At 51.6% G+C, this 523,047-nt stretch overlaps 14 protein-coding genes, 9 long non-coding RNA genes and 1 other non-coding gene across 68 annotated transcripts; 12 read left to right on the top strand and 12 right to left on the bottom strand.

Annotated features, from left to right (window-relative positions):
* Positions 1-23,729: 23,729 nt before the first annotated feature.
* Positions 23,730-65,981, top strand: DDI2 (DNA damage inducible 1 homolog 2). Of its 8 annotated transcripts, none has more exons than XM_072828219.1 (11): positions 23,730-24,055; positions 31,843-31,972; positions 34,581-34,817; positions 36,600-36,726; positions 40,475-40,602; positions 44,140-44,268; positions 50,299-50,402; positions 50,492-50,557; positions 52,068-52,257; positions 54,743-54,805; positions 57,234-65,981. In XM_072828219.1, exons 1-10 carry the CDS (start codon positions 23,918-23,920, stop codon positions 54,757-54,759), a joined length of 1,266 nt encoding a protein of 421 aa, XP_072684320.1. In that variant the 5' UTR covers positions 23,730-23,917; the 3' UTR covers positions 54,760-54,805; positions 57,234-65,981. The 8 variants fall into 8 exon arrangements, with proteins under 8 accessions (XP_072684320.1, XP_072684321.1, XP_072684313.1 ...); XM_072828215.1 differs by lacking the exon at positions 54,743-54,805 and adding an exon at positions 26,120-26,191 and having other exon boundaries at positions 23,940-24,055; XM_072828220.1 differs by lacking the exon at positions 50,492-50,557 and having other exon boundaries at positions 23,744-24,055.
* A 6,071-nt stretch (positions 65,982-72,052) lies between these two features.
* Positions 72,053-78,766, bottom strand: LOC140634372 (uncharacterized). Of its 3 annotated transcripts, none has more exons than XR_012031881.1 (4): positions 78,611-78,766; positions 75,879-75,920; positions 73,192-75,113; positions 72,053-72,378 (listed from the first exon to the last, which is right to left on the bottom strand). It is a non-coding gene; the product is annotated as an uncharacterized lncRNA (long non-coding RNA). The 3 variants fall into 3 exon arrangements; XR_012031879.1 differs by lacking the exon at positions 78,611-78,766 and adding an exon at positions 76,535-76,648; XR_012031880.1 differs by lacking the exons at positions 73,192-75,113; positions 78,611-78,766 and adding an exon at positions 76,535-76,648.
* Positions 77,964-116,428, top strand: PLEKHM2 (pleckstrin homology and RUN domain containing M2). Of its 2 annotated transcripts, XM_072828204.1 has the most exons (20): positions 77,964-78,111; positions 101,092-101,198; positions 101,537-101,646; positions 102,147-102,246; positions 102,738-102,825; positions 103,466-103,652; positions 104,913-104,972; positions 108,323-108,551; positions 109,589-110,434; positions 110,670-110,739; positions 110,843-110,933; positions 111,246-111,310; positions 111,666-111,754; positions 112,373-112,505; positions 112,751-112,941; positions 113,394-113,459; positions 114,083-114,242; positions 114,588-114,767; positions 114,849-114,965; positions 115,460-116,428. In XM_072828204.1, the coding sequence occupies exons 1-20, from the start codon at positions 78,052-78,054 to the stop codon at positions 115,592-115,594; spliced, it is 3,084 nt and encodes a 1,027-aa protein (XP_072684305.1). In that variant the 5' UTR covers positions 77,964-78,051; the 3' UTR covers positions 115,595-116,428. The 2 variants fall into 2 exon arrangements, with proteins under 2 accessions (XP_072684305.1, XP_072684306.1); XM_072828205.1 differs by lacking the exon at positions 104,913-104,972.
* A 153-nt stretch (positions 116,429-116,581) lies between these two features.
* SLC25A34 (solute carrier family 25 member 34) lies at positions 116,582-122,092 on the top strand. Its single transcript, XM_072828210.1, has 5 exons — positions 116,582-118,440; positions 119,018-119,083; positions 119,173-119,325; positions 119,648-119,782; positions 120,647-122,092. The coding sequence occupies exons 1-5, from the start codon at positions 118,021-118,023 to the stop codon at positions 120,827-120,829; spliced, it is 957 nt and encodes a 318-aa protein (XP_072684311.1). The 5' UTR covers positions 116,582-118,020; the 3' UTR covers positions 120,830-122,092.
* A 202-nt stretch (positions 122,093-122,294) lies between these two features.
* Positions 122,295-136,209, top strand: TMEM82 (transmembrane protein 82). 3 transcript variants are annotated; one of them, XR_012031878.1, is made up of 7 exons: positions 122,295-122,685; positions 122,807-122,879; positions 122,969-123,143; positions 123,813-124,227; positions 125,674-125,861; positions 135,193-135,308; positions 135,697-136,209. XR_012031878.1 is itself a non-coding variant. In XM_072828207.1 (6 exons), exons 1-6 carry the CDS (start codon positions 122,400-122,402, stop codon positions 135,202-135,204), a joined length of 1,149 nt encoding a protein of 382 aa, XP_072684308.1. In that variant the 5' UTR covers positions 122,295-122,399; the 3' UTR covers positions 135,205-136,209. The 3 variants fall into 3 exon arrangements, 2 of the variants coding, with proteins under 2 accessions (XP_072684308.1, XP_072684307.1); XM_072828207.1 differs by having other exon boundaries at positions 135,193-136,209; XM_072828206.1 differs by lacking the exons at positions 135,193-135,308; positions 135,697-136,209 and adding an exon at positions 126,111-126,504 and having other exon boundaries at positions 122,315-122,685.
* Positions 133,344-139,639, bottom strand: LOC140634373 (uncharacterized). Its single transcript, XR_012031882.1, has 2 exons — positions 139,546-139,639; positions 133,344-133,790 (listed from the first exon to the last, which is right to left on the bottom strand). It is a non-coding gene; the product is annotated as an uncharacterized lncRNA (long non-coding RNA).
* On the top strand, positions 136,632-160,722 carry FBLIM1 (filamin binding LIM protein 1). 2 transcript variants are annotated; one of them, XM_072828209.1, is made up of 8 exons: positions 136,632-136,748; positions 143,628-143,897; positions 149,944-150,113; positions 150,605-150,722; positions 152,597-152,766; positions 155,063-155,241; positions 156,088-156,205; positions 159,174-160,722. In XM_072828209.1, the coding sequence occupies exons 2-8, from the start codon at positions 143,648-143,650 to the stop codon at positions 159,285-159,287; spliced, it is 1,119 nt and encodes a 372-aa protein (XP_072684310.1). In that variant the 5' UTR covers positions 136,632-136,748; positions 143,628-143,647; the 3' UTR covers positions 159,288-160,722. The 2 variants fall into 2 exon arrangements, with proteins under 2 accessions (XP_072684310.1, XP_072684309.1); XM_072828208.1 differs by lacking the exon at positions 136,632-136,748 and adding an exon at positions 138,808-138,901.
* A 6,908-nt stretch (positions 160,723-167,630) lies between these two features.
* Positions 167,631-192,993, top strand: LOC140634382 (uncharacterized). Its single transcript, XR_012031885.1, has 3 exons — positions 167,631-167,835; positions 175,663-175,836; positions 192,294-192,993. It is a non-coding gene; the product is annotated as an uncharacterized lncRNA (long non-coding RNA).
* Positions 185,097-205,649, bottom strand: LOC140634383 (uncharacterized). Of its 3 annotated transcripts, none has more exons than XR_012031888.1 (3): positions 205,452-205,648; positions 187,223-187,446; positions 185,097-185,567 (listed from the first exon to the last, which is right to left on the bottom strand). It is a non-coding gene; the product is annotated as an uncharacterized lncRNA (long non-coding RNA). The 3 variants fall into 3 exon arrangements; XR_012031887.1 differs by lacking the exon at positions 205,452-205,648 and adding an exon at positions 195,848-196,607; XR_012031886.1 differs by lacking the exon at positions 187,223-187,446 and having other exon boundaries at positions 205,452-205,649.
* On the bottom strand, positions 186,671-186,810 carry LOC140634537 (small nucleolar RNA SNORA70). Its single transcript, XR_012031977.1, has one exon. It is a non-coding gene; the product is annotated as a small nucleolar RNA SNORA70 (small nucleolar RNA).
* Positions 195,435-203,993, top strand: LOC140634381 (uncharacterized). Its single transcript, XR_012031884.1, has 3 exons — positions 195,435-195,729; positions 202,545-202,592; positions 203,680-203,993. It is a non-coding gene; the product is annotated as an uncharacterized lncRNA (long non-coding RNA).
* Positions 205,156-299,706, top strand: SPEN (spen family transcriptional repressor). 4 transcript variants are annotated; one of them, XM_072828228.1, is made up of 16 exons: positions 205,156-205,494; positions 229,831-230,151; positions 233,270-233,746; positions 268,253-268,413; positions 270,900-271,100; positions 274,687-274,838; positions 278,591-278,716; positions 279,366-279,479; positions 280,373-280,486; positions 281,673-281,773; positions 288,235-296,428; positions 296,814-297,068; positions 297,165-297,323; positions 297,489-297,683; positions 297,973-298,131; positions 298,519-299,706. In XM_072828228.1, the coding sequence occupies exons 1-16, from the start codon at positions 205,412-205,414 to the stop codon at positions 298,648-298,650; spliced, it is 10,944 nt and encodes a 3,647-aa protein (XP_072684329.1). In that variant the 5' UTR covers positions 205,156-205,411; the 3' UTR covers positions 298,651-299,706. The 4 variants fall into 4 exon arrangements, with proteins under 4 accessions (XP_072684329.1, XP_072684328.1, XP_072684330.1 ...); XM_072828227.1 differs by having other exon boundaries at positions 205,157-205,494; positions 296,814-297,323; XM_072828229.1 differs by lacking the exon at positions 233,270-233,746 and having other exon boundaries at positions 205,157-205,494; positions 296,814-297,323.
* On the bottom strand, positions 299,655-331,131 carry ZBTB17 (zinc finger and BTB domain containing 17). 6 transcript variants are annotated; one of them, XM_072828234.1, is made up of 17 exons: positions 330,975-331,129; positions 330,261-330,629; positions 329,221-329,307; positions 307,403-307,609; positions 306,246-306,434; positions 305,556-305,696; positions 305,141-305,266; positions 304,480-304,718; positions 304,252-304,394; positions 303,863-304,163; positions 303,479-303,566; positions 302,600-302,716; positions 302,388-302,508; positions 302,002-302,132; positions 301,503-301,712; positions 301,301-301,390; positions 299,655-301,216 (listed from the first exon to the last, which is right to left on the bottom strand). In XM_072828234.1, exons 4-17 carry the CDS (start codon positions 307,605-307,607, stop codon positions 300,933-300,935), a joined length of 2,385 nt encoding a protein of 794 aa, XP_072684335.1. In that variant the 5' UTR covers positions 307,608-307,609; positions 329,221-329,307; positions 330,261-330,629; positions 330,975-331,129; the 3' UTR covers positions 299,655-300,932. The 6 variants fall into 6 exon arrangements, with proteins under 6 accessions (XP_072684335.1, XP_072684334.1, XP_072684337.1 ...); XM_072828233.1 differs by lacking the exon at positions 330,261-330,629 and having other exon boundaries at positions 330,975-331,131; XM_072828236.1 differs by lacking the exon at positions 329,221-329,307.
* LOC140634385 (uncharacterized) lies at positions 309,789-320,714 on the bottom strand. The gene is made up of 2 exons (XR_012031889.1): positions 313,247-320,714; positions 309,789-313,057 (listed from the first exon to the last, which is right to left on the bottom strand). It is a non-coding gene; the product is annotated as an uncharacterized lncRNA (long non-coding RNA).
* Positions 331,132-343,815: 12,684 nt separating the features above from the next.
* Positions 343,816-345,891, top strand: SRARP (steroid receptor associated and regulated protein). The gene is made up of 2 exons (XM_072825131.1): positions 343,816-343,988; positions 345,038-345,891. The coding sequence occupies exons 1-2, from the start codon at positions 343,955-343,957 to the stop codon at positions 345,463-345,465; spliced, it is 462 nt and encodes a 153-aa protein (XP_072681232.1). The 5' UTR covers positions 343,816-343,954; the 3' UTR covers positions 345,466-345,891.
* Positions 345,892-352,991: 7,100 nt separating this feature from the next.
* On the bottom strand, positions 352,992-357,092 carry HSPB7 (heat shock protein family B (small) member 7). The gene is made up of 3 exons (XM_072828203.1): positions 356,580-357,092; positions 355,967-356,100; positions 352,992-354,709 (listed from the first exon to the last, which is right to left on the bottom strand). Exons 1-3 carry the CDS (start codon positions 356,791-356,793, stop codon positions 354,530-354,532), a joined length of 528 nt encoding a protein of 175 aa, XP_072684304.1. The 5' UTR covers positions 356,794-357,092; the 3' UTR covers positions 352,992-354,529.
* LOC140634364 (chloride channel protein ClC-Ka) lies at positions 356,235-372,569 on the top strand. 3 transcript variants are annotated; one of them, XM_072828195.1, is made up of 22 exons: positions 356,235-356,250; positions 360,221-360,332; positions 360,541-360,615; positions 361,222-361,328; positions 362,002-362,130; positions 362,931-363,059; positions 363,676-363,815; positions 364,140-364,217; positions 364,307-364,385; positions 364,928-365,053; positions 365,291-365,375; positions 365,464-365,565; positions 366,182-366,266; positions 366,540-366,713; positions 367,119-367,188; positions 367,359-367,469; positions 367,742-367,955; positions 368,837-368,970; positions 370,689-370,777; positions 370,921-371,004; positions 371,702-371,788; positions 372,133-372,569. In XM_072828195.1, exons 4-22 carry the CDS (start codon positions 361,229-361,231, stop codon positions 372,178-372,180), a joined length of 2,064 nt encoding a protein of 687 aa, XP_072684296.1. In that variant the 5' UTR covers positions 356,235-356,250; positions 360,221-360,332; positions 360,541-360,615; positions 361,222-361,228; the 3' UTR covers positions 372,181-372,569. The 3 variants fall into 3 exon arrangements, with proteins under 3 accessions (XP_072684296.1, XP_072684294.1, XP_072684295.1); XM_072828193.1 differs by lacking the exon at positions 356,235-356,250 and adding an exon at positions 356,992-357,299; XM_072828194.1 differs by lacking the exon at positions 356,235-356,250 and having other exon boundaries at positions 358,712-360,332.
* A 642-nt stretch (positions 372,570-373,211) lies between these two features.
* Positions 373,212-405,295, bottom strand: FAM131C (family with sequence similarity 131 member C). Of its 6 annotated transcripts, XM_072828197.1 has the most exons (8): positions 388,786-389,499; positions 386,703-386,800; positions 378,578-378,693; positions 377,206-377,241; positions 376,883-376,976; positions 375,266-375,448; positions 374,890-375,000; positions 373,212-374,128 (listed from the first exon to the last, which is right to left on the bottom strand). In XM_072828197.1, exons 1-8 carry the CDS (start codon positions 388,863-388,865, stop codon positions 373,839-373,841), a joined length of 1,008 nt encoding a protein of 335 aa, XP_072684298.1. In that variant the 5' UTR covers positions 388,866-389,499; the 3' UTR covers positions 373,212-373,838. The 6 variants fall into 6 exon arrangements, with proteins under 6 accessions (XP_072684298.1, XP_072684301.1, XP_072684299.1 ...); XM_072828200.1 differs by lacking the exons at positions 386,703-386,800; positions 388,786-389,499 and adding an exon at positions 405,170-405,295; XM_072828198.1 differs by lacking the exons at positions 386,703-386,800; positions 388,786-389,499 and adding an exon at positions 389,754-389,892.
* A 17,520-nt stretch (positions 405,296-422,815) lies between these two features.
* Positions 422,816-450,357, bottom strand: EPHA2 (EPH receptor A2). 2 transcript variants are annotated; one of them, XM_072828190.1, is made up of 17 exons: positions 450,204-450,357; positions 445,510-445,577; positions 442,919-443,588; positions 434,235-434,390; positions 433,797-434,129; positions 433,206-433,321; positions 432,414-432,567; positions 431,865-431,964; positions 431,309-431,364; positions 430,975-431,100; positions 430,693-430,878; positions 430,443-430,504; positions 430,153-430,362; positions 429,774-429,923; positions 428,909-429,102; positions 428,172-428,327; positions 422,816-423,772 (listed from the first exon to the last, which is right to left on the bottom strand). In XM_072828190.1, exons 1-17 carry the CDS (start codon positions 450,286-450,288, stop codon positions 423,667-423,669), a joined length of 2,928 nt encoding a protein of 975 aa, XP_072684291.1. In that variant the 5' UTR covers positions 450,289-450,357; the 3' UTR covers positions 422,816-423,666. The 2 variants fall into 2 exon arrangements, with proteins under 2 accessions (XP_072684291.1, XP_072684292.1); XM_072828191.1 differs by lacking the exon at positions 450,204-450,357 and adding an exon at positions 449,121-449,297.
* Positions 450,358-473,552: 23,195 nt separating this feature from the next.
* On the top strand, positions 473,553-476,093 carry LOC140633073 (uncharacterized). Its single transcript, XR_012030711.1, has 3 exons — positions 473,553-473,648; positions 474,769-475,693; positions 475,800-476,093. It is a non-coding gene; the product is annotated as an uncharacterized lncRNA (long non-coding RNA).
* An 8,249-nt stretch (positions 476,094-484,342) lies between these two features.
* On the bottom strand, positions 484,343-504,036 carry ARHGEF19 (Rho guanine nucleotide exchange factor 19). Of its 11 annotated transcripts, none has more exons than XM_072828150.1 (18): positions 501,207-501,312; positions 498,064-499,601; positions 495,696-495,809; positions 493,662-494,105; positions 492,977-493,258; positions 492,706-492,814; positions 492,539-492,615; positions 491,981-492,243; positions 491,250-491,410; positions 490,980-491,132; positions 490,566-490,695; positions 490,346-490,420; positions 490,122-490,211; positions 489,759-489,919; positions 487,186-487,344; positions 486,798-486,880; positions 485,300-485,404; positions 484,343-484,935 (listed from the first exon to the last, which is right to left on the bottom strand). In XM_072828150.1, the coding sequence occupies exons 4-18, from the start codon at positions 494,074-494,076 to the stop codon at positions 484,766-484,768; spliced, it is 2,433 nt and encodes an 810-aa protein (XP_072684251.1). In that variant the 5' UTR covers positions 494,077-494,105; positions 495,696-495,809; positions 498,064-499,601; positions 501,207-501,312; the 3' UTR covers positions 484,343-484,765. The 11 variants fall into 11 exon arrangements, with proteins under 11 accessions (XP_072684251.1, XP_072684244.1, XP_072684248.1 ...); XM_072828143.1 differs by having other exon boundaries at positions 495,696-495,765; XM_072828147.1 differs by having other exon boundaries at positions 484,343-484,553; positions 495,696-495,765.
* On the top strand, positions 500,526-503,301 carry LOC140634354 (uncharacterized). Its single transcript, XR_012031863.1, has 4 exons — positions 500,526-500,805; positions 501,143-501,261; positions 502,379-502,439; positions 502,946-503,301. It is a non-coding gene; the product is annotated as an uncharacterized lncRNA (long non-coding RNA).
* A 74-nt stretch (positions 504,037-504,110) lies between the features above and the next one.
* LOC140634357 (uncharacterized) lies at positions 504,111-510,291 on the bottom strand. Of its 2 annotated transcripts, none has more exons than XR_012031868.1 (3): positions 507,205-510,291; positions 504,710-504,787; positions 504,111-504,167 (listed from the first exon to the last, which is right to left on the bottom strand). It is a non-coding gene; the product is annotated as an uncharacterized lncRNA (long non-coding RNA). The 2 variants fall into 2 exon arrangements; XR_012031867.1 differs by lacking the exon at positions 507,205-510,291 and adding an exon at positions 505,333-507,195.
* Positions 510,292-510,610: 319 nt separating this feature from the next.
* CPLANE2 (ciliogenesis and planar polarity effector complex subunit 2) lies at positions 510,611-516,523 on the bottom strand. Of its 3 annotated transcripts, none has more exons than XM_072828180.1 (6): positions 516,018-516,523; positions 514,134-514,283; positions 512,765-512,917; positions 512,140-512,264; positions 511,746-511,882; positions 510,611-511,337 (listed from the first exon to the last, which is right to left on the bottom strand). In XM_072828180.1, the coding sequence occupies exons 2-6, from the start codon at positions 514,243-514,245 to the stop codon at positions 511,088-511,090; spliced, it is 777 nt and encodes a 258-aa protein (XP_072684281.1). In that variant the 5' UTR covers positions 514,246-514,283; positions 516,018-516,523; the 3' UTR covers positions 510,611-511,087. The 3 variants fall into 3 exon arrangements, with proteins under 3 accessions (XP_072684281.1, XP_072684280.1, XP_072684282.1); XM_072828179.1 differs by lacking the exon at positions 516,018-516,523 and adding an exon at positions 514,655-514,811; XM_072828181.1 differs by lacking the exon at positions 516,018-516,523 and adding an exon at positions 514,419-514,644.
* Positions 516,524-523,047: the final 6,524 nt, after the last annotated feature.

The following is a 523,047-nucleotide window of genomic DNA, read 5'->3' as shown; positions in this document are numbered from 1 at the left end:
CTCCGGGTGGTCACCTGCTCACACCCAGCAGCCCCGGGTGGTCACCTGCTCACACCCAGCAGCCCCGGGTGGTCACCTGCTCACACCCAGCAGCCCCGGGTGGTCACCTGCCCGCACACAGCAGCCCTGGGTCACCCCCTGTCCGCACCCAGCAGCCCCGGGTCGCCCCCTGTCTGCACCCAGCAGCCCGGGCTCAAAAAGCAGGTGGCCTCGGGAGCCGCCTCCAAGGGGCCGCTCTCTCCCCGCCTCCTGGACTCTGGCCTCGGGCGCTCTCGCCAGGCGCGGTCTCCCCACTATCTCCCCACTACCCCGCACCGCACCTGCCTGGTGCCTGCGTGCCCCAAATCAAGCCCTGGGCCCCTGCTTCTCCCTTTCAGAGTAATATCTTTAAAAGCCAAAAGACTTAAAGGGAAAAAAACTTTCTCTAAGGAAGAGAAATTGGTAATTCCTTTTTTTAAACAGATTTACTTATTTTAGAAAGAGCTCGGAAGGAGGGGGGGTGGGAGGGGCAGAGGGAGGAGGAGAGAGAGAAGCAGACTCTGCACTGAGCCCAGAGCCCATGGAGGGGCTCCATCTCACACCCTGAGATCATGACTTGAGCGGAAATCAAAAGTAGGATGCAACCCACTGAGCCACACAGGCACCCCTATAAATGCATTTTAAAAAAATAATATAGTGGGTTTTTTTTAAGATTTTTTATTTATTTAGTCATGAGAGACACAGAGAGAGAAAGAGAGAGGCAGAGACACAGGAGAGGGAGAAGCAGGCTCCATGCCGGGAGCCCAGCGTGGGACTCAATCCCGGGACCCTGGGGTCACGCCCTGGGCGGAAGGCAGGTGCTAAACCGCTGAGCCCCCCAGGTGTCCCTAAAGTAGGGTCTTTCTAAATAACCTTTTCCAAAAGGGCTCCAAGACCACTCCTAGTGAAGATCCCACTCCAGGGAGTCCCTAATCTGTACTCCTCTTTATGTCTAACCCCCAGGGAAAGGAAAAAAGTAATTTGTGATGAGGTTATGTGAGCCATGAAGTGCTATTATACACTTTTAATCTCTGGAAGTTGAGATTGAATGGAAAGGGTCTGAGTTTGCTTTAAATTGTAACTTTGACATGAAAGTTGCACCTTAAACCCCACACCACCCAGCCCCCGCTGTGCAGGATGGGGGCAAAGTTTCCTAAAGGTCAATAATGCGCTTTCAGTGCTGAAAGAGACTGCAGAGCATTTTCCAGAAAATAAACAACAATCCCTCAACATCCCTACGTGCGGATCGTACCACTATATCTTTCACATGGCTTGTCCCAGATGATGGGGGAAACAAAGGCAGAAGAGAAATTATTAAATTGCCTTCCTACCTACAGCCCAGGGACAAGTCCTTGAAACAGGCAGAGGGACATTCCTCTAGGGACTCAGCTGCCTTGAGATTCATACTTTGCTAAGGGCAAGAGGCAACCTTAACCCAACCCCCAGGACCCTGTGACTCTAACATATAAAGATTCCTTTGGAAACTTCCTTTATCTCTACTCCCCAAGATACTTGTTGGCAATCATCCCCCAGCACATGACCCACAGATACACATCTGAAGGGTCTCATGACTCAAGTTATATTAGCCGGTAATAAGTGACCTTTCCCCAACAATAGCCAACCCCCTCAAGGTCCTCGAAACCTTATTTCCAAAATTCCTTAGAGACTCACACGCTCCCTAACTCTCCCCAACTTGACAGTCTATAATGGGCCCCTCCTCGTCACCCCAATGTAGATCTTTCTGCCCACGGGTCCTGTCCCTGTGCTTTAATAAAATCACCTTTTTGCCCCAAAGATGCCTCAAGAATTCTTTCTTGGCCATCAGCTTTGAACCCTAACGTCTTTTCCTACACCATTGGACGTATCGTTTTCTTACCTCTTGGTTTATTCTTTCATTCTTCTCACAAATATTTGAGTGCCTACTGCATGCCAGACACTACATGACAATAACTCCAACTTCTTCCCATTTTTCCCTACTGCTGCACACACCTTTCCTTTAAACCTTCCATGGGGGGTGGGGGGCACCTGGGTGCCTCAGTCGGTGAAGCAGCTGCCTTTGGCTCGAGGCATGAGCCCAGAGTCCTGGGATTGAGCCCCGCATCCAGCTCCCTGCTCGGTGGGGAGCCTGCTTCTCCCTCTCCCTCTGCTGCTCCTCCTGCTTGTTTTCTCTCTCTTTGTCAAATAAATACATAAAAATATTTTTTAAAAATTCATAAACCTTCCATCAGGCGTGCCCTCCTGCTCTCCTGACAGCTCCTTCTCTGATGGCAATCTTTCAGTATCAAGGTGACGATGTTCACCTGGAGGCAGGTAGTTCACAGACCAGATCCCAGCCACGAGGTTCCAGTTGCTCACTTTCTGACTCCCCACCCGGAGGTCCTGACAGCCCCTCAGTGGCCCGTGGTTCAGCCTTCTCCTTGATCCTGCTGTCTGCCCCATCCTTTGGTAAGTCCTAGTGGTCTCCTGCCTGCAAGCCCCCCACTTGCTCCCTCTGCTGTTCCTGCGGTTCCCTTCCTCCCACCCCAGCTTTCCTTTGGTGTCTCCACTCTCCCAGCAGATAATGCTTCCTCGAAGCCAATCCACTAATTCCCTTTCCCAAAACACACCTTTGTGCACTTGTCCCTCGAGCCATCGTTCACCTTACACAGCCCTCACTTTCTTGCCTCCTGTCCTTTGCTCATGCCATCTCCTCGCCTGGAAGTTTCTCTCCCACGACCCCCATCTCCACGTGTCCCCTGTTCCACGGAAGCCCACCCTCAAACTACTCTCCCTCCCTCTCTCTGGAACTCTTAAAACTCTCAAAATTCTCACAGTTTTCAATTGGAGACAAATACAGGAGCTGGGATCAGAAAAAAAAAAAAAAACTAAATCCTAGCTCCACCATCCATGTAGCTCAATTACAACATACGGCAGCAGAGAAAACCCACTCGCGTTCCCTGTGGGTCTGGGGCAATAGCTCAAAGTAGCTCCCCGTCCAGCACAAGGTCTCTTCGAGGTTTCATGCCTCATCTTGCAAACGTGTGCCATTTCATTCAGTTTCTTTTTTTTTTATTTATGATAGAGAGAGAGAGAGAGAGAGAGAGAGAGGCAGAGACACAGGCGGAGGGAGAAGCAGGCTCCATGCGCCGGGAGCCCGATGTGGGATTCAATCCCGGGTCTCCAGGATCGCCCTGGGCCAAAGGCAGGCGCTAAACCGCTGCGCCACCCAGGGATCCCACATTCAGTTTCATAACACGTGTTTATATTACCAAAGAACATTTGATCTTATTTACCAGTTAAATGCTTCCCCCCGATTTTTAAGAAAAGCTGTCACTCCAATACCTGACATTGTTTAAACTAGCACACCCGTGTGTACACCCCTGAGGCATCCAGTCGGGGGAAGCGTGGACTTAGTACATCAACCTGAGCAATTCACCCTTTTGAACCTATTTCCTATTCTGTCAAATGGAATGATAATCCTTTCTGGTTGTTCTTATGAGGATTGAACAAGGTCCACCGTGAAGAGCACCGTGGAACCAAAAACTGGTAAATACTAGGTAATGTCATCATCTTATGTTTTATTTTGTCTACTGCAGAGTTTCTTAAGCAGTGATCATAGCACAGTGGCGTTTGCAGCTGGGTTACGGGAGGAGGGGGAGACATAACATAAAGACCCCACCCACGGTCCTTGGGGCCACCCACGGCCAGTCACGTCTGGGTACATGCAGGTCACGCCCCTCGGAGTCTGACATCCTGCTCTGTGGTCCCCACAAGGAGGCAGCAGGATTGGCGGCATTTGCTGCTTGCCGTGCATTACCACCCAGACATCGACCTCAGAGGCCAGCAGCAGGTGCACTGCTGCCCGTTGGGGAGGAAGGAGGGCTCGGGGCCCTGCTAGAGGAGTTGGGTTCTAGCGACCCAAGGAGGACGGGCAGGAACCCGAGGTGCAGCCAGTCAGGGGAGGAGGAGCAAGGAGACTGTCTGGGAGGTTTGGGCCAGAGCAGCCCCAGACAGCTGACCTACATCCATCTTCCCTTAGTATCAGATTATCTCTATTTTTGACTGATGTCCAAACAGGGTCCAAGCTAACTTCGGAGTGACTGCTTGAACAATGCTCATGGCAGGGTGGTATTAGAAATATTTCACATCTGAGATGACACAGACATTGGCCAATCAGAGCAGATGCCAGCAGGCCATAAACAGTGCATGCCTGCGCGTACCAAGTGGATATTTTAAGTATTTGTTCTGAAGGTGCATGCTTTAAATCAGAGCTGTCATTATTTTGAAATGCTTGACACAAAAGAGTGTGATGGGATTCAAAACCCATTGGTATCACAAGAAATTTCAGTTGCGTAACTACAAATGAAAGAAAAAGAAGATGATGCTATAAATCTAACTTTTGTAAATTTTTAATATTAAAATTTTACTTTTTTATCACTTGAGTTTCCAATTGTTCGTGGCTATCCAGAACTTGAAGAGATCCTTTAAAAAAAAAAGATTTATTTATTTATTTTTAGAGAGGGAGCACACAAATGGGGGGCGGGGGTTAAAGAGAGGGAGAGAATCTCAAGCAGACTCCCCCGCCAGGCTCAGAGCCCAACACGGGGCTCCACGTGGAGCTCAATACGAGGCTCTAGCTCACAACGTGCCAGCTGAAATCAAGCTGGATGCTCAACCGATTGAGCCACCCAGACGCCCCTTGAAGGGATCCTTCTTGAAAAGTCTTGGTGGTTATTGTATATAGCCAATTCAAACACAAAACCTGATAATAAAAAGTCATATTCACAGAGGAAAGCTAAAATTTTGAAAATACTTTATTTGGAAATTTTATATAAGTCCAACATTTAATGCTGCCTCTAATACTTTTATTTTTCAAATCAAAATTACATAATATATAGAAAAGATTTTTTTTTTTTTTTTTTTTTTTACCAAATCCCATACAGATTCTTAAATCCACTCTTCACCATCCACGCTTACCTCGATGGGACGTACGAATTGTATGATTTTTCTACGTGTGCCATGACAGGAGAAAGATTCCAAAGCACCATTCTAGTAACCTATAAATTCCAATATGTGTTTTGTCCTTCTGGCCAGCCTCTAATTGCAGTGCCTCAAAAACCAAGTAACAGAATAAATGGTGGGTGAGTGAGTGAATGACTGAACGGATCTTCTGGAAGCTGTGGAGGGCAGCTCTAGGCTGATTACTATTTCAGCCAAAAAGCTACGACGGCCAAAGAACATGAGGAAAACGCTGCGTACGTTTCAGCTGTCTGCATGGATTCCCTTTGGCCTCACAAATGATAAAAGGGTTCCACAGAAGGAGTCAACAAACTTGTCTGTGCTTGCAGAGGCTCAGGAATAATCAGGCATCAGCTCCAGCCTGCCTGACACACCTGGCCGGGGGCTTTCTTTACTCACTGTTACCCAGTTACACTTCCTTGTCCCCTGGCCCTGAAGAAAAATAGATATTTTTGAGCATGTTCAGAATATTTTCTTGCAATCTCATCCAACTGCCCACTCTTTATTTTACCTACAAAGTTACACACTCAACAATGCATCAGGGATACTTAACACACTCACATGGAGTTACCTCCAACAGTAGCATCATTTTTGTTTAATAATATCACATTTATTTTTTTCTAGTGCAGTTTTCTTTTTTCTTTATTATTTTATTATTTTAAGATTATTTATGTATTTATTCATGAGAGACACAGAGAGAGAGGCAGAGACACAGACAGAGGGAGAAGCAGGCCCCCCACAGGGAGCCCACAGGGAGCCCAATGAGGGACTCTGATCCTGGGATCTGGGATGATGCCCTGAGCCAAAGGCAGACCCTCAACCTTCAAGCCACCCAGGCGTCCTCCTTTTCTTTTTTTAAATTTAAATTCTATTAACTAACAAATAATGTATTATTGGTTTCAGGGGTAGAGGTCAGTGACTCATCCGTCTCATATAACACCCAGTGCTCATTATATCACGTAACCCTCCTTCATGCCCGTCACCCAGTTACCCCATCCCCCTATCCTGGTCCCTCCAGCAACCCTCCGTTTGTTTCCTATGATTAAGAGTTTCTGGGATGCCTGGGGGGCTCAGCAGTTTAGCGCTGCCTTCAGCCCAGGGCGTGATCGTGGAGACCCGGGATCAAGTCCCACATCAGGCTCCCTGCATGGAGCCTGCCTCTCCCTCTGCCTGTGTCTCTGCCTCTCTCTCTGTCTCTCATGAATAAATATATAAATAAATAGAATCTTTAAAAAAAAAAAAAGAGTTTCTTATGGCTTGTCTCATGAATAAATATATAAATAAATAGAATCTTTAAAAAAAAAAAAAAGAGTTTCTTATGGCTTGTCTCCCTTTCTGATGTCATCTTGTTTATCCTCTCTTCCCCTATGATCCTCTGTTTTGTTTCTTAAATTCTACATATGAGTAGTATCATATGATAATTGTCTTTCGCTGACTGACTTATTTCGCTTAGCATATTACACTGGTTCCATCCACGTTGTTGCAAATGGCAAGATTTAAATTTTTGGTGGCTGAATAGTAAATATATATATATATATATATATATATATATATATATATATACTATAAATATCTATCACATCTTCTTTATCCATTCAACTGTCGATGGACATGTAGTCTCTTTCCATAGTTGGCTGTTGACATTGCTGCTATAAACATTGGGGTGCAGGTGACCCTTCAGATCACTACATTTGTATTTTGGGGGTAAATACCTAGTAGTGCAATTGCTGGGTCATAGGGTAGCTCTATCTTCAACTTTTTGAGGAACCTCCATACTGTTGTCCAGAGTGGCTGCACCCTCGTGCACCAACAGTGTTGGTGGTTCCCCTTTCTCTGCATCCTTGCCAACACTTGTTGTTTCCCGACTTGTTCATTTTAGCCATTCTGACCAGTGTGAGGTGGTATCTCACTGTGGTTTTGATTTGTATTTCTCTGATGCTGAGTGATGTGGAGCATTTTTTTCATGTGTCTGTTGGCCATTTTTCATGTCTCCTTTGGAGAAATGTCTGTTCATGTCTTCTGCCCATTTCTTGATTGGATTATTTGTTCTTTGGGTGTTGAATTTGATGTTATTTATAGATTTTGGATACTAGCCCTTTATCTGATGTTTGTAAATATCTCCTCCCATTCTGTGGGTTGTTTAGTTTTGTTGACTGTATCCTTTGCTGTGCAAAAGCTTTTTATCTTGATGAAGTCCCAATAGTTCATTTTTGCCTTTGTTTCCCTTACTTTTGGAAATGTGTCTAGCAAGAAGTTGCTGTGGCCGAGGTCACAGAAGTGGCTGCCTGTGTTCTCCTCTGGGATTTTGATGGATCCCTGTCTCACATTTAGGTGTTTTATTCATACTGAGTCTATTTTTGTGTATGGTGTAAGGAAATGGTCCAGTTTCATTTTTCTGCATGTGGCAATGGCATCATTTTTCAATCTCAAAAATAATATATACTATTTGAACACGGGATTGGCTGTTTGGTCTATTCAGCTTATCAGATAGACATCTGGAGCCTGATTAATCTGACCACTTTTATCCAAGTAAGTGGCCCACTCAGTCTCTCTCTAGTCCAAAAGAGCTTCCTGGGGCAAGAGAAAGAGAGAGAAGAGCATGAATTTATCTAAGCAAAGACCCACCCAGCGAATGCTTAAAGATCACCGTCATGCAGTTTCAGAGTCAAGCCAGGAGAGGGCATAGAAAACTTCTATTTGATCATCTAGCAAGGAAGAGGAACTTCAGGAAATGGACAGAGGACTTCTTCAATCTTCCATCAGGTGACAGACATAGAGTCCAGGTCATTTAGTCGGTCTGATTTTATCAGGCCACAACGGGATTTTTGTTTTGTTTTGTTTTTTAAAAAGAATTTATTTATTTAAAGCGCAAGCGGCGGGAGGGGCAGAGGCAGAGGGAGAAAAGAAACTCGAGCAGACTCCACGCCAAGTGGTTGGTTGCGGGGCTTGATCTCATAATCCCAAGACCATGACCTGAGCTGCAATCAAGAGTCAGACGCTTACCATTTAATTCTTTCTTGAAGAAAATGTTCAGACTTCTTCAAGCCCCAGCCAGTTTCCTCTGCATTTCTTTTAGCAAAGAAAAGAGGCAGTCCTCCTTGGCTCTCTCAGGAGGTCAGCTGCTTCCGAATAGCTCTCCTTTGCCTGCAAAGTGGAGCCTGTAGGAACTAACCTCTCCTGACTTCCTGGTGATGATGCACAGCTGAAAGCACATCATGAACTTGGTCCTTGGTGGGAACGGCATTAGAAAAATGCAGGGGCTGATTATTAACTGTATATAAACTATATACTCTGGGCAAATCTGACTCAAGTTACTAGTGAGACTGAATACTCAGTAATTGAAGACTAAAGGGACTGTAGCTAAAAACCGAGGTTCCAGGGTGACACGAAGCTTAGGGACGCTTGGGAAAATGGTGTTTAGACAAAGCCATCTGTAAGTCGTCTCATGGAAGGCAATTCATTTTTAAAAATATTTTATTTGAGAGAGAAATAGGGAGAGAGAGAGCATGAATAGGGGGGACAGATAGCAGCAGGCTCCCTGCTAAGCAGGGAGCCTGATGTGGGGCTTGATCACAGGACCCGGGGATCATGACCTGACCTGAAGGCAGATGCTTAACAGACTGAGCCACTCCTTATGCAGGGCAATTCACACCAAGAGAACATCATTATACATGCCTGGAGGATAAGTATCAATGCTTAAGTACAGATAACGATCTCATACAGCAAAGCGCATATGATACAATGTTTCCTGCAGTATCATAAAGTCAACGGGATGATAAAGTATTTGTTCTGTTTCATTATGATTTACTTTCCCTCCCAATTTCTTTCTAAATTCGACACAATGTATTTTTTCATTTGTCTTTCCAATTATCCTATAAATAAAATATTTATATTTGATAAGGAAAACTGAAGTGCTAAACCAGTGATGTCACTCACTATGTATTGTAAGGCCACATCCTCCCCAGGATCCAGGATTAGAGATGGTCTTGCCTGTTCAAGGTGCAGTCAGGGTAGCTGAGAGGGAGTGAGGCTCATCATTTATTGGACAGTTAGGAGGATTTTTAAAAATTCCCCTGGGGATCCCTGGGTGGCTCAGCAGTTTAGCACCTACCTTCAGCCCAGGGCGTGATCCTAGAGTCCCGGGATCGAGTCCCGCATTGGGCTCCTGCAGAGACCTTGCTTCTCCCTCTGCCTGTGTATCTGCCTCTCTCTCTCTCTCTCTCTCTGTGTGTGTCTCATGAATAAATAAAATCTTTAAAAAAAAAATTCCCCCGAATTGACATCCTTCCCATACCTGCTATCAAAATAGTTTCAGAGTTCCACTTTTGATACCTAAGATCCAGTTTCCAAATATTCACTTCACTACTTGAACCTGGTTTCCGAAACAATAGCGACCGGCTAAATAATTTCTTAGTGCAGACTTCAAAGACCAGAGCAAGAACAGAATTCAGGCTTTCTGATTTTTTTTTTAAGATTTTATTTATTCATGAGGGACAGAGAGAGAGGCAGAAGGAGAAGCAGGCTCCATGCAGGGAGCTGGATGTGGGACCCGATCCCAGGACTCCGGGATCACGACCCGAGCCAAAGGCAGACGCTCAACCACTGAGCCACCCAAGAGTCCCTACACTTTCTGATTTCTAACCTAATATCATATTCACTGCCTTCTGGATGGGTCAAATCGACCCTTTTTCTCTTGGTGTCACCCTTGATTTGATTTTCTCTCTAAATTTTAGATCTTCTTATTTTTTTTTTATTGCAAGAGCAATACATGTGTATCATACAAAGTGAGAATCCATCATGGTCCACCCCCACCCAATCAAGGTTGTATTTCAAGGCACAGAAGGCTTTTGAAAAAAAATCAAAACTGGGTTTAGCTTATATAAAGTGGTTGGCAACTTCCTTTTTTCAACTTAAAATGCCTTGAAAATCTTCAAGATGAGCTTTTTAAAAAACAGCTCTATTTAGGGGCATCTGGGTGGTTCCGTCAGTTGAGCATCTGACTCTTGATTTCACCTCAGGTAATGATCTCAGGGTCATGAGATTGAGTGTGGATCTGGATTCAGGGGGATCTGCTTCTCTCCTTCTCCCTCTCCCTTTCCCCCTCCCCCTCCTTGCACACACACATTGTCTCTCTAAAATTAATAATTTTTTTTAAAAATTGCTTTATTTAGGTGTGATTTATATACAAAACTCACCTATTTTTAAGTGTACAGTCCAATGATTTTTTGTAAACTTATGCAGCCATCACCATAACCCAGTTTTAGAATATTTTCCTCATCCCTAAAAGTTTCCTCATGCCTGCAAATAAGTTTTTTTAAAGGGTGCGTTTTTGTGGATAATTACAATCATGAATAACAAGTCCCAGAAATTTCCATTTTGCCGAGCTTTCACTTGCTGCTGGCAGGCAAGAAGAAAATTGCAAAAGCCCATCGACAAATGTTGGAAGAAAACACCATAAGCTGACCGACAGCTGTTTGCTCAAAATAGTTTATTCATCCACTCCAGCTTTTACTCAGTGTCAGCCAAGTAGCAGGCTATTGGTTAAGTCTGTAGGGCTATAAAGACAGATAATAGCTGTCTTCTCCTGGAATAAATTGGGTGTGAATTCAATAGTATGCAACCTAAGAGTTCCAAGATTCAATGGTTTTGAGACATAAAAGTGTTCCAGATGGGTGTGATATTTGGACTTCCAGAAGTCATGATAGAGAAACGATAGATTCCCTTTCCCACCTAAAACAACCAAAAGAGGACAAAAGATAAGAAACAATGGTTTTCAATACACTGGACATAAAGCCACAAAGGATAATAATGCCTGATAAAGGACAACAGACAGGGTGAGCACTAATACTTGCATTGGTTTACTACCTTGAGCTTATGGGCTACAGTGCAGGGAAGGAAAACTGAGGCAGAGCTCAGTGGAGTCCCTGAGTTGTGAATACAGAGCTGAGAGTTCAGGGTGATCAAGGCAGCTAGAGTTTACAGGACAGAGTACCAGAGACGAGACACAGACACGGACACACACACACACACAGGGAGAGAGAGAGAAAACCCCAGAGATCTGTAGAGGGCCCTCTTCTGGTATTCACTGAGTCCTGTGTAGGGCATTGAAGTAAAACTATCCGAGGCTGGGGAAAGAACCACATGAAAAGATTAGAGGAAAACATGCTTCATGCACCCGCCAGGCTGGGAATAGTACCCTGTTCCCAGTAGCCAGATTAGAAAAACTCATAATTTATGGGGCCTCAGGAAGAATAGTCATGCCTCAGAGGGAATAATCAGCCCCGGAGTTGGCACTGCTGTTGTCCTAACAACTCTTTTTTTTTTTTTTTTTTTTTAAGATTTTATTTATTTATTTATTCATTAGAGAGAGAGAGAGAGGGAGAGAGGTAGAGACACAGGCAGAGGGAGAAGCAGGCTCCATGTAGGGAGCCTGATGTGGGACTCGATCCCAGGACTCCAGGATCAAGCCCTGGGCCGAAGGCAGGCGCTAAACCCCTGAGCCACCCAGGGATCCCCTTCTTTTTTTTTTTTTTTTTAAGATTTTATTTAGGTCCTAACAACTCTTAAAAGCAAAATCCCAAAGAATCAAACTATTTCCAAGTAATTTAACTGTACTCCAGAAAAAAGTTCCAGATTTACAGGAATTCAAAAATATCCAGCACTAAACGCGGTAAAATTCACAATATCTGGCATCCAATCATAAATTACCAGGCAAGTAGAGAGACAGGTAAATGGGGCCCATAATGAGGACACAAACCAACCAATGCAAACGACTGGAACGTGACACACGGTAGAATTAGCAAAGACATTAAAACTATTATTATAACTGTAATCTCTCTTCAAAATATTCTTTTTAAAGATTTATTTATTTTTTCATTCATGAGACACAGTGGGAGGCAGAGACACAGGCAGAGGGAGAAGCAGGCTCCACGCAGGGAGCCCCATGCGGGAAGCGATCCCAGGACCCCGGGATCACTACCCGAGCCAAAGGCAGACGCTCCACCACTGAGCCACCCAGATGCCCTTCTATCTTCAAAATATTGACCAAAGTCATGAGAAATATAAAAAAGATTATAACTGAACTTTTAGACCTGAACTACATACAATTCCCAAACCCACTGCAAGTATTTCTGGACCGAAAATGCTGAACAGCAAAAAAAAAAAAAAAAAAAAACTGCCACTGTTACTAGAAATCTCAAATATAGGCCTAAAAAAAAAAAAAAAAAGGCAAACATATAAACTTTTTTTTTCTTTAAGTAATGTCTACACCCAGTAAGGTGCTGGAGCTCAGGACCCGCCCAAGATCTGGAGTTGCATGCTCCACCCACTGAGCCGGTCAGGTGTCACACAAAGATTTTTTAGGGAATTTTTTTTTTTTTTAATGGAAATCTGTTATCAAGGCAGAGTGTTTTCAGTCGAGACGCATTCGTAGTACACGGAGTCCCACTGCCCGTTTCCTTTCTCCGGCCAAAGCGACAAGCCTAAGCCCTGACCCAGGGCGCCAGGAAGCTGCAGGAAGCCACCCCCGCCTGGGACTGCGAGCGGCCCCGGGGCGGCTGAAGCCCGGGCCACCCAGATGCCCGAGGAGCGCGAGCCCGCCCGCCCGCCCGCGGACGCCGGGACACCCGGGCTGGGGCCGCGCAGGGCGCCCGGGACGGGGACCGCCACGCCGCGGCCGCCGCGACACGCCCCCGCAGGCTGCAGCGAGCCCAGGAGCCCGGCCCCGCGCCACGCGCCCCAGGTCACCTCCCGGGATGAGCCCGGCTGGGGTCGCCTAGCAACCAGGGGCAGCGCGGACGCCAGGCATTGGCCCGCGCCGCTCACGTGACCTGGAGACCCCGCCCCCCCCGGGCGAGTTCGGCGCAGGCGCGTTTCCGCCAGAATCGCGGACCGCGGCGGTGATGCTGCGGGAGGAGGGCTGCCCGGGGCTCCGTCCGCGGCCTCCACGGGGTGACCGCGGGGTCACCAAACCGGCAGCGGGGGCCTTTCCGCACCGGCGACGGTGACGCGGTACTAAATGCGCTCGGGAGGCTCGTTTGGTCGTGCAGGAGCATTTCCTGAGGCTGGAGACTGGCTCGGTGCAGAAGTCGGCCTCCTGTGGGCACAGAAAAAGCTGTGCGGAAATTGCAATATTTATTTATTTATTTTTGCAATATTTAATAAGGGGTAGAATTTAGGAATATGAAGGGTGTTGAGTTGGGCCATGCACATGCAGCACTGGCTAGAGGAGAGGCCCTGCATCTGGGGTAAGAGGCGTCTCTCTGGGGGGTGGAGGGTTCTGTCTTGCCGAGGTGGTGGTTGGAAAGGTGCAACCTCCGCTGTGAATTGAGAGACCGACCCAGCTTCTCATGAGCGGGGTCGGGGGGTGGGGGGCAGAGGCTGGTTATGCACAGGTCAGTTCATAAAGTCGAGGTCCCCCGTGCAGGCCAGGGTATGGGGGCCCCCCTGCCGCAGGCCTGCGAGGCCTGGCCCAAAAAATGTCCCATATGGAAGGGATTGGAGGAGACTATTGGGACGGCCTGGCTCTTTTTTTTTTTTAAACTTTCAGGAGGTTGTTGGCGATACTGTTCTTTCCTTTTAGTAAATTCCACGCTGGCGAGCAGGGGAGCTTGAAGCACTATATACACTCTGCTCTACTGACACATACCTTGTGGCCATCCTTGATTCCCCTTTTTTTCACACCTTGTAGTCAGTGTGTCAGCGAGTCCTGCTGGTTCTTCTTTTTTTTTTTTTTAAGATTTTATTCATTCATTCATTCATTCATTCATGAGAGACACACAGAGAAAGAGAGGCAGAGACACAGAGGGAGAAGCAGGCTCCATGCAGGGAGCTCGGTGCAGGACTCGATCCCAGGACCCCAGGGTCACCCCCCCGCCAAGCGGAAGGCAGATGCTCAACCACAGAGCCCCCCAGGCGTCCCTGTCCTGTTGGTTCTATATTCTATCTTCGAAATGAATTCAGACCCTGACAGCTTCTCACTTTGTGCTGGGCCACCACCCTGCTCAGATCCCCCATGGTCTGTCATGTGGGTTATCTCTAGCTCCATTGATGGTTCTAACCAGTCCACTCCTGCCTTCCTCCACAAGTCTGCCAAAGTGATTTTTTTCTCTCTTTTCTAAAGATTTTACTATTTATTTATTTATTTATTTATTTATTTATTTATTTATTTATCTATCTATCTATAAGAGACAGAGAGAGAGGGAGAGAGAGGCAGAGACACAGGCAGAGGAAGAAGCAGGCTCCATCCAGGGAGCCTGACGTGGGACTTGATCCTGGGACCCCAAGACTGGGCCCTGGGCTGAAAGCAGGCGCTAAACCGCTGAGCCACCCAGGGATCCCCCAGATTTTTTTCTTTTAAGTAAGTTCCGCACCCCACCCTAGAGCTCGAACTCACCACCCTGTGAACAACAGTCACACACTCCACCGACTGAGCTAGCCAGGCGCCCCAACCAAAGTGATCTTTTGACGTGCATTACATCATGTCACTTCTCTGCGCAAAGCTCTTTAGTGGCTTCCTATTTCAGTCAATGAAAGCCACGTCCTTACAATCACTTGCCACATAATCTGGTCCCATGGGTTCCATCTCCTCTCCTCCTCATTTATTGATTTCCGGAAGCACTCTTCTTCATTCTGTTTCTTGAACAAGGCAGGTATGCATCCATATTTAGGTCTATGCACCTGCTAATGGAGCACTATCCGCTATGTGCTGAGTATCCTCCCTGGATGTCCACATGGTGTCCACACCTTCAATCTGCTTCATCCTGCTCAGATATCACCTTATAAGACTTTCTCCAACCACCCTCAGGGAAGTACCAACCACTGCATGCCCAAATTCCTCACCCCTCTCCCTAACAGTCCCTGCCATCTGCTTGCTTCCCCCATCCCCATAGCATCACCGCCTGACATATGTTGGATGTTCTCCATGACCCCTTGCTAGAATGTAAGCTCCGTATGGACAGGTTCTTTGTCTTGATCCCCACAATACCTAGAACAATGTCTGGTATTCAGTAGGTGTTAAAAAATGTTGAAGAAATTAATGAGTGGTCTATGTCCAGTATAGTTCTATTGCTGATTATGGCGGGTGGACCAAAGTTGTTCCAAGTGGCTAAAAGACTTTGAACATCTCCCTAATATTGTAATGATTCTCATATTGGCAGTCCTTGCTCAGAATGTTTTGTATCCATCTTATATCTTTTTTTTTTTTTTTTTAATCAAGAGACAGGCGCATGACCAACTGAGCCACCCAGGTGCCCCAGCTGTAGCATTTTAATAATTTTTTTTTAATTTTTATTTATTTATGATAGTCACAGAGAGAGAGAGAGGCAGAGACATAGGCAGAGGGAGAAGCAGGCTCCATGCACCCGGAGCCCGACGTGGGATTTGATCCCGGGTCTCCAGGATCGCGCCCTGGGCCAAAGGCAGGCGCCAAACCGCTGCGCCACCCAGGGATCCCCTCCATCTTATATCTTAAGAGCTGGCTCTATACTCTGAGCCATGACACCTGAGTTTCCTTCACAACTGTGATGCAGTGTTCCAAAAGAAAGATACAAGTTTTTCATAAAAACCAGGAGCTTCTAGAAGGGAAAAAAATAGAAAAGAGCAATATAACTACCAAGGTGGGTGTTTAACCAGGTATATCCAGGATGAATCAACAAAATCCTGATCAGATGTCAACAGAGTAGGTAAAGTAGGCTTGTGTCAATCCAGAGCTTCTTGGGAAATTTTGCCTTCCCCACCAAATTCCCTGAAGCCTAGAAATCTGTAGCTGATGACTGATAACCTTTTTCCCCTATAAAAATGCAACTACCAAAAAAAAAAAAAAATTAAAATTAAAAAAAAATAAAAATAAAAAAATAAAAATGCAACTACCCCAAGAGAGACAATAGTGAGTTTCAACAGTCACTAGTACCTTAGTGTGAATTGGTCCAGCTCCTTTCTTGAGAGCAGGTTTTAAAAAGGCAAGTGAAGAAAGTAGGACCCATGAGAACTAAGAGGAACAGGTGGAGAGAAAGGGAGCCAAGGAAGGAGCATCATGTTGAGCTTGCCAAGGACAAACTTTGGCCTGTTTTGTACTTTTGCCCAGGCTGACTCCGGTAATCAAAGTACATTTTGATCTCTAGCACAAACTTCTGAGTAGGCAAATTATGGTGCTTGAAATTACAACTATAACTACCTGCAATGTTTTGATATCCCAATGAGTACAAAGTACACTGGAAATGAAGAGGAAGAATTGACCTAGAATATAATGGGACTGAAATCCTATCAGATTTTAGGAAAGATAAGCAGGAAAGGGAGGAGGCCTTGCATTATACATCTGCACATGATCCTGGCCTAAGAAATAGGAAACCAAATGAGAAGAGTTTTTGTGTTAAGGTAAAATGAGTAAAATGGAGCACTATCCACTATCAGTTGACATGCCAGGAACAGCAAGGTAAGAAAGACTTCTTTGAGCAACCATGAACTCATGATGAGGGAAAAAATTCAAAGAACAATATATACCTGCTTTAAAAAAAAAAAAGAAAGAGGGATCCCTGGGTGGCGCAGCGGTTTAGTGCCTGCCTTTAGCCCAGGGCGCGATCCTGGAGACCCGGGATCGAATCCCACGTCGGGCTCCCGGTGCATGGAGCCTGCTTCTCCCTCTGCCTATGTCTCTGCCTATCTCTCTCTCTCTCTGTGACTATCATAAATAAATAAAAATTAAAAAAAAAGATTTAATAAAAAAAGAAAGAAAGAAAGCAACAGGTCACAAATATCAAACAAGTACTTACAGCGTTTGGGGGATTTAGTCCCTATTGTAGGAGTTTTAAAAATCAACAAGGATAAATGCCTTTACCAATTTGTTCTTCCTAGTAGAGAAGAATTTGGCAAGAACCTAGAAGCAGACAAACTTTGCTGGTGGTGACCATATGGTGTTGAAAGTCAGGATTTTGGAGCACAGCCAGATGTGTCCACATGCAACACGCAGGCAGAGTGCTGGTGCTCCAAAGGTTGGAAATAGATGTTTTCACTCTTAAAGTCTTTTACAGCGAGGAGAACCTGCTGTTCACTAGATGTGTGAGCCTGTGCAAGTTGGTTAAAGTTCTCACACCTCAACTTCCTTATCCATGAAATGGGAATGAATACAAATACAAGATTCCCCTGCCATCCGAAAGTTTGCTTTATGAAACTTCACTTTTACCAAAGACCTACATTAGTACTTGTTTTCACTAACCAAAAGAAATCTGAAGAGGATTCTCAATTTTATGAAATGGTAATCACTTCTTCATTTTGTGCCATTTCAACTTACAAAGGTTTCATAGGAACCATCTACTTTCAGATGGCGGGAAAACCTGTAGTTCCTATCTCTCAGGGCTTACAGAAGGATGAAATGCGGTCCTCCATGTAGCAGGGTAAAGTAGTGGTTAAGACTGTGGACTCCTGGGGCGCCTGGCTGGCTCAGTCAGAAGAACATGCAACTCTTCATCTCTGGTTTGTGAATTTGAGCCCCAGATTGGATGTACAGATTACTTAAATAAGTAAATAAACTTAAAAAAACAAAAACGTGGACTTAAGCCAGATCACCCGGTTTGAATCCTGGAACTGCCATTTACTACTCGTATGTCCTTGGGCAAGAGACTGACCTCTCTATGGCTCAGTTTCTTCATCTGTAGAATGGAGATAAGACCTCGGGATTTTTGTGAAGATTCAATGACTCAACATACATGAAGTACTTTGAAGACTGTCTGGCACAAGTTAGCATTCAGTGAATGGTAGCAATCATTTGCAAGGTTCTTGATTGGTACATGGGAATCGAGGGTATCCCTCTTGTCTAGGCTTTCTCTCAAGGTCCACCCCAACCCATCCTCACTTAGAATTATGGACCAGGGATGTCTCAAGCCATTTGTGGTCACGAGTAATAGAGATGCAGTCTATCTCATAGAGTGATGAGAAAGAATGGGAGTTCACACTCTGAACCAGATTTCAAGAAGCAATTGAGCAGAGTCCAAAAGGAGTGAGACTCCTACCTCAACATAATAAAGGTTCTGTATGAAAAATCCATAGCCAACATCATACTCAGTGGTGAAAAACTAAGAGCTTTTCCCTAAGGTCAGTAATAAGACAAGGATATCCACTCAGCACTTTCTTTTTTTTTTTAAACAAGATTTACTTATTGGAGAGAGAGTGAGCACACAGAGGGAGAAGAAGAAGCAGGCTCCCTGCTAAGAATGGAGCCTGATATGGGGCTCAATCCCAGGATCCTGAGACCATGATCTGAACTGAAGGCAGACGCTTAACCAACTGAGCCACCCAGGTGCCCCCTCATTACTTAAAAAATTGGGGACACCTGGGTGGCTCAGTGGCTGAGTGTCTGCCTTCAGCTCTGGGTGTGATCCTGGGGTCTGGGATTTAGTCCCACATTGTGCTCCCCACGGTGAGCCTGCTTCTCCCTCTGCCTGTGTCTCTGCCTCTCTCTGTATATCTCTCATGAATAAATAAAATCTTAAAAAAATTTTTTTTTGTTGAAATAAAAGGCGAGGTGCCTGGATGCCTCAGCTGGTTAAGTGTTTGCTTTTAGTTAAGCATCTGCCTTTGGCTCAGGCCATGATCTCGGTCCTGGGATTGAGCCCCCCCATCAGGCTCCCTGCTCAGTGAGGAGGGTGCTTCTCCCTCTCCCTTGCCCCTTCCCCCCTCCACTCGTGTTCTCTCTCTCTCATTCATGCTTTCTCTATCTCTTCCTCGTGCTCTATCTCAAATAAATAAAATCTGAAAAAAAAAAAGTCATCCAAGTTAGTAAGGAAGAAGTAAAACTGCCACTATTTTCAGATGACATGATCTGTATTTATAGAAAACCCTAAAGACTCCACCAAAAAACTATTAAAACTGATAAATGAATTCAGTAAAGTTGCAGGATATAACATAGATGTACAGAAATCTGTTACATTCCTATACACTAATAATGAAGCAGCAGAAAGTGAAATTAAGAAAACAATTACATTTACAATTGCACCAAAAGCAAAATATCTAGAAATAAACTTAACCAAAGAGGCAAAAGACCTGTACTCTGAAAACTATAAGACACTGATGAAAGAATTTCAAGATAATGCAAAGAAATGGAAAGACATTCCATGCTCATGGGTTGAAAAAATAAATGTTTTTAAAATGTCTCTACACCTAAAGTGATCTACAGATTTAATGCAATTCCATTCAAAATATCAACAGCATCTTTTACAAAAGTAGAACAAAAATCCTAAAATTTGTATGGAACCACAAAAGACCTTGAACAGCCAAAGCAGTCTTGAAAAAAAGTGGAAGTATCACAATTCCAGATTTCAAGTTATATCACAAAGCTTTAATAATTAAAACAGTATGGTACTGGCATAAAAAATAGACACATAGATCAATGGAACAGAATAGAAAACCCAGAAATAAACCCACAACTATGTGGTCAATTAACCTTTGACAAAGGACGAATGAATATACAATGGGAAAAGTCTCTTGAACAAAAAGTCTCTTTCCCAAATAGTTGGGAAAATCAGCCACATGCAAGAGAATGAAATTGGACCACTTTCTTTCACCATACACAAAAATAAACTCAAAACGAATTAAAGACCTGGAACTATAAAAATCCTTTAAGAGAGCACAGGCAGTAATTTCTTTGACATTGGCCATAGTAATATTTTTCTAAGTATGTCTCCCGAGGCAAGGGAAATAAAAGCAAGAATAAACTATTGGGATTACAACAAAATAAAAGGTTTCTGCACAGCTAAGGAAACAACAAAACTGAAAGGCAACCTACTGAATGTGAGGAAATATGTGCACATGACATCTGATAAAGAGTTAGTATCCAAAATATATAAGGGATCAATACAACTTAACACCCCAAAAACAAACCAATTGAAAAATGGGCAGGAGACATAAACAGACATGTCTCCAAAGAAGACCTACATGGCCGATAAGACACATGAAAAGATGCTCAACATCACTCATCATGGGGAGATGCAAATCAAAGCTACAATGGGATATCACCTCACATTTGTCAGAATGGCTAAACACACACACACACACACAAGAAACAATAAGTGTTAGCAAAGATTAGAGAAAAAGGATACTTCTTGCACTGTTGATGGGAATGAAAACTGGTGCAGCCACTGTGGAAGATGGTATGGAAGTTCCTCAAAAAACAATTGACCCTGCAATCCAGTAATCACACCACTGGGTACTTACCCCCCCCAAAATACAAAAACACTAACACTAAGGGATACATGCACCTCTGTTTGTTGCAGCATTATTTACAATAGACAAACTATGGATGAGCCTGGGTGGTGCAGTCGGTTAAGTGTCCAACTCTTGGTTTCCACTTAGGTCATGATCTCTGGGTCCTAGGATTGAGCCCATGTTAGGCTCGGTGCTCAGCATGGAGTCTGCTTGAGAGTCTCTCCTTCTTCCCCTGCCCCTCCATTCTCTCTTGCTCTCTCTCTCAAATAAATAAATAAAATCTTTTTTAAAAAATAGCCCCACTATGGAAGCATCCCAAATGTCCATTGATAGATGAATGGATAAGGAAGTTATGGGATAGATATAGATATTTGACTGTGTTTGTATTCAGTGTCCCATTTGTTACTTTGTAACAAACCACCTCAAACTTAGTTAAGTAAAATAACCACTGTATTATGTTCACAGATTTGTGTTTCAGGAATTCAAAAAAAGTACATTAGAGATGGCCCCATGGTGTCAGACCTCAGCTGGAAAGATCCAGATGCTGGTGATGGCTCAATATCTGGGATTGAAACCAACTGCAAGTGTCTTTGGTGGTTTTCCTAGGAACTGGCTTTGATCTCGCCTGGGGTGTTGCCTGGAACATCCACACATGTTCTTTCCATGTGGTTTGGGCTTCTTTGCAGCATGGCTGCTGGGTTCCAAGACCAAGGGCTCCATGAGAGCCAGGCAGAAGCTATATTGTCTTTTATAACCCAGCCTCAGAAGTCACACAATGACACTTATACCAGAGTCAGCCTGCCATGATTCAAATGGAGGGACATATACCCCATCTCTCTTTTTTTTTTAAAGATTTTATTTATTTATTCATGAGAGACACAGAGAGAGAGAGGGAGAAACAGGCAGAGGGAGAAGCAGGCTCCATGCAGGAAGCCCGACGTGGGACTCGATCCCGGGACCCCAGGATCACGCCCCGGGCCGAAGGCTGGCGCCAAACCGCTGAGCCACCCAGGGATCCCCTGACCCCATCTCTTAATAGGAAAAATGTTATGGTCACATTGTTATAAGAACATATAAGATGGGAGATTTTGTCGTGGCCATCTTTGGAAAATAAAATCTGTCACACTCAAGCACCACTAGAAAAAAATGTAATGGAAAAATTAATCTGTTCATGATTCCCCCCCCCAAAAAAAATTCCTGATTCCAACCTCAGTTGAATCCTTGACCCCACCTGGTAATAATTCTACATCATTTCTCTGTTCAACTTGCTTCAATTTGCAATGGTTATTTCAAATATTCTCTGCCATAGTAGGTCTATGTAGGTCTCACCTAGATAGGTCATACTAGTAGATTATGTAGGTCTCACCTAACACCTGTTCCCAAACTCTTTTTCTCCTGTCTGTGTCCTCTAAAGAAATGAGAAAAGTGGGCAGCCCGGGTGGCTCAGCAGTTTAGCACCGCCTTCAGCCCAGGGCCTGATCCTGGAGACCCGGGATCGAGTCCCTCATTGGGCTCCCTGCATGGAGCCTGCTTCTCCCTCTGCCTGTTTCTCTCTCTCTCTCTCTGTGTCTCTCATGAATAGATCAATAAAAAAAAAAAAAAAGAAAGAAAGAAAGAAATGAGAAAATCTAAACATTCACTTTTCTTTTTAAACATTTTTATTTATTTATGATAGTCACAGAGAGATAGAGGCAGAGACATAGGCAGAGGGAGAAGCAGGCTCCATGCACCGAGAGCCCAATGTGGGATTCGATCCCGGGTCTCCAGGATTGCGCCCTGGGGCAAAGGCAGGCGCCAAACCGCTGCGCCACCCAGGGATCCCCACATTCACTTTTCTAACCTTGCTTGCATCTATGTAGCAGAGTCCTGGCCAGTGAGATGTAAGCAGAAACCTGCTGCAGGACTTCTGGCCAAACTCTTGCCTTAAACAAGAAAATGCTGTATGGAGTGGAGGCAGCCAGCCCTATTGTGACCCTCCAGGAAAGGCCAAAAGAGTTAAGAAGGGACACCTGGGTGGCTCAGTGTTTGAGCATCTGCCTTTTTTTATTTTTTTTTATGGTGAAAAAATTTATATTTAGATTTATAGCCGGCTGGACTCAGTTTAGATGATCCCAATTTTGTTGGCAACATCCAAAGTATCATAGTCAGAGCATCTGCCTTTGGCTCGGGGCATGATCCTGGAGTCCCAGGATTGAGTCCCGCATCAGGCTCCCTGCATGGAGCCTGCTTCTCCCTCTGCCTGTGACTCTGCTTCTCTTTCTCTGTCTCTAATGAATAAATAAATAAAATCTTAAAAAAAAAAAAGTCACAAAAATACAGGCCCCAATATCATTGAGTCACTGAACAGATACATCTACCTCCAGGCTTCCTATCCTGTGAAAAAAATAAATCTTTATTTGCTTAATAAGTCACTGATAGGCTTTCCGTAGCTGATACAACCACTCTTCTCCACCCCTGCCCCTCCACGTTTTCTCTTTGTTCTCCACAAATGACCTTCCATTCTTTACGGAGAAGTCTTCAGCGGGTCATTGACTCTCCTGACACCCAACTTACCTGCTTACCTGCATCCACAACCACCCTGTTTTCTTCTTCACTTGTTATAACAGAAGAGGGGGCCCTACTCGACGGATGTGCTAATAGGGAGATGCCACTCTCGCATCAGTTTTGGTTTTCTGACCTCTACCCAGCCATCAGCTATGTGGCCATGAACAGGCCATTCAGGTAGCAACCACTTCATTGAGTGGATTCTAAGCTGTGCCCAGCAAAGGCTCTGCAGTAGGCGCCGGGGAGTGCCAGGTCTAGCTAGGAAGGAGACAGTCCCAAGGAGGAAACTTTACAAGGCAGGGAAATGGAGTCTTGGAGGAACCCCAAGTTCCAATGTGGCTGGTGTGTGTGTGTGTGTGTCTGGGAGGGGGGAGGCTGCAAAGTGCAGGAAGAGCTCAGGAGGCAGGTGTGCAGAAGAAGGCAGAGGGCAGATGCTCTGTACACTAGGGAGGGTCCACAGGGTTTTGGTTTTAACCCTAAACCGCTGGGACAGAGTGTGAATGAAGCTCTCTGAGCCTCAATTTCTCCTTGGTGAAATGCATTTTTTTTTTTTTTTTTTTTGAAATGCATTTTAGAGCTCTCTGCTTAGTGGTCTCCTATACCGGGTTCCTTAAGGGCAAAGAGGAAAGACGCGTGTTTTTACACACTTTTGCATCCACACGGCGCTTAATAAACACACGCCTCTCGGTTGGACGAGTGCGACCGTGGGGTCGGCGGCCGGGTCGCCCGCGGGATTTCCCTCCCCACGCCGCGCTTCCCAGGCCTCGCCTCCTCCCAGCTCCCCGCCGCCCCCGCGCCGCCCCCGCGCCGCCCCGCCCCTTCCCAGCGTCGCGACACGGCAGAGCGGCCCGGGCGCGCTTTACGGCAGCCGCGTTGCGGCGGGGCGGGGCTCCGGCGGCGGGCGCGCTTGGCGGCAGCGGTGGGAGGCAGGCAGGCCGGCAGGCAGGCAGGCAGGCAGACGGAGTCGCAGGCGGGCGGCGGCGGCCGTGCCGGGGAGTGAGGGCGGGAGGGAGTGAGTCACTGAGCGCGTGTGAGGGAGGGAAGCCGCCGGCGGGCGAGCGAGCAGCCCGCGCCGTCCGCGCGCAGCCCCAGCCAGGCCCCGCCGCCGCCCCGCAGCCCAGCGCCGAGGCCGGGCCGAGCCGAGCCGGGTCGGGCCCGGGCCATGCTGCTCACCGTGTACTGTGTGCGGAGGGACCTCTCCGAGGTGACCTTTTCCCTCCAGGTCGACGCCGACTTCGAGCTGCACAACTTCCGCGCGCTGTGCGAGCTCGAGTCCGGCATCCCCGCGGCCGAGAGCCAGGTACGCCGGGCGGGGGGGCGCGGGCGGGGGGCGCGGGGGCGGGGGGCTCCCTCCGGGGCCGACCCTCCCGCCCTCCCGCTGCTGCTGCTGCTGCTGCTGCTGCTGCTGCTGGGACCTGGGGGCGCCTCCGCCGGCCCGCCCCCGCGCCCGGAGGGAGCTGGGACGCGCTGCTGCCCCCACACACACGCACGCCGAGCGCGGACCCTGACCGCAGGCGCACCCGCTGCAGCCCGAGCGGTGCCTGCACGGTGGGGCGGCCCCTCCCTCCCTCCCTCCCTCCGGCTCCTGGGCCCTTTTCTGCCCTAACAATCCCGTGTCGGGGGTGCCGGGGACCCTGCCTGCGTTACGGACCGCCCGCAGAACCGAAGCAGCAGCTTGGGGTTTGCAGGAATCCATGCATCCTGCTTCCCCAACCAGAAATACCAGTTTGGATCACCGTGGTAGGTTGAGGTTTCATCTTCCTTTTTTTTTTGGAGACAGAGCGCGAGCTCCTGCCTAAGCAAACGCAATTTACCTTTAAACGCAGAGGTTTGCACTCGAAGTGAAGGGAAAAGTTTTGAGAGTTGCCTTACCTTGTGTTGAGGCATTTGGAAATGCCCTGTTCTAATTTTCCAACCACATGGCGTTTCTGGTTAAATTCTTTAGAGGAAAATAAGAAAAAGAAAAAGCAATTTCCCCCTCTACCTCCCCCTACCCCACCCCACCCCCACCCCCCGCCCAAAAGAAGGGCAATTATTAGTTCAATTCAAGCTGTTTGTTTCTCCGGTTTCTTCACTGGTGGTAGGCCGGGATCCCTCTTTACTTCAGGCCACAATTCAGAGTTTGGATGGGCTCAAAGTTCAGTGCTTTACGAGGACATTTTTTGTAAAGATGGCCTAGTATCTTCTCCGTGCGATTTGCCTGTTTCATTTCCCTGCCCCGCTGGAAGGAAGTGCAGCTGCTCTTAACATTTTAAATAAGCAAAGTGAATTTATTCTCAGGATGCCCTGAGGCTGTCACCAAACAGAATTGGTGACGATAACTCTGGCCGTCACACTAAAAACGTTCAGATCTCCACTTGATGGTAAGTGGACACTAGAGGACACGGCCTTAAACGTATTAAGAAACTCATAGAAGTCCTCCAAGGCCCCAGAATGTAAATCTTGATTCCCTACCGCAGTTAGGAAATAGTTCCAAAAACTATTGCCCAACTGCAGCGTGTTCTGCCCTGTGTTATGGTAAACAGATGGCGTCAATATTTTTGTTCAGAAGTGAGTATGATTCCTCAACACTATTGTGAGCTTTAGAACCTTGGCATAAGTCTAGCTGAGGATCAAGAAAGAATTTGTTTCAGAGTCTAGAGTGTCATTCAAATAGACTGATGAAAACTATAACGAAATTGGTAAGAAGAGGGTTTTTTGGGGGTTTTTTGCACATTTTTTTTCTATTAACGGCAAATCCACAAAAACTGAGGAACCAGTTCCTGACAGTGAATCCCTCAAGTGGAGAGCTAGCAAAGGACAGTTTAAAGTAGGGAGGCACGCTCTCAAATATTTGGAGGTGGCTTTTGCAGTGGTTTTCTTCCCTCTGGTGGTTGTGTTACCCTGGTTGTAATCACCAGCTGGTGGGGGGAAATAAAAAATTAGGATGTAAGTTGATTCTGCTGTTATTAGGACTTGGGAGAAGATGAAGAGATTGCCTCTGTTCCTGCCCCTTTTGAGAGGGGCTGTAACAAAAAAATTTAAGTGAAGAGAGTGTTAGAGGGAAAAGACAGTTCATTGTATAGTCAAGGCAGGCGCTGTCCTCGACCAGCTCAGGACAGCTCAGGACGTGAGGACTACCTCACTCCTCACTAACTGAACAATTAGGCTAACTCCAGATTTCTTCCTTATTCCTTAGGTCACCTTTTGGGCCTTTACTTCCTTCCCAAGCCAAATTCGCATATACAAACCTGGGCTCCAAATACTGTGAACTTTGTATTATAGAGTGTAAACAGCTCCTGTGTTTCAAGTTTGTTCCCTTAGCTCCATTGTAACCTAACACAGTATCTATTTTAAGATGTCTGGTGGTCGGTTGTCTTTTCAGTTGTTTGCCCATCGGGCAGGAACAGGATCCACCCTAGACACTTGAGTCATTTCCGTTCACCAAATCATAACAGTAAGCATCATTATAGTTATTACCTACAAATATATCACTTACTCGAGGCTCCCCTCCCACCCCTTTACCTCCTAGGTTCTCCCCTATTACTCATCTTTCCTTCTCCCTCTCACAGTTCTGGTCTCTTTACCTCACTCCTCGTATTCACCTCCATTCTCATTCCTTCACCTCCATTTTTAAAGGGATTTCTTTCTTTCTTTCTTTCTTCCTTTCTTTCTTTTCTTTCTTTCTCTCTTTCCTTTCTTTCCTTTCTTTCTTTTCTTTCTTTCTCTCTTTCCTTTCTTTCCTTTCTTTCCTTTCTTTCTTTCGTTTCTGACTATTCTTTCCTGTCACGATGTGTCCAAACCACTGATCTCCAAACTTTTTCGGTTGGTCACGTATCCCTCTGAGTAAGATGCTTTGGAACATACATCTTTGTGATATATATAATTTATGAACGAATGTGATATGTATCTTGTATATACGCACATGTATATATATAACTGAAAGCCTCAGTTATGTAACACACACTAAGTAATATGTATATTACGAACAACCAACTGTAGGATAGAATTTAAGGAAGGATGAACTAAAATAAATGGAAGTGAAAATTCTAGTATTTTTCTGTTCCTTCATCTTTAAAGAATTGTTTTGCATGCCTGCCCCACATTGAGGATCGCTGGTTTAGAATTCAGTCTTTCACATCAGCATTAGTTGTGCTTAAGTATGCACTTGGGAAAGGCGTTAATTTTTAACAGCTCTAGTCTGATTATAGTAGTTATAATGTGATGATAACAAATTTAGACTAGAAACTATCTCTACTCATACATGTGATTAAAGCTGGGCATGTTCCATCTCTTAATACAAGTGTGGGCTTGGAAGCCAGTCATAGCCCTGTTTGATACTTTGATGCAGACTTGGCTGGGCAGACTTCAAAGAATTATCAGAACTTAGCTTCACTTTAAATTAATGTCTTTGTATTTTTGAAACATCATTATAATTTACCCCTGTAGGTGGCATATGGTAAAAACGTGTGCAGAATGTGTAAGGACTCTCAAATGAAAGGCATATTTAAATACCAAATAATAGCAGTAACTGTATGATCCTGGAAAAGCTGCTCTATACACAGCATGGTTTGTGGTTTGTAAATGCTATTTCAAATCAGTGGAAACTGAAATTTACTATTGTAGCTGGTTTTGACCTGTTTGTTTTTGCAGGTAATTTTCATGTAGTTTTTTTCCGATAATTATTGCATATTCATTATAGAGAATTTGTAATTGAAAGGAAAAGAAGGAGAATAAATTACTACCTCATAACCCCCCAATAACTGCAGTTTACTTTTTAGTGTATTTTTTTCTAAGCTTACTTCCTTTTATATATGTATCTTTTAAACACAATGTCCTAAACTGTACTAGCAGTTTCAACTTTCTTTGTTCAGTCAACACTACGTTGTCAGCATTTTCAAATTTATAATTTAATGGCCATATCATATATATAGCATCCTATAGATGTACTACAAAATTTTTTAAAGGTTTATTTATTTATTCATGATAGACATAGAGAGAGAGAGATAGGCAGAGACACAGGCCAAGGGAGAAGCAGGCTCCATGCCAGGAGCCTGATGCGGAACTCGATCCCGGGACTCCAGGATCGCACCTTGGGCCAAAGGCAGGCACCAAACCACTGAGCAACCCAGGGATCCCCAGATGTACTACAATTTATTTAGCAATTTCCCTATTGCTGGGCATTTAAATTGGGGAAAGCTGTAGGCAGTTATGAGTAACATTTCCATAGATATCTATATACTTTACTTAAGGCTTTGTCCCATTTCTGATATGGAATTGCCTGGTCTTTTGAAAGGCTTTTAGAGACCATTATCAAATTGTTTTTCAGAAGGGTTGGAAAAGTCAAGCTCTTGCATGCGATAATATGTGTAGATGACTTGACATATAGTAGGCTTTCAATTAATGTTAGGTAGTATTATGTAGCCGTTTTTTTTTTTTTTTAAAGACTTTATTTATTTATTCATGAGAGACAGAGAGAGAGAGAGAGGCAGAGACACAGGCAGAGAGAGAAGCAGGCTCCACGCAGGGAGCCCGACGTGGGACTCGATCCCAGGTCTCCAGGATCACGCCCTGGGCCGAAGCCTGCGCTAAACTGCTGAGCACCCGGGCTGCCCTTACGTAGCCACTCTAGATGTGAGTCCAAAGATTTTGTGGCTATATGTGGCCCTTAATGCTAAAAATGGATTATGATTTCTGTTGATTGAAGGCACCCATTCAGAGACCAGGAAACATTTGACATCATGCTCAAAGGTCTTGGAGTTGTTTTAATTAGTCTTATTGAATGTTGATTAAGAGTAGAATTCAGTCTCAAGGGTGCCGCCTCTGGAATAAGTACTAGCAGGTGTGCCAGTTTTGCAGCTTAAGACTGTAGCAATATCATTTTTCCTGTTAAATGTTCTCATATCTGGCAAAACTAGAATTTTTAGCCTTGTGGTCTTTGAGTTGGGTGTTATGGTAGAAAGCATCACAAATGCCATTACTGAAACTCACTTTGTTTTGACTGTTTGAAATTTGAAGTCATTGGTCTAATATATTAAGCTGGAAAATCATCTAGATTTATTCTAGGACTTAAGCTATAAAGCAGTTGTCTTAGACTTTTACACCTGTTTTAACAAAAAGAAATCAGTTCTTTGTGGCAGTTTTAATTTCAGCTAAGCTTTTGTTTATCTCACTTGTGTCCTTGGACTAAAATGGAATATGCCTGCTGCTTTGTCAGTGTGAAGAATGTTTGCTCATCACCCACATTCTCCAGTCTAGTATTCTTAGGAAATGGGGCTGATAGCAATATTCCACATTTCATATGTGGTGGTAGTTATTGTCTGAATCTTAAATTTTTGTTGTTAGATGAGGCTGTCTTCCATTTAAAAAAAAAAAAAAAAGATCTTGTCTGCTGAGGAAGGACTGTTAACACCATGAAGTGATGTAGTGCATCTATAAACTGGGGAGTCCAAAGGTTGAGGAGTTGCTAGTGTTCTTTCTCACGTTCAGAGCAGGGGATAGAGACATTGAGCAGTGGACAAAGTTTTCATCCCCCTGGTGGTGAGTATAAGCCCTTAGTGGATGGCTTAGTAGCTCTTGTTCAGGTCACCAGCTAATTTGCCAGGACTTAGGTTTGGGGAAGTTGTATGTGGTCCTTAAGGCAGATTATGTGCTCTATAGTCAGGCAGATGTGGTTCCAATCCTAATTTTTAATAGCTGTGTAGTCTCAGATCACTGACCTCCCTGTATGTTTCCCTGCCCATTAAATGGGACAAATAAGGCCCATCTCTTAAAATGATTGATACTTAAATGAGAGGATGTAGGATAAAGTGGGAGACCGTGAGAACCCATTCTGATAGAAGCGCACACAATGTTAGTGTTTTAACGTGGCTCTCCAGGTTGCATTTCCAGCCTGAAGAGATTCAGGGATCTGGTGGACAGGAGGAGCATTTTGATGCTCTTGAGTGTGATTTCCTGTTGTAGAGAAATGTTCTTTTGTAAGTAGTTAGAATGTGCCAACTGACTATCTCCAAATATACCAATAGTTGGGTTTCTGAACCTGGACAATTAAGGAGTGGGCCATGCACCACTCAGGTACCTTCATTGTGGTGGCTCCGGCGTCGTTGGCACCTTGTTGTAAGAGCTGCCTGTGTGACGTTTCTCTTGGCATGCCTCTTCTTGCTTGTTGCACACCTCAACATGTGAGACTTGTCACCACAGATTTATAGTAGTTTTCCCAACAATCCCACAAGTTATGATATGACCCTCAGGTTGTATTGCAGTCTGTATTGATTCTGTTTTACTTTTACTGTGTGATATGTACTTAAATAAGGGAGAACGAGAGTGAATGGATTGATGGAGTGACAGTTGCAGTCTATTGTAACATGTTTCAACTCTGCAGGTTGAGGCTAAGAACTAACAATACATTTTCTAGTCTATGTAGAACTTATAAAATACAGTCAGCTCTGCAGGCTCCGAAATCACTTTTTTGTGCATCCCCAGAAGTATTTGGTTTTGGAAACTGGGTTTCCTGTTAGTTCTGTTCCTTGTTTCAGTGCAAAACCTGCAAGCTGATATATGACAGGTCATTTTTCCACAGTATATATCTTGTATTTTTCAGGTTCTTTGTTAGGAAGTCTTACTCTGAAAGCTTTAAGGACACATGAGGAAATGCTGTAAAATGGGAGTGGAGCAGAAAGACCTGAAAGGGACAGCTGTAGTGATTCTCGAGCCCCAACTGCGTGCTTGAAAATGGGGAATGGAAAGCCTGGACCAGCTGAGCGACACGGCTCCATCAGAGCCAGGACAGGACACAGGCTCCTCAGTTTGCATGTGGCGTGGTGCAAAGCAAATCGTTAGGAGTAAACCTTTCAAAGCCTGAGTTTATTCTGAATGTCCCTCTGGAGTATGTGATAATGCAGGGTGGGTTTTATGTTTCTTCATGGTAAAATTACCCTATGTCCTTTGTTCCTTTGCTTTCCACAGCATGGTGTTTCATCTGCTTTTATGCTCTCAGGTTTTCTTCTATGTTTGATTGTACATCATAAAAACATTTTTATCAGTACATCCGTGAGCATTTTGCCATCTGTGTTTAGTTCTTTTCTGAGTTTCTTCCACTTTTGTCTTCCACTCATAAGTGGCCAAACCTGGGGAATGGTAGAAGAGAAGGAAGGATGCAGAACAGGTGGTATTTGGAAAACTTGCAGACTTACCAGTGTGGAAGATGATTTAAAAGTGGACACCCTGGGGGGTGCCTAGGTGGCTCAGTCAGTTAAGCGTCTGCCTTCGGCTCAGGTCATGATCTCATGGTCGTGGGATCAAGTACTGTGTCAGGCTCCCCGCTCAGTGGGGAGTCTGATTCTCCCCCTCCCCCAGCTCATTTGCTCGCAAGTGCGCGCACTCGCGTGCTTGCTCTCTCTCTCTCTCTCTCTGTCAAATAATAAATCTTAAAAAAAATTAAAATGGACACACCAGGATGTCATGCACAGCCTGGTGCCTGTAATTAACAGTATTGTATCAACACTTGAAAACTGCTAGGAGAGGGAATGTTAGACGTTCTCATCACAAGAAAAAAAGGCATTTGAGATATGGCAAACAAAACAAAGTCCTGTCCTCAAGTAACTTACATTTTAGTGGGGCAGAAAGATGATAAAGAAATAGATTGTAATATGAAAGGTGAGGGTACATTTTAAATAGAGTGATGAGTGAAGGGCTCTGAAAAGGTAATGTTTGATCAGAGACCTTAAAAAAGAATGATGGGCTGGCTCTGCCGGCAAAGCATGCATCGCTTGATCTCAGGGCATAGTGCCTACTCAAAAGAGATGACTGGGAAAAAAAACATTCCTCAGGTAGAAGAGCAAGTGAAACAGTCTCAGGGGGGAAATTGATCATGTTATTCGGGGAACAGCAATTACAGTACAGAGATGAAGTCAGGGAGACCCAGGGGCCACTTTGTTTGGGCCTGGTAGAGAACGGGAAGGACTTGGGCTTTTATTGCAGGTGTGATGGGAAACCGGCAGAGCGTTTTGAGCTGGGACTGACATCTGATGAAAAGGGACACTATGTAGTCTTCCTCCTTTGTGCCATGCCACCTAGTGCCTTATACCATTCAATCTTTTCTGGTTGTAGATTGTCTATGCTGAAAGACCTCTCACAGACAACCACAGATCGCTGGCTTCCTACGGCTTGAAAGATGGGGATGTTGTGATTTTACGACAGAAGGAGAATGCAGACCCTCGACCTCCGGTGCAATTCCCAAGTAAGACCTCCCCGACACAAGCATCAGGAGAGAGCCTAACAGGGTGGGCCAGAGCTGTGGACTAGCTTTGGGTTTAGAGTGCAGGGTACAGGCTCTGACCGCCCCTTGGTTGCCATGTAACTTTGGATGTGCTAACTTCCCTGAGTCCATTTCCTTACGTGAGAATAGTGCGTGTGTGACCTGCAGCACACAGCATGCCCTCGATAAATGGTCACCTCTGTTGTTATCAATAATAATTTTGCCCTTGGGAAGGACTTAGGAGGCCACCTCTGTCCGCGATTCCTCACGGACTTTTGCTACTTTGTGTCTGGCCCTCAGCCAGCAGACCTGTGTGGAGCAGTCAACCAGGCGCTTGCACCCACGTTGCACAGGTCTCATTACTGTTGTGGGGGAAGAGAGTCCTCTTTATAATTTGTTATCACTAACGGATGATGCTCTGATTTTAAGTAATGTCTTCAGTGTTACATAGCTAGTAAGTGAAGGCATGGGAACTAAAACATAGTACTTTTCCTATTATACTGAGCTTTATGAGCAGTAAGCAGCCGGACCACCAAATTCTGTTCCTTCCCCACCAGCTGTGTTCATCACGTGAAAGGAAGCTGTTGGCTGTCTTGATGTTCCATCCAGAATAGGTGTTTATACCCTGGAATCTGTGCATTGGAATTTAAAATGTTGTTTTGTCCTTGAAATAATATGCAGAATTGCGTGGCTGTGAGCGTTTGATGGGGAGAGGATCTGTGGCTTTCCCAGATACTCAGAGGGGTTCATGACCTGTAGAAAGTTGGTAGGGCTCTGAGGTGAACTGTGTGATGAAATGTAATTGGTTTCCATTTTTGCTATCTTCATATAGATTTCTGTAAACAGTGTTTAGTCTTTAGGTTGGCTGGTTTTATAGTTTGTGGTAACAGCTGATGGGTGTCTGGGTGATGATGACACACTCCAACTCAGAACACAGTGCTTCCATTCAGCCTGAAACCGGGGCTCTAAGAGACCATCAAGCACTGTTCTTCCCAGATCGCGGTTACATTAGTCCCTTGGGGCTACTGTTAAACTTTAGAAAGAATTGTGATTCAAACATGCCAGTCAACAAAAACCAAATCTTCCTTTGGTTAATTTAGTGAAACTGTTAGTTCTGGAGATTCACTGTCTTTTTTTTTTTTTCCCCTGTACCGTCCCATATGGATGAGAGCCAATAGGTGGGGGAGGGGAGGTGATCTCGTCTATCAGGTAAACAAGTTTCTCAAAATGATTCTGAAGTGAATGGCCTCTCAAGATAAGTGTAGCAGGGTTAGAGATAAAATTTCTTGACCCACAGAGAAGGGGCCGCCTGTATGTTTTGCTGGCTGGTATAGATTAACTCCCTCATACGCACACACGTTCACTAGCTGCCGGCTGAGGCCTGTTTGAAGAAAGTGACTAGTTGAACCCATGCTAAGAGGCAGAAACTGACGCTGGAATTTAAAGCTTCCTTTCTATTGATGTCTCATAAGCTTCGGGATGGCCTCAGATGTGGGACAGGGGTGACCATCAGATACATTTTTGGGGATTGAGGAGATGGAGATGCACTCAGTTCTAGCACCCCATTTTGGCTCTGCTCTACTTTTTCTTTGCTAAGGTAAAGCTCCTTTTTAAGTAACAGCTTTATTGAGATATAATTGGTATACCTTACAGTTCACTATTTTAAAGGGTACAGTTCGTTGATTTTTAGTATATTCCAAGTTGTGCAGCCATCACTACAATCAATTGTAGCATATTTTCATCACCTTGAAAAGAAACTGTACCTGTTAGCAGTCATTTCCGCTCTGCCTCCAAGCCTCCTGGCCCTAGGCAACCATCAGTCTACTTTGGCTATTTTCCTAGTCTGGACATTTCATATAAATGGAATCCTACAATATGTGGGTCCTTTGTGTGAGGCTCCCTTTTATTTTCATTTCATTTTAATAAGGTCAGCTCAGCTTGGATTATAGAACCCGGGAGTTGTAGCCTCTAAATCTCTTCTATCTTTTGGTGACCTCAGCACTGAGAACTGAGCATGTTCCTTCTCTTCTGTTTGTCTCTCCTGTAAAACAATTATACCTGCTAGCTCCCTGGGAGTGTAAGAGTTAGCAGTGATGCAGAGATGAAAGTGTAAATTCCAAGAACGAATATGTTTAGTGGAGATGGGTAGAATTTACATCTAAAATGTATGCCGTTCACTTGGTTTGTATACTATTCTTTACCCAAGGTGGGCAGGCTCTTTGAAACATGTCAAAGTGGACTGGGATTTTTCTCAGTTACATCCAGATTTATGTGGTTACATTTAGTGAGACTAGCTTTGATGTTTTAAAAACACAAGTAAAAATGTGTCATCTCTCCTGGGATACTGTCTAAGCCAAAAATCTAGGGTTACTACCATTGTCGGCACCCCTTCTCTGTTCTTGCCTGTGGGTTCACTCAGACCACAGTCTTTTTATTCAGTCAGCGTAGGAGAGAGAGCAGGGGAGAGGTCAGATGTCTGCAGTTACCATGTACTACATGCCAGGTATCAGCAAATGTTCTGCTGTTCCCTTCAAATGCTTGTTTGTATGGAGTCACTGGAAGTAAACTTTGAACCGATTTTCCCCAACAGACTTACCCCGAATAGACTTCCGTAGTATAGCTGTGCCTGGCTCATCAGGCTCCCGGCAGCGCCAGCCACCAGGAGCACAGCAGTCCCACTCATCTCCTGGAGACATAGCTTCATCTCCTCAGGGCTTGGACAATCCAGCCTTGCTCCGAGACATGTTGCTGGCCAACCCCCATGAGCTGTCCTTGCTGAAGGAACGCAATCCACCCCTGGCAGATGCTCTGCTCAGTGGAGACCTTGGTAAGCTTATAAATGTGGAAGACTGTGGAGCTGACCTGAGGGGAAGTAGTTGTGTTGCCGCACATGTGGAGAAACTCAAGCAACTGGTGTGTTCAACCCACTGTGTCATGGGATTTCTTGAACCTACCAGTTGCTCTCTGAGAGGTAAATTAGTGCTGGCATAAAAGGCTGAGTTGCTTGACAGTAGTGATAGGATTTTACAACTGCAAAGAGTTCTGAAATCCAGCTTGACCAGCCTCCTCCATTGACGTTTTTTTTTTCCTCAAATTATTTTCACAGCACGTAATCTAGGTACTGATATATTGTTCAGTTAGACTCTCAGGTTGAGAGAGCACCAGTAAGCCAGTTGAAGCCAAGTGAAATGCTTTTAGTTGCAGAAAGTATGTTCAGTGCTGTCAGCCTGTGTGGTAAAGTGGAACCCCTTATTCTCACCCACCCTAAGCGTAATGGTAGTGGGGTTGTTGCCAACAGTCTGGAGCTGTTTTTGAGTCATTCTTCTATTAAACAGTGTTTACTTTTAATCAACTTTATGAGTAAAGTTTTTTTTCTGTAAACTTCTTCAGTTTTACTCTTGGATTTATGAAACTGTACTGATTAAATTTTAAAATGTAACAGACACTTAATAGCTCATTCTTCAGTTGACCATTTTTTAAACCGTAATAATTACCTAACAGAAATGCAGATTTTAAGTATACAGTTCATTGTGTTTTGACATCTCCTGTAGCCACCACCCCAGTCAAGATACAGAACATTTTTCTCACTCCAGAAGTTCCAGTATATTCTCTGCAACGAGTCAGTTTCTTCCCCTTATGGACTACTGCCATTCTGATACTTGTGGTTTTGATCAGCACGTAAATGGAATCATACGATATGTTCTCTCTCACATCAGGCTTCTTTTGCTCGATTTAATGTGTTCTAGATTCATTCGTTTTGTGTGTATTAATAGTTCATATGACCATTATCTTGGTGTCTTTAATTTCTTATGTAGCTCATATCTAGTCACCAAAGACCTTGATGATGGCATACTTAAGTTTATACGTTGAAATGCATCCTCATTTAAGAAATTTAAGGTGGCTCTTGTAACGTACACTTTGTAGCAAGCAGTATTTTCTGTTTACTCACTTTGCTGCCAATTCATTAGGTCAGGTAGGTAGGCTAGCAGTAGTTTGCATTTAACTTACCTGGTTTAAGGCAGAGGGTGTTGTACAGGGAGGAAAACTCGAAGAGGAAAAAACAGGGTCGTAGTGCTCTGGTTTTTTTTAATTGAAGTGTAGTTGATACACAATGTTACCCTAGTTTCAGGTATACAACACGGTGATTCATCAAGTCTCTGCCTTATGCTGTGCTCACCATAAGCACAGCTACCATTTGTCATTACAGTACCATTGACTACATTCCCTGTTGTCGTGCTCTGTTTTATTTCCAGATAACAGGTTAATAGGGGCAGCTGGGGAGAGCAGTGGAGCCATTTATCTGCTACGCAGATAGTTATCCCCACTGATTTCAATCGAATTATTAGCATCTCTGTGTAGAAACAATATGAGGGATGACTTCTTACAGGAAGAAATGATTTTTGCAAATTATTTCTTTATACTGAATTTAGGTGACATAGTCTTGCCTTAGAAAATAGCAAATGAATGTAATTGCTCATTTACAGTAATTCTGAGGCATCCTTTCTGCATCTCTTTACAGTTGTATCTTGAGAAACTATTTGATCTGGAAAAGTACTAATAAAGAATGGAAATAGAGTGGTACTCAAGACTTTCCCCCTTATTTTTGTAGAGAAATTTTCTAGGGTCCTGGTGGAGCAGCAGCAGGACCGAGCCCGGAGAGAGCAAGAAAGGATTCGTCTCTTTTCTGCTGACCCTTTTGATCTTGAAGCTCAGGCAAAAATAGAAGAAGATATAAGGTAATGACCCTTTACCTAAAGAGCAAGCTTTAGAGAATCCAGAGTTCCCAAATGACAGGTGACCCGCTATCAGGTGGGCATCTGCTCTAACATAATGTCCTTGTTTCATATTTGAGATAGCAGCTGCAGTCCTATAGGTCATTCTCTCTTCTGTTTTCCTCACCCGTTGATTCAACATTACAAAAGTACACAAGTCCCTAACTTAGTAACTTTCTCTTCAAAAACTTTACTGAAGACTCTGAGACTAGCCCATAGTGCATCATTAATGCAACTGCAGGTAGATGACCCCAGGATTGAGCAGAATCCCCAGCTTGGTGAGCTTGTTAGGCTGGCTCTACAGGCTGACTGACTGGAATCTCAATCCTGAGACATAATACGTGAGCCCCAATTTAAACCCAGACTTGAGCATGAGTGGATTAGAGACAGAGCTCAGGACAGATGGAACCCTGCAGTCCTAGGTCTGCTTTCGTCCTACTGTTCTTGCCCTGGCTCAGTGGATAAACTGAGTGCCAGACACTTTTCCAGCTCCAGCTTCTCTGATGCTGTGGTTCTCACCTGGGGCTATGTTAAAATCACATAAGAAGCTTTAAAAATGCAGGTGCTTGTGCTTTACTCCCAAATCTGATGGATCGGAATCTTAAGAGATGGGGCCAGAGCAGGTACAGTGATGCTAATGCCAGCTTTGGTCACATTACTAGTCACAGGCAGGATGATGCCCTTTTATCCCTTAGAATGAAAGAACAACTGCTCCCGACTCCCATTCAGTTCTTGTTGTGAATAGTGAAGGCCTTAGTGCATAGTCCCCCGCCTTATCCAATCTCATGTTCCCGTGGGTAAACGTATTCCAGAAGCAGATAAATCAGAAGATCACTAGTAGCCTAATACCACGTCACAAAACCTATGTCATTCACCTCACTTCATCTTATTATGTAAACATTTTATCATCTCACATCATGAGAAGGATGAATACAGTCCAGTAAGATATTTTGAGAGAGAGTGCATTCATATAATGTTTATTACAGAATATTATAATTGTTCTGTTTTATTATTAGTGATTGTTGCTTCTCTCTTACTGTGCTTTACTGATAAACGTAGCTTAATCATAGGTATTTGTGCACAGGAAAAGACACAGCATTTAGAGGATTCGGTACTCTTTGTGGTTTCAGGCGTCCACTGAGGGTCGTGGAATGTACCTCTTGCTAGTAAGGGTGGGCTGCAGGATAACTAAGAACTCTGTCCTTCTTTGTCATATTCTTTTGTTACTTGAATGAAGCCCAACTGGGTCATTTTTTTTATACTGTCAGCTTGGAAGTCAAGTAATGATTATTTATTTCTTTTCTTCTCTAACTTCATTTGAAATCAGGGAAATTTAAATTATATGTCAGAATCCGTTGACAGCCCCAAGCCATTCATTTGTGTTCCTGTTAAGTGCCCCCATTCATTGCATCAGTGTATTTGTGTATGAATGTCTTTGAAAAAACATCTCACTACTTAAATCTACCAAGAAAAATAGGAAAAAATTTGTGTTCTCTGAACTAGACCTCATTGCAGCTCTGAGGGAACCGGACATAATTCTCATGAATAGATGTGTTCAACCCAGGAAGCAGGAGTAGTGGGAGGGAGGATGCCAACATTGTGCTGTTGGCAGAGTAGCAGTGAGATGAGGCATATTCGTGTAGCTGTGAGGGTCCAAGGGAGGTTAAGGAAATGGGGTAATGAGTACACTCTTTTAAAAAAGACCTCGTAAAATAAAAAAATAAAAAAATAAAAAATAAATAAAAAAGACCTCGTGCCTCTAAAGTGACTACATCTAGGGCCCAGAATAGCCAAAGTGACTGGTATTATCTCAGAATCTGATTTTGCTGAAATTTATCTTGGTTAGAGTCCATGCAAGGTCAGGAGTGTACAACTAATTTTAGTTCATTTCTAAATTTAATAATGTGGCATAAGAGAAAAGCTGTGTAATTCTATCAAATGCCTCTTAAAGTTTTATTTGGTACGCTGCACCAGTGATTACTCAGGGTATATGTACACTGGGGTATAATAGCCTGCATAGCTCCCTGACTAAATAAAATAAGTATGCCTTTGATTTTCTGAAAAGTTTCATATATTATTACAGAATGGCTGATAAAACCATCAGTTCAGTTCAAGGTAGAGTATTACTGCAAAAAAGGATAGGCACTAGAGTTAGAGCAGGGGTCAGCAAACTTTTTCCATAAAGAGTTAGACGATGAATACTTTAGGGTTTGCAGGCCATGCCGTCTCTGTTGCTAGGACTCATGTATGCCACTGCAGTACCAAAGCAGCCTTTCGTGGCATGACAGTATGGAAACGAACGGTGCAGTTGCATTCCCGAGGAAGTTTGTTTACACAGACAGATGGTGGTCAGTAGTTGTAAGTTATCCCCATCCTCGGGCCCTGTTCTGTTTGTGTCTCAGTCTTAGGTACGTTGCCCAGCCCCTGCCCTCGTTTCCATTAATGTCGGTAGTGTTTGGTAATGTTTTTAGAAGGAGGTGGAGAAAAAAAAAAAAAAAAAAAAAGGAGGTGGAGAATGAAGGCATGAGATGTGGGAGTAAGCTAGAACTCCTTTTTAAATCCATCCTTTTCTCGTGTAGGGATTAGAATATGTCTGATGTTTGAAGAAACGGTTTTGACAGACCAAGTTAACTGTCATTTTTGTGTGTGTGGTTTTCTAAGTGATAGCCAGGTAGTTAGAGAGATGCAGCATTTGCTGAGTGTCTCCTCTTCTGTTAACAGTGTGTTCTGGATGCTTTCTGCCTCTTAGCCATGCTATAATAGGCGTTATTACCCTCATTCACAGGTAGAAAACCCAGTCTCGGGGATTAAGCACAGACATGGCACAATCCGTTAACACCCATGTATTATATTTGCCAACTATTTCTGATGCACTGGTCGTAGAAAATGTATCCAGATACCCAGTAAATCCTCCGGTAAAATTGGAGCATTTGTGAAATTCTGACATTCTACAGAATTAAAAGGTTGTGACCCTTACTCTCCAGAGGTTAATTTTCCTGGTTCTGAGCTTGTAAAAGAAGCAGAGCTGTCTTTTGTGAGAAAGCCATGTGTGTGCCTTTAGATTTTCTGCCAGCTGTATCTCACTACCTCACCTGTTGTGGAAAAGAGCACCAATGTTCATTTCCATGACTCAGCTTCTATAATAGGGGCAAAAGATGTGACTGATCTCTGGGTTGTGTCGTTCCCCCCACCCCCCGGTAAGGAAAGGGAATCTTTATTGAAGTACCAAGGCCTTGGGGCTTGGGCAGGAGGCTGCCCGGCAGGCAAAGGAAGACCTAGCGGAGGGGCCTTATTTGACCTTCTTCTTGGAATGCAGGTGGTTGGTGTGGCCCCGCTTCTTAAAGCAGTTGACAGAGCAGGGGTGCAAGCAAGGAAAACACTTGCGGCAGATACCTCGTCGCAGTTGTGTTTCTGGGCCAGCTGGCGGAAGGAAGGTTTGATGGTGCCACTCTGCAGACAGCACCAAGTGCAGGGTGGACTCTTTCTGGCTGTTGTCATCTGAGAGTGCGCCCATCCTTCAGCGGTTTGCCCACAAAAATCAGATACTGCTGGTCTTGCCCGTCAGGGTCTTCACAAAGGTCAATGTCTGCATCTGCCACTTAGACACCTGGTTGAAGAGAAAGCCAAATCTGTTTTTAATATTGTGACTTTGAAACAGATTTCTCTTCCTGCAAATAATGATTTTACTATACTTGGTTTTGGTTTGTTACAGGCAACAGAACATTGAGGAAAACATGACAATAGCTATGGAAGAGGCTCCCGAAAGTTTTGGCCAAGTAGTGATGCTTTATATTAACTGCAAAGTGAATGGACATCCTGTGAAAGCCTTTGTTGACTCAGGTGATGTCTCCGTCTTTGTCTTTCCATCTGTCCCGACATTCTGACCTGATGCAGGGAGAAGGGGAGACTCTGATGCCTGTCAAAGCTGGCAGTAGTCCTCTGCACTGGGGGCTACTTCACTTGCCAATCGGTTTGTTTGTTTGTAGCAGGTTTATTCCTTAAACATTTCTTAACTGGTTTTGAATTTTGCAGTATGTCCTTTATCTTCCTACCTCCCCTTACTTGGCATCCTGACTTTTTAGGATACCTCTGTAAGAAATTTGGGAGTAAATGGGTTTAGAAGGAGCTGTAAGAAGCAGCTGAATACGGTATAGGTCAGACAAATATTTCAGCATGGCCTGTGTGCCAGCACTTTGCCAGGAACTGAGGAGTCAAAGCTTGTATGAATCAGGGTTCTTGCCCTTAATCTAACAGCCAGGTCAGAAGACAGAAGACAGGGAGTTTCCCACTTGAGGATTTAAATAATCCTTATACCAGCTAGCACCTTTTCTCACAGTAATAACTGCTTTTTAATAAGATCACAGCACTGTGTGGGTGTGGCTTGGTGGTCTTGTATGTCTTAATTCTGTGTAGCTCACTCAGGCTGTCAAATAGGTTGAGTTCCTAGAATAGTAAAAGGTCCTGCTCAAGTAATATTTTCTTCCATTTGTTCATCCACAATTATTTGAGAACATGCTAGGTTTCAGCTGTCATTAGGAGTTTGTATTTAAGATGCATACTTTCCTGGGAGGAACACATCTGCTAATTATTCAGTTTAAAAAATGTCTGTTGAATGCTGTAGGCAGGGCACTTGTGCTGAGTGTTTGGGAGTAAGACTCACTAACTGGTGCTGCATGGGGCTCTTATGAGTGAGAGAGACAAATACGTATGTAAGAGACCCTAATATATTTTTTTAATTTTTATTTATTTATGATAGCCAGAGAGAGAGAGAGAGAGAGAGAGGCAGAGACACAGGCAGAGGGAGAAGCAGGCTCTATGCACCAGGAGCCCGACATGGGATTCGATCCTGGGTCTCCAGGATCGCGCCCTGGGCCAAAGGCAGCCGCCAAACCGCTGCGCCACCCAGGGATCCCTAAGAGACCCTAATATTAACACTCAACATTTATTGGGCCCTTACTGTGTGCCAGGCACCATACTAAGTGCTTACTATAAATCATCTTAATTTCATGTAATCCTCAGGTTATCCCTATGTGCCATATTCAACTGTTAAACCTATTTGATAGAAGAGAAAGCTTGGAGAGGTGATCCCACTCTTCAGGTAGACAGAGTTCATAAGTAGTAGACTTTGGATTCAGCCCCTGATCTGTTTGATGCCACGATTCAATGACTGCAAATATCACATGTGTGTTGAATACCCGTCAAGACCACATTCTCCCTCTGACCGGGGTGCTTAGGCCTGGCTTCCCCAGAGCAGGCACCTAAACTGCCCTATCTCCACAGAGTTCAGGGCTTTGAGCCGAGGCTTGAAAGGCAAGAGAGTGGCAAAAGGGGCCCATCTGGTCTTGGGCTTTCTTACTTTAAGTCAATAGGTAGCTTTTGTGGAGTAGAGTGGAGAGAGAGGAAAAAAAAAGAGATTGCCTTCTCCAGTTTTTTTCTTCATTTTTGCTGGGCCCTCTTGAATCTAACCTACCTCAAATGCCAGGAACTTTCAATACCCATTAGGTGTAAGGTGCCTAATGAGTAAAGTGAACAGGAAGTGTTGGAACTGCATGAGAGAGGAGATCGCTGGGCTAGGCCAGTCAGTTGGGGAGGGAGGGGGGGTTTGAGCTGGGCCTAAGGGATAACTGGCATTCAGAGAAGGGGGCATCAAAAGGGGTATCCTGCAGGAAGGTCAGCGGGAGTAAGAGACAGAGGGACAGCTTGGTCCTGTCAGTGGAGGGTTTATAACAGAGTATAAGGCTGGTAGCTGTGTCTGTTTGGGCTGCTGTAAGAGTACCATCATCGACTAGGGGCTTTTAAACAACACAGATTTATTCCTCATAGTTCTGGAGCCTAGGGAATCTAAGGTGAAAGTGCAGGCAGGTTCAGTATCTGCTGAGGACCCACTTCCTAGGTCACAGAAGTTCATCTTCTCACTGCATACTCACATGGCAGAAAGGGTGAGGGGGAGCTCTCTGGGGTCTCTTGTATAAGGACGCCCATCGCATTCCTGAGAGTTTCATCTTTCACCTCCATGACCTGATCACCTCCCAAAGGCCCCACCTCCTAATGCCATCACATTAGGAATGTGATGGTTTCAAAAAAAAAAAGGAATGTGATGGTTTCAACATAGGAATTTTAGAGGGACACATACATCCAGTCTGTAGCAGGAGGCAGTTTGGCCAGATTAAGGTGGACTCTTGATGCTGTGGCAAGGTGGTTTGAAGCTAATCTTAAAAAGAGGAGGAGCCATTGAGGATTTTTGAACAGATGAATAAGTGACCTAAAGAAGGTGATGTTTGAGGAAGACTGCAGACTGTGACAGATCTGGAAAATTCTGTATCCCTCAGGGTCAGAATCGTTCCCTTGTTTTAAATTAAACCTCCACAGGGTGGTTTGGAAAGCAGAGAAATTGTCACTAGTGAGGGGAATAGGATGTGAGCTAGGCTGATTGCTATAGTTAGAAGAAGGAAAGTCAGAAACAGAAACTGCATAAAACTTACAAGGTTGAAGCAGAATTTGAGAGTGGGGAGAAGGCTAAAAGACAAGCAGTCACAAGTGAACAGTGCACAGTTTTATGTTGCAAGAAAGTAATTCCATTGGTAAGGAGAGAAATCCAAAGTGCAAATTACTTAGGGAGAAAGTTTTTTTACCTGTGGGCTTTGAGATGGAAATGTGGAGCCCTCAGGTATGTAGACTAGAGTCTTTGGAAGAGATTAGAACTGTAGGGAAAAAGAGAGAGATGTCTGTCTCCTGCACAGGGCTGCTCTGGCTGTGTGGGTGAGAACACGTGAGAAAAGGTCCTAATAACTGCCCTCTTTCCAAAGGAAACAGTGTGATGGTTGACCAGAGATGGGGAGTTCAGCTCTTACTTATTTAACAGACTGCAGGTTTTACCTGGTAAATTACAGTGTCCCAAAGTTTGAAATAAAAATAGTCTGATAAGATGTTTAGAGATACTCAGTGAAGATGGATCTGAGAGTAAAGAAATAGTTAACTTAGCATTTCCATCTGTAGACGTAGTTTGAGTTTCTGGAAACCCTCTCTAGGTAGTTTTGCTTTCTGTCAGTGAAGTTTTAAAATATCATCTAATTGTTCTATTTAAACAAAATATTCTTTAAAAAAATAAATGCATTTTTTTAAATTAAAAAAAATAAACAATATTCTTTCGCTCCTTGTGAGGTTTCTGCGCTGTGTTTCAGATTCCAGTGTGGAACTAAAAGTTGAATTAAGCATGGCAGGAGCAATTAAGGGTGATTAAGCTAGGTATGAATAATTTTACGCAGACCAAAGCTTGGGTGTGTACTTGCTCTCTGCCCTGGTCTCAGACTGCGTTTTTTAATTATAACACTAACATGGATATTGTTTTTATTATCTGATGTTTCCCTCCACCTCCAGGTGCCCAGATGACTATTATGAGCCAAGCTTGTGCAGAAAGGTGTAATATAATGAGATTGGTGGACCGTCGGTGGGCAGGTATCGCCAAAGGAGTGGGCACTCAGAAGATTATTGGAAGGGTACATCTAGGTGAGCAAAGTCACTGTGGGAGTCTTTTCAGAGTAGTAGACGTTAAACTTTTATTTTGCATGTTTATATCTGATGCAGCCAATGTAATCCCCAGAAATTTTAAATCTTCTGTTATGTCAGAGTTTTAAATGTACATGTTTTAGCTGGTTACAAAAAAAATCAGTCACTGTACTTTTATGTTCCTGATCCTTATAGATCCCTTTCAACTATTGTAGTTTATTTCCTTTTAGCTCATTTCCTTGGTGCTTACCTCCATATTTCAAAATAACATGTGTATTGTGCTATTACTGATACGTAAATTCTGTTGAGAATTGAGCCATCTAATTGAAAATGATTGCTTTTCTTTTCGTGTCTAGTATTGTTTTTCTTGTAATTACTGGTTTGTTTTGGTCGTTTCGTATTCTGTGTGTTACTCAATTTCTAAACACTTAGATAGTCGCGTAAATCTCCTTTATGCATTTCATCCTGTTGAAGATTCTTCTGGAGACAGGACTGGTGCTTCAGAGCTGCTTCACAGCTGTTGTTTTAGAATCTCTTGCTTGGGTTTCCAAAGGCTCCTTTCCTCTTGGTGTGAGATCGGATTACATGCATTCCCTGTCTTATTCTTTGTAATTTTGCTCCTATGAGAGTACACCTTCCAGTAGCTTCCTGAGGAAAAGCATAAGGGAGAAAACTGAGTCCTTACATATCAGAACTTGTCTTTTTTTTCCTATACTCTACCAGTCTGGCTAAGTTGGAAATCATTTTTGTTTTCTGTAGTTTTTGTCAGTGTTGCTGTAGAGAAGCTGGCTGCTGTCCTATTTCTTGATCCTTTATGTGAAAGATTTCTTTTCCATTTCTGAAGCTTGTAGAATCTTCTTTGACCTTAATGGTTTGAAATTTCACAGTGATGTTCTCGGGTGTGGATCTTTCTTCATCCACTGTGCTGGGTGCCTTTCACTTCCTCCCCCGAGCATGTCTGTTGCTCAGGTGGGACAATCTCCTATCCTGGACTTGTCTTCTAGTTTTCTTTCTTTCCTGTTTATCTCTTTCATGTGTCCTGGGTGTGTTGTTTGTTGGCGGGATTTCAACTTTGCCTTCCAACCTTCCTGTTATGTTTTGCCCTTATTTGATATTCGTGTTACGTAGTTTTCTCGAGTGTCTGGCGATCCTCGGCATCTGCTTATATTGAAGATTAGGACACCAAAGAGCTATTTGGAAGATTACTTGGATGGGCAGCCATGTGTGATTGTAGGTACTCTGGGAGTTGGGAGGATAGGGCTAGAGGCTCAGTAAACTCTAACTCAGCCCCCCCTATTTCAATTATGTGCCTGTTGTGTCCCTGTCTTCTTTTGTGTCCACATCTGTTTTACCCTCTTGAGAAAATAAACCTCTCGTCCACTGTGGGGGTGAAGGGAGGAAGTCACCTGGCTGAGCAGAGAGTGAGAGGGAACCCCAGGATCTAACTGCCTCCTGCAGAGACCTTCATCCCTGGTGGCCCAGGTCTCTGTTCATCAGGCTCTGGGGAGCTGTGTGCTGTGAACTGGCTTGCTTCCCGGTTTTCCTTACTGCCCTCTGCTTTCTGTTCTAAAATTGTGTTTCAGTTTTCTTTTCTTTATTTTTGTCGTTAGTGATTTGTACCTTAAAAAAGCCAACTTTTATTGTGAATTTTTTAGGAGTAAATGGAGTAAGTATATGTGCTCAATCCTTCATTTCTAACCAAAATTATTCTTTTTCTTAATACCTTATATCCTTTTTGAGTGAGACTCAACCACCAAGTACCATTTGGACTTAATCTCTTTCTGGCCTTTTTTTCCATGCATTTTATTCTTGCAGAGAAGTGGTCATATAATATACAGAATTTTATGCCCTGTTTTATGAAAAAATAGCATTCATAACATTTTCTCGCTGTTGCTATAAATTTCATAAGCACCATTCAGATGCAGAGCATTCTCTTGTGTGGGTTAAATGGTCAACTTTAAGGATAAAATTTTCCTCAAATATTTTATTATTGTAACATGACAGTGGATTTTTATGTAGTTCTGTGCACATTTTAATTTTTTTTCTTAGTCAATATTCCTGTAAGTGAAACTATTGACTCAAAGGTTATGAATACTTAAAGGCTCTTAATGTATTTCTAATTGTACCAATGCAGCTTTTCCAGCACTGAATTAGTATTCATCTTGATGTCCTTATACAATCAAGGATTATTAGTTTTTACTTCTTAACGTACAGATTAAAAATGTTTTTTTTTTTTATTGTAAGTTGCTTTTCTTTTACTGCAAGTAATAGTTTCTACCCATTTTTCTCTTGTAATATATTTGTCTATTTATTAGACTCTCTGTGTTTTCTTTTGTCGATTTGTGTAGACTAAGGATAGGAAGGTATTTCTTCCTCACATACACTTCCCGACACAAGTAGGCCTGAACTACCACACACAGGTTGCTTCAGAGTCTGAATTCTCAGAATTTCCATGGTTTTAAGTAGGAGGGTGATAGGAAGCTAAGTAAGTATCAGTCCCTTGTGTCCTTCCTTGTACATGGACAAGCTTTAGCATTTGCAGCTTCGGCTATGATAGGCATGAGGAAAACATTACGATTGTAAGGGAAATCTAAATAAAAGGGAGCTGTGTCATGGATAAGAAGACTCAGGATGTCGAAGGTGTTAATTCTCCCACATTCGTCAGCAGCAGAGTCATTGTAATACCATCAAGATCCCAGTAGGGTTTTTTTTTCTTTCTTTCTTTCTTTTTTTTTTTTTTTTTTTTTTTTGTGAGACCTGATGTGCTAACTTAAAATTTTACATGGGCCATTTATTGTAGGAATTGGCAAGACACTCTGAAATAACTTCCCCCTTCTAAATGTCAAGAGCAAAGGACTAGAACAGAAACAGACCCATGCTTACCTGAACCTTGATAAACAAGAGAGGAAATCTTACAGAGCAGAGGAAAGTTTTCAGGAAACAGCACTAGGACAGCTGGGTATCCATGGAAAAAATGGATTCAAAATTGGACTTTGTCTCACATCACACACGATTGTCAGTTCAGGGTTGATGAAAGACCTCAGTGTGAAAGGCAAAGTCAGAGCTTTCAGAAGAAAATGCGGGACTATGCAGGGGTTCCTTAAAAGTTAAGAAGGAAATTATTTGACAGATTGGGCCATATTAAGATTAGAACTTTTAATCAAAAGGCATAAAGCAAGTGAACAAAAAACAAACTAGGAAAGAAGCTTTATAACATATATGACTAATAAAGGATTCAGATTCAGAATATATGCACTCTGTGTGTGTGTGTGTGTGTGTGTGTGTGTGTGTGTGTGTGTCCCCTCCAACTCGGTAAAAAAGACAGTATAGGGGTGCCTGGGTGGCTTAGTCAGTGTCCAGCTCTTGATCTCAGCTCAGGTCTTATCTCAGGGTCATGAGTTCAGGCCTCACATTGGGCTCCACACTGGGCATGGAGCCTGCTTTTTAAAAAAAGAAAGAGGGATCCCTGGGTGGCGCAGCAGTTTGGCGCCTGCCTTTGGCCCAGGGCGTGATCCTGGAGACCTGGGATCGAATCCCACGTCAGGCTCCCGGTGCATGGAGCCTGCTTCTCCCTCTGCCTGTGTCTCTGCCCCTCTCTCTCTGTGTGTGACTATCATAAATAAATAAAAATTAAAAAAAAAAACCTTATTAAAAATAAATAAAAATAAAAAAAGAAAGAATAAAAAACTACAGAAATGACTGAAAGGGCACCAATTTTTTTTTTTTTTCATTAGAGCCAGTGAGCAGGAGCAGAGGGGAAAGGCAGAGGGATGGGCTCAATCCTAGGACTCTGAAATCATAACCTAACCCAAAGTCAGATGCTTATGAGACTGAGCCACACTATTTTCTTTTACTGACACCCTCAAACACTATTGAACAGGAAACTCAAATGATTAAATATATGAAAAGTTGTTTATTATTAATCAGAAATAAATGCAAAATTACTTGCCAGATTAGCAAGATTTTAAATCTAATAATACCGAGTGTTGATGAGAATGTGGAACGGTGGAAGTTTTATACACTGCTAGAAACATTTTAGGAAATAATTCAGTATCCTCCAGCAAAGCTGAGTTAATATCCCCTAGAATTCTGATTCCATTTTCTATGATTTATATATTGTTAAATTAAATACACACCAGGAGACAAGTATAAGAATATTCAGGGTAGCATTGCTTATGACAGCAGAAAACTGGAAGTGACCCAGAAAGTCCCAGAGCAGTAGAATAGATAAATTAGTTGTGGTATATTAGACATGACAGTACTCTAAGGGATGGTTTACAGTGAAAGAAACAGAGCCACACGTACAGAGATAGATCTCAAAATACTTTCTGAGTAAAGAAGCAAGTGGTAATTCAAAAACACAAAGCTAAACAGTAGTATCATTTAGGAATCCTACAGAACTGGTAAGGATTATTTTAAAAGCTGGGAATGATGAACACAAAAACCAAGGCAGTAGTGAGTTTCGGAGAAGACAGTAAGTTGTGATCAGTAGAAGATAAAGGGACTTCTCTTCCAGGTCACCTTCTCTGCAGGGAGTCTGCTGCTCCCTCTGCCCCTCCCCCCTGCTCCTGCTTGCTCACTCTCGCAAAAATAAATAAAATCCTTAAAAAAAAAAAAAAGATATATGGGGCAGCCCTGGTGGCTCAGTGGTTTAGCGCCACCTTCAGCCCAGCGCCTGATCCTGGAGACTCAGGATCGAGTCTCATGTCGGGCTCCCTACATGGAGCCTGCTTCTCCCTCTGCCTGTGTCTCTGCCTCTCTCTCTCTGTGTGTCTCATGAATAAATAAACAAAATCTTTAAATAAAAATAAAAATAAAATGAAAGATATACTGAGCCTAGGTGGCTCAGTGGTTTAGTGCTGCCTTCCGCCCGGGGTGTGATCTTGGAGACCCAGGATTGAGTCCCCCGTCGGGCTCCCTGCATGGAGCCTGCATCTCCCTCTGCCTGTGTCTCTGCCTGTGTCTCTGCCCCTCTCTCTCTCTTTCTCTCTCTCTCTCTGTCTCATGAATAAATAAATAAATCTTAAAAAAAAAAAAAAGGGCAGCCCCGGTGGCTTAGCGGTTTAGCACCGCCTTCCGCCCAGGGTGTGATCTTGGAGACCCAGGATCGAGTCCCACATCAGGCTCCCTGCATGGGGCCTGCTTCTCCCTCTGCCTGTTTCTCTCTCCTCTCTCTCTCTGTGTCTCTAATAAATAAAAATTCTTTTTTTTTTTCAAAGATATACTTAATAGCAAAGTAATTTTTAAAATACAGGTGTAGGGCAAACCCGAGTGGCTCAGTGAGTTAGCACCGCCTTCAGCCTGCCTGGTCCTGGAGACCCAAGATCGAGTCCCACGTCAGGCTCCCTGCATGGAGCCTGCTTCTCCCTCTGCCTGTGATTCTGCCTCTCTGTGTGTGTGTCTCATGAATAAATAAATAAAATCTTTTTTTTTTAAAGGTGCTTTTTCTAAAAATAAATAATAAAACAAAAAAACAGACGTAAAGTACGAGGAGTAATTAAGGAAAGGCAAAGCAGGAGGCTCCAGGCAGACAGAGGCATTGGTTTTTTCCTGGCTTTGGTGATTAGAAACTTGATTATAACAGGCAGTAATAAACAGTTTACTTTTTGGAGGCTAACTTGTGTAGAGATTTTATTTCCGTTTTAGAAAGCCTTTTGTAAGTGTACAGGAAGCAAGTGGTTAATTCCCAGTCCTTAATGCCACTTTTCCTCCAGCTGAACATGTGTCCTGATGGTATCACGTATCAAGCCGGGTCTTCTGGGTGGTATAGTTTTACTGTATCCACTTTATAAACTGGTGCCTTCATTGGCTTTCAAACCGATCACTGGACTTACTGGATTTTCATACTTAACTCACCTGTTTCATGCTTTGCCTTGGGTTTGACTGAACATAGGAAGCAAGGCACAGAATGATAGATATATTTCCAAAGCTTTTTATGAGGCTTTTAAAGCAAAAATCAGTAATGTCTAAATAAATAAATGCAGATTAAAATTTTAAAAATCCATAATCTCTTCTGTTAATGTGCTTTAGCTCAGGTTCAGATTGAAGGAGACTTCCTGGCATGTTCTTTCTCTATACTTGAGGAGCAGCCCATGGACATGCTTCTGGGACTGGACATGCTGAAGCGGCATCAGGTAGTTAAGAGCTTTGCTTTCCTTTTGCGTCAGCATTTTGTATGTTACACGGTTATTAGCACATCGTTTCCCTCTGTTGTGTACACCAGAAAACTGAGAAGTCCTGGCTTCTGCAACCTGGAAGGGTCCCTGAACTGAGGATGTCATCATGCATGGTTTGAAATTATGTATCAGTAGAAATAGAATCTCTTCTTGTGAAATCTTTCTGAATCTTTTAAATCTTGCCATCTGTTTGAGATTATAACAGGCAACTTTGTTCTCTTGTGTTATTTTTAGTTTCTGATGAGAATTCAGGTAATTTTTGTTGGGTTTGTAGGGCTCTGGACAACACATGATGGTAAGGGGCAAAAGGAGAAGGGGGGAGAGAATGAATCTTCAGTAGACTCCATGTCCAGTGCAAAGCCCGACATGGGGCTCGATCTCACAACCCTGATACCATGACCTGAGCCGAAATCAAGAGTCAGACACTTAACTGACTGAGCCGCTCAGCCCCTATGATGGTGATTTTACTGCAAGTATACATTTTAGTAAATCCTTACTAGCTAGGCAGTCAGGAAGAAGAGCTACTACAGGATTAAGGAAAGAATCCAATGAGATGGTGGGAGTGGAAATGTTTATTTAGTACAGGGAGAATGATTTATAAATATATTTGCTTATAATATTTATATTTCTACTCTGAAACCTAATAATTTGTTTAAAGATAAAGTCTTCTGATTGAAGAATCAATTAGTGTCCCCTGGGTAATGAGATTTTTCACAGCAGGATTTCCGATCCAGTCAATATTTTTATGTCACTAATACTCTTTAAAGAGATTTTTATTACTAAATCCCTATAAAACATACTGCGGGCACCTGGGTGGCTCAGTGGTTGAGTGTCTGCCTTTGGCTCAGGTCATGATCTTGGGGTCCTGGGATCAAGTCCCATATCAGGTTCCCCGCAGGGAGCCTGCTTCTCCCTCTGCCTGTGTCTCTGCCTCTCTCTGTCTCATGAATAAATAAATAAAATCTTTTAAAATTTTTGCATTAATATTCTATTTAAAGTACAGGATTTTAAGTAGAAGGGGTGAGTGAATCATTGTGTTAATAAAACCCAATTTATTGTCATCTCTCTGTGTTTGTTAGTCATGATATAGACCAGTATTCTTCAACCTAGTAGATATAAAACATGTATATGTATACTGTCCTATGTCAAGGATTAAGAAAAATACACAGAAAAAGAGGGTAGCATAAGTATGAAATAAAGAATACTTTTATGGAGGTGGCCTTGCCCATATACCGCTTTTGAGACCATTGGTATTGAGTTTAAATATAAGTTATACTTTATGCAATAAGCAAAATGTAAATAGTAATGTAAATGTGAATGTATAAATAGTGTGTCTCAGTTTTTAAGAAAAAGTCACTTACATGTTTCTAAAAAGTGGGACTGCTGATTATGCCTGGCCTTTTTCCAAATTTTGTACAGTGATGTGTATCACATTTAAATTCAGAAATGAACAGGGGTCAGGTTAGACAAGTAAGTGTAAACTGCATCCTATAAAGAGAATTCTGCTAAAACTTTACTTTAAATATTTGCATATTAAATACAATTTAAATACTTAAATTCATGATAATTTTTCTGCATGGCCTTTTATCCACTATTGTCAGCCTTTGGTTTCTTTCTTCTAAGTGTTCCATTGACCTCAAGAAAAATGTACTCGTGATCGGCACCACAGGCTCTCAGACCACCTTCCTTCCTGAGGGAGAGTTACCAGAGTGTGCCCGATTGGCATATGGGGCTGGGCGAGAGGACGTGCGGCCAGAGGAGATTGCAGACCAAGAATTAGCAGAAGCTCTTCAAAAATCCGTAGAGGATGCAGGTATTTGCACTGGCCAAGCTCTCGAATAACTTTGTTGTTATTGGTCGATGAGCAAGGGAGGTTGGAGATTCAGAGGGGATAATTTCTAATCCGTGTCATCGTCCTGTCATGGATGTATTCCTTGTCCTCTCACCACCGCCTCCTATCTCTGAATACAATATAGAAGACCTCGGTCTTTCGACAGATCCATTGCTGTGTTATTAGGTACACTGGGGAGTTATTTGCTTAAGCACATTTTGGTAAGGCTTCCTAAAAAAATCTTGTGGGTTTTGTTTTTTGTTTTTTTTTCCTAACAAAATTTCCTATAGGGGTGCCTGGCTGGCTCAGTCAGTTAAGTGTCTGACTCTCCATCTCAGCTCAGGTCTTGATCTCAGGATTGAGAGTTCAAGCTCCGCTTTGGGCTCCGTGTTGGGTGTGGCACCTACTTTAAAAAAAAAAAAAAAAGATTACAGTAAGCAGACATTTCCTTTTGAGTTCTACAGTTTCCCTGAAATTTTATTTTCCTTTTCTTAGGCCCATTTCCTTTGACGGATAGCATTGTCGTTGTGACTAAGCAGTCCTGACCTTTTTAATATCTCCCTAAAGTGCCGCCACCAAAGACAACCACCAATAAGACGCATAATTGAATACTAATCAGACACAGTGTTTATGCTTTTAATGAGATTGCGTAGTGTGTCCTTGGGCCAAATTAGAACAGTATGTCAACTGTTGACATGGTGATACCTAATCATTTTTCCCTAAGTTTGAATTGTCATGGCTTGTTTAAATCTAAAGACCAAGCCAAGTTTTCTGGGTTAACTGGAAGGACACATTTTTGCTGAAATCCTACCTCCATGGCATCATTTTCCCCCATCTGTTATAAAACAGTGACTCTGGGATACATTTTCTAGAAGCTAAAGAGGATTAACTTTTAAGTTGGGGTTATTTTAAAGTCTTGAGCTATAATTATTCATCAGTGACTAATATCACGCACAGTGTTTTCTGGTAGAGTAAAATGTATTAGAGCTACAAGTCCAGGGAATAGCTTTCTTGTAAAGACAAAAAAGATTGGAGCTTTAAAAATAGCCAGGTTTTGCCAGTGTTTTTAACTTAGAGAACATCCAGAGGTCTAGCCCTGAGCCTCTTTAAAATGGGTGTGGGTAGCAGGCAGTTTTCCAATCTGGCCTTTTTTTGTAATCTAGTCACACCTTTTGGCACCTTTGAGTTTAAATATAAAGTACAGCTTTGGTTATGATTTAACTGTCTTGCAGGAAGGGGAAAATTCTGAACAACCAGTCAGAGACTAAATTAATAGTTTTAATCTTCCCTGCAAGGCAAGCATGACTGAGTTTGACATACCCACTTAGAAGGTTTTACCTGTTTTTAGTAACTTGTCAATCATAATAGTAGGTATTCATAAAATGAAGATGTATTACCATCTTGTGAAATCTCTGTTTTTCCCCCACAATTTCGTGTTTTTATTTGAGAAGCACTAGCTGATGATAGCAATGCTTTCTAACCTACTAACAGTTACCTTCTTTGGGTAATTACCTTCTTATAATAAAAAGTTTAGGAGATTAAAATAGAAACCACAGGTGTTTTCAGGCGCAGTGAAGAGAATATGCCAATTGAAAGGATTAAAAGGAGGAGCACCTGGCTGGCTCAGTCGGTAGACCGTGCTACTCCTGATCTCTCTCGGGGTCATGAGCTTGAGCTCCACACTGGGCAAAGAGATTAAGAACATTAAAAATAAAATTAAATATGTTTTTTGAAGGATTGAAAGGAAATGGTTTTGTTTTGTTCTTTTCCCCATATGACCTTTTGTTACAATATGTGACTTGTACTAATTTTTATAATGTTTAAATAGTGGAATAATTCTACATCAGGTCCTATTTGTTTGGAACACCGACTTCCCAGTATCATCACAAGCAAGACTCTGGACAGAGTAGATGAAAGTATTTTTACTAAAAACTCTTTCTTTGGTGGAGACCTTATACCAGAGAACCTTTATCTTTTCTATCAATGGAAAAATGAACCAGAATAGGAGCTATATCTAATACATCTTCTAAAAACTGGCTAAAAAGTAAGTTAAGCCAGGATAATCCAGTTTGGTTTGTTTTTCTTCTAAAAATAAATCTCCACTGAGAAGGAGATTTGGAAAGTTACTGTTACAAGTGTTCGTTCACCTTTAAGATTTCCATACCGTGTGATTCCATCTATGGGTCTTCTGTTCTCCACCCGTCCCACATGTCTGCCCGTGAATGCCATGTGTGTGGGTGTGTGAAGTTCATTTCTTTCCAAGTTCTATTGAAAAATCTGTTGAAGTTGACACATTGCTTTATGTATTGTGAGAGAATTAAACCAACCAGACTACCGAAACATTCCCTAAGCTTGACTCTACCAGTTCCTGATTGTAAAGGTGGCAGAGGAATGGAGACAAACCCTGCATGCTGTGTGGTTTGCGTTGTTAACCCAAGTTTGCTTGTCTGTTTCCTAATTCAAACAGAGCGTCAGAAGCCATGATGCATGTAGTGTGTGTGTACTGCAGCTGGAGTGGGCCCCAGACCAGGTATTTATAGACACCACGTTAAGCCTTCCATCCAGTTATCGTCTGTGGTCTGAAAGTCTCTGTATCTGCAGCCGTTTTGGAATTTAGCTTCCGCCATCCATTTCACCTTGTTTAATCTGGTTACAACTAGCCTGTATATGCATCTGTGTGTTGGCATACGGACATATCTCAGCACAATTTCCTATGCAAAGTCTTCTCAATCACTGGAACAGTCCAAGGAGGGGAGGGAAATCCCAGTAAAAATGGCCATTGTGAATATATCAAATCAAGAATGTCAGCACCACTGCACATTGTCATTGAGATAACTACACCCTCAGGGGTTTCGGGAGTCTCTCTCTTCTGAAAACGTGAAAGTTCTTTTTCATAGCACTGCACACAAATGCCACAGTTAGCAAAGGGTAGAAATTGTCAATCCACTGAAGAAGTGGAAGCCTAGACCAGGTGACTTGTCTAGGGACACAGGTTCACAGGATTGAGGTTTTATTCCCTCAGAAAGAAGAGCTGACACTTGGCTCTCCCATCTTTCCCTAACCTGACAGATTCTCCCCCAGAGGCATTTTGCTCCCTTTTGCCTGGAGTGTAAATTTGGGAGACGGCAGCCTGAGCTGATTTACCAAGAGAAAGAAAGACAGTCTTTTAATACCAACCTGGGACTTCATAGGGGTTGTTTGCAGGCTGGTTGTAATTAGATACTTAGCATTCAATTTCTTTTTTCCTTTTTCCTTACAAGGTGAGGTAAAAGTGGGCATGGTTTAATTAGTCTTAATATCCATTGTCCTCATCCCTTTCTCCTATCCTGTAGTACTGACCCAGTGCTCCCTACAGTTAGGATTTAGGCCAGTGAGACCCACCATCTCAGCAACAGGAGGACTAAGTGCTGCTTTCATAGTGAGTGCCAAACACATCGAGGCCGTGTTGACCTCATGCAGTTGTCCTAACTGGCATGCCAGTGCCAGAAGGCCATCATCACATACCCCATGCCACTCACGTGGATACTTTACATGTAACACATCTTTTCTGTTGGCATTAAGTCACAATTGAGCCTCTTTCAGAGCCAGTCTTAGAGATTGATAAATAAAACTAATAACTGTGTTTCTAGACACTAATGGATACAGTTTGCCACTGACATAAATTCTGTTTTCCCATTTACCTCTAAGCTATCAGATTGTTTTGCAAGAAGTCAGTAACTTTCTGACATAGTGCCTTATCTTCTCATGCTGTTAACCAGTGTTGCGTTAGAATGATTTAGAGCTGTTTGAATCCTAACTGGATTGCTTCATGACATCTTAAGATCAGGCTGCCCACATTGGATGTTAATCAGCATGAAGCATTTAAGTCACATCTGCCCTAGTAGATTGTACTGTGAAGTAATTGTTACCAGCCTTTGACATTTTATTAAAGATCTTATACTAATTGTGTAGAGGTCAATGTTTAACTGGATCTGTGGCAAAAGGAGGATTGGAGCTGATGATTAATGGTGTCGTGAGGTGGTGTTTGAGCCTGCCGTCCTGTGAGTGCTCAGTCAGTTGCAGTCAATCTAAATGGCAATTGCCTATCAAAAAACTGTTATGAACTATCTCCCTCCATTGCCAGGACTGCCACCTGCTGTGCCCTCAAAGTACCTAAGTGTTCTTACTTAGTTGTACTATGTTAATGTGATAAAGTAATTGATAATCCTTTTAAAACTTGCCCTATTTGGTAAGGTGATGATTGGATTTAATCTGTTTGACCTTTAGCTTTATTTTTGTTTGACTCCACGTTCACATAGTTTTATCCTGATTTTCAGGAAGTTTGGATAGAAATGAATTAAATATTTCTCTGCCTTCTGGAGATTCTTAAGCATATCCTCCTATCTCTTTATAATTCCCACTCTGTTCCAGATAGAATTGTCATTTAGAACCTTTGGGTTCACATTTGAAACACTAAAAGTGCATTGACGTGAGAATCATTCTAGTGCAAAGATCTTTAAAATTTCAAAGCTTAAGAATCACCTGAGGAGCTTATTAAAAATGCAGATTTGTGGGTTTCCTCCCATGTTCATCTTAGCAAACATGCCAGGTGATTTCAGGGCAAGTGATAGAACACACTTGGAGAAACTCTTCCAGAGTTCTGAACTCACGGAGAGTAAAAATACATAAATATCCCTCAGCCTTGAGCACTGACCCAGCCATTATGTGGATGTTTATTAATGGTACTTAAAAATACTGAATTAGAGTGCACATGTTTTATTAAGAACACATTTATTCTGATGCTGTGATGTTAAACTGTCACCCCAGTGAGAATGGTTCTTGTGTAAGTCTATGGATATAAGACAAACCCAAGTTTAAGGACCTGATTTTGTTCTGTCCTGTATAGATTTGTATCATCTGATCATTTGGTGGCCTCTGTAACCTGCTAATTAATCTCTTTTCCTTTTTGTTCCATATAGAGAAAAGCGGTAAAGAAACTACCTCACTGGGAATGTCCTCATTACCAACTTCAGACGGATTTAACCATCCAGCCCATCGTTCAGGACAGAGTCCTGAGATTGGTGATCCTGTGAGTCTTGCTCACTCCGTCCCTGCTTCAGCCTGCCCTGTGAAGCCCAGTGACCCCGACAGCATCGAACCTAAGGCTGTGAAGGCTTCAGCTGAATTCCAGATAACCTCTGAAAAGAAAGAACATCTTCCTCTGCAGGATCTTTCTAATAGTGCTTCTTCAGCAGACAGTGCTCCAGCAGACCAGAGTCCAGCCATGCCTTTGCAGAATTCCTCCGAAGAAGCCATTGTTGCAGATAATACGGAGAAATCTGCTGAAAGAAGCACCCAGGGCCTCAGATCTCCTCTCCACACAAGACAGCAAGCTAGTTTATCTGTCACAACTAGTAGGGTGCAAGAACCACCAGGGTTTCTAGGTGAAAAGGGTTGGTATCCAGAAAATCAGAAACTGAGTCAGGTGAATGGCCTGCAGCAGCACAAAGAACCAGGGAATCAACAGCATGGGGTCGGACAACAGAATGCTCTAAATGATCAAGAACATCTCTGTAGCACAGAGGACTTTGAAATTCTTGGAGAAAGGCAACAGAATCAACAGAAAGGTGTTGATTTGGAAACGACAATGAAAGAAGATGGGCTACAACACAGTGTGGACCTTCTGGGTACAGAGGAAAATATTCTACCTTCAGGATGCTTTGGCTGCTCAAATTCAGAAACACTTATGGAAGTAGATACAGCTGAAGAGTCTCTAGTTGCTATGCTTAACTCAGCGGATGGTCAGCATGCCAGTGTCAAGAACATCGGTGCATCTGCTCTCACCTTAGATAATCCCTTGATGGAAGTAGAAACATCAAAATGTAATCCTCCTTCATCTGAAATTTTGAGTAATTCAGTTTGCACTCAGGATTTACAGCTCCCAGACAGTAATGTTGAAATGTCTGGAATAAATAAAGAGGGTGAGGATTGCTCCCCCTCCTTGAGTCTTGGTGGCAGTTGTCAGCCCTCTGTGGAGTCAGCAGAGGAACCTTGCTCGTCTCTAACAGCAGCTTTGAAGGAACTCCATGAACTTCTGGTCATTAGTAGTAAACCAGCTTCAGAAAATACATCTGGAGAAGTTACCTATCAGTCAGAAATGATAACTGAGGGCCACACAGGTATTCAGGACCTTTCTGAAAGATGGACCCAAAGTGAGCGTCTCACAGTTACCCAGAATGAAGACCATTCACAAGTCTCCTTTCATCAGAGCATATGTGTATCGGTGAGGGCAGAAAAGTTAACAGACACTTCAAATGGTGCTGGAGTAGATGTAGTAGAAAATAGTAACATTGGGGATCTGGGTGATGGCCTAGGAACTGAGAAGGAAAGTGTCCCCAAGCCTAGGGGATCCGTAAAGGAGACCAGCTCTGCCACTCTGGCCTCAGCTAAAACGTCTAAGCAGTCACACTGCACATTAGGTGTAGACATTCCACCCCAACTCTTAGCAGGTGAGGAGGATGCAGTCAGTCACACGTCTGAGCAAATGAAGTCCTTGTCCAGTTTCATATTGGTTAAAGATTTGGGTCAGAGCACACACAAGCCGGTGACAGACAGGCCTGAGACCAGAGAAGATGTCTGTCCTGAAGCTGCAGGGCCACTTCTTGAATTTGAACCACCTCCCAGCCAGTCATCACCAAGTCCCTCCATTCTTTCACCATTAATTTTTCCCGCTGCAGACATTGACCGCATTCTCCGTGCCGGCTTCACTTTGCAGGAAGCTCTCGGGGCTTTGCATCGAGTTGGTGGAAATGCAGACCTTGCACTTCTCGTTTTGCTAGCGAAGAACATTGTAGTTCCTACATAACCATGGAAAAGGGGGCTAGACCATACTCCATTCCCTTAAAAGCTATACACGTGTACACACACACACACACACACACACACACACACACACCACTCATCACATATACAATATATGTAGAAACCTGCAAGCAGAATGTTGAGCCAGATTTTTTTTAAAGATTTTTTTCGGCCAAAGTAACTTATCTCTTGTCTGATGAATTTGTCTATTCTCTTTGTTAAAATTTGGGCCTTTTTAAATGTATTGGCAGTATGTGCATACAAAAGCTTTTTATTACCATTAAGATGATGTATTCTGGAATAAAATTGATGGTTTTGTGTATAGCATACCATTTTAGAATGAGAGTGAATGCTTTAAAAAGCAGAAACCATGAGAAATCCCACCACCCATGCAGCTAAAAGCAGATTAACTTCCCATTTTGGCTGTGTCTGTGCTGTAGGCAAGGTATGGCTTGTTGGCTCAGTTGTCCATTTACAAACTGGATCACATGGTTTGGTGTTTGGAATTATACTTAGTGCTCTGTGTATTGATGATTCATCAGTTACAACAGGAAATTGAAGAATAATTGAATAATATATTCTACAGTGGTATGTTTTTATTTGTATGGTTAGGATTTGACCTTTTTATGGAATGAGGTGGGAGGGTTTCGAACTTGGGCTGCTTTGTGCATCATAGGCTGCTGCATGGATTGCCAAGTATTTGGGGTGGGAAACGGGTTGGGAGTCAACGTCAGAGTGAAACATGGTGCTACCCAGCTAGAAAAGGGAAGAGTCTATAAATTCGTTTGCAAATGTCTTGATGATGTTTCAACAACTATGAGTGAAAAATAATGGCCGAAACACTGGAATTGACTAGATAGTGGGTTTGCTAGCATCTTACAGATCACACCTCAACCTTTAGTGATTAATGATGAACTTAAAGTTCTGCTAATGGGTTGATCGCCAGCAGTTTATTTCCTTTCAAAGCTCATTTACTAGGAAGTTCTTCTAAAGCTCAGGTTGAGCTGCGATCTGAGTGAAATATTGTGAAGTGGGATAACCTTGTCACTGGTTCATCTTGGTGCTTGGAATGGTCAGTCTCTTTGTTGAGTGTCCTTCATGGCACCAGAAATAGTAACTGCAGTTTCTGACTCAAGTGGCCTTGGTAGAGATTTCCATCCCTTTCTTTCCTCAGGAGTTTTCTTTTTAAAATAAGATGCATCATATTTGTGTTTACCATGTCAAGGTAGAGTGGGGCATAGTATATAGATGTATTTATTGTGGCCTTTTTTTTTATATGAGGACTAGCCCTTGGAAACCATTGTCCTGTGGGCCCCACTGTGCAATAATCCTACTGGATAGATTTTAGGTAGTTTTTCCTGGAAAATAAACTCTCTTATGTACCTAGCAGGAATCTGAAATCTTGGTTTTATTGAAAAGAATTTTGAGAATGACTCCCGATTCCAAGTTCTGGTTCGCAGTGTGTTTGAAACAGATGCTTTGAGAGGGTAATTCGTGAACTTAGTGTTAAATGATTTTGTCTAAAGTCTTACTCTCTTTGAAAGCATATTCTTTCCATCAAAATTTGAGTCATTGAGCACAATCAAAATGGAAGCTCATATCTCAGGAGTTTTTGAAATTTTAATTTGGGGGCACTTAGAGACGTTTCTCTTCTACCCTATTCCATCTTTTCTTTTTGCTGTGATGTTTGTATGTGTGTTATGAGACTTTAGTGATGTGATGGAAAGTCACATAGATTCATCATGATCCTGACGTTAGGAGATGGTTGACAGAAGGAATTGTGGTTTACTGTTTTCAAGAGGGCGCTTGAAACAGCGGGTCAGCTAGGTTGTCTTTAAGATGTTCTTTCAGATGATCATGTTGCAGACCCTTTTTGCCTGCCCCACACCAAAGATGTAAGATGCACTAGGAAACTGCATATAGGATTTCTGTCAACCGACTCTTAAGAGCTGTGATTGTAATTAAGTAGTTGGTGCTATGATTGAAGCAAAATCTAATAGCAATGCAATGGCCCCTGTATTTGCTTTATGGGTGATAATTGGGAATTTATTCTAAGCTTATAAATCTTTAGGGTCAGGTTGGAGTGAGGTGGGGGAAGTTATCAATGACAGCAGACTTCTCCAAAAAAGCCTCTGTGTGAAGATGGGCCTCATCGTCTTCGGTGTGGGCAGTGGTGCACTGCTCAGGCTTGGCCGCTCAGTTTTCACAGTGCAGAGATTTGGGGATCAATCCCAGGTGGAATACAGAATATCAACCCGGAAAAGGTTTTATTATAATAGCTTTTTACATATGTATATTTATTTTTAGGAGAAAATTGAATAGGCCTGTAGTTGTACATGCATTCTTGTTAGGAGTACTTTGAATGAATGAGCTGAACCCACTTGCCAATTATCCTTTTCTTTTTTCATCATTTTTTAATGTATAATTGCTTTCAATTTTTAAAACCGTATTTCCTGTCTCATCATTTATATGAAAGTAAAATTGTTGATATCTGTTAGGATTTTGAATCATTTTAAATTTTGCAGTTCTTAAAACACAAAGGGAATTAAGGAACATGACACTAGTGAAACTTCATTGTCAGTTTTATTAAAAGTGCAGAAATTAGGGGCGCCTGGCTGTCTCAGTTGGAAGAACATGCGATCCTTGATCTCAGGGTCGTGAGTTCAAGCCTCACGTTGGGTGTAGAGATTACTAAAAAAAATGTTTTAAAAGTCAAACTTTTTTTTAAAATGAAGAAATTTAAGATTAACTTCTCTAAAAATAGGATAAAATCATTGTGAACTCCTCTGGTGGCCAACAACATAGTTACTGGTCAGCCGTACATAGTAATGGGCCATTTTATTGGACAGCTTCTTTGCCATAACCAGTAATGGATGGTTTTGTGGTCAGCACTCACCTCCAAGGGTGGTCTGTTTATTCACCAAAGAGAGGAGAAATTGTCCTGTATGACTTGCAGTTTACCCTAAGCTGATTGGCATGTGTAGCAGTGTGCTTGGTGACCAGACAGCTATGCCTAGGCTGTAGATTTTGCCCATTGGAGCTGGTAAGAATGATTCCTCTTGTACATGTTTAGGCCTCTAGACATCAGCCAGCCTTCATCCCACAGTTTGGCCCTTAGCCATCAACATACAAAGATAGCCAGTTGCTTGGCAAAGAGAACTGGAGAGATGGTGGGTGTCTGTTAAACTGTTCTTCCTCGGAGCCTATGAAACCTCCCAGAGCTCCATGTCTCCATATGTACTAAAGGAAGACACAACCCATGTGTTTTTTCCCAAAGCATTTCTCCAGCAAGAGAGGGTTGCATAAAAATGGAAAGATCTATGAAACTCTGTGTCACTGAGTTTTATGATAACTAGTTAAAATGGAATCCGCCTGTTCTTCCCCTAGCACAGCTTTCTATCTCTAGTAAAAGCCATAAAAACTTAGTTGGTTTAACCATCAGCTCATGTGTATATATACATGTGTGATTGACAAATACCCTACAGTTAATTTTTTATCTACAGATATATTCTCCATTTAAGGTGGCTTTTATCCCACCATGTATATAAAAATAGCCTTGCAAATAGCTGGCCAGGAATGTTGCAGTGCATTCTGACTTCCTTTTCCTTCCTGTTTGCCACCTGTAATGAGAGCAAGCAGGATAATTGAACTATGTATTTCAAACTTGTTATCACTGGCAACATATCCTAAGAGAAGCTAATTAGATTATGCATTCTTCCATTCTCTAGCACAAACACCAAAAAGCCAAATTTCTCCTTTGAATTTGGTAACTTAGTATAATAGTCTGTGGCTGAGCTAGAAAGAAACTGTTATTAAGAGTTTCCCTTCCCAGAAGATGGAATGTTAACTTTTTGTGTTAGGAGTTCAGTAACATAAAAATAGCTTTTTTTTTTTTTCTGAAAGAGTTAAAAAACACCAATTCCTCTTAAGAAAGTAAATTTGAAGCATGTCCTTGAGAACTAGAAATGTAAAATCATGGCTTGAGTTCTATACCTTAGAGGGCTCTCAGTGAAGTGTTCCTAGGAGTTCATTGAATAAATAAATTAGGGGTAAACCTTTGATGTACTTGATTTTCTCTTGTGCCTTAGTTTCTCCAAATAGCAGAAGCATCACATTTTGGTGGGAAATAAAAGTGGAAGTGTCGGGGGGGGGGGGGGGGGGACGGGGACGGGGGGTGGATTTGAAAATGGCCTTCCTAGAGATAGAGGCGTGCATGGAGTGGTCCTAAGACTCACCTTCATTGTCAATTCAGAATTACCCTGCATCAAATCTTTAGATTTCCCTAGATAGAAGAATTACAGTAGGGCGTTTTTGCATCAGGAGTACCAAAAAGTGGTTTCTAGGTGTTTATTATGTTCTTTGTTGCACTGTCTGTATTGTGGTTGTTAAGACAAAAGTCCAAGAAAATGTATCTGGTACTCTTGAAGGCTCTATACAGGATGAGTCTTTGAATAAGATTTCATTGACTCGTGAGAAGCCTGGCTGGCTCAGTCGGTAGAACATGGAACTCTTGATCTTGGGATTGTGAGCCCCCCGTTGGGGGTAGAGTTTACTTAAAAAAAAAAAAAAAAGAAAGTTTATTGATTCATCAAACATTAAGTGCCTGTGTGCCAGGTACTGGGGAGCACTGGGGTTACAGGAGTGACTAAATCAGATTGGAAGCCTGCCCTCGTGAAGTCCTATCTAGTTAGGAGATAATGAAACAAATTTTGGCATTAAGGGCAAGATCTCTTTTTGCCTATCGGCAGGGTTTTATTTTTTAAGTCATACTAGAATAATTTAGTTCAGATTCAGAGGAGATTGGGAAAATCAGGCTCAGAATGGAAATAGATACTATGAACCTAAAATTGCTCTAAAAGAGTTTTTTAAATTATTTTTCTAAATAGATTCAGAAACAAACAAAAATGTGTTTTTTTAAAGATTTTATTTATTTATTCGTGAGAGAAATAGAGGCAGAGACACAGGCAGAAGCAGGCTCCATATGCAGGAAGCCTGACATGGGACTTGATCCCAGGTCTCCAGGATCACGCCCTCGGCTGAAGGCGGCGCTAAACCGCTGAGCCACCCGGGCTGCCCAACAAAAAATGTTCTAATGTTTGATAGAAATACTTGAAGAGAGCAGTATAAATTATTTGGAAATACTATATGCTGCTAGGGGGCAGGGGGAAGCAGATGGAATAGAAGCACAAGTAAATGGGAGATGATCCCAAATGTGCACCAGTGACAGCTTTTCCGCCCACTGGGACATCCTTGGGGGGCGGGTAGAAATGTGGGGTGTGCTGTGGGATCCCCCCACTCCCCATCTGAGCATGGCCTCTCTGGAATACTGACCATCTGGGCCAACAGGACTTAGCAGAGGACCCTGCGGTATTTGCCGTTTTAAAGCAGCTGAGCCCAAGATGTGGAAATGGGAATCTAGAGCAGAAAACATAGCAAGCGATGGGGCCAGGTGGGGGGCAGAATTATTACAAGAGGATTCAAGGTTCTCCCAAGTCTTGGACAGGATAGCTCCATTAAAAGGACATTCTTCAACCCATTATTTAAAATGTCACCACTTATGTTGTAATCCTGAGGCTTGCAGGTAGAGTTTCTGGGCCTGACTCCCAGTGACTTCTGAGGCTTCCAATCAGGAAAAACCCACAGATTTGTCGTTTATGTATTGGTGACTGGTGATCTAGACCCTCTGGGGGCTGTAAGAGGCGAGAGGACATAGCTGGTAAGCTTCAGGGCACAATCTTAAGGAATGAAATCGGAGAAAAACGGTTCAAGGCTGTAGGAGTTAGAGAATGTTTCTTTTACCTAAAAAAGTTAGGCAGCTGACAGAAGACCTGGGGTGGGGGCGTAGGACACAAAATTAGAATTTTTGCAGAACCGTATTTCTTTACGTAGAAGGTTCTTGTTTAGCTGACTTGGGGAAGGGGCATGCTGGATCTTGTTCCCCGGGAAAATCCATGTCTGATGGGAAAAGACTTTGTTGACCAAGAGTTTGCTTTACACACGACCTTGAATGAAGGCATCTGTGGCTTGAAGGAAGGAGACCTGGGGCCGCCTCCTACCGAGGTCAGCCAGTCGGTTTCCAGATCCCTTGAGCCTGAGATGACCTGACGCTGACCAGCCTTCTTTTTCTTTCCCTGAAGGCCCCATAGCTTTCTGAGTTGATGTGTCCCGACACCTTTCTCTCCGAATGATTATACTCCATTGTCTGTTCTCTCGATCATCCTTTCGAAATAGTGAGGCACTCAGAGCAGTTCAACATATTATATTGCTTTTTTTTTTTCCCACTGTGCACCTACAACGGAAATGGATTTGCGTGTTTTTATTCGAAATCTCGTCTTCATGGCAAGTTGGGCTAATGGCCTTCGCTCTCGAGTAAGGTTTGTTTACCAGTTTTGTAGCCATATTTGGCAAATCTTAGCAAATAGAAACCCTTCTCCCCCCCCCTCCCTCCTTTATTTGTTCTTGCAATTGCTCCTGTGTTGCTTTTCTGACTTTTCTTTAAGCTTTGAGACTACTGCATCTTTTAAGAAACTAGGCAGATTGGCAAAATAGGCTTGCCGATAGCTTAGTCACTCCCATAGTGCTTTGGTTTTGAGAGTTGGGAAAACTCTGAGAACTTAAGAGAACCAAACTCAGGAATCCCACAGTTGGCTGCACTGTGCCCTTGGTTCAGGGGCTGGACATAGGACCTGTCTGCAGCTGAGTGAACTAGATGCATTTGGGTTTGAGTTTTTGTCACATACTGAAATGTTAAGTCAGCCCTAAATAATCGAAACACTTTATTTTTCTTTTTTTAATAGGAACTTTCTGAAGAAAAAGTGATGTGTAAAACATTTGATATTTAAGACAATAAAGTTTTTATCATAAGACTCTTGTTTGATCAATTTCTTTCAAGTTGAGATGATTGATGATTACTTTGTCCTTGTCCCCCCCCCCCCGCCCCCGCCGCCCCTCTAAATGGTACCCAGACGCCGTGATGTGTAGCCATCCACCGGGACCTCCCAAGAAATGGGCATGTCCAAGCCATGACAGTTGGCTTCCAGGTGAGCCCTGAGGGGCATGGCTGCGTGCCCGTGACCGAGACGCGGGTCCGACCACGTGGGCAGCCGTTGCACAGTAACAGACATAAACATTGTGACAGGGTGTTGTGGTTAGACCAGCCTCTGGAGCCAGGTCACTTTGTCACTTACTGGCCATGTGACCTTGGGGGAGTTTCCCACCCTATTTGTGTCTCCATTTCCTCATCTACAAAAACGACCATCTGGATGGTTGTAGGGATTAAACAAGTTAATACAGGTGAAGTGCTTAGCACAGCACCTGGCACCATACTAAGTGCTCATTAGACACAAGCCACAATGTGTCACTGTGTCACATAAAGGATCGGAGAGTGCTGAATGCAGTTTCTAGAAGTTGGCCAATCCCAACAGTCCGATGGGCTCCGCCCACTCAGGGCCTGGGCTGCCAGGGCTCCGCTTCAACACGTGGCTTCCAAGGTAGCCTTGGCCACCAGCATCCCGCTGACCTCCAGGAGGAGGGAACGAGGGCTGTTCACGGAAGCTTTTCTCCCAGGCCTGGAAGCGGTGCCGTCTGTCCCTGGCTGGGTGCGGCGTGCAGGGAGGCTGTGCACCTAAGCTACCCTGGTGCCCAGGTGAGTGGTGCACAGGTGTCCCCTGGCGGCGCTTCAACCTCCCCTTACACGGCCCCCGGCCCCTGCAAGGAGGTGGCCCTGTGTCCCGTCCCGGCGCTCAGCCGACCCCAGCCCAGAGTCCCCCATGATGCCCCGTCTTCCTTCAGGCCTGGATTGTGGCTCCTTATGGTCTAGGAAACTGAACTCGTGCTCCCGCCCCAAACAGTGTTGACTCAGGGACAGAATAACTGCAATAGCAAATCCCATTCAGAAAAGAGAAGAGGGAAATGCAACCACCCGCGAAGGGGTTGGGGAAGTTCCTCTGCTTCTAATGACCTTCTGTGGCAGGGACTCCCTTATCTATTGTCCACGGCCCCACCTGAAGCAGGCTCCGTCGGCCTTCCTAAGGGGCTAGGCAGCTCTCAGCTTGCCGCTGGCCCAGGCCTGGGGACTGGGGTTGTCTAAAGCCTCAGAAAAGTCCCTGGCTTTTGAACTCTGGATCTGTAGTTTCTTTGGCAAAACAATTTACTCAGTAACACTTAAGGGGCTTCTGATTATTTGCTCCAGTCAATCCTGCACTGCCAGGGACCACACTCGGGTTCTCTCATGTACACAATCCCCAAGCATGATTCACTGCTTTGCTTTCTCACTGCCAGTCTGTTCTCTGTGGCATTGAGAGTTAATCTGAAATAGATTTGAATGAGAAAAACTTAATATTCTTTTTTTTTTTTTTTTTTTGCCACAGGGCTGAGTCTTGCTGGGCCTTGGTATTCAAAGCCTATTTCAAACTTAGCTCTTACTATCTGAAGCCCAGAACAAGGAAATTTACTGGAACAACCCTAAATTCAAGACCCCAAATGTCTTGGCACCATTCCTTTTCCATTCTGCTTGCAACAAGCCAGTTCTTTCATAAACTTGGTTCTTTCTCATAATGTAAAAGTCAACACACCCACCAGACCTTTTCCAACCCTCCCTTGGAGACCTGAGCTTCAGGGTCCATATGTAATGGGTCAACCATCCAAGGTGCCACCAAAGAGGTTTACCAGATGTTTCACCCTCTGAACAATAAGCACCTCCATTTTTCTAGCCTCCCTATATCCGTATCCTCCTTGACTATCAAGACAGGGCCTCTTTTAGGGTTTTATGGTGAATAAAAGTAGTACCAATTTTGGTATGGAGAGAGGCTAACTGCTGGAAGGTACCCAACTCAAATACCAGTAGCTTAACACAACAGAACCTCATTTCTCCTTGACAGCCCACACTGAGTTCAAGTCCTTGGAGGTAGGAAGACTCTTGACACTATCATTCAGGAAACTGGCTTTGAGCAGCTCTGCCCTTTTCACCTGGCTTCCAAGTTTGCCCTGGCCTTAAACATTCAACTGGAAAATAATGGAAGAGAGGATCAAGCTCAAGTGGCTTTTATAGGTGGGACCAGGAAATGGAACATATCGCTTCCCACACAAAATCAACGAAAACCACAGTAACTGGCCACACCTAGCTCAAAGAGAGGCTGAGAAATGTAGACCAGCTCTGTGCCCAGTAGGAAGACATCAACTAACCCAGCTTTTGTCTCAAAAAGAATATCCACTTTTTTTTTTTAAGATTTATTTATTTATGATAGACATAGAGAGGCAGAGACATAGGCAGAGAGAGAAGCAGGCTCCACACCGGGAGCCTGACGTGGGACTCGATCCCAGGACTCCAGGATCGCGCCCTGGGCCAAAGGCAGATGCTAAACCACTGAGCCACCCAGGAATCCCCTCTTTTTTTTTTTTTTTTTTTTTTTTAAGATTTTATGTATTCATGAGAGACAGAGAGAGAGAGGCAGAGACACTGGCAGAGAAAAGCAGGCTCCATGCAGGGAGCCCGATGTGGGACTCCATCCGGGGTGGGACTTGATCTGGGTTCTCCAGGATCACGCCCTGGGCTGAAGGCAGTGCTAAACCGCTGAGCCACCTGGGCTGCCCAAATATCCACTTTCTAATGTCTGGTGGGGACACAGGAGCCTTGTCTTGACTCCCAGTTATATAGTCACAGATTGAGACCCCCTCATTCTGAACTACTGAGAATCAATTTCTTGCTGAGGGTATCAGGGCAATCTCTTGTCTATCCTAAAGCTTGGAAATGTTGTGTGTTTAATTTTTTTTTTTTTTTTTTTTTATTTAAGTGACTTGGCCACCTGGGTGGCTCAGTCTGTTAAGTGTCTGACTCTCAACTTCTGCTCAGGTCATGATCTCATGGGTGGTGGGCTTGGAGCCCCATGTTGGGCTCTGTGTTCAGCAGGAAGTCCGCTTCTCTCCTCCCCCTCCCTCTGCCCCTCCGAGCACACTGTCTCTGTCTCTCTCTAAAATAAATACGTCTTGAAAAAAACTGTGACTTACAATCAACCATTTTGAAATTAATGAGTAACTTGGAAACACCTTAGGTGTTGGCCAACGTGGAATCATTGCTATGTGAGCGATTTGTATTGTGGGGCCTTTACCTGAGAAGATTTCAATGTACCTGGAACATACCTGGGAAGCTGGTGTATATAGGGAGTTGCTTAGACATATCCCCCTTGTTCTGTTAGGGTTCCTTGCCTATCTAAAAAGAGTGATGAGAACAGGGGCTCCTGAGTGGCTCAATCAGTTAAGACTCTGGGTTTCAGCTCATGGTCTCTGGGTGGTGGGATCAAGCCCCATGTTGGGCTCCATACCTAGCATCAAGTCTGTTACCCTCTCCCTCCACCCCTCCCTCTGCTTGCATCCTCTCTCTCTCTCTCTCTCTCTCTCTCTCTCAAAAATAAATTTAAAAAATCTTAAAAAAAAAAAAAAAGAAACAAGTGGGGACGCCTGGGTGGCTCAGTTGGAAGAGCCTATGGCTCTTGATCTTGGGGTTGTGGGTTCAAGTCCCATGTTGGGTACAGAGATCACTTAAAAAAAGGTATCAGGGAAGTAAATGCATTGGGGGTTTATGACAGGAATCTATGGCTTGGAGGAGGAAAATATAAGGAAAGAGCAAGATATTCATTTAAAAGTAGAAATACAGGGGTGCCTGGGGGGCTAAGTCTGTTAAGTGCTTTCGGCTCAGGTCATGATCCTGGGGTCCTGGGATCGAGCCCTGCATGGGGTCCCCTGCTCAGCGGGGAGTCTGCTTCTCCCTCTCCCTGTGCTGCTCCCCCGACTCGTGTTCTCTCTCTCTCAAATAAATTAAAAAAAAATATTTTATTTATTCATGAGAGACACAGAGAGAGAAGCAGGCTCCATGCAGGGAGCCCAATGTGGGACTCAATCCCGGGCCAAAGGCAGATGCTCAACTGCTGGGCCACCCAGCCGTCCCAATAAAATCTTTTAAAAAGTAGATTTATTTGTTTATTTGAGGAGGGGAGGGGCAGAGGGAGAGAGGGAATCCTCAAGTAGATTCCCCGCTGAGCGCGAAGCCCATCAGGGGCTCAGTCCCAGGACCCTAAGAGCCGAAATCAAGCGTCAGCCACTCAACCCACAGAGCCACCGGGCGCCCCTGCCCGCATTCTGTTCCTTAGCACAGCAGCCAGCATGATTCTGTTAAAGCGGAGCACACGTCTCCTTAAAACCCTTCAGTGGGTCCCTATCCCACTTGGCGTAAAAGCAGAAGTCCTCTGGAGCGTGCGAGGCCCCTGCTCACCTGGCTGCCTTCCCCTCCTGCTCCTCTTGGGCCCCCCTGCCTCCCCGGCTCACCTGCTCCCTCCCACTCCAGGCCCTTTGAATTGCTTATTTCCTTCCTCAGGAAGCCCCTTCCTCCCACACCTTGTGCCTTTGTCTCCCTTCTTCACGCAGATAGCACCTCCCGCAAAGGCCTTCCCTGGCCTCTTGATCTGAAATTCAAGCTGCCACCCCCTTCTAGTCACTTCCATTCATTCCTCTCCACCATGCTAACCACTGCCCAGCCTACCTGCATTTCACTTCTGCTGTCTTCCCCTCCCTTTAGAATGCAAGCCCCGTGAGGGGGGGCCTGTGCCTGTCCCTCCCACTGCTCTACACCGAGTGCCTAGAACTGTGCTGGTGAGTAGTAGTCGCTGCGCTGAGTCAATAAATCCACGAGCACCATTATGCTGCTTCGGTTTCTCATCTCAAAGGGCCCCACGGCTTGTACTGTAAGTGGAGGGACATAGCAGAACCGTGTCTGAGGCCCAGTGAGGCCACTACGGTCAGCTTGCAGGTTTAGGAATTCTGGCCTAGGATGACTGCTGAGTCTAAGTTTAAAGTAGATTTTTTTGTAGGGACACCTGGGTGGCTCAGCGGTTGAGCATCTGCCTTTGGCCCAGGGTGTGATCCCATGGTCCCAGGATCGAGTCCCATGTCCGGCTCCCTGCATGGAGCCTGCTTCTCCCTCTGCCTATGTCTCTGCCTCTCTCTCTCTCTCTCTCTTTTTCTCTGGGTCTCTCATAAACAAATAAAATCTTTTTTTTTTTTAAGTAGATTTTTTTTCAAAGACTTTATTGATTCATGAGAGACCCAGAGAGAGAGGCAGAGACACAGGCAGAGGGAGAAGTCGGCTCCCTGCGGGGATCCTGATGTAAGACTCAATCCCGGGACCCCGGGATCCCACCCTGAGCTGAAAGCAGACACTCAGCCACTGAGCCACCCAGGTGTCCCGAGGTTAAAGTAGATTTTAAAATACAGATGACATTCTGGGGTTAGTAAGTTTGCGGCTTCCATGCAAAGTAGTACTTTCTATTATACGCACATATGCCACTAATTTGGGATATTGGCAAACAGCATCCCTCAGCTAATGGTTGTATGGGCTTTGACTATACTTCCTCATCCCTTACCTTCTAGAATGGAAAAGCCCAAATCGGATGTAAAGAGAGGCAGCTTCTATTGGGTCCTAGTTCTCTCCCATCCTTTTACTTCTACAGCCAGCTATAAAGATTTTCTGCATCCCTATTGGATTAAAAATTAATCAGAAGATATGGATTCAACAAACATTGAAAAATCATGTGCCAGACACTGAATTGGTGCTGCGAAGACATTCCATGAACTGAGCATATTCCCAGGGAGCCTACCCTATAGCAGTCTCTTTGAAGAGTGACAACAAACAGCATGACAGGTAGTAATAAATTCAAAACAAAAATTTAGTAGATTTGCACGTTGGAAAGGACTAGAGGCTACTTAATGTTGAGCAAGCAAGGAGAAAGTTCTTCTGAGAAGCTAACATTTAAATCAAGACCTAACTGACAAGAAGGGTCCTCCCAGGTGAGGATTCGGGTTATATTATGTTAGGCTAGATGGAGGGAAAAAGAGGCCAAAATTTTCAATAATTTGTTACAAAGGAACTTTTTTTTTTTTTTTTTTTTTTAGATTTTATTTATTTGACAGAGAACACAAGCAGGCAGAGGGAGAAGCAGGCCCTCTGCTGAGCAAGAAGCCCGATGTGGGGCTCCATGCGGGGCTCCATGCGGGGCTCTATTCCCGGGCCCTGGGATCATGACCCGAGCCAAAGGCAGATGCTTAACCACCTGAGCCACCCGGGCGCCGCTACAAAACAAGTTTTTTATCTTGATTATGTTACAGCCCAAGACAAGGGTTCCTGGTCGATGGGCGGTTCTCCTCTCTGCAGTGATGCAGGAAGCCATGCTCTTCACATCTTGTAAGTCAGACATCCCCTTTGCTTCATCAGACCTGGTGGCAGAAGAGACAGCGTGGAGAAGGAGTACCCACTTGCTCAGGAGCCCAGCCCAGAAGTGGGTCACTTTATTTCTATTTGCGTTCCGTTAGAGGGAACTTGCTGATATACCCAGGCCTACCACAAAGGAGGCCGGGAGATGTCATCTAGCGCTGTGCCCGGCTATAATGCTGTCACTGTGAGGAGGGCAGATGTTGGTGAACAGCTGCCGCCACACTAGGGCCTTTGCCACACGAGGGGAGAGTGTCCTAGCAAAGACCCTCAGATGTGACCACGCCAGCGTGTTTGAGAAATGGAAGGTTGGCAGGGCCTGGCACACACCGGGACTAGAAAGGCTGGATCAGATCAGCTAAGGCCTCGGAGGCCAGAGAAGAGTCTGGATGTCATCCAGACGCTGTGACATGTCAGAGGCTTTTAAACTCAGAGGTTGAACAACTTCCCAATTTTCACCAACCCATCTTGCTGACTGGACAGTCATGAGGAAGGAACTGGGTGTTCAACATATTTTTTTACATTTTTAAAATTATTTTTTTAAAGTAATCTCTATACCCAGTGTGGGGCTCGAACTCACAACCATGTGATCAAGAGTCACACACTCTTCTGACTGAGCCAGTCCAGGTGCCCCTGGATGTTCAACATTTTAAAATAAAATCGCTTAGACACAGCTGGCTGGTTTCATCAGTGGAGTGTGAGACTCTTGATCTTGGAGTTGTGAGTTCAAGCTCCACCTTGGATGTGGAGATTACCAAAAAAAGTTTTAATTAATAATAAAAAGGGCACCTGGGTGGCTCAGTCAGTTGAGCATCTACCTTTGACTCAGGTCATGATCCAGGGGTCCTGGGATCGGGCTCCAGCTCAGGCTCCCTGCTCAGTGGGGGAGTCTGCTTCTCCCTCTCCGTCCTCTGCTCGTGTTCTCTTTCTCGCTCACTCTCTCTCTCAGATAAATAAATAAAATCTTTAAAAAATAATAATTAAAAAATTTAAAAATAATAAAATAAAACCACCTCGACTACAGCTGCCTTGTTTGGATTTTCCCAGTCCTAGAGCTGTCTGCTCTTGTGGGTGCCGGCGTTGAACTAGAAGACCTTGAGCACTGCCCTGATGTACAACCAGCTCTTTTTTTTTTTTTTTTTTTTTTGGTTAAGGATTTTATTTATTTATTCATGAGAGACACACAGAAAGGCAGAGACGGCAGAGGGAGAAGGAGGCTCCCTGCGAGGAGCCCAATGCAGGACTCGATCCCAGGACCCTGGGATCACTACCTGGGCCGAAGGCAGCCATCAACTACTGAGCCATCCAGGTGCCCCTGTTTTTTAAATGACCCGGTCCAGGGGCAGCCCGGGTGGCTCAGCGGTTTGGTGCCGCCTTCAGTCCAGGGCGTGATCCTGGGGACCCGGGGTTGAGTCCCACATCGGGCTCCCTGCATGGAGCCTGCTTCTCCCTCTGCCTGTGTCTCTGCCTCTCCCTCTCTTTCTCTCTCTCTCTCTCTGTGTCTCTCATGAATAACTAAATAAAATCTTTTAAAAAAATAAAAATAAATGACCAGGTCCGATGACCTTTTAAGGATATGGCAGGGTGGGTAAAGCTGCCAGACTTTTCCCCTACCCTTTTCCTCTCTGAGGCAGCACACAACTTTGGAAAGAAGAGTAAAGACCCGGTGGCCATGTCTGTGGACTCTCTAGGATGTTCCTTCCTACCCAATTTCATCCCTCGCCCCAATGGGAGCTGGGCAGTGGGAGACGGAGGTCGGGACCATATTTAAAGGAAGAGGGGATCCCTGGGTGGCTCAGCAGTTTGGTGCCTGCCTTTGGCCCAGGGCGTGACCTTGGAGTCCCGGGATCGAGTCCCACACCAGGTTCCCTGCATGGAGCCTGCTTCTCCCTCTGCCTGTGTCTCTGCCTCTCTCTTTCCCTCTCTGTGTGTCTCTCATGAATAAATAAATAAAATCTTAAAAAAAAAAAAAAAAAAGGAGGAAAAAGTCATTTTTCCTGTGGCTCTGATTTGGAAACTAAGACAGTGATTTGCCCGAGGCCTTAGCATGAGTCAACTGAAGCTTTTGACTCCTGATGCCTCAGAGTCTCATGCACTTCCCACATGATCAGCAGTCTTGTGCAATAAATGGATGAGCTTCAGTGGCTCCCTATAACAGGCCCGATAGGCATCCTGGGGCTTTTTAATTTTGTTTCTTTCTGCGTTGCCTTTCTTTTTCTTTTTTCCTTAAGTAATCTCTACACTCAACCTGGGAGTCGAACTCACCACCTCAAAGTCTACAGTCACGTGCTCTCCTGACTGTGCCAGCCAGGTGCTCCCTGGGTTGCCTTGGTTTTGACAGGCAAGGATGAATTCCACATTTGAGCTCTGGGCGTGGGGCAATTATCTGCACGTGAACACACACTCGGCCCCTCCTGTTGCCTGCAAGAAGTCTTACGGGACTAAAATGTGCCTCACTTCCCCCACCCACTTACCCAGGCAAACCTGAGGAATTCGATAGGCAGGAAGACCCTATGTTCCTCCTGAATGTTGTAAAAAGTTGAATGGGACCATCATCCCCCCACATGTGAAGATGAAAACAGTATGGCAGGTGATCCCTGGGTGGCTCAGCCTTTGCCCAGGGCGTGATCCTGGAGTCCCGGGATCGAGTCCCCCGTCGGGCTCCCTGCATGGAGCCTGCTTCTCCCTCTCCTGTGTCTCTGCCTCTCTCTCTGTGTCTCTCATGAATAAATAACTAAATCTTAAAAAAAAAAAAAAAAAAGAAAGAAAACAGTATGGCAGGCATGCCACCACCTTACATCACAGGTATGTAGCCAAGCAATGATACGTCAGTTGAAGCCGTCAGGTGCCCAAGCCATGAGTAGTCATTTATGGGAAGGCGGCACCCAGCAGAAGATGCTGCCCAGAAGATGTCTTACTGTTTAACAGCAAAGAAGAATCACAAGGCTTGTGGGTTCCACTCTGGGCTGAATGGATTCTCATGAGCCAGAGTTGCATGTGACAGGTCAGGGCCTGTAGGCACCCTGGTCCAGGTGCAAGGGGAAGCAGGTGCCGCGGAGCTATCAGACTGGTCGTTCAAGCAGCTTACCTCTGCCTTGCCCCAAACACCTTTGGACACGTGACTATTTCTTTCCTCATTCGAAGTAACCCGTCCTCTGTTCTCAGCCTTCCCCCTACCTGCCCAGCGACTGCAGCCTCTTCCCCACCTGTCACATACCCTAGCCCGGCTCCACGAGGCTGTTCTGTCTTATTTTCCTGAATTCCGTACTAATAAGAAATGCTCTCAGTTTAGAGACTTTGCTTCTTTTCCTAAAGGGTTAGTTAGGTCAAAGCCCCTGGGGAGTCACCTGCTACAATAGTACGAAGAAATGTAAAGGGACCTTTGACTCAGGTTACAAATGGCTTCTATCATCTGTACAGGACCTGTCGTGTGACAATATATGAGACAAATGTATGCAAAGCACTGAGTTCAGCGCATGGCACATAGTCAGTACTCAGCACTTACCACCATCATCATCGGTAGTGTTGAGAGTTCTTGACCTAGATCCTGAAGTGGCGATAGAATGCGGTTACTCAGGTCGTCCTCTTTCCTCTTCTTGACACATAATTTGGTCCCACTTATCCAGCCACATAAAAACAAAACAATAGGTGCCCAGCTGGCTCGGTTGGTGGAGTATGCAACTCTTGATCTTGGGGTTTTAAGTTGGAAACCCATGTTGGGGGGGGGTGCATTTTATTTAAAAATAAAACCGTAAGCAAATAAATAACTACCACCATCTTGGGTCTCTCCTGGGGAAACTGAGGGATGGAGCGGAATCTTTTGGTTGTCTATGGGGTGGGGGCTGTCTAGGATAGGCTGTAGAATCAGCGTTTCATTACGGTGCTGAGATGACCAGGTCTGGGAGGCTGAGGGACGGGTAGGCGAGCAGAGAGGAGGGAATATAGGGAGCTGAAGTTGAGAAGTGGGGTGTCTTAAGAAAAAAAAAAGAGTACTGATCATTTCTCAATATATACAAATATCAGATCATCATGCTGTGCCCCTGAAACTAACGTTATCTGTCAATTGTATCTCCATTTCATAATGTGAAAAAAATGAATCTATACTGACTTTTAAAAAAAAGTGTAGGTGATCCCTGGGTGGCTCAGGGGTTTTGCACCTGCCTTTGGCCCAGGGTGCGATCCTGGAGTCCTGGGATCGAGTCCCACATCGGGCTCCCTGCATGGAGCCTGCTTCTCCCTCTGCCTGTGTCTCTGCCCCTCTCTCTATGTCTATCATAATAAATAAATAAATAAATAAATAAATAAATAAATAAATAAATAAATAAATAAATAAATAAATGTTAAAAAAAAAAAAAAAGAAGAGGGACTAGCAGATGCATTAGGATCTATTTATTTGGGGACCAAATTAGCTAAGTGAGGCAGGCAGGAGACTGAAAACTCTTCCCACACAGGTGGCTCTCGGGGAATTTGGAGAGGGGTGCGCGTGGGGTTCAGGGCTGAGCAAGTTGGGGCCCCGGGGGAGTGGTCCCACCCGCCGAGCAGCTGGGATGTGGGTACCAACCAGAGAGGGTGCTGCGATGGAAGGAAGCGCAGAGGGTGTGTTTGGGGGGGCGGGGAGGAGCCCCAGGGAAATGGCCTGAAAGTTTAGGACTGGGGCGGGGAGGCCGCAGGGCTGGGGTGTCTGGGTAGGTGGGTCGGGGCGCCGGGTCCCTGGGGGTCGCTGGGGGTCCCTGGGGCGGGGGGCGGTGTCGGTGCAGGGCCCCGGGCCCCGCTGGGGTCGGTGCGGGTGCGCGCGGAGGGCTAGGGCTGCGGTGGGGGGCGGGGCTGGGCCGTCCCGGGGGGGGGGGGGGGGAGGGGTCCGGGCCGTCGGGGGGGGAGGGGTCCGGGCCGTCCGGGGGGGGAAGGGGTCCGGGCCGTCCGGGGGGGAGGGGGCCGGGCCGTCCCGGGGTGGGGGGGAGGGGGCCGGGCCGTCCCGGGGGGGGAGGGGTCCGGGCCGTCCCGGGGTGGGGGGGGAGGGGGCCGGGCCGTCCGGGGGGGGGGAGGGGTCCGGGCCGTCCGGGGGGGGGGAGGGGTCCGGGCCGTCCGGGGGGGGGGAGGGGGCCGGGCCGTCCCGGGGTGGGGGGGTGGGGTCCGGGCCGTCCCGGGGGGGGAGGGGGCCGGGCCGTCCCGGGGGGGGAGGGGTCCGGGCCGTCCCGGGGTGGGGGGGGAGGGGGCCGGGCCGTCCGGGGGGGGGGAGGGGTCCGGGCCGTCCGGGGGGGGGGAGGGGGCCGGGCCGTCCCGGGGTGGGGGGGTGGGGTCCGGGCCGTCCCGGGGGGGGAGGGGTCCGGGCCGTCCGGGGGGGGAGGGGTCCGGGCCGTCCCGGGGCGCCCCCGCCCGCCGCCCGCCGCCCGCCCTCCCGCCTCGGCGCCGCCCCGCCTGACATCAGTTCCTGCCGCCGCCGCCGCCGCCGCCGCGCAGCCCGCGGCCTCCTCCCCGCCGCCGCGCTCGGGAGCCTCCGGGCCGCGGCGGAGCGAGGGGCCGGGCGCGGCGAGGGGCCGGGCGAGGCGAGGGCCGGGCGGCGGGCGCCGGGCCCCGCGGCCGGCACGACGGAGCCCCCGCACGGCCGGCGGCAGCGGTTGGCGGCGGCCCCGGGGCCCCGGCGCGGGAAGCGGCGGCGGCGGGGCGGCGGCGGCGGCGCCATGGAGCCGCGGGAGGTGAAGGACCGCATCCTGGAGAACATCTCGCTGTCGGTGAAGAAGGTGAGCGCGGCCGCGGCCCCGAGGCCCGCCCCCAGCCCCCCGGGGTCCCGGGGTCCCGGGGGCCCGGAGCTGGGGGCGCCCCGCCCTGCCCCTCGGCGACCCCGGGGCTCGGGACACCCCGCTTTGCCCCTTGGTGACCCCGGGGCTGGGGGACGCCCCATCCTGCCCCTTGGTGACCCCGGAGCTGGGGGGGCACCCCGTCCTGCCCCTCGGCGACCCCGGGGCTCGGGACACCCCGCCCCGCCCCCCCGGGGGTCCCCGGGGCTCAGAGGACACCCCGCCCCTCCCGGGGGTCCCCAGGGCTGGCGGAGGGGACACCCCGCCCTCCCCCTGGGTGACCCCGGGCCGATGCGGGCAGCGGGGCAGCTCACGTGAGCGCCGTGGCCTCCGAACTGTCAGTGAAGCCCGAGGTCCAGGTGAGCATCCCCGGAGCGCCCTGGGGCGTCACTCCGCGGGGCCCCGACCCTCGCCCCCCCCAACCGCCTCCCGGGGCCGGCACCTTGGGGCGCCTGCAGGTTCGGGGTGACGCCGCCTCTGGCCCCGGAAAGTTCCCGGCATAGTCCTGCTGCTCAGGGATGGCGCTGGGAATGGGTGCGTTTGGGCGCTTTGACCGAGAACCCAGGAGCCCGAGGGCTGTAGCTTGGGTGCTGCTGACCCTCGGGACTTGGCGGCACACAGACGCCCCGCTGCGTGGGGCTCCTTGCAGGAGGCATCACCGCCCCAATTCCAGGTAGAAAAACGACTACCTATTAAGGGTATGTCACTGTCCGTGAGAAAGTCAGCTTTATCTGGAAAAGGGTCCTATTTTCTCTCTCTTTTTTAAATATTTTATTTATTTATTCATGAGAGACAGAGAGGCAGAGACACAGGCAGAGGGAGAAGCAGGCTCCCTGCGGGGAGCCCGAAGGGGACTCCATCCCAGGACCCCGGGATCTGAGCAGAAGGCAGAGGCTCACTGAGCCCCCCAGGCCTCCCGGGTCCTATTCTCTTAAAATCAAACCAGAATTGAAAAATCATCTGAGGAACATGGTTGGATTTTTTTTTTTTCTCCCTAATTTGAGATCCTGGGGGGAAAAAGCGGTCATCAGATTATTTTAATTCAATACACCAAAATGAAGAGAACCCATTCAATCAACTGTTATATTTAAATACCCCCCCCCCCCACACACACACAGAGACACTTAAATTCCTCAAAAGTAGCATAGGCTAGCAATTTTACCTTTCATTGATATCAATGTGGCTTAAAAGAAAAGTAGATCCGTAAAGGATCTTACTGAAATGTCCTCCTAAAAGCACAACTAAAGGTAACATTGCAGACATGGGACAAAAGTTTTGTTTATTTACTTACATTGCAGACATGGGACAAAAGTTTTGTTTATTTACTTTTCCTGAGCTTTGCTAATGCAATTGAGGCATGGTTTTTGCTTACTCAAGGAGTCCAGGATTAAGCAAATACTTTGTCAAAAAGCAATAATAGATCTTTCATAATGGGAGAGAAAGGAAGACAGCTGACCCACCCTTCTCATCTAATCTGGGCCGATGATGGCTTCAGGTAGGCCAAGCGCTTTGTCCCTGCAGTTCCAACAAATAAATGGAAAGTTCCGGTAGAAAGGGGCTAGACATGGATGCTGTCATTCGTGTAAGCATGAATCTTTTGAAGACAGAGATTCATTCTGAGAATCAGGCTGCCGTTTATGAGGGAGTCGGATGTGCTTGTCAAGATTCTTGTAATCGTATGCGTTGGACAAGCACATTTTATTGAGCTGTAATGCTCGCCGGAAGACAGAAGTCCCACACTAGCAACTGGAACCCCATCCCTGGGTGCATCACAGCCAAAGGCATGACGAGCAGCATGGTTAAGAATATGGATTCTGGAGCGTGGCTGCCTGCCCTGCCAATTAGTAACCCTCTAATCTTAGGTAGGTGCCTTAAGCTCCCCATGCCTCATTTTTCTCATCTGTAAAAGCAGGGATAAAATTAGGGTTGTGAAAATTTAACAAGAGCATATATAGAATGTTGAGCAGGGTGCTTGACCCCGTCTTAGGAAGTTGTTCTTCATCTGTCCAGGCTGCTATAACAAACTACCATAAACTGGATGGCTTATAAACAGCAGATATTTACTTGTCACCGTTCTGAATGCTGGAAGTCTGAAAATAGGGTGCCAGCGTGGTTGGGTTCTGATGCGGGCCCTCTTCCGGTGGCAGACTGGGTCCTCACCAGGGGGAAGCAGAAGGGAGCTCTCCTGGATCTCTTTTATTAGGGCATTAATCCCTAGCTGAGAGCTCCACCCTCATGACCTCAGCACCTCCCAAAGGCCCCACCTCCAAATGCCATCACGACGGGTTAAGATTTCAGCCCATAAATTTACGGGGAGGGACACAAATTTAGTCTATCGTGGTCAGCTTTTTGTTTATGGGAGAGCCAGTTCCTCACTTCTACAAGGTTCTGAAGGTGGCTAAGTGCCTCACCACCTAAGGCTTGTTATACAACATCATTTGGACTTGTTACCCGCTTTCTTTGTAGGCTGTATTTCAGGGAGCTGTTTTATATTCCTGAATCATGAAGTGCATTTGGTTTTCTGAATCAGAGTATCTGCTCCTAATCGGAATCAGATCAGCTACAGCCACAGGCGTTGAGGGCTACCAGGCTTGGGGTCACATTTGTCCTTGAACACCAGTCTCACCTGAATTTGTTATTTAGCTCCTTGAGAGTTGCTTTGCCTTTTTTTTCTTTCATTCGTCCTGCTGCTAGTGAAATGGTCTTGCTGATCCCTTTTAAGGATGTTGCCTGAAGAAAATGAGACGTGTATTTCTGCAAAAAAAGATCTGATCCATTGTGTATTACTGTGTTTGCAAAGGGTATTTGAAAGATGTATCTATTTTTAGAGAGAGAGAGAAAGAGAGAGAGGTGCAGGGGGAGGGGCAGAGAGATGAGGGAGAGAATCTCAAGGAGGCCGCAGGCCTTGCGTGGAGCTGCATGTGGGGCTCCATCCCACGGCCCTGAGATCATGACCTGAGCCAAAACCAAGAGTCGGACACTTAACTGACCGGGCCACCCAGGTGCCCCTACAAAGGGTATTTTAGAACTTTTTACTAAAATAGAACATGCCTACAGAAAACAGAATATACCTGTACTCCTAAGTGTACAGCTGAATGAGTTCTCGCAAAGAGAACGTATCCACACATCAAGCACGTGGATGGAGAAACAGAACATAACCGGCCTCCAGGAGCCCCCTGTGTCCCCGCCCCAGAAACTACATCCCCAAGCGCAGCCACTCTCCCCAAGGAGTATTGTCGAGCTGAGCCATTTTCACAGGTTTTGTGATGACGAGCATGTGCTGTAACCCCGGAGAGGTGACATTAGCTGTTATCCCGCCTGGCCCCAGGGACCCCTGTGTTTTGATAGGAAGGCAGGGTTGGGAGGTTTAGGGTGAATTGGGAACTCAATAGCACAGTTAAATGAGAAGCAAGTTCCATATGTTCTAGAAAGGGAGAAAAGGCAGAAACATCCCAGGGGCAGATAATAAAGCCTGCGGTTGGTGATTTGTTCATAGTCAAAGAGAGATGTCCAAGTCAAAGACAGTGTTGGCATTTTGGTTTTGTTTTTTTTTTTTTATGTTTTTTTTTTAATTTTTTATTTATTTATGATAGTCACAGAGAGAGAGAGAGAGGCAGAGACACAGGCAGAGGGAGAAGCAGGCTCCATGCAGGGAGCCCGATGTGGGATTCGATCCCGGGTCTCCGGGATCGCGCTCCGGGCCAAAGGCAGGCGCTAAACCGCTGCACCACCCAGGGGTCCCGTGGCATTTTGAATTGGCATGTGGTTCTACTAAATAGCATCTTCTCCGGGGGGAGGGAAGGCAGTGGTTTTCCCGAGAGTTCTGTTTTGGTTTTGAGGAGCCTGTGTGATGCACACACGCACAGTATGAGGAGGAAGCAGCCTCCGTCCCCCAATGGTTTGTGTGATGGTTGGAGGGAGAATTTAAAAAGTCAGTAGCTGAGGAGAAGCCCCCAGAGAAGGAGGGCTTAGCTGAGTCTTCACAGATTGGTAGAACTCCGAGAAGGAGAAGGAGCTTGTGGGTGGAAGGAACCGCCGAAACATCCCCGAGGACGTGGGGACGCCCAGGCCGTCTTCTGGGAGACGGACCAGACCTCAGCGTGCCCAGGCTTCCGCTAGATGTAGCTAGAAAGGGCTTTGCGTGGAAGCCGTAGAGCGCGGTGGACACAAGTGCAGGTTTCAGGGGCGCGCAGGCCCGAGGCTGGGTTTGCATTCCGGCTTTGTCACTGACCTTTTGGACTCTGGCAAATTCCCGGGCCTCCATCAGCCGCAGCAGCAGCAGCCGACAGAACTTACTGACAGTATTGTCATGAGAATGAAGTCCCAGGACAGGATACACTTCAAGGCACTGAGCACCGTCCGCAGGCCCAGGTGGGACACCCGCCACCATTACCGCTCATGTCAACTCTGCAGCTGCTCTCGTGCGCTCCCGCTCAGAGCCTCAGGCGGCTCTTCTCTGTTTCTTCTAGCTCGTGCTTTGCCAGACTTTTTCTATTTATTTGTTTGTTGGATTGTTTATGTATTTACTTACAAAAGATGTTATTTATTTCAGAGAGAGCATGAGAAGCAGACTCCCCCCTGAGCAGGGAGCCCAATGTGGGGCTCGATCCCAGGTCCCCAGGATCCTGACCTGAGCTGAAGGCAGACATTTAACTGAGCCAACTGGGTGCCCTTGTCAAACTTTTTCATGAAATTCCAGATAGTTTTCAGCCCATATGGTCTCTTTGCAACTACTCAGTGCTGCCCTTGTAGCTGAGAAGGAAGCACAGAGAATCCATCCGTGTAGGACGGCAGCTGTGCTCCAAGAAACCTTTATTTACAAATCAGACTGTTTTATGGGCCCTACTTGGGATATATGCCTGCGTGCACGCCTAAAAAAGTCCTCATCAGGGATCCCTGGGTGGCTCAGGGGTTTAGCACCTGCCTTCAGCCCAGGGTGTGATCCTGGAGTCCCGGGATCGAGTCCCACATCGGGCTCCCTGCATGGAGCCTGCTTCTCCCTCTGCCTGTGTCTCTGCCCTCCCCCCCCATGAATAAATAAATAAAATCTTAAAAAAAAAAAAGTCCTCATCAGGGTAGGGGGTTGCCTTCAGAGAAATTGGTGTGCCCGGTCCTGTAGTTAATCAAGTCTCTATTGCAGCTGTGATTTTGTGTGTTATCTCAGGCTTGTGGAATGAATATGGACATTGGTAAATCCCATCACGTGTCCATGGGCTTAGTGTTTCAAAAATATTTACTGAATGCCTCGTCTTGCCCCTCCCCCCCCCACCGTATGTCCATATGTCCCTGCTGTCCTAGGCCCTAGCAGGGGAGTAGCGAGCAAGGCAGATCAGATCCCTGCCCTCATGGAGCAGATATTTCAGGGAGAGAGACAAGTGATGGATTAGTGACAAGCCAGTACAAAGATGATTTCAGATCACGATTAGTGGTACGGAGGCACGAGACAGGATACTGTGACAGACCTTGGCAGAGGAGTGTGCTGTATAGAGGAGGTGACCAGAGAAGACTGGCCTCAGGAGGCGATGCTGCCTCCAGTAAGGGACACTGGCCAGGCACCGAGCAGCGGTCTCAGTCAGGGTCTCTCGGCGGGGATCTGCTCACCCTGGCGAAGGAGCTGCAGCTGTGAGGTTCACCTAGCTTGTCAGGGTGGCTGAAGAGGTTGGCGAGGGTGGTGGGCTCCCCCTGGCCCTGTGTCCCCATCCCCCCCCAGAAAGGTTAGGTCAGCCAGCTCATTAAAAATTAGCTAGGGCAGCTGATTTCTAGAGAGGTCCTTGTATTTATATATATGTGGGAAATATAATGACCATTGGGTTTCAATCAATAGTGTTGTGCTCTCTGGCTTCATGGAAAAACTCTTAAGAGTCTAAAAGTCTTAAGAGTTCTGAAAATCCCCAATGACCTGAGTCACTGGGGCAGAGCTCTAAATAAAATAATACCTACTCACACATTCTATAAACCGAGGTGCTGACGGTCAGGGTTGTTTCTCCTTGCTTCCTCTCCCCCTGCTCCTTCCCTCTCTCACAGAACAGAGGCTTCCCAGCGAGGGACACTGGGGACCTGAAGGCCCCCAGCTGGGAACCACCGGACCCTATGAGTGATCCCACCAGGCCCAGCATCAGATACTAAGGGAGAAGCGGGAACTGCCTTTTCTGAGCCCTGCCCATTCAGCCTTAGGACATGGCTTTCCTTTTACACAATGCTTCTCTAACATTAGGTTTCTGTTTGAAGCCTTGTGACACTGTGGGTCCCTCTGTCCCATCACAGAGCACCCTGGGCCCTCTCTTTCTCCGTGGCTTGCTTCTAGCATGAAGCTTGTCCAGACCAAAAGCCCCATTTGACGACTGGACGCCGGTAGAAACTCACCCGCACCTGGGGTTGGATGGAGCAGGTGGCACTCTGGTGGCCGCAGGCCCCCGTGCCACCGGGTGGGCCATAGCTGTCTCTCTAGTTGGTCTGGAGTTCCAACGGAGCAGCGGCCATCCCGCGGGTCCCCCTCAGAGCTCATCGAGCCAGAGCCCATTGTGGGCTGCTAGCTGCCAAAACTGGGCTGAAAGCTAACGTGGAGTGGTCAAGCCAGGTTTGAATGTGGAAAGAAAGGAGCGGTATTTGGAGCATGAGTGTTGCAGGAAGAAGCTTGGCGTTTGTAGGTACTGTGGGGCTCTCAGGTGGTCGATTGCTCAACTTGAGTCTTTGGTGCTCACCTCAGGGATGTGGCATCAGGATTCACCACCCTGGCAAGGGTATGATGCCACTGAAGCTGGTGGTGTCCTTAGGTCCAGGGAACACAGTGGGGCTCTTCTCCCAGGTGGCCTTGCTGAGAGACCGTGAAGCAGGTGTCCACTCCGAGGGAGGCTGAATGAGGCAGCAGGGCTGGTTGGTTCAGGTGAACTTTCCTTTCCAGCCATGTCCTTATTGCTGCTTGCTTAAGGTGGGAACATCCTAGAACTTTTCTTTGAGGCAGGAGAGTAAGGCCAGTCTCTGGGAGAGTCCCTTTGGCTGGAGCTGAAAGTTCGGGTTTGGTCTGTTGGTTATTGTGACCATCCGGGGTCCCAAGAGGGCCTCCTGCATCTTGCTAGCAAATCAGCTGTCCCTGCCATGCAACCATTCTCCTGTTTTATGTATTTGTAATTTATCGTTTCCCCCTTTTCTTGAATGCTTTTAAGTGTTATAGAAATATATAAGGAAAGGGCCACCTGGCTGGATCAGTTGGTTAAGCATCTGACTGTTGATTTTGGCTCAGGGCATGATCTCAGGGTCGTGGGATTGAGCCCCGCATTGGGCACTGGGTGTGGAATCTACTTGAGACTCTCCCTCGCCCTCTGCGCTTCCCCCATACTCATGTGCACACATGTGCACGCTATCTCTCTCTCTCTCTCTTAAAAAAAAGGAAATATTAGGGGTAGGGATACCTGGCTGGCTCAGTCACCGGGGCATGCAACTCTTGATCTTGAGGTCATGAGTTTGAGCCCCATGTACGGTGTATAGATTACTTAAATAAAGAAAACCTTAAAAAAGGGAAGGAAGTGTTAGTTTTCCTAGAATCACCTCTCCTCCCTGGATAACTGTGCTTAAGAGTTGAGATCAACAGATTCTAAGAAACTCAGTCATATATGAAAACAAGAAAGGCTACTGGTGTAAACTTTAAGTCCACAAAAATCTCCAAACTTTATTTTAGTAAGTAGCCAACCTCTGTTCACACTTTCTCCCTAGGTTCTCTTTTTTGGGTGTTACAGGCTACCGAGGCATGAGGTGGCCGAGTACACAAGAGGTAGCAGGGTAGTAACACCAGAGGAGTCCCTCCATCGAGTTTCTTTAGCACCTGCTGGTCACACACATTTCCTGCGTCAGGCTCATAACAAATTTGCAGGGCAGGCCGGGACCCGGTCTAATACCTGAGTGGAATGAGGTCTGGAGAAGGAACTTGCCCGGGATTCTGATGCTCATAAGGGGCAGACCTGGACTTGCACCATGATTCTGGCTGTTGCTCTTTCCAATTCTCCGGGCCTTTTCCATCCCCGTGATGTTTGTCTTGAAATCACAATAGATAACCCATCCTCTCAAGTCAGTCTTGTGGGCCAGGCCTCCTTAAAACCACGTGTTCATGGAACAAATATCTGCTGAGGAACGGTGATGAGCTGGACAGTGATGAGCTTTTCTTCCAGTCACCAGGAACCGGCAGTGAGCAGAACCCACCAAGCCCCTAACCCTGGGGCTGGCACTCTGGAAGAGAAGACGGTCACCAGACCACAGTGGATTGGGTGTACACTCAGCTGTCCCCCATGTCCTTTAGCAGCCAGCCTGAGTTCTTGATCCACAGAGTTGCCGTCGTGCCTCTTGACCGTGCATTTACATTTCTAGCCTCTGACTGTATTGCGTGACCAGGGGGTGGAAGCAGGGGACCCCCCAGTGTCCCCCAAAACCTAACATTTTGATGTAGACAGTGACTCGATGACATTTTCTGTAGCTACAAAATGGTCGTCGGGTGAGGGGTGCCTTCACAAGGTCATGTTGCAGGTACAGCCGAGGGGAGGGGAAGTGAAAGCAGAATGCAGAACCAGTGAGGCTCCCAGGCTTTGAAAGACCCTCCTTCTTCCTGCCAGGGCCACACACACCACTGAACACGGGGCACTCCGAAAGCAGGGCCTTTCTCCGTCCCAGGGGTAAAATCGTGGCATAGAGTGGTGTGTGCTACATGTTCTTTCAGGCCATTGTTTGGCTTCTAGGGCCGTCCTCCTGCCCAGTGACCTCCTAGCGGAGACTCTTGTGGTTTGTGCCCTCACTGTGAAAGGAGTCCTCAGTCCCACCAGGAGAGGTCAAGCACTGTGCCGTGTCCGGAGGCAGGACAATCGCAGTACCTTGGGGCCAGGACACTCCTCCTCCAGGAAAGAAGCATGTAACTGCTTCTGAAAACCATATGCCATCAAATTTCCCAAAAGATCTGCGCCCAACGAGGCCTGTCCCCTTCTGCTGTCACTGTTCTAACACTCCAAAGAAAGCACAAAAAAAATGAAATCCGTGGATAATTCAAGTACCTGCTTTTTTTAGCTTTTTCCTCCTGCATGTCTTTCCACAGAGCTGCCAAAAAAGCAGAGCTTGCCAGCTCTCCAGTAAAGGGGCTAATGAGTAGCGATTTGGGCAGTGGGAAAGAAAGCCATATAATTGGGTGTATTTAGTAGCAAATAAATGGTTAAGAAGCATTGATTTCACTCATCTTGCTTAAGAAGCAATGCAGGCTCATGGGAAACAAACAGCACACCCTTCATGGTGACTCTCCGTACTGGGCCAGCCAGACCCGGGCTGCCACCCAGCCTGGGCACAAGCCTTTCCCGGGCAGGGGCATTGAAAGATGGACAGTATTTTTCTTTCTTTTCTCTCTCTCTCTCTCTCTCTCTCTCTCTCTTTTAAGATTTTATTTTTTTTTTAATTTTTATTTATTTATGATAGTCACAGAGAGAGAGAGAGAGAGGCGCAGAGACACAGGCAGAGGGAGAAGCAGGCTCCATGCACTGGGAGCCCGATGTGGGATTCGATCCCGGGTCTCCAGGATCGCGCCCTGGGCCAAAGGCAGGCACCAAACCGCTGCGCCACCCAGGGATCCCTAAGATTTTATTTATCAGAGCACAAGCCAGGGAAGAGGGAGAGGGAGAAGCAGACTTCCCGCTGAGCAGAGAGTCCGATGTGGGACTCAGTCCCAGGACCCTGGGATCATGACCTGAGCCGAAGGCAGGTGCTCAACCAACTGAGCCACCCAGGTGCCCCTGGACAGCGTTTTTCATGCCCACCAAGAAACCAGGCTGATCATTTCTGAGCTACAAGATCTCTGATTCTTATGAAGCGATGATCTCTGGTCCTGTAATCTTCAGTCATTGATTGTCATTGGGAATGAAGTATTTTTCAGGCTAAGGTGAGGTGGGATCTCAGGGATTTTAAAATTAGGTGAATAAGTCATGGGGCGCCTGGGTGGCTCAGTTGGTTGAGCATCCAAGACTCTTTTTTTTTTAATATCTTTTTTATAATTCATTTATTTATTCATGAGAGACACAGGGAAAGAGAGAGAGAGGCAGAGACACAGAGGAGAAGCAGGCTCCATGCATGGAGCCTGACGTGGGACTCGATCCTGGGTCTCCAGGATCACATCCTGGGCTGAAGAGGGCACTAAACCGCTGAGCCACCAGGGCTGCCTGAGCATCCGAGACTCTTGACCTCAGCTCAGGTCTTGATCTCAGGATTGTGAGGTCAAGCCCTGTGGTGGGCTCCACACTGTGTGTAGAACCTACTTAAAAAAGAATAATAATAAAACTAGAAGAGTAAGTCAGAAACACTGCAGTTGCCTAGGGTTGGGGGAGCAGCAGACACCCAGCGGGCCAGAGCCTCTGTTGAGGCTAATGTTGTAGACGAAGGAGGCAACTAGGACACTCCTGACTTTGTCCCAAAGCCCAGCTCCCATTCTGCGAGCCTTGGGAAGGGCCCAAGGCCCTCAGTGAGAGATGGGGATGCGCGCTTCCCAGATGGTTACAGCAGGTACCCCTGACTGTGCTTTAATCATCGGGGTGGATGGAAACAGAAGGTGTCCAGGAGCAGCCACTCCGCGGCGTCTGAGCACACCGGCCAAGACTGTGCAGAAAGGCGCAAGGACCACCGGACGAAGCCAGGAGGGCCAGGAAGGGCCTTCACCTCCCTGGGGCCCCAGTCTCCCTGCCGGAAAGCCAGGATTCCAGCTAAGGGATCTTCGGCGCAGTCAGTAGTCAGACTTTTTTTTTTGTTTTCTTTTTCTTTATTCAAACTTGCTTCACTGACGGCCTCATCCTGACACCCCCCCCACCCCCCAACAATGGAAGAGGCCCCAGGAAACTCCACTTTGTAAGCAGGTGATTTCTAAGGCTCCTTCTGCTCTTAGATTCTGAAATTCTTCAACCTGGCCAGTCCCAGTCTTCTCTTAGATTCCAGTGGAGCTTCTCTACAGAGTTGCTGCTGGCCCGGGTCTTCTGTTCCTCAGACCAGGCATCATTATTCTTTTTATTTTTTTTTTAATGGTGAAAAAAAATTAGATTTATAGCTGGCTGGACTCAGTTTAGATGATCCCAATTTTGTTGGCAACATCCAAAGCATCATAGCCAGGGGCCAGTCGAACATATGCTTTCTCCTCTCCATCAGGCCTGATCAAGGTGTTGACCTTGGCCACATCAGTGTCATAGAGCTTCTTCACAGCCTGTTTGATCTGGTGCTTATTGGCCTTGACATCCGCAACGAACACAAATGTGTTGTTGTCTTCTATTTTCTTCTTCATGAAGAAACTCCGTAGTTAGGGGGAACTTGATGGCATAGTGATCAAGCTTGTTTCTCCTGGGGGCGCCCTTTCGAGGATATTTGGGCTGCCTTCGGAGACGCAGGGTCTTGGGTCTTCGGAGTGTAGGTGACATGCAGATCTTTTTTTTGTGACTGTGCACGCCTTTCAGCACCACTTTCTTAGCTTTCAAAGCCTTTGCTTTGGCTTCGGCTTTGGGAGGGGCAGGGGCTTCCTTCTTGGTGAAAGGGAGGCATCATTATTCTTAAGAAGTTTTGCTAAGACTTAAAAGGCTCCACTTGCCTGCCTTGTTTGTTTGTTTACTTGTTTATTTTGGAGGGGATGAGTGCTGAGCACCGGCCTCTCAAATCTGTGCCTGAAGCCAGTGCAAAATCCTGGTGCGAGATCAGAGTGGGGGCCACTCTTTTGGTGGGATCCCTGAGGGGACATGGGTAGTTCTGAGCACACCAACTCTTCTCCAGTGACCTCTGCTATGGGTGAGCCATGATGGGGTCCCCCCCCCCCAGGAGAGTTCAGGCATCAAGGTTTAGGGACATCCCAGCCCCCAGTGCAGGTGATAAATGGTAGCACATGGCTGGACCTCTGCCTCTCCTCTGAGTCCCTCCCTTGGGGACAAGAGTGAATGTCGTGACGTGAGGACCGCAGGGCCAATGCAACCCCACATAGTCCCACTGTGAATAGAATTCCAAAGGCAGGGCAGGCAGTGCCCCTCCTCGTTTTCCACAAGGCTCATCCCTCCCCCAGAGCACACCTGCAGCAGCATCAGGTGAGAGGCAGCTGGGGACTCGGTGGCCCTGCAGGGTCCTGCAGCTCAGGACGTCTCTGAGTTTGAGTTGAGCTCCTATCTCCAGGGCCGTCATGGCTTTAATTTTTAAAAGAGGTGATCGGAGGTCAGGTGGCGTCCACCCTTTGTCCCGGGGGGGTTTTCCTGCTTTTGGATTTCTACCTCCTGGGCCTGGAGTGCGAGGCTGTTCTAAACATTCTGTGGTCTAAATATACCTGGTCTCCATGGAGCCAGTGGGGCGGCTGCCGCTGCCTGGGAGCAGAGGAGAGCCAGTTCCTCCGCCTGATGGGTCCGCGGCTCCCGTGCTCAGCAGGGAGGGAGCGGGTCCAGCAGGGAGCCCCGCGGGCCAGGCGGCGACAGGCAGTTCTCTGTGCCCGTCCTGCCTTGTGGACCCTCTCGCTATAGTTGGCGCAGGGATGATTTATCCTGCTCCGTAAATACAGGGACGTGTCTTGTGCCCCCCCCCCCCCAGTACAGCCTGTGAGCAGGTGACAGATCCCAGATGTCCCTGCTGTTTGCCGGGCGGCATCACCGCGCCCTTGGTGTTGACACTCCAGGAAGAGAGAAGGAAGGGCCTCTGTGACTGTCTTATTTCCCTTTGGCCCTTTATAATCTTTCATAGCCACCTTTAAGTTAACCTGTTAGGGACCAATTCTGGAAGGATTTCTTGGTACCAACCACAGAACTAGAAACTGTTCCTTGGTTATGTGTCAGTAAGGGGAAGAGAAGACAAAGAGGGCCAGCGGCTCCTTGGAGCCGAGAGTGGGCCCAACCTTAATTAAAATGTCCTGAGTCAGGCTTTTCTTGGCTTGCTGGAGTGTGCCACCCACATTTCCCAGCAGTCACGGGGTCTGACGCGGCCTCGTGATGGCCAGTCTTCCCAGGGTGCTCGGCCTGCCTGCCTGCCTGCCGTCCTCCTGGCTTTGAGAGGGTGGGTGGGCTGGGCCAGCACTCCCTGGCGCTGGGGCCCGAGTGCACCCCAAGAGTCAGGAGCAGCTTAGCCCATCGATCGGGGTGTGGTCTGGGAACATGCCTGACTTAGAGGACTTGAGGGAGACCGTGGCTTTTTAAAAAATGGCTTTAAATCTTAATCCCTCTCTTTATTGTCAGCTGACCTTGCTTATTTTTATTTTTTTTTAATTTAAATTTTAGTTAGCATACACTGCAATATTGGTTTCAGGAATAGAATTCAGTGACTCACCACTTACATACAACACCCAGTGCTCATCACAAGTGCCCTCCCCAGTGCCCTTCAACCATCTTGCCCCTCCTCCACCCACCTGCCTCTGTCAAACCTCAGTTTGTTCTCTATCGTTAAGGACCTTGCTTGTTTTAAAATTTCCTTCTGATGGGAACACTTCATCCTGCCCTGTTAGAGCACACCAGCCCACCTGTGTCCACGCCGCCTGGGGCAATGGGTGCCACCCTGTATTTCCTGTTTAAGGACTTGACTCCTTTACTCCACTCCCATTTTCTTGCCACTCTTGACAAAACTGGTCAAAGGAGTTTTCTGTATTGCTGATTCCTCTCCTCTGTCCCTCTCTCATTTCTCATCCTCTTCCCCTCTCTCTTTCTTCCAACCAAAAGTAGACAGGTGTGCTGAAGTCCCTTGTAAAGTTCTTAGATCGGGGACTGTTTTGTGTCAACTGTACCCCTTTGTTATTTTTGTTTTTTTTTTTTTTTAAAGATTTTATTTATTTAATCATGAGAGAGAGAGAGAGAGGCAGAGAGGCAGAGACACAGGCAGAGGGAGAAGCAGGCTCCATGCAGGGAGCTGGATACAGGACTCAATCCTGGGTCTCTAGGATCACTCCTGGGCCAAAGGCAGATGCTCAACTGCTGAGGCATTTGCTCGGCATCCCCCTTTGTTATTTTTGAAGCAGATCCCAGACATCCGTACATTTTCCCATAAACATTGCTCAAAGATGAGGATTCTTTTCTCATGTAACCTAATACCAACTATCACACCTTAAAATTTAAAAAAAAATTTTTTTACTTTAGAGAGACAGCGAGAGAGCATGCACATGCAAGCAGTGGAAGGAGCCCATGAGGAGGAAGAGGGAAGGGGAAAGAATCCCGAGCAGAATCTGCCCTGAATGCAGGGCTCGATGTCATGACCCCAGCCAAAACCGAGAGTCAGATGCTCAACCTACTGAGCCACCCAGGTGCCCCACTCACATTGCCTTTATTGGGGTTCCCAGCACTTACATTTCTGTAGGAATATAATCCTGATGAAAGGATCATTCCGGGATCCTTGGGTGGCGCAGCGGTTTGGCGCCTGCCTTTGGCCTAGGGCTCTATCCCGGAGACTCGGGATCGAATCCCACATCGGGCTCCCGGTGCATGGAGCCTGCTTCTCCCTCTGCCTGTGTCTCTGCCTCTCTCTCTCTGTAACTATCATAAATAAATAAAAATTAAAAAAAATATTAAAACCACCATTAAAAAAAAAAAAAAAAGAAAGGATCATTCCTGGAATGCCTGGCTGGATCAGTTGGAGTAGCATGCAACTCTTGATCTTGGGGTTGTGAGTTCGAGACTCATGCTGGGTGCGGAGATTACTTAAGACTAAAAACAAACAAACAAAAAACTTAAGACTAAAAAAAAATATCTTTAAATTAAAAAGGAGGGGGGAGTTATTCCCTCCCTTTGGAAACTTTCTTCACTTGGCTTCTGGAGCACATACTGTCCAGATTTTTTTTTTTTAAAGATTTATTTATTTATTCATTCAGAGAGAGCGAAGAGAGAGGCAGAGACACAGGCAGAGGGAGAAGCAGGCTCCATGCAGGAAGCCTGATGTGGGACTCGATCCTGGGTCTCCAGGATCACACCCCGGGCTGCAGGCGGCGCTAAACCACTGCGCCACGGGGGCTGCCCTGTCCAGATTTTCTACCTGCCTCTTTGGCTGTGTCTTCTCAGTCCAAAGCAGTGATCCTCAGCCCAGGCTAGGCATCAGATTTACCTGGTGAGTGCTTTCAAGAATGCTGGTCCCTGGGCTCCACTTCCAGAGTTTCTGCTTTAATCGATCTGGGAAGGTGCCTGGGCATTATTATTTTCCTTCCGTTCCCAGGTGGTTCTGTTGTGCAGATTGAGTGAGGACCCCTGGCCTCACATTGGAGTGCCCTGGCTCAGTACTCAGTGCTTTCTGCACTCACAGGGTGACCTCATCCAATTCCTCAGCTTTAAATACTTCTCCCTGAGCTCCAGACCCATTTATACAACTGTCTGCTTGACATCTCCACTTAGATATCTGGTAGGTATTTTGAATTTACCGTGTGCAGGACAGAATTTCACCTGGCACCCCCATTCGGTTGCTCAGACCAAAAACCTTAGAATCATCCTGGCACCTTCCTTGCTCTCATACCCCACATCTAATCCATAAATAAATCCCCGGGGGCACCACCATCACAGATAGATCTTGAACCTAACCTTTCCCACTTCCACCACTACAGCCAGCTCTAAGCTTCCACTATCCATCCACACCAGTGATATAGCCTCCCAACCAGTCTCCCTGCCTCTACCATGGCTTCCCACAGTCTGTGTATACACAGCACAGAAGCTGTAGCAGCCTCGTAATGTATGTTTTGGGAGTATGATAATTCCCTATTCTCAACTTCCCAATAACTTGCTGTCAAACTGGTAATGAACTACGAAGCCCTTATTATAGCCTATATGACATGTGTGATGTGGCCCTTGGCTGCCTTCTGACCTCATATCACTCACATCATCACTTCCTGAGTTCCAGCCATACTCATCTCCTTACTGTTGCCCCTGCCTCAGGACCTTTGCACCTACTGTCCCTCTAACAAGAATACTCTTCCCTAGATACCTCAACAGTCATTTCCTCAGCAAGATCTTCTCAGATTGATAACAGATTCCCTGTATCCTACATTTTCTTTTTTTATGTAACATTTTTACTCTTGAACATGGTATAATGTATATGCATAGTTATCTCCATTTGCCACCAGAATATAAGTTTTACAAGAGCAAGAACTTCTGTATAAGATTAGTACCTGATATACACACAGTAATTGTTCAGTAAATATTTCTTGAAATAACAAATATTGAACCTCCCCTCCGACCACTGCTGAACTGAGGTTTGGGCAAGAGACACCTCTCAACCCAACCTGTCACAGGTTAGGTATGCACTCCTTGCTGCCTCTACTCAAAGCTTCAAAGCTCTAGACCAAAAGTCAGCAAACTTTTTTTTGTAGAGGGCCAGATAATATTTTAGGTTCCGTGGGCCATACAGTTTCTCTTTCATTTACCCACTGCTGCTATCATAGTATAAAAGGAACTGAAGGGGAGGCCAGGCTGGCTCAGTTGGAAGAGTGTGTGACTCTTGATCTCTCAGATACATGAGTTCAAGCCCTACGTTGGATGTAGAGACTACTTAAAACAAACAAACAAACAAACAAACAAACAAAAAACACACAAAAACAAAAAAGATAGCTGTAGATAATACAAAAACACTTGGACATAGCTGCATTCCAATAAAACTCTATTTACAAAAATAGGAGGCTGACCCCCCCCCCGGCCATGGTTTGCTGGCCTCTGCTCTGAAATTGTCCACCTTTTCCCCAAATCCACATAGAAAGAAATACCCAAAACTACTTGGCAATCTGATCAGCAGGATGAATTTCTTCCCAGAGTGGGAAAATCTGGAGCAACTGCGGCTTGTGTTACCCAAACAGTATACTTCCTCACTACTGGGAAGATGCCAGTGTGGGGCAAAAGGATGGTGAGAGTAAGAGGCAAGCTTTCTTCTTTAAAAAAAAAAGCTGCACTGGCATTTTTCCTTGTCCATCTTCCAAGAAGAGGTGCTGCAGGAGACACTGAGCTCATTTCTACCCCATGATGGAAAAAGTTTAGTTCTGTGGCTTGAAAAAGAGGGACTGCACTTCCCTTTCTTGGGTTCTCCTACAGCACGTTAGATAGAGCATAACATTTCATATACATTATTCATTCAAAGATCTTGAGCCCAGATGGAAAGACCTGGATTAAGAGTTTGGCTCTGCCACTTACTAGCTCTGTGACCTACTTTATGTAGTTGCTGTGGTGATTAAATTAAACAGTGTTTGTAAAATGTGTCCTTGTCACTTAGATAAAGACAGTGTAAATATTATCTGAACCTTATAGCAGCCCGTAGGGAGGATACCATTACTAAACCCATTTCAGAGATGCAGACGCTGAGGTTAGAGAAGTGAAATGGTGAAGTCACTCGTCCAATGGCACACAGTGAGTGAGCAGCAGAGCCCACATTCATTTTTTTTTTTTTTAAAAAAGATGAGCATGAAGCGCATTCTTTATTTTTTTTTTTAAAGATTCTATTTATTTATTCATGAAAGACACACACACAGAGAGAGGCAGAGACACAGGCAGAGGGAGAAGCAGGCTCCATGCAGGGAGCCCGACGTGGGACTCGATCCCGGGTCTCCAGGATCACACCCCGGGCCGAAGGCAGATGCTCAACCGCTGAGCCACCCAGGCGTCCCAGAGCCCACATTCAAATCCAAGTTGTCTGACTCCAGAATGCCTACTCTTATCCACCCTGCGACTTCCTGGTACCTGTAATAAGCACTCAATAAAGGATGGTGCTAAACCTAGCTGGCGCTAGCTCCAGCAGCAGGTGTCGGATGTAACTGAAGAGTCACTGGGAATACAGGTTGATAACTGTGCTTCCAGGCTGAGTGATGTTCATTATCCTCATTCCCTAAATTCTGTTGCCCCAGAGACCTTGTCTATGTGATGTGTGCTTCCCCCCCACTACCCAGGCCTTTCAGAGCCTGCTGACCTCACTGGCATGGTGAGTGGCTACTGGCTGTGGCCTCTCCTCGGTGAAAGGAGAGGCTGTTTACATTGGAGAGTTGCTGACCCAGCTCTCCAAGTATGAGCTCAAGCTGTGGACACGACTCCTAAGGTTCTCCTGTCATTGGTTCATAGGCATTCCCTTTCTTCTTCCTCTTCCTCTCAAGAACCATTCTGGGCTGCAGCCTTGATACCAGAACACCTTGTCCCTTGAGATCATGGAAAATCTTAAGTTGCTGTAAAAAGAGCGGTTAAAGAGTAGGCTTTGGAAACTCCCTGTTAGCAAACCAGTGATCAGTATGGTAGTTCTTGAGAGCAGAGCCCTACGTTGTGTCTTATTTGCACCTACTGTTAGGGTTAACCAAGTGCTGTATTTTGGTTTGACTAAGAACACGGGTTTGGGGAGTCTGGGTGGCTCAGTCAGTTGAGCGTCAGATTCTTGGTTTCAGCTCAGTCATGATCTCAGGGTCGTGAGGTAGAGCCCCATGTCAGACTTCATGGGGAATCTGCTTGAGATTCTTTCTCCTTCTGCCCCTCCCTCCACTCATGCTCACTCTCTATTTAAAATAAATCTTTAAAAAAAAAAGGATATGGGTTTAATATTCTTTTTTTTTAATTTTTATTTATTTATGATAGTCACACAGGGAGAGAGAGAGAGAGGCAGAGACATAAGCAGAGGGAGAAGCAGGCTCCATGCACCGGGAGCCTGATGTGGGATTCGATCCCGGGTCTCCAGGATAGCGCCCTGGGCCAAAGGCAGGCGCCAAACTGCTGCGTCACCCAGGGATCCCTGGGTTTAATATTCTTAAGAAGGTTGGCTAATATTTATTGAGTGCTTGCTGCTTATATGGTAAGCCTTTTGCATGCTTTATATCCTTCCATCCCCCAAACTAGCACCATCTGATAGAACTTCCCCAGGGACAGAAATAGTCTATATCTGCACTGTCCAGTTCAGTAGCCACTCACCACCTGGGGCTATTGAACATTTAAAATGTGGGTAGTGCCACCAAAGAACTGAATTGTTAATTGTGTCTAATTTTAATTAATTTAAATGTAACTAGTCGGGGCACCTGGGTGGCTCAGTGGTTGAGCATCTGCCTTCGGCCCAGGTCGTGATCTTGGGGTCCTGGGATCAAGTCCTGCATCAGGCTTCTCCCTCTGCCCATGTCTCTGCCTCTCTCTGTGTCTCTCATGAATAAATAAATTAAATCTTTTTAAAAAATAAAATAAATGTAATTAGTTCTATGAAGCTAGTGGCTGCTATACTGGACAGCTCAAGTCTCTCCCATTTTACAAATGAGAAAAAAATGAAAGTTGAGACAGTTGAGCAGTTTGGCAAAGGTACTCCACTCCATAGTAGCAGAGCCAAGGTTTGGACCCTTGCTTCCTGCCCACAGCCCCCACTCTTCACCACCATGTTACATACTCTTTCTGTTGTAGTTTCTGCAGAAATGGTTTCCTGGTTGGCAGACTGTTCCCTAAATCATAATATATGTGTGTGTATGCAATCCACCTTGCAGGCAATGTGTGAGACCTACCTAAGAAAGCTGTGAAATTTGCCAAACAATAGAAAAGAAGACCTGCATAAATGTTCCTGTGTGAGAAGACCTAGCCTGGCAATGATACCATTTTTCCTCCCAAATAATCTCTGGACTCAGTATGATTCTTTTCCAAATCCAAAAAGGGACTGTATTGAAATTTGATTCTAAAAGATTGTGCTAGAATAGTCAAAACAATTTTGAAAAAGAATAGTTGTGAGATGGGGTGGACTTGTTCTGCTCGTATCAAAATGAGGAATAAAAGTGAAAATAATAAAAAAATCAGAGACTGGCACAGGAACAGGCAATGGGCTGGTTAAAATAATCTAGACAGGTGGCATGTGAAATCACAAGTCAGTATGGGACCCTTAATAAATGTGGAAATGGATTACCTATCCATAAAGTAATAAGGCTCAATCCTTACCTCATGCCACATATAAAGTAGGGATCTAAATGTAAAAAAAGAAACCAAAAAAGTCCGAAAGCTATAGAAGAATAGAAGTACTTTTATAATATTAGACTGGGGGAAATTGGAAACTGTGAAGGGAAAGGTTGACAGATTTGACTCCATAAAACGTAGAAGTTTCTCAATAGGATAAAAAAAAAAACCCCACCATAAGCAAAATTTAAAGGTCAGTTGACACTGGGTAAAAATAACAATTCAAAGCAACATACAGGGTTGAATCCTCCATCAACAAAGAGCTACAACAGACCATCGAGAAAAAGGCAAGCAGATGGAAGATGGAGCAGATTGAAGAGGGAGTTCACAGGAAAAGAAATAGAAATGGTAGGAATGGCTGATAAGAATGTTCAGCTGCACTAGTGATGAGAGAAATCCAATTTAGATCAGGTCCTGGGGCGCCTGACTGGCTCCATCAGAGGAGCACGCGACTCTTGATCCCGGGGTTGTAAGTTCTCAGCCCCACATTAGGCATAGAGAGTACTTAAAATAAAATCTTAAAAAAAAAAAAAAAAAAAAAAACCCAAACAATTAGGTACTGTTTTCCACCAGTTGGACTGTCAGGAATTCGACTAATTATATCCAGGGTTAGCTGGCACGGTGAGAGTGCAAATCGATCCAGCGTTTTAAAAGGCCTGCAGGTTCTCTCACCGTGCAAAGTACTCACACGGGGATCCACGGATGCTCGCCGATCGTGGGGCATCGAGGAGGGGAGACAGCAGCCATTAGCTAAGGCGTCCTATTTTAGCACGCAGCGCGGCTCTGAAAAAATGTGGTCGCTCTGTCTGTAATGATACGGAAATAGACGCTTCATACACTGTTAAGAAAAAGCACATTTGGGAACAATGAGTATAGCATGACCTGGTTTCACTTTTTAAAAAATTGTTTTTAAGTCTGCCTGTGCAGGAAACGGGTTGGGAGGACACACAAGCCATTGGCCAGGGAGGGGGGCCAGGAGGTCTTTGTACTTTATTTATTTTTTAAAAAAGGTTTTATTTATTTATTCATGAGAGACACAGATTGAGAGAGAGAGAGAGAGAGAGAGAGAGAGAGGCAGAGACACAGGCAGAGGGAGAAGCAGGCTCCATGCAGGGAGCCCGACATGGGACTCGATCCCGGGTCTCCAGGATCAGGCCCTGGACTGAAGGCGGCGCTAAACCGCTGAGCCACCCGGGCTGCCCATCTTTGTACTTTATACACACTTCCAGGTTGCTTGAATTTTTATGGCGAGCAAATGTTGTTTTCGGAATAATTGTTTTAAAGACCTCTTGACCCAAGAAAGGAGTCTGAGTTCCAGCTCTGGCTCCCTCACTGAGCTGACACTCCTAGAAAAGAACTTAACCTCCACCGGTTTTAGCCACCTTCTCTGTTGAAACAAAAACAACATTTTAAAAAAAGCTTTTCCACGTCTCTTGAGTGTTCTAGTAAGCGTGGCTACTTTTATAATCAAGAAAATGAGTAAATGCCCGGTTTGCTCTCTTAATAACGGAGCCCACCAGATCTCAAAAGATCCCACCAGCTCTAAGCCTCCCTGATGTCAGATCTGCTCGGGTTTGGGGGCAAAAAGAAGAAGAAAGAAAGGGTGGACACCGGAATGGTGGTTCTCAGCACTCAAGTGAGCAAGACCGTGTGGGGCCGTGGCTGGGAGGGTGGGATGGTTTGCATAAGCTCATTGCTTTCTTTCCGTTCTGGGAACCTTCCTCCCCAGCCTGCTTCACCCGCCTCTCGGGAGGGAGGGCAACCCCGCGGGACTGGGGCCTGTCCCCGGCCAGCAGGGCTGCTGGGCTTACCCTGGGCCACAGGGAAAAGAGGCTATTTTTGTTGTGGGGCTGAACGGTTGGCCTCTGGCCAGGAGGCGGGCTTGTTGGCCTGGTTGCTGTAGCTTGCTGCTGCCGTCTCTACCACCGCACCCAGACAGCCCTCGAGAACACGATTGTCCCGTGCCAAGAGCTTAAACCTGAGATGCGTGTTCTTCTTGGGTGTCCGTCCCACGTCTGGCCGCTAGAAGGGCAACGGCAGACCAGCATTTGGCTAAAACGAACTTGGAAAGACCTGTGTCCTACGGCTTTACTTGAAAAGGACCCCTGCTTTCTTAGCCCTAACTAACCCCACAGAGCTGCCCTCACCTTCGTCGGCCTTTGCTCAGTGCTGCCGTTCATCTCACCTCCTGTCCTCGACCTTTTATCCAGCCAGCCAGGAAACAAGCATCCTTCTGGGTGTAGACCCTGACATGAGCCTGGCACACACCTCGACCCGTGTCCAGCCTCGTCTGTTTCCACGGGCAAATCCCAGGTCCCGCGTCAGCCTCCGGAGCAGGTGCCCTGGTCTGCCGGCCCTTCGTTTGTGCAGAGGAGCAGCTCCGAGCAGGGCTGTGTGGGGTGCAGCTCCGGGAGCAGGGGGCATTTATACAGACAATACCACATGTGGGCCCCGGGGAGGTGTGGCGCCGCGGCCCTGGCTCGAAGCCTGGGACCACCAGGGACCTACATTCAGACCGAGGATCCTGGATCCCTCCCAGCATCAAGCTGTCATTGCGCAGGGCACTAACTGGGTGCCTCTTGGGGACTGGGCTCTGAGGATACTGCCCTCTGGAGCCTGTAGGGGTCAGTGGCTGGTGCGAGCGGGTCGAGGTGCGCTTCTCTGTTGGTCACCATGGATATCATTTAACTGGTTTTCTTTCTTTTATTTTTGTTTTAATATTTTATTTTTTTAAAGATTATTTATTTATTCATGAGAGACACAGAGAGAGAGGGAGAGAGGCAGAGGGAAGAGCAGGCTCCGTGCAGGGAGCCTGCCATGGGACTCGATCCCAGGACTCCAGGATCACGACCTGGACTGAAGGCGGCGCTGAGCCATGGGGCTGCCCTAATATTTTATTTTTAAGTAATGTCTACACCCAGCGTGGGGCTCGAACCTCCAACCCCGAGATCAAGCGTCGCACGCTCCACCCACTGCTTGTCTTAGCTATGTCTGTCTCAGCCCTCCTCTTCATCTCTCTGTCTCATTTTGGGCGGATTTCTTCTCCTTTCAGTTGCAGAGCTACTTCGCCGCCTGTGAAGACGAGACCCCCGCCATCCGGAACCACGACAAGGTCCTGCAACGTCTGTGCGAGCACTTGGACCACGCCCTGCTGTACGGGTGAGCTGGAGGGAAGTCCCGCGCAGGGTCCGCCTCTCCTCCCGCCTCCCGTGGGCCCAAGGAGATCGCCTCGCTAGGTGGCCGCAGGCGGTCTGTGGTTGCCGGGTCAGCGGGTCAGCGTCTCTGAGCAGGTGGGAGCGGCCGGACAAGCCGTAGCAGCAGATGAGCCACGGCGGGAAGGCGGGAAGGTGGGAAGGCGCAGTGGTTGCCCGTGGGCCCCGCCGGGAGCCCCTCGCTTCAGCCTGGAGCTCGGCACCCACATGAAGGGGGCCGGGCCGGCTGCAGCTTCCCAGGGTGGCCTCCCTCGGGTCACGGCAGCTCCTGTCCTACTTCCTCAGCCTGCAAGACCTCTCCTCTGGCTACTGGGTGCTTGTGGTGCATTTCACCCGGAGAGAGGCCATCAAACAGATCGAGGTGCTGCAGCACGTGGCCACCAACCTGGGGCGCAGTGAGTAGCACCAGCACGATGCTGCGGGCAGCGGGGGCTCCGGGGGCCTGGGGGTCAGCCCCGGCGAGGCTGAGGGCCAGGGGCGGGCAGCTGCTGGTGCCCTGCACGTAACAATTAAGGGGGTGGGTGGAAGGAGAGTGAGGTGCTAAGGAGAACCAGAGCCCGATCCCAGAACGGGGAGCCTGGCCCCTCTCCCTGAGCGAGGATCAGTGTTAGCCGGCAGGATCGGTGCACGCAGGATCGGTGCACAGTCCTTAGGCTTCTCGACCCACCTGGAGTTTGTACCCTGCGCTCCCGGTCAGAGTTCACTGGCCTGCCACCAGCGAGGGTCTGACTAGGGAACACAGATTTCAGGGGTGACGGCACTCCCAACAAGAGAGGAGGCTGTCCGAGTGCTTGAGCCCCTCGGCTACCCTTGCTGCGCTTCCTGCCCTCGCTTGGCCGAAAGAGCCAGCCCCCGACAGAACTTCCCTCTGGTCACTCCTGCCCTTCATTTGCAGGCAGGGCCTGGCTGTACCTGGCGCTCAACGAGAACTCCCTGGAAAGCTACCTGCGGCTGTTTCAGGAGAACCTGGGTCTGCTGCATAAATACTACGTCAAGTGAGTGTCTGGAACAGTTTGTCTCACGCAGCCCCGGAGCTCCCGTTGAACCTCATCCCAAAGCCTCTTGTCACTTGCACACATCACGGTGTGCCATGCCGAGAACCCGTCAGAGATGGCCGAAGAGCCCTCAGCACCTTGCCTCTCATGGCTCTGCCAGGAGTACGGCGTTCCAAACGCTCCGCCCCCGCCCAGCCCTCAGACCTTACTAGAATGCTCAGCCTTTGCTCGGCTGCTGCCAGAACAAAGCATTTATGTCATCTGCTAAGAGCCAGATGAACCCTATGCAGGCCCCGGATCTGAAGACCATGCCGACAGAGCTGTGGGGCTCCAACCCCAGGAGGAGGTGCTCCAACGGAGTGGGTGAAGGCTGCCCCAAGCTGGGTGCCCTCCAGGCAGTGGGGATGTCACATGTCAAATTTCAACACAGCCGGCTCGCCCGCGAGGTTGGGGCCAAGCTGGTAACCATCATCCCTCCTCGTGTCTCACAGGAATGCCCTGGTCTGCAGCCACGATCACCTGACTCTCTTCCTGACCTTGGTGTCTGGGCTGGAGTTCATTCGATTCGACCTGGATCTGGTGAGACTCCCGGGCTCTTGCTGCCTCTAGGGGCAGACGTGCTGTTTTACTTCCCTGGTCCCTCTCAGGGAGCCTGTGGGTGTGACTGAGCCTGAGCAATGCCCCAGCCCCGTTTGTTCAGGGTCAGAACAGTGGAACTGAATGGAAGGGGTTGATTCTCTCTCGGCTTCTCTAAGCCAGAATCCTAGTTCAGGTGACTCCCTCCTGCCTCTCTTCCAGACTTGGAGAAGAGATACACTGCCTGGAAAATTTAGCGTTAATGTACCCTCCTTGTTGTTTAGGATATGAGTGTTGTTTTTGTGGGGTTTTTTTTTTAATGATTTTATTTATTTATTCCTGAGAGACACAGAGAGAGAGGCAGAGACACTTGCAGAGGGGGAAGCAGGGTCCCTACAGGGACCCCATGTGGGACTCGCTCCCAGGACCCCAGGGTCATGCCCTGAGCCAGAGGCAGATGCTCAACCATTGGGCCACCCAGGCATCCCTTGCATTACTCCTTTTAGCGACTTATTTTGGAATGTAGTGCCGTAAGCCCCCTGATTTCCCAGAGGAGAGCAAGCATGGGAGGTAGGACGGCGGCAGGCCTGCCCAGGCACCGAGGCCTCCGCAGCCAAGCCTGCTCCCTGCGCTCTCCTCTCAGGACGCTCCGTACTTAGACTTGGCCCCCTACATGCCCGACTACTACAAACCCCAGTACCTGCTGGACTTCGAAGACCGCCTCCCCAGCTCGGTGCAGGGCTCGGACAGCCTGTCCCTCAACTCCTTCAACTCCGTCACCTCCACCAACCTGGAGTGGGATGACAGCGCCATCGCCCCATCCAGTGAGGGTAAGCGCCTCGGGCAGAAGGCAGCCACGCTCTGCTGTGGCACTGGTGCTGGAGCCACTTACACTTGGCTGGGTGACGGGTCTCTGGGGGAGACTGGAAGTTCAACAGGGCCGAGCATTTCCCAGGCCTTCATTCGTTTCCTCAGCATCTCCGTGGTCGGTGGAACACTGGTTCTGGGGACGAAAGGCCAAGATGAGACCGTGTGAATCCAGGCTAGGGCTGCAGGCCTGGGGCCGGGGAGAGGGCGCAGGGTGGGCCGTGTTCTAAGTGAGGAAGGATTGACTGTGTGCCCGGAAGCTCCCTGCCGTTGCAGGGGTGAGTGCTGCCTGCCTGGGGCGGTTAGACTCTGGTCCTAGGCAGAAAGAGGCTGAGCAGCCCCTGCAGGGAGGAGAGAGCCAGATGGGTCCGGGATGTAGCGGAGATTTGCCCCTGTCTCCTGAGCCCACCTGATTTCTGAGGCCCTCCACCTGCTAGGGTGTTAGCGCCAACGGCATCCACTGCATCAAAGTCGGAAAAAGTTGTCAAGTCTGTAGGTCATCTTGTCGTCTTGATCCAATGACTGATTGGAGCAGCCTGGTTTCTTTCAAACCTTAGGCTTCTGCGTTCATTTGAAAAACTGGCGGTTTCTCCACCTTCACCCCCACGTGGGAAACGAGAGCTCTTCATTTACTGCACCTGCCTCACCTCCAGGGAAGGAGACCCCAAGCACGAGTTCAGCCCTCAGGGCTCCCTGGAAGTGCTTTGGCCTTGCGACCTTGGCCTTCTTTCTTCATGAAAGCTTGTGCAATGGGCCCAAGGCCCATGAGGCCGGTTACTTCCAGCCTTGTTAGCAAGGCTTGCATTGCTCCTTGTACGAGCAGAGGGCAGTGGCTCAGTCTCCTCGGATTGGGCTCATGGGCCGCCTCCCAGAAGGCAGGGGCTGGGCCCTGAAGGGGTAGTCGGGCCGTCCACAGTGGAGGTGTCCCCCTGACCCCACCTCACCCCCGATGCTGGGTTCAGAGGGAAGGAAGGCAGGGGATGGGAGCCCACGCTCTTCTCAGCCAGAACCAGGTCCTGGGGCTGGCAAGGATTGTCCCCAGGGTCTTCCCAACAACCCAGCTGAGAAGCAACGTGAGCTCCCTGAAGCCATTAGAGAAAATGCAGAAAGTTTACCTTTTTCCTCTCTCGTTTTCTCCCCATGCCTCCCGCCCCACCACCCCCACCCTCCCTGTCCCTCCACTACCGGTTTCTAATCTTCAGTTTTGTCCCTCGTTTTTATAGATTATGATTTTGGAGATGTGTTTCCAGCAGTGCCGTCTGTACCCAGCACAGACTGGGAAGGTGGGCCAGAGTCCGCTGTTACCCTCTTTTCCTGTTTTGCTGCGTTTCCGTGCCAAGCTTGCTGCATGATTCGAAATCAGCTCGTTGTTTATAATAATGTCAATGATCCTAATAAAGCCAAGTTTGGTGTTCACATAGATGGAATTCTGCAGTAGGAGAACTTGACCCCAATTCTAGGCAAACCCTTCTGGTGCAGGGCTCCTGCCTTTACGCGGTGGCCTCGTGGTGTCACCAGGGGATTGCGTTGCACGGCCCCAGAGATCACCCTCCCCCTTTCTGATGCCCGTGGAAGCACCGGGTACGTGTAGGGAATTGCCAGCTCCTGGGGCGCCAGTGGCCTGACCGGCAGTGAGCAGAGACTTGTTCTGGAAAGCGTGGGTTGAACCTGCGGATCATAAGCTCCTTTAGGTCAGATGTGCTTCTGGGTCAGAAGCCTCAAGAAGTGGAGGCAGAGGGCTCGACCCCCCGCCCCACTCCGGTGTGGGTGGCTTCCTCCCCGGTGGTGTTGAGAGACTGAGGATCCCGATGGGCGAGATTGCCCAGGCACAGCCGAAACTTCCTACAGGGAGATTCTCTTAGAGGTTTTAAGGCAGATTAAAATCCAGGCTGTGGGCCTCCCACCTGTCCACTAGGCGGCAGCAGTGCTCGGGCGACCGCCTGCCCAGGGCTCCCCGGCTGGGCTTCTGGAAACCAGGCGGCTCTACCGCACGTTCCCATGATTACTGAAGGCACAGGGCTCGTTTCTGAGGGGTTAATGCTTCCTCCTTAGATCTGAGGCCAGAACCCCCACCCCCCGGGAGGCAGAGCCTGCTGCCCTGTGGGCTGCTGCTGCCCAGGGCCAGCCCCGGGGGGGAGCGGATGCTGGCTGCTGACTGCTCCCGGGGCAGGAGGGGCAGGAGGCGTAGGTGCCTCTTTCCACTGCTCCAGAGCTGGCCCCTTGTTACCAGCGCCGTGATCTCAGAGTAACGGATGACAGATGATCTTTTTCCGAGGAATGTATGAAATAGCTTAGTTTGTAGGGAAATAAGATATGGCCTTGGGGAAAATTAATTATATCATCTGGCCAAGAGAGTAGCACTGGAGAGTGCCACGGGTTAGTTAAGATGAAATCCAGAATTCCATCGTAACATCGTTTATCGTCTCAACCTCTCTTCTTGCAGTGCACATGCTGGGCATTGGTTTCTCCCCCTCTGATTCTAACCACTAACCCCCTCCTGACCCAGCTCCTTGCCGCCCTTTGCAGTCACCTGACAAGCAGGGCCCGACCTTCCTCCGCAGCCCTCCAGAGCTCCCGGTGGCCTGAGAACTAACAATCTGGGTTGCACTGCTTGCTCAGGCTGGGCCGGGTGGGGCTCCAGGGCGGGGTGAGCTTTGTCCCCACCATGGTCTCCTGCTTTCCTGAGTCCCCAGGTCTGCTCCGGCAGCTCACCTGGGGGGGCTTTGTCTTCTCCTTCCACCTGGAGGAAAGCAGGATTTGGGGGCAGCTCCAAACTCTGGGCCCAGGGGCAGGGGTGGGGGCGGCCTTCTGTGGTCCTTGGCTTGTTTACAGAGCTGGTGGGTAACCCAGCCCTGACACCCACCGTCCTGTGGCCTGCTCACTCACTGGGTGGGACTCCTCCCACAAGCAACTGCAGACCCCTAGGGGCTGGGACGACAATGTAGGGCCTCACGGGAACCGGGACAACAATGTAGGGCCTCACAGGACCCAGGACGACAATGTAGGGCCTCACTGGACTCGGGACAACAATGTAGGGCGTCACGGGACCCGGGATGACAATGTAGGGCCTCACGGGACCCGGGACGACAATGTAGGGCCTCACGGGACCCGGGACAGCAATGTAGGGCCTCACGGGACCCAGGGCAACAATGTAGGGCCTCACGGGACCCGGGACAGCAATGTAGGACCTCATAGGACCTCACAGGACCCGGGACAACAATGTAGGGCCTCACAGGACCTGGGACAACAATGTAGGGCCTCACAGGACCCTTTTTTGAGACCTAAGGGCAAGGTTTTCCCCATGTGAGCACTGAGGCTGGGGAGGCCCAGGGTATCTGCAGGAAGTCTCGTATGTCACTCGTGATTTTCTGGCTGGGCTGGCAATGGCTTCTGGCCCCCACCTTTGTCCTTATATTAAAAGACAATGTACTTTTAAAAAAATGGATGATGTGCTGCGTCAGCAGACAGCTGCCCAGTGGTTTCCAAGACCCACTAGGAAGTGGACAGCAGGTTGGGCGGTTCCAGATGAGGCTGAGGATGGGAAGCATGTTTGCCACGTCTCCTGTGGGCAGATCATGGCCAACAAGATGTGTGTGAGCTGGCCAGTGAGGCGTGACCATCCCGTGTCCCGTGCCATTAGCTCTCAGCCGACCTCTCTGACAGCTGGGCCTCCGTTCCCTGCCGCGGCGGCTCCATCTGCCACCAGATAATGCCCCGTGTGCTCTCCGTGCTCCTGTTTCTGGGCTGGCTGGGTGGGGGCGTGGGGGTAGGGGGGCAGTTAAACCTGCCCCTCTGGAGAGGAAGCATCCCCCGCCCCCCTTCTCCCCTGGGTGGAGCCAAGGGTGAGGGGGACTCAGAAAGGACCGGCAGGAAGGCAGAGACTTGAGCGAGATGGAGTTCCCAGCTCTCGCCCTAACGGGGTGCCTGGTCCTGCCCCCCGCTGCGGGGGTGTGACCATGTCAGGGAGAGAAGCAGCCTTGGGGGGCACCCGCTCGCCACACCTCCCTTCCCTTTGCATCTCCTTGGCGCCCCGGTCTCATCCTCCCTACTGTGCTCTGGGCCCTTCCGCCTTCCGCCTTGCTCCTCGCCCCCTGGACTCCCTCTCCTGTCTCAGCCCCTCCCCTCAGCTTCTCGGATCCCCACTGTCTCCCTCTATTTTCTCTCCCTTTTTTGCTTTTTATCTGCCTCTGGTGGGCAGAGCGGGGACCCTCCAGGGGACGTTGGGTGTGTCAGCCCCGCCGTGGCCGGTGGCACTGAAGGGGCCGCCGGGGACCCCTCTGGCTCCCTCTGACGGAGGGCTCTAAGGTTAACCTCTTGAGGCATCAAGGTCACCGTCCCTGAGGGGCTTCAGCCTGGAGCTGCTTAACCTCGGGGCTCGGAACTCGGACTCGGCCAAGTCGCTGGGAGCTCTCGCGGGTTCTCGGTGGCGGGGCGATGGTGTCGCTCCAGGTCACTCTTAAAGCACAGATCCCGTGTCCTGTTGGTCTGGGCCTCTACTCCTCAGTCAGGGCCACCCCGACCAGATTTCCCCGGGAGGAGCTCAGCTGCCTCCCTCGTGAGATAAGGCATGCTCGGGGGCCTGGGGGCCCCAGGCGGCGTCTGACGGGCTGCCTCCTGTTTCCCGTCCTCCCAGATGGAGACCTCACGGACACGGTCAGCGGCCCCCGCTCCACTGCTTCCGACCTGACCAGCAGCAAGGCTTCCACCAAGAGTCCCACCCAGCGCCACAACCCCTTCAGTGAGGACCCAGCAGAGACGGTGTCCTCCTCCGACACCACCCCTGTGCACACCACCTCTCAGGAGAAGGGGGAACCCCACACTCTCGACCTGCCGGACGCCTGCACAGAGCTCGAAGTCATTAGGTCAGCGGGGAGGGGCCCCGGGAGAAGTGGGGTGAGCATCCCCGAGTCCGGCCTGTCCACCCCTTGCATCACGTTTCAGTCCACGCACGCCGGGACCCTGCCCCCCGGGGGCAGATAGGCATCTTCCTGGAGATGAAGTGGTTCTCCAGGAGTTCTTCAGGCAAGAAGAAACAGGGCCCGAGCCCAGGAGACGCTGTGGCCCAGGTCTCCAGGGCCGGAAGGTCGCCTTCTCCCCGGGGGGCTTCTTGGAATGTCGATGTACCGTTTCTGCGATCTGTACTCATTCCAGTTCCGTGTGGCTCCCTGAAGGAGAAGTGTCTCCATCACGTAGACAGGGACCTACAGGGAAGGGAAGGAGGAGGCGCAGGGCAGATCGGGACGCTCTGGGCCCAGAGCCTCCCGGGCTCCCTGACCTCCCCCTGCTCCTGCCCCTGAGACTCTCCACGCTGAGTAAGATGCTGTGCGTGTCGTACCCTCCGAGGCTTGCTGGCCCGAGGGGGGGGTCAGGGGTCCCGCTCTGTGGGTCAGTTCAAGGCCTGAGCAGCTTAAGTGGCTCCGACCTGGGGTCGCCTTGCCAGACCCATTCCAGCCACCCTGCAACCAAAGAAGTGTGAGCCCAGAAGACTTCGAGTGCACTTCTGGTTGAGCCATCCCCGGTGATAACCTGCTGGGAAGTGAGGTCAGCTCAGGGTCCCTTGGCCACATCCCAAGGGGAGGGCCAAGTGGAGGTGCCATCGTTCTGACCGACCAGGGCCTGTGTTTGCTCCCGAGAGCACAGCTGGCATAGCTGCGTCCTCAGCTAGAACTCGTGGGACGTGCTCAGGGGTTCCTCGGGTCCCCGCCTCCAGCAACGGGGGCGTACCTCAGGGCCTGAGCTGCTCCGGCCCCCTGGCCTGGGGCCTCCCACCCAGGACCTCTGAAGCCCTGGCTATGCCCTCAGAGGTCACATGCCCAGATCCCCCCTTTCGACCCAGCCCACCTAATTGCCCGGTACTGCGGCGCTCAGGTGGTAAGCCTGCCCCATCACTCCTGTCCAGGGTCACGAAGAAGAAGAAGACCGGCAAGAAGAAGAAGGCGAGGTCGGATGAGGAGGCTAGCCCCCTCCACCCCTCCTCCACCCAGGACGGCTGTGCCCGCCGCGGGGGGGATGGTGACAGCCTTGTCAGCAGCCCAGGCCTGGGGCGGGCGTCCCCGGACGCCACCTTTACGCCCCCCCAGGAGGAGGGAGAGGGGCCCAGCAGCACAGCCGAGAGCAGCGAGCTCTCGGAGCCCGGCCCGGTGGGCCTGCTTATCCCCGAGATGAAGGACACGTCCATGGAGCGCTTGGGGCAGCCCCTGAGCAAGGTGATCGACCAGCTCAACGGGCAGCTGGACCCCAGCACCTGGCGCTCCCACGCCCAGTCCCCAGACCAGTCCTTTCGGGCCGGCTCTCCCGGGGACGCCCCGGAGAAGCCACCATGTTGCGACTTTAGTGAGGGGCTTCCAGCCCCCATGGACTTCTACCGCTTTACCGTCGAGAGTCCAAGCACTCTTACATCAGGTGGCAGCAACCATGACCCTGCAGGGCCTGGCCAACCGCTGCATGTTCCTGGTAGCCCTGAGACTGCTGGCCAAGAAGAGGGAGGAGGAGGAAGAGAGGGACAGACGCCTGGGCCCCTAGAGCGCGCCCCGAGGGAGGCCGGGGGGCCAGAGCCCCGGGAACTGGACCCTGAGTCGCCCCTGGTCCGGGAGGGGCCTGTGCCTGAACCGGAGCCGGGGGCCCGCGAGGCTCTTTGCCAGCTCAAGCGAGACCGGCCCAGCCCGTGCGTGAGCAGCGCTGAGGACTCTGGGGTGGATGAGGGGCAGGGGAGCCCGTCGGACACGACCCACTCGGCAGAGTTCAGGTGAGGGGGCCCCCCGGGCGGCCGGCCTGACACTCGCCCCCGGCGCCCCGCGGCCCGCGACGGTGGGCATCTGCCCTCCAGATACCCTGAGCGCAGCCGTGGACGCCCCGGCCTGGGCCGGGAGGCGGGGTGGGCTGGGAGTGTCCCCGCCACCGCCACTGCGGCTCCGGTCAGGGGCAGAGCCGCCCGCCCCTGGCCTAGCCTGACACCCTCCCCACGCGTGTCCCTCTCTCAGAGTGGACAACAATCACCTACTCCTGCTGATGATCCACGTGTTCCGAGAAAACGAAGAGCAGCTCTTCAAAGTGAGTCCCGGGAGCTCACGGACGGCCGAGGCGGGAGGCGTGCTGGCCGGGCCGGGGCGGCGGGGGCCAGGGCGCCTGACCCCGCTCCGTGTCGGCCCCGCAGATGATCCGGATGAGTACCGGGCACATGGAGGGCAACCTGCAGCTGCTCTACGTGCTGCTCACAGACTGCTACGTCTACCTGCTTCGGAAAGGTGCCTGCCGCCCCGGGCCCGGCCAGAGGCAGAGGATGAGACTGACTCCCTCCCTTTCTCTGCGCCCCCCACCCCGGCTCTCGGCCGCCTGGTGGTGACCGAAACACCCCAGCGGGTGCCACCGGCCATCCCGGCAGCCCCGTGGGAGCCGGGGCCTGCCTGCCACGAGCCCCGCGCCCTCCGCCTCCTCCACCGTGTCAGATCGCAGGGCAGGGACGGGTCCTCTCTCAGAGAGGCCAGGTCTTAGACATGGGGCAGGGGGAGGGAAAAGAGGCCACTGCGAGTTATAGGCATCGGGGTCTCCTCTCTCAGGGGCCGCGGAGAAGCCATACCTGGTGGAAGAGGCTGTTTCTTACAATGAACTTGACTATGTGTCGGTGAGTGCAGGCTCTGCAGTTGCCATATGCTGTAGGACAGGGCCCCTCGGGCGCCCACCCGGCCACCCACCGCAGCTGCAGAGGAGGCGTGTCCTGCCTTGGCCCCAGCGCCCCCGGGGTCGGGCGTCAGCTTATCTCTCGAGCAGCTTCTACAGGTGATGCGGGGGATAAGAACCGAGTCTGAGATGCCTCTTCATCCACCATATTTCTGACCATCCCTCCCCAGCTCTCGGGGGCTCTCCCTGCGGCCACTCCAGGGCGTGCTTCCTCCCTCCCCAGCAGCCCTCACCTGGCCGGGCTGCCTCTTCCGCAGCAGCCGAGCCCCGTGCGCATGTGAAGCTGTTGTTTCCGGCAGGTGGGCCTCGACCAGCAGACGGTGAAGCTGGTGTGCACCAACCGCAGGAAGCAGTTTCTGCTGGACACGGCCGACGTGGCCCTGGCCGAGTGAGTGACATGCCCCTGCCCCCCCCACCTCCCCTGGCCTGGAGCCCCCGCCCCTAGGGATGGAGGGTGCAAGGTAGGAAACAGAGAAGTGGAGATCAGGTGTGTTCCCTCTGGCACCTGCTGGAAGCGTGCAAGCACACTGACGGACTCACGTCATCAGCTCAGGTGACCTCAGACCCTGTGTGGCCTCCAGAGAGGACTGGCCTGAGGGCTGACGTGAGTTATCAGCAAGAACACGAGTCCGGCTGCTGGGCCACGGGGGCCATGGGTGCCCCCCCGCCCCGATGCCTTCATACAAAAATTACTGGTAATGAGATCGTGTCGTTGTACTGACTTGGGTCCCACCCACTCTGGTTCCGCTGCACCACCGGGGCTGGTCCTCCCTCGCCAGCAGCGCCCGGGCCCCTGGCCACTGGGAATGGCCTTTTCCAGGTCATCGTTTGAGGCCAGTGATCGCTGGGCATCACTGCCCCAGCTGCTGCCCTGAGCTCTGGCTCCAGCCAGCAACCTCCCTGAAGTTTCTGTGCCCCCAGGCCAGAATCCTGTCCAGTTGAGAGGCAGGCCTCCCCGCTGCCACCCCCCCGGGGCCTCTGACAGCAAACCCCACTCCCTGTGTAGGTTCTTCTTGGCTTCTTTGAAGTCCGCAATGATCAAAGGCTGCCGGGAACCACCTTACCCCAGCATCCTGACTGATGCCACCATGGAGAAGCTGGCACTGGCCAAATTTGTGGCCCAGGAGTCCAAGTGTGAGGTAAGTGCCAGGAGTGGAGGGAAACTGTCGTCCCTGAGAGGCCACCTCTGGTGTGAGGTCAGGCCGTGCAAGTAGAGGTCTTTAGCTTCTCCGTCACCCACCGGGGAGGGGCTCTCCTGCCCCTGGGTCCTGTCCCCCGCCCCACCTGGGGCGTGTCCTTGCTTCCTCCATGGCCATTCCTGGGGCTGGGCCGCTGGTGAGCCTGGCCCATACCTCACCGCTCTGTCTGCTGCCCACCCCCCCAGGCCACTGCTGTCACCGTGCGCTTCTATGGGCTTGTACACTGGGAGGACCCCATGGATGAGTCCCTGGGTCCCGTCCTCTGCCACTGCTCACCCCCCGAGGGCACCATCACCAAAGAAGGCATGCTGCATTACAAGGCAGGCACCTCCTACTTGGGCAAAGAGCACTGGAAGACTTGCTTCGTGGTACTCAGGTGGGAGCCCCCGCAGCTCTGGCCTCGGGCATGTCCTGGAGCTCGTTGGGCAGTCAGGCCCTCAGCTGGGATCTCTGTGGGCAGGCCACAGAGGAGAGCAGCCCAAGGGGGCCTCCTTCCAGCCCCGCAAGGGTTTTAGGGTAGGCATACCTCGGGATATTAGAGCTCCTGGGTAAAGCCAGCCATCTTCGGGGCCCAGGGCATCCGGGGGCACGTCAGGTGTAGATGTGGGCTCGGCTGCTCCAAGCCGTTCTCTGCCCCAGGTCGGCCTGAGGGGGTAGCGTGCCCTCCTGTGCCTCTGGTTCCTTCTTCACCCTCCCTTCCATAGAAGACAGGCCTCTTGGCCCCTGGGGCTTAAGGCCCCAGCTTGCAGGGGGCCCCCCGGATGTGGGCTCCACCTGGCCCTTGGTTCTTGGGACAGGCCTCACCCCTGCTGTGTTGTGCTCCTGCAGCAACGGGATCCTCTACCAGTATCCTGACCGCACCGATGTCACCCCTCTGCTCTCGGTGAACATGGGGTGAGTGTCCTGGTGAAGGGGGCTGGGCGGTGTGGGGACTCCGGCTGAGCCTGGGGCCCAGGGCTCCTGTCCCCCTGGCTTGAGCTGCCAAGGGCCTCTTGTCATCCTGCCCCACTCAGCTGCACCCCATCCAGCAGCCCTGACTGGTACCCAGGGGTCTGCGGAGCTCTCAGGGCCACAGGACCCCAGGCCAGGGGAGCAGGGGCAGCTTCCTGTGAGGGAAGCAAGAGGAACTCCTTGCCGGGAAAGGATCTGGCCCGGCAGGGGCGGCAGTTGCTGCCCTGGCAGCTCCTGACCTGCTGGAAGATTCACGTGTTTGGAGGAAACCCCAGGCCCAGAGAGGGAACGTGGATGAACGCACCCTGATTCTGAGAGGGCCGGAGCTAAGAGCCCACCTCAGCCCTCTCCTGGCCATGCTGGGATAGCTAGAAGGATCTGGCAGTTCTGTAGACAGATGTTGTTACGCAGCAAGGGCGGGTCTGGCCGGCAGCTCCAAGCCTCTCCCGAGAGCCCGAGGGGTCTGTGTCCCCCCATCCCCCGGGGCCGCGGGTGCAGGACGCTCGTGTCGCATGCCTCAAGCCACCCCCCCTTGCTTCCCTTTCACCCCTCGTCCTCTGGCCCAGGGGGGAGCAGTGCGGTGGCTGTCGGAGGGCCAACACCACGGATCGGCCCCACGCCTTCCAGGTCATCCTCGCCGACCGGCCGTGCCTGGAGCTGAGCGCCGAGAGCGAGGCTGACATGGCCGACTGGATGCAGCACCTGTGCCAGGCTGTGTCCAAAGGGGTGAGCGCCTCCGGCCTGCACCGTTCATCCGGCCTCCCGACCCGATCAGGATCCCTGGGGTCCCTTCCCTAAACCCACAAGCTCAGGGGCAGCCTGCGAGGACCAAGACGCGGACGTCCAAGGGACAGCCCAGGAGTGGACCCGAGAGCTCAGGACCACCTGTGGCCTGGATGCTCGGGCACCCCCCCAGCCCCACCTCCACTTCTGAGGTGGACGGAGCCCAGCTGACCTCTGGAGGGAGGGGCCGAGGGGCAGGCTGGGCCCCCGGAGTGGGGAGTTCTGGTTCCGGCCAGCCCGGGAGTGCTCCAGCTCGCCTCTCCCCTACCCTCTGCCAATGCCCTCCAGGTCATCCCCCAGGGGGTAACTCCCAGCCCCTGCATCCCCTGCTGCCTAGTGATCACCGATGACCGCCTCTTCACGTGCCACGAGGACTGCCAGACTAGCTTCTTCCGCTCCTTGGGCACAGCCAAGCTGGCCGACATCAGCGCCGTCTCCACCGGCCCTGGCAAGGAGTACTGTGTCTTGGTGAGCTGGGCGGGGGGCGATGGAAGCAGGCCCTGCAGGAGGAGGGCGGCACCTGCTCACCTGGGGACCCGCTCTCCCCAGGACTTTTCCCAGGACAGCCAGCAGCCTCTCCTGCCCTGGGTCATCTACTTGAGCTGCACGTCTGAACTGGACCGGTTCCTGTCTGCGCTGGGCTCTGGGTGGAAAACCATCTACCAGGTACCTAGCTGCCCAGCGCCCCGAGGAGTGAGTGGGGCCACTCCCCGGGAAAGGAGCCCTGCTGGGACAGAGGAGGACTTGGGGCCTAGGGACAGCACTGTACCAACAGCTCCAGGACAGACTCCAACGTGTAGGACAGAAAGGGCAAGACTCGGGGCGCCTGGGGGGCTCAGTCATTGAGCATCTGCCTTCAGCTCAGGTCATGACCCCAGGGTCCTGGGATCGAGCCCTGCATGGGGCTCTGTGCTCAGCGGGGAGCCTGCTTCTCCCTCTGCCCTTCCCCCTGCGTGTGCTCTCCTGCTTTCTCTCCCTCACATAAATAAAATCTTGAAAAAAACAAAAAAAAGCAAGACTCCCCCTCCCCCCACCAGGGCATCTGAGGCCACAGCTGATAGTAGAACCTAGGAAACGCCGGTCCTGCCCTTGGTTCCTGGTGCGGAGGGCCTCCGGGGTCCCCACGGCAGCCCTCACGGACCCCTTCTGTGCCCCCCCAGGTGGACCTGCCCCACAAGCCCATCCAGGAAACCTCCAACAAGAAGTTCGAGGACGCCCTGAGCCTCATCCACAGCGCCTGGCAGCGGAGCGACAGCCTCTGCCGCGGCAGGGCCTCCCGGGACCCCTGGTGCTGAGGCGGCGCTGGCTGGCGTCCGTGGCCAAGAAACGCAGGCCGAGCAGCACCCGCCGTCATGCTCTGTCATCGTGCCGCTCGGGGCCAGGCTTCCACCCCTGTTCCATAGCCTGCTCCCGCCCTGGGGGACAGAACCACCAACCGGGGCTTGAGACAGGGTCCCTCTCCTTCCAGGGATGCAGGATGGGTGCTCCACACTCTTGGGCGTCCCGCCCGGCCAGTGGTGACTGGAGAGCGCTGGGGCAGAGGGTCTGAGCCCTATGGGCTCTGCATACGCACGGCATATACAGATGCATGTGCATCTCTTCGGGATGGCAGCGAGAGTAACATCCACTCTGAGGGGAGCAGAAGGACCGGGGGGCAGGAGTCCCTCTTCCTCTCCTGGGTCAGCGGTCTGGGCCGAGGCCCGGCCACCTTGTTCACGCTGGAACACTCAGCTGGCTGCGCAGGGAAGCCGGACACTAGGCTGTCAGTGCATGTCCCCTCCTCACTAACTATCCCCAGGCACACTGCCGCCTGCCCGGCCAGGGCCTACAGCTGGGGGGGGTTCAGGGCCAGGCGGCCCCTCCCTGGCTGCCCAGAGGCCCTGCATGTCCACGGCTCCTGCCTCTCCCCAAACCGCAGTGCCAGGAGGACCCAGGAGGACCCAGGAGTCAGGCCGCTCCTGCTGGGAGAGAAGGGAGGGCTTGGAGAGGAGCAGAGCCCAGCGGCCCGGGGTCCCCGTGTGTGCCTCCTGACCACCCCCTTGCTTGGCTGGAGCCGGGCCCTCTGGGGGAAGGGGTCAGATGGTCTGGGTTTTGTTTTTTAAAATAAAATAGACATGTTATATTGCCAAGACTTGTCACTGGCCCTTTGTGACCAGCACGGAGGTGGGGGATGCCTGGCCCCCCTCTAAAGCCCCTCGGCCATTCATGCCATGATTTTCTTCCAGCCGCTGCTCTGCCGCCATGGGAGGCCCAGTCATCCACTGCCCCCGTGCCGCTCTCTGGAGCTCAGGCCATGAGGCTTCCTTGGCCTGACCTGACCTTTGCTCTCCTTCCTACCTCCTGCCATGGCCAGTGAGGGGAAGCTACCCCTCTAGTCCCAGGGCAAGTGTCCGCGGCCAGCCTCGCCAGCTCTCGGGGTGGGTGCCGGGCATTTGGGAGAAACCCAAGAGAGTCCACGCTGTCCCCAGACCTCTTGTTGAACTGCTGCCCTGGGGGCCCGCCGGAGGGTGCAGAGCTTACCAGGCCCAGGTTGGGGAGGGGGTCGCTGGGAGGCCCTCTGGCACTCCGCACTGCCACCGCCAGGCCCTCACACCTGGGAGGGTGGGTGTGGAAGCTGTAGAGTTGGGGTTCCCGGCAGGGTGGTTCTGCCGGGTTCTCACTGGAGCGGGAATGACCCAGGGTGTGCATGGCAGGGGAGAGATGCCCTGGGGACAGAGGCCAAGGTGGGCAGGGTGGTGCTGGCCCCCAGCCTGAGCAGCCTGGACCCTTCTGGCAAAGGGCCACTCCCATATCCCGGCCTCTCCTCCAGGAACAGCCCAGAAGGGGCCCCCACCAGGAGGAGGGGCAGGTCCTCATGGGGCGAGTGACCAAAGCCACAGGCCACTCCTTGAGACACATGGCCCAGGGGCCCTGAAGACTTGGGAGGCAGGTCTGGGAGAAAGGAGCCAGACGTGGGGGTGGGGGGCAGGGGCCGTGGGCCACCTTTTAGGGGGTGAAGCCTTGTGCTAGGCACGCTCTGCCCACATCCCTAATCCTCCAAAACACCTCGAAGTAGGTATTAAAATCCTTATGTTACAAATAGACTGAAGCTAAGAGAGAGGAAGTGACTCGCCCAGGGTCACATTCAGAATCAGCTCCACAGGGTCGAGAAGCCCTTTGCCACCTCTGCTCTTCCTGACAGCGGGACCATAGGCGTGGGAGCCAGACTGGAAGACGGAGGCCGGCCACGGGGAGCCACGGGGACGGTGCGGGGTGGTTGTGGGCAGTTCCTGCGTGGCCTGGGCGCTGAGCTGCAGCAGGACCCGCCCAAACAGAGGTGGGGCAGGGCCACCAGCCCTTTGCCCCAGGGCCAGAGGGAGGTCTGGAAGGCACCACAGCAGGAGGTGTCTCAGCTGATTGGCACCTTCTCCCTGCCCCCAATCTCCCTCCTGCTCCAGGTGACCTTTTCCCCAGATCCCAGGATCCAGGCACAGCCCTGCTGGGAGGTGTGGACAACCCGGACAGCTGGGGTTGGTCTGAGCCAGCAGGGGCGTGTCCCAGGCTCCGCCAGCCCTAGTGGCTCAGCAGAGCTGGGGGACTCCCGAGACAGACCCGGGGCCACCGGACGATCCGCCTGGGACCTCCGCCCTCCAGACATGGCCCCAGGCCCCCTAGATCCCCAGCCCCTGTGACTGTGCAGGGGTGCAGGCAGCCTGAGCGCCACCACCCCAGGACTGTGCCCATGTCCCTGACCCAGGCACAGCCGGCCTCGGGAAGAGAGGCCAGGGAGACGGTCACCCCAGCTGTGGACCTGGTGCTGGGCGCCTCGGCCTGTTGCCTGGCCTGCATCTTCACCAACCCCCTAGAGGTGGTGAAGACGAGGCTGCAGCTGCAGGGGGAGCTGCAGGCCCACGGCACGTACCCACGGCCCTACAGGGGCTTTGTGACCTCGGTGGTGGCTGTGGTCCGCGCCGATGGGCTGTGTGGCCTGCAGAAGGGGCTGGCCGCCGGCCTCCTCTACCAGGGCCTCATGAACGGCGTCCGCTTCTACTGCTACAGCCTGGCATGCCAGGCTGGCCTCACCCAGTGGCCTGGTGGCACCGTGGTCGCGGGCGCCGTGGCTGGGGCACTGGGAGCCTTCGTGGGGAGCCCTGCTTACTTGGTGAGTGCCTTGTCTCCATCCTCCACCGCCCCATGACCCAGCTCCTTCAGCCGGCGGCTCTGGAGCCTTCCAGACCAGCCCTGGTACCGGGTGGAGTGGGCCAGGCTGGACGGGGCCGCTCCCGGGACAGCCCTGCTCTGGAGTTGGAATCTGCCCCTTGGCCCAAAGCACCAGAATCTTGCCTGGATGCTCGTTCTCCTGGGTCCCTGCCCCGCTCGGGCCTGAGCCACGGGAGGGCGCAGAGGGTGGCGGGACTCGTGCTGGCTCAAACCCAGCGTGGTCACTTGTCTCCCCGTGTGGCCGAGCAGGTTAAGAATAAGCGAGGCCCCCGCGTCCGAGGCTGCATGCTGGATGCTGAATAGTCCTTATCCCACTTAGTCCAGAGAACAGCTTGTCGAGCGGAGCAGACGGGCTGGGAGAAGGTTTGGTGACTTGACCCAGGTTACACGGAGACGCAGACCCCGAGCCTCACCACAGCCCTATTCCACACGCTCCCTAAGCTGTGGGTGTGGGCTCGTGGGGGTCTGGATGTCGAGGCACAGCTCATCCAGTCCCCCTGTCACATCTGGTCTCACAGATCAAAACGCAGCTGCAGGCCCAGACCGTGGCCGCGATGGCCGTGGGCCACCAACATCATCACCAGGTAGGAACCGGGGCCCACAGAGCTCCGTGGGCTGGATGGGCCCCAAGGGGGCAGGGGCTGCCTGGTGACCCAGTGCCTTCTCCCCACAGAGTGTTCTGGGTGCCTTGGAGACCATCTGGCGGCAGCAGGGCCTGGCAGGGCTGTGGCGGGGCGTGGGGGGAGCTGTGCCCAGAGTCATGGTCGGCTCAGCCGCCCAGCTGGCCACCTTTGCCTCTGCCAAGGCCTGGGTGCAGGAGCAACAGGTGAGGAGGACCATCTGCCTGCTTTCTCCCTGTCTGGGCCCTTGTCACACCCCGGCATCTCCCCAGCTGGACCCCCACCTAGGGAAGCCCAGGGGGAGGTGACAGCCAGGGCCCCTGAAGAAAGCCGAAGACCCTGGCTCTGCCCTCGTGCCCAGCGGGTGTGTGGGGCCAGCAGTGAGCCCTAACACTGCGAAGGAGCTGGGGTGGGCGAATGGCCGGAGGCGCCTGGCCTGCTCCCTTTCCCCAGCTCTCCGGGGCCCCAAGTGCTGGGAGGGTGCAGGGAGGACGGCTGCAGGGGTCAGAGCCTGCACCATCCCCACAGTGGCTCCCGGAAGACAGCTGGCTGGTAGCCTTGGCTGGAGGCATGATCAGCAGCGTCGCTGTGGCTGCAGTCATGACCCCCTTCGACGTGGTCAGCACACGGCTCTACAATCAGCCCGTGGACGGAACCGGCAGGGTGAGCAGGGGGGGTGCAGTGGGAGGTGGGGGCATGGGGAGCTGGAGGGCACCCCCGGGCAGAGGCAGAGCGAGCAGGGGGGGTGCAGTGGGAGGGGTGGGAGTGTGGGGAGCTGGAGGGCACCTCAGGGCAGGGGCAGAGTGAGCAGGGGTGGTACAGTGGGGGATGTGGGGACGTGGGGAGCTGGAGGGCACCCCCAGGGCAGGGGCAGAGCGAGCAGAGGAAGGTACGGCGGGGGTGGGGGGTGGCATGGGGAGCTGGAGGGCACCTCCCTGCATGCATGTGCACACACACGCACACACACACAGCCAGAGACACACGGACATGTGACACACGTGCAAACACACTGACCTGGCTTGTTTGCTGGGCACCTGTGTCCCACACATGGGCTAATAAGCATTTTCCCAGCTGGATTTCTTTCTCTCCTCACAACCACCTTCATTTTCCTGATGAGGAAACTGAAGTGACGTCAGAGAGACCCGGTGCCGTGCCTGAGGTCACCTGGCTGATAAGCGCAGGAGCCTGAATGGGAGTCCAGGCCTGACCCCACGGCCTCGCAGACACACAGGCCATCGTGTACACCAGGGCAGGTTGGGCTCAACACAAAGGCGCCCTCCAAAGGCTGAGTCAGGGATGAAACCCACCCGTGTGCCACTAGCCAAGCTCGGTGCCCCACCCCGGGCATGGGGCCGCGCGGCCTGGAGGAGGAAGTCCCTTCTTAAATTTCACAGCCTAAAGGGCCACCTTTCTGTAATTTGCTCAGCTTGGGGAGAGTGTCTCTGCTGATGTGCCACAGAAGCCCCTGCACACAGACACCCCCAGCTGTGACCCCTGTGGTGACCTCCACCCTGTGTCTGTCCCCAGGGCCAGCTGTACAGTGGCCTTGCCGACTGCCTGGTGAAGATCTGGCGGCAGGAGGGCCCCCTGGCGCTCTACAAGGGTCTGGGCCCGGCCTACTTGCGCCTGGGCCCCCACACCATCCTCAGCATGCTCTTCTGGGACGAGCTCCGGAAACTGGCTGCGCGGGGCCAGCACCAGGGCACCTAGGCCGCATCCCTCATGTCCCTGTCCTGACACAGCCCGGAGCCTGGCAGGAAGCCACGGCCCACGCCAGCTGGGAATGGCCGTCTCAGAGCAGGCCACGGGTCCAAGGCCAGTGTGGACAGCTCTGGTCAACCCAGACCCATGGCCCACCCAGGGCCGGGGCATCTGCTCTGGCTCACCAGCCACTCTGTTCTCCAGCAAGTTCTCTTCCTTGTCTGTACTGGGCTAGCTTATCCCAGAGCCTTACCCATTATCATAATAACTGCTCCAGGGCATGGCCACCACCACGAGTGGGTCACCCACATGCATCAGCTTGCTTAGTCCTCTGAGACCGTGAAATCCTCTTCTACCCGAGGCTCAGCAAAGTGAAGCGCTTTGACCAAAGCCACACTGCTTGGAAGTGGCAGAACCAGGACTGGAACTTAGCTCTGCCCAGGCCGGACTGGTGCCCCTGGCAAGAGCCAGGACCGTGGGGGCCAGAGCGCCCCCGAGGGTCACCGAACAGGTGGGGAGGCCCTAGGATGCACCGGGAGGCCATCGTGTCACATCTGTGCTAGCGAGCTCGGGCTGCCATGAGAAGCGCCCCAGACCAGGAGGCTCACACAACAGCCGCTGTCTCACAGCCTAGAGGCCGCAAGTCCAAGGTCGAGGGGTCAGCGGGGTTGGCTTCTCCTGTCCTCTTCTCCCTGGGTCCTCACGGGGTCTTCCTGCTGTGCCCGTCCATGTCCTAATAGGACAGCAGTCACGTTGGGTTAGCACCCACCCTAATATCCTCATCTTAACCTAATCACCTCTTCTGAGACCTCACCTCCAAGTACAGTCACACCCTGGGGGTTAGAACATCCGAATGCGGGCGGGGTGGGGGGGTAGGTGGGGGGACATCATTCGGCCTGTAACATCAGCTGCTCCTGCGGGCCCCCTAGACGCCCGGCGCTGCGGGCACTTGCACAGATCCTCAGGCCAGTTCTGAAAGGAGCCCTTGCTGTGCCCATTCTTCAGATGAGGAGGCTGAGGCCCGGGGCCGGGAAGCGACCCGCCTACGGTCAGTGGCAGAGCCCGGTGTCCTCAACCCGGGTCCTTTCCCCCAGCTGCAGCCACACTCCCCCCAGGGAGCATGTTGTGAGGCCCAGGCCGCCGACCTTGGGCTTCGGGACACCGAGTCCCTGGAGGGGATGGGGCGGGCCCGGGGTCAGCAGCCCGCCCACCGCTGTTCCAAGGGGCGCCCCTGCACACACTCCAAACCAATAAAGTTTTCTATTTTGTTCACTTCGTGACTCCCTTCTGTGGGCAGCGTCAGGCTCCCTCACCCCGGAACCGCTGCGCTGGGCCGCTGGGCGCTCTCTCCTCGGTCCCTGGGGGGGGTGAGGACCGCAGGGACCTGGGCCGGTGCCACACCCGGCAGCTGCCACCTGGCGGACAGAGGAGGACGGTAAGGCCGCAGCTGGGGGAGGGGGAGGAGGCCCAGCTGGGTCCCACCGCAGGCGGGCGGCGGAGAGGGGCCGCCTCCAGACCTCAGGCTGCGGGCCAGAGCCCAGCTGCAGGGCTGCGGCGGGGGCTTCCGGAGGGCACCCCTATGAGCAGGGACAGAGGCCCCCCTCATGCTGCCCAAATGTGGAGCCCCCAGAACACTGAGGCCCGGAAGGCCCGGCCCCCGCCTCCCCTCCCCGCTGGACTTCTGACCCGCCTCGCCCCTCCCCTCCCACGCGGACACCTTTGCCCCCAGCGGCCTCCGGGCGGGCGCCGCAGGCTGGGGCTGATCCGCGCCATGGCCATGTTCTCCCTGCCCTCCCTCCCCTCCTGGCTCCCCGGCCTCTCCTCCCTGCAGTGGGGCTCCGGCCTCCTCGACCCCGTCCTGCAGGGTGAGCGCCGCCTCCCGCCCCTCCCGCCCCACCCGCCACGCAGCTCCGGGCAGGGCCCCCCTCGGCCGTGGGCCCCCCGGCACCCCTAACCCGGCCCCCTCGCCGCCCCCCTGCCCCTCAGGCCTCATCGGGGCCTGCGGAGTCTCGGTCCTCAACAGCCTCCTGAGGGTCTACTTCTTCGTGAGCTGTGCCAGGTGAGCGTCTGCCCACCCCGCCCTCGGGCCCCACAGAGCTTCCCGGCCGCGGGTGGGCCTGCCCCCGCCCACGCCCCTGTGCCCCACAGCAACCCCCGGCGGCGGCTGGAGAGGCAGCGGCTGCGGGCCCGGTGGGCTTTGCTGGACGCGGTGCACCTGGCCGGCCTGGCCCTGATCCTGACGGTCCTGGGGGCCCGGGTGGCCGCCCTCGTGGTGCTCGAGTTCTCCCTCCGGGCTGTGTCCACGCTGCTCTCCCTGCACAAGGTAAGAGGCCCCGAGCGGGCGGGTGAGCCGCTGCGCGGCCGGGGCCCTAGTTTGCACCCCGGAGCACAGGAAGCGGGGCCCAGCTGGAGCACCCCGTCTCCTGGCCACCCCCCGTGTAAGCCAGAGCCTGCAGAGTGCACGCTGCCTCCTGGGGTTGGGGGGCCCGCAGCCCCCGGCCGAGAAGACAGCGGTGGCGGCTCCTGGCTATCCGGCCTCCCACGGGCCGCGCTGTGCCAGACACTGTGGGGGAGTCACCTTGAGCATCCTCACAGCCCTAGGGGGTGAAGCTCTGCTGTGATCTCCACAGATGGGGAGACTAAAGCTCAGGGACGGTGGGCGGCTTGTCCCGGGACAACGGGCAAGAAGTAGAGTCAGGCTTTGAACCCAGGGCGGGAAGGCTCTGAGCCACCAACTCTCAGCAAGGGCTCGGGGCCCAAGTAACCATCGGGGTGGAAAGTAAGCAGGAGGATGGTCCCAGCAGGCCTTGACCCGAAGGCGGCAGTCCTTAGAGCATGACTGCAAGCTTCCGGCCGCCTCCAGCCCCCACAGAGGGGTCTGCGTACCTTCCCGGCTCCCTCGTGTCCCCCCACCCCGCCCCGTCCCCACGGTGGGCGAGAGGCAGCCTGAGCGCCCACCACCGAGACCCCCCTCGGGCTCCCTCCCGCCCAGGGCTCCGAGAGGGAGAGGCTGCAGCTGTACCTGCTGTGCCAGTACTCACTGGGCTGTGCGCTGAGCTGCGGCCTGAGCTTCCTGCAGGAGGGCGCCCCCCACCGCACCCTAAACCTGCTGCTGGGCCTCTGGCTGGCCGCACTGCTTAGCTCGGGCGCCCGGCGCCTCTGCCGCCACGTGGACCAGCTCTACGAGCTGCACAGCAGCCAGAACTACTGCGGGGTCTGCCTGGGTCTGCTGGCGGGCGCCCACCGCCTCCCTCCGCTGCTGACCCGCGCCCTGGCCGTGGCCTTCGCTGTGGGTGACCTGGCGGCCGTGGCCCTCATCAACCAGGACTTCCCCACCACCTCGGACGCCGTGCGCTTCTGGACGCCGCTGGTCATCTGCTATGCCCTGCTGGTCATCTACATGCAGGGTAAGGGCCGCGGGGGCGCCGGGCAGCAGCTGGCCCACCTGGCGCTGGCATCCCACCATCTGACTCGGGCTTGGCGCGGTGCTAGGTTCCAGGGAGGCCAACAAGCGAAGGCCCAGTCTAGTGACGGAAGCCACACGGGGCAGCTCAGAGGGGCTGTAGCGTGCAGTGGGAGCCCTGAGGAGATAGAGCTTGAACTGGGTTTTTGTTTTTTAAGATTTATTTATTTATTTATTTATTTATTCATGAGAATACACAGAGAGGAGAGAGAGAGAGAGAGAGAGAGAGGCAGACACACAGGCAGAGGGAGAAGCAGGCTCCATGCAGGGAGCCCGACGTGGGACTCGATCCCAGGTCTCCAGGATCACGCCCTGAGCTGATGGCGGCGCTAAACCGCTGAGCCACCTGGGCTGCCCCTTGAACTGGGTTTTGAAGGATAAGTAGGACCCCCCCCTGGGAGAGGTGTGTGTCTCTGTGGGGAAAAGAGATCCTGGCAGAGGGAACCCTACATGCCGGAGCCCAGAGGTGAGAGAAGGCATGGCGCCGTCAAACAACTGAAAAAAAGTTGAGTGTGGGATGAGGCTGGCCAGCTTCACGGGGCCTGATGGAGAGCCCTCATCAGCCAGTCTGGCCGTCGGATGAGAAGCCACAGCAGGGTTTTCAGCAGGGTAGGGTGACCTGGTCATATGTGGGGTGTAGGAAGAGCCACCTGGCTGCAGGGAGCAGATGGCGTAGAAGTGGCAGGAAAGGGAAGGGCGGTCAGGCAGAGAGCAGCAGGTGCCAAGGCCCTGAGGTGGAAGTGAGCTCGGCGTGCTTGATGAACAACAAGAAAACCTGGGTGGCTGGGGGTTAATAAGGAACGGGAGCAAGTCAGAGGTGGGGTGAGGTTGGAGAGCGGGCATGGTTCACATCAGGCAGGACCTCACAGGCGAGGTGAGGAGTTTATGGAGTTTACTCCGAATGCAGTGGAAAGTCCTGGGAAGAATGTAAGCAAAGGAACGATTTCATCTCGTTGATGTGTTTAAAAGGTCACCAGCTGCTGAGTAGACATGGAATAGACTCGTGACCCACAAGGTCAAGAACAGAAGCCAGGAGCTGGGACTGGGCAGGGAGTGGGGACATGGGCTCAGGTGGGGATCTACTTGGTGGAGAGAGTCTCCAAGGTTTCCTGATGGATCGGATGTGGGAGCACAGTCGGGAGACTCCTGCCACTTGGAGCTGGTGTGCTCCCCCCGCCCCCACTGCAGGCAGAGCACAGGCAGCCTGGGAGTGAGGATGCCGCCAGGGAGGCAGGTGCTCAGAGAGTGGAGATGGAGGGGGCGGTGCAAGGGGAGGGGAGGGGCGGGGGGGCTGGGCGGCCCAGGCCCCGAGGCCCTGACCCAGCTGGACCTCAGGCCGGGGCCCCAGGCATGATGGCAGGCAGGTGGTGACAAGCACCCCACCCCCCAGAGGAGCAGAGGCAGCAGCCTGGCCTGCAGGGCCAGGTCCAGACTTTGCTGGTGCGCATGGGTGGCCTCTTCGTGCTGCTGCTGACCGTGGGCAGCTGGCTGGACCTCCTGGGAATCCTCCTGTCCCTGCTGGGCGAGCTCTGGTGCCTGGCCAGCATCCACACTCTGCTGGACCTCTGCCAGATACAGGTGGGCGCTCCACCCCGCGCGTCCCCCAAACACTGAGCCCTGGCTCCAGGCCACCCGAGGAGCCTCGACAGGCCCGAGTTTAAGAAGAGCAGGGGTGGGGGCAGAAGGAGCTGAAATCCCCTCTCCCTCCTGGCATTAACCTTGGACCCTCAGAGGTCCTGCATGGGAGGAGGGGTCTGGGTAACCGGAGGCCTGAAGTCCCCAGCAGAGGATGAGGGGACTGAGAGGTGTCCTCCATCCTTCCCTCAGGATTCTCCATCCCAGAGGCCTTCTGTGTCAGCTCCAAGGCAGCCCCAGTCCCGGCCCTCAGCACGTGCCCAGCCCCGGGGGACAGCCCCCTCCTGACCTGCCGTAGCAAAGACTCAGAGTCTGTCTCAGGCCCACCCGGGCTCATCCAGAGGCCTGGACCCCAGGACACTGCCCCGAAGCAGGGGGGCAGGCTGGCCCCCACCTGGGGGCTCTGTGGAGGGAGGGAAGGGTTTGGGGCTGGCCCTCTAAAGGGGGGGCATTTGGAGGCCGCTGGGTGAAGCCCTATGTTTCTCAGCTCCCTCAGACCCACCTTCCCTGGGAGACTATTGCGTCCTCCGAATGGCCCCCCTTCACCGCCCCCTCCACAAACAGTAATAAAGATGATTTTTTTCAACCTGCACTTAGAATCATGAACACACAGAGGGAAAGAGGCCGTCCTGGGGCCACACAGCCCTTCTGGCTGGGGCAGGGTCCCCTGGGGTGTAGGTCCGTATTGAGGTGGCTGAGGAAGCGACAGGGATGCGGCGGCGTGGACTTGTGGTCTATAGAGCAGCCACTCAGTTGTGGGTGGACGGTGTCTGTGTCCTGTCCCATCCTAGGCTAAGACCATGGGGGTCCTTGCCACCTCAGCCTTGCTCCTCCGGGAGGCCACAGGGCATCTGGGAAGAGGCTGGGTACCAGCTCTGCCTACTCGCTGTGTGCCCTTAGGTGGGTCGCTGCCACTCTCTGAGCCAGTCCAAAGGAATATTGCCACGTGTAGGGTGCTGACCACGTACCAAGCACTTTTATGAGCTCATTTTGTTCTGACATCAGCCCAAGACACAGATACTGTTATCCCTTTTTACAAATTCAGAAACAAGCTCAGGGGCCCTGGGGGGCTCAGTGGGTGAACGTCTGCCTTCAGCTCAGGGCATGACCCCGGGGTCCTGGGATCGAGTCCCACATCGAGCTCCCCACAGGGAAACTGTTTCTCCCTCTCTCTGTGTCTCTGCCTCCCTCCCTGGGTTTCTCATGAATAAATAAATTAGAAATCTTTAAAAAAAGAAGAAAAGGAAAGGAAAGGAAAGGAAAGGAAAGGAAAGGAAAGGAAAGGAAAGGAAAGGAAAGGAAAGGAAAGGAAAGGAAAGGAAAGGAAAGGAAAGGAAAGGAAAGGGGGAGAGAAAGAAAGAAGGAAGGAAGGAAGAAAAAGAAAAAGAAAGAAAGAAGAAGAAGAAGAAGAAGAAGAAGAAGAAGAAGAAGAAGAAGAAGAAGAAGAAGAAAAAGAAAGAAAGAAGAAAGAAAGAAAGAAAGAAAGAAAGAAAGAAAGAAAGAAAGAAAGAAAGAAAGAAAGAAAGAAAGAAAGAAAGAAAAGCCCAGAGAGGTTATAGAACTTGCTCAAGGTCACAGAGCTAGTTAGTGGCAAAGTCAAGATTTGAATCCAGGTGGCCTGAACCCCAGAGCTCAAGTGCTTTGCATGCTTCCTGCTACCCTCTTCTTGTTAAGCACTGGGGCCAGGGAAGCCAGCAGAGGTGCACATAAAACAAGATGAGTCCATTCCTGGAAGGTTCTGGAATGTGGTTCCAGCCACCTTATGAGAGGCTCCATCACAGCCATGTTTTCCTGGCCCGGGCACCCAGCCCATAGGGATTGAGAGCCCTTTCCGAGGAGGGGCCCCACAGGCAAAGAAGACTCCCGGCTAGGGGCTTCCAGGGGGTTGCCAGGGTCAGGTTGTTCGGCAGTGGCAGAGGATGCACCAGGGGGAAGGGAGGCAAGAAGGCCCTTGGAGGATTCCAGGTTCCAGTGAGCCTTGCTTCTTAGCAAAGGCCACCGTGGTCACCCAAAAGCTACTGCTTCCAGACAGTCTGGTGTGGGATTCTCTGCTCCCCACCCTGGGGCACACCTGGCACACAGGGACAGGCTGGTTCCAGCTCATTCCTCCACAAAGGGCCACCTAACTGACAGCTGGAGCCCAGCCTCTCCGGGCTTGCTCTCCGGGCTCTACCCCCAGGAGGGCCCCTCAGCTCCAAAGTAGCTGAGGTGGGGGAAATGCCTGTGGCTGCCCCCTCCCCCAATCCAGCCCCCCTCCGCCTGGGAATGCGCTCAGCTCCCTCTGGGCAGGAAACTTGCCCGAGTCTGGGAGGAAATGGCTCAGTGATTGGGCACACAGCCAGCCCTTACCAGACCCAGACTGGGCACCGGGTTCTGACTCGGGCCTGATGTTTTTGCTGGAAGGTTCCCGGGCCCCCTGGCCCCCAGCACAGCCTGGGACCCGGTGGGGACAGGGCTGGGAGGGGGTTGGATTTGGCGGTCCTTTCCTTTTTACGGACAGAAGGACTGTTTCCAAACAAAAATTGGGGCCATGTGAGTTGGAATAGGATTCTCTTCTTATCTATTAAGTTATTTTTGTGAGAAGTCTGACAAGGGTCTGAAAATTAGATCACTCTAAGTGAGGCGTTTAGCAAACCTCCACACCAAACAAAGAAAAACAGGCCTGAAGTCCAAAGAGCAGAGGAAATCCAGGAGGTATGGTCTGGAAGGGGGTATGAAGTCAGGACTTGTTGTTCCGCAGAGACCGTGAGAACCCGAATCCTGGGCCTGGACCAGCATCCTTGTGAAGAGGCGGGACACCAGGGCCCCTAGTCTCGGCTAAGAGGGGATGGTAACCTCCAGGGCAGCCTCCTCCCTCCTGAGCCCCCTACTTCCGGCTCTTCTGAGCTATGGGATGGTCCCTTCGGGCATCTGCATACCTTCCCCTATCCGCTCGTTCACACGTACCTACTGATCATCTGCGTGGGGCTGGGCTCTGGGCTGGAAAAGATGCACAAGCAGCAAGTGTCCTGCAAAGAAACATAGAGCTGGGTGAGAGGCCAGAGTGGCAGGAGGTTGGGGCGAGTGGGCTGGGGAGAGTGTGTGTGTCAGCCACAGCCACGTAACAGGTGGCCCCCAAAGCTCGCAGCTTAAACGACAGACCTTCATCGTCTCAAGCGCATCTTAAGTGGGGGTGGGGGAAAGGTTGGGGGCAGGGAGGGTGGCAGAGAGGGAGAATTTTTTTTTAAGATTTTATTTATCCATGAGAGAGGGGAGAGAGAGAGAGAGGCAGAGACATAGGCAGAGGGAGAAGCGGGCTCCACGCAGGGAGCTCGACGTGGGACTCGATCCCAGGACTCCGGGGTCGCGCCCTGAGCCGAAGGCCGACGCTCAATCCCTGAGCCACCTGGGCGTCCCAGGAGAGAGAGAATCTCGAGCAGACTCCACATCCAGCTGGAGCCCAACACGGGCTTGATCTCATGACCCTGAGATCATTCACCTGAACCGAAATCAAGAGTCAGATGCTCAACCGACTGAACGTCGCAGGCGTCCCCACTGTCTTTTTCCGTGGGTCGGGTCCCACAGCCTGGAAGGGTCCTCTGGCTCGGGTTCTCCTCACAGACACAGACAAGGCGCCGGCCACGGCTCTGGTGTCATCCTAAGGCTTGGCTGGGGTAGGATCCGCCTCCGAGCTCACTCACATGGTGGTCGGCGGGATTCAGTGCCTTGTGGGCTACTGGGACCCAGAGCCTCGGGTCGTCTCTGCCTGTTGGCAGTGGGGTCTCCTCGCCACGTGCGCCTCTCCACGGACAGCTGACGTGGCAGCCGGCCTCCCTCAGAGCCAGCCAGTGAGGGAGAGAGGAAGAGAGAGGACAGCAGGACGGAAGCCACAGGCCTCTTGTAGCCGCGTGTCAAACGCAGCACCCGTTGCTCTTGCTGCGTTCTATGGGTTAGAAGCAGGTCTCCGAGCCTCGGCCCACCCTTGAGAGGAGGGCCTTACACAAGACACGGCGGAAGGTGAGGAGCCTTGGAGGCCACCTTTGAAGCTGCCTTCCACGGAGGCCTTCTCTGAATGGACTGAGGGAACAAGCCAAGCACGAAGCTGAGGGAAGAATACCCCGGCTGAGGGAACAGCACGGGCAAAGGCCCTGAGGAGGCCACAAGCTGAGAATATTGTAGAAACAGCAGGAAATGCAGCGTGGCCGGAGCATCAGAGAGGATGGAGTGGCAGGAATGAGGTTTGCAGGACGCCTGGGGGGCTCAGCAGTTGAGCGTCTGCCTTCAGCCCAGGGTGTGATCCCGGGGTCCTGGGATCGAGTCCCGCATCAGGGTCCCCGCAGGGAGCCTGCTTCTCCCTCTGCCTGTGTCTCTGTCTCTCTCTGTGTCTCTCATGAATAAATAAATAAAATCTTAAAAAAAAAAAAAAAGGAATGAGGTTGTGGAGGTGGGCAGGGACCAGATCGCCCAGGGCCCCGGTGAGGGTCAGGACGGCAGCCAGCGGAGTGTGCACAAGGGAGCGGCACAATGTGACTTCTGCTTTCAAAGGATTCTTCTTGCTGCTTGTGGAACAGACAGTGCAGAAACAGAAAACCAGCTTGGAAGCGTTTGGAATTAGCCCCATGAGATGATGAGGACTTGGGAATAATAACCCAGGGCTTGGACCAAGATGGTAGCCAAGGAAGTAGCCCCAAGTGGCTGGACTGGATTGGACGCGTGGATATGGATGCATCGTGAAGAGTTCCTAGGGCTTCCTGACCAATTAGATGTGGGTTTGAGAGAACGAGAAGAATCCGGGACTCTGGATTAGCTTTTTGGCTGGAAGAACCGGGTGAACGAGGTGGGAAGCACGTGGGGCAGAGCAGGGCCGCCTCCCGCAGGGCCGGTCAGCGACGGGAAGGCAAGGCCGGGGGTTACGAGGCGTGTGATGCGGTCTGGGGCCAGGAGGGGCTCCGTGGGGGCCCTGCTCTCGCCAGACGGTCTGGCCATCAGAGTGGAGATGCGTGGTCAAGGAGTAAGAGCAGGGCCGGTCCAATCTTAGGGGCCCCTTTAGAGGAGAAACAATACACGATTTGTACCAAAGTGAGCAGTAGTGGGGCGGCTGGGGGCTCAGTCGCTCAGCGTCTGCCTTTGGCTCAGGTCATGATCCCGGGGTCCTGGGATGGAGCCCCGCGTCAGGCTCCCCGCTGAGCCTGCGTCGCCCTCTCCCTCTGCCTGCCGCTCCCCCTGCTTGTGCTCTCTCTCTCTGTCAAACAAATAAATAAGATCTTAAAAAAAAAAAATAAAGTGAATAGTGATCCAGCGATACAGAAAAGCATAATAAATTGCTGGAGGCCTCGAGACTTGGGTTCCTTCTTCTGACGTCTCCTTGGGCAGGGTGCCAGGAGCATTTAATGGAGAATGCTTCCCGGGTGTGACCCGGCTGCCCCCCAGCAACCCTCACGGGTGCCCCTATGAGTAAGAGGCCTACACACTCACAGTAAACCCACCTTGGCTAAGAGAGGAGTGGGGAGGCCAGCTGGGGGGTCAGAAGGGGGTCTCAGGGATGGGGGGTGCTGAGACAGATGAAGCCAAGGGTAGGGGTCCCCTGGCGGAGATGGGGGCTCAAGTGGGAGGAATGGGATCAGTGAGGTGTTTGAACCGGGGCTCAGCCTTGGCAAGTGGCCGAGGGCTTAGGGCAGTCTCAGGGACCTCAGGGACCAGACCAACACCAGGATTTCCCCCTCTCTGCCCAAGAAAGGGCTCTGACCTGCAAGGCCGGGGTCAGGGAGGGGCCTTCCCAGCCCGCTGAGCCTCAAGCCCCCTCCATGCCCACCCCTCACTCCAGAGCCCGTGCTGATTGGCTAAGTGCAGGCAAACCGTGGGAACCAACCAGCCCAGACAGTGTCAGCTCCCTCAGGGGGGCCCCCCCACCCTCCACCCGTACCAGGAGGGGATTAAGACCCAGACAATGTTGTCACAGCCAGGTCTGGGAGGCTAGGCCCTGTGTGGCCCCAGGGACAGAGGCTTGGGGTCTGAGAGGAGGGGAATTTATGTGGCTATAATGTGGTCCAGTCTGCTCCCTGTTGATTTTCATTTTATTTTATTTTATTTTTAAAGATTTTATTTATTCATGAGAGACACAGAGAGAGAGGCAGAGACACAGGCAGAGGGAGAAGCAGGCTCCCTTCGGGGAGCCCGATGTGGGACTCGATCACGGGACTCCAGGATCACGACCAGAGTGGAAGGCAGATGCTCAACTACCGAGCCACCCAGGTGCCCCTTATTCTTTTTTTAAAGATTTTTTAAAAAGAGCCAAAGCTCAGGGAGTGATCCCAGAGTTCTAGGATCCGTCCCACATTTGGCTCCCCACAGGAAGCCTGCTTCTCCCTTCTGCCTATGTCTCTGCCTCTCTCTCTGTCTCTTATGAATAAATAAATAAAACCTTTAAAAAAAAGATTTTATTTATTTATTTTATTATTCTCGTTCACACGAACGAGAGAGCGAGAGGGCGGAGGGAGAGGGAGAAGCAGACTTGCCACTGAGCAGGGGGCTGGATATGGGACTCGATCCTAGGACCCTGGGATCATGACCTGAGCCAGAGGCAGATGCTTCTCCGTGACTGAGCCACCCAGGCACCACATCCCCCTTGTTATTTGTGGATTTTTTTCCCTTTCATTTCTTTTTTTATTTTTTTAAAGATTTTATTGATTTATTCAGAAGAGACACAGAGATAGGCAGAGACCCAGGCAGAGGGAGGAGCAGGCTCCCCATGGGGAGCCCGATGTGGGACTCGATCCCAGGCAGGATCACGCCCTGAGCTGAAGGCAGATGCTCAACCACTGAGCCCCCCGGCGTTCCGCCCCCTTGGTTTTCATTTTGTTTTGTCTTGTTTGCCCCCTTGGTTTTCCACCGTCTCCCTACACACCTGCCCGTCGGTACGTTTGCCTGGATCAGGCCGCCTGAGTTTAAATGGAGCTCATGTGCTAGCCTTGTGACCCCGAGCAAGTCACCCTGTCTGCGGACGGCACAGGGCGGGCGGGAGGACACCCAGAGGCCCACTGAGGCTCAGGCCCCCCACCCCTCCATGCGAACTCGGCCTCAGCCGCGCCCTCTGAGGTGAAGGGTGGGAGCCCACGTCCAAGGCCGAGGCCGGGGATGGGAGGCGGCACCAGTTCAGGCTGATGCTGAACCACCTAGAGGAGGAGGGGAGTGAAGGGCCCCGGCCTCCCCCATCAGGCCCCCTGACTAATCCCGGATAGACAGCTGAGCACAGGGTGGGGGGGGGGGGGCGGCTCAGCGGTTTAGCGCCGCCTTCAGCCCAGGGCGTGATCCTGGGGTCCCAGGATGGAGTCCCACGTCCCACGCCGTTGGGCTCCCTGCATGGAGCCTGCTTCTCCCTCTGCCTGTGTCTCTGCCTCTCTCTCCCTCTCTGTGTCTCTCATGAATAAGTAAAATCTTGAGAAAGAAAGAAAGCTGAGCACATCTGCATTTCACATCCAAATTCGAGCAGGTCTGACTCCAAAGCCCAAGCCCTTTACAGCTCACTGCCCATCACTCCCTCTCACATGATTTGCATATGCAGCTACTTAACCCCCCCCCCTCCAACTGGTGCATTTGGTAGGAATTACTGCGTCCATATGATGCGCTAAGCTGCGTGCTGGAGACCCAGAGAGTGAGGGGACACGGCCTTGCTCCCAGTCTCATGGGGAAAGCGTAGTGGTGCAACTGAGCAGCCTTGGGATGTAACCACGGGATGGACATGACCTCTAAGCCTGCCTGGAGGAATCAGGACAGGCTTCTCAAAAGTGGGGACAGGGATGCCGAGTTTGCCAGGAGGAGGAGATGATCCAGGCCCATGGGGTCTCACCAGTCTCACCATGACTCTGCTTTAAGCAACAGAAACACCATTTTAACCTGTTGAAGACAAGAAAAAAGAGAATGCATTAACTCCAGAGGGAAGACTTCAGGCATGGCTGGATCCAGCAGCTCAAGCGATGAGATCAGTTACCTCTCCTCTTTCTCATCTCTGTTCCCCTGCCCTCTATGTTGGTCCAAGTGCTTGTAAAAATGGTGCCAAGCTTGCATCCTGGCAGCCTGGAAAAACGGTGCCTCTTTCTAAATGGTTCCAGCCAGGCACTGAGACTGGGGAGTGGGGTTCCTCAAACAGAAATTGGATGCTGTTACCAGAATCCGGGAAAGTGATGCTGGCTGACTGGAACCAGGATGTCCCTTGGATTCTCAGGTAGAACCAAGCACTTTAGGGCGGCCCAGGTGGCTCAGCAGTTTAGCGCCACCTTCAGCCCAGGGCCTGATCCTGGGGTCCTGGGATCAAGTCCCACATTGGGCTCCCTGCATGGAGCCTGCTTCTCCCTCTGCCTGTGTCTCTGCCTCTCTCTCTGTGTGTGTGTCTCTCATTTATAAATAAAATCTTAAAAAAAAAAAAAAAGAAGAAGAAGAAAAGAAGAACCAAGCACTCTGTTCCTCTCACTGTGATATCCACGGACCTCTGTCCTCTACCGCCAGGGAAAGGAAAGGAACTCATCTCTGACCACCTGCCAAGCACCGGGCATATTTACCCACATTCATCCATCAAATCCTCACAGTGAAACCATGGTTTTCACCTGGGCTACCCCCAGGTCACAAGAGTAAACCGAGGCCCACAGAGAAGTGATTGGCCCCAGGTAACCGGCTGACAAGTGGCGGAGCTGGAATCACCCACAGATGCTGGTTTCACTCATATCTGCTTGGGCGGGGGTGGGGGGCACTCTCTGGACCCCGACACCCCCTGCCCAGCCCCACACCCAGTAGGTGCTCAGGAAGTAAGTGCTGAACTGATCTGACTCCCAGCAGGCAGAGCAGGGGATGCAGGAAGGAACAGGGGCAGAGCCAGGACCGGGAGGCCCAGGGGGGCTTCTGGGGCTGTTGGCCAAGAAGTGGACCCCCTGCCCCGACCCGGATGTGTGACTTCATGCAGCTGTACATCTGCCCCCCATCCCCCACCCTGGGGCTGACAGTTCTGACCTGGCAGATGCTTCCCTTCCTCAAGGCCTCTGGGCCGGTGGGGGCTGTGGCTCCGGAAACCTTGACCCTGTTCCGGGCTCTCACTGCCCAGCGTGTGGACTGTGAACAGCGAGCTCTGGAGACCAGGCGAGGGTGACGTGAGAACAGCCATCGGTGGGCACTGACGATGGGCCCGGCCCTGGGGTGGCCTTCTAGTGCCTCCGTCCCCACAGCTCTGCACAGGGAACCATTCACGATCCCATTTGAGGGTATCTGGTCCAGCTCCCCTATGGGTTTTTGTTTTGTTTTTTGAAAGGTTTTATTTTGAAGTAATCTCTACCTGCAAAGTGGGGCTCGAACCCATGACCCTGAGATCAACAGTTGCGTGCTCTACTGACTGAACCAGCCCGGCACCCCTCCCCTCTGTTACAGGTGAGGAAACAGAGCCTCAGAGAGGGAAGGAGCTTGTCCGAGGTCACCGCCAGCACCAGAATGCTGGGAATTAAGCCCAAGGCTGACCTCCAAGCCCATGTATTCCCACGGCCTCCCGTCCCTGGACCGTCCTCCCCTGTTCTTCTCAGGGCTGGCTCCTCCTCATCTCAGCTTGAAGGGAACCCGCCCCCCGGAGAGGCCTTCCCTACGCTCACCCACACACTCCTTCCTGGCACATGTCCCCATGTAGTATGGTCACTGGTAGTAACTGTCCTGTTAATCTGTGTTACATGTTGCTTCTCCCCCCCCCTCCTGCCCCGTAAGTTCCTTGAGGACAAGGATGGATTGTGTCTGACTGGATTCCCTTGGGCTCCTTGACTCGTTTCAGCACGTAGGGACGTAGGGACGGGGCAACAGAGGCCAGCTGAGGACAAAGCTCGAGCCCGGGGCCGCACACTGACAAGTCCTTGAAACAGGCAGAGGGACCTTCCTCTAGGGACTCAGCTGCCTTGAGGTTCAGACTTTGCTAAGGGCAAGAGGCAACCTTAGCCCGACCCCCAGGATCCTGTGAGTCTACTTTACCATATAAAAATTCCTTTAGAAATTTCCTTTATCTCTAAGCCCCCCAAGATCCATGTTGGCGGTCATCCCCCAGCACATGACCCAGTGATACACATCTGAAGGGTCTCATGACTCAGGTTTTATTAGCCGGTAATAAGTGACCTCTCCCCAACAACAGCCCCCTCAAGGTCCTGGAAACCTTGCTTCCAAAATTCCTTAGAGAGGATGCTATCCCTAAACCTCTCACAATCAACCACCCCTCAAGGGCCCTAGGGTAGCAGCTCTTCCTGCCCCTGGGGCCTGTCCCTGTACTTTAATAAAACCACCATTTTGCACCAGAGACGTCTCAAGAATTCTTTCTTGGTCATCGGCTCCAGACCTCACCCCACCAAGCCTCACCTATATCCCAAAACTTCATCACAGAGTAGGTGCCCGCCCGACGTCTGCTGCCCCGAAGCCCTCTTCCCGGGCGGTAGGCGCCAGGCTCCCCTCAGACTGGACGGTGGCCAACGTCCACATTGCCCCGGGTCTTTCCCCCAAACTCTCTCCTACCCCTTCCCTGCCAACCCCACCGGGGGTCTCAGCTGCCACAGCCTAATAAAAGGTTGAGCCCCCTTGCTCCGTGCTTGCCAGAGAGCCAGCCCAGGGCTGGCAGGACAGGAGGAGGGGAGCGGGGAGCAGGGGCGCTCTGAGCTCGCAGACAAAGGGCGTGTGATCCCATCCAGTGCACTTCCTGGGCTTCCATTACAGGAAGCTTGGCACCTGCCAAGGTGACACTGACACCACCCGGGCTGGTGCGGGACCGCCTTAGCAGGACGCTCCTCTGCACCCAGGAGCAGCGACGGAGGCGGAACCCGCGGCCGGGGTTCTGGGCAGCAGGTAAGTGGTGGCAGCTGGACCCCCCATCGCCCTTCGGCTTCCCCCTTCCCCAGCCAGGCTTAGCCTAAAGCAGCTGTGGGGAGGCCTGGGCCCTAGAAGGAGGCGGTGTGGCTCCGGACGGAGGAGGGCCCCAGATCAACCCTTGGGTGTCTCATTGTCTCACCTGGGGGTGCAGTGAGGTGGCTCAGGGGAGATCATGGAGGTGAGGAAGGGCAGCTTCATTTTTGTCTATTCTAAATAAGCTTCTGGTTTACAAAGCACTTGCAAGGGGGGTTCTAGGCCCACGGTATCTGCAAACCCCGGGTCACACCTTCATCCTTAAGATCCTTCCCATCCCTGGCAGCCAGCAGCGCCCCCCTCCCAAGGCCCTGGGGAAGCTCCGGGGGCTGCTCCAAGCCCTGAATGAGCTTGACCAAGGGTTCGGGCTGCCTGGAGTCTGTGTCTGCTCTGCCACACGGGGTTCTAGAAACCTCGCTTCCACATCCCTGCCGGTGGCAGACGCAGGGGCCTCGGGACCAGCAGAGCAGCACCCAGGGGCACCGGCTCCTCTGGGTTTGAATCCAGAGCCACCACTTGGCCCTCCTGCAGCCTCACACCTCTCCGGGCCTCAGTTTCCTCAACTGTGAAGCAGGAATGACCAGCCCTGCGGCCCGGGGCTGTCCTGGAGATTCGATGGAGGGGGCTGTAGGTCAGGCGCCTGCACATCGGAAGCCTCTGCCACGGTGGCTACTGTTTTGGTATCGTTATCGTGGAGGCTGAGAGGCTCAAAAGTGGGTGAGGGATTCAGAGAGGCTGGGATGAGGAGGAGGAAGGGAGGGGGGAAGGAGACCGGGTACCCAGGTGCCCCCCTCGGCCCCCCCCAAGTGTGAGCCCCTCAGGAGCTGCCCCAGAGCCATCTGGCCTGGGGGACCCTAGGTCTGGCCACAGGGGCGAGCTAGACCCCGCCTGGCCTCCCCCCAGATGGCACTGGGTCCAGCCTCTGGCCTCAGCCGCTGTGGATTTAATCAAAAGAACAATCTGTTTGCCTCTGAATCAGACCCAGATTCCTTTTCCCAGCAATGTTCCCGAGGCCTCCAGGGACCCAGACGGCCCATCCCCATCCCGGCTCCATCTCCTGTCCTGGGGCCCGGGCTCCGCTTCCTCCTCCCTGCTCTGCTCTGGCTTGGGTCCGGGCACTGCAGGAGGTGGGAGGGAGGTGGACACTGCAACCGGGTGGCAAACCAGGTGACCTGATTGCCTCCTGGGCGCTGCATACCAGGCTTCCTGGAGGGGCCTGGGCCCCCGGGGGACACCGGGACCCCGCTGCAGAGGGTTTGAGGGTGTACACAAGCGGCGATAGCCGCTCAGGACAGCAAATTCAGATGACTTGCTGCAATGAGCCTCTGAGACCCCCACCCAGGGTCACCCCTAAAAAAGCCCCAAGCCCAGAATATATTGACCCATTGGCTGCTGGAGCGGTTCTCACAGTCACTACCACCTTTTATCCTGAGGCTGACCCCGAGAGGTAAGCAGCCACTACCCCCATTTTACAGACAAGAAACTGAGGCTCCAGGAGGTGGTGCGACTGCCTAGGGTCACTGGGTTAGTGAATGGCCATGGAACCCAGGTCCCCCGACTCCTAGGACCCTGAGGGAGCCCAGGTCCCCAGACTCCTAGGATACTGGGGGTGTCCAGGTTCCCCGACTCCTAGGACCCTGGGAGATCTCAGGTGTAGGTACCGACCCCCCAACACACCCCCGACAGGGCAGGTGGGGCCGCCGACCCAGGTGACCTAGGGAAGGAGGGGAAGGGCCACGCAGGGCGCACAAAGGCGGGGGTGGGCGGGGTGGGCGGGGGAGGGGGAGGCGTGTCCCCCCCCCCCCCCCCCCCGGGCCGGGCGCAGGGGCGGGAGGAGCCGTGGAGGGAACAAAGGGCGGCGGCGGGGGCGGCGCGGGCGCGGCCGGGCAGGTGGGGGGGCAGGTGGGGGGGGCAGGTAGGGGCCGCCTCCGCCGGCGGGGCTCCCGGGCCCCCTCCCCCGAGCGTCACCTTTTATGGTCAGGCGGCGGGGCGGCGGGGCGGAGGGAGCGAGGGGCGGGGAGGGCGGCGGCGCGGGCGGCGCGGGGCTCGCGGGCTCGGGCGTCGGAGCGGAGCCGCTGGGGGCGCGGGCGGCGCAGGTAAGCGGGGCGCGGGGGGTCCGGCCCTTGCGCCCCCGCCCCGGCCACACACAGGTGACAGCGCGGGCAGCGCGGGCCGCAGCCCCCCGGCGCCCCGGCCGGGACCCCAGCCCCGGCGCCCCGCGGGGTCAGCGGGGGTCGGCGGGGGGCGGCGGGGCCTGCGGGGCGGCGGGGCCTGCGGGGGGCGGGGTGGCGCCCGGGTGCCGGGGGGCTGCGGGGCGCCGGGGGGAGGCGGGCCGGGCGGAAGCTCCGCACAAAGAGGACGCGTCCCGCACATGGATCGCATTAGAGCCCCGGCGGCGCCCCACGGTGACCCGGCCTGCTCGCGGGGGGCGCCGGCTCCCGAGCTCCGCGGAGCCCCGGGCCCCCCGCCCAGCCGGGGTCAGGGGAGGGGAAGGAGGGGCCCGGGGCCGCCCCTCTCTGGGCCTCCAGCCCCGCCGGGGGCCGGCACGGGGTGTGCGGGGGATCCTCCCCCAGCCCTGCTCCGAGGTCCCGGGAAGAGCCCGGCAGCGCCCGGATTCCTGCCCTGGAGGACGGAAGCCAGGCCGGGTCCTCCCAGCGCCCCCCGCCCCCCAGGCAGCTCGCCCCGGGGGCTCCTCCCCGTCGGGGGCTGGGGGACCTGCTGGCCTGCTCTCTGCACCTACCGAGTCCCCAGATCCCGAGCGCGCTCTCCTCGTGTTCCCCCAGCCAAGCACCTTTCAGGACAGGCTTCTTTATTCTCACTTTAGGAAAAAAGGGAGGCCCAGAGAGGGTCAGTGACCTGCCCGGGTCACCCAGCAGGAAGGAGGTGGTGCTTGGTGTGAATCCAGCTCTGCTTCCTTGGCTTCCCTGAGGTGGGAGAGAGGGAAGGAGAGAGGGAAGGGGAGCCCCTACCTAAAGCTGCAGGGTCCTCTGCTGGGGGTGGGGGCCTGGGGGGCTGGGGGGTGGGGGCAGGCGCAGTCTCATGCCCTCCTCCAGCAGAGTCATTCCAAACCGAGCATAGGTTGTTTTGTCCCAGTATCAAAGAACAAAGCTTACAGGTGGTTCCAGAAGTTTTTGGAGGGGGTTGAAGGAGTAGGAAGGAAGGGAAAGAGGGGGGCACTACCGGCAGGCCCTGCAGCTCAGCCAGCCTGTCCCCTGCCCTGGGCTGCAGCCTGAAGCCGGGCTGGGTGGTTGGCTGGCTGGATCTCAGCCTCCTTCCTTCCTCTTGACAGGAAATGACTTTCTTTCCCTTTGTTCCCACTTTCTCCGCTTACCCAACTGGATCTCAGATCCTCCCTCTGCGGGAGGAAGGATGGGGGGGAGGGTCCCCTGGGTGCGGCTGGCCAGTAGCCACAAAGGGAGCTTTCTCACACATACCCCACTCCGGGGTGACCTGGGGGCAGTGGGACCTGAGCAGGGGCCCGAGGCTCCCTCTCTCTGCAGCCCTGAGTCCAACTGACAGGCTTTGAAAGTCCCCAGTGGGGCCCCTTCCCCTGGGACCTGAAGTCCCTGCAGGAACCGCAGGGAGGGATGGCCTGGGGGGGTGGGGGGTGGAGCTGCCCAGCTGTGAACATCTGGCCTCAGAGCTAGGACGTTTGCCTTGGATGTTTTCCGAGAAATCCACAGATCTGACTTCCCGGAGGGGTGGGCTGGGGTGGAGTGGGGGTCAGAGCGAGGTCGGAGGGAGGTGGAGGGGGCGTCCACACAGCCTCTGGGGATGAGCCCAGAATGCACTGACCACAAGGAAATCTATCCGGATCGGGCCATTCCGGGGTGAGAACAGGCCTGAGGATTTGGAGGCCCTGCACCATCCAGGGAAGGAAGAGTATGCCATCTCAGGTCCAAGGACACCCCCCTCCCCGGGACTCTGGGCAAACCGTGCTCAGTTAGAATTCCCGGTCTGCTAACTCTGCTAAGAGGACCTGGAGAATTCACTTAACCTCTCTCAGCCTCACTTGGAACCACCTGTAGAGTAGGGACTTATCGGGTTGTGTTGCAAATTAGGTGCCTTTTTTTTTTCAGAGATTTTATTTATTTATTCATGAGACACAGAGTGAGAGAGAGGCAGAGACACCGGCAGAGGGAGAAGCAATTTAGGTGCATTGTGAGGCTCAGAAAGCATGTGCCACAGTGCCTGGCACACAGCAAGCGCTTGGTCACTTAGTGCCACCGCTGTAGTTTTTTGGATGTGAATCTCTGAAAACTGCTCACGAAAATAGACTCTTAAACTTTGAACAAAGTGTAAAGCCAAAGTATCAAACCACGTGGTTTTACATGACATACGATCGTGGCAGCCAACAGAAGAAAGCACACATACTTCCGAACATCACTTATGGAACAAGAAACAAAAGGAAAGTCCTTTGAGAGAACTTTTTTTTTCTTTTTTTTTTTTTTTTTTGAGGGAACTTTTAAAGCTCTCTTCGTATGTTGGTTTCTTATTCAGAAGACGTATTTTATATCAGAGTGAGCTATGTGGGGTTTTTTTAAAGATTTTATTTATTTTTTTTAAAGATTTTATTCATTTATTCATGAGAGACACAGAGAGAGGCAGAGACACAGGCAGAGGGAGAAGCAGGCTCCCTGCAGAGTGCCCGGTGCGGGACTCGATTCCGGGACCCCAGGATCATGCCCTGAGCCGAAGGCAAAGGCTCCACCACTGAGCCACCCGGGTGCCCCTGAGCTGTATGTTTTAACCAAACATATAAACCGATGTAAGAGGAATTGAGGCACATTTGTTGTGTTTGTTACTATTATTCCTTCAATCACCAAGAGAGTCCAAGGTGGCCAGTGGACTTTGAGATAGAGGGGCCCTGTGAGTGGCCACGTAGGTTCCAGGCCCACCATGGGGTCCCTCAGAGCCCTCAACCCCGTCCACCCAGCCCCGCTTCTTGAGATTTACATGCCAGGTCCCTGTTTACTCTTCTCCGCACACACCTGTGGGCTGGGCTTTGGCGCCACGTCGGGGTGGCTCAGCTGGAGAGTGACTTAGAGGGATGTCACCCTGGGCATCAGCCCTGGGCGCCCAGCGAGGACCTCTGGCTGGATGTGGTTGACTCGCCGTCCCCCCACCCACATGGCCCCACCTCAGCCTTGGCCTTGGCAGTTTGCCTACTGTTTGCAGACACCACCTGGGAGCCGGTGGTTGGGCTGCTTGATGTCAGGAGTGCTGCCCGGCTCCCAGATCCCGGCTCTGATGCCTACAGGGGACTTGGGTCACAAAGATTGCGGGCACAGCTGAAGTCACATGCAGTCACTTGGGGAGGTAGGGACAGACGTGGTGACAGCAAGCCAACCTGTCCTGTGATGGGCTGTCATCGCCCTGTGGAAGCAGACAGCTGCCCCCGGGAGGGGTCGGGAATCAGGGGACGCTTCATGGAGAGGAGAGTTCGAGCTGGGCCTCCAAGAAAAAGCTGACAATCGCCCTGTGGGGGGCAGGGGAGGAAAACCTGCTGGGGTGGGGTGGGGGTGGGAGGGACTCCAAGGAGGGCAAGAGGAACATCGAGAAAGGGTGAATGGTCCCGGGTGGTCAAAAAAAGAAGTAGAGGGGCGCCTGGCTGGGTCAGTCGGAAGAGCGTGTGACTCTTGATCTCAGGGCTGTGGGTTTGAGCCCCATGTTCGGTGTAGAGATGACTTTAAAATAAAATCTTTTTTCCCGCCTCTTTTTAAAGAGTGAGAGAGAGAGGGTGGGGGAAGCAGAGAGGGACAGGGAGAGAGAGTGGGCTCGATCGCATGACCCGAGATCATGACTTAGCCCCAAGCAAGGGTTGGATGCTTAACCAACTGAGCCACCCAGATGCCCCTAAAAACAAAATCTTAAAAAAAAAAAAAGAAGAAAGAAACAAATTGAAGCCAGAGGAATTCGGACTTCATTTGGAAGGTAGCAGGAAGCCATGGACAGCTTTTCAGCAGGGGAGAGACAGATTGATGCTCTAGAAAGATCACTCAGGGACAGGTCGGGAGCAGGACTGGAGACCACCGGGGCTCCCCCGCCACCCCCCCCCCCCCATGCCTGGTTTTGGAGATGGGACAGGCTGAAAGATTCTAGAATCCAGGCCTGACTCGATGCAGAGGCTGATACAGAAAAAAAAAGGTGCTGGCTGTGGGCTGGGCTGGGGGGGCAGCAGGGCCCCGTGGTCAGGAGCGTGGGGGCCCTGGACTCCAATCCCAGCCGCGCTGCGTGTGACCCTGAGCCAGTGAGTTTCGGTCCCTGAGCCTTGGGCTCCCCACCTGCCGGGAAGGTACTGCCCCCCGCGGCCTGGGCGGACAGGAAGTGCTGGGGGCCTGCGCCCGGGGTGGGCTCTGGTCCCCTGCCCTCTGCCTCCCGGGGCCCAGCCCGGGGCGCTGACAGTCCAGGCCGCGTCCTCCCCCTCAGGGCTGGCCCGGCCCCCAGGGACCCTCGGGGCTTCGACCTCCCCGGAGTGGATCCCTGGGTGCGGCCCAGGGGCGGGCGGGGACCCTCCTCAGCTCTCAGATGAGGAACAGTCATCTGCGGGCGAGCAGGGCAGGGCTGCCCTTTGCTTCCCCGGGTGTGCCGGCCGCGGGAGGGGCCCGTGTGCAGCACCGTTGGCCAGGTGACACCTGCCCTCCCCCACACGACACCCCAGCCCTTCTCCGTCCGGGCCGGGCCGCTCCTGTCTTGTTAGGAGAAGGGAGGCCCCACGCCCCGGGGACGTGTGTCTGTCTGTCTGTCTGTCTGTCTGTCTAGGTGGGACACATCCCTGTGCCTTGAGCCCCCCACCGAGCCTGAGCCCCCCTCTGTCCCCAGCCCCACCAGGAACCGAGACGATGGCCTCCAAGCCTGAGAAGAGGGTCGCCTCGTCTGTCTTTATCACGCTGGCCCCGCCACGTCGAAACGTGGCTGTGGCTGAGGAGGTGAGGCGGGCAGCCTGTGAGGCCCGGCCGGGCCGCCCCTGGGCACCTGCTGCTCCCGTCAAGGCTCCCGGGGCTGGCGCGACAGAGAGGCCCAGCCCTTGGACCCCCCCTGCCAGGGCGGCCGCCGCGGTGCCAGCTGTACCACCCCAGCTCTCCAACGGAGGTAAGAGGGCCAGGGGCCTGGGCAGGAGGCTGGGGCAGGGGCAGGCCACTCAGTCATCGAGCACCTGCTACGTGCCAGCACCCTCAAACCCACCCGCGCGGGTTTGAATCCTGGCTCTTCCACTTGGCTGTGTGATGTTGACAAGCCACCTAACCTCTCTGTTCCTCAGTTTCCTAACCTATGGAATAGGCGTGATGATAGTACCTTCCTCAGAGGATTGGAGGAGTTAATGCATAAGTTTGGGCCAGCGCCTGTCATGTAGAAAGTGTTAACTGTGTTAGTTGTCACTCTTCTGGGTAAGACACTAGGGACCTGGAAAAAAAAGACAGGGCTTTCGGCCTACATGAAACTCAAATCTTAGTGCGGGAGACAGATGACAAAAATATATAATGTTGGAGAGAGAGACACAAATGCTGTACAGGGACAAAACACGGTGAAGAGGTGGGAGGTCCAACTTTTTATGGGACGGTCAGGATGGCTTCTCCAAGGAGCTGACATTTCAGCTCAGCTAAGACCTGAATGACAGGATAGAGATGGCCAGTGGAACAGCAACTGCAAAGGCCCTGAGGCAGGAATGAATCGAACATCTCGAAGGACCTCAAAGGGGGTTTTATTCTCTCTCAAGCTCTGCCATCCACCTGCTGCGTGGTCTTAGGCCAGCTGTTTGTTCGCTTGGTTTTGTCCTCTGGGAAGTGGAAATCTGGTCATGTATGTCATACATCCGTCATAGAATGGGTATACTTCGTACATGGCTGTTCCTTTACCTCGTGCCTGGGCCTGCTGGCGTGGTGACGAAGAGCCTTGGAGACTCTACTCCGTGGAGCCTTAGCTGTTGGCTGGGTAGAAGCAAGGAAGGAAGACAACCCAGGGGCCTGGGGCAGGGAGATGGCTCACCTACTAGGACGCCAGGTGGAATAAGGAGGCACAGAGACATCAAGGATGAGCCCCCTGAGGTCCCCAGGTGCCGAGTCAGATGTCCTGCTGTCCCCGAGCAAAGTTAGGGTGGCCTGTGCGTCCATCCCCACAGAAACCACCTGAAGACCAATAGGAACTGCCCATGCCGGGAGGCCGGAGAAGGGGCCGCGCGTGTACACGTGTGGGAATACGTGAACATTCGAGTAACCTGCCTCTTCGTGTGACACAACCCTGTAGACTGATCTTTCCTTCCCAACCACACACCCCAAGAACACGGCCTCCTCCGGGTACTTCCGTGTCCAACCGGGACCACGATGACCGGAATTCATGCATCACGACGTGTGATCCAGTGGGAAAAAAATGAAGACCCTTCCGGGTAGTAGGAGGAGTCCAGGGTAGATAGTTTAGATGCCCAGATGCCAACATTTCCAGGCCGTTGTCACGGGTTGTTGGAATCACCGTCAGAAGATTCCTGGAGGGAGGGAATGAGAGCAGAGCTCCCCTGGGTGGGGGCGCCCAGCAGCCGTGGGCTGGTCACCCATCCTGTTTGCCATTTTGGCAGCTCAGGGAATCTCGGGGTTGAGCCTCACTTGAGTGGGACGGGTTCTAGGGGGGCCGCTTGGTCGCGGGTCTGACCGCAGAACACAGAGCGCGGCCTGGGGCCCTGCCAGCTGCTCAGAGCCATCTCTGCTGCAGGCCGTCATCTGACACCTCGGCTAGGGCTTGTCCCCTGGGAATCCACACCCATTTCTTCAGCCCTTTCGTCCTGATAGAGGTCCCCACGCCCCCTCGATGCTCACGCGGACTTCCACGGCCTCACCGACTTCAGGAGTCCGTTTTTCTCTTGGCTTCTCTTTCAAAGTCTGCTCCTCCCGCTGCTCCTGGCCGTGTTGAGCCGGGCCCCGCTGCACCCCTGCCTGGGGGCCTCAGGCCTCTCTCTGTCTTGAACCCTGTCCCCTGCCTTCGGTCCCGGGAGAGGCCCGAGCGCTCCCGCTGCCCCTCCGGGGATCCGGTTCCTGACTCACCCCAGCCCATCTGGAGCGAGGCTCTCACAGCCCAGCAGCCTCGGCACCAGGAGGGGGCTTGTTCAAACGCAGCCCTGGGTGTGTGGGCCCCACCCTGGGTGTTCTGACCCAGCAGGTCCCCGTGGGGCCGGAGAATTTGCATTTCTGACGCCTTTCCGGGTAATGCTGATGCTCCAGCCTGGGGAGCGCACTCGGGGACCTGTTGCTCTGGCCCACGGGCGGTACCAAGCAAGTGAAGCTTGGGGAGTAGAGGACTATGGTCTTCAAAGCGTGACGCCAGCAGGGTTTGAACCAGCAGGGGCCGCTCCACCTGGGAACTGATCAAAAATGTGAATTCTCAGGCGCGTCCCCCAAGGCCGCTGAGTCAGAAGCTCTGGGGGTGCGGCCCACCGTCGGCATTTGAGCAAGCCCCCAGATGATTCTGCGGCTTACTCACAGGTCTAGAATAATCCTCCCATCTGTACAGTCCCTCGGGCCTTGGGAGAAACGGGAAGGGGCTCGTCATCTTTGCAGATGGACAGGAAACGTGAGGCCCGGGAGGTGCCCCAGTGAATCCGCAGGGAGCGGGAGCCCAGGCGGGGTCTTCAGGGCGCAGGGCGGGGGCGCTGGCATCTGCTTTCCTGGGGGTTGAGCGGTGTGACCCTGCGTGGCCTGACCTTGCGTGGCCTGACTGAGATGGGAGGTGAGCGGAGGGCAGGCGTGGACACCCTGCCCCATAGGGTTTTCGGGGCAGGTTCGCAGCCGCACTCGGGCTTCTCCCCCGAAGCCCCGCGCCCTCCTCCCGGGGAGCTGGCGGCCTTGCCGGGGCAGCCGGGGCAGCCGGGGTGCGGGCCAACCTCAGTCGCCCTCCGGCCCGGGTCTGGAGCACGGGGGCCCCGGCGACCCCGCTTCCCAGCCGGGGTTAGACTCTCCTGTGCTACCCATGAAGCTGATACCATGCCAGGGTCCTTTCCCCGTGTGTGTACGTGTGTTGGCTTTGGGTGATTCTTTTTTAAATTTTATTTTATTATTTTATTTTGTTTTTTAGAGAGAGAGAGCAGGGGAGGGGCAGGGGCAGAGGGAGAGAATCTTAAGCAGACTCCGCGCCCAGGCTCAGCACAGAGCCCGATGCTGAGATCACCACCTGAGCCTAAATCAAGTTGGACCCTTACCCGGCTGAGCTACCCAGACGCCCCAAGTAGTCCTTTTTAAAATTTTTTTAAAATTTACTTTTATTTTTTTAAGATTTTATTTATTCATGAGAGACACACACAGAGAGAGAGAGAGAGGCAGAGAAACAGCCGAGGGAGAAGCGGGCTCCCTGCAGGGAGCCCGATGTGGGACTTGATCCCAGGACCCCAGGATCACACACTGAGCCAAAGGCAGACTCTCAACTGCTGAGCCTCCCAGATGCTCCTGGTCCTTTTTTTTTTTTTTTTTAATTTTTTTTAAAATTTTTTATTTATTTATGATAGTCACACAGAGAGAGAGAGAGAGGCAGAGACACAGGCAGAGGGAGAAGCAGGCTCCATGCACCGGGAGCCCGACGTGGGATTCGATTCCGGGTCTCCAGGATCGCGCCCTGGGTCAAAGGCAGGCGCCAAACCGCTGAGCTACCCAAGGATCCCCTTGTGAAGTAATTTAAAGGAAATCCCAGTAATCGGGTCATTTCAGCCCCACTTCTTCAGGGTAGACCTCCAGTGATGGCCAGCTTCTTACAGAACCACAGCACCAAACAGCGCCTAACAGAGTTAATGAGATTGCCTTACGATTGTCTAATACTCCCTCCATAATTACTTCTCCCTGACGTACCATAAAAATGCCTTTCGGGTGTTGGATTGTAGCAGAATGAAGGGTTCGCAGTGTCTTTTCTTGTGTATTCGTATTGTATTCCCTGCATATTTCTTGTATACTCAGTGGAATATTTCACTCTTCCTCATCTACAAAATGAGAATCCATGAGATGATCAATCCTTGGAATCAGGATCCAAAAAAAAGCCTATGTCAGCTGGCCCATGAAAATAAAAAATGAGTCACCAACGCAAGTCCTATGGAATGGAATTTAAAATTTTTCTAGGGGAGCCTGAGTGGCTCAGCTGGTTAAGCATCCAACTCTTGATTTTGGTGCAGATCATGATCTCAGGGTACTGGGATCGAGCCTCAAGGCGGGCTCCGTGCTCAGTAAGGAGTCTACTTGAGAGTCTCTCTCTCTTTCTCCCTCTGTCCCTTCCTCTTCAAAGAAATAAATCTTGGGATCCCTGGGTGGCGCAGCGGTTTGGCGCCTGCCTTTGGCCCAGGGCGCGATTCTGGAGACCCGGGATCGAATCCCACGTCGGGCTCCCGGTGCATGGAGCCTGCTTCTCCCTCTGCCTGTGTCTCTGCCTCTCTCTCTCTCTCTGTGTGACTATCATAAATAAATAAAAAATAAAAATTAAAAAAAAAAAGAAATAAATCTTTAAAAAAAATAAAAAAAATTTCTAGTATCCACATGGGAAAAAAAGTAATGAGGAATAAGTAATATTAATTTTTTAAAGATTTTATTTATTTATTTGAAAGGGAAAGAGCATGGGAGTTGGGCAGACTGCCTGCTGAGCAGGGATCCCAACTCGGGGCTCAATCCCAGGACCCCAAGATTGTGACCCAAGCCAAAGGCAAACACTGAACTGACTGAGCCACCCAGCTGCCCCAAGTGATATTAATCTTAATAATGTCTGGAGGGGGATCACTGGATGGCTCAGTGGTTAAGGTGCCTGCCTTTGGCCCAGGGCGTGATCTTGGAGACCCGGGACCGAGTCCCACATCGGGCTCCCTGCATGGAACCTGCTTCTCCCTCTGCCTGTGCCTCTGCCTCTCTCGCTGTGTGTCTCTCATGAATAAATAAATAAAATATTTAAAAAAAATAATGTCTGGATGCCTGGATTGACTGAATAAACAAATGAATAAATAAAATCTTAAAAAATAATAATTTTAATAATGTCTGTTATGCCATATGAGATAGTAAAATGATCATTTCAGCAGTAATGAAAATTATCAATGAGATTTCTTATATATTTTTTTTCAGTCCTGGGTCTTCCAGCACATCTTGATGTGGACCAACCACATTCCAAGTGCTTAATAAATAGCCACACGGGATTGGTGGCTGCTTTATTAGACAGAACAAATATATGAACTCTGTATGGTTGTTTTTCTCTAAAGTCTTTTAATTCCAGTCTTTCAATTCCCCCCCCCCTTTTTTTTGCATGCCATTGCCTTTTTGAAGAAAGTAGGGTCAGTTTCTGATTTTTCCCTTTGCTTCCTTGAGGCCTCATTCAACTCACCTTCTTTTCCAAATTTATCCTAAATGGAGTTAATTCTAGAGACCTGATTAGATTGAGTTTGGCTCTTGTTTGTGTCTTGGGATTTGCTTTGGAAGAACATCTCTTAGGTGTGCCCGTACCTGCCTACAGCGTAACATGAGCCCGAAGACCCCTGGTGCTTGCTGGGGTTAATCAGTGCATTCACGTGGTGACAGCCTGACCCCTCCTCTGGAAAGTTCTACATCAACCTTTAGCTTGATGCTTTCAACACTTGATATCAGGATCGGTTGTTTAACCAGGGTGGTGGTTCCCATGCTTGGGTGACAGTCCCTGGGAGGGCTGCTTATGCTCTATATGGCTGGGCCTCCCCGCTGCAGGTTCCGATTCTCCAGATCTGGGGCAGACCCAGAAGGTGCATCTTTGACCCAGTCCCAGGCACTGCTGGCTGCTGCAGAGCCAGGAGCCACACTCCGAGAGCCACGGCCTTAGGGGTTGAGTTTGTTGGGAGCCTTCTCGCGGGGAATCGGGGCCCTCGAGCACCCAGGAAGGGTGTGCTGTGATGCAGGGCTCTGATGCCTGTTTTCTGAGTCCAGCCCGTCCCATCCTCACAACGGCCTGGAAAGATTGATTCCCACCTTTCAACTGAGCAAACAGACCCAGAGAGATTAAGTCTCTTGCCTAAGGAACCTAACGAGCCTGAGATGGAACCAGGTGTGGGTGACCCTGGACCTGAGCTCCTGGCGCCCCCACCATATGGCCTCCTGGTAAGTGGGCACCTTTTCTGTCCACCTGCAGAGGCTCAGGCCAACCCTCTCTCCCCTTCTGGTTGCAGGATGTTCTCCGCCTCCTCCTACCCTGGATGGCGAGGATGCGCTCCCGGACCTGGACCTCCTCCCGCCTCCACCACCCTCCCCCGATGAGGAGCCTCCTGCCTCGATGGGGGCATCGCTCATTTCAGACTTCGAGCAGCTGCACCTGCCCCCGCCCCCGCCCCCGCCACAGGTACTGCTAGCCCCTTGGTCCCCCCAACGGAGCCCCAGGGCCTGCGGGGATTTAAGCCTGGAGCTTGCTCCTCCTTGGGGGCTGTCCCTCTTGGAGACCCCAAAGCCTGTTAAAGGTGGTCATGGTTTTCAAGGTCCCTGGAGGAAGGCTGCCGTAACTCCTCCCCCTCAGGTGCCCCCTTCAGCTCTGAGAAGAGGTTTCTAATCCTCTGCCCTTAGCAGAGCCCATTGTAAAAACGGGAGGGATTTCCAGCCAAGTGAAGTTTCCAGGAGATTCCCCAGGAGTCCAAGGCAGCAGCTTTGGACCCCAGCCACCGCTGTAACCATCCTGCCGAGTGACATTAGGTCACCTGCTTCTCTGTGCCTTGGTTTCCTCCTCTGTACAGTGGGGCTGACTGTGCCTGGTGCTGTCAGAGGAGGAGCGGAGCTCCAAGGGCTGTGGGGTCCCCACTGGATGACACCTGTCCTGCCCTCCCCCTGTGTCTCCCACAGCCCCTGGCGGAGGGGCCTCCACTCCAGCCTCGGCCCAGTCTTCCCAGGCCCGCGGAGGAGGAGCTGCCGCCTGCCCCAGAAGAGCCTGCTGCTTTCCACGAGAGAGAGGCATCCACAGGTAGGGGCTCGGGGCCGAAGGATTCTGGGTGCTCCCCAGGGGCCCTCACTGGACAAGCATGAGCTTCCAGGTGGGAACTAGGAGAGCAGAGACTCCAGCCTCTGTCCTCACTCACTGTTCCGTGATGGGCCATAGAATCGTACATCAATTTTATGTGTCTTGCCTTCATCTTTTTCTTTTATAGCTGAAATCCATTTTTTGATGCTAGGGGTGTTTTTTTGTTTGTTTGTTTTAAGATTTTTTTTATTTGACAGCGAGGGAGGGTGGGGGAGGGGCAGAGGGAGAGAGAGTCCTAAGCAAACTCCTTGCTGAGTGCGGAGCCTGATGCGAGGCTTGGTCTCATGACCCTGAGGTCACAACCTGAGCCTAAATCAGGAGTCGAGTGCTCAGCTGACGGTACCTCCCGGGCGCCTCTAACTGAAATCCATTTAAATATTGATCAGCAAAATGTGCTATGATAGCAAGATGCCTTGAATCTTTTCACTATTTAATTTTTTGAACGCACAATGTTCTCACGCACACAAGATAAAAAGGATGGAAAGGCATACGGGGAAAAGTCTCCCCTTTGCACCATCCCTGTGTCCCCCGCTTTCCTGCCAGATGGGCAGCCTCTGTTGTTAACGTCTGTGTTGTTAACGTATCCTTCCAGAGATATCTTTTTTTTCTTAAGGTTTTATTTATTTATCCATGAGAGACACAGAGAGGAGAGAGAGAGGCAGAGACACAGGCAGAGGGAGAAACAGGCTCCACGCAGGGAGCCCAATGCAGGACTCGATCCCAGGACCCCAGGATCACGACCTGAGCTGAAGGCAGACTCCCAGCCATTGAGCCCCCCAGGCGCCCCCCTTCCAGAGATATCTGACCCATATGCAAGCAAATGCAAATACGTGCCTCCCCCCCACACCCCTCTCAGCTCACAAACTGTAGCAAACCGTGCTCTTCTGTACTTTACTTTCTTTCCTTCAATCATCTTAGAGCCCGTCCCACATCAGAGCATAAATGGCTCTTTTGTTTTCATGGCTGCATAGTATTCCCTGTCGGGCCCTGCCGTTTGCATTTAGCCAGTCGCCTGTGGACGGGCACGTAGGTGGTTTCTTGCTGTAATAACAAGGCTGAGACGCGTTGCCTTGCACGTAGGTCATTTCGCCTGTGTGCAAATTTCTGAGAGAAATTTCTAGAAGAGGAAATACTGTGGCCAAAGGGTAGGTGCATTTCTAACTCTGATCTTTTTGCCATATTGTCCTTTGTGCTCCTCCGGACCTGCACCCGACCAGCCGTGTCTGAGGGCACCGCTGCCCGCAGCCCCCCCAGCCCCGTGTGTTATCCATTTACTTAGTAGCTAGTAAGTGCTTAGCAGGCACCACAAGCCCTCTCTACTCCAAGGTTATAATCTAATTCTCTGGTGTCTTCTAATCTTATGGTTTCATTTTTCACGCTTGGGTCTTGGATACATTTGGGATTATCTGGGTGTAAAAGTGTCACAATGGAGCCTCCTTTAAATTTTTACAGATGGCAACCCGCTTGTTCCTATGCTTCGTCCTTTGATGCTGTGTCCTTTGATTTAGGCTTTTTTTTTTTTCTTAAGATTTTATTTTTTTAAGTAATCTCTACACCCAACATGGGACTCAAACACGACCCCGAGTCAAGAGTCACAGGCTCCACTGAGCAAGGCAGCCAGGCGGCCCTGATTTAGGCTTTCGGAGGCTGTTCACATTCCTTGTTACTGCTCCTCCAGAAATGAGGCCACACACACAACCCCCCGGGGCTCGAGGCAGAGACCCAGCACTCTGGGCTTCTAGAGTTCTGGGGGGTGCCTGGGTGCAGTACTCCCAGGCCGAGTGGCTTCCAACCCATGTCTCTCTCCTCTCCTACAGACGTCTGTGGCTTCTGCCACAAGACCGTGTCCCCCCGAGAGCTGGCCGTGGAAGCCATGAAGAGGCAGTACCACGCCCAGTGTTTCACGTGCCGCACCTGTCGCCGCCAGCTGGCCGGGCAGAGCTTCTACCAGAAGGATGGGCGGCCCCTCTGCGAAGCCTGCTACCAGGTAACCACCGCCACCGCCACCCCACCGAGGCTGGCCTCCGGGCGCCAGGCACTGGGCTGGGCACTTGGAAGCTGTCCCATTATTTCATTCCCCACAGGAATCCTGGGGGGCAGGCGTTCTTGAGCCATTTCACAGGTGAGAAAGTTGAGGCTCAGAGAGGGGAAGGAGCTCAGCCACGGTGTTTTCGTTTTCTGTGGCTGCTGTAACAAAGTACCACACACAAGGTGGCTTCCGACAGCACACGTTTATTCTCGGAAGTCCAAGGGCAAGTTTGCGCTCCCTCCAGGGGCTCTTGGGGAGAATCTGTTTCCTTAACTTTTCCGGCTCCCGAAGCTGCACCCCTTGCATCCTTTGGTTCCTTCGCAGGGTGGCATCTTGCTGCAGTGTCCTACTTCTGTGTCAAAATTCCCTCTGCCTCCCTCTTGCAGGGACACTTGGGATGGCACTTAGGGCCCCCTCAGGAGCGTCTCCCCATGTCAAGACACTTCACTCGATCATATCTTCAGGCCCCTTTCCAGGGAAGGTTCCAGGGATTAGGCCCTGCATGTCCTGGGGGCGTTTACCGGCCTGTCACACAAGTCACACTCCGGAAGGGAGTGGAGCTGGGATTCCCCCCAGACCCTGCCTGTGCTCTCACCTCTCTCACCTAAAGCCACACGTTCCAATGCAAGGTCTCATGGAATCTGTGTCACCTCTGAGTGCCAAATGCAGTCCAGGAGAGAGAGCCAGATTGGGTGCATTGATGTTAGAATTGCTAACCCTCGGGGTGCCTGGTGGCTCAGGGGTTGAGCACCTGCCTTCAGCTCAGGGTGTGACCCCGGGGTCCCGGGATCGAGTCCCAAGTCAGGCTCCCTGCATGGAGCCTGCTTCTCCCTCTGCCTCTCTCTCTCTCTCTCTCTCTCTGTCTCTCATGAACAAATAAATAAAATCTTAAAAAAAAAGAATTGCTAACCCTCTGACGGCGTGTGGTGTACTGACCACTCACAGACGCATCACCCGGGTGTGTACAGGCCTCACGTCGTCCTCGTAAGTTGGTAGCACCCGGGAATCTGCATTTTTAGCGAGTCTCTCGGGTGATTCTGATCCACACTCCAGTTTCAAAACTACTGATTTGAAGGGTTAGATTTGGAGGACTAATGGGTAGAAGCCAAGCAATCTGATGACAGTCTCAAGACATCACCACAGCCAGTGAGGCACCATGGGAACAGCAAGGAGCCAGGCTGTCCCCACCCCATCCCTCTGACCCCATCAGATGACAGCAGGGGATAGCCTTATCCTCTTCCCTCAGCTTAAAGCCAGGCAGGGGTGAGGCACTGAGGGGAAGTGGGGGCGAGGGAGGGCTGACAGCTGGAAGCATCGGGAAGAAGACTCGGGGTGTTCTAGGGAGGGAAGAGCTGCCCCCGGACAAGGAGAGAGGGAAATGTCCCCGCCAAATGGGAGCAGATATACAGGCAGCGGAGACTAGCATAGCTAGGAAGTCAGGGTAGGTGAACAGGAGCACAGCCAGGAAGGGAAGAGAACTGTCTAGAAGAGAAGGTGGACAGGCTGCAAGGTCTTTACCCTGCCTCTCTCTCTCTCTCTCTATCTATCTTTCTCCCTCTCCCTCTTCTCTACCCCCTCTAATCCTCCTCATTCCAGAAGGGATTTGAGGCAGCTTATAAGAATGTACAAATACCTATAGTAAACAATATTTGTCAAGAGTGTAGATCTCATGCTAACTGTTCTTACCACAATGAAACTTCAAAGATAGATCAAGAAATCAGAAGAGAGGAAAATCAAAGTAGAAAGTGAGATGAGACCAGAGGGCAAGTTCGTACCCCAAAATATATGAATAAAGGACTCCCTACAGTCAGTCCTAAAAGTGGAACCTGGAATTTGGCTCTGGGCTTCCAAGTGGCCAAATGGAAAAGGGAAAGAGTTTCAAGGTGTATTGTCTACAAGATAAAAAGCACACCAGTTCTTCCAGGAATTTCTTTTTCTGACTCTGAGGTTTAAGAGAAATCTCTTAATCTGTCCTGTGGGCCCCTAGTGGCCACTGGCCTTAAGCATGTCCTAGTGACAAAAAATGCAGTAATAGTTTCTTGGCAGGATTGCTAACTGTAGGCCAAGGAAACAATGCCAAGCTTGATTCACTTTAAGCAACAATGGAGTTTTTGGGGGGTGGGGGGGTTACAGGCTGGTTGCATGAATACGAGCCCTTCTCCCATAGCCATGTGGGTAGCCAGCCAGAAACCCCTTTTGGCTTGGAGTGGGCAAAACCATGGGATGGCTCTGAAGCAATGTCCCTCTGTCCCAGGACACCCTGGAGAAGTGTGGCAAATGCGACAAGGTGGTCCAGGAGCACATCATCAGGGCCCTGGGCCGGGCCTTCCACCCCACCTGCTTCACGTGCGTTACCTGTGCCCGGTGCATCGGGGACGAGAGCTTTGCCTTGGACAGTCAGGATGAAGTGTACTGCCTGGACGACTTCTATAGGTGCGAGAGGGGTCCGTGCACTGGGTGGGACTCGGCCACAACCGAGGTGCCCGACCCGAGCTCCCGGGGCTGGAGCAGAGCTTTCCTGCACTCCCCGCGCTCAGAAACCAGTTGACCTATTCCACACACCCTGTATTTGACCGCGCACCTGCTTGTAGCTGAAACTCTGGGTACCTGCGCTGCGCCAGCCACCCCACGTGGGTTGGGCCCTTTGATCCCCAAGACTGGCCTGTCAGGCACGTTCTATTAGGCATTCTGCTTTACCAAATGTGGAAACTGAGGCAGGCAACAGACAAGGGCCTGGCTGATAAGTATGGAAGTTACCATGCAAACCCCCCGACCCCAGGAGCTCCCCGTGGAGCTAGGGCCTTAGGAAGCAGTAGCCCCAAGCTCGGGGTCAGGCTCAGCCCCTGCCCTGGCTTGCCCATTGCCCAAGGGGAGACACATGTCTCTGTTCGAAAGGAAGAGAAGCAGCAGCAGCAGCAGTGACCTACATTTCAAGATAAACGAAACGGGGGTCAGCCCCACGGAACACACAGGAGATTTCCCCACTTTCTCAAATTCAAACGTTGCCCGGTCACTTCCTTGCCTCGAGCTAATTATACCCTGGGAAGCGGGCGCTGATTACACACGTCCCTCCATCCGCTCCTGCCCGGAAGAAGGAGGCGGCTGTGGCTGTGGCTGCAGGTGCAGTCACACGGCAACACGTCTAAAATAGCTCTGGGCGGTGGGGGACGTGGGGGACGTGGGGGGTGGAGGGAGGCGAACCAGCGCCGCCCCGGCTCCCGCAGCTGATTTCTGCGGGCCTGGCCTCAGCGCCTCGAGCGTGGGTTCCCTTCCCTCTAGGAAATTCGCCCCGGTGTGCAGCATCTGTGAGAACCCCATCATCCCCAGAGACGGGAAGGATGCCTTCAAAATCGAGTGCATGGGGCGGAACTTCCATGAGAATTGCTACAGGTGCGAGGTGAGTGGGGCGGTGAGGAGCTAGGATCGCGCTGCGGGGGGGGGTGTCGGGGGGGGGGTGTCGGGGGGGGGGGCTGGTGGGGGCGCCCCGAGCCATGCGGAGAGCCCTGCAGGTGCCAGGCCTATGCTGGATGCCGGGGCCCAGGGACGAGTCAGGGTGGGGGCCCAGCTCCCACATGCTCACCGCCCAGTAGCAGACACGTAAGAATGGAGACAGTTACAGACACGGTCTATTGACCCGAGCTCCGAGTTAATGGTAAAAACCAAGCTCATCCTGCTTTTCTCAAGAAAGGGAATCTCATGGGGAGGCCGTCGGTGAGGTCGGTGAGGTCTCCCTCCATCTCTTGCTTCTCCCTGTTTTACGTGCTGGCTTCATTTTCACTTCCTGGGGGCTAGCATGCTGGGTGAGGAGAGGGATAGGGGCATGGTCACCCTTCCCACTGAGGAACCCCATCTGGGGACCGGTTCAGGCTCAAGAAGGCTTCTGATTGACCCAGCTTGGGTCACATGGCTATTCTGAGCCAGTCACTGCCTGGGAGCTCTGATTGACAACCCCCCGGGGTCAGGGACGCTGAACCCTCAGAGGCGCAGAGGGGGTGTGGGGCAGAGCCACAGCACAGGCGTCCTGTCCAGGTGCTGGGAACGAGTGTGTATAAATCAGCTTTGGGACAAAGGAGGCGGTGAGCAGGGCCTCCTTGGCCTCCTGGCCAAGCAGGGCGGTGCCATCAAAGGCTCTCTGGTGGAGGAGGCAGTGCCTCACCTGGGCCCCGCAGGTGAGCAGGAGCTTACCAGGCATTCGGGGGAAGAAGGGAAGTCCAGACCGAGGCACAGGCCTTTGAAAACCCACCGGGACACAAGCAAGCCTGGAGAATCAGAGGGGAAGTTTTAGGTTTGTCTGTAGTGTCGTGTGCCAAAGGGTGTGGTAGCAGTGAGGCCAGAGAAAAGGAGACGACCTTATGTACCAAGCCAAGGAGTCTGGACCTCAGGCTACCGGGTGGAGGGAGGCTGAGATGGGGAGGCCGCTTAACTGGGTGCAGTAGCCCCAGCCAGAAATGCCCAGCAGGGGGGCCCCCCCGCTCAGCAGGGTCCCATGCTTGCTTCTAAGCTCTGCTGTCACCGCCCTTGAAATCCTCCCTCTTTGAACAAGAAGCTGTACTTTGCACTTTGCCCCGGACTCTGCAATTATAGTCAGTCTTGCTGCGAAGGCTCTGAGTCCTGCCCATCCTCTTCCCCTGTCACACCCCATGTTGCTGATGTGTCTTCTTGGTGATGGTGACAAAGGTAGCAACTTTTAGGGGTGCCACCGAAGTGGGGTGTCCAGAGGAAATCTCTTAGTCAGCCGGTGAGTAATTCCAAGCGTCGATGTTACTTTGCACTTACTTAGACCTGCCTGAAGCCAAGAGGCTGTTTGCACAGTGACCAGGGCGCTCGGTGGAGAAGTTGACGTGGTGCGTTGCTCCGGGTTCGAGGTCCAGCTGATAACACATCTTGAAAGAACAATGATGTCGTTCAAGTGCTGTTATCACCACCTCGACTTCCCCAGGCTGGTGGCGACTAGCTTCTCCCTGAGGCCGGCTGCTGAGCCAACAGCCCCTGCCTGCCTGCCTGCCCCTGGTGGGCTCGGCCAAGGCGGCCGTGAGCGTCACCCGCGCTGCTCCCATAGGTCAGGGCTTTTAGGACCCGAGCTGTTACATTTCAGAGGGTAAGGCTTGAGCCGTGGCCTGGAACTGATTCGGGGTGCTGTTTCCCTGGACAGGGAAATGGGCTTCGAGGTTGCCATCTCAGATGAGGAACAGGGGGAAAAGCCTGAGCCCGAGAAAAGTGGCTCTAAGCCTTGTGGGTCTGACCCCGGGCGAGGCAGCTTTGGGCCCCCCCACAGCTGCCTCCAGACGGCGACTCGACTCGGTCATGGTGGCGGTGTTTTCTCTCTCGATTCTAATTTTGGAGAGGTCACATGTCCCCCTCTGGGATCTCAGGTTTGGCACCTGATACTCTGGGAACGCCTCGCAAGTGGCCTTTAGGATCCGGGCACCCTGCAGGACTTGGGGTGCAGTTGCAGGGAACAGACACACGAGGGCGCCCTTCTCCCCCGCTGTGCCGGGTCCCGACGGTGGCCTGACTCCAAAGTTGTCCCTGTGGGGAGCAGCCCCTCTGGTCTGATCCATGCGGCTTCCAGAGGCTGCCAGCCGTGCCCTGTACCAGGTCCAGACCTGGACATTAATTGTTCCCATCGTTGCTGTCCAGCGTGTGCCCAGGTGAGGACCTGATGGGGTGTGGGCAAAGTTTGGGCCCCGAATCCCCATCCTCCTTGGTCCGAAGTCCTTGGGTGATTGGAAAAATTGGAAACATTAAAGTTTGTGCCAGTGCCGAAGCTGTGCTGATGGGGGAGCTTCAACAGCTGCAGAAAAGACCCCTGGACTCGGGCTGGAGACCTGTCCTGTCCCAGCTCCGGAATCAGCTGTACGGCCTGGGGCAAGCCCGTCTCTCCCCAGACCTCAGTTTCCCCATCGGTGGAATGGAGGGACTGGACCAGATTCAGTTATTCACCAAGCAGATGTTTATCGTTTGCTCGTGGTGGACCAGTCCCTGGTCTAGGTGGGCTCTAGTGGTAAATGGGGTTACCGCCTCACAGAGCTCACGTTCTAAAAGGGCCGCTGAGTGGTTGGTGAGGCCCTTCTAGCTCCTTCCACGATCCTCTGAGCGTCCTCAGCTGTCCCCCTCGGCTGACTCTGCCCTCATCACTCACACCTCCGTGTGGATGAGAGCCCCCTCGTGTCTTGTCTTCCCTGACCGAGACCTGGCCCAGGTGTGTTGGGAGAATGGGAGTGGGGGCCACATTCCCCACCCGTCGGGAGTACATTTATTTGGTGAATTTCATCAGCAAATGCTGGGGTCCCCCCTGCCCCAGTGGGCTCCAAGCTGCCGTGCTCAGGCCTAGGGTCCATCCACTTGTGCCCTGTTTCCCGCAGGACTGCAGGATCCTCCTGTCTGTGGAGCCCACGGACCAAGGCTGCTACCCCCTGAACAACCGTCTCTTCTGCAAGCCGTGCCACGTGAAGCGGAGCGCTGCAGGGTGCTGCTGAGGGTGCCTTCCGGACCCTGGGGCTGTGAGCCGCCCACTAGCCCTGGACTCGAGGGGGGTGGGGGGAACCTTTCCTGACTCAGTTTGCCTTTCTGACCCACTCTTGCACACTTTCCTTCTGAGCCAGGACGGGGACCAGCCTGCAGCTCTGCCCACTATGTCTGGGACGCAGGGGCTGAGCCACCCCAGCCCCCTCCCAGCTCACAGGTGGGTGGCTGGCAGCCGCTCCTCCTGCTGGCCTCTGCGTCTGGAAGGCTTCCATACCATCAGCCTCATGCCCAGGGTTCCCATCTCCAAGGCTCCAGCCCCGCTTGAGCACTGGCCCTGACCCCCATTTCATGGGTGAGTTAGAGTGAGTTCTCTAGATGACACCCTGTGTCCCTAGCAATGACACTTTAGCTGTCCCCTAGGGGACACTAAGACCAGCCCTGGCCTGTGGACCGAGCTGTTTGAGTAAAACTCCAAGGTCCCTTAAAAAGCCTTTTTTAAAAATTTGAGGTTTAAATGATGGGCAATATTCTTTGGATTTGGGGCAAGGTGGGGATCTTAATAGGACGTTTCATAAATGTACAAGAATGTGACCTCGTGGTGGCAGCCGTGGACTTCTCACCCACCCATGTCCAGGAGGACATGTCATGCTGACATGGGGACCAGACCGAGGTATGCACCTGAATGACAGATAGGAGCAGGAGGAGAGGGTGGTACGTGCTGATACCCAGGGACATCAGTGACCACACTCTGCTCTGCCATCTGGCGCTCCTCCCGGTGCGACGGTGACTCAGCATTGATTAAGTGCCAGTTGTATGCTGGGGAACAGGGTACAGGAGCTGTGCATGTTCCTCCTACAGCCTTGACTGGGGCTGTGCACACAAACCCCACACATGCGCACACATCTTCCAGGACAGTGCTGGGGTGTCCCCTCAGCCTCCCTGTTTATCCCCCTGTGTCTCCCTCGACCCTCCAACCCAGGCCACCCTGTGACCACTGCTCCCTCAAGGCCTTACCTAGAAGATTCTTCTTCCCTTTTAAGGAAAATCACTTTTGTTGCTTTGTAACTTCTAAGACATTTTGTAAGGCATAAACAAATTAAACAAAATGTGTGCCTTCCTCCCTAGGGTGGTCTGGACGCACCACGCACCCCTGTGGGGAGGCCCTGGGCTCCGAGCACTGGGAGAGTCTCCCTGTAGAGCCCCGTTTCTGGCCCAGAGCTCGGACAGTGAGTCCCAAGCTCCAGGCATTCACAAAGCACCTCCACAATATTTGTTGTAACTGAGGACCTCCTGTTCACTTATTCCTTCATATTTTCTTTGACTCAACATACTTTTACTTATTTTGAACTTTAGAGTTATGCTGAACGATGTATCCTGCAGCCACGTCTTATGTGCTAGTTATGTTTTTTCCTACTACACATGAAAATAAACGCATACCCACTAGAACTCCATCTGTTCCGACTAAGATCTCACCCAGGCGCGCGCTGGCCTTTGGCGGTAGCTGGGGACATTTCTGTTGGGTGTCCGCTCACTGTGGCATGACGGTCCAGACAGTGCCTCTACCTCCTTCCCCCAAACCGGGGCTCAGCTCAGCAGGTGACGAACTCGGGTCCCTCCTCATGCCCAGCGATGAAGACTTGTCACGGCCAACCCCAGGCGAGCCGGGCACTGGCCTTGGCCACAGGCTGCGGGAGCGAGGCTGGGTGGGCCCCGGGGCCCCGGGGGAAGCCTGTGTGGTGTGAGGCCCTCCGGGCCCACTAGACCCTTTTGGGGAGTCAACACCCGCCCTTGGGACGTGCTGTCTGCACGCGAATAGGACGCCGACACCCGGGCTTGCTTGGCCAGCTCCGGAGAGGAGGGCGGTGGCAGGAAGGAGCGCTGGCCTTGGCGGTGCTAGACCTGCCCCTGCTACATCGTGCGGACAAGCGGTCAGTCCTGAGCCTTGACCTTCCCCTTTGTAAAATGGGAACGATGCTGATATCTGTCACAGAGGCTTGCTGTGGCCGGAAGAAAGAAGTGGGGGCGCTGAGGGTTCTGGCCCAGGGCTGGCCGGCGGCCCTTAGTGTTCCTCGCTGGTCCTGCGATGCACGTCGGAGACCCGGGGGGACATGCCCGCAGCGACGGAGCTGGGGTTCCCGTGCCCGCTGCAGCACTGGAGGCCACAGGGCATGGGAAACGGGCTTCTCAGGACACGGGTGTTAGAGGGACTCCTGGGACTCTGGGACTCCAAGGGATTTGGGGCAGGATTTAGGGAGGTGAGGATTTGCCCCGAGTGCCATCAGGAAGCAGGAGGTCTGATGCATTTATATCCAGGAGGTGGCGCGACAGCAGGGGTTGGTGGGCAGGTGGCAGAGGCTCAGGGCAGGTGCTGGCCGTTTTTGCAGTTGGCCCAGAGCCACTTGGCCCGGCCGGTTCCTGGCTGCCAGGGACCACTTTGTCCTCTTAGTCACCACGTTCGGCTTGTTTTGTTTTTTCCTATCTTTTTTTTTTTTTTGGTTTTGGTTTTTTCCTATCATTGATACGTCACCTTGCACTATGATGCCTCGTGTTCCGGCCTAATCCTGGCTGGTTGTGTTTGGGGGGCCGGTGTTGCATGAAATTCTGGGGATGCTCTTGTCTTCCAGGCAGCACGTTTAGAAATCATTCCATCAGGGGACACTTCTGGGGAGCTTTCTGCAAGGTGAGACGAGCCAGTGACAAAAAGACCATTACCGAATGATTCCATTTCTGAGAGGTCCTCCGTGGAGCCCAGTTTGGAGAGGCAGAAAGTAGAAGGGTGGTTGGTTAGGGGCTAGGGGAAGGCGGGGATCGGGAGTTGCTTGAGGAGTACGTTCAGTCTGCGGGACAAAGTGTTCTGGAAACCATTGGAGGAAGTGGTGCAACCACAGTGTGATGGTGCTTTAAAAAAAGCCACTAAACTGGACACACTTTCAAATGGTTATGATTAATTTTGTGTTATGTACATATAAATATATATTTAACTTATGATAGTCACAGAGAGAGAGAGAGAGAGAGAGGCAAAGACACAGGCAGAGAGAGAAGCAGGGTCCATGCCGGACGTGGGACTGGATCCCGGGACCCCAGGGTCACTCCCTGGGCTGAAGGCGGCGCTAAACCGCTGGGGCCCCCGGGCTGCCCCGTGTCATGTATATTTTACAGTTAAGCATGTGCATAAGCATATTTAATGCTCAGGGACGGGGAGAGGGGCTGCTAAAGCGATGTGGGAGTCCTAGAGGTCACCCCGCACCCGGGAGCCCCGAAGGCGGGTCCCTGGGTGACCGGGACTTCCCGAGGGCAGGTGCGGTGCCCAGCCACTAGGGGGCAGCATGGGCCAGCGAGCTGGGCGCTCAGCCCGGGGCACCGAGGTTCTCACGCCCCCGTGGGGTCCTCAGCTTCTCCCACGCGAGATGGGAAGAATCCCTGCGGCCCCTCGCGGGATGGGGCAGGTGGAGAGGCGCGTGGCGCGCAGCTGGAACACATCGTCTTGGAGGGAGACGGCGCTGGGAGACAGTTCCTCCTGCGCCCCAGCTCCCACCTGCGTGGACGCTCCCACCTGCGTGGAGGCTCCCACCCAGGAGCGCTCACGCTGCACCCCCGAGCCGATGCCGGCAGCCTGGACTCTGTAAGCACATCGCGAGGACAAAGGAGAGCAGGACGCTGCAGTAACACGGAGCCTTCCTGCCGGTCGCCCTTGCCCAAGGCCATAGCGAGGTGCCCAGGGGTGCCCAGCCCCCTCCAGGCAGCCGAATGCTGCCCCTTACTCTGCTAGGGACTCAAATGGTGGAAATAGGGATTAATGGAGAGGAGAAGGGGGTCGGGATGCGGGAGACAGAAGGCTAGGCTGATAGGGAAAGAACCCCAGTGACCACAGGACATTGGCAGAGAAATGGTTTTATCAACTTAAAATACAGTTGTCTGGGTGCCTGGGCAGCTCAGTCGGCCAACCTTCTGACTCTTGGTTTGGCTCAGGGTCATGTGATAAGGGTGTTGGGATCCAGCACCTCTTTGGGCTCCTCACTCAGCAGGGAGTCTGCTTGAAGATTCTCTCATGCCCCTCCCACACTTTCATGCGTGTGCTCTCTCTCTCTCTCTCTGTCTCTCTCTCTCGGATAGATCAGTACATCTTTTTAAAAAATAAAATAAAATACAGTTCTCAGGAATACCTGGCTGGCCCAATCAGTAGAGCATGTGACTCTTGATCTCAGGGTCCTGAGTTCAAGCTCCACTTTGAGCATGGAGTCCACTTTAAAAAAATGATTTAAAATACAGTTCCCAGGGCACCAGTCTCTCTCTGTGTCTCTCATGAATAAAAATATATATATATATATATTTAAAATTAATGATCTATGAAGTAGGTACTGTTAATATCCCAGTTCAGGGCAGCCCAGGTGGCTCAGGGGTTTAGTGCTGCCTTCAGCCCAGGGCATGACCCTGGAGACCTGGGATCGAGTCCTGTGTCGGGCTCCCTGCATGGAGCCTGCTTCTCCCTCTGCCTGTGTCTCTCTCTGTCTCTCTCTCTCTCACGAATAAATATATAAAATCTTTTTTTAAAAATCCCAGTTCAAAGACAAGGAAGCTGCACATCAGAGAGATGGTGTAACTGCCCAGGGCTGCACAGCAGAGTCAGTACCAGACCAGGTCCAGTGTAAATTACAGGCCACAGATCTACATCACAAACACCCACATTCTAGAATGTTCTAGAACCCATTGTGTAACACAGATGCCAAAATCCAGTGGAAATATTGTATATCAATTATACTTTTAAAAGAAAAAAAAAAGAAAAAATCCTGCTGAAAAAATCTGTAAACGTCTTGGGCCACTCATTTTTAGGCTGTAGGCCTCTGGCTTGCAAGTGAGAAGTGATGTCCCCAACTCATTCAGAAAGGACCTTCTAAAAAAAAAAAAAAGATAAAGAAAGGACCTTGTATTCACAGTGCATGAGTCATACTCATCTGGTGAATGATCATCAGATTAGAGACCACGGAGTGCACCCTGTTCATGGCCTTCCTTCTGCGGAAAAAAACCACATAGTTCAGTGGAAAACTATGTCTGCCTCCAGCACACCCTTCCGGGGTATCAGATTCTAGCCTTCCTTTCTTGCTTCTTGCTTGCTTTTATTTTCTTTTTTTAAATTTGAAGTAGGCTCCACGCCCAACCAGGGGGCTTGAACTCACAACCCTGAGAGGAGCTTGCTCTACCAACTGAGCCAGCCAGGCCTTGCATTATTATTTTACAACTGTAAATTGTAGGTAACTGACCAATTTTGTCTTGTCTGGTAAAGGCCCCTTCACCCCCCCCCCCTTGTGGAAAACTGGTTTTCCCTCCATGTGCCCATTTATTTCCATTTTCTGGCCTATAAACGTGAATGGTCTGTTGCCTCTTGGAGCCACTTACCACATCTGACCCATGTTCATTTTATATCTTCATAGGAGTCGTGATTTTACCGTTTTTGGAAAATTATCTGTAGCACTTCCTTCATCGGGTGTTTCCAGATGGCGTGTTAAGTTGGGGGGCTGGGGGGCTCCCTGGCGGGGCATCTCTTTGGCAAGTTCAGATGCAGCAGGCAGCTGGCGGCTGCCCAGGAGCCTCCAAGTGAGTCGGGGAGGAGGGCTGTGCTCAGGTGGATGGGATGAGGTCTTAAAGACCTAGCCTCTCTCCCTGCCTAAGCCTCTCATCGGCTACTTGACCTTGAGACACAACCTCTTTAGGCCCGAGGGTAAGAGGCAGAGTGGAAGCTGATTTCCTGAGTGGTTGCTTGGGGTGAGGCTGGGGAGGTTGGGGATGATTGATTATCCCTGACAAGAAGCTGGGTCTTGGCAGGGTCATGTAGCCCGCCTAGGGTCACACAGGGTAGACCGGAACCAGAACCAGGCTGGCCTGGCTGGCGGCCCCTCACCCTCGGGGGCCAGAGGTCTGCCCGGATGACCAGCTGCCTGGCTACTGTCCCACGGAGTCCTCCCAACGTCGCTGCGGTCCCCATCGTGCAGGCCAGGCCAGGAAACAGAGACCCGGGGGATGCCATGATTTGCCCAAGGACACACAGCCAGTGGCCACGGTGGGACTGCACCCTAGGATTTTGTTCATCTCAAGGGCCGAGTCAAAGCACAGTCTCGGGGGCCCCTGGGTGGCTCAGCGGTTGAGCATCTACCTTTGGCTCAGGTCGTGATCCCGGGGTCCTGGGATCGAGTCCTGCATCGTGCTCCCCACAGGGAGCCTGCTTCTCCCTCTGCCTGTGTCTCTGCCTCTCTCTCTGTGTCTCTCAGGAATTAAAAAAAAAAAGCAAGTTCTGGAAGGCCTATCTTCTTCCCCAGGAAAAGCGCCCAAGTATTGTCAGGGGCTCGTCTAAACAGAATCCTGAAGAAAGAACCTGGAGTCCTGAGGAGGTCTGGGCCCCTCCGTAATGATGGTGCTGACAGTCATAATAACAACAGCTCCCGTTTTGTGGGCAGGAAGACGCCTGCAGACGTGATCTCATTCCGTCCTCGCTCTTGCCTCCAAGTGACTGACTATCCATCCTCCACACCAGGGGCCTGGGTGGGCCGCACTACCGGTGGCTTCTGGCTCTGAGTCCCTGTCTGCCACTGCCCTGGCCTTTGGGCTGTGACTGGGTGGGTCACTCACCTCCCCCAGTCGCTTCCTTTTATTAAACAATACGTTGTTGTATATTTGGGGTTTTTGTTTGCTTTAAGATTTTATTTCAGGGGGGCAGGGTGGGGAGCAGAGGGAAAGGGACAAGCAGACTCCATGCTGAGCGCAGAGCCCCATGCAAGGCTTGATCCCATGACCCTGAGATCATGGCCTGAGCTGAAATCAAGAGTCAGATGATTAACCGACAGAGCCACCCAGGCGCCCCCCAGTCTCTTCTTCCTTCATCTGTTGGATGAAGATAACTCCACTTTCATCATCACATTTAAGGGGATTAAATAGCATGTGACTACATGCAGTGGGGCTCCCTGGATGGGATCCCGAGATGGAAAAAGGACGTTAGTGGAAAAACTGGTGAAATCGAATGAAGTCTGGAGTTGAGTGAGTAGCATCTTACCAGCGCTGGTTTCCTCCCTTTAGCCAATGTGCCGTGGTTGTGTAAGACGTTAACAGAAGGGAAACTGGGAAGGGTGTAAAGGAACTGTGTGATCTTTGAGCATTTCTGTTTATCTGAAACTGTTCCCAGGTTAAAAGTTTCTTCTTAGGGGGCACCTGGGTAGTTCAGATGGTTAGGCGTCTCTCTTTGGCTCAGGTTGTGATCCAGGATCTTAGGATGGAAACCTGCATTGGGCTCCCTGCAGGGAGCCTGCTTCTCCCTCTGCCTGTGTCTCTGCCTCTTTGTGTGTCTCATGAGTAAATAAATAAAATCTTTAAAAAAAAAAAAAAAGAAGAAGAAGAAGAAGAAGAAGAAAAAGAAGGCCGGAGAAGGCTGAGAAAACTCTGGGGCCCGTGAGTCATGGGTCAGACAGCCTGGGGCTGTGGCATGGCCAGAAGCCAGCTGGAACCTCCCTTGAAAATCTGCACCCCCTCCAATCAGCACCCCCTCCTTGGCAGGGAAGAGCTCTGGGGTAGCCTCACATAGGCCCCGTGTGGAGGAAGCAAACCATAGCTCCACTTGCCTGGAGCTTCCACTTCATTCATTAGTTCATTCATTCATTCATAAAATATTCTTTGAGTCCTCTCTATGTGGGTCCTTACCCTCACAGGGAGGTCAATTTAATGGGGAAGAGAGAGAAGAGGACAGCCCCTGCTGGAGGATGCCGCGGCTGGAGGGCCTAGAGAGGAAGGCCGAAGAAAGAGTAGCGTCCGAGGGGGGGGGCCCAAGGGATGAGTTGGTGTCAGCCAACGAAGGTGCTGTGCTGAGGGCATTCCGGGTGCTTGCTCTCTTAGCCAGGCACAGCTGAATGTTGCTGGGGTTATGAGAGGAGGGAGGAGGAGGTCCCTAGAGGCAGGACCAAATCAGCAAGGGCCTCTCGCACTGGGGGAGAAGGTGGGTTTTTTCCCTTGAGGACAGAGGAACCCCAAACCCTGGCAGATTCCAGAGCCCATGGGGCCGGTAGGACATGGAGTCCAGCTTCCCATTCTCATTCTCAAAGAAGTGGAGACGGGAGCCCGGAGAGGCTGTGAGATCTGCCAGGCCCAGGGCAGAGCCCCAGGTGTCCTGACTTCCAGAACAGGGCTTTTCCCACTGCTCCCATGCCCTCTGTTGTCTCTGCTAAGACCTACTTCTAGGCCCGGGCAGGCACCTGCAAGCATCTGAACACACCCACACCCAGGTGGAGGACAGCAGGGTGCAGGTGGACCGGGGGGAGTGTTTCGAATGCGCTGACCCGGGGCGATGATCCCCTGGGTGGGAGGCGAGCGGGCTTCCGGCAGGGCTGAGAGTTGACTTGCCCCAGATGGGCGAAGTGAGTCACTGGGGAGCCGTGTTCACACTTCCTCCTTCCCCTGGGCTTCGATCCAGCTCCCTGGAGGGAGGCACAGCCCGGATTCCTGGGGCAGCCGGCCTCCTCTGTCCAGGATGGGGTGTCGCGGCCTGCACCCCGACTCGCACACGCCCGCTCTGAGGCCCTGGTAAGTTTCCATTTGGGCTCCGTGGTCTGACTCAGGCTTGACGCACCACGTGGGACGTCGTTGGCTGCAGGAAGTTGTGACCTTCCCTCTCCTACGGCCCAGCTCCCTGCCCTGAGCCTCTTCCCTCCCCCCTCGGGAGGATGATCAGTGGCCGCCAAGACCCGGTGGCTGCCCAGAGGCCAGGTCCCCGGGGACCCTCGGACTGCAGACCAGAGACCTTAAGCGAGGGCCGCCCCCAACCGGAGCCCGCTGCCTGGTGCTCAGGGAGCCAACACCAGAGAGGCAGAAATATCGCTGTCCCCGTGTTACAGAGGCCGCGCGACACTCCTGTGGAGTGAATGACGGTGGCACCCGGCAGCACGAAGCGCCACTGGGGCCTCGTGTCGTGAATGTAGGGCGAGCCTGCTGGCAAGGCGGCGGGTCCTTCTCGTGCCATGTGCAGCTGCCCAGGGAGGTGGGGGGTGGAGGTGGCTGTCACCGGGGGGGCAGTGGCTGGCGGGCGCTGGGGTGGCAGAGAGCGAGTGGGGACGGGTTCTGGCATCAGTGGTGGAAACTCTGCAGCCGGTGGGCGCTGGCCCTGGGGCTCCGGATACGGGGGTGACATTGCTCTTAGGACGAGGTTTGCTTCATGTTGAGTCCTCAGCCCGCAGGCTAAGTATTTATGGCAGGAATGAGTTAGCAACTTGGGGCAGGGTGACTTAAAGATTATTTTACCTTCTTCCTCCTACCGTTTTTTTTTTTTAAGAATAGCTTTCTATTTTAATATTTTATTTATTTATTCATGAGAGACAGAGAGGGGCAGAGACACAGGCAGAGGGAGAAGCTCCCCTACAGGGAGCCTGACGTGGGACTCGATCCCAGGACTCCAGGATCACACCCTGGGCCAAAGGCAGGTGCTAAACCACTGAGCCACCCAGGGATCCCCATTTTTTTTAAGATTTTATTTATTCATTCATGAGAAAGAAAGACAGAGACACAGAGACAGAGACACAGGGAGAGGGAGAAGCAGGCTCCATGCAGGGAGCCCGACATGGAACTCGATCCCAAGTCTCCAGGATCAGGCCCTGGGCTGAAGGCAGCACTAAACTGCTGAGCCACGGGGGCTGCCCAAGAATAGCTTTACTGACCAACCATAAAATTCACCCTTTTATTCTCCCCCCCAAAAAAATTCACCCTTTTAAAGGATTTTTTTCACAAGTAGTTTTTGGTGTATTCACAGAGTTGTACAGATATGACCAGTGTCTAATTTCAGAACATCCTTAATCACCCCAAAAGGAAACCCAACACCCCCCCTCAAAAGGAAACCCCACACCCCCGAGTAGTCACTTCCCATTTCCCCCACCCACCAGCCCCTGGCAACCACTAATCTACTTTCTGTTTCATTGGGTTTGCCTTAATCTGGTCATTTCTATAAGTGGAATCATACGTGGTTTTTTAGGACTGGCCTCTTACACTCAGCATGTGTTCAAGGCACACACATGTGGTAGCATATATCAGTGCTTTGTCCTTTTGTATTGTCGAATATTCCATTGTATGAATACAACATTCTGTTTCTTCATTCATCAGCTGGTGGGCGCTTGGGTTATTTCCATTTTTGGCTATTACAAATAGTGCTGCTGCGGACATTCACGTACAGGTATTTCGTGTGACCTGTTTTCCTTTCTCTTGGATAGATACCTTAGAACAGAGTTGTTGGGGAAATTTTTATGTCATTTGAATTCTTTCCAGTAGGCACATACTTCGTTTATAATAAACCAATATTTTAAAAATAATTTTTTCTGGGGATCCCTGGGTGGCGCAGCGGTTTAGTGCCTGCCTTTGGCCCAGGGCGCGATCCTGGAGACCCGGGATCGAATCCCACGTCGGGCTCCCGGTGCATGGAGCCTGCTTCTCCCTCTGCCTGTGTCTCTGCCTCTCTCTCTCTCTCTGTGTGACTATCATTAATAAATAAAAAATAAAAAATAATAATTTTTTCTGAAAAGATGAGCTGAATCTATAGAAAAAAGGTAGTGGACCAAACTTTGAAACAGGGAATGATGGGCTGGGAGTCAGAACCGAGGCCACCAGTATGTGGGCAGGAAACTAAGCAAATTATCACCCTTCTCAGGGCCTCACCGGTGATGTGGGGGAGGGGCAAGGGTGGGCAGGGCAGCAGCTGAGCTGGATTGAAGACATCTCTGGCCTTTCCCAGCCCTGACAGCTCAAGATCCTAAGGCAGCCTAGGTTTCCACACCTGGTTCGAAAAACACACCAGAGAGGAGGATCCCTGGGGTGCTCAGTGGTTTAGCACCCGCCTTCGGCCCAGGGCATGATCCTGGAGTCCCAGGATCATATTCCCAAATCAGGCTCCCTGAATGAAGCCTGCTTTCCCCCTCTGCCTGTGTCTCTGCCTCTCTCTCTCTCTGTGTCTCTCATGAATAAATAAATAAAATCTTAAAAAAAAAGAAAAGAAAAACACATGAGGGAAATGATCTGGTCTAGTGAGTTCTCTCCCTAAAAGGATGAGTATCCTAAAATTGATAGTTTAGAGAACAAGACCAGACTCAACCCAGAAGAATGTTTTAGGTCACACCCTCTCCAATCTCTGAGAGGTGAGCAGAGAGCTAACTCTATCTGCCTCTTAATCTTCCACTTAATTTTTTAAAAAAGATTTTTATTCATTCATTTGACAGAGAGAGAGAGTACAAGCAAGGGGAGCAGCAGGGAGAGGGAAAAGCAGACTCCCCACTGAGCAGGGAGCCCCGTGCAGGGCTCGATCCCAGGACCCTGAGATCATGACCTGAATCAAAGGCAGACACTTTACTGACTGAGCCATCCAGGTGCCCCAATCTTCCACTTCTCAATGTTTCTCAAACTAAAATGTGCCTACAAAATCCTGGAGATCTTGTTAATATGCAAATGTTGAACCAGTGAGTCTGAAGTGGAAGAGTCTGCTTCTCCCTCTGCCTGTGTCTCTGCTTCTCTCTCTGTGACTCTCATGAATAAATAAAATCTTTTAAAAATAAATAAATTTAATTAAGGAACATATTACATATTACTGGTTTCAGAGGTAGAGATCAGTGATTCATCAGTCTTCTGTAATACTCAGTGCTCATGACATCACATGCCCTCCTTAATGTTCATCACCCAAAAGTAAGTGTTTTTTTTTTTTTTTAATTTTTTTATTTATTTATGATAGTCACAGATAGAGAGAGAGAGGCAGAGACACAGGCAGAGGGAGAAGCAGGCTCCATGCACCAGGAGCCCGACGTGGGATTCGATCCCGGGTCTCCAGGATCGTGCCCTGGGCCAAAGGCAGGCGCCAAACCGCTGCGCCACCCAGGGATCCCCAAAAGTAAGTGTTTTTAAAAGAATCATCATCCAGGGGGCACCTGGCTGGCTCAGCCCATGGAGCATGGGACTCTTAATCTTGGAGTTGTGGGTTCAAGGCCGATGTTGGGTATAGAGATTGCATAAAAATAAAAAAGAATCTTGGGGCACCTGGGGGCCTCATTTGATTAAGCATATGTCTTTTGGTTTCTGCTCAGGTCATGATCTCAAGGTCATGGAATTGAGCCCCACTTTGGGCTCTGCTGAACTTGGAGCCTTCTTGGGATTCTCTTGCTCTTCCTCTCCCTCTCCCTCTGCCTTCCCCACATGCCCCTGCACTGGTCCTCTCTCTAAAACAAAACAAACAAAAAATTTAAAAAAACATCATCCAGACTCCTATTATGTATATACAGATGGACAGATATATAAGGACATTTATTCCAGCATTATTTATCATAGCAAAAAATTAGAGATTATAATTTTCCTACTTTAAAATATATATTGTTTTGATTTTTCACAATGAACATTGCAATGGACTGAATGTTCATGACCCCCCTCCACCCCCACCAAATGTATGTGTTGAAATCCCAACCCCAACGTGATGGCGTGTGGACATGGGGCATTTTAGAGGTGATCGGATCACAAAGGCAGAGACCTCATGATGGGATGAGTGCCCGTTTAAGAAGAGGCCCCAGAGAGATTCCTCACCCCTTCTTCCATGTGAGGATATAGCAAAAAAAATCCTTGTCTATGAACTAGGAAGCAGGTCCTCAGCAGACACCAAATCTGCTTGTGCCTTGATCTTAGACTACCCAGTGTCCAGAACCATAGAAAATAAATTTCTGTTGCTTATAAGCGATCCGGTCTATGGTATTTTGTTACAGCAACCTGGACAGATTCAGACAAACATGTATTCGTAGAAACTGAAAATAGAAAACAAATAAGAGGGCGATGTGTGGGCTAGCTGTCTTGTAACAGAGCAGCCAGCCACAGGCCCCCTCTGGCCCACGGGCCAGGTGCCACTGCACCTGGCCAAGCCTATTTCGTATTTTCTTCTCCCACACCCACAGTGGAAACAGTGTCTGACACCAGGGACTAGCGGTGGAAAATAGGTAATCTGCTTCAGAAACCAAATGCCTCCGACTCTATACTGTCTCCTTAGGGACAAGTGAGAAACCCTGCCAATACCAGGGGCTTGTCCCCGCGATCAGCCTGTCACCTCCCAACTTATAGGCTTGTCTCTGGGAAGCTGGGGTCTCTCTCCATGGCCCCGACTTCGTGGGCTCCCACTCTGTCCTGACTGTACACTCAGGACAGAGTAAACAAAACCCCTGCAGGGAGACAGCTGGGTATGTTCTCTGAGCATTCTGGGGAAAGAAGTCCCCAGTCTAGCTGTGTCTGTTGGGTGATGTACCTGCCTCTTTATCCCACACAGGCTACAGGGCACAGTGGTGACCTTCTCTTTGATAATGATCTCCCCCAACAAATATTAATGCAGCTGTGGGCAGAACATTAAGACTTCCTCCTGCCTGCAGGGAGTTGACAATGTACAATTACAAGTCCAGAAAGCACAAGTACCTCTAAGTTAGGGTCCCGTAGAGACTAAGAGGACTCTGGAATGCTTCCATTCAGGGGTAAGGGTGAGGGGTGCTCCCAATACGTTACCAAATGAAGAAATGCTAACGTGGCTTTACCAAAATTACAGTACATTTTAAATGTTTACATTAAACAAATTGACCCTTTTAAGACACACACCAGTCACGATGCGATTATGCTAGTTGGACGGTGATGGGAATTATAAAAATATTCGTGCACAGCAGATCACAGGCTGTGTGGTAAGCAGACACAAATTTAGGGTTGGCTGGTGGGTGTCTTCTCTCACTCCGACCCGGGACTGCGAGCCACAGTGTGCAATGGTTGGTGCCCAATCCTGTCTGCTCGTTCTCTCTTACACCACACACCTATTTTGTTTTCTCCTCCACATTTATCTCTGCCAGAAATCGCCTTGTATCTTTATTGGCCGACTGTCCCCTTTAGAATTTAAGTGCCACAAGATGGGAGCCTCCTCCGTCCATGTCACTGCTTTCTGGCACATGGTAGGTGCTCCATACCTTTTGGTTCAATGAGTAGACACAGGATATCCTCGTGGATGTGACAGCAGGTGCATACGCATATACAATGGGATTTCATGATAAGAAATAGTGCATGATGGTTCCCAGAGAAGCAGCTTGTATGAAGGAAGTGCAGAGCCCTGCTCCAGGGCTCCGGTCCTCGCTCAGCTGCTATCTGCCAAGTAACCTTGGGCCAAATGCAACTCTTTCCCAAGGCTCAGTTTCCCTATTGGTAACATGGGGGGAGGGACAGACTGGCAAATCTCTGGGGTCTCCCTGACCCTGGCATCCTATGGATTCACAGAGGTGATACGTGGGCTGGATTTTCAGAAATGAGTGTGTGGGGAGGAAAGGGGAAGGTGTTCTCCATCTCCAACTGCTCTTCTCTCTGAAGCATGGCATTATGAGGGGAAAATCTATTTAAGAGATCATTGCTAGGTGAAAAAAACAAGGTTCAGAAGGGTTTATCTAGAACAATCTCATTTTAGCAAAAATCCATAATCATACTTCTACCTATAGAAAAGGTTGAAGAGTACACAGCACACTGTTGTGTCCCATCCCAGAGGGACATTTTAGGGAGCTGTCCCTTCTCGTGCTTTGGACTTATATAGCACCCAAATTGTATGTTGAATGCATTTTATTTGTAACCAGTTTTTTAATAAAGTTAAAACGTTAACCTCTTTACATTGAATTGATTTTTTAAAAAGATTTATTTATTTATTTTAGAAAGAGAGAGCGAGCGAGTGCAGAGAGAAAGAGTGAGAGCCGGGATGGGAGGGGCAGATAAATACATATATCCTTAATCAATATATTTGTGAAAATTCATCAAGCTGTATACCTATGATTTTTGTACTTTTCTATACATGTATCTGTATATTTAAAAATCAGTAAAGAAAAAAATAAATAAATAAAATAAAAAAATAAAAACCAGTAAAGAGTTAACAAAAAAGAGTACAGGTGCTCAAGCAGTTCCATCCTAAAACCGAGGTAGGAGGGACCCCTGCCCTAGGTTTTACTTTAAAAGACCCTGCTCAGTAGCAAGTCCACACAGCCAGAGGGATATGCCCCCCACCCACCTGCAAAGCCTATAGTCTCATTCCTTCACCTGGCTCCAGGTACCCAAATTGTTGTTGTTGTTTTTAAGATTTTATTTATTTATTTGAGACAGAGCATGTGAGAGTGTGATCACAAGTGAGGAGAGCAGTGCCAAGGGAGAGGGAGAAGCAGGCCCCTCCCTGAGCAGAGAGCCCGATGTGGGCCTCTATCCCAGGACCCTGAGATCACGACCTGAGCTGAAGGCAGATGCTCAACCAACTGGAACACCCAGGCGCCCCCTCACACACTGGTACTCTTGTTCTAGACCTTGCAAATGTTTGAGGTGAGGCTGTATCTAGGGCCTACTCCCAGAAAGGATGGGATACTAGGATTTTTTAAAAGCTTCTCAGCTGATTCTTATATGCAGCCAGAGTTGAGATGCTCTGTTTTAAGATAGCCTTTGATTAGTTTTAATGGAGCTAATGTATTCTTTCCTTTATGGTCTGTGTCTTGTTGTATGTTTATTTGTTTAATCTTTAGAAACCTATCATTATGAGGCACCTGGGTGGCTCAGTTGGCTAAGCATCTGCCTGCATCTCGGATCATGATCCCGGGATCCTGGGATGGAGCCCCTTATTGGGCTCCCCGCTCAGCAGGAGTCTTTTTCTCCCTCTGTCCCTCCCCCAGCTCGTGCTCACTCTCATAAATAAATAAAATCTTAAAAAAAAAAAAAAAAAAAAAGAGGGATCCCTGGGTGGCGCAGCGGTTTGGCGCCTGCCTTTGGCCCAGGGCGCGATCCTGGAGACCCGGGATCGAACCCCACGTCGGGCTCCCGGTGCATGGAGCCTGCTTCTCCCTCTGCCTATGTCTCTGCCTCTCTCTCTCTCTCTCTGTGTGACTATCATAAATAAATTAAAAAAAAAAAAAAAAGAAACCCTTCTTTTTACCCTGAGCTCATAACAATCATCCTATATTTTTCTGAAAGTTTTAAAAGTTTTGCTTTCGTACTTAATATCTGGATTGATTTTTGTATTCCTGTAGTGAGATAAGCACCATTGTGTTTCTTTCCAAACGGGCTACAGATGATCCCAGTACCATTCCCTCGCCAGTCTGTCTTTGTGCAGGTTGGTTCTGCCACCCATTCAGGTTGTGGGTCTGCCCTGGGACTCTTTCCTGATCTTACTGGTAGGCTTCCTTTTTTGCAATTAATATTTATGACTCGTGTGATTTTTTTAATTTTTCCATGGGGAAAAAAAAAAAAAAACAACAACCTAGTACTCTTAGGAAAGACTCTGAAACTCATTCACCCAGATCCATGATTGCTAATGGTGTTAAAATGACACCACTCCCAACATGTTTCTGAATTTAACAGGGATCACACTTCAAGCAAAAGGAGAGAAGCTCTAGCAGTGACATTTCAGCTGAGCTAGCTGTTGAGTGGGGTGCGATGGGGGAGGCAGCCAGTAGCAGTGTCCAGGAGCCCCTGAAGTCATCCCTCCTGGGAAAGCAGCCCCTGTTGGACACATAGGCCAATCCTAGCACACAGGTAAGCATTTCACAGAAATGGGGCAGGGGGAATTTGAGGAATTTGCTTACTTCTCAAGTAGACAGAGGGGGAGATTGGAGACAGGAAGACTAGAGAAGTATTTGGCTGGCCCCTGCCATTTATCTGGGATTTCTGGTATTGGAGGAATCTGCATCCATACCTAGTCGCTGACCCTGATCCTTTCTCCAGGGCCAAATGCAGCCTTTGTAAGACAGAATGAACTCTATTTATTTTTTTTAATTAATTAATTTATTTATGATAGACATAGAGAGAGAGAGAGAGGCAGAGACACAGGAGGAGGGAGAAGCAGGCTCCATGCCGGGAGCCCGACGCAGAACTCGATCCCGGGACTCCAGGATCACGCCCTGGGCCAAAGGCAGGCGCTAAACCACTGAGCCACCCAGGGATCCCCACTCTATTTAAAGTGTCACTGGGGGGACACCTGGGTGGCTCAGTGGTTTAGCACCTGCCACTGGCCCAGGGCATGGTCCTGGAGTCCTGGGATCGAGTCTTTTTTTTTTTTTTTTTTAAGATTTTATTTATTCATTCATGAGAGACAGAGAGAGGCAGTGACACAGGCAGAGGGAGAAGCAGGCTCCATGCAAGGAGCCCGACGTGGGACTCGATCCCGGGTCCCCAGGATCACGCCCTGGGCCAAAGGCAGGCGCTAAACCGCTGAGCCACCCAGGGATCCCCCTGGGATCGAGTCTTATATCAGGATCCCCACAGGGAGCCTGCTTCTCCCTCTGCCTGTGTCTCTACCTCTCTGTGTGTCCCTCATGAATAAATAAATAAAATATTTAAAATAAATAAAGTGTCAGTGGTTTTTTTTTTTTGTTTTGTTTTTTAGATGACTGTCTACCTTAGTGAAAACAAAGCACTAGATTCTTAGACCTTGAAGACTAGGGTTTGAGCACCGGCTCTGCCATCCTCAGAACTGAATTCAGATCTCAGTTTCCTCCTTTATAAAGTTAGGGTAATGCTGCCCCAATCCAAAAGTTCTACTGAGGGGCACCTGGCTGGCTTCATTAGAAGAGCTATGCGACTCTTGATCTGGGGGGTCGTGAGTTCGAGTCCCACTTTGGTTGTAGAGATAACTTAAATGAATAAAACTTTTAAAACTTAAAAAAATTTTTTTCTAATGAGCTGAAGTCTTGGAAAGGGCTTGGTAAGCTGTACAGCTCCTGACAAGTGCTAGCTGTGTGGATAAGATGCTCATCCAGCCCCTTGTTGAAAGTCATCCGGAACAATTACACTAGAGCCTCTCCTAAGGGAGAAAGAAAGAGGTATTTGAGTTGATGTTTTGTAATTCACTTACCCTAAATAACACTGGGCAAGAGCTGAATCACAGCACATGAATTATAGCCTGGACATAAGATTGTTGGAAACATTCCCCAACATTTTTAGCCAAAACATTGTTCATTCCTCAATGTTCTCTCTCTTCTGCATCCCACACCCAGCCAAGGACTGACTCAGCCTTAAGGGAGAAGTAGCTTGAATTCAACAACACTGTATTTAACATCTCTTTTTTAAAAGTATATTTATTTATTTTAAGTGGGCTCCACACTCAATGTGGGGCTTGAACTCACAACCCTGAGATCAAGAGTTGCAGGCTCTTCTGAAGAACCCTCCAGGTGCTCCGTATTTAACACCTTCCTATATTCCTACACTGAGCCAGACATCTTCAGGTAAGGAGGGCCCCAGCACCAGAGGTCCTCAAGAGACCAAAGCAGAAGTTGTCAGAGATGTCATAAAGTGACACAGGCGTTAGTGAGAGGATGTACTAAGGGATAAACATTACAATTCCTTCCAGCTCTAAAGTTGTACGTGGAGGGATCCCTGGGTGGCGCAGCAGTTTGGCGCCTGCCTTTGGCCCAGGGCGCGATCCTGGAGACCCGGGATCGAATCCCACATCAGGCTCCCGGTGCATGGAGCCTGCTTCTCCCTCTGCCTATGTCTCTGCCTCTATCTCTCTCTCTCTGTGACTATCATAAATAAATAAAAATTAAAAAATAAATAAATAAAGTTGTACGTGGAAAAGCTCCCACCCTCTAGAATCAGACAACCTAATTAGGGAGATAAGGCACGAACCACATGAGTATGTGTAGAAAAAGGCTAAAATGAGTACAATGAAGAAACGGCTCTGAGAGCTCAGAGACCAGTAGGGCCTGGGGAGGGATGCATTCCTGGAGGTGAATCTTGACTCACAGGCATAGGGCTGGGAAGGGAGAAAGGGAGGAGAAAAGACAAGTGTGGGAAGAGGCAGCGGACAATATTAGCGAAGACTGGAATCCAATCCAACAACCACATACAAACCAAGTACATCTCTGAGGCAGATACAAACAAATAGGAATTTTAGTCCCGAAGAAATTCTGAAATACCTCTTGGTGTCAGTCACATGACTTCTTCAAGCTGAAACCTGTTGGTTCTGTGGCAACAGGGTAGGTGGTTCTTTGTTTGGGGCAGCCATCCACTGGAATAAGGTGGAAACCTGACCCAACGATGGCCCATTAGCATCGTGATGAGAGCAGGCTTCTGGACTCATTCTTGCATTTGCTCCTCCATCAACGCTTTTGCAATCCATTACCCACGTGATAGCCACTTCCATTTTGGAGCACCTGGCAGACTCAGTAGAGCATGCAATGCCTGATCTCAGAGTGGAGAGTTCAAGCCCCACCAGAATTGGGGTAGAGTTTACTTAAAAATAATAATAATAAAGGGACACCTGGGTGGCTCAGCAATTGAGTGTCTGCCTTTGGCTCAGGGCATGATCCCACATTGAGCTCCCTGTGGGGAGCCTGCTTCTCCCTTTGTCTGTGTCTCTGCCCCTCTCCCTGTGCCTCTCATGAATGAATTGATAAATAAAATCTTAAAATATAATAATAAAAATTTTTTTTAAAGGTTGCAGGTTGAAATAAGTATAAGGAAGAAAGAGAAAGGAAGAGAAAGGTGTTCTTGATGGTCAAAAAGGCCTAAGGAGGGGCACCTGGGTGGCCCGGTGGTTGGGCCTCTGCCTTTGGCTCGGGGCATGATTCTGGAGTCCTGGGATCAAGTCCCCCATCGGGCTCCCTGCATACAGTCTGCTTCTCCCTCTGCCTGTGTCTCTGCTTCTCTCTCTGTGTCTCTCATGAATAAATAGACAACAACAACAAAAAAGGCCTAAGGAAGTGCTACTTGAGATCTACCTGATGTGGAGAGACTTCCACGTGCAGATCTCAAGAAAAAGCAATAGAGGCAGAGGAAACAGCAGAGATAAAGTCTGGAGCCAGGAAAAAGCATCGCGTATCTGAATGACCATTGCAAGGATTGGTGGCCTTTTTTTTTTTTTTTTTAACTGGATGAAACATGTGAGTTTAACCCAGCAAGGCACTCCTTGGAGCTGGCTATAGGATAGGCATGGCTTAATAAATCAGCCTCCATGACTTGGGACAACCTAAGTTGGAAGGCTTGGGCCAGCTGTCACTAAAGGGTGGGTCCTTGACCTGTAACTGACAATCAGAGTGCACAGATTTTAGGGCAGCAGGATTGCAGCTGAGGGGAGGGAGGAGTACAGCTTGCTAGTCAGTGGGAGGTGGCTAATCCAACCGGGCAAATTCTCCTTATGTGCTGGATGTTGCTGCAGCCTTGTAGAGCTCATGAGCACTCACACACATTCTCAGCTCTGCAAGGCATGCAGGGGCATCTTCATCCTCATATTGGAGACAAGGAAGTGGAAGCAAAATAACCTGCCTGTGACACTGTAAGCTACAAGCTAGGCCGAGACCCAGTCTTCCTGACCACTGATGGAGCGCTCGTTCCTTAAGACTGCCACATGGACCCTGAGAACTCTGAAGGGATGGGACACCTGGGTGGCTCACTGGTTGGGCGTCTGCCTTAGGCTCAGGGCTTGATCCCAGGGTCCTAGGATCAAGTCCCACAGTGGGCTTCCTACAGGGAGCCTGCTTCTCCCTTTGCCTATGTCTCTGCCTCTCACTCTGGGTCTCTCATGACTAAATAAATAAAATCTTCTTAAAAAAAAAAAAAGAACTCTGAAAGGCTGACGAGTGGGGAGATGCCCAATCCTTCCTTTTCTCAGCCCGTCTTTGCATCTTTAATTATAAAAATGCCACTTTCCATTTCCAGACACAATTTCTAGAGCCTCTATTCCTCCAAATCCATGTTCAACTTTCTATCACATCCTCATTAATATTTACTGATAAGGTAAATGTATTATTTCGAATGGAAGAATATTGCATTTGCAAAAGGGATAAATCTTAAATCAATGACACAAGCAATTTTGGGGAGCAGCAGCATCCAATAGAAATATGTGAGCCATACATGTAATTTAAAATCCTCTAGTAGTCATATTCAAAACAAAAAGGGACAGGGTTGGGGCACCTGGTTGGCTCAGTTGTTAAGCATCTGACTCTTGCTTTGGCTCCGGTCATGACCTCATAGTCATGAGATTGAACACAGCATCCAGCTCTGCGCTCAGCACAGAATCTGCTTGAGATTCTCTCCCTCTGCCCCTCGCACACTCGTTCTCTCTCTCAAAATAAATAAATCTTTTTTTTTTTTTAAAGGGGACTGGAGATCTCTGGGTGGCTCACTGGTTTTGCACCTGCCTTTGGCCCAGGGTGTGATCCTGGAGTCCCGGGATCAAGTCCCACATCAGGCTCCCTTCATGGGGCCTGCTTCTCCCTCTGCCTGTGTCTCTGCCTCTCTCTGTCTCTCTATTTGTCTCTCATGAATAAATAAATAAAATCTTAAAAAAAAGGGGGGGACAGGGTTAATTTTATTTTATTTTGTATTAATTTTAATATATTTTAGTATATAAAAATATTGTTTAAAACATAATATAGGGATCCCTGGGTGGCGCAGCGGTTTAGCGCCTGCGTTTGGCCCAGGGCACGATCCTGGAGACCTGGGATCGAATCCCACATCGAGCTCCCAGTGCATGGAGCCTGCTTCTCCCTCTGCCTGTGTCTCTGCCTCTCTCTCTCTCTGTGACTATCATACATAAATAAATAAAAATTAAAAAAAAAACATAATATAGTGGTCATCGGCAGCACATATACTAAAACATAATTAATATAAAATATTAAGGAGATAGCTTAAATTCTTTTTTTCTAGTATTAAGTCTTCAAAACCTGGTGAGCATTTTATACTGGCAGTACATTTTAGCCTGGACTAGCCATATTCCAAATGGGCAATACCACTTGTGGCTAGTGGCTACTGTACCAGACACTGCAGCTCTCAGAGTAGAATTGCTAGTGTTCAGAGGTGCCTGGATGGCTCAGGCAGTGGAGCACGAGACTCTTGATCTTGGGGTTGTAGGTTCAAGCCCCCACATTGGGTGTAGAGATTACTTAAAAAAAAAAAAAAAAACAGAATTGCTAGTGTCTGAAGCTGGCCAGTATGAATTTGGCAGACACCTTTTTTCTTCTCTTTAGAATGAGAGCACTCAGTGTAGGGGAGGGGCAGAGGGAGAGGAGAATCTTAAGCAGGCTCTGTGCTGAGTGAGGATCCTGGTGTGGTGCTCCATCTCACGACCCTGAGATCATGACCTGAGCCAAAATCAAGAGTCCTACACTCAACGGACTGAGCCACCCAGGTGCCCCAGCAGGCATCTTTTTTTTTGGGGTGGGGGGCAATGTGTCTTCTAAGGTCCCTCCTGTCACACTAGAAGAGCATGTATCCCCCAAGAAATAGAAATGAAAAGGAACTATAGTTAACTTGACTTTCAAAGTTGTGGAAGATTAAACTAGAAGGGCTCTCTGAGATTCTTTGGTCCAGAAGTCAGCAAACTTCAGCCCCTGGACCATATCTGGCTCCCTGCTTGTTTTATTCTACGGCCTGGGGCATTCTACAATGGCTTTTACATATTTAATGGTTAAAAAGTAATTGAAGGAAGAATAATGCTTCCAGACACAGGAATACTACATGAAATTCAAAATTCAGTGTCCATAATAAAGTTTAATTGGAACATCTTCACACTCATTTGCTTACATTTTGTCTGTGGCTGTTTTTGAGTACAATGGCAGAGTGGAGTAGCCACCACAGAGACAATATGGCCCATCAAGCCCAACATGGTAACGGTCTGGACTTTTTTAAAAAAGATTTTACTGGGATCCCTGGGTGGCGCAGCGGTTTGGCGCCTGCCTTTGGCCCAGGGCGCGATCCTGGAGACCGGGGATCGAATCCCACGTCGGGCTCCCGGTGCATGGAGCCTGCTTCTCCCTCTGCCTGTGTCTCTGCGCCTCTCTCTCTCTCTCTGTGGCTATCATAAATAAATTAAAAATTAAAAAAAATATTAAAAAAAAAGATTTTATTTATTCATTCATGAGAGATACACAGAGAGAGGAAGAGACACAGGCAGAGAGAGAAGCAGGCTCCATGCAGGGACCCGACGTGGGACTCAATCCCGGGTCTCCAGGATCACACCCTGGGTTGAAGGTGGCGCTAAACCGCTGAGCCACCCGGGCTGCCCACAGTTTGGCCTTTTACAGAAGTTGGCTGAGCCCTGGACTAGATCAGCAGCTCCCATTCTTTTTTATTTTCTTTTTATGATTTTATTTATTTATTTGACAAAGAGAGAACAAGCAGGAGGAGTGGCAGGCTCCCTGGGGAGCCTGATGTGGGATTCGATCCCAGGACCCTGGGATCATGACTTGAGCCAAAGGCAGACACTTAACTGATGGAACCACCCAGGTGCCCCAGCAACTCCCATTCTGTTGTTGAGGAATTGAGGCACGGAGAGAAAATGACTAGCCGGAGATCACAGTCTGCCAAGGCCAAATGAGCAACCTTGGTTCCCTGTTAGGGCTCTTCTCACCACACTACCACATCAGCACATCAGAAGCATCTCGATTTATCATGACAATGACCAATTGGTCCTTGGTCCTTTTGTCTGTTTTCTCTCAGCTCTTTCCCACACTCAGGCATGATCTGGGCGTTAGAATGAGACGGCTGCCTCTGTAACCTCAAGAGGGCAGCCCTAGCTAAGGTGTCTCCAAAGTGCACTGTCTTATCCAAGAGAACCAAAATCAAATCAATATATGGTCCTGTCCCCCCCGCCCCCAAAAAAAAAGAAGAAAGAAAGAGAGAGAGAGAAGAAAGAAAGAAGAAAGAAAGGAAAGAAAGAAAGAAAGAAAGAAAGAAAGAAAGAAAGAAAGAAAGAAAGAAAGAAAGAAAGAAAGAAAAGAGAATGAAGTGGATCAGAAGGGCCTGAATTGGTTTTGTTGATGATATGCATACATATGAGTGTAAATGTAAGACATTCATTTTATTTTAAACCAATTGCTAGGGATCCCTGGGTGGCGCAGCGGTTTAGCGCCTGCCTTTGGCCCAGGGAGCGATCCTGGAGATCCGGGATCGAATCCCATGTTGGGCTCCCGGTGCATGGAGCCTGCTTCTCCCTCTGCCTGTGTCTCTGCCTCTCTCTCTCTCTCTGTGACTACCATAAATAAATAAAAATTAAAAAAAAATTGCCCAAGGTGAATTCAAGTACACACACAAAAAACATCCCCACGTCTAGCTAGAAAAGAAGACACAGAAGCCAAATCAGCAGCAAAAGAGAGGTATTTCAGAAAGAAACACACATTAAACACACACACCCCTTTCTATTGGGGGAACATGGAGAATAAATTAGTTCCCCTTACAGTCCTAGGGACATTTTTAAGTATGTGACTGGAGCTGTGCTCATGACCCAGATTTGTCCTTGTTCTGAGTGGGCTGAAGAAGATGCTCCATCTCTTCATTTGGGGAAGGAATGGGGCTATGGGGCTGGCAGCCTAGTATCACTGAGGTATTTATGAAGTATAATTAATGTTTGCAGCAGGTTTGGGGATCCTCCAGATTAAAAGGTGCCCTGTGCAAGGTGCAAGATGGATGGGTGTTACTTCAAGGGCAGGTACATTCTGTGGGTGTCACCACTGTTGTTGTTTACCAAGGCAGGAGGGGACAAAAGTAGGTTAAGACCATGTGGCACAATCCTTCGACGTGACCCAGAACAGGAAACGTGTATAGGGAAACTATCGCATCAGATGGTATAGAGCAATTTCACAGAGAATGCACAAATCCCCAGAGGCAGAATGGTTGGCTTCATGACACCTAATCATGCCTAGAAGGAATCCATTGGGGCTAATTAGAAAAACACATATGGCACTTCCAGCTTTACAAGGAAGTGGGCTGAGTTGCATTACTCAGCACACATCTTTCCTCAGCTTGAGCTTGACTTCTGAGATCTTCTGAGAACTGACTATTTTTTCTAGGTAATACTAAAAGGCCTGGTGCTGGGTAACAGCAGGAACTAAGCTGGAAGTCTAATTAAGCATCCCCGTATTACAACACTTAAAAACACTTATGGGAATCCCAGTGAGTTCCTAATGTTTAATTTCTAGATTTAATCCTAAATTGCTCCACTGAATCCTCTCGTATGACCTTGGCTAATTATGTAATATCTAATCACCAGTGATAATGAAAAATTGAAAATGATGGCATGAGTTGATTTACTTCTCCTTGCAGATATTCCATCAGAACCAAAGATTAGGGAATAAAACCTTAGCATGGGGCACCTGGCTGGCTCAGTCAATAGAGCATGTGGCCCTTGATCTCAGGGTCAGAGTTTGAGCCCCACGTTGGGGGTAGAGTTTACTTGAGAAAAAAAAAAAAACACCTTAGCATATAGGAAGTTGCTTTCAAACTCCAGCAATTAAGTATATTACTTACTTTAGTCCCTGGAATGGTAAGAAAATGGAAATGCACTGAATGGGAATTTTTTTTCTTATTCTTATCAGTTAGAACTTTGGTCTAGATCAGTACTATAATACATAGGAAAATCATATAGATTTATCATGAAAATAAATAGTCTGTTAAGTGTCTGACTCTCGATTTCAGCTCAGGTCACACATGATCTTAGGGGCATGAGATTGAGCCCTGCATCAGGCCCCATGCTCAGTGCAAGTCTGTGAGATTCTCTCCCTCTCCCTCTGCCCCACCCCCTGCCAGTGCACTCATGCTCTCTCTCTCTCTCTCTCTCAAATAAATAAATAAAATCTTAAAGAAAAGAAATTCTCACAGGGAGCCTGGGTCACTCAGTCAGTTAAGCCTGTTTGCCTTCAGTTCAGGTCATGACCTCAGGGTCCTGGGATTGAGTCCCATATTGAGCTCCCTGCTCAATGGGGAGTCTGCTTCTCACCCTCTTCCCCCCCCCCGCCCCCGCCGCTCATGCTCTGTCTCAAATAAATAAAGGGGATCTTAAAAAAAAAATTCTCAGCAGAAACATCAATATGCTTGAAGCTTTATTGTTACCCAGAAAAGTAAATCCACATCTCCAATACAGTATTTGCTCTGGAAATTACAGTCTACCAAAAAACAAAGCAAAACAAAGAGAGAAAGAAAAGGACATATAATACTTATGTGCTCAGAATTACAAATGTAACTTGAGGGGTGCCTGGCTGGTTCAGTCAGAAGAGCACGCAACTCTTGAACTCCGGGTTGTGAGTTTGAGCCTCATGTGAGATGTAGTGATCCTGGACAACAAACTTAAAAGGATGTAACTTGAAACATTTATTTATGCTATTCACATAAAACTAGCTGACTTAGATGGTTTTGGTATGTTAGCCTTTTTATACTTTGTCAGTTCTGTGATGTTACGCGAGTTAAAAGGCCAAACCCCATTTTGTGTAACGCTGTAGTCCACCTTGAATTTCAAGCCAGTTGATAAACTCTTTAAGTTTTGATAGATCCCTCTGAGGAAAAAAAAAAAAAAAAGTATAAGCAACAATGACCATGTTTTCACATTTATATATTTCTCATTTAAGGAGTCAAAAAATTCAGTGGACTTTATTCTAACTCTTCTAAACACAAACACCTTTGATTTGAATAGCATTTCTTGGATGATAAAGCACTTTTACTCCATTCTCTCGTTTTATTGGATCTTTGAAACAACCCCGTGGAATAGATGTGGCATATGTAGTATAGAGGTTTAATAGATAGTTCCTAAAATTAATTCAGTGAATATTTATTGAACAACTACTGTTTGCCAGGCACTATTTTAGAAAATGATCATTTGGTAGCAAATATACCACACAGAGATCCTGCCAAAAAAGTTTACGAGACATGCCCAAGAACATAGGAAGTAAATCAAAACCTCTTGACTGCTGTATGATGTCATCATTTCTCTTATTAAGTTGGAACAATTTCTATTTATCATCTATTATTATTTTTTAAGATTTTATTTATTCATGAGAGACACAGAGAGAGAGAGAGAGAGAGAGACAGAGACAGAGATGCAGGCAGAGGGAGAAGCAGGCTCCATGCAGGGAACCCAACGTGGGACTCGATCCCTGGTCTCCAGGATTAGGCCCTGGGTCAAAGGCAGGCACTAAACCACTGAGCCACCCGGGCTGCCCCTCCATTTATTATTTTTGGACAGAAAGTAGGATTTATTGATGGGTATGAATAAGGAGAGAGCAGTATCAAAGTTCTCACGAGTGCAGGGCATGACATTTGTTCAGAGGGTCACCATTAGTGATGTATTTGACCCCATGGTCACCGGGCATATGCTTTTCAGCCACCATGTCTTTAATTCTGTTCACATTAAACCCAGTAAAACCCCACTTCTTGAAGATGTGGATCTTCCTGCAACCAGGGATTTTGAACTTGGCCCTGCTTAGAGCCTCAATCACATGTTCCTTGGTAGCTCAATCACATGTTCTGCAGCTTGGTACCGATGGACATAGTGACCTGGCCAATGTGGACTCTGGTCACTATGCCCTGAGGCTTTCTAAAGGCACCTGTATACCTATCTGGAGCCTAGATTGGGGACAGCATGAGGTCAGACATGAACGTCCACTGTCTCCAAGGTCCCTGAAGGCAACCCCTTCAAGCAACAAGCTGCATACACTACCAAGGAGGGTACTGTTTGCAGCCATTGCACGCCAGCCCCCAGGGGTGTGCCCCAAACAGAACATTTGGCTTAATTGGCTGGAGATAGATGAACCATTTTATACTCCTTCCCAAAGCCAATTCCATCCTGTATGCAGTCCTTCTCCCCTACTTAAGAACATGGATCCAGTCAAACTCTCCTGCCCACATCGATTATCTATTATATAAGCAGTGTTACAATAAAGTATTGTAGGGGTGCCTGGGTGGCTCAGTTGGTTAAGTGTCCGACTCTTGGTTTCGGCTCAGGTCATGATCTCAGAGTTGTGAAATCAAGCCCTGTGTGTGCGGCTCTTCACTGAGCACAGTGTCTGTTTGTCCCTGCCCCTCCCTCCACTCTCTTGGTCTCTCTCAAATAAATAAAAAATTAAAAAAAAAAGTATTATAATTTCTTCCACCTCAAAACAAGCCAACTTCTCTAGATATCATATTCTCCAGCTACTCATCTTTTACCAGCTACCTCTCCATTTTTCTGCTTTCCTTGTGCAGCCAACTCTCCATTCTCTATTTAAAAGTCAATTAAGGGATGCCTGGATGGCTCAGTGGTTGAGTGTCTTCCTTTGGCTCAGGGCATGATCCTGGAATCCCATGATCGAGTCCCACGTCGGGCTCCCTGCATGGAGCCTGCATCTCCCTCTGTGTCTCTGCCTCTCTCTCCCCGTGTCTCTCATGAATAAATAAATACTATATTTTAAAAAATAAAAAATAAAAAATAAGTCAATTAAACATTTATTAAACAAATGCAAAATAAATGAACTCAACATGTTTCACATAGAGATAAGTTCAAATATTCAGAGGGTTTGTCAAGAAAAACAAAAAACCTAAATTTTGTTCTGTTTTTTTTCAAAAGGCAAAACGATAACCAATGGCTAGAAACATCCAGCATGATATTTGTACAAATATTTTCAATTTCTCCAATATAATAAATGTTATATATATATTTTTAAAGATTTTATTTATTTATTCATGAGAGACACACAGAGAGAGAGGCAGAGACACAGGCAGAGGGAGAAGCAGGCTCCATGCAGGGAGCCCGACGTGGGACTAGATCTCAGGTCTCCAGGATCAGGCCCCGGGCCGAAGGCAGGCGCGCTAAAACCGCTGAGCCACCCGGGTTGCCCTAAATGTTATATTTTTTTCAAAATAAGAAAGGAGCTATGCGGGTTCTGGCTGGGTCCCTTGGTTGAGCATGTGACTCTTGATCTTGGGCTCTGAAGTTCAAGCCCCACGTGGGTCATAGAGCCTACTAAAAAATAAATAAGAAGAAAGGAGATATGTCTTTTTAAAAATGTAGTACTCTTAGACCTTTCAAGGAAGTCAAATATTCATGATATATCCTGCGTGCCAGCAACTGATGCACTCATATCATTGGAAATAAACCTCAAGTCAACTAACCAGTTTGTGAAGAAAATGGCCTCTGGGTTGCTCAGCTATATTTAAGTTCTACATCAGGGACATGTGGGTGGCTCAGTTGGTTAAGTGTCTGCCTTTGACTCAGGCAGGGTCCTGGGGTCGAGCCTCACATCAGGCTCCCCACTCAGTAGAAATCCTGCTTCTCCCTCTGCCTCTGCTGCTCCCCCTACATGCTCTCTCTCTAATAAATAAATAAAATCCTTAAGTTCTACATCAGTGATTTTCAGGAGGTGTGAGAAAGTCCCACAAAACAGATGTATCAGAATGCCCTAGGATTCTGATATTTCATTGTAGGGAGACAGTCTTCCTCAGCCCTCAAAAGAACCCTGACAAATCAGGGTAACTGATAGAAGCATAGCATGTGCTGGGACAAGGGAAAACCAGTTGAAGACTACATAGGCTAGCCAGTGCAGCATTTCATGAGTATTAGGAAATATAATCTTAACCACATTCTAGGCTGCATCCAAATTGATAAATACTTCCAAATAGAGATGGTTTCAATGACTATTCAGCGTAGATGTTTCAGGATAAAATGCCCATAAATACTTTAAATCCGTATTTAATCACATGCTCCGCTAAGAAATAGTAAGGTAATACAATTGAAAATAAAGATTTTAACTGATCGGGATGCCTGGGTGGCTCAGCAGTTGGGTGCCTGCCTTTGGCCCAGGCCATGATCTTGGGGTCCTGGGATCGAGTCTCACATCAGGCTCCCTGCATGGAACCTGCTTCTCCCTCTGCCTGTGTCTCTGCCTCTCTGTGTGTGTGTCTCTCATGAATCAATAAATAAAATCTTTGTAAAAATTTAAAATTTTTAACTGATCTATATTTATCAGTACAGAGGATTCTAACAGTGGAGCTCAAACCCAGGACGATAAACACGTTTTCAAATAAAGCACACAGCCAATCCAGTTAATTGTCGTTCACTAGGGATTGCTGTTGCCGGAGCAGGCTCCCGTGGGACAGGTGCAGGAAACCTATTGAAAGGAAACGATGGGGCACTTCGATCTTAAGGCATTACTATTCTTGTGACAGAGTCAATTTGCCATCATTGGTCTAGGCTTTTTACAGGAAGTCCAACAAATGCTGCAGAGTCATCAGGGATTATTGAGGTACAGGCTTGAGAAACGAGGGCAAGGTCTGCTTTGTTGCATCTCTAAGCAAGCACTGCACGACTGGCTGAATCACCTCAGACTGCCGGTGAGCACTGACGGTTACATAAATTCCAGGAAAAGCTCTCTGCTAGAGTCTTTGGCCTACTGACCAAATTCTTCCAGGTACCGACCAAATTCCAAGTTCAGAATTTGCAGAGTCTGTAGGAAGGTAGTATTCTTTTCCAAAGAAATTGTGTATTATTCATGTCATTATGGAACAGCTACCGGGCTAGAAGCAGACCATATCCTGAGGGTGTAATCATTCTCCCAGGAGCCTACAGGTTTTGAGTTCCTGAGTCTCTCACTGACCCAGGAACTTTGTGAGATGGAATGTACTTTCTACCATCGCCGTCCCTGGCATCTTCCCCTCCAAGTCTACTGCATTACTTTTCCCAGAGGCACTCCAGATAAACTGATTTTTTAAAAGATTTTATTTATTAATTCATGAGAGACACAGAGAGAGGCAGAGACACAGGCAGAGGGAGAAGCAGGCTCCACGCAGGGAGCCCGACATGGGACTCGATCCCAGGACTCCAGGATCATGCCCTGGGCCGAAGGCAGGCGCTAAACCACTGAGCCACCCAAGGATCCCCAGTGATGTTTTTCTTTAATCTAGTCCAATCGAGCTCTTGCCCCACCGCTCCACCAAAACTTCTCTTGTCAAGGTCACCGATGACCTCCTCGGTGCTCCGACAGCCATCCTCCGGCCTCCCCTTCACCTCTTGGCAGCATTCCACAGGCGATCACATTGATCACTCCCTCCTCCTTCAGTTTCTTCCTCTCACTTCCAGGACACTGCTCTCTCTGGGATTTCCTCCTCCCTAACTGGTTTGTTCCTTCTCAGAGGCTTTGCAAGTTCCTGACTTCTGAGACCTCATAAGTGTCAGAGTGCCCCGGGGCTTTCCTGGTTCCTTTTCCTGATTATTCTCTTGGTGAGGTCATCCAGTTTCAGACTTTAAATTCCATTCATATGCTGATAACTCCCAAACTCTCCTTCCCAGTCTTGTCTCACTGGCTGTCTCTCTGTTTCACACACACATATATACGATGGATCTCATAAATAATACATAAAAATATAGATCTTCAGAACTTCTTTCTGAACTCGAGATTCACATCCAACAGCCTACCTAATGTCTCCATCTGAATACCTAATACCTCAAACTGAACATACGTAAAACTGAGCTCTAAATATTCCTTTATAAAACTGTGCCTAGGGTTTGGCAGGGGTGCCTGGGTGGCTCAGGTCAGGATCCCAGGGGTCCTGGGATTGAGCCCCGAGTCAGGCTCCCTGCTCAGCGGGGAGCCTGCTTCTTCCTCTGCCTGCAGCTCCCCCTGCTTGGTCTCTCTCCACACCTCTGGCAAATATATTAAAAAAACAAGCCTCCCCTCCCCCACAAAAAACAAAACAAAACCCTGTTCTAGCCAGTGTTGATTTCAGTCTATTTCAGTTGATTACAACTCAACCTTTTTAGTTGCTTAGGTCAAAAACCTCAGGTTTATCTTTGATTTCTCTTATCAACTCTATGATCAATACATCAGCAAGGCCTTTTGGATTAACCTTCAAAATAGATCCATGGGCAGCGCCAGCAGCTCAGCCAGTGGAGCCTGCTTCTCCCCCTGCCCGTGTCTCTGCCTCTCTGTTTCTCATGAATACATAAAATCTTAAAAAAAAAATCTAAAAAAAAAAAAATATATATATATCCAGGATCCCTTAGGCAGTGAAGCCATCCCCCATCTTTCTTTTGGGTTACTCAGCCTCCTCTTGGACTCCTGCTTCTATCCTTGTCTCTTCTCTCTCTCCCACCACACCCCTGTACCTCTGTCCCCAAACCAGTTAAGTTTCATGAGAACAGCAATCTGTTTTCTTCAGTGACATATCCTAAATACTTGGCACAAAGTTGATTATTAAATAAAATAATAAAGATCCTGACTTTTTAGAAGACTTCTTGATGTGTTTGTTTATATAAGCCATTTGTGTATTTATTTATTTTAAAGATTTTATTTATTCATGAGAGACAAGAGAGGCAGAGACACAGGGAGAGGGAGAAGCAGGCTCCCTGCAGGGAGCCCCACGTGGGACTGGATCCTGGGTCTCCAGTGTCATACCCTGGGCCGAAGGCGGGGCTAAACCGCTGAGCCACCCGGGCTGCCCTATATAAGCCCTTTAAATGATGCCGATGGATCCCTGGGTGGCCCAGCGGTTTGGCGCCTGCCTTTGGCCCGGGGCGCGATCCTGGAGACCCAGGATCGAATCCCACATCGGGCTCCCGGTGCATGGAGCCTGCTTCTCCCTCTGCCTATGTCTCTGCCTCTCTCTCTCTCTCTGTGACTATCATAAATAAATAAAAAAAAATTAAAATTAAAAAAAAATAAATGATGCCGAAATGAGAAATCAATAGGTTCCTATAATCTGCACAATTATCAGGATAGAATCTAGTTATAGGAATGACTATTTGTACTCTGGCAAGACAAATGTTGGGTTGTTCCAGGAGTCTTATTTTCATAGACGTGTTTCTATTTTTTTAAGAAACATACTATTGGCTGCAAAGATTTGTTCTTTGAACTCCAGTACTTCTGAAGTGCTGAATTTCTGAGTTTTGCCTCAAAAGGGAAGACTATTACAGCATGTGGGAGTGCTTCATTGCTGCCAAAAATATTTTGAAGAACTTCCCATATTACTAAAGTCTCTAAAAGAGCTCATTTATCCTTACCAGGAAAAGGTTATTACGGTTATTGTTTTAAATTCCCTCCTATGCTAGAATTTGGCATGAAAAAGCTGTCCTTTCCTGGAACAATGGCTAGAGATCTTCAGCATTTCTACATTGCTTAGAAAAGCTGCACACGATCTTCACCAAATGCCAAAAAAATAAGCCCAAGAGGCCTAGCACATACCGCTTAGACTCTGCCCTGGCTAAGGATCTTTGTATAATTAAAGGGTCTAGTTAACATCCAATCTCTCTCTAGGAACACAAAGTGGTACAAATGAATTCAGCAGCACAGTTGAAAAAGAAAAACTACGGGAACAATGGATTGGCGATGGTGGAATTCTCTCGTCCTGCAGGATTTGACAAAATGAAACCAGTCCTAGACTACATACAAAGCATATTTATTCCAAGGACAGATCATGAGATTGTTGTAATTCAGGATCTGTTTATTTGAACATGGCTCTCTGCACGTTTAAAGTCCACCTGTTTAATACTGTTCGGGCTTTCTGGCTTAGCAAGCTGGAAAATGTTTTGAGGCTAACATAAAGATGGGAGAGGAGTTTCCTGAATTTCTGTTCAACTGTTTTTGCGAACCCATGCCATTGGTCCTAAGGGAGAGGTGAACAGCACAAAATACCACCCACTCTAAAGAAAATACAAACTGAAAATATTTTGTGCAAAAAAACAAAAACAAAAACAAAGGATGTGCTTTTAGCTTAGTATTTTTTTTTCTTTTAGCTTAGTATTAAGTGTAACAGTTAAAGGTGTGAAATAAGAACATGCTTTGTAAATAAAAAAACAAATTCTAGGAATTAGAATTAGGTGGAACACCTACATCTGTACAAAGTGAATTGTGCAATCATTTTCTAAATTTCAACTGCCTGGTTCGTAAAGGCATAACGTGTTGTCTGTGTTATTAGGATAATCTGTCCTAATTCCCAATAAAATGAATGGCTTCATAGTGCTTAATCTTGGCCGTGAAGGCAAAAAATGTAATAGCATTTCAAAAACAATGATTTTCGTTAAGATCTCAATGTCAAAAAAAATGTACAATATTGTGCTTCATATTGAGATGGGAGCATGAAAATTTAAAATTCCACGCAGTGCTTTTGCTCCTACTGAAACGAAGACAAAATTTGGGATCTAACAGCCACTCCTCGGATGTTTCTTTCATCTGGAAGCCATCAAATCCTGATCTGTTCCCTTGACAATCCCATATATTTTTTTTTAAAAACTTTTCATCCTGTCATTATGAGCTTAACTCCCTATCACTGAAACAAATAACCAACCCCCTGTAATTCCTACACAGTAAGGGGTGTCGGGCGTGAAACCCTACTGTGGCTGCAACACCCAAAGACTAGAGCCAGAGAAGGGTTGGCTCGGTTAGGAACTCCTGCTGCCGCGAAGAAAAACAAAACTTAAAACCACCACCACCACCACCACCACCACCACCATTCAACAAAAATACCTTGCACAAAAAAAAAAAAAAAAAAAAAAAAGGCAAGGCTGGAGGACAAAGACGGCAGCCTCACTCTCGAATTTCCTGGCTTTGTTGACTCAAGCCGCAAAAGTGAACATTAAAATGCCAACACTCGCGTTAAATATTCCCTTGAAATCTCGGAAGACAAAGGCTCTTTCAAGTTTCGAAGAGGACACTGGAAGGCACGTTTTAGGGAGTCAATTTTCTATTTACACACTCAGGGGGAGCTTTAGAAGAGTTAAATGGAAGAGGTTCTGGGCAGACAGAAATAATACATCCCCGTCTATTGTTCCAGTTTATGGCTCGGATGGAAATAATGGGCCGTAAAACCTATCAGAAACCAGTTGCGCAGTGCGTGCCTCGCGGCCAGCCAATGAGCGGCAACGCCTCGGTTCTCCTACTGGTGACAGCACTTCAAAGACACTTTTAAAAAGAAAAAAAAAAAAAAAAAAAATTTTTTTTTGTTCTCTTTTTCCCGAGCCCGACCTCTCGGCTGCGCGGGTGCAGGAGGCACGCCCCGTGGGCCCCTCCCCCCCGCTGCCGAGGCTCGGCTCCCCTCGGCGCGCAGGGCTCCAGGGAGCGCCTTCACCTCCGCGGGGGGTGGGGGTGAGGGGCCCCGGGCAGCCGGGAATCGGGACCGGGCGCCCCCCCACGCCCCTCCCCTGCGGCCGGTCGGGGTCACACGCGGCGCACGCGCGGCTCCGGGGCGGCGGCGCCCGAGCCCAGAGGCCAAGAACAAAGGGGACGCGCTCGCCTTCGCGGCTGGGGCGAGGGGGCGAGGGGGCGGGGCACGGCGGGGGCGGGGCACCGGGCGTGGCCACCCCTGGAGTCGTCGCCGGCCCCGCCCCCCGCCGGCCTCGGCGGCGCGCGCCCCTCCCCCAACGCCCCGCGAAATGGCGGCCGCGTTACAAAATGGCGGCCGCGCCAGGCCACGAGCGGAGCAATAAAAGGCGCCGTGGGCCCTTCCCCCCCCCCGCCGCCACAGCTCCGGCGACCCTCCACGCCGCTTCTCGAGCCCGCAGACGGGGCGGGGCCCCGCGGCCGGAGGCCGACTTCAGGGGGCAAAGGCCGACGGAGCCGAGCGGCGCGGGGAGGGAGCGGCCGCCCCCTGGGGCGTCCAAGCCCGCAGCGTGAAGTGGGACGGGGCGGGGGGGTCAAAGGACACGGGGCCGGGAGCCCCAGGTCGGCGGGCGCTGCAGCCGGAGGAGGCGCGGGCGGCGCCGGGCGGGGTCGGCTCTCCCTCCACGCAGGCCTCCAGTGAGCCGGGCAGGTCTTCCGGGGCCTCGGAGGGCGCGGCGGCTGCGGTCCCCGTGAGGTCCCGGCGCTCCTGGGCTCCGCTCCGGACGTTCCGCTTTCTTTCTCTCAGAAAGCGCTCGCTTCTCTGCGCGCCCCATCCCCCAGCTTCCCTCGGGCTCCGTCTTTCCAGAAACTTCTCAGGGAAACATCTTACCCACCAAAAAAAAAAAAAAAAAAAAAGGGGGTCGCGGGCTCAGCCCCCGCCCCGCCTCCCTCCCGGAGCGTGCGCGCCGGATTGGGCGGCGAGTCCGGCGCGCGCGTGTGCAAGTGTGAGAGGGGGGCGTGCGCGCGCGGCGGGGCGGGGCGGGGCGGGGCGGGGCGCGGCGCTCTCACGAGGAGGGAGCGGGGTTTCCTCCCCTCCCCCACGCCCCGTGGCTGCGCAGGCGCGTTGGGGCCTCGGCGGGGGGAGGGGCAGGGCCTCGGCGGTCGCCCCGTTGCTCCGCGCGCTTGCGCACTAGGGCGTCTCCGCCGGCAAAGTGCGTCTGGGCGTCTCGGGCGCGCCCTCCTTCCTCCCGTTTCCTCAGCTCCCCCTCGGGCGCCGCCGCAGCCCCTGGAGGGGTGTCCTCGACCCCGTTCCCCCCCCCGCCCCGTGCCCAGGGGCTGAGGTCGCGCCGTGCCCGGTCGGCCTCCTTCCAGCCCCGCGTGCGCCATGTTGGGTCGGGCGCCCGCGGCGCGGCGGCGGCGCTTTCTCCGACGGAGGGGGGAGGGGGGCGGGGGAGGGGAGGTGGCGGGGCTGCGCGTCGTGCTCGCCAAGCGAGAATAATAGAGGTGTCCTTTCTTTGGAACGCTGCCCCGGGTCGCCGAGGCGGGCTGCCCTGGGTGCGCGGCCGCGGACAAACAAAGGGCCCCGGCGCGGCAGCTCCTTGTCCCGGGCTGCGCGGAGTGGTCACCATAGCAACGGCCTTTGCTCTTTCTCAAGGTGCCTTTGGTTTTATTTTCCTTTTCCTCTTTCCTTAGGAGCGTGGGGGAGATGACGGCCGGGGTTGTGGGTTCTTAAAAAAAAAAAAAAAAAAGGCCACCGCCTCCCCACCCCCCACCTCTTTTTATCTGGCCGTGGGATCCACTTCCGTGCAAGCCCGTGTCTGAAATCCAGCAGGTTGAGGTTAAGGAGGGTTCCCTCGGCGGGTCGCGGAGGTCGGCCACGTCTCCAGCCCCAGCTTTGTTTCCTTGCCGCCCCCCCCCGCCCCCCTTCCTTTTGAAGGACCTTCGTTTCCCGGGGGGGCGGGGCGGGGCGGGGGGAGGCACTGCCTTCCTGCATTGGTTCAGCGCGTAATGCGGCTTCAGAGCCCTGCAGACGGAAGGTTGAAAAGAGGGAGCAGGTCCGCGAACAAGGCTCCTCGGGGGCCCCCAAAGACGGACGTGGCACTTGCAACTTGACATCTTAGGGTCGCGAGCCGCACTTCTTGGCTCTGAAGTCGTTGGGCGGCGTGTTCCGCTGCCCCGCAGGTGCGGGCGCACCAGTGACCGCGCAGAGGCCGAGGTCAGGGCGGGTCAAGGCTCTGGGCGGAGCCACGCAGTGGGCCCTAAGGAAGGGAGAGCTTTCTTCCCGGTGGGAATTTTGAGGTGGTGCCAGATTCCTAACAGGAACTCGTAGTATATAAAAAGCTGTTGAACAGGCTGTTGAAGCGCTAGCAAGTAATAGAATTCTCCTCCTGCCAGCGAGACGATATTTTGAAGCTTGGAAACGACCAGATCAGCTGTCCCTTGAATGGGCAGGATTTTGGTTAGACGTTCTGTCCTAACAAAGTAGGGTTAATGAGTCTTTAAAGTCAGAAGTCAGAGTCCATAAAGTAAGGATAGCACCACTAAGTAAGGGGAAGAAAATTTTGTTACGTTTTATAATTAAAAAAAATTTTTTTAAGGAAATTCTACATCCAGAGTAGGGCTCGAACTCACAACTCCAAGATCAAGGGTCTCATACAACTTCAACGTGGATGGAACTGGAGGGTATTATGCTGAGTGAAGTAAGTCAATCGGAGAAGGACAAACATTATATGTTCTCATTCATTTGGGGAATATAAATAATAGTGAAAGGGAATATAAGGGAAGGGAGAAGAAATGTGTGGGAAATATCAGAAAGGGAGACAGAACATAAAGACTCCTAACTCTGGGAAACGAACAAGGGGTGGTAGAAGGGGGGGAGGAGGGTGGGGGGTGGGGGTGAATGGGTGACAGGCACTGGGGGTTATTCTGTATGTTGGTAAATTGAACACCAATAAAAAATTAATTTAAAAAAAAGGGTCTCATACACTACCCACTTAGCCAGCCAGGCATGCCACATCTTTTTAAATTATTTATTATTTTTAAAAGATTTTATTTATTCATGAGAGACAGAGAGAGAGAGGCAGAGAGACAACACAGGCAGAGGGAGAAGCAGGTTCCATGCAGGGAGCCCCATGTGGGACCCGACCCCGGGATCACACCCTGGGCCCAAGGCAGGCACTAAACCGCTCAGCCACCCAGGGATCCCCCGCCACATATTTTTTTTTTGAACCTATTCATTTATTTGTATGTTTTATAATTTTAAATAGGCATAAAAACAAAGTTTTTAGATGGAGTCTAATAATTAGAGTCTCTGGAAACTGATCTTGATGGTACAATATATTTAAGCTGAAAATTGTGAAAGACAAGAGTAACCCGATTTGAAGCCACTTTTCCGAGTGTTTTAAGTGAAAGGTTTATGCTTGTGTGTGCTTCAATTATCTGGAAAACACAGATCCCTTTTATTAGTTCATCCCACTATGCCCCTTCACCAGCTAACAGTATACGGTGAGATCATTGGTTATGACTCTTAATGGTTCTGTTTTCTTAGAAAAGTCATTTTAAGTTAATCTACCATCCTCCAAGAGAGTTAGCCTGAGGAATTCTTTTTTTTTTCCCCAGCCAAAGTATCTTCCAAATAAAAGTATAAGCAGTGTTTCTCATGACTTTTGTAGTATATGGCCTGAAAAAGTTCAATGAGCTCCTCTGTCAAAATACTGAAATTTAACTTTTTAAAGCCTTAAAAATAATCCCATCATTTAATTCAGAAAGGAATCATGTCTTATATAGTCTTCAAATAGTATGGTTTTATTTTAGGCCAAAAGGTTTTAGGTGTCTTAATTGTGGAATATTATATAAAATTAGCAATCATTACCATCCTGAAGATTACTGAGGTAGTGATGTGATTTAAAGAGGTATTACTATTAAATAACAATAATTCAATTAAAATGGACGTAGTTTTATTTATTTTTAAATTTTTATTTATTTATGATAGTCAGAGAGAGAGAGGCAGAGACATAGGCAGAGGGAGAAGCAGGCTCCATGCACCGGGAGCCCGATGTGGGATTCCATCCCGGGTCTCCAGGATCGTGCCCTGGGCCAAAGGCAGGCGCTAAGCCGCTGCGCCACCCAGGGATCCCAAAAAGGACATAGTTTTAAAAACATTTCAAAGGAGTACCTTAATAAGTTTTTTTTAAAGATTTTATTTATTAATGAGAGAGAGAGAGAGAAGCAGGCTCCATGCAGGAAGCCCAATGTGGGACTTGATCTGGGACTGCCCGATCACGCCCTCAGCCTAAGGCAGATGCTGAGCCACCCAGTCGTCCCCATAAATAAGTTTTTAAATTTTTTTCTACTTCAAACTAGAGCAGGGAGCTTAAAACCCTAAGTATGCTGAAAATTTCAATACATATGTAACAAGTTACTAAACGCATTTTATTTGGTGGTATTATTTTTGAGATTCCATCAAGTATGCTTTATCTTCTCTGAATTAATCAATAGCCTTATTTATTTCCATTCTGCTTACTTCCTGGTGTTTAAAAGTTCCAATCTCCTATGCATAGAGTGATTTGGTTAATGTATATCACTGCTAGTGAAGAAGGTTAAATTTTTTCTCACATGAGGATCAACAATAGAGGTTTAAAAGGTTGAGTGAAATCTCCAAATTAACATAGTGAATAATAACATTTTGTTCACCTGGGACCCCTTAACATAAATATGTTGATTTAGTATAGTCCAACATCAACATTTCAGAGAACTTAAAGTAACCCAGAGACTGACTTCCAAAAGTGTTTTTATTATCTTTTTCTAATTATAAATGCAACATATGTTAATCAAAGGAAATTATAATTGAAAAGTGTTTTAGGGGGACGCCCCAGGGGGCTCAGTGGTTTAGCACCTGCCTTTGGCCCCCGGGCGTGATCCTGGAGTTCCAGGATCATATTCCCGAATCAGGCTCCCTGCATGGAGCCTGCTTTTTCCCTCTGCCTGTGTCTCTCCCTCTGCCTCTCTCTCTGTGTCTCTCAGGAATAAACAAATAAAATATTTTAAAAAATATAAAGTTTTTATTCATCTAAGATTTTAATTTTAAAAAGTTTTTATTCATCTATATTTCCTAAAAAACTTTTTTTTTTTTTAAAGGATTTTACTTCTTTATTCATGAGAGAGACACAGGCAGAGGGAGAAGCAGGCTCCTTGCAGGGAGCCAGATGTGGGACTGGATCCCGGGACTCCAGGATCACGCCCTGGGCTGAAGGCGACACAAAACCACTGAGCCACCCGGGCTGCCCTGAATAAAAACTTTAAAAAATTTTTAAATCTCAGGTGAGGTAGGTGGGGGCAATAGGTGAAATAGGTGAAGGGGATTAAGAGGACACTTATGATGAGCGCTCAGTAATGTATATAGCATTGCTGAATCACTATATTGTACACTTGAAACTACACGGCACGTTAACTTTATGGAAAGAAAAAAATTAAATTCTACCACATAGTCAAAGCTGTGATTAATGTATTTGCAAATATCCTTCCAGTCCATTTTTCCCAATTCCATAAACATTAATAAATTATATTCATAATTCTGAATATTAGGTGCATTAGCAGTGTTTCCTCATAGAGCAACTTTCCAAGGAAATGGTAAAAACATAAGAATGGATTTTTTTTTTTTTTAAAGAAAATGTCAGCCATTACATTCATTTCTGGAATACTAAAAACAATGTGGGATAAATTATTTAGCTTACTTAGAGTTTGAACAGTAAAGGAGATTATGAGATGTTAGCTTGCTGAAAGTATGATTTAGAGGACTAGCTGGCTAATGTTCAATTGATTGAAGTTCTGATAATTTATGTATATGTAATTCCACCAGACTGGGTCTGCTATATCAAAATAAATCTGTTAATGGACTGGTCTCTCTTTCACCAGTTGACCCTCAAAACTACAATATGTCAAACGCTTTTTGAGGATAATATAGCTGTGTTGTCAGTTTTATTTTCTACTGTTTTGAGAAAAACTGATTCTAATAATAGAAGGAATTTGTATTGTCAAGTTGTCAAGTAGGCTTTGATCATTTTAGAGCTAGTTAATTTATTTTTATTTGATGCCTTTAGGAACAAATGCTTATATTTTAAGTATATGTTTTGTCATGAAATAGCTTAATTTTAATAGCTTAGGACTAAATTTGTAACCAAATTATTGTTAAATTCCTGGTAATGATTCTGTCCTCCTGTTTAAATGTTGATATTAATTTATCTGCTCTATTGGCTAGGTTAGCATTCAAAGCCTGAGTTTGAGGCTCAGATGCTTTCCCCAACTGGGCTTCCATTACGCATGACTGAACTCTTTGAGCACGTCTAGCATGCTAAATACAGGAGCTCCTCACAGTGTGAAAATAAGACCTGATTAAAAACACATCTAGTTTAATTCCTCGTTGCAAATGGCTCTGCTTTTAATGTTATCTTTCTGAATTATCATTAATACTCAAATGAGGAAATTCACTTCACCATCCATTTATCATAGATGAAAGCAGAGATCACACCCTACTTTTGATCTTTTTCAATGAGCATCAATTATTAATTGTTAAAATAAATTTAAAAATCAGAATAACAGAGTGGGTTGCCTTGCTGTTGAAAACATACAAAGATAAATGCTGATGAAGAAATTCTGCCTTTGTAAATATTTGTACCAAAGACAGAAGTAGAGAAAAGCTTTCCCAGTGTTTCCTGATACATTGCCAATAAAAATGAAAGGCACTGAAAAAATCAGACACTTGATTTGGGAGTGTGCAATGGGCATGTACTTACCAGTTTTGTTGTTATTAAGAACTTTGGAATAGAAAAAGCAAAAATGAACAAAGAACTATGTACTTAATATGCGATCACTGCATTTTGATTGGACTATAGGACCTATATAGGCTTTAACCCTGAAAATTGGGACGCCTGGATGGTTTGGTGGTTGAGCGCCTCCCTTCCACCCAGGGCATGATCCTGGAGTCCTGGGATCGAATCCTCCGTCGGGCTCCCTGCATGGAGCCTGCTTCTCCCTCTGCCTGTGTCTCTGCCTCTCTCTGTCTCTCATTATAAATAAATACAATCTTAAAAAAAAAAAAACCCTGAAAATTGATAATGATATGTTCTTAATTTCAACTGATGCTTAGTTTTGACATTAATATGAAATTAGTGGTCAACTTAATAGTATTCATGATATTTTTGTGGTGTGTTACTTCCAAGTCCTTTTACATACATCATCTTTTCTGATCCTTCTAGCAACCTTTTTTGGTAGAGAAAGCAGATTATTTCATTTTGCATATAGGGATATTGAGACTTTCAGGATTTAATTGCTATGGCTCGTTCATTATAGACAGTGACAAAATTGGAATTGGAATTTTTGATTCTTAACCCAGGACTCTTTCTGTTATATATAATGTCTCTCATTATATCATCAGTGTTGTGTTTTTCTAGTATAATATGAAGCTCATGGTCATGTAGCATTTGTTATGCTGAAAGAATCAGTAAGGAACATGGACAGTACTTTTAACCTGCCACTCTTAAGTTTAATAAAGATAAAATTCCTACTTGGATCACTCGTTTGAACCTATCATCTAAATGTGAGCTATTTTTCCTTTAAATGAATCTGTTCAATTGAAATTCGTGTCATATTTTTTTCTTTTGGCATCATAGGAGCACATTAAGAATTTAAGCAGATAAAAATTAAAATGTTGTTTTACTATTGAATTACCCATTTAGGCTGATGTCTGTTGACATTTTAAAAACCCGAGAAACTAAAATGATTGCTTTGGTTGCTAGTTTTGGTGCCAGTTATTTTGACTAACACTTCAAGAGAATCTGAGTATAAGATGCTATCAAATGATGTTTGGTGGGATTTTGCTAGCCTTTATATTGTTGGAGAGACTGTTTCTTGGATGTTTGGTGAATCTCTGGCAAGATGAGAAATGATACCGTTAAGTTGACATTTGCTTCTAATCTTTTTGACATTCTATGATCTCTAAAGGTCTTTGGGAGAACTTTGACTCAACTGCTTAACGATTTGTGTGTTGGTAATTTTCCACCAGGTTTCTCCTCCACTACTTCCCAAAGGTGGGGGGACTTAAAGGTATTTGTAAAGTATTCGTAAATAACTGCCCATTTCAAATTAACTTACAGAAATTAAGTATCTACTCTGCTTTTTACATGGAAAATCAGCACTGTTGTTACAAGACCTTTAGACTAACCTAAGAGAACTAGTTCAAAAAAAATTTTAGGTGGTAAACATGTTGCTTTAACTTTTACTTAATGTCCCCTCATTCTTGTGCCATTGAAGAACGCATTCGAAAAAATATCTTAATTGCTTCTTATTTTGTTCTAGTTTATTCTTTTGTTGTTCTGTGGGAGTCCTAGATGGATGCAAAATACCGTATTCAATAATTAACTAATGTAATGATTTTGCTTCTAAAAGGCTCCTCCCCCCCCCCCTTTTTTTCAGCCCTTTGATTTGTCTTCAACATGATTTTGACTGAAGTCTGCATGGAAGGTGAGATATGCCCTTTCCTTCTGTAATTGCAAGATGCTATTGTGAATCATCCTCTTTGTCAGTTGCCCGTCTTAATGCAACTGAGCTGAATCTCTTCTTCTTCATGATCGCACTTTGGTCTTTCCCAAGAGATTTCAGCTAATTCAGAGCCTATGAAATTTTAAATGAGTAATTTACATCCTATTTTAAAATGTGTTTCAAATTGTGGTTGCTTATATTGAAATGCATGGTTCATGGAAAAATGCATGTCATTTCAACACCAACTGCGGTGGTATAGGCAGAACTATATAGTTCATGAGTTTAGGTTAATAGTGTGCTCTTGACACTCCTTACGTGATAGTTGTGACAAAAAATGGCCAAATGTAAATGGCCAATCCTGCATCTGAATGTGGGATTTTTAATTTAATTAATTATTATTATTATTATTATTATTATTTTTTACTGAGTAGTCAATTCCACAATATTTTTAAGAACACAAATCTCCATTTCACTTAATGACTGACTTGCAATGAAGACAAGATTAACCTCTGGGGTGGCACTAAATACCTTAACTAAATTATCAATGAGTGCCAATATTGTAGTGGGGCTTTTCAGTTTCTAGATTTTCTTGACCACCTCCTTCTGTTTCTCTTACTGAAGTTAAGCCAGTTAAATTACCTGGCTCGGAATCTAGAAGTTTTAGAAGTAATTTGTCAAAATTCCAAAAATCATTTCAAATGGGTGGTAAGGTTAGCACCTCAGCTAGCTGATCTTGTACTGTAATTGTTGCAACTGTGTAAGGCAGGGGCTTGCTTAGCTTCCTCAATGTCCTGAGAGGAGGGAGGAGAGATTATCTCAATTGATCAAGTTTATTTGGTATGGGCGATTAAACCAAATACAAGAAAAGTTGATGTGACTCTCAGCCAGACACCATCATTAAGAAACTCACATTAGGACTATGTGGTGAAAAAACAACAAAAAAACCGACTTGGAGCATTACTGTCTGTGGCACCTAAGAAACTAATTATGCACCGGTGACCCCAGGTACTAGTGCCGTTGATTGTGATGACCAGATTTCCTTTTCTTTATTTTATTTTATTTTTTTAAGATTTTATTCATTCATTCATGAGAGACACAGAGAGAGGGTCCGAGACACAGGCAGAGGGAGAAGCAGGCTCCACGCAGGGAGCCCGACGCGGGACTCAATTCTGGGATTCCAGGATCACGCCCTGAGCCGAAGGCAGGCGCTAAACCGCTGAACCACCCAGGCGCATCCGGATGACCACATTTCCACTTCAAAATAGCATAGTTTGGTGATAAGGAGACAGTGAATGAGACCACATATTTAAAATGTGGTGTGTACATGAAGCACCGCACTTTTGATATTTTATTTCTGTACTTAATAAAGAATGGAAAAGAAAATTGAGTGGCTGACTATTCTAAACGATTCCGTTTTCCTGGACTCAATTGTCTTAATTTTGTGGGTTTTCTCTGGGGTTCTGTTAATGGGTATTTTATTAAGTAATTTATTTATTTGACAGAGAGAGAGGAGCACAGACAAGCGGGGGGGGGATGGCAGAGGGAGAGAGAGAAAGCAGGCCCCCGCAGCGCAGGGAGCCCCCCGCGGGGCCGAATACCCCACCCGGGATCCTGGCCTGAGCGGAAGGCGGATGCTTAGCCAACGAGCCGCCCAGGCGCCCCTAACTGGCCTTTATACACAAGCTCAGGTGTGGTCTTTAAAGGTCCTCAGGCCTGGGAAGGCCAGAGAGGTCTGATCCGTTCCTATGCTTAGATATTAAATCATAGTAAATCTCCGTGTAAATCCCTTTTTTTTTTTTTTACACTATCACACGTGTGGCCGTCGCAGTTCACTCGTATTCCCGGCGTACCATAAGGATCAGCTAGGATATCTTGCAAAAACATTTCGCAAGGTCCTCTATAAAGTACAGTTGCTTAACGTTACAAGCTAATGATCTTGGGAGGGACGGGTTTCTGAGGCCGTCGCTGCTCCGCGGGGCGGCGGAGGGCGGCCTAGTTGACACTTTCCCAAGCGGGCGGGGATCCAAGCGCCCGGAAGCGGGCAGAAGCCGACAGGGGGCAGGAGACGCGGCTGCCCCCCGGACGGGCCCCGGCCGCCGCTCCGACGCGCAGCCCTCTCAGGGCCAGCCGCCTTTCTCCTTTCTTCCCGCGGGCCGGCGGCTCCCGGGACCCGGGCCCGAGCGGCGGGAGGCCGCCCCCGCCCGCCCGCCCGCCCAGCGCCGCAGGTCTGACTGCGCGCCCGCCCCGCGGCCGGCTCCCTGCGCGGCAGCGCGCGTGCGCCTCAGGCTCAGGCGCGCGAGCGTCGCTTCCAGGCCCCGCGTTCCTCCCTCCCCCGCGCGCCTGCGCGCCGGCTGGGAGGAACTCGGCGTCTCGGCCGCGGCGGGCGGGCGGACGCGCGCGTGCCCGCGGCGAGGGAGGCGGGCCGCGCGCGCCGGTGGGAAGCGTCCGGCTGCCACAGCGCCAGCTCCGTCGTAGCCGCGGCCGCCCGGGTCCCGCTCGCCCCTCCTCCCCGCTCCCCCGCCCGCCGCCGCCCGGGCGCATGCGCCGCCGGAGCGCGAGGGTCGGCTTCGGGTGTGTGGTGGCGGCAGAGCGGAGCTGCGAGGCCCGAGAGTCAGAACCTGGGGGAGAGGGATGGTCTCTGCACGGGGGGGAGCCGGAGGAGCCGCCGCCGCTGCCGACGCCACCGCCGCAGCCGCCGCCGCCGCCGCCTCGGCCTCGGCGCCCGCCTCCCGGCGCTGACGGGCTCGTACGAAGCCGGCGAGGGAGAACCCGCACCAGCGGCCGCCGGCGCACCGCCCAGCATGGTCCGGGAAACCAGGCACCTCTGGGTGGGCAACTTACCGGAGAATGTGCGGGAAGAGAAGATCATCGAGCATTTCAAACGGTGAGTGACACGCGGCGCTGGGCCGCGCTCTCTCCGCGGGCGCTGCTGCCCGCCCGGCCCGTTGCCGGCCCCTCCCCGTGCGCGGAACTGCTGAGGGGACCGGGCCGGACCCACGGACGGGTGCAGGCGGCGCGCGGCTGGGTGGCCGCCGCTCGGCCCGCGTCGGCGGCTGGGCCTCGCCTCGGCCTCGGCGGAGCGGCCCGGCGGCCGGCGGGGCGGCGGAGGGGTCGCGCCCTGGCGTCCCGGCGTCCCGGCGTCCCCGCGCCCCGGCGCCCCGGCGCGGCCGACTCCGGGCTCCCGCCGCAGCTCCCGCCCGGAGACGTGTGACCTCGAGGCGGGCGAGTGCGACAGGAGCGGTCCTGCCCGGACGCCAGCCTCGGTGGGCGGTGCGGGAGCAGCTCGGAGCCGGGGGCACGCTGCGAGCTTCTGGGCGCCGCTCTCGAGCGGCTGGTGACCCCGGGACGACGGGGAGACGGCGAGCTCGCGGTTTCTCCTTTTGACGTATCTTAAAAGGAGAATTTAGAGGAATGTGTGCGCGTGTGCGTGTGCGTGTGCGTGTGCGCGCGCGGTGGGCTGGCGGGGACGCCGCCTGAAGAGAAGTTGTGCGCCTGTTTGGGCTCTTTGGCCGTCGCGGCCGCCGTCAAGCCCTGTGGGGCCCGCGGGCTTCGGGGGCAGCCCCGCTGCGGGGAGCGCTGCGCGCGAGGGCCTCGGCCGTGCCCCTCCGCGGCCGCCCGGCGAAGCCCCGGGGCCGCCCCTGGAGGAGCGGGGATTCCCGCCCGCCCGCCCGCCCGCCCGCCCGGAGTTCTTGGATCGGCGGTCGGGAGGATGCGGGTCTCCTACGAGCGGGACATGGAGCTGCTCTTAAACTCCCCAGAGCGTGTGTCGGCGGCGGGGTGTGGAGAGCAGAGCTTTCGATGCGTCTTCCGCAGCGGCACGTCGGCGCTCGCCCTCTTTGTGGAGCGTCCGCCGCCGTAGCGGAGAGTCCTCGGTGCAGAATGCTGGCCCGCCGCGGGGGACGGGGACCGTCGCCGTCGCCCGTCTCTGATCGTCCTCGAAAAACCACGGTTTCTCCCGGTAGTCGAGACCCCGAAAGGTTTTTAAGCTTGGTTTACTCTAAATTCCTCTTACTCTCTAGTGAGTGAAGGAGATTTTGGAGCGCCCTGGTTAGTGAGTCACCATGGGAAAAATAGCCTGCGTCGCCTGCCCCTGAGCAGCTCGGACGGGGGAATGGAAGCGGAGGCAGCAGAGCTCCACCGTGCCGTATAAATGGAGGATCATTGATGCTGTCGGTGGTTGCTGCTACTGGGGTATTAAGTCTTCGCCGCTGGAGCGCGCGTCTGCGCGTGTCCGCGTGTGAAAAGGAGCCGGCGATAGTGAGGCCATTCATAACCTGCTAACGCCGTCCTCGGCGGGGCTGGGGGAGGCGCGCTTCCAGGGACTCTCCCGGTGTTTACTACGTTGTGCTGAGAAACCAGGCGAGGCCGGGCGGGGAGCAGAAACTCGCCTCCCCCCCCCCCCCCCCCGCCCCGCGATAAAGGGGCCGAGTCCCGGGGCTCGGTCGGGAAGCAGATGGGAACTTTCCCTCCCTGGCGCTGCCCCACCCACAGCCCCGGTGCCCTCAGTGCTTTGGTGGGGAAAGCCATTTAGGTGCAGGTTGTTGGAGTGGCGGAGCCCCGTAGGTGTGCTCGCTCGTAACTCCTGGTGGACTTTTCTCTGTAGGTCTCTCTCTGCCTGGGAAATCCGTCGGTATCGACGTGCAAACACGTGCATTGCAGCATTCGCTTTGCTCCTCAGTGTTCTGGCCAGACGTGTCATTTCGCATTATGCACATTCCAGAGACGTTGCATGCCTGCTGCTGCTGGGAGTTTGGCTCCTCACAAGATGAGGGGTTAGGGAAAGCAAAGAGGAAATCGTCCGAGGGAGTTTGGGGGGAGGTTTTGAAGTGGATGGTGCTGCGGTCCGGCTTGTGTGAATGACTTTCTAAAATGGCGGCCAGGACCCACTTTATGTGGGAATCAGCAGAGCAGATCTCAGAATGCACAGAGGGAGGAGGGGGCGGAGGATGCGAGCTGCCTTCGAAAGCGGAGGTCTGGAGGAACGTTACCGTATTAAAGAGGGCTTAGCGGGCACATTGCTCACTGACTGCGTTTAAAGGGGTATCTCATCTATTGCAGAGCACAAGCAGATGCTACTGATAAAAGAAGATTATCTTAAAACTAAGCCACCAAAGTCCTTTATTTTAAAAGAAATTTAAAATTTCGTTTAAACAAATGCCCTTAGCTCTTTGAAAAGGCTGTGCATTCTTAAGGGTTTAAAGAATGTAAAGGGTTTACAAAGAAAAATCTCCCCTTCACCCCTGACATCGGGATTCCTAGTTCCCATCCCCCACTTCCCACCCGATCCCCAAGACAGGTAATCTCTATTTATGGCTGCTTGTTTATTCGTAGATATGTACAAGAAATTTTTTTTTTTTTTTTTTTTTTTTTTTTTTTTTTGCCTTTCCAGCTGTGGAGCTAAATGGACCCTGTTTGGAGGAATTCAAAGCCTTTTATCCCTATTGTCGAAAACGTTTTGTAAAATGTGATTGTTACTGGGAGGAAAATTTGAGTAATTTAAGTGAAAGGGTAAAAAGGTAATTGTACTAGAATGATAGCTCTGGAAGGAAATGTAAGGATACACACTTGTAGTGTTTTCTAGAAATCAGAATGAGATAAACCCTATAATACCTTTTACCAGCTTTTACACTTTTCCCTAGCTAATTACAACATTAACTAATAACTGTTTTACAGGATTAAGTGGTGTATATTGGGAATACATTACTTAAAACGTTTTCAAAATGATTATTCTTGTAACACTGATTAGGCCTTTGTAGTAAGTATTTGGATTTTTTTTTTTTTTAAGATTAAACCAGACAGTTTTGGGAGCAGGGCAGCTTAGAGGTACTTTTGTGTGTGTTGGGGGGGGGGAGGGGTCAAACCCAAACCTTCTTTGTATTATTTACATTTTGATCAGTGTTTTTGGTGGAAAATAGATTGAGGGAAGGATGCTGATTTGGCTTTTTTCTTTCCGTACCAAAGAAAGACCAAATCTATAAAATGTAATCAGAGCATTTTCAAAATTTGACTTTACCTTCTTGAAATAAGAATAACATTTGTTGTGTTACTATTCTTTACAGTTTTTGTATTCCAGTGGAAAAAAAAATAAATGAGCACTATTTCTGAATCAGATTTTAGTTAACAAAGATCTGTTGCAGGGACTGAATTTGCACAATAGAGAAAGTCCTTTCCTTTGTATGTTAGCTGGGTTGAAGGGGGGAAGGGAGGAGTTACACAACAATTGGTTGCTGTCTTTTAGTTGTAAGAGAGAGAGGTGTGTGCAGAGATGATTCTTTGAATTAGAGTGAGCGAACGAATAGAGCCCTTTAAAGAATATAAAATTCTCTATGTCTTATTTGCCCATTTTGAGTAAATCACGTATTCAGGTTCTTCCCATCCATTCCCAGTTTTGTAGAATATGTTAAAAATCATGCAGAGGTAGAGCAAGGTAGCCGCTTATGTAAAAATGTTGTCAAAGAATGAGACCTATTTGAAAATGTATTTTGGCTTTGCTAATTTTAAATGTCTTATTACAATGGTTTTCTGAGTTTCAATAGCTGGAATACATGTTATATGTTCATGTATTTGGATCTCTTTACTTTGGGGACACAGTAAAAATATAGTGGAAGAATTTCCTTGTCTTCAGTATTCTATAACTAGAGGTATTTTTAGACTTAAAACAAATTTGACTCACTCTAGCCTTACATCATTGCTACATCGTTTCTTTTTTAGAGCCCAGCCTGTTTCTATGTAGAAACAGCTCTGGCTTTGAATGTTACAATTTCGTTAATTATTTTCAGATGGGCTTTTGTACATTTTAAAAATAAAAAAAAAATTATCTTGAGAAATAGCACTAAAAAATTAATACAGAAAGCTTGAAATGTTGTATTTTATTTCCTGAGTAGAATGCCTCTGGCAGATTGGAGGAAAACAGGGCTCGGTGCCAGGACGAATGGTGGTGTTTGACTTGTGGGGGACATGTTTTTCAACTACCTTTCTTGTAGATTCTTGATTGCTCAGGCATTGTATTGTTTGGAATGCTTATGAAGAGATTGCGGGCTTGATTTATGAGACACTTCTAATCCTGTAGAGCACTCATGCTTTGGGAAGATTTATACAGAAGTTATAAAGATAGTGGTAATGGGAAAGTTTTTCCAAATGGTCTTAAGTCTCACTTTCTCCTTACTTTGAAATTTTGCTTAAATTTAAAAAAAAAATGTTTGAAACAGCTCGTGAAAACTAATACATGCAATTGGAGATGATATATGTGTGTGTGTGTGTATATATATATATATATATTTTTTTTAAAGATTTTATTTATTTATTCATGAGAGAGAGATGCAGAGACACAGGCAGAGGGAGAAGTAGGCTCCATGCAGGGAGCCCGATGTGAGGCTCGATCCTGGGACCCCAGGATCACACCCTGAGCCAAAGGCAGATGCGCTTAACCGCTGAGCCACCCAGGCGTCCAGATATATTTGTTTTTACTTACAAGAATCTGTGGTGTTGGAGCTGTAGTTAACTAGTCCACAGTATTTAGAGTAAGCATTTTGTGGCCTGCAAATACTTGAGTATGTATATTTATTAAAATTGGGCTCCTGAATTTCCTTATTGGATGCTTTGTAATAAATGTTGTTTACGCTCTTGAAACAGACATATCTTAGCCTGCTGAACAAGGAGACAAAGTAATTTTCTATAGTTAACTTTCTAACCTTGATACTTTATTATTTTTTTTTATTATTTGCCTTAGAGCTACTCAATTTTGAGTGAAGGTAGTATACTCTGTTGTGGAAACCAGTTAGAATGTTTAATCATTTTATTACAAACTGTATAATTTTTGTGTGCTACCTAACTGGTTTTCACTGCATGGAAATCTACTTTGCCATGAAAAGATGTTCTCGGTATAATTTTACAGTATTAGAATATTCAGATTTTTCCCCCTACATGTGTCTGCATCTGCCAACTTGAAAATTGCTTGAACATCTAAAAAGAACCCACAAAAGAATATCTATAAAATCCTCACTTAAGTTTAATGAATTCTTGGCTTTAATTATTTGGGAGTTCATTTTGAATATAGAGATAAATTGAAGTTTAGCATAGAGATTTTTATTGTAGAAGGAGCAGTTCCAGTTCTTAAAGTTAAGGAGTATTTGTGGGAAACTTCAAATGGGAAACACTATTATTTTTCCTATTGCATGTTTTGGTGCTAGGTTTTTAGTCCAGCCTTAACCTCTAGAGTTATGTATATGTCTTTGCGTGTTAAATGCAGAGTTTGGGTAACTTGAGAGTTTTGACAAATGGAATGAAGATTTTCTGATTATAGCTTGTATTGACTTTGTTACACTGTGTGTAAACGTGATAGGAATGTATGTACTTTTTTGTGCAATACATTTATAGTTTTTTGATTCTTAAAATTGGCCGATTTATTTAAACCTTCACTCCATTTTATTCCTTTGATTTGAAAACTAGGACATTTGTACTCTTTTAAAAAACATCTTGTATTTTAGGGGCGCCTGAGTGGCTCAGTCGGTTAGGTGTCAGACTCTTCATTTTGGCTCAGGTCATGATCTCAAGGTCCCGGGATCAAGCCCCTGCGTGCAGCTCCCTGCTCAATGCCGAGTCTGGTTGAGGTACTTTCCCTCTGCTTCTGTCCCTGCTCATGCTTGAGCTATCTAATAAATATCTTTAAAAAATTATATTTTACAAAATGACATTTGGCATACAGTGACTTGTGTCTTTTATAAATCATTAAATTGGTAGGTGGTAATTTTTTTGTCTCAGGCATTTTTAAAAATTATACTAGTACACTGTCTACAGTAAAGGCACTTTTTCCATTTAAGATTCCTTAAAAATCACCTTGTTTTTTTTAAAAATTTCTTTAAGATTTTATTTATTTGAGAGAATGCACGCACATCTGTGTGCATGAGCTGCGGGGGAGGGGCAGAAGAAGAGAGTTGAGGGACGAGGTGAGTGTCCCCGCTGAGCTTGGAGCCCGTGGAATGGCTCATTGCGGGCTGGGTCACAGGATCCCAGGATCCCGGGATCCCAAGATCACAGCAGCAGCCAAAATCAGATGCTTAACACTGAGCCACCCAGGTACCCTGCAGAAGATTCTTTCTGACTTCATTTCCATGTTTGCAAATCATTTATGCTCATCACAACTTGGAAAGTAAAGTAGCTATTAGACATGCTGCTAGATACTTTAGTGTATTAATAAAGATGCATAGATATTACTATTTTATAGTTTAAAAATTCTACTTTGGAGAATTTTGAGTATATACAAAAAAAGAAGAATAGTAGATGAATCCCATGTACTCGGCATTCAGCCCAAACAACCATCAGTTGTGGCCTATCCTGCCTTATGAAGAGAAATGAAGCAAAGGAAGGGATAGAGAGTCATGAGGATGGGGGGAATAAGTACAGCCTCCTTGAAATGATGGTATTTGATACACCAGAATGAAGGCCTGTCCAGACTTAGATCCACTTCTTTCTTAGTGGTGTTATTTTCTTATTTAAAATGTTTTGAAATACAGTTCATGATATGGTACAAAGAATTCCCACATCTCCTTCCTCTAAATTCCTTAGTTGTGGGATGCCTGGGTGGCTCAGTGGTCGAGCATCTACCTTCAGCTCAGGGAATGGTTCCGGGGACTTGGGATCTAGTCCTGCATTGGGCTCTCGACAGGGAGCCTGCCTATGCCTCTCTGCCTCTTTCTGTCTCTCATGAATAAGTAAATAAAATCTCTGGGAAAAAAAAATCCTCAGTTGTTACCAGTTTGCACCATTTGCTCCATTACTGTCTCTTGTCTTTTTGTGGCATGCTATCCTGTTACCCTGAAAGTCTCTCTCTAGTACATACTTTACCCAAACAAGGACACTCTTCCGTTGCATTTCATAGTCTTCCCAGTCAGGAAACCAACATTGGCACAGTTATTACTGCCCAGTCCATAGACCCCATTGAAATGATGCCAGCCATCCCAACAATATTCCTTTTTCTTTTTTGATCCATGTATTGCTGTTTATGGTTGCATCTCATCATTCTGGAACAGTCTTACCCTAATTCTCATGTGCCTGATAGTCTTATAAAACCTAGGCCTGGGGATCCCTGCGTGGCTCAGTGGTTTGGTGTCTGCCTTTGGCCCAGGGCGTGATCCTGGAGTCCCAGGATCAAGTCCCATGTCGGGCTCCCTGCATGGAGCCTGCCTCTCCTTCTGCCTGTGTCTTTGGCTCCCTCTCTCTCTCTCTCTCTCTCTCTCTCTCATGAATAAATAAATAAATAAAATTAAAAAAACAAAAAAAACAAAAACAAAACCTAGGCCTTTCATTCTGCAGGATGGCCTCCACTTGAGCTTGTCTGGTGTTACCTCATGACCAGATGAGGGCATGCATTCTTGGCAAGAATACCACAGAAACGATTCTGTGCCCATCTCAGAGTAATATATAAGGAGGCAAACAGTGTGGATCCATCCTACCACTGGGGATATTAGTTTAACTTTGCTCACTTGGTTAAGTTAATGTCTTTACTATTTACCCTTTGTATTTGATTTTCATATATGCACATTATCTGTACTTCACATGTTCCAATACATGAGGATTCTTTCTAACTTCTCCATTACATATTTGTAAATTTTTTCGTAGACGATGAGAAACCTGACTGCTGTTACTCTTAGTGTTATTTACTCAACCAGTTCTGTTCTCAGTGTAGCTAATAGACCATTCTGTTGCCTTCCTGCTCCATTCCCCCCCCCCCCCCCCCCGCCTCCCCCCCCAACTCTGGGCACATCACCCCTGCTGCCTCTGTTTCACATCCCCCCTCTCTCAACTAATTTCTTTGGAAACCAACATTTGAGGGTGAGGGTGAGGAACAAGGAAAGAAAGGAAGGTAGGACTTGAAATGACTTGCATGTTTTTGCCCCCGATTTTTTCTTTCCTAGGAGACAATTTGTGGATCAATACATTCATCTCTCTCTGGTTTAAAGCAGATCTAAAGCTACCTGACTCTTAAAATTGTAGTTTTGGTTCTAATTCCACCATTGACTTAGTGACATGAACTTAATCACTAGATCAGTCTGAGCTTTATTATGTGCTGAGTCACGTAGAAGAGGGGAGAGTCACACAGAAGAGAAAGGAGTTTGTTTCTTAGAAAATAATATTAGGAATCATCATTGCTTCATTTATTTATTTGGTTGTCAGTCACTCACTTTCTATGGTATCTAAGCAAAATTTTGCCCATGCCCTACCTTCTCATAAACCTCACTGACCTTAACTTTTTTTTAAAAATTGAGTTATAATTGATACTAAAAACTAATGTTATATAACATAATTTGATACTTGTATATATTTCAATGTCTACTAGATAAGTCTAGTTAATACCTGTCACCATACATAGTTAAATTTTTTTTCTTGTTTTTTAAATTTATTTTTTAAAATAAAAAGATTTTTTAAAAAGATTTTATTTATTTATTCGTGAGACACACACACACACACACACACACACACACACACAGAGGCAGAGACACAGGCAGAGGGAGAAGCAGGCTCCATGCAGGGAGCCTGATGCGGGACTTGATCCTGGGACCCCAGGATCACACCCTGGCCCAAAGGCAGGTGCTAAACCATTCAGCCACCCAGGGTCCCCAATAAAAATAGATTTATTTATTTATTTATTTATTTATTTATTTATTTATTTATTATTATTTTTCTTAAATTTTTATTTATTTATTTATGATAGTCACAGAGAGAAAGAGAGAGAGAGAGGCAGAGACACAGGCAGAGGGAGAAGCAGGCTCCATGCACTGGGAGCCCGACGTGGGACTCGATCCCGGGTCTCCAGGATCGCGCCCTGGGCCAAAGGCAGGCGCCAAACCGCTGCGCCACCCAGGGATCCCCCCAAAAATAGATTTTACTTACCTGTTTGTGAGAAGGAGAAAGATAGAGAGAGAGAGAGAGAGAGAGAATGAGCAGGGGGGTGGAGAGTAGAGGGAGAGGGAGAAGCAGACTCCCTGCTGAGCAGGGATCCTGACTCAGGGCTTGATCCCAGGACCCTGGGACCATGACCTGAGCCACAGTCAGACTCTTAACCAACTGAGCCACCTAGGTGCCCCCCCCCTTTTTTTTCCTGTGATGAGGACTTTTTTTTTTTTAATTTTTTATTTATTTATGATAGTCACACAGAGAGAGAGAGAGAGGCAGAGACACAGGCAGAGGGAGAAACAGGCTCCATGCACCAGGAGCCCAATGTGGGATTCCATCCTGGGTCTCCAGGATCACGCCCTGGGCCAAAGGCAGGCGCTAAACCGCTGCGCCACCCAGGGATCCCGACTTTTTTTTTTTGAAGATTTTATTTATTTATTTATGGGGGGGGGGGGTGGGCAGAGACACAGGCAGAGGGAGAAACAGGCTCCATGCCGGGAGCCTGATGTGGGACTTGATCCCGGGTCTCCAGGATCGCGCCCTGGGCCAGAGGCAGGCGCCAAACCGCTGAGCCACCCAGGGATCCCTGTGATGAGGACTTTTAAGATTTACTTTCTTAGCAACTTTCAAATAAGTAATACAATATTGTTTTTTTTTTTTTTTAAATTTTTTATTTTTATTTATGATAGTCACACAGAGAGAGAGAGAGGCAGAGAGACATAGGCAGAGGGAGAAGCAGGCTCCATGCACCGGGAGCCCGACGTGGGATTCGATCCCGGGTCTCCAGGATTGCGTCCTGGGCCAAAGGCAGGCGCTAAACCGCTGCGCCACCCAGGGTTCCCAAGTAATACAATATTGTTAACTGTAGTTACTATGTGGCATATTATATCCCTGTGACTATTTTATTTTATTTTAAGATTTTCTTTATTCATGAGGGACACAGAGAGGGGCAGAGACCTAGTCAGGGAGAAGCAGGCTCTCTGCAGAAAGCCTGATGTGGGACTCGGGACTCGATCCCAGGATAATGCCCTGAGCAGAAGGCAGATGCTCAACCACTGAGCCACCAAGGCATCTCTTCCTGTGACTATTTTATAACTAGAAGGTTGTACCTTTTGACCTCCTTTCTTTTTTAAAGATTTTTAAAAAACCGTTGAGCCACCCAGGGATCTCCTTGACCCCCCTTTCTTTTACTCATTTCACCCTTCTGCCCCCAGTCTGTTCTCTGTATCTGTGAGCTTGTGAGTTTTCTTGTTTTTAACATGCTACGCAGAAATGAGATCATTTGGTATTTGTCTTTCTCTGATTCATTTAGTATAATGCCCTCAAGGTTCATCCACCTTGTCTCAAATAGCAAGACTTCCTTCTTTTTTATGACTGTTTAGTATTCCATTATGTATATACATACTACATTTTCTTTACCCATTCTTCAGTCCATGAACACTTAGATTGTTTCTGTGTCTTAGCTGTTGTAAATTATGCTGCAGTGAATATGGGGATCCACATATTTTTTTTTTCAAGTTAGTGTTTTCATTTTCTCTGGATAAATACCCAGAAGTGAATTGTTGGATCATATGGTAGTTCTATTTTTAATGTTTTGAGGAGCCTCCTATTGTTTTCCAAAGTGGCTGTACTCAACATTTTTTCCCTCTCTTCGGATATACTCTTGGTCCCTTCCAAGGGATTCCTTAATGAGTTAAGACCCTTATTCTTTGGCACAAGCCCTGGAATGTTTGTATTATTTTGAAGTAGATTCTGGACATCTTACTTTTATCCATAAATATTTCAGTATTTATGCCTACAAGGTAAGGATTGTTTAAATAGATATATTCCTATTTCAAATATCCAGCCACTATTAAAGTTTGTAATGGATTGGTTTTTAAAAATTTTTTTTGTGTAGTCAAAAATCTTTTTCTGAACTCAGACTCTATTAAGGGCATACCAATTGTAATTAATTGGTGGTATGTAATTCTTTAAAAATTTGGTTGAAACAACTTAAAGTTGGGGGGCACCTGGGTGGCTCAGTTGGTAGAGCATGAGACTCTTGGCCTTGGGGTTGTGTGTTTAAGCTCCAATAAATTTAAAATTTTTTGAGGTTTAATCTGCATATAGATTACTTAAAGTGTAAAGTTCGTTGAATTTTGAGAGATGTAGGCATCGTCGTAGCTACCACTACGACCCTAGTCAAGATATCACAGTTTTTTGTTTTTATTTAAGATTATTTATTTATTTCATGAGAGAGAGAGAGAGAGAGAGAGAGAGAAAGGCAGGCAGAGACGGTGGTAGAGGGAGAAACAGGCTCCATGCAGGGAGCCCGATGTGGGCCTTGATCATGCCCTGGGCCGAAGGCAGGCGCTAAACTGCCGAGCCACCCAGGGATCCCCAGTTTATTTACTTCTTTTTTTTTTTTTTTTTTTGCAAGATTTTTTTTTTAAAGTATACCACTTTTTTTTTTTTTTTTTAAGATTTTATTTATTCTTTCATGAAAGAGAGACAGAGGCGGAGAAGCAGGCTCCATGCTGGGAGCCTGATGTGGGACTCGATCCCGGGACTCCAGGATCACGCCCTGGGCCAAAAGCAGGCGCCAAACCACTGAGCCACCCAGGGATCCCCCAGTTTATTTACTTCTTGATGAATATTTTGCCTGTTGAAGTCTTTTAATATATAGGTTTTAATCTTACTCTCTCTTTACAACTTAATTTGTTGCAAACCAGGTTGATTATTCTATAGTTTCTGACTGTGTGAATTTTGCTGATTACATTCTTGTCCATGGGGTGCCTGGGTGGCTCAGTCAGTTTGACTTTTGGCTCAGGTTCTGAGCCTTGGGGTTATGGGATCCAGCCCCTAGTTGGGCTCTGCGTGGTGTGGGGCCTGCTTGGGATTCTCTCTCTCCCCCTGCCCCACCCCGCCTCAAAAAGAAAACAAACCAACAAAAACACTTTTTGAGGTATATGTTAATATCTCACCCTTTGTTCTCTGATTTTTTTTTTTAAGATTTTATTTATTTATTCACGAGAGACACAGAGATTGAGAGGCAGAGACAGAGGCAGAAGGAGAAGCAGGTTTCTCGCAGGGAGCCCGATGTGGGACTTGATCCAGGGACTCCAGGATCACGCCCTGAGTGGAAGGCTGGCACTAAACCGCTGAGCCACGCAGGGATCCCGGTATTTGTAAAGTTTTAAATAGTTTTAAGTTATGTTGCAGTTGATTTTTTAAAAAATAGTGTATATGTAAAGTGTATAAGGATATACTCTAGTTTTTCTCATCACTCACATCTATTTTTCTCGTAAAGTAACCCTGTCCACAGTGGTTTTTGACATAGATCATCCTTTCAGCATATATTTGCTTTGTTATTCTAAAAGTAGATGTATAAAAGGAACTTATCATCACAGTTTAGGGTCTCACGGAGTTACGATATTTGATTTTCCTTGTGTTGATCATATTGAAAATTTTGTTGTAACAGTGTCTTTCTGTTTTTTTTTCTGAATGTTTTGTAATTTCTAAAATATTTTTTGTTTGTAGAAGAAACTTTTTATTTCTAGAGATTATAACTAATCAGATTAAAATGTGGACTGGGAAAGTTTGCGTATTTAATAAAATGATTGACATACAGGCTATGACTTTTTTTTTTTTAATTTTATTTATTTATTCATGAGAGACAGAGACATAGGCAGAGGGCTATGCAGGCTCCTTGCAGGGAGCCTGATCTGGGACTCGATCCCAGGACCCCTGGATCAGGACCTGAGCTGAGGGCAGATGCTCAACCACTGAGCCACGCAGGTGTCCCAGCTAATGACTTTTTTTAAGATTCTGTTTATTTTTTTATTTTAAAGAGAGCAAGCATGAACAGGGGGAGGAGCAGAGGGACAATCAGACTCCGTGATAAGCATGGAGCCCCACACAGGACTTGATCCTGTGACCCTGAGATCAGGACCTGAGCTGAAATTAAGAGTCACAGGCTTAATTGACTAAGCCACCCAGGTGCCCTGTGACTCATTTTTTATATGGATTGGGTTAATTCCTTGCCATGGTTCTTTATTGGGAAGCAAAAGTTTAAAAAAAACATTGGAATTAAATAAATCCAAAGACCTTTTAAGATTGAGGAGTGATAAAGAACTTATTTCCCAAATCTAGGAGTAGAAGTAGTCTTCAAAGATTTTACAAAGATACTCATAGTGGAGTAAAGAATATGGGATTTATGTAATTACAAAAAGGTGGGGCCGGGGTGCCTGAGTGGCTCAGTGGTTGAATGTTTACCTTTGGCTCAGGATATGATCCCGGTCCTGGAATCGAGTCCCACATCAGGCTCCCTGCGAGGAGCCTGCTTCACCCTCTGCCTGTGTCTCTGCTTCTCTCTGTGTATCTCTCATGAATAAATAAAATCTTTAGGAAAAAAAAAAGTGGGGTCATGTTTTTGTCTTCTGTTTTATTTTAGCAACTATATTATATGAAATAAGGATAAAAGTCACTGGTCAAGTGAAGTGTTAGAAGTATTCAAAAGTTTCCCAGAATCAATGTTTAACTTATTGTTTTACCAAGAAGCAAATTATAAGGTTATTTTTTTTTTAAAGATTTTATTTATTTATTCATAGACACAGAGAGAGAGAGAGGCAGAGACACAGGCAGAGGGAGAAGCAGGCTCCACGCAGGGAGCCCGATGTGGGACTCGATCCTGGGTCTCCAGGATCACACCCCAGGCTGCAGGCAGTGCCAAACCGCTGCGCCACCGGGGCTGCCCGCAAGTTATAAGGTTAAAAGTGACTTTCTTCTCAGCAATTGTAATAGTCCTGGTTAGCTAAGTAAGAAGCATGTTTTCAAATGTATTCATGCTAGCTACTCTTGATGTGGATTTTTGCTATTTTTTGTTCTCTTGGCTTCTGCTTCTTCAGCTTTGTTCTCTCTAGTCTTCCCTTTTGTTGATCAGCTTGCTTTGCTCCTTTTTTCTTCATCTGCTTAATTTACTGTTATTATGAAATCATTAATTATGATCATTTGCATTCTATTTAGTTATACTTGAACTTTTCCCAGAAAAGTAGTGTGTAAATCAGACACATTTATGAGGTTATTCATGAAGTATTGTGAGCACAAAAGTCCAGATTTTAACTTAGTGGTCATCATGTTCCTGTATTGTGTTTTGGTTCATGTAGGATAGACTCGTCTCTCCTGTGCTCTAGAGAGAAGTACTTCATGAAGTATTTCTAAGATTGGCTAAAAGATCCACTCTTCCTATTTGATCTCACCAGTAGGATCTAAAGATTATAGAATGTTAGGAATTTTTTTCTCCCCCTAATTGAATAATCTGTCAGAGGTTTATGTATCAGTTGAGCAGTTTTATCCTTTTATTAAAAATTGACTTAAAATAATTTTTTAAAGTAAACTCAGTGACCAACGTGGGGCTTGAACTCAGGATCCTGAGATCAAGAGTCATGCTCTACTGACTGAGCCAGCCAGGCATATCCAAAATTAATTTTACTTAGTAAATAGGTTCTCACTAGATTGGTGTAAAATAATGCATATGTGTATATGTGTATTTTTTCACTGAGGTAATGATACCTGTAATAGTTCTGAAGAATTTGTCATTCAAGGCTTTGCTGAAAACATTGCTTTTCTCAAGAGTTAGTCATCAAATTTTCACGTACAGGATTCTAGGCACTCACCATGGATTCAGTAAACAGATGAGTATAGTTTTGTTGGTTGAATTAAGCTTGTCGTTGGTCTTTCAAGTTTTCTTAAATCCTCTGAATTAGAACCAGTAAATAGTTTTTCATATGAAAAAAGTAATCTATTATGTTCATAGCAGCCTTATTCACAATAGCCAAAAGTTAGAAGAAGCCATAATGTTGATGATCCATGAATGGATAAACAGAATAAACAGATATTAAATTTGTGATAAATAGAATACATACAATGGAATATTACTCAGCCTTAGAAGGAAGGAAATTCTGACTCATGATACAACATCGACAAACCTTGAAGAAATTATGCTGAGTGAGGGAATTTTACATTTATGTGGATTCCTCATGTGTACGCCTATTAAATTTGATTTTCTTCTGTTTTATTTATTTTTTATTTTTTATTTTTTTCTTTTTTTTTTCTTTTTAAAAAAAAATATGGTGGGGTACCTGGTGGCTCATTTGGTTAAGTGTCTGAATCTTTTTTTTTTTTAAGGTTTTATTTATTTATTTATGAGAGAGAGAGAGAGAGAGAGAGGCAGAGACACAGGCAGAAGGAGAAGCAGGCTCCATGCAGGGAGCCCGATGTGGGACTCAATCCTGGGTCTCCAGGATCAGGCCCTGGGCTGAAAGCAGGCGCTAAACCGCTAAGCCACCCAGGCTGTCCAAGTGTCTGACTCTTGATTTCAGTTCAGGTCTTGATCTCAGGGTCTTGGGTTCAAGCCCTGCATTGGGCTCCACACTGAGTGAGGAGTCTATTTTATTTTATTTTATTTTATTTTTTTTTAATTTTTATTTATTTATGATAGTCACAGAGAGAGAGAGAGGCAGAGACACAGGCAGAGGGAGAAGCAGGCTCCATGCACCGGGAGCCTGACGTGGGATTCGATCCCGGGTCTCCAGGATCCCGCCCTGGGCCAAAGGCAGGCGCTAAACCACTGCGCCACCCAGGGATCCCAGGAGTCTATTTTATTTTTATTTTATTTTATTTTATTTTATTTTATTTTATTTTATTTTATTTTATTTTATATTTTATTTTATATTTTATTTTATTTTATTTTATTTTATTTTATTTATTTTATTTATTTTATTTATTTTATTTATTTTATTTTATTTTATTTTATTTTATTTTATTTTATTTTATTTTATTTTATTTTATTTTATTTTATTTATTTTTTCCAGGAGTCTATTTTAAAAGCAAAAACTAACTATATAGATAAAATTTTATTAGGTGAAATAAATCCCAAAAGGTCAAGTATTATATTATTCTAGTTACAGGAACTACCTGGAGCAGTCAAATTCATATAGACAGAAAGTGGAATGGTGGTTTTTCTTTACAGTTATAAGCAGTGTTGCAGTAAGCAGTCTTGTATAGTTTGCAGACACCTGCAATTACACATGCATGATCAATCTTTGTGAATGGAATTTCTAGGGATGTGTACTTAGTTCTTAATCAGTACTATGAAATTGTCTTACTAAGAGGTTTTCTGACTTACATTCCTACAGTGTTATGAAAGTGCCTATTATTTAGACTAGTACCTAGGTATTATGAAAATTTAGGGTTTTGTATTATGTTACCTTTTTCAAACTTTTTATTTTCAAAATTTTGAGTGAAATTAAACAGGTTTTTTGAGTGTATTTCTTTTTACTATCTGTATGTACACATTTTATTTATTTTTAATTTTTTTTCAAAAGATTTTATTTATTTGAGAGAGAGCAAGAGAAAGAGCACAAGCGGGGGGGGGGGGGGAGGGGGGAGGGGATGGGGAGACGGAGAGGGAGAAGCAGACTTCCTGCTGAGCAGGGAGGATGTGAGAATCATGTGGGACTTGCTGCCAGGACCCTGGGATTATGATCTGGGCTGAAGTCAGACTTTTAACCAACTGAACCACTCAGGTGCCCCTAAGATTTTATTTTTAAGTAATCTCTGTACCCAAGGTTGGGCCTGACCTACACCCCTGAGATCAAGAGTCACATGCTCCATCAACTGAGCTAACTAGTGCCCCCTGTGTGTACATACATATTTTTTATATTTATTTACTTAAGATTTTTTTTTTTTACTTAAGATTTTTTTTTAAAGATTTTATTTATTCATGAGAAACACACACACGGAGAGAGAGAGAGAGAGGCAGAGACACAGGCAGAGGGAGAAGCAGGCTCCATGCAGGGAGCCTGACGTGGGACTCGATCCTGGGTCTCCAGGATCATGTCCTGGACCGAAGGCGGCACTAAACCGCTGAGCCACCCAGCCTGCCCTAGAAAAGATTTTTAAAAAATATTTTTTATATGTTTATTCATGAGACACACCCAGAGAGAGAGAGAAGGAGAGAGAGAGAGGCGCCGAGACAGTAGGCAGAGGGAGAAGCAGGCTCCCCACGGAGCGCCCAATGTGGGACTCAGTCCCAGGACCCGGGATCACGCCCTAAGCCAAAGGCATATGCTCACCTACTGAGCCACCCAGGAGTCCTGAAAAGATTTTCTTTATTTGAGAGAGCAAGAACACAAGTGGGAGGAGCAGCAGAGGAAGAGGGAGAAGCAGACTCCCCACTGAGCAGGGAGCCTAATGCGGGACTGGATACCAGAACCTTGAGATCCTGATCTGAGCCAAAGTCAGCCACTTAACTGACTGAGCCACCTAGGTGCCTCAGTATATGCATATTTCAAAAGAACTTCATATTCAGGTATTTTGCCTGTTTTTTTTTTTTGGGGGGGGGCTTGTCTTCCCTGATTTGTCAGAACTGTTTTATATTTAGGGAAACATTTATTTGTCATGTATTACAAGTATTTTTGCCCAATTATCTTTTGGCTATATTTTGCTATTCAAGGAACTGTAATATTTATTTGGTTTCTGTGTGTGTTTTGTCTTTTGTTTTTTGTTTTTTGTTTTTTTTCTTTCCTGGAGACCATACAAAGCTGTTCAAATTATAACTATTGAATTTGTGGAAGCATTCTAGAGTAATGCATTTAAAAAGTCACATTGCACTTAGTAGGTACATGTATACATGTACATTCCAGAAGGCAACAAATAGAATTTATGTGGTCTTTTTCTTTATGATATAGAGATTTTATCTCATGTGCTGTCTTTCCTAGACCCAAGATTATATAACAAATTATTACTATTACTATTATTTGGCAGAGAGATAATGCAAATTGCCACACTATTACAAATCATTCTTCCTGTCATCTTTTTCCACTCTTCTCCCTGTCTCTCCAAGTAGAGAAACATCTCTCAGGGTACTAGCTTTTTCTGCAGTGATACTAGGGCTGTGGGGTGACTGTCTTTTGCTGGCTTTAGGGATTCTTTGTCTTTTGCTATCTTTATTATTTGTACTTAGGCAAAAGATAGCAAGATTAAAAGGAGGGGCAGCCTCTTGAGAGGCGTGGCTCAGCGGTTTAGCGCCTCCTTCGGCCTGGGGTGTGATCCTGGAGACTAGGGATTGAGCCCTAGGGATTGGGCTCCCTGCATGGGGCCTACTTCTCCTTCTGCCTGTGTCTCTGCCTCTCTCTCCCCCCCCTCCCCGTGTCTCCATGAATAAATAAATTTTTTTTTAAAGGACTATATTGATTTAAAAATAGAGAGAGTGACAAAATATGAGAGACTCCCAACTCTGGGAAACGAACAAGGGGTAGTGGAAGGGGAGGTGGGTGGGGATAGGATGACTGGGTGACGGGCACTGAGGGAGCACTTGATGGGATGAGCACTGGGTGTTCTATGTTGGCAAATTGAACTCCAATTAAAAAATATATATAAAATAAAAAAGCTCTATTATTTATTTATTTATTTATTTAATTTTATTTTTTTATTTATTTTTTATTTTTTTAATTCATGAGAGACACAGAGAGAGGGAGGCAGAGATATAGGAGGAGGGAGAAGCAGGCCCCATCCTAGGACTCCAGGATCATGCCCTGGGCCAAAGGCAGCTGCTCAACTGCTGAGCCACCCAGGGGCTTCAAAATTTTTTATTTTAAGTAAGCTCCACACCTAGTGTGAGGCTCGAACTTATGACCCTGAGATTAAGAGTCGCGTGCTGTACTGACTGAACCAGCAGCCAGACACCCCTATTTTGGATAATTTTTAAATTGACTCTTAAAAACTTAGAAGAGGGGCACTTGGGTGGCCCAGTGGTTGAGTGTTTGGCTTTGGCTTGGGTCATGATCCCGGGGTCCTGGGATCGAGTTCCGCATTGGGCTCCCTATTGGGAGCCAGTTTCTACCTCTGCCTATGTCTCTGCCTCTGTGTCTCTCATGAATAAATAAAATCTTTACAAACAACAACAACAAAACACAAAAAGCTCAGAAGAATACAGTGTATGTTGAACAATTTAATATTTTTAAATGTTGAACCTTTTTGACCAAACAGAAACTTGTATTGTTTTTTGACCGTTTTTGAAGACAGACCTATTAAATAGTTACGTACTGCAGCTTGTAGCAAACACAGTTTCTTTCTTTTTAACCTAATTTCTTTATGGTCTCATTTATTTTTTTTTTAAAGATTTTTATTTATTTGTGAGCCCAACTGCTGAGCCACCCAGGTGTCCCTATTATTATTATTATTTTAAAAGATTTTATTTATTTATTCATAGAGACACACACAGAGAGTGAGAGAGAGGCAGGCAGAGACACAGGCAGAGGGAGAAGCAGGCTCCATACAAGGAGCCTGACGTGGGACCTGATCCCGGGTCCCCAGGATCACACCCTGGGCTGAAGGCAGTGCTAAACCACTGAGCCACCCAGGCCGCCCTTATTTTATTTTATTTTTTTTTAATTTGGGTTTTTCTAGCCTTCTCAGTATAGGGTTTTTCTAGCCTTCTCAGTATAGCCTTCTCAGTATAGAGTAATGTAGTTAGAATACCTGATTGAGTTCTCCTTTGTTGAACTGGAAGATAAACTTGCATCTTGTTTTCAAAGTGTGCTCCCCTTAAATAAAAATGATAGAGATGGTGAGCCCACGCTTTGGAGGAAGAAGCATGATTTACTTCATTCTCTATTTGTAATCTATACATTGATTGTTTGGTCCCTCTTTCAGTATTGTAATTAACTCTTTGTTTTTCAGTACATGAGCTTAAAAAATTTGCTTCCCTGTATTCTATGGCTAACTTTTTTTTAAAGATTTTATTTATTTATTCATGGGAGACACAGAGAGAGAGGGGCAGAGACACAGGCAGAGGGAGAAGCAGGCTCCTCGCAGGGAGCCTGATGCGGAACTTGATCCCGAATCCCAGGATCACGACCTGAACTGAAGGCAGGCGCCCAACCGCTGAGCCACCCAGGTGTCCCTTTATTATTATTTTTTAAAGATTTTATTTATCTACGAGAGATAGAGAGATGCTGAGACACAGGCAGAGGGTGAAGCAGGCTCCTCGCAGGGAGCCGGCTGTGGAACTCAATCCCAGGACCCTGGGATCATGCCCTGAGCCACAGGCAGAGGCTCAAGCCACCCAGACATCTCTTTTTAATTTATTTGAGATAAAGAGAGCACAAATGGAAACAAGCACGGGAAGGGGCAGAGGGAGAGAATCTCAAGTCTCCTTGCTGATGGGTAGAGCCGAAATCATGATCTGAGACGAAATCAAGAGTCAGATGCTTAACTGACTGAGCCATTCTGGTGGCCCCCCATCCCTTTTTTAATAGAAAAACCTATGTGACTATTTAAGATTTTATTTATTCATAAGAGACACACAGAGAGAGGCAGAGACCCAGGCAGAGGGGGAAGCAGGCTCCAGGCAGGGAGCCCGATGTGGGACTCCATCCTGGACCTCGGGACCATGCCCTGAGTCAAAGGCAGAGGCTCAACTGCTGAGCCACCCAGGCATCCTGCAACCTTCCATTTAGTGATAAACTTTGTGAGTGTGGTAAATATGTGTAATATAACATTTATTTTAACTACTCTTAGGTTTATGATTCAGTGGCATCAAGTACATTCAATGATATATGTAACCATCACTACTATTTCTAGAATTTTTTCATCCCATACAGAAATTCTGTACCCATTAAGCAGTAACCCATTTCCCTCTTCTCCCTGCTCCTCATAACCTCTGTTCTACTTTCTATCACTATGAATTCAGCTGTTCTAGGTAACTCCTATAAGTGGAATCATAGGGGCACCTAGAGGGCTCAGTGTCAGTTAAGTTTCTGCCCTGGGCTCAGGTCATGATCTCAGGGTCCTGGGTTTGAGCCCTGCATTGGGCTCCCTACTCAGCAGGGAGTCTGCTTCTCCCTCTTCCTCTGCTCCTTTTCCCCCTTCACTCCCTACTTGTACTCTCTGTTCTCTCTTAAATAAATAAATACATACATACATACATACATACATACATACTCTTTAAAAATGTAATCATAAAAAAACATAATCATAAGCTAATTGTCCATTTGTGTCTGGCTTATTTCATTTAATATGATGTCTTAGATTTTTATCCATGTTGTAGCATGTATCAGGACTTCCTTTTTTTTTATGTCTTAATATACCATTCCATTGTATGTATATTTCACATTTTGTTTAATCATTCCTTGGGTTTCTATCTTTAGGCTATTGTGAATAATGCTGCGGTGAACATTGGTGTACACGTATCTATTTGAGCCCCAGTTTTCACTTCTTAAGGAGTGATATTGCTGGGTCATATGGTAATTCTATGCTTTAACTTCTTGAGAAAATGCCAAACTTTTCTACAGTGGCTGCATGATTTTACAGTTCCCCAAGCTTGTACTAGATTTCAAATTTTTCTGCATTCTTGTCAACACTAGTTCTTTTCTTCCTTTTTCTTTCCCCCTTAAATAGCCTGGTGGGTATGAAGTGGTATCTCATTGTGGTTTTGATTTGTATTTCCCAAATGACTACTAATTTTGAGCATATGCTTGTTTATCTGCCACCTGTGTATCTTCTTTGTTGAAGTGTTTTGGCTATTAAAAAAATGGGTTGAATTATAAGATTTCTATATTCTAGATACAAGTCCTTTGTCAGATACACTGGATGATATTGTTCAATGTTTGTACGGAAAGAAAAGAACTATTCCAATTTCTAACAAGTGTTTTTCTTTTCTTTTTTTTTCAAAGATTTCATTTATTTATTTATTTATTTATTTATTTATTTGAGAGAGAGTGTGAAAGAGAACGCCCAAGCAAGGCCGAAGGGCAGAGGGAAAAGCAGACTCCTGTTGAGCAGGGAGTCTGTTGCAGGACCTGATCCCAGGATTCTGGGATCCTGACCTAAGCCTGAGGCAGATGCTTAACCAACTGAGCCACCCAGGGTGCCCCTCTAACAAATTTTTTTCCAAATTAAGAAGATCCATTCAGGGCAACCCCGGTGGCCCAACGGTTTGGCGTCACCTTCGGCCCAGGGTGTGATCCTGGAGACCTGGGATCCAGTCCCACGTCAGGCTCCCTGTATGGAGCCTGCTTCTCTCCCTCTCCCTCTGCCTGTGTCTCTGCCTCTCTCTCTCTGTCTGTCATGAATAAATAAATAAAATCTTAAAAAAAAAAAAGATCTATTCATTACTTTAGTAACAAGTAATGTTGTTATTTCTAGTTCAGTTGCCTGATGAAACTAAATTTTAGGATTATGTTTCCCTTGTAAGAGGTAATAACTTAAATCATACTGGAGGATGTAAAGAGAAAAGTTCTGCTTTCTGATAATGTCAGCTTCAGGAGAAGTGTAAAATTATGATTTGGGGTTGTCAGCAAATAAGAATGCTATATTTAAAAGTGCTGTGCCTGCCTTTCTAAAATGCCAGATTACAAGTACATAAAGTATAGTTAACTCCTAATGAAATTTGTAGAATTTTCATGACTTAAAAAATTCCAAATCATTATATTTCTCACATGTATCTTCCAAATACAAAAGGTGCCCTAAAATTTTTCTTTTGCAGACATAGTAAGCATTTTTCTTCGTTTGGAATAAAAGTGGGACCATATGTTCTGTCAAAAGATATGTTCAAATTTATTAATTTATATGAAAAACAATCTTAAATATATCTAAATTATAAATTTTAGTAGTTGTAACCTCCTGAAAAATTTATTTATTTATTTATTTATTTTTTTCTGAAAAATTTAAATAGCAGAAAACTGCATTAAAAAATTAGACTATCACTTCAGGGGCACCTGGGTGCCCAGTTGGTTAAGTGTCTGACTTCTGACTTGGCTCAGGTCGTGATTTCAGGGTCCTGGGATGGAGCCACAGCCCCATGGCAGGCTTGCACTCGAGGGAGTCTCCTCCCTCTGCCCCTCCCCTGGCTCTGCTTTCTCTCTCAAGTAAATAAATAAAATCTTAAAAATAAGATTGTCACTTCAAACGGATACACAAAATAATTGGATTTATTTTACCTTCAAGTCAGGAGTGTGGGATCATCTCATTTTTTCAGTAGGATCATGTTTACTAATGAGTTAAACTCTGTAAACTAGCTTGTTTTAGTTACAATTTTTACTTTAATAGACACTAAATATTTATTTTTATTTATTTTTGACACTAAAGATTTCTTTTTTTTTTTTTTTTTAAATATTTATTTTATTTATTTATGATAGTCACAGAGAGAGAGAGGCACAGAGACACAGGCAGAGGGAGAAGCAGGCTCCATGCACCGGGAGCCCAATGTGGGATTCGATCCCGGATCTCCAGGATCGTGCCCTGGGCCAAAGGCAGGCACCAAACCGCTGCGCCACCCAGGGATCCCGACACTAAAGATTTCTAAGTAACATTGAACAATCTTAGGTTTAGTATCCTGTTTTAGAATGTAATAATTTCGGGACACCTGGATGGCTCAGGGGTTGAGTGTCTGTCTTCGGTCAGGGAGTGGTCCCAGGGTCCCAGGATTGAGTCCCATATCAAGCTCCTTGCATGGAGCCTGCTTCTCCTGTCTATACCTCTCACTCTGCATCTCTCATAAATAAGTAAATAAAATCTTTAAATATATATAATAATTTCTAAGACTTCTGATTCATTTCAGCTAAGTGTTCTTAAAAGGTAATTTAGTAAATATTTAAGAAATGAGAGCAATAAAATGGTTAAAATCTTTGTAAATTTTTGGGGCCCTGACTGACTTAGTCAGTAGAACATGTGACTCTCTCAGGGCTTATGAGGTCAAGCCTCGCATTGGGTGTAGAGTTTATTAAAAAAAAAAAAAAAGAAAAAAGAAAAAAAAGTAAATTTTTGCCCCATGAAAGAAAAATGTGAGGGTAAAAGCCATTTTAAGTGTCATTTTGCCAGGCACCTGGGTGGTTCAGTGGTTGAGCACCTGCCTTTGGCTCAGATCTTGATCCCTGGGTCCTGAGATTGAGTCCTGGATAAGGGAGCCTGCTTCTCCCTCTCCCTATGTCTCTGCCTCTCTTTCTGTATCTCTCATGAATAAATAAAATCTTAAAGAAAAAAAAAAAAAAGTCTGGATGCCTGGGTGACTCAGCGGTTGAGTGCTTGCCTTTGGCCCAGGATGTGATCCTAGAGTCCCAAGATGGAGTCCCACATCGGGCTCCTTGCATGGAGCCTGCTTTTCTCTCTGCCTGTGTCTCTGCCTCTCTCCCTCTCTGTGTCTCTTATGAATAAATAATTTTTTTTTAAAAAGTCACTTTGCAACTCCTCCCACATACATAGATTATGTAAAGTGTCTAAGAAACAAATTTTCAAAAACTGGATAATAATTGTTATGCGATAATAATGTTTGTTTTATTTTTTCCAGATATGGACGTGTGGAAAGTGTCAAAATTCTCCCCAAGCGGGGATCTGAAGGAGGAGTGGCTGCTTTTGTGGATTTTGTGGACATCAAAAGTGCACAGAAAGCTCACAACTCAGTCAACAAAATGGGAGATAGAGACCTACGCACGGATTATAATGAACCAGGCACCATTCCGAGTGCTGCTCGGGGATTGGATGATACAGTTTCCATAGCATCTCGTAGTAGAGAGGTTTCTGGGTTCAGAGGAGGTGGTGGAGGGCCTGCTTATGGCCCCCCCCCATCACTTCATGCACGAGAAGGACGTTATGAGCGGAGACTTGATGGGTAAGTTCCAAGGTTTCTGTAGGCAGGTATTTTGTATTTGATATGGTGAGAAACAGAAACTCATATTTAGGGGCCCCAGATGGATTTAAAGTTTTGGGCATTCTCAATGTTTCCTATTTTGGGTTGGAAACGGAAGTGATTTCTATCCCAGTGGCTGGTATCTTGTGGAATCGTAGAGGATATTTCCTGCAGCTGGTTGGATATCTACTCCTGAGATGTAAAATGGTGGAAGATATTGTATGGCAGTATCATTTTTGGAGTTACCTGTCTTCTAGAATTAATTATTCCTTCTCTTGGATAATGTGAAGGCCTTCCTTGGATATATCTCTGCTATCTGATGGAGCTATTTGGCTACAGATTTTGTGGTTGTACTATATGGAATATTTCTGGAATATAGCCTACAGATTCTTTTAGAAGTGATATCTGCTTCTCAATTTTCACTACATGAAGCATACAAATTGGATTGTCACAAAAAACCTAGCAGACCATAATGATTCAACCGCTTGGATTCTACAAACAATACTTTAATCTGGAAATCTGTTCTTGGATGAAGAAGAGTGAAGGCAATGTTTGATTTTTTCCATTTTGGATCTACACAGTTTCCATGTTGGAATTATACTCCTTGATGGAATGGGGGAAAATTGAGATGATGAATGTTTCTAAATCCTGGAATATAGCCATTCTTTTCTAATTGCTGGAATGTATGGGATGTCATGCAGTCAAGATTCCATTAGCCCAGGGGAAGAGGATTACTATTTTGTTTCTTAAGCAAGTTGCTGTCCAGTTAAAGATACTTTAGCCTTGAACACATGGTGACGATCAGTTGTGGATACAGCAATCAAAACTGACTGTGCTGGATGGCTACAAAGGTGAACTAATGGGGAGCAACTGTTCCTTCCTCATTTGGTGGAATTGTAGAGGATATTTCCTCTTCTGTCAGCTGCCTGATTCCTACTTAGGGCTGGAAATTTTTATGAATGTGGATGAATTTATAATTGTCTACTATTTCAAGAAAGAAGTCTGGGGGTTTGAGAGTTACAGTTTGTCTGGGACTACTTGCTTCCAGTGGAATTATTTTATCTGGTCACTAAGATTTTTTTTTTCCTTGTGGTTCATCTAAATATCATTTGACACCCTTGCCCATTAAGAAGGTGGATTACCCCCGTAAGAGGGGCCAAAATTGGGGAAGTTATGTTCACAATTCTCTCCCTAGATTTAATTGGGATTATAGGTCGTGTTTCCACACTTGGAAAAGGTTGGTATGTCCTGACCTGTGTATATTAGCCCCTCTCCTAACCCAAGTCAAACTCTTTTTTCCCCCCACTAACTCTAGAAGTATTTAGTACTAATAGATGAATCAAAGAATAGCTATTAGATTTCAGCTCTGCTAGCTCTTGTGCCTGCCTTCTGTATCTTCCTAATGGATAAGAACTTTGCATATTTATAAAATATCAGCTATAGCAGTAATTCTCCTAGAACTATTGCCTGTTGCTTGTTATTAATAGCAGCTTTTTACCAATTAACATTTGATAGGGTGCTAATTGAATTATTTGTGAAATTTTCTCTTAAATCTCAAAGGAAACCCTGTTGTTTGTTAGAAATTGAAATATCTATCCAAATACCAGAAATGTAGCAAATTTAGAAAGGAGAAAGTTATTTAATACAATTTAAGTAGGAAAGAGATTACTGACTTTTTTGCCATGCCAGTTGCCTTACATCACAGCAACAAAAAGCAAAAACATCCTAGGAAGGTATGGTTGCTACTAAGTGAAATGGTAGGTAAAAATGAAGATTAGTGGAGAGACTTGGATCTATGTATGTATTGGGGACATACATCTTAGTTGTAAGATTTTTGCCACATATTCTTCACTGGAGAGATTCTAATTCTTCTGTATCTTTGACGATTTCCTAATCTTTTGATAGAAGATTGGATCTAAAGAAAAGATTGAGAAGAAACTCAATCTCAAATTGAGATTCAAGTGATGAAATGATCTTTTAGGAACTCAGGAAATGAGTTCTGGTATCCTATAAGAGTAGAAAATAAGATTTCTTATAGGAATAGAATTGTTTTTTAAATATTAACACATAAATGCATGTCTATAATTGAATATGCAACAATTTTTTTGTAACTGTAGGTTGGCAGTTATTTACATCCTACAGAAATGTGTTTTTAGATTAAGCATTACTAGTAACAGCCTTCGAACATCTTACAGTTCCCAAAGTTGGCTAATTTCATCAGAGGCAATTTGAGTTTAGCTAAAATCTAAGAGAACATATTTTCTGTAAATATTAAGTATAAACATTAATAAGTGGAATCATAAAATAGGCCTTTTAAAAACTATGTGGAATTTGATAGTACCAGGAAATAAAATAATCTTTATTCCTTAATTAAATTTACCATAGAATAGCATGTGTCAACCCAGTATAACCTAAGTGGTTTTCTTTGTTTTTCTTTTAAGATTCCATTTCTATTATTAAATATGATTGTTTGGGCACAGCAGTTTACATAATCTGATAGTTTTTATAATTACCTAAGAAGTCGAAAGTTAATGAGAAAAAGTTACACTTAAAATTTTTTTCTGGCAAAAAAAAAAAAATTTTTTTTCTGGGCTTCTTTGAAAATGCCCTCTTACTGCTGGGACATACATTGCAATAGGGCTTTCATGTCTGTGTTAAAATGTGTCATGGAAATTTTGCCTAAGATAAATGTGTTAAGTAAAAATCTGGTGCATATTTTAATCAGATGTAAGTATAGAAAACTTTGATATTAAAATGACAGTCCCTTCTTGTTTCATAAACTACAAATGAAAAGGAGATGGTATATGTGTGTTTCTGTATATAAGCCAGAAAATCCCTAATAAAAAGATCATCTGACTTCCAGAACACTAGTCATGAAAGCCCAATATACACAATGATTGCTCAGCTATGAAAATAATCTTTGGAGTTAAGTAAAATGTTAAGCTTGGTAGTGTTTGCTTACTAAGTAGGTTAATGCTGTTTAGAAAATGACCAGTTGCAAAGACAGACAATGCTGAAATGAATGTTTGCATGACTTGCTTTTAGTTTTGCTTGCCCTTTTCTGATTGATTAAATATTTTTCCCCCCCTCCTAAATGCAGGGCTTCAGATAACAGGGAGCGTGCTTATGAACATAGTGCCTATGGACACCATGAACGGGGGACGGGAGGATTTGATCGGACAAGACATTACGATCAGGATTACTATAGAGATCCTCGCGAGCGGACTTTACAACATGGGCTCTATTATACTTCTCGGAGTCGAAGTCCAAACCGTTTTGATGCTCATGACCCCCGATACGAACCTAGGGCTCGGGAGCAGTTTACACTGCCCAGTGTGGTACACAGGGATATCTACAGGGATGATATTACCCGGGAGGTACGAGGCAGAAGGCCAGAGCGGAATTACCAGCACAGCAGGAGTCGGTCACCACATTCATCCCAATCTAGAAATCAGTCTCCTCAGAGGCTGGCTAGCCAAGCGTCTAGACCCACAAGGTCCCCTAGCGGCAGCGGCTCTAGGAGTAGATCCTCCAGTAGTGATTCAATCAGCAGCAGCAGTAGTACCAGCAGTGACAGGTAGGTTAACAGCCTTTTGTTATAACAGATGAGCTGTTGAATAAATTGTCACAAATTTTCAGCGATCAGTGATAACGATTTATAGCATAGTAATATTTTTTAAAGTAATCTTGCGTCATGTATATAATGAGTGAAGAAGCTTTGATTAGCTGGTGGCCATGGAATTCACCATTCTGTCAAGTACCTAAAGCTAAGCAATTTGCAAATACTGTTTTGTGCTCCGGATGCTCATTATTAAAATGGCCAAAAGAGGCAGAAAAACAGTAACTTTAGTTGAATGAAGTAAATCCTGTGCCGCTGAAAATGTGGTATTTCTTTAAAGTTTTTAATTTCTTGGGTGTGTAATGCTAATTTATTTCTATTATTTTGGTTGAAAATTCATAAAAGCTATTGGGTTAAAGATGTATTGATGAAATATGTTGAGATTTATTATCAATGACTAAATCAACTTATGGATACATTTTAACTGATTTTAGCATCAAGGTGATAGCCAATTTATAAACTCAAGTAGAAAAGCTTTCTTTAAATGCAAGTTGTAACTTAGCTGTTCACTAAGGCTGAGTGAGCCAATTTCATTAGTTGGGAATTTCTTTTTTACAAAGGATTGTTATTCTAAAGATGAAAATAATAACCTGAAGATAATTTTAAAAGGAAACAGCTTAGAAGTTTATCACAAATCTAGGTAGACCATATAGCTTACTCATTTTATAATCTTGGACAAGTTACTTAAGCTGTCTATGCCTCAGCTTTCTCATCTTTTTTAAAAATCATGCTTTAAAGTTATTGAGAAAATTAAAATGAAAAAATGTATTTAAAGTGCTTAGCTTGATACCTATATAAAATAAATGCTGCCTTTAATAATTCTAGCTGTATTATTACTGCTTCAGTTGTTGATAGTCTTTAACCATTCCTCATTTCCAGTTATTGTTATTCAATCTATTTATCCTAGATATTCTAGTTTTATATTTAGGTGGTATGTATTTTAAATTGACAGGATATAGGGACCCCTGAGTGGCTCAGCAGTTGAGTGTCTGCCTTTGGCTCAGGGAGTGATCCCGGTCCGGGATTGAGTCCCACATCAGGCTTCCTACGAGGAGCCTGCTTCTCCCTCTGCCTATGTCTCTGCCGCTCTCTCTGTCTTTCATGAATAAATAAATTTACAGGATATAAATTTTTGACCTGGTTGAAATACCCAGATTATTTTTCTTTAGTATTTCCTGCTTAGAATTATCATGTAAGAAAAGTAAATGATCATGTAGTTGGGGAAAATTAAGTTCTGGCTCCAGTGTGGCATTTCTGTGACATGGATGAAAACCCTTAACTTCTCGTGATTTTATTTGGTATATTGTTGAGATAAATGATTGACAAGATTTGTTTGAACTCTGTAAGTTAAATATAACATCTTGTCATGTCCTACTTTCTCCTACATAGAATTAAGATACTCAAGTTTTAGTCTTTTCCCTAAACCTATCTCACTAATAATGGGATGCAATAGCATTCCATTGTGAATATTTTATCGAAAAGGCAACCAATTGTGGAAATGTTGGAGTTGGAGAAACATTAGCATTGTAGGCTCAAAAGCTGGAACCCAGAGGCCATCTGATGAATTTGATGGAGCTAATCCCTGTTTATGTAATCTAAAGGAACAGCTGTATGCTTCTGAATATTTACAGTCAGAAAAATAACTGTCACAAAGATAGGATAGCTTTGAAAATGTACATGGGGACTAAATTGCAGTTTTTGAAGATGTTTCCTCTTCTGTCAGCTACCTGATTCATATTTAGGACTGGAAGTTTTTGTGATTTAGGATTATGAAGGCTGTTATGTAGGACTATAACAAGAAGACCTAAGTTTTCAGCTAGGCTGAAGGAACAACCTGAAGACATACATACAAATGGAAGAATGTTTTGTGAACAGCACATAATTTAGAATGACTTCACCATGATAATTTTGAGTTTGGTTCTTTATGCAGAGATGAGTGGTTGAAAGATTTTGAGAAGGGAGATAGTTTGAGATCTTCTACTTCAGAAAGGCAGCTGGTGATTTAGACTAGGAAAGACAAATTGTGGTGAGGAGGCTATTTCAGTAGCTTGGAGAAGGAGGTCTTGGACTCTGAGAAAGCCTAACTTGGGACACGTGGGAGAGACATTATGTTAATAATCAGATTATGTTGATTTGTGTGAAGCAATGAACTTTCTGGAGATGGGACTGAGTGATGGGCCTTTCAATGCTATTCTGTAAGAATAGGACCAGGTCTTCCTTTGTGTACACCATAGAGCCTAGCATATTGTCTTTCTCAAAGTACATGTTCAATAAATAGTTGAAATACTTAGATACTTAGATTCTTAACACAGTGGATAAAGCAAAATTCATGTAAATAGCTAAAAGATTTGGTCATTATATGTGACTGAAGCAAGTACGGGAAATAAAATCTCATGGTGTGCAGAGCATATCTTTATCCCTAGGTGTTCAGCCTTCCTTTTATCAGATGTCCTCTTTTCCTTTACTATTATGTTGACTTCAGAGTGTAATATTTTGAGATGTTATGTAGATTCTGAATGTTTAATTTCCTTTTGGAGCAAATAAGTTTTTTTTTTTTTCCTTTTTTTTGTAATCTTTAAAACTTTATGACTGTGAAACTATGACCTTCCAAGTTCTTTAAAAGTATTTCAAATTAGCATCTTATAGTAGATAAAATACAGCTTGGTTCTAGCTATAGAAACAAGCTTGTATTCTGTCTGCATGACTGACTGGGAAGTTAATCACCCTCCACCCCCCTTAATTGTTGGAGCTTTGCTGAATAGATTCCTAGTAGTACATTTCCAATGAGTAAACATGGGATTGATAGCAGTCTGGTTGTGAACTCTTTATAAATGACACACCTACAGTTTCTGGGTAACTGTTCTCAGTATTTAACTAGTGAGTACTGAGACTTAATGGTATAAACTTTCCTGTGTGCAGCTCTGTGGTGCTATAGGTTGCTCTTTCCTTTCAACAGAAAATTTTTAGGTACATGAATTCCACAAATGTATTTATTTCAAAAGTCCTGATTGAAGTTGAACATACTTTATGCCTGTAGTTTCCTATCATTGGGTTTCTTTTTCCTGTCATGTTAATGAATTTTCTGTAATATAGGTTAAAGAAATTGAGGAATTTATTAAATTTAACATTAACTTTACTCATATCTTAGTTTTTGACTGTGCTTTGTTTCTCTGTTGTTTACTTTGATCACAACCAAAGATGATTGGGCTGTCTGGGTCCCTGATAGGCCCCCTGAAATTGGATGGGGAAAATCACAACTTTTCGCTAGTAACCTGTAACTGAGATTAAGTATTTTCTCCCTTTTTTTTTTTTTTTAAGATTTTATTTATTTATTCATGAGAGACACACAGAGAGAGGCAGAGACACAGGCAGAGGGAGAAGCAGGCTCCATGCAGGGAGCTCGATGTGGAACTCGATCCCAGGACTCCAAGATCATGCCACTGAGCGGCCCAGGCGTCCCTTGCCTCCCATTTTGGCCCAGGCGTCCCTTGCCTCCCATTTTGAAAGGAGGCAACAAAAAACAGTAGTATTAACTGTATGAGTTACTTTGTTAACAATTTAAATCCACAGGTAGGGCAGCCTGGGCGGCTCAGCGGTTTAGCGGTTTAGCGCTGCCTTCAGCCCAGGGCCTGATCCTGGAGACCCAGGATCGATCTCTCTCTCTCTCTCTCTCTCTGTCTGTCTCTCATGAATAAATAAATAAAATCTTAAAAAAAAAATAAATCCACAGGTAATTTATTACAGTTGTAGATATCTCAAACTGGGGCTTCTAGCCCTCATTACTGGGAAGTAGTTATTAAACTCAGTGTTAAGTATTGTATTTTAATATTAATGAAAACACTACTATATCACAAAAATTTAAATATTTTAATAACTGTCAATATCATTGTTTTCCCTTTTATTCCTATTTATTTTACTTTATGCATTTAGAAATCTTATTCTGAAAAGTGGTACATAGACTTCACCAGATTGCTGAAAAGGTATCCTGGCAGTTAGTCCTTATTATATACCCTATAGAGGTTACTGACTGGGGAAAAATGGATGAAAAAGTAAAGAGAGAGAATTGAGATTTGGATAAACCTAAATCTGTCCTTATCCTCTACCCTCCTATTCAATAGGTTATTCCTCTGAATCTCTTTTTAGCCTAAAGTTAACTTTTGAGTTTACATTCAGCCATCTATTTTTTTTTCATTATTTTTTAAAAAGATCTTATCTATTCATGAGAGACACACAGAGAGGTAGAGACATAGGCAGAGGGCAAAGTAGGCTCTCCATGGGGAACCTGATGTGGAACTCAATCCCAGGACCCCGGGATCATGCCCTGAGCCAAAGGCACTTGCTCAACCATTGAGCCACCCAGGTGTCCCCCCAGCCATCCAAGTAGTACTCTTTTTTTGTGTGCACCAAATGTATGGAATAAGATAGGTTGTATGGAACCCAAGAAAAGAACTAGTTTATTTTATTTATTTATTTTTATTATATTTTTTAAGTTTATTATTACTTATTAGTAATCTCTACATCCAGTGTGGGGCTTGAACTCTGACATGGAGATCAAAAGTCATATGTTCCTCTGGCTGAGTCAGCCAGGTGCCCCAAGAATAGAACTAGCTTAAACATTTACAATGGCTAAGTCAAAACAAAACTGCATGTGTCTAATTAAAAGCTAATGCAATTATATTAACCTTGAGTGTCTATGGCTAGTGCATCTTTCTTTTTTTTTTTATTTTTATTTTTATTTTTTTAGTGCATCTTTCCAGCTTTCCAAAAACAGCCCCATCTCCTCCCTTAAAAGTTTTTTGGGCTATGGACAGCCTTTTCCTTTTTGTTTTTCTGAACCCTGTTAGTTTGTCTGTCTTAATATGTCAGGTAACTACAGAGTTTTATTCTTTCTAATCACAAAACTGGTCATTAGGTGGAAGCAAAGTGAATGTAGTAATAAGCGAAGATAACTACATGAAAATAACTGAAGTGAGTGACATTGTATCCTTGTGACTTTTGGTAAGTCATGTGGTATTAAATCAGGCTTAGTTACTTGTTTTGAATAAATTAGATTTTTTTTTTGAGAGAGAGAGCGCACATGCAAGTGGGGAGAGGGGCCGAAGGAGAAGGAGAGAGAATCTCAAGTGGACTCTCCACTAAGCATGGAGCCCAATGCAGGTCTGGATCTCACAACCGTGAGATCATGACCTGATCCTAAATCAAGAGTTGGACTCAACTAACTGAGCCACCCAGGCACCCTGATTAAATCAGAGTTTAGAGCAAGCCTTTTTTTTTTTTTTTTTAGAGCAAGCTTTTTAATAGATTTTTAAAATTAGAATAAAGTGATTTAAAAAACATTTGATGAAATTTTCACATTTTTTTGTTATAGTTATTATATTACTAGGATTTCTCTTATATTGTCATAGTTGGAAGATATTTTTAAAGTAGGCTCTGCCCAATGTGAGACTTGAACTCATGACCCTGAGATCAAGAGTCACATGCTGTACCAACTGAGCCAGACAGGCGCCCTCATAGTTGGAAGATTTAAGGAAGAAGCTTGGGGACAGAGAGACAGTAGACAGGCACTCTTTTTTCTTACTTCCAGGGCAGGAAAACTGACATTTGAAATAGACTTTGTGATATTTATTTAAAGTAACAAGAAATGCATATGGAACTTCAAGCAACACTTCAAGACTTTTCAACACTGATGCTGTATTAAGATATGTGATTTTTTTAATTAAGGATTTTATTTATTTATTTGTTTGTTTATTTACTTATTTGAGAGAGAGCGCATGTACAAGCAGGGGGAGTGGCAGGCAGAGGCAGAAGGGCAGAAAGAAGCAGGCTCCTCCCAGCTCTGCAGGTGGGACTCGGTCCCAGGACCCTAGGATCATAACCTGAGCCAAAGGCAGATGCTCAACTGACCAAGCCACCCAGGTGCCAGATATAGTGTGATTTATGCTAAAGCCCCTCTCTTGTTTAATGTTTTAGCTTTGCAATAGGAATAATTTACTTCTTGAAAGGAAAATGAAAAATACTTTTTTTAAAAAAAGATTTTATTTATTTATTCATGAGAGACAGAGAGAGAGGCAGAAACATAGGCAGAGGGAGAAGCAGGCTCCATGCAGGGAGCCCGATGTGGGACTTGATCCTGGGACTCCAGGATCACGCCCTGAGCCGAAGGCTTAACCGTTAAGCCACCCAGATGTCCTGAAAAATACTACTATTGCTAGTATTATTTGTAGAACTTGTTTCTATATTTCTTTTATTTTTATTTTTTATAAAATTATTTATTTATTTATTATAGTCATACAGAGAGAAAGAGAGAGAGACAGAGACATAGGCAGAGGGAGAAGCAGGCTCCATGCACCAGGAGCCCGACGTGGGATTCGATCCCGGGTCTCCAGGATCGCGCCCTGGGCCAAAGGCAGGCGCCAAACTGCTGCGCCACCCAGGGATCCTATATTTCTTTTATATATTTTGAGTAAATTTACTCAAAGTTGTCTGTAACCCTACTCATTTTTTCCTGATAGACCATTTAATATGATTTTATCTGAATTGTACTTAAAAAAAAAAAAAAATTTGTACCTGCCACCCAGGGATCCCTAGAGGGGGATTTTTATTCACATACCTTTTTTGTCTATGGTTTCATGAGGAGGTTTGCAGTTACTTATTTAAGTAAGGAGACTTTAAGGGGAACTTTCTTTCAGGTTCATGTAGGAATTTCCAAAATTGCTGTCGTCTTGCAGGCTTGTGAAAGATTATGAATGAAGTGGATAAGGTGAGAAGGGAGTACATTGAGATTGGTGGCATTTTATGTATCATAATGACAGTGTACCTTCCATTTCTCTTATTTTACAAGTAATGCTTATTGAGAATGTTGATTTGGGGAAGGAACACTCATTACCTGACTATACAGTTTTCTATGCTTATATATAATGTGCTGGAAGCTATCAGATATGGAAGTAGTTTTAATAAATATTTTAAGTAAAAGTCAGTTGTTTCTTATTTTTTAAAGATTTTAAGTAACCTCTACACCCAACATGGGGCTCAAACTCATGACCCTGAGGATCAAGAGTCACATGCTCCACTGAAGGAGCCAGGTTCTCCAAAAGTCAGTTTTTTTAAGCATAAGGGAATTAATAATTAGTTTGTTGGTGATTATTGTAACGTCTAATCATAACACAATTGTCTGAGTTTTTAATCGTCAAACATGATCTCTTAGCTATAAGAAATAGGCAGATAATTTCTGGATTTAGAGATAAAATTTGGTTTTGTTGCACTGTGATTATTCTTAGATATATTTAGAGGCACAAAAATAGTTTGTATTAATTTTTAAAAAGATTTTATTTATTCATTCATGAGAGACATGGGGCAGGGGGGCAGAGACACAGGCAGAGGGAGAAGCAGGCTCCATACAGGGAGCCTGATGTGGTGGGACTCAATCCCGGGTCTCCAGGATCATGCCCTGGGCCAAAGGCAGGTGCTAAACTGCTGAGCCACTCAAGGATCCCCTGTATTCCTTTTTTTAAACAGAAGAAAGTCACTACCACTAAAAGTAATGCCTTTAAATTTCAGGAAAAAATGATACAACAAATAAAACTGTATTTGGGAAATTGATGTTTAGAAACATTTCTTTTCCCAGCTCTTCTGTTTGTAGCTGCATAGGATTGAAGTGAGAGTAGAAATTAAGTTGGTTTTATTGCATAATACCAACTTTTTCCTCTTTGCTGCTGTTTATATCTGTCAGTTTGAGATGAATCCCTTAAATTTTTTTTTTTTTTTGAATCCCTTAAATTGAAGAGATTTTTTTTTTTTGTTCTTTGAGTGTGTCCTCAAAGGATGTCCACGGCATCCTCAATCGAGAAGATGCCCTTGCACAGAAACGATTGAAACAAACTATGCTAACTAAAATGTGAAAATAAACCATAGATGTTTATTGATTTGGGGATAACGTATATGTTTTGGGAGCATCCAGAGGACTTTCAAGGAGGAACAGTAAAGGTTTATCTAAGCCTTTAAGAAGCTAAAGTCAAGGAAAATAAATATTCTTAGAAGGGATGTTTCTTTATTTTTTGCCCCTTCCATGTAAAATGAAAATATTTGCACGCTTATTTTAAGCTTAAGTAAAATACCATTTTAATGCATTTAAAAATTTTATATATTCTTAAAGATTTTATTTGAGAGGGAGCATGAGTAGTGGGAGGGGCAGAGGAAGAGGGAAAAGCAGACCCCCTGCTAAGCAGGGAGCCTGATGGGGTTTAAACCCAAGACCCTGGGATCATGACCTGAGCCCTGAGCTGAAGGCAGTTGCTTAACTGAGTCACCCAGGCGCCCTTATTTTAATGCATTTTACATAGCTGATTAGCCTCGTTTATTATTTTGCACTTCTGCCTCATTTTTACTTTTTTCATTTTTAAGATTTTATTTATTCATGAGAGACACACAGAGAGAGGCAGAGACACAGGCAGAGGGAGAAAGCAGGCTTCATTCAGGGAGCCAACATGGGACTTGATCCCGGGTCTCCAGGATCACACCCTAGGCCGAAGGTGGCACTAAACCACTGAACCAGCCACCCAGGCTGCCCTCATTTTTACTTTTTTAGGTAGCTGAAATTATCTTAGATTTCAGTAGGAAGACTATCTTGTTGAAAATCAGTATTGTAAATAAAATGTAGTCATTGCTCTATTTCCAATTATTAAAAAAAGTTTTTATCTTGAAATTTGCAACTCTTACTTGTGATGAAATTGAATAGAAGCCATCTAATGGTTTCATTGACTCTATGACTGACTATTCTTGAAATATTGGTATCTTAAGTTCCTTTTTTTTTCATAGAAATTTTTTTTTATTTTTATGGATACAATTGTCAGGTATCAGAGTTCTTTCTTTTTTCTTTTTTTTTTTTTAAGATTTTATTTATTCATGAGAGACACAGAGAAAGAGAGAGAGAGGGGGGCAGAGACACAGGCAGAGGGAGAAGCAGGCTCCATGCAGGGAGCCTGATGTGGCACTTGATCCTGTGACTCCAGGATCACGCCCTGGGCCGAAGGCAGGTGCTAAACCGCTGAGCCACCCAGGGATCCCAGGTATCAGAGTTCTTTAAAAAGTTACCTACTTGGAGGGAGAAGGGTTGAGGGAAAAAAGAGAATACCAAGCATATTAGTATGTCTGCAATCCTGGAGAAAACTTAGATTTAAAGTACACAGAGTCTCCCTGTATTTTGAATAGCTCCCTCAAATACTATTACTTTCTAGAAGAAAAGCATTTGCTCATTCCCCTTTTATTTTTTTTTTATTTTAAAATTTTTATTTATTTATGATAGTCACACACAGAGAGAGAGAGGCAGAGACACAGGCAGAGGGAGAAGCAGGCTCCATGCACCGGGAGCCCGACGTGGGAATCGATCCCGGGTCTCCAGGATCGCGCCCTGGGCCAAAGGCAGGCTCCGAACCGCTGCGCCACCCAGGGATCCCTCATTCCCCTTTTAATGCAGTTTTGGGACTGTTGAGCAGCATGGAATAAATGTTTGGCAGTGTGTGCTTTGGGGAGTACACCCCAATGAATATATATATACACACACACATATGTGTGTGTACACATATATAATCATATATGTATACATGTATGTATCTGTTGGGAGGCTGTATGTATTAGTAGGTATCTTTTTCCATTCCCACCATCAGCTGGAAGACCCTATATTTTTGAAGCACATTCCTTTCTAGATTGCTATATAGTTTATTTTGGGGGCAATAAGCTGCCTACAACCTTCTGTCTTTGGGATCGTATTAGCTAGCTAAGCCTTTTTTTTTTTTTTTTTTTAAGATTTTATTTATTTATTCATGAGAGACACAGAGAGGGGGTGGGGTGCAGAGACCCAGGCAGAGGGAGAAGCAGGCTACATGCAGGGGGCCTGACATGGGACTCAATTCTGGGTTTCCAGGATCAGGCCCTGGGCTGAAGGCGGCACTAAACTGCTGAGCCACCTGGGCTGCCCTAGCCAAGCCTTTTTTTTTTTTTTTTTTTTAATTTTTTATTTATTTATGATAGTCACAGAGAGAGAGAGAGCGCGGCAGAGACACAGGCAGAGGGAGGAACAGGCTCCATGCACCGGGAGCCCGATGTGGGATTCGATCCCGGGTCTCCAGGATCGCGCCCTGGGCCAAAGGCAGGCGCCAAACCGCTGCGCCACCCAGGGATCCCTAGCCAAGCCTTTTTAATGCTAAATATGGAAAATGGAGGTGTTTGCTTTCTGATTGTTTTGATGGACTTAACTTCCATTGTACAGATCTATAAATAGATCGATTTCCTTTCTGGTTTTCCTCTTTTTGTTAGTGTCAAGTACAAGCATTTCAGTAAGGCTTTCCATAGGTAATAGGTGGTGTCAGGGTTCTGTATGGAATAGGCAGTTTTGGAAACGAGTACTAGGCTGATCCATATTTGCTCTGTACTGAGAATCTAGCTTTCACTTAAGATCCCCTGCTGCTAGGGAAATGAGAACAAGGTAGACTTAATGCTGAGAGCAAATGAGGAGAGTTCATTGTGTACTGCCTGGGCAGCCAGTGTGTCTGAATATTGTGGGGAAAGCTAAGAACTGCTTGTTTGTGAGTCAAACCAGCCTAAACTGGAATCATCCAGTTTGAGTTGGCCGCTTGCCACCTCCCAGAGGCTTCCTTATTTTGCCAGAGTTTCTGCCCAGCCCTCAACCAGGGGGTGGGGCAGGGGACCAGGCAGGCGTCTGATCTGGGACTGGGCAGGCATTGGGGAGGAGCAGGCTGTGAAGTGGCTGCCAGTTAACCCGGTTCCTTCCTAGGGGGTGGCATTTCAGATATAGTAAGGAGTTTAAAACTAGAAGCTGGTATGAACTCTGATATTTCCAGTGCATCTTTACTTTATTACTCTCTTGCTTTCCCTATAACTTACTTGTTTTCTGCCCTTTAAAAGCCAAGGCTTGAAAAACTGTCTGCCACTGCTTGGGTACATAATAACATGGTTTGCACTTGGTGATAAAGAGTTTATTACCAAAAATTGGGAGTGCCTGGGTGGCCCAGTCCATTTTGTCTCAGACTCGTGATTTCTCCTCAGGTCCTGATCTTGTCGTGAGATCCAGCCCAGTGTCAGGCTCTGCCCTCAGCTGGAGATTCTCTCTCTCCCTCTCTGTCTGCCCTTCCCCTCTGCTTGTGCTCTCCCTCCCCCCAAACAAACAAACGAACAAATAAAATCTTTAAAAGAAAATTTATTTAACTAATTTCTAAAGTTCCCCAAGTTCCCCAGGAATTTTGCTTTTAGTGAATTTGGTCTGAAGTGATGAACTGTCCCTCCCTTACCCTCATTCTTTCCATTTGGGTTGTGTTTTTTCTTTTTTTTTTTTTTTTTTTGTTGTTGTTTTGTTTTGTTTTGTTTTTTGTTTTTTTGATTTGATTGTTAGGTGGAAGAAGTGAACATAGACTTGGGGATAAACTTGTGACTCCGTATCTTGTGAGTTTTAATTTTGAAGTAAAACTTTTTAAAAGATTTTGCTTATTAGAGGGAGAGGGAGAAGCAGACTCTCTCCCCTGCCCCTTCCCCCAGCCAGGAGCCTGGTGTCATGACCTGAACCAGAGACCAACTGAACCACCCAGGTGCCCTGAAGTAAAACTTTTTAAACTGTTAAATGAAATTTTTAAATGTTGCTTTCAAATTAACAAAAAGTAATTCAAATTCAAATCCTAAACAATAAATTTAGAAATTGAAAGTACTGTGTTGAATTTTGACACTTTAAAAAAATATTGTGCTAAAATAAATAATTAAAAATATGCTTAAATTGCAAATTGTTAGTGTCATGGCTACTTTCTGCATACAAAGAACCTCTTAGCTTTCCTTTTTGAGAAATAAGGGAATTAAGTGATTAAACATGGCCTAATTCTTGATCAGAGAACACCCAGAAGTCACTAAGCCATAAATTAAAGCCTCAAATAAAAGAGTACATTTAAAAAAAAAAAGAGTACATTTATTTTTGTCTTTCTGGATGCCAGGGGTGTATATAGAAAATGGAAATTTCCATAATCTTGCTTATGTTTCAGACTTTTGGAATGAGATTGAAACCCCCATTAGGGGACACCTGGGTGACTTAGCGGTTGAGTGCCTGCCTTCAGCCCAGGGCGTGATCCTGGAGACCCGGGATTGAGTCCCACATGGGGCTCCCTGCGTGGAGCCTGCTTCTCTCTCTGCTTCTCTCTCTCTCACATGAATAAATAAAATCTTTAAAAAAAAAAAAAGAAAGAAACCCCCATTAGTCTCTTTTACTTACAGTAAAAGTTTATTCAGATAGAGCAGTTTTGGTGTTCTCTTTTATATTTTTTTTGAATTGTTTGCATTTGGAGGTCATTCTTAGAAACCCTGGTATAATTTCACCTGGCCCTGAATAAGGGATCATCTATTATAGATATAAAGGAAAATGTAGTAATCTTATTTTAAAGTAAATGAAACAGGGGCAGCCCCAGTGGCGCAGCGGTTTAGTGCCGCCTGCAGCCCAGGGTGTGATCCTGGAGACCCAGGATCGAGTCCCACATCAGGCTCCTTGCATGGAGCCTGCTTCTCCCTCTGCCTGTGTCTCTGCCTCTCTCTTTCTCTCTGTGTCTCTCATGAATGAATAAATAAATAAAATCTTTTTTTTTTTAAAAAGTAAATGAAACATTGCCATTTTCTGAAGCTCGGACTTGGCCAAGATTTTACTACAGGTTCCTTCCCGTAATTTTTTTTTTTTTTTTAGATTTTATTTATTTATTCATGAGAGACACATAGTGAGAGGCAGAGACATAGCCAGAGGGAGAAGCAGGCTCTCTGCAGAGCCCGACGTGAGACTCGATCCCAGGACTCCAGGATCATGACCTGAGCCAAAGGCAGACACTCAACCGCTGAGCTACGTAGGTGTCCCTAATTTTTAAAAAAAATCTATGTCTTAGAGTATAACCTGAGTGATTGCCTTTATTTATAAAGGGTAGTTTTATGACTGCTCTTATGAGAAAATAGAGCGCCCCCTGTTAATTTATTTACTTAAATCATATGGTCATTCATTAAATTATATGCTACTAGAGTTTACAGTTGCTAGAAATTGTTGTATAAAGTGACCTCTATAGAACATCTTCCTAAATCACTTTATTCAATAAATGAATTTCCTCTTTCCAGATAGACAGAATATTAAGTAAAACATATATATATTTTTAAAAGATTTTATTTATTTGAGAGAGCGCACACACACATGTGAGCAGAGGGAGGGGCAGAGGAGGAAAGAGAGACTCCTTTGGACTCGGAGCTGAGCTTGGAGTCAGTCATGAACTTGATGTTATGACCCTGGTACCATGACCTGAGCCAAAACCAAGAGTTGGACACCCAACTAGCTGAGCCATCCAAGCGCCCCTAAATGAAATAAATTTTAAGATTAGCTTGCAAAATAGAGAATTTCTCCTAAGAATCTGAGTCATACTCTAATAATTTTTCATGGTATAGAAGAGATTAGAACTATATCCTACCATGCAAGTAGTAAAATATATACATAGAATCAGGTGGGGAGACATTATATATAGCTCAATAAAACAGGGTTGGACATTTTTAGAATTTGGCTTAGCTAATAACAATTGAGTTTTTCTTAATGGCATTAAATTTAAAACTTTTAAAATAAAACTTGAGTGAATTGTTGGTATAATCCTGATCAAGGGGTGGGTAGGTATTTTTTGTTTGTTTTTTTTTTATTTTTATTTAAAATTTTTTTTTAATGTTTTTTTTTAAGATTTTATTTATTTATTAATAGAGATGCAGAGAGAGAGAGAGAGAGAGGCAGAGACACAGGCAGAGGGAGAAGCAGGCTCCATGCAGAGAGCCTGATGTGGGACTCGATCCCGGGACTCCAGGATCATGCCCTGGGCTGCAGGTGGCGCTAAACCGCTGCGCCATCGGGACTGCCCCTTTTGTTTGTTTTAAATCATCAACAAAGATGGTTTTTTTTTTTTTTTTAAGGTTTATTTATTTATGATAGACATAGAGGCAGAGACACAGGAGGAGGGAGAAGCAGGCTCCATGCCAGGAGCCTGATGTGGGACTCGATTCCGGGACTCCAGGACCCTGCCCTGGGCCAAAGGCAGGTGCTAAAGCACTGAGCCACCCAGGGATCCCCAACAAAGATAGTTTTTGAAGTATAAAGTGGTAGGTACCCTGGAACTAAGATCAACTTTTTCTTTTAATTCTGTACTTCTATTTTTTTTTCCCTGCCCCCCCAATTCTGTACTTCTAAAGTGGAAATTTATGCCTTTAAGAATCATTTTGCTCACCTTTTGGAGCTGTCTTGAATTATAATGAGAAATATTTGTGGCTTTATCAAGATAACACGCTGGCATTAATTTTTCATGTTGGTTTTTATATATACTATAACAGTTATTTTAAAATTAAACCTCGGGGCATCCCTGGGTGGCTCAGGAGTTTAGCACTTGCCTCTGGCCCAAGGTGTGATCCTAGAGTCCCGGGATCGAGTCCCACATCAGGCTGCCTACATGGAGCTTGCTTCTCCCTCTGCCTGTGTCTCTGCCTCTTTCTGTGTCTCATGAATAAATAAATAAATTCTTTAAAAAAAAATAAAATAAAATTAAGCCTCTAGGGGCTCCTGGGTGGCTCAATTGGTTAAGGGTGTGCCTTTAGCTAAGGTCATGATCCCAGGGTCCTGGGATTGAACCCCACACTGGGCTCCCTTCTCAGCAGGGAGTCTGCTTCTCCTTCTGTGTGCTCTTTCTCTCTCTCAAATAAAATAAATACGTCTTAAAAAAAAAAAATAAAGTTAGACCTCTAAAGTGTCAGGAGCCTGTGTGGCTCAGTGGGTTAAGTGTCAATTCTTAGTTTCAGCTCAAGTCATGATCTCAGGGTTCTGAGATGGAGCCCCGTGTAGGGCTCTGCACTCAACGTGGCATCTACTTGAGATTCTCCCTCTCTCTCTGCCCCTCCAGTTCCTTCGTTCTTTCTTAAATAAGTAAATCCTTAAAAACAACAAAAACCCCTACAAAACTTCTAAAGTGTTATTGGTCATAAATGGCATTTCTCTTTAAGGATTCTCATGGCTTTAACATGATCTCTTATTTAACAGGTGACATGTTTGTTTATTGAGGAGCTTTTGGTTCTAGAACTAGGTTGCCCAGTACTGTCCACTGGCCACCTGTGGCTGCGGAGCACTTGATAATTTGGCTAGTCTTTGCACCAATACTGATCTGTGCTATAACATGGATGAACCTCAAAAACATGCTAAGTGAAAGAAGCCAGTACAAAAGGCTATGTGCTATATGATTCTTTTTATGTGAAATATCCAGATAAGGTGAATTCATTTATATAGATACAAAGTAGATTAGTGATTGCCTAGGACTGGGGATGGAAAAGAATGGAGAGTGAGGGCAGCCTGGGTGGCTCAGAGGTTTAGCGCCGCCCAGGGTGTGATCCTGGAGACCCCGGGATCGAGTCCCAGTCCCACGTCGTCGGGCTCCCTGCATGGAGCCTGCTTTTTCCCTCTGCCTGGGTCTCTGCCTGTGTCTCTGCCTGTGTCTCAGCCTCTCTCTCTCTCTCTCTCTCTCTCTCTCTCAAGAATAAATAAATAAAATCTTAAAAAAGAAAAAAAAAACAATGGGGAGTGACTAATAGGTATGAGATTTCTTTTTGGGGTGATGCAAATGTACTAAAGTTGTATTCTCATGATGATTGTGTAATTTAAAATGCTTTATTCCAAGAAGAAGATTAAATCATTTTAACCAGAGCAATTCTTTTAATAATGAAAAAAAAAAACACCTTAAATGGAAAATAAGTTTTAAGTGATGCTTAATACTTTTGAAAGAGGTTGATTTTTTTTTTAATAATTTTTTTTTAAGATTTTATTTATTCATGAGAGGCAGAGGGAGAAAGCAGGCTCCATGCAGGGAGCCCAACATGGGACTGAATCCTGGGTCTCCAGGATCACAACCTAGGCGGAAGGCGACACCAAACCGCTGAGCCACCCTGGTTGCCCTTGAAAGAGGTTTAAAATGTGTCTATTAACATACAGTGGAATTCTGATGTTGGAACTAGGATAAGACTATTTAGTGGATACCATGTTGCTTCTAGACAGGATTTATATTACCAAAACTGGTTGTTGTGTTTGTTTTTTGTTTTGTTTTGTTTGACTTTAAATTTTAGTTAGCTAACATGCAGTGCAATGTTGGTATCTGGAGTAGAATTCAATTCTGAGTTTTGTGATTCTTTGAACCTTATTTTTGGTGATGGAGGGAATAGCAAACTAGCTGACTGAATGTGCTTTGTCATGGTGGTTGGAGCCATTTGGACTGTAGCTTTGAGTTTTGTTTCCACTGGAAGAAACTGCAGGAGTTGGTTAAGCAGAAGGACTTTAGGCTGGAGTTTAGTGAGTAATTTGAAGTCATTTACAAATAAATAAACGGGTATACCAAATAGCAGATGACTTTAGGCTTCCTGCTGGGGAACTAGGTGCCCTTCTAACCTCTTGAGTCTGTAACTGCCTTGAGAGTTCAGAAGTGGGAAATAGCAAACTTCTTTTTTATTCTGGTTAAGAAGGAGACATAATTACCACCAAAGTTCAGTTGGAAAAAGGCAAAAATCAAAGTTAAAATTGACTTGTGGGTTTGGTAAAAGTTACATCAGTTATACATAACCATTTGGAATAAAAAACACTATGGTTTCACTTGATCCGTATGCTTTTTTGGTTCATGTATTTTGAAACATTTTGGTTGTTCAGACAAATACATCCGATTTTATATATTGCATGTGGTTAAGGGAATGAAAAAATCCACCGTGTTATAATTGACGGTTTAGATTTCCTTTTTGTTCCTTGAATAAGATAACTCATGGAGGTTCTAAAGGATTTAGAACTGCCCTACAGGATTTCTTGTTCCTTGGGCAGACGTGTTATATCTGCTTATAACCTTTGGGGATAATGCATGTTTGATGCTTTTTGCTTTGAGTTACTTGAGTAGCAGGTTTTCTGCTTGGCCAAGGGTTGGCCAAGAATATAATGACTCCGTGAGCCCAAGCTCTTTGGAATTTAAGCCAAAAGTAATTCTAAGGCAAGGTGTTTTGGGGACAATGACAATACATAGAAAGATAAGCTTTTTACTTTACCTACTATGAATTTTGTACTTAGCAGAATCTGTTGCAGAATCTAAAACATGGGCTCGACTTCTCCATCCCCTAAAACCTGAGTGTAAAATGGTAATTAGCACTTTGTAAGTAGGTATCTGCTGGTTGGTCATCTTAAAATTCCTTTTTAAATTTATTTTTATTTATTTATTTATTTATTTATTTATTTATTTATTTATTTATTTATTTATTTATTTATTTTTAAAGATTTTATTTATTTATTCATGATAGAGAAAGAGAGAGAGAGGCAGAGACACAGGCAGAGGGAGAAGCAGGCTCCATGCAGGGAGCCTGATGTGGGACTCGATCCTGGGACTCCAGCATCACGCCCTAGGCCAAAGGCAGGTGCTAAACCTCTAAGCCACCCAGGGATCCCAAAATTCCTTTTTTAAAAAAAATATTTATGTATTTCTTTATTTGAGATAGAAAGAGCATGAGTGGTGGGGAGGGGCAGGAGGGACTCCCTGTCAAGGGGCTCAGTTCCAGGACCTCAAGACCATGACCTGAGCCAAAGGCAGATTGAGCTACCCAGGTGCCCCTCAAGTTATATGTATGTGTGTGTGTGTGTATATATATATATATATATATATATACACACACACACAGTTTTTTAAAGATTTTATTTATTTCTTCATGAGAGAGAGAGAGGCAGAGACATAGGCAGAGGGAGAAGCAGGCTCCACGCAGGGAGCCGGAAGCAGGACTCCATCCTGGGTCTCCATCCTGGGACTCCAGGATCACACCCTGAACAGAAGGCAGACTCCCAACCCCTGAGCCACCCAGGCGTCCCTCAAATTATATTTTTTAATTCCAAAACTTGTAAGGCTTCATTTTTTAAAAAATTGGGGCAAAATATACATAGCATAAAAGTTGCCATTCTAACCATTTTAAAGTATACAGTTCAATGGCATTAAATACATTTACATTGTGCAGTCATCACCACCAGCCATCTCTAGAGCTTTTTCTTCTCAGACTGAAACCTGAGTTAAACCATGTTTGTTAAACCATAGGGGCGCGCCTGAGTGGTGAGTTTAAGCCCCGCACTGGGTTTCACGCCCAGTGTGGAGTTTACTTAAAAACAGAACAAAACAAACAAAATTTCCCCCAGTTGCCTGGCAATCACTGCTTTATTGTTTTACCTCTACAGAATCGACTACTCTAGGTACCTCATAAAAATGAAATCATACAATATAGTCCTTTTGCATCTGGCTTATATTTCATTTAACATGTTTCACAGATTCATCCATGTAGCAAATGACAGAATTTTCTTCCTTTTTAAGGCTGAATAATATTCCTTTAGGGTTTTTGGGGGGTAAACTTTAATTATCCAGCCCTCATCCTATAGATTAACTATTTCCATGTTCCTTTACTTAGCCCCACCCAAAGACAGTAAATAATAAACTGAAAAACATTAGCTGCAGCTGTAATTGCATCCCAAAGAGTTTCTTTTACTTAATCTTTTGTGAGGCAGCTAACCACATACAGGATATTTATGCTCAATTTTAAGCAGTATTTTCTGCCAAACTCTCTTTCTTTTTAAATATTTTATTTATTTATGCATGACAGAGAGAGAGAGAGAGAGAGGCAGAGACATAGGGAGAGAGAGAAGCAGGCTCCATGTAGGGAGCCCTATGTGGGGCTCGATCCCGGGACTCCAGGATCATGCCCTAAACTGAAGGTGAACACTTAACCACTGAGCCACCCACGCTTACCTCTGCCAACCTTTTGAAGTAGTCTTTAATGATTTTGTTTTTCCCTCATTTATGTAAACTCTTGGATTTCAGAAGAGGAAGATTAACCAATTATTTCAATTATTGTGGTTGAGTTTGCTACCACTTTAGTGACCATGATCACTATACTTATTTAGTATTAATCTTCCTTACCTGTAAAATGGACCCAGGGGGTACCTTGGTGGCTCAGTTGGTTAACTATCAATTTTCTCTCTCTCTCTCTCTCTCTCTCTCTCTTTTTTTTTTTTTTTTAAGATTTTATTTATTCATTTGACAGACTGCATGTGAGAGAGCACAAGGAGGTTGAGCAGCAGGGAGAGGGAGAAGCAGACTCCTTGCCAAGCTGGGAGCCCAATGTGGGGCTTGATCTGAGGACCCCAGGATCATGACCTGAGCCAAAGGCAGATGTCTAACCAACCAAGCCACCCAGGCACCGCATGTATCAACTCTTGATTTTGACTTGGGTAATGATCTCAGGGTCCTGGGATTGAGCCCTGCATTAGGCTCCACTATCAGCACAGAGTTTACCAGAGAATCTCTCTCTCTCCCTCTCCCTTTGCCCCTCACCCCACTTGCTTGTACATGCACACTTTGTCTTTTTCTAAAATAAATAAAAATTTTTTTAAAGATTTATTTATTTATTTATTCATGAGAGATACACAGAGAGAGGCAGAGACACAGGCAGAAGAAGCAGCCTTTGTGCAGGGAGCCCAATGTGGGACTCCATCCCAGATCTTAGGATCACGCCCTGAGCTGAAGGCAGATGCTCAACCACTGAGCCACCCAAGCGTCTCAATAAATAAATCTTTTTAAAAAAGTGAACCCATCACTTATTTAACCTTTATACATGCTTGATATTTGTAAATGCTCATAAAGACTAGATGAGAACTAGAATTCAAGAAAAGTTAACTTCTGAGGTGTATACTTTCTACTAAACTTATAAGTCCTTAGGGAATAAATTACTAATTTTTTTTATGTCAGCAATAAAAGCTGATTGTAGTAAAAAGAGAAATTACTGCTAGTAGAATATGGTTCTTTTCTTTGTCTAATAAGAAAGGTTTCCTTTTTGTCTTTTTCACTCTTAATCTTTTTTTTTTTTAATCAGATCTTTCCCCACTACAAGTCTTTGTTGTTTCTTTTATTTTCTAAGACTTTGTTTGCGAGAGAGAGAGAGAGAGAGAGAGAGAGAGAGAGAGAGAATGAGTGGAGTGAGGAGCAGAGGATGTAGCAGATTCCCCACTGAGCAGGGAGCCCTATGTGGGACTTAATCCCAGGACTCTGAGATCCTAACCTGAGCCCAGGTCTTTGTTGTTTCTTTTTTTTCTTTTTTTTTGTCTTTGTTGTTTCTAATGAAGGAGAAATCTGTGGACCAAAATAAAATTAGAATTAAAATAATGGTTCCATAATAAAAAATACAATCCCATTCTTTAATATATCCATAGTTACTCTCAATAAGTAGCCCAAATTGAAAGAATTTAGACGACTTTTCCATTACCTTTGCTTTCCCCATATATTTTGGAATAGATAGTTGTAGAATCACCAGTTAGAGCTAACTCCTTTCTCTGAAATAATTTTGAGGAACTTTATCTGGATAAACCAGGTAGTGAGACCCCTTTTATTATTATTATTATTTTTTTTTTTGAGACCCTTTGATGTAGCAGAATCTTATTGACAAAAAGCAGCAGGAATCCTGTTTCATTGACTGTTTTGGAATCTCTCATCTTTTTCTAAGGTGCAAAGAGAATAACAGCTCACTTTGTATTTTACTTTATAGGTCCTGTGTGTGTGTGTGTGTGTCAAAATAACATAAAATTTACCATTTAACCTTTTTTTTTAAAAAAAAGTAATCTCTACACCCAATATGGAGCTTGAACTGGGACCTCCAGATCAAGACTTGTGTGCTCTACTGACTGAGCCAGCCAAGCGCCCCCCATTTTAGCCATTTTTAAATATATATAGCTCAGTAGTTCTAAGTACATTTACATTGAGGCATCTGGGCGGCTCAAGGGTTTGAATGTCTGCCTTTGGCTCAGGTTGTGATCCTGGGAATCAGTCCTGCATCAGGCTCCCCGGCAGGGAGCCTCTTTCTCCTTCTGCCCATGTCTCTGCTTCTTTCTCTGTGTGTCTCATGAATAAAAATAAAAAAAAATTTAAGTACATTTACATTGTTAGGCAACCATTACCACCATCCACTTCCATAACTTTTTTATTTTTCCAAACTGGAATTCTGTATCCATTCAACAATTTCTCATTCTCCCACCCCCAGCCCCTGGCAACCACCATTCTACTTACTATCTCCGTGGATTTGACTATGCTCAATATATTATGTCAGTGGAATCATGAAGTATATGTCCTTTTGTGACTGGCTTATTTCATTTAGCATAATGTCCGCAAGGTTCATTCAGGTTGTAATTTATGTCAGTTTCCATTTATTTATTTGTTTGTTTGTTTAGATTTTATTTATTTATCCATGAGAGACACAGAGAGAAAAAGAGGCAGAGACACAGGCAGAAGTAGAAGCAGGCTCCATGCAGGGAGCCTGACGTGGGACTCGATCCCGGGTCTCCAGGGTCACGCCCTGGGCTGAAGGCAGCGCTAAACTGCTGAGCCACCCAGGCTGCCCAGTTTCCTTCCTTTTAACGGTTGAATAATACTCCATTTTATTTTGATACTATACTTTTTTTTAAATCTAGTTGTCTGTCCATGGACTCTTGGGTTGCTTCCATCTTTTGGCTTTTAAACATGCTGTGAATGTGGATGTACAAATAGCTATTGGAATCCCTGGTTTCTATTCTCTTTTTTTTTTTAAGCCAGTAAATATTTGAGGAATTTTACATGTAATTCCTTCCACTGGTAATCACCTTAGTTCCTCCAAAGTCAGAAAATCATAATCTTCAAGTTAGCCCGCCTCTCCCTCCCTCCCTCCCTTCCTTCCTTCTTTCCTTTTTAGGTAACCTCAGTACCCCCACGTGGAGCTTAAACTCACAACCCCAAGATCACAGTCACATGTTTATTGACTGAGCCAGCCAGGCGCCCCAAAAATAGCCCTTTTAAAAAGAACTTTTGTTCAGTCCACAGTTGTCCCTGTCATTCCATAGTTCTTTCAGTTGGGCTTCTCTGATCTCTACCTGAATATGGACAGGCTTCAGAAATTGCCTGGTGTACTCTTTGGGACCCAATTTCTTTTCTTTCCTTTTTTTTTTTTTTTTTAAAGATTTTATTTATTTATGCATTAGAAAAAGAGAGAAAGACACAGGCAGAGGGAGAAGCAGGTTCCATGCAGGGGGCCTGATGTGGGTGGGACTCGATCCCGGGACCCCAGGACCACACCCTAGGCCGAAGGCAGTGGCCAAACTGCTGAGCCACCCAGGGATCCCCGGGACCCAATTTCTTTACTTCACGGCCTCAGAAGTCAAATTGTAGGAAGCACATTGATTGCTATTTTGGCAAATGATCTAAAATTACTATTCCTTAATTGTTTCTAATATTGAAAAGTCTCGTCACTTCTCCTCTACGAGTCTGGCAGAAAGTGTTAGAGATCCCATTGTCACTGCTGCAGTAAGCTTGCTGCCTGTTTTCAGTTCCTTTGGTTTAATACCCAGAAGTAGAATTGCTGAATTCTCTGGTAATTCCAGTTTTTTGAGGAACTGCTGTACTGTTTTTTATAATGTCTATATCATTTTATTTTCCTATCAGCAGTGCATAAGGGTTCTAGCTTCTTTTCATCCTTGTCAACACTCATTATACTTTGCTTTTTATAATAGCCATCCTGATAAGTGTGAAATAGCATCACATTGTGGTTTTGATTCAAATGAATTTCCCTGTTGATTAGTCATATTGAGCATCATTTCATGTGCTTTTTGGCCATTTGTAAATCTTCCTTGGAGAAATGTCTGTTTAAAATCAAAGGTGACTATTTTTGCATCTGGGCGGGTTGTTTTTTTGTTTTGTTTTTTTGTTTGTTTGTTTTGTTTTGTTTTTTTGCTGTTATATTATTTTTATATTTTTATATTGTCATTTTTAAAGGCAAATTTAAAATGTCTTAGTGTTTGTACAACAAAATACCCCCATCATGCTCTATATGCAAATAGAAGTTTTACTAATTCTTCTGAACATGGTACTTTGGTGATGAAAAATCTAATTGTGATACTAAACTACCGCCCTGAATCCCTAGGTTGAGGATAAAGCTACCGAACTCAGAAACCATTTAAATACGGATGGAATAGTTTCCACTGATGTAAACCTTACTAGAGTATGGGAGGCAGTGTTGTATATTTCATCAATTACTTACTTGAAGAGAACAGTTTTGTATAATATTGTGACTCTGCTATTGATATGGCAAAGCATGTATTGTAAAAAGCTGTTAGGAGTTTCCCTTTTTATCATGTTTTCCAAAATCAAGTGATACTAGCTTCCTCTTGAGTCAGATTTTCAGAAATCTACATTTTTTTCCACATTTTTTTCTGTAAGTTTCAGAGTTGTTCAAATATTTTTATAAAGTAATATATTAGTAATAAGAACAGTCACTTTAAAGGATTCCACATTTCATTTGGAGCTTAAAATTAGCATATTGCTTTTCAAAAGAAGGGAAGACAGATAATGTAAGCAAGGTTTTTTAGCCTTGGCATTATTCACTGTTCACAGATCATCCTTTTCTGTGGGGCTCTCCTGTCCTGTGTGCTGGAGTATGTTTCACAGCATCCCTGGCCTCTGTTCATTAGGTAGAAGTAAGCTTCACCTCCACCCTCAGTTATGACAACCAGAAACGTCCTATGATGGAGGGCACCGATAACAGGATGCATGAAATGCAAGACTTGTTTTTGTTTTTACAGGTATCCATGATTTTTATTTATTTATTTATTTTTAAGGTTTTTTTTTTTTTTAAGATTTCATTTATTTATTCATGAGAGACAGAGAGAGAGAGAGAGAGAGAGAGAGAGAGAGAGAGAGAGGCAGAGACACAGGCAGAGGGAGAAGCAAGCTCCAAGCAAGGAGCCCGATGTGGGACTTGATCTGGGTCTCCAGGATCACACCCCAGGCTGCAGGCGGCGCTAAACTGCTGCGCCACCGGGGCTGCCCGTATCCATTTTTTTTTTAAGATTTTATTTATTTATTCATGATAGACACACAGAGAGAGGCAGAGACACAGGCAGAGGGAGAAGCAGGCATCATACAAAGAGCCCGAGGTGGGACTCGATCCAGGGTCTCCAGGATCACACTCTGGGCTGCAGGCGGCGCCAAACCACTGCGCCACCGGGGCTGCCCCGTATCCATGATTTTTAACTCAGGTTATTAGTGTTAAAGTTCTGGAACATTAGAACAGCCATTAGCATTCTTAACTAATTAATGAAACATCAAAGAAGAAAGAAGGAACCTTGGCAGTTTGCACTAAAGTAATATCAGAAGTTTGCATTTTATTCTTAGAGACCGAGTTATTTAATACCTTCATTTTATTGGAGTTACTTTTCTTTTCTTTTCTTTTCTTTTCTTTTCTTTTCTTTTCTTTTCTTTTCTTTTCTTTTCTTTTTTTTTTGGAGTTACTTTTCAAAGACAGGGCAGGCAGGGAGGGGCAGAAAGGCGTCTTCTATAGAAATGGGTATGGGTAAGAGCTCTTTATGTACTTGCTATATGCTAGGCGAGGTGCTTGAGCATTTTATAATCAATCCTTGTCACATCCCTCACATTTACAAGAAAACTAAGGAGTAGAGAAGAAGTAATTTAACCAAAGAGTTATGTCTAATTAAAAAAAAAAAAGGGGTTTCCTGGGTGGCTCAGTGGTTGGGCATTTGCCTTTGGCTCAGGTGGTGATCCCAGGATCCTGGAATTGAGTCTCATGTCAAGCTCCTGCTTCTCCCTCTGTCTGTCTCTCTGCCTCTCTGTGTGTCTCTCATGAATAAATAAATAAAACCTTAAAAAAAAAAGATGCCTATGACTAGAAATTGATATATTGCTCTTAAAAAAAGTTATTTTTAAGCAATCTCTACACCCAACATGAGGCTCAAATTCACAACTCCAAGATCAAGAGTCACAGTTTTTACTGAATGAGCTAGGCAGGCACTCCGATATATTGCTCTTACTTGGATAGATACTGGTGGGACAAGAGGGTCGAGACAAGGGAATGAGAAGGAGCAAGTAGAAAATTAGTTTGGGGTCAAGTTGTAAAGGGTCCTCTCTTGAAGAATGTGGACTTTACCCAGCAGATATTTGGGAGCTATTAGAGATGAGTGGTCAGAAGTAGGTGGAGAGTCATAGACCCCTACCTAGAGTGAGCAGGACCTTTAAAGGTCATGAGGTCTGGTTAATTCACTAGAGAAATTAAAGTTGAGAGAGACAAAATGAGGTGTCTTACTCTAGACCATAGAGATGAGTATTTCCTTCCTTATAAAAAACAGGTATAATACAGAGGTTAATTCAGGTTAAATCAGAAGTGGAAGTGTTGAAAATAGAAGTGGGATCACTTCAGATTGTCTATTAAAGTAGTGACTTTTTGCTCTTTACTTTCTGGGCTCAGGATCCTTTTTCTTTTCTTTTCTTTTTTTTTTTTTTAAGATTTTATTTATTTATTCATAGACACAGAGAGAGAGGCAGAGACACAGGCAGAGGGAGAGAAGCAGGCTCCATGCAGGGAGCCCGATGTGGGACTCGATCCCAGGTCTCCAGGATCACACCCCAGGCTGCAGGCGGCACCAAACCGCTGCGCCACTGGGGCTGCCCTCAGGATCCTTTTATATCAAATTATGAGCTTTAGTTTGTTATAAGTAATATCTATTGACATTTGCCATATCAGAAATTAAGACTTTTAATTTGAAATTTTTGTTTATTAAGTAATTTGATATGACTCAGTAATTTGAATAAAAATCATTTCATTTTTAAAAAGATTCTTTCTGGGGAATCCCTGGGTGGCTCAGCGGTTTGGCACCTGCCTTTGGCCCAGGGCGCAGTCCTGGAGTCCCGGGATCGAGTCCCGCGTCGGGCTCCCTGCATGGAGTCTGCTTCTCCTTCTGCCTGTGTCTGTCTGTCTGTCTGTCTCTCTCTGTCTATCATGAATAAATAATAAATAAAATCTTTAAAAAAAAAGATTATTTCTGAGAGGGCACATGTGCCAGTGGGGGAGGGGCAGAGGGGAAGGGAGAGAATCTTTTTTTTTTTTTTTTTAAGATTTTATTTATTTATTCATTAAAGACACAGAGAGAGGCAGAGGCAGAGGGAGAAGTAGGCTCCCCACAGGGAGCCTGATGTGGAACTCAATCCCAGACCCCGGGGTCACGACCTGAGCCAAAAGCAGACACACACTCAACCGCTGAACCACCCAGGTGTCCCAAGGCAGAGAATCTTAAAGGGATTCTGCGCTAAGTGCACAGAGCTAGATGTGGGGTTCAATCTCACAGCCCTGAAATGATGAATTTAGTGGAAACCGAGAGTCAGACATTTAATTGAGCCACCTACATGCCCCGAGCAAAAATCAAATTTTTTTTTTTTTTTTTTGCAAAAATCAATTAGAAGGAAATACATTTGGAACACCTGGCTGGCTCAGTCAGGTGTCAGTCAGACTCTTGATCTCAGCTCAGGTCTTAATCTCATGGTTGTGAGTTCAGGCCCAGCGTAGAGCCTACTTTGTTTATTTTTTCAAATCCATTCATTCATTTATTTATGATAGACATAGAGAGAGAGAGAGAGAGAGAGAGAGAGAGAGAGAGAGGCAGAGACACAGGCAGAGGGAGAAGCAGGCTCCATACCAGGAGCCCAACGCAGAACTCGATCCCGGGACTCCCAAGACCACGCCCTGGTCCAAAGGCAGGCGCTAAACCGCTGAGCCACCCAGGGATCCCCAAGCCTACTTAAAAAAAAAAAAAATTGGGATGTCTGGATGGCTCAGCGGTTGAGTGTCTGCCTTTGGCTCAGGGAGTGATCCCGGAGTCCAGGGATCAAGTCCCGCATTGGGCTTCCTGCATGGAGCCTGTTTCTCTCTCTGCCTGTGTCTCTGCCCCTTTCTCTGTGTGTGTGTGTGTGTGTCTTTCATGAATAAATAAAATCTTTTTAAAATTAAATTTTAAAAATTAAAAAAAAATTTTAATTGGGCAGTGCCCAACCAGAAGTAGTTTGGAGTGTTGCACCAATAGGAGCTAGGGGAAAGGCTTTTTATAGAGATAAGGTGGAAGCAAAGCAAGCGAATCATTTGATCAGTTACAGTGTAGGCATTTGCCTCACCTGGAAAAGCATCATTCACTGTGATTGTCCTTAGGTTTGCTTTTTTTATTTATTTATTTTTAGTTTTTAAAGATTTTATTTATTTATTTGAGAGAGCATGAGCTGAGGGGACGGGCAAAGGGAGAGAGAATCCCAAGGTAACTCCATGCCGATTGCAGAACTGAGTATGGGGGCTTGATCCCACAACTGTAAGATCATAAACTGAGCCAAAATCAAGAGTCGAACTCAACTGACTGAGCCACCCAGGCGCCCCTGGGTTTGCTTTCTTAACATGAAGCATCTATAGGGTTAACTTTTGGTTTATTTACATAACCTGCTAAGGTATTGGAACCACCTCAGTCTCATGGCCTCTTTGCTTAATTAACAACTCTCTTCCAACCCCTCCTCCTTTGGTCATCCTCTCACACACAAGAGAGTAACCAAAAATTCAGTATTAGTGCACTATCACAAAAACTCATGGGTTGTAATGTCAGGTCTGAAAGAATTGTTTTTGCTGTTCATTTTGTTTGTTTCTCCAAGTGAGACTGAGGTTCTGCTGATGGCTACAAACACAAATTTAAGACCCCTGAGAATATAGCCCACTAGGGAGACAGCAATGATGACTGTCAGTTGCATAATGCTAAGAGACTGAAGTATTCTCCTTAGGGCCCTGTGAAACCAAACATGTACCTGAAGGGGCATCAGCCTGTTTTAGCCAGGTGGCTTGTTGGCTAATTTCTTGTATGTGCTATAACATCAGAGGTGCGATCTACGTATACAGCAGGAAGTATTTGCTGTGATACACTGTTCAGCCAATAAGCAATCTAAAGCAATTCTGAGGGCACCTGGGTGGCTCAGTCAGTTAAGTGTCTGCCTTCAGCTCAGGTCATGATCCCACACTGGGCTCCATATTCAGTGGGGAGTCTGCTTCTCCCTCCCTCTCTCCCCTTGGCTTGTGCTTGCTCGCTCGCTTGCTATCTCTCTTGCTCTCAAATAAATAAATAAAATCTTTAAAAAGGTGTGCGGGGGGCGGGGTGGGCAATTCTGTTATCTAAAACCACCCTGGGGGAATGCCTGGATGGCTCAGCGGTTGAGCATCTGCCTTTGGCTCAGGGTGTGATCCTGGAGTCCTGGGATCGAGTCTCACATCAGGCTCCATGCATGGAGCCTGCTTCTCCCTCTGCCTGTGTCTCTGCCTCTCTCTGTGTCTTTCATGAATAAATAAATTAAAAAATAAAAATAAAAATAAAACCACCCTAGTAAGAAATTCTAGGAACGTTTGTTGTGTATCTGTGGCCTCAGTGATAGATTTAATGACAATTACCAGGGTTAAGGTACATTGTTTTCCTGTGCCTTAAAAGAGAGAGAAAAAAACAAAACAAGTAGGGGCAAAAGAAAAGCAAACAGCAAGAAAAGGCCAAAAGAAATAAAGATTTCATAGTGGAGATGAAGATCTTCATTCCTGATTTTGGAGGAGCTGTTCACCTCAAGATTGTGTTTGCTTCTGGAGAGAGACCTCCCTAGCTAAGTTTAGATCTTCACCTGGAGTAATATAACTATTTTTTAAAACCAAAAATAGTGAGACAAGTGGCATCGTTTTATTTTTTTGCTAATCTCTTTAAAGTCTGGTCTAATCAGATAGCTAGGTTCTCCTAACTACTCCTGTATTCAAACTGTTATTATAATTTTTGTGTGAGGTAGAAGAAGATCTGGCCTCACACAGATATGTAATTGAAATAAGGAAGACCTCACAGACCTCCTGAAAGGACTTTGGGGATCCCCAGGTCCCTGCAGCCACATTTAGAGAACTCCTGCATGAAAATGATAGGATTATCTTGAAAATTTTGACCTGTAAGAAATTGGATGTAGAATTATTATTACCTGGTATGGTGATACATCCCATTAAAGAAATTACATGATTTTTCCTTCTCATTTGATGGAAGCATGAAGACAGTGTTTTGAATTGCCAAAGCCTGATGGAAAAATCTGCATTTTACATCTTTTTCCCCCTCTTTATTCAAGTTTGTATATTATGTAGAGAGAAAATTATTAGCTGCCTGATAGAAGAGAGGTTGTTGGAAAATTGATATTACATCTGCTTTTAACAAATGGTCCCTCTTAGCTTTTAATTGCAAAGTTTTCTAGTTGCTTTAATTGTTCCTTTTTCCTTTTATGCCAGATTTTTGTTTCTCAACTTAATTTGGTTAAATGCTTTTCAATCTTTCAGCTTTAAAAAACTAACAGATAAATATTTACCATAATCAAATGTTTACAAATACAAGGATCCAGATGTTAATGTCTGTCATTGATGAACAAATTTAGCCTTGAGTCATCTTATAAATAGTATCCCAGTGCGTTGACATTTTCAGTGTGAAGAGTCAAATGCTCATTGTAGTTCTGTATATAAAATGGGTGTAGGAACAGGGATAGTTGATTATATGACACTATAATTTGAGGTAAGAGAATCCTAGCATCCTGATTTCTGCTCTTATTAATAATTATGTAGAGGTTACCACCCATTGCCAGAGGGCCTTGTCCCTTCCCTGGCAGCCTGGGCCCTATAGACTGTGGCAAAGGCAGATCTGCCAGATGGGGATTTTAGAGTTACAAGGGGATTCTAGAGCTGCAGATGCCTCTCCCTGCAGCCAGGGTAATGGCTTACTGATGCAGACACCTGCATTGGAATGGAGCTGGTCCAGCTGTGGTGGGGGCAGCAGAGTTCCAGTAGGGCTCAGGAATGTGGGCTTCTCCCCAAACTGTAGCTGCTGTGTGGAAGACAAGGGAGCCTTTGCCACAGGTTATAACTGGGCACTGACCAGCATCTTCCATATGATTTTGTTGGGAGGCCACCTGGTTTCATGCACTAAATTGCTCATACAACTGCACTGCCAACTCATGTACACTTTAGTACCGCTTATGTTTATTCCTTTTTTTAGAAAATTATTTATTTTAGAGAAAGCATGTGCGTAGGTAGATGAAGAGACTCTTCAAGCAGACTACCCATGGAGCCCCATATAGGGCTCCATCTCATGACCATGAAATCATGACCTGAGCTAAAATCAGTAGTCAGATGCTTAACTGACTGAGCCACCTAGGCACCCTGATGTTTATTCTTTTTTATCTGCTTCCGAATAAATTGCCGTTTGTAATTTCTATATTTTATTTTTCCCTTTTATTGGTAAAATGTTCCTATAAAATAAAGCTATTTGCCATTAAAAAAAAAAGAATTGGGATGCCTGGGTGGCTCAGCGGTTGAGTGCCTGCCTTCAGCCCAGGGCATGATCCTGGAGACCTGGGATCGAGTCCCACATCAGGCTTCCTGCATAGAGCCTGCTTCTCTCTCTCCTTAAGTCTCTGCCTCCTCTCTCTGTGTCCCGCATAAATAAATAAAATCTTTTTAAAAAAATTGTTAAGTAACTAGTTGCTTATTATATTTTTCTATTATGGAAATTTCTATCAGATCTACTTCTTAGTTTTCTTAGTAATCTATCTTTAAAAAAAAAAAAAAAGATTTTATTTATTTGAGAGAGAGAGAGACTATGAGGGGAGCTCAGCTCAGGGCTTTGATCCCAGAACCCTGGGATCATGACCTGAGCCAAAAGTAGCTGTTTAACTGAGCCACCCAGGTGCCCCAGTTTTCTTAGTAATGTTAATTAAAAACTATAAGCATATATAAGAAGTAATTCATTGTAGTTGTCTTACGGGCTTAGGAAAAGTGTTACTAGATTTTTTTTTTTTTTTAAGTAGGTGCTACACCCAGCACAGAACCCAGTGTGGGGCTTGAAATCACAACTGTGAGATCAAAACCTGAGCTGAGATTAGAGTCAGGATGCTCAATTGATTGAGCCACCCAGACACCCCATTGCCTAGATTTCTTTTAAATTGTTTTTATCAAGGTGCCTGGGTAGTTTTATTTGGTTAAACAGCAGACTCTTGATTTCGGCTCAGGTCATGATTTAAGGGTCCTGGGATTGAGTCCCTGGGTCGGGGCTGCCCACCCAGTGGGGAGTCTACTTGTCCCCCCTGCCCCCCACATTCACTCTATCTCAAAATCTTTAAAAAAATTTTTTTAATTGTGTTTTTTGTTTTTTCAAGTTCTTTTCCATTTAGAACTTTAATTGATGTTGAAAATGTAATATGATGTGACCAGGTAAATTTAAAGTTTACTGTCTTAAAACTATTGATATACCATCATAACTACTTGCAGGAGAGAGAGTATGAGCAAGGGGGAGGAACAAAGGGAAAAGGAGGAGCAGACTCCCTGCTGAGCAGGGAGGCTGATGTGGGGCTTTATCCCAGGACCCTGAGATCAGGACCTGAGCCTAAGGCAGATGCTTAAGGACTCAGCCACCCAGGTGTCCCATTAGATTGGAACAGATTTTCATTCATTACTGTTGGCCTTCAAGAAAGAACTATATATAAAAAAGAAAGAAAGAAAGAAAGAAACAACTATATACTATATATATCATTTGCCTCCCGCCCTGAAAGATTTATTTATTTTTTTAGAGAGAGCACACACGAGGGAGCAGAGTTTGAGGACAGAGGGCAAGGAAGAGAGAATAGAATCTTTTTTTTTTTTAAAGATTTTATTCATTTATGCATGAGAGACAGAGAGAGAGAGAGAGAGAGAGGCAGAGACACAGGCAGAGGGAGAAGCAGGCTCCATGCAGGGAGCCCGACGTGGGACTCGATCCCGGGTCCCCAGGATCACACCCTGGGCTGAAGGCGGTGCTAAACTGCTGAGCCACCCAGGCTGCCCGAGAGAATAGAATCTTAAGCAGTCTCCATGCCCAGTGCGGAGCTGGACACAGGGCTTAGTTCCATGGCCCCAAGATTATGACCTGAGCTGAAAATAAATAAGAGTTGGATGTTTAACCTACTGAGCCACCTGGGCACCTTTATATCATATGCTTTGATGAACTGTTGTGATTCTTTAGTTTTAACAAAATTATAAAAACAGGAATTTTTTATTTTTAATTTTATTTATTTTTTTGGAATTTTTTAAAATTAAAAATGGTAGGGCTCTTCTGGGCACTTGGGGTTCCTGTCAGTTTAATAGGACAGGAAAATATTTGGGGGTCTAAATTTGTGCCCCCATTTTGATTTATTTTTTATTTTTTTATTTTTATTTTTTGTTTTTTTTTCCCATTTTGATTTATGATCTTAAAATCTATAGTATGTTTAGTTAAACTACACTGGAAATGCATATTGCAGTTTAGATTAGCATATTGAAATGTGAACCCAGAAGTGAAGTCATTTTATCATTTTGTAATTCATTTTAAAAACTTTCCCTCTTTGGCGCATCTGGGTGGCTAATTTATTTGAGTGTGCACAGGTAAGGTGGGGGTGTGAGGGGAGGAGCAGAGGGAGAAGGCGAAGCAGACTCCCCACTGAGCAGGGACCCCCCCCCACATGTGGAGGCAGATGCTTAACTGATTGAAACACCCAGGCACCCCTCACCTGCATTTTTATGATAGAGGCTTATATAGAACTTGGTGTTTGTTGCCTCACTGATTGTTTCAATAGCAGAAATTCTGCTCTTGCCCATATTTATTTTACCCCCTGTTGCTAAGGAATTTTGGTGTTTATAATAGTGGCATTATTGTAATTAAAGTATTTTTCTTAATTTTTTTTTTTTGTTAATGAGTCATTGGAATTAAGCTGGTAATCCTATATAACATATCCTATACTGTAATCATATGGTGGCTTCCCCAATACTCTTTATTACTTGTAGGACTTAATACATATAACAAGGATTTTTGTGCTAAAAGACAATTTTATTAATCCTTAATTTGAATGAAAATATAGTATCCTGTTTACTTATTGTTAGTAACACTACCTTTACTGAATGATCTTAAAAAAAAAATCTTTTTATGGAGAAAACTGAAGCCTAACCTCACATGACAATCTGCAGTCCTATCTTGAGGCTTCTATCCCAAGTAGTTTGTATTTTGTAACTCAGTTATGTCCTTTTAGATCTTACTAGCATAGGTTTTTTTCTCTGTGTTTCAAACTTCAGGGAGCTCTGATAACCTTGTGATGTTTTCATCTTTTGCCTTAGCATCTGAGAGCTAAACAAAAATGCTGTGTAAATTCTTAGAATACCCTGTTTTCTTATAATATTTGTTTATTTCTTAAAAAGCAATGGCAAATTTGCCTTAGTTCGTTGAGTTGGATTTATTTATCTGGCTGGTTTAGAGATTGTCTTGACAATGAGAGCTGTGGTTTTAGCCCAGATGATAAAAACTATCAGGTCTTTCCTCTAGTGGGTATACTTGAGGTGAATTAACCACCCCTCCCCTGGAGTTATTTGCTTAAAAGATAAGTCTTCCATGATAGGGAGGGAAAAGTGTAGAGCAAAATTTTAGAAGCCTGTAAATAAATAGCAGATCCTGTAAATAGTTTTTTATTAATATATTTGAGAATGCTGTAACAAAAGAAAACCATAGCAGTCTTTTGCACATCCAGTACTGAAAAGAGACTTTCCTATTATTCATGTAGTTCTTAGGTATAATAAACTTGTTTAAATATATCTCTCTCTTAATCTGAGTGTGTAGGTAATATTTTCTCCTTGTCTTTCAACTGTTTGCCCCTTTGAGGATTGTATCAAACTGAAGAATAATAAATTCTCAATTTCATTGACTCATTTCCCACATTACTCAGAGGGAAAGAGCCTAAACCAACAAGACTCAAGTAACTTACATAATATTTCTTCATTAATCCCTCAAATACTTTTAAATTACCTAGGAATTTATTTAGAATACTTTTGTTTTCCTCAAAATTAATACACCCCTAAAATGGTGGTGGTGGTGATGGTGGTGGTGGCAGCAGTAATAATAGTAACAGAGCAGTGCCACTTCATTTATTGATGGTGTCATATTCCAAACCCTATAAACCTGTGGGTTATTTTATTTAATTTGTAACCCTGCAAGATAGGTACTTTCCATTTTATTTTTCCATTTTATTTTTTTTTAATTTCCATTTTATAGATGTAGAAACTGAGGCTTAGCAAGAGGTTTCTTGTCCAAGAATACATGCTTTATATCTGAGATTTGAATTGAGGTCTCTGAATCCAAAACCACATATTCACTATTCTTTTATTATTATTTTATTATATTTATTATTAGTCTTCATTCAGAAAAAGTTGTTCACATTTTGCACAGAATGAAACATTTGTCTTTAGGAGGGCATGTGGTAGTAAAATATCGTTACTTTTGCTTCCATGTTTCAGGCTGGTGTTTGCTCTGTTTTGCCTTCCAAGGTGGGAGTATGAAGTAGATGTGGAGAGGGAAGGGTGGCCAGAATCCCAGACCAGAAATGTATATGGTTGCTTTTAATTATTTCTACCTGTTGATTTTAAGAAGTTTTACATGATACTCATTCTGTTTTTGTTTTTGTTTTTGCCCTTCTCCAGCACTGATTCCAGCAGTAGTTCTAGCGACGACTCTCCCGCCCGATCTGTTCAGTCAGCAGCCGTCCCAGCACCTACTTCCCAGTTGCTTTCATCCCTGGAAAAAGATGAGCCACGTAAAAGTTTTGGGATCAAGGTTCAGAATCTTCCAGTACGCTCTACAGGTAAAAGTTTCTGTTGGTGTACTTTCCTCTGCTGCTATTGGGGGGAATGTGAGACTGAGCAACTTAAATTCTGTGCTTTATGGTGACAACAAGCTTTCTTCTTGTGGTTCATTAATACTTAATTCCATGTAAGAAAAAGCAAGTGATGATTATAACTCTATGTATATGAAGATTGCATGTTACTTGTATTTACTATATATGCATACATATGTATGTATATATTGTGCACATTGTATGTACATACATACACAAAGACTGGTGCGTGTTATATAAAGAAAGCACTTTTATTTTTTTATACTTTAAATATGCTTTCTGGGTTAGGTATTTTGATACAGGGAAATTTGATATGAAATTATAGAAATACTATTATCAGTTGAATTTGTTATATCATCCTGGAGTCCTGTGTTCTGTGAAAAAACTTTGAACATAAAATTATGATAGGAAACCCACTTCAAAATACTAACATTTTAGGGGCCTCGGTGGTTCAGTGGTTGAGTGTCTTGCCCTTTGGCTTGGGTCATGATCAAGGGGTCCTGGGATTGAGTCCCACATCAGGCTCTTCACAGAGAGCTTGCCTCTCCCTCTCCCTCTCCCTCTCCCTCTCCCTCTCCCTCTCCCTATGTCTCTGTGTCTCTCAAGAATAAATAAAATCTTTGAAAACAAAACAAAATAGTAACATTTTAAATGAGGAAAATAATGAATAATGGTAAAGTTTAGCATAAAACTATACTGAAGTCTTTACTCCTGATATTTTTGACAACGGACCATGCTATACTGTTATTTCTACATTAGACATATTGAGCATGTAAATAACTGTTAGTAGATGGTCAAACTAACAAATACCAAACTTAGTATTTCTAAGATAAGCTCATTTCAGTGATTAATTAATTAGTTAATTAATTATAAGATTAAAAAAAATTTTTTTTGTTTATTCATGAGAGACAGCAGAGAAACAGGCAGAGGGAGAAGCAGGCTCCATGCAGGAAGCCTGATGTGGGACTCGATCCTGGGACTCCAGGATCACTGACTCCCTGAGCCAAAGGCAGATGCTCAACTGCTGAGCCACCCAGACGTCCCTATTTATAAGATTTTATTTAATTGTTCATGAGAGATGCAGAGAGAGGCAGAGATGTAGGCAGAGGACTCGATCCCAGGACCCTGAGATCACACTGAGCCAAAGGCAGACGCTCAACCACTGAGCCACCCAAGCATCCCACTTAAATTATTTATTAAAACAGCCACTAAAAACCTACATACCAGGTTTGTGAATGGAGATACTGAGGGACAAATATTGATGAGCTTTTGATTTAGATTATTTAGTTGTTTAGGAGTGGATGAGAGTAAAATTAGCTTGTCTTTCTTTACAATTTTAATTTTTATAATGAAGCAAATTAACACAAGACTCCCTAGATGGGTATGATTCATCTGTAGAAGGCCTTAAAGTTATTAGCATGTTACATGCTGCTTCCCACACAATTTTATCATTGACGTGATGCTTGGAAAGCTAGAAATACAGCTTGCTTTCTCACGTCTTTAAAAATTTTATAGATGTATATATGTATATGTGTATATAAAATTTTTATCATGGAAGTTTTAAACTTAACCAAAAGACCAAAAGTAGTAGTAGCAAAATAAACACCCCTTACTCCATACCCCAGATTTAAAAATTATCAATTTTGTCAGACTTGCTTTCCATTTTCCTTCTTTCCTGTTCTTTTCTTTTTATAAGTGAATCCTTGATGTTCTATCGTTTCATACCGACTTAAAGATACATACTTTTTTAGTTGTCTGTAAAATAGGAGGGCATTTTTTCTTATAGCCACAATATCATTCTTATCAAATACCCAGTGTGATAATTTTCCAATACTCTGTTTATTTTCAGAATTGTACAGGGGTCTCTAACATGCCATTTTAGAGTTATCTTATCTGAAAGAGAAATGTTTTAATGCTAACAAAACTTAAGTCAAAAATCAAGCTAGGGGGCAGCCCGGGTGGCTAAGGTGGCTCAGTGGTTTAGCGCCGCCTTCGGCCCAGGGCATGACCCTGGGGAACCCAGGATCGAGTCCTATGTTGGGCTCTCTGCAGGGAGCCTCTGCTTCTCCCTCTGCCTGTGTCTCTGCCTCTCTCTGTGTCTCTCTCCCTGTGTCTCTCACGAATAAATAAATAAATAAAATCTTTAAAAAAAAAAAAAAGCTAGGGAATCCCTGGGTGGCTCAGCGGTTTAGCGCTGCCTTTGGCCCAGGGCATGATCCTGGAGTCCCCGGATTGAGTCTCACATCAGGCTCCCTGCATGGACCCTGCTTTCTCCCTCTGCTTGTGTCTCTGCCCCCACCCCTTCTCTCTTTCTCCCTCTCCCTCTGTGTCTCTCATGAATAAATAAATAAAATCTTTAAAAAAAAATCAAGCTAAAGATTTTGTAACTTACTTATTAAGTTGTAACTAAATTAAAGAAAAATAAACACCTTGTTTTTTTGGGGGGGATTTAGATACAAGCCTTAAAGATGGCCTTTTCCATGAATTTAAGAAATTTGGAAAGGTGACTTCAGTGCAGATCCATGGAACTTCAGAAGAGAGGTATGGTCTGGTGTTCTTTCGGCAGCAAGAGGACCAAGAAAAAGCATTGACTGCATCAAAAGGAAAACTTTTCTTTGGCATGCAGATTGAAGTAACAGCATGGATAGGACCAGGTAAGAAAAAGGAGGCTAATTTTTAGTATAATTTGTATTTACACTTATGAAAAGGCAGCCTCTTCTGAATCTTGGTGTTCTTCCAGCTTTATTTATTGACATATTTCCGAAGTCTTCTATTTTAAAGACTGAGTACATTTGGTCAAATGAATGAAATTATATTTTGGTTAGGGAGGGTAAAGATCCCTTCCTGTAAGGGAAAAATGCTGACATCGAAGAGTCTGGAAAGTGTAGTTTTTAGCCCTTGTTGAGCCCTGCCTTCCCTAAAGAATGAACTAACTGAGATAAGGATATAGTTCTTTGGAGAATGACATCAGAATTACCTTGAATTAGAAAACAGACTACTTGTTCCGCTTATTTGAGGGGCTAGTTAGACCAGTTTTACTTCTGTTATGCCCAGCACAAATGGGATCTGTTGTTCTAGTTTCTATGACCTTGAAAGATAGTAACAAAGAAAATCAGGATTAAGTCTGAGGAGTGTGACCCACTGAGAATTTCAAGGGGACCGTTTATTAGTTTGAACCTGCCTGTAAGACCTATTGTAAGGCAGAAAGTCTTCTGAAGCATGGCTTGGGTCAGTGTTTCTCCTGTTTCAGAACCACCTATAGTGCTTGTTTAAAATGCAGACTCCTTGACCCTGTCTCAGCATAATTTTCAGAATTCACATACTCAAGTTAGGAAACTCCTGATTTATAACAACTTACAAGTAAATTTGTGGAGGAATAAACAAATGTTTAAATTATGCAGTCACATTATGTAGCTGAGACAGACTTTAAGATTAAGACTTTGAGGGGCACCTGGCAGGCTTAATCTGTGGAGCATATAGCCCTTGATTTCAGGGTTGTGAGTTCAAGCCTCATGTTGGGTGTAGAGCTTACAAACAAAAGACTAAAACCTTGAGTGGAATTTATAGGGTAACCATAGCCCATTCTCTTGGAATATTAGTTTATTTGACAATTAAAGGGAAAAAATTGAATTTCCCTGATGAAAATGTATAAATGATATTTGTATATATTAAAATAGGCACAGAGTTTTTAGAGGGAAGACTGCAAAATGTACATAATTTTATGATAAACACAGGAATTTAGAGGGATTATTGGTTATGCCCTTGCATTCTCTCCTCTGTCAAGTTTGAGACATATTGGCCTAAGTTATACTGAACTGAGTGCAACTCAGGAGTTCTTATTTATCACATTTAGAACAAGTCACAATTGGCCTAAAGAATAATATTTAGAATGTATAATCCATATAGTTTTTAGAGCCATGCATAGTTAGTTATTAAGTAGCTGGGAATCTAATTTGGGGCATTATTAATAGATGGCCCTCAGATCTCCAAGTGATAATGCTAGCTTGACATTTTTACTGTAAAATTTTTTTTACCTAATTAGTTACTAGCACCCAGGATGTAAATTAGGCTTTAACCACACCCACCATTGGAAGATTTTGAGAAGATTGGTTGGTTCAGACATTGGGAAAGCTTGAAGGTATTTTTCCCAGTGGGACAGCATGAGACATTTATTGAATGGGATATTTGAAAGCAATGGAATGTTGAGTATGGAGACATGGTTGGAATTATGTTGTTGGATGGTTAAGTCATAAATGTTTTGTATTGAAATGTATGGAGGTGATTGTTTCCTTAGGTCAAGGACCTCTTGGAATTAAAAAAAAAAAGATCTAAATCTAAGAAGCCCATCTTTGCAGATAGACCCCTGGTGGCTTCTAAGATTATGCTTTCTTAATCCTGTGTGGAGCATTGCAATCCAGTAAACATGAAAATTCGGGATAGTAGAATTTTTTCAGTGATACATAGGCATTAAGACTTAAACTGATCATGAAGATTAAATAGATTACATGTGGAAAATACACTTTATAAAAATCTTTGCTAAACTGAATTTCTGGTTTTGAAATGTTTACTGAGCTATATGGTGTAAATAAAACAGGTATAGATTTGAATGGTTGCATTCTGCCTTTTGGAATAAAAAGCTGAAGATATTTCTGAATTATTTTTTCTTTTATTTTTCTCCCCTTTAAACATTTTTTTTTAATTTTTATTTATTTATGATAGTCACACAGAGAGAGAGAGAGGCAGAGACACAGGCAGAGGGAGAAGCAGGCTCCATGCACCGGGAGCCCAACGTGGGATTCGATCCCAGGTCTCCAGGATCGCGCCCTGGGCCAAAGGCAGGCGCTAAACCGCTGCGCCACCCAGGGATCCCTTTTCTCCCCTTTTAAATGAAGTATTCCTAAATATGTGCCCTCTGTTAGGTAGTTTCAAGAAGACCTAGTTGATCTTGAAATGAGATCTCTCCCCGGAAAATACAATGAAAATACAGGATAGAGTCAAGCACATGAGCCCTGGTGGTTTTCTGGGTCCACCTGACTCCATGAAAGTACATATTCCTTTTTTTTTTTTTTTTTTAAAGTACATATTCCTTGATGAGGCTAGAAAGATTAAGCTGAGCTACCATTAGAGCTATGAAACTGAAATCAGGAGTGAGGTGTGTTCTGTGTGAATTCACTCAGCAGCTCAGAAGTTGAATCTTTTTAATATCTTTGTTGTTGACATCAGTAATATGCAGTGCACGGACTTAAACACTTTGTTTCAGTCAAGTCGATTAAATACTAACTTTTTTTGTATGGCTTTGTTTTACATTAAAAGAGAGAGAACATATAGGCATATAGGCTGTGTTACATAGTTCTTATTGACGAAACATTGAATGATCTGCTGTGGACCAGGTTTAGAAATTGAGTTTCAGAGAAAAGACATGGTTGAATTAGACACTGAACCAGGGCTTTTGATCATAAGAAATAGAAAACATAGGAGTCCTTGAGTCTCCTCTTGTTTGTCATTGGGGACCTTGCAATAGCAAGTTTGTAAGTGCTACTTCAGTCAGTTTTCAAACAGTTATTATTCTTGTATCTAACAGTTGCTACATTCAGACACTTGGGCTGTGTTAATTAGCATGACAAATGTAAAATGCTATTTTCTAAAATGTTATAAAGTAAATTAAGTAATGTAGCTATTTTCAGTTGAGTTTTATATGTGTTTCAGATTGTAGTTTTATACTTCCCATTGAGAGCCTGCTGCATAATTTCTGGAACCTAAGATTAGACTTAAGTAATTACTATTTTTGTTGGGGTTTAAAATCTATTTCTGTGTCAGTGATTATTTTTAAAACAAATCAATTTACAGACTGAAATTCAGTCCACTTTTCTGTTTTAAAGATCAAAGAATGTGTTCCTTCCCCCTAAGTTTTGTTGACAAGTTTGTTTAGCCTTTGGAGTTAGCAAAAGGCAGCTGTTTCTGAAAATGTATATTTAATTTTTTAGATTGTATGATATTCAAGCCCAATATTTTAGAGACTTAGCTTAAGTGTAGATTTTCCCATGATATATAAATACACATTAAAATACACTTTTGTTGGGGCACCTGGCTGGTGTTCAGTTAGTAGAACATGCAACTCTTGATCTTTTGATTATGAATTTGCAGCCCCTCATTGGGTGTGTAGAGATTACTTTAAAAAACAAAACAAAACAAAACAAAAACCTCTTTGCTTTTTTACCCTGCCCCCATCCCACTTAACAGAAACAGAGAGTGAAAATGAATTTCGTCCTTTGGATGAAAGGATAGATGAATTTCACCCCAAAGCAACAAGAACTCTCTTTATTGGCAACCTTGAAAAAACCACTACTTACCATGACCTTCGCAACATCTTCCAGCGCTTTGGAGAAATTGTGGTATGTTGTTTTTTTTTTTAACAGTAAAAACAGTTTTAGATCTTTGTTGTAAAACATAAAGCATAGTACAGATTATATTTGGAAAGGTGTTATTTACATGGTGTAATAAATACTTTGCCCTATGTGTTTTTAACTCCAGCTAAAAAGATGATGCAGGAAAACTCATTGGGGAACTGTTTTATGTGTGTATGTGAAACTATATAATAGGTATTGGTCTCTATTTTGTCTGTCTATATCTATCTATCTATCATCTATCTATCTATCTATCTATCTATCTATCTATCTATATTTTTTTAAGATTTATTTATCCATGAGAGACCCAGAGAGAGAGAGAGAGGCAGAGACACAGGCAGAGGGAGAAGCAGGCTCCATTCAGGGAGCCCGATGTGGGACTCAATCTCAGGTCTCCAGGATCAGGCCCTGGGCCGAAGGCAGTACTAAACTGCCGAACCACCCAGGCTGCGCCAAGATTTTATTTACTTATTCAGGAGAATGAGAGAGAGAGAGAGAGAGAGAGAGACCTGCGGAGAGAGACAGGCAGAGAGAGAAGCAGGCTCTATGCAGGGATCCCAGGATTCCAGGATCACGCATCCCTTTCAATCCATTTTTCTTATTTTTCTTTGTCCATGCTGTCTCTAGTCTTGTGAGTTGGAAGGGAAATAAAGAGAAGAAAATATGTTTGTAAGAAAGAAGCAGCAGCTTTAGTGTATGAATATTGTGTTCTCATAGTGCACTTCAGACTACCTTGGGGATTACTGGAATGTGGATGTCATGCTGGAAGCTCAGTTCTATTTTGAAATTTTAATTAGAATCACTTTTTATATTCAAGTCATTGTTAAATTTAGGAATTTGGAGGGGTTTTTTTTTGTTGTTGTTGTTCTTATGACTCAAAACTGGAGTCCCTTTCTAATGAAAATAGTTTGGTTAAGCTTTGTACCCTTGGGATATATATACTACTTTGTTTTATATTTGAAAAAGTAGGAAAATTATTTCTGTCTCTCTAATAACAGCAAAGAAATTGCTATATAATTTTGAACTTTGGAGAGTAAAAAAAATGTTCTGGGTAGGAGTAATAATTGTTAATCTTTCAGGGGTGTGTATGCACGCTTGTGCACGCATCCAGCTATCCTTATTTACCGTGATGTAAGCAAAAATCCTTATTTTTTTAATGACATAATCTAGAGAATAAAACATTTGGGCTTGGGATCCCTGGGTGGCGCAGCGGTTTGGCGCCTGCCTTTGGCCCAGGGCACGATCCTGGAGACCTGGGATCGAATCCCACGTCGGGCTCCCAGTGCATGGAGCCTGCTTCTCCCTCTGCCTGTGTCTCTGCCTCTCTCTCTCTCTGTGTGACTATCATAAATAAATAAAAAATTATATATATATAAAAAAAAACATTTGGGCTTGTAGCTGATCTAAACCTCATAGGGAGTAGAGGTGAGAGAAGTGGTTGGTAGAAAGTTAAGAAAAAAATAAGATATATATTTAGAGAAACAGCAAAACATACATTTTCTTTTTCAGTTATTTTAATTTAAGTTCTTTTATCATATCCTCTAATTCCAGCTGTGCTGCCTGCTTGGATGAGTGACCTGGAGTTCACTTGCCTATGTGGGCTTCAGCTTTTTTTCTTTTTGCAGTTACCTAATATTTAATTTGCTCATTGGCATTTATGAGTCTATGAATTAATATAACTTTCAGGCATATATTTTTTTAAGATTTTATTTATTTGAGAGAGAGAGAGCACAAGCAGAGGGAAGGGGCAGAGTGAGAGGGTGAAGCAGACTACCTGCTGAGCAGGGAACCCCATGTGGGGCTCGATCCCAAGACCCTGGGATCATGACCTGAACTGAAGGCAGACACTTAACCAACTGAGGTACCCCCAAACATACTTTCATTGGAGGATGGCTGCTACTTTGAATTTTGAGCGAGTATAAGAAGTTACATTTGGACACATAGATACATTTTCATGAACAGAGTTGCTGAAAATGGAGTGATTACTGAGTTTTAAGAGCAATGCTTCTCAGCATTCTGTTTGAAAACCTCACTTCATCACATTTCCAATTGTTATGAGGGTGACTTTTAATGACACACAAACTTTGGGGAAATGGTCTGCTGTTTATTGATAACAAATTATGCTATAGCTAAAAGAACCTATGTAAAAAAAAAAAAAAAAAAAAAAAAAAGAACCTATGTGATGAATCTGAATCTGGAGACCATTTCTCTTAAATGGAGTTATCCTCAGTTGTTACTTTCTACATTATGGTGAAAATCAGCCCCTATTTACCATTACCTAAGTAGAACTATTTTGAATATAAATTACTGCTTTTTTTTTAAAGGTCTCACTAAACAGCTCTTTAAATGCATTTTTCATTTTGCTCTGTTTCAGCTTTTGCTTATTGACTCATGACCCTTAATGAGGCTTAGGTCATCACAATACTTTAGATATTGTGATTCACAGAATTTTTTAGATAATCACAATATGGGTCATTATTGAAGTTTTGGTATTCTGGTGTCTGGTTTCTCCGGACCGGTTTCATATGTAAGTAAGATTTTTACACCACCTTGTCTAAGCAGGCAGGACCAGAGTGTCAGGTGTGAGTACAGATTTCAAGCATTCTGAAGAGATGGGGTTAGGGGTGTCTGACTGGCTCAGTTGGAAAATCATGTGACTCTTGATCTCAGGGTTGAGTTTAAGATCCATGTTGGGTGTAAAGACTACTTAAAAATAAATAAGTAAACTTAACAAAGAAATAAAGAGATAGGGCTGTGACTTTATAGAGCATTTCTTTAATCTAGGGATGGTGTTCTGATACATCTTCACAAAGTAGTTGAGTATTTATATATTTCTTCATTCTGGATATGAGAGATTATTACCATATATACCAGTCACCAGGATTGGTTCCATTAGATATACTGATAGAGTGAGTCTTCTAATTTAGGATCTCATATTTTAAGTCACTTTTTGAAAACTTGATTTCTTTACCATTCATGCTTTTCTCATATATTACATTTTAAATGGCCTGCCCCTAGTAAGGATTTTAAATTTTTGCAGAAGGGAATTACAGTTGACCCTTGAACAGCATGGGTTTTAACAGCATGGATCCACTTATATGTGGACAATTTTCTTTACAATTTTCTTAATAACATTTTCTTTCCTCTGGCTTACCTTAAGAGTATAGTAATAATAATATATACAAAGTATGTATTAATGGACTATTATCTGCAAGGCTTCTGGTCAACAGTAGGCTGTGAATAGTTAAGTTTTGGTGAGTTAGAAGTTATATGTAGATTTTCAACTGCCTTGGGGATTGGTGCCCTAACTCCCTCACTGCCACCACATTGTTGCTCAAGGTCAACTATATTTCATAGGTTTTTGTTAAATAGGCTCCCTTTTCTTTATTAATCTTCTCTGTATTGTTCCAGTTTTAGTATATGCACTACTGAGTCAAGCACAGCCTTTTTTTATTCATAGATTTCTCTTAATACAGGTATTATGGATTTAAAATTTTGAAGTTGTAATTTCTTTCCTGCAAAGAGCTTCACATAGGAAGGTTTGCATGGTTGTGACTCCAGATGCTGTATTGTGTAGTCTTTCAGGCTATTTACAGCATTTCAATAAACAATTTTAACTAAGAAAATGATTTTTGGGAATTATGACTGTTTTGAGAAATATGCACTTCATTTGGGTTTGGTTTATTCTTATTTATTTTCCTGTTGGCATGTCACTAAGTGATACTCATTGGCTTTTTCAGGATATTGATATTAAGAAAGTAAATGGAGTCCCTCAGTATGCATTCTTGCAATACTGTGATATTGCCAGTGTTTGTAAAGCTATTAAGAAGATGGATGGGGAGTACCTTGGAAATAATCGCCTCAAGGTAAAGGACTTTGCATAAGTTATTATGATGTTATAATTTAGAAGTTTTTTTTGTGTGTGTCTGATTGTTTAAAATGGCAGTACAGTTAGATAATCGTATTGGTGATATAATTCCATCCTCATCCTCCTATATTACAAACTGAATTAATACTTGCTGGGGCGCCTGGCTGGCTCAGTCTGTAGAGCATGCAACTCTTGATCTCAGGGTTGTAAGTTTGAGTCCCACGATGAGTTGTAGAGATTATGTAAAAGATTTTGGGAACAATCAAGTGTCCAACTCTTGGTTTTGACTCAGGTTGTGAGATCGAGCCCTGTGTTGGGTTCTGTGCTCGGTGCGGAAGTCTGCTTGAGACTCTTTCTCCCTCTTTCCGTCCCCCACTGAAATAAATAAATCTTTAAAAAAAAAAAGAAAATCTGCCTGGGAAAAAAATGGCTAAGTGCCCAGAGTCCATAAACTAAAATCTGATGAATTAATACTCGCTTACCCTAGCAGAATTAGTTTTGTGTAAATTTCTATTTGATTTTATACCAGATGGTTGCCCCTTGGGATGATGCTTGATAAGATTCCTACAGAAGATAGGTTTTTTTCAGAATTCTATAATTGAATAATTGGTGACTTTACTAATAGAAAGTTTGCTTCTCCTATCTAGCTGGGTTTTGGAAAAAGCATGCCTACAAACTGCGTGTGGTTAGATGGCCTTTCTTCAAACGTGTCAGATCAGTATTTAACACGACATTTCTGCCGATACGGGCCTGTGGTAAAGGTAGGTGGGAGGTTTTGGTGTTGGTGTCCGGTTGCTTCTGACTGTGTTCTTGGTATTCTGTCCTTTCAGCCCCAAGTTTAGTATTGTTTTCTTCTTTAATAACTCCTAAGTTGTCATAGAAAGGCATCAGCATCTGTTAGTTTATGGTATGCAGAAGTATTTTGTAAAACTATTCTGAACTAGCCAAGATGATGAATTTTGAAACTAATTTGCATAATACTGTTAAATAGAATGTTTCTTAGGGGTTTTTATAATTTTATCTCATTAAAATCAGCCTATTTATCTAGTTATTCACATTCACACTAATATGTAATTAGACTTCATTTTAAAAAAATACAATAACAACAACAAAGAAGATGACTTTAAAGGGACGGTCATACAACAGAATACACATCTAACCCATGTTGGCAATGTACCCTACCCACACACAGCAGTAGGAGGTTCTCTGGACCCCGTTCCATTATGTGAAAGTAGAGCTTTGAACTCCTTGAGAGCAGATTCCCACTGTGATGGGTGTGGCACATAATGTCAGCATTTCTTTCAGTGTAGCTTTGATTGTTGGAAGAAACACACGTCATAAAGACTGCTGATGTAAATTAAAAATCCAGGAGCTTTAAGATAATAGTACTTATAACCAAAATTTACTGAAATTTATTGTTGATTCAGTGCTCTACGTTGCTTTCTCTCGTTCAAGGGTGTTGGTGGTTTTTTTGTTGTTGTTTTTGAGCCAAAACTACAAGAATGCTTATTCGAGTATAGTATAGGACTCCGTCAACATGGAAAATAAAGTAAAATACAGAAAAACAAAATAAAGGCATGATCTACTTCAAGTCATGATATCCACGATTGAGGCTCTTATTTGTTTTTTGTTTTGTGTTTTTGCTTTTTTATAGGTGGTGTTTGACCGCTTAAAAGGCATGGCCCTGGTTCTCTACAATGAAATTGAATATGCACAAGCAGCTGTAAAAGAGACCAAAGGGAGGAAAATCGGTGGGAATAAAATTAAGGTGTGCAGAATGACTTTAAACAGAAGTGAAACAAAATCATATTGAGATCCCACCCTCTTAGTAACACATTTTGTAGGTGGCCAGCAAGGGGAGTGGTTTGCAGGATATGCACTATATGTCCTGTTTCTAAGAGGATTGTATACTTTTTGAATACTTGGCTACTTGAGGCCACTGGGTCATTAGCCACAGAGCCTTCCCTAAAAATCATGTCATTCAAGGGAATGTGCTGCTTTACACCCAAGGTACATTATGCTTACAGTGCACACCTAAGTACACTCTGGCCCAGGTTCACCTGTGGGCATCTGCACACCCAGGAGCTCGAAGGGTCAGTCATTCTGGCTTCCTGAATGATCCTCTTTTCCTCTTCTTTCCTCCTCTCCTAGAGAGTGGGTAACCACTGAACAGTCTATCTTTTATCTGCTGTTTTTGTTTAAAAACTTTTGTTTAGGGCAGCCTGGGTGGCTCAGCAGTTTAGCGCCGCCTTAGGCCCAGGGCGTGATCCTGGAGACCCCGGATCAAGTCCCATGTCGGGTCCCCTGCTTCTCCCTCTGCCTTTGTCTCTGCCTCTCTGTCTCTCTCTTTGTGTGTGTGTGTGTGTGTGTGTGTGTGTCTCTCATGAATAAATAAATAAAATCTTAAAAAAAATCTTTTGTTTAAAAACATGATGACTTGAAGGAATTTATGCACTTAGTACCTATGATGATTAGATGGAAACAAGTGTTTTGAAACAAGATCTTGATAGATGATGGGTATCATAGGCTTAAATGACTCTGAGGCCAAGCTGTGAGTGAAGTTTAATTGTTCTTCCATATTTTATGTTCTGCTGTGGTTCCAGCAAATTCACATGCAGCACAAATTGCTGGGTTTAATTGATCTGATTATTTGGCAACTTAGAATCCCGATAGGTATTGTTTCAGTTTTCCATTTTGCCTTTTCCACTCCTCAGTATTGTTCCAGAACCTTAAATTATGGTTCTTCATCAAGATGTGTGTTGAATTTGAGAGAGATTTTAGGTTAACAAAATACAGTTTCAGTTATGAGGACTGTTTGATTTACTTGAGACAGATTGCTCTTACTTGAAATTTATTCAGAGGGCTGTGTTGGGAAGGGTTTTCAAATTTGATAACGCTTTCCATCTTGAACTGCTGAAACGTGAATCAAACACCTGCTATTCTTTCTTTTTAAGGTGGATTTTGCAAATCGGGAAAGTCAGCTGGCATTTTATCACTGTATGGAAAAATCTGGTCAAGATATTAGAGACTTTTATGAAATGTTAGCAGAAAGAAGGTATGTATTTTTTTTCCAAGCAAGAAGGTATGCATTTTAAACTGTCAGCATAGTTTGAATTTTAAAATTTCAAATACATCAAATTTATTTATTTGTTTGTTTGTTTAAATACATCAAATTTAGATGGTATTATATTTTATTTTTCACCCCTTCTTTCTACACTCATCCCAGAAAAACTTCTTTCCTTTTTATCCCCTCATATAGAAACATAGGTTTATTTTTATGAATCCAGTTTTCATGTGGCTTGTGGGATTTAGGTTAAGCTAAATATGTTTCTCACTGAGTGCTTGTATTATAATTTGAAAGAGTTACTGTTTTGTTAGATAATAACTATGTACAAATCATCCTGCCTAACAGTTTTAAATTAAATATGGGGCAGCCCAGGTGGCTCAGCGGTTTAGCGTCGCCTTCAGCCCAGGGCCTGATCCTGGAGACCCGGGATAGAGTCCCACATTGGGCTCCCTGCATGGAGCCTGCTTCTCCCTCTGCCTGTGTCTCTGCCTCTCTCTCTGTGTCTCTCATGAATAAATAAATAAAATCTTTAAAAAAAAAAAAAAAACATGATAACATGTTGAAGGGCATTGGAAACTGTTAAGTGCCTGTATATTTAGTAATTACAACATCCATATTATTAATGTGCATGTGCTCGTACAATTAATTTTTTAAAAATTGAGGGGCCCCTGGGTGGCTTAGTAAGTTGAATGTTTGACTCTTGATCTTAGTCGGGGTCAGCAGTTTGGGCTCTGCACTGGGCTCCACACTGGGTATGGAGTCTACTTTAAAAAAAAAATTTTTTTTTTAATTGAAAAGGTTATCAAGAGCCTTCTTTTTGCTTTGAATTTGAATATTCTAAATAAGTATTTGTGAATCAGTAAGCCAAAGCATTATAAATTGGTAACTTTAGCATGTAAAAAATAAAACTTATTTCCCCTTGTTATTTATTTTTTTTTTTTTGGTCATGGTAATGTATTTGATATTCTTTTCTGCTGCTTGTAGGAAACCTTGCAGTTCCAGAATCATTTTTAAGTCTCATAGTTTGAACCAGGCTATCTCTGTAGCTTAAAATGGTCCCCAAAATGATAATTGACTTTTTTAGACTGAATATACTAAAACATCTACATCGTGTCACCAAGTGCTTCAGTACCCAATCACATTTGAAAGTAGAAACTATCATCCATATGGTCAAGCTGTTTGTCCAGACATGCCTCTATGATTAAGTCTCCTGGAATGTCACCACTGGATCTCCACCCCTGTACATATGTGTTAAACAAAAGGCTGTGTGTGAAAATGCCTTTAGTTACTCTAGTTCAACAAGTATGAGTCAAATCCTGATTGTGCTGCCTGGGAATACATTCCCTTTTTACTGCCTGTTCTTGCCACTTTATTTTTAAGTCATAGAAGGTATGTTTTTTTGTTTGTTTTTGAGTTATTTCTTTGGAACATTGTACAGGAATCATTGAATACTGGGAAAGTTTTTAATTTTTATTTATTTATGTATTTATTTTTAAAGATTTTAAGCAATGTCTACACCCAAATGTAGGCTTGGATTTTTAACCCCCAGATTAAGAGTCACATGCTCTACCAACTGAGCCAGCCATGTGGCTGGTCCTGGGGAGGTTTTTGAAGTAAAAAATGTACCCCACAGCCAAATCCCCAAAAGCTTGAACTTCTAAGGATTTGAGTGTTTTTCACTAATAGATTGGAACCCACAGTCCTCTAGCCAGAAAATCAGTTTCAGTACAAGGCTTTCCTGTGTCAGTTCGTGTATGTGTGAGAAAGCATGGGCATGTGCATATGGAGAATTAATGTGTCTATGGAGAGAGAAAAACGTTCTCCAGCCTGACTCCCCAAGTAGCAGTTTGAAATCATTGTTAACATTTTAAGCGCTTATAGGAATTCTTACCGGTAAGCTGGTGGCAAGTATGTTGATGGCCTAGTGACACCTAAGACATAAAACATCCATTAAAATCCTCTCTGCATACATTAAATATTTTTCAAAGAATACTATCTTGTGAGGGTTGGATAGTATTGTGTGGGTGTTACTTTTTGTATATTACCACTTAAGTTCACTCATTTTACTGATGATCTAGCTCTGGCTTTGTTCTTTGGCTCTTATCCATGGTTATTTATCCCTGTTGAATGGCGTTTATCTCCTGGTGTAGGAAGTGGGATGATGTGGGACTTAACGGTGACTCAGTGTTGCCCCCTTTGGTTTCAGAGGGCAGTGCTTATGGAATGCATTCCTTGCAGCAGAACTGTAGGATATTTGCCCTTTCCATAGAATGGAAGGAATAGTTAATGCATGAATGAAAAAAATGCTTTAATGATAGCTTAGCTCAGAAATGCAAATAGTGACTGATTTGCATAGGGCACTGCACTTTTAAAGTAGCATTTCATTTATTCCCTCAAATACTGTGTCAGAGAGGTAGGGCCATGACTCTTTTGTGTTACTTTTGGTGGGAACTGAAGATCAGATGACTTCGCTATAAGGTCACAGTTTAAGATGTTGGGCAGGAGATAAACCCAGTGCTACCTGCTAGTGCATTGAGGTTTATACTACCAAAATGATATCAAGATGAATTTACAAGATTCCATTATGCTTTAGATGAATTTCCCAACTACTTAGGGGAAGTGGGATTTTTGTTTTTAAAGATTTTATTCATTAATTCATGAGAGACATAGAGAGGGAGAGACATAGGGAGAAGCAGGCTCCCTGTAGGGAGCCTAATGCAGGACTTTTTTTTTTTTTTTTTAAAGATTTTATTTTTCATGAGAGACACACAGAGAGAGGCAGAGACACAGGCAGAGGGAGAAGCAGGCTCCATGCAGGGAGCTTGATGTGGGATTTGATCCTGGGACTCCAGGATCATGCTCTGGGCCAAAGGCACCAAATCACTGAGCTACCTAGGTGCCCCTAATGCAGGACTTGATCCTGGATCCTGGGATCACGCCCTGAGCTGAAGGCTGAAGCTCAACTGCTGAGCCACCCAGGTGTCCCAAGGAGTTGAGGTATTGTGTAGTCATGTGAATAGTTATCTCAAAACTTGTCCTTTCTAGGTTCTTTGGAGACCCTTTTGTCCATGGTACCAGTGTGCAGTTGTACTGTCTATCCTGCTTGAGTTGCATTCTTTGGGAACAGGAACACTCATTTCTTTTGGTAGTCAGAGGGCCCACCAAAATATGTGCAGAATCAGTATTTATTAAACTGAACAGAGCTCTAGCACTAATGTTTATGCATATACCTTTGATTTATGTAACTTTTTCATATTTGGGGGCATAGTTTTAGTTTGATTAATCTAAAACATAACCTTGACTCTTTTTACAGTATGACTTTAAGCTTACTGTTAAATATCTTTTTTTTTTTTTTTAAGATTTTATTTATTTGACAGCACAAGCAGGGAGCAGCAGGCAGAGGGAGAGGGAGAAGCAGGCTCCCCACTGAGCAGGGATTCCCCATGTGGAACTCGATCCCAGGATCCTGGGATTATGACCTGAGCTGAGGGCAGATGTTTAACCAACTGAGCCACCCAGTTGCCCCAAGCCTACTTTCAATGTGGGAAGTGAACCGGTGACCATTCTAGATGTCTTAATTTATATTGGAAAGCATACAGTATGTTTACCTTTATGTATGAAAAGTTGCTTCCTTGGAATTTGTATTTATGGTGGCAATGAATTAGCCAAGTTCCATGCTTTGAAACATTTATTTTAAGGTGGCTGGCCATTATTTAGGCAAAGAATCTGATTCCTGTGGAACTCTAGAAAGATCATCTTGAATCCAATTAAACAAAATAATATAGATATTCTCATAAAATATTCTCTCTAAACTGAGAAATTCCGTATAAATACATATAACAGTGTGTTATTGATGCTTCCAGTGTTTGAATGTTAAACCTTAGATGCTTCATTTGCTGTAGAGAGAGAGTTAGAACATCACCCAGTAGTAGCTTTGACATATTTATTTTTCTTCTTTATTCCTGTCCTTTCCTTTCCTTTCTCCTTTCCTTTCTCCTTTCCTTTCCTTTCCTTTCCTTTCCTTTCTCCTTCCTTCCTTCCTTCCTTCCTTCCTTCCATTTTTCTTTTCCTTATTTATTTATTAAATTTTTTTGGTATATATATATATATTTTTTTTTTTTTAAGATTTTATTTATTTATTCATAAGAAACACAGAGAGAGATTGAGAGAGGCAGAGACACAGGCAGAGGGAGAAGCAGGCTCCATGCAGGGAGCCTGAATGGGACTCAATCCCAGGACTCCAGGATCACTCCCTGAGACGAAGGCAGGCGCTTTAACCGCTGAGCCACCGAGGGTCCCTGGTATATTTTTTTATTGGAGTTTGCTTTGCCAACATATAGCATAACACCCAGTGCTCATCCCATCAAGTGCCCCACTCAGTGCCCGTCACCCAGTCACCCATCCCCCTGCCCACCTCCCCTTCCACCACCCCTTGTTCGTTTCCCAGAGTTAGGAGTCTGTCATCCTCTGACTTTATTTATTTGAGAGAGAGAGAGCATGAGCAGGTGGGAGACAGAGGGAGAAGAAGGAGGAGCTCCCTACTGAGCATGGAGCCCGTTGCGGGGCTCAGTCTCAGGACCCTGAGATCATGACCTAACCTGAATGCAGAGACTTAACTGAGCTACCAGGCACCCCTGACATATTTTCCTAAGATTCATTCTTTCAACAGGTACTTGAGTGCTTCCTCTGAGACCGTTACAAGAAGACCAAAACAAAACAAAACAAAACAAAAAAACCACCTCATTCCTTTAGGGGCTTAAGTTCTAGATTTGTTTATGTTTTAGTAAGCCACTAAAGGTAGTACTGTTTGGCAAATTGAACTCCAATAAAAATAAAATAAAAATAAAAAAGGCAGTACTGTGTAGAATGTATGACCTGCTTGAGGGAACAAAAATGGACAATGAATGAGAGTGAAAGAATTGTCCTTTGTTACAGGTAAATTTCATTTTATCCCTCATACATGTTCTTTTTTTAAAATATTTTTTATTTATTAATGAGAGACACTAGAGAGAGAAAGAGAGGCAGAGACACAGGCAGAGGGAGAAGCAGGTTCCATGCAGGGAGCCTGATGTGGGACTTGATCCTGGGGCTCCAGGATCACGCCCTGGGTCAAAGGCAGGTGCTAAACCACTGAGCCACCCAGGAATCCCCCCTCATACATGTTCTTGTGTGTAAATTAAATCCTATCTTGAATGCCCTGGATAGGTCACTATCAAAGAAAACCATGCTGAATTCCTTTACAATTGAGGAATCTCACACAAAGCCTGTGTTCAGTTGGTGGTTGGGGAAAAGTAACATTACTAAAGGCCAAGTATGTGCCTTGCATTTTGTCAGGAAAGTTCTTAAAACTGTTACCTTATATAATCTTCTTAAGAGCCTTATGAGGAAAGTTTACCACCATTTTATAAGGGAGACTGACTTCCAACATTTTTTTTGAATTGTGATAGAGGTGTTACCAATGTTATATGGGTCATGTAGGTAGGAGGATTTCAGTTAGATTATTCTCTTTCCCAATAATACATTTGTTTCCCAAGTTGTGGTAAAAAATCTTTTGGCAGAAAAGTAATTATGAAAGACTTACGAATGTGGGGATATGATACCGTTTAATACTAGTGCTTATTATAAGTCATGATACTTCAACCTAAAGAATAAAGAAGGGCTGAAGTGCTGTCCAGTAGAAACATAATGCAAACTAAATTTGTGGTTTTAAATATCCTAGGGCAGCCCCGGTAGCATAGTGGTTTAGCGCCGCCTGCAGCCCAGGGTGTGATCCTGGAGACCCAGGATCGAGTCCCATGTCGGGCCCCCTGCATGGAGCCTGCTTCTCCCTCTGCCTGTGTCTCTGTCTCTTTCTCTATCTGAATGAACGAATGAGTAAATTATAAAAAAATGAATAAATAAATAAGTGAATATCCTAGTAGACACAGTAAAAAAGTGAAAAGGTAAAATTAATTTTATTTAACTCAGTATGTCTAAAATGTTATTTCAGCATATAACCAATCTAAATATATTAAAGTATTTCTTTTTTTAAAATTAAATCTACCAAGTCCAGTGTGTATTCTGTATTCACATCTCAAATTTCAAGTTCTCAATAGCCACATGTGGGTTGTGGCTACGGATAGTATTGGACAGTCCACATCTAATGAGTAAACAATGGCAAAGAGTTTTATTTTACTTTTATTTATTTTTAAAGATTTTATTTATTTATTTCATAGGAACACGAGAGCATGAACAGGGGAGGGGTCAGAGGTAGAGGGAAAAGTAGGCTCCCTGCTCGATCCCAGGACCCTGAGATCATGACCTGAGCCCAAGGCAGATGCTTAACCGACTGAGCCACTCAGACACCCAAGATTTTTAGAAGCAGGACTTCGTTAATCTCATGTGTGTGGTTTAATATGTCAGTGACAAGGAAACAAAACAACTAATACATTCTTTTTCATATTTCATAGAGAGGAACGAAGGGGATCTTATGACTATAGCCAAGATCGTACATATTATGAGAATGTTCGTACTCCAGGCACATATCCTGAGGACTCCAGACGGGACTATCCAGCCCGAGGGAGAGAATTTTATTCAGAATGGGAAACTTACCAAGGAGACTACTATGAATCACGATACTATGACGATCCTCGGGAATATAGGGATTACAGAAACGATCCTTATGAACAAGATATTCGGGAGTACAGTTACAGGCAAAGGGAACGAGAGAGAGAACGTGAAAGGTTTGAGTCTGATCGGGACAGAGACCATGAGAGGAGGCCAATTGAGCGCAGTCAGAGCCCAGTGCACTTGCGACGCCCACAGAGTCCTGGAGCATCTCCCTCACAGTCTGAGCGGTTGCCAAGTGATTCTGAAAGGAGGATTTATAGCCGGTCCTCGGACCGGAGTGGGAGCTGTAGCTCACTTTCTCCTCCAAGATATGATAAACTTGACAAATCTCGTTTGGAACGCTATACAAAAAATGAAAAGACAGATAAAGAAAGGACTTTTGATCCTGAGAGAGTGGAAAGAGAAAGACGCTTAATAAGGAAGGAAAAAGTAGAAAAGGATAAAACTGAAAAGCAGAAACGAAAAGGAAAAGTTCATTCCCCTAGTTCTCAGTCTTCAGAGACAGACCAAGAAAATGAGCGAGAACAGAGCCCTGAAAAATCACGGAGTTCTAATAAACTGAGCAGAGAGAAAGCTGACAAAGAAGGAATAGCAAAAAACCGTCTGGAGCTTATGCCCTGTGTGGTTTTGACTCGAGTGAAAGAGAAAGAGGGGAAAGTTATTGACCACACTCCTTTGGAAAAGCTGAAAGCCAAGCTTGATAATGACACTGCCAAGTCTTCTGTCCTAGATCAGAAACTTCAGGTCTGTCAAACGGAACCTGCAAAATCTGACTTGTCTAAACTGGAATCTATTCGAATGAAAGTGCCAAAGGAAAAGGGACTGTCAAGCCACATAGAAGTGGTTGATAAGGAAGGTAGGCCTAAGCCCAGGAAGCACCTAAAACCAGAGCAGACTGCTGACGGGGTCAGTGCAGCAGATCTGGAGAAGCTGGAAGCAAGGAAGAGGCGTTTTGCAGATTCTAATCTGAAAGCAGAAAGGCAAAAATCAGAAGTCAAGAAAAGTAGTCCAGAGATGGAGGAGGCTCGGGTACTTTTAAAAAAGCAGCCTGACCTATCATCTAGAGATGTCATTCTGCTGAGGGAAGGAGAGTCGGAAAGAAAACCTGTGAGGAAAGAAATTCTTAAACGAGAATCTAAAAAAATCAAACTAGACAGACTTAATGCTGTTCCCAGCCCTAAAGACTGTCAGGAGCTTGCCAGTGTTTCTGTTGGGACTGGCTCAAGGCCCAACTCAGACCTGCAAGCAAGGCTGGGAGAACCAGTATGCGAATCTGTGGAAAATCAAGAAATCCAGTCAAAAAAGCCCATTCCCTCAAAATCACAAATCAAACAGCTGCCGTTATTAGATGATCAGGGACCAGAGAGAGAAGATATTAGGAAAAACTATTGCAGTCTTCGTGATGAGACACTTGAATGTAAACCAAGCCAAGAGAAACCACATTCGGTAAATACTGAAGAAAAAATTGGCATTGATATTGATCACACGCAGAGTTACCGAAAACAAATGGAACAGAGTCGTAGAAAACAGCAGATGGAGATGGAAATCGCCAAGTCTGAGAAGTTTGGCAGTCCTAAAAAAGATGTAGATGAATATGAAAGACGGAGTCTGGTTCACGAGGTAGGCAAACCCCCCCAAGACGTTACTGATGACTCTCCTCCAAGCAAAAAGAAAAGAACGGACCATGTTGATTTTGATATCTGCACCAAGAGAGAGAGGAATTACAGAAGTTCACGCCAAATCAGTGAAGACTCCGAAAGGACTGGCGGCTCTCCAAGTATCCGGCACAGTTCCTTCCATGAGGAAGACGACCCTGTAGGCTCCCCTAGGCTCATATCAGTTAAAGGGTCTCCTAAAGTGGATGAAAAAGGTCTCCCCTATTCTAACATAACAGTCAGAGAAGAGTCCTTAAAATTTAATCCGTATGATTCTAGCAGGAGAGAACAGATGGCAGACATGGCCAAAATAAAGCTCTCTGTCTTGAATTCTGAAGAGGAACTAAATCGGTGGGATTCTCAAATGAAACAAGATGCCAGCAGATTTGACGTGAGTTTCCCAAACAGCATAATTAAGAGAGACAGCCTTCGAAAGAGGTCTGTACGTGACTTGGAACCTGGTGAGGTACCTTCTGATTCTGATGAAGATGGTGAACACAAGTCCCACTCACCCAGAGCCTCTGCTTTATATGAGAGTTCTCGGCTGTCTTTTTTATTGAGGGACAGAGAAGACAAATTACGTGAGCGAGATGAAAGGCTCTCCAGTTCTTTAGAAAGGAACAAATTTTATTCTTTTGCATTGGATAAGACAATCACACCAGACACTAAGGCTTTGCTTGAAAGAGCTAAATCGCTGTCTTCATCTCGAGAAGAAAATTGGTCTTTTCTTGATTGGGACTCCCGTTTCGCTAATTTTCGAAACAACAAAGATAAAGAAAAGGTTGATTCTGCTCCAAGACCTATTCCATCCTGGTACATGAAAAAGAAGAAAATTCGGACTGATTCAGAAGGAAAAATGGATGATAAAAAAGATGATCATAAAGAAGAAGAACAGGAAAGACAAGAGTTATTTGCATCTCGTTTTTTACACAGCTCAATTTTTGAACAAGATTCCAAGCGATTGCAGCATCTAGAGAGAAAAGATGAAGAATCCGACTTCATTTCTGGGAGGTTGTATGGGCGGCAGACATCTGATGGAGCAAACAGCACAGCCGATTTGATTCAAGAGCCAGTAGTTCTTTTCCATAGCAGATTTATGGAACTCACACGAATGCAACAGAAAGAAAAGGAAAAAGACCAAAAACCCAAAGAGGTTGAGAAGCAGGAGGATACTGAGGATCATCCTGAGACCCCAGAACCTGCTTCGGAGAGTAAGGAGTCAGACCTGAAGACTCCCCCTCCGACTGGGCCTCCTGCTGTGACAGCTGTGGCTCCAGAGTCAGCATCATCGTCACTGGAGAAGACAACAGCCAGCGAAAAAGCTGGGGAGGTGCCTCTGGTGACAGAAGAAAAGCCCAGGGAGCCAGCCTCTGCCTCAGAAGAAGCAAAACCTGTGTCGGAGCAGGCTGCCACGGCTGTGCAGCAAACCGAACAGGTCGACCTGCCCTCAGGAGTGGACACCAGTAAAGATGCTGCCGGGGCTCCACTGGTTGTGGAAGAGAACTCATCAGCTGATCAGCTGCCTTATATGGACACCAAGCCTCCGACCCCCGGGGCCTCATTTTCCCAGGCAGAGGCCACTGTAGATCCAGAGCCTGATAGTACCCCAGCACTCCCGAAACCGACCCCGAAGCCTGAGGAAGCTGATGAGCCCAAAGTGGAAAAGCCAAACTCAGCTGCTCATGTTGAGCCTACTGCAAATCAGAAAGCTGAAGTCGTCCCTGAGGTTCAGCCTCAAGCTTCTGAAGACACTGAGGTCGATCCCCCCATTGCCACGAAAGATAAAAAGACAAACAAAAGCAAGCGTTCCAAGACCCCTGTTCAGGCCGCCACAGCAAGTACCGTGGAGAAGCCGGTCACGAGGAAGAGCGAGCGCATAGACCGGGAGAAACTCAAGCGGTCCACTTCTCCTCGGGGAGAAGCCCAGAAGCTTTTAGAGTTGAAGCTGGAGGCAGAGAAGATTACACGGACTGGCTCTAAAAATGCAGCAGCAGACCCGGAACACCCTGAACCAAGTCTGCCCCTCAGCCGAACAAGGCGCCGGAACGTGAGGAGTGTCTATGCAACCATGGGTGACCACGAGAGCCGTTCTCCCGTCAAGGAGCCGGTGGAGCAGCCACGAGTGACCAGGAAGAGACTGGAGCGAGAGCTTCAGGAGGCCGCGGCAGTCCCCACGACCCCAAGGAGGGGGAGGCCTCCAAAAACACGCCGTCGGGCCGAAGAAGATGAGGAGACTGAGGCAAAAGAACCAGTTGAGACACTCAAACCAGCTGAGGGATGGAGGTCCCCACGAGCCCAAAAATCAGGAGCAGCTGGTGGCCCACAAGGAAAAAGGGGGAAAAATGAGCCAAAAGTTGATGCCGAACGTCAGGAAGTGGCCACTGAGGTGAGTCCCCAACTAAACGTGAAGGAAAATAACACAAAATCCAAGGCTGATAAAGAAGAAGCAGGAAGTGAACAAAAACGTGACAGAAAAGAAATGAGCACAGACAAAAATGCACCAGAAGCCCCTGCAGTTGAAGTGGTGGAGAAAAAAGCCCCTGAAAAGAACTCCAAGTCAAAGAGAGGAAGATCCCGAAACGCTAGGTCAGCAGTGGACAAATCTGCAAATCTGAAAAATGTGGACACCAGTGTCAGTCCCAGTGTGGCGGCGGGTGCCACGGGACCGCCAGTGGAGAAGGAGGCCGAGGTGGTGGCCGGGCCCGCCGAGAAGAGTGAGAATCCCCCGAAGGAAGGGGGTTTCTCAGCCGAGGTGAGCAGCGATCCGGCCCCTGCCAATAAGGACGCGGAAGAGAAGGAAGACGTGTCTGCCTCGACGCCGTCCCCAGAAGCAAATCAGCTAGCCAAGCAGATGGAGCTGGAGCAGGCCGTGGAGAACATTGCAAAGCTCACTGAGACCGCGGCTGCCGCCTTCAAGGCGGCGGCGGCCACAGATGCGCCCGAGGGCTCCTCCACCGAGGATGGGGACAAGCCGGCGCACCAAGCAAGTGAAACGGAACTGGCTGCAGCCATTGGCTCCATCATCAATGACATTTCTGGGGAGGCAGAAAACTTCCCCGCAGCTGCACCTTACCCCGCTGAAGCCCAGACCGATCTGCAGCCCCGCTCTCAAGCGCCGCAGCCCCCCGGGGAAGGAATGGAGCCCGAGACCGACGAGGCCGTGTCTGGCATCTTGGAGACCACAGCTGCTACAGAATCTTCTGGGCCACCAGCCAGTGCCACTGACCCCTCAGCAGGCCCAGCAGATACTAAGGAAGCTGGGGGGAGCGGCAGCGAAACCTCCCACCCAGTGCCAGAAGCCAAAGCATCAAAAGAAGCAGAAGTCACTCTTACTCGGAAAGAGAAAGGGCGCCAGAAGACAAGTCGATCGCGCCGCAAACGGAATACAAATAAGAAAACGGGGGCCACTGCAGAGACCCACATCCCGGAACCTGACCAAGTTCAAAGCAAGAGTCCTGCTACAGACGAGGGGACAGCAGTGCCACCCCCGGAGACTCCACAGGAAGAGCAGCAGAGGGAAAAGCCCCAGGCCACTCCGCCTGAATCCTGCGCTTTGGACTCAAGCAAGACTCCATCTGTGGAGAATTTGTCCCAAGAAAGCAGCATTGAGGAGAAGACTCCTGCCAGAGCGTCCGCACTCCCAGACCTCCCTGTTCCCTCCCAGCCAGCGCCAGTGGAGGACGAGCCTCAAGCCAGATTCAAGGTGCATTCCATCATCGAGAGTGACCCCGTGACCCCACCCAGTGACTCCAGCACACCCACCCCCACAATCCCCTCTGTGACTGCAGCAAAGCTCCCACCCCCTGTCACCTCGGGGGGCGTCCCACATCAGAGTCCCCCTGCTAAGGTCACAGAGTGGATCACGAGGCAGGAGGAGCCTCGGGCTCAGTCCACCCCGTCTCCAGCTCTTCCCCCAGACACAAAAGCTTCTGACATCGACACCAGCTCCAGTACACTGAGGAAGATCCTCATGGACCCCAAATACGTATCTGCCACTGGCATCACCTCCACGAGTGTGACAACTGCCATTGCAGAGCCTGTCAGTGCTGCCCCTTGCCTGCACGAGGCACCAGCCCCCCCTCCGGTGGAGCCTAAGAAGTCTCTTTTAGAAGAAAAACCAGCAGCTCCGGTACCCAACACCTCTGACACACCGGCCCCAGAGGTTCCAGCAGCCGCTGAAAAGGAAAAGGTGGCTCCCGTCATTGCTCCCAAAATTACTTCTGTGATTAGCCGGATGCCTGTGAGCATTGATTTGGAGAACTCGCAAAAGATAACCCTGGCAAAACCAGCTCCTCAGACCCTGACCGGCCTGGTGAGTGCTCTGACCGGCCTGGTGAACGTCTCGTTGGTCCCAGTGAACGCCCTGACCGGCCCGGTCAACGCCCTGAAGGGCCCCGTGAAGGGCTCAGTGACCACTCTTAAAGGTCTGGTGAACACTCCTGCTGGCCCCGTGAACGTCCTCAAGGGCCCAGTGAATGTCCTGACGGGGCCGGTGAATGTTCTCACCACTCCAGTGAACGCCGCTGTGGGCACAGTGAATGCCGCCGCGGGCGCCGTGAACGCCACCGTGGGCACGGTGAACGCCACCACGGGCGCCATGAATGCGGGTGCAGTGACTGTCACGGCAGGTGCGGTGACTGCTGCATCCGGCAGCGTGACTGCCACTACAACAGGTGCGGTGACTGTCACCGGTGCGGTGATCACGCCATCGGCAAAGTGCAAACCCAGACCGAGCACAAATGAGAACAGCCGGTTCCACCCGGGGTCTATGTCCGTGATCGACGACCGTCCGGCAGACGCGGGCACCGGCGCTGGGCTGCGCGTGAACACCTCCGAAGGGGTGGTGCTCTTGAGCTACTCGGGGCAGAAGACTGAAGGGCCGCAGCGGATCAGCGCCAAAATCAGCCAGATCCCCCCGGCCAGCGCCATGGACATAGAATTCCAGCAGTCGGTGGCCAAGTCCCAGGTCAAGCCCGACTCTGTTGCCCCATCACAGCCTTCGCCCAAAGGCCCCCAGGCTCCTTCGGGCTATGCGAACGTGGCCACCCATTCCACCCTGGTACTGACAGCCCAGACGTATAATGCGTCTCCTGTGATTTCATCTGTGAAGGCTGACCGTCCGTCCCTGGAGAAGCCCGAGCCCATTCACCTCTCTGTGTCCACACCTGTCACCCAGGGTGGCACAGTGAAGGTTCTCACCCAGGGCATAAACACTCCCCCGGTGCTGGTTCACAACCAGCTGGTCCTCACCCCCAGCATAGTCACCACGAATAAAAAGCTTGCTGACCCTGTCACCCTCAAAATAGAGACCAAGGTCCTCCAGCCAGCTAATCTGGGGTCGGCTCTCAACCCCCACCACCCTCCTGCTCTGCCCAGCAAGCTGCCTGCAGAAGTGAACCATGTCGCCTCGGGGCCCAGCACCCCGACAGATCGAACAGTGTCCCATCTGGCAGCCACAAAGCCAGATGCACATTCTCCTCGACCCAGTGGGCCCGCTCCGTCCCCGTTCCCGAGAGCATGCCACCCCAGCAGCACCACGTCCACCGCGCTCTCCACTAATGCCACGGTCATGCTGGCTGCAGGCATTCCTGTGCCTCAGTTCATCTCTAGCATACATCCAGAACAGTCTGTCATCATGCCGCCCCACAGCATCACCCAAACGGTGTCCCTCAGCCACCTGTCGCAGGGCGAAGTGAGAATGAACACTCCCACACTGCCCAGCATCACCTACAGCATCCGGCCAGAGACCCTTCACTCACCAAGGGCCCCTCTGCAGCCCCAGCAAATAGAGGTCAGGGCCCCGCAGCGGGCGGGCACGCCCCAGCCAGCCGCAGCGGGGGTGCCAGCCCTGGCCCCCCAGCATCCCCCAGAGGAGGAAGTGCATTATCACCTGCCTGTTGCTCGAGCTGCCGCCCCTGTGCAGTCAGAGGTGCTGGTCATGCAGTCGGAGTACCGGCTGCACCCGTACACCGTGCCCCGGGACGTGAGGATCATGGTGCATCCGCATGTGACAGCGGTCAGCGAGCAGCCCCGGGCGGCAGACGGGGTGGTGAAGGTGCCACCGGCCAGCAAGGTCCCTCAGCAGCCCGGGAAAGATGCGGCCAAGACTGCGGAAGCCAAGGCCCCCCCGGCCCCCGCCCCCCACGGTGAGGCCCGCATCCTCACCGTCACCCCCAGCAACCAGCTCCAGGGGCTTCCTCTGACCCCGCCCGTGGTGGTGACGCACGGCGTGCAGATCGTGCACTCCAGTGGGGAGCTGTTTCAGGAGTACAGATACGGAGACATCCGCACCTACCACGGCCCTGCTCAGCTCACGCACACTCAGTTTCCTGCTGCCGCCTCCATCGGCCTACCTCCTCGGACCAAGGCTCCCGCTCAGGTGAGGGCCACACGGCAGCTTCCTTCCCTGTGGCGGGTGGCGTGCCGGCACGGACCCTGGGATGGGTCGCCCTTTCCGTGGTTTTAAAGAGGTGCTCCCTAAATTGCAGGAGGAGGGAATCCGATCAGCGTGCAGAGGGCTGAGACTGGAAGGAGCTCTCTGGGAGATCGGGCAGGGGCGGGTGGTGGGAGCGAGCTGGTGACCTTTTCCCGGGACCCTCAGTCCCGCGTGCCCACAGGATCACTGCCCTGGGCCTCACTTCCAGGGGACGCCCGCAGCTGACCCTGCCCCGGAGCCCGTGGCTGGGCGGAGGGGGGCGGGGGACAAGGCGTGAGGGCAGGGTGCTGTGTGTAACTCTCCGTCCCTCTCCTCCGCCGAACTCCAGGGCCCGGCTCCTGAAGGCGAGCCTTTGCAGCCCGCTCAGCCTGCACAGTCTACACAGCCCGCCCAACCCGTGCAGTCCACACAGCCTGCCCAGCCCACGCAGCCCTGCCAGCCCTCCCAGCTCAGCCAGCCAGGCCAGCCACCAAGCGGCAAGCTGCCTCAGGTCTCCCAGGAGGCGAAGGGGACGCAGACAGGAGTAGAGCAGCCGCGCCTCCCCGCCGTGCCCGCAAGCCGGCCAGCCGAGCCTCATGCGCAGGTTCAGAGGGCGCAGGCAGAGACGAGCCAGACCTCCTACCCCTCCCCCGTGTCTGTCTCCCTGAAGCCTGACCTCCCGGCCCCTCTCCCTGCTCAGGCCGCCCCAAAGCAGCCGTTGTTTGTCCCCACAACCTCAAGCCCCAGCACCCCTCCAGGACTGGCTCTGACGCACACAGAAGCCCAGCCCGCTCCCAAACCAGATTCTTCTCCACACCTGACTTCCCAGAGGCCTGTGGATATGGTCCAGCTTCTGAAGGTAAGCCTGGGCAGGGGCCCCCCGCTCCCCTCCAACCTCTGCGCCGGGTTAAATGTCCTAAGGTCCCCACTTAGGCCAGTAAGCTGTTGCCTGGAGCCATGTCCAGCGTGGATGGCTCTGTTCTCCAGCTGCGAGCTCACTTCCTGTCTGTCTCCCTGAGAGCAGAAGTACCCCATCGTGTGGCAGGGCCTGCTGGCCCTCAAGAATGACACGGCTGCCGTGCAGCTCCACTTCGTCTCCGGCAACAATGTCCTGGCGCATCGGTCTCTGCCCCTCTCTGAGGGAGGCCCCCCACTGAGGATCGCCCAGAGGATGCGGCTGGAGGCCTCGCAGCTGGAAGGGGTTGCCCGGAGGATGACGGTAAGTCTCCGGCCCCAGGCGGGCGGCTGCCCTGCCCACGAGGGAGGACCGGGCTTGCCCTTGGGGTGTGGGAGTGGCACGCCTGGCCTGTTCTATCTGCGGTGGGGTGCAAGATTCCTCTAGGCTCGGAAACAGGGTTTTCCTTAATCAACAAGTTGGGTGGACTCTTGAGGTCACCTCAGCATGGGGGGGGGCCTTTGTGAACTTAGGAGCCGAACCCCGGGTTGGACAGGCATGGGGCTGTGGTCTGGCCGAGAGTCCCCTGATTGGACGACGGCTTCTGTCACAGGTGGAGACAGATTACTGTCTGCTGCTGGCTCTGCCCTGTGGCCGCGACCAAGAGGACGTCGTGAGCCAGACCGAGTCCCTCAAGGCGGCCTTCATCACCTACCTGCAGGCCAAGCAGGCGGCAGGAATCATCAACGTTCCCAACCCCGGCTCCAATCAGGTCAGCTCGGTGTCCTCCTTGGGACACGTACGTGGGGGCTGGTCTAGGCGGGCAGGCTGTCCAGTCTGCCGGCAGGGGCTCCCAGGGCCACGTTAGGGTTGTCCAGAGGGGGCTCAGATGTGGGCAAAAGGGTGTTTTGGATAGAGGACACTGACAAGGCCACCATTGCCCACCCTAGAGCTAACCCAGGGTCAGCTGAGACAGCGGGGTTTTTACTTCCTGCTGCGGAGGTGACTCCCAGGATAATTCGGTTGGTTTTCTGACATGTAGGCCCCTCCTGGTGGGCACAGTCCTAGCCCCCAGTTGGAAATGTTACGGGATGGTAGTGGGGTGGGGTGGCTGATGTGGAGACCGGGGATCCCATTTCTCTCTCGTCCCCCTCTCCAGCCCGCCTACGTGCTACAGATCTTCCCGCCCTGCGAGTTCTCAGAGAGCCACCTGTCCCGTCTGGCTCCCGACCTCCTTGCCAGCATCTCCAACATTTCTCCCCACCTCATGATTGTCATTGCCTCCGTGTGAGCCACTGAACGGTCACCACTCGGTGTATGTCCCCGAGGCTCTGCAGCAAAACGTTAACCCAGGACAACCCAGTCAGGTGGAGGAGGCAGCTGCCGGAGGGGATCTGCTCCACTGCCAGACGCCAGCCTCGCCCTCGAGCCCGCCCACCCGGCTCAGGGGGGCCGACCCCTCTGGGCAGTGGTGCTGCTACCTGTGTGTTTACATGATATTTAGCCCGAGGACAGACCACCAACCAATGGACTCTGCACACACCTTAGGGCTGGGTTTCTCTCTCCTCTGGAGAAAAGGAACTGGGCAGTGGAATTAATTTTTTGTTGTTTTTGTTTTTAAGAAACAAAACAGAACTGCCTTTGCACTAAATTAGTGACTTGGACTTTTGCACAGTGAAGACAGGCTGTGACACTCTGGATGTCTTGGTGTACCTGAACACGCATCGAGGACTCTAGCGCAGGACTTCAGGCTTCTGCTGAAACATTGGGGTCAAGGAACATTTCATTGGGTTGTTTGGTCCCCACCCTGCCCTTCCCCTTGCTCATTTGGATGTGTCACCTTTCTTAATTCTCCTGCCACCACCATCTCTGATTTACCCGGATGTACAGTTTACAATCGAAAAAGAGCAAACAGAAGGATTTTCTTTCCTGGTGGGATATGCAGAACTTGGGATGTGTGTATATATAAATATATAATATATATAAATATATATAATACTGACTTAAAAAAATCAAATTCCCCTGACATACATTTTTTTTAATCTGTGCCAAAAATGTGTTTTCAGAGAAAAATCTTATTTTCATACTCAGACTTTGTATTGTCACTCATTTGTATAAGTGCGCTTCGTTACAGCACGGGCCCTGCCCCCGCGATTTGGAAGTGTCACACACACACACACACACACACACACAGACTGTACAAAAAAGACTGGCTTCCCCTCTTCCTGTTACCTTGACCTCTCCCCCCAACTTCCTAACACTTATTAATTTATGAAACTGGTTTTCTCAGCGCAGTTTTGTTTTGTGTGTCCATTGGATTACAAACTTTATTAAAAAATACAAAACACGTCAAGCGTGGATGTGATTGTCACTCGGGTGGGAGGACCCTGGCTTCCCTCGTCCCGCTTCTGCTTCCCTCCCCACATCTGCCTGTGGGACCAGCTGCTTCCCTGCCACTTGACCCTCCCAAGCGTCACCGTCTTGTACAAAAGAGGTTTCTGCCACAGACTGAACTTGTATGTTCCTGGGTAACGCGGAAGGCACTTCAAAGTTGGATACAGAAAAAAACCCCACCCACGGGCCGACTCAGAAACCTCCTAATAAGCAAGCTTTGGCGTCTCGTGTCTCGCCCCCCTTCCTCCTCGGGGTCTGGAGCGGCGGCCCTGCAGCGGCAGCGGCACAGCCTGGCCTGGGGGTGGGGGGCGTCCCTGCAGCTGGACCCACTCCCTACAAGCTAGAGGGGCACAGAGTTGAGGGTTCCTCCCAACCTACACCTGCGGAATGAGGAGGTGGCGCCCTCTGATGAGGGAGGACAGCTGCTGGGAGCAAACCTGGGGAGGGGCAGGGACAGCGACAGGGCTCCCTGCCAAGGGGGGGGGGGCTCCCTGCCGGGGGGGGCTCCGTGGCCCTGCTTGCCGCGTCCCCGTCCCCACCTCCCCCATCGAAGCTCCCGGCCACTCCTCTCTGACCCTTGGCTTGGTCGTAGACTCCATCGGCTCAGGGCAACCAAAGGTTCCCCAGAGCTGGCCCTGGCCCGGCCTAGATCCTGCGAGGGAGGGTGGAGGCCTCGGGCTTCCCCACGCCCGACGGACGGCCCGGGGCCTGGGGGCCTGGCTCTCTGCCTACCTTGCTGCTCGGGCTGAGTGGGCTTCTGAGCTGGGCGCTCTGGGCGGCCTGGATCCGGGGAAGCCAACCCGCCTGGGCAGAGGGGAGCGGGCTCACGGCTGTGCTCCGTGGCGGAGAGGGGAGCTCAGGTCCTGAAGCTGAACAGGTGAGAAGCCCGAGGAGGAGACCGGATGAGGGACGGGCTGCGGGGAGCCCCGGTCTCTGGCCCCGAGCGTGCCGCCCGCACCCCGACTCAGGGCGAGGAAGCCAGCCTTTCCCTAGAGCGGCCTCCCGGGGGGAGCAGCCCTCCCGGGGCACCAGCCACGGCTGTGCCAGCTCCCGCCCCCCCCACAGGGAGCTATAGGCAGCGTTAGAAAATAATCCAATTTATTCTCTCTAGGGAATGGGGCCACCCTCTCCTCTAGGGCGCCGTCCATCCTTAAATAGCAGTCACAGGAGGGCCGCCCGTCACTCAGCGGGCGGTGGACACTCTGGGGCCGCGGGGGGCGTCTCTGCCAGAGCGGGCGGGCCGTCGGCCCCGTCCCGAGGGCGGAAGACCAGCTCCCCAGCCTGCAGCACCTGCCCGGCCGGCCACGCACTGCCTGGCCCGTACTGCTGGTAGAAGTCCGCGTCCGTCTGGAACATGACCAGCGCCTGCGCCGTGTGGATCCGCACGTGCTGGGCAAGGCTGTTGGCGTCCAGGAACTTGTCCCCACAGGAGTCACAGGCATAGAGGATGTGGGTGTTGGGGTCTGTGGGAGGCAGGGCCGTGGTCAGAGCGGGGAGGGCCCGGGCCTCCACCGCCCCCCCACTCCCACCCCCGGGCGCCCCCTCACCTTCCTCCTGTACTTGCTTCACTGCTTTGCTGATCTCAGCCTTGAGTACTTCCGTCTCATCGGCGGTTACCGCGGCGCCCACCGGGACCACTGCGGGTGAAGGGCCAAGTCCGCAGGGCCTGAGGCCAAAGGGCCCTGCGCCTTCGCGGCCACCCCAGAGGCAAGCTGCCCACGACCACCCCCAGCTGCCCGCAGCCCGCACCTGTGAGCTGAGTGACGGCTGTTGCCGCCAGTGCCTCGGTCGCCAGCGTGACCATGTCATCAACAGTGACCACGCTGACCTCGCCACCCTCCTCGGGCTCCAGTATTTTGATGCCCGCCTTGCCCTGGTGCACGGTCTTCACATGGGAACGCAGGTTGTCCACCCGGTTGAAGCCACGGCCACACTTGTCACACAGGTAAGGCTTCTCTCCTGGGGGGGAAGGCAAGGTTCTCGCCTGCCGCTGGGGGGAGGGGGGAGGACCTCAGTGGCCTCCAGCTGCCCCAAAGCCCTGTCTCTTCCAGCAGCAAGCGCCCTGGGGTAGCCTCCAGTGGCCGCTGTGCCTTCTGGATACTAGGAAGAGGGGGTCCTCGTTTGAACTGAGCCTCCTTCAAGGCCACCTGCAGCTAGGGTCAGCACCCCAGGCCACGATCTGGAGGGACCTCCCTGCCCGCCACCCCGCCAAGAACCAGGGACAGGTGAGCGGTGGGCCCAGGCTCACCAGTGTGGATGATGATGTGCTTGGACAGGTCCCCCACATTCACGAAGGCCTTGCTGCACACGCTGCACTTGTGAGGGCGAATGTTGTCATGGTGACGAATGTGATTGGCCAACTGGCTGGACTGGACGAACCTGCAGGGCCACACAGGGATGGGCTGGCACCCAACTGCCCAAGCCTGGTTTGGGGATGCTGAGCTGAGCTGAGCTGGGGCCTCCTGTCGCCGCCTCTAGATCAGAGCCGACCCCGGGGACCTAAGCCTGGACTGGAGCAGTGGTTGGCCCGGTTCCCAACTGAGCCCTAGGTTGGCATCCTGACCCCCTACACCGCGCAGGCTGCCGGGGACCCCCGCAGGGCCCGGGGCAGGGGAGGGACAGGCAGGGCAGGACCTCTTGCCGCAGCGCTCGCAGACGTAGGGCTTCTCCCCTGTGTGCTGGCGCACATGCGCGATGAGGGAGCTGGCCTGGGTAAAGGCCTTGCCGCACATCACACACTGGCACGGCTTCTCGCCTGGGGACGGGGCAGGAGAAAGTGTGGGCGCCTCCACCTCCCAGCCGCCCCCCTCCCCCGCCCCCCGGCAGCGCCGGGCCCACTCGCCTACCTGTGTGGATGCGGACGTGCCGCTGCAGGGCACCGGGGTCTGCAAACTGCCGCTGGCAGTGGATGCACACATAGGGCTTCTCCCCGCTGTGGATCCGAAGGTGCCGCTTGAGGTTCCCTGTGGCGAGACGCAAGGGGCGCCTGCGTGAGGGGAAGTGGGCGGCTGGGGGGTGCAGGGGCGTGAGGGGCAGCGGGCGGCTGGGGGGTGCAGGGGCGTGAGGGGCAGCGGGCGGCTGGGGGGTGCAGGGGCGTGAGGGGCAGCGGGAGGCTGGGGGGTGCAGGGGCGTGAGGGGCAGCGGGCGGCTGGGGGGTGCAGGGGCGTGAGGGGCAGCGGGAGGCTGGGGGGTGCAGGGGCGTGAGGGGCAGCGGGAGGCTGGGGGGTGCAGGGGCGTGAGGGGCAGCGGGCGGCTGGGGGTGCAGGGGCGTGAGGGGCAGCGGGAGGCTGGGGGATGCAGGGGCGTGAGGGGCAGCGGGAGGCTGGGGGGTGCAGGGGCGTGAGGGGCAGCGGGCGGCTGGGGGGTGCAGGGGCGTGAGGGGCAGCGGGAGGCTGGGGGGTGCAGGGGCGTGAGGGGCAGCGGGAGGCTGGGGGGTGCAGGGGCGTGAGGGACAGCGGGAGGCTGGGGGGTGCAGGGGCGTGAGGGACAGCGGGCGGCTGGGGGTGCAGGGGCGTGAGGGGCAGCGGGCGGCTGGGGGTGCAGGGGCGTGAGGGGCAGCGGGCGGCTGGGGGGTGCAGGGGCGTGAGGGGCAGCGGGCGGCTGGGGGGTGCAGGGGCGTGAGGGGCAGCGGGCGGCTGGAGGGTGCAGGGGCGTGAGGGGCAGCGGGCGGCTGGGGGTGCAGGGGCATGAGGGCAGCGGGTGGCTGGGGGCAGCCCCGGCCCTACCTGAGGTGGTGAACTGCTTCCCACACTCTCGGCACTTGAGGGGCCCGTCGGCGATGTGGATCTTCAGATGGGCCTTCAGATTCCCCACCTGCGCCCGGGGAAGGGGTCAGAAGGGCCACCCCAAGGAACACAGTGCGGGAGGCCCCTCCCACCAGGGGACAAGGGATTCTCAGCCCTCCCTGGGGGCCCCTGGAGCGCTCCATCTTTCCTCGAGGCCAGTGGAATGTTCCAGGTCCCGGAGGTGAAAAAGGGAAAACCAGCTCACCCTAGTTCTTCGGGGCCCCAGCCCACCCAGCCTCGAGCCGTCCTCCCAGCTTCCCCGGCAGCGGGGCGGCCCTCCCTCCTCAGCCGCCGCCTCCTCACCCTCGCCTCCCGCGAGCACACCTGGTTGAACTTCTTGTCGCAGTGAGGGCACTTGTGCTCCTTGTCCGTGTCGTGGGTCTCCAGGTGGCGCATCTTGGACGTGGGGTCGGAGAAGGAGCGGCCACAGTAGTCGCACTGGTAGGGCTTCTCGCCGCTGTGCACCAGCTGGTGGCGCTTCAGGTTGCCCGACGTGGTGAAGAGCTTGCCGCAGTCCTCGCAGCGGTAGCGCGCCTCGCCCGAGTGCCGCTTCTTGTGCAGGTTCAGCAGGCTGATGAGCCGGTAGCTCTTGCCGCACTCCTCGCAGCCGTACGGCTTCAGCGGGCTGGTGGTCACAGGGCGACAGAGGGGTGAGGCTCTCGGGGCACCCAGAGGCCGGGGCGGGGGGCGGGGGGCGGCTGCGCGCGGGCTACCTGTGGGTCTTCTCGTGGGCCTTGCATGCGGCCGGGTCCGAGAAGGCCTTGCTGCACTCCCGGCACGAGAAGGGCTTCTCGCCCGTGTGGATGCGGATGTGCCGCTTGAAGTTGCCCGTGTGCGTGAACTCTTTGCCGCAGTCCTGCGGGGTGCAGCGGGGGAGCAGGCGTCAGGGCCGCGGGGTGGGGGGCGGGGGCCGCGGGCGGGGGCCGCAGGGAGGGCCGCACCTCGCACTTGTGGATGACGGAGCCGTAGGCCTTGGACTCCGTGCGGTCGCCGTAGGTGCCCGAGCGCAGGCCCCGGGCCTCAGCGCCCAGCTCCTGGCCCGAGTCGGTGCTGGCCGACTCCTCGCTCTCCTCAGGGGCCTCCCCCTTCTCCAGCGGCGGCCCCTCTTCCTTGACCTCGGCGGCCCCTGCGCCCTCATCCTCTCGCACTTCCCCTTTCCTGGCCGGCTCCACCTCCATCTCTGCGGGCAGAAGGGCAGGCACTGAGATGCCTGGGAGGGCAAGAAGCGGCCTCCAAAGGTCGCGACCTCACAGCCAGCAAAGGAGGCGGCCTCCCCAGACAAGCAGGCAGGGCCACCTGCCGCTGGGAGGGGCGGTGGCCTCGTTCCCCAGGACGCTGGACTTGCTAACACAGCGGGTGCTGGGGGCGGCCGGGCTCCCCGATGGTGCGCAGCACCGGGAAGCAGCAGAAGTGCGGGCGCTGCACCAGCAACACATCTGTGCCAACAGAAGCAAGGCTGGGTGTGCAACCAAAGGTCAGATTTCCAGAATGGAAAGATGACTTGGGCCCAAAGCTAAGGCATGACTCACAGTGGGATCAGCTGGAGGTGGGGCAGGGGGAGGGACCTCGGGGGACCTGGGCGTGCGGGTGGCCCCTGGGTACCTTGCTCTGAGCTCTCCGACAAGGCGCCCTCGGCCTCAGCAGCAGCCATGCTGCTCGTGGGGTCTGGCTTGGGCTCCACGGGGGGCGGCTCCCGAGGGGCATCGGCCTTCTCCGTCTGCTCTGCGCCTGGGTGTGGTGTGCAAACACCAGAGGCTGGATTAGGACCCTCCATCCAGGGGCCTGATGGCTCTCCTAGACCAGGTCCCTGGCAGCGGCGGTGGCCTGGAGCAGGGGCCCAGCACATCCAAACTCAAGCTGCTTGTGCCTCTGCTCTGGCTGGACAGGCGCCCCCAAGCCAACAGCAGGTCATTCTGGGGAACGAGAACTCAAGGGGTACAGTAGCCTGTGCCACCCTACCTCTGGGCCCTGGGGAGGTGATGGGACGGACGGCCGGGTCCTCGGTGCCACGACTCACCGCTGGCCGTGCTCTCGGCCTGGCCACCCCGCTCCTCTTTGGGCTCCCTGCCCGGGCCTGGGGGCGGATTGCTGCCGGCTGGGTCCAGCTCACTCAGCATGGTAGCAGCTGCCTTCTCCTCTTTGGCTCTCTTGTCTCCTCCTAGACATGGAACAGGACAGACCTGCCGTTTCCCATCCCGTGCCCACCACCTGGAGGGGTGAGGTAGCCCAGGACTTTCTAGCAGTCTGTTCCCAGGGCAGCTCCTCCACACCAGGCTGTGCCTGGGCCTGGGATAAGCAGTCCCGGCCGCTGCTTCCGTGGGGCTCCCACACTGGTCGGGGAGCACACCTCACAAGCAAGACAATACCACCAGTCAGAGGTCAGTGCTTGGGAGGGGAACGGGGTTCTCTGCAAAGAGTACCAAGAGCGTCTGTCCCACACCTGGCACCAGGGGCCCGACAGCAGAGAGCTGCAGGAGGAGCGACCCCCAAGTGCAGAGGGCTAAGGGAGCAGGGCACAAAGCAGCTAATGGGGGAAGGGGTAGGCAGATGGGCCCCTGTGAGGCCCTTCCTGAGGCTTTACTCCTTACCAGCACCCCACGGTGCAGGCAAGGCCAGATAAGAAACTGGGGCCCAGAGAGAAGCAGAGAGTCCGAGGCAGCACTGCCTCCAAAGCCACCTACTCAGAACAGCCCGCCAAGTGTCTTACCTTCCACGGCCGAGGCCACCGTATTCTCCCCAGGGCTGGCGGCCGGCTCAGCGAGTGACTTGAGGGCATGGCAGGCCGTGATGATGTCCTGCATCTGCAGGAAGCTGGCTACGGCCAGCACGTCGTCCACGTTCTCAGAGCTCAGGCTCAGCTTGGCCGTGTACATGAACTCCAGCACCTGCCCCAAGCCTGCCAAGGACACAGACAGCCATCACGGACCCGCCTCCAGGCCCGGCACCAGCAGCCTCCTCAGCTGCCCGACTCGGTAGCGGGATGGCAGGCCACCGTCTCCCCGGCCCGTACTTGCGGGCAGGCGGGCAACCCGAGGACCCTCAGCGCAGACCACAGCCTCTGAAATGAAATAGGCCCCCAAAGGGCGGAGGGGGTGACGGCTGCCCTGCATGGAGGACAGGGGTGTGAGCACCTGCTCTGCGCAGTAGAGGGTGTGAACAGAGGACTGAGAGTGTAAACAGCACCCTGCACGAAGGCCAGGTGAACTCCTACCCTGCACAGGGGACAGCAGTGTGAACACGCCCCCACCCGCCCCCGTGTACTCTCCCAGTCACCACACTCCACCACTGGAGGACACGCCACCAAGAGGGTGTCAGCACTGGCCTTCATCAGGGCTCTGCCACAAAGTAGGTGACCTCCAGGCCAGTCACCTGCCCGCTCTGGATCTCAGCTTCCATATCTGTAAACTGGGGGGACACCACTTTGCCCTGACCTTCCCGTGGAAGGTCACGCCATCCTGGGTCAGGAGCCAAATCCAGGACCGGTTCCCTCCTCAATGCCGGGTCTTCCCGACCCCCTCCCAGCCCCAGCTGTGGCCATCCCCATCAGGGCCAGCCCTGTGGTAGGGGTTCGGGACAGACTCAGCCAGGGGAAGGGGTTGGGGGCTCAGAGCCCACCTGTTCTCTGTCCCTCCTGACAAGCCTAGCCTATGTTCCCTATGATGAGCTTATCATGAGCCCTTCCTGTCAGTTCTCTCCCAGTCAAAACAGGCCCCGCAAACGTAGCAGCAACTAGGTGCCCACATGCTCATGGCCTGAGTCCTGCGTGGGAGGCCTGGCCCACCCCAGGGCCTGAAGGGCCGCCCCCAGGAGGGCCTTGCGCGGCACAGGGCCACCACAAGCTCAGCCCTGGACCCAACGGGGTACCTGCCGCGTTACTGATGTCCAGGTGCACCACATCCTTCTGGTCCACGAAGAGCATCTTGAAGTACTCGCTGCAGGCTGCCAGAACTGCTTTATGGGCCTTGAAGTCAACGCCGTCCACCACGAAAGTGCAGTCGCACAGAAGTCCCAGCTGCCGCTGCTGGTTCAGCTGCTCCAGGACCTGCTGGCTGTGCTGGGGAAAATCCATGGCTGGGAAGCCACAGGGCCTTCGCGTGAGCACAGAGGAAGGACGCCAGCCAGCCTGACCAGTCCACCCCAACCCTCCCAGGTGAGAAATGTGGGGCAGAGGAGGGGAACTACATCCACAAAGGGTAAATCGCTCCAGATTCCCTGTGCAAGCCAAGGCTGACCAGTGGCTCCTAGATCCCTGGGTTTACTGGTCAGCAAAGTTCCCAAAACCAAAAGCTTTGAGGGACCAACACAAAACAGCACTTCTGCATCTTGCCAGGTAACGACATTAAAAAGTCAAAAAACAAACACAAAGCACCGATTACTGAGAGCATTAAAAAAAAGACATTGGGCAGCCCCCGTGGCTCAGCGGTTTAGCGCCACCTTCAGCCCAGGGCCTGATCCTGGAGACCCGGGATCGAGTCCCACATTGGGCTCCCTGCAGGGAGCCTGCTTCTCCCTCTCCGTGTCTCTGCCTCTCTCTCTCTGCATCTCTCGTGAATAAATAAAATCTTAAAAAAAAAAAAAAAAAGGATGCAGGACATAATCTTAGAAGAAAGGACAGATCTTTCAACTAGATACATTTGGCTTTATGAAAACCTTTTTATTTCGGTTTTTTCCCCCCATTCTGTCATATACAGGTGAGACGTGCGTCTGGGAAGACAGGTGTTCCATCTGCCAGCATCTCAGGAGTGGACCCTCTCCTGCACAGGGTCTGGCAAAGTCCTGCCCTTGGGGGCAGGGATCTCTCTCTCTCTCTGATTCATAGGCTCAGGGAACCACATAAAGTTGGGGAGTCCTCTGCCTCCAGAAACCTCTCCAGTCGGTCCCTGGTGGAAGAATGAGCCTTGGTCCTGACCCCAAGAGCTGCTGGTCTGGCCGCAGTTTCTCTGTCAAAGACCTCATTAATGCCTGGAAATCCCACAACCGTCTCAAGTGAATATGCTCAGAAAAATTCCATGGCCTGGTGCCGAATAATCACCAACTACCACAAGCCAGGGCTAAATAAGTATCTAAAACAGCTCGGGCCTCCGCAGCAGCGCCACACCAGAGTGCATCTCAGATGAGCATTTTATAGGAAAAATAGCAGGCACCTCGGTCCAAGAAAGATCCAATTTCAAAATGAAAGTCAGCACCCCACTCCTGGGATCACAGGCCGCCAGCCCTGGCACAGGCCCTGGCACGGACCCACCAGGGCCAGGCTGTCATGCCCTGGCCCGGCATCGGACGCCTGGGTCTGCTCGGAGCTGCCCCAGGCTGTTTCTGGGCAGGTGCGAAGGACACTTTGCGGCTCCTAGCCCCCAGGTTCCAGCAGCCCCTCACGGGCTCCCGCGGTTCAGGGACATCAGCCCCCCACCCCCCACCCCCCACCCCCCGTGTGAGTCACCGCAGGAGCCGTGACCATGTATGGTGGTCTGGCCACAACGAGCCGCAAGGAAAGCCACGCCCACCCCACCCCCCAAGAGGGGCTCAGCCCCCCCATCAGCTTTGAACGCTGTGAAGCCCACCCACCCGGTGGCGTCTGGGAGGTTTTCAAAGGCAGGGCTATGTGTCCGGGAGCTGGAGGATGTCACCGAGGCGGGGCTCCATTGGAAAGGACCCATGTCCGGTGCCGGGTTAAAGGCCCAGACCGTGGGCACTCAGGCCTGGGATGTGAAGGCAGCGCACCCCCGACAGGGCAGGCAGAGGGTGAAGGCGGGTGCGGCCGGCAGCCAAGTCCCAGTCCCTAGCCACTGCCTATGTCCTCAGAAGCCGGGTGCAGAAGCCCCCCATCGCCGGGGGGGCCTGGCTCCTTCACCTTCGTCCGGCAGCTGACCCAACAATACCCACAATGGACCAGGGAGGAAGGGAGGAAGTGTCCTAAGTTTGGAAACAACCGGGAGCAGCAGCTGACCCCCGCCCCTGCCCCAGCTGCAAGGCCACCTGACTTGCTGTAAACCTGAGAAGAGACTCTGGGGCCCACCCCCGGGGTGGGGGGGCGGGGTACCACGGGGGCCCCAAGGGCAGCTGCTCAGCGGGGTGGGCCAGGGGCCCACGCCTGCCAGGAGCCCTCAAGAGCCTTCAGGAGCCTTCGTGCTGCGGCCCCGCCACAGCTTCCAGGGAAAGGGCACAGGCCCGGCTCTCATTTCAGAGGCTTCCGGGGAGTAAAGGTCGGGGGAAGGTGGCTGGTGGCCAGGCACCTCCCTGCACCCACCCCTCCAGGAGGAGGTCTTCCACCCAATGCTGACCATGCTCCTCGCCAGATGCGGGTGTGGGGGGCACAACACAGGGTCCCCCAGAGCTGTTCCAACAGAGAAATACTCCCAAAGGGTGCCTGTTTTGACAAATTCAAAGACTAAAAAGGAAGAAAAGGGGAGACGGTGAGAGGAAGCAGCAGAGGAAGCCGTGGGAGACCAGGAAGGGAGGGAGCAGAGCCTGAGGAAGGAAGGAGCAGAAAGGTGGAGAAAGGCGGAGGCCACGTGCTGAAGAGTCGCCTAAACACTGGCTCCCGGGGCTGGTTCTGCCATCAGGGGCTGGTTCTGCCATCAGCCCGGGGGAGAGCCAGCAGGCCGCGGGGGCTCCCCAGTGCTCCCGCCCCCCTCCAGGCAAGTTATAACCCTCACCAGGTGGAGCCCAGAGGCCCCCAGCTGCCTCCAGCACCCACCTCCCCCAGCTGGCAGCCTGCTAGAAAGCTCCACCAGCCCCTTACTCCCTAAGGCAAGGTGGTAAGCAGGTAAGGGCCCAGCTGGCCTGGTCCTCCCCTCGGGGGCTGAGCGAGAACCTCCCGTCCAGAGCTCCGTGAAATGCTCTAGAAGATCACGGCACTCCTCCCACTGTCTTCTGTTTCCTTTCACGCTCCACAGTGACAGGAACCCACCACGATCGGGCCAAGCTTAGAGGGGTCAGGAAAGAGGTGAGCGGGCTGCCTGGGCCACACAGCTGGACGTGTGGGTCCCGCGGGCACGGGGAGCTGCCCACCCCAGCCAGCGCACGCACCGAGGCGTCGCCATCCAAGGAGATCTGAAACAACCGTATGATCAACAGCCCTGCTGCCTCTCATCGCCAAGGCCGGGGATCAAGTGTGGCTCCCCCAGCCTCACCCCTGCTACACAGTGCTTTCACTCAAGGGAAAGTGTGGGGGGTCCCTTCCGCCTTACTTTGTCTTGCTTTAAGGGTGATAAATGTGGGCCTTAAAGCTACTCTAAGACCCTAAAAGTGAGAACTAAAGAAAATGTAAACAGAACAAGACCACAGAGCCCACCAAGCCCAAAGTGCTCACGTCAGATACAGAAAATGAAGCCTCAAACCGGCACATATTTGTCCCCTCAAGAAACTGGCATGACCTTCTAGAAACTCCTCACTGCACTCGGGTACCTTCCCTGTGCCACTGCCAGCTGCTCAGTGGTTGTCCCTGATTAATGGGGCTGACTTATGGTGTCAGAAGTGGGATGCTCTTCAGATGGCCACCCACCCAGCTGGACACTCACCCCTGGCCTGCCTCACAAGGAATTTGTTTGGGAATGAAAACTTGAAGGACCTAGAGGAGACCCGCGGTGGGATTCTAAACAGGCCCAACTAAGCAACATGGACACGGATGGCCGCCACCATCCCCCCATCCCACCACATCTGCTGGGAGATTCCACCCGGACTTGGGTGGCTCTGACCACCAAGATGCAGTAACTCTGTGCCAGTTCCAGGCCTGGCCCTTAAGAGGTCTGCGGATTCCGCGTGGCTCTCCTGGAATCCAGCCACCCCATCGCAGGGATGTCCAGGCTCTCCTGCTGGAGAGGGACGAGGCACAGAGCGGCCCTGGAGTAGACGCTGCATGCACAGCCCACATGAAGAACAGCAGACAGCCGTACGGGAGATGCTTTCCTGGACCCTCCAGCCCAGCTACTAGCTGAATGCTGTCACATGAATGCTGACCCCAACAACTCGTGGAACAAAAGAAACTGCCCAGTCAACCCACAAAATTGGGAGAAGTAATAAACTGCTGATGGTTTAGGTCACTAAGTTTTGAAGTGGTTGCTCACAGCAAGAGAATGGATAGGACGGTAAAACCGTCAAGAAAAGGCAACGGGGACACCTGGGCGGCTCACTGGTTGAGCGTCTGCCTTTGGCTCAGGTCATGCTCCCAGGGTCCTAGGTCCCAGGATCGAGTGCCGCATCGGGCTCCCTGCTCGGGGGATGCTTCTCCCTCTGCCTGTGTCTCTGCCTCTCTGTGTCTCTCATGAATAAATAAAAAATCTTAAAAAAAAAAAAAATAGAAAAGAAAAGAAAGAAAAGGCAACAAGTAACAAAACGTCCAGGATGACAGTTCTGTCTGGATGGGAGGAGGGACAAGCGGGGGTCTTCTGACACACTGGGAGTGCTCCATTTCTTTACTTGGACACACCTAGATTATTTAAGTTAAACATACATTTCATATACTTTTGTATGGCAACATTTTTCAAAAGTCCACAAAAATTTTAGTAAGAAGAACGTGAGGTACAGGTGCCACACTCAATCTAGCAGTGACAGGGTTATTTCCAAGTATGCTTGCGGCCGCTCTCGCAGGGGCTGTGCTAAGACCCAGGTCTCAGGTTTCCCAGGAGCCGAGCAGGGTGCAGGGGGCCTGGCCACAGAAAACACAATGCATCTCATTCACGTTTCAGCTCCAAAACATCCACAGGCAGATGATAACGTAAGGAAGAGTTCCCCGGGGGTGCTGAAACCCTTAAGATTCTGGGGGATCCCAGACTCCATGACCCCCTCCCCCCAGGAACAACGAAATGACATTAATGGAGTCTCTTCAACATGCCAGGAAACACGGTGCACGCGTGGCACCACCTGACCACCTAAAAACTATGAACATGGCTATCCTGGGTGTCGAGTTCCACCCTGAGTACAGAGGCAGCAGAGCCTCTGGGGTCAGGCCAGGTAGGACCCGGATCCCTGTTCGGCCACCTGCCTCACCAGTGGTGCATCTCCAGCAAAGCTCCTCCTTTGGCAAAATGGGGCCAGTGGGACCGCTTCCCACGTGTGTTACAGACTTCAGGTAGATCCTGTAAGCACAGAGCCCGAACAGCGCCCAACACACGGTACACTCGCCAAGCTAATGTTACCAGGAAGCACAGATGCAAATCACAGTTTTATTTTTAGGCCGAAGACCATATCAGATGGTTTCTACATATTCTTTTATGCTGGGTACCTGGGGTAACTATTTAGTGACTTGACCTTGTTAAGACGTTGTAATCATAACCCATTATTCTTTCTAAAAGCAATCTGGAAAAATCCCAGAGTCCAATTAACATGAAGAGAGGGAGAGAGGGAAAGGGGGGGCGCTGGGCAAGAACCATTCAGAGCAATTTTCTCTGTCGGGGAAGCACTTTATATTGAACAACTGTTCTGTTGAAGCCCGAGGGTGCTCCCGGGTGAAGGCTGGAGCGCCTGCCCAGAGCTCTAAGTGGGTCCGCAGAGCCCTGCTCCATCTCCGAGTCAAAGGGGCACCTGTCAAACGTGAAATATTACCCAGGTTATTAGCAAGCACTACACTGCAGGCAGGACTTCCAAACTGCCACACAGAGGGAAGCCATTAAGCCCAACACAACGAGACGCTGACTTTGACAAACGACAAGCCCCGGCTCCCAGAACACGTTGTGCCCGGCTGCGGGTCTGGACATGACACAGCCATCTTACGTCCAGGGGCAGGTGAGAGGGAGCCCCATTCGCCTTCCAGCTGCTCGGCATTCCGGATTTTCTAGCAACACAGGTGGTTCCCGTCTACAGCTTAGCACGCACCAACTCAGGCCAGGGAAGTGACGTTCACGGCAGGCCAGCCTTGCATCCGGGAAACCCACCTGCCCGACCCTCCATCCTCCCCGCGACACTATCCCTTTTCAGGGCAACATGCCAGAGAGGCAAATACCAACAAAACCAGCCCTTCTGGCGCTTTCCTCTTGGCCCAGCAAGTACAGCTCTTATACTAAGCTTGTGCTTCTCAAAATTTTTTAAAGATTTTATTTATTTATTCATGAGACAGAGAGAGACAGAGACAGACAGAGAGAGACAGAGACAAAGCAGAGGGAGAAGCAGGCTCCCTGCAGGGAGCCCGATGCGGGACTCGATCCCAGGACCACTCCCTGAGCCAAAGGCAGATATCTGCTCGACCACTGAGCCACCCGGGCGCCCCTGCTTCTCAAACTTTTAAAATCAATTCTCCCCTTAGGTAAATGAACACACTGACTCAGCCTTTCCCAACAGCCACAGATTCTGATACTTTATCTTCTACTGGGTAACGGCCCCACTCTGAAAATCAGTTACCTTCTACATAATCCTACCAGCCACGGCTCAGTAGTAGTTTCTGTGAAGTTTGTATTACAAAAAAATACTGATTTTTAAACACCTAAAAACCATATCTAAATATAAAATTAAGTTGTAACGCTGCCTTTGCTTCTCAAATTATACAGTTTCCATGATCTCTAATATTCCACACTTCTGAAGAGGGAATGGAGACCCCCACACATACCCCCAATGGACCCCACGCTCCAGGAATATGGCTGAGTGGGAAGGCTGGCCGGCCCTGAGGAAAGTGCTGTCCTGGGTCCCGGGGCACCCACACTAGTCTGGACTCCAGCATGCTAGTACTTGCTCTGGGGACTCTTAAAGCTTGACAAAGGGTAAATTAAGGGCTCTGCTTCCAGAAAGATGAAATCAGAATATGGGGACTTGGTGGCATCCGATCATTCTCCCAACATCCTGCCCTCCACCCCAGTGCTCCCTGGGCAGCAGTACACAGACACAGCCTGAAAGGAGGCCGACGTGTTGCTCCGCCTCCGCTACCAGGTTTAATAAGCTCACTGCCAGGTGGGACTGCTTACTCACAGCTGCTGACAGCACCTACCCCAGGACCTTGCTCCCACATGGTTATAAATCCAGTCAAGGAACAGGCCTGTCCAGAGTGGTGATTCCTGGCTTTTTTGAGTACGACTAACTCAAGGTCAAATATTCAGCAGACCCTCAGGAAATAATAGTTGTACTTTTGGCGCTTTTTAACCGAGAAAATAATGGGCAAAAACCACTATGAAAAAAGAATTTCCATTCCACTAATCACAACAGCACCTATACATATTTGAGAAGCAATAAGAAGAAATGTCCTTCAATATACAGAAAGTCTATGGGGGCGACTAAGCTGAGCAGCGACTCCTAATGATCACCTTCCCCTCTCAGGGTCCACGGCCTCTAAATCAGGGAGCAGACACACAGAAAAGACAAAAGCACTTCACCAGTGCTAGACGAGCGCCTCCCCTGTGCTGGTTGTAGGTCTATTTAGAGTTATGAGCATCATGGGGAGGACAGGTAATAAGTATAACAGATAAGCTCACATACTAGATGCTGTGAAAAAAGCACAAGGTGTGGAGACAAAAGAGGCAGAGGCTATTTAAGAAAACAATCAAGGAAGACCTCTCTGAGGAGGTGACACTAAAGCAAAGACCCGAATGAAGTATAAGAACCAGCCATGCCACCCTAAGCCCAGGAACTGTTACAGGCACACAGAGAGCAAATGCAAAGGCCCTGAGGTAGGTGTGACTCTGACATAGGGGCTGGCATGCCTGGAGAGGAGGAACCTGAGAGAATGAGACAAGCCCACGCCCGCACAGCAGAGGCTGAGATCACCCAGGGTCTTAGAGGCAAGTCTGGCTCTGGAGTTTCTTCTAAGTACGCTGGGGTCCCCCAGAAGACTGGGTGCAAAGGAGTGACCGCAAGGGGGCAAAGAGAGCAGAGGAACACAGGGGAAGAGCAAGAGATGGAGGCCCTGCGTGGAGAAGTGGAAGCAGTCAGACCCAGACTGGGAAGCTGTTCCGGAGAACCAACAGTCAGCTAGCTGATCAGGCAAATGTGCGCAGTAAGAAGAGGAGTCACGGACCACACAAAACTGGTCACCTGAGAAACTGGCCAAGAGCAGGTGCCACTGGCCCAGGTGAGGAGTGACAGCAGGCAGAGGGAGGGCAGGCGCAGCAGAAGTTCTGTTGGGCCAACACAACACAGAGATGTCTATGGGAGGGATGGTAGATAAGCCACAGGATGGACTGGGGTCCCTATGGGAGCAAATACTGGACAAAGAAGAGGAAACAGGGGCTCTCGGTGGCTTGGTTAAGCGTCCAACTCTTGATTTCAGCTCCAGTCATGATCTCAGGGTCAAGAGATGGAGCCTTGAGCTAGATTCTGTGCTGAGCGTGGAGCCTGCTAGGATTCTCTCCCACCCCCCACCCCTGCCCCTCTCCCCTCTCTAAAATAAAAAAGAGGAACACCAACAGACTCAGATCAAAGGACATGCATGTGAATCCTGGCCCCAGTCATACCAGGGTGGCCTCAGGCAAGCTTCTCTGAGTTCTAGACTGTTCACCCATTGAACAGGAAAACCGCCATGTACATGAGAATTGTGAGGACTAAAAAAATAACAGGAAGTACCACACAAATCCTGGCAAAAGTGGAATCAGGTATTCTCTAACAGAAGTCTGTGACTGATACGCAGTTAAACAAAAAGGGAAAAAATGAATCAAGACAAACCAGGTTATCCCAAGTGAGCCCCCTTTACCAGTGAAGGGCACGGCTCCTCTCCACAGCAGGTGGAGAAAAAGGAGGGAGCCGTGGCCTGGTCCAATGTGACAAAAGAGCACTCAGACTTTGTTCCCACCTGGCTTCAAACTTCTACTATGAGGCGTTTGTTACTGTGTCACTCGGGGGCAGAAAGCCTGGGAAGAGGTGCCCGTTCAAGCTAAGTATGGATAGATTTGGGGGGCTAATCTTTGCACTGGGGGGGCTAGGGAACAGGGTAGCAGGCCCATACTTCACATCAACTGCGGAGCACTGCCTGGTGCAGGTGCCTGCTGGGAACAGACAGCTCCACAGGTAGCAAGGCCAGGCCTGTCTAAGGGCCCACCCTCAAGGGCCTTCCACCATGGAGCAAGTCCCAGACTCTGCCACCACCTTCAGAGGAGTTCTGAAGGGGTGCCACCCCTGGGAGGTACGGTACCTTGCCACATCTAACAAGACACGTGAATAAAGGCACGAAGGAGATTCAGATTGAGGACTGCAGAAGCCATGGGGGGAGGGGTGCATGAGAGAAAAGTGCGCAGGCATGCGGGCCAGGACAGCACACCTCAGCATCACAAGAGAAAGGAGTGGAAAACGTGGTGAGACACGCAGCGGGAGGGACAGGCTAGAGTCAGACATGCAGGGCCACGCCCACCACACCAGGCCCTAGTGCTCACCCTGGCTGACAGTTGGGAGCCTGGCCAAGGGTTTAAGAGAGGGCCATGGTTAGGCTTACATTTCAGAAAAGTCACTCTGGCTGCATCAGTATGGAGAACAGTGGGAAAAGGGGAGGGTGAGAAGCAGAAAAATAAGTTAGAAAGTCCCACACTGCTGGGCCCCTGGGATGTGAAAAATGGGACAATGTCACCCCCAGCTGGCACCAGAAGGCTTTAGCTCGTGGCTCCAGATCTAACACATGCTCACAAGGATCTTTCAGAGCACCCTGTGCAAATGGCCTGTCCACTAGATATTATAATATCCTTTGAAAACTTAAGTACCTCTTCTTGGAGTGGCTCTAAGTCCCTTAACACAGAGTACCTGACCCTTACTAGGGGAAGCTGGGCTGTGTGGTTTGTCCAAAACCATAAAACCAGGCTGTGAAATCCTAAGCTCATATATTAAACCAAAAAAAAAGTGCAAATCGCTGGACATATAAGAAATGTATAAGGGAGCTCCTCAGAGGAGCAGGGCAAGGGCAGGAAGGATCTCTATTTTTCACTGCATGTCATTTCTGCATTTTCTTTTGCCACTTATAAATGTTATCTATTTAAAAAGCAGAAAAAGGAAGAAAGAAACTATCCACAAAGTTGCAGTTGCTTCATCTCTATTTATTAGAAAAACTTTACAACATTTTCTACAAGACCTGGTGACTCAAAACTTCTCAACAGGAAGAAATTTCTCAGAAGGGAAACGGAAAATTATGGTAATTTGCACAAAGGATGTGTCACCCGAGAAATCTTTATGAGCAGAAATTCCTTACGGAGACAAAACTGAAAATCCCCAGAAGAGCAGATGGAAGGCTTTGCCAGACCCAGCCTTGCTGCTCTGATACCATAATGAATGAGGCCGAGGCCTTCTCCCTCTTCCTCCCTCTCTCTCTCTCTCTCTCTCTCTCTCTCACACACACACACACACACACACACACACACACACACACACACACACGGTTCTGCGTGCAGCTCCAAGGTTGCTGATGGACTCCTGGGACCCAGTTAGCACTCCTGCCTTGGCATCAAACCAAAGCTAGCCGAGCACCTTGGACAAAAATACTCAGCCCTCTGCACCTCAATTTCCCTCCTGTAAATGGAGACAATGATACAAGTTCCCACTGCATAAAGCAGCCACACTGGCCCCTATCATTCCTGCTGTCACACAGAAACCCACACTAGTGATACTGGTGAACCATATAAAAAGGGGAACCGAGTGTTGGAACCCCTGCCCCATCTTCTAAAAATGGGAGGTGAAATCTCATCAGGCCCCCATGACAAATAAAATGTTAACATGAAGTAAGACTGGGCAAAGGCCCTGCAAATGGCAATGCTAGCTCAACAGTAACCAGAACAGAAGACAGAAGCGCTCATCCTTGAGGGCAAAAGCCACCTGCTTTCTACAAAGAGCACAATGATTGTGGAGAAATAGTGAGGCTTTCATTGAGAGAGCAAACAGAACATGACAATTCCAAGGAAGGACTGCTTTTTCCATGAAACTAGTTAAGATCAAGGATCCAAGCCAAAAGCAAACAGGAGGCTGGGTACCAATTGTTTAGAGGTGGATGTATCTGGACTTCGTACAGCCCATTAGTTTCACGTGGCTGACTTTGTCTAGGTTTGTTTCCTCACTAGGATTGGTGACTGCTGAGGTCCCTTCCAGTGAGGAGATAAAGTAAATGTTGAATAAATGATTTCATTAACGTGACTGCCAGATTACAAACACATGCATTTAAAGTATAACAGGTACCGTGTGCATGATCATTAAAAAATGACACATTCACCTAGCGTTCAGCAGATCCTCTTTTAAAACCTTCCCTATATTGGAAATCTTGAGAGGAACAGGAACTACACAGGCTGTACCTATACGGTCACAGAAGTACAGACAGAAGCCAACATGAAATTGTATACTGGGTATCCCTGGGTGGCTCAGCGGTTTAGCACCTGCCTTTGGCCCAGGTCATGATCCTGGAGTCCCGGGATCGAGTCCCACATTGGGCTCCTGCATGGAGCCTGCTTCTCCCTCTGCCTGTGTCTCTGCGCCTCTCTTGCTCTCTCTGCCTCTCTCTCTCTCGAATAAATAAAATCTTAAAAAAAAAAAAAATTGTATACTTACTACTCCCAATAGGATTAAACTAAAATATTTTGTGAGACTTGACCGAGAAAAATTAAATGAGTGCCAAGATGTTTTGGAAGAGTATTTGGGGGAAGTGCAGAAATTCATGTTAGGCCTGGATAAAAAGCGGTCAAGAACTCAACGTCTCAATCTCCAAGGATTTTTTTAAACCTGCTGGGCTCCTCAACTCCAGCCACTGAACTGCTGCTCTAGAACAGTCTCTGGACTCGAGCCCTGGGAGGATTAAGGAAGCTCAGGGCCCCAGTGCTTGCCCTTGAACAAACAGTGCTGGCTGACCTCCAGCCCCTCAGATCCCCTCCACCTGCAACAGCGGTGAATCAGCAAAGCTGCTGGAAGCCTTTTAACGGATGACTTGCAACCCTGGTGGTTCTTCAGCCAGTCACTTTGAAGTGTGAGCTTCTGAGACAAAGTTGGAAAGTACCCCCAACTGCTGCCTGGTTCCCATTTCCCAGTCCTAACGCAGGTAGCCTGAGAGATAGAGACAGACAAATGGACACAGACACAGACAGATACAGAAAGAGTGTTTGCAATAGCACCAATGCCCTATAAGGCATGCAGACCAGCCCCAAGGGCCCACTTACTGTGGAAGGCATGGCATAAACTTAATGCTTAGGAGTATGAAAGATTGGTCAGAAATTTAAACGTTCTGTTTCTTTGTATTTTTTAAGACTTTTTTTTTTTAAGTTATCTCTATACCCAACATGGGGCTCAAACTCACAACCCCAAGATCAAGAGTCACATGTTCCACTGACTGAGCCAGGCAGGTGCCCCTATATGTTCTGTTTCATTCATATTACCTTACTCTTCCCGCCTTCCTACCCCTAAGTGTAAATTAGGGGTGAATATTTGCAGCCTATATGGTAAATAAGGGTTACAGTCTTGCTATACAAAATGCTCCTCATACAAGCAACAATGAAAACATAGGTCCTCATAAAAGCTGTTCACAGGGGCACCTGGCTGGCTCAGTAGAGCATGCAACCCTTGATCTTGGGGTTGTGAGCTTGAGCCCCAAATTGGGGACTGGGATTACTTAAAAAAAAATAAAACCTTTAAAAACAAAAAAACAAAAAAACAAAAAACCTTGTACACGAATGTTCATGACAGCATTACTCATAACAGTCAAAAAGTGGAAACAACCCAAATGTCCATCAACTGATGAATGAGTAAATAAAATGTGGTCTGTCTGTCCATGCAATAGCATATTGGACAATAGAAAATGTAATGACAAATGGTACAAGAATGAACCTTGAAAACTTTATGCTAAATCAAGCTAGCCAAAAGACCATATGTTACATGATTCCATTTACATGAAATGCCCGGAACAGGCAAATCCATAAGGATACAAAGCAGCACACTGTCTAGGGCTGATGGGGACAGGGAAGTGGGGAGTGACTACTAATGGGTGGTGGGTTTCTTTCTAAGATAATGACAATGTTCTGAAAATAGTGCTGATAGTCACACAACTCTGAGAATACAATGCAGGCCATTTAATTGTACGTTTTAAATGGCTGTATCAGATGCTACATGAATACCTCAATAAAACCATTACAAAAAACTAATCAACAAGAAAAGAAATCTCCTGGGACATCTGGGTGGCTCAGGGCATGATCCTGGGGCCCTGGGATCAAGTCCTACATCAGGCTCCCCATGAGGAGCCTGCTTCTCTTTCTGCCTGTGTGTGTATGTTTCTCTCCAGGAAGAGAAAGGAAAGGAAAAAGGAAAGGAAAGGAAAAAGGAAAGGAAAGGAAAAAGGAAAGGAAAGGAAAAAGGAAAGGAAAGGAAAAAGGAAAGGAAAAAGGAAAGGAAAAAGGAAAGGAAAAAGGAAAGGAAAAAGGAAAGGAAAAAGGAAAGGAAAAAGGAAAGGAAAAAGGAAAGGAAAAAGGAAAGGAAAAAGGAAAGGAAAAAGGAAAGGAAAAAGGAAAGGAAAAAGGAAAGGAAAAAGGAAAGGAAAAAGGAAAGGAAAAAGGAAAGGAAAAAGGAAAGGAAAAAGGAAAGGAAAAAGGAAAGGAAAAAGGAAAGGAAAAAGGAAAGGAAAAAGGAAAGGAAAAAGGAAAGGAAAAAGGAAAGGAAAAAGGAAAGGAAAAAGGAAAGGAAAAAGGAAAGGAAAAAGGAAAGGAAAAAGGAAAGGAAAGGAAAGGAAAGGGAAATGAAGAGGCAATTCACAAAAGAAATATTATACAGAAAAAAAAGATGTTCAGCCTCACTAATAAAAATAAAGAAACATAAGATCCACTTTCAGGAGCAGACTGGCAAAAACCTAAGAGACTGACAATTTCCACTGTGGGCCAAGGTGTGTTCCAGAGAGCAGGATCAGCCTGTTGACATGGATGTAAATGTTTAATGCATTCATTGGTCGGGTAAAAACTAATGCTTGGGGGAGTAACTGATAAGAGAGCCCACGGTGCAGATGCTATGCTTTCCCAATCTGATGGGAGATTTCACCCAGCTGGAACAAAATTGTGAGTCCTGGTAAAGGGCTGTGGGTGGGACTGTGTGGCCCACAGAGAAAACACAGCTTTGCTAATATATAATAAGGACCACCATGTGAAGCAACTGGGAGGTTACAGAAATCATAGGCTCATTGTTTCCAAAGGGCAGCAGCACATGGAGAGAATGCCACCAAAGGGAATAACTGGAAAGGCTGCTGTAGCTGCCCGCTTGCAAGGAACTTCATAATACATGCTATTTCATCGATCTCCGCAGTAATCCTGCAAGAAGGGTGTTAATATGATTGTTCCCATCCTGCAGATAAGCAAATCAAGCCTTAGAGAGGCTGTCAGCTGATCCAGGTCTCACTGACACACCCAGACTCAAGGCCATGTCCATCATACTTTAAAAGAATTGACCTTTCCACCTCAGAAAGAGACAAAACTTCCACAGATGGATAGACATGGAATACTAGGCTCTACAGACCCTCAGTTTGAAAATTCTGTTGTTAATTGGCACTTACCAACTCCCTTTCCTTATACTAATAAGTGTCACAAAACATCTTGTAAAAGTCATAAGTGAACATGACTAAGTCTTCATTGTAATCTTTGGTGTTTGCTGCTGCCAGGTGAAACACAAAATTAAGACTCAGAAACCTCTTGATTTCTGGAAGCCTGGCACACCAGGTATCCAGGCCAACTCTCATAACAAACAGCTGCAAATGAAGAGAAATTGTGAAATCTCTTTTAAAATACATAAAAAAACTGGCAAATTGGTAAGGGACACCTAGAGGTCAAATGAAATTAAGCAAAGGCTAGAATAGAGAGAGCAAGTGGAGCTTTGAGAGTAGGTATTAAAAAGGCATCTGTAGGGCAGCCCGGGTGGCTCAGTGGTTTAGTGCTGCCTTCAGCCCAGGGCCTAATACTGGAGACCCCGGATTGAGTCCCACGTCGGGCTCCCTGCATGGAGCCTGCTTTTCCCTCTGCCTGTGTCTCTGCCTCTCTCCATGTCTCTCATGAATAAATAAATAAAATCTTTAAATAAATAAATAAGTTTTTTGTTGTTGTTTTTTAAAGGCATCTGTGGAACTGAGCAAGCTCGAGTTCCCACTCCCTCCCAAGGATGGAGGTCTCATAGGAGGGCCCTGCCAGAATAAAGCTGGGGCCACACAGAGTTACAAGTCAGTGAAAAAAAAAAGACTATACAGAAAACTGCCTCTATCAAATCTTGGCATCAAATGGAGGGTAAAATCCTCAGAGAACTGGTAACCCCCTTAGAGGGCCCCCAAAAAGACATTAGCCCAAATTCGTACATCATAAAAGATGTACTTCGGTAGATAAAAAGTGATCCCAGAATTAAAGTATTAAATGCAAGAAGGAATGAAGACCAACTAGTTAATAATAAATGAGCAAATCTAAATAATACTGAATGAGGTCTTCTAAAATTTAAAAAAGAACTGAAATACCCCCCTATAGAATAAAAGGAGGGTGTGATGGGAATCAAAGTGTGCTAAGGTCCTTAACTGTTCAAGAGTAGGGTGTGAGACAGTGACTAAAGTTAGACTGTGGTAAGTTATGTAAACTGAGAGATAAACCATGTTCATGGAAGGGTCAATATCATAAAAAAGTCATTTCTATCCAAATTGATAAGTTCAAAGTAATTCTAATAAAAGATCCCAGCAATTTGTATGGAACTCAACAAGCACAATCTAAAATGAAGATGGAAGAGCAAAGGGCCAAGACCTTACCAAGAACTGTTACATAAAAATTTAGTCATTAAATCAGCGTGATATTGGCACAGAGAAAGAGAATAAATAGTAAAGCACTCAGGATCAGATCCACACATTTGTAGACACTTGACATATTATAATGGCCACTGGTGTCATTTACAGATCCATGTAAAAGGAATGTATTTTTTCAATAAATAGTTCTTAGGATAATTTGGTACACTTAAAAAAAAATTAGCTCCTTACCTCACAGTACACAGAAAAATAATTTTAAATGGGCTGAAGACCTTACCATAAAAGGCCTTATCATAAAATGTTTGGAAGACAATATATAGAGGATATATTTATAAACTTTAAGTAGGGAGGAATTCTTAAAAAGGAAAAGTGCTAACTGTAAAAGAAAAAAATGAACATTAAGAATTTGTTTAAAAAAAAAAAAAAACCTACAGTGAAAAGACAAGCCACAAACTGAAGTGGATAGTTACAATACATATATCTGACAAAGGATTAGTATACAAAATAAATAAAAACCAGTAACAAGCAAGAAGTCTATATACAACAAAGAGACAAATAGAAAAATGAGCAAAAGATTAAAGTAGCTGTTTCACAGAAGCTGAAACCTGAATGACCAATAACTATATGAAAAGATGCTTAACTAATAATCATGAAAATGCAAATCAAAACCACATGATAAAAACTCCCATCTGATTACTAAAAATTTTAAAGTCTAGTAAAACCAGAGTTGGGAGGATGTGAAACAAACAGAATTGTCAGTTGAACTGTAAACGGGGGGAAGCATTCTGGAAACAGGTACTACTGGGTCGAGCTGAAGCTCATACACCCTGTGATTCAGCCCCACTCCTGGGGCTCTACCCTGCAGACGTTTGCACGTGTCCAGAAATGTGCACAGCAGCACTGTCTCAGCAAAATACCAAAGACAACCCAAATGTCTGTCAGCAAGACAAAGGATAAATAAATTCTCTTGTAATGGAACATAACCACCTGAGACAGTGAAGTACAACTACAGGCCAACACTGGATTTCTCTCCAGAACACACCTTAAGCCAACAGTTTAAGACACCGAAAAAAAACAACATGATTCTATCAAGTTCAAAAGCAAGCCAAATGAGACAACACAATGTTTAGCATACAACACACGTGGTGAAACTTTATAGAAAAGCAAGAGTGCTAAAAAGCAAAACCGATGAGCTGGGGGTGGGGTGGGCCAGGATCAGGGAGGGGCGCTCCAAACCCACCGGTAACATTCTTCTTTGTGAACTGAGCGATGGGCACATGGTTTCCTTGTATCTCTAGTCTTTATACTGTACGTTCTCCTTTGTATCTACTCAATATTTAACAAAAACAACTTACAAAATTAAACAATGTTCTTTCTGACTTTAAACAATGTTTGGAAGCATGAACTCAGGCAGCTGAGTTACAGTAAACCAGGAAAGTCCCTGACAGGGCCCCCGAGTCCCGAGACTACTGAAATGAGAGGTGCTTCACCCACCAGGCTGGGGAGCCACTGGAGACACAGCTTCCCGCTGGGCGGCAGTGCCTCCCATTCGGGACAGGAAAGTGGCTGCTTAGATGAATAGTTCCAGCATAGGAAGTGGTGTGGGAGGGGTGGGCCCAACAGGTTCTACTGCCAGAGCTCTTAAGAAGCTTGGTATTTTCTTTTTTTTTTTTTTCCAGTTTTACTGAGAAATAACTGACATACATCACTGTGTAAGTTTAAGGTGCAGAGCAGATGGTTTGAATTTCCATGTGTTGTGAAATGATGACCGCAATAGGTTTGGCTAACATTCATCTTCTCACAGAGACACAAGAAAGGAAAGGAAAACAATTTTTTCCTTGTGATGAGGACTCGAAGGATCTACTCTCTCAACCCCCTAGATGTCACAGAACAGTGTCAGCTGTAGTCGGCAAGTTGTCCAGCAGGTTTCTGATGTTACTATTAACCCACCACACCCGCTTTCCAGCCAACCCCGTCCTCAGCTGGAACCGCCTCCTGGTGAGCCTCTGCCTGCCGCTGTGTAGACAGGAGTGAGCAACTCTCAACTCTAACCAGGCCCTCTGCTTCGTCTAATTCCCATCAAACAGGCTGGACTCCCCGAGCCCAAGCCCTGGTTTCCTGCAGAATCTGCAGCGAGGACATAGCGGAGGTCTACTTTAACTGGTCTTTGGGTGGTCAAGCTACTGCTAGCGTGAGGACCTCTGCAAGGGCCAGGTCCCCATGCTGACCCTCGACACACACACACACACACACACACACACACACACACGCGCGCGCACACACACGCACACGTCTGAGGCCAATGCAGAAATCCCTCAGGGCTGAAATGGTTACTCTTTGACCTTTACTACTTCAATCATCTAGAAACTGTGGCCAGCAAAAGGAGGAGATAATGGTCTCCAGGACAACATGCTTTGGGCACACAATGTACTTAGTTCTTCATTTTCTCTCAGGCTGGCTCCCTTCTTTCCGTGGTGCCACCCTGCCGAGACACCGAGTCTGGGTACCTCCTCACCACCCACTCAGCCACCACCCTTCGAAGAATTCCAGGAAAGAAGGAGCCACCTGGTCTTTTACGCGACAAACTAGTAAAACCCTGAAGCTCTGCCCATAGAGGCTGCCCTCCTACTCACAGGGCTCACGTCCCACAACCAAGTCAAATCATTTGACTCTTGAAAAATGGTCTTCCCTAGACACACAGATAGATACACACACACACACACACACACACACACGGAATAGTTCTGCAGATACTATTAACAGTTATCTGAGAGGGGAACTGGGTCAGGCTCGGAAGACTCCATGGTGCCACTTTTTGTTTTTAAGATTTATTTATTTACTTTAAAGAGAGATAGTATGAGTGGGAAGGGCAGGAAGGGCTAGAGGGAGAGTGAATGTCAAGCAGACTCTGTCTACTGAGCCTGGAACCTGACACAAGACTCGATCTGACGACTGAGATCATGATCTGAGCTGAAACCAAGAGTCAGATGCTCAACCAACTGCATCCCTCAGGCACCTCTCCATAGTTTTTTTTTTTTTTTAAGATTTTATTTATTTATTCATGAGAGACACAGAGAGAGAGAGAGAGACAGGCAGAGACATAAGCAGAGGGAGAAGCAGGCTCCCCTCAAGGAACCAGAGGCAGGACTCGATCCCAACACCCTGGGATCACATCCTGAGCCAAAGGCAGGCAGACACTCAACCACTGAGCCACCCAGGCGCCTCTCCACGGTGCATTCTTTAGAACCTTCTGATTTGTGTACCTTGGGCATATTCCTCTACCAAACATTTTTTTTCTTCCTCTGCACACTTTTTCTTGACCCTTTCAAGGGTCCTCTTCTCCTAACATATAATAACACCAGTTACCAATGATGGAATCAGGGACTCGAGAAAGCATTTTACATGCATTACCTCATCAATAATTCTGGCCAATGAAGTTATATGCGAGGTCATCAGTATCCCCACTTTACAAGTGAGAAAACTGAGGCTTGGAGAGGCCAAGTATTTTGCCCAAAGGCACACATCTAGTAAGTATAAGAATAGCATGAGCCCAGGTATGTCTAATTTATAAATTTTTTTTTTTTTTTTAAGATTTTTACTTACTTGAGAAAGAGAGAGAATGACACAGAGAGGGGCAGAGAAAGAGAAGCAGACAAAGGGGCTTGACCCCAGGATCATGACCGGAGCCAAAGGCAGACACTTAACTGACTGAGCCACCCAGGTGCCCCGAAGTTCATGTTTCTAACCAGTACTCTCTACTGCAGGGTTCTAGATGTGGACGATCTGGTCCCAGGAAATGTTTGGCAATGTCTGGAGACATACCCCACTACCACAGCTGGAGGTGGGTGGGTATTACAGTCATCTATGGGTGGAAGCCAGGGATGCCATCACCATCCTAAAGTACACAGCTCAGCCCAAGACAAAGGTTTATGCAGCCCCAAATGTCAAGAACATCCGGGCTGAGAAACCATGCTCTAGTGGAAAAAGACAGAAAGACAGAGAATAGACTGGGTTGTCTTTGGTATTTTGCTGAGACAGTGCTGCTGTGCACATTCTCATAGCTCAGGTCTTGGAGTTCACCATGGTTACATCCATACACCGCACAGATACCAAATAAACCATCAGGTTCTCCTCTCCTCAAACAATAGCACACCAACCCCATGTCACACTGGAGTTCTCACCAGCTTAACTGCCAGTTCCTCTTCAGCTAATCAAGGCTGACCATCTGTCCATCCAACAACAGTTACTGAGCACCGGCTATGTGCCAGGAAATAAGCTATGCAGTGGGACTACCAGGAGAAACGATCCCCTGTCCCTGCCTGCAAGATGCTGGTGGGCTAACAGGGAGACATAGAAACCTACGATTATAATGTGAGATATGAATTGCATCAAGAGATCAGTGCAGGATGCTAAGAAATCAACGGAGGAGGAGCTCCAAACTTAGCTGGGGTGGGTGGCTGGGCAGGACCGGAGAAGGCTTCCCAGAAGCATCTGAGCTTGCAGGAATTAAACAGGCAGAGGCAATCCTTTTCTTCCCAAAGGACCCCTCACCAGACCTTTCAGAGTATGGTCTCTGAGAATCCACAGATGGACACCTTTAAATAGAGAGCTTGGTAGAACTCAAGAGTAGTCGCTGATCCCCTCTGCACAATCTGGATAATTCCTGCCTTGAGGGAGGATGCACACCAGCATCACTATGGATTTGGGTCTGCTTTACTGCAATCCTCACTGGCTCTCTGGCTTCGAAGCACCCCTCACCTCGCAGCAGGAGGTAATTCACCTTTATGTGGCCAATCCTGTGATGTACAGGCTTGATCTCTCGTAGTTCTCTAAACAATTCTGTGAGCTTGATACTATTATCCCTCTTTGACAGATGAGGAAACGGGAGGCGCAGTGGTAAAGTACCTGGCCCTCAAGACACAGAGCCACCAAGCAGGGAAGCAAGGATGCAAAACCAACACCAGGGTCCTTGCTGCCTCTATCTGAGGAGACCTCTACAGATGTAAATCCAAACATGCCGTTCACTCTTAATCTCCCCCACTTCAGCAGAGCCTTCCAAAATCAGTCATCCTTCTCCCGCGCGCCTCCCCCGTGGTGCTTTTTGCATTGTATCGTGATCATCCACATGGCTAAGAGCTCCTCGCTCCCAGGATCCAGTCTTACATCCCCAGCATCTAGCGCAGTGTCACATGTGCTGGGCACAGAAAAAGCTGAATGCATAAATAAGCCTGGACTCTCCGGGCGCAAGCAACATCAACCTACTCAAAGCCAGAGCAGCCTGCCGTGGGGAGACAGAGGCATGGGGAGAATGCCCAGCCCTCCTGCACCAATGCAGTGGGTTCCCCTCAGGCTGAGCCCAAGCCCCAGAGACAGCAATCCAGTCACCCGAGGGACGGAGCAGGCTCTCTCAGCCAGCTTTCCCTCCAGTACTGGAACAGTCATGATTCGTTCTTTGGTTTGTATACCAGATGCTTATGTTTGGGGACATTTTTTACAAAAATATGTATCTTTAAACATCAGAACCTTAAAAGGAATGAACATGTGCTCCCCACTCTGTCTTTCCCCTTCTGCCAGCTGGAGTACATACACAATGGCAGGAGCTGCAGCAGCCAGCTTCGACCGTGAGATGGAAGCCTGGTTTTGAGCAAGGAGAGCCACATGGTCACTAGAACCCTGTTCCCAGATACTTCATGGAACAGAGCAAGATGACCTACCAGTTCTTGGACTGCCTACTTCCAGGTTTTTAAGAGGAGAGGAATATACTTTGAGTTTGTTTCAGCCATTGTACTTTAGGATTGCCTTGCTAGCGCATGTTAGGTTGTGTGTGATTAAAACAAAGTGTGAGCATTTGCCCAGTGACTAACATAGTGTGGTCTTTGTGGGTAAACCAAACATAATGACAGCCACAATTTCCCAATCAAACTCAGATGTAGTCATTACTTTATAACTTGAAAGAAAGAAAAAAAAACTATCTTGAAAGGGTGATCTGAGTCATGCTGAGCCTAGAGAAGGACAAACAAACTGACCTCCTGGTCTGTTTCATCCTTGAGCATTACAGACATACCTCAGATTTCCAAGTAGCCCAGGCTACTCTTTTCTGACAGTTTGTCTGCGTAAACTCCAGCTTGGCTCTCCTCCTCCAGCTCATTACCTGAATCAAAGACACCCAAGTGGAAAATCTGATGAGAACCCGAAAGGCACCAGCTCCCTAAGAGCTGCCCTTTTACGCGTCCAAGAAACACAGGTAAATCCAGAGCCCTGAGCACGGAGCCTGGCACAATGGAGACGCTCGGTACAAGTTTGTTTGGATCATCCTCGGCCGGCTGCACGTCAGACACTGTGCCAGAGCCTGGGACACAAAGATGAGTAACCCCGCTCCCACTGCCTACACTTAGAAATTCCTGCTTACCGAAAAGACATATAACACAATGTTGTAAAGCAAGAGCGACAAGACTGTGCCCGGGTTCCTGCGACGCTACAGCGTTAGCCTTCCCCAGGGATGTCTCAAGTGCTCTTGCTTCTCGTTTCACACCCTTGCCCTCGGTAAGCACACCCCCTCCCACAACCTGAGGGACTTTTTATTTTTTTTTTTTTTATTTTTTTTTTTTCTGAGGGACTTTTTAAGTGGATGACAACTGCTAGCTCACCGCTGGACAGCTCCACTCGAATGTTTTACAGGCACCTGCTTTCAACGTGTTGAAAACTAAATGCACCTTCCCTCCTCACACCTGCTCCCCATCCTGCTCCGATCACACTGATCACACTGAGTGCTATCGCCACCTGCCCATCAAGACTAGGAGGTCAGTTCTGACCTCTCGCTGACCTCCAACTTCCTCATCTAACTCATCACCAGGTTCGGTCAATGCTCCGAAACCTCCCTCTCCACTGTCTCCCTCTAACCGGACTGGAGGCCACGCATCCTTTGTAGATAGGATTACTCTAGCGGCCTGTTAATTGGCCTCCAGGCCTGTACCCTTTAATGCATCCTTCACATCCACGAATCTGGTTCTCCCATGGCTTCCCATTAACCTAAAACTGAAAACTCCTTAACTAGGTTCACACGGCCCCAGAGGACCAGGCCGCAGCCAGCGTCTTTCGTCTTACCTTTCAGCTCCGTCCTCCAGGCACAGACCTTAACTATCACACTAGCTCCTAAGCTTTGTCACAAGCTCCCATCTTCAGCCGAGAATACAACGCTTTTCTCGCCTGCACTCCCCTAAGAGCCCTTTAGGGATCTCCGCGCTCTGCACCTATTGCCTTATTTGCTCTTCCTGGCAACCCCAGGGAGCAGCCTGTAGGATCGTCTCTGCTTTAAGGAGGAGGAAACTGAGGCAGAGAGCGAGAGCCTCCCGAGCTTCGTCCAGGACGCAGCTGGCGAGCACAGGGCCGCCCGGCTCCACGGGTCATACTTTGAACCACTGCACCGCGAGCGCTGGCTCGATCCTCACAACCTATCGGGTGCCGAGCCACCGTCTGCGGAAGGAATGAATGAATGAAGTCACCTTGTAGGGGGCAGCACCTCCCGGTCCCGCGGCCCCCGCCCTGCGGCCGCACAGCCGCCCCCGCCGCGGCGCGGGGTGCAGGGGCGCTGACAGCCGGGCGGCGGGGGCGTCACCCGAGCCGGGGGCCGACTCGCGCTCCCCCGCAGGAACTGCCGGCCCGCTCTCCCCCCGCACCCCCCCAGCTGCCCCGCGGGGTCCCCGCCGTCCCCTCCCCTCCCCCACACAACCGTCCCCGGCCTCCCGCCGCGCCCCATCCCTCGCCGCCTCCGCCCGGCTCCCGGGACTTGCCCAGCCCCGGGCGCTTGCTGACCCTCACCTGCCATGTCCCGGACCCCACCGTAGAGGGAGGTGCATCACGGCCGCGAGAGGGCCGGGGACGGCACTTCAGAGCAGACAAAGGGCGCCGCCATGTCAGAGTCGGGCGGAACCGACCTCGCCGGCTTCCCGGCTGCGACTTCCGGCGCATGCGCAGCGCCCGCGCTGGACGGGAACCGCGGCCCCGCGCATGCGCAGCGCCCGCGCTGCCCCGAGAACCGCGGCCCCGCGCATGCGCCTCCGCATCCCGAAGTTCTCTATTACGGCACTTGGGCGCCTCGACTCGTCCTCGTCGTAACCCTTGCTTGGTTTTCTGTTCCAACCATTACAGTCACAGCTTCCCCGCGTTCAGCGCTTCCTGTGCGCCCGGCGCTGCGCTGAGCACCTCCCGTGCACGAGCTCATTAAATCTCGCTACGCGGAGGAGAGTCTTTTCTCCCCCTTGGAAGAAGGCAAAGGAGGCTCAGGAAGAGCCAATGAACCGCCCATTGTCACGTCTTCCAGGCGGAGGAGCACAGGACCTGGTTGCACCTCCGGGGCTGCAGATCCCCGCGTGTCTTTCTGCCCTTCCGAGCCAACCATTGCCCCATTTGCTATTTAGGGCAGATCCAGGATTAGCCTGGGTGTGAACGAGGATGCTGGAAGCAAAAGTGTCTGCAGACTCGAGCAGTCCCTTGTGGCCTCTGCCAACTTTTCAGCACCTCCGCGCCCCAGACTTCCCTATCCTCACAGGACGCGGGCTTTCTCTTTTCTTCACCTCTGATTCTGTTTATATCCCATGAGATTTTTTTTTTTTTTTTAAGATTTTATTTATCTGGGACACCTGGGTGGCTCTGCGGTTGCTGGGATCGAGTCCCGCATTGGGCTCCCTGTCTGGAGCCTGCTTCTCCCTCTGCCTGTGTCTCTGCCTCTGTGTGTGTGTGTGTGTGTGTGTCTCATGAATGAATAAATAAAATCTTTTTTAAAAAAATTTAAGGGATCCCCGGGTGGCGCAGCGGTTTGGCGCCTGCCTTTGGCCCAGGGCGCGATCCTGGAGACCCGGGATCGAATCCCACGTCGGGCTCCCTGCATGGAGCCTGCTTCTCCCTCTGCCTATGTCTCTGCCTCTCTCTCTCTCTCTCTCTCTCTCTCTCTCTGTGTGTGACTATCATAAATAAATAAAAATTAAAAAAAAAATAAAAAATTTAAGATTTTATTTATCTATTAGAGCAAGCGGCGGGGGGGGGGGGGGGGAGAGGGAGGGGCAAAGAGAGAAGGAAAAGCAGGCTCCCGCTGAGTAGGGAGCTCAATGGATTCCAGCTGGATTCCAGGACCTAGGGATCATGACCTGATCTCCAACCTGGGACCCAAGGATCATGACCTGAGCTCCATCCTGGGACACTGGGATCATGACCTGAGCTCTATCCTGGGGACCTGGGATCAACACCTGAGCCCAAGGCAGATACTTAACTGACTCAGCCACTGAGGCACCCCCGTTTCCCATGAGTTTTAACAATAGTCTTGCCACCACCCTGAACTTCTTTGTTCCCTCGTCCTCTTGTCATATGGATTTGGTGAGCTTTCCAACCCTGGGTAAATCCAACTTTCCTCTTCTTTTTTCTTGTATCCAAGCAACCATGCACAGCTGGACAAAGTACCCCAAAAGATAGACTGTTCCTACAAATTCATGATCACTAGCCAGAAGAGGAACTTCAACAAATGCTGGTCTGGCCAAGTCACTACTCCTCCTTCACAATCACTTGGGAAACTAAAAAGCTTACCAGTAATTGACTTCACTCTTTTTTTTTTTTTTTTAATTTTTTATTTATTCATGATCGTCACAGAGAGAGAGAGAGGCAGAGACACAGGCAGAGGGAGAAGCAGGCTCCATGCACCGGGAGCCCAACGTGGGATTCGATCCCGGGTCTCCAGGATCGCACCCTGGGCCAAAGGCAGGCGCCAAACCGCTGCGCCACCCAGGGATCCCTTCACTCTGTCTTTTACAGGAAAATAAAAGCAAGTCTAATAGGACCTTGTCCTCCCAATACAAAGGACACAAATCTACCTCTGTGTCCATCCGTGTTGGATGTAGTTGGCTGGGACTCATTACCATTCCTTCCAGATTCTAGAAAGTTAAAATTCTATTTCCCAGATTCAGTTGCAGTTAGAATTCTAGACACAGATGGATTCTGCTAGTGGGAAAGATTGGATGGAAGTGAGGCAATAGCCATTGTCCTAGTGATGGTAGGTGATTGCTGCTGGCAAGCCAGGTCATGCAGATATGAGGGTTTGCAGCGGTGCACGGTGGCTAGTCTCCAGCTTCATGAATGTTCTGAAGCATCTGTGAAATGGTGACAGCCAAACTCAGCATTCTAGAGCCTGGGAACCAGCTTCTAGTCCCAAATCTAGACCCATGGGTTCCTGCTGGTGATATGTTGAATGCAATGATCTCAGTGGTGGTGGCTCCTTGATTCCTCATCTTTCTGATTATGTCAGAGTAGCCTCTGGTTGGTGAGTTCTATGGTGTTCTGGGAGCCATTACTAGAGGACCAGTCTGGAGACCCTTCTTTCAGCCCCTCCAATAATGTTATAGATGCTTAATTTTCTGTATTAAACCTCTTTCTGGGGGCGGCCCAGGTGGCTCAGCAGTTTAGCGCCGCCCTCAGCCCTGGGCTTGATCCTGGAGACCCGAGATCGAGCCCCGCGTCAGGCTCCCTGCTTGGAGCCTGCTTCTCCCTCTGCGTGTGTATGTGTGTGTGTGTGTGTGTGTGTGTGTGTCATTAATAAATAAATAAAATCTTAAAAATAAATAAGTAAATAAACAAACCTCTTTCTGCTTAAAAGAAGTTTGGAGACAACATGAGGGATCCTTGTAGGATGGACATGTACCGCACCTTGACCGTATCAATGTATACATCCTGGTTGGGATACGGTGGTACTATAGTTTTGCAAGATGTTAGCATGATGAAAACTGGGTAAAGAAGGATGGCAGTGGAATCGCTCTGTATCATTTCTTACAATTGCATGTGAACTGGGGCGCATAGGTGGTTCAGTCTGGTGAGCATTCGACTCTTGATTTCCACTTGAGTCACGACCTCAGGATCATAGGCTCTGCACTCGGCGCAGAATTGGCTTCAGATTCTCTCCCTCTCCCTCTGCCTCCCACCCCTGCTGGCGCTGACTCTCGTTTCCTCTAAGGAAAAAAAACAACACAAAAACAATTGCATGTGAGCCTACATTTTTTTTTTTAAATAAAAAGTTTAAAGAGAAAGCCCAGCAAGGTTTCTATTTCTGCAAGAAAATGTACCCGAGGGGTCAAGGCATTAGATTCAAAGGTGATACAGATCTAGCCTATTTTGCTCAGAGAAAAAATAGTTACATAAGTTGTCACTTATCACAATAAGTATTGTTGCCTCAGGGAAAGTGCCTAATAAAGACAGGCTTTGATAGATGGAGTAGTTGCCACAACTGACCATTACGGAGGAATGAGGACGATAAGGACTGTCAGGTAGGCTGGCTATTTATAACTGCACTGAACAATTTCAAAAAAGAAATATTTAGGGTTTAAATTTTCAGCTCAAGAAAGGACCAGAGAAGCAAGGTCCATTCCTGACTACTCTAAAAAATTTATCTCAGGACACCTGGGTGGCTCACTGGTTGAGTGCCTGCCTTCAGCTCAGGCTGTGACCCCAGGATCCTGGATCGAGTCCGAGTCCCGGATGGGGCTCCCTGCAGGGAGCCTGCTTCTCCCTCTGCCTAAGTCTCTGCTTCTCTCTCTGTGTCCCTCATGAATAAATAAATAAAATCTAAAAAAAATTTTTTTTTATCTCATCTCATGTAGCTACAGAGCTTATGTAGCCAAAATTCCGACCTGATCCTGTGGGTTGCTGAACTGTAATATAATTGCAACAGAAGCTGTAGTCACAGGCTGACCAGGTGCACGGAATGGGAACAAGTGGCACTTAGAAATCAAGACAGGGGTGTTTGGGCGGATGCAGATGACTAAGTTCCCTGACTCTCCAAATCTAAAATTAACTGAAACTCTTGCCATAGACGCAGCCCCCTCCTCCCACTGAATGAGACTGACTCTGCTTTCCCTGGAAAGCACGTAATGACCTTATCTGAGGAAGTTATTTGCAAAGATATGCTGATTCCCCTCAGAGATCGCCATCCTTTATTTGTCTCCAGATCTGAGTCCCAGTCCAGAGTGCCCCAGGGAACAATCACGTGGTCTGACCTTAGAGGTGATTTACAAAAGAAAGAAAAAGAAAAGGAAAAGGAAAGAAAAAGGAAGCCTTAACTAATAAATGAGCTGAAACCTAGAGAATATACCTGTAAGGTAGACATGTTAAGTCAGGGAGGAAGGAACATAATATTAAGCTTGGCTAAATTTATAAATATAAATGGGCATTGCAGAGACTTTGGGGTTTTATATTTTTGTTATTTATTTATGATAGTCACACAGAGAGAAAGAGAGAGGCAGAGACATAGGCAGAGGGAGAAGCAGGCTCCATGCACAGGGAGCCCGACGTGGGATTCCAGGATCACGCCCTGGGCCAAAGGCAGGTGCTAAACCGCTGCACCACCCAGGGATCCTGACTTTGGGGTTTTAATGTCCCAGCTCAAACAACTGAGAATGGTCCTTTTTTTTTTTTTTTAAGATTTATTTATTCATGAGAGACACAGAGAGAAAGGCAGAGACATAGGCAGAGGGAGAAGCAGGCTCCCTGCGGGGAGCCCGATATGGGACTCGATCCTGGATCCTGGGATCAGGCCCTGAGCCGAAGGCAGATGCTCAACCATCTGCTCAACCGCTGAGCCACCCAGGTGTTGTAACAGCACAGTGGGTTGATTGAAAATTTAGACCCAACAGTGGTCCTCATTAACTGAAGCTGAGATGCCAGAAACTCCTTAGAACAAAACAGAAGGAGAATCTACAAATTCAGCCCAGGTGGCTGAGAGCAGGAGCGAAGTGTACTTCTGCTGCTGGAATGAGTGAAGGATCAAGACTTGCCTGGCTTCTCACTAGGGGGTGTTGCTCCCGTCTATTCCTAATAGACTCCCTCCCCCCAGGCTTGTCCCCTCCAGTGCCCTCACCCCTTAGCTGTCCAAGGGACACACAGCCCCCCCCCACCTCTGAGTCTCCAGCCAAAACCTCATCCACCCTCTACCCTAAAGTCCTCCCGAAGCTCAATTATTAAGTACACGTGAGCCTTCTCCCAGTGAAGAGAATTTCAATGGTTGGCCAGCTTGTGGCTATAAACTTGACAAAGTTTAGCTATAGATAAACTGACAAATGTCTGTTTATACAATTTGGGTTTTTATCAGTTTGATTACACACAGGTTGAAAGTCATGAATAACATAACAGTATATTATAAATGCAGCGATGTTTTCTCTGCTTGTCCGGAAATGGTTTTCTTAACTCTTCACACGCATCCTTGACCTACACTTTTTAAATTCAAGCCCATTTTGAAAATGTTACAAAGTACTAGATAAAATAGGGGCCCCTGCCTGGCTTAGTCAGTGGAGTGACTCTTGATCTCAGGGTCATGAGTTTGAGCCTGGGTGTAAAGTTTACTTTAAAAAAGAAAAGGAGGGCAGCCTGGGTGGCTCAGCGGTTTGGCGCCTGCCTTTGGCCCGGGGTGTGATCCTGGAGTCCCGGGATCGAGTCCCGCATTGGGCTCTCTGCATGGAGCCTGCTTCTCTCTGTCTCTCATGAATAAATAAATAAAATCTTAAAAAACAATAAAAAAGGAAAGGAGCACCTGGGTGGCTCAGTGAGGAGTGTCTGTCTTCCGTTCAGGTCATGATCCTGGGGTTCTGGGATCGAGTCCCACCTTGGGCTCCCCTCAGGGAGCCTGCCTCTGTCTCTCATGAATAAATAAATAAAATCTTTTGGAGAGAAAGAGAGAAAGAAAAGAAAAGAAAAGAAAAGGAAAGGAAAGAAAGAAAAGAAAAGAAAAGAAAAGAGAAAAGAGGAAAGGAAGGAAAGGAAGGAAAGGAAAGGAAAGGAAAGAAAGGAAAGAAAGGAAAGAAAGGAAAGAAAGGAAAGGAAGGAAAGGAAGGAAAGGAAAGGAAAGAAAGGAAAGAAAGAAAGGAAAGAAAGGAAAGAAAGGAAAGAAAGGAAAGGAAAGGAAAGGAAAGGAAAGGAAAGGAAAGGAAAGGAAAGGAAAGGAAAGTCAACTAATATTCGATAAAGGAGGAAAGACTATCCATTGGAAGAAAGACAGTCTCTTCAATAAATGGTGCTGGGAAAATTGGACATCCACATGCAGAAGAATGAAACTAGACCACTCTCTTTCACCATACACAAAGATAAACTCAAAATGGATGAAAGATCTAAATGTGAGACAAGATTCCATCAAAATCCTAGAGAAGAACACAGGCAACACCCTTTTTGAACTCGGCCATAGTAACTTCTTGCAAGATACATCCACGAAGGCAAAAGAAACAAAAGCAAAAATGAACTATTGGGACTTCATCAAGATAAGAAGCTTTTGCACAGCAAAGGATACAGTCAACAAAACTCAAAGACAACCTACAGAATGGGAGAAGATATTTGCAAATGACATATCAGATAAAGGGCTAGTTTCCAAGATCTATAAAGAACTTATTAAACTCAACAGCAAAGAAACAAACAATCCAATCATGAAATGGGCAAAAGACATGAACAGAAATCTCACAGAGGAAGACATAGACATGGCCAACATGCATATGAGAAAATGCTCTGCATCACTTGCCATCAGGGAAATACAAATCAAAACTACAATGAGATACCACCTCACACCAGTGAGAATGGGGAAAATTAACAAGGCAGGAAACAACAAATGTTGGAGAGGATGCGGAGAAAAGGGAACCCTCTTACACTGTTGGTGGGAATGTGAACTGGTGCAGCCACTCTGGAAAACTGTGTGGAGGTTCCTCAAACAGTTAAAAATAGACCTGCCCTACGACCCAGCAATTGCACTGTTGGGGATTTACCCCAAAGATACAAATGCAATGAAACGCCGGGACACCTGCACCCCGATGTTTCTAGCAGCAATGGCCACGATAGCCAAACTGTGGAAGGAGCCTCGGTGTCCAACGAAAGATGAATGGATAAAGAAGATGTGGTTTATGTATACAATGGAATATTACTCAGCTATTAGAAATGACAAATACCCACCATTTGCTTCAACGTGGATGGAACTGGAGGGTATTATGCTGAGTGAAGTAAGCCAGTCGGAGAAGGACAAACATTATATGTTCTCATTCATTTGGGGAATATAAATAATAGTGAAAGGGAAAATAAGGGAAGGGAGAAGAAATGTGTGGGAAATATCAGAAAGGGAGACAGAACGTAAAGACTGCTAACTCTGGGAAACGAACTAGGGGTGGTAGAAGGGGAGGAGGGTGGGGGGTGGGAGTGAATGGGTGACGGGCACTGGGTGTTATTCTGTATGTTAGTAAATTGAACACCAATAAAAAATAAATAAATTAATTAAAAAAAAATAAATAAATAAAAAAATGAAAATTAAAAAAAAAAAAACAAAAAAAAACAAAAAAAAAAAAGAAAGGAAAGGAAAGGAAAGGAAAGGAAAGGAAAGGGAAAGGAAAGGAAAGGAAAGGAAAAAAGAGGGCAGCCCGGGTGGCTCAGCGGTTTAGTGTTGCCTTTGGCCCAGGGCATGATCCTGGAGACCCTGGATCAAGTCCCTATGTGGAGCCTGCTTCTCCCTCTGCCTGTGTCTCTGCATCTCTCTCTTTCTGTGTCTCTCATGAATAAATAAATAAAATCTTTAAAACAAAAAATGAAGATCTTTGCCTGAATTAATGATTTCATTAAAGTTTGTAAATTGATGCATTTCTGATACTATGATTGCTACCACACTTATTAGCTGGACTTCTTTTAAGTTCTTGCTTATTTAAATAACCTCTATCCCCAACATTAGGCTCGAACTCAGGACCCCAAGATCCAGAGTAGCTCGCTCTTCTTTTTTTTTTTTTTTTTTTTTTTAAATTTTTATTTATTTATGATAGTCACAGAGAGAGAGAGAGAGGCAGAGACACAGGCAGAGGGAGAAGCAGGCTCCATGCACCGGGAGCCCGACGTGGGATTCGATCCCGGGTCTCCAGGACCGCGCCCTGGGCCAAAGGCAGGCGCTAAACCGCTGCGCCACCCAGGGATCCCTCGCTCTTCTGACTCAGTCAGCCAGGCACTCCAATTAGGACAATAGTTACCTGGAAATATAGTTCATTCAGAGAAGTAGGACAGAGCTAATTTCCTTTGAAAAAAATAACAGCTTTAATTGAGATATAATTCACAGGCCATACAATTCACCCTTTGCAAGTGTGTATCTACTCTGGTGGGTTTTACTATATTCACACAGTTGTGCAGCCATCACTACTGTCTAATTTCAGAACGTTTCCATGGTGCCAAACAGAAACCCTTAGAGCCATTAGCAGTCACTCCCCACCTCCCTCAGCCCCTTGGTAACAAGGAGTCTACTTTGTGTCTATGGTTTTGCCTACTTGAAACATTTGATAGAAATGGAATCACACAGCCTGAGGTCTTTAACTGACTGGCTTCTTTCACTTTGTTTTCAAGCTTCATCCATGCAATGGCATGTGTCAGTATTTCACTCTTTTGTTGTTGAATAATATTCTACTGTAGGACTATATCACATCTGGTTTATCCATTCATCAGTTGATGCACATTTGAGTTGTTTTCACCTCTGCTATTATAAATCTATATATGTTTACCTTTGCTTTTTTTTTAAGGTTTTAGTTATTCATTCATGAGATACATAGAGAAGCAGAGACACAGGCAGAGGGAGAAGCAGGCTCCCCGCTGAGCAGGGAGCCCAACATGGAACTTGATCCCAGGACTCTGGGATCATAACCTGAATCGAAGGCAGACACTTAACCAACTGTGCTACCCACGCCCCCTCCCCCCGCCTTTTTAAAGATTCTTAAGTAATATCTATCCCCACATGGAGCTTGAACTTAGGACCCTGAGATCAAGCGTCACTGGCTCCTCAAACTGAGCCACTCAGTTGCCCCTAATTTCCTTTTAATCTTCAATTTTCAGAGTAAGAAGAAGATGTTCTGGTTACTTCCACTGATGTCCAATGAGAGTTCTCCTTACTCCCTTTTGTAAATTAATTTTAAAATTCCAGAGTAATTTTAGATGTATTGAAAAGTTGCAAAGATATTATTACAGAGTCCCTGTACATTCCACAGCCAGTCTCCCCCATTGTTAACTTTGTAGGTAAGCATGGAATATTTGTCACAACTAAGAAAACAACATTGGTACAGTACTATTAACCAAACTCCAGGCTTTTTTTTTTTTTAAAGATTTTTATTTTATTTACTCATGAGAGATACAGAGTGAGAGAGAGGCAGAGACACAGGCAGAGGGAGACACAGGCTCCATGCAGGGAGCCTGACGTGGGACTCGATCCCGGGACTCCAGGATCACACCCTGGGCTGCAGGCGGCGCTAAACCACTGTGCCATCGGGGCTGCCCTCCAGGCTTCTTTTGGATATCACAGGTTTTTCTGCTAATATCCTTTCTTGATTCCAGGATCCAATCAAGGATCCCACAATGCACTTCATTGCTGTGTCTTCCTATTCTCCTCCCTTCTGTGATGGTTTCTCTGTCTTCTTTTTCATTATCTTGACTGTTTGAGGAGCACCAGGCAGGTATTTTGCAGAATGTCCGTTAGTTCAGATTTTCCCGGTATTTTTTCTCATGGTTAGACCAGGGTTATGTGTCTTGGGGGAAGGAGACCACAGATGAGACGTGCCCTTCTCATCCCAGGTTCTCAGGAGTGCAGGGTGTTCACATGTGCCCTGTCAAAGAACACAAGCAATGATATCCAGCTAGAATTTAATTTTATTTTCTTTGACTTTTGCACAGTCTATCAGTTTTCTATTGCTGTAACAAAGTACCACAATCTAGGAGCTTAAAGCAACAACACAAGTTTATTATCAGTCAGTCAGACGCCTAACATGGGTTTCCTTGAGCTGAAATTAAGATGTTGGCAAGGAAGTTCCTCATGCAGGTCCTAGAGGGAAAAAAAAAATCCCCTTTCTTGCCTTTTCCAGTTTACAGAAGCCGCCCGGATTCCTCAACCCATGGTCCCCTTACACCATCTTCGAAGCCAGCAATAACAGGTGAGTCTCACATCCTGTCTCTGGCCTTTTTCCATCAACACATCTGCTTCTAACTCCACTGGTAAATGTTCTCCAATTTTAAGGACTAGTGTGATTAAATTGTCCTCACTCGGATAATTTAGGATAATCTCCCCCTCTCAAAGTCCATACCAGTGATGTGATTTATATTAAGAAATATCTATATCTGGTCTCTGTCCAGTTCCTGGCACAGAGCTCCTAACACCCTTTGGAATTGCCCAAGTGTTGAGAGCAAGGAGGGTGTCTTTTGTTATACTAATGAGGTGATTTTAATTTTTTAATTTTTTAAAAGATTTATTCATTTATTTGAGAGAGAGCGAGAAAGCGAGTATGTGGGGTGGGAGATGAGCAGAGAGAGAGGGACAAGTAGACTCCAAGCCGTGCTCGGATCCCCACGCAGGTCCAATCTTAGGACCCAGAGATCCTGACCTGAGCCAAAACCAAGAGCCAGAAGCTCAACCGACTGAGCCGCCCAGGTGCTCTGCGAGGTGACTTTTAGAAAGACCTTAGGTCACCTAAGGTTGGGCCTGGTGGCCAGGGGAACCAAAAAAGTGATTCGATTGGAACTTTCAGCCCCACCCACGGGTGTCCCTTCCCCACGGAGGGAAGAGGGGCTGGGAGATTGCCTTCAGTCACTAATGGTCAATGATTTAATCAATCGTGAAGGTGGTGGAGAAGATTCAGGAAGAGTGGCGAGCTCAGAGAGTAGCAGGAGCTCCTCCCCTTTCTCCATCCCTTGCCCTGTGCATCTCTTCCATCTGGTTGTCCCGAGTCCTATCCTTTTATAATAAACTGGTCATCTTGTAAGTAAAATGTTTCTCTGACTTCTGTGTGCCACTCTAGCAGAACTGAGTTAATTGCTTGCTGGTGTGGGAAATACAGGCACGCGCACACACACCGGAATCGATGTTAGAAGTGGAATATCCTTCATCACAACAGCAAAGTCCTCTTTGCTGTGTCAGGAAACATTTTCACAGGTTCTGGAGACCAGGGCATGGATATCTTTGGGGGACCATTATTCTTTTACCACACAGAGTTACTTGTACAGAAGTGATACTGTTACAGTTCATGAAACAATACCAATTTTCTTTTTAAAATGTATTTCTGGGGCCCCTGGGTGGCTCAGTGATTGAGTCGGCCTTGAGCTCAGGTTGTGATCCTGGGATCGAGTCCCACATTGGGCTCCCTGCGTGGAGCCTGCTTCTCCCTCTGCCTGTGTCTCTGCCTCTGTGTGTCTCTTGTGAATAAATATATAAAATCTTTTTTAAAAATGGAGGTACAAACTTGCAGTTATAAGACGGATAAGTTGGGGCACCTGGGTGGCTCAGTCAATGGAGGGGCTGACTCTTGATTTTGGCTAAGGTTGTGATCTCAGGGTCATGAGATCAAGCCCCAAATCAGGCTCTGCGCTCAGCATGGAATCTCCGTGTCCCCCTCCCTCCGCTCCTCCCCTGCCACTCATGCTTGCTCACTCTCTCAAATAAAATCTACAATAATAATAATAATTTTAAAATAAAATGAGTAAGTCACAAAGATGAAAGATACAGTATGGGTAATTGATATTGTAATAATTTTGTGTGGTGACAGATGGTAACTACACTCGCCATGGTGAGCATTTCCTCACACGGATAAGTGCCAAATCATTATGTCCATGTCATACACCTGAAACTAATATAATATTGTATATCAATTATACTTCCATTTAAAAATGATAATAATAGGGGCACCTGAGGTGGCTCAGTGGTTGAGTGTCTGCCTTTGGCTCAGGTCGTGATCCTGGGGTCTTGGGACCACGTCCCCTATTGGGCTCCCTGCAAGGAGCCTGCTTCTTCCTCTGCCTGGGTCTCTACCTCTCTCTCTCTCTCTGTCTCTCATGAATAAATAAATCTTAAAAAAAAAAATGAGAGATAATAATAGAGTATATACATTTTTTCAATAAAAATAATCGGTTGATTTATTTTTTATTTTTATTTTTTAAATTTTTATTTATTTATGATAGTCACACAGAGAGAGAGACAGAGAGAGGCAGAGACACAGGCAGAGGGAGAAGCAGGCTCCATGCACCGGGAGCCTGACGTGGGACTCGATCCCGGGTCTCCAGGATCGCGCCCTGGGCGAAAGGCAGACGCTAAACCGCTGCGCCACCCAGGGATCCCCCAATCGGTTGATTTAAAGGATGCTGTAGACTGTCCGTGTCCTACACAAATTCATATTTTGAAACCAAATCCCCAGTGAGATGGGGTGTGAAGGTGGAGCCTTTGGGGGTGATTAGATCATGAGGGTGGAGCCCTCATGATGAGATTAGTGCCCTGATATAAGAGACTCCAGAGAGCATCTGTGCTCATTCTGCCCCATGAAGACCCTTCCGGAAAGAGCCATCCATGAACCAGTGAGTCCTCACCAAACTCGGAATCTGTGGACCTCCTGATTTGGACTTCCAGCATCCAGGACCGTGGGAAATACTTGTTTCTTGTCTAAGTCTGGACAGGCTAAGACAAAAGGACATGTAGGAGGCTGCTGGTGTTGAAAGAAATAGTGTCTGGTAGAAGGCCTGCCTCTCGGTGACCCGACAACAATCCTGTTGACATAACCCTGTTGATCAAAGCAATCCGCTAGCTGCCCCAGGCCAGTTCCTGTGGCTCTTGGTGGAATTCACTCAGCAGATCCGGATCCGGTAAATATAAAAGGTCTGGTCCTTGGGTGGGGAGCTACATCCTGGAAGAGGCTGCTGAGAAGTTGTCCTCCTGCCAGAGCTAGAAGTTCTCCAGGGTGGCAGGAGAAGTGAGGCCCTCAGGAGACCCCAGTGACCAAAGAGCTAGCCCCAAAGTCATGGGCCTTGAGACAGACCTGGAGACCAGCTCAGGTAAGAGGGGGCGGGGGGTGCTCTGCACCGCGGAAAGACCAGCCAAGGGGGCGCTGGGCAGGACAGACACCCTCCCCGGAGCTGCAGGGGTTTGCAAGCCACGAATGGGCTTCAGTGGATTCCCTGTGCCCACAAACCTACCAGAACATGAGCTTCCTTCCAAGCCTGTGTTGTGATGAAGGGCACACGGTTAAGAGTGGATTTATTTGTTATTCGGGTAACTCAAAAAAGTTCACTATTGGGCAGCCCGGGTGGCGCAGCGGTTTAGCGCCGCCTTCAACCCAGGGCCTAATTCTGGAGACCCGGGATCGAGTCCCGCGTCGGGCTCCCTGCATGGAGCCTGCTTCTCCCTCTGCCTGTGTCTCTGCCTCTCTCTTTATGGGTCTCTCATGAATAAATAAAATCTTTTTTAAAAAATCGCCATTTAAGAGTACAGGCTTTGGATTCATGGGTAGCTGCACTGGCGCTCACTTCGTTGACAGACAAGTCGACAGCTTGGTGCGCAGCTTGTCCCTGAGCTGGGTCGGGAGGGCACGATAGTAAGAGCAGGGATTCCCGGGACAGACAGACAGCCCGGGCACTACCGTGTGTGGGGACAAGGTTGTGTGGAGGCGGGGTGGGGGGGGCACTATTTGTACAAGCTGAGTCTCAGCTTCCTGGTCTGTAAAAGGTGGCAGGACCTTCCTCTCGCTCCAGGACCCCATTACTTACACAGTGTGGTCCGAGGACCAGCAGCACTGGCATTCCCTGGGAGCTCGTTAAAAATCTGGAACCTCAGCCCCCCACCCCCCCAACCTCCTCCAGGCACCAGAGTCCGCACAAGGCCGTCGTGAAGGTCGTGTGCACAGTACAGAAGCTCGGATGCCTGGGGCAATGCTTTTCGGGGAAAGCAGGATTTCAACTCGGGTCTCCTGGGTGCTGAAACCCCTGCCCTTAGAAAACCCTACTGGGCAGTTAAACTCTCCTCGAGGGAAGGAGGAAGGGAATGAATGAAACCACACTCTCCTGTGCCAACGTAAAGCCTTGGGCTTTTCCTTCCTTCCTTCCAGGTGGGAAGCCGGCCTGCCATCAGAAGGCCATCCCCGCTGCTCACCTGACTTTCATTATCGACTGTGCTCGTGGCAAACCACTCGCCCTAGTAGCACCCCCGGTGCCACCCCGAGCCCCTGGTCCTAATCTAGGACCTGTCACTTCTCCAATGAAGACCTACATCTTGTTCTGTGGAGAAAACCAGCCCCACTTGACTCAGGAGGCCCCTCTGGGTGGGGGACACCTTGCCCACACCAGGGGCACCCTGCCGCCCTGCAGAGGGACTATAACCCCAGCTTCCGCCCCGGTCAGTCCACTGGTCCCTCAGGAGGCTCCTGAGGCCAAGGGAAGCCCCTTGAAGACTGTGCCCTCCAGGTCTTCAGCTTGGGGAACGGTCATAGGCTCGCTCAAAGCCCTCTCCTCCTGTGTCTGTGGGCAGGCAGATTAACTGGGAGAGCCTGGCCATGGAGAAGGGGGTTGGCACAGCAGGTTCCAGAGCTCAGGGGCTGGGGCTGCAGCTCCCAGAGCCCAGCCCCTCTTCTCCAGCCAAGCAGAAAGAAATCTTTGCACCAGGCCCAACAAAGAGCATTAGATCGATCAAGGACATCTGAACCAGCCACCAAGTACACACTCAAGGGTCTCCTGCTTCCTCCTCCCTGTCTCCATTCACCCTCCAGCAGGAGTAGGCTAAGGCACCTGCACATGGAAAGAAGCCAATTCGCTCATACGGCAAATCCTAATGGAGCATCTTCTATCCGCCAGCTCTGCAAAGTACCAGGGGAGACATCACAGCTTTCTTGGAGCTTATTCTCGGGGAGGTGGGTGGGGGTGAGGGAAAGAGTTAAGTAACCAAATAAATAAGGATGATTTTGAACAGTGATGGAATGGGTGCTTTGTTGGAACTGAAATGGGGTGCCGGGATGGGACGTGATGGGCCCAAAGAGCTGGGTGGGAAAGGCTTCTGGGCGGGTAACGAAGTATGGTCTGAAAGGAGAAGAAGGGGCACCTGGGTGGTTCAGTCGGTTAAGCACCTGCCTTCGACTCAGGTCATGATCCCAGGGTCCTGGGATCGAGGCCCCCCGGTGGGCTCCCTGCTCAGTGGGGCATCTGCTTCTCTCCTGCTGTGCCTACTTGTGCTCTCTCTCTGTCAAATGATAAATAAAATCTTAAAAATAAATAAAAGATGAGAAGGAGCCAGCACTGTGGGAATCCAAGGGCCAACCTGAGCCAGGGCCAGGATGCCCCAGTGCGATGGGCAGGAGCAGTGAGCTGTCCGCGGCCATCCCGGCTCCCAGGCAAGTGTGTGGGTCACTGGGAGGCATAGATGCCAAGTGGGAAAATTCAGAGACCCAGGTGGGACCTGCCAATCTAAAATGGGAAATAAGGGACACTCCTTAGAAGGGCACGGGAGGTGCTCAGAAAGGTAATAGAGTATCATGTTTGAACAGAGATAAATGTAAGAGCCCATTTCCTGAGCAGCTACTACATTCGTACCAGGCTGATGTATCCCTAGGGACACAAGGGTGGGTGGCTCCTGTGTCACCGGGCAGTCAGGTTACCCAGCGGGAAGTGGGGTCACCGGTGTGGGTGTGAGGGTGTGTGTGGGCCTAAGATGCAGTGTTGTGTGGAATGCTGCATCAACTCCTCTGAGGGAGTATGTCTCAAGGCTTTCTCGTTAAAATTGCTGATGTTCAGGGGGCACCTGGGTGGCTCAGTGGGTTAAGCATCTGGCTCTTGATTTCTGCTCAGGTCATGATCTCAGGGTCCTGAGATTGAGCCCCCTACCTCCCATGCTCAGCAGGGAGTCTACTTCAGATTCCCTCCTTCTCCCTTTGCCCCTTCCCCCTCCCTCTCTAAAAAAAAAAAAATTGCTGAATGGTCACGTATTTATTCAATGGTTATTTTACTAGTTTCCTACAAACACTAGTAGCTAAGGTGTATTAGCCATTTGCCCTGTGCCAGGGAAGGGACATCCTTGCAGTGCCAGGATGAGGAAGCACAGATCAGGGAACTGAGGGATGCCCTCAGGTCCCACACACTGGTACAGTTCCAATTAGATCCCAGGCATGCCTGGTGCTCAGGTTGCTCCCAGCCCCAGGTGGCCTCTCGTCCCAGCAGAATCTCTCCTAGGCAGAGGAGATCCAGAGAGAACAGCCATAACTCAGTCCTCCAGGAGTCCACAGCCTGATGGGGGAGGCAAGAAAGGAAGATGGCCAAAGCTGGTAAGTGCAAGTTAAGGACACACAGAATAAGGCTGGAGCTGGAGGAGGGTGTCCAGTCCTCTCTGGGGGAGGTGTTCAGGGAGGGCTTCCTGAAAGAAGTGATGTCTAGACCAAGATTTGACCAGTGAGTGAGCCACACAAAGGTGAGGGAACAGTGAGGGGAGGGTTCCAGGAAGTGAGTGAGCCACACAAAGGTGAGGGGCTAGGGCGGGGAGGGTTCCAGGAAGAAGGACCAGAGTCATTCAGTTTGGCTGGAGTATTAATTCACTCTCACCAAGTATTTATTGGGCACCCACTGTGTGCCAGGCTCTGGGCTGGACTCTCAGCTGGAGCAGTGATAAGACAGATAAGCCCTCACCCTGAAGGAGCTTATTCTCTAGTTGGGGGAAGACAACTCATGCATGTGTACACGCAGCAGTGGCCAGAGAAATGGCAGGGACCTCACTGTGAGGCCTTGCAGGCCAAGATGAGATAGAGCATGTGACTTTTTTTTAAACTTTATTTATTTATTAAGTAATCTCTAAACCCATCACAGGGCTTGGACTCAAGACCCCGAGATCAAGAATTGCTTGTTCTTCCCACTGAGCCAGCCAGGCGCCATGAACATGTGACTCTTGATCTTAGGGTCTTGAGTTCAAGCCCCAGGTTGGGCGTAGAGCTTACTTAAAAGCAAAAAACCCAAACTTTCCCTAGCTCTTGTGCTGGGACCAGAAGGCAGGGGTTGGGGAGGCCGGAGCTTAGGAGGCTGAGCCTAATCCAGGCAAAGAGGAGTGTCAACTTGGGCTAGAGAGGCAGTGACAGAGTAATCTGGAGGACATCTGTCCCTCCTCCCTCCTCCCCGGGCTGAGAATCACTGGACTAGAAGAACCCACAAAGACGCAGCTGCACAGGGAGTTAGAAGCTCTCCAGGAAGAGGGTGGGCCTGTGGCTGCACGTCCAGTTTTGTAACAGCAGGTGTCACCCTATCATCAGACTGCAGGGCACGGTGTCCTGGCCTGGCCAGGAAGGTAGACAACGGCTGGGCGTGGGGCCAAGAGTCCTGGGCTGGCCACCCAGTGGGGTCCATGTTTCCAGAAGCCAAACTGCAGTCTAACCAACACCCCTTTTTGTCCCAATAATGACTATGTGTGAGTGTGTCTGTGTGTGTGTGTATATATATATTTTAAGTTTATTTATATTTTAGTACTCTAAACCCAGCATGGGGCTCAAACTCATAATCCTGAGGTCGAGAGTCACCTGCTCTCTGACAGAACCAGCCAGGTGACCCACGGCTCTGTATATTTTTATATGCACCACACACCACCTCTGTTCCTCTCATACCAGACCAGAGAGGTAGGTATGACTTTTATCGCCATTCTACAGGTAAGGAAGGAGACAGAGCTCAAAGCCAAACCCCAGGCAGTGTGACTACACACCCGTAAGCCACAGCATCATGACCCTGAGCTTTGTGGCCGTCATCGTGTTCACGTTTGTTCAATGAGCAAATGGTTTTACGAGGACCCAGCCGAGGGCCTGGCAGTATGTAGAGGGTGTGTGGGGCTCAACAGGTGAGCAGGGCCCTCACTGAGATGGAACACACCAGGGGGCGACGGGGGGCGGAGGGAAGAGCTCGGTTAGTCTCTCCACCCACAATCCTGTGAGGGACTATCCCATTTTACAGAGGTGGAAACTGAGGCTCAGGTAGGGAAAGCAACTGGCCCAGGGTCACATAGCTAGCAAGTGGCAGAGCCAGGGTTGAAATGAAGGTAGTTTGACCTCAGGGCTTTGCCTACCATCCATACTGTATTCTGTTGAGGGAATGAATCCTTAAACAAGTGAAAGACTTTATTGAACCAGTGGGTTAACGTGTGAGTGAGTGAAGGTGTTTCCAGGTTGGCAACCTTGCTTGATCAAGACTGTGTCCCCACGGGCAGCCCCAGTGGCTCAGCGGTTTAGCGCTGCCTTCCGCCCAGGGCCTGATCCTGGAGACCTGGGATCGAGTCCCGCATCGGGCTCCCTGCATGGAGCCTGCTTCTCCCTCTGCCTGTGTCTCTGCCTCTCTCTCTCTCATGAATAAATAAATTCAAAAAAAGATTTATTTATCCATGAGAGACACAGAGAGAGAGACTCGATCCCGGGTCTCCAGGATCACACCCTGGGCTGAAGGGGACGCTAAACCGCTGAGCCACCCGGGCTGCCCATAAATAAAATCTTTAAAAAAACAAAGACTGTGTCTCCGGTACCTTAAAGTGACTCTATGTAATAGGTGGTGGTTGAGAATTGCGCGAGGAGGGGAGATGGGCAACTGGGTGGCGCAGTTGGTTGAGCCCTTGGCTCTTGGCTTCTGCTCAGGTCATGATCTCAGGGTCGTGGGAGGGAGCCCCGGGCTGGACTCTGCACTCAGCCAGGAGTCTGCTTGGGATTCTTTCTCTCCCTCTGCCTCTGCCCCTCCGGGTCTCATTCTCTCTCTCCCCCTCTAAGATATATACATAAACCTATTTTTTCTTTTTAAAAATATTTTATTTATTAATTTGACCGAGGGAGAGATAGAGAGAGAGAGCACAAGCAGGGGGAGAAGCAGGCCGACCACTGAGCAGGGAGCCTGATGTGGGGCTTGATCCCAGGACCCCGGATCATGACCTGAGATGATGGCAGATGTTTAACTGACTGAGTCATGCAGGTGTCCCTAAATAAATCTTTAAAAAAATAATTACATTTAAAAAAAGAAAGAGGAGAGGGAGAGGAGGGCAGATGAAAGGAAGGCGCAGATTTGCCATCCTGCCCTCTCCTCTCAGGTTCTCTAGGGCCAGCCGCCCTGCCTTGTGCCCAGGGGGCCCATACCCAGTCTAGTAGCCCCCAGACTCCCATAAGAGATTGTCCCCAGGTCCGGGCCTTGGAGGGCCTCCGAGTTGGGGACTGGCCCGGCTGGCTGGTCACCATGAGCCCCAGGCCAGGTATGAGGTGGCCCAGCTGTGCTGACTGTAAATAACACTCCCTCCCCTGCCCCGAGGCTCCTGCCCTGGGCACAGTCCCTCAGACTCGTCACCTTGCCCCTCCGGAACCTTGTTCGGAAAACAAGCACGGTTTTAACGAGACTTCGGCATTTACTGAGTTTGTACTAAAACACCATCTCTCTGTGGCTCCTCATAGCAGACCTGGGAGGGTGGGGTCTGATCTTTGTTTATGGGATGAGGTAACTAAAGCTTCCAGAGGTTTCTTTCCACCCCCACCTCCACCTCCAGAGCCTAGACAGGCTCTTCTGAGACAGCGAGGGGACCTTTTAGCTCTGCCCTTACCTGCTTTTCATGGAGAGGAGACTGCAGCTACCAGGGGAGCTCCTCTGCGGCTCTGGCCTGAGTCTTGGTCTCGATGGAGCCACAGCAGCGTGGGTGAGGTGGAGACGTCGGGATCCAAATCTAAGTGAAGTCACAGTAGCTGAGCCCCACTGGGCATTGTCAGGCCATGGCATACCTGAGCTCCAGTCTGCTACTGCGTGCGTTACGTGTAACAACCCTAGCGAGTGGATTCTACTAGCACCGCTTACAGATAGGACAACTGAGGCACAGAGGGATTATGTTACTTATAGGGGATCACACAGCTCAGAAGCAGCAGAGCCAAGATTCAGACCCAGGGAGTGTAGCTCCAGAGTCCATGCTGACCCTCCACTAATTACTGAGGCTTTTTAGCTTTTCAAAAAAATCTTACAAACATGTATTTATAAAAAATAAAACAAAAACAAAAACATGTACTTACAAACATTTATTTATAAAAAATAAAACACAAACAAACAAAAAAAAACCATGTACTTATGTTTGTACTTATGGCATGGCTCCATGCCAGGCTTGGGAGCAAGAGGGCAAAATAAGGCACCTTGTGCCCTTGCAGAACTAGGATCCGATGCAGACTGGGGAGAGGGGTGTGGGGAGGGGGTTACAGGGTGGGAGGTAGGAGTTACCTCCGGGCCAGGGAAAGGTGGCCATGAGCATGAAGGGGTTGGCCTGGAAGAAATGCCCCGGCCTGAGCTTCTAGAGGCCCGGGTCTCCATCTCACCTGTGCCACTGACTTCTGTGTGACCCTGGGTAAGGCCCTAGCCCTCCCTGGGCCTCGGTTTCCCCACCACACCAAGAGGACAGGCTGGCCAACCAAGTGGGTGGCTCACCGTCAGGCAAGCACCCCTTTCATCTGAGTTTCAGTTTCTTTTGAGCACAAAGTTTGGGCCCGGGCTTCTTTGGACTTGTCTGTGCCCCTGAGCTGGCAGGTCTAGAGGGCTTTCTGGAGGAGGTGGTTTTGGGCCTGAATGTGAGGAAACCTTCTAGGTCCCTGGCGCCCTTCCGGGTCTCTGGCAGCACCCGACCTGGACTTTTTCACAGGTCACAGGTCTCCAGCCTTGGAAGGCTGCATCTTTTCAGCCTCTCCTGCCTTCCTACCAGGTCCACTCCCCAAACTAGAGGATGTACAAGTCTGCCTTCCCTGTACAGGATGCCCGGATAGGGCCAGGGGAGCTGACTTAACCCTGGGGTGGTGTCATGTGTGTGTTGGGGGGTGGAGGGGGACTGATTTGGGCTTCCTAGACCCAGCAGAGGACTTCTAGAGCCATAGACAAAGATTCAAATCCCAACCATTGCCACTTCCTTCCGAGCTGGGTGACCTTGGGCCAGTTGCTTGACCTCTCTGAACCTCCTCGGTGCCTACCTCCGGATTGCTGCGGGCTGAGCAGTAGGCCCGGCACACACTAGGCGCTCAATGAACGGGGCTGCTAAAATTATTCCTGGGGTGGGGGCGGGGCGCAGGGCCTGCAGCCAGGCCTATATTTAGCCTGGAAAGGGTGGGGGGCCGGGGAGTGGGGGTGGGGGAGACGAGGCGCGGAGGCCAGGCCAGGCGCCCCGGGGGCGGAGCCGATGACAGAGGGCTGCCGGCCCCCTCCCCCGCCCCCCCTGCCGCAGGGTCACCTTGCTGGGAGGGGAGGGCCCTCCGGGACGGGCTTCTGCTCTGTGCCTGCGGAATCTTCATCTTCCGAAACCTGGGTCTGGGGAGAGGCTGCGGGGGCCTGGGGGGGAGCGGGGTCACTGGCCCCGTGGGGGGAGCCCCCCTCGCGCCCCAGGGGGGGCCTCGCTGCTCGCTGGGGTCGGGAAGCCGCGGGGAGCCTGCCCCTGGGTGGGGGTCGGGGGAGCGGGAGGCGGGCGCGGCTCCACCCCCAACCCCGGCCGCGGAGTTTCGGGGCTGCAAATAGCGCAGTGGAATCAGTGAGTCACGGAGGCTGGAAATACCGCGCCCCCTCTTCTCCTCCCGCCTCCCCCCTGCGGCCCGAGCTGCACCGGGGAGCCAGGCACTCCGGTTTCAGCGGCGCCTGGTGGGGGCGGGTGCGGCGGGGCCTCCAGGGAGCACCCAGACTCCCCCAAGCAGCCCTGCCCTCCGGCCACGGTCCAGCCCTGCCCCGGCCCCGGGTCCCTGCGACCCCGAGCCCGCCGCCCAGCCGGTCTGGTCCCCAGGGGCCACCTGGCACAAGGCGGGCTCCAGGAGGGGAGGCGACGCTGCGGTGCAGGTGGCCCCCTCTTGCTGTCCCCGGCCCCTCCAGTGCAGTAATCATGCAGGGAGATAACTCGGGATCCCGAGGAGGAGGCCAAGGGACAGCCGCCTTTCTGTGAGGTCCTTGAGCTGCCACTCCTCGCCCCAGATCTCAAGGAAGGCAGGTCAGTTTATTCTGGGGTTTCTTCCCCTGGCAGCCTCCAGCCCCATCCCGAGGTTGAGAACTTCAGACAGGTGATCTCCCGAGGTCTGTGATTCCGTGGTTTATTGTGTGTGCAGCGTACAATGGTATGGTCCTCCCGTGTTCCCTTCCACCCCCCAGCCATCCCCTAAGGGCCCCAGAATGGCAGGGCTGAGAGGCTGCCCTATGGAACACCGACCCAAAAGGTGCAGAAGGAAGAAGCAGGCCTGGCCTCTTGCCCCAGGGGGCCTCAACCACTGTGAACCACCCCTACTCCCACCCCTCCTTCTGTAGGTTGGCGATGGAGCCAGTGTCACTGGGGGTATCTGGGGTTTCCCCAGATGAAGGCTGACCTGAGGTCCCTGCCCTGGGCTGGAGACCAGGAGGGAACTGGGTCGGGGGCTCTCCCTATGATCCAGGCACCCTCCAGCAGGAAGGTGTGGGGCAGGGTGCACAGGCCATGAGAGGCAGAATGAGGGGAACTACTCTCCAGTGCTGGGAAGGGTGGAGGCAGTTTGAGAGCAGCTTTCAAGGCCTGGGTTCAAATCCAACCTTTAATGAGTGAGCCTGGCATTCAACAGCTCAGAGACTCAGTTTCCCCAGTAATAAAAAAAATCTAATTTTAGGGTACTCTGAATTCAGCCTCAACTAACAGTAATCCTCAGTACTTGAAGGACATGGCAATGTGCACATCTGTGTACTATACACACACCCAGCCTCTAGATTCATTGATTAAAGAGGGGGAAGGGTGGGAGAGGTGACTGGTGCAGGGGAAGGGTGACGAGAAGCTAGAGTCCAACCTTGAAGGCTCAAGGCCCCATCCGTGCTGTCTCTCCCACCCCAGCTGGATGACCTGTCTGCAGTGGGGGCAGCCCGGGAGCCCAGGTGTCTGGGTGTGAGGAGGCACCGGCCCCACCCCCGGCTGGGCCTAGCCTAAGGGCACAAGCACGTACCAGAGAGCAGGAGTGTTGTATAATTTATCACAAAGCAGCTCTATTGGAAAAACCCCATCTATATACAGACGTTGTGTGGCCCTGCCCTGGCACAGCTGGTGGGGGGGGGCACCAGGTAGGCAGGTGGCCTGGCAGCTGGCCCGGGGCTCGGGGAGTGGCAGAGGGGACGCTTCCCACCGTGGCTGTCCTCTCCGACTTCTCTGTCCCGCTTGGATCAGCGCCTAATATCTGCCTCTGTCTCCCCTGCTCCCCTTGGCCAAGGGAGTCCCAGGTCCCTGTCCCCTCTGCCCCTGCCCTGCAAAGACTCCAGAAATCAGAGGATTTGTTCATCTGTCTGTCCTGCAGATTATTTGCTTGCCCCAGTTCCTTTCCCCAAAGTGGGTTCTCCGGGAACTCCCTTTCCTATCTCAATCCCTTTATTCTGGATTAAGTGAAAGAGGCCACGTCTAGAATCTGGGGGCCACAGGTGAGGCAAAAGGATCCCCAGCCTGCCCTGGAGAGCAGGAGGCCTCAATTTAGGGGGATGACCAACCTCAGGGCCTGGAATTTGAGCTGAGATGTCCTGCAAGCTGTCATGAGGGTGAGGAAACTTCTCTGGCACGCCAGTGGGGGAGTCTAGGGGGAGGGGGGGGGACGGGGAGGGGGAGGCCCTCAGATTTTAATCTCCGTCCTGAAGGTCTGCTGGACGTGCTCCGTGTGCGGGTGGCGCCGGGCCCGGATGGTGAGGCTGCCATCCTCCCTCAGGGCAGAGGTCACCGAAGTGGGGTCCACGTCCTCGGGCAGCTGGCACTTGTGAGCGAAGGTGTTCATGACTGTGCCGTCAGCTGCCAGCTGGGGAAGGGGTGACGGGTCAGGGCAGGATGCTCCCCACCCCTGTCCTGCTCCTGTCAGGCCACCGCCCTTTCTCCCTAATCTTACCCCAGCCAGGCCCCTACATGCCAGGGCCAGGGGGTTCTAGGCGCAGGTACAGAGGGGCTGGCCAGGGTGGCGGTGGCCGGGACAGCTATAGAAGTGCCCGGGGGAGCTCCAGTGCTTCCGAGGGGTAGGCAGGGGGCTGGGTGGGGCTGCTCAGAGAAGGAGGGGCTCCTTGGCAGAATCAGGAGCTCCCGAGCAACAGAGAAGACAGCATGGAGCAGGGCCGTGCCCTCTTGGGTGCCCAGGCACATCCAATGTCCACCGTGTGGGCTGGACGGGCGGCCCCTCCCCTGTGACTTGGGCAGCACACGGTGTCCGGAGGAGCCTGGTGGCTGAGTCACTGGCGGGGGTTGCAGGGCTGGCACGTGCTGCCCACTGGTCCTGGTGCCCACAGTCCTGGGCTTCCCTGGCAGAGGCACCGGGGGTATCCAGCCTCCCATGCTCGGGAGAGAAAGCCAGGCCAGGGAGGGTCTGGAGGGAGCCTTGGACAGACCCTCCCTGACGGGCAACTGTGGCCGTGGCCCTCTGGGGACAGCACCCCTGTTCAGGCCAGGCCACACCCTCCTCCCCAGTAGAGGCCTCCTGGCAGTCGGCACTCAGGGACCCCAGTGACCCAGTGACCCTGAGACCCGTGAGTGGAGGGAGTGTGGGGTCTGGACTGTGTCTGATCTTGGCCCGCAGGGCCCCTGCCTGGCCTCGGGTGGGGTTCAAGGATCCCACGATGGGGGCTGAACCTCTGGGTGGAGGAGGGAAGATGGGCTTGAAGGGTGTAACGTGGGGGGAGCTTTCCCCCCGCTTTCCAGGTGAGCCCCCCATGGACCCGCATGCCTGCCAGGAATGCTATCCCCACTCAGCTTCCATCCCCATCCTCTCAGCTCGCCCCTCACCTCACCTCACCTCCTCAGGTGCTCTCTGCCTGCGTCCCCCCACCCCCTCCCCTTCCCCTGAGGCTCCCACAGCTGCCCCTAGCTCCCAGAGAAAGGATCTCAGTGCCGTGGGGCAGGGAGAGGGGGGCAGTGTCCCTCTGTAACAGGAGCAAGGTCTCCAGATTGCCCTGGGAGGTTGGGGGGGCAAGAGTCAGGGTCTGGGGTCTCAGCATGGGGCATAGGAGTGGGGATGCCGGGCAGAGGGTATGGGGTGGAACCGGGGTCCAGGCAGGGTGGGCAGGCTCACCTTCTCAGCCCGCACCTCGATGTGGTTGTTGGAGGTGGTGACAATGATGTCTTCAGGTGAGAAGTCACTCACGTCCACTGCAAACTCATAGGCGTCCCCAAGGGTCTTGATGTTGCCCTGCCCCCCGGGACGGGCTGTGGGGAAGGCTGAGCTCAGCGCTGGGCAGACCTGCATCTAGAGCCTGGGTTTCAGGCTCCTCTGGGGCCCTGCCCTCATCCTCGCCTCACCTCCTGCAGCCCACCTGTCCCGCGACGGGGACGGGGATGGGGCCTGACCCAGCACAGGTGAGATGAGTGATGCCCGGAGGCGGGGTGGGGTGGGATGGGGTGGGGTGGGGTGGGTGGGGTGCTTCCCTCCCCATCCAGTCCTCCCGGGCTCCAGTGAGGACCTGGCCGCGGCCCCTGTGTGGCCTTTGGCATCACAGCTGGTCCCCTGGGTCACAACCGTTCCCTGGAGGCCAGCCTGTTCTTGTGGCCACATCTGTCTCTGTGGCCGCATCTGTTCTGGTGGCCGCACACGGCTACGGTCGTGCAGCTGGGCAGCCACATGCAGGGGGCCCCGGAGCAGGTGTCCCCTACCTGTGCGTCTCCCCCTGAGAGCCCTGACAACTTGCCTGGGAAGGCCAGGGGCTCCGAGTGGGGCCGCATGAAGCTGCCAAAATCCTCGGAAAACATGCTCAGGGCTTTCTCCATGGGCGGGTCCTGGGCAGGGAGGGCTCGGGAGGCTGAGGAGGACGAGGACGAGGATGAGGACGAGGACGAGGATGAGGACGAGGAGGAGTGGAAGCTTCTCTCCGCTCTGAAGGTGGAGGAGGTCCTGTGGCTCATCCACGGGCGGGCGGCCGGGCCCTGGCCAGGGGGCAGGGGGACAGGAGAGGGTGTGGGCAGCAGGCTCCGGGGAGCGTGCCGGGCCCCGATTGCCGGTGCTTTATAAGGCCCGACGTCCCGGGCTCGGGGCCAGCCCCTTGTCTCCCGGCTAAATTTAGGCCTCGCCTGGGCCGGGAGGGGGCTGGAAATCCTCTCCGGAGAGGCGGCCCTGCTGACAGTCCAGCACACGCGGCCGGCTGAGCTCACAGCCCAGCATTCCAGGCCGATAACTCCAGCGCGGGGCCTCCGCAGCCTGTCCCCCAGCACTCAGACCCCGTGCCTGCCCCAGGACCCCGTGTGTGTGTGTGTGTGTGTGTGTGTGTGTGTGTGTGTGTGTGTGCGCGGTGCCTCTGCCTCCCCCATCAGCCTGGGGCTCTCTAAGGACTCTGCCTCCCCCATCAGACTGCGCGCTTCTTGAGGATAGGGTTTTGTTTCCTGTCCCCTCTCCCCTAAAGTTCCAGTCCTTGGTAAGAGGGGATCTAAGTGGCGGGCAGTCAGGTTGGCGGGGGTCCAAGCCCCTGGCCCCGGGGGACAGCAGGAGACCCAAGGTCAGGAGGTAGGGGAGGGTGGAGGATCCCCACCCCTTGGACCCCTGCGTGAGGTGAGAGACTCCTTCCCTCAGGGCAGATAATGTTTACCCCCATCTCTTAGGAAAGACGGAGACAGCCCTGGGGGGGGGGTAGAATGTGCAGCTGTCCCCCTGCCCGCTCCCACGGGGACCCAGATTCCGTGCTCGCCCTCACCCCACGCTCAGGACATTTGGGGGCCCCAGAGGAGGACGCTGGCGGCCCTTGGCCGGGGTGGGAGTGGGGTCAGGACTCAGGGGAGGACAGCAGACCATTTGATAATTGTCCTTAAAGGTCTAGAAGGTTACGTTGCTGGGGACTGTCTGTGTGACCTCCAGCCCAATGGAGGTGCTCAGAGGCTGTGGTGGCGGGATTCAGCGAGAGGTAAAGGAGATCTCCCCAGGCCACTAGTCCAGCTCCGACCTCCGACCTCCTGGCTGTGAGCTTTCCAGCCCGGCCCATCCCATCCCCACACACCTCTGGGAAAAGAGGTGTTGTTCCCATTTTACAGGCAGGGAAGTGGAGCCTCACCGAGAGGGTGGGGCCTGCACGTGGGTAAGTGGGGGAGCTGGGATTGGGAGCCCGTAGGTCTGATTCAAAGCCCTCCAGGAGGCTGGGTGCCATGGGCGGTGGGGTTTCTGTTCTCTCCAAATCCTTCCTTTCCTGCCCAGACCGGCTGATTCCTCCTCTGCCACGGAGGCCTCCGTGATTGCTGCAGCCACACAGGGGCTCCAGCCCGGATGCCCATCCCAGCACCTGGCACTGTGACATGGTCTTCCTGGGTCTGTGACTTCTCTGCCATGTCCTCACTCCCCTATCAGATTGGGGTGACTCCCCCTGGTGTAGGGGTCCACCCATCCCCCCATTAGATTAGAGGCTTCGGAAGATGGGGACTGTTTTTCTTTTCTCTGCTTCTCACAGAACACCACCCTTGGGGGGTGGGGCTCCATCTAGGGGTAATTACTGGTGCCCGTGGTCTGTGGGGTGGGGGCAGGAGCTGAGTGGTCACCGGAGCAAGAGGGGTCTGTCATTCTGGTGGAGGTTCTTGCTGGGCCCGTGTCACCCATCTTGGCCAAGGGGTTCCAGTAGGGCTGCCAGGAAGTTACCAGCATGAGGCAAGATGGAAAGAGGGTAGGGGCGGGGTGGGGGGCCATGAGGCCTCCCGCCCGCCAGGGAAACAGGAGCCAGTGGCTAAATGCAGACACAGTGTCATGGTGCTGAGGGCCTGAGTCACTGCTCCTGGACGTCAGATCCCGTTACCCACCCCCGCCCACCGTTCCTCCTCCCCTTCCTCCTATCCCTGAGGCATCGCCCATAAATGTACTGGATCTACTGACCTCAGTGGCCAGGAAGGACCTCCAAAGGTCATCAGGGCCATCCCCCTGTCTCTGGGCATGCTCTCCCTCCAGATCACAGGGATGATGCACTGCCTTGAATCTCAAACCTGCCAGGGCATCCCAATCACCTGGGGGATCTTTTAACAAATGCAGACTCATCCCTCTGCATCCCAAGATTCTGATTTGGGGTCTTGGGAAGGGACTAAGTATCTGTTCCCCTCAGCTCCCCACACAGCCGGCCCACAGGCCTGTGTTTGGAAACTGCCCATCATTCAGCAGATATTTACTGAAACTTACTATGTGGGGGGCACCGTTCTAGGCTCTGGGGGAGTCATGATGAATGACCGATGAGGAGCCATGACTCCCTGGTGCTCCCAGGGCTGGGAGGTGAGGGTGTGGACATCCAGCAGCAGCCGGCCAGCTGATGCTGGCTGTGGGACTGTAGCCTACAGCTGCCTGGAGCCAGAGGCTGGGGTTTGGGATGTCAACAGGGCAGCCAGTTATCCTGTTACTGTACACGGTCACCAGGTTGGGGTGGCAAGGCGACAGTGGGCCCCGCCCCGCCTCCTACTGCATACACACATGCGCCTATTTTGGATGGACCTGGCTGGGCATCGAGGGTCAGAGAGTGGCTCGGGGTCCCAGGATTTTAACAAGCCACTGAAGGGCCATCATGATTTTCAGAGAGGAGCTTTGTCTGGGGGGAGGGAGAGAGCAGAGTTATCCCAAATCTCTTGCCCAAATCTTTCCAAAAGTGACATCAGACCCAAATCATCTGCTTTGTGCCCAAACCCTTGTCCTGACTGATTAAAGCCACAGGGCCTGTAGGAGCTCTGGGGAGGGGAAAAGCCAGACAGTCTAGATATGGGTCCAGCCTCTTCTGTGTGACTTTAGGTCAGTCGCTATACCTCTCTGACCCTCTGTCACCTGCCCAATGGTGATCCTACCCTTGACTCACAAGGAGGATGGGATGGGAGGGTGAACCGTGTTGCAGATACAAAGGGCCTGGGGTGTGGCTGGCACATAACCTGTGCGTGCTCCCTCACCCTCATGCCCTCACTCCTACCCTCTGCTGGGGCGGGCTGTCTGTGGCATTTACTCAGAAGCGCCCTGGTTTGAGAGGTAGTTCTCTGAGACTTGGGGGGCTGGCCATGAGGGTTGAGATCAAGTTCCTCCCCAGGCCCCAAATTACTGCCCCTGCTCCAGCTCACCGGTCCTCTCCCCACCTCTGAGCAAGGTGGGCAGTGCAGCAGTGCGCAGGCTCTGGAGTCCGGCAAACCCTTCAGGGACTCTAATTTCTTTAAAATGGGATAATAACGGGACGCCTGGGTGGCTCAGTAGTTGAGCGTCTGCTTTTGGTTCAGGTCATGATCCCGGGGTCCTGGGATGGAGGCCCAATCGGGCTCCCTCCAGGGAGCCTGCTTCTCCCTCTGCCTGTGTCTCTGCCTCTCTCTCTGTGTGTCTCTCCCTTTTCTGCTTTTTCAGACCCCTTCCATGTCCAGCTCTGAGAATCCAGGGCCGTGATACTCAGCCCCCGCGGATGACCCCTGCCGTGTGCAGGAGCCTCTCCCTCCCATGTCCCCACCCTGCGGCGTGGGTGAGTGCCACCCTCTGCGGGGCTCCCCTGGGTTCTGGGGAGCTCCGGCTCCTGGTCCCCCTTGGCTGTTCTGGCCTGCATGGCTCAACCGGCCTGGGCAGTTCTGGTTGGTTTGTCAAGGACATTCTTAATGGCCAGGGTAAACCCCGGCAGGGCGGGGAGGGGGGCCCCCCCGGGATGCTGATTGGTGGAGCACATACCTGTTCAGGTGCACCTGGGCTGCCGGCAGAGGCGTCTGTTAGAGGAGGGCCGGCTGGAGCCACAGCAGGGCCTACGGACAGAGGTGAGGGGCTGCTGGGTGTGGAGCCGGGCCTGGATTTGGGTGGAACCTGCCAGCGCCAGGGGCAGGCAGGGCAGGGGCAGGAGGCTGGGGGAGCTGGGAGCCAGCACCTCGTTATAGCCCTCATGGGCTGTTCTCCTGGGTCTGCTGTACACCTGCCTCTGTGGCCTGAGGAGAGAAGAGGGGGCACAGGGGTGCAAATGGGGAGTCAGAGCAGTTCATGGGGACCCTGCGGTGTGAGGGACTCTGAGGGGCAAGGGGATTGCTCTGAGTAGTGGAAGCAGCCAAGTGTGCAAGGAGGATAGGAAGTGGTGTCCACAGCAGGGGGAAGTGAGTTCTGAGGCTTGGGATCCTGTCCTGATCGATCTGCTATTGGACACAGGAACCCCAGCCCCCACCCTGCACCCTAACACACATATGCGCACCCTCAGTGACACCCCCTTAGTGATGAGGACGCACTGGACTATGTCCACTCCTGATAACTCCACACACACCTGCACTCAGGAAAACACCTCTTTTTATGTGGGAAGTAGCAGCGTGGGGAGGGCCATGTGGCAGAGTAAGGGCATTGGAGCAGCTTACCAAGGGTCTGTCTGTCTGTCCGCTCAGCGACCCCATGGAAGAGCTGGTGGGGCTGCGTGAGGGCTCCTCGGGGAGCCCCGTGAGTCTTCAGGAGCTATGGGGCCCGTGTCCCCGCGTCCGCCGAAGCATTCGAGGTGAGAGCTAGGTCCTCTCCCCATGGAAGACCCCTCAGGATATCACCCCTACCCGGACCCCACCTCCCTCACCCACCTTGAAACCCGAGAGCTGCCCTGCCTCCATGTGCCCACCATCTCCGGGTGGCAGGGAGGGAAGGGACCTGTCTGCCTGTCCATCGGCCTGTGGGTCTAGATGTCTGCTCTCGGCCTTTGGGGAAAGTAGCCCCAAAGCCTGATGGCTGTGCTGGGGGCCTTGCTCGGGGCCCAGTGGGTACAGCCTTGCCTGACCAGCACGGCCTGTAGGATAGGCCCACAGGTCTGGAGACAAGGAGGGGTCCTGCTAGACTCCTGTTCTCTAAGCTGTGCCCTGAGGAGACGCTGGAGGAAGCTGTAGCTCGCAGCACACCCTCCCCCTCCCCAGCCGGCCAGTTCAATCTTCCATGAGCCTCCAGTACGGAGTGGGGTGGGGAGGGTGCACAGGTCAAAGGTCCCCTAGCAGGGCCCATAGGCCTGTCACCTTCACTTGCCACGACTCCTGCTTCGCCCCTCCTGAGCAGAGCCCCTTCTCAGCTGCCCTGGACCTGACCCCGTGGCCATAGGCCCACACTGGGGCCTGAGCAGGCCTCCGGGGAAGGGGCTGTCCGTGCCCCGTCCCCAGCCCTGGGCTGTGACCCAGTGTCCCTGCCCTCAGGTGGCCTGGAGTGGCTGAAGCAGAAGCTGTTCCGAGTTGGGGAGGACTGGTACTTCCTGATGACCCTCGGGGTGCTCATGGCTCTGATCAGCTACACCATGAACTTCGCTATCGGGCGTGTGGTCCGAGGTAACCCCTCCCTGACACGCACACCTGCTCTGGACACAGAGTCTCACACACGCTCTCGGGATGCCACATGGGCCGCCAGGTGCATCGCGGGTGGAGGAGGGCTCGGGGTAGGGAGGAGGCCTGGGGCTAGTCCAGGCTTTGCTCTTGGCTTGCTGTGTCGTCCTGGAGAGGCTCCTGCCCCTCTCTGGGCCTCAGTTTCCTCATCGGCACAATGAACAAGAGAGACCTGAATGTTCCCAAGAGCCCTTCTTCTTCTGAGCTCTGTGCCTACCTCTTCCTGCTGCCCCCGATCCTTCTCCCGCCTCCCTCCTTGCTCTCAGCTCAGTAACTCGGGGGGAGGGCACTTGCTTAGACCCCCAGACATAGAACTGCCTTTTCCCATGCTTCAGCGGGCTCTCTCCACCCTGAGATCTCCCGGGAATGGGGGGCACAGGGCAGGAAGGTTCTAACACTCCCCCGGTAGACTTGCTCAGGTGCCATCAGGAGGACCTGCTGTGCACCATGCCCCGGACATCATTTGAGGGCTTTCTCACAATGACCCTATGAGGAGGTCCCACCACTAGCCTATTGGACAGATGAGGAAACAGGCTCACAGAGGTTACGTCACATGCGCAAAGTCATCCAGTAGGTAGTGGCAGCCGCAGGATCTGGATCCAGGGTCCTATTCCTGCCTCCATCTGGGCATCTGCCACTCGCGGGGTGGCCCTGGGCCTCCCGTCTTTGAGCCTCCATTTCCTGGTCAGTGGACACCTGAGGGCCGCAGAGCCTATGACGGCTCCCTGACTCCTCGGTGTCTCCAGCACACAAGTGGCTATACCGGGAGATTGGGGACAGCCACCTGCTCCGGTATCTCTCCTGGACCGTGTACCCTGTGGCCCTGGTCTCCTTCTCCTCCGGCTTCTCCCAGAGCATCACGCCCTTCTCCGGAGGTGAGCCATTTGTCGCGGTGCCTAACCGCGGTGCCTGGTGCCAGAGCCTTTTCATATCCCTCTGGGCTTCTGGGGGGAGGCAGGAAGCAGTGACCCCATTTCACAGCCAGAGAAGCCAGCCTCAGAAGAGTCACGCTGCTTGCCCCAGAGTCACACCGTGAGAAGGCCAGATTTTGACTTTTGGGTCACTGCTGGCCCTACTTCCTTTGCGAGGGTGCCTCTGGGCCGCGACGGGGAGCACTGGTGGCAGGCTCCCCAGGGAGGGGTTCCCGGGGGCGCTCAGCTCCCCCAGGCCTCTCAGCTCTGCCTCCAGCTCCAGGCCAGCACTGGGGAGCTCCAGGGGTGCATCCAGGGGTGGCCTGAGATCCTACCCCGGGTTCCCCCCATTGTGCCATAGCCCCCCAGCTGTGCCATGGGCTCAGCTGGAATGACACATGCAGCTCCTGTCCCCTCTCTGACCCTCAGCTGCCCCATGTGCAAATGAGTTCATGTACCCTAACTCAGGGTTTGGAGGGCCTGACACGATCATGATGCGAAACATTTTGGGCAAGGTGAAATGTTAAGAGTTTAATCTAGGCACTGTCCCTGCTCTTCCCCCTGTCCATCCCCTGCCAAGGTTCCGGAATCCCGGAGCTGAAGACTATCCTGTCAGGCGTGGTGTTGGAGGACTACCTGGATATCAAGAATTTCGGGGCCAAGGTGGCGGGCCTCACCTGCACCCTGGCCACGGGCAGCACCATCTTCCTGGGCAAAGTGGTATGGGCAGGGGCCAGAGCACCCCCACCCCGCCCTGCCCTCTCTGCCTTCTCCCCCAGCCCCACAGAAGCTGAGTCACTGGGGAGGACTCAGGCCAGTGCCTGCCTTCAGGGGTTCAGACCTGGGGACGAGGCAGGTTGGGTCCCCAGAGTGTGACAAGAGAGCTGGGGAGACGGAGGGCAAGGGAGCCATGAGCAGCCGTGTAGGTCTGGATGAGGCTCCCTCTGCACACCCCCCAGCCCTGGGCCCCAAAGGGGGGAGCACGGGCTCTGACTCCCGACCAGAGGCGAGTCCCGTGCCCTGTGCCCACACCTCCCCTGGCAGGGCCCCTTCGTGCACCTGTCTGTGATGATCGCTGCCTACCTGGGCCGTGTGCACATCAAGACGATTGGGGAGTCTGAGGTAATGGGGACAGAGGGCCCCCCTTGGAGGAACGAGAGGGAGGGAAGGGTGGGGGTTGACTCTGAGCCCCAGCCTCGGGATCCCCCCAGAACAAGAGTAAGCAGAACGAGATGCTGGTGGCAGCGGCAGCGGTGGGCGTGGCCACGGTGTTTGCGGCACCCTTCAGTGGTGAGACCCTCCCTCCCGCCCCTCCCTTGCACCCCGGGGCCCCCCACGCCCCTCCTGCCCCCTGGCCCTGCGGATGGCCCCACTCATTCCTCTGTCCAGCTGAGAGCCCTGGAGGAGGGGTGGGCGCTAATTCAGGTCTCAGTTCTTCCTGCAAGTCCTTTGAGGGCACAGCCACCCCAGGGTGGGGTGGAGGTGGGTGTCAGGACGCCTCCGGGTTACATCAGGCAGACTTGGGGTTGAGGTCCAGCTCCCCCGTGTCACCCTGGCCCAGTGAGTTCAGCTCTCTGAGCCTCGTCTCCTTGTCTGTGAAATGGGGATAATTGGCCCACGCCACGGGGCTGCTGGAGGGATTGAGACAGCCCAGGAGGGCACATCCAGGTGTGCTCTCTGGGCTCCTGCCTGCCCTCCCTCACTCCGCTCAGGCCCAAAGAGGGGGTGGGGGTAGCCCCGTCTGTGCAGGGCTGTAGGGGAACAGGACCGGAGGGGCCAGGGCGCTGGGATGGATGGAGTGGGGCTCTGTCTAAGCTCCGCATCACCTTCAGGCGTCCTGTTCAGCATTGAGGTCATGTCTTCCCACTTCTCCGTCTGGGATTACTGGAGGGGCTTCTTCGCTGCCACCTGCGGGGCCTTCATGTTCCGCCTCCTGGCCGTCTTCAACAGCGAGCAGGGTGCGTCCCCCGCAGACCGCTTGACCCATACTGGGCGTGGAAGGGCAGGGGGCCCCGAGAGTACAGGGGGGCAGAGGGGAACAAGGCGACAAGGGCTGGTTGTTGGGGCCTTGAATGCCAGGTAAGGGTATTTGGGGCAGAACTTAGCACCCCCTCCACACTCCTGCTTGTTAAGTCCGGGACTTGGGTTTGGCTGGGGTTGGGCCTCGGGCCCTGATCATTGCCCTCCTTCCCCAGAGACCATCACCTCCCTCTACAAGACCAATTTCAGGGTGGATGTTCCCTTCGACCTGCCAGAGATCTTCTTTTTTGTGGCACTGGGGTGAGTGAGCGCCTTGGGCCCCTTGGGAGTCCAGCTGGGGGCCGCTCTGGTTCCTGGGACGGGCTCTGGACTCCCCTTCCCTCTGCAGGGCCATCTGTGGTATCCTGAGCTGCGCTTACCTCTTCTGTCAGCGAACATTCCTTGGTTTTGTCAAGACCAACCGGGTCACCTCCAAGCTGCTGGCCACCAGGTGGGCTCTGGGCAGGGACTGGGGACCTCTCAGGGAGGACGACCCCCCCAGCCTCCTGAGCCCACAGCTCCCACTCTCTGTTCTGTCATCCTCCTGCGGAGCCCCCCGAGCCTTCCTAGTCCACACCCCACTTATGAAGCCCTTACACCCCCTAACACTCCACAATCACCGCCCCCCAGCTTGTGGAGCTACCAGCCCCTCCATGTGCTCCCCAGTCCCCCTGAGTCCTCCGTCGCAGGCTTGCAGCCCACACAAATCCCTACTCTCCCACAGAGCCTGCAGCCCTAATTGAGCCCTGCCCCTCCCCAAACTTTGCCTGCCCCCTGCCATTGGCATCCGCCCAGGCTGCCACACATGGCTCCCCATGGCCTGCTGGGGCTCCGTCCCCAACTCTCCAATCAGCTGGGTTGTGGGGGGCAGGCTGACCCCCACAGGCTTCTTTCCCTGGGCGGGGAGTGGGGCTGGCCTGTGTCCCCCCCCCCCCCCCGCTCCGGTTTCTGCCTCAGTGCGGCCCTTGGTGTGTGGGGGCCTGCTCCTGCCCGGTGCCCCCTCCATGGGGTGGGGGAAGAAGAGGGCTGGCCTGGAGCTTACCCCCCACCCCCCCACCGCCCCACAGCAAACCTCTGTATTCCGCCCTGGCGGCCTTGGTTCTGGCCTCCATCACCTACCCCCCTGGCGTGGGCCGCTTCCTGGCCTCTCGGGTAAGGGGCGCTGGGCTGGGGCGGCGGGAGTGGGGAGCTCCCATCGGTTACCCACACTGTGCCCGGCATCTCGCTTCATCTGTAAGGCGAAGCCTGTGGGGCATCCTCACGTTCCAGATGAGGACACTGCAGCCCCGGGCAGGGGGGAGGAGGGAAGGGGGCGGAGGGTCAGAGCCCTTCCCAAGGAGGGAAGTAGCAGAGGAGGCTTTGAGGCGGGCTCGGGGTGCGGGGTGGCAGGAAGGCTGCAGGGTTCCGGCCCGTCCCCCGCACCAGCTGTCCATGAGGGAGCATCTGGACTCACTGTTCGACAACCACTCGTGGGCGCTGATGACCAGGAACTCATCCCCGCCCTGGCCCCAGGAGCTCGACCCCCAGAACCTGTGGTTTGAATGGTACCACCCGCGCTTCACCATCTTTGGGACCCTCGCCTTCTTTCTGGTTATGAAGGTGGGTGCCGGGGCCCCCGGGGTTGTGCAGAGTGAGGCCGGCCTTGGACGGGGTGGGGAGCCGTGCCTCCCATTGCGTGGGCGCCCGGGCCTTCCACCCAGGCTGCCTGACCTGCCTCCGGCCAGCTCTGACCGGGCCAAGTGGCTGGGGTTCTGAGCCTCGGTTTCCTCATCTTTCAAATGGGAGAGTCGCTGTGCCTACCTCAAAGGGAAGGTTGAAAGGCAAGAAAGGAAAGCCCTTGGCGAGGTGCCAGGCACACAGCAGGCTCTTTGTCGGGGTGGGTTTCCTGCCTTGGGTCAGTGCCCGGCCTGGACAGCCTCCTCCCTGGGCAAGTGCCCCGTCCCCTGGCCATCCCCCTCTCGGCCGCTCTCGTCCAGTTGCCTCTAACCTCTGCTGCTCCCGCAGTTCTGGATGCTGATTCTGGCCACCACCATCCCGATGCCCGCTGGGTACTTCATGCCCATATTCATCTTCGGTGAGCCTGGGGTTCCCGGGGTCTGCGATGATCAGGGTTACTGGGCCATGGTTCCTGGCTCTCTCCCTCCCCCCCACCCCGTCAGATGGTACTGACGCTGGTCCCCAGGCACGGAGGGGTGTGGGGGCCACGTCAGCCTGGCTCCCCCACCTCCCCCTTTCTGTGGCCAGGAGCTGCCATCGGGCGCCTCATAGGGGAGGCCCTTGCTCTCGCCTTCCCCGAGGGCATCGTGGCCGGAGGGGTCACCAACCCCATCATGCCTGGGGGGTACGCCCTGGCAGGTGAGTGGGCTGGGTCCACCCCCAGAGGGCAGACTTTGGGGGACTGAGGGGCAGGGCACCAAATGAGCCCCCTCCCCTGAGCCCCCGTTATTCCCTCCAGCTCCTGTCTTGTCCCTGGTTTCCCATCCTCTCCCTCACATGCCCCCCCTCCCCGAGCCCAGGCCCCAGGGCACCTCCAGCAGTGGACAGGTCCCCCCAGCGCGAGGCCCCCTGCCCTCCGCGTGAGGCTGGCCTCTGGCCTAAGCCACCCACCCTGGCTCTGCCCCTGGCAGGGGCTGCGGCCTTCTCGGGGGCCGTGACCCACACCATCTCCACGGCGCTGCTGGCCTTCGAGCTGACGGGCCAGATCGTACACGCACTGCCCGTGTTGATGGCCGTGCTGGCGGCCAACGCCATCGCCCAGAGCTGCCAGCCCTCCTTCTACGACGGCACCATCATCGTCAAGAAGCTGCCATACCTTCCATGGATCCGAGGCCGAAAAATCAGGTGAGAGGAGCCCACGTTGCTCTGGCTGATGAGGGTGAAGGCCTCCTCACCACCCCCGCAGAAAACCTCACTGTGGTGGACCTTGGACATGGGAGGGCCTGGAAGGGGCCAGCACACAGCCACGTCGTCTCCACTCTCTCCAGCTCCCTGCATGCCCCTGGGCAAGTGCTTGGACCCCTGGCCTCAGTGTCTCATTGGTCATCAGTCTGTCTACACAACAGGACAGCTGTTGCCCGTTTGCTGGACACTGGGGCACAGAGAGGTGCCGCGCCTTGCCCCTGTCACACAGAGTCAGCACCAGATCTGGGAGGTCCCCTCCTCTCTCCCACTCCTGCTCTGCTGTCCTTGCTGGGACGTTGGGGGCTGGAATCAGGCTTTGGAATCCCGCTTGGCCAGGCAGGACGAGAGCCGCCTGTTCCCGGAGAAGCAGGACTAAGAGGCTCTGAGAGTCTCAGGTCCCAGGCCCAGCTCCAAGCGTGTGCAAGCCGTCACCTTGGTGCACACCTTAGTTTCTCCATCTGTAAAATGGGAGTGGCGGCTCCAGTGATTTTCAAACTTTAAAACTTTCTTTTCCTCTTTTGCCATAAAATGTTTCTTCAAACAAAACTCTCCAGGGAAGGCTGCTGAGTAAAACAGACCGGAGCGGAGCCGGTCTTGGGGGTGATGGGGGTTCGGGGGCTGGGAATCCAGAGCCAGGCCATGGGTGAGCTGTCCCCAAGTTCCTCCCCACCTTGGGGTTCCAGGAGCTGCTCATCCTAGGACTCTCTCAGCGCCTGCCCACACCCAAGAACCAGCCCCACCAGCCAGGTACCCCTGCCTCATCCTGAGGTCCGGAGATCCCCTCGCTCCAGGACCTGAGGGGAGCACCCGTCTGCCTGCAGCTCCCACCGTGTGATTGTGGAGCACTTCATGAACCGTACCATCGCCACGCTGGCCAAGGACACGCCGCTGGAGGAAGTGGCCAGGATCGTGACCTCCACAGACACGGCCAAGTTCTTCCTGGTGGAGAGCACAGGTGCCCAGCAGGAAGGGGGGAGCACGGGTAGGGAGGGGACATTCCCTCTACTTTTGTCTTTGGCCTTCGAGGGTCAGGTCCAGGAGGGGGGAAGCAGGGCATTGGACCTGCTAGTCACCTGGATCTGAACCTTATCTCTGCAACGGTGCACCTGTGGGCAGGTCATTTCACCTTTCTGAGCCTCAGTTTCCTCGCTGGTAAAATGGAGACAATGACCTCCCTAACTTGGGGTGGTTGACGTGTTTAAAAGAGATGAGAGGAGGCTTGTAAGGCACTCCATGGGTAGCTTTAGGAATTCTAGAAGCCAGGCCTGGTGTGCTTGGGAGTGGGGGTAAAATGATGGGAACATGAGGTGTCGAAAGACTCCTTACCTGGGCCTCTCCTTCAAGCATTCCTCAGCTAACTCATCTCTCCTGAAACCCTGTTGCCATGAGAAAAATGTCTTTTTAAAGAAAAATGAATGGGTGCTTTTGTGGAAAGGACGCACAAGCTGAATCTCGGGGAACTATCTAGTGAGAGCCTCATTTCTCCATTGGGACAAGTACAGTAAGAATAAGAAAGATTTGGGTGGAGGGAGGCAGCCATGTCCACTTAGGGCCGCTGTCAGCCCACATGTGCAAGGTACGCACTTGGAAGGCATAGAACAGCTGGATTTTGAGTCCTACTCATCCTTTGGGCAGTTACCTTGTTCAGTGAGCAACCTGCCCAACCGTATGGGTTACCCCTCATATCTCCTCCCCCTCAAGAGGCCATAAAGCCATTTATGAGCAGCAGAACCATGGGCAAACCCTGTAAGCTCTCTGAAGTGCAGTTTCCCCACCTGGGAAATAGAGACCAGCATGGAGTTGTCAGAGGTTCTCATCCCAAATGCCAGGCCCTCTCCCCACTCAGATTGGGATACAGTTAACATTATCCCACAGAATACACCAAATATGCCATTTTGGAAATATTTGCATATGGATGACTCCTCCAAGAGGCTTGACCTCCTGGAACAAAGACAAAACTGGCCTCTAAGACAAAGTCTGCTTCTACCCTTAGAGCCACAGGAAGCAAAGAGCTCCCCCACCAGCACAGGCCCAGGCTATGGGACCCTGATGCTCACCGAGAAATTGTTGTTGTTTTTTAACGGGAGAGCATCTCTGCGTCTAGCTGTGAGGTTTTGATTTTACCTGACAAGAAGGAAAAATGCCAGGCTGCCCCCTCAGAACCTGCCAACTCCGGTGATAGCCCGGAGTGAGGCTTGCCAAGCCCTCAGCCCACAGTAGGACCTCAGAGCATGATGGCCTTCGGGGTTCACACTTCCACCGGGCTGAGACACATGTGAAATTTTTGGTGGGAAATGAGGGGCAAAGCCCAAGCCTGACGCATGGATGTCTTCATGCAGTGTCCCAAACCCGCTCCTGCCTTGAGACCCTGCCGCATGGGGAATCAGGGTGGGCAGGTGACCTCTCGGCCCCCTGGCAGCCTTACCCAGCCGCCCTCAATTACCCCACCTCCACACCAGAAGCTCAGTGACCTGGGGCAGGATGATTAACCTCTCCGTGTCTCTGAGCCTCAGCTTCCTCTTCTGAAAATGCGCGGCAATAGCTCCCGACCCAGAGGGCTGCTGTAGGTTCCTGAGGGACATGGGAATGCCTGGTACGGTTCTTGGCACATAGTCGCTGCCCAGTAAATGTGTCTTCTTCCTAATGTGGCTCTCTCCCTCTCCGCTTGTGCAGAGTCTCAGATCCTGGTGGGCACAGTGGGAAGGGCCCACTTGGTGCAGGCACTCCAGGCTGAGCCACCTTCCTGGGCTTCAGGACGCCAGGTGAGTACTCGTGTGGGGTGTCAGGATGGGGAGTGGTGAGCAGGGGAGTGAGGGGGACGCCTTGGGGAAGGGTGGTTTGAGAGGGACAGCCTGGAGGAGGCAGAGGCTGGCCCAGGGCCCCATAATCCTTCCCCCACCCCCAGCGGTGCCTCCAGGACATCTTGGCAGGGGGCTGTCCCCTGGAGCCAGTGACCCTGCAGCTGACCCCGGAGACCTCTCTGCACCAGGTAATGGGTTCGGGCAGACAATGACAGTGGGATAAAGGGGAAGAGCCCAAGAGGGGAATTTAGGGTCTAGCTTTCTTGGCACCCTGTGGCTCTCTGGGTCTGTATCCTCATCTGTAGAATGAGCAGAGTGGTCCTTGTCCTCTCTGTCCCTCATTCCTAGGGATCTTGGGATGATGCAAAGACTAGGGGGGAGGGAGAGCTTGGGTGGAGAGAGACAGTAGTTAAAAATATGTTTTTGCATATGAGGGTCCATGTGGGTCTCAATTTCAGGTCTCCTACATTCTCCCTGTGTGATCCATGTGGGCAATTACCTGGTCACTCCGAATGCTGATCCCTCCCTACCCTGCACAACAGGGGCTTTGGCACATGGGGTTGGGAGGGGCACAAGCAGGTTGAGGACCGTGCAGGTGGCCTCAGCTCCTCTGTGGAGCCCGATGATCTCCCTAAATAAACCGGTCCTGTCCATTGGTCCCTCGTGTGGACTCTGGAGACCCCAGGTGGCCGCAGAGGACATTGCGGGCCCAGGTCCATTACTACGCCCCGCCCCTTTCCCAGGCTCTAAGACAGGGGCGTGGGGACAGAGGCCTGGCTGGAGCCTCCACCTCGGCTCACAGCCCTGGGCGTGGGAGATACTGAAGCCAGGGGTGTGGACTGAGCACCACTCGTCCTCTGACGTTTCTGACCACTCCTCCTCCAGGCACACAACCTCTTTGAGCTGTTGAACCTTCAGTCCCTCCCTGTGACGTCTCTGGGCAGAGCTGTGGGCTCCGTGTCTTGGGTGGAGGTACGAGGGCCCCAGGGTCAGAGCCAGGCAGAGGAGCCATCCTTCAGCAGGTGGGGTGGCTGTGTTGGGGGGGACACCAGTATCCTCCCATCCAAATTTAGAGAGGCCTCATTGGATTCTGACGAGCCCCACTTTTTGGCCTAGAGAGCCTGGCCGTGGTTTTGTGGCCCCTGGCCAGCCCCGCCATTCCCTGGGCCTAAATGATCCCATCTGTGCAGTGGGGAGGCCCTGGCTTTAACATCTACCCCTGAATCAACCCTGAGGGCAGCCAGACAATGCTGGAATCCCCACTCTCAGCCTCCCCTACACCCTCCCTCCCCCAAACCCCTCTTTCTCTGTTCTAGTTGAAGAAAGCAATTTCTAACCTGACAAACCCGCCAGCCCCAAAGTGAGCCAGCCCAGCAAGATGAAACAGGGTGGCCCGGCCGCCCTGGTGAAGGAGATGGGGCAGGGACCCTGCGCCTCCTCCCCCATCACCACAGCCCCTCCCCTCCAGCCCGGCTCAGCTCCTCCTCGGGGAAGCAGGCAGCGCTCACCATGCTCCATCCTGGGTGGCACGAAGCGCTCCATCCCGCAAAGGACAAATCCCACCCTGGACCGAGCAGGATGCGAGACCGCAGAAAGCCTGTGGACACTGGGTGCTCATTGAAGAGTCACCAAGTCCACAGTGAAGACATTGGTGTACGGCTGTCACCGAGGGTGGGCACAGATGCCCTGTGAGGGCTGTGGGACTCCCAACCAGAGGCTCCAGAGAAAAATAAAGCTGGTTCCCGGAGCTGTAGATCCTCTCCCAGCTCTGAGGGTGTGGACCGATGTGTGCGGGCCCTGGGCGAGCTCTTGGGGCCCCCTGGTGGCCACGTAGGCATCGCAGGCCTGGGACCCTGGCTTACCACGGCTGGCCTGTGCCCCCTCCGTGGCTGGGAGACAGGGTAGGAGACCAGGCCCCCCACCAGGTCTTATGCTGCTTGTCCTCATGTATAGGAAGGACCTTCTGGGCCCCAGTGGCTCAGCGGTTTAGCGCCACCTTTGGCCCAGGGTCTGATCCTGGAGACCCGGGATCGAGTCCCTTGTTGGGCTCCTTGCATGGAGCCTGCTTCTCCCTCTGCCTGTGTCTCTGCCTCTCTCTCTCTGTCTCTTATGAATGAATAAGTAAAATCTTAAAAAAAAAAAAAAGAAGGACCCTCACCCAAGCAACAGCTCACCTGGCGGCCGAGCCAGGCTGATAAAGCAGCATCCCTGGGTGTCTCCTGGGGGCTCCGCAGAACCTTGGGCATCTTCTGTGGGGACTCTCCCGGCTGGGTGGCAGTAGGTCAACCACCTGTATGTGTGTTGGGGGGTAGGGGTCCTCCCCCAAGTCCCTCTAGAACCGCCTTACCCCAGGGGCCCAAGGACACACCTTTCCCCAGAGACCAGGCCAAGTTCATCCAGGTGAATCCACCACTTTAATGTCTGCAGAGAACCTTCAGGGAGGTGGGAGAGGGGTGCAAGGAAGGGGGCAGGGGCACCAGGGAGCAGGTGCAGAGAGTGAGGGACGGACAGACGCTCCAAAGACAGAGATCCTTGTGAAGGGAGCTGAGGAGCAGACACTTAGCTACCAGAGAGGTGGTCCCACCTCCGATGGGAGACACAAACACGGAGGGAGGGGAGGACAGGGCCCCGGGCTCAAGGCAGGGTCCCCGGGGCCCCACTCCAAGTGGGTCTCCCAGGTCCTTCTGTGACTGGCTGTCCGCTGCGGGCTCCCCCGGGCAGCTTGCCCTGTGCCTGCTGAGGGTCCTGGAGCTCAGGGAGGACAGAAACCCTGCAGGGGAAGGTGCTCGCTGGGGCCAGGTGAACAAAGAAGGGGGATTATGGCTCCCACTGCCGGGGCAGGTCCCCGGAGGCACAGAATGGTCCGCAAGGAGTGCTGGCCCCCGTCCCCACCGCACCCACCCTCTGCCTGCCCTGAGGGGCCAAGAAACACCAAGCCCGGACCCCAATGTCCTGATCTGCCTGGGCTGCCCACCGGGCAGGGTCACAGTATGAAGAGGCTCTGGGGCATACAGCCCCCTCCTCAGTTATAGAACACCTCGTCCTCCTCCTCCTCCGAGAGGGAGATGCTGTCCACCGAGGGGAGGGAGCCCTGCAGACGGGCCCCACCCTCAGGCCCCGGGGCTCGAGGCAGCCGCTGCCCATGCTGCGGTTCGGGGCTGGGGGGCTGGGTGCCCACAGCTGGTGTGATGGGGGGCTCGTCGGGTGAGGGCCAGCCATCGGGGGAGAGGCCAGGGGAAGAGAAGGCCAGAAGACTGTCATCCTGCGATGGGCCGCTCAGAAGACTGTCCTGAAGGTAGACGCTCTCCAGGTCTGGAAAGGCAAAGGGAGGAGTAGAGGGGTGTGAGGCACGGAGCCCCAGGCCCTACTCCTCACCCTCTCCTGGTGAGTGAGAGAAAGTGGGGGGTGGAAGGCCGGCCTCCCAGGCCTGCTGTGTCACTGCCGAGCTGTGTGGCCTCAGAAAAGTCGCTGAACCTCTCTGAGCCTGTTTCTCCCTGGGGGCTACAGGGGTGGTGGAGTGAGGGCCCGGTGAAGCCCTCAGGAGTAACCTGGAGCTCCAGAAAGGTGGTCCGTTGTGCCTGGTATGAAGGTTCAGATCCTGGCTCTGAGGGGCGCCTGGGGGGCTCAGTGGTTGAGCATCTGCCTTTGGCTCAGGTCGTGACCCCGGGGTCCTGGGATCGAGTCCTGCATCGGGGTCCCTGCAGGGCACCTGCTTCTCCCTCTGCCTACGTCTCTGCCTCTTTCTCTGTGTCTCTCATGAATAAATAAGTTTTTGAAAAATGGAGATCATAACAGGGCCTACTTCTTAGAGGTGTGAGGAGGATGAAGTGAAATGGCAACTGTAAAACACGTAACACGGTGAGCACTTAGTTCCTGACCTGTTATCATGCCTACGGCGCCCCGTGGGCAATGGGCAGGGCAAGGCTCCCCAGGCCCATCCCACAGATGCAGAAACCAAGGCTGAAGGGCGGGGGGGGGGGGGGCTTGTCTGAGGTCACAGTGCATCCGGTGGCTGGCACCCCCCCACCTGCTCTGCTCCACCCACCCTGCCCCGGCGCCCACCCAGGCGGTACCCTGGAGCTGGACGATGTCCTGAGGGCTGTTCTCGGGGTGCAGCTCCTCGTCGTCCAGCGAGGACCAGGCGCTCAGCGTGGCTTCTGTGATAGCAAACTGCTCAGCAACCCCTGGGGGTGGGTGGGTGGGGACAGCGAGACACAGCTCAGTGGGGACACAGCAGGGTGCCGGGGGCACCCTCAGCACCTCCACGGGCTGGCCCCGACCACCTCGCGCTCAGCCGGGCAGTCCATCCGGGCCCACCCAGCGCCCCGGCCACCCCACGGCACTGATTTGCTCTACCTCGACAACGCCCGTGTGGCGACCCTCGGTCCCCTAAGAACCAGAGTCCCAGCCAATCCCCGTCCCCAGGCTCCCCTGCCCCCACCCGCGGACCTGCGGCAAAACGGGCCTCGCGCAGCTCATCCGGCAGGCAGCAGTAATGCTCGTCGTCGGCGGGGGACAGCTCCCAGCCGGACCGCTGGGCACGCCAGCCCTTCCACTCGATGAGGTGGGCCACGCGGCCACGCGCCATGGCCGTGGGCTTTGTGATGTGGTCCTTGATGCTCTGCACCACCCCTGCGAGCACGGAGGGCAGCGAGTGACTGCACTGACACCAAACCCAGCCCCGGGCCCCACCTCCCCTGCCCCGGGCCCCCCGGTACCTCAGCCCCATCTCGTGGCCTGTACCCCACAACCATTCAGCGCTCGTACTCACCCAATGCCCTGTGTCCTCACAGCCTCATACCTATGGAGCCCTGACTCTATGCAAGTCCTCCTGCCCAACCGATGCCCGGGCTCACTTTGGGCTTGACCCACCCTGAGCCCCAAGGCCCCACCTCACTTAGGGGCTCCCCACCCCTGTGGAAGCCCCAAGCCCTCCCAACATCCTGCTCTCAGGCAACGGTCCCCTCCACTGGTGACTCTTCCCAGACCTGCCACACCGCTCATTCCCTTCTGTCCCAGAAGTTCCCTTCAAGGATCCACTTGAGATCCCCCCAGCCCTCTCCCTTTATCCATGAATTAACACGTTCTGAGGAAGCACCCCTTGTGCCAAGGCCAGTGCCAGCTCTGCTGAGGGGGAGACCTGTGTGGGATGCAGCAGACCGGGAAGGCTTCCTGGAAGAGGTGGACTGGGGTTAAGCCTTACAGGTAGGTTGGTAGGCTTGTAGGTACACTGGACAGATGGAGGCAAGCCTGGAGGCTATTTCAGAGATGAGACGAGGAGGAAGGCATGGCGGATTCGGGCATGGTTCCAGGACCGCCAGGGCTGAGACGGCGGGGGCGGGGGGGCGCTAAGACTGGGGTGACAGAAGAGGCCGGGGAGCCCCTCGGGGGTGACACTTAGGGCTGAGAGAGCCAAGCTGAGGACTCGAGTTTTCCTTCTAGCAATGGGGAGCCATGGCAGGGTAATGAGCACGAGCATGACAGGTTAGATCTGTTGTCGAGGAAGAGCATCCTATGAGGGGATGGGGCCAAGGATGAAGATGGGGCTCCATCAGGCACCCCTGGGGGGATCCAGCCAGAGAGGAGGCAGAGGCTGGGCAGTGGGGAGGCGGGCCCGAGGGGCTCTCGGGGGTAGGCCGCCTGGATGTGGACGCGGACCCAGAGGGCCGTCAGGCTTCAGTGTCTCTCCCCGGGGAGATGTGAGCCTGAGGTATGTGCAACAGGGTGTGAGCAGAGCCGGCCGGCCGAGAATGGCCTGGAAGGGGTGCTGTGGGTGACCCGGGGCAGAGGCTATGGTGGCCCCCGAGCCCCCTCTGCTGGCCCGCGTGCCCACCTCCCAGCAGGTGCCACTGCCTCCGGCCTGCAGCCCTCTCCGGAGCCTTGCCCTTAGCTGCCGGGAGCGGCCTCACTAGAGAGCCCGGGGGGGGCGGGAGAGCCGATGGCAGGTGACAGCCACACAGCCGCCAGCCTCCACGCCTCCGGCTGCAGTTCAGCTCTGCGCCCCCACAGCGAGGGACGAGGGTGGGCCGTGCTAACGCCAAGGCGGGAGGGGGCAGTGGAGCCTACCCACAAGGGACGAGGTGGCCAGAGCCGCCACGTTGTAGTTGCTGGAGCAGGACCTGGAGTCGGACAGGTAGCCGTTGGTGGTCTGGAAGCACCTCTGCGGGCAGGAGAGGAGGGGTGAGGAGGGTGGAGCAGACCCGCCAGATGCCACCTCCCCGCCACTACCATCCCCAGGAGGCCCCCTCCCCAGGGGGCCTGCCCACTCCACAGGCCCGACCCCCCCACCCCGCTGCTGCCACCAGGGCCGCCCCCCCCATGGCACCGCAGACCGATGGGCGATGGTGTCAGCTGCGGCTGACAGACGGGGGTGGGCAACGTGCACTGACCTGCCAAGGATCCCAACAGAAATCCATCTGTTTGTCCTAAAACAAGAGGAGAAAGAGGGTCAGGCAGGGCCTGGCACCCAGTGCCAGCAGCTGGCACACGTCCCGGAGCCCCGGGGGGGTGGCATGGGCCAGCCCTCTGCTACTCCCTGAGGCCCTGGGTCTGGCTCCTCATGGGTCCTGCCCTGACGTTCCCTTCTCATGCAGACAAAGACGTGCGGCAGGGGATGGGCCATGGCGCCTCTGCCAGGAAGGCAGAGGGGACGGGGGTAGATTAGATCTGGGTTCGAGTTCTGACTCTGCCCTTTCTACCTGGGTATTCTTACACTAGTGCCTTAGCTGCTCTGAGCATCCGTTTCTTCCTCCGTAAAACGATGATAAATGCCATTTATCTCAGGGGTTGTGGTGAAGCAAATGACATAACGTGGGCAAAGCGTCTAGCATAACACCTCGCGTGTGGCATGTGCTCAAAAAAAAAAATAATTATATGAACCAGTAGGTTTAAGCCACAACCTCTGGGGGTGGGGGTGGAAACGACACACCCCAGGAGGATATGAGGCCCCTCACCAGCTCTTCCTGATACATATGGAAAAAGAATGCCACTCTTGGGGAGCCTGGCGGGCTCAGTCGGTAGAGCACGTGGCTCTTGATCTTAGGGTTGTGAGTTTGAGTCCCATGTTGGGTGCAGAAATGACTTAAATAAATAAACTTAAAAAAAAAAAAAAGGACGTCTAGGTGGCTCAGTGGTTGACCGTCTGCCTTTGGCTCAGGGTATGATCCTGGAGTCCCGGGATCGAGTCCTGCATCGGGCTCCCTGCATGGAGCCTGCTTCTCCCTCTGCCTGTGTCTCTACCTCTTTCTGTGTCATAAATAAATAAATAAATAAATAAATAAATAAATAAATAAATAAATAAATAAATAAATAAATAAATAAATAAATAAATAAATAAATAAATAAATAAATAAATAAATAAATAAATAAATAAATAAATAAATAAATAAATAAATAAATAAATATTAAAAAGAGAGAAAGAGAGAGAGAATGCCACTCCTTTACCCTCCAGAGGGCAGGGCAGGCTGCTAAGGGGTGGTGGGCTGGTCAGGGAACTTGTTATCTGCAAAGCTGAGTTAATTTGGGTGAAAAGACCTCGAAGGTAGGATTCTTCTGAACAAGCCTGGTCCAGTCCCTGGATGCCCAGCCCGATTCAGACCTTCATCCACATGCATACCACACATCAGGGACTCTAATCCCACACCAAGTAGCCCACGAGGGAAAACTGGAAGAGTCTGGGCTCCCCGTGGAACAGTGTAGGGGACATCCCAGGAATCAGGGCCCAGGCAGGGGTGAGGGTGAGGAGCAAGAGGGACCAGTTACCTTGCCAGTGACATGGTCTGGAGCAATAGTAGGTTGGTGCCCGGAGGGCAAGTCCGGGTTCAGGGGGTCCGTGCCCTGCGGCATGGGACAGTCCTTGTGGGCACTTGTGAACAGATCTGGAAAAACAACGACAGGAGGAACTCAGAAAAAAACAAACAAACAAAAAAAACCATACTTTCCTCCTTATGAAGCTTGTTCAGGCCAGCCCCGAGGGATGGGCACTACTTTGTTGTCACCTGATGAAACAGGGTGTCGTCGTGTAGGAAAGAGACCCAAGCCCACGGCACGTGAGGCGTCCAGCCAGATCTGCCCCTGCCTGGTGCCCTCAGTGGGAGTCCTTCCCCCGCGGCCTGTTCTCCATTTTCTTTAATTCTAGCACCCCCTGGGCCAGCCACGACCACCTGGTCCAGCCTACAAGCTCTCCTCCACAGATGCCCTCGACTCCCAGCCCCGTCTGGTCTCACCCTCTGCCGGCCCCCAGCCCGGGCTGCATGTCGCTGGCCTCACACGGGACGTGGTCGGGGATCCTTCTACACGGCTCCAGGCCCCGCTGTTTGCTTCCCGTCAGGCTGCCTACCCGTGCGGCTCTCCTTCTCAAACCCCTGGGGGACGGGGAGCAGCACCCTGCCTGCACCTGCTGCTGGCTGCTCTCCCTCCCTCACTGAGATCCAGAAGCTTCCACAGGCCTCGCCCCACTTTCCCACCTCAAATCATCGCCCTGGCCGCATTTTGCCCAGACCATCTGCTTTCCCTCCTGTGACAAAGGAAGAACTGTCCCTACTCCATCCAAGACCAGCTCCCCTCGCCCTGGCGGCCCCCCCGGCCTGGCCTGCCTCCCCCCACCACTGCCCTGCACTCTCTCTCCTCTCCTCTGCCCATCTGCTGTGTCTCCCTCTTGGTCCCCAGCGTGGTGGCCGTAGTGTTTCTCCAGTCGGGGCTCTTGCCAGCATCCCTGCTCCCCCGACGCCCACCATCGAGCCCCCCACCACTGGGTCAGCGCCCGGCACCCAAACAGCCCCAGGATCTCCCATCCCTTAGAGACCTCCCGGCCCCTGCTTCCCCCCCAGCTCCGTCCGTGCCCGCTCCTCTGCCCGCTTCCAGGCCACACTTAGGGAGACTCGTGTCCGACCTCTGCTTTCTCCTCCACCCTCTCCGGGCCTTTCCTGAGACAGCCTTGGCTCACGTGGCCAAGCCCAGGGGTGACTTCTCGGGTCTCCTCACTGGCTTCTCAGCATCCCTGGGACACTGCGCCTCCCCCCCTCCTCCCCCTCCAGCCCTGCCCATCTCAGGGCTCCCCCACCCCTTCTCTGCTCCAGCCTGGCCCCTTCTCATCTCGGGGTCCCTCCCAGGACACCTGACCCAAGTGCAGCCGATGCCCACGTTTATACCCGCAGCCCTCACTGAATTGCCAGAATGCCCGAGAGCCTCTCAAGGAAACCCGGGCCCATCTTCCTCCACTTCTCCGATTTTAGAAAATGATGCAACAGCCCACCCAGCTGCACCAACCAAACATCCAGTTTTCTCTCACTGCTGCCTTTCCCCCCACCAGCAAGTCCTGCTGGCTCTGTCCGCGACCTCCATTCCAGCTTAGCCCTCTCCATCCCCACCACGGCTCCCCACGGCGGGGTGGGGGTACCACCCTCTCGCCTGGCCCACTCTCCACCCTCCCTCCGCACAGGGATGCTACAGGTCTGACTGCATCTTTGCTGAAAACCCGCCACTGGCTTCCTTCCATTGCACTGGAGGCGGGGAGCCGGCCCTCGGCAGGGCCTTCAGGGGCCTGCACGCCAGCCTGCCCGCTGTGCCCGCCACTCTGGCCTCCCTGCTGCTCCTCAAATTGTTCTTTGTCCTTTCCATCCCCAGATCTTCCTGAACCGTGTCATTCAGGTCTCAGCTCCAGGTCCCCTCCTCGGAGAGGCCCTCCCTGCCCCAGTCTCTCCCCATCACCGACAAGCCTCCTTTACAGCAGCCAGCGCTCCCGGACAGTTTTGTACTGACGTGGCCAGTCCCTCCTCACACGGTGCAGGTGAGGCCATGAGAACGGAGACCATGGCAGCCGGGTGGCGCAGCGGTTTAGCGCCGCCTTCAGCCCAGGGTGTGATCCTGGAGACCCGGGATCGAGTCCCATGTCAGGCTCCCTGCGTGGAGGCTGCTTCTCCCTCTGCCTGTGTTTCTGCCTCTCTGTGTCTCTCATAAATAAATGAATAAAATCCTTAAAAAAAAAAAGAGGAAGGAATTCATGGCTCAGCTTTCTAGATGGGAAACTGAGGCCCAGACGGGGATTCACCAGCTGGAGGCATCCAGCTGCACACGGCCAGTAGCTGGAAGTCAGGGTCTGAGCCCAGTTACTCTGGTGCTGAGGCTCACTCTCCTCCAAAGCACAAAAGGAGTTTTGAGGAGTTCTGTGGGGGCTCCGGGGCCGCACAGGAGAGCTAATGGGGGGAAGCTAATGGGAGGGGGGGAAGGAGAGGGATGTTGTGGGCAGGGGAGCTAATGGGGTGGGTGCCAGGAGAGGGGTGTCACAGAACCGTGGAGTCCGGGCTGTGAGGAGCAGGGAGGCGAGGCCTCGGCAAGACCCGGGTCCCAGTCCCAACACCCTTCTTTGGTTTCAACGACCAGGAGGAAGCCGACCAGGAGGAAGCCAAGGCCAGGGAGTCTCTGTAGGCTGAGGCCAGGTGTCAGGAGCCCCCGAGGCAGGGCTGGGCGCTCGTGGGTGGGCCGTGGGTGCTGGGCTGAAGCGCCAGCGAGGGGTCTTGCGGAGGTGTCAGCGGGAGGGGAGGACGGGGCGCCGCTGAGCCCCATGTGCTCGGATCCCTGTCCTGTCCTGTGCACCCACAGCCCCCCCCCAGTCCTTCGCTCCCACCTGGCGGCACCTGGGGCCCTTTCCAGGGGAGCCGGAGCTGAATGAATGCTGCCCTCTGCAGAGACCGGAGGGGGGACCCCAGACCCCTGGCTTGGGGTTGGAACCCAGAGTCCCCCACTCAGGCCGCCTCGTCTGTCCCGCTCTCCGCTCCTCTCCTGGTTCCCTCCAGCAGACCTCCCTCACGTCCCCGTTGTACCCCAACCCTCACTTCGGGCTCTGCTCCCGAGACAAGGGGGGAGGCTCTGGTGCCAGGTCGCCCCGTTCGGATGCCGCTGCCCTTCACTTCCTGCGGGACCTTGGCTGACCGCTCCGAGCCTCCATTTCTTTATCTGTGAAGTGGGCAGTGGCCTATACTTGTTCTCCAGGTCCTGCCTGCCTCCCAGGGCCCCGAACAGAACAACTGCCGAGGGTGGGGGGGAGCAGACTCCCTCCCGGAGACGGCTGCCACAGGCTCTGCTACCCCACCTCCCACCGTCCCTCTGACTCGACCAATGCCCCCCAAGAGCCAAGTGAGGGGCTCTCGGAGACTCCCCTGCAGAGATCTGGGACGTCTGCAAAGGAGGGGCGAGCATCCCCCAGCCCCGGGTGGATGTCACGAACCCCGAGAGCGGCCTGCCCTCCCTCCCCCTGCACGGCAAGGACTATGAGTTTCTCCAGGGTCAACAGGACACTGAGAAAGGTGCTTCCTACGAGGGCCGCCTGCAGGGCAAGGGGACCCCAGCCCCTAGAGGCTGGAGGGTGAGCAACTTTAGGGGGCATGGGAGTTGGGCAGGGGAGAGAAGAGGTTGAAGCAGGTCAGATCTCCCATGACAGGGGTTCGGCCATGGGCAGGCCCCCCAAATGGCCCCTTAGGAGAACTCACACATACTAACCTGGCACCTGTGCCCCCCTGCCTTGCACTCCAGCCACACAAATCACTCAGATGCACCCAGCAGACTCCTGCCTCAGGGCCTTTGCACTGGTTGTTCCTGTCCTCTAGCTCCAACTCTCTCCTCCCACAAAGCCACAGGTTCACTCCCTCACCATATTCAGGTCTTCGCTCAAATGTCAGAACCTTCTTGAGGCCTCCAGCCACCTTGTCTAATGGTACCCATCTTTTCCTACCCCCTGATTTTGTCGCATTCCTTTTGAAAAAAAAAAAAGGATTTTATTTATTTAACAGAGAGAGAGAGAGAGAGGGAGGGAGCGCACAAGTAGGAGGAGTGGAAAAAGGGGAAACAGGCTACCCACTGAGCAGAGAGCACAACAGGAGACTTGATCCCAAGACCCCAGGATCATGACCCGAGCCCAAGGCAGATGCTTAACCAACTCAGCCACCTAGGCGCCACGTCATTCCTTCTTTATGATGCCCGTCAGCACACGTTATGTGTCCGTTTCCTTGTTCACCATCTCTCACTAGACCATGAGCTCTCTGAGGGCTGGTCCTTGTCAGCTTTATTTGCCACCAGAGCCCTAGCACCTGCCACGGGGCCTGGCATGTTGCTCATTAAATTTTCCCTCAACACTGAGCCAGTGGCAGCCAAGAGAGACCACCAGAGCTCCAGATAAATAAACATATCTCGGCTGGGGTCCCTGGGTGGCTCAGGTCAGGATCCCAGGGTCCTGGGATTGAGCCCCACATCGGGCTCCCTGCTCAGCGGGGAGCCCGCTTCTCCCTCTGCCTCTCCCCCTGCTTGTGCTCACGCTCGCCTGCTCGCTGTCTCTAATAAATAAATAAAATCTTAAAAAAAAATCTTGGCCACTTTTTCTCAAGCTCCTCATGCCAGACCCCAACATGTCATAGGGGAGGGAGGCCAGCAGGGGATAAAGCCGACTGTGGCCAGTCCTGGTGGGAGGCCCGAAGGGAACACTCAGCAGGATGTGAGGTGGAAGTCTCCATCCACATCGGACCGGACTCAGGATCCCTAAGGGACTGGAGAGTTCTGAGACTGGCCTGCAGACTTACAGCCCAGCAGGTGCAGGAGGTCTGGATGAGCCTGTCTGAAACCAGAATGTTCCAGGTCCCTCAGAGGAGGTGTTGAGGTCGGGGGCGCCTCCTTCAGTGGCTCATGCAAGCCACTTACGAGCTCATGTGATTGAAAAACACAATAGAAATGAACAGAAAATACCAGAACCTAAAGAGGAGTCAGGTCAAGTGTTGTTTCAGGAAACTTAGGTTTAGACGGCGCAGGCATGCACATGCCGGCAGGGGTGTGCACACACACATCTGCGGTAAGAGTGTCCTAAGTGTGTGCTGGGTCGTGGTGCGAAATAAGTGTATTCCTCAAGGGCTGGAGTCAAAAACGTTTGAAAGTCACCCCTCCTCGGATTCCAGCGGGCGTACGCAGGGGCCGGCCGAGCTGCTGGCGACAGGCTGTCCCCAGGAACCCTGAGAGGTGCTGGAATATTTCTAGGGCCCCTGGGTCCCCGGAGGACCACAGGCCGCGGAGCAGGGGAGCTCAGCGCGGAGGCGGCTGGGAGGCGGTGTCACAGGCCAAGGCCCAGAGCGGACATGACTTGAACAAGGTCACTGGCCAAGGTGGACTTCGGGGGACTCCTGGCACTGAGCCCCCTCTCCGCCTTTCCTGCCCCGCCCCCTGCCTCAGTTGGGGTGCAGGGGCCTCCGCCAAAGCCGCCTGCTCCCCCTGAGGACTTGGGCCCCGTGATGTCACAGGCTGGTTGCCATGGAGACGTCAGGTAATGGAGCAGCCCAGGGTGAAATCACAGGCTGCTCTTCGCCCAGCTGGGACTGGCGGCCACGTCACCAGCAGCAACTGGAAAAACACAGTGTTTCATGTGGGGTGGGGGCTGGGGCCGGCCTGAGGGGACCCCTGGCCACTGCTACTGGGGCGCCTCCTTCCTCCCCAGTCCACACGCTACTCCAGCGACCTCGAGGCCTGAGACCCCTTCTCCGACCTGCCCCCTCCCCCGCCTCCCCTGGCCACAGCAGTGACAGGCCTCTGGTTGCCCTGGCAACTTGGAGGGGCCATCGGGATCCTTCAAGGAGAGGAGCGTCCTCCAGACGTCTCCTCCGTCCCTCTGCCTTCAAGCAGAGCTCTCTTCTGCCTACCAAGGATGCTCCCTGCTTCTCACACCAGCTCCTCAATCTGCTTTCTAGAGTCCAACCACCCAGACAGTTCCTCCTGAGCTCTAACCTCAGCCCTCTCGCTGCAAAGCTCCCACCCTGGTTTCCTCTGCTTGCTCCTAGGATGAGCCTGCAGCTCTAGCTGTTCTTTGGTGCCCAAGTCCCAGCCCGTTAGTTAGTCACTGTGGTTGCCGTCTGCCCCCAGAGTGTCCCCCGGGGCTCTGCACCCCAGGAGGGCAGAGAGGGCCCAGGGTTAACCCTGTCCTTTCCCAGCAGCCCAGAGAGGGTACACTCCCTCTTGAAGGCACAGAGTAACAGAGCAGCAGCCTGGGCCCAAACCCCTCGCCCTGCCCCTCCCTGGACAGCCGCAGGCCTCCCCTCGAAGCTTCTCAGGACCCCTGTGGCCGCCTCCTCCAGCCAGCCAGCCGCTCCCCTGGTGTGTGCTGCCGCCCGCCCGCTGAGCTCCAGGCCCCGGCCCTGCCTCCGGGGAGAACACAGCGGGCCCAGTGCTCCCTCTGCAGCCCCTGCCCCGGGTCTAATCCCGGCTTTTTACCGCCACCCAGGACCCCGGCACGCGCTGTGGCCCGTGCGCTGTCACCCGGGAGATGGGAAGGGCTGCCGGGGCGGAAGCACCTGCCACAGCAGGCACTCTAAACCGCAGCTGCTCCGACCCTCTCCGCCCCCAGACCCGCTCCTCCTTCTAGACCTCGGGGACAGATCGTGGTCACCCCTGCTCTGACCTCTGGTCCCGCCCCTGGGGCTAGAGCTCACCCTGGGGGCTCTGCAGAGGGAGGCCACCAAGAGTGAGCCCTTGGCCTCTCTGCCCGGTGAGTCACTGCCATGACAGCAGGCTGTCCCTCTGAGCTGGGCAGAGGCCCAGCCTCAAGTACCCTCCGGGTCCCCGGGATGTTTGTTTATAGGCCACCAGGGCCACAGCGGTAACTTCATCAGTGAGTTGATGCAGCACAAGGGGGCCCATTTCTATCCCCAACCAAGGTTAGAGGGAGACAATGGGCCCTTCTCCAGGACCTTCCACACACCTCAGCTCCTTTCTATGTCCTCCACCATCCCGTGGCTCTGTCTCTGTGGTGAGCTATCCTCGAGCCCATCCTGCTCCCGCCTCACCTCCTCCAGGCAGCCTGCCCGGATTGGCCTCAGCTGTACTAGGCTACCAGCAGTGTGAATGAGCAAAGTCTGGCCTGCAATGATCTGCTGCTACTATTTATTGAATACCTACTATGTGCCAGGCACCGTCCTCGGCCTTTTCATCCATTATCTCTCGTTTAACCCTCACCAAAACCCTGCAAAGTAGGTCTCATTATGCCCATTTTACAGATGGGGAAACTGAGGCTCAGAGACATCAAACCACTCCTCCAAGGTCACCAGCTAATAAGTGGCAGAGATGGGGTTCAAACCTAAACTAGTCTGAAATCCCAAAGCTTGCGCTCAAACCACTGACCAGCGCTGACCTCCTCAGGCTGTTTTTCTGTGCATGCGTCCACGTCCCTGTCCTGCATCCCCCATTAGACTACTCGGGCAGGATTGTGTCTCTCTCCTCAGACAGTGAGCTCCCAGAGGGCAAGGCCCCATCTGCTCTTTCCTTGGTCTCCCCTAGTGCCCATGTCAGGTCACTCACTCACTGGCTCTGCAGGGGCCAAGGTGAGACAGTGCTGGGGGAGTGGGAGGGGGTCAGGGTCAGAGGCCCTGGTTACCGGGCGGTGGCAGGGGGGCTCTTCCCAGACCCTTCAGAGCTGGAGGCTTCTCCCAGAGCAAAGAGGTGTCTGACCTTGCAGAAGAAAGACCTCGGTCCCCAATTTCTGCCCTCATAAGCCCTGAGGCCCAGTGCACTGAGACTCCCTCGGTGAGGCCAGAAGGCCAGTGGGTTGGCTGGAGGACAAGGCTGGGACAGGCGGGCCCAGGGGGGCCAGAGGAGAGGCTCCAGCGCCAGGGCATGGGGTGGACCCCGGGAGCCCCGGGGGCTGAAGAGACAGGTGTAGATATTAACTTCCCCTGTTCCGTACACCAGCGTCACCAGCGGTGGCGGCAAAGCCCCGACCAGATACCAACCACAGGAGTTATTTCAGAGGGTTGCTTTTTTTAAGCAATGGTCACGCACTCAGCGCCTCTCTCACGCAGGGCACATCAGAAAGCAAAGGACAGGGGCTCCCCACTCAGGCGCTGGGCTAACACGGACTTGCCTGAATTCAAATTCTGCCTCTCTGTGTCCTGGCTGTGTGACCTCAGGTAAGACTCTTGCGTCTCTGGGCCCCACATCCCAGGGTTGAATGAGGACGAACTAGGTCAGAAGAGTAAAGGCTCAGCCTGGCTTAGGATAAGCGCCCCACAAACAGTAGCTTAAAAGTAGATGATGAATGGGGCGCCTGGGTGGCTCAGTCCGGTAAGCGGCTGACTCTTGATGGTGACTCAGGTCATGATCTCAGGGTCCGGAGACTGAGCACGGAGCCTGCTGAGCCCTCTCCCTCCCCCTCTGCTCCTCCTCCTGCTCTCTCTCTCTCTCTCATCTCTCAAATAAATAAAATCTCTTTTTAAAAAAAGTAAATGATGAACAGAAAATAGCTCCTGGAAACAGCACGTGTTGCCTTACTCTGGACCCATCACTTCCCCCAAGCCCTCGGCAGCTTGAGTGCGGGCCATGAGGCACCCATGAGGCAGGATGGGGCTGGAAGCCTCTGGAGCCTCCCCTTTCCCAGCCAAGAAGTCCTCGCTTAGCTGTCTGCACAGAAGGGTGATAACAAAACATTTTAAATGAAAGAAACAGCTAACATTTAAGAGTGCTTACGACGTGCCAGGCACCGGTCTGAGTGCTTTACAGGAATTAAGTCATTCAATCCCTGCCCTCAACCCTAGGGCATTTATACGGGTATTGGTCCCATTTTACAGATGAGAACACTGTAACACATTCAAGGTTAAGCAACTTGCTGAGGTCAGAGTGAGTGAATGGGTGGGAGGGAACCTAGGCTGGCTGGAGCAAGAGTCTGTACCCCTAGCCTCTCAGGCCTGGCACAGAGCAGCAAACTGCTGCCCCATGCTGGCACGGGGAGGCTCTCCCAGGTGTGGCCTGTGGCTGGGGCTTGGGGCCTGGCTAGGGCGGCCCCAGCTACGTGCAGGCTCTGGGCTCGGTATGGGCATCAGCATGAGGCTCGCAATCCCTGGCTTGGCTTCAGGGCTGCGTACCAGGCAAAGGGGGGCGTTTGCAGAAAGGGGTGGTTGTTAGCACTGGGTGCAAGTGTGGAGAGCGGGCCTAGAAGCCTGCAGCTGGAGAGGAGGGGGTCAGGCGCCCGGCTACGGGCTGGGGGCGCCGGGCTGGGGGCGCCGTGCAGAGGCTAGGGGCACAGCCTCAGCTTTTTTCAGGTCACTCAGCTTCCCCTCTGCTTCCCCACTTGTAATTTGAGCACCATGACAGTACCTACCCCAATTTAGCTAGTTGTACCTAAAATGTTCCAACCAGCACCTGGTAAGCGCTCTGGGAGTATTAGTGACCATTAGAGGGGGGGTGTGACCTCCACTTAGTGGCTCAGTCCCTGAGACCATGGTTGTCCTCTGCTCTATGCTCTCGTCCCTTCTTTACCATTACCTAACTTGCCTGCTGCATGTTGAGACTGTAAGTGTCACCCCCTCAGGAGGGGGACAAGGTTAGAATACACAACTAGATCTGGAGGTGCCACTCGGGCAGCCGAGTCACAGAAGGACGGGGGAAGAAAGTCCATCTTTAGTCTGCATGACCTCAACCAGGCACAGCGGAGGGTGCCAGCCCCGTGGAGGGGGGTGTCCGAGGACCCGAGGACCAGTCTGATCTTGGCAGGCCCCTCTTCCTCCCTGGCCCCTGTACTGTTGTTCAGTGGGTCTGCGGCTCACAGGGCTGGGGCCCCTGCACTGGATGGCCAAGTGACGGGGAAGGGACACAGTCACCAAGGAAACACCCCATCCCAGATCCCTGACACCCAGAGCCTGCCCAGAGCCTTTGGGTTTCTTTTTTCTTTTTTAGCCTTTGGGTTTCTGCAGAAACATTGAGAGCCTGTCAGTCCTGAAGAACCCTAAATACTCTTCCTTCTTAAAACTCCTTTCCCCTTTGGCAAGCTGTCGGCCTCACAAGGGCACACGCTATGCTGGACTTGTCCTCACTAGATGCCCAGCATGCACACAGTAGGTGAGGTGTTAACATCAGCTTAATGAATGAATAAGTGAATGAACCTCCCAGGAACTAACTCCCACCCACAATTCCAGCCCTGACACCCTCCTGAGACATCCCAAGCTGCTTACCTGAATGTCCCACATGGACTGATGTGCCCCCTTAGAGGGCAGAGGATGGAGAAAAGGGTGCTATGCTCCTTCCCCAGCATCCCCCAGCACAAGCCCCCACCTCCACCCCAGGGCCCGCGCAGCCCTTCCCCAAGGTCTATTCATTCCTCTACAACTAAGTTTTGGGGGGTGTCAGGTGGGATGACAGCCCCCAGGCCCTGTGGATGGGGTCGGTGGGATTGCAGAGCTGGAGCCAAAGCCTCAGTCACCTGCACCACCCCCTGCTCTGAGTAGGAGCCAGTCTTACTCCAACTCCTGGGGTACCACCTTGGGAAGGGCAGGAAGAGAGCAGAGGTGCCAGGGCAAGGCAGCTTTTAAAGCTCAGAAGCAGAAAGAAAGAAAGGCCCAGGGGTTGCCTAGACATTAGCTTTCTCCATCCCTTCCGGTCCCCTGACCAAGGATGGGGGGTGGGGTGAGGAGTTAGGGATGAGGGTGGGGGAAGGGACACCTTTTTTATAACCTGTTCATCTCCTTTAACCCCCTCCTGTCGATGAGGTTCAGGGGCTCTGCAGACAGGGCATGGGGTAAGGGGGACAGAAGCGGGGGCGCTGAGCTGGTCGGGCCTGGGTCTGGGGGGAGTGCGAAGGGCAGTCGGCTGGCTCTCCCGGTGCTGCCAACCGCCCTCCCGAGGAGCCGAGGCGCGGAGCAACCGGGAGCCTCCCTCCCCCTCCCCCCTTCCTCTCCCGAGCACGCGGCAGGGGGCGTGGGACCGCTCGGGCGGTCGGAAGCGACCCCGCTCCGTGCCACCCGCCTGGGTGTGGCCCCAAGCCGGCCTGGAGACGCGGCGACCTCCCCCACCTCCCCCATGCCCTCCCTCTGCGCGGCCCCCCCGTCCTCCCGGGGGCACCGTGTCCCCTGGGGCTCGGTGGGGGGGTGCGGGCGGGGCAGGCCGGGTCGCCCCCCGCCCCCGCCCCCGCCGGCCCCCTCACCTCGCGACACGCAGGAGCCCATCACGGGGCCGCGGGGCCGGGCCGCTGCGCCTCGGGTGCGTCGGGCCGCGGGGCGCTCATGTCTCCGCGGGGCCGGGGCTCAGGCGCGGCGCCGGCGCGGCGGGCGGGCAGGGGCAGGGGCCGGGGCAGGGGCCGGGGCAGGGGCTGGGGCCGGGGCCGGGGCTCCGCTCGTCGTCCCTGCCGCCGCCGCCTCCCGCGCTGCGCCCGCTCCAGCCAGCCGCGGGCAGCACGGAGGGCGGGGGGGCCCGGGGGAGCGCTCGCCCCGAGCCCCGGAGCCCGAGCCGCGCGCAGCCGCCCCGCCCCTTCCCCGGCCCGGCGCCGCCCGCCGCGCGCACCTGTGGCCGCAGCCCGGGCTCGGGGGCGGGGTCAGCGGGGGGGGACCAGGGAGGGGGTGGGGTCAGCCCGGCTCGGGGGGCAGGAGGGGAGGGGCGGGGTCAGCGGGGCTGGGGGGACCGGGAGGGGGAGGGGCGGGGTCAGCGGGTCTCGGGGGACGGGGGGAGGGGCGGGGTCCGCGGGGCGGGGGCGGGACTTGGGGCGGTGCGCGGAGCGGCGCAGTGAGGACCGCTAGGGGGAGGGAGCTACGGCTGGGGGAGAGGGGAGGGACCCCCCTGACCCCCTCTCCTCGCCACCTGCTGACGGGGTTGAAGGTCGGGAAGGGGACCGAGAGGGGTGCGCGGAGATTCCAGCACTTGCGGCCCCACGTACACAACCTTAGTTTAACAACCAGGACCCAGGGCCACCTGGTGGCTCAGCGGTTGAGCGTCGGCTCAGGGCGTGACCCGAGGATCCGGGATCGAGTCCCGCACCGGGCCCCCTGCACGGAGCCCGCTTCTCCCTCTGCCTGTGTCTCTGCCTCTCTCTCTCTCTCTCTCTCTCTCTCTCTCTGTGCCTCTCATGAATAAATAAATAAAATCTTTAAGGAATAAATAGCAACCGGGGCCCTGGGTCCCCTGTCTCGTGGGGCAACAGGGGCTCACTCTATCACTCAGGCACACACCTGTAAGCACACTCTCCCACGTGTACCACGCACTCGTGCACACTCACATACACTAGCACACTCGCACAGCCATGCGCATTCACCTGTACACATGGTCACTCCCGTGCACGCACATTCAGCTCCTGAGCCGACCTTCCCGTGCACAAGCACAGCAGCCACTTGCACATCATCTCCCTCCATCTTTACACCTGCACCTGCCTGTGCACCTTCTACAGCTGAGGAAGCCAGGTTTCTTGGATCCCCCCAAAAAATCTGGTGAAAATAAAAATAAAAAATAAAAAATAAAAAACTGGTGATGGCCCTGGGCAGGGTTTTGAGGAATGAATAAGGTTTGAGGCAGGAGTAGGAGGCCCCCAGCAGGGCAGCATCTGAGGGGCCGGTGGACTGCCAGGGGGTGGGGGCGGGCACTGACCCAGGCCTCTTCCCCTCTCTGAGGTAGGGTTCAGGTGGGGAGTGGCTCTAGCCACGGCTGCCAGCAGACCTGGTGTGACAGCTGGCTCAGCTCACATATAGCTGTGTGACCTTGGGCAAGTTGCCTCACCTCCCTGAGCCTGTTTTTTCATCTGTTAACCGTGAGGGGGGATGGATAATCTCACCTCACAGTATTGCTGTAAGGATTAGTAAGAAACATATGCAAAATGAGACATAGTAGGTCCTTAGGGCTGAAAATAAATAACAGCGACGGTGGACACGGATAGGATGTATTATTACATCACCAAGCTCCGCTACACCTACTGGAAGCCTAAAGAGCCTCCATTCCATGAATATGTGTGAAGCACCTACTATGTGCGGGTGTGAAGAAGAGAGATGTGCCAGCCCTAGAGTCTGTGCCGTGTTCAGCCACATATGCTCAGAGACCCCCATGCTCTCCCCCGCTCAGAGCAGCCCCACCCCAAGTCTGGCGTAGGGGAGGAGAGCCCTGAAGGGACAGTATGTCCAGATCCCCCGGGACGCCCAGGTGCCTTGCACAGTGCCAGGTGTGTGCCTGTCCTTGTGTGGAACAGGAAAGAACAAAAGGGGTCCTTCCTGTGTGGCCCAGGGTTGCAGGGGGCAAGGTGTCCTTTCTCTTCTTCCTGTGGTGGGGTGACTGGACTTGGCTTGGAAGGATGGCTCTGACTCACCATGACGCAGGACGCTGGTCACAGCTGATGATGTTCCCAGCTGGCAGCCTAGCAGCTGGGGGGGGGGGGCACCGGGAGGGGGACCCCAGCAGAGAACAGGGCAGTTCACAGGGGAGAGGATGCCCACTGTGCCCCTTGCAGCCCAAGACAGGGATAGGTGGATGAGGCTGGGCAGTGGCCCCACCCACGGTCCCCTGCTCACAGTCCCAGAAAAGGGGCCAGGGCGGGGTGAGGTGGCTCTGGCTCTCCTGCCTCTGGCATTCATGCTGGGCAGCAATCTTCTCATTGTACAGACCGGCGCTCAGAGAGGGTCAAGGGCTTGCCCAAGGTCACACAACAAAGGGATACGGATTCAAGCCCAGGTGTCCTGCCTGTCAGCCCAACGGGGCACTAACTAAAGACCGGGCCTTGCAAGGGTGGGCAGCTCCCCCTTGCACGCCCACATTCACCTTCCCAGCCCTTGGAATTCTGCTGAAGCGGATGATTCCCAGATTCCCGGACAGCTCTAAGATGTGTGGTTGCCCTTCCCCAAGGGCAAGCTGTCCTTTCCCAGATGGGCCCACAGTCCATCTGCCCTGTGACCTTCTATTACCTTCCCCAGTGCCCTCCTTGCTCCACGTATCTATGGGGGGGGGGAGAGATAGGAGCCCCCGTGGGGGAGGGGACCAGAGGAGGGAGTGCCCAGGTGGTGCCCTGAATCCAATTCTCCCATCATGACTTTGGGGATCCTGTGGCCTGCCCTGAGTGCCTGGCCCTGCGCTGGGCGCTGGAGCGTGGCAAGCGGATGCTTCAGGGCCTGACAGGGAGAGATCAATCAACCGACTCAGTCTAGGCCCAGGCACTCCCCAGGGGAGGGGGGGAAGGCATGGCTTGGGGGGAGCCAGGTGCATAAATAGCTTGGGTCAGTGTAGACACTGGTGCATCCTCACATCAGCTGAGTTGCTTCTGCCAAAGGTCGTGGGGTTGGCTTCAAGGAGTTCATGACCCTGCAATGGGAATTTGAAGGTTGAGCAGGACACGGGCAGGCAGACAGGGAGGGGCGCTCTGTGTGACAAAGGTACGGAGACAGCTCCGGGAGGCTGGGGGGTGTCCCGGGGACTGGAGGATCTGATGTCTGGGGGGCCAGTGGGAGACGACAGGACTTCTGGCTGGGGTTGCCCATCTCCAGGTCTCAACCATCTCAGTATTGGTTTCTCAGGAAAGAGGAACCAGAGCTGATAAGCAGAAAGAACAGTATTGGAAGCCCAGCAGATCTGGGTTGGACTCCTGTGTTTAGAACAGTAGTACATGGTAGATGCTCAGTAGGTATTTGTTGACTGAATGACAGAAAATGAGACCTGTTCAAGGTCACATATCTAGAAACCGATCATGGCCAGGACTGACTGGATGCAACTCTTCCTTCATCCAGCAAACGTTCATTGAGCACCTGCCGTGTGCCCGGCACTGCATGGCACTGCTTAAGCATAAATGAGACAGCCGAGGTTCCTGTTCACTGGGGGAGAGAGAAGAGCTGGGGGGAGGTAGGGTATGGATCCAGTAATGACCCAGGCGTGGGGCCTTCCCAGGAAGCCTGAGAAAGAAGGCCCCAGGCTGACCTCAAAATGAGCCCACTCTCAGCGCCAGGCTCCCACCTGAGGGCTGCTAGCTGGAGTGGGGTGACAGGCCCACATGCCGGACGAGGTAGGATAGGGAGAGAGAGAAAGAAGGGTGGGCCCCCTGTCTGATAGGGGAGGCAAAGTTCTATGTCTGACAGAGGAGAAAGCCCCCGGGCCAGACGCTGGGGAGGGACACTGGGAAGAGACCAGCCCCTACCCTGGAGAAGCTTCCAGCCTGGTGAGTCAACAGTTCCACTAAATTCAACTCAAAAGTGCCTCTCGAGGGCCTGGTCCACAGTGGCTGCCTCGCGGCGGGATCCCTTTCTCAGGGTTGGGAGGTTGGTCCTCTGAGTCTGGGGTGCTGGATCTCTGCAGGCAGGTAGGAGGCTCCTGTCGTTAGGACCCAGACTCGGAAGATGCCTTTCCGGGCCCTGTGTGTCGTGGGAGATGGCCACCAGGGGGCGGCCCGACACAGCGTCATTCTTGACTACTTTCATTCTTTGCTCCCTCCCTTGGCCGACTGACCCAGAAAGTACCACGCTGGCAACTCAGACCCAGACAATGTGGAAGGTTGTGCATGGCGCGACCTGGACGAAGGTGCCCAGCTGAGGGTGGAGGGCACTGAAATCCTGCCCATGCTCTGGTCAGCAAGCCCTGAGCTCCGGCACGGGCTGTGTCTGCCCCCATGGAGGGTGCCTTTGTCTTAACACAAAGTGCCAAGCTGTGCGCCACAGGGCTGTATCCACCCGGATGGGCACAAAGTCTCCGGATAGGCTAGCGACACTCTGGAGCCCAGACATCACCTGGTCCTAACTCCCACCATGCAGATGTGGCAACTGAGACCCAGGGAAAGAACCCAGGCTAGTTAGGAGCAGAGCAGGGACTGAACCCCACAGCCAGTGGAACTCCCTGCTCCACCTGGAGGGTTGGGGTGCCAGGTGCTCCCTCTGGAGACCAGGCTGTGCCTAAGAAAGAGGACCACAGGCTGACCTCAGAATATGTCCATTCTGGAGTGGGGTGACAGGTCAGAGTCACTCCCCCTACTCCACGTCCCCCTAGACCGCAGCTGGACTAGGTGGACTAGGTGGGATAAGGAGCGAGAAAGGTGAGCCTCCAGTGTGATGGAGGAGACACAGCCACTGTGCTGGGCATGGGAGAGACTAGAGCAAGGCCACATCCTGCCCTGGAGAAGCTTCCAGCCTGTGAGTGAACAGGTGGTAGGGTGTCCTTAGCACTTGGACAGATATCCCTCAGCTCCTCCCTGGGGAGCATTTCTTGTGTCATCACAGGCCCGTCCTCAGTGTGGGAGAGCCCGCTGACCCAGGTGGGGCCTGGGGGCAGTTTCAGATTTTTTTTTTCAGATTTTTATTTATTTATCATGACAGACACAGAGAGGAGACAGAGAGTCAGACACACAGGCAGAGGGAGAAGCAGGCTCCACGCAGGGAGCCCGACATAGGACTCGATCCCGGGTCTCCAGGATCAGGCCCTGGACTGAAGGCGGCGCTAAACCACAAGGTCACCAGGGCTGCCCAGTTTCAGGTATTTGGGTTGATAACAGTAACAACATAATTAGGTGCCAGTGGCTGTGCTTACAGACCTTACAGGTCCTGTTCTGTTAATCCTCCCAGTAACCCCTAGGAGTGGGTCCAAGTCGTGGCCACACTGGGGAAGCCCTTAGACTCCCCGTTTCCTCTCTATCTTGACCTCTGGGGTGACTCCGAGCCTCATAACTCCTGGGGATGGACAGCATCCCCTCCATTCCTGCTTCTTGATGTTTGCACAAGCTCTGTACCCACTTTGATCAGTCCTTGTCACACATGTCCCTCAAGTCTCACCACACACGTCTTTCCTGTTTCTTTTTTTTTTTTAAAGATTTTATTCATTTATTCATGAGAGACACAGAGAGAGAGGCAGAGACACAGGCAGAGGGAGAAGCAGGCTCCACACAGGGAGCCCGACGTGGGACTCGATCCCGGGTCTCCAGGATTATACCCTGGGCTGAAGGCGGCACTAAACCGCTGAGCCACCGGGGCTGCCCCGTCTTTCCTGTTTCAGTCCCTCATTCATCAAATATCAATCGAATTGGTGCCTGCAATGTGCTGTCTGCCCGAACAATGGGATACAGTTGAGAGCAATCAGACAAGTGTCACCTGTCTCGGACATTAGAGTAGTTGTCAGCAAACTATGATCCTTGGGGCAAATCTGGCCCTTGGCCTGTTTTGTAAATAAAGTTTTATTGAAATATATCCATGCTCATTTGTTAACTTATCATCTATGTCTTTTTTTAAAAAGATTTTATTTATTTATTTATTCATGGGAGACACACAGAGAGAGGCAGAGACACAGGCAGAGGGAGAAGCAGGCTCCACGCAGGGAGCCCGACATGGGACTTGATCCCGGGTCTCTGGAATCACACCCTGGACTGAAGGTGGCACTAAACCGCTGAGCCACCTGGGCTGCCTTTATCATCTATGCCTCACCTTTTTCTTTTTTAAAGATTTTATGTATGTATTTGAGAGAGAGAGAGAGAGCACCAACAGTGGACAAGGAGAAAGAAGGCTGCCCATTCTGCAGGGAGCCCAATGCGGGGCTTGATCCCAGGACCCTGAGATCATGACCTGAGCTGAAGACAGACACGTAACTGACTGAGCCACCCAGGAGCCCCTGAAGATTTTTTTAGAAGTAATCTCTACACCCGACGTGGGGCTCGAGCTCAAAACCCCAAGATCAAGAGTTACAGGCTCCACTGACTGAGCCGGCCGGCGCCCCGTGGCTGCTTCACCTTCCGAGAGCAGAGCTGAGTAGTCCAACCGACACGGTATGGCCCCCACAGCTGGAAATAGGGTCTGGCCTCTTGATGCGGGACAAGCTTGCCGACACCTAACTCAGAGTCTGGCAGAGAAGATAAATATTAACAAGTCGCTAAAATAAATGCACATGTTGCCGAATTGTGAGAAGCGCCAAGCAGGGCCCAACGGGCAGGAATTGGGAGGTAGGGTTAGACTGGCCACCACTTCTCACCTTCACCCAGAGCGGGACGTGGGATGGGTGCCGGCCCACCCACCCACCCTCTGGAAGGTTAAGTTTTGGATGGGAGGGGCCTCCGGGTGCTTATGCCCACCGAGGCGAGGGTCCTGCTGATGCCTGCGGCTTGGACCACTGCCCTCGTCATTATCAGGCCTCGCCTGGCCTCAAGGCTTCCATGTCCTTCATCTCCTGGTCTCCAGGGAGGCGGGAAGGGCAGGAAGTACTGTTCCTTTTACAAATGGGACAACAGGCTTCTTATGGTTTTTTTTTTTTTTAATCTTATTTATTTATTCATGAGAGACACAGAGAGAGGCAGAGACACAGGCAGAGGGAGAGGCAGACTCCCTGCGGGGAGTCTGATGCTGGACTCGATCCCAGGACCCCAGGGTCACGCCCTGAGCCGATGCTCAACCTCTGGGCCCCCCAGGCATCCCGAGGCTCCTTATGTTTAATGACTTGGCCAACCCCTGGTGAACTGCAGGCAGAGATCTCGATGTCCTGGGAGAGTCCTGGACCGTATTTAGGACATAGGCTTCTGGCCCAGGACTCATGTGAACAAGTCTGCTCCCCTCTGGGCCTCAGTCCGTTCACCTGCAACCGAGAGGGCTGGAGCAACAAACTTATGAGCTCTTTTCTGGGTCTGCCAGCAGCACGCCGGGGCTCGCCCAGTCCCTCTCCAGGCCTCGGTTTGCTTCTGTAAAGTGGGGAGAGGAATGCTCCAGCTGGTCCCAGGGAGATCACAGATGGGAAAGTGCTTTGAGCTCAGAGGAAGAAAGGCGCTCTATAAAGCCAGGGGGTTATTAGGGTGATGGGATCAGGCCCGGGAGGACAGGGCCAGGCCCCGGGGCAGCCTTTGGTCTGCCCAACAGAGGGCACTGTGGGGAGGCTCAGTGGGATCCCCAGCTGGAATGCCTTTGTTCCTTCCAGAACAGGGACCCAGGCCCTACTGTGTGCCAAGCCTGCAGAGCCGAGTATGGCGACATGGTCGTGAATGAATGGAACCCGCGATGCTCCCAGGCTCGGGGTGGGAGGAGGGGACAGGAACAGACAGGTCTTGTCACAGAGATGGGAGCCACGGTGGTAGGGACCAGGCAGGCACTGTGACCCCCTTTGCTGAGGGCTCAAGGGAACCTGGGAGGGGTCATCCAGCCTGAATCCCAGGTGGGAGGTCTGTGCTAGAGAGTCAGAGGCCTAACACGGAGCGCGGAAACATGGGAGAGGCCTGGGTTCAAACCCCTTTCCGGGCAACTTACTTCACCTCTCTGGGCCTCATGTTTCTCACTTGTAAAATGGGAATAGTGACAGCACCTACGTCACAGAGCTGTCGTGAGGGTCCCACTGGGTAGACACCTCTGGAACACTCTAGAGCAGGGCCTGACCCGTGAGAGTTCCTTAAATGTTGCTGCGGTGACCCCAGGTTCATGGTTTGGCTGTTGGCTACTGAAGCCATGAGGGGCTTGTGCCCACTCCGGGGGAGGATGATGGGGACCGGGCTGAGGACGGGCCACCTGGAGAAGACAGGAGAGGACGCATGGCCTGACAGATTGGGGGGGCGGGGGTGCAGAGTTGAGGGAGGGCACAGTGAGGCCAGGATGGAGTCTGGCAGAGGAAAGAGCAGCCAAGCCCCCGTGGAGCCCCAAACTCCCTCTCCAAGTTGCCTGTCGAGCCCCCTCAACTGCGTGCCTTGGCCACATCCCCGGGCCCCACTGAGCCTCAGTCTCCTTCTGTGTAAAATGGGAGACTAACTCTGGCATCGGGGGGCTTCAAAGATTCTCCAAGCCCTGGCCTGGCTCTGGGAGGAGGGTAAAGCCCCCCCCCATTATCTTCTAGTGTGCCCCCCACCCCATCCCCAGCCCCATGAGTGTCTGCGACCAACCTGCTCTGTCCCCATAGTCACCCAGGCATCCTCTTTAGAAACCAGCAGCAGAGGAAAACCCCTAAAACAAACACAGCACAGCTGGTCTCCCCTGCCCGCCCTGCCCCACCCTGCCCTGCCTTCCTGGCCCTAGACAGGCAGGGGGAAAATCGCACTTCGGGAAAGGGTTTTTCCCAGTGGGTGGGGGCAGCATCCAGCTCATAATGGAGATGACAAGAGGGCCCCGAAGATCCCCCGAGGTGTCAACTGGTGCTGTTCCCGCAGGTAGGACAGTGGGCATCACCATCCCCTGGTAAGCTGGTTAAACAACATGCAGATTCCAGAACCCTGCTGTGGCCTCCCTACCCTGCACCCTCAGGTCCCGATTCCCTGGCCTGCTGAGGAGCTGGCTGGGGGAGGAGGCCTGCTGGGGGGGCCAGAAGCCAACTTGGGGTGGGCTGGGAGGAAGTGGGCTCCTGGGCTCTGTGTGAGGATGGGGGATGCGTCCAGCAGGCTGGGAGGCCCAGAAGGTAGCAAGAGGGAAATGAGAGGGTCAGAAGTTCAGGAGAAAAAAAAAAGAAAGAAAGAAAAGAAAAGAAGCAGGGGCTCCTGACTGGGTTAGTTGGTGGAACGTGTGACTCTTAATCTTGGGGTTGTGAGTTCAAGCCCCATGTTGGGTGTAGAGATTAATTAGCAACACAATCTTTAGGGGAAAAAAAAAGAAGAGGAGGAGAGGACACAGGTCAAAGACACACACAGGGATGGCAAGCAAATCCCCCCCAAAAAAGAAATTCTTAGGATTTTCACCTTACTGGGTGACTGTCCTTATGCAGTGTCCCTTTTTGTCCTCACCACCAGCCTAGGGAGTGGGGATCGCAGGGCCACATGTGCATAGGACGCAGGCTCAGAGAGGCAAAGCTGGGGTTTCGAATCCCCAGGGCCTAAGAGCATGGAGGGGAGGGGCAGCACCCTGAGGTCAGATGAGGATGGGTCAGCAGGGACTTTGTCAAGGGCTACTTCCTTTGGGGACCTTGAGCTTCAGAGCAGAGCTCCTGGGACGCCTCCGTGGCCTGGGGAAGGGAGCAGGGTGGAAGTCACAGCTGAGCAGGAGCAAGGTCAGGCCTTCTGCTCCTGGAGGTGGGCGGTGGGCAGTCATCAGTGTTCGCCAGGCCTTGGAGACTGACCGGGAGGAGCTGGGCGACATGGCTGCAGGGACAGTGGCCACCTCTCCTCCCCTCTAGGGGAGCCATGGTGTCTTGCTGGAAGCATCCAGGCCCTGCCATCTCCCCGGTTCTCACTTAACCCGTATGGTGCCCGGACCCACGGCAGAGTCGGGCAAGGAGGCTCTGGGTGCTTATCTGAGTCCAAGGAAATGCCACTGTGGGGAGTGTAGCCACTTGTCCTGTCCCCGCCACTGAGAGGACTTGGAGCTGAAAAGAGATTACCCAGGCTGAGGGTGGTAGTGTGGTCGAGGCAGATGGGTGGGGAAACCAGAGCAAAACTCTGTAGGACCTCAGGCCCCCAGCACGGAGAAGCAGGCTCCCTGCAGGGAGCCCGATGCGAGACTCGATCCCAGGGCCCTGGGATCACGCCACGAGCCGAAGGCAGACGTTCAACCACTGAGCCACCCAGCTGCCCCGTCAGGTGATTCTTGCTCCCAAACTGGCTGACTCCTTCCCAGGCCAGCCCTGCAGGCCATTTCTGCACCGACCCCCCCCCCCGCACCCCTATCTCTCTCCTTGCTACCTCTTTCTTCCCCCATTATCAGCGCCTCTCCCCACGATGCCCGCAGCCTCCTCCACCGCCAGCTGGGGCAGCAGGCCTGGAACACTCCTCTCTCCCGGCAGCTGGGCCGGGCGCCTCCTGGGGCGGGGGCTGCAGGGGGAGGCGGCGATGGGGAGAGCAGGTCTCTGAGCAGGAGATGGGAGGCTGGACAGACAAGGAAGAGTCCACCTGTAGCCAAGGGGCTTAACGTGCCCCGCACTGCCCCGACCTTGCTTACAGGTGGCCGTGAGGACCAGGGGTGCTGCACCTGGCACGGAGCAAGCGCTCAAGGAAAGTTCGCCCTTATCATTGGAGACGGCCTCTCGTGACCTTGTCTCACCCCCTTATTTCTCACCGGAGAAACCGAGACTCCGAGAGGGTGTGGGTTCTGTCTCGGGCACACAGCGCTCAGAGCCAGCTGGGCTGGCGCCTCCCCGGGGTGGGTCCCTTGGGGCGGGCTCCATTGTGCTCTCCCCAGCAGGAAAGCGCTGTGCTCAGCAGCCTGGGCAGCGGGAGAGGAGGAACTCGTTTGGCTACGTGACTGGCAGGCCCTGGAGGCTGAGCCGGGCCCGGCACCATGAGAACAAGCTGCCGAGGGCCGCCTGGGCAGGGCCCGTGGGGTGGGCACCAGGGTAGAGATCTCCCTGCCCCGAGAGGGCGAAGGAGGGCGGCTGCAGCCTCGCTCGGGGATGGTGCCTGTGCCCCAAACCTACCTGCGAGGGAGCAGCGGGAGGCTTCCCTGCTCCCCTGACACGGGGAGGAGCGGGCATGTGGGCAGCGGGGCCAGTGGGTGTGCAGAGCGCCCGGGGTGATTTGCACAGGCTCACCCCTGCTCATCAGTGCGGCCTACAGGAATCTGGGTGGCCGTCCAGGAGGGCAGGAGGATTCGGCCCTGCCCACGGGCAGCTGGCTCGCAGGGGGCCCGGGTGCCCACGGACGCAAGGCCCAAGGGAGAGGCATTGGGCCTCTGCCAGAAATGCCCGACCTGGAGCAAGGTGGAGTCCCTGTCTGGGCCTCAGCTCCCCTCGGGGACTCATGGAAGGAACCGCGGAGTCCCTCACTGCTAAAGGAGGCCCAGGGCCGACTCAGGGCATGGCCAGTCACCACAAGGAGAGCACTGAATGCCGAGCCAGCGGTCAGGATTCATCGGGAGGCCAAGTGGGGCCACTGCGGGTTTCGGCACAGGGGAGGCGAGTGGTCAGCTGAGGCTGCCGAGAGGGAGCCGACTGGAGGCCGGAAGGCCAGAGAGGAAGCCCCAGCTTGGGCAGCAGTGGGGACCTGAGGGGCCAGGCTTAATGGAAGCCGAGCAGATGAATTAGAGGTGCAGATACCAGTGGGCTGCCTGGGGTCATTCCTGGCTCCTCCTCCTGCCAGATGAAGTACTGACATGAATGGGGGGCTAAACCCCTTGTATCTTCTTTGAACATAAAACAGAGCAAGCCTGGTACAGGGTCAGAGCAGAATGCCTCCCTGCCTCTCTCGGGACACCCCAGCACCGAAGGCCCCCGGCAGGGGGGTGCCCAGAGCCAGGCACTGGGGCACGAAATAGCAGGGAACACCACTCAGTGGGGAGGCGGAGCTGTCACCTGGACCCCAGAAGGGCTGATGGGGAAGCAGGTGACCCCCCAGGGGGCCCAGCAGTAACCCTGTGAGCTGGGGGGTAGCAGGCGGTGGACAGAACCTCAGTGGGGGACGGGGCGAACCTGGACGCCAGTCAGTGTCACTAGGGGAGCCGCTCCTCAGCCCTGAGCTGTTGCTTAAGGGAAGACCCTGCCTGGATGAGAAATCCCCCGTGATTGGCGGTGAGCTGTGCCCTTAAACTTCTCCTGCAAGCTGCCACACACCCAGGCCACAGCACCGCCTCGCTCCATCTCTGAGAGAGGGGACACCCCAGCTCACCGCCAGTCTCCCTCGGACTCTCAGTAAGCCCCAGTTTCCTCATCTGTGAAAGGGGGCTGTGCTGGTGCCTGCCTCAGAGGGCTGATGGGAGGCAAAATTAAGCCATGTGCAAGGAGGCGTGGCGGGTACAAAGTGTGCCACACAGATACAACCTGCCCATTATGCAGAAGAGGAAAACTGAGGTGAAAGGGATGGGCCCATGATCATCCGGCAATTCTAACCATACAACTCCCCAGCTTGGCTTCTCTGCGGGGTGATGGCTGGTGTGCGAGGAAATGGGTGGGGGTGGGGGGCTGCGTGCAGGATCCTTATGCCCTTCACTTGGTATGAAGGAGAGGGGATCCAGCCCCCGCACCCCAGCCCTCTCCCCCATCTGTCCTGGCCTGACTCCCCACCCCTGCCAAAGGAAGGCCGTGAGACAGATCAGGCCAGCAGCCCCAGCCCCATAAGCATCCCTTTCTGACTCCAGCATCCCTCGTTGGGCTGTAACGACTCTCTTGGCTCTAACCCCAATGCTTCCCACTTTACCAACAGCCTGTTTCTTCCCCCACCTGCCTTCTGGGCTGGCAAACGGCAGCCACTCTTACTGAGACACTCTGCAGCCCAGTGATGTGGAAGGGAGGTCACTAACCCCTTCTTCAAGGCCTCATCCCCTCTGGCCCAGGGGTGTCCGAAGCTCTACCCGCCAACCTCCGGCGAGAGGACCTGCTGTCCCTCAGACTCAGAGGAGTTGCTGCTGGCCCAAGAGAGAAATCAGGCAGAGAGGGAAATCAGACATCTGGTTCGAAGCAAGGGGCCAGGATCATCCTCCTCTGGCTCCCCTTCCCGGGCCCAAATCCAACCGGGCTGGAGCATTGAATGCCGACAGGAGCCAGGCAGGAGCTAGCCGATGTCTCCTGGCACACCTGGCCAGGTGAGAAGGCAGTGAAGCCAAGAGCCAGCTCATCGCTTGGGTGTAAACAGCAGCCAGTGGGGAGTTGGCAGCCGCCTCCTCTGCCCTTTCCCCAGCCCCCTCCCCGTGAGCCCTGCCCAGGGGAAAAAGGGTGTCCCAACTTGTTGGAGGAGTTTCCATCCCACACCTGTGCCCATACTGGGTGGGTGTGTGGGGTTGGCTGAAGGGGGCCCACAGAGGGTCTTTGTCCTCCAGACCCGCCCCCTGGCTTCTCTTCCCCCCGGTGCTGGGAAGGCGCCAGGGTTCTTGGAATGCCGCGGCCCCCATCTCATCCAAGCCATCTCAGATGCCTCGGCCGCTCATTCCCAGGGCCCACGCCAGCAGAGCCGAGCAAGGGCAGTCAGGCCCTGAAGGAGGACCCCCTTGGTTCCCGTTCCCACCAGCTGAGAGCTATGTCCCTTGGAAGAAAGGGTGCAGCGCCAAGGTTTCCAGAAGTCTGAAGACAACAAATCTCCCCCTGAGCACTTAGACCCTATGGCCTGGACTTTGCAGACATGATCTGGGAGACGGGTATTGCTGTCTCGGCCTTAAAGATGGGGAAGTAAGGCTGGTTGCATGAGAGCCTGGGCTCTGCCTTGATTGCCCCTGTCTCCCCGGTGCCTGGCACACAGCGAGAGCTCAAGGTGTGCTTGTGGAACAGATGAATGAGGCTCGGCCCACGTAAGTGCCCGGGCCAGGTTCACATGGCCAGAAAGTCGCTCAACTGGGACCCAGGTTAGTTTGAATCCTCAAGTCAGGCTTTTTTCAAGATCCACGCACCAAGGCGGGGGTATCACACATGCACACGTGAATCTGCACACACACCCCCGCTGTCAGATCCGGCCACGCACATATACACAGCTCCCTCAGCTGGGAGCCCCCACCTGCCATACCACTCAGACCCGTGTAAGGGGCCCTCCCCCCCATTATGGGCACACAAACTTCCTTCTGTGCTGGCCTCTCACGCCCTCCTGTCACCACCCCTTCCTCCACGCCTGGAGAAGGCAGGATGGAGCATGCCCTCGTCCACCCCCACAGCCTTGGCACCCTCTCTGCCTCCCCAGGCCCCAAGAACCACATTTGCACCATTGCTCTGGAGGAGGCTGGGAGCTACAGAACACCCCTGTTGGGTGAACACCCCCCACCCCAACAGACCTGCTTGGGACCAGCCAGGGCCTTGGGTCCCTGGGCAACAGGGGCAGGGGACTCACTCTCCAAAACAGGCTGTACATGGACGGGGCTGTCCCCGTCCTGCTTCCCCGCCAATGAAGGCCTCGCAAGGCAGGGGTGGTCGGGGAGGCAGGAACCCCACGAAGTACAGATGGCACATGCCAAACTGTGCTCGAGACTCTCCACACAGTCTATTGAACCTTCCAGCAACCCTGAGGGACAGGCACTCTTTTATCGTAGGTGCCAATATTATTCCCATTTTCTGGAGGGGTAAATTGAACCCCAGAGAGTTAAGGCACTTGCCCAAGGTCCCCAGTCCCTGGCAGACAACAGGTGTTTGTTAGATATTTGTCAAGTGGATGAAGCTACAAGAGGGGAAGTGAGTCGTCCAAGAGCATGAATAAAATCAGGCTTTGAACCGCGGGCCTGACTCCAAAGCCTCTTGGCTTCCCTGCAGAGCTTCCTCTGTAGCCTTGGGACAGACAGACATTTACCCCTCACGGGCACCCTGTGTGACGTGCCAGCTTTCCAGGGCTCCGTGCTGTCTCCTTTCACATGGAGAAAGAGAAAAACAGCCCCTGACAGCCTGGCCCTCCCCGTGAGGCCCTGGTGTGCTCCTGTGAACACAAGCAATTTCACAGATCACCAACATCAGACAAGGCCACCCAATGACCTTGATGGATCAAGACAAAGACAAGACCACTCGGTAATCGTGCCTGAACACAGACAAAAATGAACATGGTCCAAACCACAAAAATGACCAGACGTCCCTCTATCTGGCTAAATGAGTGATAGCTGCTTCTTTGCCAAACACAGCTTTAGCCTCAGTTCGTTCCTCTTCCTTTCCAGATTAGAGTGATTGAGACACCGGGTCACAGAATACCACTGTTCCCTGACTGCGGCCAGCGCAGAGCGAGCCTCCAGGCCCCTGGAGTCCTCCCCAGGAGCACCTGTCACCAGCCCAGACCCCTTACTGGGCCAGCTCCCTCTGCTGGCACCCCACACCTTCCTGAGGGCTGTGACTCCCCCTCACCTGGACGGTGAGCCCAACTTTGTTCAGGTGTGTTTCCGATGGTCTCTGGCTGGAAAGCATCGGCAGAGTCTTAGCACAAATGAGCGAGATGTGTTTGTTCAGCCCATTTTGTTGATGCCTCCGGAGCTGCGGGCCAGGAAAGTGTCAGCCTCCGTTGAAGCATGACGGGGAGCGAGGGGAGCCCACAATCTCCCTCGGTCCCCAGGAGGCCACGTTTCAGGCTCTAGGGGCTGGGGAATGGTTGATTCCCACAGCACCTGCAGCCTCATCCACCACAGCCCAGATGTGAGTCTTGAAGCCACCCCCAACCGCCACCACCGGGGCTGGGCATCAGGCCTCTGTGTGGGATGATCAGAGGGGGCCGTGAGCACTGGGCCAGGAGTCGGAGTCCTGGGTTCAGGTCTTGCCTCTGCTTCTCATTTGCCATGTGGCCTGAGCCTCAGTTTCCCTATCTGGATAATAGGTTGGGGTGGGGCCAAGTGGATTTAATGACGAGGGGACCTCTCCCCAGCTAGAATCACTCACCCAGCTCGGTGCTATAAACCAGGACAGAAGCCTAATCCCGCTCAGCTCCTGGCTCCCTGGGTTAACCAGCTCTTCCCTCCCAGGCTTGATGTTGGAGGGGCCCAGGGAGCAGGTGAGGGACTGGAGTCCTCTTTGTCCCCAGTCGTTAGAATCCTGGCTGGGTAGGGAATGGTATCAGTTGGAACCATTCCTGAGGGTTCAGGGCTCAGTGTCCCCGCACCCTGTCCCTCCTCTCCATCAGGGAGCCCGTCCAAGTCAAATAAGATGGAGCCGGAGGTTCCGCAGGAAGGGCCCCAGGGCCTGCACAGAGGACACTCTGGCAGGGGTCATCGAGGAAGACAGTCTCTGTGGCTTCATTCAGCTCCACATCCTGCTTCTCCTGAGACAAGGGGATGTGGCCTCCCTCCATCCTGCCCCAGGCAGGAGAGGAAAGGAGCCGAAGCTACACTTGAGGAAAGAGCCAGGGACTGGGACCTTTCCTGAAAGGAACTCTTTAGAACAGAAGGTCAAGGAAGTTTGCTTTCCCTCAAGTGTAGCCCCTTCTCTGTCCAGAAAGTGAGACAGGTGCCAACCCCCCCTCCCAGCCTCACCCACTGGCTCTTCCTCCCCACTCCTGATTCACCAGCACCTCTCGGCAAAGACATCTCTTCATCTGTCTGAAGACAGATTTTCATTCTGCCTGGAACGCCCTTCCTTCCCCCACCCCTGTGCTGGGTAATTGCTACACATCCTTCAAGCCTCAGTTTAAGTATTATTTCCTCTTGGAGGCCTCCCCTGGTTGGATCTCCTTGCAAAGTACTCTGCTTCCCTCTCCCAACCTTGATACGGCCCGGCTGCAACCAGCCATCTATCACCCTCCTCCAGGGTAAGGGACAGCCTCTGTGTTGTCCACAGCGCAATCCCCAGGGCCTGGGGTGGGCCTGGCATACAGCGGGTGAAACATAAATGTTTGATGATGGATAAACATACAGCAATGGAGATGTGGATTCGAGGGGACCATGGCTGAGAGCAAGGGACCCTGAGCTGGGAGAGCTTCTAGTGGCAAAGCTCTGTGTGGGGCCTTGAGGTTAAGAGAGCCTGAGATGAATAGAGGAAGGGTGTCTTCTGGGCAGAGCCTGGGCAAAGGCAACAAGATGCCAGTGGGAAGTTGTGGCTTTTCGGGAGCTTCTGACTCCAGTAATGGGGGGATAGATATTTTGAACCAACCCTCTCCTGAAGACAGTCAAAATCTCCAGAGCCAATTCAAAAAGATCATCTGCCTAAAACCATCAAAGAATTAACTAGGTGGCAAAAAAGTTCCCCAGCAAGAATCTAGGAGAAGGCAAGAACCCAGGGAGGAAAGCCCAGGGTAGAAGAACACATTTGTCCCAAATGCATTTGCCAATCTGGAGGACAGGGCTTCGAATCAGAGTTGGGATCTGACAGCCTCAAGGGACGCCAGGAAGGAGGGAGGACGAAAGGTAAGCCCAGCTTTTTGTCCAAGATGGAGAGCCTGATACTCGACATCTTGAAACTGAGATATCCTCAGAATAAGGGTGAACCAGGGTGCCTGGGTGGCTCAGTCACTTAAATGTCTGCCTTTTGCTCAGGTCATGATCTCAGGTCATGATCTTAGGGTCCTGGGATTGAGCCCCGTGTCAGAGCTTCTTCCTCTCCCCCCTGCTCATGCTCTTTCTCACTATCTCTCCTTCTCTCTTAAATAAACAAATAAAATCTTTGGGGCGGGGGGGAAGGAGGGTGAACCAAAAGAAAACCAAGCCTTGAGTTCAGGCACCTGTGTGACTCGGGAAACTCAATTTTGAACTTGAATTAAAGTGGCCTTGGATTAATAGTGTCTCCAGGTGCTTGTTTGGTAGAAGCATCATCTTAGGCCTCATGTTATTTTCACAAATAATTTTTAAATACTGAGCAGAACACAAAGATAGGCAGACATACAAGGAAGTAAGACACCATGAGCAAGAATCAGCACAATTAAAAGACAACAGAAATAAGTAGTATGTAGGGACGCCTGGGTGGCTCAGTGATTGAGCATCTGCCTTTGGCTCAGATCATGCTCCTGGGATCCTGGGATCGAGTCCCGCATCAGGCTCCCCACAGGGAGCCTGCTTCTCCCTCTGCCTGTGTCTCTGCCTCTCTCTATATATATATCTCTCATGAATAAATAAAATCTTTAAAAAAATGGAGAAGGGATTTGAATGGACACTTCTCCAAAGAAGATATGTGAATGATCAATAAGTACATGTAAAGACACTTGACATCATTAGTCATTGGAAAAATGTAAATCAAAACCACAACGAGATACCACTTCACACCCACTAAGATGGTTACAATACAAAAGAAGACATTAGCCACTTTGGCAAGGGTGTGGATAAATTAGAACCTCATACACCGCCAGTGGGAATATAAAATGGTGCAGCAGGGGGGCCTGGCTGGCTCAGTCAGAAGAGCGTGTGACTCTTGATCTCAGGGTTGTGAGTTCGAACCCTACACTGGGTGGAGAGATTACTAAAAATAAATAAATAAACAAACAAAGACATAAGTAAACTTAAAAAATAAATATGTAAAATGGTGCAGCCGCTTTGGAAAATAGTTTGACAGCACCTCACAAAGCTAACTGTGGAGTTACCATATGACCCAGCAATTCCGCTCCAGGGAAGATGCTGAAGAGAATGAAAAACATGTGTACAAAAAACTTTTTTAAAAAAGATTTTATCTGTTTATTCATGAGACACATGGAGAGAGAGGCAGAGACACAGGCAGAGGGAGAAGCAGGCTCCCCTCAGGGAGCCCGATGTGGGACCCAATCCCGGGACCCCAGGATCATGCCCTGAGTTGAAGGCAGACGCTCAACCCCTGAGCCACCCAGGCGTCCCTGTTTACAAAAAACGTGTCGCAGGTGCCTGGCTGGCTCAGCTGGTAGAGCAACTCTTGATCTCAGGGTCATGAATTCAAGTTCCACACTGGCGGTAGAGCTCACTGGAAAACAAAACAAAACAAAACAAAAAAACTCTTATACTTGGATGTTCATAACAGCATGGCTCATAAATTGCCAAAAAGTGGAAACAACCTAGGTGTCCATCAACAAATATGGCCCATCTGTACAGTGGGATATTATTCAGCCAGAAAAAATGGATGAAGTGCTGCCACATTGGGAACAAATCTTGGTAACAGTGCGCTAAGTGGAAGAAGCCAGACACAAGGCTGCATATTGCATTTATATGAAATGTCCAGAATGGGCAAAGCTCCAGAAACAGAAAGTAGATTAGAGGTTGCAGGGGGCGGGGGGGTGTGGGGGGGTGGAGATGGGAAGTGATTCATCTTGGGGTGATGAAAAGATTCTGGAATCAGACAGTGTTGACAGCCATACAATCTTGTGAGCCTACTCAAAACCACTCAAGTGCATGTTTTCAAGAGGTGATCTTATGGTATGTCAATCATATCTCAATTGGAAAAAAAAATTCCTCAGTTAATGTTAGTTAATTTAGTTAATTTTAGTTGATATTAATGACCAATATCTGCTAAGCACTAACCACATACCAGACTTTACATGTATTAATTCACTTATTCCCTAGGTAGGTACGATTATTGTTCCATTCTACAGGGGAAAACTGAGGCAGAGAGGGGGCACTTGCAGGGGGTCACAGTAAGTGGCAGAGTCAGGATTCACACGTGGGTGTCTTTGCAGGACCGACTCTCCTTGATCATCCAAGCCAACTGGTCATTGTTCAGATCGGGAGCTTGAGGCCCAGAGAGGGACGGCAACTTGCTCAGATCACACAGCAACCCGATGACACAGCCAGGATGGGAATCCGGAGCTCCTGTCTGGGTCCCCGCAGGAGGCCCTCGGAATCAGGTGTGGGCTGGGGGTTGCCGTCAGCGGGGGTCTGTGTGTTCTAGGGGCCTCCGGAAATCCTTCGTGAGAATAAAGGTCAACGGGCAGCCCAAGTGGCTCAGTGGTTTAGCTCCACCTTCGGCCCAGGGCATGATCCTGGAGACCAGGGGAGTCCCGCGTCAGGCTCCCTGCATGGGGCCTGCTTCTGCCTCTGCTGTGTCTCTGCCTCTCTCAACCTCTCTCTGTGTCTCTCATGAATAAATAAATAAAGCATTAAAAAAAAAAAGAATAAAGGTCAACAACAGCTCCCATTGTCGAACACTTACCACAAGCTGAGCTCAACCTTGATGCCTCATCCCAGGGAAGCCTCCCAAAGCCCTGTGTACGTCCCCAAGTGGGAAAACCGGGCGCTCGGAGAGACAACGACACTTGCCCGCGATCACACAGCTGCTGAGTGGCGATCGGCCGCGGAGATTGGCGTCTGAGCTGGGACCACCGCACCCTGGGAGGGTGCAAGGCTGGCCGGGGGAGGGGAGTTCAAGCACCTCCTGGCAGGTCCAGGTCCAGGCTGCCCCTCGATGGGAGACGTGGACGATGGGAGAGGGCCCGGGGCGAGGGAAGGCCGTGTAGGGGCGCTGGGCCTGCTGCCGGCTTGACCAGAGAGCCTGGCGGAGGGGCCTGGGCTGTGCCAAGGGGTGGGGGGTGTGGTGGGTAGTGCCAGTGGCCGCCAGGCTGGGACTCGGGCTGGCAAAGGGTTCCAGGCAGCCCCTCTGGGCCCTCTCCCCATCCGCAGCCAGCAGGGGCACCCACAGCTCCCCGCTGTCCCTGCGCAGGCCGCCCTCCTGCTTGTAGCCCCTCGTGGGGGCGCTGCCAGCTGGGCCACGGAGGGATTCACCCCAATGCCAGCCCCCCCCCTCCGACCCTATCAGGGAGGTAGAGGGAGGGGCACGCCTCCTCCGCAGCTCCCAGGGGTGCCTGGGAGGGTCAACGGTGACTCAGGGCAGTGGTTGTGGCCTCAGGGCTTTGGCTGTGGTGGGGGATCCCCTGGCCGAGGAACCCCACATCCCCGAGTCTCCTCACTGTCAGAATCTGCCCACGGCGGCCTTCTCTCCCTGTAGACTTGGGCCTCCTGCTTCTCAGAACCTCGGTTCTGACCCAGCTCCGGGCCGGGGGAGAGGCGAGAGGGCCAGGGTGCAGGGCCAGGCGGAGGGAGAGATGGGGCTCTGGGTTACCAGGCTGTCAAATCTCAGCGCGTGCACTGACTGGCTGGGTCACTTTGGGCCAGTTACTTGACATCTCTGAGCCTCAGCTTCCCCGTCTGTGAAATGGGTATACCGATGGTGCCTACCTCTTAGGACTGAAATAAAGTAATATATGCAAAGAGTTCTAAGCAAAGTCCTTAAAATAGCCCCTGGCTGTTCTGAGCTCTCAGTTTTAACACCCAGTACTCAGGGTCTGGGTACTGCTGAAAGCCAAAGTCCCCAGCCTTTATGGAGCTCACAGCCAAGGGGAGGGCAGACAAATTATAATAAAGATTTGAATAAAAAAACAAAATTGTCACAATTGGGACCTAAGTGCTGGGTGGGAAACAAATAGAGGTTTATGATAGCGAGTGCAGAAGGGGGTGGCAGTGTCAGGAAAAACTGCTCTAAAGAGGGGCTGTTTGAGCGATTCTGGAGGAATGAGAAGACAAACTGCACGATGATCTGGGGAGATCCTCTTCTAATCAGGACTAACAGCAAGTGCAAAGGCCCTGAGGCAGGAACTGACTTGGCTTGCTCAGGGAATAGAGCGGAGGTGAGTATGCTGGACGACCCTGTTGGAGGGGCTGTCCTGAGTGCTATCGGATGTTTAGCTGCACCCGTGGCCTCTACCCACTGGATCCCAGGAGCACACTCCTCCAGGCATTGCCAGATGTCCTGGGGTGGGGGTGGGGGTGAGGGTGGGGGCGGTACAAAATCCCCACAGGCTGAGAGCCACTGAGTTAGGAAGAGCATGGCGGGAGGTGAGGTGGGCCAGATGCAGGGCCTGGATGATGGGTGGGCCCGTCCCGGCCTGGCCCTGCCCAGCCTCCTCCTTAACTGCAGCCTCCTGCTGCTCCCCCAGAGGAAGTCAGCCTCCTGGCCTCCCCCCCCTCCTGGCCCACATGCTCTCAGCGCAGACGTGGGGGGGGGCCACTCTGAGCTTTGCTCCCTCAAGGGAGACCCCCCTCTGGGATGCACGCGCAAGAGGGCCTCAGAAAACTGTCTCAGGGATGCGCGGTCTAGATGTGCAGCCCCTGGGGATCCCTGGGTGCCTCAGTGGTTTGGCGCCTGCCTTGGCCCAGGGTGTGATCCTGGAGACCCTGGATCGAGTCCCACGTCGGGCTCCCTGCATGGAGCCCGCTTCTCCCTCTGCCTGGGTCTCTACCTCTCTCTCTCTGGGTCTCTCATTAATAAATAAATAAAAATCTATTAGATGTGCAGCCCCAGACATCGGGGTTCCTCCCTCTGTCCCCCACTCGGGCCAGCAGAGCAGGGAGCCTCAGCCGAGCCCCCTCCCCTCCAGGGCTGCTCCACCCTGTGCTCTGCTCACTGGCTCCCCCTTTGTCACACCCCCATCCTCTGTCTGGGCATCTCTTGGGGCTCTCCCCGCCTCCCCACGGGGCCCACGTCCTCCATCAGCCTGTCTGTCTGTCTGTCTGTCTGCCTCCCATCCCACCGCATCCCACCCTCTGCCTCTGCTTCTGTCCTTGGACATCTCTCGGCCTTGGTCTCTTTCCCTTCTCCGGACCCTCCCCCCTCCCCCAGGCACCCGCCCCCCCCCCCCCCAGTCTGTCTCTCTCTCCTCTAGTGGCTCCAGTGGTTTGGACACGCTCAGCTCCCTGCTGCCCAGTGACCTCATTTCCCCACCACACGCATGCACGCAGGCACTCCGTGTCACACACGTCCCCACAGGCGCGAATGGCACACACACCAAGCACGTGCACACGCACACGCACGCACACTGCTCTCGGGCTGGGTTTGCCCGCATCTGCCCCACGCGGCCAGGTCCTGGGAGAGGGCCCTGCCTACACCCCGCGGGTCTCTGCCAAGCAGCCCCTCGGCCCCCTCCCATCAACCGCCTCCCGTCTTCCCCTGGGGCTCGGGGCTGACTCATGGGTCCCCCCCACCCCAGGATGGACTAGCCATCTCCACTGCTCCCCACCCTCCCCTCTGCCTCCTGCAAAGGCTGCCAGCCCTGGCCTGGGAGCCGGACACCTGGGTCCAGCTGGATCGGCCACCGAGACCCTGGGTGACCTGGCACTCGTGCCTCAGTTTCTCCGTCTGAAAAGGGAATCTTGACGTCAGCCTTGCAATACTGGGAGGATCAAAAGGGCTTGTTTAGCCCCGTGCCTGGCACGCAGCAGGCGCTCAGCAGTGACGGGCATGAGGATTCTGCGGAGCCACACGCCCGCCCGCCTGGTCGCTCAGACTCCCCCAGTCTGGGCCTGGGCACCTCTGTAGTTAGCCCCCCACTGGCGGCCTGTCTCCAGGAGAACTTCCCGGCAGACTTGGGGGGTCGGAGGCAAGGGGGAGCCGGCCTCCTGCCTTCTAATTTAGATTCCTGGGTTTATGGCAGGAAGCGCAGGGAAGCTGACGCTGTAATTAAGGCGATTCCTGAGGCTGAGTGAGGAGGCAGGAGAGGAGCCCACCACAGGGCTGGCCCCCCACTTCTCTCTACCCTCTGCCAGAAGTCCCAACCTCAGGCTGCAGCAGGCTCTCCGCCTTACACCCCTGTTCCTGCGCTCCATCTCCGTCTTGCAGCCCAGGAAACCAGAGATGGGCAGGAGCATACCCAGGTCACACAGCACACAGGGACACATGCCTGAGCCACCCTCGGGGGGGCCCTCTGCCAGCTGTGGTCCAGCCCTGGGGGTGCAAGGAGAGTCCAGACACGTGGCTTCTTTGTTCTATCCGCCCCTGGACCCCAGGCCCCATCTTTCCTGAGCCCCCTCCCCCCACATTCCTGAGGTGTCTGGGCAAAGTCTGGCCAGGGCTGCGGCATGAGGGGCAGATCCTCCCTGGGGGTCAAGACCAGGGCAGCAGCCTGGGCCTGAGCACCCGCCTCCAGGTTGGGCCTGCCCTAGCTGAGGCCTAGGGCTGGGCTGGGGCTGCTGTGGCTGGGAGGGCGTCTGGGGGGTCGGCACCTCTGACCATCCCTCCCACCCATGGGGGCCTCAGAGCTGGAGCTCGGCTCCTCCCCCCGCTCCTCACTGGGTAACATGCGGCTCCCCCACCCCCAGCCTCAGTGTTCTCATCTGTACAAAGGGTTCAACCTTCACCAGGCAGGCCAGTCCTCCCCCCTAGCCCTGGCGAGGCTTGGGCTGAGACCCCACCCGCTCCCCTGGCGCCCCCTCCCCACCACCGCGCCAGTCCCAGCCTGGCCCAGCTCTGTGGCCTCTGCACCCTCTTTGGTCAAAATTCGAGGTTTGAACAGAGTCAGGGGCTCAGAGGCTGGGAGGATTCAAAAACTGGGGCAGGGGTGGGTGGAGCTGTGACTTTTTGCTTTGTCAAGTTAGGGTATTTTTAAAAATATCAGGAAGCACTAAGACACGGGAACGGCCAAGGTGAGGCAGGGCCCTCGCACTCTGGCCCTTTCTCCAGCCCAGCCAGCTGTGGGCATCTGCGCTCCAGACTGCCTGGGATTCTGGACTTAGCTCAGGGCTCCCATCTGAGGGCTGAGCCGTTTGGGGGGTGCACGTGGGTATAGATGTGGGGGCGTGTGTGTGGAGGCGGGCAGGGGAGCTCCCATCCCATAAAGGGCCAGGGCTGCCTCACAGGCTCTGGGCAGGGCCGGTGCCCAGCCTGGGCCCCACAGAGTCAACCCTGGGGTCTGGGTCTCCACATAGACGGAGGCGGTGAGAGGGTGCCAGGCATTCCTCGGGCTGGGGAGAAAGGGGGCTTTGTTGCCTGAAACTGAGCCACCCCCAGCCTCCTTGCATGCCCGAGTACCCTGCCAAGGATGGCGAGCCCACTCGGGTGGTATTAGGGTATACTGAGCCCCTCCCGAAGCTGCCGCCTGTTGGCGCCTAGGCATCTCCAGTTGGTTGCACCCTACTCCCAGCCTGGGGCCAGACACGTCCTTCAAAGGGTCCAGCTACCAGCCTGGGAGGGGCCTTGGCTGTGGGCTGATCCCCAAGGAGGCGGGTGGGGGTGGTAGTGCCAGCCCTGAGAGGCCCTGCCCCCCACCCCCGTCTGGGCGCTCACTGTGTCTCCTCCAGTCGTCACTACAACCCTGGGAGAAGGGTCCTGTTAGTCCCATTTTACAGACGAGTAAACAGAGGCTCTGTGGGGGGAGGGCCTGCAAGTTCACTGCAGAAGAAGAGCTGCAAATCAGGCCCTCTGACCCCTGAGCTCGAACCTCAGGGAGTCCTGCCCCCTTCTCCCTCGGAGACACCTGGGAGAAGGATGGGCCACCTAGCTGTCCCCAGGCTGCTGGGCCTCCTGCTCTGCGTGCCTGTTCAGTGGCCAGGTCTGTGGGGTTGGTCCTGGCTGTCACCTTCCAGAGTTTCAGGGATCAGATGACCCATAGCAGAGACCAGTACGGCTCTCAGTAGGAGTTTATAAAGTGCTCACTGGGGAACACCTGGGTGGCTCAGTAGTGGAGCATCTGCCTTTGGCTCAGGCTGTGACCCCGGGAGTCCTGGGATCGAGTCCCGCATCAGGCTCCCCACATGAAGCCTGCTTCTCCCTCTGCCTGTGTCTCTGCCTCTCTCTGTGGGTCTCTCAGAAATAAATAAAATCTTTAAAAGAAAAAAATCGTAAGTGCTCATTGAATCTGCCGGGTGGCAGGCCTGTCCCTCTCTGGGCCTTGGTCTGCCATCTATGTCCTGAAGCTGCCTTCCGGGGACTTCTGGCTTCTGTGGCTCCAGCTGACTCGGCCTCCTTCTCCCAGCCCGGGGTCCCCTCGAGTCCCCAGGCCCTCCCTCATCTCACAGGCTGAGCTCTCATCATAGAGTGGACACAAGAGGGGTGCAGCCTGCAGCCTCACATCACAGGCTCTGGCCCCAGATCCCAGGGTGAGATGCATGAGGGGCACAGGCTCTGGCATGGGGGACAGTGGCTGGTGGTGACAGCAGGGCCTGCAGCCTGACCTGCAGGCCCAGCTGGGGGAGGTGGCAGGCTCCGGAATGTACAACCTCTTGTTGCCATCCCCTCCCTCTACAGCCTGTGACTCACTTCAGTCAGGGTTAAAACACAAAGCGCCTTCCTTTGTCCCCAGCCCATGCTTAATAGGATTGGGCGGGAGTGGGAATGGGGCCTCTGGTGGGGGGCACCTCGCCTTCCAAGGCCACAATGGGGCCCTGTGACATCACGCTGCCCCCTGCTGTGATGTCAGAGGCCACCACAATGGACCTTCCCAGACAGATGGCTGGGGATGGGGAGGTGGGGGATGGGGCCGGGACACCTGCGAGCTCCGGGGCTCAGTCCTGGGGGCCGTCTGAAGAGCAGACCTGAGGGCCAGTCAGGCAGTGGCTCTGGTCCCACAGTGGCATGCAAAATAAATCACCTTTTCTTTTTATAGGTCAACCCTTCGATATGTGTACACACACACACACACACACACACACACATTTTTTTTCAAGGGGACAGCACAATTTTGAAAATCATGCAAGTTGAGATTTTTCTTGCCTACCCTCACTCCCCCTTCCTCCAGACAAAAACCACTGAGCTGCTCCCTGGTGCCCACCCTTAGGATAAGAGGAAAATCCCCAGCAGGGCAACAAGGCCCTCTGCGCTCAGACCCCTACACACCCCTGCAGGCTCGACGCTCCCTGCTGCCCGCCCTGCCCTCAGCGCTGCCGTCACACTGGCAGGCCTTCAGCCTCGGAGCCCCTTCCTTCTCCACCCTCCCACCCCATCCTTCAAGTCAGCTCAGACACCACCTCCTCCCGGAAACCTCCCCTGACCTGCCCTACACTGAGCAAGCGGCTCTTTCTCTGGGTGCCCGGGCTCCCATGTTTGTCAAACCACAGGATTTATCTTTCGGGTATTCTTGGCGTTCCCCTGGGTCTTTCTCCCCAGCAGACTGGGAGCCTGTGAGGGCACCGCCTGGGTTCTCCCAATCCCGACTGTCTCCCTGGTGCCAAGCACCATCCATGGATTCCTTCATCAAATATGTGGGGGTACCCTGGGGGGGGATCCAGGAGCCACCAAACAGACTGGTCCTCACCCACGGAACTGGCCGCTGGGTAGGAGGTAAGCATCAGTGACAGGTGTTTAGCACATCATGCGAGCCCATAGCCAAGAGGAATGGAAAGTGCAGGAAAGAAATACAGTAGGGGGTTCAGGGCATCTTTAGGAAAGGGAACAGGGTGGCTTCTCTGAGCAGAAAGGTAAGAGGAAACTGGGGTGTCCGGCCCGGGGTGGGGGGAAGAGCTCCAGGCAACGGAGGGCGCGTAGCAGGCCCTGGAGAATGCCTGGGCTCATTCACGCCCAAACGCACGAGTGAAGAGGCTCTGGGCCAAGGTGCCGGGTTCGAATCCTGACGGCCACTTGCTAGCTCTAGGGCTTTGGGAAAGCCCCTCCCTTCTCCATGTCTCACAATAGGGTGACCAAATAACTTATCATCCAAATAGAGGCAAAGAGTAGGGCAGCCCGGGTGGCTCAGCGGTTTAACCCCTGCCTTCGGTCCAGGACGTGATCCTGGGGCCCCGGGATCGAGTCCCACATTGGGCTCCCTGCAGGGAGCCTGCTTCTCCCTCTGCCCATGTCTCTGCCTCTTTCTCTCTCTCTCTGTGTCTCTCGTGGATAAATAAATAAAATCTTAAAAAAAAATAGAGGTGAAGAGGAACATTACTACTAATTACATAGGACAATCTTTGTCAGCCGGGTCCTGGACTACTGGGGTTCACAGTGCCCCCCACCCACGGAGTAGGTGCTAACAGCTCCCCTTCATAGAGTTCTTGAGGAAAGGAAGTTAGGCTGCTCCGAGGACGTGTCAGGGACAGACGGACACACCTGTGTGCCATAGGCTGAAGGGGGTCGTGGGAGGCCTGGGGCTGATTTTCCTCAACTCAGTGAGCAGGGGTGGTTCCGGAGGTCCCTCAGAAGATGGGGAATCCCGGCTGGGCCTGGAAGGCTGAGTACAGTTTTCTCGACAGAAATAGGGAAGGGGCGTGGGGGGGAGAGGCTCCGATGGGGAACCCAGGGTAGGTTGGGGCGCCAGGCTGGGCAAGAGTGTGCTGGGAGGGTGTAGAGTCCGAGGAGGGGGCGTGCTCCATGTGCCCTGCGGCTGTGGGGGTGCAGCAGTCCGTGCCCAGATGCTGGGGTGCATGTGACTGACCCCCGAGGGGAGGGGAGGACCCCTCCGCCCAGCAGGAGGCCTGGTCATGCAGCCGCCTGGCTCTGCCAGACCAGTGTGGAAACTGCATCCGTCCATCCAGGCTGTGGAGGCCACTGGGGAATGTGATGAGGCTGCTGAAATGGGGCCCAGGCCCAGCGGGGGAGAGGGGGCCCCCCGGCCCTGGAAGGCTGGGATGCGGCCGCAGCTTCCCAGAAACTGGGGTCTGGTTCTGCCGACTGAGACAGGCTGACAAGGTTTGGATCGGGAAGCCAGACCCTGAGGGGCTGGAGTGGGGCCTGCTGCTGCGGATGACCTGGGAAGGCGGCCAGGGCAGGTCTGTGGGGGGGGCAGGAGCCCCTCACCCCTGCCGGGATGGACTTCCATGAGTGGGCCAACTGAGACCCAGAGACACCGAGGGACATGCTCAGGGTCCCCCGGCGAGATCAATAGGTGCCCGATACAGCTCCTGAGGGATCTTGGCCTGATACCATCACGGAGCCGAGCCTCAGTGTTCCCCATCTCTAAAGTGGGGACAAATCCATGCCTTGCAGGGTCATTGTGATCCTTCAGCGGGACAACATGGGTTTAGGGCTTGGCACATAGTAGTTGTCCAGAAACGCTTATCCCTTCTCCTTTACCGCCTGCATGGTTCCAGCCCACCTCCACCATCATTCATTTATTGAGCTAGTGTTTCTTTTCTTTTCTTTTCTTTTTTTAAGATTTTTTATTTATTTATTCATGAAAAACAGAGAGAGAGAGGCAGAGGGAGAGGGAGAAGCAGGCCCCATGCAGGGAGCCTGATGTGGGACTCGATCCTGGGACTCCAGGATCACGTCCCAGGCCGAAGGCAATCGCTAAACTGCTGAGCCACCCAGGGATCCCCATGAGCTAGTGTTTCTTGAGGGCCTGCTAGGTGCCTGGCACTGCTCTGGGGAGCAAGTGATCCAGGCGTGAAGCACCACATGGGTGAAGGTATGGGGGTGTGCAGAGCTGAGAACTCCAGCACGTCAGGCCCCCGTTTCCTCAACCTCTGCTGTAGCAGCATCTGCTGTGCGGCAGGCCCTGTCCTGGGGCCCGGAACCGGTGGGGAGGAGGGTGGGGAGCCTGCCCATTCCTCTAGGATTCGCTAATTAATTAGGGAATCTGAGCCCCGGGCCGGTGATACTGTTTTAACTTGCCACCTAGACTGGGAGCAGCTGAGAAAGAGGGCAGCCCCCACCCAGCTCCCTCCTAATTGCTGCCTTCACCTTCTGCAGGGCTTTGTTGGGTGTATCAAAGGGCTGCCAAGGGCCCTGCAGCTCAGAGCCGGGGGAGGGCGGCGGGCCGAGAGCCCACTTCCCAGCCCAGGCAACTGAGGTCAGAGATGAGGTTCTGCTTGGGGTGGGAACGCGAGCGGGGCTGGCATCATAGGGCTGCTCACGGCCTGACAGCAGGGGCTAGGGTGGCGTTGGGACCAGAGCGTGCCTTGTCCTGGCCAAATGGGGGAGACTCGGGCCCTGCACACAGAGGTCTGGAGTCTGGAGCGTGGGGACAGGCTCTTTTGGGGGCCACTTCTCTCCACCTCATCCAGTAGATTCCCACTGACCTGTGTTTCAGCTTGGATGGCTCCTCCTCCTCCAGGGAGCCTGCCTGAACCTCCCAGGCTGGGTCAGGTGCCCCCTTCTGGCTCCTACACACCCAACTCCTCCCCCTCTTAGCCTGGGTCCTGCTGTGAGGCCACTGCTGCCCTCAGCTGAGAAAGGGGCCTGATTGTGGCTCCACCCACGGCCACTGCCCACTGAGGAAAAGGGGAAGCAGCAAACCCATCTCCATCCTCTCCTCCCCCGGCCCCAGTCTGAGTGCCTGGGGCGTGGGGCACTGAGGTATTTGGGGACCCTGGCCTCAGTTTCCCCAGGACCAGTGCTTTTCAGATCATATCTAGGGAGGCCCAACATGGCAGAGGCAGTGAGAATGTCCTGTCTAGGCAGTGGAGAGTGGCAAACAAGGTTTTTTTTTAAGTAATCTCTATACCCAACATGGGGCTCGAACTCACGACCCTGAGATCAAGAGCCATTGAGCCAGCCGGGCACCCCTAGAGGAGCATTGGATTAGGGACTCTGTGGCATGGGACCGAGACTGCCTGGGCCTGATCCCTGCCCCTGCCGCGCATGAGCAGGGCGGTTCCCGCAAGTTCCTTAACCTCCCTGCGCCTCGGTACAGGGAGAGCGGTGGCTGGCACCCGGGAAATCCCACGTAAGTTGCTGATAGCTGATCTGGAGTTCAAGCAACATATCCCTGCCGCCCTGGCTCTGTTTGTTTTCACTGATGATGTCAACTTGGTTACGGTCGTGCTTGCAGGGTTTGTCCACAGTAAAATTTCTGTTTCTCCATCTTCTTTTTTTTTAACCATTTCTGGGGTTCCTTTCTTTGGAAGGGTGTCACTAGGTCCAGTTCACACTCAGTGCTTGAATTTGGAATTAACCTCCACCTGCTGGAGGTGAGAAGCTGCACGGATTATGCAGAGCTCTTCCGTAAGGGAAATTTGTCTAGCCACCCCTCTTTATTTCTTCAATCCCTATTTCTATCAGCTTGGACTCATGAATATTCATTTTATTGGGGCTGAAATTTATGACTATGTTATTGTCCTGTTCTTTGACTTGGTTGGTCCAGGTTTGGCCATTGGGTTCTCTTTCGGGCTGGCTGCTGGGTCTGACATCCCCCCCGATCTGTTTATTTTTTGAGCATTTCCTTGCCTTCTATCCCTACAGGCAGCTCCAGGCTCATCCTGTACTATCCCTGCCTCAGCCTTGGAATCAGCCAGTTCTCTAAGGAGCCCTGGGCTCTTTTGTTAGAGAGTGGTGCTTAGGAGCCAACATCTGGGAGCTGGATGTGCTTATTGCTATGGGGGTGTCAATGCTCCTAGGTCCTCTAGAAGGCAGAGCTGGGTTTATATTAATTAACATTTTTAAAAAGTTTTTTTGGGATCCCCGGGTGGCTCAGCAGTTTGGTGCCTGCCTTTGGCCCAGGGCGTGGTCCTGGGGTCCCAGGATCAAGTCCCACATCGGGCTCCCTGCAGGAGCCTGCCTCTCCCTCTGCCTCTCTCTCTGTCTCTCATGAATAAATAAATAAAAATCTAAAAAAATTAAAAATTAAAAAAATAAAAATTAAAGTTTTTTTTAGATTTCCCCTATAGCCAATCACTGGGTCCGTTGGAAGCTTCAGACAGCTGCCCACTGGCCTTTGAGCACAGATCCCTGCCTGCAGCTCAGAGGCCTGTGTCCTTGGAGGGCGTCGTATCCATCCGGGCCCTGAGGCAGAGAACACATGAGGCCATCGGCCTCCCAAGCTCAGCCACTTTCCTATGTCCACCTCTGCTCACCAGTGGGGCCATCGGGGGGCTGAGTTGCTTTGGGAATGGGACTCATGCCTGACCTCGAGTGCCCTCAAGGGCCCAGATCACTGTAGGATTGAGGCTTGCTCCCTGCTGGACCTACACTTCTGTCGGTGGTGATGGCAGTAGCCATAGTCCAGTAACAGAGCCACGGTGGCCAGCCGGGCAGGCCCAGCAAGGGTCAGGTCCCAGGAAAACCCTGACTCAGCCACCACGTCTACCACGCCCAGGTGGCCTAGCACTAACGGAGGAAGGCCTGCCGAGCTGGTCCCCTGCTCCCTTCCCTTTCCCACCCCCCAGCCCCACCCAACGCTGCAAGGCTCCCTGATGCTCAGTGGGCTGGACCCAGACCGGGCTCCCCACAGAGGCCACCTTCCTGCCGCGGCAGGGGGTCAGGGCGGAGCAGGCCGGGGTTGAGATCCCAAGGCAGGCTGAGTATCCTCACAACTTTGCCATCGTCCAGCTCCAAGCTGAGTCAGGAAGCAGGGGTTCCGGGCCTGCCCCTGCCAGTGCCTTCTGTTTGAGGCACAGTAATCACGCCTCACCCTGCTTAAAAATCTTTAATGGCTCCCCACTGCCCTCAACTTAACGTCCCCACTCCTGGACCTGCCTTACGAGGCCCTGGAGACCATGTCAGCCCCCCCACGTCATGCCCTACTAATAGCAAAGTGCTTGTGGCTCCTGCTTGCAAACCTGCGTGGCTTCACCCCTCCAGTTCCCTCAGCCTGCGCTGTCCTCTCCCGCTGCTGCACCGGTTCATTCCCGCTCGTCCCTTTAATCCCTACTTGTCTCAGCTCCAGGGCCGCCACCACCAGGAAGCCTTCCTCCTCTGCCCCAGACCGTCTCTGCTCACCTGGTCCACGTCCCTGGTCACCTGTGCATGACACCTTCCTAAGGCTCACTGTGCATGACCTCTGGCATGCAGGGCCTCCGCAGTGTGGTATCCTGGAGAAGGCTCAGGGTTTGAAAAATAAGGACTCTAGCTTCCCTGAAGGCCTCTGCTCCTTCCTGCTGTGTGACTTAGGGCAAGTCACTGCACATGTCTGAGCCTCAGTCTCCTCATCTGTGAGAAAAGCATCTGATTGGGATTCCCGGCCCTGCTTTCAATTCAGGCCTCTGCCTCTAACTTGCTGTGTGGCCGTGGGCAAGCCCTGTCCCTGGGCCCAGCCTCGGTTTTCCTCTTCTGTAAAATAGGGGTGCCCACAAAAACTCAGAAGAGTCGTGAGGCTCCAACAAGCCAAAACTTGTAAAAAGGTTTTGCAAACCTCAGAGCCCTAGCATGGATGGTCGAAGAATCTATTTCGACAAGCTCTGCAGAGATGTGTGGGAGGAGGCACTGTTCTCCTGCCACCACCTGCCCCCCCCCGCCCGCCCTCCAGAAGTCTAGAGATAAACAATGACAGAGGCCTGTTGGCATGGAGGCCAGGCTCAGCAGGGCCTGCTCCCTGGCCCCCTGCCCACCTCCCACGCACCCCCACTCCCACAGTTCCACAACGTGTGTGCCTCGGGCAAGCAGCTCTGTTTGGGTGCTCGGGGTGAGCTCTCCACCCCCCACTTCCAACACATACGGGCCCTCCAGCCCCGCTGCTCCACCAAAGACTCAAAACCATGATCAGATTGAACCATTTTCAGCTTTATTCCAGAGCAGAAATAAGTCATTTCCTAACAATAAATATAAAAAAAATAATAATAAATTAAGGTTCGAAAAAAATATCCAACGAAAACGAAATCAGTAACACTGACAGAGTAGTGAATGTTGCCTGAAGGGGAGGGAGGTCGGACGGACCGGCCCCCAGCCTGGGAATGTCCGACACAGGCCACCGTGTACCCTCAGCCCCAGCCGAGCCCCCTGCCACACACACATACTCTCCACAAAGTACAAAATATATATTTTTTAAAAAAACCTCAACACAACCAAGCATCCTGCGAGGGCCCCGGGGAAGCGAGATTTGGCCCATTGGGGCCGAGGACAGGGCCTGGGGGGCTGAGGAAGGCACCAGAGGGACAGGGGAACCACTTTGGGTCTTGCCCAGCTGAGTTTGCTGGCTGTCCTCTTCTCATCTGTGGGTGAGGCTGGAGGTACCCTGTTCACGGGGCCACAGGCCAACCCCTCCACCTCCCGAGACGGCGAAGGGGTTTGGAAATGTCCTGTGTGTTTGTCCACATGTCTTGGCGGGGCTCCTGCCCCAGGGGATGCTGGGAACACGGCGGTGCCTGCTAAGTGCTTGGCGGACTGTCCTTTGTAGATGAAGAGGCCCCCGGCTTGGGGTCCCTGAGCGTCTCCCCGGTTTAGGCCAAGGTGTCGTCCAAGACGCTCCCCCCCCAGCAGAGGCCTCAGGGAGGCATCAATAAGGAGTAACTAGAAATAAATAAGGTCCCTGGTGGCCCAGTGCAGAGCTGGCAGGGAGGCCACTCTGTTTCTTCAAGTATTCTTGGCCAAGGGGGTTTGCGGCCTGCCGGGGTTCAGATGGGGATCCCCACTGTGTTCACCTGGTCCTTGAGTCCCAGCAGGCTGTAGGCAATGCGTTTCTGGTGGCCGGGCAGCCGCACCCCAATCCTCTTGATGTCGCTGTGGGTGAGAGAGAGGGGGGAGTTAGGGGCTGGCCGGGAGAGGCGGGGAGGGGTGGGGGGCAGAGGCTTGGCAAGAGGAGCCACATCCCGAAAGCTTGCTGACATCAACAGTTAGGAAAGGAGAGAAGGGCCCACGCTGTGAGAAGCTTCTCCCCTCCCCCATGAAACCGGCATGACCGCCTGTGAAGCAGGTGCTCTCTTCCCCACTATTTTGCAGATTCGAGAACTTGAGGCTCAGAGAGGGGACGGGACTCGTCCAAAGTCACACAGCCAGGAGGTGGAGGGGCTGGAAATCTTAAGAGCTATGAACACACGCCTGCTCTCCCCCGGCCTGGATCTGTCCTCCCTGTCCCCAGCCAAGGCCTCCTCCCTGGGCAGCACTGGTGCCATCACTGGGTGCAGGGGGGCGCGGCCAGGGACCCCCTAGGGGTGTTGCTCTCAGCTCTCCCTGCTAGGCCTCTTCCCAGCCACTGCTCTATTCCACCCCGACTCCGAGCGCCCACTGCTGACAACTGAGGAAGAACTCAGGACACACTTTGCAGTGGGACCTCAAGGGTTAACGTTCTGCTCGAGTTCTTCTAGAGGGAGAGGCTGGCGGGTCACCAGGCAGGTGACCAGGTCACCCCGGAACTAACTAAGTAGGTGTTCTTCCTTTAGGATCCTCAATTTCCTCACCTGTAAGATGGGATGAGTGTCTAGCTGGAAGGTGGAGGGTGGGAGACCCCCGGACACAGGTGGCAGAGGCGGAAGGCGGCCTCCGTGCCGAATGGAAAGATGTGCCCAGGAGCCCAGAGCCCTCTCCTGCCCCCCTCCCAATGCCCCTCCATCCCCTTGTAAAACCACTTATGCTCCCAGGAGCCCTGGAGCAGGACGTTTATTGCTCACTCTGGGACTTTTCTCTACCACCACCCTCACCCACCAGCCCAAACCCATGAAAACACCCAGGTTTTTATGGGCCGTCTCCTGGCTGTAAATGAAACTAATTATACGGTGCGAGCTCCTGTTTGCAATTCCGGAGACATGACTTTCCCACAGGCTCTGGGAGCCCTCGGAGGAGAAATGCTGGGCAGGGAAGGGCAGACCCGGATGCGTGGGGAGGGGGGCTGGGGGGGCTCCAGGAGGGGCTGGTTGCTCCACTGCAGCAGGAAGGCCAGCAGTTGGACAGCAGGTAGAACTTCCTAAGCCACCGCCGTGGGCCAGTCCAACGGAAACAGCTGGGGCTGTCGAGGAAGCAGCGCCACTTCCCCCGCACCTGGGGTGGCTCCCAGGGAAGCATTCACAGCACCGGGGAAGGAGGCGCTACTGAAAAGCAGGATCCTGGGCCTCGCTCCAGACTCCCTGACCTTGAAGTTCTGGAGGTGGGGCAGGGAGTCTGCATCCTACTGGGTCCCAAAGACCCTGATGTGCAGCTTAAGATGCAGGGGGTTAAGTGAGTGCTAGGAGGGTGACAGCAGAGACCTGTCCCCTGGGCTCCAGGATGGGCCTGGTACATAGTAGGTCCTTTGAGGACTATCTGCTGAAGGAATGAACGGCTGCTAGTGGACATGGGGCCGCCGTGGGCCTGTCTCCCAGCCTGCTGTAGTTAGGCTGACAGGGTGGGAGCTGAGATTGCTCCTGAGACCCGTCTAGGAAGCAAAAGCCCTGGGCCGGGAAGCAAGAGGCCAAATTTTAGTCTGGGACGTCATCAAAGCCTCGGCAGGTCCTGTCCTGCCTCTGGGCCTCAGTTTCTGTACATGGAAAGTGGGAAGCTTTGCTTAGATGCTGCCGAGCCACCTACCCCAGCTCCGCTCTTCTTCAACACAAAAAAAACCCGCCGCCTTCCCTGCCTCATTTGCTAACCCGGGAGGCGCACAAGATGAGACTCACAGGCCAGCCTGGTCCCTGTGGCCCTTGCAGCAGACCAGCCCAAGACTGTTCCTGAACCAGCCTCGGTTTCCCTCTTGTCACTGCCATCAACTCTCATCACAGGGGTAGGGAGACACCTGACCGAGGCTACCTTTCCTCTGAGCACTCTCAGCGCAGGTCCAGGCCCTGGGAAATTCAGAGGACGCACATCCCCAGCAAGCACCGCCTATGCGCTGGCCCTGGGCACAAGGAGGGAGAGAGGCCTCCCGGAGCCTCACGTCAATGCTTCACTGTCTCAGCAAACAGTGCATCAGCACCAAGCCTATGCTGAGGGTACGCAGTGACCATAAGGCCCAGCGGCCTGTGCCCCCCTCCCAGACACTGGACAGTGCCTTTGGTGGGACTGGGCATTTTTCTGGGCTACAACATCCACTGCTTCCTTAGTTCCTCAAAAGACAATTCAAACCCTAGTCTAGCTAGAGACTCAAGCGACTCCGAAATAACGTGGTGAACGCTCAATGTGAGAAAATGTGGCCTTCGTGGGATGGCCCAGGGCCTGCAGGGGAGTGAGCAGTGGGTCAGGGGCCAGGAAGAGCAGGGAGGGGACACTGAAGCCTAAACCTCAACCCCACAGGGAAAGTGCTTGAGTTCTGAGACCAGCTCACTGGCTCCCACTGGGACTCACGGCATGTGCAGACACAGCCTTTGGGGTAAAAAAGTGGTCTAAGATCCCCACTTGTTTCACTGATTTGAACTAAAGAAGGAGGCAGGGGTGGTGAGTCACGCAGGCCCCAGCTCTGAGCACCACCCAGCTGGTAGGAGGCGGAGGGAGCGTAGAATGACTTCCTGCCTTTATTCAGACCTTTCCAAACACAGCGCACATGCACACACACACACAGCCTCCATCCATCCAAGACAGCCCTGTCCTTGCTCGTGGGAAAGGAATTGGCCAAGCAGCACCCCGGGCTATTTCGGGAAGCTTCTAAGAACATGTGTTTCCTGTAAGCGCTTCTCCTTGCCCCTTGCTCTGCTCACCCACAAGAGTAGCTGTGCTGTCCCCACCGGGAGCCCCCAGAGGCACAAAGAGGCTGCTCTAGGTTCCCGGGCGAAAGGAAGGGGCCCAGGAACCCTGGCATTTGCCCACAGGCTGCAGGCTGAAAGCAAGGGGGCCGAGGAGAAGAGGACAGTGACATGGGTTAAGTCCCTACTAGGTACCAGGCATGTCACCTGCACTGCACCCATGCAATCTGCACAGCAGGGAAACAGGGAGCAAGCCTCAAGGACGGAACCTGATCTGAGCAAGGTCTCCCACTAGGAAGCGTCAGATGTGGGACCTGAAGCCAAGTGTGACTGCAGAGCCCGAGCCTGGACTCCTGCCGCTGGCTGGAGACAACAGATATCCTGGGACCCATCTCCTCTCTCCAGGCCTCCCTCTGGCCAGCTCTGTCCCTATCTGACTCCCCGTCCCCTGGGATGGGCCACGGCCTGGCCCGAGAAGCTGTGACCAGCAATCAGAAGCCCAGCTCAGCGGTCTTCAGGGGCCCTGGAGAATGTTCCTGCTTAGGCCCAGCTCCCAGAACTTCTGTGACCCAGAACTGCGGGAAGCCCGGGTGGACCCCCTCCGTGTGATTCCCAAAACCTCCCAGCCCCCAGGGCCCATTCCAGCCCTGACCTTGGACCCTGTACATGCTGGGCTCTTGGGGCCTAACACTATTTTTAGAGGCACAAAAGGCTGAGAGGATAACGTCTTCTCCCTCCTGGGATGGGAAGAGGTGTCCGTGCCAAGGCCGTGCCGGGAAAGGTCCCCAATGTTGGAGGGGAGAGCGGAGCTCCCACAGGGCCGCCTGACAAAGGGCTGTACCCAGGGCTAGGGCCGGGGTAACTGGCACTTCTTGCCAGGCTGGACCACAGGGCTGAGAGTCAACCACGCGGGGAGAGGTGTCCGGGAGGGGATGGCCCAGGGCACTCTCTCCCGGGCAACGGCCTAGAAGTCCAAGGGCTCTGCCCATTTCTCTTCAGCACCCCGGAGAGGAACGCTGCCCCTAACCGCTGTGTGACCTCAAGCAGGCTACGTAACCTCCCAGTCTGTTTCTCCACTACTGACCTCCATGGTCCCCGAGCTCCGGGCCCTCAACGACCGACCAGGGCTGGAATCCCACTGGGCCTCTAGTGGCTGTGGGACCCTGGGCAAGTCCTTGCACTCCCCCCCCTCCCGTTTCTCACCTGTCCGCGGATATACGGACAAGGCCCACCTGCCAAGTTAGGTGGATGAGGACGGATTCAAAGTGCTCAAGCACACAGCTGGCACACAGTTAGCCCACCACCAACACTGCTCTGATTATGACAATTACTATTATTTTCCCCTTCTGGAAAGAAAAAGATGCAGGAAGAGGGGGGAGCCAGGAGTGAGTGCCCAGAACTGCTGGCTGCTGGCCTGGCTCTGCCCTTCCTGTGAAGCCTCTCCCCAAAGAAAAGGAGAGAGAAAGAAGAAGAGGGGAGCAGTGGGTGGCCGAGGTGGCCTTGGAGGCAGGAGAAGGCCGGGCCAGACTCACTCGTTGGTCATCTGCACCACCTTCTCGATGGCAGTGTAGCCAGCCGCCAGGAAGTGCTCTGTGTACTGCTGCATCTTGATGGACTCAAGCCACTCGGACACCGTGCGGAAAGGCACCCCCTCGGAGCCACTGGTGCTGGGCAGCCGGATGGACACCCTGAAACAGGCATCACCCACCTGCAGGTGAGCGGCTGCAGCACCCAGCCCGCCCCAGGGGGGGCCCAGGCCTGCCGCTCCCCCTAACCACCCTGCACCTCAGTTTCCTTATGTGGGTAACAGGGGAGCCCAATCAGGTAGGCTTCAGGGAGACAGGCTGGCATGTCATGAGCACTCAGTGTTTACAGCTCCTGCGCCCCCCACGCCCCGCCCGCTCCCCCCTGGCAACACCACCACCGATAACCACAGAATAACAAAATGTTAAGATTCAGGTTCCTGGAGGCACAGCCCCAGCCTGGCGACCTGCCAGCACATAAAATACTTAATCGCCCTGTCTCAGCTTCCTCATCAACAAAAGGCAGATAATTACAGGACCCATCTCATCGGTCGTTTGAATGAGTTAAAACATGTTAGGTGCCGAGCGCAGCGCCCGGCGCGTTTCCCATGTATGCCGATTGCTGCTACAGGTTGGAGCCCCCGCCCCGGGCAAGCGAAGCCCACGTGTGGGTGCCCACCCCCACCCACTGGCCCCAGCCGGCCATGAAACCGGGGGCCGCTGTGCACGGGGGCGACGGAACTAACCGGGGGTCAAAGTCAGCCAGGGTCTTGAGGGAGTCGGGGGCGCGGATGAGCTTGTCGAGGATGCTGACGATGTCGGCGAACTTGGGGCGGCGGGCGCGCTCCTGCTGCCAGCACTGCATCATAAGCTGGTAGATGGCGGAGGGGCAGTCCATGGGCGTGGGGAGCCGGAAGCCGTCGTTGATGGCTTTCATCACCTGGGGAGGCAGGATGGTCAGCACCGCCTGCACGGCCGCCAGACCCCCGCGGGCTCCCTGAGGAGGCCCCGGCCATGCAGGCGGGCGAGGAGGGCAGGGAACCCCAGACACACGTGGGGACGAGCCTTCTTTCTGGAGTCCGATACACAAGCGTCAGAGGTACAGAGGGCAAGTGCTGAGGGGCTGTCCCCGGAGTTCCATGGAGGAAGGGGCTCCTGACCCCGCTGTGTGCCCTGCAGTCAGCCTCCGTCCAGTCTGGGGACGTCTGTACCAGCCACTCCCTGCAGCCAGAGCCCTCCTCCCGCTCCGTGTCTTCACCTGGCTACTTACTGCGCCTTAGTCTCCAGGCTGCGTGAAGCGCCGGGCACCCACACTCACACACAGATGCATCTATCACATGCACATGTGCATGCACACCCAGGTGCATGCACGCAGGAATGCACGCCACCTCCCCAGTCCTTGTTTCCTTGTCGTTCCACTGACCATAAGCAGACACTGGGTCTGGGGCCCAGCACAAGCCTGGCTCATAGGGGGCCCTCAATAGACATGTACTGAATGTACCAGATGAAGATTAGCCCCTCCAAACTCTCCTCTGCCCAGCCATCGGGGTGTGGAAACGAGAGGGCTTCCGTTCAGGTCAGGAGAGGGCTGGGCAGGGTGATGGGGCCTACCTCATGGTTCGACAGCTCCCAGTAGGGCCGCTCGCCGTACGTCATCACCTCCCACATGACGATGCCATAGCTCCACACGTCGCTGGCTGAGGTGAACTTGCGGTAGGAAATGGCCTCCGGAGCTGTCCAGCGGATCGGAATCTTGCCACCCTGCAGGGGACCCAGGCCCGGTCACTACTGTCCCTCTGGCCCGCCCTAGGACGATCGCAGCCAGGCCAGATAGAGTCAGGGCCCCTCGTCCATGCTCCCTGGAGGTGTTCTCACCTGTGTGCCTGAGGTCCATACTCAGGTACGTAGGTGAGAGGACCTGGAGCAGCATGAAGGCCGCTTCACCCTCAAGCCCTTCATCCCGGGGGGCGACAGCTGCCCTAGCACTTACACTGGTGGTGTAGGTGGCCTCGGGGTCATCCTCCAGCACACGGGACAGGCCGAAGTCCGACACCTTGCAGACCAGGTTGCTGTTGACAAGGATGTTGCGAGCGGCCAGGTCGCGGTGAACGTAGTTCATGTTGGCCAGGTACTTCATGCCGGCCGCGATGCCCCGCAGCATGCCCACCAGCTGCAGCACGCTGAACTCGCCGTCCTTCTCCTGCCAGAGCACAGGCCCTCAGCCACCAGGGCACCCCGAGCAGCCCCAGGTTCCCCACCTACCCCAGCCCACATCCTCACCCGAAGGAACTTGTCCAGGGCCCCGTTCTCCATGTACTCGGTGATGATCATCATGGGTTTGTCTGCAGAGGGTGGGCACAGGCGTGAGGGGGTGGCCAGAGTTGTAGATGGGGCTGCGGGGAGCGGGGGGCTGGGGGGGCACTGCTACGGACAGAGCCCCTGTTGGGTGGCCCTTCTTTACGCCCACTGCGGGTGATCAGGCCCTGGGATGGGGTGGGTCTCCCGCCCCCACCCTGGTGCCCGCGCTCACATTTGGAGACGACACCCTCCAGGCGGATGATGTTGTGGTGGCTGAACTGGCCCATGATGCTGGCCTCGCTGAGGAAGTCCACCCGCTGCTTCTCGGTGTAGCCGGCTTTCAGCGTCTTGATGGCCACGGGCACCTCCTTCTTCCCCGACGCCTTCAGTGTTCCCTTATACACCTCCCCGAACTCTCCTGCGGGAAGACGAGGTGTGAGGACCACCCAGTCAGCCTGGCCATCAGGTGCCCCCAACGAGTCCCAGGCCCCCTGGGCAGGCGCACTGCACTTACCTGCCCCAATGACCTTCTGCCGCGTGACACAGGACGGGTGGATCTCAGTGGTGAACTTAAGCACAGCCTGGTTGGGGTCCTCATATGTGTGGGGGTCCACGTATGTCTTCAGGGGCTTCAGTTGCTCTGGACGAGAGGAGGAGGGGCAGGGTCACGGTTTGGGGGAGCCCCCTGTGAGGGGTCACCCAAGGGGAGGAGGAGGAGGAGGAGGCCATGGCATCACTGAGCCCACCACAGAGCCCTGGGAGCGCCCAGCTATCCCGTCTCCAACGCAGAGCTGGAGGGCAGAGCTGGGGGGCAGCCTGTGGGGACGGCGGGGGGCGCTGCATCTCACCTGACTTGGAGAAGTAAACGTCCTCCGAGGACTGGCGGGTCCGCAGGCTCTTCCTCCTGAGAGAACCCCACGGGGAACCCACGACATGGGGGAGGTCAGAGGCCTGCTCTGGCCATGAGCCTCCCGGCCCCCACCTCCCTCTGGTCCTGAGCGGGGCCTGGTGTGCCGGGGGCTCTGCTGAGCAGGCAGTGAGAGGCGGGGAGGAAATGAGCAAGCAGGGCTCGCTCCCGGGGCTCTACACCCCGTAATGGCCCCTTAAGTGGCCATAATGAGGGCTTTCCTCATTAGAGCTCCCAGAGCTTCCTGCCTGCGTGTCCAGAGGAAGTGTGGACGCAGCGTTACTAACGAGGGCACAGATGATGACCGCCACGTCCTGAGCCCCCGCGGCGTGCCAGGCGCTGTGCTGGGCACTTTACAGCCCGCTGCGTCCTCTCGGCCCCGGGGGGGCCGGGGTTAGATCACCAGCAGCCCCATTCTGCAGACAGGAAACCGACGGTCCCGCCCCGCTGTAGCCCACCTCGGCCCTCGGAGAGCCCAGGCGTGGGCTCCAACCAACCTGCGATGGATGAAGAGGCCGATTCCTGCCAGCACCAGAAGCAGGACGATGCCAACGGCCACACCGCCAATCACTGCCAAGTTGCCAGATGCTTCCGTGGCTGTCAGGGGAGACCGGCTGATGACAAGGGAGCCCCCCAACTCCAAAGACTGGCAATGTCCCCTTTGCATCCAAGGCCCACTTTAGGGACCCGAGACATGTGCCGGATGCTTTTACTTGTGACGGTTCATGAGAATATTTATTCCCATTTCATAGATGGTAAGTAGCAGGCCTGCCCTAGGGAATATGGTAGGTGCGGCCAGGTGCGTGGGACACTTTCCATGACCCAGTCCGCCAGTGTCAGGCCCCATGTCCTTCCTTCTTGCAACACTGCCCTGAATGCATGTCCCTGGTCCCCCTCCCCCAGACTTGGGGCCAACCCCCACCGGGCTCTCCTAGGCCCTGGCTGACCAGGAAGGGGGCATTTTAAGTTCTCTGATCCATTTGCTCCTCCCAGATGTCCCAACTATTCTGTTTCAGGGCCTGCCCAGGCCCTGGTGCCCAACTCACACAACGTCTGGAACTCGTGAATCTTGCTGCCGGCACCCTGGCCCTCCTGCGTCAGCGCCTGCACCTGGATCAGGTAGGTGGTATCCGGAGCCAGGTCGTCCAGGGTCACGGAGAAGCCCTCAGTGCGGCGCACGTTGTAGCTGTTGGAGTCCCCCTGTGGGTGAGGGCAGGGCATCAGCTGGGCCCACCAGAGGCTCCCCCAAGCCTGGTTTAGCAAGGCAGCTCGCTTACATCAGCAAACTTGACGCTCTTCTCTCTCTCTTTTTAAAGATTTTATTTATTTATCAGAGAGAGAGAGAGAGAGCATGTGTGAGAACACAAGCAGAGGGAGGGGCAGAGGGAGAAAACAGACTTCCTGCTGAGCGTGCAGCCCAACGTGGGGCTCCATCCCAGGACCCTGAGATCATGATCGAAGCTGGAACCAAGATTCAGACACTCAACCAACTGAGCCACCCAGGTGCCCCTGGATGCTCTTCTTATAGGTGAGGAGACTGAGGCTCAAGGAAATGAAGTGAGTCACTCAAGGTTACTGCCTGCAAATGCACGACCACCAGCAATGTCTGATCACCGAGACCCGGCTCTCTCCCCAACCCCGACTATCTCTTCTGGGGAGACTCCAGAACACTGTGTCTCCTCTCCCACAACTCTCTGCTGTGCTGGCCTGGGAGAGGTGACTCTCAGGAAGACCTCAGACCTCAGTGTCCTCATCTGCAGAACGTGGTAAGCATCTGTCTGTGACCAGCCAGCCCTCTGCTTGCCACCCAGCCAGGGCCAGCTCCGACCCCTTGTTACCTTCTTGCGGTAGGTGACCTCGTACTTCCACACACGGCTCTGCTGTGGTGGGGGGATACTCCAGGAGACACTCAGCGAGGTGGTGGTGCGGCCCTCCAGCTTGACCTTTGGGGGCTCTGGTTGGGGGGGGCAGTGGGGGAGGGGTGTGAGGAGCCATGTCGGGGGTGGCTGGGGGTGGGTGGTGGGGTGAATACCCCCAGACCCAGACCCAGTCCCGTCCACAGCCGGGGCTCCTCAGATCCCAAGCCCACATCAGCACACAGCCGCAGGCCCTGGACCCCAAGGGCTGGCACATGTAGGGCACCCCGTGACTATTTATGAGTGCATAAATAATAAAAGTAAAACAACAGCTGACTCTTGCTCTATCCTCTCTGTGGACAGGCACCGTCCTAAGAGCCTTATATATAATTTATTGAATCCTCTGGATAGCCCTGTTATTACTCCAATTTTGTAGGTGAGGGCATTGAGAGAGGTCACAGAGCTCGGAAGAAACCCAGACTGATTTTCACCACCTGCTGCGGCCTCTCTCTGGACACAGCCAAGCCCTGGGTGGCCACCCTCCCGAAGCCCCACCTGACCCCCCGCCCTCACCTGTCTGGTTGATGCTGACGCTGGCGGTGCGGAAGCTGCGGCTGGCCACCAGCTCCGACACCCCGTTGCGGGCCTCCACCGCAAAGGTGTAGTTCATGTGCGGCTCCAGGTCACTGACCGTCACGCTGGTGCGGGTCAGCGCGTGCGGCGGCTCGGAGTAGCGCACGCTGGCCTCGCAGGGTCCGCACTCGCCCGACTCGGGCCAGCACTGCTCGCAGGTGACACTGTAGACAATGTCGTCCCGGCCCCCGCTGTCCTGGGGAGGCGTCCAGCGCAGCTCGACTTTGGCGCCCATGCCCACAGCCGTGAGGTAGTGCGGGGCGGAGGGCGGGCCTGCATGGAGGGCAGAGGGCAGAGCTCAGACCCGGGCAGCCTGACGTGTCATCCAGCACACCACGTCCACCCCAGCCACCCTCCCTGAGCCAAGTCAAAACTCACGAGTGCAGGGCATGGACAGCAGGTCCTGGGGGGCTCGGAAGTAGCCTTCCTCACAGTCACAGAAGGTGGCCCCCTCGGAGGACAGCACCGTGTGCACGGGGCACTCCAAACAGGGGCTTTCGGATGCCTCGGACTTGAAGAATCCAGGCGAGCAGGCTGGTGGACACAGGGACAGACGTCATTTTAACCCGAAGTTCCCACCCAAAGCGACTTTTCCAGCGGGACCTCGTCCCAGAACCCCACACAGGTTGCTAACCTCCTCTGGGCCCATTTTCTCATCCCTAAGGCATCTTGCGATGACAAAGTGCATGGCAAGCACCTAGCTCACGCTGGGCACCCAGGACGCGCCTCGCCCGTGTGCTCCAAACCTCTGCACGCTCCCCACCAGCTCTCGCAGGCAGGGCCACACCCGAGCCGGGCGTTCAAGGCTTACATCTCACCTCTCAGCTTCCCGAGAATCCTATCTCACACCTGGCTCGGCCCCAGATGGAGCCTGCTGCCCGCCTGCCTCATCCCCTTTAATTTGTGCAGACCAGCCTGATGGGTCCCCACCCAGGCTTCCAGCGGCCCAGGGCAGTAACTGCATCTTCCCCACTGGCCTCTGTTGACCCACTGTCACCACCACCACAGCCCGTCAGCCAGGCACACCCGCTCAGGATGCCACCCCTGCAGGTGTTCCCCCACCCCAGGACCCGACCGCCTTCCTGTTCCGGGGCTGGCCCACCAGGAAGCAGGAAAGGCCAGGCCCCCAGCATCATCGGTGGAGCTACTTCCAGGACAGGTCATTTCGGCCATTCAGGAGGGCAGCCAGGAAGCAGCTTTTCCTCCCCGGTGGAAGGTCCTGTCCTCGCCAGGATGACGAGGGGCTCAGGCACCTGACTCCAGAGGCTTCTTCCTCCCACCACCCTATCCTGCCCCTGCCCCGAGCCCCTTCCTGGCTTCACAGGCAGGAAGCTGCCTAGACACGGGGCCCACCGTGCAGGGCTGCTCAGGGCTTGGACAACTGCCAGAAGGGCCAGGGTGGGGTGGGATCACCCTAGGGACCTCTTCTACAACCCCACCATTACTGTACCCGCCTCCATCTCATTCTGTGGACAGCAGCCTGAGACCCTCCAACCTCAGTGCCATGTTCATTGCTCTGTGACATGGACCCTGAGATGGACAGAGCCCCTGAACTCAGGGCATGGGAGCGCATGACTATGTCTCCCATAAAGGGGTAGGCAAGAGCTAAGGAGGCTGAGGAGTCATAGCGGGGATATTTCAGCCGGGGCTTGGAGGCTGAGTAGGAGTTCGGCAGGATGGAAAGGTTGGAAGGAGGAGGTAGGGGTGAGAAAGATCCACACAGAAAGTATGAGTGGCTTTCTGGGCATAAATGGGGGAAGCAGGAGGCAAGAAGGCCGAGAGGTTTTCAGGGATCAGACTGAGCAAGGCCTTTAATGTTAGGCCAAGGAGCCAGGACTTTATCCAGGGGCAAAAACAGCCACTGATGGATTGATGTAGAGCCAATGGCACAGTCAGATCCACACTGTCAAGAAAATTCTCGGACAAAGTCTTCCTCCTTGTCCAGTTCCCTGTGTGAGTAGAGCTGGGGAGCAGGACTGGGGACGCCCCTCGCCCACCGTGAGTGAGCAGCCTGTCCTGCCACCACATCAAAACCTCAGCAGAGGGGCGCCCGGGTGGCTCAGTCGGTTAAGCATCTGCTTTTGGCTCAGGTCATGATCCTAGAGTCTTAGGATCAAGCCCCATGTGGGGCTCCTTGCTCAGTGGGGAGTCTGCTTCTCCCTCTGCTTCTGCCCCTCCTCCTACTCGTTCTCTCTCTCTTTCAAATAAATAAATTAAATATATTAAAAAACAAAACAAAACAAACAAACCTCAGCAGAGGCCCTGAGGGTGTTCGTCCAGGACAGAGGGGGCCTGGGACCCAACTCCTGCTCTGTGCAGTGACACAAACAGTGACTGCTGAATAAGCACCTACTGTATGCAGCTCCCAGGCCACGTACCTCACACTCACTTAGTCCTCACAATGAACCTGGCACACTTGGGCACTGTATCATTCACTCTACTTTCAAGGAGAGGAACCTGAGGCCCAGAGAGGCAAGACCACTTGTCCAAGGTCAATGAGCTCCTAAGACCCAAAACCCAAACCTAAACCCAGGAAGCCGGACTTTGAGTCCCTCTCCTCCCACAGGCATCTAGCATTAGAGCAAAGAAATCGGGACGCCTGGGTGGCTCAGCGGTTGAGCATCTGCCTTCAGCCCAGGCCATGATCCCGGGGATCTGGGATCAAATCCTGCATCGGGCTCCCAGCAGGAAGCCAGCTTCTCCCTCTGCCTCTGCCTGTGTCTCTGCCTCTCTCTCTCTCTCTCTCTCTCTGTGTCTCTCATGAATGAATAAATAAAAATCTTGAAGAAAAAAAAAAAGAGCAAAGAGAAATCAACATTCTAAAATGAGCCCGAAGAGACCGGAGATGAGTCCTGACCCATTTCACCAGCCAGAAGATCCCAAGACTAATTTCAGAGCAGCTGGGGGGGGGGGGGTGGCACGTGTGTGGCACCTCCCGACATAGGTCTTCTCAAACGGGGCACACTATGGCCTCTTCGAGGAGAGAGTAGAATCAACCCCGGAACATCGCCTGGGGAACCAAGTCTCCTATCGTACTTTAGCAATCCACGTGTATTTGTTTTAAGATTTTATTTTTCACTAATCTCTGTACCCCACGTGGGGCTCACACTCACAACCCGAGACCCACCGCCCAAGCCGGCCAGGCACCCCTCATGTACCCTGCATTCCTCCTTATATATATGTCACATTACAAAAGTAGCTCGCTCCTCCCCAAATCTTTGATGAAAAGGAGACTCTGCAGAGCTGGGCCACTTGATCTTGGGATTTCAATTCCCCCCAGTGCCCTGACTTGTCGCCGGAGGGGCCGATACCCCAGGTAAGTGCTGGCTCCAGGTGTCTAGGCCCAGGGAGTCGGGGTGCTCAGGGGCCCCCAGAACCACCTTCCCTCCCGGGCCCTCAGGCTCAGGGGAGGGGACACAAGCCCCCACAGCTCGGGCTGGGTTCTACCGAAGGCCTTAGCCACCTGCAAACCCCCACGATGCCCCCGCGCCCCGCCACGTGGTTGCTCCCCAGCGCCCCCCTCCCAGTCCCATGCCAAGAGGAGGAAGGGGGGGGAAGAGTCACGTTCCATTCTTTGGCCCCAGAGCCCGGGGGTGGCCTGACTGCTGCCGGCAGGAAAGAGGGAATTTGGAGAGATTTCCGCTGCGGATATGCCAGATAATACAGTGGAGAGGCGGCGGCAACAGGGCATGTGCTTGCCTGACGAGAATGCGCTGCCCCCCCCAACCCCACAAGCACACGGGGCTGTCCCCGGGGCCCTGGCGGAGTGGGCCTGGCTCAGGGGCCCCGGAGTCCACGGGTAGGACACCAGCAAGCCCCCGTGTCTTCCTGACTTTGCCTGGCTGGATCTCCTGGCGTCCTGGGCACGTCGGGTGTTCACACACACCCAAACACACCAGCAAGCACAGAATACCCACGGTCCCTTAGCCGACCAGGGGACTCCTACGTATCCTTCAATACCCAGCTTGAGCTCCTCTCCGCAGCCCTCCCGGGCTGCCCAACTTCTGACCCTTTTCTGCCCCACCGGGGGATCTGTTACTCAATCTTCTGTTTACCAAATAGAAATGGAGCACTTCCTACGTGTCTGGCACCATCTAGGATATGATGGTGAGACTGATAAACACCGTCACTGCTTCGGGGGAATTCACAGCCTGGCTTTCATGCTCCCTTTGAAATTACTTCTGCTCCTATTAGAATCTTCTGTGAGAGCGGCAGCAGGTACAGAGTCTGATCTCTCTGTGGCCCATGGCCCGGCACAGGGTCCAGCACACAGTAGGGGTACAGGTCACGTTGGTTGGCTAGGTGGACGGACAGGTGAATGAATGAATGAATGAATGAATGAATGAATGAATGTGTGAGTCAACGACTAAACTTAGCACGTGTGCATTAAACACTCGCCACAGAAGTGTCCTGGGACACCCTACGGGGACGGCGCCCCAGGATGTCCACCTGCCTGGCACAAGAGCCTGGCCCGGGCACACCTATGGAAGGCTTCTCTGGCCCGGGGTTCCCTGGCGGGCCCGGGCCACCCCATGCAGGGGGGGCAGGGGAATTGGGGCACGGCAGCTGCACCCAGAGCTGCACCCCGGTTTTTCCAGTTCCCGATGCCCGCCTCTCAGGTGGCAGCGTGGAGTGACTTAGGGACACCCGCCCTCTGGAGTGACGCAAATCTAGCCCCGGGGAGAGCCCCTCCCCCCCAGGTCCAACCACCTCCCCAACTGGTCGTGGTGAGGTCACAGGGTCAAGAGATCGCGGTGGCAATTCACCCGGGGCCAGTCACCTCCCCAAGCCAGGGGGACAGAGTGTGGACTTTGTCTTGTGCCCTGACAGGCGGCAAATGGTGACCTGTAAGTCATCGACCCTGCCAATGAGGGCCACTGAGAGAGCTCCAGACCCGGGGGGCTTCTCATCCCCAGCAGGCCCGCGGCCCCATGTGGGGATGTCCCCAGGCCGCTAGCACCTTGCCCCCTTCACACACACCCTGGAGAATTATCTTCAGGCACATTCCTCCACGGGCCTGAGATAAGCGCCACTCCCCCCCAGCCTCCGCCTCCTGCTGTCTCCCCACCACCAGCCTTTTATCTTCTGTTTGCTTTCCCTTTGCCTCCTTCCTTCCGTTCTGGGGACCCACTTACCTCCGGTGAGGGCGGGAGGGGCCACCCCATGGGGCTGCCAGGGTGTGAATTTGCCCCCGGTGTGAACTGAGGCGGGGCGGGGCGGGTAGGGCAGGGCCCAGACGACGTGGGGAGCCGCCATCCATCCACGGCTCCCCCCCACGCGTCAGAGGACACCGGGTGGCACTCCCCAGGCAGGGACGCGCCCAACAGCTCACAGAGCCCCCAGCCTGGGGACCAGTCACATCCTAAGCGCAGCTTCTGCCCACAGCTCCTGACACAGCCCGGGAGCCAACCTGCCCCAAGGCCACCTTAACCAGAGCCGTCCCCCGACTGGACTGGGCCTGGGCCACTCAGGATCCCAGTACTGGAACCCTGCTTCTTGCCCCACATGGTGAGATCACCCAGTTAACAGCTTACCGGGGCAATCCGGGTTCTCAGGCTCTCAGTAGAAAGTCCCAGGATGGGACGCCTGGGTGGCTTAGAGGTTGAGTGCCTGCCTTCGGCCCGGGCCATGATCCTGAAGGCCCGGGATCAAGTCCCACATGGGGCTCGCTGCATGGAGCCTGCTTCTCTCTCTGCCTATGTCTCTGCCTCTCTCTCTCTCTCTCTGTCTCTCATGAATAGATAAAATCTCTTTTTAAAAAAAGGAAAGTCCCAGGAGATAGATTCTGATCACTAGGTTAGCAAGGGTCCAGTCTACCCATTTCACAGGTGGGGTGAATGAGACCCAGAGGGGACTGGCCAAGGTCACACTGCTTATGGAGAGGACACCAGCCAGGGGCAGCTAGCTGGGGACAGCACACTGGCCCTCCTTGTGCCAGGCCCCAGCTCATTTGGTCACTGGTCACTGTTTCCTCTTGCTGGGCCTCAGATTCCTCATCTATAAAATGGATCTACCACCCTCAGCCTTTTGGGGTTTGTTTGCCTGAAGGAAACCACAAGAAATGCTCAGCCTGGTGCCTGGACTGGGGGTGTCCCTGTGAACTGGGGAACAGAGAAATTAGGAGACGTCCCCAGGGGACTGGGCCCTTGAAGGAGCAGGAGCCTCCACAGAGGGAATTCCCCACGGTACCCACTCCAGCGCCAGCCTCCCAGCTGCTGGGCCGAGCCTTTGGCCAAAGCCGCCAGCCACCTGCTCACCTGGCCGGCAGAGCCCATGGCCGAGGCGCCAGGCAGGGCCCCAGCAGCTCCGCCGCCGATGCCAGCACAGGAAGCAGAGACAAAGCCGCCCCGGGGGAGATGACGGTCAGCCTGAGCGACTCCACTGTCCCCCAGGCAGGCCGGGGGTAGGGCAGGGGACTGGAGCGAAGCTGGCTCATTCCTGACATAGCTCGGAGAGCTCCCCGGGCAGCGTGCCCACCTGTCCGATCGCAGCACCTGAGCGGTGCCTCCCTTCTGCTGTCCATTTAACTCTTTCCTGAGAGCCAGGCTTCCTGGGAAAGAACCCCAAAAAGCAGTGAACTCTAAAGATGACCCGGACCAAGTGCTCGGCGACCTCAGGGAATCCACACCCCTCTCTGGGTGCCATGTGTCATCAGTAAAAGCCCCAGTGGGAGGATCTGGGTCCTCGGCCCCGCGGAGGGGCGGGCGGGGAGGGCCGGCCCTGTACCTGCCTCCATTTCTCCCTCAGTGTGCTCAGTAAGGGCCCCCGATCACCCACCCTTCCGTCATCTGGGGGCTGCCCAGAGAGCTCGTGCCCCGTCCCCCCGCCAGGAGCTGAGTCAGGGATTCCAAAGGAACTGGTCATTTCCCGCCCCGTTTCCTGACCCATCCTCCAGCCTGGGCGCCGCCGCATCTCCTGGATTCAAATCCCAGTGTGACCACACAGCATTGCTGTGTGACTCCAGGCAAGTCTCCTCACCTCCCTGAGCCTCAGTCTCCCGTCCGTGCCTCGAAGACAGGTGGGCCCCGATTCAGCAAGCGTTCCCACAGAGCACCCGCGGGGAGCACCTGTCCGCAGGAGGTCCTGTTTTTCTCTCCACTGGCCTCGTGGTCAGGGGGGGGCTGCTGGGAATGTTGCAGGGATAAAGAGCAGCCGGGCTGGGGCTTCCCAGCTACACCGAGGGCCCCTAAGAGCACAATGAAGGGAATCTGGGTCGAGGGATCTCAAGGAGGAAAAAGCAGGGCAACAGGTGGCTGGCAGTTGAGAGGTTTCCACCAGTAAAGTCAAAGATTTTGGTCTTGGAAATGAGTCCTCCCAATCCGGGGCCTACTCAGCGCTTCACAGGCAAAGCCCCCGCTGACCGCCTCTAGGGGAAGGAAGGCTGCCCCCCCTTCCTGGAGAGAGTCTCTCCCCCACCCTCACCCCCCTGCAACCCCAAGGTCCACTTATCTCTGCAGGGGCTGAATCACCAGCCTGTGGAAAGTTTTCAGCTGCCCCTCACCCCCCACCCCTGCATTCCTGTGTGAGGATGTCATGTGGGAGGAGCGTGCTCGACCCACTGGGCTGCCTCGGCCCCCCCCACCCCGCAGTCATTGTCTGAAACTGGGAGTGTGCACTGGAGGTCACCTAAAGCAGCGGCCTCCTCGGGAAGAGAGCTGGAAGGACAATGGGGTGGTAGGAAGGACCGGAGCAGGGACTACACCACAGGCCTACTCAGGAACTTCTCATCCAGGAGTTTATAGGCTGTGTTAAGCAAGGTTCTGAGGATTTGTTTGAGGAGCCAGATAGAACCTATCAGAAAAGGCTTTCAGGCTCCTCTGACATTTCAACCTACTTCGTGTGTTGCAGGATCTATGTCTTGAAAAAAACCAAGTAGAAAGCCTTCTTATTTGAGGCCAGAGATGAAGAGAAATTTACCCAAGATCACCCAGCTGCAGGGCTGAACCCCGATTTCTCAACACCCTGCTTATCTCAGCAAAGAAATTCCCAGAGAGAGAGCGAGAGAGAGAGGATGAGCTGGCCTTCCAACGGTTGGCCTGCATTCCACAGATGCCCTGCCCCACAGCCATTTCTAGAAAAAGTCACCCATTGAAAAAAATCCCCATTGCTGTAGGGATTTCCGCTGTCACAGGCCCTGGCCGTGCCAACCCACAGCCTCCTGATGTGAGCTCACTAAAGCCCAGGCCCCATCCCCAGACACAGTCCCAGAGAATCGGCCTCTATTTGTTATCAGTAGATTGGTCAGGGGAAGCTGAGTCGGTGGCCCTGGGGCAGGCCGGGCAGGGAGGACGGACCTTGCACCTGCCTTCCACTTTGACCTCAATGCAGACATTTTTCAAAAGCTGATGGTTCATGTGCAGCCAGGGGATGTGAATCCCAGGTCTGGTTCCCCCACCGCCATGTATGAAAGGGCCGCCTGAGACCCAGAGAGATTAAGTGGCTTGCCCAAGGTCACGCAGTGAGTTAAGAGAGATGGAACGAGCCCCGGGGACTGTCCCATGTGTTCACAGGGCTGGTACACAGCAGATACCGAAGTTACATTTGCGGGATGAATCAAAAATAACAACCACACTTAAAAAGCACTTATGTGTCAGGCACTGACCTAAGCACTTCGCGAGCATTAGGTCATTTGATTATCATAACAACCCTATGAGATAGGAGCTGTGTTCATCTCCATTTCACAGATGAGGCAACCAGGCAACAGAGAGAGGTTAAGCAACTGGCCTAAAGTCACACAGCTACACGTAAAGCAGGGTTTTTTTGTTTTTTTTTGTTGTTTTTTTTTTTAAAGCAAGGGTTTGAACCCAGGCATTTTTGTCCTAGAACCCTTGCTCCTAACCTCCACGCCACACTATGCTTCAACACGCCCATTGTCAGTGAATGAGTGAATCCAACCATCAACAAGGAAACCGAAATCCAGGAAGGATCGGTGATTTCCACTAACAGCACCACCGCACGTCAGGGCCAGAGGCGGCCTTACCAAGATCCCAGAGGTGCCAGGCCCAACAGCAGAACCCGGGACCCCGGCCCCGCACCCCGGCCGCGCCCGTACGGCCACTCACCCTGGCAGGCGTCCTCCACCTTCTCGTAGCCCGCCTGGCACAGGCACTGACCGATGGGCACCAGCCACTCGCCGTCCACCGCGCAGTGCATGCGGGGCTCCTCGCCCCCGGGCGGCACCACCGCGTGGTCCACACACGTGCCGGCCACGGTGGCCAGGGAGGGCGCGTCGGAGCCCGCGATGGTCTCGGGGAAGCGGGCCAGGCCCTGCAGCAGCTCGGGGCACTTCTTGTAGTAGACGCGGACGGAGAGGAGGGCCACACAGGCGCCAATGTCCTGGAACGCCAGGTAGAAGCCCTTGCGGCTGAGCGGCCCCACGGAGCGCTCCTCCACGTTCAGCTTCACGTGGCGCGCCTCGAAGTCGCTGCTGACCGTGATCTCGTCGGGCGCGATGGTGTCGATCTTGGTGAACTGGCGCTTCTGGAAGTTGGTGCCGTAGTCCACGTCCGACTCGGCGTAGTAGAGGTTGAACGTCTCCTTGCAGGAGCTGGCGCCACCGGGGAAGCTGTTGCAGTCACGCACGGTGAACTTGAGCTCGATGAAGATCCGCTCGGCCTCGCCGCGGTACACCCAGTTGGTGCGAAGCCAGTTGTCCTGGTCTCCGGCCACCACATTGCACACAGAGTACATGTAGATGGGCATGTCGTCCATGATGTTCTGCATCAGGTCCCACTGTGCGGGGGTGGGGGGCGCGGGAGGGTGACAGGTCAGTGTGGGCAGGCAGGCCCAGGGAGGGGCTTCGGGTCACCCTCACACACTGAAAGTGGCTGAGCTAGGACCTGTCCTCTGGTGTCTCTGATCCCAGTGTCCGGGTACTGGACCTCTATATGGGACTGGGAGCTGGGGGAGTCTGGGGGATCCGTGTGACCTCGGGTGGATCACTTGAGCTCTCTGAGCCTCAAAGTCTGCATCTGTACGATGGGGACAAGAGCTGCCTTGCAGAAGTGCCGTGAGGATCAGTGATAGAGTATCTACAAAATGCTAAGCACATTGCCTGGCATGCGTAAGACAAAGCAGCTCTCAGACAGGCGGCTGGTGTCATTAATAGTAGTATTTGCCGCATGTGTGTGCGCACAGATGGGGTGAGTGGCAGGGAAAGGGTTAAGTCAAAAAGAATGGATGAGGAGTGCTTGGGTGGCTCAGTTGGTTGGGTGTCTGCCTTTGGCTCAGGTCATGATCTCGGGGTCCTGGGATCAAGCCCTGAGTCAAGCTGTCTGCTCAGCAGAGAGCCTGCTTCTCCCTCTCCTGCTCCCCCCACTTATACTCTCACATTCTCTCTCTTTCTCAAATAAATAAAATCTTAGAAAAAGAAAAGAAAAAGAGTAGATGACTTCCCATTATTTAGATCCCGGCTTTAGAACAGATCAGCACACGTTCTTCCCTCCTCAGAACATAGCTCAGTGTCCTCTGGGAAGACTCCCCAGGTTGGGCCAAGTACCCCCTTCTGGCCCCCACAGTCTCCACACCCCCTTTATCACAGCTCTAGGCACCTATGTGGTGACACCTACATCTGGCTCCCATACTAGATTCTGAGCTCGCTGCGGCAAGGACTGCATCGAATTCATTAATGCATCCCCAGGACCTACCTGAACAGAGTGGGTGCTCAGGAAAGGATTTGTTGAATGAACAAATGAATGAGTGAATGAATAAAACAGAGGGGCTGGGGTCAGAGGCCTGGGCTACACCATGTGACACTGGCCAAGGCTTTGCTCAAATGCCCTTGGGCCTGTTTCCCCGCTCTGTATAATGAGTGGGTCGGATTAGGTGATCTGTGTTCCCTCCCAGCAGGATTCCAGGATCCTGGAGATCCACAGAGCTGTATCTCAGGCCCTCACGGGGCTAAGGTGACCAAGGACAAGGAGCTGACTCACGCAGATCTGGCCAGCAGTGAGAACTGCCCCAAGGAGCCCCCTGGAAACATACTTCTCCCGGGTGCAGGGTCCCAGGACAAACTCAGCAAGGGTCCATTATACAGAGGGGAAAATCAAGACCCAGAGAGCAGCAGTATCTTCCCCAAGGTCATGCAAAGCTGGGAAAAGGATCCCAGTGTCTTGCCCAGCAGTCCTGGTGACAGCCAGGCAGGGCAGGGGTGGATGACTTGGGTGGGGCTGAGGAAAACAAACTCAGCCCCCAGCAGGAGGGGGAAGTGACAGCCGGGGGAAGGGGAGAAGGCAGAGGGGCCCAGCAGGAAGAACCTGGATCCGGTTTCCTGGGGCTATGGGGACCTGGGAGCCCCTGTTCCGTCTCTCCTTTACCCTTCACCCTCTGGGCTGCAGCCCTGAAGACAGGGAGCCTTAATTCCTTCCTCCCAAGAGTAGATGGAGGAAACCAGAGGGGGTTGCTCTGAGCATTGGCCCGCTGGGGCGCCCATGGGCCCTGCTCTGCGGGGGCCTCCAGCTGTCTCGCCAGCCCTGTCCGCCTCCCCCTTCCCCACCTCTCAGCCCCCAGCCTACCCTGTCTGGGGTGGAAGACTGAGCTGGTGTGGGAGGCAGGAGTTTGGTCCCTGGCTGAGCTGTTCAGATTCAGGCTGGCCCCATCCTCCCTGGGTCTCAGTTTCCCCATCCCCATCCCCCGCTTGACCATGAAGGCTTACCCCTTTGCCATATGGGTGCGTGAGCCAGCCGAGTTCCCCTTTAGCTGCAGCAAAGTCCAACAGTACAACTGGAAGAGACAGGAGGGCCAGTGAGCTTGGGGGCATCTCCAGGACTCAGGCCATGGAAGGAAAGGTGACAGTCCCCCAGCAGCCCCAAGAGGCCATGACGACGGCTTCCTCAGCTTTCAGAGACCCCACTATATGGGGTCACTGTATCCCAAAGACCTGTCCCCAAAGACCTGTCCCTCGACGGATAGGGAAACAGGGAGGGATGGGCCCTAGTCAAAACCACACGAACTGCTGGGTAAGAACCAGGCCCCCTGTCTCCCAAGCCACCAGCTCCACCACGCCGCCCCCCTCGGTCAGCCCCCAGCTGGGCAGAGCAGGACAGAGCTCAGCCCAGCGGGGGGACAGCAGCTGGCCAGAGCTGGGGCGGGCAGGGCTGGTAAGTGACACCGCGCCCGCCCCGTCTGCTTCCGGAAACAAGGCCCCTCAGCAGCACTTCACACATGCACGTGGGCCTCGGGGGCACTCGTCCCTGCTCCTGCCACAGCGCCCCCCGCATGAAACACCCCCCACCCCACCCGGGCCACGTAGTGCACACATAGGCGGCACACGTATGTCCATACGTGTCTCCTGGCACTCCAAGAAGAGAGGACTGTTAACAGGTGGGAACAGCTCCAGGGAGGAGAGGGGGGATGACGAGTGGGGGGTTTTCTGGAAACTGATCTTCCCACCACAAAAGCCACAGAGCAGGCAGGATAAAGCTCGGAACCCATAGGGGTCTCAGGAGGGGCCCAAAGATACACACAGCTGGAGAGGTTCCCTCCCTGGGAAAGTCACTCCCACTGCCCTGTCCTTCACACCCTGGCTACTGCCCTGCCAGGGGGTGCCTGGGGGAAGAGTTGGAAACCTTTAGAGGGGACTTCCAGCCCCAGAGGGTTCATGTACCGGGACCGTACTGTCCCCAGAGAGGCATCTGGAGCCTGATGGAGGGACACACTGCCAGCACCTTCCCTAGACCTAGTCCTGCCCTTGGGTAAATCCCATCGGTTCACCCCTGGCTCTCCGCCAGGCTCAGTGGCTGTAGCCAAGACCCAAAACCTAAGACCCAAGATCCTGGGTAGTGTCCCTCCTCCAGCTGGGTAGCTGCCCATAGGTGGCACCCTCCCTAGAGAGAAAGCTGCTGCGGGCACTGTGGGAGCTCAGGCAGGGAACCTATATGAGGTTGTACCCCCACCCCCACCCCTTCAGAGGGTAATACCCTCAGGTGGAGGCGGAGGGGACCAAGCACTCCCTTCCTTGGACTTAGGAGCATGAGGAATATGGCATATGAGGAAGAAGCAGCATTCCTCAAGACCAGGACTTGGAAGAATGACTCTAAAAAGGTGGACCTGGGCAGGCAGCGAGCAGAGATGGGCCTGATTTAGGGGCAGGGATGGAGGGGGCTGAGAGAGAAGTCTTAGGAACCCGCTCCTGGAGTTAGGATGGCCTACTCCCCTGGGCTGAAGGCCCCCAGGCCTGATGTGAGGCATTGCCACCGCTGCTGACCTATGCCAAATCTCAAATCTCTCGAGGAAGGGCCCTGCAGCCCAGACCGGGAAGAGGAAATCCGATGTGGCACCTGTCCCAAGGCTATGGGGATGGGGAGGGTGGCTGGAGCCGGTAGGGTAGGGGCACAGATTTGTTCGGACATGCCCGGAGCCCAGGCTTGGAAAATTCACTAACCCCACTAGCAAATGGAATGTTCTGGCTACAAAGGAAACAATCTGGGGGTTCCTGGCTCCAGCTGAGTGGGCAGGAGGACGATGGTGAGTGTGTCCCTCGGTTCCAGTACATGTCCCTCCCCGACCCTTCCCAGACTGGTAGGAAGCTGCAGGCTGCACCCCTGAGGGAGGGGGCTCGTGGCTCCCAGGCTCTGAAGGGTTAACCGGCCCAGAGGGATCCCACCACCCCTGCCAGAGCACATTCCCCCTCCCAGCCCCAGGCCTGGCTTTACAAGTATCACGGGGCTCAATCTGAGAAGAAAAGAAGCCTTCACACAGGAAGGAGCCTCCCCAGGGGGCTTCCAGCCACAGCCCCCTCCCTGGAAATTCCCTAGAAGCGATCACCAGGAACAGGAGCCCAGCTCTGTGTGGCTCTCTCTCCCTGAGCTCTTCCAGGGACAGAGGGCTCTGGTTCCCTGGAAGGGGTGGGGACCTGGGAGCCACTTGGCTGCCCCTGGAACCTTCACTGAGAGGCCCTGGCTAGTCAGGGCCCATCCAGGAGCCCTCAATCCTTCTGGCCACCCCCAGCACACCTCCCTCTCTGATTTCTCCGCCTTCGTTCCATCATCAATGTCATAAGGCTTTCTTTACTCAAACACGACACTACCTGGAGTCACCTCCCTGCTCCCCGCTTCCCACTTTAACCAAATCCAGCTAATTCCTAAAGAAAGGAGTAAGGCAAGGGGCTCTGTGGGGAAAAAAGGGAACAGAGGGGGAACCTGGACTCTTCTTACAGAACCAAGCCAAGGACTTTCCAGGGCCCGAGCACACTCCAGCTCCCCCCTCCCATCAGCCACCTCCTCAGCGCCACTGCATCCCGTGCCCAGCTATTCTGATTCCTAGGAAAATCAGCCACGAAACCACAATGGGCTCCAGCAGCTCTAGAAGCCAGACGCCCAGGCCTGGCCCTCTGTGCAAAGAAAGGGCCCTGCCTGGCAAGGGCTTAGCCGGGGCCTCCCTCAGTTTCCCCTTTTGCAAAAGGAGGACAGATTCAGTGGCTGCTGAGAATCCAACAGGCTCCATCTGGGTCTCCAAATCCAGACTCTACCCACAAGGAGGGGGCGAAAAAGGAGAAGGGAAGTGAGCAGAGCCTGGGTTACGGGGTGGAAGGGGCCTGTGTGTCCTTCTCTCTGCCCACGCCACCCCCCCCATCTACTCCCAGGCAGATTTACCACATTTGGCCTGAAAACCAACGAACAGAACCCACCAGCAGCTGCCAGCTGGGCCGCCACCACCAGCACCAGCACCACCACCACCACCGTAGGCATACCTAGGGAGTGGTTCACAGGGGCTCTTGGAACCTAATGTTCCCCCACCCCAGGACTCTCTAAACACACCCTTTCCCTCCTCAATCCCGCAGAGGGGGAGGGGGCTGCGACTCCGCCAGGCTGGGGAGGGCACAGTATGGGCACAAGGACCAGGCAGCTCCAGGCTTCCAGGCCGGAGGCCGGGGCTGCTGCACACCCGCTCAGCGGCTCAGTAGCGTGGGTCCTGTCTAATCCCCTCACCCCCAGGACAGCCTTCCAGAAAGGCCTGTAGAGATTCCAGCTGTCTCTCCCCTTCCCTCGAAGCCCAGTCCCCCAGGAAGGGGGAGGACCACAAGCTGGAGGGTGGGGAGGGGAGAGGAGTATTGCAGATGGCAGCAATCCCTGCCGCCCACTCCTGCAAGTTGGGACCGGGAGCCCTGACCCATCCAGGAACTCCGACAGGATGCGCCCCCCACCTCCACCTCCACCTCCAAGAGCTCCAGCTCTGGCCTCTTTTCCTCCCAACTTGCAAAAGCAAAACCTCCCACCCCTTTTTGGGAGGCAGAGAAAGAAAGCAAGGCTCAAGGAAACTTCTCACCGGCCCGGGTTTCCTCTGCACTTCCCCCTGCTGGAGCCTGCGGAAGCCGCGCTCGGCCCAGGCCCACGGGGAGAACTTGCTCTCACTGCTGGAACCCGAAGCCCGGAAGGTCCTCGGCCGAGGGCAGGAGCCCCCATCCTCTCCGCGCCCCCGGCCCAGGGCGGCGCCCCCGCTCACGCACCTGCCCCGCCCAGGGCAGAGTCTGCGGGCCCCTCGCCCTGCGCCCTGCGCCGCTCGCTCGGGTGATTCAGGCCCCCACCCCCGGATGCCCGGACTCCGCGGTGGCCCTGGGGTGACGGCTCCACACCTTGAGAGGCCGCGCCCCCACCTGCCGCATTTCCTCGTTCTGAGTCACCCCTTGCTCAGAACGCTCGACTTTGGGACTTCCTGTCCGCACTCGCGGCCCTCGAACCTGACCCCTGCGCCTGACCCCCGGGCCTGGCAACGCGGACTGGGAAGGCTGGGAGGCTGTGCGTGGGCAGGTTGGCCCGAAACTCGCCCCCCCACCCCCTCCATACTCTCCTGCCCCGGCTGGAGGCAAAGGGGGGCGTGGAGAACAGCTCAGGGCGCACGGGCTTCCCCAGGGGGCTCCCCGCCCGCCCCAGAGCCCCCTCCCCGCAAATGAGGGGCCTCCGTAGGAATGCTTCCCCGCAAAATCGGAGCGAGCGCGCTGCTGAGGACGGGTCACCAAAGGCCCTCGGCCGCCCCGTTGTCCAAGGGACCCCCGCGCCCCCCGTCGGGACGCGCGCCCCTGAAGCCGCCGCCGGGGCCACGACCGCGTGGCGGGCGCCGCGGCCCCTTCTCTGCGGCCTCCGAGCCCGGCCGCGGCCGCTCAGTCCCCGGAGGCCCCGTGACCCCGGGGCGGGGGTCCCCGATGCGCCGCGGAGGCAGCGCGCGCCCTCCCCTCCCGACCCCGGCACCCCGCCCAGCGCCCCGGGGCAGGCGGCGCCGGGTCGGCCTCCGAAGTTGCGCGCGCGCCCCGCGGGGCTCCGGGTGCCGGGTGCCGGGTCGGGGTGCCCGGGTCGGGGTGCCCGGGTCGGGGTGCCCGGGTCGGGCGGCGGCGGCCCCGGCTCGCACACTCACCTTCCTTGCCCTGCGCCGCGGCGGCCGAGGCCAGCACGCAGCCCCACAGCAGGGCCAGGCAGGCGCGGGGCCCCGGCCGCTCCATGCCGCCCCCCGCTCCCGCCGCCGGCTCCGCGCCCCGCTGCTCCGCGCCCGGCTCCCGCCCGCGCGCCCGCCTCGCTGCCGGCTCCCCCCGCGGCCCGCGCGCAACTTCTCGCCTCCTGCCCGGGTCCTTAATGGAAGTTGGGTGAGAACCGGCTCGTGTTCATTCATGCCCCGCGCTGACGTCACCGAGGCCACGCCCTCAGGAATGTCTTTAAAGGGGCCGGGCTGGCACCGGGCGAGGAGGGAGGAGAGTCCCGAGGGGTTTGGGGAGGACCCGGGGGCCCCCCCGGACTCCCTGCAGCACCCCCGGGCCCTCCCAAGTTTCCGGATCCTCGGCCCAGACCGGGACGTAGGGATGGTTGGCCCTGAGCCATGCGCACCCTCTCGCCCTTGCCCTTGGGGAGGGGGCTCCACGGCGGCCTGCAGGCCTGGGCTGGGGGGGCTGGGAGGGCAGAGGCCCTTGCGCCCTCAGCCGCCCGCCTTGGGGCGCAGCTGCGAAACAGACCCGGAGGGCCTTCTTCCTGGGACTCGAAGGGCGCACCAACCTGGCGGAGGTCAAGGAGAGCATCTCCGCTCAGGAGCCTTTGAGAATTCCGCAATCTAAGAGCAACCACCTCTAGGAATGAGTCAGAAAGCATTATCTGCTGTAACTCTCAGCTGGGAGGCAGGTATCCTTATCCCCATTCTACAGAAGAGGACACATGTCCAAAGGTTGCAAAGCCCAAAGCTGAGCCAGGATTGGAAGCCAGGTCCTAGTCTCTGCTTCAGACGCTGAGCGCTGAGCGGCCAGGTGCCGGGGAAGGGCAGGCAGGGCGCGGCTGTGTGGTGCACCCCATCCCCAACCCCCCGTTGCGGCTGAATCAGTCCAACTGTTTCAACACTTTGCAGGGCACCTGCCTCCCACCTGCCCCTTCAAGGAGCCTCTCCCCAAAGTTTCTTCAGAGGTGAGCTCATCTCCCCTCCTGTCGGAAGCGGCTGACTTTTGTGAAACAAACGGGAAATGTCCTCTCACCCTCCCGTCGGCCACCCACGGCTAGCTGTTGCCCAAGAGCCATTTGCCCAGTCCAGGTGGAGCAGCTGTAGCGGCCTGATTCCCTGGGAGGCTCCAGGGCCTTCTGTCCACCTCCTTCTCTTTGACCCCATCCTTGACTCTCCTTGATCCTCCTCGACCTATTTGCCCAAAACCCATGCTGGGCTGCTCCAGTACCCACGTCCTCCCTGCCAGATGTGGACATCTTGGCCTCTCGGCCTTGGCGCCTGCCCTTGGGAAGCGGGTCCAGACACCTCCTCTGGAGAAGGAGGAGGGTTAATTACAGGTGTTGGGGTAGCGTAATTAAAGCCTTTGACCAAGATGATAGGAGCGTCTTGGTGTTCTGAGAGTCTGTGAGCGTGCAAATGTCCATGAGAGTAAGCGTGTGCGAGAGTACATGCGGGCATGTGGGCGTGAGTGCGTGCAGATGTGTTGGTGTGAGTGAGTGCATGTGGGTGTGGGGGGCACGTTGACATATGAACATGTGTGTGAATGCATGTAGACATGTTGGTGTGTGTGTGATTGTGCCGTATGTGGCAAGGGTGGAGAACATAGGCTGTAGAGCTAACCCACGGGTGTTTGGACGTTCCCCTTCTCTGAGGCTCAGTCTGCTCATTGGAAATATGTATAAACTAACTTCAGAGGGTTATTGTGAAGATCCAGGAAGGTCGCGTGGGTCAAGCACACAGCTCATAACTGTGGGACTCACTTGTTAAATCCCAGCTGTGACTACAGTTACAGGAGGTTAGGCCAGAGGAAGTAGCATCTGTGCTGGGCGGGGCCTGTGGCATGTACCGGGCATCTCGATGGCACACGGACAGTGTGTGTGTGTGTGTGTGTGTGTGTGTGGTAAATATATGGATAAATGTTTTGCATGTGGTGTTGGATGCTCTGGGCCTTGGTGAATACAAGATTTCAAGTGTGTTGTATGTAGGACCCTGCCCGTACACGTGTGTTACATGCCATGCAGGCTCTGAATGTTGAAGATCCCGCTCCAAGAGTGCGGGGGACATTTGTCTGTAGAAAGCAGACAGCAGGGCACCTGGGTGGTTCAGTGGTTGAGCGTCTGCCTTCGGCCCAGGGTGTGATCCCGGGGTCCTGGGATCGAGTCCCGCATCAGGCTCCCTGCATGGAGCCTGCTTCTCCCTCTGTCTGTGTCTCTGCCTCTCTCTGTGTCTATCATGATAAATAAATAAAAATCTTTAAAAAAAAAAAAAAGAAAGAAAACAGCACTGGACACGCGGCAGGGGTTCAGCAAACCTTCTCCGAGTGAACGAAGTAATGAGTGCATGAAGGTGTTGGTAATTTCTGCATCTCCTGAAAGTCTCTGTGGGCTGTGTTGGCAGATCCTTCGTGTGGCACATGTAGTGGAGGTGCCCCTGCACGGCCCCACGGGGATGGCCCCACGTGCCAGGGGTGCGGGCAGGCCCTGCCGGTTGAGGGCCAGGCCATGTGCCTGGAGGTATGTGCCCAGCTGGGGACTGACCGAGAGTGCAGAGACAGGTGTCGCTCACCTCTGACATGTGAGCAGAGGCCTGTGGGAAGGGGTGGTGTGTGGTGTGGTGTGCGCTGGCAGGAGGAGGGGGGGCGGGGGCAGCTCCTCCATTTTTTTAGTCACTCACCTGGTGACACACCCTTCCCTCTCTTCCTGTCCCATCCCGAGTCCTTCCCGCTCAGAGTGACTGGATGCTGACAAGGAAAGTTCTTTGGTGAGTCTTACAAAGCAGCGGCACGGAAAAGTAGTATTTATTGTGACATAATAAGCCCTAATGGAGATAGAATTACCCCATAAAGGCCCCAAAAAGCCCGCGGGGCCTGAGTGCCACTGCAGGAAGCAAGGCTTCGGGTACAGGCAGGTTGAGCCTGGGTATGTCTGTGTGCGGCTGCGCCGCCTCGCCTGCTCTCCCCACCTCCAGCCCACCAGCCTGGCTCAGGTGTCCACCGAGGCTGGGACTTGGCTGTGGCCTGGGGACAAGCAGACCACAAAGATCAACATTTGAACAATAGCTTCACCCACCCCACCTTTGATCTGTGCCTGCCTCTGGCCAAGAGCAGCAGGAAAAAAACGATCTTTGTAACCAACACTTACGTAAAGCGCTTAAGCGCCAGGCCCAGTTCTAGGCACTTGACCTATACTGACCCCCTTTGTTCTAGGATAGCCCCGCAGGGTGGGCACTGATACTGTCCCCATTGTACAGAGGAGCAAACCTAATAGTTGGAGCTGGTACTCTAGCCCTGGCAGTCTGGATCCGGCACACACCCTCACAGGTACCTGTCTTGTCCACTGCTTCTGGAAGCGCTGAACTCCCCAGAACCCCCCAGAGCTGTTCTCTGACTTGGAGTGATGCACCTGCTGAGTGCAATCAGCAGTGTCTGCTGTGTCTCCGAGCCAGTGTCTCCGAGGCCAGTCTGATGACTCTCTCTTCGGTGAAACCCCAAGGATCAGGCCTTCCCTTGAGCCCCTGGGGCCCCCACACCACATGCCCCCCTGGATCCTGGTCTCAGTCAGCTGAGCTCTTTGTTGCCTCTCCAACTAGATGATAAGCTCTCCAAGGCAAGGAAGGTGTCGACATCCCTTTCCCTTCCTGGCAGGGCTCGAACCCAGAACCCTGAGATCAAGAGTCTCCTGCTGGGATGCCTGGGTGACTCAGCGGTTGAGCATCTGCCTTCGACTCTGGGCGTGATCTCAGAATCCCGAGATCGAGTCCCACATCCGGCTCCCAGCGAGGAGCCTGCTTCTTCCTCTGCCTGTGTCTCTGCCTCTCTCTCTCTGTCTGTCTCTCATGAATAAATAAATAAAATCTTAAAAAAAAAAAAAAAGAAAACCTGGAAAATGGAGAAAGTACTAAAAAAAAAAAAAAGGGAACCCTGGGTGGCGCAGCGGTTTAGCGCCTGCCTTTGGCCCAGGGCGCGATCCTGGAGACCCGGGATCGAATCCCACGTCGGGCTCCCTGTGCATGGAGCCTGCTTCTCCCTCTGCCTGTGTCTCTGCCTCTCTCTCTCTGTGACTATCATAAATAAATAAAAATTAAAAAAAAAGAAAGAAAGAAGAAAGAAAGAAAGAAAGAAAGAAAGAAAGAAAGAAAGAAAGAAAGAAAGAAAGAAAGAAAGAGTCTCCTGCTGTACCGACTGAGCCAGTCAGGCGCCCCAGTGGTGACAGCCTAAGTCAGTTCCCTTCATTTGTTTCAATTCACATTTCTCGAAGGCCTCCTATGCGCCAAGTCGCCTTCACACAGGAGAACTCATTCACCCTCCCAGCAGCCTGGGAAGGAAAACCTAAAATTATGGCCGTTGCTGTGGATGAAGACTGAGGCCCAGAGAGAACCGGCTTGTCTAATGTTGCAGCTGCGACCGGCCGAGGTAGAACCAGACAAGTGCATCTCACCCCGGAGCCCAGTCCCCTGCTCTTTCCTAAACACACCACGTGTTTTCAAGCCTGTGTGCCTTTGTCCAAGTTGTATCCCCCATCTCCATGGCGCTCTGTCCACCTCGGCAACCCCAACACATCCGGTAAGACTTACCTTGGGGCAACCCAGGAGAAGGAACCCTGGAACCCCGCATGTGGGGGAGTGCGGGGCTATAGTGTGCACAGAAGCAGATTTAAGGGGCGAATGAAGGAATGGATGGTGGGTCCAGCGGACCCGGATTCTGCTGCTTAACCAACTCTGTGGCCTTGGCCGAGCCTTATAACCTCAGCTGCCTGTCTGTAAAATGGGCACAATAATAATGGTTTCCACCCGCCAGCACTGCCGCTGGATTAGGTGAGAATACATAATGTAAAGCTCTTGGCGCAGCGTCTGGCACACAGTGAATATGCACTAAATCTTAGCTATTTGTTACCTTCAGAATCAAAAATGACTTCTGAAAAGCCGCTGGGCTCCCCCAGGCCAAATTGTTTCACCCTGGAACAAACCTCAGCTCTCATGTTATAATTACTTCCTCACCTCCTCCCCTGTAGGCAGGGCGCTCCTCCAGGGCCAGAGGCCGCTTTGCTTCACCTTGCCAGGCCCGGTAGAGCCCCGGCGCCCCGGGGAGCAGCAGGCGGTCAGTAAATGCTTAGGGGGTGCACGCGCAGGCGGCCCGGACTCCAGGTTTTGTTTCAAAATAACACATTTCTCAATTGCAGCCGCAATTGGACTCGATGTTGTTTTTCAGGTGAGGTTTTTGGGGTGAACTTGCCACAGTAGAAGTTTCGATGAGCTCTCCTCCCCCGACCCCCATGGACAGGCCTGAGATTGGGAGAGGGGATACGTAAATGCAGGCTCCCGCATTTGGAGGAGAGGAGGGCAGCGTGGGAGGGAGCCCCCCCTTATATAATTGCGGGGCTTCCCCCAATCCCAGAGCCGGGTTAGAGGCTGTGCCGCTTCCTTTGGGGCTTGCTCAAGCTTCCGGGGACCCTTTGAAGTGGGTTGCTGCCAAATCCTGCCCCAGGGCTCTGGGGGCCCGGCAGGGGCGGGGCCTCAACCAGGGCAGCGCTGGAGGCTCCCCTGCCTGGGTGGCTGGGGGCCCGCCCTGCGGCATTCCATCCACCTCCCACCTGGGTTAACAGCCCCCTTCCTCCGGACTCTTGCTCCCGGTTGTCACCCCTCATTTCTCTTGGCCTTCCTTCCCTCTCTGGCCACATCCTCCTCCTCCCCTTCCAAACTCAGCTTGGACCCTCCACTCCGGGAAGCCTTCCCTGACCATCCTGGGCCCCCAGCCTTCCTCCCTTCCCTGAGTGCCGGTCTTTAACCAGGCGTCTTAAACAGCAGAGTGAAAGCAGTGCCCACTTGTGAGTACCAGGGACGAGCCAGGCCCTGGCTGAGAGCTTTGCAGCAGGAAGGACCTCATCCCATGCACTCAAGCGCCTGGAGAAGTGGGGACACTACTCCCATTTTACAGATGAGAACACTGAGATTCAGGCAAGTCTGAGTCACTTGCTGAAGGTCAGGAGCTCAAGGGGCAGAAGTATCCTCAAAGTCCTTGCTCTCCCAGTCCCTCTCCGCGCGCGCACACACACACACACACACACACACACCCTTGACCATGTGTGGGAAACCAGTCACAGCATGTCCTGCAAAAGAAAATCTCAGGAGATGAAGCTCAACCTCTGTATTTTACTAAATTGAGGCCCATAGAGGGGAGAAGCCTTGGTGGAAGTCACAGAAACAGCATGAAGCCTGGAATCTCCCCCCTTCTGACTTCAAAGGCTGTCGGTACCAGGAAGGTGCCCCCTCTGGGCCTGTGGATTGAGGAATTTGAAAGACAGAAATATGCAGCCCTGCCCCAGGGCTTTTGCACTTACCTTCCCTCTGCCTGGATCACTCCCTCCCTCACTTCCTCCCTCCCCTCCTTCAGGTCCCTGCTAGAGGTTCACTCAGTTCCTTGCCGTACTTTATCTGACCATTCTGTGTAACGGGGCATCGGGCACCCCCACACCTGGACTCCCTATCTCCCTTCCTTGCTGTGTTTTTCTCCATGGCACTTACCACCAGCCCCACACCCTACGTAGTATTGTTTTTGGTCTGTTGTCTGCCCCATTAGTGTGTAAGCTCCAGGAGAGCTGGCACTGCCTGTTTGGTTCATGGCATTGAGCTTTGTTGAACAAATGGGCATAAAATGTGGTGGCTTCGGTTGATCTTAAAAATAAAAAAGGTGTCTGGGGGGACTCAGTGAAGCATCCGACTCTAGATTTCAACTCAGGTCATGATCTCAGGGTTCTGAGTTGGAGCCCCTCATCGGGCTCTGAGCTGGGCATGGGGCCTGCTTGAGACTCTCCCCCTCCCTCTCTCTATGCCCCTCTCCTCACTCACACACACACACACACACACACACACTCTCTCTCTTTCTCTCAAATAAATAAGTAAATAAAATCTTTCTTTTTTTTAAATAATAAAACAGCCTCTGATGAGCATCAAACAAAAATCAGCTAACTATTTTACTAGTAAAATGGGTAAATGGGTTTATTCAGGAATAGCAAAGAATTGGAATTGAGGAGAAGCAAGTCATAGGCAAGTCCAACAAGCAAAGGAGAGGAATGTTACTTGATGGAGAAAAAGGAGGACGTCGAGAGAGGTTGTTCTGAACAAAGTCCACTGGAAGGTTCTGGGCGGTGACAGTTTCTCATTGGCTGAGCTGCTGATCAGGGAAGGAAATCTTCCTTCCGGCCGGCCCGAGTGGTAAAGTAGTATCGACTTGCAAGGTGCATCTCTTCCTGGCAGAGTGGTAGAGCATGAAGGCTCCCCCTTTGGGCTTCCCAGCTCCATTTTAATTAATTAATCTATTTATTTATTTATTATTTTAGGTAGGGAAGGCCAAAGGGAGAGAATCTTAAGCAAGCTGCACACCCAGCGCAGAGCTGATCTCATGACCCTGTGATTGTGACCTGAGCCGAAATCAAGAGTCAGATGCTTGAACAGCTGAGCCACCCAGGTACCCCCTCCCAACTCCATTTCAGATGGGGTCCCTTTTTGGGGCACCCAGGTGGCTCAGCGGTTGAGCATCGGCCTTAGGCTCAGGTTGTGATCCCGGGGTCCTGGGATCGAGTCCCGCATCGGGCTCCCACAGGGAGCCTGCTTCTCTCTCTGCCTGTGTCTCTGCCTCGCTCTCTGTGTCTTTCAGGAATAAATAAGTAAAATCTTAAAATATATATGGGGTCCCCTTTTATTACTTTTCACACTTCCTACTGCAATGGTAAGAGAATCCAGTGTGATCTGGGCTGGTTACTCCCGCTTTCCCTCCATTTTCCTCACTGCTACACGGGGGCTCTTCCTCTTAGGGAGGCAGAAGGATGGCACAGCTGCCGCGACGTGCCAAGAGCAGTGCTCAGCCGCACTCAGTGGCCCAGGATGAATTTGGGAGACAGGAGCTGATGGGACGAGTGGGAGATTCCTGCTGCTGTAGAAGGTGGGGGGCTTCTCTAATTTCCAGGGTTCCTTCCCTGCCCCCCACCCATGCCTCTGTAGCCCTGGGGTGTTCTGACCTGCTAAGTGCTTTTCCTACATTATCTTATTTCATCCTCACGTCAGCTCCTGGAGCAGTACATCCCCATTTCACAGACAAGGAAACTGAGGTTTAGCCAGTACAGTGACCTGCCCAAAGTCACACAACTAAGTCCAAAGCCAGGATCCGAATCCAAGCCCTTGGGCTCTATGCTCTCAGCACTACTGAACTAAGCATGGCCTTTGGAGATCCTCTTGTCTCTTCTCCACCCTGGTCCCCTCCCTGTTGTGAGTTGTGATGGTCCAGCCAGACAACCAGGGTCCCCTGCGCTGTGGGTGGCGAGGGGCAGAGGGCATGCTTCTGGCTTCCTACAGCCACCACTTACTGTGAGCCCCGGATGAGGAGCTTCTGTTTTTTCCTTGGTCAAGTGAGGATAAAAATATTATAATACCCACGTTGTGGGGGGAGCCATGAAAGTGTGAAAAACTCTTGGCACAACGCCCGGCACATGGCAAGTCCTCCATAAATGTCAGCTGTGATTATTTTTATCACTGACACCATATTTGGGGGCCAGGGCTGGCACAGTACCTGCCAGGTGCCACCCCCCTTCCTGCATCCTGACAGTTTGGCTGCTGGCCTGGTGGAGGCTCTGATGAAGAAGGGAGGAAGGGTGGGGAGGCCGCTCTGCTTATTTCCTGAGGTCCTCCAAGTCTGAGGTCCCATTCACTGGGAGCCCTGCTCCCTCTGGCCATGCTCCCTGGGTAAACCTCCCAGGATCCCATCCAGCTCCTAAGGGAGGAGCAGAGACCCCACCCTCCAGGCCCTCATTCCCCTCCCCAGCATCAGGCCTGCACCCTCAGGAGTCTACACACATATTAAGAAGTGCTGTGAACACAACCACAGCCCCAGCAACACATATCTATGTGCACGTGCAGGTGCGTGCAAACACACAAACACACACACACACACACGCACACCTGTCCAGGCACACGGGTCTCTGTAGGAACCACTGCCGGACAGAAAGGCTCCTAACCCTCCCCAGCCCTGCCCCTCCTGCCTATCCTGTCTCCTTCCATCTGTCTATCCACCTCCATCAACCAGTCCAGTGGGGCCCTGGTTGCTCCTTCCCAACTCCCCTTCCCATCTACCCACCCACCCATCCATGAGTCCATCTGTCTGTCTTGCTGTTTGTAGGCAGCCCAGCAGCGAACAATCCGTCCTCACCCAGTCCCCTGCATCATCTCTGCCACAACCTCCCCAGCAAGACCCTGTCCCTTCTCTTTGGCAGGGTCCCTCATCACTCACACATCCCCTCCGCCAGCCCACCTCCACCCCCTCATCTGTCTCTCTGATCTGTCAGTCTATCCATCTATCCATCCTTCCTTCTTCCTTTCTTCCCCCATGGGCCCGGCCCCATCTATCACTTCCCAGACAGTCCTGCCCAGCCAGGTAGTCACCTCTTGGCAGCTGCTGTCTATCTGTCTGTCCCCAGCCCATCCATCCGTCTGCCATCCTATCCATCACCCGACAGCCACTTGTCCACACTTGCCACCGTTCACATACCCCTGGTCAGGCCCCCTGAGGTGCCCCTCTGTCAGCCTCGGGCAGGGGCAGGGGTGTGGCGTGCATATGAACACAGGAGCTCACCTCTGTAGCCACCCCTGTGACCCGGGACCTGCAATGTGCTGGATCCTGTGCGCAGCCAGAGGGGACCGGAGACCTGGACTCAGCCCTGCCTTGAGAAGCACGTGCTTGGCGTGTGTGTGCGTGAGAGAGAGAGAAACTAGGAACCTTGGTGGGGCCTGGGGGGCGGGGGTGACTGCCTCCTTTGCTGTGCTCTGTTTGCATTTTGCACCGTAGACATCAATGAGCTCTTCAAACTGGAGCCCGCAGCTTGAACGAAGTGCCCGCCTCTAATCTTATCTCCTGGTTGCGGAGGAGGGACCTTAGCGACCCGGCCCAGCCCCCGGCCCGGCTGGTCCCTGCCCCCCGGGCCCCCCGGGGCCCCGCCGGCTCTTCCCAGCTGAGGCCACCCTCGGAGCCGGAGCCGAGGCGGGGGCGCCCGGGAAAGGCCCGGAGGGCCCGGCCACGTGGACCCCGAGAGGCGGGAGGCGGGAGAGACGGGCGGGCGCGAGCGGGCAACGGAGGGGAGGGGCGGGGGGGGGCCTGGGGTCTCGCGCCCCCCCCCCCCCGCCCCCGCTTCCGCCCGCAGGTGCCGCCCTGGAGGGTCGCGGGGCCCCGTTGCCGTGGAAACAGGGGCGGTCCTGGGGACGGCGACAGGGCGTCTGGGGGCGCGGTGGGCGACAGCCGCTCCCCCGTGCACCGTGTGCAAACAGTTTGCTGGTTCTTGCCCTTGGGCCCCGCCGTGGCTCGCCCCGCTTATAAGTCACCTCCTCCAGGAAGCCTCCAGCCACTACCACCTCCGGGCGGCCTCTCAACAGTAACAATGAACAGAGATCGCCGTGGCCCTGAGCCCTGTCTCAGCGCCTGGCACGGCTGCCGCTTCTCCTTCAGCATCTTTATCGCCTTTGGCCCTCAAACCAGCCCTGCAGGGAGAGCAGATGGGGAAACTGAGGCTGGCAGCCAGTGGGCGCAAGGTCTTCCAGCAAGAAAAGCCCATCCTCATTCAGGTCTCAGTTTCCCCACCTGGAGGAGGGGAAGGCCGCCCCTGGATCTCGCCAGCTGACCAGTCAGAGGGCAGGGGCCTGGCCACAGGCTTGTCTGGGTTTGGGCTGAGTAACATCCCGGCTCCGAAGGTCTATAGACCGGCATGCTCGCCCCACTTTGGCCCCGTGCTGTGCCCCAGGGTGAGTCCCAGCCTTGTGGTCCTGAGTGGGTCTCCCAGGCCAATCCCCACCCCAACACCGCCACTCCCCCCCCACCCCGGGACCCAAGAGACATCTCCCAGGGGCCTCCCCACTCCGGCTTTATGAAGAGGGAGTGACTTAACGTACTACCTTCCCGCTCTGACGGGATGCCTCTCCCATTAGACTGGGTGTCCCTAAGGCTCAGTGCACCTCTGTCACTTCTCCAGGTCTGCGGTCACCAAAGACGCACAGATCCAGGTGGTGGACCACGTCTGTCCATGGACAAGCACGTCCTGGGGGTGACCCTGCCCCAGAGATGAGGCCCCATAGGACTGGGTTCCTGGGAGGAAATGCAGGCTGTGCTATTTAGACTGGGGCAGACTGGCCCCAGACCCTCAGACCCCCTCATCCCAGGCTCAGAACAGGAGAAAGGGACCCAGGGAACACCTTCTGGGCCGCAGCCACACCAGAGTCATGAGCCCTTCTGCTTAGTGAGTTATGAGTCCAACACGTCTTGAACTTGAACCAGCCCTGTGAGCTGGTTATTTTCATGCCCATTTTATGGATTGGGAAACTGAGTCTCAAAGAAGAAAAGTCACTTGACAAAGATCACCCCCAATAAGGGGCAACCCCATTCTTGCCCCAGCACCCTGCTACCTCTCTGTTCAACTCCCGGCATAACTCATGCGGACTTGAAACGGGCAGGTGCCACGAGTCTGTAGTGTTGAGTGAGCATCTTGAGGGAAAGGAGAAAACAGGGTTTTCTTTTGCTTTGTCTTAAATCTGAGGCCCCAGCGCTCAGCTCAAGGCCTGGGACACAAGGTGTTTGTTGAATACACCCGTAATACCTGTCATCGACCACGCTCCGGGTAGGTTCTGCGTCCCTATGTCAGTCCAGCCAGCGCTCACTGAGCATCTACTATATTCTGGCCCTCTATGCATGTCACACTTGATCTAGATCATGCCGTGGAATCCCTCCCCTGCCCTGTGATCTCTCAATGATTGGTTATATCCCCATTTTACAGATGAGGAAACTGAGGCTCAGGGGGCAGAGTTGGCATTTGAAACCAGAACTATATGTCTCCCATGCACTACCTCCCTGAAGCCTGCGGACCTTGCCTGGGGCCTGGGTGACTTGGGCTTTACCCCAGAGACAGAATGCTGCTGGGGGTGGTGGTGGGGGCCTCTCTTCAGGGTCCTCGGGACCCCGCCAGGGCCCCCAACTTCATATCAATGCGTGCATGCAGCTCTGTGCAGGTCTTGGGGCAAGACAATGTGTGGGCACATTGTGTGAGTGTGAGTGGGGAGCCGAGCAGGGCTGCACGGGCATAGGTGAGCACCCAGGTGAGTGTGTAGGAATGCGTGCATGCCCGGGTCTGTTTGTCCTGTCCTAGTGCAAGGGCGTGGGGTGGGCTGGCCTGTGTAGATACTGTACACTCAGGCACGCACGCTATTATGATCCTCATAAAAGCCCTGGAAACCGAGGCTTAGGGAGGCGGGGGGGCTCACTTGTACAACGAGCGTGTCTGTCTGCACGCGTGTGCAGGTGTGTGTGTCTGTGCCTGGGTGTATGTGGGGGTGGGCAGGGTGGGGTGGGGCGGGAGGGCCGCCTGCAGCTCCAACCCTGTAATAGAGCCTCCCTGTCTCGCCAGGCCTGGAGGAGCAGGCAGTAATAATTGTTTTGCCGGGGGATCCGCCTCCTGTCACAGCCTGGAAGTGTGCCTCGGGGCCAGTCTGCCGGGGAGACCTCCCCCGCAGCCAGGGTCTGACCCCAGGCTGATCCCGACGGGGTGGAGGTGGATCGGCCTTTCTCACCTTCAGGCTGGCCCGACCAGGCCCCCAGGGACACGACCTGGACTCTGAACACAAGGCCCCTGCCTGCCCGCCTCTGACTTCAGACGGCAAAGGAACCCCCGGAGGGAAAGGGGCAGGGACGCCCCCAGCAGGCTGGGGTCCTTTCCCGGGGATGCAGTGTATGCCCTCTGACCAGAGTAGAGACATTTCCGGGGCAGAGGCCGGGCCTCCCCCAGCCCCCCCACCCCCTAGGGGCCCCTCCCTCTCAGAGGAAGTCTCACAGACTCTGCCCCTTTCAGCCCTAACCCCCCAAATCATTGTCTTCTGTTCCAGTCGCCTCCCACAGCCTGAGAAGGGAGCCAGGGCAGTGGGACAGGCTGCTGGGGATGGGACCTGCTGCCCTTCACCCTCACCCGCCCTTCCTGGCCCTGTCACCTCCGCTTCCTTCCCTTATCAGAAACCACCAAAACCACTCAATCAGTTGAGCGTCTGACTCTTGGTTTCGGCTCAGGTCACCATCTTAAGGGCATGAGGTTGAGCTCTGCATCCCCTTCGTTGGGCCATCCTGGGCTCGAGTCGGCTTAAGATTCTCTCGCCCTCTCCCTCTGCCCCTCCCCTGCGCTCATTCTTAAATAAATAAGTAAATAAATAAAATCTTCAAACAAAAACCCCCAAAACCAGACATGGAAAGTCCTGGCCTTCTGACACCTATACCTCACCCTACCTCACCCTGTCTCCCCCACCCTGGCACCCAGTGTCCATGACCCACCAAGGAAGGCCCGAGAGGGAACAGAACTGGCACTAGGAGGTCAGCATGCAGACCCCTCTAGTCCTGGCCCTGTCCTGGTGCCAGTCTGTCCACCTGTCTCATGCAGCCCAGGATGCCTGAATGGGGTGGGTGTGGGTGAGGGTGGCGGCCCAGGCATCGCCCATAAAGATAAGGAAATCTGAAGGCAGGCACCGCCAGATCAAAGTCTGGCTGGAGGTGGGGGAGTGAGACCCGCTAGGGGATTGTCCCTAATCGAGGAGGAAGTTGTGGGGCCTCCGGCTTCCCTTCCGTGTCAGGGAGAGGCGCTTGGGCTGACCCCAGCAGAGAAGGGCAACTGAGGCCCAGCCTGGTCCAGGCTCCAAGAGCCAGGCCTGGCGGGGTCGGTCCCCACTCCCGGTGTGCTGAGCACAGGTGTGGTTCGCAGGCCACTTACTCACCGAGGTGAGGCCCTTTACTCACCGAGGACCTGGCTGCACCTCAGTTTCCCCATAACGAACAATGGAGGTTATCAATGGTGAATTTGTTTTATTATATGAGGTAAGGACCCCGACACCCAGACGACGCAGCCGGCCCGCACCTGGCACCCCGAAGATGCTCCCTGGCCATCTGAAGTCTTCCTGGGGGGGCGCCCCGCCGCCCCAGCTGCTCCGCGGGGAGGCCTCACTCCCGGGGAGGCCTCCACCTGCACCCCGACTCCCCGCTCTGTCCAGCCTGCGGCCCCAGCCGTGACCCCGAGGCCTCCCCCTCCTCCGAGGGAAGTGGGGCTTCCTCCTCCCCCGCCACCACCTTCCTGGTGCTTGGCAGGGAGTGACGGGCTGGCGCTGCTGACTCAGCGGCCTCGCCTCGCTTAGCAACGGGCACCGCCTGGGGCCGCAGGCCCGGGGCGCCACACCCCCGCCACAGGAATGCAGCGGCGTTCCTCGTCCCTCGGGGCTGCCGGCGCGGGGGCAGGTGGGCACCTTCCCCTGCCACCTTGGCACCAGCGGGGAGGGCCTCGCGCCGGGGCTGGGCGCCCAGGGTCCCACAGCCGCCCGGGCCCTGGGGGTCCCAGCCCACCGCCCCGCGGGCGCCCCGACGAGAGAGGGCAGGAGCGAGGGCCCGGAGGCTCTGAAGCCTTTACACGCGGTGTGAACTTGGCCGAGGCCTCCCCGAGCCTCGGTTTCCTCATCCGTCACGTGGGCAGGAAAGACTAAGGAAGAGCAGCCTCCTGGTGGAACCGCCAGGACGGGTGGAAGGAACGCAGGCCCAGAGCCTAGCCACCCCCCAACCCCAGGGATTCGGTGACGGGGACCCTCGGGTACAGCCCGCTGCCTTGCTGCAGAGTGAGGGAGGTCTCCTGACTCTGGGGGCCTAGAGGGAGATGGAAGCCCAGAGAGGGATTTGTTTTTGTTTTGTTTTTTTTAAGATTTTATTTATTCAGGAGAGACACACACACACAGAGAGAGAGAGAGAGAGAGGCAGGGACACAGGCAGAGGGAGAAGCAGGCTCCAGGCAAGGAGCCCGACTTGGGACTTGATTCCAGGACCGCAGGATCATGCCCTGGGCTGAAGGCAGGCACTTAACCACTGAGCCACCCAGGGACCCCCCAGAGAGGGATTTGTACCTCCCTGAGGCCACACAGCAGAGCCAGTCCCCAGTCCTCTCCATCCACCCAGGGCCCTCACTGGCAAGACCCATGGCACCCTGGTCTCCTTGGCGAGTCCGAGTCCCCAGACCCCACGGCTCACCCGAGCTCTGGGCCCCCAACGCCTCCTTCAGGTGGCCCAGGGAAGGGACTCCCCACAGGAGGCCCTTTCTCTCCTGCCTCCGCCCCTGCCAGCAGGTCTCGTTCTCCCCTCTGACTTTGTGCTTTTCTTTTTTTTTTTTTTTTAAGATTTATTTATTTATTCATTCAGAGAGAGAGAGAGAGAGAGAGAGAGAGGCAGAGACCCAGGCAGAGGGAGAAGCAGGCTCCATGCAGCGAGCCACGGGACTCGATCCCGGGTCTCCAGGATCACACCCTGGGCTGCAGGTGGCGCTAAACCGCTGAGCCACCGGGGCTGCCCGACATTGTGCTTTTCTGACTCTGGAAGAGGCCACAGGACAGGGGCTTCTTGAGCACAGAGGAGCCTCGTCTCGTGGAAAAAGCCCCGAGTGGGAGCCGGGTTACCTGGATTCACGCCCTGGCTCTGATCGCTGTGTGACCTTGGAACAGTCCCCTGCCTTCTCTAGCCTCGCCTTTCCCCTCCCCGCCTGCACTGCCAGGGGCGGTGAGTCCTGCCCAACATCAGGAAGAGGCCAGCACCTAGCAGGGAGTCCCGTGGGAGCGCCTCCAGCCGAGCACCCCCAGCCTCCCGCTGCCTCCCGTAATCCCCCTAGATCTGCCGGCCTTTGATACTCCTGTCGGGGCTCAGGCGGGTTCTGAATAGGAAGCTGAGGGCTCAGGGCTGTGGGGAAGCAGGCAGGAGCAGAGCCTGCCAGGCCGGCCCGCGGGAGGGGGCTGCGGGCCCCTCGCCATTCACCACTAAGCCCGGATCCGGACTCCTTTGTGCCAAGAACAAAACCCAGGGGATCAGCTGTTCTCAGACCTGCCTCTCTCAGCTCCGGAAGGGACGGGAGTCTGGGCCTCAGGATGGACTGGGCCCCCTCCGTGGGCCCTGGGATGCGGTGGGGGGGTGACCCCACACCCGAGAAGCTCCTCACTACCTCGGGGTGTGGGGCTGTGTTGGGTGAACACACCTGGGTTCAAATCCTGCAACTCACTTGTGACACTTGGTTAAGGGCAGGAGCTCCTCTGAGCCTCAGTTTCATGATCTGTAAAGTGGGCGTTATCGTGGCTCCAGCCTTGTGAGGATTCACTAAGATGATGCCTTCAGGGCTTGGCAGGGCCAGGGCGCAGCAGGTGCTCTAGAAACGGAAGCTGCTATTAAAGTGCTTTTCTTCCTGCCCAGGTACGTGGGGTATAAGCCAGATCAAATCTTGGCTCCGAGTGCAAAATATACGTGTGTGTGTGTGTGTGTGTGTGTGTGTAAAAGAGAGAAGGAGAGCGAGAGCGAGAGCGAGAGGTGGGGGCTCTGAGCCAGCCTGGCCGGGAGTGCTGGGGGGCAAGGCCCTAGATCCACCCGCCCGCCTGCTGCTCCTCCCGGGACGCCCTCCGGAATGCCCGGGGCCCACGGCTCGCTCCCAGCCACGTGCCCCGGGCCCGGGGCTGCAGGCGCTGGCGAGGTGTCCCTAGACAGGGGTGGGGGCCCCCTGAGCACCTGGGGCCTGAGCGGGGGACCAGCTGCCGGGCCCTGCTGACCAGGCCCGCGCAGAAGCCGAGCCTGAGTTTGTCCCTCCTCGGGCTTCCCTCTGACCCGCAGCCGAGGCCTCGTGTGGCCGGTTGCTCGGTTGCTCCGGCCTGAAATGCTCGGTCGGGCAGCGGCAGCGCCCTGAGGCCTATGGGAGAAGCCTTGGCTCTCCCCGCTCTGGGGGTTCTCTCCCCGGGAGCCTCCGGCCTGAGCCACCGTCGGGGGGGACCGGCTCTGGCGGAGGCGGCCGCTGACGCAGGCCCCAGGCGGCCGTTACTTGAGTCCCCCAGGCAGGGGGCCAGGAGGCCCGTGGTCGCGCTCTGCCTGGGGCCTGGGCTCCGGCCAAACATCAGCCGCCGAGATTGTTGGTTTGGTTTTATTTTAAACAAGAACTTTGAGTGGAAACATGTGTCTCTCCTTCTCTCCCTCCCTCTCTCCCTCTCTTTCTCCCCCCATTTCATTCTCAAATATTTCTCTTTTTTGTGTGTGTCTGCCTTTTCTGTTTTTCTCCATCTTGCCCTATCTCTGTCTCTGTCACTATCTCTCTGTCTCTGTCTCTATCTCTCTATCTCTGCCTCTATTCCTCTATCTCTGTCTCTGTCTCTATCTCTGTATCTCTGTCTTTGTCTCTATCCCTCTATCTCTGTCTCCATCTCTGTCTCTATCCCTCTATCTCTGTCTCCATCTCTGTCTCTATCCCTCTATCTCTGTCTCTATCTCTGTATCTCTGTCTTTATCCCTCTATCTGTCTCTATCTCTGTATCTCTGTCTCTGTCTATCTCTCCGTCTTTGTCTATCTCTTGACCTCTCTCTCTCTCTGCCCCCACCCCGGCTATCAGGGGTCTGGAGGGGTACCTGACTTCCTCCCCCGGGGTACGTGTGGCCTGGACTCCCGGAGGATGGAATCCTCAAGGGGCTCCACAGCCCGAGGCAGGCGTTCTGACCCCAAGAGGGCGGAGTCCCCAGACCCAGGGGAGAGCGGGTTTGAGCCTCCGAACCCAGCCGTGAGGCTCCAGAACCACATCCTCCCCCCTCCTCTCCTCCTTCCTAAGCTCCAGCGTCGCCCAGATCTGCCCTCTTCTGTCCATCTTCTGTGCTGGGCATCTAGGAAATAATCCTGCAGCTAAAACAAGTTTTCAGCCACCGATCCGGTCTACACCTCTCATTTTGCAGCAGAGAGGCCAGTGCCAAGAGGGACCGTGACTTGCCCAGGACAACGCAGAAAAATGGGAGCAAAGCTGGACAGACCCAGGTCCCCAGCGGTGCGGGCAGCATGGCCTACACATCACGGAGTGTCCCACCCCAGCCTGCCAGTCACTGCACTTCTCAGGCCCCAGGTCTTCCAGGAGGGTGCTCTGCTCCAGGGGGTGACAGACATCCGCTGAGCGGTCGCCAGCACGAGGGCCCCCCCGGGAAGTGGCAGGCCCCCACCTTCCAGCCCCTTCTGCTGCTCACCAGGCAAAGAAGAGAGATGAACATTCAGATACGGTGTCCTGGTCCCAGTTCAGCTCGAGTCCTCATGTGACCGTGGACATGCCCTTTCCCCTCACTGGCCTCCATTTCCCCATCTTTGCACGAGAAGGCTTGTTTTTATCACTAGGCACCATTTCACCCTAATATGTTCTTGTTTCCCTTCATGGAAAGAAACTTCTGGAACACCTGTTCAGGAATGCAGTCTTCCCTCCCCAAGTGGGAAGGACCCTTCCCAACATAACCAGCTCCCCTTCAGCTGTTCCCTGGGTGCAAATGCCTTAGATGCCGGGAGCAGGAGGAGAGAGGGAAGTGGGGACTGTCACCTGACCTAGCACCCTTGTCAAAGGTGTGCCCCTGCGGGCACCCAGGGTCCTGCCAAAGCCCAGGTCGGAAGAGGAGGAGCTGCCTGGGTGGCGGAGGGGGATTTCTCCCCTCTCCTACAGTGCCAGGAACTAAGCCAGGGTAAATGAGGGGGATTAGCGGAGGGGCGGGGGGACAGGTGAGCCTGTCTTCCCAGATTTGGGCAAACTCTGCCATCACCGTCACCGCTGGGCTGCCTTGCCCTCCCCTCTGCCCCACTTCTGAAAGTGGCCCAGAGGGAAGGGCAGGGGGCTACACGGTCACCTCTGCTGGGCCACTCCAGGGTCATTGGGCAGGGGCCAGGAGGGAAGAACAGGCGTGGAGCCGGGGGTGAGACAGGGAAGAGGTGCTGGCTCCCCACCACCGATGCCCCTTTCTGTGCCCGGGCCCTGCCAACACGCCCCAGCCAGGGCTGAAAGCTTTGCCCTCCCACCGTCCCCCCCAGTCTTGCAGGTCCCCTCGGGCCTGGGTCGGGACATGGAGGTGCGGGAGAGAGCACTGAGGCACGGAGCTGCAGGCACCTAGCGATGGGCTGGAGCTGCTTCCTACCAGCTCCGGGGTGGGGGTGGGGGTGGGGGGTGAGGTGTTCAATTTTCATGAACCTTGCGACCCGGAGGTCACTGGCACCTTGAAACCAGCTGTGCCTGGGAGCATTTACACCCCAGCAATTGGCCAGGGACACAAACCAAGGTTTCGCATGGTTTTTTGTCTGCCTGTTTGTTTTGCCTGTTTGTTTTGCATATTCGTCTCTGACAGTTGGTGGTTAAACCTTTACCAGTGACTGGAGGCCGCGGCTTTTTTTTTTTTTTTTAAGATTTTATTTATTTGTTCATGAGAGACACAGAGAGAGAGGCAGAGACACAGGCAGAGGGAGAAGCAGGCTCCGTGCAGGGAGCCTGACATGGGACTTGATCCCAGGACCCCAGGATCACAGCCTGGGCCGAAGGCGGTTGCTTAACCCGCTGAGTCCCCCCAGGGGTCCCCCGAGGCCATGGCTTTTATAACGTCTCCAGAAGGGTCTCTAGGTTTGAGAGCTTCCCACGACCGACCGCACCCTGGTCTCCAGATACATCACAGATCTGAGGCTGACTCCAAAGCCAAAGAAAGTTCTTCCTCCCCTCGCGATGCCAAGAGTTAGCTTCTTTCTCATCCTCCAGAATCACATCCCACCCAGGGCAAGGAGCTGTCCCTGCCGTCCCTCGTCCCTCGGGGCAGCGATTAAAGGCACTGCGGGGTCAGAGGCCGGCCAGCCCGCCCTGCCCTCGGACACCATGCGATCAATTCCATAAATATTTACCAAGCTCCTCATTTAACCTCCCTGAGCCTGTTTCTTCAGTGGGGGGGGGGGGAGCGGCGGGGGTGTGGGGGGCTCATCCGCCTAACAGTGTCCGTCCACGTCCACCCGCTCACTCAGTGGCTCCCGCGGGCCAAGCAGGTGACATCTCGGAAAGGTTTCTGCTCGGAGCCCTGGCTCGGCCACCTGCTTCGGGAGCCACCCCGGGGGCTCCTTCTAACCTCTCCCCACCTGGGGCTGTTCCAAGATCCCCCGGAGGCCCTGGGCAGAGAAGCTGGGAAATGCAAACATGGCCCTCAGGGTAGGCAGCGGCCTGCAAAGGGTCAGGGCGGCTCACACCCTGGAGAGAAAAACACGCCCATGTGATTCCTGCCGGTGGTGTCCTTGCTTCTGCTCATCTGGACGCAGGGTTGGGAAGGCAGGGAGGTGTGGGATCCGCGACAGGACTTCCTGATGGGTCTGCCGAGGGCTTGCTGTGCCCGGCCCGCTATGCGCCCGCCTTATCTCAGTCAATCCTTTCCTACAGCTCCGAGGTAGGACCCGCCGTATCCGCCGGGACCCTTCTGGAGCTAACACAGCTGGGGCCCAGGGCAGCGGAAGTGACTTGACCACGGTCACTCATTCATTCAAAAAATACTCAGTGACGGGGAGGTACCGCTTCCTGGGGACAGAAGCTTCAGTTTGGGAGGATGGAAAAGTCCTGCCCAGGGACGCTGGTGACGGTTGCACCGCGACGTGCACGTATGGAACGCCACCGAGCCGCACACCTAAAAATGGATGCAGTGGTCAATTTTATGCGGTGTGCATTTGCCTACAATAATGAAACCATTGAAAAAAATAGCGATTGATCCCCAGCTATGTTCCAGGCACTGTGCTGGTGCCCATGGACAGCGGTAAATAAAGCAATTACCTCTGCCTTCATGGAGCTGACATTCTAGAACCTTCTGTGGATGGAAGGAGGGGCGGATGGCAGTGTTCCATATCTGCTCTGTGCCATGGGGAAGAAAGCCACCAGCCACAGGGGCTACTGAGTCCTTGAAATGTGGCTAATGCCCCCCAGGAACTGGCTTTGATTTTATTCCCTTTAAATTAAATTTGGGGGGCACCAGGGTGGCTCAGTGGTTGAGCATTTGCCTTTGGCTCAGGGTGTGATCCTGGGGCCCTGGGATCGAGTCCTGCATCAGGCTCACTGCAGTGCCTGTGTCTTTGCCCTTCTCTCTCTCTTTCTCTCTCTCTTTCATAAATAAATAAAATCTTTTTTAAAAATTAGTTTACATTTAAATAGGCAACTGTGGCTAGTATAGAACTAGACAGTGCAGTTCTAGAAGCTCAGTCCCATGAGGGTGAGCACTGGGCCCAAGTTGGCCTAACCTGTCTTCCTCAAGCTTTCGCCTCTTGAATTCCAACAGTGTGGGCCTCCTGTGTCAGAACTGCCGGGGATCCCCAGGCTCCACATCACACCCACCGAATGGGGGGCCCAGGGGTCTGTATTTTGGCAGAGTCCCAGACGATTCCAACGCACAGTAGTCCCAGTCTGAGGTGCACCACCCTTCTTGTCCCAGACTCCCCGCTGGGGTGAGTTTGACGCAGCTCTGATCTGTGCTGGGCCTCCTGGGAGGGGACCAGGCTGCTTAGGGGATCCCCGAGCCAGCTAAGCCAGCCCCGGAGATAACTAGTCCTGGTCACCAGCTGACAGTCCTCACCCCCGTGCCCTGCAGAGAGAAGCGGTGGCCTTTCCAGGCTGCGCTCAGAGGGGCTGCGGAGGGCCCCTGACCTCCTTGGCTTGCGTCCCCCCGTCCCCCAGCTCACAGCGCCGACCCTAGCTGGGGGGCAGCAGGACAGAGAGACTTGGCCTGGCACCCCACCCTGCAGACCAGCCTGGCCAAGCAAGAGGAGGAAGGAAGCAGCAGAGGGCCAGGCCAGGGACCAGCGGGGACAGGGGTGGGGGTGACGCAGACCTCAGGAATTTGAAAACAAACATTTAGCCAACAGAAGGAAGAGGCTTCTGTGGGTTGCTGAGGCAGGGCGGGCCCAGTCCCCTCCCTCCCGTGCAGGGGAGAGTCTGAGTCCCAGCCCTGCTGAAGGTGGCCCCTGGCTGAAACCAGTGCCTGCAGGGTTTCCACTCCAAGAGGGGAAGGACTTTGGGGGGTGCGGGTATAGGGACCCCGTGGGCTCTACACAGACACTGGAGCGCCCTGGCTGCAGTGAGCAGGCGCTGGGGGTAGGCGGGGCGGGCAGAGAGCCCGTAGCAGCAGGAATACCCGGGAGGAGGCTCAGTACCAACATTTTGCTCATGAAGCATGTATTGAGCACCCATGGCATGCCAAAAATTCAGAGACAAAAGCACTGGGCTTTTGCGAGCCCTCTGCAGAGGAAGTCAGACAAGACTTCCTGGAGGAGGTGGCACCTAGGCTGAGCCCTGAAGGACAAATGCTGCCAAGGCAGAACAGAATCTTACTAACCCCACCCTCCCTCTCCTAAGGCCAGCATTCAGCGAGTGGACGAGTGAGCACGTGACCAGCAGGTGCTGGACGGAAGGAAAGAAGGAACCGTGTGAGGTCTGAAGCCTCAAGGCCCAGGCCCCAAAATCCATCTTCTCACCCCTCAGCCTTTAACTCTCTTTATAGCCCCGGAGCTAGGCTCCCATTCCCTACCCAGAGAGTCGAGCCAGCCGGCGTGGGTTCAAGTCCCAACTCAGTCACTCGCCAGCTGTGTGACTTTGAGCACCATACTTGACTCCTCGGTGCGGGGGGTCCACTCTCCATCGCAAGGCAGTCATCGCACCACCTCACAGCTAAGGTGCTTAGAACAGCGTGGGGCGTGCAGCGAGCGCTGCGTAAGTGTTTGCTAATACGAGGTACGCACTGGCTTACTCATTCACTAATTCACTCGCATTCATTCATTCCCGTTCAATCCCCCGCTCGCTCACTCCCACACTCCTCCCTCTCCCAGTCCCTTGGGGAGTCCTCCCCAAGCCCCAGCTCGTCTCTCACCCCCCCGCCCTCTGCCCGTCCTGCATGGTGCCCGCCACACTGCTAACTACTAAGACACGTTCATCAATTGTCCCCAACTCAACACAAGCAAGAAGCTGCCTGGAGCAGGGCTGCCGTGCCGCTACCCGAGCCGGGGCGTGGGCGCCAACCTCCAGCATGGGCTTCTGGGCTAGGGGCACCCCAAGCCCCCCGGGCCTCCACCCCCGGGTCTTGCCCACTCCCCTCTCTGACCGCCTGGAGTCTCCCAAATCCCGACCTCGCCCGGCAGGGGGGCCCCGGGCAGCGCCCACTCCGCACCCACATCTCAGGCCCCGTCAGGGCCAGGAGCCCCCGACCCGGTGCTTGAGCCAGCGGGGCCCGAGCCCGGAGCCCGGGCCTGGATGTGGGAGCTCCAGGGCTGGGGCCCATTTCACAAGCGAACAATTAGAGCCGCGTGTGGAGCATAATGATTGCATGCTGATTAATGTTAGGTGGGCAAGCGGAAGGGCCCGCAGCTTCCTCCTTCCCCACAGGCCCCGAAGAACAGGTCGAGCGGGGAAGAGTCTGTAAAGGACATTTCCTGATCGTCACGCCGGGTTCCCTGCTCGGCACTTTCCGTGTTTTCACGGCACAGCTCGCGGTCATCATTGAGGGAAGTGAGGCTCAGAGAGGTAAGGGGACCTGCCCAAGGCCACACAGCCAAAACAGACTTGGTCCTGGAAATCAACCCTACACCAAGACTGGGGCTCCTGGCATTGTCGGGTGGGGAGTGGGCACGGCCAGGGGTCCTGACACCCCAGCCTGTCCCAGGACGAGTAGGGTTGGCATCTGGGCCACAGGACAGGGGCTGGACCTGAGGGTGAGGTGACGTGGGGGCCAGAGGGTGGGACCAGGGCCCAGCAGGAACAGGAGCAGGGCGGGTAACGGGAGCCTGGCCAGGTCCGGGCTGCCGGGCAGGCTCTGCTGGGCCCTGGGAACAGCAGGCTCGTCCTGTGGAGCCGCCAGGGTGATACCAGCCTCCGCCAGCCGACTCAGCGATTGCATCGGCCCTTTCCTGGAAGCCTGCAGATGCGGTGGGGGAGTCCAGAAGGGAGGCACCTGTTTGGGGAAAGGGGGTGTGGGCTCCCCAGCCTGCGCTGCGGCTCTGCACCAGCCAGCCCGTGCGCATTTACCCCCCGGTGCCCTGGGCAGCCCCCTCCTGCCGCCTGGACCCCCAAGGCCCCGGGTCCCACAGGCAGAGCTGGAGGCAGGGACCTGCTCCAAGGTGTCCCTGGGGCCTGGAGTGGCCGGTGCCGCTGGCCACCACCTCCGCCCAGCAGTACAGCCTCCCCGGGCCCGTCGGCACCTGCCTTCCGCAGCGCCTTGTTCCGCCCCACCCTGACAGGGGCAGGCAGAGACGGGCGCCAAGGCCAGGCTGATGTGACACCATTGGTGTCCTCCTTTGGAGAATGTCAGTGGCCCTGTGCCAGGCCTAGGGGCGCCAGAGGCCTCCCCGGGATGAGGTCCGGGGCATCCCGCCGCCTAGATGGAACCACGCAGAGGACCGGGTCGGGAGCACCCCTGTCCTGGGCAGCGGGGGGCAGGCCAGGGAGCCCAGCAGGCCCGTCACACGCACTTGTCACACCTTACGGGGGCCAACAGGATCGGGGCTCGTCTGCTGCAAACGGCACCATCCCGCACCCTAGCAGGGCAGGAGTGAGCGGAGGGGGCGGAGGCGTCGGGAGGGCCGGGCACACGGGCGGGAAGCAGAGTGGACCGTGGGGCGTCGGCATCATCAGCTCCCCGTGTCAGCCCACCTCCCAGAGATGCGGCGGGAACGTGCTGGTGACGGCAGGGCCTCTGTGACTGGAGATGGCTGCAGAGCCGGGAGGACGTGCTTGTTCCAGCAAAAGGCTTCGGGGAGTAGGCTCTGGGTCAAGTGGGCCTGGGTGCAAAGAAGCTTTGTGTCTCCGGTGCTGTGCGGCCTCAGGCAAGTCGCTTCCCCTCTCTGAGCCCTGGTTTCCTCTGTAAAATGTGGGCGCTACCAACAGAACCTGCTCGGAGGGCCGACACCTCGGTTAAGGAGGTGATCGGTGCGGCCCACGGGCCAACGCTTAGTACCCGCTGGTGGGGGTGTTTACTGTCCCACCAGGTAGCCAAGAACTTGGCATAAAGCCTGGGACATCCGAGGCCCAGGGCGTGTGTCCAGAGCCTCTGGGGATAAGCACCCGTGTTAGGGACCCTCCCTTGCCCTTCACCTCCGAGGGAAGGGGCTCTGCACTCGGTGCCCACACAGCCCCACGCTTGTGTTCACAGCGCCTCGGGCAGCCTGAGCGCCCCGGAGGGAGTCAGAGAGAGCTGACCGGCCGCGGGAGCAGGGAGGTGGCCACAGGCCCCGGAGGCCGGCCGTGAGGGAAGGAGGGGGCTCCCCACCGGCGCTGGAGGCAGCCGGCGGGCTTCCTGGAGGAGGGGGCCCCCATCATCACCAGCCTGCGTGTCAGACCCCTTCCTCTCCGAGCTGAGGCCTGTCTTCCGGGGGCTGCGCCCTCCCCGCGCCCCTGCCCCCTGCCCGGCCGCTGCCCCCGCTGCCCCCGGGAAGCCTCGGGACGCCTCATCCCCGGGGCCTGAGGAGTAGGCCGGGCGCTCTCTCCGGACTGAGGGCTCTGCTGCCCCCCGGTGGCAGGACTGAGGAGGACGCTGGCCGCTGGGGGAAACCTGCTCAGATGCAGCAATTACGGTAAAAAATAAAATGACAAGGAGGAGGGGGAGGAGGGGAGGAGGAGGGGGAGGACGTTCGTCACTGTACGGTTTGGTTTGTAAAGTGCCTTCTCACTCGGTCACAGGCTGCAGGACACTGGACTGGTTTCAGAACCCGAGTCAGGTTCCAGCTGCCGCTGTGACCTTGGACACGTCGTGTCACCTCTCGGAGCCTGAGTCCTCCTGCCCAACGCTGACCAACCAGGGTGGTTGCGAGGATTGAGTGACCTCACGCCAGGTGACCTCACGCCAGGTGCACAGGCCGCTCTGAGACCACCGTCACCGTCACCGCCGGGGCACCTGTGCCATCCCCCCAGCACTGCCTCCCCTTCGAACAAATGCTTTTTGCAAACTCCCTTTTCACGGTGTCCCCTCCTTGAAGCTGCACCTTTTTTTAAAAAGTTCTTCATTTTTCTTTAAAGATGCTATTTATTTATTTATTTGACAGAGAGGGAGCTGCACCCAAGCAGGGGTCGCAGCAGGGGCAGAGGGAGAAGCAGGCTCCCTGGCTGAGCAGGGAGCCTATATGGGACTCGATCCCCGGGCCCCTCTGGGATCATGACCTGAGCTGAAGGCAGATGCTTCACTGACTGAGCCACTCAGGCGCCCAGAGTTCTTTATTTAAGTGACATCCACACTCCATGCGGGACTCAAACTCACGACCCCGAGGTGAAGACTCGCGCACTCCTCCGACCGAGCCAGCCCCAGGCCCCTAATGGGCACTATTACTCCCATTTAACAGATGAGGGGATTGAGGCTCAGAAAGGGGACATCACTTGCCGGGAGGCTCCTGGCTTGTAAGCAGGGAAGCAGGCCCGGGAGCCAGACCGCCCAGTCCCAGTGCTCGCTCCCCACCCCTCCTTCTGGACCAGGCCCCCGCTCTCAGGGCAGCTGGGGGCGGAGAGCTCGAGAGTGGCTTCCAAAGGTCATCCTGTCCATTGCCCTGCGCCCGCCCCAGCCCATGACTGTTCATCCTGTTCTTCGTGCTGCTCCGGGGAGGAGATTCCGTAAATCCACTTCCTCTACCCGCCCAGGTGTCGCAGTTCCCACGGTGGGGAAGTTCCACCACTTGTCTCACCGGAGTCCCTCCTGCTGTGGAGTGGGCCCATTTCCTTTTGTTCTTTCCCACAGGACTGTCAGAGAGACGAGGTGGGGGGCACTTTTGAGGCCTGAAGAGAGGAGCTCTACAAAGGGGAAGGGTCATTCAGGGACAGGAAGTGAGAGCCCAGCCCGGGTTCAAACCCAGGTCAGGGCAGCAAGAGTGGCCAAGCTGGTCTCCTGGTGCCCAGGGCGGCCTCAGCCCAGGTGGGGCAGCCTCACCCACAGACTGAGGGCGCCCAGGCCCACCCCCTGCCCCCCTGGGCTCACGCACCTGGCGTGGGAGCTGAGGAACAGAGCAGGTCTGAGAGCACGGGCTCCAGGCTCATGGGGAGCCGGGTTCAAAGCCCCGCAAGCCCCTCAAGAAACATCTGCTGCGCGTCCCCTGTGTGCGGAGGCCACGGTCGGCAAGTCCATAACCGATGGAGAAAGCCCAGCGTGGCAGGAGGCGGGGAGGCCTCCCGGGGAGGCGGCATGGGGGCGAGGCTGGAGGAGCCAGAAGCCAGACCAGAGGCTCTGCCTGGAGAACACCCCGGAAGAGCGAAGGGTCTGGGCAAGAGCCCCGAGGCTGGAATGAGCTTGGCATCTAAGGACCCCCTGGGGGGGCGCCTGGGTGGCTCGGGGGTCGAGGGTCTGCCTCCGGCTCAGGTCATGATCCTGGGACCAGGGATCGAGTCCTGCACTGGGCTCCCCTCAGGGGGCCTGCTTCTCCCTCTGCCTGTGTCTCTGCCTCTCTCTGTGTCTCTCATGAATCAATAAATAAAATCTTAATAATAATAAAAAAAGAAGACCCCCTGGAAAGATGACCAGGGCAGCAAGCCTGTGTGGGGCTCTGGCGCGTGGACTCACACACTGCCTTTCTCTCTGAACGTGCTTTCTTATCTGTAAAATGGGTTCAACAATATCAGCTTAATATGGAGATGGATCTACAGTCTTTTTTGTTGTTGTTTTTAAAGATTTTATTTATTTATCCACACTCAGCAATGGAGCCCCACACAGAGCTCGATCCCACAACCCCAAGACCATGACCCGAGCTAAATCGAGAGTCCAACGCTGAACTGATGGAGCCCCCTGCAGCCCCTGCATCCTTGATAGTCTACCCTTGCCCCCCCAAGTCCCTCAGAAGTTTACTTCGGGTTTTGATCTCAATGCCAACCCTGCCCCCAACTACCCGCCCCCCCACCCCCAGGGCTGCTGACTACTGAATCCGTTATAGGGTGGTTTGGGGCCTTGTCCACATGTACCACACTTCAGTTTATTATTTATTTATTTATTTATTTATTTATTTATTTATTTACTTACTTATTTATTTATTTATTATTTTTCACTTCACAGTTTAGAAAGCACTTCCTCCCACCTGGCCCACGGCAGGCGCTCAGAGAGAGTCGCGTGCAAAATTCCAAACTCCCAAGGCCTTTCTTACCCAAACTTCCTTCGTCTGAGAAAAGGGTCATGTTCCAGCCACGCAGATCCGCAGATCCGTAAGCCCAAAGAGTCCTGGCTCTACACCTAAACTGTTGGAATCAGAAGGCACCTCTGTGTCAAAACCCAGAAAAAGTCGTGGAGCGAGGCTCCCTGGGGCCTCCCCGGTGGGAGCAGGGCAGGAGCAGGCCGAGGTCAAGGTCGGGCAAGGACTCAAGGCCACGGAGTCCTCTCTTCCTGACCCGACAGAGCTTCTCCTTCCCAGAGGAGGGAAGTCCCGGGTCTCTGCTCTGCGGCGTCCTTGTCCCACCCCCTCCATGTCAGTAGCTTGGGTGGCACTGCCTCCAGGAAGCCTGTCCTGATCTCCTGGGAGAGCTGGCTGCTGCTTTTATTTGCCCATCCACACCCCCAGCGTTTCTCCCACGGGGGCAAAGCTTCTGCTGACGTTTAACCCACATACACCAAGGACACAGATCTGTGTGCAGCTCGGGGAGCTGTCCTCGGCGTCCTCACCCCGTCCTCACCCACCTCTCCCCATCTGAGGACAGTCACCCGAGAAGCGCTCTCTGTGGCTGGCTTCTCTCCCAGTGCGTCCACATCGCGTCCTGACCCACACTTGCAGAGGCTTTACTTTCCCTGCTGTATAGTGTTCCCCGTGGGAAGGGGCCACACTTTATCCATTTCTGCCACCGAGGAGCATTTGGGTCGTTTTTAGTATTTGGGTCCCTAAGAATAGGACGGCTATGGGCAGTCTCGCCCGTGTGTTTCGGGGCACGTGAGTACACGTGTCTGTTGGGTATGTCCCCAAAGGAAGATGGATTTGCCGGGTCACCGGGTAGCCATGTCCTCAGCCCTAGCAGATGCAGCCAAACTGTTTTCCAAAGTCATCGGGCCAGTCTGTACCCCGCCAATGGGATGGGAGCCGTCCTGCTGCCCCCCACCCTTGCCAGCTCTAGAGTCTGTGTGTGAGCCCTGGCTTTGCATCCGGTCACTTGTCTCTGTCACCGGTCACAGGGAGGGGATGCTTCTGTGTCCACCCCGCGCCCATGGGAGACACAGATGGGAGAGGAGAAGGAAGGGGATCAGAAAGGAGAGAGAGAGGCAGGGAGAGGAGGACGGAAGGGGGGAGGAGGAGGGAAGGAAGGAAAAAGGAGGGGGGATGGAAGTGTAGGTTCCAGGGGGACTGGAGGGGGGACGGGCAGGAGGGAGGGGGGCAGGAGGGAGGGGGAGGGCTGAGGGGAACCAACAGAGAATGGGAAGGCGGCCCCTAGGCCCCGGGGCTCCACCCCCCTCGCTGCCCCAGGGCTGTGCCTGCTGCTGGGACTGAAGCTTGGCTCCTGGTTCCCCCAGAAATCTCAGGGCGCCCTTTCTTTCTCAACAGTTTCCTTTCTGGATCAACTCTTTGGAACAATAGTCGGGGGTCCAGGGAGAGCCGTAGATACCAGGACTCCCTCGGCCAGTCGGTCGCCGTAGAGAAAAGGACCGAGCCCTGGGCGGGAAGGGGACTCCAGGAAGCCCCGAGGTGGCCTCCCCAAGGTCCGGGGCTTGGAGGCCAAAATCCCTGCCCTGGACATGCCTGCCCTCATCCCCCATCCTGAGGCCCACCCCACCTTCCTCCTCCTCCCAGGCAAGCAGGGCCACAACCCCAGGTCCAAGGCCAAGGCCAGATTCATGGGCCAGGCCTTGTGGAGGGGGGGGCACATACCCCCCAGAGTGGCTCCCCAGGATGTGCTGCCTGGAAATCCCTCCCGGATGGGCACCAAATGAGGGAAGCAGGCCTGTTGAGCCCTTGTGCAGCCTGGCTCCCTGCCCCTGCCCTCCTGCTTCTCTGCCCCCTGCCCCCTGCCCCCTGCCCCCCTGTCCCCCTGTGCCCCTGCCTCCCTGCCTGGCATGATGGCCCCAGCCAGCCGCCAACCACCCCCCACCCCAGCTGCCAGCAGCCCAGCACAGACTCAGGTGTCAGCCAGCACCCAGATAGGCCAGGGGAGCTTGTTTCCTCCGCTTTGCCGGCCTCATGCCAACTTGGCTCTTCCCAGGCAGATTCAGCTCCGAAGGAAGCAGGGAGGCTCTTTGGTCTTCACTCTGTGCAGGAATCCTGTTCCCGGACTTTCTGAGTTCCTTCAGTCTTCAAGGGACTTCACTGCCTCACAAGGGCCCCCACACCCTGGCTCTGCGGCTCTGACATAATAAAAAGCCACCATTTTTACCACTTGGGGCAACTTCTGATGGACCAGGTACTATGTCGACCTTACATACTTTCTTTTTCCTTTTTTAAGATTTTGTTTATTAGAGAGAGAGAGAGAGAGAGAGAGAGCACAGGGGAAGGAGCAGAAGGAGAGGGACAAGCAGATGCGGGGCTCCATCCCACGATCCTGAGATCATGTCCTGAGCTGAAACCAAGAATCAAGACCCTCAGCCCACTGAGCCACCCAGGCGCCCCGATCTCACATACATCCGTTCACAGCAGCTCTGTGAAGTCAGCATTACTGTCACCATCCCCATTTCTGCAAAATATGGTAACAGAGGCCTAGAGCCATTCAGTGTCTTACCTAAAATCATGTCACACACACGGATTTCCTACGTCCTAGGGGGGCCTAGGAGCAGTGACACCTCAATAGCAATGAGCACACCCAGTGCCCACATCTTGGTTTCTGAACACCAACCTTCAATAAAAGAAACTCTGCTCCTTGGAGAAATGGCTGATTCTCAGGCAGGGCAAACAGGAGGTGAGCCTAGAGCATCTTGTAGTGTTGGGAAGTAAGGAAATGCTCAAAAAACAAAAAGAAAAGGGGATGTCAGACAGACACAGGAGCGGATCCGAAAGAGCTCCCAGCGGCCAAAGCTGAAATGATCTGAACAACAAAATACATGACTTGGTATTGAATTATCACCCAAAGGTACAGGTCCTTTAGAATAAATGGCTGATTACGTCAGTAGGGAGAAGGGACAAACCTTCTTTACGGAAGAATCCCAAATAATGGAATTTATGTAGGTACATCCACCGGGAAGTGGGAGCGTGCCTTGAGTGGGGGGTTCCACTTGCTTCCAAAAGTCAGGGTATGGCAAGGGGAAGAGAGTAAGCCCCCAGTTAACATCACCAGGGACGCCTGCGGGGCTCAGCGGGTGTCTGCCTTCAGCTCGGGTCATGATTCTGGGGTCCTGGGATCGAGTCCTGCATCGGGCTCCCCACAGGGAAGCCCCTCCAAATTACCTGTGTCTCTGCCTGTGTGTCTCTCATGAATGAATAAATAAAATCTAAAAAAATTAATAAATATAATATATATATAATATATATAATAAATATATTTTTTAAGATTTTATTTATTTATTCATGACAGAGAGAGAGAGAGAGAGAGGCAGAGGGAGAAGCAGGCTCCATGCAGGGAGCCCGATGTGGGACTCGATCCCGGGTCTCCAGGATCACACCCTGGGCTGAAGGTGGCGCTAAACCGCTGAGCACCCCCCCCCCCCCCCCCCGGGCTGCCCAATAAAGATAAATTTAAAAAGTGAAAAAGAATTAAAAAAAAAAAAAGATTAACATCACCAGTAATAAGTCACGTGAACCCCACGTGCCTCCCGAGATCATGTGGGGAGAAGGGCACTTCGCCTCGTTGGTATTCCTCCCCCAAACCCCGTAACTCCTGCCCCGTCATAAGAAAAACATCAGAGAAACCCAAACGGAGGGACAGTGTAACAAAATTCTGACCAGAACGCCTCAAAATTGTCAGGGTCATGGAAACCCAGGAAGGATAGAGAAACTGTTGCAGACCAGAGGACACCAAGGAGACGCGACAACAACGGTCAGTGTGGGATCCCGGATGGGATCTGGAGCCAGAAAAAGGACATTAGTGGGAAAACTGATGAAATCTGAATAAAATCTAGAGTCCAGTTAATAGTCATGTAGTCGTGTTGGTTTCTTAGTTTTGACAACTGTACCATGGTAATTAATGTAAGATGTTAGCAGCAGGGAGACGGGGGAGGGCCTACACAAGTCGCTGTGCCACCTCTGAAACTTTTCCGGAAATCTACAATTATTCCAAAATAAAAACTTTATTTTTAAAAATCACATGGGAAAAAAAAAAATCACATGGGTATAGGGCAGCCCAGGTGGCTCAGTGGTTTAGCGGTGCCTTCAGCCCAGGGTGTGATCTTGTAGTCCTGGGATCGAGTCCCGAACCCCTGCAGGGAGCCTGCTTCTCTCTCTGCGTGTGTCTCTGCCTGTGTCTGTGTCTCTTACGAATAAATAAGAAGAAAGAAAAGAAGAAAAGAAAAAAAAAGAAAAGAAAAGAAAAGAAAAAAGAAAAGAAAAGAAAAGAAAAAAGAAAAGAAAAGAGAAGAAAAGAAAAGAAAAGAAAAGAGAAGAAAAGAAGGGGATCCCTGGGTGGCGCAGCGGTTTAGCACCTGCCTTTGGCCCAGGGTGCGATCCTGGAGACCCGGGATTGAGTCCCACATCGGGCTCCAGGTGCATGGAGTCTGCTTCTCCCTCTGTCTGTGTCTCTGCCTCTCTCTCTCTCTGTGACTATCATTAATTAATTAATTAATTAATTAATTTAAAAAAAAGAAAAGAGAAAAGAAAAGATCATTCCCAAAAGCTTCTTCATGGGTCTGCGCTTCTCCCCATCGGCCTGTGTCTGCCTTCCAGGACTAACCTCACTTACGTTCCCCACGGCCTCCTTTTGAGGGATGAAGGATGCTCTGGTCCCCCCAGGTGTGTTCACATCTCCGAGCTCCTTCCCAGGTGCTTCAACTCTCTTGGGTGATTTGGGTTTCAATGAATATTGGCCTCCCCAGTGGCTACTCCCTCCTGTGCAGCAGCCATCAAACCCCACCTGGGAACCCATGGGGTTCCAGGAAACATTCCTCCCACCCCGGCTCCAGAGCTAAAGCACATGACCTAGGCTAGGTCTGTCAGCACACACCACCCCCTGGCCACTGTGATCAGCCCGGAGGCAGCCACGTGACCCAAGCCCGTCTAATCAGGAAGCATGCCCAGACTTCGACAGGGAATGCTGGGACAGAGATAATTCCCTCCTTCCATGTTGGGTATGAATCAAGATGCAGACAATACCAAGGACAACAGGGCAGAGGGATGGAAAGAGCGGAGTCCTCAGTGACATCGAGGAGCCACTGGATGAAGCCTTGCCTGAAGCCCACCCCGATATACTGCTTAGTCATGAGAACGGTGGTAGGCTGAGAAATGGTCCCCTACAAGATATCCACATCCTGGATACTCGTGAAGCTGTATGAGAAACGAGGGGTGGCGGAGAATAGATTTTTCGGGTGGGATTTAAGTTAAGGGTTCTGAGATGGAGAGATGATCCGGGTGGGCCCCAAGTGCAATCACATGCATCTTTACACTTGGGAGGCACAGGGAGCTCGGACACAGACACACAGAGAAGAAGGCAGTGTGACCACGGAGGCAGAGACTGGAGCGGTGTGGCCACAAGCCAAGGAAAGCTGACACCCCCGAGCTGGAAGAGGCAAGGAACAATTCCGCTAGAGCACATCCCCACCACCTGACAGAGCACGGCCCTGCCGACCCCTGGGTTTTGGCCCAGATACCGACTTCAGATTGCTGGCTTCCAGAACAGTCAGAGAATGAACTTCTATTGGCTTAAGTCACCTTGTTTGTGATCATTCGTTACAGCAGTTGTAAGACTCAAACACAAGAGCGGGGCGCCTGGCTGGCTTAGTGGTTGGGCGCCTGCCTTTGGCCCAGGGCGTGATCCCGGGGTCCCGGGATCGAGTCCTACAACGGCTCCCTGCATGGAGCCTGCTTCTCCCTCTGCCTGTGTCTCTCTGCCTCTCTCTCTCTCTGTGTCTCTCATGAATAAATAGATAAAATCTTAAAAAAAAAAAAAAAAAACTTCAAAAAAAAGAAAAACAAACACAAGAGCTAACGAGTGTCTTTGGTCCTCAGGCCTACTCGAATCTGGTACTTTGCCAACCGCAGCCCGCGAGGTCTAATTCAGACACAGCCTCGCCGTCCCCTCCTCTGGTTAAGACGTGAACTCTCCCCGCTGGGGGGCAGCCAGAGACCCTCCTGACCTCAAGCTAGAGGAAGTGGGGGGCTGCGGTGGGGCAGCATCAGACAGCTTGCACACTCCAAGCAAAGGCATCATGGGAGTTTATTTACAGAAAAGTCACAGCAACCAGGGCCCAGCAGGCTCCGGCCAGAAGACCCCAGGTATATACATATCTGACCCCTCAGCACCACCGCCGTCCCCAGCCGAGGCCCTGCCAGAGGGACCCAGAGTCAGGCAGTGTGAAGGCAGTGGGCTCCCATCCTCGCCAGGTGTCACAGGTCACCTGTGCAGTCCCTATGCCGGAGGAAGGACCTGCATCGGCCTTTAGTGCGGACTTCGAGGAGCGCGAGGACAGGCTGGACCCTGCAGGGCAGGCCACGGAGCACGGGACCCCCACAGGCCCCTCCAGACCTGCCCAGGAGCTGGGCACGGAGCTGGTGTCCCAGGCCACACCTGCCCATCATGTGGGGGGCTCCCCCAGTTTGCTGGTGGCACTTGTGATCCGCTTATTCTCTCGGAGGTTTCGAAGGCGGGCATTGAGGCTGCCGATCTCCTCCACATGGGCCTGGGGCACCCACCCCTTCTCGCCATCTGCCAGGCGGACCCCCTCCAGCCAGCCTAGGGGCACGCAGGCCAGGAGCAGCATCAGTGGCATCCAAGGGACACCAGGGCCAGCCTGCAAGGGAATGCCTAGGCCCTGATGCAAGCCTTGTCTGCACCCCTGGGCCCAAGGAGACCTCACCCCAGCATCCCAGCCCCAGGAAGGACCCTGCCTCTCGCAGCGGTCTTATAAGTGAACTTCTGACCTGTTTTTCCCGGCACCCTCTAAGAAGGGTGTTTCCCACTCTCCCCTGTCAGTCACTGAATCTTTCCCAGAGCAGGAAGTTCCTCCTCTTGTCTAACTTGATTCCTACATGCTGTGGTTGATCAACACTTGCATAATCTTTTCTTGTGACATCTTAGCCACCTAGTTACCTCCTGCCCGCCCAAGACCCATGGGGGGGTGGGGAGCGGGAGCCTTCCCAGGAGGCTCCTCTCACCGTCGCTGGTTCGGGTCCTCACTGCCAGGATGTCAGTCTTCTCCAGAGTCAGCTCGTCTGGCTGCAGAGCCTTGTATGTCCGGACACACTGCACCTGGGGGCGGTCTGACAGCCCAGGGGAGAGCGAGGGAGGGTAATGGGGGGTGTGGAGGGGGAGGAGAAGGAAGCAAAGGGGTAGGAGGGTGGCTGCTGCTGCTGCTGCTGCTTAACTTTCTCTGCGCCTCCCTTGGCCCACCCTGGCCTCTCTCCTCTCTTGCCCTAAACACAAGCCCTGGGTGAATGCCGTCCCTCCAGCTTGGGGGCTCTCACCTCCCCAGCTCAGTCCTGCACCTCGACGCTGACCTCCAGGCCAGTGTCCAGACGCCCCCAGGCACCCCCCACAACAGAAATGGCCCCTTCACGTGCCCCTGTCACTACTCCAGGACTTCCTCTAATCCATCCTGCTCAACTGGGATTCAAGACTTACATCAGTCCCCCAGCTGTAACCCTCCCGGGGCTTCCCACTCCTCCGAATAAAATCCAAAGTCCTCCCCACATTGCCTCCTGGCTTAGCCCCCCTGCCCCCCCACCCCTTGCTCATGAAGCTCAGCAACACTGGCTGCCCTGCTGTTCCCCAAACACTCTGAGCTCCCTCCTGCCTCGGGGCCTTGGCACTGCCCGCCCTCCTTCCAGGAGTACTTTTGCCCAGATCTTTCCATGGCTGCCCCCTTCATCCTTCACAGGCCTTTCCTCTCTGGAGTGGGGTGGAGCTCACCCCACAGCCCCAACTGGACTCCTAGCCCAAGCCGGGGAAAACCACAGGCTTTGGGGCCAGACCTGGCTTGAATCCCAGCTCCGCTATCCCCTGGCTGGCTGACCTTGGGCAAGTTACTTAACACTCCTGAGCCTGTTTTTCCAGATGTGAATAAAAATGAGTCTACAGGCAGCCCGGGTGGCTCAGCGGTTTAGCGCCGCCTTCAGCCCAAGGCGTGATCCTGGAGACCTGGGATCGAGTCCCACGTCAGGCTCCCTGCATGGAGCCTGCTTCTCCCTCTGCCTGTGTGTGTGTCTCTCATGAATAAATAAATAAGATCTTTTATTAAAAAAAAAAAAAAAAAAAAAAAGGAGTCTACCTCACAGGGTTTTCATAAGGATTAAGTGAAATAAATGCATATAAAGCCCCTAACACTGGGCCTGACGCATGGCAAGTACGGGTAGAAATGAGTTCCCTTCTTCTCCCTTCCGCAGCTTGGCCCTAGCCCTCTAGCTCAGAAACCCTTGACTCGTACCCAGGGTCCCTCTAACTGGGCAGCACTGGGGCGTAGTGGCTGCACTCACACCCCAGAGAGAAGCCTCTGTGTCAACGGAGCTGCTCCCTCACCCCCCACCCCAACCCCAGGGCCACTTGGGTTCCTGCCCTCTGCAACTGAGGCAAAGGGGGAGACAACCTGGGGGCACCATGGCACCAGGCCTGGCGAAAAGGGGGATGTGGGCCTAGAGGCAGGGGGAGGCAGGCTGCTACCTTGGCCCTCGCTGAAGACCTCCTTATCCTCCTGGGAGCTGGAGGGGCGCATGGCTGAGATCCACCGCTGCTTCTCACTTCTAGGGAGGGGAGGCAGAGTTGTCACAACGCAAAGTGCAATCTCCCCGGGCCACAGTGGTGAAACGGCTGGGAGAATTGGGTATGATGTCCAGACTCAGGACACCCCCCCCCCAGGGCCCACCCTACAGCCCTGTCCCCAAGCTGGGGCCCCACCCAGCTGTCCGCAGAAGAACAGAGCAGGCCCAGAAGCCCCTGGACGCCAGCTCCGCCCGTGTCCTGCCTCATGCCACCCTCCTGCAGCCAGACTGGGAGGGCCTGTTGCCTGCCAAGGGGTCCCCTCGCCCCCCACCCTAGCCCCACTCACTCGGTCCGGGCCCTCAGCAGGAACTGGTGCTTCGCTTGTTGGCCATGGAGGAGCTGAAGGAGGAACACGTGGCCAGGGATGCCCTGGAGCTTCAGGCTCAGATCCTTCACCTGGAGCTCGGCCATCCTGGCGTGGACAAAGACGGCAAACTTCCCTAGCCTGCGGGGACCGGGGGAGGGGAGGTCAGCCTGGCTCATCCTCAGGCTCCCAACCCCACCCTCCGGACAGGTGAGTGCTGATCAGAAGGGTTGGCTGCCCCTCTGGCTTCCTCCCCAAGGAAACTTGGCTGCCGAAGGGCATCACCTCCCTAACAGCCAGCGCAGTCCCACAAGGAATGGAGACAGCCACTCCTGCTGGTTCCCTGACCAAAGTAGAAGGTGACAAAAACTCGTCCCTATCCCCGGGGCGTGCCTTCAGGTTCTCTCTGAACCACCGCCCCCTCCCAGTCCCTGTTCTCAACAGCCAACGGGGAGCCCTCCCCACTGGATGAGACCCTTGCTGCCTACTGTCTGACTCTCTAACTGGTATGGAAGGACAACTCTGTCTTTCGTTTGCCATCTACCCCAGGGCTTGACACCGCCTGGCCCATAATTCGGGTTCGATAAACACTTGCAGGAAGGATGGGTACGTGGGTGAGTCAAGGATGTCCCACAGATTCCTTCTTCTCAACCTGTCTAAGCAGAAGTCAGTAATTCCCACTCCAAACAGGATCCCCTCACTGTGCCCCGTTCTGGGGAAGACTTCCTGAAGGTGCCCAGGAGGAAACTCAGCCATCGTTCAGGCCTCCTCCCTCCCTCTCCATACACAGCCAGCCAGCAGCTCCATCCTACAGACGAAGGAACTCCCTGTCGTCCCTGGAATCCGCTTCCCACAAGCCCCGAACACTTCAGGAGCACCTACTCTCACCTGGGCAACTGCAGTAGCATCTGGTCCCTCCCCTTCCAGTCCATCCTCCAAACTAGACAGGAGTAAAATGTCACTCGTCTGCCTAACTCTCCATGCTCCCCATGGCCCTCAGAAAGCCCAGCCTCGGTACCATGACTTTCAACCACCCAACTTCCTTCGCTGCCCTTCCCCTCTACAAATCCAACCATATTAGGCTCCATCATCCCCCAAACACACTCTGCTGTTGTATCTTACTGTGACTTTGCTATATCCTCCCAAACTCCAACTTATCCCTCAAAACTGAGCTCAAAAGTCCCTTCCTATTTGAAGCTTCACTGATGGGGCAGCCCCGGTGGTGCAGCGGTTTAGCGCCGCCTGCAGCCTACAGCGGCGTGATCCTGGAGACCCTGGATCCAGTCCCAGGTCAGGCTCTCTTGAATGGTGCCTGCTTCTCCCTCTGCCTGTGTCTCTGCCTCTCTCTCTCTCTCTCTCTCTCTCTCTCTCTGTCTCTATGAATAAATAAATAAAAATCTTTAAAAAATGGGATCCCTGGGTGGCTGGGATCCCTGGGTGGCTCAGTGGGTTGGCGCCTGCCTTTGGCCCGGGGCACGATCCTGGGGTCCCGGGATCAAGTCCCACGTTGGGCTCCCGGCATGGAGCCTGCTTCTCCCTCCTCCTGTGTCTCTGCCTCTCTCTCTCTCTCTCTATCATAAATGAATGAATAATAAATCTTTAAAAAAAATCTTAAAAAAAAATGAAGCCTTATTGATCCTCACCCCATACCAGGGAATACTACAGTAGGAGAACACCTTTCCATCAAAACCCTGACCAGGTGGTTATCAGGATGTATTTTTATTGTTCTGAGAGCCCCTATGGGCACCCATCAGAGCCCTAGCACCCATCAGGGCCCGGTAGAGAATAGCAGTTCAGTGACACTTTAGTGAATGAAGGAATAAATCAGGAATGAACCCTTCCCATAGTATAAGAAGCCCATTCTTCACCACGTCCCAGCCTTAAGGCTTATCTACTCAGAAAGTCTTCCCCCTCATCCCAAACTGATAATAGTTACGGCTAATAGTGACTGAGTGTTCAGTGTGTGCCAGGCACTGTGCTGAGCTCTTTCCATGTATTGTTATCAGACTGAGTCTCCCTACATGATAGTCTCTATCTTACAGATGGAAGATAGGATAATACAATGGTTAAGAGCCTGGGGTCAGACATCAGACAGACCCGGCCTCCTGGCTTCTGCACTTGCTAGATCCGTGATCTTGAGAATAACAAGGGAGCCTACTGTCCAGGGAGATGTTTAGAGGAATGAAGAGAATAATCCACACGACATGCCTGGCACAGAATAGGCGCTCAGTAAATGTTGGCCACTAGCCTTATGAGTCAGGGCGGAGCCGGGACTCCCAGATTGTACTCTTGATCTCTGCTCTATTTGGCTTAGGCTCAGACCAGCATCAAGTCCTCTGCATACTGTCCAGCCCTTGGTTCTCAGGTCTGGAAAATGGACTAGCCTCACATCTCTGCCTTTTCTGGGGGAGCCTGTGAAGCTCAGGGTGCCCCAGCAGCACAGTCCGGCACAAACAGGGGCTCTCGGGGCCAGTGATGGACCATTTGTGAACTCCATGGTAGAGAAGAAGGGACCTGGCTCCCATCTACTTCCCCCCCACCCTGCCCAGACTCACTCCTTCCGCCGGGAGAGCAGCAAGCAGTCATTGAAAAGGTGCAGGTAGACGGCCTTGCTGGACAGCTTCAGCTTGGCGGGGGGCGCTGCGGGCAGTGGGGCCAGCTCCACCAGTTCCCCATGCCGAACCAGCCAGCGGGCCTGCGAGATGAGGGGGAAGATCTGGAAGGATGGAGGAGGCAAAGGGGAGGGCAGGTCAGGCCCGGGACAGCAGGGCAGAGAGCACAGACCCAGGGCGGGGGGAAGGGCTGGGGTTGGGGTTGGGGTTGGGGATGGGCTGAGAGGAGCTGGCCCGCGGTACCCAGGGAAGGAGGGAACAAGCTGCCCCTTTGTGGATCCCATCCTGCCAGCTGCAGGCATGCACCTTGCCCTCAAAGTGGATCTTCTTGCTCAGGTGGATGAGCTCCTCTGTCCTCTTCATGGACTGCACGCTGGCGTTGCATTCTTGCACCAGCTGGGGAGGCCGTGGGTGGGTCACCTCCTGCAGCCCCCCAACCCCAGCTCGCAGAGCCTAGCCTCAGGCTCCCACCTGGGGCTCATTTGGAGATATGTCAGGGTTCTGGGGAGGCCCCGGGGAGCTGAGCTCACCTTCTTGAGGGCATCGAAGGCCTTGGTGGCCACATCTTCGTCTTCAGAGCCCTGTGCTGTCCGCTTCAGGATGTTCTGGAGGGTGGGGTCAGTGCAATGAGGCAGGCCGAGCCCTCCACCCATCACCCTGCCCACCCATGGATACTCAGAAGGGGCTGTGGAGGGCACAGCACCATTTCCCTCGTGCAGCCCTCACTGCAGCCCGGTGCCCTCCAGGTACCTCCACCAACATCTTGAGGCGGGTGATCCTCTGAAATGGCAAGATAAGGAAGGAGGTGAGGGGCAGACGTTGGCATACAGGAGACTCCTCCAGGCGAGCCAGGATGCCAGGGAACTTGGGGTTCTCCAGGCTGGAAGATGGGGAGGAGCCTGGGGTCACAGATGGGTTTGTAGATCCCATGAACTGCCAGGATTCATGACCCCAGCCACCCTCTTGGTTTTCTGGGTGCCTTCTCAGTACATCCTCCTTGCCCCTTGGGATTGGGTCTAACCCTATGCTGGTCAGAGAGCCCTGTTCAGTTCCTGTTCAGGAACCATTCCCCTCCCAGGTCACCCTTCTTCACCCAGTCCTCTGTGCCCACTCCCGCCTAAGCCTCCTTTATCCTCCCCTCCCCTTCAGAGCCTCCAGCCCTACAGCAGGCGCTGGTAGGTGCGCTCCTGGTAGGCCTGGTTGGTGACGTAGGGCAGGTACACTCGGCGGAAGGCTGGACAGTGGTGCAACACAATGTCACACACGCTGAAACGCAGGACATCTGCCTCTAGCCGCTGCTCCAGGTCCTGCAGGAACCTGAGGGGTCCAGCGAGGGGTCAGGGTCAGGGCCAAGCAGAGACCCCAGACCTGGGAGACCCGCCAATCACAGGCCTTGTCCCCGCCCCCCTGCACCTGACCGGGCCGCTCCCTCACCTCTCGCTGGTGCTCTTGACCTCGGGCAGTTTGGAGAACAGCCACTGCTTGTCCTGCACCCCCAGACATTCGCTCAGCTCAGCAGAGCCCAAGAAGTGGCCCACGGCCACGGACAGGCTGTGGATGTATGAGGCCTCGGATGTGATCAGCTCAAACTTGGCCTGAGTGAGGGTGGACGCGGGGTTGAAGAGGGCCGTGCCGGCCCACCCCGGACACCGTGGCCTCGCTGACCACCCGCCCTCCCGACCCTGTCGCTCCTTCTCCCCTCCCCCCGCTGCCCAAGCCCTGACACCACCCCTCGTCCGCCCCCTTCTCTGGCCCCACCTCCGATGGCCTGGTGCCTCGCGGGTCTAGGGGACCACGTCCGGCCGCGCGCAACTGTTCAAGCTCGGCTGAAGACCTTGCTTGAGCCTCTAGCTCCACCCGCACCCCGAGGGCCCTCCGTCCCTCGCCCACCACGCGTTTTCTCTCCGCAGGGCTCGGCGGCTCCGCGTCCTCGCGGACCCAGCCTGACCCCGCCCCGGGCCCGCCCCGTCCAGCCGCCGCCGGCGCCTTGCGCCGCACCCTCCGTCCCCCTAGCAGCCACCCCACCCTGCCAGGTCCCGGCCCCCCCTTCCGCAGAGACGGCCCCGCTCTCCCCGCGGGGTCCCAGGCCCACCTCGGGGGATGGGAGGTCCCGCCGGCCCCGCCCCGGCCCCGCCCCCGGCCCCGCCCCCGGCCCCTCCGCCCACCTCCTGCAGCTTGCAGTCGCGCAGGCTCAGCGTGGCCAGGACGCCGCTGCCGCGCACGTCGGGGATGTCCTGCCACAGCGAGAAGGTGGAGCCTCGCGCCGAGCGCTGCGCCCGGAAGGAGCTGCTCGGGGAGAGGTTGGCGCGCGGCGGCCCGGGCCCCTCCTCCGCGCCCTCCGCCTCGTCCCCCGGGCCCTCCTCCTCGCGCTGCTGCCGCCGCAGTTCGCGGGCGCTGGCCACGTCGCTGTATTCCTGGTAGAGGACCGCTGGGCGGGGACACGGGCGGGGAGGCGTGGGCGCCGCCTGCACGCTCCGCTGCGGCCCGGCTCCCCGAGAGCCCGCCTCCCTGACCGAGCCGTCGGACGGGGGCGCGGGGAGCGGGACCCGCACCCCCTCGTGCACGCACCACCCACTCCCACTCCTCCAGAGGCACGGCTGGCGCACCCGCTGCGCGCTGGCTACGGTGCGGGCCCGCGAGGCTCAGCTCGCTCGCGCTCCCCCTCTCCCCCTCTCCCCCTCTCTCTCCCCCTCTCTCGCCCCCAGCCCCTTCCTCCCACGTACTGTTAAGGAGAAACCGAGACTGGCGCCGCTCGCTGGCGCTCCCGGAACCCAGCGCCTGCTCCTCCTGCGTGTCCAGCCTACGGAAGGGGCAGCGTCAGGGCCCCTCTTCGCCCGCACCCCCCCCCCTCCTCCTCCTCGGACGACGACTGCGGGGTGGGAGACAGTACCTGGGCTCGGGCCAGCCGCTCTGCCCCGTGCTCGGGTCAACAGGCGCCGGCGTCGCCAAGCCGTCCAGCCTCATCTCTCCGCGGCGCCACTCCCTTCCAGATGCTTTTCCTGGAGAGGGTGAGAGTTGAGGGTGGGTGGCTCCCAGAATGATGCCGGGCACTGGGGTGCCACACTGCAGCTGACCAGCACCCAGTCGCAGGTGTGGGTCGTGCCCCATGGTGCATCTGGCGGGTGGCCTGCTCTTAGGGTCCCCGGGGGAGAAGCTGGTACCTTCCCGAGCTACGCCAGGGCCGGACCCCGGGATCAGCACCCTGGCTGCTGAGTTCCGCCCCAGGCGCAGGGAAGAGTGCAGCCGGGTCATCAGCTCCGAGGCTGAGAAGCGCCTCCGCTCAGGCCCCTCCAGGCCGACTCGGGAGGGCGCAGACAGCTCCAGGGGCCTGGGCTCCTCTGTGCTCAGGGCCTGCTCTGTTGCCTGGCCAGGCTCCAGGAAGACAGTGTGGGCTTCAGGGCTGCCAGGGAGCTCTTCCCGCTGATAGACCCGCATCTTGCGCCCTATGGGGACGTGGGGTGAGAGCAGAGGCTGGCATGCATCCACTGGGCGCCCTCCCCACTCCTCCCTGCTGCTACCCTGTGGCCCTGAGCATCTGAGGGAAAGGTCAGTGCTTTTGCCAGGATCTGGTCCCCCCACCAATGGGATCAACAAGAGGGGAAGTAGAGAGAGCACAGTGCCTGGCTGCAGTGGGCAAAGGGCCAAGGAGCCCAGGACAGCCACTCATTTGCTGTATAACCTGCAAGTCACTTGTCCTCTTTGAGCTCAGGTTCTCTTATCACTAAAATCTACCACTTGTTCTGCTTGTTTGGGGGAATCCTGGGGCTTAAGAGTCTTAAAAGAGCCACCCAACTTTTCCCCTATCTGCCCCACTGGGTCACCACCCCCCCACCCAGAGTGACTCACAGGCTGACTTCTTCTCTGAGCCATGACTGGCCCGGCGCTGTGGCTGTGGGTGCTGGGGACTCCAGGGTCCCTCCAGAGCTGGGGGCTGGGCACTAGGACAGTGTGGCCAGCTGCCAGCCCTGCTGGGCCGCATCCCCCCACTGGTGCAGATCTCGGTGTCTGGGACTCCCGGGGATGGTGGCCATAGCAGCCCTTGGAGAGGAGGAGGGGTCCCCAGGGACCAGCGGCTGCCAGGAGCCCGCAGCTCCTCTGGGGTGACAGGGAAGAGATCCAGACACACAGGACTCGGAGGCTGCAGGGTGGGCAACTCTGCAAAGGACAGACTCTCCTGCTGGCACACAGCTACTGGGCGGCGGGCAGTGCCACGTGGCCCAGCCAGGTGGGACTGGAGGGTGGCAGGTGGCCCACAGTCCATTCCTCCTTTGCTCTGCCACCCACCTGGGCCTGCAGGGGAAAAGGTATGAGAGGCAGACACGGAACAGCAGGGCTGGCCAGCAAGCCATCTTTGACTTGGAGGCCTGGACCAACTCTTGTGTACACGTATGTACAACATCTGTACGAGCACACTTACACACCTAATTGCACAGTAATAGCTAACACTTAGGGGCACCTGGGTGGCTCAGTAGTTGAGCTCAGGTCATGATCCCAGGGTCCTGGGACAGACTCCCACATCAGGCTCCCTGCGGGGAGCCTGCTTCTCCCTCTGCCTATGTCTCTGCCTCTCTCTGTGTGTCTCTCATGAATAAATACATAAAATCTTAAAAAAAAAAAAATACATTGGGCAGCCCGGGTGGCTCAGTGGTTTAGTGCTGCCTTCGGCCCAGGGCCTGATCCTGGAGACCAGGGATCGAGTCCCACGTTGGGCTCCCTGCATGGAGCCTGCTTCTCTTCTCCGTCTCTCTCACTCTCTCTGTGTCTCGAATAAATAAATAAAATATTAAAAAAAAAAATAGGGATCCCTGGGTGGCTCAGCGGTTTAGCGCCTGCCTTTGTCCCAGGGCATGATCCTGGAGTCCCAGGATCGAGTCCCGCATCGGGCTCCCGGCATGGAGCCTGCTTCTCCCTCCTTCTGTGTCTCTGACTCTCTCTCTCTCTATGTCTATCATAAATGAATAAATAAATAAATCTTTAAAAAAAATACACTTACTTGGCACTTACTGAATGGCAGGCCAAGTACTTTCTATATACTATTTCATTTGATCCTCACAACCCTGAGTTGATGCAACTTTTTAATCCCCATTTTATAGGTGAGGAAGGTGAGACACAGGTTATTTGGCATACGGGGGAGCCAAGATTCAAGCCGAGGCAGTCTGGCTTCTGAGTCTGCACTTTAACCACCTCGTGCATTTTTAACTCTCACTGACCTATGACCAGACACACATACATACACTGTCACACAATCCACGTATGTTCCATGTACCTGCACACACGTTCTCTTCCGAGTACACACATGGACATACACGCTTTCATAGGTACACTCAGACACTTCCAATTCACAGGCTCACGCATTCACACACTTTTTACACAACTACATATATTCACACTCTCTCATACGCACATACACGCGGACCCATCAGATGTTTATGTACCGACTCGAGCTTTCTCCCGCTCCTGTTCTGTCTGCACGCACACACCGAGGTACAAACACACAGGCCCAGAAGTCCTTGCTTTGGTGTTACCCAACCTCCTCTCCCAGGCCCAGAGCAGCAGCCCTCGGCGCTGAGTGGTGCCCACACCCTGCCAAGCTGGCTGGGAGGGTCACAGACTGGCAGGCGGGCCACCACCCATATCTGGCTGGGCCCTCCCGGGACAAGGGCAGGGAGATGTCCTGGCTCGCCAGCCTGGGGCGAGAGAGGGGCTCTTCCCTGCCCCAGCTCCTAGCCCGGGGGTCAGCTTGACCAGGTCCTCTCCAGGCAGGAAGTCATCCCCAAGGAGTCTACTGGAGCCTCAGGACAGGCCTAATGATAGAGGGATCTGAGCCCCCACAGCCCTTCCCCTGGGGCCCTCCCCTGGCCGCCCTCCTGCACCCCTCACCTCTCCAGCTGAAGGCCGCTGCCGATGTTGTTCTGCTCCGGCAGGGGAAGCCCTCTCTCTGCCCAGCTGGCTGGGGAAGATCCCACCCAGACAAAGAGTTTGATTCATCAAACCCTGTGGTGAGGCAAGCGGGAGGGAGGGAGCACGCAGCGGGCTGGGCGGGGGCCTACCCTAGCCTGGCCTCACTGTGGGCAGGCAGGGCAGCAAGGACCCCCCCCCCCCCCGGGGCTCCTCAGGCCAGAGGAGCAGTGTCCCGCCTGACAGGGCGAGGAGACCCAGGGGACAGAGACAGAGACCCAGAGACACAGAGCCCCCTTAGGGAACATCTCAGAACAGAGACCCCAAAACACTCAAACCCAGAAAACCACAGACTCTGAGACACTCAGGGACCCACAGAAACAGAGACACTGTAAATTTCACAGGCCAGATACTCAGAGACAGATGCGAAGCCCAGAAAAACCCAGGGAGACAGATGGACAAACGTTTTGTGGCCGGCAGGGTTGCCAGTCTAGTGAGGGAGCTAAAAATGAAAACAGTTACAATCTGGGTTGGCAGGAGCCAAGCCAGAGGAACCATCAGTGCTGGGCTCAACTGGACGTGAGCATTCCAGGAAGGCTGCCTGGAGGAAGTAATGACTAACTGTTCAGGCTGAAACACCCAGGGACCCAGTAAACATCGACTGGGAGAAAATCTTGACCTGAGAGGAACAGTGACAGCGTCAGTGACCGTGGGAGGGAGGGAGGGAGGAGAGGACCCGGTGGGGGACCTTTCTACCTGCGCAGGCACCCAACGGCTCCTCTGCTCTCTTCAGCCCCTCCCTGGGGCGGGGTGGGGGTGCTCCCAAGAGCCAGCTCCCCGCAGGGACAGCTTTAGCGTGTACCTTAAACCTCTGTCCATCTGAGCACGTCTCTATCTCCTCATCTGATAAATAGGCTAGTCATAGCCGCTTTAAAGCACTAATACGAGAATTAATGATAGCACATGTAAGGCGCCTAGCACGTAGTGGGAGCTCTGTAGTCGATAGTCATTCAACGGAATATTAGTCTTTCTCTAGTCAGGCAGGTGGCTTGGGTCACCACACAGATGGGGAAACTGAGTCACTGAGAATGAGCCCCACCCTTCTTTGGAGAAACATGTGGAAGGAGGCATGAGACCACTGCCTGCCCAAGAAGTCTCTTCCTCTCCAGGAATCTGCAACCCTCAACGTGGAAATCCTACTTGCTTCGGTGGGGACCCATGTGCAGGAATACACACATGCTTCTGCTCCCTCGCATTCTGGGACATCCTTACCCCTTGGATTCTGGAAGCCCCTGGAGCGCACACCCCCCAACACACACACACACCCTTCTGAGTTACAGGGATAAATGAGCAAAAACATGGAGGCCTTGGGGCAGGAGCACCCCCTATTAAAGGCTTAGAGGAGAAGCCTGGGTGAATGTCGGGGGAAGGCGGTAGAAGGCTTTCTGGAGGGAGGAGGCTGGAGGCAGGTTCCTAGGGGGAAAGTCAGGAATGAGTAAACCTCCACCTCTGTTCAGACCAAAGAGCGATGGGAATGACCCCTCTAGCTTGGATACCCTCTAGCTTCCAAAGATGTGGCCCACTTAACCTCAGTGCTGGGGACCAAGGAAGGGTAGAGCTGTGTTCATATTGTGTGCAGCTCATCTCTGCTAGAGAGAGGAAAAAAAAAAGGAAAAAGCCTCAGGAAGAGAACTGGCCCCAAATAGCAGGGACATGCCCTGCCCCAGACATGACCACTGGATACTCTAGGGCCAAGGATCATTCTGGAACTCACAGGTGAAAACCTTTGCCAAGGTTCAAGTCGAGCGTTGACACTACCAGCTATGGGGCTTTAGGAGAGTCACAGCCTGTTCTTGGGCCTCAGTGTCCCCATCCGTAAAGTGGCACATAAGGTCCCTCCTGGCTGCCCCCTCTAGGAAACCTGTGTCATCTGCAAGCAGATAAGGATGGGCAGGGGCCCAGGAGGGCCCCATTCAGTGGACACTGCTAGTCACAGGGACAATAGGCCCACTTGGCAAGGCTGGCAGAGAGGGTCTCTGGGTACTACTATGGTTTAGGGAGAGCACCTCTGGCTTCCTGCACCCAGGATTTCCCTGCCCCCTCCCTGATCCCCCTTGCCCCATGCCCAGAGAAGGAAGGCCCTGCCATGGCCCCTGTGCCCCTTAAGGGACAAAGCTAAGTGGAAGGTCAAGACTGGAAAGGGGATCCAGGCCAAACAGGCTGTTGAACCCCAGGAGGCCATAAGTGGGTGGGAGCCAGGATCAGAGGCCAGGCAGGCAGCACAAAGGACTCACTCTGGGAAGACTGGCGGGAGGAGGATGGGACTGCTGGCAGCAGGGTGGGGCCCTACCTCAGCCAGGGAGCTCCGTCCGGCCTCCGACACGGTCCAGGGCTCCAGACCACCTGGGGGCTCTGGGGTTGTAGCCGGGTTCTCAGGGGGCGATGTCAGCATGGCCCCTGAGCCGGGCAGTGCAGGATCCCGGGTATTGTGTGGGGCAGGGAGGGGGGAGGCGAAGGCGGAGGGAACCTCGCAGGCGGGCAGGCGGCTGTCTCAACGTGCCTGCTCCCCGCCCCCCTTCCCCAGAACCGGTTTGGCCAGTCTGGGGTACAAGAGGGGGGCTGGAACAATGGGAGTCCTATGCCCAGGAGAGGCTCTGAAGGACCCCAGACCGATATCCTAAAGATGGGGGAAGCACTGCTCTTCCACTCTGGAAACAGGTCACCCCTCTTCTGAAGGGGTGAGATTGCTGGGGGAGGAGAGGCTTCACAGAGAACCTCCCAAGCCTTGGACTCCTCAGGGACCCTGAGAACGCTGCAGTTGGCTGACCCCTCTCCGTGCTGGCTACGGCACCTATAAATTGGGAATGCTCATCTCTATGGTGGGGGGATGGAAATCGCGAAGGACGGCAGTGTGGTGCATCCAGGACCTTCCCGGCAGGCCCTTCCAGCATCACTGCTCTCAGGAATGACCCAACCTTGTCACCTCCAATGGCCTCCTCCACCAGGAAGCCTTCCCTGACTCTGGTCCACACCAAATGAGCCCTTACTAAACCAACAGCCCAAGTAGAAGCAGCCTCCAGTAAGGAAGCAGCAGCAAGCCTACAGTCTTCCCAAGCCCATGAGAGGGAAAGCTGTTCTCTTCCTAATACTACCTGCACTGCGTAATTGCCAGACACTTAGTATTAATATCACTATGTACGCAAATACCAATACTCACGATGCTAGTAACTTATTGTACACTATGCGCCAGGCACTGTTGTGAGCACTCCACACCTGCTTACAGGTTTCCCCCACTACTCAAAAGTAGAGTGTTCCTACAAAAACTTTCCGAAACCAAAAATGGCATAAAATAAAGAAGCAATGACCATTAGTGTATACGGAAGAATGTCTTTAGCACTTCCATACCCCAAAAATAAGCTCTCTCGGGCTTTGCTAATCCTTTTGGATACATCTCACTAACAGATGCACAAAATAAATCTAGAAAAAGCACAGATGCTCCTGGACACAGTTCAAAGCTCTGGTGGCTTGATGCAAAGATGCTGAGTGCTGTGCCAGGGAAAAGCTTGGTGGGGCAAACTCTCTACTCAGGGTGTGTGCTGCCTCTATACAGGATCACTGCAAAACAAACATTAAATGCTATTTTCATCTTTTTCCATAAAAGCAAAAATTCTCTTTAGATTTCTCCTGGTTAGCAGTGAAAACAGGTACTAATATATAGTTCTTCAGTGAAAGCCACGGGGTGTAACACAAACTTTTGAAAAGCAGGGGATACGTACTCATTCAGTCTCCTCCACGACTCCGTTACTGCCCCCACTTATCAGATGAGGACATGAGGCTTGTACATGTTAAATCGGGAATTATCTCAATCTCTCGTGAGCTCTGTGAAGTCTGTTTTACAGATATGAAACAGGTCCAAGGGATTAAAGGTCATACAGCTAATAGGGGACGTAACTAATATTCAAACCCAGGTCTCTGACTCAACCACCAACCTGTGTCCCTAACCACTGTCCAGGACTTCGTCACCAGGCTTTTGGGAGGATCTGGTGAAAAGTGTGTAAACATCCTTTGGGAGGTGTCTCAGCTCTCCTGACTAACCCTTTTACTATTATTCACACACTGCAGGCCTCTATGAGCATATGGGGCAGGTGTCCAGGGCCCAGATCCCAGGGAAGTCTCCCCCATCAACTGGGAACCTTTCAGTACTGAGTGATCGGGGTCCCTCCACTCCCTTGGCCTCCAGATCATCCCTACATAATAAAGAGACGCTGCGCAGTGTGTGTGGAAACCGGGTGTCCGTGGAGAGGTGGCACGCTGGGCAGGAGAGAGAGGTTTATTGCCAGCACTGCACATAGAGCAGGAGATGGCACAGGGAGAGGGACGCAATGCAAGGCCAGTGGAATTCGGAGAGCTCTAATCCTCTTCCCAGTTCTGAGGCCGACCTTGGGGCCGCTGGCCAAGGTACTGCCCAAACCCCGGACCAGAAGCAGAGGACCCTAAATGGAGGAAGCATCTGGGGAACCTAGGGTTCCTGAAGGGCAGTCCCGCCTCACTCGCCCCTGGTCCTGGGCTCTGGGGACGGCCCCCCTGCTGCAGAGGACGGAGAGCAGGGCTTGGGCAGGCTGAAAAGGCTGGCCCCGAGAGCAGAGGGGGCTTCAGCGGGGGGGGGTAAGGTGAGAGAAGGGGCGGGGCTTGCTGGGGGCGGGGCTTGCTGGGGGCGGGGCCAGGCAAGCCGGCCAATTCTCCCTCTGGGAGAGGCCACCGCAGACGGCGGGGCACGAGGGGGCGGAGCCAAGGCCTGGGGGCGTGGCCAGGGGCGTGGCCAGGGTCCGTTAGCCGAGCGGACCTGCTGCAGCGCCTCCCGGGAGTCCGCAGGCTCCCGCAGGCCAGAGAGCGCTCCCGCCTTATTTTGGAACTGAGGCACCAGCCAGGCGGGGAGGCGCACGGAGAACAGCACCTGCTGGGGGCCAGGGGGAGCCAAAGAGAGCAGGAGTCCCTCGGCTACCTCCATTTACGGAGCGCTTACCAAATGCAAGGCACCATTCTGAGCTTTCCGGGCTATTAATTCACTTAATCCTCGCAACAACACTAGGAGGTGAGTACAGTTACTACCCCTGTTTTACAGGCGAAGAGACTGAGGCGTAAAAAGCTGTTGTCATTTGCCCAAAGACACAGAGGTATCATTCGAAACCCGTAACAACACTAGGGCCCCTGGTAGAGGCAGGGCTGGAGGAAGGATCCTGAGCAAAGCTGGGGGGAGCCTGCCTTCCCTCTTTCCTCTAGGTCTGTTGCTTAAAGATAATAGTAATAGTGGTGCTGTTGATTTATTGAGCACCTGCAATGTTCTGGACACTCGTGCGAGTGGTTGACATCAAATCTCCATAACGATCCTAGGAGTAGATCCTACTCTAGAGCATACCCCCCGTTTACAGCGGGTCGGCGGCAGCGCTTGAACTTGAACCCAGGCCTGTCGCACACACGAGAAGCTGAGCCTACCTCGAAGGTGCTGATGAAGCCCAGATGCACGGCCACCAGCTTCCAGTAGAAGAGGGTGAGGTTCCCCTGTGGCTCGCCAAAGGCCGCGTACCTGAGCGGAGGCTCCCCGCCCCGCCCCGCCCCGCAGCCCGGCCCCGCCCCTGCAGCTGTACACACCCCCCCCCGCCCGCCCCCCCAGCTGAGACGCTGCGGAGACTCAACTTCCCCGCCTCCCCGCTGGCACCGCCCCACCCTCCGCCTCCAGATCCAGCACCCCGCCCCCCCGCCAGGCCCCGCGGGCCCGCAGGCTCCGCTCTCTGCCCGTTAGGCCCAGACCCTCCGCCTCGACGCTCCCACTTGCCGGTCCTGGGCCAGGTAGCCTGGAGGTGCGGGCGCAGGTGTGAGGCAGACAAAGCTGTACCAGCGTTCGTACTGGTCCATCAGGCGCATTAAGTCCAAGGTGAAGGCGAGGAGGAAAGCCTGCAGGGCCAGAGGGACTCCGAGGCCCTGTCTCCCAACTACCTCCACCTGGGTCCAAACCCACTCCCGTGGGCAGGATGAGCCTGCACCCAGAATCCTAGCACTCTGTCTCTGTTTCCCTATCTCTGACCCTGGAACTCAGCCTCCATTTCCCTATTCCTAAGCCACCTTTCCTGGTCTCTGATCTCTTATTTCCCCCCTCTGAGCCCGTATGCCCCTCCTTTGCCCCATGCTCACATTCACAATGACCAGAAGGTGGGCCATGGCCTCAAGCAAAAGCAGCCAGATTGCAATGCCCTGTGCCGGCTCCACCACTGGCCTCCAATATTCTCCCACGAACTTGTGGGTGTCCGGTCGGATCTCCGCCCAGTTGTTGTTGAGCATAGCAAACAGGGGTGCCAGAGCAAGGGCCCAAAGCCCCCTCACCATGACGAGGATGACTGCAGAGCTGGTGAATAGGTGAGGAAGGCAGGTGCAATTGGGGAAGTAGGACTCCTTCAAGCCTGTCACTGGGTTCTAGGCCATCTGTGGGCCCAGAGTGGCAACCCTGGACATGCACGCTCCTGTTTGAAGAGGCAACAGATGTGCCCCCTGGGGCCCAAGAAGCTGAGTGTCACGACTCTGGGGTGAGAGGAGCCCCCCCATCTTTTTCTGCCTGCGCAGGGAGCTCTAGAAGTACCGGAATGAGGTCCCAATCATTTTTGTTTCTGCAGGGCTTTTCCCCACAAGGGCCTGGCTAAGAGCCTGTGGATGGCTGGGTGCACAGATGGGAAGGTAAACAGAAATGGAAACAACAAATGGACACACTGTGGGAGAGGGATAGACTGATAGACGGGTGGGTAGTAGATGGACAGATGGATGGATAAACCAGACAGGCAAACAACTGGCAAATCTCTATAAGTGGGCGCACAAGTGGGTGAGTAGAAGGGCAGATGGGTAGGTAGATGGATGGATGGCTAAGTGGATGAGCAGATGAAAGCATGGTGGGATGACAGGATGGATGGATGAACAGATAATGGGTAATGGATACTGTATTAGTTTATTCAATAACTGTTGACTGGGGCATCTGGGTGGCTCAGACAATTGAGTGTCTGATTCTTGGTTTTGGCTCACGTCATGATTTCAGGGTCGTGGGATCAAGCCCCACATAGGGTTCTGCACTCACTACAGGGTCTGCTTGAGATTCCCCCTTTCCCCCCACCCACTCTCTCTCTCTAAAATAAATCTTAAAAAAAAAAAAAAAAAGCCCTAGTAGTAACGGATTGCATACTATTCTACAGTGGATACTGGATATGATATGGTGAACACCTGGAGGAGACCCAAACCCTGATGGAATTACAATCTAGGGATCCCTGGGTGGCTCAGCGGTTTGGCCCCTGCCTTCGGCCCAGGGCCTGATCCTGGAGACCCTAGATCGAGTCCCATGTCAGGCTCCCTGCATGGAGCCTGCTTCTCCCTCTGCCTGTCTCTCTGCCTCTCTATGTGTGTGTGTGTGTGTGTCTCTCATGAATAAATAAAATATTTTTTTTAAAAAAGGAATTACAGTTTAGTTGGGGAAACAGAGGTCAAACAAATAAGCACAAATATATAATTGCAAACAAGTCTCATGAAGGAATGATGCTAAGTAAGGAGAGAATGGAGGGGCAGCACCCCACGGTGGTGGTGGTGGTGGTGGTGGTGGCAGGGAGGGACAGTCGGTGCAAAGGCGGAGCCATTCTTTAGGGCACATGAGCTGCCCTATTCTAGAGGGCACCACTCACATTCATCTTCTTACCTCACTGTTCCCTTTCTGCTTTTCTTCCTCCCACATCTATTTAACCTAGTGCATCCCATATGGGATTGCACAACCCAACGGAAGGGCTTGAGGAGGGCAATGCATGATGTGATTTGGGTTTTTGAAAGATCATCCTGAAAGCTGAAAATGAATTAAGTAGGGCAAATGCAGGAGCAGAGAGACCATTGGAAGACTACCACAGTGGTCCAGGTGAAACAATGTGGCTCAGACTGGGGATGGGGGTGGGAGCAGCAGTCGAGATGGAAAAAAGCAAACAGATTCAAGGTAAGTGATTAGGTGTTTGGATGGGCTGGTGGGTGGCTGATGGATGGGTGAATGGAATGCTTCTCTCTTTCTTCCCTGTTACAAAGTTTCTCTTTGAGGCCCTAAATGTGCCCAGTGTTTAATCTCACCAAACCTTAATTCATCCTGATATCAGCGGAGGGTGGGAAACTAACCCAGGAGGTATGGGAAGGAGCCAGATTTGGATCAGGAACGATGGACTCCAAAGTCGGGGCTCTTCCCAACATGCCTTGTGGTCTCTGAGAACTCTAGGAAATGGAGTTCTGGGCCTGGCCGGCTGAGCTGGGCATCACCTCCTCTTTCTGGAAGCCACTGAGGTCCTAGTGATGGGCCAAGGTGATGCGCTTGCACTTCCACGGCTCCAGGAAGGCTGTGGCTTGGAAGGACATGAAGATGCTGAAGAACACAGTCACCAGATAGCCCAACTGCAAGGGAGGGAGAGAGGACATACTGTGTGGCCAGCACTGCTTTCCCTGCAGCCAGGTCCAGGTGTCCCAAACACCTACCCATTCCCTTGCTCTTGTCCCTGGCTCACCTTGCCATGGGGCAGATCTTGGAAATATTCCACATGGCACAGTGTTGCAGAGAGGGCACATGAGGAATGCACCCTCATGGCCTAGATCTTTTCCCTATAAGCAAAAGGTGCTCATCCTGGAAAGGTCTATTCTCAACCAGCCACCTAATCCAGCCCACCCAGCCCATCCCCCTGCCCCCAGCTCCAGCTACTCATGGTGTGTTGGTGCCCATGCAGATAAGGTCAGAGATAAAGACCAAGGTGCCCAGAAGGGCAGCAGCCAGGCAGCAGCCAGGCTGTGCAAAAGCCTAAAGAGGTTAACAAAGTCCATAAGCCACCATCTCTGCACTTGACCCCAGCTCCCAGCCCCCACCCCCAATGCCAGACTCATCTAGCCAGAGTAGATGGCCACCTTCTTCCCAAGGTACTCATACAAGGTACAGGGCTTGGTACCTGTGCTAGCATCTCCAGCAGGTCCAGTATGAATACAGCAATCGGTGAGGGTCGGGGTCTGGGCGGTTCCAAGGGGCCCTAGGCAGATGAAAGGAGGGAGGGTTGCAGGGAAGTCCCAGAATTCCTTCCTGATGCCCCAGGAGCAGGAGAGAGCTGAGCCTGCGTCCTCTCCTCTTCATGCAGTGGGAAGGCTGCAGTGTAGACTCCCCCTGCCAGCAACGGCAATGGCCATCTTCCCGCAGACTGCCGCCTGCCAGAGAGAATCCTGCCATCAGCTCCCCACTTAGGTCCCAGCTCCACCCTCCCAGGCGATTGTCTCGCCACCCCTGCCTCAGCGTGTTGGTGTTGAAGTAGGAGTCCTAGTAATCCCTGCCCAGGAATCGGTGAGCGGAGCCGGGGCGGGAGCCCTCTGCCCAGCGCCAGACCTAACACAGCGGGACTGCAGAGTCTCGTCTCAGGCTGGGGACCCAGGGCGGCGACCTTCCGGTTGCTAAGGCCAGAGAGCCCATCTGCCCACAAAGCTCGGCCTGCGCTGGGGTGTTCCAGCGGGTGAGCGTCCGAGGGGGACTGAGGAGGTGGGAATGGGGCACCGCGGGCCGCTAGGACGCGGACTGGCTCCAGACCTAAAGTGGTGCCTCCCCGCGGAGCCTGGGAGCACAGCGCCCGGCCCCTGCGCCGAAGGCCCGGCCGCCTCCCGCGGCTCGCAGGGAGCTAGGAGCGGGGAGCTAGGAGCCGGGTGCCGGGAGCTGGGAGCGGAGAGCGGGGTGCGGGGAGCCGGGAGCCGGGAGCGAGGAGCGAGGAGCTGCGGGCTGTGCGCCGGGGAAGCCCGGGCCGCTTGGCCACGGGTTGCTGCAGAGTCGCGCCCGCCCAGGCGCCGCAGCTGCTCCGCCTAGCGGTCCGAGGCCAGGTGGGGTCAGGCCCGGGGGCCCAGAGCAGGGTCACCCGCACCTGGCAACACTCCGCACCCCTGGTAACCCCTCCCGGGTCCTCCGCGTGGAACCAGGTGCGCTCAGCTTGGCGAAGCCCACGGCGTGGGGCGGGGCGGGCCCGTGCTCCCGGGGGCCAGGGTCTCCTGGTGGGCCCCAGCCCCGAGTCCCTTGCCTTGCGACCCCGGCTGGGGGTGACAGGTCCCGCTGCACGAGGGTCCTTCCCGCCTTCAAAAGCGCTTTGGGGGATCTCTGGGTGGCTCAGCGGTTTAGCACCTGCCTTTGGCCTGGGGCGTGATCCTGGAATCCTAGGATCCAGTCCCACTTCAGGCTCTCTGCATGGAGCCTGCTTCTCCCTCTGCCTGTGTGTGGCTCTGCTTCTCTCTCTCTCTCTCTCTCTCTCTCTCTCTCTGTCTGTCTTTCATGAATAAATAAACAAAATCTTTAAAAAAAAAAAAAGCCCAAAAGCGCTTTGATGCGCGTTTTCTCTTTTGAAGTTCAAACGAGGAAGGGAACTAGCACCCCACGTATGAACGTGGAGAGACTCCCGAGTGGGCTGCGACCTCAAGCTGTGGCTGCTGTGTCCACTGTACGGGCCACGTCCATGGTGCCAGGCCCTGGGCCGAGCGCTGAACACACTTTGTCCACTTAAGCATCCCAGCCCTTCTCTGGGGGTGACCCTACGGTAGAGCCCATTTTACAGATGAGGTGCCGAAGTCGCTCCCGCAGGTTGCAGAGCTCGTTGGGGGACGCAGCTGGCGCCGCGCAGCCCAGGGCGCTGGTTCTTCCCACTGGACTCCACGGCCTCCGCGGGGGTCACAGCAGCTCTTCCCGCAGGAGCTCAAGACTGTCCCACCGCGGGCCGGGGGCCGGTTAGGACCGTCTGCATCATCACCTCCCTCCTGGGCGGGGAGCCGGGGACTGGGCTTATCGGTCCCCCTGAAGCTGAAATTCAAGGAAATAGTTGCGCTGCCGCAAGAGGGACTGGGTGTAGTTCCAAGTGGAACTGCCCGTTGCAAGAAATAGACCAGAGCTGCCTGGGATTTAGGGGAGAGGGGATTTAAGAGAGGGACCGTGGGGCGGCTACTCCACCCTCGTGATGTGTGGCAAGAGTCCTGTCTGGCCCAGGTCTCACCCAGGTGGTTCTTCCTGCGCAGAAAATGTTGCCCCGGGAGTCTGAGGCATAAATGCTGATGCGGGAGCACAGACATGGTCGTGGTCCAGGTGCCCGTTCTGGGTGCCATCGCCGTCCAGGGCGCCCCAGGACCGGAGTGAGGGGGTGGGGCTCCGGGTGCACTTGCAGGTGCCAGGAGCTCCTCCATTCCCCACCCAGCTGGGCTGCCCCTCCCTCTGCCCATCAGCCGCCCACCCCCGGGGAATATGCAGGGCAACTGCCACCTCGCTGTCCCCCCATCTGCGACCCGACCGGTCTCCCTCCTCTCCAGCTGCTCTCAGCCCAACAAGGGCCACCTCTACCGGAAGGCAAGGACGAAGGCAATAGCCAGCGTTTACTGTGCCCTTCACTTGCTGCCTCCTGCGGCGCTGAACATTCTACACACATTTACTTACAACTCAAAAGAAGAAAGGGGGTGTTGCTGTTGTCTTCATTTTACAGACGAACACACAGGAATTAAAGTGAATGGTCCGAGGTTCTAGCTCTCCTTCACCTTCCTCCTGCGCCCCCTCAGTCAATCATCCTTGCTCCCAGGATCCACCCCCACTTTCTAGAATAGAGTTGAACACCAGCCTCCCCCACCCCCACTGTCCCAGGCTCTGGGTCGGAGGTCACAGGGAGGGAAGAACCTCCACCGCCCCCAGCCCTGCAACCCTTCACTCTCCACCCCCAGCTTGGCCCTCTGGGGATTGGACTCCAAACAGCTCCAACTGGTCCTGGCTCCTGAGCCTCCTGCCTCCATCTGGGCACTCCCCGCCCACCCATCTCCAAGTCTGTGCCTGGTACACAGGGATCACAGTTGGCACCAGGCTGCTCGGGGGCTAAGAGATCCTCAGCAAGACAGGAAACTCTACCCCCACCCTGGCCTCAGCCAGAGCCCTGGAAGCCCACCCAGCTCCCCTTCCTTATCCTGGGGCCAGGTTTCTTGCCGGGGCTCCTCCCAGTTGCCCAGGAGGCCTGCCAGATTTGGCTGGCGGCAGGGAAGAACCTTTCACTGACCAGCTCTGCGTGGCCTGGGAAGGGCAGTGGGAGGAGGAAAAGGGAAGGAGAGGGAGGAAGGAGGTGCCAGCTCTGCATTCCCCTCCTACGGGGGCAGTCCCAGGCTTCTCAGCTGGAAAAGCAGGGAGAACCTGGAAAGGGCCTGTGAGGGGCTGGACACTCCCCCACGCCCCCTGCCTCCCCAGACAGCATTAGGGGATGAAGGGGAGGGATGGTTCAAGGGAGGGGAGTGCCAAGGGCCGAGAGCCTCGGGGCTGTTTCAAGGCTCTGCGACCTTGGGCAAACACCTGTCCCCCTCTGGACCTCAGCTTCTCTATCTTAGTCTGTTTGAGCTGCTATAACAAATACCACAGACTGGGTGGCTTATAAACAACAGAGATTTGTTTCTTGCGGCTCTGAAGGCAGGAAGTCCACGATCAAGGTGCCAGCAGGGTCCTTGAGGACCTGGCTTACAGCCTGCACTTTCTGTGTCTTCATTGGGTAGACCGGCTACAGAGCTCTGGGGGGTCTCTTTCATAAAAGAACTAATCCCATGCTTGAGGCTCGGTCCTCAAGAGCTAATCACCTCCCAAAGGCCCCTAATACCAGGGCATTAGGGATTCAGATTTCAAAGGATAAATTTGGGGGGGGGATGGACACAAGTCGTCCAAGGCACTCCCCATCTGTAGGGAAGGGGGTGGGACTCCTTGAGAGCCTGTTTGGGGAAGGAAGCGGGGCTTCTAAGTCCTGACTCAGGGAAGATCAGGAGCAGGGCAGGGCCATAGCACAACCCACCCCCACCCTCACCTCAGGAGAAGATGGTCCCTTCTCCTATGGGCCTCCCTTGTGACACTTCACTGAAGCAGCCTCTGTCTCCAAGTCCTGAGAGGGGAGCTTTATCTGGAACCTAGACCCTGTCCCTGGACAACACACCAGGACTTGCTGTATAATTTGTGGTGTCCACAGTTCCAAGATGGCAACTGCAGAGCATTAAACCAGGTGGGAAGGCCCCTCTGAGTGTGGGACCCTGGGGACTGCCCACGTGGCAGGCCCACGAAGCTGGCCTGAATCCACACATGTGTGTCTACACACTCCTCTCACTCTCCCTGTGACCCTGCCCAGAGAGCACCCTGCAGGCACGGCCACCAGCTGTAATAATGCTTCCTTCCTCCCTCGGCTTCCCAGTTCTACACTGCCTTGGAGGCCCCTGGACAAGCAGCCTACTAAGTACTGAAGTGGCACAGGGGCAGGTCTTGCAGGGGCTGAGAACATGCTGCTGCGATGGCGGGTGGCTGGGCTCCAAGTCCCACCACCCTTCCCACCTTGTCCTTACACAGGCAAACACAGGGTCTGTTCACCTCCTGGTTTGGGGTGAAGGAGGGTGGCAGGGTGATTCCCTGACTGAAGCAGGGCTAACCAGGAGAAAACTGGCCTGCTGGTGCAGAGCTGTTGCCCAAGAAAGATGCAGAAGGACACAGAAGCTTCCTTTCTGGGGGAGCTTCGAGCCCAGAGATAACCGGCTGGACATGGGGTAGCCGGTGCTCACAACACAGATAATCTATAGCTACGGGGTCACATTCAAGCACAGAGGCTACCTTCACTGGGTCTCAAACTTTGCTGTCGCCTGCTAGGGTAAGGTCTACTGGAGCTAAGAACAGAGAAGAACAGACTGAACCTGCTGCCCAGAAACAGAGCTGACGCCTCCAGTGGGAGGGTCTATGGCCCAGGAGCCGTAGCCAGTCTACCAGCTGTGCCACTGAGAGGCATGGGGTCCTGCCCACGGACATTCCTAGTCTGGGGTATGGGATGAGCTCAGGTCTCAGCTCTGAACCAGAGCTGGGGGCGGTAAGAAGGTGCTCAAATCAGTCCTTTGGGCCCTGGAAGGGGTGACAAAACTTCAGGTGGAGCCCAGGGTGGTAGACGTGGTAAATGCCATGCAGGCAAACAGTGCGCCCAGGAGTGTGAGCCAGAGTGGGTATACAGGAACTTCCTGTGTGTGCCAGCAGGAGGTGTGCATACGTGTGAAGGGCAGAGTTTTAGAACAAGTGCTAGTATGTGATCGCGCATGTTGAGTATGGGGTGTACAGAGCCCAGTGCTGCCTTCGCAAGAGGGGGCTCCAAGGGTCAGCTGGCTTTTGGGGCCACATGGCTGGCCCTTCCGGTTGGCTCAGACTCAGGCCAGGCCTCAGCCCACCATCAGGGGGTGTCCAAACGTATAAAGGCCCTCATCATCGGCACCCCGCCATACGTCGGCCTGCGTTCACCAGTGTCTCCGGCAGATGGGGCAGGGGTGAAGAAGAGTGGGCAAATTCACTCACTTTCCTACACCTGCCCTTGTGGCTTTCCACAGTGCAGAGCTGCCCAACTGGGCAACTCACTCCTTGACCCCACCTGGTTCAGCCCCTGGTCCTGCAAAGTGAGTTTTCAGATTCCCCAGGCTGGCAGGGCCCCTGTCCTAATCCTAGCCTGACACCTTCGTGATGGAGAAAGGTACTGCAGAGAGGCCTCACCTACTTAACACGGTGGTGGACTACATTTCCCGGCATGCCCTGCAGCACCACGTAACCATGTGACTATGGTGTTGGCCAAGGAAGGTGGGCAGAAGGCACATGGCCAGAGGCCAGGTCCACGGAAACCTCCTAGGTGACCTTCCACTTGCACTCATTGCGAATCTGCTGACCGCGTGTTGATGCCCCAGGGCAAACCCGGAACCCCTTTTGCCCTGGGGTCAGCGTCTCTGCATGAGTTCATTCAGCAGAACCTCCAGACCCACCTTCACTTTTACCTGAAGTGAGGCACAGCAAGAAAAAATTTTCAGTAGAGTTAAGCCACCGATATTTTGGGGTTTATCTGGTACAGCAGATGGTGTCACCTCAACTAATACAGGCTCTTGATCGAAGGCCTGGCTGGGACAACCCTCTTCCCAGTCACCATCTCTGGGTACAGCAGAAAGGGAGTGGGTAACAGGCAGTTGGGGGAGAAGCTTGAGGCCAGTGGGCCCTGCCCCTATAGTTCCTCAGCTTCTGGAGTCTAGACCCCACACACACACCCAGGGCAGAGGGAGAAGGCCGGGGGGCACCCACGTGCCCTCAGTCGCCTGGCCCACAGAGCCTTGTGCCCCCATCTCACTGCCATGAATTCTGCAAGGAAGGTGCTGCTGGGACAGGAGGCTTCTCAGGGCACCATTCTCCTGACAGGCCCCTCTGGCCAGCCCTCAGGATGCCATCGATATTCCTGCCTCGGCCTTAGGACCTGGTTGCCGCCCTCTTCCTTAGGTCGCCTGAGAGTTGGGAGTAGGGATCAGCTGGGGGTGTTCTCAGAGGCGCTGGGGAGCAGGCCAGCCGCCACCTGGTCCTGGTGCCACAGCTGTTCCGCCAGGCCATTGAGCACGTGGGCAATGTCGGCCAGGCCAGCCCGCCCATCTAGAGTGCGCCCATCCGCCAGCCGCCGCCCTGGCACACTCTTCACCCGCAGGAGGGGCAGTTCCCAGGTCTGCCGGAAGGCTGTGAGGTCACGCTCAGGCACATCTGTGTGCATGTACTGGTCAAATCTGGAGGAGGGTCAAGGAGCCTGGCTGGGTGCCCCTGCTTACCGGCCGCCTTAGCCCTCCTCCCTGGGCTGGTGCAGGGGAGGCCCCTGCTGCCTTTAAGATAAAGTCCATGGGGGACGCCTGGTGGCTCAGCAGTTGAGCATCTGTCTTTGGCTTGGGGTGTGATCCTGGGGTTCCGGGATCGAGTCCCACATCAGGCTCTGTCTGAGGAGCCTGCTTTTCCCTCTGCCTGTGTCTCTGCCTCCCTCTCTGTCTCTCATGAATAAATAAAATCTTAAAAAAAAAAAAAAAAGTTAAAGTCCATGGGACTAGGCCCCACAACTGGGCAGAGGCAGTGTCCCTGATACCCTTGCTCCATGCCTTGCCAAGTGTGGCCTCTGACTGTTCTAGGGGCCACCCAAAGGATACTTGGAGCCGATGACCATCCTGACAACACCAGGGGCCTCTCCTGCTACTCGGGCCAGCTGTCCAGGGAGGTCTTCAAAGGAGGCGCGGTCGGTGAAGGAGAAGAGGAAGAGGAAAGCATCTGTTTTCTCCTTGCAAGCCTGGGGATGGAGAGGCTGATGTGAGGCTTGTAACCCGAGGCCCTGAGAAGTCTCAGCTCACTCCTCCCTCCACAGGCCCAGAGCAGGGAGTGACTATCCTAGGGCAGAGCTCAGGCGAGGACCCAGTCCCCCCTGCCAGCTCAGAGCTCACCCACGTGGGGCAGCACCCTCGGCCCATGCCCAAATCTGGCTCCTGCAGAGCAGGCAACAGACAACTAGCTCCTCCCAGACCCTCCCAGGCCCACCTGCCTGCTCACCGGCAGCATGTGATCGAACTTTTTGAGTGCAGACTCCCCACAGTCCCAGAACTCAAAGCGGAACATGACAACACGGTCGCTGACCTGCAGCTTGGCTGGCCAAAATACCACGGTGGTCTGGATGCCTGGGGAGGGTCAGCCATTCAGCATGGGGGAGGCAGAGTGGAGAGGGGTAGGTGGCCAGGAAGAAATAGGAAGAAGACATGTCCCTGGTGGGTCACCAGCCTGACGAGGAAGATACAGTCGCTAACCTCAATCTGATGGAGAAACCGACCTGCCCTAGATGAGTCGGCTGGGGAGATGCAGCTGTAGCCCTAGCCAAGACAAAGCAGTTTCACTTGTACGCAGAGGGAGACCCAAAGGTACTGGATACTGGAAGATGTTGCAACCTGATGGCCAATGAGCATCCAGTGGAAGGAAAGAAGAAAGGAAGAGTAGTGCTCCTCGAGCACCTGTCTTGTGTCAGCTCAGTACTACCACTAGTACTTTGGCGTTGGTACTATTATCTCTGTTGAACAGTGTAGGCTCAGAGAAGTGAAGTGACTTTTCAAGGTTGCAGAGTAAATGGTGGGACAAGGGCCAGTCTTTCCTCCACCCCAGGGAAGCCCTCCATGGTTGGACTCACCAGTGGTCTCATGGTGTACCACGGGTACCTCTAGGCCAGCCAGCTTGGCCACCAGTGCCGTCTTGCCCACGCCACTCTTCCCAGACATGAAGATCTTGTAGCTGGCTGTGTCAATGGCCACGGGTGGGGGCAGCACTGGCCGTTCCAGCAGCCCTGGGTGAGAAGGGAACGGGGTGGGGGGTGGGGTGTCAAGAGGTCAACCTGCACTTGCCCCATCAGACCCATCAACTCTTAAGAGCCTTCCAGTGCCAGCCACCCATGGTTTTCTATACTCATTAGAGGCCTGGGACACAAGCAGGATCCCTGGATGAGCTCGGCTAAGAGCACTTGTGCTCTATGAGCTGCACCAAGGCCCACTCCAGATAACACCAAAATACTTTTAAAGTTTGATGCATGCATGAGACTGTTTTAATTGATACTATTATCACACTTTCTAGACTTCCCACATGTAGAGGCAAGGTTTTTCATCAGTGTTTCTTCAATGGAGAAATATCGGCACACATATTCTCAATTACTTTTTTTTTTATTTTTATTTATTTATTTTTTTTATGATAGTCACAGAGAGAGAGAGAGGCAGAGACACAGGCAGAGGGAGAAGCAGGCTCCATGCACCGGGAGCCCGACGTGGGATTCGATCCCGGGTCTCCAGGATCGCGCCCTGGGCCAAAGGCAGGCACCAAACCACTGCGCCACCCAGGGATCCCTATTCTCAATTACTATAAATAAACTTATTAGAATCAATAGATCAGATCTTTATGAATGCTTTTAATTGGAAAAAAAAAGAGTCTAAATTAGGATACATCCACAGGGCCTAGGACCTGAAAGTCCTAAGTTGTGGGTTGCCCTCTCATTCTCTGTCTTAAACCTTTCCGGTGCTTTGTTTCTTCTGGCTGGAGCTGAGCTCTCACAGCAGATGCCAGGCTGACCTGTCAGCCCAACCCTGGGTTGGCTTCATCCTGGGAAATACGAATGTCTTGTCTTAGAGACAGCAGGATATAGGTGAGGCTTACCTCTATTTAGCAGGCTGGATCTTGGAGAAGTCTGTAAGGGGTAGTGTTGAGGATAAATGGGGGGTCTGTTGTGTAATGTGCCCAGCAGAGGGCCTGGCACCGGGTGAGAACTCAATCAACAGCCTCTCTGGTGACAGTGGTTCTTGGCAGGGTTTGGGCTGTTTCCATGTTCCTGGCTCTGATGATGGAATTAGCTCTAAGGCCTGCGGGGGGCCGGGGGGCGCGCCCAGGGATAGGGCTTCCAGGGGTCCCCAAGTGAAAAGCAGGCCCTCACTGCCCTACTTCTCTGCACCCCCCCCCCCCCCAGGAAACACCAGGTGACACTTGTCACCCGGGGGTGACAGGCCACAGGCACTTACCGAACACCCGTCTGCGGTTCTTGCGCAGGATGCAGGCCAGGTACTCCTTGCCCTCGGCGCTCTCGTGCCAGTCTGGAACAATCACCGAGCCCGGGGCGGGTGGTCTGGCCATGGCTGGGCGCCCCGACCGGGTGAGGAGGCGGCAGGAGGCTGAGTGGGGGATGGGGGAGGGTAACTGCCCGGAGCTGGACCTTGATGCCTCTCAACCTGCTCTCCGACTCTCCCTTGGAGCCCCAGCTCCCTCCCGGGGGGCTGGGGGGTCGGTTATGGGGCCCCCACCCTTACCCCATCAGCGCCCTGGGCCCGAGCTCCGTCCACGGTCCTGGGGAGTCACACGATCCCCGTCTCCCTCTTATTACCCGGGAGGTGCAACCCCATAGTCTCTTCTTCCCCACATACTGCTCCCCGGGGACACTCGCGGCCCTCCCCTCCCAGGTCATCTTGGGCCGTGGGGGCGGGGTGTCAGGCAGCCCTGTTTGTCCTCGGCCTCGATCCCGACCCCGGGGCCACCCAGCCCTCACCCGCAGCAGGTCCCGTGGGCGAACCGGTCCGGGCGGAGCGGGTCTCTTTAAGAGCGCGGCCCTCCAGGGCCACTTCCGCCCGGCTTGCGTCCGGCTTCGGAGCGCGCCCCTGCCCGGCCGCCGGCCTTGGGGCGCATGCGCGGAGGCCGTTGTCAGGGAGACGGCGGAGGCGGGGCGGGCTCCTCTTCAGTCCGCCGCCACCACGGCGCCGCGCCGCCCTGCACCGGCCTCCCCCTGCGGGCCGGGGTCTCCCCCTGCCTTCCCCCCAAATCCCGTTCCAGCCCCTCCCCCGGGAGCCTTCCTGCGTCTCAGCGCCGGCCGCCGCCTATGCTGGTGCCTCCTGGGGCTTGCTTGGTACAGCGGCGCTGCGGCTGCGCTTGTGCCCTCCGCTCACCCTGCTCCTCCTGCTCCTGCTGCAGGACCCAGGACCCAGGACAGACCCCGCTGCCTTCACGACTGGGGACACAGCAGCTCAGAGGGGTTAAGGGACTTGCTCAAGCTCTTAAAAAGGAGTCAGAGGCCCACAGGATGGTGTCGGGCAGTCATTCATTTATTGATTCATCTCGTTCGTTCAGCAAGGGATTACTGGGCACCTGCTAGGTGTTCCCCTGTTCCAGGCCCCGAAGGACTGGCCCCCTGGAGCTGACATTTCAGCACCGAGGTCGTGAGCCCCTTGTCCCCTGTTCCAGCCACCAGCACCCGCCTGTTAGCAGAAGGTGGGCACCTGTGAGTGGGACAGGATGCAGCTGGGTCCTTCCTGAGAGGCTATTACACTTAATTGCCACCAGCATCTTCTTGCAGGAGGCTTCCCGCAGGACAAATCACTATTTTTTTTTTTTTAAAGGAGTGATCTATAAATTAACCTTTATTGAAGGATAACTGAGTGCCAGACAGCGGGGGCTTCCAGAGGGGACCTCATTAGGAAGGCTTGTTTTATTACCCCTCTTCTCTTTAATAGCTGAGGAAATTCGGAGACAACATAATTACCTGAGGTCACGTCACACAGCTGGTCAGTGAGAAGAAAACTACGCTTGAAACCTGGGGTTCCTGGGGTCTGAACGCCTGTCCTGCTAGACTGGGTCTCCTGTTGTTGCTTTTTTAAAACTTTGCCCCCAGGGACTAGGAGGGCTCCTCTTAGTAGTGCTGAAAGCAGCCCGAGGCCATGAACCCACAAATCACTGAGGCCTGTTAAGTCCCAAGAGAGTAGAGGGGAAGCGGCAGCGTGAGACTGGGCGCTTGCTCTCAACCTGCTTCCACCGAAGTCAGGCAGAAACACAACTGAATACCAGCCCTACAGGATCCCGCAGCTTGAAACCCTCGCCCACGCTCCCAGGTGCTCAGCGCCCTTTCCTGCCATTCTTACCGCATCTGCCGAGTCAGGAGAGGCCACAGTGTGGAGCGCTCTCTCCGTGGACCAGGAGTGCCTCCGGGGCAGGGCTCAGATCTGACTTATCTGAGTTTCCGGACTTCACCGTTTAGCCCTGCCCTGTCTTGGCTCCCAGAGGGCTCAGGGAGAGCCTGAGGAAACGAAGCAACTCCGCAGAATGAGATCGCCAGTTCACCTGGAGGCCAGATGTGAAATCTTCTTGGACAGAGAGGGAGGCTGGTGATCAGAGGAGCTAGTGGCCAGAGGTTTTTAGGGGAATCAGCCTTCACTGCCCTTGAGAGCCCATGGAGAGGACACTTCAGTGAGCATCAGGAGCCTGTTCAAACCTGGATTCTTGGGGTCCATCCACCAGGGATTCTGCTGCAGGGGCCAGATGGGTCTATAAGCTTGCACATGGGACAGGAGCACTGGGCGGTTCAGAAGCTGGGTTCTGTGTGGGCCTGCTGGGGCTGCCAAAGCAGAATCCCACAGACTGGGTGGCTTGAGCAACAGAAATCTCGTTGCTCACAGTTCTGGCAGCTGAAGCCCGAAATCAAGTGCCAGCAGGGTTCTGGCTCCTGGTGAGGCCTTTCGTCCTGGCTTGCAGGCAGCTGCCTTCTCTTCACACTGGGGCCTAGAGCTTTAACATATGGATTTTAGTGGGGGGGGGGGGGTGTAGAGGGGAGACACACAGTTCGGTCCATGACAGGTCCACAGGTGGAAACACGGCTGCCGGGCAGGAGGCCACTCAGTGGTGAGAGCCTGGGAATGAGGTGATCAGAATTTCATTTTGGAGGATGCTCATGGGCCATTTTGGTCTACTGAGTTCCACTTTGCTGTTCCCCCTCTGACCATTAAATTGAATGTTCCCCTAAGCAAGATGCTTCTCCTCTTAAGGCCTGAGGTGAAGCAGGTGGACCATCTATCTAAGAGCCCTTCTGGTGTAAAACTTCCTGATTAATCCACTAATTTCTTCATGGTTTGGTCTCTCTCCATCTCCAAATTGTTGAGCACCTTCTGGACAAGGCCTCATAAGGTGTGGAGAGGATTTATCAAGGCAAGGAGGGACAGTCAACCTGCCTGGAGAAGTCCGCGGCCCAGGTGTGCAGGCACAACAGGCCTGAGGACCTCGGGGGCAGAGGTGGGTGGGCCGCCCAAGGAGACTATGTGGAGAAGGGATGGTCAGATTTACGTTTCTCTTCTTTTGCCTGGACACTGCAGCTGTGTCCTGTAGGGTTTCCCAGCTTGCCTTCTGGAATGCCAGAGGCACCAGAGTAGCCTTTAGGCAACGTCAATCCGGCAATGTCACAGCCATGCTTATAGTTTTCCAGTAGTTTCCACTGCGCTCAGAGTAAAATCCAAACCTCATAGCTTCAAGGCCTTCTGTGACTGGCCCATGACCACCTCTCGCTTTCACGGCCACTCTTCCCCTTGCCTACGACACTCCAGTGAAGCTGGCCTTCTGTTCCCACACAGGGCCACTGCACTGTGGTGCCCACTACCTGGTGCTCTCTGCATCTCCCCCACTAACTTCCTATGGGAGGAGCTGCTTCACCTGCGGAGGCCTTCCTCCTCCCCCACTGGATGACGCGCCCTTACCCCCTAGGCTCACTCCTTCATGTCGTCCTGCTCTGGATTCTGAAATTGTACTTTTTAAAGATTTTTAAGTAAACTCCCCATCCAACATGGGGCTTGAACTTACTATCCTGAGAGCAAGGGTTGCATGCTCTACTGAGTCAGCCAGGCACCTCTTGATTCTGAAATTTTAAATTGTTGGTCTCTCTCACCTAGAACACAAGCTCCGTGAGGATAAGGCCCTTTTTGTTCTCTTTTACCCCCGTAATCAGTCTGCTCGACCTGCAGTAACCCAGTACCAGACTGGGTGGCTTACATAACACAAATGTGTTTTCTTAGTTCTGGAGGCTCAAAATGATAGATCGAGAGGTTGGTAGGGGTGGGAGGAAAGATCAGCTCCAGGCCTCTCTCTGTGGCTTGTAGGTGACCTCTCCTCTTGTCTTCACATTGCCTTCCCTCCGTAGGAGTCTGAATCCAAATTTGCTGTTCTTCCAAGGACGGACAGTCACACTGGATCAGGGCCCACCCTGATGGCCTCGCTTTAACTTAATTTCCTCTGTAAAGGCCCTATCTCCAAATATGACATTCTGAGGTGCTGGGCGTTAGGACTTAAAAATTGTTTTTTTTTGTGGTGGTAGGGGTGATGGAGGGACACAGTTCGGCTCATAATAATCCCCACTAGCTAGTGTATGTCTGACACATAATAAAAGCTCAAAAGAAATGTGTTGGCTGACTGGCTGTGGCTGCAGCGTAGGGAATGGCCTGAAGAGGCTGCGCCTGGAAGGAGCGGTTAGGAACCTGGGCAAACCACCTGGGCCTGAGTGGGTGAAGACAAGTACTTGTCGAGTATGTACGAGCACTCCCTGTGCCAGGCCAGACGCTGGAAAGACCACTGTAGAGCAGACTGAGATCGTATCACCGGGCAACTGCACTTAGAAGCAGGGCGGTAGGGTAAAGAGGAAGGACGGAATAAAATGTCCAGATCCTGTTTAAATACAAGATTCAGGGCTGGAGCTGCCAAATCATCCCCAGGGAGTTTTTTTGAGCCTGGGATGTGCCAGGCCTGCGCTTGGCAGCAAGGCTGGTGTCCTTGACCTGGACAGCCTCACGCATCACTTCCCTGCTCACAACTCTCTAACGGCCTCCCCTGCACCTAGTCAGGCCCACCCTCCCTCCCCGTGGCCTACAAGGCCCACCTGCACCCTCTGCTTTCACTCACATACTCTAGACACACAGGCCTTGCCTCTGCTCCTTGAATTTGTCAAGTTCATGCCTGCCTCAGGGCCTTTGTTCCTGCTGTTCTCTCTGCGTGGCTGCCCTTACATTCAGGTCTCCGCTGAAATGTCACCTCCTCAGAAAGGCCTTCTCTGATGAGCCCGAGCCCATCACACTTTGTCACGCCCCATTTTAGTTTTCTCATGGTCCTTATTTGGAATGATGTTGCTCAGCTTTTTTTTTTTTTTTTTTGGTTGTTGCTCAGCTCTTTATACACTTGTCCCTTCTCCCTCACTGCCCCCCTGAAATATAAACTCCACAGGAGTGAGTCTGGCACACAGCAGCAGTACATGCTCGCTTACTGCAGGAGTGGGCGCTGGCCTCCTCCTCCCTTGATCCAGTCAGCCACTGGGGACTGGGTTTTCTCCCTATACATTAAGTGTCCTCTTGGGGTCGCCCTCACCTGGGTCCAGACCCCAATCCTGCCTGCCTTTCATCCTCCTCTCCAATTCATCCTCTAGTTCCGCCCTGTGCATTTAGGTCACACTGATCTTCTCACGGTCATATCTGGAAGGGCTGGTTCCACCTGGTTCCACTCGAATTACCTCTACTGGAATACTCTTCTCTTCCCTTGGCAGCGGCCACAGCACCCCTAGGTGCTGGGATTCCCTAGCACTTTATCTGATTTCTCTCCTAACTGGAGTAAGTACAAGCTTTTACCTTTATCAAAATAGAGCCGTTTCCTGACTTGATTTAATCTGGCTCCTGCCATTTTTTAAAAGATTGATTTGAGAGAGAGAGAGAGAGAGGCAGAGACACAGGAGGAGGGAGAAGCAGACTCCATGCAGGGAGCCCGACGTGGGACTTGATCCCGGGATCATGCCCTGGGCCAAAGGCAGGCGCTAAACCACTGAGCCACCCAGGGATCCCCCTGGCTCCTGCCATTTTAATTCAATAATTTCCCAGTAAACTTAAAGTCAGAGGACTTTTCATTCTCTACAATTTAAAAATCTCCTCAAGGTTGTTTCTTTTTGTCTCCTGCTCCTCTAGCCCTGGAGCTCATGGTCGGTGTGTAGGAGGGGCTACCCCAATGGCAGGGAAGTGTGTCTGGGGGTGGGGGGGCACCCACTCCTTGGGCATCCTCTGTTCTGGACCTTGGGAGGGGCCTCACGTTCTCTTCCTTAATTTTGCCATGGCGCCATCTGTCCTGGCTTCTCCTCCCACTGTGGATTCTGGTCATAAGCTTCTTTACCTGCTACATCTGAGGAGGTGACTGTGGTCATCAAATCTATATGGGTCGCTCTGTCCTGCCCTCAGCCCCTAAATACCAGCCCTTCTGGATAAGCCAGACCTCCCAGGGCCCCTCTGCACCTTTCCTGGACCACGGGGAGTCAGTCTTCCCAGGGTGAGGCCTGGAATCCCCCAGAAAGACATTATTCTCATCTGTCCCTTGCCTCAGTTTAGTGGGGTGAGGCTGGGGCAAGGAGAAACCCATGTCTTAGCTCTCTCTGGCTTCCAAACAATTCTCCTGCCCTTGACTGGCTATGTTGGTTACAGACACTTCTCTACCTCCTCCGTAGCTTTGGAGTCTGATACCTTGGACTGTCTGTGGCTTTTGAAGCTCAGGATGTGTCACCTTTGTGCAGCCTAATGGGATACCTCCCTGGCTTGTGACGAGGTTGTCCCAGTGTGAGGGGCAGTACCTGTCGGGCTCTCTGGGCCTTGCTGACGGGGGAGCAGGAACTTCCTTCCTCCTCCCAGGTTTCTGCCTGGTAAGGCCTGGCCCCTGGCCCCCGCCCCCCGCCTCTTCCCTGCTGTGTGTGGGCAGACAGGTTCCCTGGTGGGTAACGCACACTCTGCCAGACCTCTTAAGCATTTACTTAGAACATCAGCTCAGCTTTGTGTGTGGTGACAGGGCCTGGGCTCAGAGCCCAGCCTGGTGGGGAAAACACTGGCTTTCCCACAGCTGGGGGCTGGGGCAGAGAGGGCAGGGGGGCAGCCAGGGGGTGGTGCTCAGAAATGTGGCAGAGGCTGGGGATGGGGTCCTACCCAGGCCTTACAACAGAGGCAGGGGAGGAAGGGGCATTTTACTCCTCCGGCCCATCCAGTTTCCCCGCTGGGGCCAGGCTGGGAGTGCCTGGGATGCAAACCTTTCACAGGGTGCCTCCGCGTGGTCTTTTGGGGAAGCACACCTATTCCACAGATGAACAATTACTGCTGGATCTAGACGAATTGCTAACTTGTGAGGCTAGCAGCATCATGCCATGTTAGTGATAAATCGGAGGTTCAGACGGGATCCGGGGGCTCCTACGTGGCCTTTTCAGCTCTTGAGTTGTGGGATGACTTGTCTTAGCCCAAAGTGACAGAACTGGCTTTTGAACCAAGTCTTTTCTGGTTGAAAGCCAGCCCATGTCCCTGTCCTGCAGCCTCTCTAGGAAGCCCTTTCTGAGTTGAAAGGGCATGGAGGGGACCCTTAGTCCTAATCCTTGACCTGATGCATACATCAGCTTACCCCTCCCCTGTAAGTTACCAGTCTCTGCTTGAATGCTTCCAGCAATGGTGGAATCATGACCTCGCAGACCATCTACAAGAGCTCTGGACTGCTGTCAGCAGTGGTATATTGTAGGGGAAGGTGGGAAGGCAGAGAAGCAATGAACACCGGTTCCCTGTGGCAGCACTACAAGCAGACCAGTCTGCAAGACTCTGAGGTGATGCCTCCTGTCTTGCGGGACATGAGGGTGCTCAAAGGCTGGCCTTTCGAGGGTCCCCAGATGAGGGTGATGGGAGGCAAAGCCTTGGGCTGTGGGGCTGGCTGAGGGTAGTGACATGTGCAAGGCCTTGGTCTCCTGGTCTGAATCAGTGATTCCTGCACTGCCTACCCACAGAGCCAGCTGGGGAAGAGCAGCAAAGGCCTGGGAAGGAGAAGGGGAGTGTGGAGCTGCCCTTCCCCTCGCTAGGTCCTGTGATTTAAAACTAAATGGGCACAGGCCTCTGGTCCATAATACCCAGGGGAGTGACCAGGGAGTCTTGTGCAGTGGATGCCACCACCTGCCAGGCCTGGGGGAGTCATGGATCTTCTTTGAGCTGTGTTCTCCCCAAACTGGCACATTCCCTCTTCTCTGCTTCCGCACACCTTCTGACCTGAGGCTGATCATGTTGCTGTCTTCATGTTCAGGTCATCTCCGGAGCAGAAGCATGATCAGTGATTAGAAGCATGGCCTGTGGTAGGGACAGACTGAGTTAGGATGCTGTCTGGGAGGCCCACAGGCTGAGCTATCCTGAAGGCTGGGGGCATGTGGGGCCTTCCTCAGGCACTGATGTTTGCCTCCTTCCCCAGGACCACCGAGCACCCCTAGCATTCCACCCACCAAACACTGCCTCCTCTACAACATCCCTACACTGCCCAGGCAATGCCTGAATTCCCCCAACAGTGCCAAACTGGTTCTAGTTCTTCCCAGCAATACAGAAATGTTTCCCCTATTGCTCCTACCCACTGGACCTTGTTCAGCCCAATAGACCCACAATGAGTAAGTACAACCCTTCTACAAGGGCAACTGTGAAAGAATACAAAACAGTCAGTCATTCTACCTCTTGCCAATTCAATAGAGGCCAACACATGGTGCTGGGCCCTTTGTACTGAGGGCCCTTCCTCGGGCCACACTCTAATTCGCTGTGTGTCTCAAAGTACAGGAAACAGAATGAGAGCTGCAGGGTCACAGCACCTGAGCAGGGGACAAGTCACTACATAGTATGCACTGAACGAAAGGAACATAATGGTACTTGGCCCATGGTTATAAGAAACTGCCACACACTCAGCAAGTGGCTTCGGCACTGGAGCAGCCCCCTACCCTTGTGAAGCCCGTCTCCTTCCAGGCACCCTCGCAGCGGGGAAGACTCATGTCATCAGTCCCCAGCTGACACTTCCAGATCAGGAACCCACTACGTGTGCCCTTGAATCTAGGCAGAAGAATACCTGATGTGCCAGAGGCAGAATTCAACCAGCAAACCAAGGAATTAAAGTCCAAAAGGGAGATTAAACAATGAAACAATTCTGACCTGATTTATGGCAGCAGCTGCTACTTACTGCTCTCGAGAGGCAAAAGCCTCAGAGGTTCTCACGGTGACATCTAAAAGATGACCCAGACAACCATAGACACGCATAATCCTTTGCAGGGACATGCTTGTAACAATTTACACAATGTGCCCAGCCCTCTCATTCATGATCCTGTATTTTCTT

This window comes from Canis lupus, chromosome 5 (genome assembly GCF_048164855.1).
Source record: "Canis lupus baileyi chromosome 5, mCanLup2.hap1, whole genome shotgun sequence".
NCBI lineage: Eukaryota > Metazoa > Chordata > Mammalia > Carnivora > Canidae > Canis > Canis lupus.
Note: the sequence above shows the minus strand (reverse complement) of the source record. Positions and strands in the feature narration are given on the sequence as shown.

What these genes read in the sequence shown, in the direction of transcription:
- DDI2 (XM_072828212.1), top strand. Translation starts at nt 23,918, where the DNA reads ATGCTGCTCACCGTGTACTGTGTGCGGAGGGACCTCTCCGAGGTGACC. An exon ending in AAAATAGAAGAAGATATAAG is followed by an intron (nt 36,727 to 40,474) that starts GTAATGACCCTT and finishes GGTTTGTTACAG; the next exon opens with GCAACAGAACATTGAGGAAA. An exon ending in GAAAGCCTTTGTTGACTCAG is followed by an intron (nt 40,603 to 44,139) that starts GTGATGTCTCCG and finishes CTCCACCTCCAG; the next exon opens with GTGCCCAGATGACTATTATG.
- PLEKHM2 (XM_072828204.1), top strand. Translation starts at nt 78,052, where the DNA reads ATGGAGCCGCGGGAGGTGAAGGACCGCATCCTGGAGAACATCTCGCTG. An exon ending in GGCCACCAACCTGGGGCGCA is followed by an intron (nt 101,647 to 102,146) that starts GTGAGTAGCACC and finishes CTTCATTTGCAG; the next exon opens with GCAGGGCCTGGCTGTACCTG. An exon ending in GCCAGGCTGTGTCCAAAGGG is followed by an intron (nt 114,243 to 114,587) that starts GTGAGCGCCTCC and finishes AATGCCCTCCAG; the next exon opens with GTCATCCCCCAGGGGGTAAC.
- SLC25A34 (XM_072828210.1), top strand. Translation starts at nt 118,021, where the DNA reads ATGTCCCTGACCCAGGCACAGCCGGCCTCGGGAAGAGAGGCCAGGGAG. An exon ending in GCCACCAACATCATCACCAG is followed by an intron (nt 119,084 to 119,172) that starts GTAGGAACCGGG and finishes TTCTCCCCACAG; the next exon opens with AGTGTTCTGGGTGCCTTGGA. An exon ending in CCTGGGTGCAGGAGCAACAG is followed by an intron (nt 119,326 to 119,647) that starts GTGAGGAGGACC and finishes CCATCCCCACAG; the next exon opens with TGGCTCCCGGAAGACAGCTG.
- TMEM82 (XM_072828206.1), top strand. Translation starts at nt 122,400, where the DNA reads ATGAGCAGGGACAGAGGCCCCCCTCATGCTGCCCAAATGTGGAGCCCC. An exon ending in TTCTTCGTGAGCTGTGCCAG is followed by an intron (nt 122,880 to 122,968) that starts GTGAGCGTCTGC and finishes TGTGCCCCACAG; the next exon opens with CAACCCCCGGCGGCGGCTGG. An exon ending in GCTGGTCATCTACATGCAGG is followed by an intron (nt 124,228 to 125,673) that starts GTAAGGGCCGCG and finishes CCCACCCCCCAG; the next exon opens with AGGAGCAGAGGCAGCAGCCT.
- FBLIM1 (XM_072828209.1), top strand. Translation starts at nt 143,648, where the DNA reads ATGGCCTCCAAGCCTGAGAAGAGGGTCGCCTCGTCTGTCTTTATCACG. An exon ending in ACCCCAGCTCTCCAACGGAG is followed by an intron (nt 143,898 to 149,943) that starts GTAAGAGGGCCA and finishes TTCTGGTTGCAG; the next exon opens with GATGTTCTCCGCCTCCTCCT. An exon ending in TGCCTGGACGACTTCTATAG is followed by an intron (nt 155,242 to 156,087) that starts GTGCGAGAGGGG and finishes CCTTCCCTCTAG; the next exon opens with GAAATTCGCCCCGGTGTGCA.
- SPEN (XM_072828227.1), top strand. Translation starts at nt 205,412, where the DNA reads ATGGTCCGGGAAACCAGGCACCTCTGGGTGGGCAACTTACCGGAGAAT. An exon ending in AGCGCTTTGGAGAAATTGTG is followed by an intron (nt 274,839 to 278,590) that starts GTATGTTGTTTT and finishes TGGCTTTTTCAG; the next exon opens with GATATTGATATTAAGAAAGT. An exon ending in GAAATGTTAGCAGAAAGAAG is followed by an intron (nt 281,774 to 288,234) that starts GTATGTATTTTT and finishes CATATTTCATAG; the next exon opens with AGAGGAACGAAGGGGATCTT.
- ZBTB17 (XM_072828232.1), bottom strand. An exon ending in GGCCGAGAGCACGGCCAGCG is followed by an intron (nt 305,267 to 305,555) that starts GTGAGTCGTGGC and finishes CACCACACCCAG; the next exon opens with GCGCAGAGCAGACGGAGAAG. An exon ending in GCACATCATCATCCACACTG is followed by an intron (nt 301,713 to 302,001) that starts GTGAGCCTGGGC and finishes CTTCCCCCCCAG; the next exon opens with GAGAGAAGCCTTACCTGTGT.
- SRARP (XM_072825131.1), top strand. Translation starts at nt 343,955, where the DNA reads ATGGGCCTTGAGACAGACCTGGAGACCAGCTCAG. An exon ending in AGACCTGGAGACCAGCTCAG is followed by an intron (nt 343,989 to 345,037) that starts GTAAGAGGGGGC and finishes CCTTCCTTCCAG; the next exon opens with GTGGGAAGCCGGCCTGCCAT.
- HSPB7 (XM_072828203.1), bottom strand. Translation starts at nt 356,793, where the DNA reads ATGAGCCACAGGACCTCCTCCACCTTCAGAGCGGAGAGAAGCTTCCAC. An exon ending in GGAGCCCCTGGCCTTCCCAG is followed by an intron (nt 356,101 to 356,579) that starts GCAAGTTGTCAG and finishes CCTTCCCCACAG; the next exon opens with CCCGTCCCGGGGGGCAGGGC. An exon ending in TCGAGGTGCGGGCTGAGAAG is followed by an intron (nt 354,710 to 355,966) that starts GTGAGCCTGCCC and finishes CCCCTTCCCCAG; the next exon opens with CTGGCAGCTGACGGCACAGT.
- LOC140634364 (XM_072828195.1), top strand. Translation starts at nt 361,229, where the DNA reads ATGGAAGAGCTGGTGGGGCTGCGTGAGGGCTCCTCGGGGAGCCCCGTG. An exon ending in TGGGGGGTACGCCCTGGCAG is followed by an intron (nt 367,470 to 367,741) that starts GTGAGTGGGCTG and finishes TGCCCCTGGCAG; the next exon opens with GGGCTGCGGCCTTCTCGGGG. An exon ending in CTTCCTGGTGGAGAGCACAG is followed by an intron (nt 368,971 to 370,688) that starts GTGCCCAGCAGG and finishes CCGCTTGTGCAG; the next exon opens with AGTCTCAGATCCTGGTGGGC.
- FAM131C (XM_072828196.1), bottom strand. Translation starts at nt 382,012, where the DNA reads ATGCTCGCCCCTCCTTTGCAGACGTCCCAGATCTCTGCAGGGGAGTCT. An exon ending in CAGACCATGTCACTGGCAAG is followed by an intron (nt 377,242 to 378,577) that starts GTAACTGGTCCC and finishes CTCTTGTTTTAG; the next exon opens with GACAAACAGATGGATTTCTG. An exon ending in GGCCACCTCGTCCCTTGTGG is followed by an intron (nt 375,449 to 376,882) that starts GTAGGCTCCACT and finishes CCGTGCTCGCAG; the next exon opens with GGGTGGTGCAGAGCATCAAG.
- EPHA2 (XM_072828190.1), bottom strand. Translation starts at nt 450,288, where the DNA reads ATGGAGCGGCCGGGGCCCCGCGCCTGCCTGGCCCTGCTGTGGGGCTGC. An exon ending in GCTGTCCATGCCCTGCACTC is followed by an intron (nt 434,130 to 434,234) that starts GTGAGTTTTGAC and finishes CCCTCCATGCAG; the next exon opens with GCCCGCCCTCCGCCCCGCAC. An exon ending in CTGGCTGACTTTGACCCCCG is followed by an intron (nt 428,328 to 428,908) that starts GTTAGTTCCGTC and finishes TGCCTGTTTCAG; the next exon opens with GGTGTCCATCCGGCTGCCCA.
- ARHGEF19 (XM_072828143.1), bottom strand. Translation starts at nt 498,165, where the DNA reads ATGCTGACATCGCCCCCTGAGAACCCGGCTACAACCCCAGAGCCCCCA. An exon ending in AGCGGCCTTCAGCTGGAGAG is followed by an intron (nt 494,106 to 495,695) that starts GTGAGGGGTGCA and finishes TTTCCCCTGCAG; the next exon opens with GCCCAGGTGGGTGGCAGAGC. An exon ending in CCCTGGCGTAGCTCGGGAAG is followed by an intron (nt 492,815 to 492,976) that starts GTACCAGCTTCT and finishes CACCCTCTCCAG; the next exon opens with GAAAAGCATCTGGAAGGGAG.
- CPLANE2 (XM_072828180.1), bottom strand. Translation starts at nt 514,245, where the DNA reads ATGGCCAGACCACCCGCCCCGGGCTCGGTGATTGTTCCAGACTGGCAC. An exon ending in GAACCGCAGACGGGTGTTCG is followed by an intron (nt 512,918 to 514,133) that starts GTAAGTGCCTGT and finishes CTTCTCACCCAG; the next exon opens with GGCTGCTGGAACGGCCAGTG. An exon ending in GGTACACCATGAGACCACTG is followed by an intron (nt 512,265 to 512,764) that starts GTGAGTCCAACC and finishes GACCCTCCCCAG; the next exon opens with GCATCCAGACCACCGTGGTA.